This window comes from Lycorma delicatula, chromosome 12 (assembly GCF_047948215.1).
Source record: "Lycorma delicatula isolate Av1 chromosome 12, ASM4794821v1, whole genome shotgun sequence".
Lineage (NCBI taxonomy): Eukaryota > Metazoa > Arthropoda > Insecta > Hemiptera > Fulgoridae > Lycorma > Lycorma delicatula.
The window spans coordinates 27,170,432-27,747,147 of record NC_134466.1 but is presented as its reverse complement, the minus strand read 5'-3'; the positions used below and the strand labels follow the sequence as shown (position 1 = coordinate 27,747,147).

Here is a 576,716-nt window from a genome sequence, read left to right as displayed (position 1 = left end):
GAAACATGTATTCAACTTAATATACAGTTAGGTGATTGCAAAAGTTAGAGAAAATTGATCCCAAAGAAACTCTACCCCCTGAAGATATTGACCCAAATTTTTACCAATAAATTGATCCATAGACACAAACCACTGAGCCTAAATTCATCAAAATCGGTTTATAGAGAAAAAAATTATTAAACATAAAATATTCGAATATACTTAAAATGTACAAATGAACATTAATCCTTTTTCTTTTGGGTCCCTGTGTCATGAAACGTGGAATAATGGAACAAACCATACCCATCTTTTTTTACTATTTATTATACCTATCTTCTTGCAGCAGGCTTCTTGCAGGTATCTTCTTGCAGCATAGCTCCTTAACCTGTGATGCCAGGAAAAAAATTGCTATATATTTTAAAAGATGTGATTTATTTTTAAATGTATGTTATATTAAAAGAGACAATTGGATATTTAAAAAAATATATATTTAACATAATATTCTATTCTTAAATATTTTTGAACGATTATTGTTTTTTAATGCGTAATCTTTTTACTTTAAATACTTTATATTAATGTATGTGTCATAATAATAGAGCAAATAGCTCCAAAAAAAAGTACTTTTGGGGCAATATTATGGGTGACAGAGCAAGTTTATAAATATAAATATTTTAAACTTTTTTCGTGTGTAATTACTTAATCACTTCATAATAATATATATTCGATGTCAGGAAAGTACAACACTGAAGTCTACTTTTTTCACTGGTGAAATTGTTTATAAAAATATTTTTTTCAAATTAAAATTTTTCTTATGTTACGCATCTTATCAACAAAAATTATTGTTGTTGGATTCGTAGAAAAAATTTAGAATTTTTCTTCAAAATATCCGTAATTACTAGTCATGACTTTGATGATGACTTCCTTGTACGCCTTTTAAATTACATATACATATTTTTTTAAATGAAAAATACATAAAATTTTATTTCATTTTAATGCCTTCTGATAATTTTTCATACGAAAATTTTCATGAATTATTATTTATTACAAAACCTTTTTTACAATCAGAAGTTAATTATTATCAATAAATTAATATATTTAAATTTAAAAAAGTTTCAAAAAAGTAGGTGAAGTCGAATTTAAGCCGATATGCCTTCCTCATGTAAGATCCAAATATTTTATTAATTAAAATTTTATTATAACTCTGGAACCAATAAAAATAAGTAACACTTATGGATATATCGTTGAAAAGCACTTAATGAGAGCCTATTACTGCATTTAAGAAAAACTCTAAAATCCAAAATTTCAACATCCTACGGCAAATCGTTTTTAAGTTATGTGAGATACATACGTACGTACGTACAGATATCACGCCGAAACTAGTCAAAATGGATTCAGGGATGGTGAAATTGGATATTTCCTTTGAAATATGGAAACCGAAATTTTTCGCGATCACAATACTTCTACTTCGTACAACGAAGTAAAAAGTTATAATCAAAATTAAATCATTAAAAATGGCTACAATTTTTATGTTAGTTGATATACATATTTTTTTCAAAATTTTCAGTTAGTTTTACTTAGCAATAATTTCATTTAAATAATACAACATAAAATTAAAAATGATATATTTGCTTAACGATGTATATAAGTATTAAAAAAATGTCTTAATTAAAAAAATTATATATGATACGAGATCTTTAATATCTAGTCGGAAGGAAAGGAGAGGGTGATTTTTAAAATAAATGTTGTAAAACGCTAGGTTGTGTCGCGCTAACAAGGTGCCTTTATAGTATAATGTAGTGTTACTAGTATTATAAAAACATGCATTAGTTGCAACTGCTGGTTTTATGTGAGATGTTTGTTATTTTATGATTTACGCCCAATGTTTCTTTCTGTATAATGTTCTATGAAGATGTATCCACTTTTTAAACAATGTTGTGTATGTGTATGTGTGCGCGCGCGCGCGTGTGTAAAACTTTAAACAAACAGAAAAATTCCCTCAGGAATGAAACAGTACTTTCGCCAACTTTGTAGTTATAACTACTTATACCACCATATACGTATAAAATACCCTTTTATAGAAGATAAAAACTATGCACAAACTGGCTCTAGATAAAAGGTTTCAAACACAGCGTCAAATAAAAACAAAATAGATCTTTTTAAAAAAAAATATATTTTGGTATTCAACAATCACATTCTTTTGTTTTTGTTTTTTGATACCAGGTTGTCTTCTCAAAAATCAAATCAATCGGTCTTGAGATAATTTAGTGAATTTCAAAAATCATAGAAAAAACTACGATGAGAACTGGGTAAAAGATCGCTTTTAAAAGATTTTTAACGGTTAATTTTCGTATTTCGTACGTTAGGTTTTCGTTCTTTAAATTTAATTAATATTGAGCATTGGACAGGTTTTCCGGATTTGAATACTAGATCGTGGATACTTGTGTTCTTTGGTGGTTGGGATTCAATTAACGACACATATCAGGGAATGGTCGACCTAAGATTGTATAAGACTACACTACATTTACATATGAATGTAGGATGATATGTATGAACATATCATCCTCATTCATTCTCTGAAGTAATATCTTACGGTAGTTCCGGAGGCTAAACAGAAAAAAGATAATAAACCGGAAGTAAAAGATTACATATATATATATGTTGTTTATTATCTAATGTCGATATATTACAAAATACAATTATAAATGAGTGTTCCAGTTAAGAGTAATGAAAAATATTATCCCATTTGCTATTTAAAAATTAAAGAGATAAACATTTCATTTAATACAACGTAGTAATATTAAAAATAGCTATCTTATAAAAGCAAAATATATTTTTTTTAAAATACGAATAATACACGTATAATGACACGCTTATATTCAATTATAATATGAAGACCAATTTTAATTTAATATTATATTATAACGCAATAGGAATAGGACAGGGCAACTTACCCTTCAATATCAACGCATCGCTTTATATTTAAATGGCTTGAAAATAATCACGTGGTATTTAATAATTAAAGATCCAGTGATTACACTAATATACTCGTAATTCTTATCATTATCGGGCACAAAATTCCAACCAATCGTATTCTTTGTTATTAAACATTCATAAGGTGAGAGTAATTCTTATCGAATGGTATGATTGGTGATCATACAATTCCCGAACTGTATGGTTGGTGATCAAACATTTCCCAACGAAAACGCTGCAGGAGATTCTTTGTTACAAATGAAGTGTACGGCCGAGCATTGTCATGGAGAATGACAATGCTTGATGACAACATTCCTTTCCGCTTATTCTTATTCAACCACCACACAACCCGGACTTGGCTCCATCCGATTTTCACCTTTTTGCTCACATGAAGCGCTGGCTAGGAGGATAACATTTTGGCACAGACATCGAGCTGCAGACCAGAGTAGAAATATGGCTGAAACACAGGCGGCTCCGTTCTATGACGAGGGTATTGGAAAGTTGATACCACGCTTAGACATATGTCTAAATCCGAGTGGCGACTATATAGAGAAATAGCGTAACTACGTAAGTACTTGTTAAAAATAAAAAATTGTTTGTTTTCACTGTGGTTTTAATTTCGTGACCGATCGGACCTTGAATAAAAAATAACCCTCGTAAATGGGTCATAGTTTTAATAATTAAAAATAAATTATTGTTTTTATTTTTATGTAAAATATCTATTTTTCAAACTGAATGAATTATCCACCTTTAAGGGGTTGTAAATGGGTAAAACCTCCCAAATTACAAAATAGTTTATTTTTTATATTTTTGGGAAATCTAATGTTTTATGTAGATTTCCTAAGAAAGCTACTTATTATAATTGGTACCATGATTCGACTTCCGGAAAATTTCGACAATTTTTTCGATTCACAGTCCCAGACCCAAAAATCACGGTCAGCTCAAAAGTTTATATAAACATTTATATATATATATATTTCACTTTCTTGAGGACATGATTACTGCCATAATTTTGCGCCAATCACTTTCAAATTGTTCCTTAAAAATAACTCGTCTGAAAATCTCGGTCGGATATGTTAACGGTCAAAATCGGACCATGGGATAGAAATGGGGGGGCTTTTTCGAAAAAACAAAATATCACTACAACTATCTTATTAAGTAAAATATAGAATTTGTTTAAAGTTACTAGTATTCTTTGGATAAGGGCATAAAACGTATTTCGATAAAGTTTTTTATATCACCAACCATTGGCCCAGCGGGTGAAAAAATTGGGTTTTAAAGACAAAAAAATCATACCTACTTTAATAGGCACAATATCGAATCGGTTTAAAGTGGTCGTTATTCCTCTAAAAATTACCTAAAACCTTTTCTGAAACAATTTTTGATATGACCTTCCCTTACGGCAAGGAATAACCAAAAATTTTCTAGAGTTTTAAAAGGATGGGCTTGTCGTTTGCTATACATGTGAAACTTTCTTCACATGCAGCCGTTGTCATATTGTTTAAATTTGAAGTTTTTTTTTTATTTTAAGGTGGAAATATTATTTATCCCCTACTTAGCACCGATGAAATCTACCTCTGCCTTCCGGCGTACGGAAAGAATTTTTTTTATGTAAAATGATGTAAGGTAAAATTTTAAATTAATCGTCAAATTGAAATAAGCTACTGAAATCTACAGGTTTCTTTTAAGATCACATTTGATTATCGATCGTTTGTAATTCTCTTTGTCTGTGTTTTCAGATGTACTTATTCCTTCGTTTAGCAAGAATTTTGTTATTCAATGCTGTACTAGTTTCATAAAAATTTTTCAACCAGAATTTAATGGCTCGCTCCGATGGGATCGTATCATTCAGATGGAAACTGAAATGACGTCGAAATAATTGTTGAGCAGCCATAAAATTATGTCATTTTTGTACAACGCTTTAACTTCAAAAGAACACTGTTCATCTACCCAGCATTCAATCATAATTAAATTTAATAAAAGAAAGAAAGTTACGACTTTTGCGGGAAAACTAATTAATTTTTTCTATGATTTGATACAGATTCAAAAAATTGAAATTATGAAAAAATGAGTAGAAGTAACATTTCAATTTATGATATAGTTTTTTGAGCAGGATTTATTATTTTTTTTCTTCTATATTTTCGCAAACTTTCTGTGATGTTATTATTATTATTTCAAATAATGATATATTAACAGAAAACGTTTTTAAAAAAGAAACAGTTCCTAACCAATTAAAGAAGTTCCTTTCGGCACGCCGGGAGGCGGAGGTAGATTTCATCGACGCAGGATAAAAACGATTTTAATTTAAGTTAAGAAAAACTTCAAATTTACTCAATACGACAATGGCTGCATGTGACAAACGTCTCACACGTTTAGCAACAAGCGAAACACCATCTTCTTATAATTCCAGTTATATTTTGGTCATCCCTTGCCGTAAGGGTTAGTTATATCAAAAATATTTTAGGGCAAATGTTTTAGGTAATGTTTAGAGAACTTTAAATCGATTTGATACTGTGCCTATTAAAGGAGGTATGATTTTTTTTTGTCTTCAAAACCCAATTTTTTCCACTTTCTGGGCCAATGGTTGGTGACATCAAGATTTAAAGTGTTTAGTTTCTTATCTTAGTGTGTAATATTTATGAAAAAGGGGAATTTCCGTCAGACTTCAAAAAAAGTGTTATAGTAATGATACCAAAGAAAGCAGGGGCAGATAAATGTGAAGAATACAGAACAATTCGTTTAACTAGTCATGCATCAAAAATCATAACTAGAATTCTATACAGAAGAATTGAGAGAAGAGTGGAGGAAGTGTTAGGAGAAGACCAATTTGGTTTCAGGAAAAGTATAGGGACAAGGGAAGCAATTTTAGGCCTCAGATTAATAGTAGAAGGAAGATTAAAGAAAAACAAAGCAACATACTTGGCGTTTATAGACCTAGGAAAGGCATTCGATAACGTAGACTGGAATAAAATGTTCAGCATTTTAAAAAAAATTAGGGTTCAAATACAGAGATAGAAGAACAATTGCTAACATGTACAGGAACCAAACAGCAACAGTAACAATTGAAGAACATAAGAAAGAAGCCGTAATAAGAAAGGGAGTCCGACAAGGATGTTCCCTATCTCCGTTACTTTTTAATCTTTACATGGAACTAGCAGTTAATGATGTTAAAGAACAATTTAGATAGAGAGTAACAGTACAAGGTGAAAAGATAAAGATGCTACGATTTGCTGATGATATAGTAATTCTAGCCGAGAGTAAAAAGGATTTAGAAGAAACAATGAACGGCATAGATGAAGTCCTACGCAAGAACTATCGCATGAAAATAAAAAGAAGAAAACAAAAGTAATGAAATGTAGTAGAAATAACAAAGATGGTCCACTGAATGTGAAAATAGGAGGAGAAAAGATTATGGAGGTAGAAGAATTTTGTTATTTGGGAAGTAGAATTACTAAAGATGGACGAAGCAGGAGCGATATAAAATGCCGAATAGCACAAGCGAAACGAGCCTTCAGTAAGAAATATAATTTGTTTACATCAAAGATTAATTTAAAAAAGATTTTTGAAAGTATATGTTTGGAGCGTTGCTTTATATGGAAGTGAAACGTGGACGATCGGAGTATCTGAGAAGAAAAGATTAGAAGCTTTTGAAATGCGGTGCTACAGGAGAATGTTAAAAATCAGATAGGTGGATAAAGTGACAAATGAAGAGGTATTGCGGCAAATAGATGAAGAAAGAATCATTTGGAAAAATATAGTTAAAAGAAGAGAGAGACTTATAGGCCACATACTAAGGCATCCTGGAATAGTCGCTTTAATATTGGAAGGACAAGTAGAAGGGAAAAATTGTGTAGGCAGGCCACGTTTGGAATATGTAAAACAAATTTTTAGGGATGTAGGATGTAGAGGGTATACTGAAATGAAACGACTAGCACTAGATAGGGAATCTTGGAGAGCTGCATCAAACCAGTCAAATGACTGAAGACAAAAAAAAAAACAGATTATAAATATTTTGTCCAAAAAAAAGAAGAAATTTCTAATAGTTAGGGTGATATAAGGAGTTGCTTTAGAATACAGAAGTATTTTACCAACAGAGATTCCAATTGTTTCAGAGTGACTCAAAAATATATTTATAGTTAAAATATGTAACTGGAAAAATTCAGTACTGTAATTTTTTTTTTACTACCATTAGGCATTGCTTTAGAGGATGAGATGGACGATTTGTAGCGTGTGAAAAGGCCATGATCGGGATTCGAACCTGGGACCTCCGAATGAAATTCCCAGACGCTACCAATCGCGCCACGGAGACCGGAAATTTTATAATTTACAATGTTCTAGGTTTACATGAAAAATCTTATCTATTTTCAAATGGACAACTGAAATTCCAACCCGTTTTAACGTAAATTCTTTATTCTATTACGGTCCTCCTTAACTTCGTTTTTAATTAAAATGATAGAATTATTTACTTATCATAGAAAAATAGATGATTCATTGAAAAAAATAATAATCAGATCTTTCCTCAGACTCAAAAGAGCAAATTTTTAAAGAAAATCATATTTATTATTTTTTTTTTAATTACTCAAATCAAAGATAAAGTGATAAAAATATAACTTAGGTTAGCTCTTTTCCTGACGTGTATTTTTAGGTGATCTAACATTTTATTACAAGACATTACAGGTATTATGTAAATTTCATTTACAAATACCTAGAATTAAATTAAAAATATAAATTATATTCTTTAAATAAATTGACAAAAATGTGATATAATAAAATACCATAATTTTCTTTATTAATTTTTAATCGAAATTCAATTTAATCTATTCTTTATGGTTAAAAAATGAAGGATGAATTTATGAAAAACAAAAAGGAAGGGAATTTGTTGAAGAATGTTTAGTTGAAGGATGGAATTCTAGGTCATTAGCGTGGTGTGTCATTTGTAAAGCCTAGGAAAACAGAAGGCGATAGAGTACTAGCCTGTACTTTTATACGACTGAATATGTATGTGTATATGTCAGTGTATATTTAAAAAAAAGACAGAATAAAAAAGTGTAGAAAAGAAAAGATAGAGAGAGAAATAGTAGTGAATAAAGATAGAAGGAAGGGAAAACTTTTAGTTATATTATAAAGAGGGGGAGAGAGTTACCTGTAGTTTTATGCCTGTGTTACAGAGCACCTTAATTGGGGAGACTCGAGATAACAGAAATAGATAAGAAGACACATGTCCATAAACCGGGCCCCAGCTACTTGTAAACTAGATGCGTGTGTGTGTGTTTGTGTGTATATATACGAACACACCACCAGTTAGTTAAGACGCACATACACCCAAATATACACATCCATAACAAAGATAGATCCACATAGAAACTCGCTCACTCATCAAATGACCCCCACTCCTCACCAACCATTATAACATGTTAAAAACAAAACAGAAAGAAATTAAACGTCAACATTGTTATATTTCCCTCGCTAAAAATACACAATAACTTATTAATGTTTTTTTTTTTTTTTTGTAATCTATACTATAGTTTATTTTTTTATTTGATTGAAAAATTCATGGAATTTGAAAGAATTTCTAAAAATTTTATTTACATAAATTCGATTAAGCATTTTATATACATATATTTATATACTAGCAAACCCGGCAATGCTTTGCTATTGCTGGATTTGAGTATATATATATATATATATATATATATATATATATATAGATAGATATATATAGATTAAATAATGAACACAATTGAAAGTTTGACACAACTGATTACGGAACTTCACAAAATTTAACCTTTCCCTTTTACCCTTTCTACCCTCATCTTTTCTTTTCCTCTTTCCCTTTTTTCCCTTTTTCCCCATTTTACTTTTCCTATTTTCGTTTTCCCCGTTTTCATTTTTCCATATCACCTTTCCCTTTCTTTCCACAATTCCTCTTTTTATTATTTCCTTTTGTCTTCTTTCCCTTTTTCCCTTTTCCCCCTTTCTATTTTCTCCTTTCCCCTTTCCATTTCTTTTCCCGTTTTCCCTTTCTTTCTTTTTCAAATTTTTCCTTCTTCCCTTTTTACCTTCTTCCCCTTTACCTTTTTCGACTTTTCCCTTTTCCGATTTTTCCCTTTCTCCCTTTCTCCCGTTAATCGGTCCAGTAGTTTTTTTATTTTATAGTGGACACACATATCGGAAACACTTAAATGTAATCGTAAAATATTTACCATAGTGTGTGTGTTTTTACGTCCAACAGATAGCACTGTTTATAAAAAAAAAACATGTTTTTTACCTGTCACAGGTGTGACATATTAGGTATATAAAAACACGCGCGTATTTGAATGCAACGTTACGTCAAAATTTCAAAGCAATCGGTGAAGAACTTTTGGAGATTTAAGATTTTGAACAAACGAACATTTATATTTTTATTTATATAGATTTATATGTTTTTTTAAATACTTTTATTTATAATCGCATCAACAATTAAAGTCATTAGTGACTTATCTATGTAATGTAACTGTGCCGGAAAAATTTGCAGTCTTGAACATACTCAGGTGGAGAGTGTGGTTAATTGAAACCTAACCATCAAAGAACACCGGTATCCTCGATCTAGTATTCAAACCTAAATAAAAGTAAACTACTTTTATTAGGATTTGAATCTGAGAACTTCGACTTTGAACTCAGCTGATATACGACGACGAGTTTACTACTAGACCAACCCGATGGGTTAATTTATCTTTTATTGACACAGTTTATTTATTTATATTTATATCTCTAAGAAAAATAAAGGTTATTCGTGTTTCCAGTTACTTTCTGGGAAATTTTCATTTATTATTTTATATTTTCCTAAAAAATATAATAATATAAAATTGTTTTAAAGATAAAATCATAAAAAGAAAACAGAATTTCCTAACAGAATTAAGACAAAACAAGTATTTTGTATCTAATAAATAAAAATAGATAAAAAAATTATTTTTTTTTTAAGAACTGAAATTGAGATTTAATAATGATTCAGTGTTTGTTATATAACTTATATAATATGGTTTTTGGCACCGTAGGTTAATAATACATAAAAAATTTTATGTAATAAATCTGGAAATCTGTATTTTTTGGGAAGTAATCTGGAAACTGATTCTATAGCTTGAAATAGTTCATAAAAACATACGTCCTAATACGCTTTGTTATCGAGTTACGGTTCGCGAAAAATTTCGCGCGGATTTCAGCTCCCCCAGTGAAATTTCAGTATATTAGGGGTAAATGTGATAGTTTCTTATGTTTCTGGACCTGAAAAATCGATTAAAACAACTCTGAAAACTGTATTTTCCGTACTTTTTGTGATATCCAACGTAAAACAGAAACATTTGGTGATGAAAAACATTTTTTTAGGCTTGTAGTACAATAGCTTAAAATTTTATTCTGAGAAAAACCCCCAAAAAATCGACTTTTATTAATAACAAACTTACAAAAACAACTTATAAATTTCAATAATTAAAAACAGTAGTTTTTTGTGCAATAAATTTTAGTCCTTTGAAAAATTAAAATATTCGTAATTTACTTTTAAGTATACTCATTGTGGTTTATACTAAAATATTTTATTAAATGATTTCCCGAAAAAGAAGTGTAATGTATTTAGGGTGTATGTATGATTGTCTGTTCAATTGTAGTTGCTCAACGGCTGAACCGATTTATTTATATGACCCCGTTTTGGAATCCTTACGCATGTATTTAGTAAGGATCCTGTATTAAAGAGTAATATCAATGAGTTTTTTCAGTCGTGTTTTTTTAATATTTATCTCTTGTTTGATACCAAAACTTACTTTTTTCCACGTAATCATTATTTATAGCTACACAGTTCTCCCAACTGTAGACTAATTTTCTCATTCTGTCAATTAGTTCATCAACTGCGGTGAAAAAGCTATCCTTAATAACCCTCATTATTTACAGAAAGAAGTAATAATCTCAGGGCTCCTAATCTGGTGAGTATGAAAAGCATGGAAGAGATTTAAATATAAATTAAACAAAAGCCTCGCCGGTTGTTTGTCTGAGTGGGGCTGAGCTATCATGGATTATCGAAGACGACACACATTTCCTCTAAAGTGTTTAAAGCCTATATCTTTCGCACAGAATTTACAATCGAATAAATTTGAATATTATAATCCCAGCTTACGCCTTCGCTTTAGGCTTCTGTCGGAGATCTTCATTCTTCTTTTCCTACAACATCACCCTCTGAACTAGTTAACCGAGTCCGCGGAAGCGCGAACCCCGCGCCTAGTCCAATTTTAATAGAAACGCTTGTGACTGTAAATGCCTCAACCATCGACTAAGTAACGAGGCAATACAATGGTAAACTCATACCGTTCAAAATGTGCTATACATAACAACGAAATTCAGACCTACACCCCATCACCAATTATAAACATCATACCTGAAGACCGCCCTCGGCAAGACAGTGCCACACCTCACGGTTGCTTGGACTACTATGCCTTCGGTAGCGCAGTCACCCACTCGCCAACAGCGGCTCCGCCACTCGACTTCAACAATCAATGGATTTGAATTAACCAAGGCCCGTTGCCAAAACGCCTACCCTCGGGCAATCAAATGTCTCGGCTGAAACTCTAGCCACCCGGGATCTTACTTCGTTTAAACACTTCTACGTAATGCAAGGAACGGAGGAAACCATCCAAATTCGACCATTCCCCACGGACCTTCCAATTAATTCGGCGATCCAGAAAGTAGTTCACTCTTTCAAGTTCTCTAACTATCTCTTGTACGTTTAGCCTCGTACCGGGGACAGACATGGAGAACATGGTCCATCGTTTTATCAACCCCGCAATCTGGGCATAGACCTAAATTTACTAAACGTCAACGTACTTTCGATCAACAATTTCATACCATAAATGCTTTATAGATGACGATGAATATCATAAACATTCACTTTTTCCGCTGTTAAAATTCAGTCACTGCACGTTATTTTAGACGCTTTAATGTAACAGAGGCGTACTCGATTCCGTAACAGTACTGACTGATGGAAAATAATAAGGGTGGGTAATTTTGGAATTTTAATAGTAATGGAATTAAACTACAAGATGAGAGCACCTATTGCTTTGAGCAACATTTTGTTTTTTCATTACGTTCCAGTGTTGAATATATTTTTGTCATCCCCTCTTCAAGTATTTATATATATATATATATCTATATGCACATAATAGCCGACGCGTTTGTTATTCTCATGGTTGTGGAAATATTAAATATTTTACAAATATACATTAAAGAAAAATAATTAATAATTTTACATTATATATCTGTTGTCATGGTGATAGAAATATAATGAACTAAAAGGATTAATTTCTTTACTTTAATGAATATCTTTAATTCATAACTTCACTCTCAAGGGGGCTAGGGTTTTTCATCTATTGCTTAAGATTTTCTCTAGGATAACACAAATGTATCCTGAAAATTTTATTTTTCGATTGGTTTTCGCCTGGTGCTGTTTGCAAATAGTTAAGTTTTCGCACTTATATACATATATATATATATATATATTTATTTATATTAAAAAACCAACTTGAACAACCCAAGAACATAATTACAACGCATATGAAAAAAACACTTCATTCTTTTTTTTTGTTTAACCTCCGAGTCCACAGTTAAGCATTGCTTCAGAGGATGACACGAATGATTTGTAGCGTACATGAAAAATGTCACGCCTGACCGGGATTCGAACCCGGGACCTCCGAATGAAAGGCCGAAACGCTACCACTCGCGCTACGGTGGCCGGATAAATAAAAAGACACTTTTTTCTTTTCTTTATTTCAATAGCACTTTCCCGGTATCCTGCATCATCATCAGTTATCTATAAATTATATAAAATTACATATCAAAGCAACAAATCATTTTTTTTTTTTTTTTATAGAAAAAAATTAAAATTACTATCATATATAGAAAACATGAAATTAATTAAATGAAATAATTACATATATTTAAATACGACGTCAATTAAGAATTAAAAATTTAATGTAATTAATTTAAAAATTATATATATATATATATATATATATATATATATATATATATATATATATATATATATATATATATATATATATTTAAGGTGTGCCATATAAAACGCAACCCATCAATCACTCGTCCATGAAATTTCAAAAGTCAAGCTTACTCCCCTAGTCGTTGCTGAAATGGACTCGTCCAACATCTGAACATCGCGGTGACGCAGTAGAACACTACCGATAGTAACAATAATGCAATCATAACGTTCAGTGTATTGCTAGAGACAAGATGGTGTTTTCGCTAGATGAACGTGTTTTCATTATCGAGTCGTACTTCAGTACGAAATCAGCGGTTGCAGTGCAAGATTTGTTTCGCCATAAGTACCCAGATAAACCGGCTCCTAACAAAACATCAGTATTAAGGTTAGTAACAAAATTTAGAGAGACCAGTTCTGTTAATGAAATAATCATAGTGAAACATTCAGATACAATCACTGAAATCAAAGACCGATTACTCGCCTCGCCAAATAAATCGATCAGACGTTTATCTGTTGAAATTAATTTGTCTAAATCAACTGTTCATCGGGCGACCAAACAATTACAATTACGATCTTATCGCATTCAAACGATTCATCGACTTCTTGAGCCCGACAAAGAAAAACGGCTACAATATTGTCAACGGTTCCGTCGATTTCTGCGCGAGGGAATTAATGTTATGGATTCGTTATTTATCACAGATGAAGCACGGTTTCATTTGGATGGCTACATAAACAGCCAAAACAGTAGAATTTGGAGTGCTGAAAATCCCCACGTTTATCACGAAAAACAATTACACCCGCAGAAGTTGGGTGTGTGGTGCGCGATGTCGCGGAAGAAAATAATCAGTTCTATTTTATTTTAGTTCATTGTACTCTTGGAAGAGGAAGATAGATACTGCTGGCTACAACATGACGGTGCGACATCGCACTACGCAGGTTCAACTTCTGATTTCGTTGCGGAATTCTTTGGTAATCGTGTTATCGGTCGAGGCTTGTGGCAACCAAGATCTCCAGATTTGACTGCGGCGGATTTTTTTCTATGGGGTTACCTCAAAGAAAAAGCCTACAGCAACAAACCACGAACACGTGAACAATTTAAAGTCAATATTGAACAAGCTTTATTAAATATCCAGCCACAAACTTTGAAAAAAGTTGCAAGAAAAGATGTAAAAAGAATTGAAGCTTGTATTCAAGAAGATGGCGGCCACTTCCAACATTTACTCTAAATGTAAGGTAATGGATGGTAATAATAAAAATTACATTTACATTTACACATGCCTTTTTATTATTTCAATACCTACCAATATAAGGTTGGGTTGCGTTTTATATGGGACACCCTGTAGTTTCTCGGATAATTGAGTTTTATATAATTTTAATATTGCATAATGAAGCGAAAAAAAATGAACTGATCAAAGAATTTGGTTAACATTTTATTTAAATTATGTAATAGTAGTGGAAAGAATTAGCTTATTTTTTATATATTAATAAATTTTAAATAAAACTGTGTACATAAAACTATCTTAAAAGTATACTTTCATAAATCTAGATTTTTTTTAGTCGATGGGTAATTACAAACTTCTTATTAGGCACTGAATTCAATAAATCAAAACTTAAAAAAAATTAAGTAGTAAAATAACATTAATTTTACTTAAATGTTTAATGTAAAAGTTTAATTTTAATTTTTATATAGTGTAAATAAGAACAAAAAAATCCGTTCTTTAGAACAATAAATGGTAAAGGCTAGTAAAAGGAGAATTTTGGTAAAAACTAAAATTAATTTTTAATTTAAGTTTTGCATTTTATTTACTTGAGGTTTTACATGAAAATTTTCTGAAAATCACCTTGAAACCAGACTACATACCTATATTAATATACTAAGAAAAAAGCCGTCCTACAGCCCACTGCGAAAATGTAACATAATTTTTTTCATCACACATGATTTTGTTAAATATTTTTGCCAATTATAACTAAATAACGTTCATGAATTTAGCTTACAAACAACAACAAAGCTTCAACGAAAAGCTTCAAAAGATTGAGCATTTTTAGCTGTTTCTTGAATTGTGATTTTTTAACACTGCTCTAACCCCTAGTGTTTTCCTTTTTTATTCCAAAAACACAAATATAATTTTAGATAAATCGTTGGTATAAATTGTTCGAACGAATGAATCATTCGTGCGCTGGGCGCAGCCGCCCGGCGCATCACCATTAGTTCACACTGCACCAATAACAGCTAATATAAAAATGTGAGCACATACAAAAAACATACAAACCCACGCACCACCCTTTTTTTAGGAAAGAAAGATATATTTATAAAAACATATCCTGATTGAATGATAATCAACGCCCAACAAAAAAAAAAAAACTGAAAATAAATTGATGAAAATATATATACACGTTCTTATTATGGTGTAAGTGCACGCTAAAAAACTATTTTATGAAATTCCAAAGTTTTAAGGGTTAAAATTAAGTAACAATAAAATTTATTACTTTTAATTTCTCGATATCAAATAAAAATATAAACTTGATTGGTCTGTGTAATCTTCACATGAATATTTAAAAACAATTTTTTAGTTTTTTTTTTGAAATTCCATGTTGAAAGAAGGGAAAAAGGTAGAAGAATTTCGAACGATGATTCAAAATTTTCCCCATTTCCACTGTACTAAACTAGATATTCACTGGATTTGAACTTACAAATGATATTCAGATTTGTATCTAAAAACCATTTTGGGGTTTTCTAATTTTAATATTTTAAAAGTAAAAAATATGAATTGTTACATTTTTTTTTTACGTTTTATGCTACAGTAATTGAATCGATCTTTATGAGATTTTGTAACATTGTGCTGGTAATTCTGATTGTATTTCTCAAGGAAAATTTAAAAATTAATTAGTGGGTCCTGTACTGAACAAACTGTTGCTTTGAAGAAGTTAAAATGCACTAATAGTTTTTATAAAATGGACAGGCTTTAATTTTTATTGACCGGCTAAATATCCTATGATCGCGACGGGAAATACAAATAACCCGAACAAAGCCGCGACAAGATACAAGTTAGGTTATACAATTTACCTGACGATGACGATAAAAACAATCTGAAAATTGTCGAAATAAAGTATAATTTTATATAAATCTTCTGCTATGGTTATCCTGAAAAAATGTATACCAAAATCGCTCCAGGAACCACCTTCAAAAATTAAATCATAGAAATGATCTATTATTTCATAAGTAACACTAGAAAAACATAGAACTAAAAAAATAAATAAAAATAAAAACGTTTGAATGAAATTGAGAATCTACTTCATTATTTAAAGTTACTTGAAGACTCTCTGAGACAGAGTCTCATGACGGAACTGAGGAAGATTAATAAATTTACAATTACACGTTTCCTTTAAACGAACTTGATATGTTAGAAGGAAAATCTTAACATATATAACTTATATAAAAGGCTACCAAATTCGAATCCTCAAATCGAAAAGAATTATTTATTTATTATTTTTTTCTTTAATTTTTATTTACAGTCGGTTACATTTTTGTAGGAACCTTAAGTAAATTATATCAGATATATTCACATTAAAAAGGAATCCCCATTAAGATTCCTCAAAAATTAGATATTAGTGTTATATAGGAACTTCTGAATGTAGAACGTAAAACGTACACAAGGTAGTTATGAAGAACTACACTATAGAGATATAGTAGAAAACAATAACAAGAATCACAAAGATTGCAGATTGATGAAACACTTAAAAATTGAAAAATAAATCAAAAAAAGAAAAAAATAAAAAATCAAAGGGAAAAGAGAAAAGAGAAAAGAGAAATAGAGTGGAAAGGAATGAAGGATTGATTAATGCACAAAACTTAGCGGGTGTAATTACTCTATAGAGTTACTAAGGTCCAGAATGTGTAGCTTCTTAAGTCTTTTAACATCCAAAACGTTGTCCAGATGGTTTATGGCCAAATGGTTAACGTGGTCATCTACCCGTACTTCACATTTCAAAAAGAAACGTTGTATTTCTTCGTTGACGTACCGTAGAACCGAGTATTCGTAAACTTCACTGTTTTTAGCAAAGCACGGTGCCTCAGTTGTACACCTCGTTAGTTTTACTGAAACCGCTGTACGATTTCAACATTTGTCTTGCTTACCGTGCCCTTTAGTCGGACTCCATATGTCCGTATTGCTTTCAAAATTATTAAGTATAAAACTAACTTATTAGATAAAAATAACTCAGACCTCTTGCCCGGCAACCAGTACATTTCCATAAATTTCATGTTAAGTTGCTTGATTTCTCTTCTCCCTCACATGGACTTTCCACGTTAAACGACGAACCAGGTACCTTACACTTTCAAAATGTGGGATTAAAATGCCATCAAGGTGAATCCATGGGCAGTCTCCTCTTCTCATTTCAAACATTAAATGGCTCGAATTAGCTTGATTAACCCTTATCATCTATGTATCCAGCCACCTGCTAATTATATTTCGGATTGTAGATTAGTTGAGGCTACAGTTGGGTTTTCATCATTAGCCAGAATAGCCGTATCATTGGGAAAAAACGCGACAATTATTCCATTCTCAACCGGAAGGTCGTCGGTGAAGATATAGTATAAGATAAGTCCCAAAACTGAGCCTTGCGGAACCCCCGACTTAGTGTCAAAGAACGCAGATAATTCTTGATTATATTTTACCTTAGAAAATTGCCCATCCAGGTAAGTACGAAGCACAACGTAATAACTTTGAAGAAGTTACTTTTTTAACTTTTATAAAAGTCCATTTATTTTTTTAAGTAATAAAATTATTTCAAATGTCGGTATTACTTTCCCGGCTAATGTAGCTAGAATAAAATAAAGATTAATGGGGAAAGTATGGTGATCATTTTAAAATTGATTATGGGATTTGAAAAATTTACGTTTGAGGGTCCGATTAGTTCATCTAGATCAAAAAACCATATGTATGTATCTACGAACGTGTCTCGGACTGCTTTTGGCGTTATACTTCAGAATTGACCGACTCGATTTCCTTCAAATTTAACTCAAATATTTTTATATGTCGTGCATTAATAATATTAATTTTTTTTTACAAAATTCGTGTGGTCGAGAGTTATAGCGAAAAAACTAGCTTCTATTTTTTTCAAAGGCACCAAAAACACCACTGCCAAAAAAAAAACCTTGCTTTTTAATATATAACAATTATTAATATAGAAAAATTAAAGAGCGAGGTGATAATTTTTACATAAAATAATTTCTTTTTCTAATTTTTTTAAATTTATTTATATATATATATATTTATATATATATATATATAGCCTACGACACTCCCGGTAAAGTAAGGATTCCAACGCAGATCATATATCTAAATCGGTTCAGCCGTTGAGCTGCTACAGTGGAACAAATATACATACGGTCACCCTTAATACGTTACACTCCATTTCGGGGAACCTTGTAAAAACATTATAAAAGCAAATTTGTAATCTACAATGCAAAAAATTTGAAAAATCAACCTCCCAACCTCCTTTTAAAATTGAAATATTATCTTTTTTGTTCTTGGCTCTATCTCCCTTCGGTTCAAATATTTTTCAAAAATTATTTGAAAGTATATACTTTATGTATAATTTTTTTAAGAAATGTGAACCTTTTTTTTAAAATTATAGACATCTTAACTAAAATTCAAAATGGTTTTTAAAAATTTTCTTATTTTAGTCTTTAATGAAGGTGGTGTTAGATTTAGATAAAACTTTATTTCAGAAAATTTATTAAAATACATTTTTTGTATATTTTAGCTTTATTATCCTTTAGGGAGAATATAGGAAAAAATTATTTTAATAAATTTTCTGAAATAAAGCTCCTAAAATAAAATAAAAAAGATTATTCAGAATTTGGAATTTTGACGCTTAAATCTTATTTTGGAAATCATCATAATTAATAAATAAAAACCTTGATACTTAGGCTCGCGAATTTAAAAAAATTTGGAAAAATCTTCTTTAGTTTTTCGATTTCAACGTTTATAAAAATAATTTTGATGAATATTAGTGTTATTAAAGTAGTATTTTTAATATTGTAGAATTTATCAAGAACATATAACTCTTTAAGTCAATTTAATTTTACAATTTCGAAGAATTTTTTACGACTTTATTTTGTTACAATTTAATTTTTTTCTTGCTTCTGTTTTGATTTTCCCTCTTTCCCCTTCAGAATTCTTTCATTCTTTTTCTATGCTGTATTTTACGTTCTTCGGTCCAGCACACTTACTATCTTTTATTTTTTGCATTCCTAAGTACATCTATTCTGCAGATTTTTTCTCTCTTTACAATCTTTTATTTCTACATTTTATATATTTAGGTCTTCCTTTACTTTTTTATATATGCAGGCGGAATTATATATTTTCAAAATTTATGAAACAGTTTTTTGTTCTCTGTTCGGTCTATCTGAATCCATTTGAATCATATGTACCACAAAATTTAGACTACTTTTTCGAATTGTGGTTTCTAAATCTTCAAATTTTTTATTATTTTTTTTCTTTAATTTTGAAAATTTTTTTATTTGACCTCATTTTATATTAGTTTTTCTTTAGACATGGATTGGTCTTATTTTTTTTATTTTTTAAAAATGATTCTAGATTTCTTATATTGGAGGTTTCCGTCCCATAGAGGATTACTGGTTTCAATACATTATTATACTTCGTTTTACTTTTTTATGTTTTTACAAATTTATAAAAGAAAATTTGCCGATAGACCGGTGTAGCTGGAAAAGTCATGCAATACTTTGTCCAATTTTTTCAAGCCACAGATCAGATCTGTTTTTTTTTTGTCTTCAGTCATTTGACTGGTTTGATGCAGCTCTGTAAGATTACCTATCTAGTGCTAGTCGTTTCATTTCAGTATACCTTCTACATCCAACATCCCTAACAATTTGTTTTACATATTCCAAACGTGGCCTGCCTACACAATTTTTTCCTTCTACCTGTCTTTCCAATATTAAAGAGACTATTCCAGGATGCCTTAGTATGTGGCCTATAAGTCTGTCTCTTCTTTTAACTATATTTTTCCAAATGCTTCTTTCTTCATCTATTTGCCGCAATACCTCTTCGTTTGTCACTTTATCCACCCATCTGATTTTTAACATTCTCCTATAGCACCGCATTTTAAAAGCTTCTAATCTTTTCTTCTCAGATACTCCGATCGTCCAAGTTTCACTTCCATATAAAGCGACGTTCCAAACATATACTTTCAAAAATCTTTTTCTGACATTTTAATTAATCTTTGATGTAAACAAATTATATCTTACTGAAGGCTCGTTTCGCTTGTGTTATTCGGCATTTTATATCGCTCCTGCTTCGTCCATCTTTAGTAATTCTACTTCCCAAATAACAAAATTCTTCTACCTCCATAATCTTTTCTCCTCCTATTTTCACATTCAGCGGTCCATCTTTGTTATTTCTACTACATTTCATTACTTTTGTTTTGTTCTTGTTTATTTTCATGCGATAGTTCTTGCGTAGGACTTCATCTATACCGTTCATTGTTTCTTCTAAATCCTTTTTATTCTCGGCTAGAATTACTATATCATCAGCAAATCGTAACATCTTTATCTTTTCACCTTGTACTGTTACTCTCAATCTAAATTGTTCTTTAACATCATTAACTGCTAGTTCCATGTAAAGATTAAAAAGTAACGGAGATAGTGAACATCCTTGACGGACTACCTTTCTTATTACGGATTCTTTCTTATGTTCTTCAATTGTTACTGTTGCTGTCTGGTTCCTGTACATGTTAGCAATTGTTCTTCTATCTCTGTATTTGAACCCTAATTTTTTTTAAATGCTGAACATATTATTCCAGTCTACGTTATCGAAAGCCTTTTCTAGGTCTATAAACGCCAAGTATGTTGGTTTGTTTTTCTATAGTCTTCCTTCTACTATTAATCTGAGGCCTAAAATTGCTTCCCTTGTCCCTATACTTGTCCCTATACTGAAACTAAATTGGTCTTCTCCTAATACTTCTTCCACTCTCCTCTCAATTCTTCTGTATAGAATTCTAGTTAAGATTTTTGATGCATGACTAGTTAAACTAATTGTTCTGTATTCTTCACATTTATCTGCCCCTGCTTTCTTTGGTATCATGACTATAACCCTTTTTTTGAAGTCTGACGGAAATTCCCCTTTTTCATAAATATTACACACCAGTTTATATAATCTATCAATCGCTATTAGATCTGAACAACTATAAATAATTCCTGTCACAAAAGATTTTAATTAAAGAAACATAACATTATGATTTAACGTAAATATTACCATACGGGATAATGAAAACATTTTTTTTGAATTCGTTAAAAAAAATAATCTATAGAGGTATACGAGCCGCATCAAGTGAAAAATTTTAATAAATTTGAGTAATACTTTAATTGTATTTAAACAATGGATGATGATTTACCTTGAATATTTGCAAATAAACCAAAAAAAAATCTGGCACAACATCACACTAAATTATAATTAATAAACAATACATTACATTAAGCTTTATCAATATTAATAAAAAATAATAAATAAATGCGTATAGATATATACATTTATATTATTTATCAAAGTAGCCGCCGCATATGATGAAAAAGATACTATCGACAGGATGTATCCTGTACTAGATCCGGCTTTTGAAATCGAGATAACACGTAAAATAAAAATATGAGTTTTAGTGTTTGTGGGTATGTATAAATAAAACTAATATGTGTGTATATATATATATACATGCTCAAAACCCACTCCGGTATTCCAGATGTGTCACGAATATGGTTTTTGTCAAAATAAAAAAAATTATATATATTTGAAAATGGACGGAAATTGGAATTCGAAGTTTTATTAAATACATTGTAATTTACTCCACCGATTTCCGTGACTATAGTAACGTCTCTGTCTTTCATCTGAAGGTTTCACATTTGATTCAAAAATATCAGGACATTTTTTACATATTAAAGTTTCATTTCATCGTTACCTCTAACAGTTTCACCTTACTAAAAAATAATATTTTCCGCTAAATTCCTATAGTATATTTCCAGTAATATAAGAACAACGGGTGAAAAGAGATTTTAAAATTATATTTAATACTAAAAATTAATAAACAAACAATTAGTACCTTGCTGAAATTATGAGGGGTGTGATATCAGCCTTGATGCAGAGAAAAAAGTAAATAAATTAAAATTTTTGTGTGTTACCATAAGCAGAATGTTAAATAACAGAGCTGGAAGAGGACACAGTTGAACTTTTATAAGATTATGGCCACCCCCTTTCTACTTTGGAAGCGAGTTATGGGTTACGGCAAAAAGATAAGAAAGTAGGTAAGAAGTGGATAGTTCTAAGGAAGCCAAAGGGTTTGGATACGTTAGATGGAGTACGGAATGAAGAAATAACTACGAACCGAATTGGATATTTGTACTTGAATGAAAGATTGAGATATTACCGCAGTCGATGAAAGCAATACCTGAAGAGAATATCTGACAATAGGATTCTTGTAGAAATAAAAAAATTATCAGTTACTCAGAAGGGTTGGTCTAGTAGTGAACGCGTCATCGCAAATCAGCTGATTTGGATCAAATCAGCGTTTCAGCGTTTAAGTCCTAGTAGTAAAGGCAGTTATTTTTATACGGATTTGAATATTATATTGTGGATACCGGTGTTCTTTTGTAGTTGGATTTTAATTAACCATACATCTCAGAAATGATCGACCTCAGAATTTACAAGACTACACTTCATTTGCACTCATACATATCATCCTCATTCATCCTTTAACACCTGACGGTAATTCCCGGAGGCTAAAGAGGAAGTAGACACAAGCCTAAGAAGAGAGACAATTAATTACTATTGTTTCTTTTATTTAAATGAAACGCTGAAATTTAAAATTTAATTTTTTTTACGAAGACTATACTACATAAAGGCTATGGAAAAACTAAATAGCAAACTAATTTTCTTTTTTCGTAACAGATTATATTTAGTTTTTGCATTGTTCGAAAAGGTCTCAAAGTATGAGTTACGAAAGAAAAATAGTTTTTCTTTTTAGAGATCTACCTTACAAATATTAGATGAAAAAAATTAAGTTTTTTGAGAATGGTTTTCGGAAAACGTTTTTCAAAAGTATTTCATAAATCGAAGAGGCAATAATGAAGTATTGAAAACTAACTTTTTTTTAATCAACGAACGATACCTGACCTTTATATCTCCCTACATCCGCGGCAGATTTTAACAAAAGATTAATAGCGTCAGGGACATATACATAGAAAGAATTCTACTAAACTTGAAATGCCTATCTAAACGTAATTCTAATTATGAAATTAATTAATTTTGTTAAACTTCGTACACAAAAAAATCATCAAAATAAAATTTATGTATCCCTAATACGTACACTTCATGCATTATTAACTATTGAATCGCAATAGAATTAGAAAAAATAATTTTAAATTTAAAAGTAAATATTTTTAATTTTTGACGGGTGGATTTTGAAAACTTGTTTCTTAAAAAAAAGATTAATCAAGATAAGTCACATCTACACTTTTCTACATCCATTACACGGTTTTTTTTTAAATTTAAAATTTTTACGTTGACCCGTATCGAAACATTGAGCGACCACAAACATACATACGCATACTTTAAACGGTTTTTCCCGGCTGTAGACGTTACAGTTTTGTAATGATATTATTTTTATTATTGTAAAATTTACATCATAGTTTTAAATATATATATTTATATATATATATATATATATATATATATATATATATATATATTACCGAAAAAAAAAACCGATATCTGGCAAATGTCGATATTTTCCATTGAATGTCGGTACATACCAAATACGTCGGTGAAAGACCGAAATATTTGCTTATTCGAACCTTCGCCGGTATATGTCGACAGATACAATTAAACTCTGGTCGATCAAAATGATAACTAGAAATTCACAAGATAAAATCAAAGGTAAATAGATTACAAGAAACCCTTGGAAAAAAAGGAAATTTAAATTTAAGCCAAACATAACCTACGCTCACTAACTTCGTCTAATTAACGTTAAATATACAAATTTTCCAACATCCCTCAAGTCTGTAGTAAGTTTTATACTTCACCACTGTTGATAATACGAGGTGCGACAATAAAGTAATGAGACTGATGAGAAAAAAATGTTGCTTACCGTTTTAGTCATGTTTAGTGTTTTCTCCTTCAAAGTAGTTCCCCTATGATTGCACACACTTATTCCAGCGCTTCTGCCACTGATGGTAACATTTCTGGACTCATCTTCTGTAATATCCTCCAAGACCCTCGCACAGCTTTTTGGACATCTTGTGTTGTTTGAAAATGGTGTCCCTTGATCGCCATTTTGACTCTTGGAAATAGAAAAAAGTCGCACGGGGCGATATCTGGTGAATAAGGTGGCTGTGGTAGTACTGAAATTTGTTTTGAGGTTAAAAATTGCTGTACTGACAGAGCAGTATGGGATGGCGCATTATCGTGATGCAGAATCCAATTATCAGCAATGTTGGCACGGACACGAAGAACTCGTTTACGAAGTCTTTTTAAAATTTCTTTCGAGAGATATTGGTTAACTGTTTGTCCAGGAGGCACCCACTCTTTATGAACAATTCCCTTAAAATTGAAGAAGCACACAAGCATGCATTTCACCTTTGACTTTGACATGCTAGCTTTTTTTGGTCTGGGTGATCCCTTTGGACACTATTGCGAATTTTGGGTTTTGTCTCTGGATCGTATTGAAAAAACCAACCTTCATCACCAGTGATAACACGGCTCAACAAATCTGGATTGATTTCCTTTTGCTCTAACAGATCGTCTGCCACATTTTTCCGTATTTCTCGCTGTTGTGTGAGATTTTTGGGGACCATTTTTGGACAAATCTTTCTCATACCAAGATATTCAGTTAATATTAGACGAACCGTTTCTCGATCGATGTTGAGTTCTTCTGCAATCATTTTCACGGATAATCTTCGATCAGATCGTACGATTTCACGCACCCTGGTCAAGCTGACATCTGTCCGTGAGGTTGATGGTCGTCCACTGCGGTCTTCATATTCAACATTCGTTCTGCCTTCACTAAAAATTTTATGCCACCAAAAACTTGAGCTCTTGACATAACCTCCTCTCCAAAACCCTTCTGAAGCTTACCGTAAGTTGTCGTCGCGTTTTCACCCAATTTAACGCAAAAAGAAATGGCATACCGTTGAGCAATATTTTGCGGTTTTATTTCTGTGACGAGAGACACAAACACGTGTTCACTTATTACAGCACAATTCACGACTGAGCAGTTGCATCAATGTGCCGCTTGGATTAGAAGTAGCTTATAGACTAAGGACAAGATGATGTGCCTACGCAAGCTGCAGGGTTGCCACATCTTGCAAAGAAAAATCAGTCTCATTACTTTATTTTCGCACCTCGTATATTATAGAATATAGAATTCCGCAGATTGATTGTGTAATAAATTGATAGAATACTAAAGCTTATCATAAATCTGTTTTTAAGTCCTCTAAATATTACCTAAAACGCTTGTCTAAAACAATTTTGTATATGACCAGCCCTTACGGGAAGGGATGACCAAAATTTTGCTGGAATTGTAAGAAGAGGAGGCTGTCGTATGCTAAACATGTGAAACTTTTTTCACATGCAACAACCGTGTCGTGTGAGTAAATTTGAATTTTTTCTTACTTTTAAGATGGAAATCTTTTTTATTTTCCACTTAGCACCGGTGAAATCGACCTCCGTCTTCCGGGATCCCAAAAGGGATTTTTTATATTGTGATGATAACATATAAATAATAAAAAATTTGTTTGTTTATTGTTGAGCATCTTGGCTTCAAAAATTAAAATTAAAAGATCTAATCAAGCATAATTTGACCAACGTAGCTGGCATAAGAAAAAGACGATATAATTATCATTAATCAAGAGTTGCTTTATCTGAAAGTAATGATTTCCATCATAAAATCAATCCCTCTCGTGAGCAAAAAGTGTTACTCGGGGTTCAATATCATCTACATTTCAATATTCTTGGCATTCCATTATACGATAGTATATTCGTTTATTAAAGATACAAAGGGAAAACCATGATACTACTCCTCACTTTTACTGTTAAAATTCTTGGCATTGAATTTAATTTTAATCATATCTATCCCAATTTCGGGAGTAATTTTTTCTCTGAGAGTTTGCTTACAATTGTTTGATTATGAATCTAGTATACATATACGTGAGGCCTTTGTCAGATGGAAACAGTTTCCAAGCTTATCACAGATTAGAGAATAAAATTTGTAATTTGATTTTAAATAGCCTAAAATATTATATAAAAGTTGTTTTAAAACTATTTTCTAGTTCATAATTTTAATATACGAATGTATTTTAGAGAATATTTATAAATGTTTTGTTAATTTATCAAACTAGTTAAGAATGCTTTTAACAAGTTTCTATAAGTTATTAAATAAATAAAGTAGGAACGGTCATGTAATAAAAAAGTCTGATGTGGAAACCACATAACTTCCTTGTACGCTCATTAAATTACATATACACATTTTTAAAAGTACGGAGAATTTTATTTCATTAATAACTTCTGATATTTTTTCATAATTTTTTTTTATATTGTTATTATTGAATTATTATTTATCGTAATTTTTTTTTACAACAGAGGTTAATTATTATCAATAAATCAATCTATTTAAATTGAAAAAAAAGTTACAAAAAAAGGAGATGAGAACAGATTCGAACCGATGTGCCTTCCCATTGTAAGATCCATATATTTCATTAATTAAAATTTCATTTGGTTATAACCTCTGGAACCAATGAAAATAAGTACCACTTGTGATATATCGTTGAAAAGCTCTCAATGAGGGCTTAATACTGCAATTAAGAAAAAGTGCAAAATACAAATTTTTTTAGAACTTGGGCTTTTTTTAACCTTTTTGTTTCAGTCGATTGCAATCAAAAGAGGAGGTGCGCAACTAGATGATAAAAGAGTCCTAAATTCAAAATTTCAACATGCTACGACTAATCGTTTTTGAGTTACGCAAGATACGTACGTATGTATATACATCCCAACCCCGTAGGGGAAGATACTCGTCTAGTGACGTTGCGGTCGCCACCCCCCTCCTCTTAGTAGTCCTGTTGACGTACCTGCATACTTACGTCACGCCGAAAATAGTCAAAATGGATTCATGGATGGTCAAAATGGATATTTACATTGAAATCTGACAACCCGAAATTTTTCGCGATCTAAATACTTCCTTTACTTCGTACAAAAAAGTAGAAAGTAATTTTCAACAATACAACTTGAGAAAGGGTTGAATTTTAAGATATACAATTGCAAACGCCTCGAATTTTCATCCATGTTTCTAGGTTTTTTAAAAAATTTTTTACACATTTTTAATATGTTTAATTAAAAAGTTAAATTAAGATAAAACAATTTTTTAACAAAAATTATAAAATACTGCTATGTAATCATTTACTAAATCCAGGTAAGAAGCTTTTCATTTATAATTTTTTTACTCAAGTAAACTACAGAATGTAAATCATACTAAGGTATAGATGGGTAATTTGGTTTCAGTGTCTACAAGCTACTAAGTTACTTTTATTAATTTTTATTTATGTTTTTTTTTATGAAATCTCTTTTGTGACTTTAAATAGATATAGTTGTGACTTTTAAAATTCAATTTGTTTACTTCGTTAATCGTTAATTAAAAATCGTTATTTTTAAATTAATAATTATTAATTATTAATTATTCAATAATTGACCGAGATTTGAATCCAGGACCATTTTTAAAAAATATATTTAATATAAAGAAAAAATATGATAAACAGTTACTGAAATAAATTGGTATGAAAAAAGCTGACAACCCGTTGTAAGACTTTACTGCCACGCGACTTTTTTCTGATGCATGGGTTACACATACATCCACACACAATTTAAAATATTTATAATTTTAATTAAATATAATATTTTTCTTTTATTTAATTCAATGATTCTAACTAAAGCGCGCACTCATACCGGATTCAATGGTGCGTGTGAGGCGATACTAGCGGCCGCTTTAAATACTTTTTTACACTTTAAATATTATTTATTTATTTAATTCTAGCTGTACGTCAGTGCTATACTAGCGATTCTTGTGGTGAGAGAGTATACTATTGATACAGTATATCCACTTAGCCGCTAGTTTATTTAGAGAATTTTTTTGGGATGGGGGTGCGATTTTGCAAAAAATTTATTTTTTCAAATTTTTTAATTATCAAATGTGCCTAAGAAAAATAAAACCTTAATTAGGCGAAATCTTGAGATGATAACCTTGCTGTACAGCCTCACGCCCTTGACCTTTTAAGTTAAAAATTTAATGTCATCAATGATTACGTAGACGTAATCTGACCGTGTTGGTCAAAATCGGTCGAGTAGTTCTGGAGATATCAGGTGATTTAGGGAATGACACCGGACATACACACACGTACATACCAACATACGGATTTCCATATTTTTTTTGGAGTTTTTGGGTTCTTTAGGCGTCAAAACGTAAAGATCCGGTGAAAACCGCATATACCCAAATTGGATCGATTATAATGCTTTCCCTTCTAAATCTATTTCACTAGACGGGAAAGTAAAATTATACTCCAAAAAGCCGGTTATAAATAAAATTATTTAGATTTAAAACTAGATGACCATTTCGATTGTTAAATAATCATCATCAGCAGATACTGAGGATTCAATATATTAAAATATACTTAAAAAAAAAAAAAAATAAAGAAATGATGCTAATTAATTTACGAAAAACTGCTAAACGAAAATTTCTCACCGTTTAGAAAATTTTTTGAAATACAAAATTGTTAATATCTATTAATGATTATTGTTAAACAATCGATCTGACTATATAATTTTTAAATCTAAATAATTTTATTTGTAAATTGATTTTTAAACTTTTTTGTTGAAACACATCTTGACTGTTTATTAATTATATAAAACGACTGTTTATTACACACGATATTTCTTTAACTTTATCGAGGGATTACCTTATAAAAATTTAACAAATTATAATTTAGTAAATATCAAATGAATAACAGATCTTAATAAAGGCAGATAGGTAAAAGTAAACTATTAAAAATTTGATATTTATTAGACTAGGTAAGGTTGTTAAAAATAATACATCCTTATTTACGTAACTCAAATACTAACATTCAATATATAAAGTATTTATGTATCAATATTAACGTTGGATATTGAGTATAAATCTTAAAACTCTAAATGCCACAAGATTTGAATTACGACATCTGTTTGATCGTTAAATATGCTTCGCAGTTAGAATACGAGGTGAAAAGCTGTTATATTCAACCGCATTTTATACGCCATCTACCGTCTTCTACTAATACTACTATTATAACAATACAATCTAACCTATTGCACACAAAAACACATACATGAACACAAAGGAAACAATTCGTACTTATGAGGAGATATATCTGAACATATACATTATTTCATATACCTAGGCTAAATATTTAACAATTCGGCGGTTTCCTTCTCAATAAATAATTTTTATAAGATAGACAAAATAATATCTCATTATTATTTATAATAATTTTTATTATTATCAAAAAATATACATTCAGTTTTATGAAAATAAAATTACGATTCTATGAAATATTTTAAAAAGAGATTCAAAATCTGAAAAAAATAATCAAAATAACTTTTTAAATCATAATTTAGTTTTCCAAAATGTTCCACGAATGAATGATACATTTTTTTTTTTATAACATATCTAATCAATCATTATATCTGTCAGTAATACAACAAATAAAACTCGTATATCGTTTAAGGTAACAGTTATTTAACCATCTATCTTTTTTTTTTGTCTTCAGTCATTTGACTGGTTTGATGCAGCTCTCCAAGATTCCCTATCTAGTGCTAGTCGTTTCATTTCAGTATACCCTCTACATCCTACATCCCTAACAATTTGTTTTACATATTCCAAACGTTGTCTGCCTACACAATTTTTCCCTTCTACCTGTCCTTCCAATATTAAAGCGACTATTCCAGGATGCCTTAGTACGTGGCCTATAAGTCTGTCTCTTCTTTTAACTATATTTTTCCAAATGCTTCTTTCTTCATCTATTTGCTGCAATACCTCTTCATTTGTCACTTTATCCACCCATCTGATTTTTAACATTCTCCTATAGCACCACATTTGAAAAGCTTCTAATCTTTTCTTCCCAGATACTCCGATCGTCCAAGTTTCACTTCCATATAAAGCAACACTTTAACATACACTTTCAAAAATCTTTTCCTGACATTTAAATTAATTTTTGATGTAAACAAATTATATTTCTTACTGAAGGCTCGTTTAGCTTGTGCTATTCGGCATTTTATATCGCTCCTGCTTCGTCCATCTTTAGTAATTCTACTTCCCCAATAACAAAATTCTTCTACCTCCATAATCTTTTCTCTTCCTATTTTCACATTCAGTGGTCCATCTTTGTTATTTCTACTACATTTCATTACTTTTGTTTTGTTTTTGTTTATTTTCATGCGATAGTTCTTGCGCGGGACTTCATCTATGCCGTTCATTGTTTCTTCTACATCCTTTTTACTCTCGGCTAGAATTACTATATCATCAGCAAATCGTAGCATCTTTATCTTTTCACCTTGTACTGTTACTCCGAAATTAAATTGTTCTTTAACATCATTAACTGCTAGTTCCATGTAAAGATTAAAAAGTAACGGAGACAGGGAACATCCTTGTCGGATGTTCCCTTTGAAACTCCCTTTCTTATTACGCCTTCTTTCTTATGTTCTTCAATTGTTACTGTTGCTGTTTGGTTCCTGTACATGTTAGCAATTGTTAAAAATGATTGTTAGCAAATGATAAAATATATAAACAAAAAAAACCGATACGTATTTCAAATGTTAATTTCCCCTTCTGATACATTTTTATTAAAAGTCATCTACAGTGAATAAATTATAAAAATATTTCCCTTCAAAACGAGAAAAGAAAACCCCCACAAGTTCATTAAAAAAAAATCGTTGAAAATAACTTTAATTATAGTTCTTTTATTTTCATTCCTTGAAAGTTGATCCCTCTCAGTTAGAAAACCGTATTTAAAAAAAAAAATTAATTAATTGAGATAAATCTATTTTTCTAAGAAAAACTACAGGGTAAGGGTTACAAAAAATTAAAGTTTTTACATTTTAAATGTAATTGGTAACTTGGGAGATAGATTTAAATTAGAAATAAATATTTAAAGAAGTTTTTAAAAATTAAAACAGTATTTTTTGATACCAAGGATTATCGGAGTGGGACAGGCAAAAAAATTGTTACAGTGGATTGAAAGTCTATCATGTAGAAAATATAAAAACTTTCACTAACACCTTTACTGACGTAAGACATAGATAAATTTATATATTCATTTTATGGTGAGGCAGTGGATATTAAATAGAATTTTTTTAGTAATTTGTGATCCAATTCAAATTTAATTTCGGCCAAAACACCTCCACCCCTTTTTCTTATTTTGAAAAAATAATACATTCTTTCCCTCCAAAAGTAGTACCTGTCTACAAAGTTTAAAACAAAACGGTCCACGGGGTACAGGCAAAAACAGGCCAACATACATAAATAAATCTTCATACGTACAAATATCCGTCTGACAAAAATAGATTTTTGGACCTGGAAGCATTGGAGTAATTATTTTTTCCTAAAATTACTTAAAAGTTATTTAAATATATTCTCTTTTTATTAATTTTTTTTAAAAAATATTTCCTCATGCACAAAACCAAAAAAAAGACTAATATTTTAGATATTTGGACGATCTATACATCTTCTTGTTAAATCTATAGCAGTATACATCGGTATAGCCGGGAAAACAATAGAATATCAAAAAAAGAAGACAAAAAATTTTCAAATCAACATAGAGGTTATGTAAATTAAAAAAAAAACCTGGGGGAAACCAGTTAATGAAATAGACTGTCAGATAAAGTGAGAGAAAGAGCAGATGGACAAAAGGAAGCACTTCCGCCCAGCAAATGGGTATTAATTAATAAGTCGGTTGGATATACAGAGTACATATTCCATTCCAATGGCCGGTATAATTATTATGGTACAATCCAATCTGACTTGCAAATATCGACTTCACACTTCTGTTACTTCTAACTCGCTGTATATATACAGACTAAGTTTTTACATAAACATACACTATTCACTAGTACATATGTTCCCAGTACTGAATAATATATATGTAATAATAGTCTACTTGCTTAAAGCTAATAATAATAGTACGTATAATAACATTATAATTTAACCTGAAAAAAAGATGCATCCTGTCAAATCCCTGGTATAGTGTGTATATGTTAAAAATAGACATTAAATTAAGTATTAACTATTAGTTGATTCAATAGATAACTAGATGCTAGTTTGTTTTAATTATTATTTTTAATTAACAATTAATATTCCTATGCAAGTTTATTGCGTAATATATTTTAACGAAAATTAGAATAATTCTCGTTTAAATGATAGTTAAACATGTTTATTACTTACTTATTACATGAAATTACGATGATGAAGGCGACAAAAGTTCTGGAAAAAACAAAATAATTCAATAAATAAAGAAATAATTGAAACGCAGATTGTTAAACAAAGAAGAATAGAAAAACTCGCTAAAAAAACATAAAAGAACTCAGCGACTACTAACTTTTTAATAGTCAAGTAATTTGCCGCCAACTTTTGTTTTTTTCTTTTTTTGGTTTAGTTTTAGAAAAATTAAAAACTAAAATTCAGTGAATCATAAATAAAAATTTTAATATTGTAACAATACCAATAAAGCGGACTGAGTAATGGATTTTTAAAAATTAAGTAAGTAGTAGAAAATATAATAATAGGAGAAATCCAAAAAAAGGGAATAAAAGAGAACCCTTTTAGTAAAGATAACAGGTCCGTCTACTGATACATTAAACACATGCTGTTCCGTGAGAGAAGTTACAGGACCAAGATTTCGAATTTTATGAGAAAATAAGAGGGCAGTCGATCATTCTCATGCTTCGAGTTGTCTCCGTTCTAGCAGGTAAAGAAGGTCGGAGTATAAATACTCCAGGTAAGATCGGTTAAAAGTCAGTTCCGCGAGGAAAGTCTGCAGATGTGAGTCTGCGATGGGAATTCTGTGAATCAATCAGCGAGAGTATTCTGTGAGGAGATCAGTGAAGAAACATATCTCGAGTGCAGGTTCAATGCAACTAAGCCACTAGAAACTCCAGTACACGAAAACAAGAAATGAGTCGGTGAGTTCTTGTAAGATTAAAAGTGAAAGAGATAATGTGCTAAATTCCAGTCATAAACTATTAGGGTAGTATTATTTGCGAACAGCAAAGGTACAGAGTGATTCAAGGAAACGGGAAATTTTCAAAGTTGTGTTGGTAGCCGTGGGCGATTAGTACCACTTGATAAGTGGAGCCAGCCTCTCTAACCTAATCTGCCATTTAGTTGTCATGGATCCTTGGAGTGGTGCGCAACGTGCATTTGCTATCAAAGCGTTTCAATTAAAACATGGATATCTAATTTTGAGGAAACCGGTTCGGTAATGATAAAGAAACCTCCAGGCCGTGAGCGAACCGTCCGTACACCACAGAATGTTCAAGCTTTACAAGATGCTGTCATACGAAGTCCACATCGGTCAATCCATCATCTCTCAGCATCTTTACAATTGCATAGTTCAAGTGTTCGAAGAATGTTAGTGAAGGACTTGCAATTCCATCCATACAAGCTGCAGATCGTCCAGGAACTGAAACCGAACGATGCAGTTGTGCGAGCACAATTCTGTAATGTAACGCTTCAGAAGATAAATGATAACGAAGAGTTTGTTCACGAACTGTGGATGTCAGACGAAGCGCATTCCCACCTCAGTGGATTTGTTAACGAGCAAAATTTCAGATATTGGACACAAGAAAATCCTACGCAGTTACACCAGCATCCGTTGCACAGCCAGAAAGTGACCGTGTGGTGTGCTATGACATCTTACGGTGTTATAGGCCCTTATTTTTTTGAGGATGACAACGGTCTTGCGATTACAGTGACGTCGGCTCGTTACATAGCCGTGCTTGAAACCTTTGTTGTGGAACAACAAAACAGATTTCCATCGATTCTTAACACAGCCTGGTTTCAACAAGACGGAGCAACGTCACATACTGCACGAATATCGATGGCAGCTGTACGCCGATTGTTTGGACAACGTGTCATTTCACGAAACGGTGACATTAGATGGCCTCCCAGATCGCCTGATCTCTCAGTTTGCGATTACTTTTTGTGGGGTCACCTTAAAAGCAAAGTGTTCCACTGTAGACCTGCTTCAACGGAAGAACTGAAGGCGAAGAACTGAATCCGAGAAGCAATTGCGGAAATTCCAGTTCAGATGTTACGTCAAACCGTGAACAATTTAACGGACAAACAATTTATTCAGACTTCGTGAGTGTTTACGTAGAAGAGGTCACCTGCAAGATGTCATCTTTAAAAAATAAACTAAAATGTATGTATCCTTAAACGGCAACATTTGTACAATTACATGAAATAAAATTCATTTTCTAAAAAATTTTTCATTAACGTTATTTAATTTTTTTAATTTTCCGTTTCTTTGAATCACTCTGTATTTGTAGTAAAAGAACTTTATTATTAGAACGATCTTATCTCTTGTACTATTGTTATTAATACAAGACTAAAGGGTAAAAGTGTTAACTCAGCAGTCATGCTGTCTTTTGTCAATCGGACTGAATTCTGGTTTTCACTATTTATCTACCTGTGAATAAATCCTGACGATTACTATAAATTCTATTTTGTATGTAATCTCTGTTTATTGTTATTATTATTGATATTTATGATTATTTGTTTGTTATTGACATTTAATATTATTATTGTTTACTGTTGCCATTATTGTAGTTATTCTAATTATTACAGGGAGATATTTTTTTATTATTATTATTGTCATTATTGATTTGTCTTGATTTACTATAACTAATAAAGTGTACGCTAACATTTTCATTTGTTGATCTTTCAATATCCTGATCGTGCCGCGAACACGCGACAATATATTGTTAAAAATAAGAATGTAAAAACAGAGAAACCACTTCTTAAATTAATTAATTTCAACTATAAGCTAAAGTTTTCTTTACAGTACCAGAATGTGTTTTTCTTTTTTTTTCCTTTCGCGGGTTTAGCAACATATACTGCTATACGAACCACAGCTATAAGGGGAAAGTACACAGATCGGTAAAAACGTTGGTATTTTTTTAAGTTTTGTGCCTTAAGAATTAATTTAAAAAAAATAATTTTAATAAACTATTAATAATTAACGAAAAAAGTTTTATTCCATAGCTCCCAAATTCAAATATTTTGGTCTGACGGCCTGTATTTGGTCTTACAAATCTGGACGATTTTCTTCAAAATTGGTAGACACCTTCAGGAGAAAACAATTTCAATTTTATTTGTAAAAACTGGAAAAAGGAACGGGGTGTTTGCCCGAAATTAAAATTTTTCCTGGGGTACTTTAGAAAAAAATCTTTTCTTACAAAAGATGGATTTTTTATCGAGGTCAAAAATTACCAAAACGCTATTTAATATTCACCCCCTTTAAAGAAAAAACTTTATATACTTTTTTTTAGATAAATCTTGCTTTAGAAAAGAAGTTAATGGAAGTTTTTTTAATTTACTTTTTATATTTTTTTATTATCTATTCCTTTTAATAAAAATCCAATGGTTATAAACGATTTTTTTTATTTAAAAAAAAAAATTTAAGAATCTATTTTAAATTTAAACCCAAATCGCAGGTTAACTATTGCATTTAAAGTATTTTGAATTGTTTTACCATAAACATACAAAAATAGTTTAAAACTAGATGCAGGGCGTGCCAACGGCACGCCTCTGCAGCTTGGCCCTTCGGGCGGGCGACGTCTCTGAATGCTATTATTAGGTGTCCAAAATTGATTACCTGTTGTGTAAAAATGTTTTTTTTTTTTTTTTTTTTTTTTATATAATGATGATAATTGATCAAGGAAAAACGGAAAAAGGGTTCATCATCCTTCAGTTAAGCACCGTTACTCATTCGGAAACTAATCTTCCGACAAAATATCAATGGATTCTAAATGCATAATCGATAGTATTTTCAGTATAGATTTATTTTTATCGAATATAGTTATGTTTTCAGGTCTGATACGATATTGAATGAATGAGTTACGGTAGTAAATTTATTTTATAGTTATTATTACTGTTATTATTTATTGTTTATACACATTTAAAAAAAAATCTTATGATTTTTTGACGGGCAGTTTTTTCAATTGTTCTTTTTACTCTTATTTGTTGGTGTCGCTTCTTCTTACTTATTATTTATAAATATTTAAGAAACGCAACACGACAGTACTACCAAAAAAAAAAAAGAAAACTAACCTGCAGATAATAATTGACTTACCCTCGTAAATTTATTAAACATTTAAATATTTTTTGAAGGTGGTGAAAAATTAAAATATCGGGTGGGGTAGTGTTGGGGCCTTTGGTTTAACGCGAAACGTTACGGACCTTGGATGAAGTTTCTGTGAACGACAGACAAACCAAATTATCTGTAGAGTTATCTTTTTTGAACAAAACTGGAAGTCTACAATGGAAAACTTTAGTTTCTTCACTTGGCCAACTCTACAGATAAATTGGTCAATCAGTATGTCAGCGAGTCAGTTTTAGTCTATGGATTGAAATAAAAACGAGACATTGACTGCGTACTAAATTTTATTTTAACATAAAACAGACACTAAATGGTACATGTTATTTATTTTGACTAATATTCGACGACAGTTTTGTTCAAAATTTGTCTGTGTTATGAGAAGTAAGAGACATAAGGCATAATAAGCCACAGTAGGCACTGAGCGCGTCGTGCCGACTTTTGCGACGTTCCCGAAACAGTCCCGCTCGTTCGGCACCGGACATTGGGGTACCTATGCGTAGCCCATAACCTCCCATTTCCAACGATATGCCTAATTTAAATTTCCGGTTGGCTTTTACGCGGGCTGATGTAGACATATTGAATTTTTATACTTTTTTACTTTAATTTTTTACTCTGAAATATTGTCCAAAATACACTTATTATTACTTAAATCGATCTACCGCGAAAAACTCTGCACACGAATCACGTCTAAGTCGTGAGCTACACTAAATTGAAATTAGCCAGAGCGCCATTTTTGGGGCCGATCTGCACTGTGCTCCCTCACCGCCAACCCAGTCGCCAGTGACGCAAACTCAAAGTCGTATCGGCGAGCTGACCATGTAAGTTATAAAATGACCGTGCATGAGACAAATAGTTAGGGAGTTAGTAAGGTAGGACGATGTAGACCTTTTCGTTACACTACATATTTCTGTTCTGGTACCCGTATATTTGATTTTCACACCGTATGTGTGATTTTAAGACATTTCACGTCAAAAATAAACGTAACAAAAATAAGCAACTATTAATTTTAAAGTAAAATTTAGAGAAAAAAAAAAAAAAATGTTATTTACTTTTTATAACTTCAATTATTTTTCTCGACTTTTACGTGAAAATACTTTTAATAATCGATCATTTATTGATCATTATGATCAATAAAAGACATTACAAGAAACAACATTATAAGAAACCAACTATAACTAAATGAAAAGAAAATTAAAAACCAAAAAAAATATTTCTTACCCAAAAAGCTAGATACCGTTTAAACAATTTTACTATGATTATTTTCTCAGAAAAATGCCATTATTGTTATTCCACGTAAATATCCGATGATAACACATAATCCTACGATCATAAAAAAAAAAATTTATTTGTTAGTTTTTAATAACATCAACAATCAATATCCGTCGATCTGTTAAGCGGCTTAGCCGGTACACGGAAATGTAGACGTTTATGAGTTTGATGTTTGAATTAAAAAAAAAAAAAACTTTTTGTTCAAAGCCTATGAAACAAAAAAAAAGAAAAAATCCCTTATTATAAATACTTTATTTCGAAACAATATAATTTTTTTTTTTAGATGATTTTTTGTGATATAAAACCATATTAATTGTTTTTTTCTAATACAATACATTGATATAATACATCACCTTTGTATTTTTTTTTTAACAATTTAATTTATCTTTTAAGTGATAAATACAACATTAGGCTATTAACCAGTTTAGGACTTTTGTGTGTGTGTGTGTTTGTGTGTGTGTAACCATTAGTTGAAACCGTGTAACTGAAGAAACTATAGTGCATGGTCATAATAAAAACCTAATTGATGAAATATGTTTTCACACCTCTTTTATATTACTATTACTTAAGTGATAGTGTTGTAAACAACGGTCCATTTAACAATTTGATTTTGTTATTACCATAAACAACCATATCTTTTACTTATGTTCCATTCTCTTATAACACGTTTATATTTTTCATTTATTTTTTATTTTTTTTATCTCGTGTAATGGTTATTCATTTAAATTACTTTTATATATATGGTCAAATATACCTGCAGCTCTATTGTCTCTTACAAAAATCCTACTTTTACTTAACTCTACACACTTAATAATTACCATTTGGCTATTTAATAACATCAGTCGTGGAAGTGACAATCGATTTCTCCCTCCGGTAGCCTACTATTAATCGTGGTAATAATTAATTTTCCGCATAGTTGACAAGGAACAGATCTAAACATGAAAAAAGGTTACAATATGGCTACCACGCACTCATTCATATTTTTATCATAGCACAGGAGGAGGAAAAATAAGATGCAGATTTGCTGATAATACGGTAATACTAGTTATCTGCAAATATAAACTTCAAGAATTATTATCAGCCCGAGTAGAAGGAATGAAAGTGTATGGAAGGAAAATAAGGATAGGAGAAACAAATTGATGAAAGTAAACAATAAAGAGAATTTAGTAAAAAGAAGTAACAGGGTTGGTCTAGTGGTGAACGCGTCTTCGCAAATCAGTTGATTTCGAAGTCGAGAGTTCCAACGTTCAAATCCAAGTAAAGACAGTTACTTTTATACGGATTTGAATACTAGATCGTGGATACCGGTGTTGTTTGGTGGTTGGGTTTCAATTAATCATACATATCAGAAATTATCGACCTCAGACTGTACAAGACTATACTTCACTTATACATATCATCCTTTGAAGTATTACCTGGATGTGATTCCCGGACGATAAACAGGAAAAAATAAAAAGAAGTAAGGGAAACACAGATAGTGTAGGATATTATAGGTATTTGGGTACTACGTGGACAGAGAATTGTAAGAATGCAATGGAAATAAAAGGAAGGATAACAATGGTAAAGCAATCCTTTAATAAGAAGAAGGAATTCCTTCTTCTTTTTTAAAGAGGTTCTTTTTTAAATATCTTGAAGATATCAAATAGTCTGTTACCAAGTTTGAAATTTCTAGGGTTCCTAATTTTTCGGAACTGTTTTTCATGTTTTAGTTTCATGTTTTGTCATGGTTTTTAGTGTTTTTATTCTAAATTAAAATAAAATTAAAATATATCAAATAAAATAGTAATTAAGTGAGAAAAATAACAAAGTTAGAAAAAAAAATTGCACTTAATTTGCACCAAAAATAGTTTTTAATTTTTTTTTAAATTTGCAATTTTTTTATTGAACTCTAAGTCAGAGGTTGGTATATTGGTGCTGCTAGTTGGCTTTTAAATTTAAAAAAGGTAATTGAAAAATTATTAATTTTGGTTTTTATCGCAATTCTTTCTATTCATTTTTTGAAATTTTTTTTTTGATCGACACCATTCTGTGTAGAACGAAGATAATTAATGTCCGTAATTAGCATCACTTTTCTTTTGTTTCCAGTATTCTTTTAATTTTGCTTGAGCATTTTTCTTGTCTTTGTTGAGAAATTCTTTTCTCTGGAATCTTTATTTTTCTTCTGGAAAACCGTTTTTTTTTCATATGTTTTGTCTGATTTTGTCACTTATCATTTCATTTGTTTCTATGTTTGATTTTTTAGATTTTCTTTGACTTTTTGATTTTTTTTTACATTTTAAGCATGTAGTATACGCCCACTCGAATATATATTATATATAAAAGAACATGTCCTGGCTGACCGACTGACTAATCAACGTTCAGCAAAAACTACTTAATATAATCTAATGAAACTTTTTATACACGATTTTCTTACGGTGTAAATGCACACTAAGAAATATTTTTTTTTTTTTTTTTTAACCTCCGAGTCCACCGTTAGGCATGCTTCAGAGGATGACATGAATGATTTGTAGCGTGTGTGAAAATGCCATGACTGACCGGAATTCGAACCCGGGACCTCCGGATGAAAAGCAGAGACGCTACCACTCACGCCACGGAAACTGGTTTTTGAGTTTCGGCCGAAATTCCGAGTTTAAAGGGATAAAATTTACAATTTTTTTAATTTCTTCGTAACAAATTAAGATATCAACTCGATTATTTGTGTGTGTAATCTTCACATGAATATTTTTTAAAAAATTCTAGATTATTAAAAATTCCGACAAATTAGATTTTGAATTTTTTTTTTTTAAATCCGGCATTTTTTTTAACTTCTCGGTATCAAGTGAAGAGATCAGCTTGATTTGTGGTGTGGAATTTTCATGTAAATATTTAAAAACCAATTTTTTAGGTTTTTCAAATTCTGACCTTGAAAGGTGATAAAGAGGAGAAAAAACATATTTGAACAACATTTGCAAATTTTCCTCATTTCCGACTATACTAAACTAGATATTCACTCTATTTGGGCTTGCGAATACTTTTCATTTTATACAATCATGACGAACACTTATACAATCACCATTTTCGGGATTTTTTTAATTTCGATATTTATGAGGTGCAAGGCGCGACGACTCAACCGAACGCAGCCACTGTTACTGTATGTACTACGCGACTGATTGCATCTTCCTTCGGTTCCACGAATAGAAAACATAAAATTAAAATAATTTTTAAAATAATGAGAAACGAAGTACGGTCACCTCTTATTGATGTTTATCGGGTAACGTTAAGAACCAGGCAAAATACATTTTTATCCGTACTTCACACGGATAACCTGTTTGTTATAACTGATATTTTTAATATGGAGACCGGTAATTTTTATAAATTGAACAAACTTTAATTTTTTTTTATTTACCTCTATTATTCTCACAAGCATGAGTTTAATGAATACAGCGGGGTCCAAGGGGCGAGCCCTCTGGCTAGACGGGAAGGCCGAGTAAAGCGAAACCGTGACCGACTAAACATCCCCTGACGATGGAAAACCATGTAAGTAACCATATAACGCAGGTTAAGCGGCGACGGGGATGCTATATTTTTTGGAGCTTGTAAATACTCTTCAGATATATATTTAAAAAGCATTTTTTGAGGATTTTGTGCACTTAGATTTTTTAAGGGGTGCGACAGCTCAACCAACACAGCTACTGTTTGTGCAACGCGACTGGGTGCACCATTCTATAAAAAAAAAAAAAATGACCTCAATGGGAAACCCAAGTAGCCGTATAGCGTGGCCAATCTCGATGGGTATTAGTATTTGTAAAAATCAAAAAAAATAATTTTTGTAGGATTTTTTTTTTTACACGCACTACCAGAAATTTTGTAAATATTATTGTTAGACAAAAAATATGAACTGTATACAAAACTTTATTGGAGTTGTAATCTTCGGTAATAGTGTTACAAGCAAGATAACCATATAAGGTGGAATAATTTTAATCCTTATAGTGATAAGAATTAAAATTAATAATAATCGAAAAATTTGAAGGAAGTTTAAAAAAACTTTAATCAGATTTTGTTTTATTTTTAACTTATTCTGTAATTAAATATAATTGGTTTTTCTTTAGGAGAGGACCCCGCCCTTCTATAAATATTAAAAAGAAAAACTAACGAATTTATATACCTAAATTTTAAATTTAAATACTAAAATTCAATTTATTTTATAAATATAGAAAAAAAAAATTAATTAAATTTATGGAAGGCGAGAGAAATTAACGTAATATTTGAAATTCTATAGAATTAGCGGACGATATTATTCTATAATAAGGTAACAATATATACGTATGTAATAAGGTAATTCTTTTTTAAGCGCAAAAAGTTAAGTGTGTAATATCTACCAAAATTTTTTTATTTTGTAGCTAGTAACATTACATTATGTACGAAAAAGTATATCATTCACATGAACTCCACGGCTTTGCTTGACATAGCCAAGTCTATCAACAAAGTTTTAAGTGACTTTTACGCAAATCACCTTGAATTCTAATAACAACGTCGAATAAGTGCTTTCAAGTTGTCAATTGTTAGCTGTTTCTTGCTATAGACTTGTGTCTTAACATAACCCCAAAGATAAAATTCTAAGGGAATAAACTCTAATAGTATTGCTGGCCAATTGACATTACAATTTCGTGAAATTATCGAATAGCCAAATTTTTTATGTAATAACTGAATCTTTCAGTAGTGTATGGCATGTGGCTACACCATCCTGTTGAATCTCATTCAAATCAACATTTTCGAAATTAACAAACAAAGTTATCACGAATTACAACTAGATAGCGTTCACAATTTAATGCAACAGCATCTCCTTTATCATTTTTGAAAAAAGAATGGCTAATGATGCTACCTGCTTATAATCCACACCAAACAAAAGTTTGTTGAATCATTTGTGGAATTAACCCAAATACGGCAATCTTCCTTGTTTCTTAACAAAGCCGTCGAGCCAAAAGTGAGCCTTATCTGAAAAGATGATTTTTTTTTAATGAAAATTTGGATCCTGTTCGAGTTGCTCTAGGTTCCAATCAGCAAACCGCTACGCAAGTTCCATGGTTTTAATTATTATCTTAGTTGAATTTTATATGAATGTAGACAAAGATCTTGATGAAAAGTTCATAATGTTCTTGTTGAAAAAAAAGGATCGGTTTTTGTGAAAGATGTGAAACCGATTAATTTCGATTTTCACGACCACTTATAATTACGGCAGCAAAATTCTCTTGACTCCTTGAATTATTTTTTTGAATTTGTGTGTTAACATCAAGGAGAGAAAATAATCTTAGAAAATTTTTAACCAATCGACGAATTGTGATATTGTTTGGCCGATTATGTCCACCATAAATATCACGAAGTGCACGTTGTGTAGTTGTAACCGATCAGTGGCGGCTCGTAGCTAAAATTAGTGGAGGGGCTGCTCCACAAAATTTTTTTTGCCCCTTTTCAAGGCCATGGTTAAAGTTTTCTGTAAAATAAAAGAACCGTAAAAATCAATCAAATAAAATTACCGGTAGCAGGATAATAATCTAATTCTACACATTATCACATTCAAGAACATGGCACCCGTATTCGGTTTAACCAAACGAATTATAAAATGTCAATACAGATAATATTTTACACTAATTACCTTTTCTTTCGTCTTTCCACCGGGTTTTTGGACAAATTTTGTAATCAAAAAGCCGTTGCTTTCCGCGATCTGATCACTATTGAAAAAACAACTAAACCGCTTTCATATTTCTTCCACCGACTTAACTAGAGAAAAGAACGAACAAGGAACGTTCCATATACACGTGGACTAAAAACAAAACTACCTTCCACCAGCACACCAGGGTCGACACTGCGGGAGCAACAGTGTTCTTTCTCTCTTTCTCTTTCTCTCGCAGACTCACGTGCAGCTTCCTATGTGCGCATGGGCACAACAGCCAACGTCGTTGGAACTGTGAAGTGCACAGTTCCATATAAATATTTTTGAATCTTTTTTTTATAAACTGGGTGATGGCTATTGATATTAAGCTTAAGGATTATATATTGCAAAAGTATAAAGAAAGAATTAAAGACAAAAAGACTCATTTTATTAAATGTTATCGATAATATCAAGTGGAAATAGCGGTGCTGCAGTTCTACAACGCTTATACGCGAGCCGCTGGTGAAACCGATTCCATATTTCCACAATCAATTTTTATTATTTGTTAACGTTGTTGAGGCGTATAGTGTTCCATGATGGTTTGTCATAAACTACTGAAAAGAAATTATGCTTGAAAAATTTTAAAAACAAATCAACTCACAATCTGTCAATTTTTTTCTCTCAATCTGAAAGACTCGTGTTGAATTCTTATTTATGTTGTTTTTTTTTAATAGAATTTATATTTTGGTAACACTTTCTTTTGCTAAATAAAATGTAAAAATAATTTCTAGTTCACCATAAAGAATAATCGGTTAACAGGAGTGATCGAATTATAAACGAAATATAAACTTATATAATTCATTTAATATAAAAATATTGTTCTTACGATTTAATAATTCAGTAATAAATAATAGGTAATAAATCATGTCATACATATGGCATTGTACGAGTGCACAACAAAATAATTATTTATGTTAAAATATTACTGAGGACTTGTAATACTAAAAATACGTTTAGTATAGGTTATGTTATGATTCGAACGAAACATGTGTGTATCATTACCTCAGGAGATAAATATCCGAAACGCTATAGTAACCGGCCGGAGGCCCTATTACACTATAATTAATGGACCGCGATTCGAACCCGTTAATTAGTACAATGCTAGTGTAAGATCGCCTCAGGTCCGTAGACACTTTCCACTTATTTATGCTTACACTATGCAAATTTCATGGGAATAAGAAATGTACTTCAAAAAATTTATTGTACTTTTTGTTAATGAAATAATAGACCAGGATAGTTCAGTACGTGTTTATTTATACCTTCTTGAACGTTGTGACAAGAGAAGGGGGGAAATAAGAACGTAGTTTTTTTTAAAGTGTGTGTTAAAAACAGAGTTAAGGTTTTTTTTATTTTCATAACTTCATTTTATACATTAAAAAAGAAGCAGGCGTGTCTTTTATATTATTATTTTGTAATGTCACTTCAGGGAATTGAAATCGTTATTTTTTTCTTCTTTTTTTTACTAAACTAAATTCATCTGAAAAATTCCAATCAAATAATATACCTATCAATTTATTTTTTATTTTTTTTAAACTAATAATTAGTATAAGTCATTAAGATTTTATAAATATGTATTTATTTTTTTCAACTCGATTAGAAAAATAATTCTTGGCACGCGCTCAAAAAACTAAAATTACATTTATGTAAATAAGGATAAATTTATAAGAGTACATACTTAGTACAATTTTTCTAAAAGGGGGCTGGATGAGTAAAACCTTTAACTTAAGCTTATAGTTTAAAATAACTGAAAAGTAATTACGTTTCAATTGATATTTTTAATAGAATTTCAAACGATCTTATTTTATAGATTGAATTATATTCTCTCCATGAATTTTTAAATAATACTAATTAAAAAGATCGAAAAAAAAGGAATTTCCTAAATCCCGTTCGACTTTAACATAAATATATTCTCAAATAATTTTCATTAACGCCTTCTGAATTATTAATTTTTTCTTAGCAATTTTTATGTTTAATACATTTTCCTTAAAATTATATCATATGTTTATACATTAAATAATTAATGTAAACTTTAATAAAATTTATTCGTTTATTTTATAAAACGTTATTGGATATTCTGTTTATCCAAAGTTTATCCATAGTTTTCCTTGATTGATGGCAAATTTTGGGACAGTTCCTTTTTTCCATCGAGTTGCATATTTATCAATTCTTGAGATGATCCATATAATATATAATTAAACACCGATCAGAATAAAAGGATTTAACTCAAATTTTTTAATGAATAATATAATTAATTTCTGTTATCTATTATTTTATTATATTTTTATGTAATTATAAAAACAAATCTCCGTGGCGGAGCGGTAGCATCTCAGCCTTTCATCCGGAGTTCCTGGGTTCAAATCCCGGTCAGGTTTGGTATATTTCATATGCTACAAAGTTCATATAGGACCAAATGTCCCAAAGTAGTCTATGCACGTCATCTTCAGAAAGAATCTTTTTTTGGAACACTAAAATTTTGCACGCATTTTTACAACAGCTGAATTTCGAAGTCGAAGGTTCTAAACTTCAAATTATAGAAACATTTAGTTGCATTTATGCGGATTTGAATACTAGACAGTGGATACCGGAGTACTTTAGTGGTTAAGGTTCAATTAACCACACGTCTTGGGAGTGGTCCGTCTAAATCTGTACAAGACTATACCTCATTTGCACGTCATACATATCATCCTCATCTCATTGAGCCGACGCCACGAAGGGTACCTTATTGTTCAAATAAAAATATATAATCTTTATAATTAAATGAACTTTTTCATATAATTATTGAAATTGGAAAATTTATATTTTTTTCATTTAGAAGCAGATTGCACTACTAGCTGCCAATTTGAAGAAAAAGTAGTCAATTGATATAATATACGATATTTATTATTATAATTCCGTTATTGGAGGGCCGAACTAAAAGGTTTATAGTCCAGCTGAATACTTCTACATACCAAAAAACAAGTCCGGGAAAGGAGAGATTATTTATTTAAACCTGAAATTTGCATATCAAAGGAATTTAGGTCCTTCATCAGGCATATAGAAAATGCTCATCACTCAAAGGATGTCCCAGACCAAAAATCACTCAGACCCCCTCAGGTTTAGCGTTTGAAGGAGTCTGAGTCACCGGACATCTTCACTGTTGTCTAGGAGATTCAGCGCTGAGTAGTTCACACGATTACTTAGCCGTTGTCTGTAATGTGAACCGAATCGCTAGATTTCCTTGCGGACGTAAGACAATTCCAGTTAGTTAATAATTTCTTCGTTCCGTGCAAACCACGGCGATTCTGTAATGATTATCGCCTACTTGTTCTGGAAGCGTTGTACAACCTCAATGTTGTTCTTTCTCGTTGTACCCCATAGCTATATACCATATCCAAATGGGTTTCAGAATAACCTTGTATATTAAAATTAATTTCAATTTTCTTAACATCTGGCATCTTTGGTACTATAAAATTTATATAAAAATAAAGTATCCACTTAACAACAGTTGTGAATATTGACTATCCAAACGCTTTCGGATTATTCTTCAGCATCAGGGATTACTGATTAATTATGAATTTTATACGTGTGCATATAAATTTTTACAAATGAGAATTAAAATAAATAAAAAAATTAAATTATGTTCATAACAGTAGAATGTCAATAGGTAAAATAAGTCAAAGTTAAACGAAAAACATCTTGTCACTATAACCGTCTGTTATAACAGTTATAAATATCTTACTGACAAGACTTTTTTTTAACGTTAAAAAAAGAGATACCGCAATCGGTTAGAATACGGGATGTAAATGACGTCTAACTTGAAAATCACCCCTCCTTAATGCAAATCTGAAATGATTCGATTTATTGTGAATTAATTTTATTCATGTCTTTGCTAGCCATTGTTATATGTTTACTATTTTACTCTTTTGTGTTTCTTTTCTTCTGTCATTTAATATCATGTAATCTTAGTTTGGGTTTTACAAACATTTATATTTTTTATGAAGCGAATCGGTTCAAGTGCATTTATACTAATGAATTTTTGTTTAATGTATATTATTTAATGTATATTTATATACTAGCTTCAGAGTCGTTCCTTCCTCCGCAGCTAGGCCCTCCAAGCTGCCCTGGCGGGCGGCGTCTCGGAATGGGATTATTAGGTTTACAAAATTGATTACCTCTTCTGTAAAAATATTTTTTTTTTTGAATGATGAAAATCGATGTAACGAAAATTAAATTAGAAATTTAACTCTAGAAATTGATACTAACGAATCGGGATTTTCCGCTAGTGATCGGTACATTCCGGTGCCTATCTTTTGGTTATAGTTCATTATTTTATGAAGAAAAACAATCACATAAATAACGGAATTCGTTAGAACTTTGCCGGTAAGAGTTCGCATACGGCAAAGTCAACGAACTAAGTTTACAGTTCTAAATATGACCTAACCTAAAAGTGAAATGAAAATGGAATAATAAATTTAAAAACCAAGCATGAAAACATTATATTTTAGTTTAATTAGAATTGTAATAAAGAATACTTTCAAAAAATACCTCGAAGTTTATCAGACAAAATTTTTTTTCCCATATGATGAACCGTGGGACTCGAAGAAGTCTTTTTTTTTCTTTTTTTTTAAAGTGACTTTACGAATCGCACCACTAGATAGCAGTACTTGATAGTATTAGGTAGCGTACAAAAACTTGATAATGTACTTGAAATAACAAAATTTAAAAGAAAATATACTACAACTTGCAGCTCTTCAAGATTCCCTTTCTAGTGCCAGTCGTTTCATTTCGGTATACCCCCTACAGCCTACATCCCTAACAATTTGTTTTACATATTCCAAACGTTGCTTGTCTGCACAATTTTTCCCATCTACCCGTCCCACCAATACCAAAGAGACTATTCCTCGATGCTTTAATATGTGGCTTATAAGTTTGTCTCTTCTTTTAACTCCTACCTCGCTGCTGTGGGAAGCTACCCGAGATTTACGGCTGGTCATCAGCCAATTAAAGCTCCAAGCGCTTTAATATTGGTGGACTTGTACTTACTGGCATTCAGCGACCTACGCGTGGCAGCGAATTGCTCTCTTGACGAGATTAATTTAATTTATTGAATGTCATATATAATTTAGTAGTTGAGGAGGTGCGCCTGCCCATTTTAGAATGTATAACAAGCTGAGCGTTAGGATAGAAGCAAGTGGTGTGTGGCATCATGCTTAGTTCGCTCACGCAAATAGGTTAGCTTGAGGAGGTAGTTATAGGACGCTGGTCGCTAAACTGATTCGAAGCTCAGTAGCCGTTTGTGGCACAGACATTCGGTCTTACGCTTTAGGACGACCAAATGGGGCGGTAGTGAGAGAAATGCCATGCAAATCAATCAATCTTCTTTTAACTATATTTTTCCAAATGCTTCTTTCTTCATCAATTAGCTGCAATACCTCTTCATTTGTCACGATGTTTTTTTCACCTTTTTTTTAATAAATTTCAATATTACTATTTTTGTATTTAATAAACCTAATTCGTACCATTTTAATTATAATTAATTTTCTACAAGTTTCGTTTAAAACATTTACGTCTTTATTTTCCATTTAATAAAGCTTTTTTAAACCAAAGATAAAATAGTGTGTTTTTTGACACCATTCATAGTTCTGTTCCAATAAATTTTTTGAAAGTAATTATAAATACATTTATGGGACAATTTTTATTTTTTCAATTATTCAAGTCGAGGTATCATATAAAATCACTAAATTTACCACATAATTTGGATTTCAAAATTACAGTTTGGCTTAATTTTACCGACGACGCAGAAAACAGGGCGAAATCCAATCCAGTTTTTATGTGAAATTTCTTCTTTATTTTCACCAGCAGAAATTTGTTACATACTTAATGAATCAACATACATGCTATAGAATATCTAGCCCGAAGAATGATGTTGGCAATGTAATAACTTAATAGAAAAGTAATAAATCCGAACTGAAAATACAATTACGAAGGACATAAAAAAATCAAATACGATTAAAATCGAAAATTATTTTAAGAAGAACGAAATAGAAACGACATAAATGAAGAAATTTATTGGAAGATTATACAGAGTGTCCCATATAAAACGCAACCCAACCTTATACTGGTAGGTATTGAAATAATAAAAAGGCATGTGTAAATGTAAATGTAATTTTTATTATTACCATCTATTACCTTACATTTAGAGTAAATCTTGGAAGTGGCCGCCAATCTTCTTGAATACAAGCTTCAATTCTTTTTACAGCGTTTCTTGCAAATTTTGTCAAGTTTGTAGCTGGATATTTAATACAGCTTGTTCAATATTAACTTTCAATCGTTCAAGTGTTCGTGGTTTGTTGCTGTAGGCTTTTTCTTTGAGGTAACCCCGTAGAAAAAAATCCGCCGCAGTCAAATCTGGAGATCTTGGTGGCCACAAGCCTCGACCGATAACACGATTACCAAAGAATTCCTCGACAAATTCAGAAGTTGAACCTGCGTAGTGCGATGTTGCACCGTCATGTTGTACCCAGCAGTGTCTGTCTTCCCCTTCCAAGGGTGCGATGAACCGAAATAAAATATCCTGATATCGTTCTGCATTAATGGTGTACTCAAAAAAAAATAGGACCGATTATTTTCTTCCGCGATATCGCGCACCACACGTCCAACTTCTGCGGATGTAATTGTTTTTCGTGATAAACGTGGGGATTTTCAGCGCTCCAAATTCTACTGTTTTGGCTGTTTACGTAGCCATCCAAATGAAACCGTGCTTCATCTGTGAAATATAACGAATCTCCTCACGCAGAAATCGACGGAACCGTTGACAATATTGTAGCCGTTTTTCTTTGTCGGGCTTAAGAAGCTGATGAACCGTCTGAATGCGATAAGGTCGTAATTATAATTGTTTGGTTGCCCGATGAACAGTCGATGTAGACAAATTAATTTCAGCAGACAAACGTCTGATCGATTTATTTGGCGAGGCGAGTAATCGGTCTTTGATTTCAGTGACTGTATCTGTATTCGACACTGACGTAGATCATTTGTGTTCCTTGTTATTAACAGAACCGGTCTCTCTAAATTTTGCGACTAACCTTAATACTGATATTTTGTTAGGAGCTGGTTTATCTGGGTACTTATGGCGAAACAAATCTTGTACTGCAACCGCTGATTTCGTACTGAAGTACGATTCAACAATGAAAACACGTTCCTCTAACGAAAACACCATCTTGTCTCTAGCAATATGAACGTTATGATTGCATTGTTATTACTATCGGTAGTGTTCTACTGCGTCGCCGCGATGTTCAGATGTTGGACGAGTCCATTTCAGTAACGAGTAGGGGAGTAAGCTTGACTTTTGAAATTTCATGGATTAGTGATTGATGGGTTGCATTTTATATGGGACATCCTGTACTTAGGAATAAATTTATTTCATAAGATTTTCCGTTTACTGAAAAAGAATTAAGATCTCAAACGGTAATTGTAATTATTTTTTTTTTAATTTATGGGACACTCTGTAAGTGATCCTATAAAAATAAAACTAAAAACAAGAGATATGAATGAAAGTCAGAAATAAAAATTAATAAATAAATACTAATAAAAATGGTAAATAAATAATCAATATTCATTTAGTACTATAAAAAAATTGTACTTTTACCATTGTTTTTCAAATAAGTAAGAAATTTTTGTATCTTGTAAATAGAAAGACGAAAGATAAAAGAATCTGATGTGGACATTATATGACTTTCTTGAATATACCTGTTAAATTACATATACACATTTTTTAATATGAAAAATATGTAAATTTTTATTTCATTAATAACTTCTGATAATTTTTCATATATATGTTTTTTTTATTGTTATTATTGAATTATTATTTATTGTAAAAGTTTTCTTACAATCAGAGGTTAACAGTTATTAATCTATATATATAAAAATGAATGTTTGTCTGTCTGTATGTCTCTTATGCCTTCCTAAACCGTTTATCCGATAGCGACGAAACTTTGGAAAATGGTTGGACGCATGCCACAGAAGGTTTCTGAATTATTTTGGATCCGCTAGGTGGCGCTGGCGTCGAGATATTTCGAAAAATTGTATTTATGGTCCGATTTGCCTCATATTCAGAATACATGTTACTTACATGGAAAGAATTATCTCTGCAAAAAATAAATCCGCTAGATGGCGCTAGGTTAAGATATTTAGAATAATTATATTTATGGACCGATTTGGTTCATATTCAGAATATGAATATTAGTTACGTGAAAAGAAATATTTTTGCAAAAACTATTCCCGCTAGGTGAGGCCGGTGTCGAGATAGAGACAAACAAATATACAAACAGACTTTTTTATTATATATATATATATATATAAAAGGCATGTTCGTATGTGTCCGCTAAAGACCAAAAAACTAATGGATCGATTTACGCGCGGGCAAAAGGGGAAAATGGAAAACGGGGAAAAGATGGAAAAAGAAAAGGGGAAAACGGGAAAGGGGAAAAAGGAAACTGGGAGAGGGGAGAGGGTGAAGGGTGAAAGGGAGAAGTTGGAAAGGGAAAAGGGGAAGGAGAATAAGTGAAAGGTAAAATTTGTGAAGTACAGTTTTTTAATTTTTTTTATCAAATTTTAAATTGTGTTCATTTATACTCTCGCTCTCTCTCTCTCTCTCTCTTCCACTCTTGGGCAATAGCGAAGCATTGCCGGGTCTGCTAGTAAATTAATATATTTAAATTAAAGAAAAAAGTTTTAAAAAAAGGAGATGAAATCGAATTCGAACAAATGAACCTTTTGTAAAATCCAAATATTTCATTAATTAAAATTTTATTTGGCTATAACTCTGGAACCGATGAAAATAATTACCGCTTATGAGATATCGTTGAAAATCTCTCAATGAGGGCTTGTTACTACAGTTAAAAAAAAGTCCAAAATCCATTTTTTTTTTTTGGATTTTAGGCACTTTTGGACACTACTGGTCGAGTTGATCGCAATCAAAAGGGAAGGTACATAACTAAATTTTACAACAGTCCTAAAACCAAAATTTCAACATCCTACGGCTAATTCTTTTTGAGTTATGCGAGATATATACGTACGTATAGACGTCACGCCTAAACTAGCCAAAATGGATTCGGGGATGGTCAAAATGGATATCTCCGTTGAAATCTGAAAACCGGAATTTTTCATGATCACAATACTTTTTTACTTTGTACAAGGAAGTAACAATACCACCATAATAACTATAATAATATTAAAACATTAGAAAAATATACTGTCATATTGTCATGACATATTGATTCCTCTATCAAATAAAGATGATTTTACATCACCATTAATACAGTAATCTTTACAAAAGTCGTATTATTTTACCACTGATATTTTTTTAAAAATATTACTTGCGAAAAAAAAGTTTACAATTATTTCGCAAAAAAAAAAGAAAAAAAGTTGGATCACGACCAACTTTTCTGGTTTTGTAGGGTTTGTAATCTGTTTACATTTAACATTTAATTACGTGAAGAAATGAAAAGCAATTCTTATTAGAGGATTTCTGATTTTGCAGATAATTAGAACACGAAGATCAGCTTAGAATAGAAGGAAATGCATTTATTCAAACGACAGATGACAAAAATAAATAAGCCAAAATAATAATTACGGTGTAATAGAACAGCTTCTTTATTAAACGAGTATATCGTACTGTCGAATAGTTGTAAATTATTCGATTAATTAGTAACATATTCGTTATTAAGCAATTACAACACCCTTGTATATATATATATATATATATATATATATATATATATGTAAAACTATTTTATTATTTTTTTTACATAAGGTACATTGAGCGATTCACAGACCGATTCATAATCGATGTATGATGCAGAGGAGAAGACTAGGTCCCGCCCAATGACTAGACACTGACCTCAGGCGGAGTCGCACGACCCCCTGCGGGCCAGCTAACCTTTCTCTGTTAATCAAACTTCCAATTCGATTAGAGAATAAGGATGTAATATTTTGTTATACCTAAGTTATTTACAAAATTTTAAAGATAATGTAATATTTATTTATTAATCGGTTAATAATCATGTTGAACACATTTTTTATTAGTGAAAATGGTGTGATATATTAATTATTAAAATTAAAATTAATTAATCTGTTGAAAAAACTAATTAATCACTTTATTCAAAAAATTATTAACAAAAAAAAAAAAAATGAAAACATTTCTTGAAGAGTAAATGATGGAATGTCTATTCTTATATAAATGAAAAAGAAAATTAAAATTCTGATGACGTGTTTTTCAGGACGGAAAATCTACGGTTTATTATACAATGCAAATTTTTCGAATTTCCGTGAAATCGGAATATACCTATTATAACTTTTAGGTAATTTCATAACAAAGCTACCTATTTTAATGGATACCATGATTCGACTTCCTGAAAATTGCAACATATCTTTGCGTTGCATCACCTAGACACCTAAACCACCATCAGTACAATAGTTTATATATACATATATATGTTTCACTTTCTTGTGTACACGATAACTATCCCAATTTTGCGCCAATCAGTTTCAAATTTATACATAAAATATAACGACCCAAAATCTCGGATGTATTCTTTAACGGGAAAAATCGGACCATGGGGATGGAAATTGGGGGAGATTTTTCGAAAAAAAATATATCGCTATAACTTTCTTATTAAGTAAAATATCGAATTCGTTTAAAGTTCTTACTATTCTTTGGATAAGGTCCTAAAAATGTTATAAGTAAAGGTTTTTGGTGTCAGCTTCCATTGTCCCAGAGGGTGGAAAAAATTCGGTTTCGAAGACAAAAAAACATATCTCCCTTAATAGGCACAATATCGAATCGGTTTAAAGTGATCCTAAATCTGAAACAATTTTTGTTATGACCAACCCTTACCCAAGGGATGACCAAAATATATCTGGAATTGTAAGAAGATGAGGCTTGTCGTATGCTAAAAGTGGGAAATTTTTTCCCATGCAAACATTGTCGTGTTAGTAAATTTAAAGTTTTTCTTAATTTTAAGGTGGAAATGTTTTTTATCCCCTACTTAGAACCGGTGAAATCTACCTCCGCCTTCCGGCTTGCTGAAAGTGATTTTTTTAAATTACGTGTATTTTTTTTCCTTATTTGCCCCGCTCCCCAGAGCCGGACACATACTCAAACCGAAAGTCAACTATGACGGGTGCCATTGCCTCAAACCGTCTGGGCAATAACCCCTGGGCCCAGCTATGCCGTTCCACACCCAGGCAGCCGGGACCCGGTCTTTTCTTGCCACGCCTCAAATAAGGAGACCCTCGAAGTAGTACCCTCACCGGGACTCTGGTTTTTACGTTGCCTCACCTCAAATGGGGAACCCCTGAAGGGATCCTCCAACGGGGCTACGGTCTTAATTTTTCCCCCGGCGGCTCCGGAAGGAATCTCCGTCCGATCATCGAAAGTAAGACGTCGGAGCATCCCTCCCGGACGGGGCTGTCCCAGACCGGAACCGCATGGTATCCAGGTGCAGAAGCAGTCGATTCTCATGCCACATGAGTGTTCTTGCAACCCCGGCCTCCAGGAGCGTGTCCATATACATTACAGGAAGAAAACCTGGCCTCCTGGCGACAGTCCTTCCTGACGTGGCCTTCCCTCAATCTACGTATTTACGATGATAAGCAGGATTTTCATTTCTTTTACTATAATTACCGGATAGAAAGAATAAATTAAAAATGTGCAACAATCGGATAGTAGATAACAAAGATAAAAACCAAAATTATGAACAGTGATTTCAAAAAGATTATTAATGTCGACATGTCCTATCTTGGAAAAATAAAGGGAATTAATATAACGAGGTAAATACTATTAGAATTTTTGAAAGTGGTTGACCGCTTTACTGCCTTTTAAGGATACCTCAAAGTACCCTCTAAGTGTTGTTTTACCAATAATTGTTGAAGTTAATAATTAATTATTAATGATTTCGACGCTTGATTTATGGATGACTTTGGGACTACTGCTGTCACATCGAAAATCGTTTTTGTGCGTAACTACTGACATTTCACAAATTACTGAAAATTCCTTGTTTCAACTAGGAGGATTAACAATATACATAAAATGAATATCCCGAAGCAGTTATAGCCCGAATAATTTTAAAAACTATGACATTTTATGGCCTTAAAGATTCCCTGACATATAGGCGTGCAATTTTTTCTTATGGGGATCACCTTAAAAGTAAGGTGTGCTACATTGGCGCGCTCTGACGGATGAACTACGAGACAAAATTTGAGAGAATTGTCAATTTAATTAAACTTCCAACCAAACAAAATATCATTAAAGAGACTTCAGCGATCTCTGCTTAGAAATGTAAGATGACTTCTTTAAGAAATACATAAGCTGTTTATAAATAACACTTACGCCGACGTTACAAACAAACTGGTTTCTATAGACATTAGTAGACATTACCGGGCCACTGAATGAAAGGCCGATACGCTGTCACTCGTGCTACAGAGGGTGATATTAGCTAAGCTTAAACATATTTACACGTACGTTTAGTCACCGTTTTGTTTTGAACCACTGAAGTTGTAGGTGGTGAATTATAGAAGCAATTGTTTCGCCTCTTCCTACTTGGGAGATACGTAGCGTCATACGTTTTTTACAATCAGAAGGAACATTTGCAGCCGAGATCCATAGTCGGCTGTGTGTAGTTCACGGTGATAATGTAATGAGTGATGGTTTTGTAGAAAAATGGTTTAGAAAATTCAGAGAAGGACGAGCTAATGTGCACGACGTGGAAGTAAGTGGACGACATTTTATTATGAGTGATGAACTAGTTGGAAAAATTGAACATGAGGTTCCTGATAAATACCATTTAATAATTGCTGAACTTATGAAAATTTTTCTCAAATTTTAAGGTGCACTATTTAGGAAATTGTCATACAAACATCGGGTTTTCGTAAGAATTATCCACGATGGGAGCGATACTGACTTTTCCTCGGTAATACAAGAATAAAGGAAGTAAAATTCTTGATAGTATTATTATTAGGGACGAGATATGAATTCGATTGTCAATATTGTTCCTGGTAGCGTCTCGGTCTTTCATCCGGAGGTCCCGGGTTCGAATCCCGGTCAGGCATGGCATTTTCACACGCTACAAAAATTGTCATTCATCTCATCCTCTGAAGCAATACCTAACGGTAGTCGCGGAAGTTAAGAAAAAAAAAAAATTCCCAAAATTCAAACAAACCGAGTCAAAAAAAAAATGATGACCATCAATTATATTTTGGGACCAAGAACAAAATTTTTTGGCAAAGATTACCACGCCGGATACAACAATAACCTAGATTTATTTTTTTAAACGTCGAAGAAGCTTAGGAAAGCGATACAGAATATACAGCAAGTGAATTTACCTTTTGAGAAGGTTTTTTTATGAAGATGTACAACCTCACATTATGGCTAGCAATAAAAAATGAACTAAACAAGTCTGGGTGCCAAATTTTTTACCATTCCCTACAGCTGTGATTTGGCACCCCGTCTAATTTTTATCTGCTAATAGAAGAACTTTCTGGCTTCTCGATGACATTTTCAGTGAAATCATAGATGAAGCCAACGAATGAACGGGAACTTAAGTGGCGCTGTTGTTTGAAGAGGGATCAGAAAAATAGTGTCTCGATATGCAAATGTGTGAATTTGGACGTCGAAAAATAATATTAGAATATAATGTAAGCTTTGTATACAATAATTTTTTTTTCAATTTATTTTGTATTACTCGATCGGAGGTAACAAATAAATATCCTTATAAATTCGGAAAGGAATTTTTTTTATTTTCTTGTAAGAAGTAAAGGAAATACGCGAAAAATTTCGGTTGTCAGATTTTAACAGAAATATTCATTTTAACCACTCCTGAACCCATTTTGACTGGTTTCGGCGTGACGTCTGTACGTATATGTTTCTCGAATAACTCAAAATCGATTAGCCGTAGGATGTTGAAATTTTGGATTTAGGACTGTTGTAAAATCTAATTGTACACCTCCCCTTTTGATTGCATTCGACTTGATAAAAAATGTTCAAAAAAGACAAAAATCCAAAAAGAAATTGGATTTTGGACTTTTTCTTAACTGCAGTAGTAAGCCCTCATCGAGAGATTTTCAATGATATATCATAACTGGTACTTATTTTTATTGGTTCCAGAGTTATAACCAAATAACATTTTAATTAATGTAATATTTGTATCTTTCAAGGAGAAGGCACATCGGTTCGAATCAGACTTCATTTCCTTTTTTTTTTAATTTTTTTTTTTTTAATTTAAATAAATTGATTTATTATTATTTATTAACCGTTGATTGTAAAATAATAATTACAATAAAAACAATTTTAAAAAAAGTGAAATAATCCAAAGTTATTAGTGAAATAAAATTTTACGTACTTTTAAAAATGTTTAATGTAATTTAATAGGCGTACAAGGAAGTCATGTAGTGTTCACATCAGAATTTTTTTTGAGATGATTAATTTACCACATAAGCTTAAAGCTTGTGCGTGGGAATACGAAATGAAAATTTTGTAGCGTATGAAAAATGCCATGCATGACCGGGATTCGAACCCAGAACTACTGGATGAAAGGTACTACCACCCCGCCAGGAAGATCGACAAAGAACAGAGATTAATTTATATTATTAAATTTCAACAAGAAAATATTACCAAATATTTTCTTCAAAAAGTTTTTACATAAAATATATCTTCTTTCCTGAAAGAAGAATAGTCTTTATATTTAATTTGTTAATTGCGTGGAACTGACAATAATTAAAATCTAACAATCGAAAAGCAAATTAGTTCTAAAGTTTTACCTTTTTATAAAAGATTCTTGTCCGTTTTCTTTTATCTATTTTATTCTAATTTCCGTTGATCAGGCCAATTTTTACACTGGAATATTCAAAATTTAAATTTTTAATACAAATTGTCTTAAAAATAATCTTTCCATTAACAATAAATATAGAACGTCAACTTATTTAAATGTGAAATTATTTCAGTAATATGTATATATTATAATTTGAGATCATTTATTAAGTAGTAAACGATGAATCATTGTTATTTATGGTTCAGTTATAAAAAAAAAAAAAAAAAAAAAAAAAAAAATTAACCTTATTTTTGCTAATCATTCTTGTCAGATTGTTATAATAATTTCATTATTACTTTTTAATTTTTAAAACCACCCTTGTAAAAGTAATCTATATGTTATTTGTGATTAATGGACGAAGAATGACTTGTCTGGAATGATTCGTGAGCCCTATTATAATGGAATAAATCTTTTTTTTAATGGTTTGTTTACCTCAGACAAACCTAGATTGCTCTTTTTTATTTATTTTTCATCTACTTTATTATAAATCTGTTCTCTGTAACTTGTACGCTCAAAATATACAATATTAAAAAAATTAACAGCAATGCTCTTAATTCGAACTTTTACGAAAACAAATAATTATTAAAGAAATTTTGGTTAAGAATCTAATATGTACAGGTATTTTTTTTTTTAATTTTTAAATCGCTTATACCTTGTGCTCAATAGGCTATAAATTACGTAAAACAAATACTTACAACCTAAATAAAATTTGACTCCATAAGTGAAAAAAATAATGGATGTAAAAAAAAAGAATATTGGGATTTTAATTTGTCTTGTCTTTTAGATGAGGTGAACAGTGTTGATTGAAGCCTAGAATCAAAGAGCGTAAATTATAGTTTTTAAGTACGTGCAAGGCTGTAGATTGATTCCCATGTTTAAGATTGACAGTTCCACTAATACAGTGACTTTTAAACATAGAGACTACTACTGTATTTTACAGTTCGCTAAATGCGATTCTGTAGTTAAAAGTTCTCGATCGTTTTTTTTAATTAGAAAAGGTTTTTATGATATCATAGTAAGTTTCTTTTTTGAGTAAATTAAATTGAAAGTGATTTTTTAACAAAAAAAAAAAAAAAAATGGATTGTTTAAATTTATATCATTTTGATATATGTTATATATGTTATATAAGTATTTTCAATAAAATAAATTTAAGAAAATTAATTAGAAATTGAAGAAAAATATTAAATAGAAAACGCAATTACAGAAAATTTAAGCGGAAAATGCTCTTTAAATACTTTATCTGCATTCTGTCTCATATTTTTTTTCAAGACAAAGTTTTCACTTTTTTTTATTTCATGCTAGTGGCTAGCGATCTGTTGGTCTTTTAATAAACTTTTAACTGTTTTTTTAATAAAACTGACTAAAAACTGCAGTAAACTTAATTAAGAAATTTTCAATTATTTTATTGTTTTACTTTTAGAAAAAAACCAATTAGAAAAAGTGCCAATTAAAAAAAAATAAACTATCAGGAATTTAATTACTTCTTGATTTCGAGCCAATTTCGTGAAGGTTAAATATAAAAAAAAAAAAATTGAAAAAGTATATTAGTTTTTAAATTTTACTGTAGTTTTATTAATTATTTTAAAATTTGTTTTATTATAAATTCAAATTACTTATTAAATTATTTTTTTAAAAATCACGTTTATTAATATATAGGAGTTTTCCCTTTATATGGTAACGTTTTATAAAAATTAATTGAAAAGCGCTTGCACATGTATGTGTGTGATTTCAATGTGTATTGTACATATATATGCTAAGGTAAATTTGATTAATCCAGGTATTATGTGTAATTACTGGTGAATTTGATAAATTGTTTCCAATGTTGGAAAATACAAATAAAATTTGTATATTTACGTTAATTAGAGAAGCGAAGCAAGCGTAGTTATTAGGTACATTTTTTTCAAAACAAAGCTATCCATTATAATGGGTACCATGATTCGATTTCAAGAAAATTTCGACATATCTTCACGTTTCACATCCTTCAATCTCCAAAACCATCATCAGCTCAAAAGTTTATATATATATATATATATTTTTTTTTTTTAAACTTTTTTGTAGATCCGATAACTGCCGTAATTTTGCGCTAATAACTTTCAAATTGTTCCTTAAAAATAATTCACTGCAGTTAACAAAAAGTCCGAAATCCTAATTCTTTGGATTTTGTTTTTTTTTTGGACACTTTGGTTCAGCCGATTGCAATCAAAAAGGGAAGTGCACAACTAGATGTTACAGCAGTCCTAAATAGAAAATTCAACTTCCTATGGCTAATCGGTTTTGAGTTATGCGAAATACATATGTACGTACACACATCACCCCGAAACTATTCAAATTGAATTCAGGATTGGTTAAAATGAATATTTCCGTTGAAATATGAAAACCGAATTTTTTCGCGTTTTTCATTACAATACTTCCTTGTACGAAGGAAGTAAAAAACAATATCGGTAAATTGTTAAATAACTCAATTAAAATTTGAATAAATTCTGGATATTCTGCATGTCTTAACGTGTACATAATTATGTCGTTTTAATTTTCATTTATCACTTCTAAATTATAATCTATTTTATAGAATTATCTTAATATTTATAACATAATATGTTTGATACTGCTCTAATCGAGTATTTTACACGGTTTCTCTTATCCAACCTTAAAAATGCTGCAATTATTTTCATCCGTGAAGTAAGTATCCATTCCTAACACGATTTATATAATATACTCGTATTATTTTATATATATTTTTTATATATATCAATCAAGATAAATATTTATTTATTTAATCGTTTCAGTGTTAATGGAAAATAATAATAATAATATAGCTGCTACTTTGAAAAAATTTCTAATTTTTCACTATCCATCCGTTAAAATTAACGTAACTAAACATAAAATATGCCTCAGTGTGGAAGAAAGCCATGGCGGTAAGGCATAACAGAAGACTGCATGAGGAGGAGGCATAACAGAAGACTATAGTACCGTATGGCTCTTAAGGTGGCGTCGGCATACGCCTCGGTTTCGACTGAGGCGGTGTTGGTGGTGACTGGGATGCCGCCACTTCAACAGCTGGTAGCGGCTCGTGCGCAAGTTTATCAGGGTGTGTCTAAGGACAACGCCAACGCAACTGTCTACAGAGATTGGCAAGCCAAGTACGACGCGTCCACGAAAGGGAGGTGGACGCATCGTTTGATCACGCACACTAAGCCGTGGGCCAAGAGAAAGTTTGGCTAACTGGGATTCTGGTTGACACAATTCCTGACGTGCCATGTGGTTTTTCGTTCATACCTGTGTTAACGAAGAAGAACTGACGACCCCTTCTGCCCCTACTGTGGGGAGTTAGACACGCCGGAACAAGTGATATTCCAGTGGCCGCGGTGGGTCGAGGAACGCCGAAAGTGTGCTGCCGTAACTGGGTATCTCAAGGTGGGGACGATCGCTGGAATGATGTAACGCAGTTCGGTAGACTTCGACACTGTGACGGGTATTGTTTCGGGAATACTGCAGATTAAATATCGGTGAAGCGAGGGGGTGAGAAACAGCTCCGTACGGAGCTGCCGTTCGCCTGTGCTTGCACGGATGGGTGGTGGTGATGAAGTGCGGGGACTCTCGAGCCACTGAGCTAAAAAACTGAGTCCCGGCGGGGCCGTCCTTTGGGCATAGCCGGGCCTGGCGTTTCCCTCATCTAGCGGATAGAGGCAAAGGCACCTCCCGGAACCGTTTTCATGCTTAATTGTGGGTCTGGTTCCAGGAGGCTGGGTTTAAAAAAAAAACATAAAACATGGCCGGCCTCCGTGGCAAGAGTGGTAGCGTCTCGGACACCAATGGGTATTTGGTAATACTCATTTGGTGATCCTCCATTTTTTGGTGACCATCATGAGTTTGATTGATAAACTTTGCTGCTTCGTTGATGAAACATTTTTTAAAAACAATGAATCTGTTATCGCGACGCAAACAGCCTTCCGTATACGATTCGGTCTCCCGTCTTTCCGGATAGAAAAACGATTTTACGATGGATAGATGACCTTCGTACAACTGGATCGAAATTGAAACCCCCTGGTTGACCTTGAAGTGTTACAACATCGGAAAATTTACGAGCTGTATCCTTCGGGTGATCTCGAACTCGTTTCGCAAAATTCGAACTGCATTTGGGATTTCTGTTCTTAGTGCAAGAAAAATTTTCCATAGAGATCTTCAAATGTATCCCTAGAAAATGGCAAAAGAATTAAATGAGGGATCGGATCAATCTTAAAAATTTGTACAAAAATCTCCAGCAGATCCCTCGTGCAACTATTATCCTCTTTGGTAACGAATCACATTTTTAACTCTTTGGTAACATCAACAAACAAAATTTTAGTTATTAAGCCGAGAGTAATCCTCGTAAATTGCACCAACTCACAGCACAATCTTCTCGTTACTGTTTGGTATGCAGTAGTGCAGTAGATCAAACTGGTCCGTACATTTTTTTCCCCAGTTACTGTAAACTCAAACCGATATATAGAAATGCTTCAAAATTTTTGGACGGACTAGAAAATTCAGAAGCTATATGGTTTCAGTAGAATGGAGTTACAACTTACACCTCTCACCGTTCCCTCGGGATAATAAGACGAAGTGTTGTATTGCCGGATCATTTAATTACTTTACAAAGGAACATAGAGTGGCCCACTTGCTCACAAAATTTGATTTTATGTGATTTCTTTCTTTGGGAATACTTAAAAGAAAATGTTTTACATATCGTCCACCGTAGATGACTTAGAGAATGTCATAAGATAAGAAAGCAGTTGGATTCCTCTAGAGATGTATCGAAGAGTAGTTGATAATTTTTGACAGTGTATTGCCAATGACGGTCGACATTTAAGTAACATAATTTTTAAATCCTAATTTTAAAAGCTGAATCACATGTGCTTTTTAAAAAAAAAATATTTTTGGAGGCCTATTAATTTTTTTAATTTTTCATGACCAAAATATGGGAGATATTTTTTCTTCATTATTTATGATCTAGTTGAAATTGACTTCATGAAATTTTTTCGAAGTAGAAAAAATAGCCGCCTCTTTTGTGTAATCTTATAGTTGCGATTTTTTTGTTGTTGTGAAATCGTCAAAGAAAATGACATTTGTGGTTTTATATATAGAATTTTTTTTAAATCTAAATAATTTTTACAATCAAGATGTCAAATAAAAAATCAATTTTTTATTTTATTGGGAAAAAACAAATAATTCAGTAGTTAAACGCTGTCTTGAATGTATCACTTTGAATACTTCTTCTGATGTGTGTAAACATATGAAGAAAAAAGTTTTTTATTTAAATTTTTTTATGCGAACCTCTTATTGGTAATTAGAAAAAACTGATTTTATCTATATAAATAAAAAGTTAAATGTTCGTTTGTTCAAAACCTTAAATCTCCAAAAGTTCTTCCACGATTGTTTTGAAATTTTGACACGACATTGCATTCGAATACGCGCGTGGTTTTCTATACCTAAGATGTCACACCTTTGACCAGTAAAAACATGCTTTTTTTGAAAAACAGCGCTATCTATTGGACGTAAAAGCAACACTCGATATACTAAGTACTTTACGATTCCATTTCAATGTTTCATTTGTATGTTCACCATAGACTAAAAACTACTGGACCGATTTACGCGCGGGGAAAAAGGGAGAAAGGGAAAAATCGGAAAAGGTAAAAGGGAAGAAGGGGAAAATGGGAAAAAGATAAAAGTGGAAAACGGGGGAAAAGAAATATGAAGAAATGGGGAAGGAAAGGGAACTGGGAGAGGTGAAAATTGGTGAAATGAAAGGGGTGTGGGAAAGGGAAAGGAAGTGTGGTAAAATTGAGAATTGGAAAAGGAAAATGTAAAAAGAAAATAGGAAGAGGGAAAGGGACAAAGGAAAACGAGGAAAGGGAGAAAGGGTAATAGATTAAAAGGGAAAGATAAAATTTTGTGAAATTCCTTAATGTTCATTTTGTAAATGTTTTATCAAACTTTCAATCCTGTTCATTTAACATAGTAATAACGAAGCATTACCGGTTCTGCTAGTATATACAAAAATTCGAAAATAAATTAAGACTGTTATTTATTTTTAGAGCCATAAATTAACATGCACGAACACGGACACGGACATATAATATTCCCAATCCCAGAGTGACAATTTAGTTCACACATATATTGTAGTTTTTTTTTTTTTTTTTTTTTAATGAAATAAGATTATGCTTAATAGTCCTTTTTTTGTTGATGCTTCTTGTAATCGTGATGGAAAATTCATAACACGTATTGTTGTAATAGCAATTTATCTTCACCAAAATAAACAAATAATCGCAAATGATTAGCGTGAGAATATGATAATTATATTAATTTTAAAGAAGTCGAAGAGACATACATTTTATATGTATGAAGAAAGTACCAAACAAATGCCTTATTAAGTTGTCATTTTTTTTTTTTTTATAATACATACATCGACTGTCAATTGATCTGATATATTGGTCTGATACAATGAAAAACAAAAACAAACAATTTTAATTTTAATTGATAAACAAAAACGATAAAAAATAAATAATTTAAAAGGTACATGAGAATGACCCGTATACTATGTTCACAAGTAAATAATAAAAATTAGAAAGAGATTACTTAAAAAAAAGGTTGTATAATTGTTTTCCCAGGGCTAATTACAACGTATTTTTCGTTAAATTGCATTTTTTCCTGAGATGAGTTATCAAATGAAATACTATAACGAAATTCCGGTTTCAAATGTCCGTACCGGTTGTCTTTATGTACGTGCAAAGAATAAATAACTAAATCGCAATACGATAATTGGTAAAAACAAAGAAAAAAAAACAATATATTTGATCGCAAATGAAAGTTCATTGAGAAAAGAAAGTAAATTTATTCGTTTATATTCTAAGGGTGTCCAGCTTTTTTTTATACTTCAACAGAAATGACCGATATATTAACAATTTCATGACAATTTGTGTAATAAAAATCTAATAATCAGCCCATAGAGATAAACTTTTACCGTAAGATATCAATAAAAAAATTATTTATTTAATTTTCTCCATAAATCGACATGAACGTGTTATTTAAGAAAGTTAAAAAATTTAAATAAAATATTGAGGAATAGATTAATATTATCAACATATAATATAAAACTGTATCCGATTATGGCTAAAAAAATAATATACATTCGGAAGAAAGAAAGCAAAAGGAACTATCGGCAATTAAGAAAGGCTATAAACAGGAAGTGCAAACTAACGAAAGAAGAGTGGATTAAAGAAAAGTATTCAGAAGTGGAAAGAGAAATGAACATTGGTAAAATAGACGGAGCATACAGGAATGTTAAGGAAAATTTTGGGGTACATAAATTAAAATCTAATAATGTGTTAAACAAAGATGGTACACCTATATATAATACGAAAGGTAAAGTCGATAGATGGGTGGAATATATTGAAGAGTTATACGGAGGAAATGAATTAGAAAATGGTGTTATAGAGGAAGAAGAGGAAGTTGAGGAGGATGAAATGGGAGAAACAATACTGAGATCTGAATTTAAGAGAGCATTAAAAGATTTAAATGGCAGAAAGGCGCCTGGAACAGACGGAATACCTGTAGAATTACTGCGCAATGCAGGTGAGGAAGCGATTGATAGATTATACAAACTGGTGTGTAATATTTATGAAAAAGGGGAATTTCCGTCAGACTTCAAAAACAGTGTTATAGTCATGATACCAAAGAAAGCAGGGGCAGATAAATATGAAGAATACAGAACAATTAGTTTAACTAGTCATGCATAAAAAATCTTAACTAGAATTTTATACAGAAGAATTGAGAGGAGAGTGGAAGAAGTGTTAGGAGAAGACCAATTTGGTTTCAGGAAATGTATAGGGACAAGGGAAGCAATTTTAGGCCTCAGATTAATAGTAGAAGGAATATTAAAGAAAAACAAACTAACATACTTGGCGTTTATAAACCTAGAAAAGGCATTCGATAACGTAGACTGGAATAATATTTTCAGCATTTAAAAAAAATTAGGGTTCAAATACAGAGATAGAAGAACGATTGCTAACATGTACAGGAACCAAACAGCAACAGTAACAATTGAAGAACATAAGAAAGAAGCCGTAATAAGGAAGGGTGTCCGACAAGGATGTTCCCTATCTCCGTTACTTTTTCATCTTTACATGGAACTAGCAGTTAATGACGTTAAAGAACAATTTAGATTCGGAGTAACAGTACAAGGTGAAAATATAAAGATGCTACGATTTGCTGATGATATAGTAATTCTAGCCGAGAGTAAAAAGGATTTAGAAGAAACAATGAACGGTATAGATGAAGTCCTACGCTTCTGAGAAGAAAAGATTAGAAGCTTTTGAAATGTGGTGCTATAGGAGAATGTTAAAAATCAGATGGGTGGATAAAGTGACAAATGAAGAGGTATTGCGACAAATAGATGAAGAAAGAAGAATTTGGAAAAATATAGTTAAAAGAAGAGACAGACTTATAGGCCACATACTAAGGCATCCTGGAATAGTCGCTTTAATATTGGAAGGACAGGTAGAAGGAAAAAATTGTGTAGGCAGGCCACGTTTGGAATATGTATAACAAATTGTTAGGGATGTAGGATGTAGAGGGTATACTGAAATGAAACGACTAGCACTAGATAGGGAATCTTGGAGAGCTGCATCAAACCAGTCAAATGACTGAAGACAAAGAAAAAAAAAACATTCGGAAGGAGTTTTTATTTGCTTCTACGTTTGTAATTTTGAGTTTCATGGAAAAATATGATATGATTTCGGTCCGATTTTTTCCAATAACGAACTAGACCAAGATTTTTGGTTGTTATATTTTATGTAACAATTTGAAAGTGACTGGCGCAAAATTACGGCAGTTATCGTGTTCACAAGAAATTGAAATGTATATATATATATATATATATTAATTTATACATAAAAACTTTTTTTTTTCCGTTATGAAGTCAATGATATAAAATACTGAATATGGAGAATTAAAAAAAAAAAAACTAAATGGTTTAGTCATTTTTTTAAATTGATTGATAAAAAACTCATTACATTTGGTTATTGTAATGTAAAAAACTTGGAATAAAAGACCATGTTAATATATAAAAAATTTAAAAAAAACTCTTTTCGGAAAAAAATTAGAAAGAGGAAAATTATTGAAAGAATATGAAAACATATCAACTGTAAATCTTATGTTCTGCCGATTGCGTCAACCAACAGAAGCTTTCAATTCTTTGATGATGATTTTCGTCTGTTCTTGCTTATCACGGCACGTTTGTTTCCCTCTTTTTTAATAAACGATATAATTTCCGCACCATTACCTTGTTCATCAGACTTTTCTCATACATTTCAACTAGCTGACGATGAACTTCACCCGAGTAAATTTTATTTTTAAATATAAAAAAATCCATTTCGGCACGCCAGAAGGCGGAGGTAGATTTCACCGATGCTAAGTAGAGGGATAAAAAAGATTTCAACCATAAAGTAAAGAAAAATTTCAAATTTACTCGATACGACAATGGTTGCGTGTGAAAAAATATTTCACATATTCAGAGCATACGACAAGCCCCATCTTCTCACAACTCCAGCAAAATTTTTGTCATTCCTTGCCGTAAGGGTTGGTCATATAAAAAATTGTATCGGACAAAGGTTTTCGGTAGAGTTTAGACGACTAACAACCAGTTAAACCGATTCGATACTATGCCAATTAAGGGAGGTATGATGTTTTTTGTCTTCGAAACCCAATTTTTTCCACTCCCTGCGCCAATGATTGGTGATATCAAAAAACTTTACTTAGGTAAGTTTTGCTTATCCAAAAAACAGTAGGAACTTTAAACCAATTTGATATTTTACTTAATAAGACAGTTATAGCGATATTTTGTTTTTTTTTGTTTTTTTTTAAAAAGTCCCCCATTTCCACCACCATGGTACGATATTTCCCATTAACGAACTCGACCGACTTTTTTGGTCGTTACATTTTATGTACATATTTGAAAGTGATAGGCGAAATTACGGCAGTTATCGTATCCGCAAGAAAGTGAAATATATATATATATATATATATATATATATATATATATAAATGTATGCATATACTTTTGAAATGAAGATGGTTTTGGGGTCTGGTGGATGTTAAAAGCAAAGATATGTCAAAATTTCACGGAAATCATATCATGGTATTGATTACAATTGGTAGCTTTCTTATAAATTCTACCTAAAAGTATCTTATTGAATAATTATAATTAGCCAATGAAACAAGCGATTATAAACAGCATTTTCCAGGCAACAATAACAGGTTTTTTTTAGTAAATTGTGAGGTTTAAGTATAATGTAATGGTGGAAGGATGAAAAAGATACGTTTATTCGTTCATATTCTAAGGGTGTCCAGCCTTAAATTAAAGTATTCTACAAAAATAGTAAAAATTTTACCTTTTACAGATGCATACGCTGGATACAGACGAAGAAGAGGGTGGAACTAAGAGGACTCCCTCCAGAAAATAATATCAACTACATGCTGACGGGAAAACAGAAATGGGCTGTGGTCGAAAAACTTGCCGTCAACATCATACAGCAAAATGTGCTAAAGCTTCGAGGATGTGTTGTGGACTGATGAAAATGTACCAGCCAGGATGGAAGATCTACGTTTGAGCATAGATACCTGGAATAAGACCTCCAAGGCTGAGGTAAAGAAATCGACAGGAGGGCGAAGGAATGGAGGAGAGCTCCCTGCGAAGCCCTTGGTCCGCGTTAGCGTAGGTCGGCGACGTTGATATGTCACAGTGACTATGAATTCCCCGAGTCCGATGGCCCCCTTTCGGGTCTGAGTATGCATAATCGCGGGTCCAGCTCCGGGAGGGGAGGATCGATGAAATAGAAAGTTTAGTCGGTAGGGCGCAGACACACATACGCACTCGAATAACATCTTGCGGAACCTGTTAGCGAGCCCGAACTTCGCCCGTAAATGGGGTCCCCAACTCATTGAAAAAAAAGAAAGAAATACTACTCTTTATATACGCTGGAATGATGAGGTGATGTCTTCCCTCATTAAAATTTTACTTTGTCATAGAAAAACATAAAAAAAGTGTTTTTCGTACCGAACCGAAGATTCTATGAAAACTAGGGATATACAGTTGAGGAACCTGTTTTGATCGAAATCAAAATATCTGATATAGACACCACATAACTTCCTTGTACTCCAATTAAATTACATATACACATTTGTTTAAAATGAAAACTACATAAAATTTTATTTCATTAATAACTTCTGATATTTTTTCATATTTTTTATTTTTGTTGTTGTTATGGAATTATTATTTATTATAATTTATTTTTACAATCACAGGTTATATTGATTAATAAATCAATATATTTAAATTACAAAAATACGGTTAAAAAAAAATAGATGAGGTCTAATTCGAACCGATGTGCCTTCTCCTTGGAAGATCGAAATATTTCATTAATTAAAATTCTCTTTGGCTATAACTGTGGAACCATTAAAAATAAGTACCACTTGTGATATATCATTGAAAAGCTCTCGATGAGGGCTTACTACTGCAGTTAAGAAAAAGTCCAAAATCCAATTTTTTTTTGGATTTTTGTCTTTTTTGAACATTTTTTATCAAGTCGAATGCAATCAAAAGGGGAGGTGCACAATCAGATGCTACAAAAGTCCTAAATCCAAAATTTCAACATCCTGCGGCTAATCTCGTTTTGAGTTATGCGAAACACAAACATACGTATATACGTCACGCCAAAACCAGTCAAAATGGATATTTCCGTTGAAATCTGAAAACCGGAATTTTTCGTAGTCAAAATGCTTCCTTTACATCGTACAAGGAAGTAAAATAATTTAATTTTTATGTAATTTGAGGATCTGGCGTAATTTTGCAATTAGCATATAATTATCAAAATATCGATTCAATTAATTATTTATTTTTAATTAAAATGCATCTTTTGGTAATATGTTCCATTATTTAGTGATATATTAAAATAATTTTTAATTCAGCTATAAAAGGAATTTAGTTAACAAAATTAATTAAATGAGTGATCATCAAAAATCGGTTCTTTTTAAACTATAACAACTTTGGACAAATGAACAGGGAGCTCTTGCGATTTAAGTATTCAGCAAAAATGGTGATTAGATTTTAAAGCTGTATTACTATTATTATGCATTTAATTTCAGTTCAAAATCAGGTCAATAAAGTCACCGGAATTTTTAAGGAATTACTTCGCTATAGTATAAGATACCTCCTAGTAAACGAAAGAAAGTAAATAGTACACGTGAAAACATAAACCTTGTAAGAGCTGCAATTCTATGAAGAATCTTCAGTCTGCCTCTTATATTTAAAGTTCACCTGGTTTGTAGAACACCAGTTTTTGAAATTCTTCATGAGATTTACACAAGTATCCAAGTATAATGTAAGTATTGCTAGCCATAAATCACGCCGATTGAGTTAACACCATAGACTTATAAATATTACAAACGTTAATAAAGACGATATTTACAAAATACTAATAAGCATTTATTGCTCTCTCAGCATGGACGTGGCACGGTCCAATTTCACTCTGGTGGTCTCGTAGTATGATTCTTCCAAATAAGGCTATATAGTTACGTCCAAAATTTATACCCGTGTCTTATCCATTTTAGGTAGATTTCATAAGAAAGCTAGCTATTGTAAAAGGTACCATAATTCGACTTCCGAAAAATTATCTTTTCTTTCCTCTGGTTAGGGGAGTAATCCCATTTACGAACAAAATGTCAGGCTCACTAACAGGTTCCGCAGATTTTACGGCGTATGTAGCCTGCGCCCTACCGAGTAAACCTTCACCTCATCAGCCCCCCTCCCGAGGAAATCGAAAACCACATTTAACCAATAGTCAGCTTCAGGAGGTGCCGTCGAGCTCAGTCTGTTCAGAGTTCGCGTAGATCATCACTGACACCTATCTATTCACGCACGAACGAACGCCAGCTCTGCAGAGGGCTGTCTGTTCTCCCTTCGCTCACCAGTCCGGTATCCTACTCCTCACTTCTTGAGATTTTCGCTGGTCATCTGTATCCTGCTGGACGGTCCGCATGTTATTATCGGGGAGCCTCTCTTCCTCATTTGAGCTGAGTCAGCCATGGCAGCCTAGACGTGGTTGCATCCCGTTTCTTCTCACTATCTGTTCAGCTGTTCACCCTGCTCCTTCTCTCGCAGAATCTCTGCGACTAGTTACTGCAAGCTTACCTGACTTCAGTAAAATAACCATCACGATTATGGTCGCACAAGCGGGTACAATGGTTTTATTTAGTTCCCAGGATCTCATTCTGTGGCGCTGAAGTATGCTTCAATATTGAACACAATTGTATTTTACGATATAAGGATTCCCTATCCAGTGATATAGAGATCAGTGGATTATACATTCAGATGATTACTTGATTGAGACTTTAAACACCAAAAATTATCCTCATACCTATAAAACAAGTGTTGTTCGCAACACCCTAACCCCGTAGGGGAAGACACCGGCCTTGTGACTCTTCCGGTCGCCACACCCACCCCTCGTTCTTTGCTCTGATGTTTGCAACAACAAAAATTTTGTCCTACAATCCAATTTATTTAAAGTCCTCTTGATTTACTCAAAAATCAGGAAACAGATTGACAAATTTAATAAGCCTCTAATGCAAACTTACCCTATCTCTCTGCTCTGGTCCGCTTATAGGAGCGAGGTTAATGCCTACACCCTCCTATACTGCACCTTCATCACAGAGTTCTACACACATCCATTTAATCGTAATAACAAATATCTAACCCAACCGGAGCCGATGCCAAAAACCCTATCTTGGTGAAGTAAGCGCCCAGGTGGGCCTCTGGCCACCCGGTTGCTATTCTATCAATGCATATATAGCAGCATCAGACCCCTTCAGCAATCCGCAGCAGGACTAAGAATCTAAGGAAGCCATCAACTGTGTTCCATTCTCTTTCGGTTTTCCAGTTAACTTGCAGATCCAAACCACAATTGTTTTAAGATACGGTTAAATGCTTATTTATCAATTTGTAGACAAAGTTCTACTTTAAATATATAAATATAAAACATAAAATGTTAAAATTGCCAATTTTATTGACTTACCCTTTGTATGTAACAGATATAAAATTACAATTATTATAATCAGTTATTATTTAATAAAATTATTAGAAAGTTTTAGTGGATATAATATTAAAATTATTATTGTGTATCTAAGGTACCATGACGGTAATGATTAAAGAAGACAACCGAAAATGAGGTCAAGTCACTCCCGAAAACGACATAGCCATTTTCATAACGATAAGTATACCGCATCAGCATGTCGGGGAAAATTAGGGGGAATTGATTTTTCTCCTTAATTCATTATAAAAATAATATAAAATTTCATTTAAAAAAAAAACTGGACAACAAATAACACTGCAAAATAAAAAAAAATATTGAAATCGGCCTAACTAGTAAAGAATAAAACGTGCACACAATAACATGTAATGGTTGATTGGAGAACCTCCCATTTTAATCGAAGTAGATTAAAAAAAAAACTACTATAGGAATAATTTTAAAAACTGGTTAATTTTTTGCTACATTCTATTTGTTTCATTATCAAAAAAGCTAGTAAAAATGTGGCTGACCTTTATCAATCTATTCTACACGCAGCATAAAATTTAACCATTTCCTAGAGATGAAGTAGAGAATTATTATTACAAAAACATATGGCTTCTTATTTTATATTAAAAAAAAAAAATTAAATAATTCTAACATTCTTTCTAAACTAGAGAATATTTATAAAAATTATATTTAATACATTCAAGTACTTTTTACTTGCTTTTACGAAGTAAAGGAAGTATTGTGATCGCGAAAAATTTAGGTTTTCAGATTTCAAGGGAAATATTCATTTTGACCACCCCTGAATCCATTTTGACTAGTTTCGACGTAACGTCTGTACGTATGTATGTATCTCGCATAACTTAAAAACGATTAGCCGTAGGATGTTGAAACTTTGGATTTAGGAAACATATTGTGCACCTCCCATATTAATTGCAAACGACTGAACCAAAAAAGCCCAAAATCCCAATAAATTTTAATTTTGGAATTTTTCTTAACTGCAGTAATAAGCCCTCATTGAGAGCTTTTCAACGATATATCATAAATAGTACTTATTTTCACTTGTTCCACAGTTGTAACCAAATGAAATTTTAATTAATGAAATATTTGGATCTTACAAGGGGAAGGCATGTCGGTTCGAATCGGACTTCATATTTTTTTAGCTCTCTTTTTAATTTAAATATATCGATTTATTAAAAATTATTAACCTCTGGTTGTAAAAAAAATTTCTGATAAGTAAATAATTCGTAAAAAAAAAATATGAAAAAATCAGAAGTTATTAATGAAATAAATTTTTATGTATTTTTCATTTAAAAAAAATGTGTATATATAATTTAATAGGCGTACAAGGAAGTCACGTGGGGTCCATGTCAGATTTTTTTCAATGAGGTTTAGGAAGGAAATGTTACTAAACGTCAAAAGCACATGAAAATAACCCTATAAACAAATTGTTATAAAAAAAAATTAATGAAAAGTTATTTTTATGCAACGTTGTAGATTTAACTAAAAATACGTTATTTACCAATATTTAATTTTAGATTTGATTGATTTTGAAAATTTTTTTTGTGTTTGTGGAAAAACGTGTTTTTTTGAAAAAATATCTAGTTTTTCGTTAATACTTTATTTTGTTCTTAATCTTATGAAAAAATAAATACAACCACTAGAAAACTATGACAAATTTGTATAAAAACTCACCCAACACTTTTTATCTACGAGAAAAATGAATAAATTATTAATTTTTCCGTTTAGTCTTATTACTACTTTATTAGTTTATATTACCAGTTTCCAAGCTACTCTACCATAGCGCGATTTTGGTGCTTATAGTAAAATTCCCTAGCGCCCTTATTTTTGCTCGGAGAAAAAAGTACCCAAGCTGTTTTTTATACAAAATTTCGCTATTTATTGGTGCTTTTTATTTTTACATGCGATTAAATATAAAGCCGTTAGAGGCGAAAAATTAAAACTTTTTCCTGAATTTGTTAATAAACAAATTAAATAAGTATTCGCTCGTGTACGCAAGAGCACCTTTTATTTTGCGTACTTTTCCGAACCATTCCAATAATTTATTTGCTGTAGTGAATTTTTTTGAGATAATCTTTTTGAGTCTGTTGACTTAGTTAGAAACCACTAGAAGTTTATGCATTCAACCATGTTTAGAAAGAATTCACAGAAGAGGGAAAGACCTTACGAGTAGATGTATGAAATATAATAGCACTTTTGCAAAAAAAACAAGGAACAAAATTTAAAAGATGAGATGAAAATAAATAGAATATGACGTACTAAGTAAAAAAAAAAATTACATTTCATTGGATGTAATTCTTCGTGGATTCACCCATCACGGAGATCAATTGATCACCGTGGCGGAGTAGTAGTGTCTCGGCCTTTCATCTGCTGGTCCCGAGTTTGAATTCCGATCTGACATAGCAATTTCATTTATATTTCTCATATCCCACGGTTACGGTTCAAACGTATGTGGTGAAATCATTAAGTAAAAAAAAAAAATTTAATGAAATGAAATGAAGTAGTGAGGTAAAGGAGTCGGTATCAATTTGAACAAAGAAAAAAACTGTTAAAAGGTTCTTATTTACAAAGCATGCATTAATTAATTAGAGTAATAACAGGAATAAAATAGAAATCTAATAACTAACGTAAGACTGTAAAAAAATTTCTGTATATATAAATGTCTGTGTATATAATCTGTATATGTAAAAGTCCAATAAATAGTAAAATGTATTGTGGACAAAACGTTATGCAATATCGCTAAAGAAAATTCAGGTCGAAAGTGTACCCACCGGGTTGGTCTAGTGGTGAACGCGTCTTTCCAAATTAGCTGATTTGGAAGTCGAGAATTCCAGCGTTCAAGTCCTAGTAAAGGCAGTTATTTTTACACGGATTTGAATACTATATCGTGGATACCGGTGTTCTTTGGTGGTGGTTGGGTTTCAATTAACCACACATCTCAGGAATGGTCGAACTGAGAATGTACAAGACTACACATCATTTACACTCGTACATTTCATCCTCTGAAGAATTATCTAAACGGTAGTTACCGGAGGCTAAACAAGAAAGGAAAGGTCGAAAGTGTAAACGATTAAATAAAATTTTACTGAACCAGTTATACCACCAGTCACCTAGATCGGCCGAGTTCTTATATTATTTTTATTATTTCCTTACAATTAACATTTTAAAAATTTAATAAATTAAGACTGTACTCCTGAAACGTGTGGTTAATTGAAACGCAACCGCCAAAAGAACCATCGGTATCCACGATCTAGTATTCAAATCCGAATAAAAATTATTACCTTTTTTAGAATTTGAACCTAAGAACTTAGGATTTTGATATCAGCTGATTTATTACGACGAGTTTATCACTACACCAACAAGACGGATTTAATTTTATTATTATTTCTCTATAGAAAATAAGATTCATAATAAAATGAATTTGGAAATACTTAAAAATTTCGAATAAATGTTATATAAAATTATGAAGAGATATTGCGGCAAATAGATGAAGAAAGAAGCATTTGGAAAAATATAGTTAAAAGAAGAGACAGACTTATAGGCCACATACAAAGGCATCCTGAAATAGTCGCTTTAATATTGGAAGGACAAGCAGAAGGAAAAAAATTGTGTAGACAGGCCACGTTTGGAATATGTAAAACAAATTATTAGGGATGTAGGATGTAGAGGGTACACTGAAATGAAACGACTAGCACTAGATAGGGAATCTTGGAGAGCTGCATCAAACCAGTCAAATGACTGAATACACAAAAAAAAGTTCAAAAATTAAATAGCAATAAAAATTATAAGATCTTGTTTCATTGAGATTTTCGTAAAAAAACTTGGAAAATATTAAATTTTATGAAATTAAAATAAATGACTCCCAATTTGTGTGAATTAGGTTGCATTAAAGAGGAAAAAAACATTTATTTACTCATACGATTTCTTTCATTACAATAATTATTGCCTTAAAAGAGATTTTATTTTATTTTATTTTTTTTAATTTAAAGAAAAACAAATCCTTTTTAAGTTTAAATAAACTTAAGATATATTTTTCCATAGATTTTTATCTTAATTAAATATAAAATAGGAATATTATATTTAGTCAGTACACGTTATCACAGCAGAATATAGTATCTTAAAAAAAATCAGTTTCAAAGAAAATTACCATTGTACTCCAATTATTTTATAATTTTATACACGTAGAGATAAGAGATCATTGAAAAGATCAAAAGAAATGTTTCGTAATTAAATACTACGTATTAGGATAATTAAAACAAGAAACCTGTATTAAATGGAAAACAATAACAAAAGCCATTTTTATTGATCTACTTTTATCAGTAAAAAACATTCTTCCACATGTATTTATTTTAATAACAACTAGTGATGATTTATGTAATTGATTATTAAACATACTTAAAAGTATAATTATTTTTTAATATGATAAACCAGTTTATTTAATTACTTTAAAATAAAATGTAAAATTACATAAACTTTCACCGAGTTAATGAGGTGTTACAACGAATTTGTCAATTCCAGTTTCATTTTAATTTACAATTAACGCACTATTCAAAAAAAAAAAAAATGTTTTATAAAAACAATCATCAGATCTTGAAAACCAATGAATTAGCAGAAATAACAATAGATTAAAAGTCTTATCTCCTATTTTACTTACGGTTTAAAGGCCTAATGAAACTACGACCCTCACCACTATTTAAAAATTAAGGTTTTATATGACTACTAGATCCATAATGAAACGTTTTTTTTCCACTACTGCCCAAAAAGGAGTGTAATGTATTTAGGGTGTATGTATGTATGCTTCTTTTTTCCACCGTAGCAGTCTTCGGCTGTATTGATTTAGATGTATGACCCCGTGTTAGAATCCTTACACCGAGGGCGTAAGACCCATCGGGTTGGTCTAGTGGTGAACGCATCTTCCCAAATCAGCTGATTTGGAAGTCGAGAGTTCCAGCGTTCAAGTCCTAGTAAAGTCAGTTACTTTTATACGGATTTGAATATTAGATCGTGAATACCGGTGTTCTTTGTTAGTTGGGTTTGGGTTTCAATTAATCACACATCTCAGGAATGGTCGAACTGAGACTGTACAAGACTACACTTCATTTACACTCATACACATCATTGTCATTCATTCTGTGAAGTAATACCTAAACGGTAATTCCCGAAAGCTAAACAGGAAAAAGAAAGAATTGGCCCACCGTAGGCATTACTTCGACCTCCGAGCGGGTTGCCCTGGCGGGCGGCGTCTCGGAATGGGATTATTAGGTGTACAAAATTGATTACTTCTTGTGTAAAAATTTTTTTTTTTTTGAATGATGAAAATCTATTAACGAAAGTTAAATTAGAAATTTAATTCTAGAAATTGATACTAAGGAGTCGGGATTTTCCGCTAGTGATCCGGTACATTCCAGTGACTAATTTTTGGGTTTTTTTTTGTCTTCAGTCATTTGACTGGTTTGATGCAGCTCTCCAAGATTCCCTATCTAGTGCTAGTCGTTTCATTTCAGTATACCCTCTACATCCTATATCCCTAACAATTTGTTTTACATATTCCAAACGTGGCCTGCCTACAGAATTTTTTCCTTCTACCTGTCCTTCCAATATTAAAGCGACTATTCCAGGATGCCTTAGTATGTGGCCTATAAGTCTGTGAACTATAACTTTTTGGTTATAGTTCATTATTTTTTGAAGAAAAACAATCAATTAATAAATAAATAAAAAATTATTAACTAGCAGACCCGGCAATGGTTTGTTATTAATAAATTTGAGTATATATACATAGATTAAATTAACACAATTGTATGTTTGATAAAACATTAAGAAAAAGAACATTACGGAACTTCACAAAATTTAACCTTTCCCCCTTCCACTTATCTTTTGCCACTTTTAATTTTCACCTTTCCCTGTTTTCCTCTTCCCTTTATCGTTTTACCATATTCCCTTTTACCCGTTTCCCATTTTCAATTTCCGCTTTCCTTTTCCTCTTTTTCCCGTTTCTATTTTATTTTCCCCTTTCCACTTCCTTTTCCGGTTTACCCTTTCTTTTTTTACATTTTCCCCTTCTTCCCTTTTTACCTTTTTCCCTTTAAATTTTTCTATTTTCCCCTTGCTCCCTTTCTTCCTGCGCGTAATTCGGTCCAGTATTTTTTTAGTCTAGAGCGGACACACATATCGGAAACATTGAAATGGAATCGTAAAATATTTAGTATAGCGTGTGTTGCTTTTACGTCCAACATATAGCGCTGTTTTTCAAAAAAAGCATGTTTTTATCTGTCACAGGTGTGTCATCTTAGGGATATAAATACAAAAACACGATGTACGGTGTTTTTGTAGGTATACAAAAACACGCCCGTATTCGAATGTAACGTTGTATCAAACTTTCAAATCAATCGGTGAAGAACTTTCAAAAATTTAAGATTTTGAACAAACGAACATTTACAGTTTTATTTATATAGATAAATATTTTGCATATATATATATATATTGATATATGTGCGATATATCGATATGTAATAATATAGTAATGTGACCACCACGAGACACGTACTAACGAATCGGGATTTTCCGCTAGTGATCGGTATATTCCGGTGTTAAGCTAAGAGGGACACACACACACACACACATACAAATGCCTTTTAGTAGGGTAAGATATGTAGTAGTGGAGATTTGCCGGTTGAGCAAAAAATTTTAATGAACTGAGAACTGTGAGTCCTGTCACTCTGTGATCTGGGTTTGAACTGAATGATTCGAATCAATCAAATGAATAACATCACAAAAATAAGAAAAATGTTAATTTACATTAAATATAGTAATATTAAATAGATAAAAAAAAATTGTTTAATAATAATGGGCTTCCCGTGGTGACAGAGTGTGAGGCTAGAGTGGCGAGGAGATCCGAGCACCTCGTGCGAGGCTAGACAAATCATCACCATCAACCGATAACAAACGGTGCCCATTGGGCACTGTTTTAGGAGATGTAATGGGGTGTTCTTATAATATCTCTGCAAAGAATCGTCCGATTTTTAAGATTCAAACGGGGTATTTGTTAGAAGGTTGAAGGCTAATTTTTGCATGCATCAATTATACCTTCGAGCTAACAGATCGCGGTTATTCGGAAAGGTCTTTATATATTCGCCACCAATTTTCAGTTTTCGAAACTCAAACGGGGTATTGGTTAATTTAATTAAATGGAAATTTAATTTTAATTTATGTATTTAGGGTGAGTGTATGTATGTTTGTTCCATCGTACCAGACGGCTAAACCGATTTAGATGTGATTTCGCACTGGAAACCTCACGTTACCGGGAGTAACACAGTCTATATAATATATATGCTTAAAATATGCTTAAATACATTTAAAAAATTTGAAAAAATATTATACTATATACAAAATTGTCACTCTCAGGCTGTTTAATTATCTTATATTAAAGAGCAATATTTGTCAGCAATGATTTTTTTTCGCTGTCGTGTTTTTTGTTTTATTTTAAAGAAAAAGCTAAAAAAAATATGATTTTTTTAAAAAAAACTCTTGACAAATACGTAGGATTTTAGGTTGATCGTAAGCCAATGACTTAGGGACCACCGACATTTCGAATTTTTCAACAACTGATTTATTCTATTTATCAACTTATTTATAATTTTTTGTATTATTTATTTATTTATTCCACAAAGAGAGATTTTAAATAAACTCTAGAATTATAAAGATCAAGGTGGCTACGTTAAACAGATGGAAGAACATAAAAAGTTCAACATTACAGAAAATGACTATGTAGATAAAAAAGAATATAGAAAAAAAGATTTTAGAATTAAAGGTTCTTGTAGATGAAAAGAAAAATTCAGCAAAGGAGAATGGACTGAAAAAATAAGAGCTAAAAAAACGGTATTAATGAAGAACTTCTGAAGAAAAAGAAAGAAATTATATGAAATGATAAATATAATTTCTTCTTGTCCTTGAAACCCTATCCGGGGAGAAAAAAAAAAATTATCTATTATTTTCTCAACCGATTTTTTTTTTTCCACAACAGCATTTATTGTACACCATAATACAAGGAGCGGCTAAAACGTAAAACGTAATGAACAGTCGCTAATAACTCGTGGATGAAAAGAAATAGTAAAAATTAAAATAATTTTTACAATAAATAATAATGCAATAATAACAATATAAAAAAATGAAAAAAATCAGAAGTTAGTGAAATAAAATTTTACGTACTTTTGATTTGAAAAAAATGTGTATATGTAATTTAATAGACGTACAAGTTAGTCGTATGGTGTCCACATCAGATTTTTTTTAATATCTTCATTAAAAATGTTGTATTACTACCAATATATCTTTTCGGAGTCGACCGTACTACCTCGATCGGATTTAAATCGCGATGGTAAACTGGAATTCGCAGAACCTTATATCCTAACGTATTTTTTTTAATAGATCATTAAAATGATACTTTATCTTTGAATTTCTATGCGATTGAATTGTACAATTTTAGTTTTAACATTGTTTTATTAAACAGAATATTTTGCATTTCTAATCAATTAATCAAGCCACTTTTCCTACCGTTTGAATTCAGAGGCTTCTCTAGAAGTTAATTTTGGTATAGCGCATTATCGGTAAAAAACACTGACTGGGGTGGAAAACCAGGGATTAGTTTTTAGACGCCCACTTCATAAAATTGTTGCTGTTGACACTATCGTGATAGCCACCGCTTTTTGAACTCGTTTTCCAAGTTAACATCGCGTTCGGATTGAATCACATTTCTTCTCCGGCGTGGATTATGATTATTTCTATTACTGGATCACTGTCATCCGACCACGATTTTGTCATCGAACGGAGCACTAAAATATACGATTCGTCCAAATAAATAATCGCAGTATTTTCTCTTTTAAAATCGGTAATTTTTCTTAAATATTCTATCCTCTTCCACCGGACGACTTCTTTCTTAATCAAATGTTTTCTATTATTATCAGTATTACACCACTTAAACCCTAACTCTATCAGGGTAGCTGTTATTGTAGTTCTAGAACCTTTAAATTGATTACTCTTTTGAATTATTTCCCGTAATTTATTTAATTTAGGCAGTTCATTAAGTTTTACGTGAAACTCGTTAACTGTTCGTCTTACAACGATTTGATCAAAACTGCGTAATCCAGTAATTGGTTTTATCTTTGTTTATATATTTTCGGTGTGCTGAAAGAGCACGAATGCGCGGTTTAGATTAAAGAAGATCCTGCTTTTCTTTTCGAAGTTGTATTTTGAAATCCTCGACCTGCAGCTGCAGCGGTTTTTTCTTTACATTTTTGAATGCGTATTTAATGTTTGTCAATAACTAATTTTTCTAATTTTGTAGCTTCATTCTTCATAAAATCGTATACATTATTAGCTATTTCATGAGTTTTAACGACGAGGCTTATTATTCTCATTGTAAACAATGCGAAATATTATTTTAATTTTTGCGAAATAAATATTATTTTAATTTTTTTTTTACTCCGACCAAAATCCGCCCACTGACAACCCCACTAACAATGTGGATATAGGGTTTTTTTTTCTGGGTTTTTTTAGCTATAGCTTAGTCACAAAATGACTAAGCTATCAATAAATTATTATAATTTGTAGGGTACAAGCCTATTATTTAATGATAACGTTTATTATTCTATAAAATCATCAACAATACTAATACCCATTACAACAAGTGCATATAAATATAACTCAAATGAAATATTTTGATAAACTTTTTCCTACAAAGTGGTCATTCATTTTACGACTCGCTATATGTAGGGAAGGTGTTAATAATCTATTAATACAAGTATAAGTTATCGTTTTTGAACTGTATACAGTAAGAAATATTTATTAGCACGTTAAATATTTTAAAAAAATTGTCTGAAATTAAACAAAACAAAATAAAATAAAATAAATAAAATAAATAAAATAAATAAAATAAATAAAATAAATAAAATAAATAAAATAAATAAAATAAATAAAATAAATAAAATAAATAAAATAAATAAAATAAATAAAATAAATAAAATAAATAAAATAAATAAAATAAATAAAATAAATAAAATAAATAAAATAAAATAAAATAAAATAATAGATTTTAATTGTAAAAAGAATTTTTGGTGTTTATGAAAAACTGTTAAACACATTGGTGGACTACTTGGTTTCTGAATGGGCCTAACGTTAACGAAAAAACAGTAATGTAATGCCTAGCACAGCGACTGTCTGGCTTGTGCAAGCAATAAAGGTTATTTTTTATCGTATTTACTGTACTTCGATAATAATCTATGCAAATAAAAATGTAAATGTTCGTTTCTTCAAAATCTTAAATCTCCAAAAGTTCTTCGCCGATTGCTTTGAAATGTTGACAGAACGTTACATTCGAATACGCGCATGTTTTTATATACCTAAGATGTTACACCTCAAGCTGGTAAAAGCATGCTTTTTTTGAAAAACAGAGCCATGTGTTAGACGTAAAAGCAACATACGCTATACTAAATATTTTACGATTCCATTTTAGTGTTTCCGAAATGTGGGTCCGCTATAGACTAAAAAACTACTGGACCGATTTACGCGCGGGGGAAAAATCGTAAAAGGGAAAATCGACAAAGATAAAAGGGAAGAAGGAAAAAAGGGACAAAGGAAAAACGGGACAAAGAAAATGGAAAGGGAAAAGGGAAATAAAGGGAAAACAAATGAGGGAAGAAAAGAGAAAGAGGGAATAAATGGGAAAATGGAGGAAGGGGAAAGGGAAATTGAGGAAAAGGGTAGGAAATGAGGTAAACATGAAAATGAGAAAGGGGTACAGGTAAGGGGGAGGGGAAAAGGAAAAGAGGAAACGGGAAAAGGGAAAGGTTACATTTTGTAAAGTTCCTTAATGTTAATTTTGTTCTATCAACATGCAATTGTGTTCATTTAATCTCTCTCTCGCTTCAGAGAGATTAAATGAACACAATTTGAGTATTTATATATATATATATATCAAATCTAGCAATAGCGAAGCATTGCCGGGTGTGCTATTACATAATAATATGTTATAAGAAAGGAAACAGTTTGTTTAATTTTAATTGTGCGATACACGGTGAATCAAATAAAAATTTAATAGTATTTAGTTAAATTATCCCAAAGATTTGTCTCTGAAAAATATTTTATCCTTTAACATAGAATACCTAGTAAATGATAAAATATACATTACGTAAATGTTAATAGTTTTTTAATGATAATTAAAAATAAATTATTGAAATTTTATTATCTTTTTATAATAAAATATGTTATTAATAATAAAATAAACCAAAGTCTGGCGGAAGTAATAATATTTTTTTTTAATATTACGGAGGAGTTATTTTTATACGGATTTGAATTACTATATCGTGGATACCGGTGTTCTTTGGGAGTTGAGTTTCAATTAACTACATACCTCACGAATGGTTGAACTGAGACCGTACTAGAGTACCCTTCATTTACACTCACATATATCATTCTCATTCATCCTCTGAAGTAGTACCAAAACGGTAATTCCCGGAAGGTAAACAGGAAAAAAAATATGAATATTACGGGGAAAGAAACATTTTAATCTGTTTGCAATTATTTAAAAATTTCATGATATCGTTGTCGGATTATATTTATTAATATATTTTTTCTGCAAATTATTATTTATTTATTTTTTTTTTTTAGTATAGATTTATTACAGTTTTACACTAATTTAATAAAAACTTCCATAAAAATTTTATAAAAAAAAAAATAAAGGATTTATAGTTCTGAAACAATACTCCATATTAATATAAATATAGATCTATAAGAAAAGAAAAAGAATAACATCTGGTTGACAGGTGAAAATTAGTTTTTAGAGCAACTTATCATTGCCATTTATATTATTATTACTAACCGGTAAAAGGTAAATAAATAAAGAACGTTAAAAAGATATACAAAATCGGTGATCGGTGAATGTAACCGTTCATCCGAATATTTGATTAAACTAGGTCCTCGGATTACGGAAGGCCAAGACCAGGAATATAAAAAGAAAAGGATAAGAAAAAGAAAAATCGATGTGAAAGGAGAAACAGAATAGTGTACTAGAGTATAAGCAGAGAGAGAGAGAGAATGAAGGAGAGAGACAAGAAGGACGGTTGAGTTAAGCCGTTGGAAGATTGAAGTAAAAGTTATTTTCCGCTAGACCGAAGTCAAGATTGGATTTAGTACGGAGAGAAAGAGAGAGATCGAGTGAGAGGGATGAGTAAGAGGGTTGGATGGTGGTGTTACGTAGGTTACATGTATAGGACCAAGTACGTTCCGTCCACCCGCCTGTTAGTTGGCTGGACGGTCCGACCTATGTCCATGATAACACATACAACGAACACCTAAAGTAATCTCTTTTCTGTTCGTTATATAAAAGGGCAATAATGTCCGTACTAAGCCTGGATCAAATATATAACAATATGTATACGGCCAATCGAATTTGTCTGTCCCTGCCGGCAATCCCTTTTATTATTTCAAAAATAAAATGTTTCTCTTTGTTTATTCAATATGTAAATAAAATTTAAATAAATTTATATATATATATACAGAATGATCAAAGAAACGGGAAATTTAAAAAATTAAATAACGTTAATGAAAAATTTTTTTTAGAAAATGAATTTTATTTCGTGTAATTGTACAAATGTTGCCGTTTTAGGATGCATACATTTTAGTTTATATTTTAAAGATGACATCTTGCAGGTGACCTCCTCTTCTACGTAAACACTCACGAAGTCTCTTCGTTAAATTGTTCACGGTTTGACGTAACATCTCAAATGGAATTTCCGCAATTGCTTCTCGGATCTTTGACTTCAGTTCTTCCGTAGTAGCAGGTCTACTGTGGAACACTTTGCTTTTAAGGTGACCCCACAAAAAGTAATCGCAAGCCGAGAGATTAGGCCATCTGGGAGGCCATCTAATGTCACCATTTCGTGAAATGACACGTTGTCCAAACAATCGGCGTACAGCTGCCATCGATATTCGTGCAGTATGTGACGTTGCTCCGTCTTGTTGAAACCAGGCTGTGTTAAGAATCGGTGGATATCTCTTTTGTTGTTCCACAACAAAGGTTTCAAGCACGGCTACGTAACAAGCCGACGTCACTTTAATCGCAAGACCGTTGTCATCCTCAAAAAAATAAGGGCCTATAACACCGTAAGATGACATAGCACACCACACGGTCACTTTCTGGCTGTGCAACGGACGCTGGTGTAGCTGCGTAGGGTTTTCTTGTGCCCAGTATCAGAAATTTTGCTGGTTAACAAATCCACTGAGGTGGAAATGCGCTTCGTCTGACATCCACAGTTTGTGAACAAACTCTTCGTTATCATTTATTTTCTGAAGCATTACATTACAGAATTGTGCTCGCACAACCGCATCGTTCGGTTTCAGTTCCTGGACGATCTGCAACTTGTATGAATGGTATTGCAAGTCCTTCACTAACGTTCTTCGAACACTTGAACTATGCAATTGTAAAGATGCTGAGAGACGACGGATTGACCGATGTGGATTTCGTGTGACAGTATCTTGTAAAGCTTGAACATTCTGTGGTGTACGGACGGTTCGCTCACGGCCTGGAGGTTTCTTTTTCATTGCCGAACCGGTTTCCTCAAACTTAGATATCCATGTTTTAATTGCATGTGCTGATGGAACACGGTCGTGCCGTCCCAGATTAAAATGACGGCGAAATTCTATACGGGCTCCCGCCACACTGTCATTGTTTTTGTAAAACGCTTTGATAGGAAATGTACGTTGCACACCACTCCAAGGATCCATGACAACTAAATGGCAGGTTAGGTTAGAGAGGCTGGCTCCACTTATCAAGTGGTACCAATCAATCGCCCACGGCTACCAACACAACTTTCAGTATTTCCCGTTAATTTGAATCACTCTGTATATTAATGTATATATAGGTATAAAGGTATATAAATAGTGTCTCACGATGAAACAAGAAACTTTCACGATGCGTTTTACTGGTGAAAGTAATGAAAAGAGTTCATATAAAGATAGGTCTGAAAACGCTTTGTTTTCGAGTTGCTGCTAGCGAAAGTTTCGCCCGGATTTCATCTCTTTTAATAAAAAGAAATCCTATTGTAATTTTTGGAACCAAATTAAGTAGTAAATTTTGCGATTACTTATGTAATTTGAGTTGGGAAATAGGATAAATAGATTTCAAAACTGTAACTTCAATAGTTTTTATGATATCCGTCGTAAAACACAAAATTCGATTTCGAAATACAAGTTTCTTTTTAGGTTTATAGTACAATAACTTTGTTAAATGACGAATAAATGCGAAAGATTTAGTAATAAAACTTGTAGAGAATTTAATTCTGAGAAAATCAATGTAAATACAGCCAGTAAAAAGTAAATAGAAACTTTTAAAAATCGGTTTTTTATTGAATTGAAACGGATAAAAAAACAGAAAGAAAGAAGTGTTATTATTTTTCTTCCTAATAAACATTCATTTTAATATAAAAAAAAAAAACAAAAGTAAAATTCATGAAATGAACGAAAAAAATTCTGGGATCATATGTTTTTGATGAAACCTTACGGGAGATGCATACATTCATTTCTTGTCAAATAATTTGCTGGCTCTTTTAAAGGCTGTACCTTTACAAACTAGATTGCAAATGATTTTTCAACTCGATGGTGCAATGCCACATTTTTCTTTAATAGGTAGAAATCACTTGAATACTAATTTTTTAAACTGGAATTCTGACTCTCTATATGTATGTATGTATGCGTGCGCGTGCGTGTGTTACTTTTATTACGAATACAAGCTATTAATTGGGAAAAAATTTATGACTAAGTTTGTTTTATTTTAATAGAAGAATAAGGTAATATTATTTTTATCCATTTGGAGGTCTTCAAAGTCATTTCAAGGTACAGGTTTTTTTTTCCTTAAATGAACATTCATGAGGCTTCACATTGTATGAAAAGAAATTTAAATAGTTTTTATCTAATAATTTTTCATATTTTTTATTTAATTGTAGGTTACGTGTACCAGAGCCTATGGATATTATTACCTGTTCACTGATTGCACAAAAACCTGACAATTTAAAATATCTATCGGGTAAACAAAGCCAGTATAATTTTTCACACAAAAGTCCTCATAAAAAAATATTTTTAAAAATTAACATTTAAAAAAAACTTTTTAATATTAAATGTAACAGTTTGATCCGAAAAAAGTTATTGAAAAAACTATTTCATCCATTAATTTAACTTGAATTCTTACTTTCACAGCTACAGTTCTATTGCTGATATAGATAGCTACGAGGTATGTGAGAAAAGTAATGAGATTGGTAACACTGCGAGTGATCTGACAACGCTGTGTCTACCGGTCTGTGCTTGACCGGTTTGTTCATCCCTTCCACATGTTCAGTACGAGTTTCAACTCCGTTCAGCCAACACATTATTTTTCACAGCGCCATCAGTGAAGTTGTGTTTTTGTTGTGCGTTACGAAAATTGAGCATCGGAATTTAGAGCGACGTTGTGCGATCAAGTTTTGTGTTAAACTTGGGGAATCCGCGAGTGTGACCTTTGAAAAGTTAAAGCAAGCCAATAGGGAACAACATTGCTTATCAAGAGCGCAAGTTTTCCACCAGCACAAATCATTATTGGAAGGCCGAGAACACGTTGAAAATCAACCTCTCTCAGGGAGACCTTCGACTTCAAAATCTGACGAAAACGTTGAGCGTGTGAGGGCTCTTGTGAGATCACAACGTCGTTTAACAATAAGGATGATGAGTGAACGGTTAAATTTAAACGCTTTCACCGTACATCAGATTTTGACAGACGATTTATACATGCGAAAGGTTTGTGCCGAAAAACCTCACAACGGAACAGAAGGACAATCAAAGAAATGTGTGCGTTGATCTGAAAGGATTGACGACGACCAAGAATTTTTCAATCTATGATCACAGGTGATGAATCCTGGGTGTGGTTAATTGAAACCCAACCACCAAATAGTACCGGTATCCACGATCTAGTATTCAAATCCGTATAAAAGTAACTGCCTTTACTAGGATTTGAACGTTGGAACTCTCGACTTCTAAATCAGCTGATTTGCGAAGACGCGTTCACCACTAGACCAACCCCGTGGGTTTTAGTTCATTTCTCTAAATTCTCTTTATTATTTACTTTTATCAAATTAGTTTCTTCTATCCTTATTTTCCTTCCATACACTTTCATTCCTTCTACCCGGACCGATAATAATTCTTGAAGTTTATGTATGCAAATAACTAGTATTACCGTATTATCCGTAAAACTGCATCTTATTTTTCCTCCTCCTGTATTTATTGGTATTATAAAAATATGAATGAGTGCGTGGTAGCCATATTGTAACCTTTTTCATGTTTAGATCTGTTCCTTGTCAACTATGCGGAAAATTAATTATTACCAAGAATAATAATAGGCTACTGGAGGGAGAAATTGATTGTCACTTCCACGACTGATGTTATTTAATATTATTAACTATCTTTACTAGTATTTGAATGTTGGAACTGTCGACTTCGAAATCAGCTGTTTTGCGAAGACGCGTTCATCACTAGACCAACCCAGTGGGTTGAAAGTAATAGTAACTATGGTAAATAAAGTACACACACTTTTGATGACGAAAAATTCATAACTTATTTATGTTGCCATGGATACAGAAATTTTATTTCATTATTGTATTTTAAATGAAGTAAAAGGAATAATAATGAAAGAAAAGGATTAATCCTTTTTACTTCCTTATACGAAGTAAAGGAAGTATTATAGTGTAGAAAAATTTTGGTTTTCAGATTTCAACAGAAATATCCATTTTGACCATCCCTGAAACCATTTTGACTAGTTTCGGCGTGACGTCTGTACGTACGTAAATACGTATGTAACTCAAAAACGATTAGCTGTAGGATGATGAAATTTTCTATTTAGGACCGTTGTAACATCTAGTTGTGCACCTCTTCTTTTGATTGCAATCGACTGAATCAAAAGTGTCCAAAAAAGTCCAAAATCAAAAGAAATTTAGATTTTGGACTTTGGACTTTTTCTTAACTGCAGTAATAAGCCCTCATTGTGAGCTTTTCAATGATATACCATAAGTGGAAATTATTTTCAATGGTTCCAGAGTTGTAGCCAAATGAAGTTTTAATTAATAAAATGTTTGGATCTTATAAAGGTAAAGCACATCGGTTCCAATCAGATTTCATTTCCTTTTTTTAATTTAAATATATTGATTTAGTAATAATTAATTATTAACCTCTGTATGTTAGATATTTTTTTTTATTTGTAATGTCAGTAATTTTATTTAGTACAGAGTCGGGTAGCTTTCTTGCTGTGATAAAAATCAAGAATTAGGCATTTTTTATTTAAAAATCTGAAAATCCGATAGATAATAAATATCTTACGTCCTCCACAACTCAAAAAGCAATCGCTTTGTTTGTGACATCTACTCGTAGATCCTATGAAATGCGTAAATATTGACTTGTGGATTTGTTGAATGGAAAGAATATTATTGCTCGACAATAGGATTAAGGTTAACAATTGAACCATGTTTAAGCTTAGAGCCTACTATTATAAGGAAAGAAGATGCAGAGAGAAAGAGAGAGAGAATTGAAAGATTATAGGATCACCGTTATAGGGAGGGAGAAAAAGTGATAGTCGTAGGGCTAGCGAAAAGAGATTTTATTGTCGGAATAGATTTCAAAGACAAGATCAGAAAATACCAACCCCTCATATCTTGACCTTCTCTTAGTATTCATTCAATAAACAGATGTTTAGTAACGTATCTTAAATCTAACGTGGAAAAACAAACAAAAATATAAAATACATTAGAATCATCTGTATAAATATTCTATTCTGATTAATACATAATAATAAAATTATACAGATGACGTCAGAAACGAGCAAGTGTGCTATTCCATTGATTTTGAAAAAAACTACCATAGAATTTTCAGGAATGATATGTGGAAAACAATCATAAAAGCTTTCTCAGTTACGGCAGTCAAGTCATCATAATATCTTTTCCGCTACAAAGTTTTTCCATAAAATATAAAATTTTACAAATCTGTAAAAAAGTAATATTTTATAATTGGAAAATGTTGAAGATTAAAAAATGAAAATAAAATTCTAACGATTAAATCGTAAAAAAATTTACGAATTGTAAAATAAAATTGCCTTAAAAATCATATATTCTTCCCTAACTTTTCCTTATTAAAAAGTATCTTTTAATAACGCTAATAATAACCAAAATTCGTTTATAAAATTAAGATCAAAAAACTAAAAAATATTTTTCCCAATTTTTAGGTAGATTTCATAAGAAAACTACCTATTGTACGGGTAACATAATTTGAGTTCCGGAAAACTTCGACATATCTTCGCGTTTCACGTATATATATATATATATATATATATATATATATATATATATATATATATATATAAATATTATATGTAAATATATGAAATATATGTAAAATATATTTCACTTTCTTGTGGACACGATAACTGCTGTAATTTTGCGCCAATCACTTTCAAATTGATAGATAAAATATAACGAACCAGAATCTCGGTTGAGTTTTTACTGGGCAAAATTGGACCATGAGGGTGGAAATAAGCGGGCTTTTTTTAAAAAAAAAATAATAAAATATCAATAATTATTGCTATAACTTTCCTATTAAGTAAAAATCGAATTCGTTTAAAGTTCCTACTACTCTTGTAATAAGGACCTAAAACATATTTAAGTAAAATGTATTGATACCAAATATATTGATTGGCCCAGGGGATGGAAAAAAGGGGGTTTCGAAGACAAAAAATCATACTTCCCTTAATAGGCAAGTATCAAATCGGTTTAAAGTGGTTCTTAGTCCTCTAAACATTACCTAAAACTTTTGTCTGAAACAATTTTTGATATGAACACAAGGGATGAACAAAATGTTGCTGAAATTTTAAGAAGATGGGTCTTGCCGTATGCTAAATATATGAAACTTTTTTCCCATTCAGCCATTAAATTTGAAGTTTTTCTTAATTTTAAGGTAGAAATGTTTTTTATCTTCTACTTAGCACCGGTGAAATCTACTGCCGCCTTCCGGCTTGCCTAAACGGAATTGAAGCTTTTTCCTAGAAAAGAGTGTAATGTATTTAGGGTGTATATATATGTGTTTGTTCCATAGGAGCAGTTCAACGTCAGAACCGAATTAGATGTGATCTCGCGTTAGAATCCTTACGTTACCGGGAGTGTCGTGTGTGTATATATATATATATATATATGGTAGTGGAGATTAGCCGGTTGAAGCACAAACTTTAATGAAGTGAATTAATAAACTGTGATCATCACTGAATTAGTTGGGTTTTAACTGAATAATTCAAACCAATCGAATAAATAATATTACAAAAGTAATAGAATTAAATTTACCTTAAATAAAATAATATTAATTAAATTCAAAAAATCTCTGTTTAACAATAATGGGCTTCCCGAGGGAACTGCTTGTGAGGCTACAACAGCGAGGTGATGCGAGCACCTCGTGCAAGGTTAGTCCAATCATCACCTTCAACTGGTAACGAACGGAGTATCTCATGGGGCGCTGTTTTGGGAGGTGCAATGAGGTTCAAATTACAATATCTTTGAAAACAATCGTCCGATTTTCAAAATTCAAACGGGGTATTTGTTAGTAGGTTGAAGGCTAAGCTTTGAATCAGGTACACTCTCGATCTAACAGATCACGGTTATTCGGAAGTGCTGTTATACCTTCATAACCGATCTTCCGATTTTCAAAATTCAAGCATGGTATTTATTAACATAATACGAAATCACGATGGAACCAAAGCAGAACAAAGATTAACTGATATACTCGAAACAATCGAATGCTACGCCGAGACCAGCTTAAGTCCGGCTAGCCCACAAACGGTAGAGTTTGATGAAAGTACGATTTGAGGTAATGCTGTCGGCATCGGACTGAGGCTCGAGCTCACTATTTTCTGCATTAGTGGGGAAGGGAGAAGTGGAACGGCGTATGCCGATAAAATTGTGCTGGACTGTGACGGTGCATGAAGACGGTGAATGACGGTCAGCTACAAGGAACTATCCTAGATAGAGCTGTGGTAGATCTGAGCACTCGCATTTTTCCCAAGGGATTCGTGGACGTGCGAATTCCCGAGGGATTCACTGAATCGCGTGAGACAATCGGAGAGTTTATCCATTAGCTCTTTGGATTCCAGAAAATTGATCCGTACGATAAAAAGTCTCTTGAGGAGCTCAATCGCTTGAAAAATCTGTAAGTTTAGATTGTATACACCAATTAAATAATTATTTTGAAGTGTTTACAGTTTCCTCACTTGGCTCTTTCTGTTAAATAAATTATACGATATATAACTTTTTGAATCGTGAATTTTTCTCGATGATCACTAAAAAGTATTAAATAATAAAAATAGTTATAAAAATTAAATAACAGGACTGCCAAAAAATTTTTAAAATAAATAATTTGAACTAAAAACATCCGATATGGATAACACATGACTTCCTTGTACGTCTAGTAAGACACATATACACATTTTTAAAAGTGCATAAAATGTTATTTCACTACTAACTTCTGATTTTTTTTCATATTTGTTTTTTATTGTTATTATTAAATTATTATTTATCGTAACATTTTTTTTACAATAAGAGGTTAATAATTATTAATAAATTGATATATTTAAATTAAAAAAAAAAACATAAAAAAAAGGAAATGATATCGAATTCGAACCGATGTAAGATCCTTGTAATACCTTACAAGGCCTTCCCCTTGTAAGATTTTACATCAACTAAAATTCTATTTGGCTCTAACTCTGGAACCATTGAAAATAAGTACCACTTATGATATATCGTTGAAAAGTACTCAATGAGGGCTTATTACGACAGTTAAGAAAAATTCCAAAATCCAATTTGTTTTGGATTTTGGACATATTTGGTCAAGTCGATTTCAATGAAAAGAAGAGGTACACAAATAGATGTTACAACAGTTCTAAATCCAAAATTTTAACCGTAGAATAATTTCTTATTAATTTAAAAATTAATTATTCTTATTAATAAGAAAATTAATTTTAATAAAATTAATTTTATTTAATAAGAATATTATTTTATTTAATAAGAATAAGAATTAATAATTATTAATAAGAATAATTTTACCCGTAGAAACGGGTAATCGTTTTTGAGTTATGAGAGATACATAGATACGTACAGACGTGACGCCGAAACTAGTCAAAATTGATATTTCCGTTGAAATCTGAAAACCGAAATTTTTAGCGATCACAATACTTCGTTTTAATTCGTACAAGGAAGCAGAAACAGTCGTTACAACCACATTATTCTGCGAAAAATCAAGAAATCTCACTGTAAAATATCATAAAATTGAAAAAAAATCAGAAAATTTGACGTTTATCTCAAAGTATTTATTTTATATAATTTATTTCTCATGTAGAATAAGATAAAAAAAAAAAAAAAACAGAAAAGTAATCCCGATTTGTAAATTAAACAGTATTACTTTTTCCCCATAATTATGTGGTCACGTAACACAACAAACTACCCTAACCACTTAAACAAAAAAAAGGGTTAATGTAATCAGGAAGTGAGAAAATAGATTGGTTGAAGGATTCCTTTTTTTATACTAAAATATAATTTAAGTGTATACCCTAATAAAATCTTCCTTCTTCCTGAATATATATTTTTTACTACAATATTTCTTTTTTTATAAACATCAACAAGGAAGTTTCACGTAATATAAATTATATGTTACTTAACTAATAATTGTTATATATCGGTTCATAATATATATTATTATTTAAAACGTAATAATACGTTACTGTTTTTATTTTTAATTAAAAAAAAAAAAAAAATGATTTAAAAAATTATATACAAACTACCTTAAAAACGTAAGATTATGTTTTGTTATACAAAATAACATGTCGTGAGAAGTAATCATAATTAACGCCCGGCAAAAACTAGTAAAGATAAATTTATGAAAATTTGTACACTCGTTCTTCTTACGAAGTAAATATACCCTAAGAAATATTTTTTTTAAATTCCCGAGTTTAAAGCAGTAAAATGTAGTAACAACGAAATTTACTATTTTTACTTCCTTGTACGAAATGAAGGAAATATTGTGATCGCGAAAAATTTCGGTTTTCACATTTGAACGGAAATATCCATTATGACTATCCCTGAATCGATTTTGACTAGTTTCGGCGTGACGTATGTACTTACGCATGTATCTCGTATAACTAAAAAAACGATTAGCCGTAGAATGTTAAATTTTGGATTTAGGAACATCTATCTAGTTGTGGATCTCTCCTTTTGATTGCGACCGACTGAACCAAACGTGTCCAAAAAAGCTCAAAATCGAAACAATTTGGATTTTGGAATTTTCTTTAATTGAAGTAAGCCCTCATTGAGTTTTTCAACGATATAACCAAAATGGTACTTATTGGTTCTAGAGTTATAACCAAATGGAATTTTAATTAATGAAATATTTGGATTTTACAACGGGAAGGCGCATCGGTTCGAATCCAACTTTTTTTTTATTTTAAATATATTGTGCATGATGCATGATTGCATGATTTTGGATCCGATTCGTTCTCACATACACCACATAACAACGTCAGAGACGTGAAACCAAATTAATATATAAACTAATATAAAATGTTGACAAGGAGACCACAAAAAAAGTGTTGCAATGTGGTGTTCAGCAATATGCAGTTGTGTATCTATCTACTTTATTAAATTGGAGAATCGTATCTCACTTTCAAATGAAATAAGTTTAAATGAAGTGCAGCAAAAAATATGTATATATGTAATGTAACAGGCGTAACAAATGAAGATATCAACTTGATTTTTGTTGTGAGAGTACAATCTTCATATGAATATCAAAAAACTAATTTCTAAATTTTTCAGAATTCGACGTTGAAAGGGTGAAGAAAAGTATAAAATGTTGAACAATGACTGAAAATTTTCCCACTATAATAAATGAATAATAGTTTTGGCTTAAAAATGTACTCTTCAGGTAAATATCTAAAAAAAAATTTCGGGTTTTATTGAATTAAAATTTTTTACACAGCTGTTGATATGCGTGTAACGCGACTGGCTGCACCAACCTCCATTTACTTGATTAAAAAATAAAAAATAAAATGTAACTGACCGCGACGGAAAAAGCAAGAAAACCAAGTAGTGTAGTCAAAGCTGCATCGAGGATGTTAGTATATACGTATACAAGCAGAACAGTCGCGGCTATAGACTTGCGTTTCCCGTCGCGGTCAGGGATGTTTAGTCGGTCACGGTCTCCCTTTACTCGCCCTTCCCGTCTAGCCATAGGGTTCCCCCCTTGGACCCCGCTGTATTCATTAAACTAATGCTTGTGAGAATAATAGAGGTAAATAAAAATTAAAGCTTGTTCAATTTATAGAAATTACCGGTCACAACTTTAAAAATATTATATACTATAACTGACTACCTGTACGAAGTACAGGTAAAATGTACCTTTCCTAGTTTTTTGCGTTACTCGATAAATACCACTAGGAGGCGATCTTACGTCATTTTTTTTTTGTTTTAATTACTTATTTTACTTTTTTTATTACTCATGTAACCGAAGACAGATGCAGTACATACAGTAACAGTGGCTGCGTTAGTTGAACCTTGAACCCGTTAAATATCGAAATTATAAAAATCCCAAAAATGGTGATTGTATATTTAACTGAAGAGTATTCACATGCCCTGGAACTTAGAGGTCAGGGGGAAACTTGGCCGCTCACAAACGGCGAGTCAGTGTGGCGAGAGCCGCACTGTCGGACCGTGTGGGAGTTCCTCGATGAGGCTGCTATGTTCAACCGTCATAGTTAACTTTAAGGGTTTACATAATGTAATAATGACTCCTAAAGCTCTGCTGTAGGCATCCTTTCTTGAGACAAAGTCTGGCCACCAGCAAATAAAAGCTCCAAGCGCTTTAAATGGTGGACAGGCACTAGCTGGCTGATAGCGACCGAGGGTGGCGGCCTAAATTGCCGTCTTTTAATATATTTAACTACGATAGTTTTTATTTGTAACAAGGGGTGCGCCTCTCCGATCTAGTTTTAATGTTGACAAGTGAGCGGTTGGGACACTTAAGCGGGTGATGTACGGCACCCTGCTTAATCCGCTCACTTAGTTAGGTAGCTCATTAGAAGCATATAGGAACGAGGTCGCAATACCGTTTCAGAGGCACAGTAGCCGTTTCTTGGGGTGGTGGTGGGAGAGATGCCAGCTAACCAAACAATGCCCAAATAGAATGAATATCTCGTTTAGTATATTCGAAAATGAGGAAAATTTGCAATCGTTGTTAAAATATTTTTTACCTTTCTTTATCCCTTCCAAGGTCAAATTTTAAAAAATCTAAAAAATTGGTTTTTAAATATTTATATGAAAATTACATACCACAAATCAAGTTGATCTCTTCATTTGATACCGAGAAATTAAAAAAAAAAATTAATCTAATTTATTCTTTTAAATTCGGAATTTCTAAAAATCTAGAAATTTTTTTGTTAAATATTCATATGAACATTACAGATACCAAAAATCAAATTAACATCTTAATTTTTTACCAAGAAATTAAAAAAATTGTAAATTTTAGCCCTTTAAACTTGGAATTCCAAAAAAATTTTCCTAAGTGCGCACTTACACCGTAAGAAGATCGTGTATAGAAATTTTCATTAAATTATCTTAAGTAGTTTATGCTAAACGTTGATAAACCAGTCAGTCAGTCAGGACATGTTCTTTTGTATATATATATATATATATATATATATATATTTGAGCAGACGTATAATACATTATTGAATTCTTGAAATGTGAAATGGTTCAAAATGTCAAAAACGATCTAAAAAAAGCAAACAAAAAACAAATAAAATCATAGAAGGTGATACAAATTCAGACAACACATAAATAAAAAAAAAAATATTTTCCAGAAGAAAAATAAGAATTCCGGAGAAAAGAATTTCTCAGCAAAGACAAGAAGAATGCTTACGCAAAATTAAAAGAATACTGGGAACAAAAAAAATATATGCTAATTACGTACATTAATTATCTTCGTCCTACAGAGAACGGCGCAGATAAAAAAAATAATAAAATATAAATAAAAAGAATTTCGATCCACCCATCTGATTTTTAACATTCTCCTATAGCACCACATTTCAAAAGCTTCTAATCTTTTCTTCTCAGAAGCGTAGGACTTCATCTATACCGTTCATTGTTTCTTCTAAATCCTTTTTACTCTCGGCTAGAATTACTATATCATCAGCAAATCGTACCATCTTTATCTTTTCACCTTGTACTGTTACTCCGAATCTAAATTGTTCTTTAACATCATTAACTGATAGATCCATGTAAAGATTAAAAAGTAACGGATATAGGGAACATCCTTGTTGTCGGACTCCCTTTCTTATTACAGCTTCTTTCTTATGTTCTTCAATTATTACTGTTGCTGTTTGGTTCCTGTACATGTTAGCAATTGTTCTTCTATCTCTGTATTTGAACCCTAACTTTTGTAAAATGCTGCGTTTTAAAAACGCAGTTATCGACGCCTTTTCTAGGTCTATAAACGCCAAGTATGTCGGTTTGTTTTTCTTTAATCTGAGGCCTAAAATTGCTTCCCTTGTCCCTATACTTTTCCTGAAACCAAATTGGTCTTCTCCTAACACTTCTTCCACTCTCCTCTCAATTCTTCTGTATAGAATTCTAGTTAAGATTTTTGATGCATGACTAGTTAAACTAATTGTTCTGTATTCTTCACATTTATCTGCCCCTGCTTTCTTTGGTATCATGACTATATCACTTTTTTTGAAGTCTGACGGAAATTCCCCTTTTTCATAAATATTACACACCAGTTTGTATAATCTACCAATCGCTTCCTCACCTGCACTGCGCAGTAATTCTACAGGTATTCCGTCTATTCCAGGAGCCTTTCTGCCATTTAAATCTTTTAATGCTCTCTTAAATTCAGATCTCAGTATTATTTCTCTTATTTCATCCTCCTCAACTTCCTCTTCTTCCTCTATAACACCATTTTCTAATTCATTTCCTCCGTATAACTCTTCAATATATTCCACCCATCTATCGACTTTACCTTTCGTATTATATATTGGTGTACCATCTTTGTTTAACACATTATTAGATTTTAATTTATGTACCCCAAAATTTTCCTTAACTTTCCTATATGTTCCGTCTATTTTACCAATGTTAATTTCTCTTTCCACTTCTGAGCACTTTTCGAAAGAAGAGTGGATTAAACACTCTTCTTTCGCCAGTTTGCATTTCCTGTTTATAGCATTTCTTAATTGCCGATAGTTCCTTTTACTTTCTTCATCACTAGCATTCTTCTATTTTCTACGTTCATCCATCAGCTGCAATATATCGCCTGAAACCCAAGGTTTTCTACCAGTTCTCTTTATTCCGCCTAAGTTTGCTTCTGCTGATTTAAGAATTTCCTTTTTAACATTCTCCCATTCTTCTTCTACATTTTATACATTATCTTTTTATTTATTACCGAAGGTGCAGCTATTCTGCACCTTCGGTCCAGCTACTCTGTATCCCTGAGCACTCAAGCCCCCTCATCAACGGCAAGGTCTCATGATTCATAGAGGAGGAGAGATAAAAAGAAAAATTAACAGTTTTTCAATTACCTTTTTTCATTTAAAAACATCAATTTTCCACCTTCTAATTTAGTGCTCAATTAAAAAATTCTAAATTTCACAAATAATTAAAAATTTTTTGTTTAAAATTTAGTGCAATATTTTTTTTAAGTTTGTTTTTTTTCTTTCACATTAAACTTATTTTATTTTATATATTTTACTTTAATTTCAACTTAGAATATGTTATAAAGGTATTTAAAAAATAAATAAAAACGAAAGGAAAAAAAACACTAAGAACACAATGAAAAATAGTTCTGAAAGATTAGGTACCCTAGAAATTTCAAACTTGTTACGATACTATTTGATATCTTCAATATATCTGGAAAAAATTTCTGAAATCCTCGACTGGGCTATCCTGGAAAGGGATCAAAAAAAGCTTAGAAGCAAAAAAAAAAAACAGTTTTAATCTACAATATCCACTAATCAAATTTTTTGATTGTAATGAATAAAAAACTAAATGGAAAATTTGAGATGCTTTAACTTTTATCTACTTAAACCACACAATTTTTTCTCAAAAAACAATTGCGATTTGGTAGCAACCTGAAAAGTTTAGCTTATAAAAAAAAATTCTATTTCCCGTAAATCGCTTTTATTAAAGTTAATTCATTAATATATTTTTAAATGTCATTTACTACTCTGAATCAAGGTTTCCCACATACTATATGAAAAAAATCTTATCTGGATACCACATGACTTCCTTGTACCCGTATTAAATTAAATTAACTATACATTTTTTTTTTATATTAAAAGTCCATCAAATTTTATTTCATTAATGACTTCTGATATTTTTTTCATATTATTTTTTTAGTTTATGTAGTTTATAGTTAATAATTATTATTATTAAATTAATATATTTAAATTAAAAAAATGTTATAAAAAAATAAAATGAAGTCCGATTCGCACCGATGTGCTTTCCCCTTCTAACATCCAAATATTTCATTAATTAAAATTTAATTTGGCTATAACTCTGGTACCAATGAAAATAAGTACCCCTTATGATATTTTGTTGAAAAGCTCCTAATAAGGGCTTACTGCAGTTAACCAAAAGTACAAAATTCAATTTTTTTTGGAATTTGGGAATTTTTTTTTGGACACTTGGTTCGGTCGATTGCAATCAAAAGGGGAGGTGCACAATTAAATGTTACAACAGTTGTAAATCCAAAATTTCAACATCATACGGCTAATCGTTTTTGAGTTATGCGAGATATATACATACGTCAAGCCGAAATTTGTCAAAATGGATTCAGGGATAGTCGAAATGGATATTTCCGTTGGAATTTGAAAACCAAATTTTTCGCGATTACAATATTTCCTTTACTTCGTACAAGGAAGTAAAAAGTGAAATCGGTAAGTTACCCCATCTTAAACTTGCATAGTTACGGGGGATGGTTGAAACGTAATGCATACTCTAAGTAACGTAATGAGTGAACAAAAGTCGCGCAAAGCGAAATGTGAAGCCATCTTGTAGTTTCATTTCCTTACTACATACAATTCAAAACTTTTTGACACATGCCCTCTCATTTTTTATCAGTCGTCATTGTTATGGGGTCGAGTATGCCTGCTATATTAATGAATCTGAAAGAACATTACCATATAACGTTTTCAGTGATTGACTTTTAATAGCATAAAAACTGTACGTTCGTGACATTTATTGCTGTCTATGGTGATGAAACTGTTGATCGAAGTAATATGAATAGGTGAACAATAAAGTTTAGCGTATAAATGCCAGTATAAAGCGAATATTGAGGATGAACTTCTCAGTGTTTAGGAGAGTATCACTGGTCCATCGACCCCTTTGTAGGACAGATAATAGTACCAAAATGAGGTGAATGAATTAATTAAAAATAACCATAGCATTACACAACAACGTAACGCCTTCCAGATAAAGAATTAATAGGATATATTATTACACGACTTGGCTACCGCAATATCTTTTCGCGGTGGATTCAAACAAACATTAACGAAAGAAATGTTTGAAAACTATATCGTAGGGAGAAAGGTAAACTTCCTTTTCAATTTTGTAACGAGAGATGAAACTGTTGTGCATCATTACAACCAAATGAAAATCGGGTGGGGCTGTGTCGCGGTTCACGCCGTTGGTTTAACGTGAAACGTTACAGACCTTGAATGAAGTTCCTCCGAGCTACAGACCGACCAATGGGAGATCCACCGTCGTATTTTGTTTTAAAAAAACTGAAAGTCTCCGACGGAAAATTTTAGTTCCTTCATTAGGCCAACTCTAGAGATAAATTGGTCGATCTGAATGTCAGCGAGTCACTTTTCGTGTACTGGATTGAAATAAAAACGAGTCATTGATTGCATACTAAATTTAATTTTAACTTAAACAAACAGTAAATAGTACATGATATTTATTTCGACTAATATTCGTTGACAATTTTGTTCAACAATGGTTTATGATATGAGAAGTACAAGACATAAAGCATAATAATAAGCGGTATAGGTGCTTGCGCCGTCGGCGTCATTCACAGCGTGCCATGCCGGCTTTGTAACGCTCCCGAAACATTCTTGATCACTCGGCACCGGATATTAGGGTACCTGTGCGTGCCCCGTAACCTTCGCTTTTCAACTATATGCTAATTTATATTTCCGGCTGGCTTTTGCGCGGGGTGAGGCTGTCATATTGAATTTTTATAATTTTTTACATATTTACTTTAATTTTTTATACATAAATATTTTTCAAAATACATTTATTACTTAAATCGATCTATCTTGACAACTCTAAACACATACACAAGAATTACCGCGCTATCACGTCTAAGTCATAAGCTACCTCGAATGGAAATGAGCGAGAGCGCCAGTTTTGGCCGATTTGTGTTGTTCCGTCTCCTCGCCAGCGACGCAAACTCAAAGTCGCATCGGCTGACCGTGTAAGTTAAAATACGACATCGCATGAGACTAATAGTTAGGAAGCTATTTAGTCTTTAGTCTATTTAGTCTATAGTCCTGCTATTAAGTTAGGCAGGACGATACAGACCTTTTCGTTACGTTACAAATTTCTGTTCTGGTACTCGTATTTTTCGGTGTGATTTTAAAGCTGTTTCACGTCAAAAACGGTTGAACATGATTCAATATTTATGTCGGATAATTCATGATACTTAAGTGCTAGTAAATAAAAGGCATTACTCCTTTTCAATCATTTTCCTCCCGTAGATTACAAACTAGGATGAAAATCACCTTATGACTGCAAAAAAAAGAAAACTTCAAAAAGGTTCAAAAAGTAAAAAAGTAATTTTGCTGCCGACAGAACTTGAACACGCGAACTTTCACACACAGTGAAAAATGAGTGCTTGCAACTTTTGTAAAATCATGGCTGGAGTTTGGAAATCCGAAATTTCCTTTGGTATATTGAACGACATTACTGACTCGTTCATTGTATGAATGCATGAGAGATTTTAACACGTGAAACTACAGAAATCTAAGATTTGTGCTATTTGAAGTGTAAATGAGTAATATAAAGTAATATCTTAAGATATATGAACTTTTAAAGCTGCCTATACTCTTGTTTACGGTATTGAAAATTGGAGACATGAAAACTTCAAACGATCACTCAAAACCTGTGCGCTAGCGCAGATTTAAAGTATAAACTTATGAAAACTGAAAGTAGAAAATAAAAAATATGTAAAAAAATTTTTAAAACAGCACTCTTAAATTAAACGCAGTAAAAGGTAAAAAATAATTTTTGGACGGTATCTCAGAATGAATTTGACAAGCTTTGATAGCGATATGTAAAATTAAGTGAAAGTCATAGCTTCAAATTAAAAATTTGATGTTTTTGCCAATATACTAAAGAGTGGGGAGCTCATCTCTAAGTACAAATTTTTGCACCCCACTCTTTAAGCCAGTCATCACGCATATGAAAAATCTGGTAAAAACATCAAATTTTTAATTTGAAGTTATGACATTCACATAATCTTACATATTACCATCAACGCTTGTTATCAAATCCATTCTGAGATACCGAACTAAAACTATTTTTTACCTTTTATTGAGTTTAATTTAAGAATTGTGTTTTAAAAAAATTTTTTACATATTTTTTATTACTGTATCAGTTCAATGAAAAAACATTCTAAATATAAAAATGTAATATTTTTCCAATGATTTTTTTTTTTTTAAATTGCAATATCTGCATATAATTCCTCTATTTTAATGTAAAAAAGAAACAACCTTTTACTATAGACATATATTGTAATTTGTGTCATAAAACATGATTTTTCATACATCAGTTAAGATTAAAATAAATTTTGTTTCCTGTAAAATTTATTTTTGTTGTTGCAACGTTTATCAGTTGACCCGTTAAACGTTTGGAGTTTACAATAAGGCTTTGCCCCACACATCAGATGTAACTCTCGAGAGTCTCGTAAAACTGAGATTTAAAGTTTTTTTCCCCCTAAATCACGGAACCAGACCCTCAATTAAGCATGAACACGGTTCCAAGAGGTGTCTTTGCCTCTAGTCACCAGACGAGGGAAACGCCAGGCCCGATATCTTTCTCGGCCACCATCACCCAGCAACCGGGACTCGATCCTTTGTTTCGCCTCTAACGGGGACACCCCCGGAGGCACGGCTCCGCTGGGACCCAGACTTTTAGCTCAGGGGCTCGAGAGCTCCCGCACTTCATCTCCACCGTCCACCCGTGTAAGCACAGGCGAACGGCAGTTCCATACCTTCTCCACTCCTCCCCCCCGCTGAGGAGAAGGACATCCCTCTCTCCAGCGAGGGGTGTCCCTCACACCCTCGCTTCCCGATATTTCAGTTGCAGTATTCCTGACACAAAACCCGTCACAGTGTCGAAGTCCACCGAACTTCGTAACATCGTTCCAACGATGGTCCCCACCTCGAGATGCCCAGTTACGGAAGTACAATCGCGGCGTTCCTCGTCCCACCGCGGGCACTGGAATATCACGTGTTCCAGCGTGTCTAACTCTCGACAGTAGAGATCTTCAGCTCTTCTTCGTCCACACAGGAGATTTAAAGTTATTTCATACTTTCCACACATACACCAGATTTGGCGCTTTAAGATTTTCAATTATTTCTTTTAAATTAAAACGGGAGCATTCATTTCACCACGGATGATAAATTATGTAAATTATGAATGTTGTGAGGTCCTGGAGTAAGGAAAGACCGTAAACATTCGTCGATGATGGAATGAGAAAACTGGTTCACCGATAGAATAAATGCATAATTGCAAATGTGATTTTGTGGAAAGATAAATGTATAATTCAAAATGTATAATTTTCAAAAGTCAAGCTTACTCCCCTACTCGTTACTGAAATGGACTCGACTAACATCTTAACATCGCGGCGACGCAGTAGAACACTACCGATAGTAACAACAATGCAATCATAACGTTCAGTGTATTGCTAGACACAAGATGGTGTTTCCGCTAGATGAACGTGTTTGCATTGTTGAGTCGTACTTCAGTACGAAATCAGTAGTTGCAGTGCAAGATTTGTTTCGCCATAAGTACCCAGATAAACCAGCTCCTAACAAAACATCAGTATTAAGGTTAGCTGCAAAATTTGGAGAGACCGGTTCTGTTAATAACAAGGAACACAAAAGATCTGCGTCAGTGTTGAATACAGATACAGTTGCTGAAATCAAAGACCGATTACTCGCCTCGCCAAATAAATCGATCAGACGTTTGTCTGCTGAAATTAATTTGTCTAAATCAACTGTTGATCGGGCGACCAAAAATTACAATTACGACCTTATCGCATTCAAACGGTTCATCGGATTCTTCAGCCCGACAAAGAAAAACGGCTACAATATTGTCAACGGTTCCGTCGATTTCTGCGTGAGGGAATTAATGTTACGGATTCGTTGTTTTTCACAGATGAAGCACGGTTTCATTTGGATGGCTACGTAAAGAGCCAAAAGAGTAGAATTTGGAGCGCTGAAAATCCCCACGTTTGTCTAACGTTTATTTAAAAAGAATTACACCCGCAGAAGTTGGGAGTGTGGTGCGCGATATCGCGGAAGAAAATAATCGGTCCTATTTTTTTCGAGTACACCATTAATGCAGAACGATATCAGGATATTTTATTTAAGTTCATCGGACTCTTGGAAGGGGAAGACAGACACTGCTAGCTACAACATGTAGGTGCGACATCGCACTACGCAGGTTCAACTTCTGATTTCGTCGAGGAATTCTTTGGTAATCTTGTTATCGGTCGAGGCTTGTGGCCACCAAGATCTCCAGATTTGACTGCGGCGGATTTTTTTCTACGGGGTTACTTCAAAGGAAAAGCCTACAGCAACAAACCACGAACACTTGAACAATTGAAAGTCGATATTGAACAAGCTGTATTAAATATCCACCCAAAAACTATGAAAAAAAGTTGCAAGAAACGCTGTAAAAAGAATTGAAGCTTCTATTCATGAAGATGGCGGGCACTTCCAACATTTACTCTAAATGTAAGGTAATGGATGGTAATAATAAAAATTACATTTACACATGCCTTTTTATTATTTCAATACCTACCAATATAAGGTTAGGTTGCGTTTTATATGGGACACCCGGTAGTTATGAGTGACTGTGGATTACATTCAGCTACCCTTTCTATAAGATTTTTATGTACATTTTCATCCTACGACAGTCTAGTAATAAAGAAAAAAAACAAAGATTCAAATTTCATAATTATTATTTTTTATTTGAATTAAGTACACGACAATTGCATATTCATTCATTGATTTATTCTTTTTTATTTATACAAATACATTTCATTTTTCTCATTATTCTTCACTCATTCATTTACACGTTATTTATTTTAAATATTATACACAAAATAATAACACAATTCATACCTCAGCAGTAAATCCTTAATAAAGACTACTACGCGACCATTCTTTTATTCATAAATTAATAAATTCAATTATATTATTATTTATATTCTTAATTATTTTATTTATTTTTCTTAAATTAGTTTTTATTAAAGAAAACGATCATAATAACATATATAATTCATTATTTAAAAAAAAATAATAAATCGAATTTTTATAGACATCGTATCAAGAGAAGTACCCTTAAGTGTTGCCATGGTTACGCGTTACGCACATCAGCAATTTATCCATATAGGTTAATGGTATACGTTGCTATACAAATTGAGTAAAACATTAACCAATAAGGTTAGCTAACAGCGAGCGTTTCTACATCACCGACTAATTCATCCTGACATTATCCTCCTACCTAGGATACTTCTTACAATAAACTGACTATAATAATTTATAAAATGGTGTGGGACACAATTATACATAGGTGGGAGGGTTGGTCCATTTAAATACAATATTTAGATAAATATATATTTATAAATATAATACAGTATACAGTCTGTTATTACAATTATTATAATAACAAATTATTATATAAAAATTTATAATAATCTATTATAACATTTTTTTTTAATGAATAAAAACGAATTTACGACCTCAGATTTAAAAAAAAAAAAAATTATTTTTATAACATTATTTATAATAAATTTACGGCCGTACAGGTTTTTTTTTGTTTTTTGTTTTTTTTTTTTAAATATATTTCAAGCAAACAATAATGCAATCATACCATCATCATCATTCACACACAATTATTTATAATTATTAAAAATTTTTGTAGGTTTGTTTGTTTTTCTTTTTTCATATTTTTTATATTACATGAAACATATATTTATATATGATAATATATATTTATATAAAACTACAGAAATACAACAGTTTCATATTTTATACGTACAGCGTACAATTAAAATTAAAAAAAAAAATAATAAATAAATAAAATAATTGTTTTTTTTAAATTCACTCATGCATACATCCATAAATACAAACATTAAATAAATAAATAAACATATATATTATAAATTTTATAACAAAATATTTTTTTCTTATTTATCCTCTTCAATAAAAAAAAAAAAAGATGTATTTGATTCAAAAAATAGACCAAAAAAAAAAATAAATAGAAAAATGTAATGTAATTGGGTGCAAAAAAATTATCAGACTTAAGAAAACTATTATTAGACTTATCACAATTTAATAATGTAAAAGCAGTTTAATTAGATATATATATATAATAGAAAAGTATAAAATAATTATAAATTCAGATAATTACATAAAATCTGAATATACAATCATATCTTACGTTTTCCCAAATTACTCTAGTAGTATAGAATTTCATTATTTTTATACTTACTCAAGAAATGAGTTTTTGTTTATCTAGTAAAACATGTTGAATATGGGTGGGGATAAAATGTTTTCCTACTATTTGGATCTGATAATATTTTAGTAAAGATTTTAATTCCTTTATAGTAGAAACTTTTAAATGTTTTATGTATAACTTTCAATCCAAAATCTATTCGAATGAGCCTCGCTTGTATATTTTATTACTAAATATGATAATTTTATTATATTTTAAACATTTATATGTATTCGTTCTTTGAAAGATTTCAATGGAAATCCCTTTTTGTACGTAACTCTGTTTTTTAGTATTCTAATTCACTTACGGTCCCGGTAAATTGAAATCGACTGTAAATTAAACACTGTGGCGAAAAAAAAAACATTTTGAACATAATTTCATAGATATAAACAGTGTTACCAATACAATAAATTAAAAATTTTAATAATTTGATCGATTAAATCTATTAAAACAAATATATAAATTATAATAAAAATTTTTTTAAAAATTATGAAATAAATTTAAATTATTTTTTGCCATAATTGTCATGATGCCCATCTGAACCTAATAAATATATATTCTACAACTAGATATGTCATTTGTAAAACGGAAAATAGTGTTATGAACTGGGAGCATGTAATTAATTTACGTGATTACTTTAAAAATTGTAATAGAATGTCTGTTGGAAATGCATATTGGCGAGTACGGAAATTAATAACTTTTGTATCTAAATTAAAGAATTTTTAATACGTAAATATAGGTGGCTATGTTAAACAGATAAAAAAAGGCCTAAAAAGTTCAACGATACAGAAAATTACTGTCTACATCGAAAAGAAAACAGAAAGAAAATTTTAGATATAAAACTTCCTTTAGGTGAAAAGAAGAAACTCAACAGAGGAAAATGAACTGACGAAAGAAGAGCTAAATAGGCGAAAAGAAAGAAGAATTTTTGGAAGTAAAAAAAGAAACTACATGAAATGATATTTGCTTGATCCTTGAAAGCCTATCTGCGGTTAAAAAATACATCAGAAAATTTTTAACTACATAAATTCTAATTTGTAAAAAAAAAAAATAATTCATGAAATTTTAATTATACTTTTGTTAATTTCTGTATTAAAGTATTTTCTATGGTTGGTTGTTAAAGGTATTTTTTCTAACCGTTTTTTTTTTTTTTTTTTGGCTTGATATCGCCACATAATCTTGAACATTGTGCGTGGGGTATGGAAATGTAGCGTATGAAAAATGCCATGCCTGACCGGGATTTGAACCCGGGACCTCCGGATGAAAAACCGAGACGCTAACATTCCGCCAGTTGCTGTTTTTTATCTAATTTGAAAATTTAATAAAGAGTCAGAGATACTGAAATAGGTTCATTTTAATTTTTTAATACCGATAAACGTATTTTATGATAACAACATTCAGTTTAAATTTAAATTCATTTATATATATATTTGTGTATGTGTGTACGCGCGCGCATGTATGTAATTTTGTGATATAAAGTATTGAAAAGATAATAATAAAAAATATTTAAAATTAATATTAATTAATAATATGTAATATATTTTAAAAAAACATTAATAGAAAAGTAAGATTTATGAGAAAAATTTCAAAACATTTCGAAATTTAAACATAGATGAAATATCTACACTTCTTTTCGAAATAATTTTAGACAATATTATGAAAATTTGGCAATTAAGATTGGACTGGAGTAAAATAAATTTTCTAAATTGACGCCGGAAAAAATAAAACTTAAGATATTAATTATCGGTTCTTTGCGGATGATCTTCCAATATTTACAAAAAGCAAAAAAAAGAACGAAATTCGTATCAATATTTTAAAAGAGAATATAAAAACGATTACATAAATTATGTGAAAAAAAAGAGTTTTTATAAAATAAAGAAATTCACCGACGTTTTTAAACATAAAATATGAAACAATAAAAAATTAAAATTTCTGACAGAAAAAATTCAATCGAAAGGAAATGATAAAAAAAAAAATTTAATTTTTTATTCATTTTACTTGCAACAAAAAATCGTCGCTAATAGAAAATTAAGATATAACTAACTGATAAAACCGAAATATTTGAACACAAATGTTTAACTCTAATAAAGCCGTACTATTATAAAATAGTATTACAAAACTTTTTAAAGATTTTTAAAATTGCTTTATACTTTTTAATCAAATTATTATCCTACATTGCATGGCTTTAATTAGTAGGTTAATTTGGATTTAAAACACCCCGCATAGCCATTAATTTATCCCAGTACGGGTAGATGTTTGCAAAAGTAATAATTAAATATTGTACTGTCACTTGATTTTATTAACTGTACAAAATTTCATCAATCGACAATGTCAGGAAGTTAAATTAAGGATGCAAGATTTGAGGACAAACATGAAAAAAAAACATTGAGTTAAAGTAAAACAAGTAAAAAGAAAGAAAAACTTTAAGAAAAATCCTTGGCCCAAAAAATCAATTATAAGATTCGGCTACTAAAATCTAATGTTGAAATTTACAAAAAAAAAAAAAAAAAACACAAAAATATTTAAACAAGAAAGGATTAAAAAACAAAACTAATGTTTTTATTTTCCAAATGAATAACAATAGATTACACGTAATTAAAAACATTTTTGATTTTTAAAATAGCAAAAAAGATAAACAGAACTGGTTCTTTGAATAAAGAAAACCACCTGAAAAAAATTAAATATTTCCGTTGATGTTATTTTAGAAAAAGGGTAATAATTTTGAATCCCGGAAAATTAAAAAAAAAAGAAAAGAAACATTACAAAAGATTATCGTGAAATACTGAGAATTAGAATGTGAGAAATGCCGAGAAAACAATGGAATAAGGGACCTTAAATAGCGTACATAACTGACCATAAAAAATTAAATTTATTCAATAAAATTATTAATTTTATGTTAAATAAAAGGAAAGAGGATCGACAGAGACTTTCTTTTTTTTATTGGAAAAAGAAAACATCAATCAAAATGACATCTTTTATCGTTAAAATCAACTCTTGATATTTTGAAAAAATATATAATTTTCCCTAAATGTTTTTATTTTAGATATATTTTTTTTGTTTTAATAATTTCAAAACCGTATCGTTCTTAATGTTAAAGTATTAAATATTTTTATTTAATATCTAAATGTTTAGGCTAAATACTCCCTTTGCTTTGAACCCTCTAACAACATTAGACAATTGAAAAGAGTTCATGCTCTGGATCCTAGTGATGGTCATTGAAGATGTTTTTTTCATTACATTTTTACGTTATCCATTTTCCTGTTTCTCTTAGGATTTTTGTTTCCATTATTGCTACCTATTTACTGTTCTTTTAACGATATTACTTTTCTTTTCATTTATCTAATCATATGTGCATAAAAATCTTCTGTTTGATAACAAAACATCGCGAACGAACTGAATGTGTTGGACACATGCGGTCCATAGATTGGACAAGTTATATAACCCAGTGATTTTGAAATAATGAGTGTTTGCTGGATCTTAGTTGTTACTATAAGAATGGAGGTTTACTTTTTTTATAATCATTTATTTTTTGTTTTATTTGTGGGGGGAGTCATTATTGGATAGCCTTCTGTCGTGTGATATTTTAAAAAATCATTTATTTATGGTTTCGTCAGGAGAAACCGAATGGATATTTTTGCTGTACAGAAAAATATAATTATATAATGTTAGAACAAATTTTAACAAAAAAATTATTGTAGATTAGAATAGGAAAACAGATTACAATGAAAGTTTTTCGTGATTTTTGCTACTTTCTTCACTTGTTACTATAAATAAATATATTATTCTTATTCTTGCCAAATTACCAGACGACCTGTTTGGTCAGAATTATGACGTGAATTTTTTTTCTACTTTAATTTATTAATTATTTCCTGTTGTTCGATTGTATATTATTTTAAAATAAAAAATTATTTTAAGAATAATTATTATTCTTAACAGCGTACATTGAACGTTGAAAAATGATTAGTTTTAAAAGTGGATTTTTTTTTCACCTGATATACAAATCGTAGAGGTTTATGTAAAACAAAATAAAACTGATTTTAATAATTCATTAAAATGTATAATCTACAGTATACATTTCTACTTTCATTAAACAACGTAATTTAGTAAAAATATTTTAAACAGTTTAATTAATTATATATACCATTTTCTTGAAGAAAATATACGTACATAAATTTAGTTATAAAAAATAATAAAATAAAAATATTTTATCAGATCAAAAAAAAATAAAATAAATTGATATGTAGAATACATAAATTTAGTTATATGGAATTTTTATAATACATGATTTCTGTATAAACTTTAAAAAGAAAAAAAAATTAATCATTTCTTTTTAAAAAACAAGAATTTTAATGATTAACATAAAACAAAATAATAATAAAAATTCTTTCTTTTAATATGATGAATTTTTGATGAAGTCTGGAGTAAATAGTTAAAAATAATAAAATTAAAAAATTCAGAATATATTCCTTATATAAACATGAATTACATAAAAATACCAAATTTTAACATGAAAAAGTTTTAATAATTTTTTTTCAATTACGTAGGAATTATTTAAAAAAAAAAATTAATTTTTATTTTATATACTCCGGTAAATAAACTGTCCTAACTTAATGTGTACTTCTAACCGCTTAGTCTACGTAGATAAATTAAGAGAATATATTGTTTTTATAAAGTTGGCAGTCATTATGAAAAGATTTAAAAAGCTTTTTCTAGAAAGAGATGAGAAGTGAGGGAACATTTTTAATGAAAATTATATAACTCAAGGAATCAAACGTGTTAAAGAGTTATAAAATTGGTATTTAGAATCTTCTTTAAAAAGGTTTAACTAGTATTTCACAATTTAAAAAAAATTCAATTTGGAGAAGGAAATTTTTTCATGAAAATTCTTTAACTCAGGAACCGAAGATATATTACAGTCCTGAAAATTGGTACTTTGAAAATAAAATTATACGTAATTTACAATTTTTAAAAAAATTAATTGGTGGCGGCAAGGGGCAGACCAAAATTTTGTATAAAAATTCTACAAATCAATAATGTGTAATAAATAACATTAGATTCTACGAAGACGACTCTAGTCTTCAAGTGCTAACCTGATGTGGCTAACGGGAATTTATTTCGCGCAAATTTCGTGTACATCAGAACATCTTTTTGAGTTCAAAAGGCTTCAGTTTTCCTTAAAGCTGCGGTTCATCATTACTATCAACAGTACTCCAACTACGGAAATGTTGCTTCTTTCATTGGCAATTTTACTTGGTATATTTTAGAATTAGATAACCAGACAATCTAGCCATTCTCCTATCTGAAGAAAAATCGTTAAAGTAAATTATAAAAAAGTGCAAAAATAAATTTTTTATTCGCCTAAGATAACACATCGATCTCGAACGCTAATCATCGCCGGTTAATATAATCTGCACTGTACGAACATTCCTAGGATAAAGTCAACTACTAGAAATAATTTGATAAGATCAAAATCCTCGCCACAGTATACAGACCAATATATATATATATATCCGTTTAGTGTTTGTGTTTATGTTCAGTATAAATGGCTGAAATTGAGTGATAAACATAATAAGATATTTTCAAACATCAAACAAACTTAATTATACGTAAAAAGGCTATGCTTCCAAGCAAATCGATAATCTCTTTTTAAATTTCTAGGTTTATATTATTTTAGTTCCCTGAAATTTCGATTGTAGCGCTATAGAGCATTTTACTATTCATGTTGAAGCTTTTTTTGTGTTATGTATCTTTATCTTCACTTTAGAAGGGAATATTCAGCCGTTCGCTAGCGAAATCAAAATACATTATATCAGCTATCCTTACTGTATTATAATATGGTAAGAAAAATATTGAAAACACGAAAATTGTAATAACTCGAGACGTAATTGGTCTAATGGGACGAGCAACGGTTTAAAACACTCGGAAAATCAAGTCACACCTATTAATGAGGCCGCAAAGTGGTCAGGGGGCTCAGCCCCATAGAAAGAATAAAATAACACCGTTGTGTAAAGCATGAATACGACATGCTGTACTTATGTAAACAGCTACCTGAATTTGAATTAAAATTATTACGCGATTTCTTTTTCATAAATAAACGTTTTATAGACGTGCAAGTGATATCATAGTGTAGATAAAAAACTGCCCAAGCCGAATCTAAAAAAAAAATTATAAATTCAAACAATTAATACTTCTAAATATAAATAGGTAATATTTAGAAAGTAATAGGTAAATGAAAGAAGCACCGAATGAGAAATAGTTTAAGCTAAAAAAGTTAATATTTAACGGGCGTAGAAGTGAAGTGCGTACAGAGTTCGTATGAACATAGCAGTAAACAAACGCTCTGCAGAGTAGAATTCTTCTAAATCAAATTGCCATTTATAGGCGAGTTATTTTTGTATAAAATAAACCTAAAACACGTAAAAAATCTTCTAAATAACGTAATCTTACGTTAATGTTTCTGTTATACACATGTCACAATTCCATTAATATTTGAAACGAATATTATATCAATTTTTTTAAAGAGTTTTTTCTCTTTTTCTTTACTAATAAAATTTTTAATATATATTTTATTCATAATGCGTACGTCGAAATGTGTTTAACTAGTGAACCCCCCACATGGCCCAATGAGATGAGGATAATATATACGTATGACATGTAAATAAGGTGTAGTCTTATATAAACTCAGGCCGACCACTCCCGAGATGTGTGGTTAATTGAACCCCAACCATAAAAGTACACCGGTATCTACTGTCTAGTATTCAAATACGTATTAAAATAACTAACTTTTATTAGAATTTGAACCTCAGAATCGTCGAATTAGAAAATCAGTTGTTAAACAAATTACGAGTTAACCACTAAGTAGAGTAATTAATTTTTTTTAATGCGGTGTAATTTTATATTAATATTCCTCTAAGTAATAATTATGAAAAAATGAAATAATTTATTTTTTATCACAAAAAAATTGATTTTACCATATAAAACAATAAAAAATACAACATACAATTGTACACTCATATTGTAAATTACGAAAAAAACGTTTTTGATTTTATACCGTGAAAACAGTATTAATAAATAATTATCAACTATTAATAAATTAAATTAAATTTATTATAATTAAAAGTTTAACTAAATTACGATATAATTAAAGAAATCTTGAAAGAAGAATTTTGTGATATTTTGAGAAAGAAGGATGAGATAAGTAAAGAACTTGATATTAAAGGAGTAAAATTTAAACAAAGTAAAAGAATTTGCATTAATAAAATATAATGAAAAAGGCGATGTTCATAATTATATACGAAGAATAAAGCGACTAAAATAATAAATGATTATGTATTTCTTATTAACAAAAAAAGGAATTACAAATATTTAAACATACGAAGGAAATAAAGCCCCGATGATTTTCATTTGAGAAAATAAAATAACTTGAGAATAACACCTAAAAAAAAAAACATTAAAAATATTATTTTTATTATAGCCAATGTATTATCCCAAAGGCTACAAAACGTTGACTAACGAAGTGGAAAAAACAATTAAGGAAACAAAATCACAGGACAGGAAATTAAAGCGGTAAGAAAAACGGGATTTTTGGATATGACTTATCGATTAATTAAAATAGACAAGGCATAATACAGAACTAAAAGATAACGAAAAAAGAAAACGCGGTAGACCTGAGTAAAGGTAAAGAGATAATACTGGAAAAAATAACTGTTAATAACAAATAAAAAATAAAAAGTTTCTACCATAACAAAAAAATAGAAGGCTAGAAACCAAAAAAAAAATTAAAGAAAGCTGGTACTGAAAAGAATAATTCGGAAATTATTAAATACGGATCTTATTTTATAATCTAGCCGTTTTTCCAAAACTTTTAATTCTATATATATGTATTTTTTTTAAATTAATATTTATGATTTATCAACTGTGGTCGTAATTTAAATTAAAAATCAACTGCTACACAAAACTTAACGAACGTAAAGTTCAAGAAGTTTAAAAAATAGTAATATTAAAAACAGCAGTCTTAAAAAAAAATATTTCAAATACTATTATATAATCATCGATAAAATTACATATAATTTTTTGGATAAACAACAATCATATTAACCAACATTTCTATTCATTCATACATACATACATACGCACTAAAAACGCATACAAAAAAAAAGAAATATCGTAAATCTATATTCTCACAATAAAATTTAAAATTAAAATACCCTAAACAATTTCTTGTGCAAAGGGTTATTTTTTTAAATTAATTACTATAAATTTAATTAATTAATTCTAATTATATAATACAAATTTGTACAAAAATAAATTGAAAAAAAAAACAATCAAAAAATTAAAAAAAAAAAATTTTTTGATCATTTTTTTAATAGCATTATTATAAATTAATAAAAAAACTACACAAAAAATGTGTGTGACTTAAAAGTTAAGATTGCACTTTATAAAATGAAAATTAAAAAAAAACTATTATAGTTTTTTTTTTTTTTATTAAAAAAAAAATTGACCTATTTGTACCCCAATTAAAAAAGCAGAAAAAATGTAATTTTGAATTATTAAAAACTCATTAAATTTGTTTATACATTTTATACAAATTATTAGTATACAATTTTTTATTTAATATTCTTTAAACAATTTTAAAACGAATTTTTGAAAAAAATATTTTTTCTTTAAAAAAACGATTACATAGCCTATACATAAAACTACAAATATAATTAACTAATTATAAAGTCAAATAATTACGAAAAATGTGTCCTTAATAAAAGTAATTATTATTATTTTTTTTTTAAATTAAATCAATAAATAATTAAGGGAATTTTAAAAATGATTTCATACTGGTTTTTAAAAATTAAAAACTCTTTTAATTATAGCTACATATTAGTTTTGGTTGAAGACAACTAAAAATAATATTGAATAAAATAAAATTATATATATAATATAAATATATATATATATACTTTTTAATGAATTTTTCTTTTCTATAAATTCGAAAAAAAAATACGAAATGAAATTCGGCTATTAAAAAAAATAATAAATGAATAATTAAATTCGATAAAAAAAATAGATATGGATAATAAAGAAAAATTTATGAAATAAAAAACTCCATCAGTATATTCAAATACAACTAACCCAGTCAATTAGTCAACCAGGAAATAGAATTTCGAATAAAAATAACATCCGGTTGTTTATGATAATAACAATAATAAAAAATATAAATCCATTTACACAATAAGATTAAGTATTTTAAATATATATTTTTTTAATTTTACCAAATAAAGAAAACAAATGATAAATTAGAATAAATTTTATTTTGTTTTAATAAAATAAAAAAATAATTAGTTAAACATATCGTAATTTATTAAAACTTAAAATAATTCAATTAAAAAAATAAATAATAAAATAGTTTCAAAAATTAAAAATTAAAATGAGATCTGAAAGATCATTAAAAAAAAAAAATATTAAAAAAACACAATAATAATGATAAATACATTTTACACTTGAAATATTGATTCATTTTTACGTATTTTAAAAATAATTTTCAGTTAATAGATTTAACAAAAACGTTTCCGTTAATAACCTTATAAAAAGATTCAATAAAAACCGTAGTTGAGTTAACAAAATATTTTTGTTATTTTTTTCTAGTATTAAGAAAAAAATAAATAAATAAAAGGAAGAATAATTTTACGAATTTACATCTCGGTTATTTTATAATGAAATCACACGTTTTTATAAAAAGGCATTTAAAAAATAAATCGCTTATGAATATTTTTATAGGTAATAAAAAATAAATATTAATCTGAAAGGTAAAAAAAAAAAATTACTTTTAAATAAGCGAATGTTAAATAAAAATATTAATTATCATAAAACACAAAACCTAACACAATTTTAATGATAATCTGTAATAGTCTTTCCTTTTCCTTTTTCCTGTTTAGCCTCCGGTAACTACCGTTTAGATAATTCTTCAGAGGATGATATGTATGAGTGTAAATGAAGTGTAGTCTTGTACATTCTCAGTTCGACCGTTCCTGAGATGTGTGGTTAATTGAAACCCAACCACCAAAGAACACCGGTATCCACGATCTAGTATTCAAATCCGTGTAAAAATAATTGGCTTTACTAGGACTTGAACGTTGTAACTCTCGACTTCCAAATCAGTTGATTTGGGAAGACGCGTTAACCACTAGACCAACCCGGTGGGTTAATCTGTAATAGTCTGATGGAATTAAACTATACAGAATATGATCAATCGAGTTATCACGTGATTTATTTATAGAATTTTGAAACGGAAACAAATGGGATAAGATATTGCACAGATAGGAACTAGTTCGGAAGTTAAATTATTAACCGGTTATGATTTTAATGATAATTATAATGTTAATATATGGTGGTGTAGCAATATTTGACATTACTTTCTGCTTGCGTTTCGGTTGTTTTAAGTTAAGGTGGATGAACGTGAATTTGTTGAAAATATCCTTGAATTAATATAAAGGAAATTTTTTTTTCTTTCATATCATATTTACAATCGCTTTCAACCGTAAGTAAATTTCATCACAGTAGATAAGTGTAAAGAAGTGTTTCCTTGAAACACCTTAATTAAATACGTTCTAAAAATATCAATAGTAAATCAAAGATAGCATATACAATGATAAAGTCAACACAACTACGCACTAGAATCCATAAAATAGTCCAGTAATACGAATAAAACCATAAGCTAGAAGAAAAATAACATAACAACACACGACACAAGAAACATAAAAAATCGTAGAGACATTAATAAAAATATTTAAATAATACACAACTCGAGAATAGAAGCCTCTTACTGGATATCAGTATTAGGTTTTGCGTTTAACATTTTCACCGTCGTCCAAGAGGTTCACTAAGCTTTATTTTTAACTAATAGACAGTCGATTGACTTTTGTAACGAACCACGGCGCCTCCATTATGCATCTCGAAAACTTATTCTGTAACCGTTGAATAGTCTGAAATATTGCTGGTACTTGCCGTACCACAAAATTGGATTCCGTACGTCCAATTCGGTTTTATTTTGTAAAAAATTAGCTTTTTAGACGATTTCCTACATTATACAACTCCTTAATTTTAATATATACCTGCTTCCTTTTTCATTTAATATGAACCTCACGTTTTCATATAACAACGATCTAGGTAAATACCTAAATTTCGTATACTCTCAGCTCGCGGGATGTAACCCCTGTCGTATTCTTGAAAATGCGATACGATACGTTTCTTGAAAATCAACTTAAGAGCTCACTTAATGTGATAATTAAGCTAAAATCTTTCTTAAAAATATATAATATATAACAAAATAAATTTTTTTACCATCGAGTTGTAAGAAAAAAAAGTTTGTTCCATTATTAAAAATTGTTACCGCCATTCTCTAAAAATTTATTTTATAAAATTTTAAAAACAATTTAAAATTTTTAAAATCGGTTCAGTTGTTCTTTTATAATTTAAAAATCAATAAACCATATAAATAAGTTTCATTACAATATGTATGCCCTGTTTGCATGTATTTATATAATAAAATTATACTTCTGCATAAAAAAATGACTAAAAATAAAACAAAAAAACAATGAGAACACCTTTCATACTATAATTTAAAAAAGATAAATTGTAATAAAAAGAAAAATAATTAAAAAAAAAAAAAATAATAACAAGAACAACACGTTACAAGCAAAATTAATGTGCAATTTTTTTTATAATCAAGTAACCAAGCCCAGCTGTACCGTAAATATATATAAGAAATAACAAGGAATGTTTTTTTTTCTATAGTGAATAATATTAACGTACTACGACAGGAACATATCATTACGTATAACAGTATTAAAAAAAAAAAACTTTAATTATAATGCAGGTTCCCATAATTATATGAAATTAATTATAATATTAATTTATGCTTAAACCAATTAAAAATAATTTATTATTAGTTTTTTATGCAAAGAAAAATAAACATTATGACGAAATATATCTTAATATTATTTTCTATAACCTATGTAGGTAATGAGTTTTAAATGTAAATATATTAAGCGTGTGTACGCCTGGTCTTGGAATATTTTATATACTTTTAAAAATGTTTTTTTTTTGTTTTAATACAGCCAGTTGTACTTCATAAGTAAATTTAAAACGGATGTACCAATTTTACAATATAATACGTGTTCGAGAAAAATCGTTTCGCCCACAAATATCAATCAATGCGATATAAGAACAATTACAATAAAGAACAGAAATAAAATTAAATATCTCAATTTATTCCTTTTTATAAAACACAAAACAAAAAAGGGAATCGAGGTTTTACAATCGAAACCGATGGAGTTATACTAGTATTTTCCTATGCAACTAAAATTAACATTGGGGTGTTTGTTAAATAATACATATGTGCTGAAACAACATTATATTGGATTAATAATGGTACGCGTATCTAGAGGTAATATGATTCCCGGGTAAGAATTATATAAATCAGCTAATTGTTAATTATTCTGAAAAATAAATTTTGAATCCACAGCACAAATTAACATTAAAAAGATCGGCAATGCATTGTATAACTTTCCCGGGTATACCGGTCAACTTATCCTATCCATTTTTGAAAATATTTTTTTTTTGTTTTTTTAAGGAAAGTTATCGATTCAATCAATTTTAAGCTATTTGGAGGCTTATGTATCAGGGGTTTTTTTTTAGTGAATAAATTATTCATTAAAATTAATTTTAAATAATTAAAAAAAAAAAATTACTTCGATTCTTTTTTGATTTTGGAGAGCTCCTTTATTAAAAAAAAGTAAGCATTCGGGTAAAGTTAATTTTTAAGAAAATAATTCACGAGTGGTGATAATTTAAAAAAGAGAACATTTTAAGTCTTTAAAAAATACAAAGATACATGCGTAATTCTAAATAAAGTTGTAATTGTTTAGGAAATGGTGAAGAATATTTTTGTCTATTTTTTTTTTCAAAAAATACTAAAGAGTAAGGGCTATCAAAAAATTAATATTTTTAAATTTTAAATGTAACGGGTTATTTGTAAGATGGCTTTAAATTTAAAATAGACTTAATTTTTTTTTTTAATAAAAAAAATAATTTTTTTACCACTCCATTGGAGTGGGATGGACAAAAAATTATTATAGTAGTTTTGAAGGCATACCGATGTAGAAAATACAAATGCAAAAATCTTCCATTAACTTCTTTTTCTGAAGCACGATATAGCTTAAAAAGAAAAGTATACAAAGTCATTTTTTGGGGAGAGAAGTGAATATTAAATAAAATCTTTGGTAACTTGTGATCTTGATAAAAAAAACTTCAACTGTTGTAATCAATTTTTTTTTTTACTTCAGTTCCCCAGTAAGAATTTTAAATTTTATTTCGGCCAAAACACTGTCACCACTTTTTTAATTTTTGAAAAAATGTAATTTTTTCCCCCCACCCAAGGTAGCACTTGTCTACAAAGTTTGAAAAAAATCGGTTGACGGGGTCCAGAGTTATAATACCAAATACAGACCAACCAATATACATAAATACGCACAGTCCGTCTGACAAAAATACATTTTTTGGACTTCGGAGCATTAGATTAAAAAACTTTTTTCACAGATTATTTACAATTTTTTTAACATTAAAAAAAAAATTAAATCTCCTTAAGGCACAAAACTTCAAAAAGATTAATTAAAAAAAAAATTTGAACGATCTATATAACTTCCCTTATACTACTTGTAGCAGTATATATTGCTATAGTCGATAAATTAAAAATATATACAAAGCTTACGCCGAACGATAAAACCAAAAAAAAGTGAAACAGAAACAGAAGATCATGATTCATAATTGTTCGAGAGTATGAAAAGAAAAGATACAGAGAAAAAATAATCAACGAGACAATAAGATTTCGTCCTGCGTAACAGTAAATTGTTATTAATTGTTCTCTAGTTTATTTCTTTTTAAAAATATAATTTTGTATAAAAGGGAAAACCAATTTTTAAAATACATCTCGCAATGTATTTATATTATTATTACACAAAAATGATAAGCAGAAATAATATAGGTAAGTTGGATTTACATAAATGAAAAAATTGAAAAAAATGTTTAATCTCTATTCCTTCAGGATATAAAAAAAAATTATTTAGAAACAGAATTCTAAGATTCTACAGATGATTTAATTACCTAGCAGAAGATCTAGAATCAACACAAAAATAAATAGAAATATTAAATAAAATCTGTATCAGAACAAACTACAAATTTGCAGCGAAAAACAAAATCCTACCCTAATAAAGGGGATCTGTATGTGTGTCTGTGTGTGTGTGTGTGTATATATGTGTGTGAGTGTCCGTTTCCCTTAGATTAGCACCGGAATGTACCGATCACAAGCGGAAAATCCCGATTTGTTAATAACTGTCTAGTGGTGGTCAGGTTTTTACTTGTTATATATCGATGTATCGCATATATATCGATATATATTCGAAATATATATTAGTAATATATATATTTTTTTTATCTATGCGATTGTTTTAAACAATGAACTATAACCAAAAAGTAGGCACTGGAATGTACCGATCACTAGCGGAAAATCCCGATTTGTTATTATCAATTTCTAGATTTAAATTTCTAATTTAACTTTTATTTTTTTATTTATTTATGCGATTGTTTTTCTTCATAAAATAATGAACTATAACCAAAAGGTAGGCACTGGAATGTACCGATCACTAGCGGAAAATCCCGATTTGTTAGTAGCAATTTCTAATTTAACTTTCGTTACATCAATTTTCATCATTCAAAAAAAAAAAAAATTTTAACCAAGAGGTAATTAATTTTGGACATCTAATAATTCCATTCCGAGACGCCGCCCGCCAGAGCAACCCGCCCGGAGGGACTAGCTGGGTAGGCGCGCGTAGGCACGCCCTTCACAGCTAGTATATGAGTAACTATAAAATCGCACCAAAACTTTTAAAAAAAGAAATTGGAGAAGTAGAAAGTCAATCAATCGATTCGAATACTTTAGTGAAATAATTATACAAAATGGATTATACAAGAAAGTTCTAGAAAAAAGAATAAAAAACTAAATAAAATGTTTGCATTAACTAAAAACTTTTATAATAAAAATTCCTTAGCCAGAAATCCAAAATAAAACCACTATAATACCGTGTTAAAATTAAAAGGTCTAAATGCGTATCTCTCCATAATAAAGTTTTGAAAGAAAAAATCTTTAAAAAATACGTAAGAAAATCTTGACAAAAATTTTACAATCCACAAAATATTAAATAACACTGAAAAAATACAACCCGCTGAAATAATATAAGAACAAACTGAAAAATTATAACATAATTAAAATAAAAATCTCTAATTTTACAGCTGCTTTATAGAATGAATAATAATAGATTAACAAACAAAACATTTGACGGCTTCGCAAATAAAAAAGGGGAATAAAATCGTTACAGTACAAAAGAAAAACGAGGAAATTCTCAGAAAGCGATAATTTCAAATTTATAAAATATTATAATTAGAAAAAATAAGATAATGAAAAAAGAGACATTAAGAAAATAAATGTGTAGAAAAAAATAAGGAAGAATTTAACTAATTTTAATTATATAAAAACTAATGCAAACAAGAAATCAAAATAAGAACAAATTGGGACGCCTGGGAAATCATTTAACAGAAAAAAAAAACAGTTACAGTTGAAAACGCTTCTTACTAAGTGTTACCTTTATAATGTATTTGTAATAAAACATTTAAAATGCGGGCGTGGAGAAGATTGGACGAACTGAATGAATAAATAATTTGAAAAGTACTGAGCAGAATTAAGGAAAACAGAAAATAAATCTAAACCGTTTAAAGTAGGAAAGGTACTTTAAACGTCTGGGATACGTCATGGTCAGAGAAATAGTGTTTAAAAGTAATCCGTAGAAGACAAAAGAAAAGCAAAAAGAGATAAAAAAAATGAAGATGGACATGATGTAACGCACTTGTTTAAGAAGAGATAGATCACATTATCATGATTATTTATGTTGCATAAAATTCTATTTAAGTTTTATTGCTTAAAAACTTTAGACGTAATTTTTATCGTTACTTTAATCACGAAAAAAAAAAAACAATTTCTGACCTGCAAAATTTCAAACCAGGTATAACAATTTTTTTAAAAGAATTCGAAAGTGAATTTTCCGTAAATAATAGAATAACGGTATTTTGTTATCATAACGGTGTAAAGAAATAAATATCATATGAAAAATATCTTTCAAAACGATATTAATACAAACTATTTTTTTCTAAAAATTAATTTTATGAATAAAATATAGCATAATATAACAGGTAGAAACGAACAAAACAACTGTCACAACAGTTATTGATAGCTAGATTAAATAAAACATGATTAACATTGAAAAAATTAAAATAACTAACTCCTGTTAAATATAAATTATTAAAAATATTTAAATAGGAAAAAACATTTAATTAAGCGATAAATATAGAATATCTTTAAGTCAATCAAAATAATTTTATTAAAAAAATGTTAAATAAATTAATAGCAATACGAAAGAAAGAACAAAACGTAATTAATTTTAATAAAAACAAAAAAAACCTATAGACTAAATTATTTAATGTAAAAACAGATAGACATAACAGCAACAGACAGAATTTGTCTTTTTTTTTCTTTTATATATAAGAAGATACATTTTAAATCAACAGGTGAAGAGTAACCAACAAGACAAGGTTGTAAAGAAGGGGAATGCATAAGGACAGGCGACGTTGTGTCTGCATGAAACTGGCTGTCTGTACCCGTAACAACAGACCTGTCTAACGTCCACGTACGCCGTTATTAACGATGTTGATAAAGCTTTTAATAAATTCACTTGACGATCACAAATTTTTAACGATGTTGACTCGTTGTTTTAATTTATATATTTATTATTAATTATCGATTAAAAATATATAATATACATAAACGCTATAATATACATTGAAAAGAATTTATTACATCAAACACATTGCATAGTTAAAAGAAAAAAAACATATTCAGATAACTCACCGGGTTATGTATTCACGTGTGTATATCTGTTTACGGTTAAAAACGGATATTATATTAAAACAAGTTTTAAAATGATTATTTAATAAAAATATACGAACCAATATTATAATTAACACAACACGATAATAAATAAATCTAATTTTAACAGCAAAACAAAAAAATCACGCACACTATCATCAAGGTGATGTCTGGAACTAAATAATTACGATTTATGATAGCTTACAAATAGTACTAGTCAAAAACCAACAGATCGCGCTAGTTGTTATTAATCTATCATCAGTCTGCGTACAGATAGAGCAATTAACCATTGTTATGCAGTATTTTAATAAAGCAATATTGTTCAACAGTACATTTTTTTCTTTTGATTTATTTATTAAGGGATAATTATTGTTTAATTTATTTATAAATTGTTTGTTAAAAAAAATTAATAATTTTTTTTTTCTAAGTTTTCCACGATGTAATAAAATTATAACATATACTTTGAATAAGAATAATAAATATGATTTACAGTAAATAATCTCGGGCTTTTATAAAAAATGTATCTAATACATGTTTTTTTTTTTTTTTTTAATAATTTTTTCCAGGAAAAGTGATAATTTATTGATTTATTTCTTTTCCATTTTTTAGATAAAAAAAAAATTATTAATAAATTAAAATATATATATCATCCCAATATAACAGAAAAATAAACTTTAGTTAAAATATTTTTTATCCGTAAAAGTCTAACGAAAAAAAAATCCCTAAAATTTTCCAGAGGGGGCTTAAAAATAAAAAAAATTTCAAAAAAGAATTGTTCTTAAATTGTTTGTTTCACGCACTCCGATTTTTATAAATTGTAAATAATCATTTCGGAAAAAAATTCAGACATTACTACTATAAGAAAGGATCAAGATTTACATTTTTTTTTACGCCCGTATATATATATATATATATGTAGAACATTTTCGTAACCGGAAACCAATTCCGACACCAGTTTATTACCAGGAAACAACAATTCTTTTAAACAAAATAAATTAAGAATTGCCAATCATTTTTAATATTAATAGGCATTTAAATTCATGCCTATTATTACTCGGTAGGAATTAAACAAAGTTAATTCATATAAATAAAGAATTCGGTCGCTTAGTGACCAGGTTTTTTTTTTCATTTTTCTTGGAATTGTTTGTTTCCTTTTCTTGGATAAAATAATCTTTTTATTTTAATTATTGCGTCACCATTTATAAAAACTGCAACAGAAAATTTAAATATCACAAACATTTATTAGTTTGAATTTCTTGAATTTAATTTTGTTATAAAATTCGTATTTAATTAATTTACTCCAATTATCAACTGAATTTTAAACTTATTAAACGAATTGAAGTCGGTTTTATTTAACTAAAGGGAAATTTTTATCAAAATATTTTATTTAAATCATCCAAATTAAAATCAATTCTAATTGACGACACATCGCTTATTAAAAAAAACACACTCAAATCTAGCCTTACGTTTTTTTAACTCCGTTAGCAGTTAAATTGAATTTAGGAGGACTCAAAATCTTCATTTGCCGTACGTTTTTAACGATTTCAGGGAAAAATCTATATTTGTACGCTCGATAAAAAAATCGATATACGAAAGCAATTATACGATGATTTACATATAAGATTAACCTGAATTTACCCCAACAGAATATATTTACAAATTAAAGAATCATCTCAATTTACAAATTAATTATTTTTCCGATATTTTACCACGTAACAATTCTATGAGATAGTAAAATTAATGATAAATTAAAGGTTTTCAGAGATTAAAAATATTTTAAATTTAGAGAAATAAGTAATTATGTAAAATTAAAAATATATAAAACGAATTACTGGATAGTTTCTCTATACAACCTTTTACTAATTTATTTGAAAGAATAACTTGACAGAACATTGGTCATCTGACAATCAATTGTTTTTTTAAATTGCTAAGTTGGAAATCAATATTATTATTCATTATCCAATAAGTAAACTCCAAAATTATTTTAAAAAACTAACATAAAAACCCAATTTTTAAAAAATAATATTAATATAAATGTTTCTTTAATTTATTTCTCTTTATATACGCAAGTCGTAACTCAGTTTTTTTATCAGTAAATTATTTGTTTTAATTAATTTTTCGTAACTTATTTATTAATATAATTTTATAGGTAGTATTTTTTGTATAAATATTTAATTAATTTTTTTTCATATTTTCTTTTGTTTTTTCCGAATCGCTCAACATCTACTTCTTACGCGTTCTGCGCGAATCAATTACTTCTTACGCGAATCAATTACTTCTTACGCATTCTGTCAGTACTTACTTTTTAGTCAATAAGCTTTAATTTTTTTCAACATGGCTTTCGTTTGTTTTGTCCGCGTCTTTATTTCGATTTCTACTAGAATCTTTGGTTGTTTTTTTTATATATTCCTTAATTTGTTTCCGTTTTTAATTCCGTTTTTAATTCATTTTTAATTCTCTTTGTTCTTCTAAAATTTAGGGGAATTGTTTTTTTTTTTTATTTATCTTGGATAACTGATTGTAGAAGTTAATTCTTCGGTGTTTCTCTGTATCTGAAATTTTTTCTATTTTATTGTACAGCCCTTTATTGGGAAAATTTTTTTTGGAATTTCGTCCTAATATTTTAAAAAAATTATTTTTCTTTCCTTCACTACGTGCAAGGCTTTTAGTTTTAGTACTGTGGTGTACTGGTTAATTTTAGTATTCAAGAGAATGATTTTTTATTTTACGTGTCTTCAGGCGATCGAAATGCGTGTTACAATTTATGTCTTCTGAATTCGAGTTTTAACTCATACGTTCTTGTAAATATTATAAATTTTCTATTTTCCCATATATTTTGACCATTAATTTTAAGGTGTGTTCTTAATGATTTTCATGATTTTAGTTTATTTAAGTACAAGAAAATTTTAAATCTCACTTAAGCTGATTATTTGTGTAGTTCGTATAATTTCTTTATCGATAAAAATAATTATTTGTAATAAAATAAATTTTACTACAATTAAATCCGTACTTATTAGGTAATTGCTTTATTTGTTTTTTAATTCCTAAAATCTATCGTTTTGTATAGGTTAATAATTACATTTTTGGTAATAATTAAAAAAGAATTAATATATATATTTCAATTCAAAAAAATCTTATCAGTTTTTTAGAACATAAAAACATATTTTAAATTATGATAAACCTAAGGCAATATTCGTTATTTTTTTCTTACCGGAATTTTTCATAATTTAAAAATATCTTTATATATATATATATATATATATATTACTTCTGTCCGTGTGTATGTGACAGAACTCCTCCTAAACGGCTGGACTGATTTTGATGAAATTTTTGTGTGTGATTAAGTTGATTCGAGAACGGTTTAGATTCACAATTTGATCCGATAGAAAATGTTTTTTAATTTATTTATTTATATGTTGTTGTTGATCTTGGGATGGTTAAGGTTTACAATTGGATCCGGTAGGCAGCGCTGCGATCGCGTTTTTTAAATTTTTTGCATAGTCATACCCGGTAATTGGTGCTGCGATTGAATTCTTGGAAATTTGTTTATTTTTGTTGCTTTTTCGCGTATCAGTTACTTACGTCTTTAAAATAACGTTTTAAAGTGTAATTAAAAAATATACATGTGCAAATTTGTAAGGTGTAGTATTGAAGTGAGTATTTTACATGATTTTTCATGAATTTTAATGATGTATACACACATGCGTTCAATAACAATCAACTTAACCTACAAATTTAAATTGTCAGTTCCCATTTGATTCTATGCAACTTATGAAGTATTGAACGGCTGTTTGAAAATAAAAATGTAAGTTTGTAAAATAAATTGTAATATTTATAAAATTAAAATATAAGTTACATAATAATTATAGTTTAAAATATATTTTAAAAGTTGAAGTTATAATTTTTGTAGCCGATTAATTTTATAAAAAAATTCCTAAAATTATTTTTAATTTACAATTATCTAAAATTTGATAAAATAGACATTAAAATAAAGAATGAGAAAAATGATAAAAATTTCTACTAAAATTTTAACTACGTTGCTTTTTTTACAGTGCTTTAATTTTTTTATTAATTGATTAATTAAGCTATCACATGGTTATGAAACTTCAAGATTATTAAATTAAAAAAAAATTATAGGAGACGTTTTTTAGAATGATCTTAAGTGAAAATTAGCAATAATGTGGATGAAAATTTATTAATTAAACTAATTATTAATTTTACGACGTTTCGATTTTTAATTCAATTTTCATCAGATATCTCAATATTTATTAAAAATAAATATTAATTAATCAATAAACCCATTACAATAAAATACAACAATCACAAACTGATAATAGTCATATTAATGAAATTCCTGCTAATTTTAACTTAAATATAAGTTACTTATATTTATGTATTGTGTATTTATTACAGAACAATGCCACGTCAGGACAACGTCTGTCGGATCCATAGCATATATATATATATATATATATATATATATATATATATATATATATATAAATTCAAGTGTAAAATGTATTAAATAAATGTAAATAAACAAAATAAAATTAAAGTTTCCTTTTTAAAATGCATGATAGTATTAAAAGACTATAATTTTTAAACGGTAAATCAGTGCAAATATTTTTATAATTTATAATAAATTATAATGAAATTATATTCATATTATAATTATAAATTTATATATATTTTTAACTGTAGTAATAATAATTTATTCAGCAATTGTAATTAATTAATATAATAGTTACTATATACACTATATTTACATAAAACTTATTTTTATAAATTTATATTTTTTTATATTTTTACTTATAATACATTTAGATTAAGACGGTGCTATCTTTTTTTTTTTAATTAATTTATTAATTTTGCACATTTATAGATGCTTATAAAAGTAAAAAATTAAAAAAAAAAGAACAAAAAAGATACATTCAATAAAAATACCGTATTTTTTTTCATAATAATATTTAAAAAAATTCAAATTAACATATTTTTCAATAATTTAGTGTTTATGTACGTTTAAAATGTAATGTAATTAGTTTTCCTTTTTTTTTAAATAAAATTTTTATTAGTTTTTGAACAATAAACATCAAAATAATTGATTTTAATATTTCTGAAGAATAGAAAAAATGTATACAAGCTAATTTATTTATGTATATTAAAATTATAATATAACAAATCAATTGTCAATAGATTAATACCAAAGTAAATTCACAAAATCTTAAAATAATAATTTTATTAGCACATATCTTTTCCCGAATTTCTTAAAAATAATTTTAATAATATATAATTAAAGAGCAACACTGTTTTCTATACTTCTGTACACATAAAACCTTTTCAAGTCTTTTTTTCTTACTTTTATTTTTCAGGAAGTTTTAATTCATCCAAAATTTATTTTTTCCAATATTTCAAATAAACGGTTCTTTAAATTAATAACGATTAAAAATCATGAAAAAATCTAAATCTTTTCAGACCAACATTCTGCTCTAAAAAAATGGTTGAAGATAATAAATATAACTCATTTAAAAGGTAATGGTACCCAAGGTAATGATTTTAATTATGTGTCTTACATCGCATCGGACTTTCAGTGTAGATATTTTAATTGAGCATAATCCAATTTTATGCGAATATAATTTTTTTTAAATATTATTTTATTTTATTATTCCTCCGGTTAACTCTTTTTTTTTAGTAGTAGAAACCTTTTAATTAAAAATCAAAATTCTCTATCATCTTAAATATAACTTTATTTTTAACTATTTAAATAATTTAGTTTCAAAAATAATCAAATTTTTTTTGTAAAATTTGTTCAAAAACGAATTGATTTTTTAAATTTTGACGCCATTTTTTTCCCTCATAAAACCAATATAGAGATTTTTATAAGCTGTTTATCAGTAAATATTGAGATTAAATTAATTGGACAACAGGTATAAATTGCAAAGATCCACCTTAAAAATGTGTAAATATTTTATAAAAACTGTTTGCAAATGCCGTACGGTTTTTTATCATCATAACGCAACTTCTGGTAATACAGCGAATGGTAAATTTAATCAATAAATCTGAGTCAACTAGTTCAGTTCTAAACAAAAAAAAAAAAAAAAAAAACGGTAGCCATCCTTTTACAGCTCGATCGAATGAAATCATAGCCGGGGGATAATGAAAGTGATAAAGAAAATTCTTCTACATTAATCCGTTATCGTAGTCAACATTTAAGAATTTCCAGAAACACTCTTCAACGAATTTTTCAGTAAAATTTGCATTTGTTCGCTTATAATGTTCAGTTTACATAAACACTGAAATCAAAAGATCATCTAAGTCATCGGGCGTTAGCAAATTAGGTTTTGGAAAATTAACAAGTTTATAACGAGTTCAAAAAAAAAAAAACTTTAGTAACGAGGCACATTTTCTTCTTAACGGATTTCTCAATAAACAAAGTGGTCGAATTTGGAAATAAAAAAATAAAATAAAAAAATTTAAGAACTTCCTCGACGATCTTCGACGATTTACGGTTTGGTCTGGATTTTGGACTGGTGGATAGGTCGGAACTTCTTTGAAAATAAAAATGGAAATGCCGGTTACAATCAATAGAATTCGATATCATGAGATGATTTCAAACTTTTTATGGTCTATAATAATTAACGATATGGATGTGGAAGATATGTACCCACTGCCAAACCGTGCAGTTATTGCAAGAAAAGACCTAATGGTCGTTTTATCTCGCAGCTAACGTGATGTAAATTAGTTGTCAAGATCATGTGACTCTTGGCACGTTGGACTTTTTTCTTTGCAGGTTATTTTAAAGATAAGGTGTATGAATAAATCACAAACCATTGAGGAACTCAAAAGAAAAAAAATTCGACATAATACTACCGACATTTTCCAGAAATTATGTCAAAATGTTTTGAAAAATTTTGTCAAAAGTGCAGCCAAGGCCGGATTCGTCAAATGTTTTGCTCATATCATCAGTTTCTAGTAAAGTAAAAATATTACCAAATTATCAAATAATAAATGTATTTTATTAAAAAATTAAAATGTAAGCTCATTTTGGGACATTCTAGATATAACTGTTTTTAACTTCCTTAAATTCGAAAAACGATCGATTATTATAATTTCCAATGAGTTTATTATTGTTCTACGGTACTCTTAGCAATTTCGAGGTTATGAAATATTCTTTAAACAACCTTTTACATTTTCTTGGATGACTTTTTTATATTATAGAGAAAAACCAATCGTTAATATGTTAAACAACAGATCAGTAACGCTCCGGTTACGTCATGATAAAATATTTCAAATTGTTAATAAATTTGTGGAAGGTTCTTGAATGAATTCTTCAGTTATTTTTGAAGGGAGTGTTTTTTTTTCTTGCGTTGCAGTTCCGTCAGGATTAGTTAATAATTTTTTTTAAGATATATTCTTCTTTATTTTTCATATTTTTTCTCCGATTTTTGCTTTAGTGGAGGATTAAGTTGAATTATTCTAGGTCATGCTAAGAATATCATATAGTCACTCTTGTTGCGATCTGCTTACGGGAAGCTACTTGTAAAATTACAGATCTGTAGACTCTTTTTTGTGTTCGATGGTTATAAAATAAGATAATTCCTCCTAACCCAATAAATATATAAGAAACACAGTAACAATTTATTTTTTTTAGCAAACAAACAAATGTGTTCATATTTTTATTATGGAATATATTTATATATTATTTAATAAAAATAATTATATCAATCTTAAATATTATATATATATATATATATATATATATATATATATATATGAATGTGTTCGTTTGTCCATTATGCTTTTCTATACCATTCATCCGACTGCGATGAAATTTTGGTGAGTTGCGCGCGCACTCCCGCGAAAGTTTTTGAATTAGTTTGAACCCGCTAGGTGTCGTTAAGGTCGAGACATTCCGGAAAATGTTATTTATAATCCTAATTGGCTCATATTCAGAATATAAATTAATTAGGTGGAAATAAATATTTTTTTCAGAAAATGGACCCGCTAGCTGACGCTAGGGTCAAGATATTTCGAAATATTGTATTTATGACCTGATTTGGCTCGTATCCAGAATATATATTAGTTACGTGAAAAGAAATATTTTTTGCGAAAAAGGGAAGAAGGGGAAAAGGATAGAGGAGAAAAAGGGGAACAGGGAAAGGTTACATTTTGTGAAATTCCGTAATATTCAATTTTTTAAAGTTTTATCAAACTTACAATTTTGCTCATTTAATCTGTATATAAATACTCAAATCTAGCAATAGCGAAGCATTGCCGGGTGAGCTAGTATTATGTATTTTCAATCCACGTTCACTTTTTTTTTTTGCTTCCGTGGCTCGAATAGTAGCGTCTTGGCCTTTCATCCGGAGGTTCCGGGTTCGAATCCCGGTCAGGCATGGCATTTTCACACATGCTACAAATCATTCATCTCATCCTATGTAGCAATACTAACCATAGTCCTGGAGGTAAAAAAAAAGTTCAATTTTTACTTTTTATTGACCAACCGGACTTTTAATCGGTATTAAATTTTATTTCACTTTTTTTTATAAATCATCTTTTATGCTTACATTTTTTGTAGTATCATTTTAGTGAATTTAATAGTGTTATTTTTTTAATGAAGTCGATAGTTAATTATTATTAAAGGTTTGGGGTTCATATTTCTGTTATGTTTAATATATACTTACGCGCAAGATTCAAACTTACGAGATCATCTGGTGGTTGAGAAGTAAAAGATTTGAATTTAATTTAACAATATTTTAATACAAATATTCAATATTTTACAGATTTATTTAAATATTAGGACCCAATCAAGAAAAATGTTTTCTATGTAACATGTTAATATTAACACTATAGAGTATTACATAATTTAACGTTACCAATTTGTTAACGTCCGTTGCTTTAATTTTTTTTTTAAATTTAAAGTAAAATATTATTCTTTTATAGAAAGAAAGTACTATCCTGGTAGAATAATTTAAATCTGATTTGTTTTTTGATTATTTTTAAACTCATGAAGTTTAAAACTTTGTAAAAACTAAATTAATTTTGTTAAAACATAGGTAGTGAATTATAATAATCTAATCTACTAATTAAATAAGCAGATATATATTTTGTTTTTTTACATTAAATTACATTACATTTATTAACAATAAAAAAAAAATTCAAAAAGTATTTTTTCATAATACGGTATGTTTAAGTATCATAAAATTTGTATATATTTATTCATAAATCTTCAAATAAATATTTTAATTTTTTTTAACTTAACTTTAATTTTTTAATTTAACAAAAAAAAAATGCTGCTTCAAGTAAGCCCAATTTAAAATTTCATTCTATATATTACGTTTATAAAACATTTTTTTTCTTTTTTTATAAAAAAAAAAAATAATATAAAAAATTAAAACAAATAGCGAGCACTTAAATTAAGCAGGACATTTATTATCATAATTATAATACATAATAATTATATTATATTATAATTAATAATTGTAATTATTATTATATTTATTATATATTCAGTCCTAAGTTTGTTTATCACACAGTAGCTCCTGGATATCAGGTGTACTCAGTTCTCCAACTCGACTGCAACAAAAAAATAAATAAAATTATTAGTTGATTACGGATAAAATTTAACTTTTATTTTTTAATGAATTATCATCTTAAAAACAACAATTGTAATTGTTATTTTTTAATGGATGGTAAGTTTAAAAATTTTGGGGGCGTTAGAAATTCTTTGATTCTCAATGTGGGCGGTGGGCGAAAAAGTTTAAGAATCAATGTTCTAGTTATCCGTATATGTTTCAGCCGAGAAATAGAAGAAAATGTTTGAATAACTGATTGATAAGCGTACAAATAATTCTGCCGTGAATATTTATTGCCTTAAATCATTCCTTTAAATGATGTTGTTCATCTCGTTACAAACCTTTTTGAGAATAGATCGTCTTTTTTTCACCAGTCATCCATTTTATCCTTATCCTTGATTCCTTCTACCGGTAGAATATATATTTTTTCTTTCTTTAGACCTAGCAATAACTGTTAGTAATCTCTATTGATATTTGTATAAATGACAATTCTACGATTTTCTTTTCCTGTGATTATGCAGAAAACCCAACCCGAAGTTAAAGTACCCTGATCTTTCTATACATGAGGTCTGTTCAGTAAATAACCGAAGATTTTTAATTGTACGCCAACGGGGATATTTAGTGAAAGTACGATTGGCAGCATTGTGTTCCACATAATCTCCTCTGTAACCAAATGTTCTTGAATTGTTGGTAACTCGTTTAATTTTCGTGTTACTGTTATTTGAGTGCCATGTGTTTAATTTTTAAAAACTATTTTTTTTGATGTACGATTTTCAGGAGCAACGATACAACGTAAACCTTTGCGTGAAACTGGGAAAAGCTTTCACAGAAAATGTTTCAACTTTTTAAACAAGCTTACGGAAATGACGGAATCATCGTACGTAATTTTCCCGATTTAAGAGCGGTCGTCAGTCGATCGATGATGACCTTCAACCAGGAATGCTTTCAGCTTTAACTAATAACACTCGCATTCAGAAAATCAACGATCTGGTGCGTGCAAATAGCCGATTGAATTGTCAGAGAACTTTCAAAGGAGATTAGAATCTCGATTGGATCGTGTCATGACATTCTCACTGAAAAATTGAACGTGCATCGAGTTGCAGCAAAGTTTGTTCCTCGTTTGACGATCAAACGGCAGAAATAACATAGAGTGGATATTTATCGGCAACTTTTTGAACAAGTCGATGACGATGAAAGGTTCATGCAAAGGATAATAACGGGAGACGAAAGCCGGGTTTACGGCTACATATTGAAACAAATGATCAATCATCAAAAAATTGTACATTACAAAAATCGCTACAAACACTTAAAACGCGTGTCACTTAAATAAAAATAACACAAAACCTAAACGAGATATCAACAACCCAAGAAAATGAGGTTACAGAGGAATTTATACGGAACACAATGCTGCCAACCGTGCGTCGCTAAATATCTCTGTTAGCAGGTAATTAAAAATGTTCGGTTACTTTCTGAACAGAACTAGTGTGTGTTATATATATATATATATATATATATATATATATGACACACACAAAGATATGTTAAAGTAAATAATTATGTTGCTTTCTGCTTAGAAAACCCTTCATTACTCTGCTTGTTAAATTTAATTCGTAACTTTTGAAAATTCCAAAATTATAATGTATAATGTAGGCATGCAGTATATAAAAAAAAATTTACTTCAATCGATAATCTTATATATAAAAAATTGGGCCTAAAAATATATTTCCAGTCCGTCTGGGCATTCTGCTGGACTGATCGGGCTGATTTTTTTTCTATTCTGCTTGGAATGATCCACAGTTATACACCATCAAGCGTTATCGGATTCCAAACTTGAAACTTCTCTGAGAATTCTTTTAAAAAAATCCTCATTTACTACTTAACTGGTGAAATTTTCGAGTTTATTACTAACAGGAAAATCACTTTAAAGGTCTGTAGATGCTTGATGACACATCTGCGAACAATTCCGAGCAGAATAAAAAAAAAAAAATAAGACCGATACGAACAGAAGAACGCTGGACGGACTGGGAATAACTCTTTAGCACGCATTTACCTGTGGGAAAAAAAGAGAGAAAAACTAGGGTGTAAGGGGATGAGACGTGTTGTGAATGGAATACGACTTTAGCCGATTTTTAAAAAATGTATAATATTTGTAATAATAGCTGTTAACAGCGGTTTTTTTTATATATAACAATACTTTGTAACAATAACACTGCGGAGCAACAAGGGGCCACTAGTAAAATATAATTATTTAAAATGCACAATTATTTATTCGTAATATAATAATAAACATACCATGTTAGACGTTCCTGGAAGTGATAAAGGTGTCATATGATGATGGTGAGGTGGGCCAGGGGGTGGTACAAATGGTCCTTGAGGATGCATGTTCGAATGTTGATACATGTAATGAGGATGATAGCCCGTTTTACATGCTCCATCTAACGGTTTCATCATTTCTGATAAGCCTAATGATAAACAACTTCCGCTTCCTGTACCTTTTTTCTTTTTTGACTTAGATGATAATTTTCTGTTTCTTGTTTGTATACCTTCCTTCTTCATCGTCAACGGTCGATTTACCTAAACAAAATAAAATAAAACAAATTAATGTACAGTATAAACAAAAAACATATTTAAAAAAATTAATTAATTAATTTAAAAAAATTACATTAAGAGTTTATGTTACAGATTAATCATTAAAAAAAAAACTCTTGATTTTTTTTGTTTAAATAATAATATTTTCGCCGAGCTCCAAAATAATATTTTGGCTGAGTAGGTAGCATTTCGGCTTTAGTGCGGAAGTTCCGGGTTTGGATCTCGATCAGGCATAGCATCTTTTCATACGTTACCAATTTCCACCGGGTTAATAATCATAGATGCCCCCTCTTTCATATAAAAAAAAATAATATTCTTTAACATGCCACACCATTTTAACACAAAATTATCGATGTTACGAATACTATTTTTATCCTAATACATAAAAAAGAGGCTGTACAATTTAAAAAAACAAAAAACTACACATCATCGCTGAAAACAAAACCCTTAAACTTTTAAAGCAGTAGTTATTATACAGAATGATTCACATAGTCTTATTGAGCTCAATCTGCTAGTGAAAATAATGAAAATAATTTTACATAACCATGGATCCGGAAACGCTTCGTTAGCAAGTTATGGTTAAATATTTCGCCTTCCTGAAAAAAGAGTTAAATAAAACCATACTGAATTCTAAACTGTAGGAACCCTAATTAAGGGGTAAACGTAATGGTTTCTTCTGGTTTTTGATCTGACAAATTTAATAAATTATGTTCTACAAAACCATATTTTCAATATTTTTCGACGTCAAACAGAAAAATTTATTGTCTAAAAACGCGTTTTTTTTTACGTTGTAATACAAAACCTTTGTTAAAAAACTAATAAATGTGTAAAATTTATTATTAAATATGTAGAGAATTTAATTCTGAGAAAATTGATATAAAATTCCCCAATAAAAAACAAATATATGTTCAAAAAATCTTCCGTTAGTCGTAACTCGCTAACGAAGAGTTTCTGGACGCAAGTTTATATGAACTTTTTAATTTTTTTCTGTATGAAAAATTCCGTACATGCCCGAGATTCTAACCCAGAACTTTCCTGAAGAATAGTAGAAATAATTTCGTTAAGGAAGTTGATGTAATACTGTTTTATAAGTTGGAATAAATTAAACTGCGTATTTTCAAGTAAAATTTTAAGTATATTAATAAATTAGAATAATTATAGTAAAAATATAAAACAGATTAAACTAATTTAGTTCAAATTAGGTTATATTTTTCTAAATTCCTTTTCAGGACATAGAACTACCTTTTGATACTTTATTCTTATCAAAACATAGTTTCAAAATCAAGACAATCGTCAGAATATTGAAAAAATAAAACATTTTAAATATTTAGGAGAAGGTATCAATTCGAACACATTGGAAAAGTGGTCAATCGAATTCAGAATATTTTGAATGTACTCGCATTCTGAATGATTAAATAAACATATAATAAAATGCTAATATTTTCATACGAAAAAACCAAAATTATGGTGAGAGACCCACTATGCATAAGCAAAGTAAAAATAAACAATAATGACATAGAACTAGTAGAAAACTTTAAATATTTGGGGGAAAACATCACGCACAACCTCCAAGAAAATCCAAACTGGAATGAAAGAATAAATAAACTCATCAAAGCTACAATAAAAACACAAAACATCTATAACAAAAAATGCACGTCCATAAACACAAAAATAACACATTATAACTCAGTTATCCAACCAGAAATTCTTTACGGATGCGAAACCATACTTGGACTGTACCAGACAAGGTTTACCGACAAACTGGAAAAGATTGAAAGACAGACTCTACGACGATGCATCGGGAAAAACATTAAAAAAGACGGGATTTGGAGAATTATTCCAAACGAAGAGATTTACAAAACTATCATCCCGATAACTAATAAATTTAGAAAGAAGAGAATTTCCTTTCTAGGACATATTTTCAGAACGGAAGAGACCAGACTTATCAGATAGATAGTCGAACTTTTCTGGAACAAGAAAAGCAGACCGAACTGGTTATACGAAGTACAGAAAGACATGGAGGAATTAGACATAACCCGTGAAAACCTAAAAACGAAAACCGGAAACTATGAGAATTTAAAAAATAAAGAAACAAGATTCCTATCAAAACCCAAGAAAACAATAAGCCAGGTGTACTCTGAACAAGAAAGGGCAAGAAGATCTGAAACCCTTAGAAATTACTGGCAAAAAAGAAAAGCTGAAAAACAACAAATCAGCAAGAAAAGAAAGAACATGCCCAAAAAAAAAAATGAACTAAAGTGATCCATTATGGTCTTAAAAGTAATAATAAAAAAATATGTGCTAATATTAAACATTCTTGACTAAAACTAGAATCCTTGCACGCAGCGAAGGAAAGAAAAATCATTTGGAAAATATTCAGACCGAAATTCCAAAAAAATAAATTTAAACAAGTTCTAAATGAAAATTTATCCAATAAAAAAATTTACATACACAAAGAGAAAAAAAAATTATTCATGTTTACAATCATCTCTCCAGAATAAATAAAACAAATTTTTGAATTTCTCAATTATAGAAGAACAAAAAGAAAATTATTCAAAACGGTTAAAGAGAATTGATAAGTATAACAGAAGAAAGCATTCGAATAAATAAAGGAAAATATTAAAGAATGAAAACTGATGATTCCAGAAAAACCAGATGTTGTTTTCTGGACAAAACAGAAAAACAGAAGAAAGCCATTTCCCCAAAAATGAAAGCTTTTTAGAAAAAAAAGAAGAGTTACGTAAAAATTAATTGCTTTAACATATCCCTGAGATGGGTAATTCGGGGTATAAATGTCGTTAGACATTATTTTCCAAAGAAAAGTGTATTATAATTTTTGGTTTACACCTACACGAGGTTTTTTTTTTGAGGTAAAAGCACTTTTGAAGAATAAGAGATAATAAACCAATCCGAGTTGTTTTCCCTAAGAGTAATGATGCTAATTAAACAAATATTCTTTATAATGAACAGAATCAAGTCGCCACTCATACAATTGTATATCATTTACAATTTACTGGGTCTGGGACTCTCAGATGCCGGTATAATTGACTAAATAAAGAACGAGAGACTATTTTATCTGTTCCAAATAATCCTGGCATAACATGCTTGTTATCTTGTAGTTTTTTATAATTTTCGTAAATAATATGTTGTGTCTTTTGTAGTTACGGCACGAAGCATAATAGTATTAATAAAAACAGGTTTAAAAATTTCAGCTAAATTTATCTTTTAACAAGTTATACATGTATTTAATAAAAATGTTAAATAGGACTGTTGTAGATAAAGTTTTCAAATATTAAATATCTATTAGATCAGTTGTAAAATTAAATGTAATAAAAAAGGTTAATTTTTTAAATTTTAAATGTAAACTACTGGGAAAAACTAATAAATAAATTACCATTTCTAAGAAATAACAATATAACACAACAAGAAGTGGGTGGAGTTATTGATGTAGTCATGTACTATATATATATATATAGTACATATATAATGAAATGAAATAACAATGAAGCAGCAAAGACTTAAGAATATAAGATAAAAAAAAATAATAAAATAAAATAACTGAACACAAGTAGAAAAGGAGAGGTGTTAACGAGCAAATTGAATATTCCACAAGACAATGGGCAATCGACCGCGCCAAGGGGAGCCTGCCCCCAGGCGGTTGAAGACCTATTTTCTGTTTAATAGGGATCAAAGGGCATGTTTGAGTATAAACCTTACCTTTTGTTACGTAGTATTTTTTTAAACTAAATACATACAGCACACATAATACATCGCATATAATTATGTTTGTCAATTCATATACCATATAGTATAAGGTCTACGTATGTGGTTCAATTTATAAAAGAAAAGAAATCGGTGATTGACAAAAAGAACTTTTTTTTTTAATTTTAAATTATTACTATTATTAGGCACAAATATTATCTATAGGTAAAAAAATAGATTTCATAATCTTACGATCAAAAAAAACTATAATTTTTTTGTGAAAAAATAATCAATCAAAAAATAAAAACAAAACAGGCAAATTTCAGTGATTTTGTACCTCCCATTATTAACTCAACGAAGAATAGTACATGTGTGTACATAAATGCTTAACGCAAGATGTTTATAGATGTCACGCCGAAACTGATCAAAATGTATTTAGGGATGGTCAATAAGTTTATTTCCGTTGAAATTTTACAAACCGAAATTTGTTGCGATCACAATTCTTCCTTTACTTCGAACAAGGAGGTAAAAAAAATTGAAAATTTAAAGAAGTGAAAAAGTGTGATTGTTTTCATCTAATGCTTTTTAATCTTAGTTCAATAATTTTTATTTTATTTATCTAATATTTTCTTTGTTTATAGTCGCATCAACGATAAAATTTATTAGCGAGATAAATAAAATTAAGTATTAATAAATAATTAGACAATAACACCAAACATTGGTGAACAAATACCGAAACAGGAACGAGAAAACTAGACTATTTTCACTGCTCGTACAGTACTCAGCAAGAGATCTCACCTAAACAAAACCTCTAAATTAAATTCTTCATTCCACTGCCGTAGAGAAATCACAAAAGTCTTTTGATGTATTTCTTCCGATTGAATAAACACATCTGGACACAGGTTTAATTGTCGTCTAATAAACCCGAACATTATTAGCCCACCGGGCTGATCTAGTTGTTGGCTGATCTAGTTGGGCTGATCTAGTCGTCATCGCAAACCAGCTGATTTCGAATTCGAGAAAAATTCGGTTCAAATTCTAGTAAAGGCAGTGACTATTATGCAAATTTGAATACTAGATCGCAAATACCGGTGTTCTTTGGTGGTTGGGTTTCAATTTACCACATATCTCAGGAATGGTCGACCTGAGTCTGTACAAGACTGCACTTCATTCATACATATCATCCTCATTCATCCTCTGAAGTAATAACTTACGGTGGTTCCGGAGGCTAAAGAGAAAAATAAAGTAAGACCTGAACATTGTGGTTTACGGACCGACCATTTTACATTTCACCCCTCAATGTTCTGCTAAGGATGGAGAAATAGGTGGGCGAGGGTTAGCATTGTGTGCCAATTCTCAGCCGCGTTAGGATGACTTAGTCTCTTCTGTTTTTGGGATAAAAGATTTCTTGAATACGTTCTCCCGGATACCATGTAAGGCCGTGGAAGAGCTCAGCAACCAGAACGTTTTCCATTGTGTACGTAGTTTGACACTGCCTTCGTGAAGTCATCCTTACACGTTAATTCTAATCGAAGGGCGATTTATTTATTTTTTTTTAAAGAAGTGATGGGAATTAAGAAAATTGTTTCATCTTCAGTACTTTCATTTACATAACAGTATTTACTATTAAAACAAGCCGTAGTATATTTTCTTTTAAATTTTATTATTTCAAGTACATTATCAAGATTTTGTAAGTTACCTAGTATTATCACGTACTGCTATATAGCGGCGTGATTCGTAAAGGTACATTAAAAAAATGAATAAAATGACATATTCGAGTCCCACGGTTCATAAAATGGAAAAAAGTTGTCTAACAAAATTCGAGGTATTTTTTGCAAGTATTCTTTATTACTAATCAAATCAAATAGAAATATAATATTTTCACGCTTATTCTTTCCCCCATTTTCATTTCACTGTTAGGTTAGGTGATGTTTAGAACTGTGAACGTAGTTCGTTGACTTCGTCGCCTCTTATCGATGAAGTTCTAACGAAGTCCGCGATTTAAAAAATCACACATAATTATTTTAAAATGGAAAAACAAAAAAGCGATAAATTGTTCATAAAATTGTTTATTACTTATTCATTTTTGTTTTCTTCTTTTTTTAAAATAGTACGGTTTCAAAAAAAAATTAGCTTAAAATAGATATTTGGAAATATATTAAACTAATTTTCTTTAAGATTTTAAGCATTGTTTTATGCTAAATAACTTTTTTCACGAAATACTTTCCAGATTTACCACAAAGAAAGACATTACAATAGAACTATAAAAAACAACGTATGAGTATTTTTTTTTTATTATTAAGAATTAAAGGTTAATCCGGCAAAGTCTGTCTACACGTGTTTGCGATGAAGAGGAGTGATTTCCCGCTAGTTCAACTTAATGTCGTTTATATCCCGCATGCTAACAGCGTGCGATAACTATGACTGCATCCTATCAAGCAATTGCTGTACTAAACGGTCCTGAACCGAGTTAAACCTACTGAATCCAACTGAAGAGCACGATACGTGGGAGTAACATAGAAGTCTTTTAGCGATTTCAGAACAAACTGTTGAGAAATATAACAGAAGCGCCGTGGTTTTTGAAAAATACTGAAATATACGATTATTTGGGATTAAAAACCGGTCGTACGAGACGCAAAATGAGAACTGGCTCGCGGTTAACCTCCTGGATAATAGCGAGAACGTTAGGCGCCTAAACTGATTGCACATATTAGATCTGTAAGTTCTAGGACTGTGTCCTATGCCGCCCTGTGCGTGTTATCGGGTGCACCTCCTATTGACCTAATCGCAAAAAAGAGGGTGGAGAGGGCATAAGGCAAGCCAGAACAAGAAGTCAGGGATGCTGTTTATAATATCTGACAGGAAAGATGGTCGCAGAAAGGTGTGGGTCGATGGACGAGAACCCTCAATCCCAATATCAAACCATGGTTGTCGAGAAGATTTGGTGAGGTTGATCATCACCTATCGCAGTTTTTTACAGGACATGGTTCCTTCAATAACTACCTGCACAAAATAGGCAACAGAGAAGAGCCAATTTGCAACTATTGCAACGAGATAGATGATGCTGAGCACACCTTTTTTGAGTGCAATAGGTGGGACACACTTAGACATAGTAAGGCACTCACAGGTATAACTCCAGAGACAACAATTGAATTCATGCTAAGAAACGAGTTAAACTGGAATAATATTGCTAGTTTTGTTAGACAAGTTTTAATACAGAAATACTCCGATGAGAGAAGACAAGGTGTTGACTAGAATAGGACTGGCTGGACAGCCTTGCTGGTGAGGTCCAACATTCTACGGTGTGTTGGCACAGATAAGCCACCGCCAAGGACTCCATGGGTAACAGTCAGGTAACAGCACACTGAATACCGAAAAGACCCGGCACCACGTCACGACACACTAGGTATGGCGTGGTGTCCAAAAGGGCAATACTCTCAAAAAGAGCTAACCGGTAGGCCGACCTGCCATGCCGGTATATAGCCGGTAGGTGGGGAGGCCTATTTGAGTTTAAAGACACTCCCCTGGGTGACGTAATACCAAGTCGGTCCGGCCCAGGGGAGCTGAGAGAAAAAAAAAAAAAAAGATCTGTAAGTTCTCCAAGATTGAGGTATATCGGCTACTCTAGGATGTTGTGCATCGTCAAAATTTTTTATTTAGTTTCATCGCTTAATTTTGTTTATCTTTGATTTGTTTCACTGTTCCTTTGTTTGATTAATTATTCTTTGTGCGATTGATATGACTGTTTTACGGTATTTTCTTTGCTTTTTATGTTCTAAACTATATTAACGTTTCTTGGACTCATCTTTACATCAACTTATTTATATTTATATCTACTGTATAAGATAATGTATATATGTATTTAGTTCTTTGAGGAATTTAAATAGAAACCCCCTCTCTGCATTTAATTTTTTTTTTTATAGAAATTTACTTATGGTTGTGGTTAAATGGAACCAATTGTAAAGATTAAACACTGAGGCAAAAAAAAGATTAAAATTTTTAATCTTTTAATTTAAAGGTTAAATAAATGCGTTAAATCAAAATAATAAATTAATATTTTTCTTGGCTTATTTCTTAAAAAAAAAAAAACCTTTCTGATCAACAGAATAGTATGATATTCTACTTTTGACAGAGTTACAATCTGTTTTTCAAGACAGTAGACGAAAATTTGCAATTTAAAATCGCTTTAATACTATTATAAAATATAATCCACTCAAATAAAAACTAGACACTTTTAAGTTCCCATTACTTTTTTATCAACTTGTCTGAATTTTCCAAAAGGTGGTATTTTTATTTTCAAAAATTTGATAATACCATTAAATCAAATAAAATAATTATTTATATAAATAAAATATTCCTGAGAAAGGAATATTTTAAGCTTTTTTTTTTTCAATTTTGGTCACTTTAGAACCTTGTTCTTTTACTTCTTTCACCTCTACTGTTTTCTCTCTTCTAATGCATCTTCATTCTCTTTGAATGATCTTCTTTCCGTTTTTCCGACCATTTCATTTTCGAATTTTTTTTGTTTTGGTTATCATTTAACATCGAAATATTGGTTTTAAAGCTGTTTTAATATCTTTTACTGTTATATTTTTAAATTTTAAGTCTTTTTTAACTTCTTTAGTCCAGTTTTTCTTTGTTTCTGTGATATATAGTATTTATTGAAACAGTATTTCGCTTTTTCATTGATTTTTTTCTCTTTGATATATTTCATTGTTCCTTCGAACTTTAAATGTGTTTCTATACTTTATGAGACGTACTATTTTTCTAATTATTTTTCTTTCCTACATTTTCTATAGACAAATGAACATTGGTAAAATAGACGGAGCATACAGGAAAGTTAAGGAAAATTTTGGGGTACATAAATTAAAATCTAATAATGTGTTAAACAAAGATGGTACACCAATATATAATACGAAAGTTAAGTCGATAGATGGGTGGAATATATTGAAGAGTTATACGGAGGAAATGAATTAGAAAATGGTTTTATAGAGGAAGAAGAGGAAGTTCAGGAGGATGAAATGGGAGAAACAATACTGAGATCTGAATTTAAGAGAGCATTAAAAGATTTAAATGGCAGAAAGGCTCCTTGAATAGACGGAATACCTGTAGAATTACTGCGCAGTGCAGGTGAGGAAGCGATTGATAGATTATACAAACTGGTGTGTAATATTTATGAAAAAGGGGAATTTCCGTCAGACTTCAAAAAAAGTGTTATAGTTATGATACCAAAGAAAGCAGGGGCAGATAAATGTGAAGAATATAGAACAATTAGTTTAACTAGTCATGCATAAAAAATCTTAACTAGAATTTTAAACAGAAGAATTGAGAGGAGAGTGGAAGAAGTGTTAGGAGAAGACCAATTTGGTTTCAGGAAAAGTATAGGGACAAGGGAAGCAATTTTAGGCCTCAGATTAATAGTAGAAGGAAGATTAAAGAAAAACAAACCAACATACTTGGCGTTTATAGACCTAGAAAAGGCTTTCGATAACGTAGATTGGAATAAAATGTTCAGCATTTTAAAAAAAATAGGGTTCAAATACAGAGAAACAAGAACAATTGCTAACATGTACAGGAACCAAACAGCAACAGTAATAATTGAAGAACATAAGAAAGAAGCCGTAATAAGAAAGGGAGTCCGACAAGGATGTTCCCTATCTCCGTTACTTTTTAATCTTTACATGGAACTAGCAGTTAATGATGTTAAAGAACAATTTAGATTCGGAGTAACAGTACAAGGTGAAAAGATAAAGATGCTACGATTTGCTGATGATATAGTAATTCTAGCCGAGAGTAAAAAGGATTTAGAAGAAACAATGAACGGCATAGATGAAGGCCTACGCAAGAACTATCGCGTGAAAATAAACAAGAACAAAACAAAAGTAATGAAATGTAGTAGAAATAACAAAGATGGACCACTGAATGTGAAAATAGGAGGAGAAAAGATTATGGAGGTAGAAGAATTTTGTTATTTGGGAAGTAAAATTACTAAAGATGGACGAAGCAGGAGCGATATAAAATGCCGAATAGCACAAGCTAAACGAGCCTTCAAAAAGAAATATAATTTGTTTACATCAAAAATTAATTTAAATCTCAGGAAAAGATTTTTGAAAGTGTATGTTTGGAGTGTCGTTTTATATGGAAGTGAAACTTGGACAATCGGAGTATCTGAGAAGAAAAGATTAGAAGCTTTTGAAATGTGGTGCTATAGGAGAATGTTAAAAATCAGATGGGTGGATAAAGTGACAAACGAAGAGGTATTGCGGCAAATAGATGAAGAAAGAAGCATTTGGAAAAATATAGTTAAAAGAAGAGACAGACTTATAGGCCACATACTAAGGCATCCTGGAATAATCGCTTTAATATTGGAAGGACAGGTAGAAGGGAAAAATTGTGTAGGCAGGCCACGTTTGGAGTATGTAAAAAAAATTGTTGGGGATGTAGGATGTAGAGGGTATACTGAAATGAAACGACTAGCACTAGATAGGGAATCTTGGAGAGCTGCATCAAACCAGTCAAATGACTGAAGACAAAAAAAACAAAAATAAAAAACATTTTCTATATTATATTTTAAGCATTTACACACATAAAAATTGTCTATTTTATTACACTGTAATATGGTGTAATTTTCAGGACTTTTATAAGCATTTTTTTTATTCGTTCTATTTTATGTAATACCAGATAACAGAATAACACAGCACAGTGACATTATGTCAACAATGTAGAAATACCAATGCATATCTACAAAATCTGGCGTGTAAATGTGTACTCTTGAACCGACACCGGCCGATCATTCCTGTAACATGTGGTTGATTGAACTCCCCCCAACAAAGAACTTATAGTAGTATTCTATATCTACGAGTAATATCCAAATTAGTATAGAAGCAACTATCCTTTCGTAAGAGTCTTCTATTAAACTCTATCTTGTATTGCAGATTTTTCTGTATATGTTAACATAGTATCTAAATTTTTTTACTAAGTGTTTTCCCGTTCGTATATTTGTCAATATTTTAATCATCTTGACTGATAGCCTGTCTTACTAGTTATTGTATTTAAAATATTATTATCAAGTTTTACTTACTTATTTATACACGAATATTACTAATACAAACTAATGAACTTTTTTATTTATTATTGACTTTTCAAAGAAAAGTACGGTATTCCTTTCGGTTGCTAGGTTAGAATAGAGAGGAGGGTAAAAAATATTCTTCTTTACGTTTTAAGGTATAAGAATTACGAAAAAACAATTCACTTAAATTTGGATTCACATATAGGCTTATGTATAAAACTTTGCGGCTCCAAAATCTCAAACCCTCATCTCAAATAGTTATTTTTTATTTTTATTAATAAATTATTAAATCCATTTCATTGAAATTTAGATATGCTGTTTTAGTGTATCTGAAGTTGTGCTTGTGAAAATTAGATAAAAATTAGTTGAATCGTTCTTTAATTATGCTCAATTTAATATCGAAAAGATTTGAGCGAAAAAAATTCGAACGGTATTACTTTTTGTCGGATAGTTTTTAGGAAGAGGGGGGGGGTGAAAATTGATGTTTTTTAAGTTTTGAGGTATCACGAGTACGAAAATATCATTATTACATTTGGGGTTATAAAATGTTGTACTTGAAAAATCCCATACATAAAAATTTCTTTGAAATTTAGATATACTGTAGTAGGGCATGCAAAAATTTGGTGAAGAATGGTTGAGTCGTTCTTGAGTTACGCTCAATTTAAGATTGAAATAATTTGAGCGAGGCAAGTCAGAAGCGTGGTTCGTTGTAATGATATTAGTTTGAACGTTAACGTTTCTTTTAATAAATTTTTAAAGTATTTACCAAGAGATACTAGTACACAATTTTTAATTTACTAAAAAAAAAAAAGAAGAAAATACAATAATCTTTTTCCTTAATGTTTTTTTAATAATTGAAATCAACGATTACATTCATTAGTGACAGACTTACAGAAAATTGTTTAAAAATAACCAATTTTTAAAATTTTAAGTTAAACAAACTTTGAATATTAAATAATTATTTTTTAACTATTCCATTAGATTATATTTATAATAATTTAATTTTGTTATAAATATAAAATATATTTTAATACAAAAAAAATTATACCTTTTCTATTTTCTTGTGAAATTTTAGATTTGAATGACGATAAAATTCGTAAAAATGAAAATATAAAGAAAACATAATTTTATGAAAATTGTATAGATTAGGTTAATGGTTCCCAAACTTTTCTGAGTCGCGGCGTCCTTTACCAATTAAAAATTTTCCACGGCGCTTTACCCTAAGTAAAAGTATGACGTAAGTAATAGATAAAAATAAATAAAACTTGTGAATCTTCATTATTTTTTTTACTTTATTAATATTAAATTAATAATCATAAATGTCTTGGTTCAATTAGTTATAAAGCTTTTACAATATTCCGCGGCCCACAGTTTGGGATTCACTGAATTAGGTCATAATGTGCCCATTTATTTATTTTTTTCTGTTTAGCCTCCGGTAATTACCTTTCAGATAATACTTCAGAGGATGATATGTATGAGTGTAAATGAAGTGTAGTCTTGTACAGTCTCAGTTCGACCATTCCTGAGATGTGCGGTTAATTGAAACCCAACCACCAAAGAAGACCGGCATCCACGATCTAGTATTCAAATCCGCATAAAAACATAAAGTACCCATTATTTTAATGTAACCTATTTGAAAAAAAAATCACAAAATATATTTTTATGTAATATTTTAATTATAATTTTTAAAATCAGAATTCTGATCAGAATTGGATTTGAAGAAAGGCATGCTGAGATTGCAAAATGAGTAAGACAGTAATTTAGTGCGTCCCTGAATACTTATAAATTATATAGAGAAGAAGAAATAAAGGTATTTAGAGGAAAAATCTGTAGTAAAGTAGTAATCAAAGGAAAAATATGAATAATTTTTATAATCATGTTATTCGTTGATAACATCTTCGAGTAGATATCAATAACGAGTTAAAATTATATCAGTTTATAACTACGACAGAAATTTAGTTACTTAAAATAAATAAAAAGTGGCAAGGATAATTAAATGTGCCAAAAAAATGGATAAAGGGAAATTACGTGTTAAGATAATATTTCAGATGTTAAGGAATTTATTTCCCTTTAATAGAATCATACAAAATATAGTTAAACTTATACCTTAAATAAATTTTTAAAATAATTAAAAATAAAAAAAATTAAAGGAATTAAAATAAAGTAAAAACACCATTGTACCGAGCAACAGCAACCATTATACCAAAATACTATAACAAAATTAAATATTATTTTTTAAAAATCTAACAATTTCCTTTTGCTAAAACTTGACAAAGACAGTAGTGTTCATTCAATTTTAAGTAATTTGACGCCAATGTCTTTTTATTTTTTTGTTAAGTCCCTTTCACTATTAATAATAATAATAATAATATGTGTGTGTGTGTGTGTGTGTGTTCCAAGGTTCTGTCGTGTCGCACCCCTAACAAGTGAAGAAGGGTGTGCCTTGTCTCTCAGTCTTTCATTTATACACACCCATGTACATTTTACACACAAAAATATATAATGAACTTCACCCCGTTGTATTTTTAAAATGAATAGTGTCTCCAATCTTTAAAAACATCACTTATAATGTCTAGGTTCAATCTGAAATCGGATGATACTTTTTATTTAATCTATAAATTTTGTTAGTTTATTTTGTATTAATTTTTGAAACATTTAACGCGTATAAATTACATAGCGAAATAAAAATTCAGGTTTTTTTTTGTAATTATTTTCAATAAATCTATTTAAGGAGAATACTTTTGGTTATATTAATTGGAAAAAATCTGAAAAAAACGTTGAGATTAAAAAATAAAATTTCCATATTTTTCATTACCTGAAAAAGTCTATTATCAACTCTAAATAATTCAACATATTTTTATGTTCTATACGACCAAACAATTCATACATAAATACTATCTATTTAGGGATCCCATCAGAAAATATAAAAGTCTAGTAAGAAATAAAGAGGTACCGTTGACCAAGAGGTAAGAGATACAAAAAATAGTTTAATTTTAATAATTAAATTAAAAAAATAAAATGTTCAATCCTTTAAAGATAGGATGATATACGAGAAATGGGAAACAATATTATACATAGTATATCACGAAGTTCTCCCAGGACATTCATAACCTATTATACTCGTGAAAATAATAGAAAAAGTTAATTTAAACAATTGTAGAAAAATGCTTCGTTTGTGAGTTACGTCTAATGAAATATTCCGCTCGGATTTCAAGTATCAAGTGAAACGAGGTAGTACTAAAATTTTTAGGACGTTAATTAAGGGGCAGAATTAGTGATTTCTTATGGTTCTTGACCTGAAAAATCGAATAAAATAGCCTACCGAGCTAGTGGTTAACTCGTCGCATTTTATAACAGTTGCAAATTTTCCCCATTTCCGACTATACTAAACAAGATACCCATTATATTGGAGCTTGCAAACACTCTTCAGATTAATATGTAAAACCATCTTTTAGAATTTTGATTTTTTTAAGAGTGTGTGACGGTGTACAGAGCAGCGTCTGAACAAACACAGTTATTGTTACTGTATGTGCGTGCGATGCGACTGGATGCCTTTATCTCCGAATTAGTTACTTGACTAAAAAACATAAAAGTAATTAAAAAATTAAAAAAAAAAAAATTAAAAACGAAGTACTGTGATCTCATGGTGGTGTTTGTCAGGTAACGCTAAGATCCGGGGAAAAATACAATTTTACTTGTACGATTGACGGGTGACCAGATATAACTGATATTTTTAAGATGAAGCTGACTATTTTGAATCTTGCATTTTTCAGATCACTCAAAGTTTCGGGTCCTGTACTGACCAAACTGTTGCTCTGAAGAAATTACAGTACACTGAATTTTTTTAAAATTGAACAGGTTTAATTTTTATTTATCATTATTATTCTCACAAGGAAGAGTTTAGTGAACCCAGGAGGTCCGAGGGGCAGAACCGTCTGGCTATACGGAAAGGGCGAGGGGAGCGAGCCCAGGTAGTACTTATACATAAACATAAATTCGAAAATTTTGGTAAGAAAACATAATAAGAATTTATTACGCTGATTATTTAATTAGTTGTAACTTGCGACGCATAAATACGTCAATCAAAAAATAAAAACTTAAAATGTTCAATCGGTATTCTTTTACGTGCAATAATAAAATTTATTGTAAATACCCGTAGTAAATCATGTACATTTCTTAATAGTTTAACATATATCACAATATCAATTTAATCCGGCTGAAGAAATAACTTTTCTGATTTTATTATTTTTTATAATAAATAAGTTTGGTCCAGTTAAGCTTATATGTCTGGTATGACTTTCAATTATTTGTTGTGATCAACTCGTTAGATAATATCGCAACTGCAGTTATCGTCCGTAAAGTTTCCGCAAGTGTGCAATTTGATCGTAATTTTATTGGAATTTCTTGAATTCTTTAAAGGTAACGGTAAGAACTCTGCTTCCAAGATAATATTAAATGTTATAAAGATTTAATTTCAACATATTTGTTGCATTCTACTACATATTTAATTGTTTAGTTTCTTTATCTATTTAAACATTTGTTTTCTCTTATGTATTTTTACCTTCCTATACATTTTTTATAACTATATTAATTAACACTGGATTCTTAACACGTCATTGACTGATCTAGTTTATTTTCAAATAAAATTTGTTTTAAACTTTTTTTCCGACATTCTTGATTTTTTAATGTTTATTTTTTCGTTTCAAACTCTGTTATCAACATAATTTTCATTTTTTTTATATAAAAACATTACTTCTGTTCTTTACCTGCTTTCTGAAAATTTTTTCTATTTTTCCAGATTTCATAACTTGATCATACTAATTGTTAAATCAAATTTTATTATAATATATAAATAGTGAAAGTTCAGCTTACCAACATTTATAAAATGTTTAAATATATTCTACAGCTTTCGTATCCTTCAGCCATCCTCAGAAATATCCATATAATTAAGTACGAGGGCTACTCAGAAAGTAAGGAACGTTTGGATTGACGCCGCCAGGCGCACGCCAATCGCGTATCTATTGGTGTGCTCGTGCTCGGCACCTCAGTCAGCGTCCAGCCGTGACAACGGGAACATCTCCGCACTGCCCGTTTTTTTTATATACAAATTTGAAATGTGTGTCAATCGAAAATCCCGGCAGTTGTGAGGTGCGGTCTGTGATTCGTTTTTTGTTGGCAAAAAACTTAAAACCAATAGAAATTCATCGGAAACTGTGTGAAGTGTACGGGAACAACGTAATGAGTGAATTTTCTGTCAGGAAGTGGTGCATTCAGTTAAAAATGGCTGAACAAACGTTCACGATAAAGAGAAGAGTGGACGTCCGAGCATTGTGACTGACGATCTGGTCTCCAAAGTTGATGAAAAGATTCGTGAAAACCGCCGTTTCACAATAATTGAGCTTTCTCTATGTTTCCCACAAGTTTCACGGAATTTATTGTTTGAAATTGTTTCACAGAAGCTAGGATACCACAAATTTTGTGCAAGATGAGTGCGTCACTGAGTGGTTGAGATCGCAGGTGGCAGAATTCTATGACATAGGAATTTCAAAGCTTGTCCACCGCTATTATAAGTGCCTGAATTTGTATGGTGATTATGTTGAAAAGTTGTATTTTAGTCCCTCTTTCACATGTATATAATAAAATTTTTTTCTTGTACTTAGTTTTTTAAATTCCAAAACGTTCCTTACTTTCTGAATAGCGCTCGTATAATTTTTTTTAAATCTCAATTGTTATCTAGATAAAAATTGAGATTCCTTTACCGACAGGATCGGTTTCTATTTTAATGTATAACCAACTATACTTTTAATTCAACGACAATTTTTACGTATATGTAAAATTTTGATCAATTTTATTTTATTTTGTTTATTACTATTTTAAGTGAATAGTTGTAAAAAAAAAATTTTTTACTTAATTATATGGATATTCCTGAGGATGGATGAAGATACGAAAGCGCTGGAAAATATTTAAACATTATATAACTGTTGGTAAGCTGAACTTTCACTATTTATATATTATATATAAAATACCAGCGGTGCCATGTTACGAAAATGCAACCTAAATTTCATTATTATTTCTTTTTTCAATATATTCTAATCATTATTTTTCCTTAATGTTTTTATCCACTGTACCTAATACCTCACCTTTTTCAAATGTTGAATGAATTAATTAATTTATTGTTTATTTTCAATTTAACACAAATAAACATTATACAAAGACTTATATGAAATGTATTTCCTTCAAAGAAGTATTGTAATTACTGTACATTGAATTACATTTAAAATGGTAATATTGTAGGTAAATGTTAATTTAATTAAGGATTGTTGTATAACATTAAACAAATAATTTCAACGAATCTTCCTTCTGTGTAAATTACGTAAATAGTTTTAAAATTATATTCACCAGACTATAAGAAAAGTAATAAATAATTTTACAAACATTTATTTCCAATGTCGGTATTAGATGTAATCTATCTTTTCATATCTTTGATTAATTTTTTTTAGAATGATTATTATAGATAAAGCGTTATTGAAAGAAAATTTTCAACGATGACTACAAAAGTTGTCTTCTGCTGAAATTTAAATTTGTTTTGGATAATTCAGAATCACCATTTTATGGTCGTGAATTATTATTATTTTCCGGGGTTAAACAAAGTCTTCTTTTTATCAATATATAATAATAATTAATTTTAATGTAGACTTTTTTAATCGTTAAAACATTAAATTCCTTAAAAATATCCTCGATAAATTTCTGAATAGGTCTGATCAATTCTACTGCATTTATCAGACTTTTGAACTGTATCATTTTTTCAAATATGTATTTATGACATCTCCCCAGACACGAATCCCGTATTGAAGAAACATTTCTGATATTCGACTTCAATTCATATACTCAATCAATCAACCTAATTTTTATGATTCTCTCTATATTTATAAAACCTTTATTTTATATCGTTCCAGGTTTCCTAATAAAAGTAATATTATTTTAAAAGAAATTGGTATTTATGAATTAAAATTTAAAATTTTTATAAAATAGTTTTGAAGAATTTTATATATATATCCATTAAATTTATTGATTTTTACTTCCTTGTAAAAAATAAACAAAATATAGAGATTGCAAAAAATTTCAGTATTCAGATTTCAACGGAAATATATCCGTTTTGACCACCCCTGAATCCGTTTTTGACCAGTTTCTGCGTGATATCTGTATATACGTATGTATCTTGGATAACTCAAAAAAAATTAGCCGTAGGATGTTGAAATTTTGGATTTAGGACTGTTGTAAAATATAGTTGTGCACCTTCCGTTTTGACTACAATCAACTGGACCAAAAGTGTCCAGAAAAAGAACCTAAAATCCATAAAAAATCAGAATTTTCAACTTTTTCTTAATCGCAGTAATAAGCCCTCGTTGAGAGTATTCAACAATATATCATAAGTGGTACTTATCTTCATTGATTTCATTGTTATAAGCAAATTAAATTTAATTAATTAAATATTTGGATCTTACAAGGAGAAGGCACATCAGTTCGACTCACACTTAATCACATTTTTTTAAACTTTTTTTTATTTAACTTAAATATATTGATTTATTAATAATTATTAACATCTGATTATAAAAAAAAATACAATAAATAATAATTTCATAATAAATAAATAATTAAAAAAAAACAGAAGTTATTAATAAACTAAAATTTTATGTACTCTTCATTTAAAAAAAGTGTGTATATGTAATTTAATAGGCGGACAACGAAGTCATGTGGTATCCAAATCAGATTTTTTAATATTTATTCTTTCTTTATGAAAGAGCGAATATTATAATAGTTATGGTCACTAGTCCGATTGAAATTGGAGGCGTATGAAAAAATACCATGCGTGATCGGGATTCGAACCCGAGACCTTTGAACAAAATGCCCAGCGCTACCTAGTCGGCCACAAAGATAGGTTATTTTAACTTAATTAAAATATAAAAAATAATTCGAATGTTAATTTTTCTTCCTTTAAATCATATATGTATTATAAATTTAAATTATTCGAAAAATAAAAGTAAAACTAATAACCAAATACTCGTAGGGTTATCTTTTGACGACAAGATACAAGTTGACAAGATCCTTTAAGTCTAAAACGAAAAGACAGTTGTACTGTAGCATAAAAAGGTAGAGAATGGATTTAAAAAAGAGAGAATGAATAGGATAGAGAATATAATAAGGCAGGACAGCAGAAGAAAAGAAAGAAAAAGAGTGGCATTGAGTGATATTGGAGGTAATGTAATGCATTTTATTTGAAATAAAATGCAATTCTGTCCTACTGTAGTGAATATACACGTATACACAACTGTACTTAAAGTGCTACGATTCGATTGTTTGTGTTAAAAGAGAGAGTTTTGCTTAGTTTGTTACATACAAGTTTAGGAACGTTCTTGTTAGTGTAACGTAGTCTACCTGGTGAAAAGAGGGATGACGTTAATGGGGCAAGACTGGCGCCGGTAACACATGCGCCAGTGCACAAAAAGACAGCACATACGTACACACGAACACACACACACATAGATAAATATTCTTAGTAACAGTAAATATAAGAATAATGGCAATGACTTTGATGCATGCATAGATGCAAGGAAGCGTGGACAACCAGTATATTTCAAGGTTAAAATTTATGTATTTAGTACAAAAAAAGATTCTTAAAATATAATTTCATTTAAATATGTAAGGAGGAGTAAATGAAGGTTTTAAATATCACGGATATATCTGGCGGCAATGTTTTTATCCAATACATTAAAATTAAAAGAAATATCTTCTTTTAAGATGTCAATATACTCGTATTACACCTACGTATATATCTATACCGTTCATCGGCTCATAATTATATACAAAGTATCTATAAATAAACAATAATTATGTTTCATATATATATCTATACACCGCTAATGAGTAGATCAATGAAACAGATTAGAGTTGTTTTCTTTGTGAGTAATGATGATCATATTATAGCCGGTTCTTATGATTAAAAAAAAAACTGATGTAGACATCACACGAATTCCTTGTACGCCTATTAAATTACATATATATTTTTTTTTTCTGCGCTTCATTTAAACTTATTTCATTTGAAAGTGAGAAACGATCCAAATCCTTATTAAAGTGGACGGTTACAAAATTGCTTAAACTAGAGAACGTGTACACAAATTAAGTTCATAAGAATTTTATAAAATCAAAGAGCGATTAAATGATTGGCAAGAGAAAATAAATAAACGAAATGATGATCAACACCGACTTAGGGAGAATATTGTCCGACAATATCAGAAGAGTAATGAACTAAAAGAAAAGAAGTTTTTGCAGTTTATTAAAGATCGGGCATGCATGCCTCAGTGTATATGTTGTTCATGTAAGGATCTACTTTTCAATCACTCTTAGTTAACTTTAATGAAGATAAAATTAAATATAAATTCCAGAATAATTAAATAAAATTAAACTGAAATTAAAGTAGAAAATTTAAAAAAAATAGTACGATTTAAAATTATAATTTTCAATTAATTTAAAAAAAAACAGATGTTTCACCCAATCTATTAGATATACACACATTTAGTAATGCCTATTAATTTACATATACAATTTTTAAAAGTACATAAAATTTTATTTCACTAATAACTTGTTTTTCTCTTTTTTTATTATTATTGAATTATTATTTATTGTAAAAATAGTTCTACAATGACAATTTAATAACTATTAATAAATCAATATATTTAAATTAATAAACCGCTTTAAAAAAAGATGAAGTCTTATTCGAACTGTTGTGCCTTCATCTTGTAAGATCCAAACATTTCATAAATTAAAATTTATTTGGCTATAACTCTGGAGCCAATGAAAATAAGTACCACTTATGATGTATCGTTGAAACACTCTCAATGAGAGCTTATTACTGCAGTTAAGACAAAGTTCAAAATCATAATCTTTTTGGATTTTGGGCTTTTTTGAATATTTTTGTCCAGTCGATTGCAACCAAAAAAAGGAGGTGTACAATTAGATATTACAACAGTCCTAAATCCAAACTCTTAGCATCCTAATGTTAATCGTTAAATACGTAGGTACAGACGTCACGCCGAAATTAGTCAAAATGGATATTTCCTTTGAAATCTTAAAACCGAGATTTTTAACTTTCACAATACTTCCTTTACTTCGTTGCAACGAAGTAAAGGATCTTCCATTCGAGTTAATTTTCCACAGTTATTTAATCTCCTTCGCAACTAGACTTTTATTTGAATCTATTTTTTACATTCATTTATGAAAATAAAAATGTAAATGTTCGTTTGTTCAAAATCTTAAATATCTGAAAATTCTTCACCGATTGCTTTGAATTTTTGACACAACGTTGCATTCGAATACGCGCGTGTTATTATATACGTATTATTTATATACCTAAAATGTCACACCTGTAACAGGTAAAAATATTCTTTTTTTTTTAAAAACAGCGCTATCTGTTGGATGTAAAAGCAACACATGCTATACTAAATATTTTACGATTCCATTTCAGTGTTTCCGATATGTGTGTCCGCTATAGACTAAAAAACTACTACGATTTAAGCGCGGGGAAAAGGAAGAAGGTAAAAAGGGATGAAGGGGAAAATGGAAAAAAGAAAAAAGGGGAAAATGGAAAAAAGAAAAAAGGGGAAAATGAGAAAAGTAAAACCGGGAAAACAAATGGAAACGGAAAGGAGAAAAAAGAGAAGGTGAAGGAAAATAAAGCAAAAATCCCTTTCCTTCTTCCATTTCTCGGGGGAAGGAAAGGGAAAGGGGGAGATAAATGGAAAGGGTGAGGAAAAGGGATAGGGGAAGGAAAAGGGAAATGGGGATATGTAAAGGGGAAAATGTGGAAAGGGAAAGGGAATGTGGTAAAAATGAAAATGGGAATAGGGAAATTGGGAAAAGGGGAAAAAGAAAACGTGGAAATAAAAAGGGGAAAGGTAAACTGGAAAAGGGAGAAAGGGTAAAATGGAAAGGTTAAATTTTTTAAAGTTCCGTAATGTTCATTTTGTTAATGCTTTATCAAACTTCAATTGTGTTCATTTAATCTACAGTATATATACTCAAATCTAGCAATAGCGAAGTATTTCCGGGTCTGATTGTCTATACATAAATAAAATAAAGAAAATTTAACAGGGTTTATTTATTTCCTTATTTTGTGTAATTAAAAATATCTTTTCTTATTGTATTTTATTTTTATTTTTTATTTTACTACCTATTATCCTGATTATTTATATCTATGGTCTTTAAAAACTGATGTACTTAGTCTTTTTTAAAAATTAGTAACTTGTTAAAACAAAACTTGTTAAAACAATAATTAACGTAAAACGTAAAAACCCGTACATATTTCTATATTAAAACAAAAAAAAAAAAATTGTAAAAAAATTTCATTTTTGTAAACTCATCAGTCGTAGTAGCATTACATGCAGCAACCAGACGCGCTTGCGTATGTGTGTGTGTCAAGTGAGATAAATAGAGAGAGAAAAAGTTTGAGAGTGAGGGAGATAGTGTAATAGAGAGAGTTTAAATGAGGAGAAAAAGAATCAGATCCGTTAACATCACATATATGAACCGAGATTCGACGACGTCAAAAGTTCGAGTCAGTTCATGAAGATCACTATGGAAGGGCAGCAGTGAACAATGGATTATATTATTAGGAAATGGGTTAAAAATGATTTTTTTTTGTTTGAATAAGGCCCCCCATTGAGCAGCTGTTAATTGGTAATAGATGACTTGCACTAACACTAACAAACACTTTATATACAACCATACCCTCTTCAATCATATATTCATCAATTTTTTATTATGCATCCAGCCATATATCACATTCAATAACGTATCACAACGCAACACAACACTCTATGCGAAGCATCATACTTGTATTGTTAAAAAAACATTATATATATATATATATATATATATATATATATACATAAAACAAAGAATAAACGGGGTACTAAAATGTTCACTTACATACTTAAGGATTATAAAAAAAAAATGTTCGTTTCCAATCAGCACAAAACTGTAGGAAAACGTTTTTGTTTAATGAACTAAAAATTAGTCCCCTTTTTTGATTTTGATTTTCTAGATATATGCATTTTGGTTTTATAATTAAGGAAATGTTCAGCTTATATCATTAAATCTGATATGTTGCCTGTAATAAGCGGAAGGATTACGTTACATTAAAAATAAAGTAAAAAAACGGTCTGGTTCGCCCGACCATCTACCCAGAGGGCTCTCCCCCTTGGACCCCACTGCACTCATTAAACTCGTGCTTGTGAGAATAATAATGATAAATAAAAATTAAAACCCGTTCAATTTATAAAAAATATGAGTGCATTTAAATTTCTTCATAGCAACAGATCAGTACATATTTTTTTTTTTTGAAGGTGAAAAACGCTTTCCCGTTAACATCGCCCGGTTTTTTATAGAATTAAAATAAGGGTTAATATAATAAGAAGAAATAAATAAATAAAAATATATAAAATTCAACTAAAAATAAAGGTTTACAAACTTCGAGAGGGGTGTAACAGGTCAATATAGGACCCGAAAATTTGAGTGATCTAAGAATGTGGGTTTCAAAACAGTCGGCCTCCCATCTTAAAAATATTAGTTACAACTGGTTATGGTAACCGGTAAAAATGTATTTTGCCTGGTTCTTAGGGTAACCCGACAAACATCACAAGGATGTGACCGTACTTCGTTTCTCTCTTTTTTTTTTAATTTTTGCATTACTTTTATTTTATGTTTTTTAGTCAAGGAATCGAAGACAGGTGCAGCCATTCGGGTCGCGCATACAGTAACAGTGGCTGTGTTGGTTGAACCACCGTCGCACACCTTAAAAAAATAAAAATTCTCTAAAAAAACTCGCAACTGATTTTTAGATATTTATTTGTAGAGTATTTTCAAACCACTATCAAGTAAATATCTCCTTTATTATAGTCGGAAACTAGAAAAATTTGTAAATATTGTTCAAATCTTTTTTTACCTTTCTTCACAAAAAATAACCGAATTTAAAAAAAAAATCACTTTTAACCCCTTAAACTCGGAATGTCAAACAATCTAAAAATTTGTTTTTAGATATTCACATAAAGATTACACACAAACAAAATCAAGCTGATATATTAATTTGTTAAGAAATTAAAAAAAAATAGTAAATTTCATTATTACTCCATTTTAACACTTTAAAATCGGAATTTCAAAAAATCTTTTCCTAGTGTGCACTTTTACTGTAAGAAAAATTTTGTATACATATTTTCATCAATTTATTTTTATTAATTTTGTTAGGCGTTGAAGAATCAGTCAGGCAAGTTACTACATATATGTGATAAAGAGTGAAGATGAAATTATTAAATCAAAAGTTTTATAAAAACTAAACTTATAATTTGTTTTTTTTTTTTTTTTTTTTTTTTTGTCTTCAGTCATTTGACTGGTTTGATGCAGCTCTCCAAGATTCCCTATCTAGTGCTAGTCGTTTCATTTCAGTATACCCTCTACATCCTACATCCCCAACAATTTGTTTTACATACTCCAAACGTGGCCTGCCTACACAATTTTTCCCTTCTACCTGTCCTTCCAATATTAAAGCGACTATTCCAGGATGCCTTAGTATGTGGCCTATAAGTCTGTCTCTTCTTTTAACTATATTTTTCCAAATGCTTCTTTCTTCATCTATTTGCCGCAATACCTCTTCATTTGTCACTTTATCCACCCATCTGATTTTTAACATTCTCTTATAGCACCGCATTTCAAAAGCTTCTAATCTTTTCTTCTCAGATACTCCGATCGTCCAAGTTTCACTTCCATATAAAGCGACACTCCAAACATACACTTTCAAAAATCTTTTCCTGACATTTATATTAATTTTTGATGTAAACAAATTATATTTCTTACTGAAGGCTCGTTTAGCTTGTGCTATTCGGCATTTTATATCGCTCCTGCTTCGTCCATCTTTAGTAATTTTACTTCCCAAATAACAAAATTCTTCTACCTCCATAATCTCTTCTCCTCCTATCTTCACATTCAGCGGTCCATCTTTGTTATTTCTACTACATTTCATTACTTTTGTTTTGTTCTTGTTTATTTTCATGCGATAGTTATAATTTGTTATTTTTTATAAATAAACTGGCAAAAAGTTAGTGAAATTTTATAAAATGACTTAAAGTTTAAAATGTAATCCTTTCCAATAAATTCTTTATGGTTTCTTAGAAAATTGTAAAAGTTGAAAATCATTTTAACCCCCTTACACTCTTACTAATTTTTTTATTTAAAAAAAAAAAATTAAAAAAGTTCATTAATTCTTTTTACAAGTTAAATTTTATAGAACCGTATCAAAGATTTAATCTCGTAACGAATTATCATTAATTTATTATATCTTAACGTATAAAATTGTATTTTAAAATTTTTCAAGTACGAAATATTTTTTAATATAAAATTAACTCTTGTTAATAAAATTTAATTAGCAACTTAAATAAATATAATTTAATGGATAAGTTGCTAATGAATTTAATTGTTGATGCGACTATAAAAAATATATTAAAAAAAAATTACATGTAACCTTACTTAAAATTAATATACAATAAAAAGTAAAAAAATAATCCTTTTCTAAATTTTGTTAAAATTAAAAGTTTTTTGGTAAATCGACGAAAATGAAAAACAAACAATGTTACAATTACCTAACATTTTCGTCAGAACCGGGTCAAAAATTTTGAAATTATAACAAAAATAAAAAATTATCATTTTTTATGTTTTAGGTCTTTTTTTAAATTTGTTTTAATAATTTTAAAGCCGATTCTGTTTTTAACGACAGCTCAAAAAGAAATGCAATGTAATTAGGGTGTATGCATTTATATCTGTTCACTCTATCGAGCAGCTGAACCGATTTAGATGTATAAACCTGCTTTGGAATCTTTGTTACTGAGATTGTCATTGGCTATATAAATATATATGCAGCAGGTGATTCAGAAGGAAGGGGAAATAATCTCGAAACTGATTCTAGAGTTTGAAATAAGAAAAAACGTTTATACAGACATATGAGCGAAAACGCTTTGTTACTTATTTACGGCTAGTGAAAAATTTTGTGTGTTCCCCCAGCCACATTTATTTCAATTTACTCCGCATTTATTAAAAGTTATTGTACTACAAACCTAAAAACAACCTGTTTTCTGACACCGATTTGTTGTTTTACGTCGGATGTCTTAAAAATTACTGGAGTTACAGTTCTGTGAACTATTTTATCACATTTCCAGCTCAAATTACATAATTAATCCATTAATTAATTTGTTGTTTTTAAAACCAGTTAATTTGGGTCCCAAAAATTACAGTAGGCATATTAGAAGAGCTGAAATGAGTGAAATTTTTTGTTAGCCGTAACTCAAAAACAAAAAGAAAGCGTTTCAAGACCTATATTTATATGAACTTTTTTTTATTCTGTCCACCAATAGAAGAAGTCCTGAATGTTTTTCAGTTTCTTTGTGGGACACTCTGTATATATATATATATATATATATACACACGAGGTCTATAAATAAAGTAATGAGACTAGTTTTTTTTTTGGTGGGGAGCACCCAAAGTGGCAATACTGTAAATTTATTAGTAAATAAATGGTTATATGAACAACCGATTTATATTAGGTATTAATTTGTTTTTGTCTATTGTAGCCACGTGAGACGTAAAAAAACTTTTCGTGAAACGAGTTTTTGTTGTGCGTTACAAAAATGAGCGATACTAATTATGAGCAACGTTGTGCAATCAATTTTTGTGTTAAATTCGGTGAGAATGCTACCGAAACAATTTAAATATTGAAAAGGGCGTACGGAGATGAGGCTTTGTCACGAGCCCAAGTTTTTAGGTGGTTTAAAGCATTTTCAGATGACCGTGAATCAGTTGCGGACGATCCACGCTCTGTAAGACCGTTAATATGAAAAATGTGACGACAACGAATCAGAGACCAGATACGGTACGACCGACAATTAACTGTCAGAATTATGACAGTTAAATGTCATAAAATTTTAACATCAAATTTTGACAAACGAATTGGTTATGGATGTGAAAAAGTGGTCCCAAAAAACCTTACTGTTGAATAGAAAAACAACAGGGTGGAACTGTGGCGCGATCTTCTACGGCGAATTCAAACTGATGCTAATTTTCTAAAAAAATGTTATTACTGGTGATGAATCTAATTTAAGTACGACCCAGAAACAAAACGCCAGAGCAAGTAGTGGCACACTTCAGACTCATCAAATCCCAAAAAAGTAAAAATGAAAAAATCAAAAATCAAAACCGTGCTAATTTGTTCCTTTGATAGTAATGGCATTGCCCTTAAGGAGTTTTTACCTACAGAATAGACTGTAAACCAATATATTTACCGAGAAATTCTAGAAAGACTGCGGGAAAGAGTTGCCCGCGTGAGACCAGCCATCAAAGACAACTGGGCGGTGCATCATGACAATGCATCTTGTTACACTGCACTCTCAATTAACGATTTTTTGGCAAAGAAAAACATTCCTGTAGTTCCTCAAACAGTTTATTCACCTGACTTTAGTCCCTGCGACGTTTCCCTGTTTTCGACTTTAAAAAAAACACCTCAAAGGACACCATTTTGGAACAGTAGAAAATATTTTTATAAATTTAACCGACTATCTGTAGGATATTTCGGTTTCTGAGTTCCAACACTGCTATGAAGAGTGGTAAAACCGTTTATAAGCGTTGCGTAGCTTCCCAAGGGAACTATTTTGAAAGTGATAAGAGTCCATATATAATTGGATTGTAAATAAAGAATTTTTCTGAACTAGTTTCATTACTTTATTTACAGAGCTCATATATATATATTTCATTCTCGTAAATTTCCTTTAAATATTCTTAATATCAATCTTAGTAAAACTATGTAAAAAAAAACCTTTTACTCCTTAAAAATCCTTTAACCCTTTAAAAATGATTAATTCTATATTTTGCCTACTTGTACTTTTTAATCTAATTTATTTGATCACTTTCCATCGAGATGATAAACAAAATATGTGTTCAAAATACATATTGAATAAATTTAAAGAAAAGTTTACACTTTTTATCGAAAATTGGTAAAATAAGATGACCGCTTGGCGTTACAATCGTTTGAACATTGAATTATTATTAGGTTGCCCTCTTAAGGGAAACTTCATTCTAAAATATACAACTACATGTCAGTTGTTGTACCTTTTACCTAAGAATAAACTTATACATTTAAGATTTACATTTTTTTTTGTAAATATTTTAGTAGGTGAAAAATATATTTTGTATGCATAAGTGATATGAAGATTATGAAACTGTTTGAATATCAACTGTAAGTTATTTATCGATTTAGTTCTGATTTATTCATTTATTAAAACTGTCATAGTATTTATGTTAAAAAAATATCTGAATTTCAAATAAATCTCCTACAGATATAATATTTATTGCATCCTTATAATCTCCTTGACGTCCAATAACCCCATTGAGTCTTTAAGCACTCTAAAAACATTTTTTTTTTTATTCGATTTTTGTTAACAATTTGTTTAAAACACATTTTTTGAATAAATATTAATATCATATTAATTTCAGTGATGTTTTTACCGACTTTTCAAAGAAAATTACGGCATTTTTTTTTCGTTCGCATCTTAGGATTGTGAAATTGAATTCTCTTTACGTTTTGAAGTACGAGGAGTAAGAAAATACCATTTCCTTAAATTAGGGTTTTCTTATACATACATAGATCATAATTTTGTGGCTCAAAAATTTCCAAAACTACTAGATAAATGTCATTATGATTTAATTATGTTGTGGTAGTTCATGTGAAATAGTGCATGTGCACGACTCAAGATTCCTTGAGTCGTTCTTGAGTTACGATCAATTTAATGTAAAAAAATTAATTGAGATTATGTGGTGAATTTTTCAAACGCGCTTAGCAGTGAGTTGAAACCTTTTTTGATTGTAGGGCTTTTCTGACGTGTAATTATTTTTTATCGATGAACGTATTTTTTTTGTAAAATTCTAGATTAGAATCGGTCAATACTTCTTTAAAATGAAACAAAATAAAGGAACGGAAAGTCGATTTTCTTGCACAGAAGTGCGCAAAAATGAATAAAAACGTAAAAAACTCCTCAATTTTTACAAAAGAGAAAATTTCAATAAAGATTTTGAATTTGTCTTGATCTTTTATGCTAGAAATTTCTAAAATTTTCTACATAAAAAAATATTAAATTTAATTTTTTTTATAAAAAAATAAATAGGTCTTTAAACAATATTAGAAAAAAGTATTTTTTAATTTTTTTTACGTCATACCCTTTTTTCTTTACTTACACTTTTTTGTTACATCTATTTTTACCTTTTTTCGAATAGGTTTATTCTAATTAATTATAGTTGTGTTAAATGGTTCTACCATCCGGCAAACACTCAGGAAATAGTATGCGTACAAAAATGAATAAATAAATAAATAAAGAAAGAAAAAACAAAAACGGGTAATAATAATAATAATAATAAATATTAATTGATAAATAAACAATGCTTATAAAATAAATAACTGATTTTTTTACAGTAAGCCTAATTATTTTTAGAATAAAAAAAGACATATTATAAGAACAATTTAAGAATAAAAAACAATTAAAGTAAATTGTCAAACAGGTTTTGAGTGGCTTAAATACTATAAAAACATGTTAAATTACTTTCCCTGGCATTATAGCAAAACTATAGCTCTAAAAGGGAAATTATTGTAATAGGTCCAATTTGGGCATATGCGGTTTTCACCGGATTTTGACGTTTTGACATCTAAGGAACCCAAAAAACCGGATGGAAATTTTCCGGATGTTAATTTTCGTATGTGTTCGGTGTCGCCCTCTAAATCGTTTTATTTCTCCAGAACTACTGGACCGATTTTGATCAAACTTGGCCAGATTACTTCTAATTACTTCTATGGGGGCATTGATGCCATTAAATTTTCAACTAAAAAGGTAAAGGTGGATGAAGTTGTAGAGCAAGGTCACCTTAAGTATCTCAAGATTTCGCCTAATTAAGGTCATATTTTTCTCAAGGGCAAATGTTAACGATTAAAAAATAACAATATTTTCAAATAAAAATTTTTATAAAATCGCACTCCCACCCCAAAAAAATGATCTAAACTTTAAAGCTTTGTTGTGATCACTATGATTGTTTTTCATTGTGGTTTCTTCTGCTGTCGTCTAATTACGCATATAAATTATTAATTTTTTTTTAACCTCCGAGACCACCATTAGGTATTCCTTCAGAGGATAACATAGATGATTTGTAGCGTATGTAAAAATGCCGTGCCGGACCGGGATTCGAACCGGGGACCTCCGGATGAAAGGCCGAAACGCTACCACTCGCGCCACGGAGGCAATCTTTACTAAATTTGGAAGCCCGAAACTCCACCAAGCGGCCGGACCCGACCAAAAAGACACGCATTTTTAACATTTTTTCTCTTTCCTTTTTTATTGTAATCATGACCGCTTTAAAAAAAGATTTTTATAAAATTGAACTTTGACTCCCACTTTGGGGTTAACGCAAAAAATAACAAACATGGTCGTGTGAGGTATCAACTTATACATTTTCAAGAGCGCTGAAAACGATTTTAATATTAAACGTTTTTGAAATAGAAGCGTTTTTTAGAAATACCAGATTTGAAATTTACGTTTTTAACCTCAAGCCATCTTTTTCTTCCTTCTTTTTCCCGTTTAATCTCCGGGAATTATCGTTCAGGTATTTCTTCAGAGGATGATATGTATGAGTGTAAATGAAGGATGTAGTAGTCTTCCACAGTCTCAGTTCGATCATGAAATCAAACCACCAAAGAACACCAGTATCCACGATCTAGTATTCAAATCCGTATAAAATTAACTTTGCTTTTAGTAGGACTTGAACGCTGGAACTCTCGATTTCCAAATCAGCTGATTTGGGAAGACGCGTTCACCTTTAGACCAACCCGGTGAGTTAACCTCAAGCCCAATATCTTGTAATTATAACGTGGAGTTTTTTTGCAATATACCAGTAATATATTAATTATAATTTATTAATAAATTACTACGGGACGGGAAAGTTATCAACTTTAAAAAAAAAATTATTTTTTTCTCTAGTTTATAAGAAAAACTACTGTTTCCATACAAACGTAAGACCATACAACTTTATAAAACCATTTTGAAAATCTTTAATAGCACCTTATAAAACGCCTATAGAAATTTTTATTCAGAAATTAATTTCATACATTTTTTTTTTCTTCTTTTGTAATGAGAGTAATTTGATGAAAAACCCAAGGATTTTTTTTTTTATTAATAAATAATAAGATTGCTGTAATGTGAGTTACTTTAAAGATACCGGTATAGCTTAAAGATATGTCGGTGTTTTTTCATAAAATATAAATAAATTATTCTATTTAACGTTGAAAAAATGTACTTAAAGGCTTATAAGACCTACTTTCTTATTTATTTTAGATAAGTAGTAAGTAATTTACAATGCAATTATTTATTAGAACAGCATAATGTAATACAAATATAATTCGCGTGTATGCCAAAGAAAAAAAAAAATATGCATTTGTACGAGTAAAATATATTTATTAACTTTATATAAAATTGCAAATATAATTTAAATACAAAATACTGTATTGAATACAGAAATATTACTGTCAAAAATCATAAAATTCCAAAAAAAGAATTAATTATTGTTACAAAATTGAATAAAAGAGAAAAAATCAATTGTATTCGTTATTTTGTCAAAGAAATAAATATAACTAGATCTTAAGTGGGTGTAGATAGGGGTCCATAGTAAATAAATGTTTTTCACATAGAACTGTCCCTATCATCGATGTCCTGCTTTTGTATAGTCCGATTTAAGGATGCATACAAACGTTTGCTAGTCTACAATAACCATCAAATTACCCGCCTACTTTTATCCTCTTACCCGAAAAAGAGCCATTATCGATCTTTTCCATTTTATAATGCACGTGTACACAACAAAAAACACACACACAAACACTTAAATAGAGATTTTGATCGTATTCACTGCACATTTACACTACAACAAAATGTATAGATCTCTGAAAAAAATTTTTTTGCTATAAACTCTAAAAAATCAGATGAAATCCATCTATTAAAATAAATTAAAACATATAAATAATTGCATGGTTTAAATTACTTCATGAACATCTCAAAAGAGAAATAACGATTTCTTTTTAACGGTTACACCTATTAACATTAAGAAAATCAAATTTAAATGGTACGTGAAAATATCTTTTCCCAAAAATTTTCTTTTCTTTTTGATGTTACACTTCTTTTGGCGCGTTAGCAGAAACTGATCAGAGTATATTTTCAACAAGTTACGTAAGTTGCGCGCGCCGATGTAACACACCATAAGGATTTGCGTAGGCCTAAGTGGATCAGTTTGCACCCACACACGTGTAGTGTCTAATTCAGTCAGTCGTTCAATGCAATTAAGTGTTGTAAACATAACAGATATTGAGTCGTAATAAATATATATTTATATACATGGATTTCTGAAGACGGATATTTTAAACTGTGAATATTGTTATTCATATTCATATAACTTTATTTATATTGCAGCTATATTTTTTTTTCTTGAAAATTGTGTATCAACATTTGAGGTTATATTTATGTAACTATTATTTTTTATGAGTAAAATTATATTTTTTAATGACACAGAAAATAGTACACGTCGGATAAATTTTAGATTTTGCATAAATAATTTTCAATCTCCCAAAAACGAAATTTTTGATAAAATACACTATTATAAAATAAAATAACTGTCGTGCCTATTTAATCGTCATCCGAAGAATTAATGGAACTGAACTAATCGAAATATATTCGATGAACTTTGTTTTGTATGACAATGAATATTTTAATACTTTTTAAACTGTATAAAATAAATATTATTTAATTTAATTTAAGCGTTATTTATTCAAAATTTTTATTCATGTTATTCAATGTCGTCTATCGATTATCGTTTGACTCGGTTAAAATTTGTGTGAATGCGTAAAAAATTATTTTTTTATTTACGCCAAAAAAAATAACTTCTTAGGTGCGTGCATAAGTACACACGAGCTTTTTTTTTAATTAATCATTTTAAACGGTTTTAAGAATGTCGGGTTTATCCGGAGTCCTATTCTGTGCAGCAAATTCAATTAAGTAAGAACACGGCTCGATTCTTAAGATGAGTTCAATTGAAACGTAATCAAAAGGTGACTGGATTTTCTGGTAATACGGGTGGCTGCAAATCTTCATCGACGTGCAGATAATGTAAAAATATGTTGATTAATTCAGCTGATTAAGGTTTGAACTCGTAGATGTAAGGAGACCTTTACTGCTCAATTCTGGTGGATTGCTGAACATTCAAACCCGAGGTCCTCAGTTATATTTTATTGCATCATCGCGTATTATTACCTGATTGATGATCGTTGTATCTTTCTTCCGCTTTTAAAAGCCGCTGAGCTTTCACGTCATGAATATGAATGAATAATCTCAGATTTGTTCGCGTGGTTGTTGTCGAGCGCGCATCAAAGAAACGAGCGATTTTGTCTCGCCCGGGGAATCGATTGAAGCCGAGTAATGCTTTTAATTTACGGTGCGTCCCAGATCGGAATCGCTTCTGATAAGAATTAGTTTACGTTTCTCTCAGTTAAGAATGCTTAATTTCGATCCTAATGGGTGAACAGCATTATCGGCTCTATTTTCCCTACGTACCAAGGGACGTGACACATACAACAGATGAAGGGTGGTTTTGAAGAAGTTAGAAGCAAAATTACCTTATAAAGCAAAAAGTAGATCGGTTATTATTTCTTCGTTGCGATATTCTCTCGGAATTAAAAAACTGTACGACTAGTTTTTTTTTCAAAAAAAGATACAAAAACATGTGGACTTATAAAAGCGGACTACAAGTGGACTATATAAAAAGCCAAAAAAGTTTCTAGAACCATAATCAAAACGTTTTAGGATAAACCGTGTAATTTACCCGCATTTAAATTTTATATTTGATTTTAATACACGTAAATAGTTTTATAAAAACATTATATGAATGTAAACCTAAAAAAAAGTCAAGATTTAAGAAATTTAAGGAGGTAAAAAACATTTAACCTTAAACCTTAAATGAAATAACCATTCTTTTAAAAAATAGAATTTAACCATTAATTCAGAATTTGTATTAAAGAAAACGTAATTTCTTATTATTGGAGAACTAAAAATAAACATTTCATGGAAATTGTAGGAAAGGCATATTTTTGGAATCAACAAAAACTTTGACATACTTTTAAAAATTATTTAAAATGTTATAAACTCTGAATTTAATTTAGCAAAATTCAGTGGTTTACCGTTTGTTCATAACTGACCTAAAGAAAAAACAAAAACAAAAGATAAAATACAGTAAAATAGTTAACTTTCAAAAAATAAATAATTTCAGTTAATAAAACTGAATACTAGTGACAGTGATGTTATTATTAATAATAATATTATTAATAAGGGTAACGCCCAGGTGGTGGTAATTCATAAAAATGAAACTCATTTCTAAGAGAAGTAAAAAAAAATTAAAAAAAGAAAAAAGTATGTAGAAAAGGAATTGAAGAGATTGACAGAACAGATGTCAGTCTGGGTGGCGCTTTTAAGAGTATGAAAGAAGCTCCTTGTATATACGGACACCCCCCATTGACTTCTGAAAGGATGGTCGTCGCCACAAAACTATCATGGTAATTGACTGAACCCTTCCTACATATAATCGTACTGAAAACACACGCATGCATTCGTACGATCGCTGACACAAACACACGTAGAAAAAAAATATATACATATATATTTTCAAGAGAACTGTACATCAAATCAGAAATCAGACTACAGGACGAATATAGATCAATGTGAGTTTTGTCCTACAAATAAATATGTTTATTCTAATACTACTTAAGAAATTCCATGTCACGTAGAAAAAAAAACAAACATGCAGAACACATTATACAGATGTTAGATGTTAAATAACCGATAAGGAAAATTTATATCTTTAAATTCCAAGTAAATTTACCTAATTCCTAATAAATACAACGTTGGAAATAGGGATATACAAACTGAATACAGTCAGGGTCGAAGATCGGTAACCTCTTTTTTACGGTATTATGATGAAGTATGTATAATACGTATTAAAAATCAAAGGAAGGGCATTAAACGTTAAGTAAATGATAAAAATCAACTTAATATTTTTAAATTCAATTAATTTCGCTTATTTCATAATTTTCAAAAATCCATTTAAAATTATTAATTATGGTCCGGTGAGAAAACAGGATCATAATTTAGAGCCCGAGAATGGTTACACGTATCGACGCACTGCTACTAATATATGAGGGTAAGTCAATTATTATCCGCAATTTAGTTATATTTTTGTGTATGTTGGTAGTACTGTCGTGTTGCGTAGATGACGCATGCGCGGTTTAATTTTTGATATGTCTGTGCTGGTTTGATGCTGCTAGGTTAGTTCCATTAACGCTGTCCTGCCGTTAACCGTGTCTGCTCCGCTTTCAGTTCGCATCAAAGAAGATCGACGTACAGCGATCCATTTTTTGTGGTCAGAAGGTGTAACAGGGGCCGAAATTAATCAAAGACTTTTGGTACAGTATGGGAACAATGTGTTGCCGCAACGGAGTGTCTACGAACCGATTGAAAAATTCAAAAACGGTCGCACAAGTGTTACGCAAGACGGAGGAGCCGGACAACCGTTTACCGCCACAAATGACAAAAACATTGGGCGTGCACGAGACATAGTTTACTTAGACGGACGAGTAACTATCGATGAAGTGGCACATCGTCTGCAAATTATTCTGCCTACGAAATCATTCACAACACACTCGGGTTTCATAAAGTCTGTGCTAGATGGGTCCCAAAATAACTCGCACAGTCGCATAAACAAACGCGTTTGGACATCTGCCAAAAACATTTGGATCGCTACGGTAACGAACGGGATATCTTCTTAGACAGAATCATCACCTGTGACGAAACACGGATCCATCTTTACGAGCCGGAGAGTAAACGGCAGAGTATGGAATGGAAACATATAAATTCGCCCTGCAAAAAAAAGGTTCAAGACCCAACCGTCAGCAGAAAAACTGATGCTTACGGTTTTGTGGGATTCACAAGGCCCAGTATCGGATCATATAAACAGCACGACAATAAACAGTGCCCGTTACAGTGAGATGTTTACTACCAAGCTGAAGCCTGCAGTTCGAATCAAACGCCTAGGACTGCTGTCGAAAGGTGTTGTGTTGTTGCACGATAATGCCCATCCACATACTGCTGCCCGCACTGTTGAAACGTTCCAGAAACTCAACTTTGAAGTACCGGCTCATTCTCCGTGTAGTTCTGATCTTGCCCCTTCTGACTACCGATTGTTTGGTCCGCTCAAAGAGGCATTAGGGGGCCGTCGATTTACCTCGGATGAAACGGTGAAATAAGCGGTGCATTCCTGGCTCGCAGCTCGACCGAAAACCTTTTTTTATGAGCACATCAGGAAGCTTGTGCGACGATGGACCAACTGCGTTGAAATGCAAGGGTACTATGTTGAAAAATGATGTACATGTAAGTTTCCTATTTGTATTTCAATAAAATTTATAACCACATTGCAGAAACTAATTGACTTACCTTCGTGGATACACCATCTACATAAATAAAAGACAATCTTCGTTTTGTGTATGCCCTAATAACTCAAAAACTACTTAACCGATTACGCTGAAGATTTCAAAATTTATTATTATTTTTCCCGGAAGTGTTTACATGTTATTAGTTCCATAATATTTAATAATATAATAACCTAATTTTTTAACCTCCGAGACCACCGTTAGGTATTACTTCACAGAACGAGATGACAGTTTTTGTAACGTGTGAAAATGCCATTCCTTACCGAGTTTCGAATCCAGAACCTCTGGATAAAAGGCCGAGACGTTACCACACGCGCTAAAAAGACCGGCAATAACATAATATTTAATCACATAAGCCAAAAAAATTGCAATGAAATTGTAAACCGTACGGGTAGAGTCTCGCAGTATCATTTCTTCCGCTCAAAAAATAACAATTGTATCTTACAATATTTATTAAATCCTTTCATCCTCACTTACCTGTTTTATGTATTTCAATTTTTATTTATCTTACAACTTTCATCCTTTACGCTGTATTATATCTTTTAGAATATATTTTATTAATTTTAAATACAAAACTGCGTTTAAAATATATCTCGATACAGCTCTTCTTTCAATAAATTTTCTATTTAAGTCATTTAAAATCAATGTGGCAAATAAAAATATGTACTTCTTACTTTTTTGATATCGCTTCTTCTACGGTACTAAAACTATAAGAGGTAATCCTCTACCGAGCGTAGAAGGAGCACAAAAGGTCAATAAAGAACGATATAAGCTACTGCAGCTTAAAATTACTGCAATTTTAACAAATAAATAAAACTATACTATTTTTAAAAATGTAACCTTTTTTTCATAAATTGATTTTTTAAAAGTTAAGAATACTTAATATACTAAATTACGGGTATAGAAAAAAAATAGTAATGTATCAACCATAAAAATAAATAATATAATTGCAATTACAAAAACGTTTTCTTAAATTAAAAAAGAATTACATTTATGAATGTATTTATAATAATTAGAAATTTTATTGTAAAAGAGTGAAAATAAATAAATTATTGAAATATATGGTTTTGGTTCTATTTCACATATTTTATCAAGAAATTAATATAAGAATTTTTTTGTTTAAAAAAAAAAATTAAAAAAAGTTTAAAAAATATCTACGTCAAATATTTTTACAAAATTTAAATTTAACTTAAATAGCGCAATTTTTTTGGAATTTTCATCCACATGGACACAACAATTTCGATCTAATATTATAATGTTACAACCCCCTAAATTTAACAATAAATTTGAAAACAAAAAAGCATTCCAAACTTGCTTTAGATTGAGTTAAAAAAATTAAATGTTTAATTTTTATTCCATTATTATTTTTTAAGTGTAAAAACACTGATGTAAAACAAATTTCGTTTAGCAAAAATAAGTTTTAATTTGAGAGAAATTTATTATATTAATTATTATAATAAACGAAAACTATAAAAGATAAAAATCAATTTTCTTTCCTTTCAGAAAGGATTTATTTTTATTAATATGTTATAACTATGCATTAAGAGAGAAAGGCTTTATATTCCTTATAATATATACCGTTTTTGACAAGCTCCCTTATTAAAAGAAAAAAAATTAAAAAAGTTAAAAAAAGCGAAATCTTAAAAGCTGAGATTTTGTATAAATTATGCCAACAAATGTTGACAATTTTTTTTTCCAGGGGGCATTAAAAATTGGTGAAAAATTTCTCTCTAAAAATATTAGAAAATCTAGGAAATGCTTTTATGGTGCGAAATTAGGTAAAGGGAAAATCCTGATTTTTGTTTGGTCTAATGGTTAAACTCGTCATCCCAAGTCATTTCAAAGTCGAGAGTCCTAAAGTTCAAATCCTAGTAAAGGCAGTTAGTTTTTTTTTATAAGGATTTGAATAGTAGATCGTGGATACCGGTGTTCTTAAGTGGCTGGGTTTCAATTAACCACACATCACACGACTGGTCGACCTAAGACTGTAAAAGACTAAACTTTATTTACATTTATACATATCATCTTCATTCATCCTCTAAAGTACCTTTCGGTGGTTACGGAGGCTAAACAGAAAAAGAGAGGTATAAGACACTCTATTGCCCTGGAGGTGGGATACGTTTTCTGTTAAATGTTCCGGAATTAAAAGTTTCTGAATCGTAAAGCCAGGACAAGCTACAAAAGAAATTACAAGGAAAGAAGGAGAAGGCTCGATCAAGACAGAAAATTGATGGAGTCAGCGATGGTGTAAGGGACCTACCGCCAGGCAAAACACCAGACGATGATGTAAATGACGGTGTTGGGTGAAAAATTAATAAATGGAACAGTTTTTTTTTAAATTTATGTGTTTAATTGCTTCCTCAGTGCCTTCGTACACACACTCTATCTCATAATCATCATTGGCGCTTGTAGGCATGTAGACTTTAACAATCATTGTCGGCTTAGGTTTTGATTTTATCCTTATTAAAGTGATTCTATAGCTAAGCTTTTTGAAATACTCAAATCTCTTCCCTATCTTTTTGTTCATTACGAAACCTACTTCAGACTGTCCTTTATTTGACGTTAAATTAATTATTTTAAAATCACCTGACCAAAAGTAGTTTTCCTCTTCCTATCGAATCTCGGTAATTCCTACTGAATCTAGATTTAAACTATCAATTTCTCTCTTTCAATTTTCTAACCTACCAATCTTTCTTAGATTTGTAATATTCCACGCTCCGACTCGTAGAATGTTATTTTTAATTTTCTGGTGACCCCTTCCTTAGAAGTCTCCATCCGGAGATCCGAACGGGGGACTAGTTTACCTCCGGAATATTCTACCAAGGAAGGCGCCTCCATCTTTGTTACATGAAAAAGCAGAAAACAAGTGTAGTTTTCCATTGTTTTCAGCTAGAGAAAACACCTAGAAATTTCAAACGGGGCAAGAGAATTACTATCTTTATCATTAACTAAAATTGTATCTAAGTGATTATCAATTTATATCTTCCTGTAAAGCATAACTCAGTGAATTTATTCATAATTAAACTTAAATAAAAAATTATTTACTCATGATTTTTTTTGAAACAACCTTTTTATATTTATTTATATAGGACGGTTAAGTAATTTAAAAAAAAATGGCGTTTGTCATTTTGGTAAATTTCTGATACACCTTAAGAGTAATAAAAAAAAATCATAGTTAATTTTTGAAATCAAATGAACAATGTTTTTCTATATAACTACAAACTAAAATTCATTTTTAAAAAGTACATATTAATAATGGGGCTTAATGTGGTGACTAAAATGTAACCATATCTTTGTGGAAAGTATTATACGTATGTATATATATATAAAGGAGAAACAGATATAAGTAAATAAAACAAACAAAGCGGTTTAATATCACACAAAGCAGGAAATAGAGTAGAACTGGATAGCTAGTTGAAAAGGAAGGAGGTGGGTTTCATATATAAGTACTTCTACAGCAATACACCGAGTTAAACCCCTCGATCACAAAATCCCCCTTCTCGAGATCGCTCGAAGGAAGGACAATTCCAGAAGTTAAACTCAAACTGAAGTCATGGGGTGTTGGCTCCAGACAATACCCTTAGAAAAGCGCAAACTAATTGTCTCTCACTGTTTCCTCTCCCCGCCCGACGCGATCACTCACTCTCTTGCACTCTTATCTATTGTATACTAGAAACTATTCAATTCCTTACAGTATCCACTCCACTGGAATGATTACAACCTACTCGCTATTACTAAAGCAATAGTAGCTCGAGTCTACCCTATAAGCATTTATATCTATTTGTTTGTGTGGGATTGTCTTTTCAATTCTCTTTCTTGCTGATAAAACACTTTATTCAAACTGTTACTTGCTATTATTATTTTTTTTAATATACATACAAATCAAAATAACAAAAGTGGTTTTTTTAAATTTAATTTTTCAAAAAAAAAGTATCTTCCTTTTTCAAAAGAAAAAATTATAAAAATCCTTTTTAATATTTTACGGTAAACTTTTTAGTAAAATCGTCTACCAATTTTATTTAAAACAAATAAATTTTGAATATAGTTTAAAATTACATATATCTCGGAAGCCTGTAAGAAAAACATTACGATTTTAAAGCTGCCATTTATTATACAAAAAAACTACGTACGCATAACAAAAAATAAATAAATAAATAACATTTATCCCTGAAAATGATCAAAGTTTTTGATCAAAATATCGACGAATAATCCACCGGGTTGGTCTAAAGATAAACTTGTCATCGCAAATCAGCTGATTTCGAAGTCGAAGTTCTCAGATTAAAATCCCAATAAAGGTAGTCGCTATTATTCGGATTTGAATACTAGATCGTGGATAATGATATTCTTGAGTGGTTGGGTTTCGATTAACTATACATCTTAGGAATGGCAAGCGTGAGTTCAAGACAATACATTTACCGATACAGTTACGTTACGCTGATAGTCGCTAATGAATTTAATTGCTGATGCGACTATAAATAAAAGTATTAAATATATATATATATATACAGAGTGACTGTATGGCAATCTCTCGGGAGATAACTTTTATCTAGAAATAAGAAAAACGTTCATATAAACATAGATCAGAAAACGGATCGTTAGAAAGTTTTAGCTCGCGAAATATTTAGTCCTGCTTTCTAATCGTTCTGTGATATTAAACCTCCTAAAATTATTGGAATATAAACCGAGGGGTAAATTTAGTACTTTCTTATGATTTCTGATTTAAAAAATTGAATAAAACTGGGTCACTTCGAACTCAAATTCCTTACAAAGTTAATTAGAAAATTTTCTTTGTTTACTGGTAAATTAGTTATTTTATTCTAAACTTAAAAAAGAGAGTATTTTCCGACAAAACTATTTCGAATTTTACTCAGTTTTTCTTAAAATCTAAGTGAGATAGAGTTCTGGGACCACTTTTATTCAATTTTTTGATTGCCGTGCAGTTTCGAATCAACTGTATATATACAATATCAAGATATAATAATAAAAATGTATTTATTTTTTCAATATGTTTGTTATAACAAGTTTTGCTAATAGAAATGTAGTGTCTTACCTTTTTTGATATCAGTATCACTTTGTTAAAAACAGTTTTATTCATATTACAGAAATTTTGGTTTTCTGAGCGGAAGAAATTATATCTGCGAGAAACTTACAATACGGTTTACAATTTAATTGTATTTTTTTTTTTTACTACCACTGTGTTTTGTTAGATTATTCTTTCTTTTTTTTTCTACGAATTACTGATTGTTATCTTATAGATTTATTATTAAAATTTATTGTCTTTCTAGAGCAAACAAATACACATTTTTGAATTCCTCGGGCAATTTTTTTTTTTTTTTTTTTGTTCATATTCATACCAATCACTTCATACCATATTTTTACTTTTTTAATAAAACTAGTATAATGACCTTTACGAATCGATGATCCGTGATGTAATATTGCAGTTATTACTTTGTAAGTGTAACCCTCGATTTTTATCGTATTCGTGAACACACTTTTTATATTATTATTATTATTATTAAAAGAGCTTCTTTTTATTTCTCTATCAATTATTTCAAATAGTTTTAATTGTAGAATAATGATTTTACCAATCGAAATTATAACTCTTTTTGTGTAACAAATCTTTGTTGCCACATTTGCAACACTTTCATTCTGTTTATATTTTTTGTGTTTTATTAGCAGCTATAATCTCTTGTAAACTAATACTTTTATTTTTATTTTTTTTTTAAGAAGTGATGAGAATTAAAATAATTGTTTCATCTTCAGTACTTTCATTTACATAACAGCATTTACTATTAACACAAGCTGTAGTATATTTTCTTTTAAATTTTATTAGTTCAAGTACATTATCAAGTTTTTGTACGCTACCTAGTTCTATCAAGAACTGACACCTAACGGTGCGACTCGTAAACCCACATTTTTGAGCAAAAAGTGACAATTCGAGTCCCGCGGATTATCAAATGGTAGAAAAAAAACGTTGTCTAAAAAAATTCGAGGTATTTTTTGAAAGTATCCTTTATTGCAAATCTAATTGAACTAAAATATAATGTTTTCATGCTAATTTTTTTAAATTTTTTCCCTATTTTCATTTAACTTTTAGGTTAGGTCATGTTTAGAACTATATAAACATAGTTCGTTGACTTAGCTGTACCGTCCAGTTCTGCGGACTCTTACCGGCGAAGTTCTAACGAACTTCTTGAAAAAACCTTACGGACCTTGGTAAAATTATGTAATGACCAAATAAAATAAAATAAAAAATACATTATAAAAATATTTTAACTTATCTGTGTTTTTTTTTTTCATAAAATAAATTCAATACTTTTTTGAACCTACCTAGTAAACAATTATATGTGTACATACTAATAGAAATATCCACTGTTTGTCTGTCAGTTAAAACTAGTAAATTTCTGGATGATTCTATTCTACTCCATGATTTTTATCCATATAGCTGCGTTTTCGGGTTAATAGAAAAACTTAAACACAGAGCTTTTATCTTTAGCAGAGTAATTTTTCAAGTAGTAATATTTTGTTGATAGCTGACTAAATAGCGTTTCTCTCACTTAAAATTCAAAAAATAAAATCAATTTTATTTAAGTAAATAATTTATCAAAATTGAATAAATTGTTCTTTAAATATCAACGATTTAATATAAAAGTTCACATTGCAAAATCAGTAGGTAACGTAAAATCAGTAAAGTAACGTAATATTTCGTAGACAAGGTTTACATTTAAAGTATTTTCTATAAATTAAAAAAAAAATAATAATAAATTATTTGTAAGTTTGACAGGAAACTGAAACAAAAAAGTCTTAGCTAAATTTACTTTATTTATTTCAATTTGCGTCTATTATTTTGATTTTTGTCAGTTTTTCTATTTGTACAGTATTATGCTTGAACTATATAAACCTATTTTAAATAAACTTAGAGAATAACATTTTTTTTGACTAAGATACAATATTAGCAACATTTACGTTTTTTTCTAACTGAAACATTTATTAGTAAATTGCATCCCCTTAAGAACATATTTTTGACATCTACTCGTACAGGGCGCACAAAAATAATAATAAAATTATAATGGTCCAGATAATGATAATTGGTTTATTGTATTTTTTTTTTTAATGTTAAGTTAAAGATAAAGATCTGCAAAAAAAATTAAATGAACATAAAAGTAGCGAAAAGTTTCCTAGGAAATTTTCCTTTTTTATTTTAAATAAGGAAAACTTCGTAAATTTGTTTTTATTTATTTATTTATTATATATTTGTTTAAATTAACTAGCTGAGATTCATTTTAGTAAAATATTTCAAGCAATAAGAATTAAAATATATTTAATTTAAATAACTTTAGAAGAAACTTATAAGAAACATCAAACTAAGTATATTTCTCCAATTTTTTGTAATTTAAACCAATTTTGTTTGTCTTTTTTTTTGTATTTATAATCAAAGAAAATAAAATTTGAAACGGTTTTAAAAATGTACCTACTGAACACTTTTTTAAATTTTGATTTAGGGTTTCGTCCTGGTATGATAGTAATTAAAAAATTCCTTTCGGCACGACGGAAGGCGAAAATAGATTTCACCGGTGCTAAGTAGGGGATAAAAAAGATTCCCACCTGAAAGTTAAGAAAACTTCAGATTTGCTCAATACGACAATGGTTGCATGTGTAAAAGGTTCCATATTTTTAGCATACGATAAGCCCCATCTTCTTACCATTCCAGCAACATTTTGGTCATCCCTTGCCAACAAAAATTGTTACAGATAAAAGTTTTAGGTAATTTTTAGAGGATTAACGACCACTTTAAACCGATTCGATACTGTGACTATTAAGGGAGGTTTGATTTTTTTTGTCTTCGAAACCGCATTTTTTTTCACCCCCTGGGCCAATGGTTGGTGATATCAAAAAATTTTACTTAAATAGGTTTTAGGGCCTTATTCAAAGAATGGTAGGAACTTTAAACGAATTCGATATTTTACTTAATAAGAAAGTTATATCGATATTATTTTTTTTCGAAAAAAACCCTCATCGCAACCCCCATAGTCCGATTTTGGTCATTAACTAACTTGACCGAGATTTTGGGTTGTTATATTTCATGTATCAATTTTAAAGTGATTGGCGCAAAATTACGGCAGTTATCGTGTCCACAATAAAGTGAAATATATACGATTTTATAACTGTATATACAAAAATTTATGAACTAACGGTGGGTTTTGGGGTGTGGGGGATTGTGAAACGCGAAAATAAGTCGAAATTTTCCGGAATTCGAATTAAGTTCCGGAATTCTTAATAAAACTATTAAGTTGGGAGAAATACTGAATAATTTAGCTAGTGACAAAAGATCTTAAGCCTACAATTATAACACAACTTTTAAAAAGGAAAGCAAAAATTTACTCAATATTACCGGGGTTATTTTCAGTGTTTCATGTAATAATATTTAAAGTAATTGAATGAAGTTGTTTACGCTTTGTGATTTAATACATTTGCATATTTAATTACGTTTTGGTCTGTAATTTAGTAATAACTAATAATTATCTTTTAACCATAACTCCGAGTTTAAAAGAGGTAAAACATTTTTATCACCATAGCACTGGCAGTTAATGGAAAATAGATTACAGTGTTGAGGTTTTAAAAATAATTATTACGTTTAGTTAAAAATATTTTGTACCTTAACCTTTCTTTAAAATATTTTGTCATAAGGATGTTATTATTATATGAACTCTACTTTTTTAAATTTTTTAGCTGAATTATATAGTCTTTTGTTGTAGGATCTTAATTTGCCAAATAAATAAAAAGAATCAATCTCTCGTTCAGTTTTAAATCACAGCTATAAATAAATAATTTATTCAGATCGGTACACACACACGCACACAAACACACACACAAACACAAACACAAATGCTGATCGTAAAAAAACAAAAAACTGCCAAATAATTTTCCAGAAATTATTAAGTAAAACCACCGAAATTCTATACAAATAAAAATAATAAAGGAAAAATTTAAGAACGGTTTAAAAAAATATATAAAATTAAAAATAAAACTGCAAAATTTCGATTGGTAAACGATTAATATTAACAACTCATATAAAGAAATTTAAAAAAATAAACAGAATTCTAACTGGACTGACCCGTAAAATGAAGAATTGAAACGAAAACTATCGTATGCGAATTCATAAGATATCGTATAACTCATTCAAAAATGGTAAATAATTTTCAAAATTAACAAACATCCCATGTCACTTACCAGAAAAAACCAAGAGTTACCCGGGGTTTCCTTTTTTCACCGATCCGAATTTAATACTGCAAATCAGCAACCATCCAACGAAATTTAGGAACCTATTCAATCTTAAAAACGAGACAGATATTTCTGTAGTTTATTGCAGACAGTCACAGCATAGTGAGAATTATTACTATAAGAAAAAGCAATTTATTGTTGTTGGTGTGTTATAGCTTCCATGCCTCACACAAATCGTAAATAAGATCAGGATAAATTGTGTAAAACAACAAATCATAATACTTTTCTATGAAGAAATGATGCTTTAAATACATTGCTTCGACTTTAAGAAAGATTTAAAGAAGTATAGAGTATAAATTTGTAGTTAAGTAAACTTTTTCTCCTGCTTTACACTGCCCACATCTAAATTCTATTTTTTTTTTTTTTTGTAAATATTTTCCCGTTTTTACTTTTACGTGATTGAAAATTGTATTTTTATTTTTTGCTTTTATTTTTATAGCGATTGTTGATTTTCTTCAACAAATGAAAATCCGTAAATTTGTAGTTATAAATTTTTCAATTTTTTTAACTGCTTGTAGGCACTTCTCTTTGATATTTTTACATAAAAATATTAATCTCTCGAAATTAGGTAAGTAAAAAAAAAAAAAAAAGCTGACAACAAAAGGTTTTAATACTTTTCTGGCATCGGTTACGTATTCTTATATAGTAGAAAACAAATCATAATACTTTTCTATGAAGAAATGATGCTTTAAATACATTGTTTCGACTTTAAGAAAGATTTAAAGAAGTATAGAGTATAAATTTGTAGTTAAGTAAACTTTTTCTCCTGCTTTACACTGCCCACATCTAAATTCTATTTTTTTTTTTTTTTTTTGTAAATATTTTCCCATTTTTACTTTTACGTGATTGAAAATTGTATTTTTATTTTTTGCTTTTATTTTTATAGCGATTGTTGATTTTCTTCAACAAATGAAAATCCGTAAATTTGTAGTTATAAATTTTTCAATTTTTTTAACTGTTTGTAGGCACTTCTCTTTGATATTTTTACATAAAAATATTAATCTCTCGAAATTAGGTAAGTAAAAAAAAAAAAAAAGCTGACAACAAAAGGTTTTAATACTTTTCTGGCATCGGTTACGTATTCTTATATAGTAGAAAACAAATCATAATACTTTTCTATGAAGAAATGATGCTTTAAATACATTGTTTCGACTTTAAGAAAGATTTAAAGAAGTATAGAGTATAAATTTGTAGTTAAGTAAACTTTTTCTCCTGCTTTAGACTGCCCACATCTAAATTCTATTTTTTTTTTTTTTGTAAATATTTTCCCGTTTTTACTTTTACGTGATTGAAAATTGTATTTTAATTTTTTGCTTTTATTTTTATAGCGATTGTTGATTTACTTCAACAAATGAAAATCCGTAAATTTGTAGTTATAAATTTTTCAATTTTTTTAACTGCTTGTAGGCAATTTTCTTTGATATTTTTACATAAAAATATTAATCTCTCGAAATTAGGTAAGTAAAAAAAAAAAAAGCTGACAACAAAAGGTTTTAATACTTTTCTGGCATCGGTTACGTATTCTTATATAGTAGAAAAACAATTATGCATAAATAAAGTTATAATATAAAATTTTGTTTTTGGGGGAGGGGCTAATTTGTGATCAAGTTTTATTGAAAAATGATGATCATTATATGCTTAAATAATCTAAAAAAATTGACAAAAACTAAAAACAAATCGGTATTTTATATTATTTCTGCTCCCCGCCAAAATTAACACCTAATTTGTTTTTTCTACCTTTACTATGTTAAGTACTGTAGTATTAATTTTACTGTAGTAGTAATACTGAAACATTATTATTATTATTTAAACTTTTAATAAAATTAAAGTTTTAAATAAACCAAACATTTTTGAAAAATTTAAAAAATAGATTTATTTTTTAATTGTTTTTCTGCTCTTCATCTCCTACTTAGACACAAAATATTTTTTTTGATCACTTGCACTACTACTCAAAAAGATCTTTGACATCACAAATCAAAATTTTAAATTAAAATAAATAACCAAAAAAAAAAAAAAAAAAAAAGTCAAACATTATATAAAAAATAGGAAAACAATGGAGAAGAAGAATATAAAATTCACGAACACAACAAGAATTAATTAAAATTAAATCACCAGAATATAAACCATGCTGAGTTAAAGAAAAAATTATGACTCTATAACAAGCAGAATTTTGATGATTGGTAGATTATACAAACTGGTGTGTAATATTTATGAAAAAGGGGAATTTCCGTCAGACTTCAAAAAAAGTGTTATAGTTATGATACCAAAGAAAGCAGGGGCAGATAAATGTGAAGAATATAGAACAATTAGTTTAACTAGTCATGCATCAAAAATCTTAACTAGAATTTTATACAGAAGAATTGAGAGGAGAGTGGAAGAAGTGTTAGGAGAAGACCAATTTGGTTTCAGGAAAAGTATAGGGACAAGGGAAGCAATTTTAGGCCTCAGATTAATAGTAGAAGGAAGATTAAAGAAAAACAAACCAACATACTTGGCGTTAATAGACCTAGAAAAGGCTTTCGATAACGTAGATTGGAATAAAATGTTCAGCATTTTAAAAAAATTAGGGTTCAAATACAGAGATAGAAGAACAATTGCTAACATGTACAGGAACCAAACAGCAACAATAACAATTGAAGAACATAAGAAAGAAGCCCTAATAAGAAAGGGAGTCCGACAAGGATGTTCCCTATCTCCGTTACTTTTTAATCTTTACATGGAACTAGCAGTTAATGATGTTAAAGAACAATTTAGATTCGGAGTAACAGTACAAGGCGAAAAGATAAAGATGCTACGATTTGCTGATGATATAGTAATTCTAGCCGAGAGTAAAAAGGATTTAGAAGAAACAATGAACAACATAGATGAAGTCCTACGCAAGAACTATCGCATGAAAATAAACAAGAACAAAACAAAAGTAATGAAATGTAGTAGAAATAACAAAGATGGACCGCTGAATGTGAAAATAGGAGGAGAAAAGATTATGGAGGTAGAAGAATTTTGTTATTTGGGAAGTAAAATTACTAAAGATGGACGAAGCAGGAGCGATATAAAATGCCGAATAGCACAAGCTAAACGAGCCTTCAGTAAGAAATATAATTTGTTTACATCAAAAATTAATTTAAATCTCAGGAAAAGATTTTTGAAAGTGTATGTTTGGAGTGTCGCTTTATATGGAAGTGAAACTTGGACGATCGGAGTATCTGAGAAGAAAAGATTAGAAGCTTTTGAAATGCGGTGCTATAGGAGAATGTTAAAAATCAGATGGGTGGATAAAGTGACAAATGAAGAGGTATTGCGGCAAATAGATGAAGAAAGAAGCATTTGGAAAAATATAGTTAAAAGAAGAGACAGACTTGTAGGCCACATACTAAGGCATCCTGGAATAGTCGCTTTAATATTGGAAGGACAGGTAGAAGGGAAAAATTGTGTAGGCAGGCCACGTTTGGAGTATGTAAAACAAATTGTTGGGGATGTAGGATGTAGAGGGTATACTGAAATGAAACGACTAGCACTAGATAGGGAATCTTGGAGAGCTGCATCAAACCAGTCAAATGACTGAAGACAAAAAAAAACAAGCAGAAAAAATAAAATAAACATAAAAAAAATAACTGAAAAAAATCTTCATCTTAAAATAGAAATAATCAAACAAATCTCTACTACTACTACTACTACTACTACTACTATGCCTAGAAAGATATTAAAAGGAAACCTTTTTCAGTTTTTCGAAAATTTTTGTCAATTATCTTTTTCAATTGGTAAGATAAGCGTGTACGCATATACTATGCTTAACATAAATTGGAGTTAAATTTGCAAAATTTTGAAATATTTTCCCAAAAAAAATTACCCTAAAAACCTCCCCAACCTCTAAAGATACTGAACCCAAAGATTTACCAACAAATTGTCTCATATAAGACATACGTACGAACATTATCCCCTTATATTTTTATTTTTTTTATTTTGGAGTCCCTGGGTCATGAAATGTTGAGAAATGCAAAAAGTCCATATCCCATTTTTTGACCGATTATCATACTTCCCTTCTTGCAATATGTTTCTAAATCAATGAAATGATGTAGAGAGATGAACAGTTATTGTAGAGAAAAATTAAATTAGACTTCTAGAAAGGTCCCGTATAATGTTTTAGTTTGAATTTACTTTTTAATGGTAAGAAAAAGAGAAAAATTAACACCGGAACAATTAGAAATGAGATTTTAAAGAAAATTAAATTGAACACGAAAACTAAAAAAAAAAAGATGTAATGAGGAAATTAAACAAGAATAAAAATGAACTGGAATTATTAAAATTTAAAAATTTTAGCTATAAAATAGAGGAGAATGGAAATGAACATACTGCAAGAGACCTGCCTAAAAACAAATAACCACAAGTACGTAAAATAAGTACAAATATAATAATGATTTTGCACATATTAATAAAAAAAATCTGATTTGGGCACCATATAACTTTTTTATACGCCTATTAAAATATATATACAGATTTCTTTAAAATGAAAAGTACATAAAATTTTATTTCACTAATAACTTCTGATATTTTTTCTTATTATTTTTTATTGAATTATTATTTATTGTAAACAATTTTTTTTACAATCAGAGGTTAATAATTATAAATAAATCAATATAATTAAAATAAATAAAATTAAAAAAAAAAAGAAGGAGATGAAGTCTAATTCAAACTGATGTGCCTTCCCCTAAAAAGATCCAAATATTTCACTAATTAAAATTACATTGGCTATAACTCTGGTACCAATGAAAACAAGTACCACTTATGATATATCATTGAAAAGCTCTCAATGAGGGCTTATTACTTCAATTAAGAAAAAGTTCAAAATCCAAATTTTTTGGGTTTTTGGGCTTTTTTGGACACTTTTGCTTCAATCGATTGCAATAAAAAAAAAAAGGGAGGTGCATAACTAGATGTTACAACAGTACTAAATCCATAATTTTAACATCCTACGGCTAAACGTTTTTGAGTTACGAGAGATACGTACATACAGATGTCATGCCGAAACCAGTAAAAATGGATTCAGGCATGGTAAAAATGTTTATTCCGTTGAAACTGTTAACCGAAATTTTTCGCGATCACAATACATCCTTTACTTCGTACAAGGAAGCAAAAAAATTTATTTGAACACATATCAAGTGACAGATGATTTCATATTAAACACATTTATCGAAAGATCTTAAAAAATGTAGTAATGAAGGTTGCATTTAGTAAGTTTTAGTAGGACAAAGAAGGACTGTGTTATTTATTGAGCAATAAAGGTAAAATTTGATCATTTTTAATAAGTCAAGGAAGAGGATGTGTTTTTTTTTTTGAAAATTCTTAATTTTTTAATTAACGGTACTATAAATTTATTACATGACTATATCCAGAAAACATAATGAATCGTTTTTAAGGAGCTCAGAGATATAATAATGTATTTTACACGGGAGATAATAAAAATTTAATAACGACGTTAACTAGCGATTTAACAATCAAAGGTTGTGTAAATACGAATATGTACATGTAAAATTGTATATATATCAAATATATACAATACATAACAAATACATATTTATATGAGTTACTAGCAGACCCGGCAATGCTTCGCTACTGCTAGATTTCAGTATATATATATATATATATATATATATATATATATATAGATTTAGATTAAATGAACACAATTGAAAGTTTGATAAAACATTAACAAAATGAACATTACGGAACTTCACAAAATTTAACCAATCCCTTTTTCCGTTTTCCCTTTTCCCGCTTCCCTTTTCCCCATTTACTTTTCCCATTTTACCTTTTACCATATTCCCTTTTCCCTTTCCCTTTCCTTCCAATATTTCGGTTTCCCCCTTCCTGTTTCCCCGTTCCCATTTTCTTTTTTCTCCTTTCCCCTTTCCATTTCCTTTTTTGTTTTTCCTTTTCCTCTACATTTTTCTTTTCCATTTTCACCTTCTTTCCTTTTTCGACTTTCCCTTTCTCCCTTTTTCCCCGCGCGTAAATCGGTCCAGTAGTTTTTTGGTCTATAGCGGACACACATATCGGAAACACTGAAATGGAATCGTAAAATATTTAGTATAGCGTGTGTTGGTTTTACGTCCAACAGATAGCGCTGTTTTTTTAAAAAAAAGGATGTTTTTACCTGTCACTGGTTTGAAATTTTAGGTATATAAATAGCAGGTGTATGAAAACACGCGCGTATTGGAATGCAACGTTGTATCAAAATTTTTAAAACAATCGGTGAAGAACTTTCGAAGATTTAAGATTTTGAACAAAATAAATTTACATTTTTATTTATAGAGATGTATAACACACATATTTACTTTTATATATTACACGTAAAAAAGATTCTTCTATTTCGTTATTTCTATATTTGAAACAGGCTGTAACATATCAGTTCCAAGTCAGATTAAACAATAATAATAATAATAATAACAATAAAAAAGTAAAAAATTAAAAACGAAAAATACTTTTTATAGTCAAAACTAAAATAATAGTTCATTTATTCATAAAATAATAATAATAATAATAATTGTAACAAACTTACGTTGTGTAATTTGTAATATAACCCGCAGGCATTACAGACCGGCTCCCCATTCTGATTTCTTCTCCACAAAGTAGTCGTTGTTGTCTTACAGTTGGCACAACTGGTGCCCGCCCTCCTTGCTGCCGACTGAAGACTCTGTAAGTAGAAAAAAAAAGAAATAATAAAATATATATATGTATTAACATCTTAATTCATGTACGAGAATAAATTATTTATAAAAGAAAAAAAAAAGTTAGTAGGATATACCTAGTACTTCAGTAGTTCATAGAACAATAAAATTACCATTGTATAAATGTAGAGCATTTTTATACTAGTGAAACATTGAACAATAAGAAACAATATTAAGAATGGAAGCTTTTGAAATAGTATGTTACAATAGACTTTAAAAATTAAATGGCTTTTACGGGAAATTATAATATAAAGGAATCTATTACAGTCTTCTTTCTTAAAAAAAAATAGCTTAAATGACTCCACATATATATAGTAGATTAAAAAATTATAAGAAAACAGAGATAATTTCATAAAAACAGTAACTTTCAAAGTTTTTTCTAATTATTATTTATTTTGGAACTCAGTAGTTTATTCATTTGGTAAAGCTTACTTGCCAGCTATATGATTTCCAAACATTTCATTCATTCATTTATTATATTCTGCCAATAGAGCAGGTCTTACCGTGGCTACTCTCCACTTGTTCCTGTCCGGTGGAAGGGTTTTTGTTTCCGGATATTTTCCTCTTTCCACAACCCCATTAATCAACTGAAATGTCCTTCTTCCCCTTCCTCTCTTTTCATTTACCAATCCTTCAACTGCATCTATTAGTAACCACTTTCTTTTCATATAATCTCTCAGCCAGTTCCTTTCCCTGCCTAAAATTTTATTTAACATATTCCTCTCCTCTTCTATTCTTCTTAACACCTCCTCATTTGATATAATATCCTGCCGTTTACCATTTTACGCCACACCCACATCTTAAAACGCCTCAATTCATCGTTTATCTTCCTTTCTTAAAGTCCACGTTTCTGCACCGTAAAGCATAATACCCCAAATAAAACATCCTGGCAATCTCTTCCTCAAAACTAAATTCTATTTCCTACATAGCAAACTCCTTTTCCTACTAAATACCTCCTTACCTATTGCTATTTTTTTTTCGTTTCTATGGTACTGCTAAGATCTTCCGTTATGAGGCTACCCAAGTACCTCTTTTTCCTGTTTAGCCTCCGGTAACTACCGTTTAGATAATTCTTCAGAGGATGATATGTATGAGTGTAAATGAAGTGTAGTCTTGTACATTCTCAGTTCGACCATTCCTGAGATGTGTAGTTAATTGAAACCCAACCACCAAAGAACACCGGTATCCACGATCTAGTATTCAAATCCGTGTAAAAATAACTGGCTTTACTAGGACTTGAACGCTGTAACTTTCGACTTTCCAAATCAGCTGATTTGGGAAGACGCGTTAACCACTAGACCAACCCGGTGGGTAAATTCGTGAATACTAATTATTTTAATCTTAACCGCTATTATTATCACCAGTTTAAGCATAATTATTAAGTAAATTTTATAAGAAAGCTACCTATTGTAATGGGTACCATAATTCGACTTCTGAAAAATTTCGATATATCTTCGCTTTTCACATCCTTCCGAACCCAAAACCACCGTCAGTTCAAAAGTTTATATGTACATTTATATACATATTTCACTTTCTTGTGAACACGATAACTGCCGTAATTTTGTGCTAATAATCACTTTCAAATGAATGCATAGAATAAAACGATCCAAAATCTTGGTCGAGCTCGTTAACAAGAAAAATCGGACCATGGGGGTGGAAATGGGGGAATTTTTTTCGAAAAAACAAAATATCGATATAAGTTTTCTATTAAGTAAAATATCCAATTCGTTTAAAGTTGTTACTATTATTTGAATAAGGGTTTAAAACTTACCTTAGTAAAACTTTTTGATATCACCAACCATTGGCCCAGGGGTTAGAAAAAAATTGGATTTACAGACAAAAAATCATACCTTTCTTAATAAGCACAGTATCGAATCGATTTAAAGTGATCGTGAATCCTCTAAACATTATCTAAAACTTTTGTCTGAAATAGTTTTGATGTGACCAACTCTTACGGCAAGAGATGACCAAAATATTACTGGAATTGTAAAAAGATATCGCTTATCGTATGCTAAACATGTGAAACTTTTTTCAAATGCAGCCATTGTCGTATTGAGTAAATTTGAATTTTTTCTTAACTTTAAGGTGGAAATCTTTTTTATCATTATCTTAGCACCGATGAAATCTACCTCCGCCTTCCGGCGTGCCGAAAGGGATTATTTTTAAATTATTTAGTGTATTAATTTTTAATATATCAACAATTAATTGATATATTATAATCGTAATAGGATCATCGTTTATAAAACAATGCCATTAATTTATAAACTACGCATATTATTATTCAGATGCTGTAAAAATTATATGGTTTTTTAACAGTTCCAATTACGGATCTCAAAATTAAAGTAATTTTATTTAATCGATTTTAAAACCGTCGAATCATTGATAAATTAAGAATTATACATGGTACATAATACATTTTTTTTTAAATCCCATTTCTTTTTCTAGAAATTAAAATTTTTTTTAATCTTTCATTTTTAATATCTTTAAAGTAATTTTGGATTTTTTTTTGTCCTCAGTCATTTGACTGTGCAGCTCTCCAAGATTCCCTATCTAGTGCTAGTCGTTTCATTTCGGAATACCCCCTATATCCTACGTCCCTAACAATTTGTTTAACATATTCTAAACTTTGCCTTCCTGCACAACTTTTTCCTTCTACCTGTCCCTCTAATATTAAAGCAACTATTCCAGGATGCCTTAATATGTGGCCTATAAGTCTGTCTCTTCTTTTAACTATATTTTTCCAAATTATTCTTTCTTCATCGATTTGCCGTAACACCTTTTAATTTGACACTTTATCCATCTATCTGATTTTTAACATTCTCTTATAGCACCGCATTTCAAAAGCTTCTAATGTTTTCTTCTCGGGTACTCCTATCGTCCAAGTTTCACTTCCATATAAATCGAAGCTCCAAATCGCTCCATATAAAGCTACATTCCAAATATATACTTTCAAAAATGTTTTCCTGACATTTAAATTAATTTTTGATGAAAAAAAATTATATTAATGACTGCAAGCTCGTTTCGCCTGTGCTATTCGGCATTTTATATAGCTCCTAGTTCGTTCATCTTTAGTAATTCTACTTCCCAAATAACAAAATTCTTCTATCTCCGTAATCTTTTCTCTTCCTATTTCCACATTCAGTGTTCCATCTTCGTTATTTTACATCTCATTACTTTCGTTTTGTTCTTGCTTATTTTCATGCGGTAGTTCTTGCGTAGGACTTCATCCATGCCGTTCACTGTTCCTTCTAAATCCTTTTTACTCTCAGCTAGAATTACTATATTATGAGCAAATTATAACATCTTTATCTTTTCACACTGTACTGTTACTTCGAATCTAAATCGTTCATTAACATCATTAATTGCTAGTTCTATGTAAAGATTAAAAAGGTAACAGGGATAGGGAACATCCCTGTAGGACTCCTTTCTTATTACGGCTTCTTTTTTATGTTCTTCAATTATTACTGTTGCTGTTTGGTTCCTGTAAATGTTTGCAATCGTTCTTTTATCTCTGTATTTGAACCCAATTTTTTTAAAATGCTGAACATTTTATTCCAGTCTACATTATCGAATGCCTTTTTTATGTCTATAAATGCCAAGTATGACGGTTTGTTTTTCTTTAATCTTCCTTCTACTATTAATTTTGGATTGAAGAAGAGATTAATTGTTGAATAATGTTGTCGTGTATTTTAGTACCTTAATAAATAATAATTAAAAAAATAAACTAGGGTACAAAAAATTCAAAAACTATTCCTTTTTATATGAAAAAGTAATTAAGTAAAAACTTGTCAATTTTATCAAAAAGGTAAATATAGTTTATATTAATATATAAAAATAATAAAACTAATTATTAAAAAAAAATAATTGTAATGTTGAAATAATAATAGAACAACTTGAACATAATTATAAATAAAATCGGTACAAAATAGAATAACAATTTCGAAGTTGTTATTTAATTGATAAATATTTGAATATACATTTAAATAAATGAGTTCATGAAAAAAAAATCTAGTTTGTTTAATTTAGATTAAAAAAAAAAAAAAACACATCAGGAGACTAACACTGTTTCTTTAAAAGGAAATCTTTTAATTTAATTTTAAATAAATTGTTAGGAAATGTTTTGTCGTAAGAAAATTAATCGAACAAAAAAAATGCTAAAGTGTACCTTTCTCGTAAGCTGAAATAATAGTTAGTATAAGATGAAAACAATTGTTCTCCGGTTTGATACAATTGAATATAGAATAATAATTTTATACTAATTTTATTTTTTATTTTAAACAAACGTTTCATATTTATAAGTAGTATAAATGTACGGAGATTTAAGCATTTTAAAATTATTAAAAATCTATCTATGCGAAACAAATTTACTGGAAGCAAATAAAACTTTGATCGTCCATTTTTCTATTTTGAAAAACATTCTTTTTTTAAATGGATTCAAGTGAAATTTTTAAAGTCGAATATTTGCGTTTATCATAAATATTTGCCAAAGACTCCAAACGATTAAAATGTAATATTATTACATTAAATATTATAATAATATTATTATTATTTTTTTAAATTTATTTTATTAGCATTAATAGAAGTATTACCCGTACGATTAGCAACATTATATCCACCTACGAGGCAAATTGTAACATTTTAATCTATCTAGAAAGTTACATACCACCTACTGATATTTTTATTTAATGCAAAATATTTTTAATATTGTTAGGTATAACAAAATTATTGCAGTATAGGCACTATGGTATCATGTATAAAAGAGTATAACAATAAATGGTTTGGTATTTTGAGGAAGATAATTTATAAATATTAAAATGAACGAAACGCCCAGAATATAAATACATCCAATTTTTTTTTTTGGGGGGGGGGGATTGATTAATAATACCATCTATGGAATTTTATCAAAAATTTTTAAATTTCCTAAATTTTAGAAAGTTATGATAAAACATTAAAAGCTATATTAAATTAAATATATTTTAAACGTTGTTAAATAGAAAAATAATAATAACAATAATATATGACAGCGAAACAGAATGGGAGAATCGTGATCATCAGTAGGGTTAGACATGTTGATCTATCCTTAAGAATAAGGGGGCGTGTCCGGTAGAGGCAGCATATGCTTTAACTTTGATCTCGTGATGCGATTCAACCGAGGGCTATGATTAATATAGGCATACCGAGGTAACAACACAGTACAACACAGCAAACCGTTCAACAAGAGAGAGAAAGACGGAACGAGTTAAAACGAATAGGAACGACTGAGAACAAGAAGCGAAGGAAAATCTTGTCCTGGTTCGTTTGGTCTCAGCCGGTCACTTGTGGCTTGACTCTTACATCGCTTGTTGATGCTTAAAACAAGAATGATGCCTCTGGCAGTCGATCATCTTTTTACAGTCATCAAAATCATTGCCTTCATAATCATCATGATCAACAACATTGACCGTAATCAGATTAACTTCACATTTATAGTCATCGAACTTTATTGGATCAAAACAGAACAAAAAAGAAGGAAATCCTCGATTGGATAATTATGAGAAAATATTTGTATTATTTCTTTACGTAATCTCCAAAACTACTCAAACCAATTCAAAGAAAAATTAATAAAAAAAAAACACAAATGCCCATATTCTTTTCTTTTTTTTACCTGGGACCGCCGTTAGGTATTTGCTTTACAGGATAAGATAAATAACAATTTTTGTAGCGTTTGAAAATGCCATTATGCTCGACCGGGATTCGAACCCGGGTCCTCCGGATGAAAGACCGAGACGCTACCGTTCGCGCCATGGAGGTCGGCCAATATTCTCCTTAGATAACTGCTACGTAACGGTACATCAAATTCTTTTAGATTAATATCTACTAACTTACTACCAAAATTGAAAATAATATTCAGAATCGATTATTAGGCTGTAGTCAAATGATTTCAGGCGGTGCTAACGAACTTATGAAATATAATTTAAGCATAATATTTATTCCAGTTTCTTTTTATCATCTTTTATTTTCGGGTCTTCCCAGATGTTTTCTAGCCGATAAAAGCGATTTAAAAATCTAACCAAGTTATAATTTGAATTTTTTTTTCACGAATATATTTTACTTTGAAAAAAACAGATCTGACCACAATATTAATTTATATTTTCTTGAAGCCGGTTTCACACCTAACAAATTTTTATGACATGAGGGGGATATATGTTAATAAAACACAGTGTTTTAGATTAATTTTGATTTTACAGGACCTTAAAAAGGAAGAACAACTTAAAATTGTAAGAATTAATGGATCAGTATATAAATAAAAAACACGAAAGTTGTTTGGAACAACACAGCTGAATGTGATTACGACTTCTGAAATAAAACTATTTTAAAGAACTGTTAAGTATTGCATCTTAAAGTGTTTCTATTCATTCCTTTATGATGTCTTCTATATAAGAATGATAAAATTTAACAACAAAAATGAGTCGAAGTTGTTTACCGACCATCATTAAAAACGACCTTATTATTTTTACACGTACGAAAAAGTCTTCATTTTAATACACTTGATCATTATTAAATTTATACAAACAGAAAAACACATCATGATATATTAATGAATAGATAAATGAATTTATTTTTTAATCATATTGTAAATACATGTCGTTTTAACTAAATAAAAAAAAATTACCGGTAGTAATAAAGGTAATTGATGTCAGGGTAACTGGAGCAGTAACAAATACAGATTATTGTCGAAAAAGCGGTATGATTTGACTTATTAAAAAGTTATATTTAACAAATTTGGTATGGATTTTCAAAATATAATTGATTTTCTGTTAAATTTACACCTCCGATGATTAAAACAACAAAAAAAAACCAAGACGTAAAGAAACTAATCCTAAAACATCCCATTCAGTTAATTTAAAAAAAAAAAATATTTAAAAAATATAAACTAACCTTTTTAATCTGTGACAAGAAAATTTTAGAATATATCTAATGCATAGGTTAGAAAATAAAAGTGTTCAGAAGTGGAAAGAGAAATGAACATTGGTAAAATAGACGGAACATACAGGAAAGTTAAGGAAAATTTTGGGGTACATAAATTAAAATCTAATAATGTGTTAAACAAAGATGGTACACCAATATATAATACGAAAGGTAAAGTCGATAGATGGGTGGAATATATTGAAGAGTTATACGGAGGAAATGAATTACAAAATGGTGTTATAGAGGAAGAAGAGGAAGTTGAGGAGGATGAAATGGGAGAAACAATACTGAGATCTGAATTTAAGAGAGCATTAAAAGACTTAAATGGCAGAAAGGCTCCTGGAATAGACGGAATACCTGTAGAATTACTGCGCAGTGCAGGTGAGGAAGCGATTGATAGATTATACAAACTGGTGTGTAATATTTATGAAAATGGGGAATTTCCATCAGACTTCAAAAAAAGTGTTATAGTTATGATACCAAAGAAAGCAGGGGCAGATAAATGTGAAGAATACAGAACAATTAGTTTAACTAGTCATGCATCAAAAATCTTAACTAGAATTTTATACAGAAGAATTGAGAGGAGAGTGGAAGAAGTGTTAGGAGAAGACCAATTTGGTTTCAGGAAAAGTATAGGGACAAGGGAAGCAATTTTAGGCCTCAGATTAATAGTAGAAGGAAGATTAAAGAAAAACAAACCAACATACTTGGCGTTTATAGACCTAGAAAAGGCTTTCGATAACGTAGACTGGAATAAAATGTTCAGCATTTAAAAAAAATTAGGGTTCAAATACAGAGATAGAAGAACAATTGCTAACATGTACAGGAACCAAACAGCAACAATAACAATTGAAGAACATAAGAAAGAAGCTCTAATAAGAAAGGGAGTCCGACAAGGATGTTGCCTATCTCCGTTACTTTTTAATCTTTACATGGAACTAGCAGTTAATGATGTTAAAGAACAATTTAGATTCGGAGTAACAGTACAAGGTGAAAAGATAAAGATGCTACGATTTGCTGATGATATAGTAATTCTAGCCGAGAGTAAAAAGGATTTAGAAGAAACAATGAACGGCATAGATGAAGTCCTACGCAAGAACTATCGCATGAAAATAAACAAGAACAAAACAAAAGTAATGAAATGTAGTAGAAATAACAAAGATGGACCGCTGAATGTGAAAATAGGAGGAGAAAAGATTATGGAGGTAGAAGAATTTTGTTATTTGGGAAGTAAAATTACTAAAGATGGACGAAGCAGGAGCGATATAAAATGCCGAATAGCACAAGCTAAACGAGCCTTCAGTAAGAAATATAATTTGTTTACATCAAAAATGAATTTAAATGTCAGGAAAAGATTTTTGAAAGTGTATGTTTGGAGTGTCGCTTTATATGGAAGTGAAACTTGGACAATCGGAGTATCTGAGAAGAAAAGATTAGAAGCTTTTGAAATGCGGTGCTATAGGAGAATGTTAAAAATCAGATGGGTGGATAAAGTGACAAATGAAGAGGTATTGCGGCAAATAGATGAAGAAAGAAGCATTTGGAAAAATATAGTTAAAAGAAGAGACAGACTTATAGGCCACATACTAAGGCATCCTGGTATAGTCGCTTTAATATTGGAAGGACAGGTAGAAGGGAAAAATTGTGTAGGCAGGCCAAGTTTGGAGTATGTAAAACAAATTGTTGGGGATGTAGGATGTAGAGGGTATACTGAAATGAAACGACTAGCACTAGATAGGGAATCTTGGAGAGCTGCATCAAACCTGTCAAATGACTGAAGACAAAAAAAAAAAAAAAAAAAAAAAAAAGTTAGAAAAATAAGACTTTCATCGGAGCAACTCACCTGTTGGGAGGGAGGGGGTTTGTAACGGGTTTTTTTAAATTATTTTTGTAAATTTATTTTTCTAATTCACGAGTTATTGTTCCAATTTTAATTTTACGTTTACTTTTTAAATATAAATAAATGAAAAAAAAAAAACTGTTGCGTATTTCTTCTGGGTAAAAAGAACTACTTTTCGTTTCCGACCCCCTGAACTATCTCGCAGTCACTGATTTTCAGAGTACAACGTAATACATAATTTTGATTAACGAGTAGACCCTAGACACAAGCATCAAATTTAAACTCCCTGCATAATCGCGTATGAAAAATAATCCACTAAACAATCAACATTACCTCGAACTGAGGTTACGTTTTCTAGTGCCAATCTTACATTAGATATAACTGAAGAACAACTCAACCGATCTTCATCAAATCTTTACGTCCACAACTTCAGATAAAATACAACAGCGTATCTAAATTTCAGTGAAATTAATCATTAGTTTTGAAGATTTTCGAGTCATAAAATTTTACACATAGATCTAAATATTTATATACCAGCTATAAGGCGTGCCACGGCACGCCTTCGTAGCCTACGGGAGGATTGCGCTGGCGGGTGGCGTCTTGGAATGCTATTATTAGGTGTCCATAATTGATTACTTCTTGTGTAAAAATGTTTTTTTTTTTTTTTTAATGATGAAAATTGATCAAGGAAAATCGGGAATAAAGGCTAACCCTTTTTTTGAACGATGATTAATAATCATCGTTCAAAATATCAATGGATTCTAAATGGATAATAGATAGTATTTTCAGTATCGATTTATTTTTATCAAACATATTTGTGTTTTAAGATCTGTTACGGTATTGAATGAATGAATTACGGTAGTAAAAAATATTAATTTATTTTATAATTATTATTATTATCGTTGTTATTATTGTCTATAAACATTTAAGAAAAAATCATATGATTTTTTTGACGGGCGGAATGTTCGATCATGTAAGCATGTTCTTAGCTAAGTGGGACGCATACACGGACACAAATACAAATGCCCTTTAGTATGGAAGGATATGTATATATATATATATAAATTACTTCAGTGAATGAATGAGGATGCTATGTATGAGTGTAAGTCGACTATTTCTGAGATGTGGTTAATTGAAATCCAACCACCAAGGAACACCGATATTCACGATCTAGTATTCAAATTTAAAAAATTAATTGCTTTTACTAGGAATTAAACGTTGGAACTCTCAACTTCGAGATCAGCTGATTTGCGAAGACGCGTTCACCACTACATCAACCCGGTTGATTTCCCTCAACCGTCTTCTTTGGCCTGTTTAGCCTCCGTTAATCTCCTTTCAGATAATACTTCAGAGGATGAATGAGAATGATATGTAAACGAAGTGTAATCTTGTACAGTCTCAGTTTGACTATTCCTGAGATGTGTGGTCAATTGAAAGCCAACCACCAAAGAACACCGGTATCCACGATCTAGTATTCAAATCCGTGTAAAAATAACTGACTTTACTACGACTTGAACGCTGGAACTCTCGACTTCAAAATATCAGCTGATTTGGCAATACGCCTTCACCAACCACTTGATCAACCCGGTAGGTTTCGTCCAGTCGTCTAGCCAGGAGATTCTGCACCCTGGATCCCCGACGCATCCGTTATTTTCATGGTTGAGAAACTTTGACATTTATATTCTCGTTCAACCTGCAGGAGTTGATCTCTTTCCTCTATGGTTTCTTGTCCTCTAACAACCCGGTTATGTTTAGCGGTACATGATGATCATCCTAGATTTGATTTGTTCTTGAAGGGTATGATGAAAAAAATTGAAAAACTATATAGAAGAAGAAAAATGAATAATGAAAGTGGAAGTTATGTACAAAAAAAAAAAAGAAAAGAGGAAATGATGAAGAAGGAAGTATACTTACTGATTTTACAAATATTTAAAAAAAAAAAAGGTTAAATTACAAAAGACAAAACAGTAGTTACTTGTGAGTGCTAAATATTTTACAAATATTCATTAAAGAAAAATGCTTTACTTCATTCTATTTCTGTTAACATGGTGACAGAAATAATAGAATAAAAAGAGTCATTTTGGCTTTTTTAATGAATATCGTAATTCACAACTTCATACGGAAGGGGGCTTCGATCTACGGTTTAAAACCTTCCCTGAGATAACACGAATGTATTCTGAAAATACAAAAACAATCGATCGGTTGGTTCTCGTGTGATGCTGATAGAAACAAACATTCGCATTTATAATTATATAAGATATACTTCAAAATAATAATTTTTATATTCCTAAGATAAGTTTCTATTGTTTAATACACGTAAAAAAAAAATTAATAAATTAAATTTAAAGAAAAAATCAATAATAGTTATAAAAAAGAAGTACCAGCAATCTTAATAACGAAATCGATACGATTTCAATAAGATTAAATATAAATAAATCCAACAAATTTTTCTAAAACCAATTCTGTATTGTACAGAGGCAAAGAAATAATTTTGTTCAAATCAATACGAAAGAAAATAATGTTAGAACTAAAGCAATTTTACTGAAATGTATAGAGAAGATGATTATTCTATAGATGTGTTTAATGTATAAAATTAAAAGGGTATTGAAAAATGTAAAAAAACAAATTCTAAAAAGAAAACAAAAGGCGATAAAATTACGAACGTAAAAAAGGACTTCTGTATAAACATATCCTGTCAAAAATCTATTAACTTGACATCCAAATTAGCTTGTAGAAAGGTTTAAAATACCTTATTCAGATAGCACTCTTAATAGTAGGAATAGGTTCTTTATAACTCATTAAATCATATTATACATTATTAGTTATGTCTCCATTACCAATCCATCTGCTTTTATCGCTCTCTCCCTACTCACTTCTCTTCTTTACATACACAAAACACATACTTCTACATAATAGGTTTTTTCTTTTAATAATCCGTTACATTAACGTATAATCATCCATAATAAGAGACCAAAAAATAAAAAAAATAAATATATATATACTTTTTTCCTTTTAACTCATCCTGATTCTGCAAATCATTCTAATATTTTAGCATCAGCCTTTATTTTTTTGATCTAAATTTTTGACAACACTAATTTTCAAAAATTCCTTCCTTCATTATCTATTTATAAGATAATTCTTCAACAAATATAAAGATTAATCTATCTAAAAATCAGCAAATCCTATCGAAGAAAGAAAGGGTGTTCCGAGCACAAGAACCAGGAAAATCCTGTTCGAAATAGTTATTCCATTGGGTTCCGAGCTTTTATATTCTCCCATCGATAAAAATTCGTTTCTTAACAAATGTTTCAAATTTTTTCCCCTAAAATATTTTACTAAACTATAGAGGGATTCAAGAAGGACTTGACAAATTTAAAAAATATATAAAAATTAATTGAAGTTTCATTTCATAGAAAAATACATGAAGTTATTTACTCCACATATACTTTGGTTCGATATTCCTTCCATTTGTAATGCGACATACAAACCACTTGAAGTCGATTACATTCCAGACTGTAGTCAGCAAGTTACTTCTGCAGCTGCGGCGTTAATACGAAGCAAGATCAGCAGGCATAGGCCTGCAGGAATAGGCCTGAAGGCATAGGCATAAACTCAATCCTTAATAAAACCCCACGAGAAAAAATGAAGCGAGGATATATCTAGAAGCGAGGTGGCCAGGTCATGCAATTGAACCTTCACGAACGACCCACCGACCTAGGAATCAAGAAAATCTCGGGTTTCTAGGCGTTAGTGAGGTGGTGCCCCGTCTTGCTGATAGTAATGGTGTACATCATAGTCTAATTGACGAATTAAACAATTTTTAAGCACGTCCAGACAAACGATACCGTTTACGGTTGCTTCCTGGAAGAAGAACAACTTGTCTCAACGAACAGAGCAAAGAGTAAATTGTATGCCTACTAGGAGGCTTCCTACCGTACTCTACGAAAATTATGGTCGACTGCAGTAGCTGACTGCAAATCATGAAAGCAAAACACTCAGCGAGCACATTCCGTACCAGTAAATGTATCCATGTATTCATTTTAACAACATCGATGACAGCCCTGGTGGCAGAATTCGGTACTAATCAACTACGTAAGTCGCAAAACTTGATGTTTTTTGCTATGAAGTGAGACCTCAACCGAATCTGTAAGTTATCTCAACAGATTTTTATATGCTTTTAAATTTATGAAGTACTTTCTGAATCATTCGGTATATGAGATGTGTGTATATGAGATTGGTAACACTGCGAGCAATCTCGCAACGCTGTGATTTTCGGTCTGTGCTAGACCGGTTTATTCATCTCTTTCACATGCTTAGTACGAGTTTCAGCTCCTTTCAGCAAAGACATTATTTTTCACAGCGCCATCAGTGAAGTTGTGTTTTTGTTGTGCGTTACGAAAATTGAGCATCGGAATTTAGAGCGACGTTGTGAGATCAAGTTTTGTGTTAAACTCAGGGAATACGAGAGTGTGACCTTTGAAAAGTTGAATCAGGCCTATGGAGAACATTGCTTATCAAGAGCACAAGTTTTCCGCCCGCACAAATCATTATTGGAAGGCTGAGAACACGTTGAAGATAAACCTCGCTCAGGGAAACCTTCGACTTCAAAATCTGAAGAAAACGTTGAGCGTGTGAGAGTTCTTGTGAGATCAGACCGTCGTTAAACAATAAGGATGATGAGTGAACGGTTAAATTTAAACGCTTTCACCGTACATCAAATTTTGACAGACGATTTGGACATGCGAAAGGTTTGTGCGAAATTGGTGCCGAGAAACCTCACAACGGAACAGAAGGACGATCGAAGAAATGTGTGCGTTGATCTTCTTGAGAGGATTGACGATGACCAAGAATTCGTCAATCGTGTGATCACAGGTGATGAATCCTAGATATTTGAGTACGATCCTGAAACAAAGCGGCAAAGCGAAGAGTGGCACACTCCGTCATCTACTCGACCGAAAAAATGTCGAATGAGCAAATCAAAGATCAAAACCGTGCCGATTTGCTTTTTTGACGGTAGGGGTATCGTGCATAAAGAATTTGTTCCTCCAGGACAAACTCTTAACCAAGTGTTTTACAAAGGTGTCCTTGAAAGGCTCAGGAAAAGAGTGATTCGCGTGAGACCAGACATTGCAGACAAGTGGATGCTTCATCTTGACAATGCACCGTGTCACACGGCCATTTCCATCATGGAATTTTTTACCTCAAAACGCATTACTACAGTTCCTTAACCCCTCTATTCACCTGATTTGAGTCCTTGTGACTTTTTTCTTTTCCCAAAATTGAAACGTGTCTTAAAAGGACGTCATTTTGGAACTCTGGAAAATATTCAAAAAACTGTGACCGACCGGTTAAAAGCTCTACCAGTTGAAGCCTTCCAGCGCTGCTACCATAAGTGGGAACAACGACTCCGCCAGTGTATGGCTGCCCAAGGGAACTACTTTGAAGGTATAATATTGTTGTATGAAAAAAATAAAATCTTGTAAGTAAAACGTCAGTCTCATTATTTTTCTCACACACCTCGTATCATCAATAAATAAATCACAAAAATAAATGTATTTTTTTTAAGTAAGCAAGTATTGCTTACTTGAAAAAATACTTGCTTTACTTCATACAAGGAAGTAAAAAAAAAATTTTGGGAAGCTCAGAAATTTGTAGTAACGACAGTTGGAATTTTACATCAATTTTTTTTATTTTTTATTTTGTAAATGATATTAAACAGGATTTTTGAAAATAAAATAAAAATTGTGGTAATTATATTGTAATTTTCCCCATTTATAAGGTGAATACTCTTTTCCGTGTTTAGCCTCCGGGAATCACCGTCAGGTGTTACTTCAAAGGCTAAATGAGGATGATATGTATGAGTTAAATGTAGTATTGTAATCTCAGGTCTACCATTTTTGCGATATGTGGTTAATTGAAACCAAACCACCAAACGCCGGTATCCACGATCTAGTATTCAAATCCGTATAATTGCGTTTTACTAGGATTTGTACCTTAGAACTCTCGACTTCGAAATCAGCTAATTTGCGAATACGCGTTCACCACTAGACAAACCCGGTGGGCCAACACCTATACAAAATGAAATGTACATTTCTAATTGTGTTACATCACAAGTTAAAACATTTTTATTTTGGTATTAACTTTCTTTTTAATTTATAAGAATATTCTGATCGTTAACGATTAAATTTTTCAGAAAATAATATGATCAGCCAAAAATGATCGTGCCAAAAATTCTGATTCAGTAGTTTTTGACTAAAAACTACTGAATCAGAATTTTTGACACGAAATGAACCGAATTATAAAATTATACATTACGCTACATATTATAACAATAATCGGATTAAACCTGGGACTCGAACCCCATACTTTTGAATAACTGGTAACTATACCTCAAAAAATATGAAAAGAAAACAACGCATACAAAATATAAAGTGTGGATGAAGAAAGAAAAGGTAAAATAATTGATTAGGTTTCAAAATATAAAAATCGTGAGAAATTAAAGAAAGAGATAAATTATTTACAATATATCGTAATAGATTTTTAGACAGATGTTCACTACTGTATAATGGGTGCAGTACCGCCTTTTTATTTAAAGTAAACGTCAGGTTTGAAAACGAAAGAAAAAAGAACGGTCGGTTATATTTATATATGACTTACTATGATAAAAAAAAGCGCCTTGAAGCTAATACATTTCGAGTACCTACATGAATAAGAGGCCATCAGTCAAAGAAACGTTTTTGACTCCTGTATAAATACACCCTGTCAAAACTAAAAACTCTTTTCCACTTATAAACATCCCACTTGTGACAGGCAAATTAGCAACCCCGTCTTTTTAACAACTCATATAATCGGCTTGTTAACGACTCCATTATCCGGTCCTACCACACTTTATGTTCCATTATTCGTTATGCTATTACATTTTTTATTACTATATGACAAGATATAATAAATAATTTAAAAAAAAAATTAATTATATATAATTTTCGTAATAAAATTAAATAAATTATCGTGAAATTATTTATTAATATTTTATTATAATCGAATATAATTGATTATATTATAATTAAGAAGAAAATCTTAAAACATTCATTATATTTTCGTATTTTATTTAAATAAATTCACAACTTATATCAAAGTTTCATAGATAATTATCACTTTATTTTCTATATATAATATAAATAGAACAAGTTTCATTTTAAGATAAACCTCGATACAGTTTCCAGGTCACAGTTTCTTTCCGAGTTCGAGAACAAGAAAACCAATAAACTCCATCGGTCAAGGATGTAATAAATGTAATAAAACCTATATATTAATAATCAATAGATTCACATGTAAAAATCTTTTTCATAACCAGTCAAGAGACTACGGTGGATTAAAGGTAAATTTTTCCTTCATGTAGATTTGAATTCTGTAAAATTTAGACAATATTATTTAATTTTTGTTCAGTTCATTTTTGTATATATAAATTCAGAACAATGACGTTTAAGTAAATATATAAAATAAATATAATTTTTCACAATTCAATAAATCGATGAAAGAATAATAAATGTGTTATTGCCATTCATGAAGAATTTCATGAGAGATTTCCTAATTTTCCATATACGACGTAAAATATAAAAATACCGACATCATAAGGATGCTCTACAATCAGTTAAATCTAGAATCAGACGCACTTAAAAAAATCTAATGTGGACACCATATGACTTTCTTGTACGCCTATTAAATTACATACACACTTTTTTTTTAAATGCAAATTACATCAAATTTTATTTCAATAACTTTTGGTATTTTACCATATTTTTTTCTTTTTATTGTTATTATTGAATAATTATTTATTGTAATTTTTTTTTATACAATTAGAGGTTAATAATTATTAACAAATCAATGAATTTAAATTAAAAAAAAGTGTTAAAAAAAAGGAAATCAAGTCGGATTTGAACCGATATGCCTTCCTCTTGTATGATCCAAATATATCATTATCTTGTATGATCCAAATATATCATTAATTAGAATTTTATGCTATAACTCTGGAACCAATCAAAATAAGTACCACTTATGTTATATTGTTTAAAAGCTCTCAAAGAGTCAATGAGAGCTTATTACTGCAGTCAAGTAAAAGTCCAAATAGTGATGAACGCGTCTTCCCAAATCAGCTGATATGGAAGTCGAGATTTCCAGCGTTCAAGTCCTAGTAAAGTCAGTTATTTTTCACGGATTTGAATATTAGATCGTGGATACCGGTGTTCTTTGGTGGTTGGGTTTTTCAATTAAACACACATCTCGGCAATGGTCGAACTGAGACTGTACAAGAACACAATTCATTTACTCTCATACAATCATCCTCATTCATCCACTGAAATATTATCTGAACGGTAATTACTGGAGGCTAAACAGGAAAAAGAAAAGGATTAGTTGGATGATTCTCAGTAGTAAACCAGGAAGTCAGTTGTTCAATTGTTGAGTTCTGATTGAACGTGCTTCGTTTCATTTATCGAATTAATTGTTGCGAGAAACGTAACGGTTTTTTTCGGTAGATGAACGCATTTTTCTTGTTGGAACACGTCTTTCGTGAAGATATGAAGTATGCTTATTTAGTAAAGCGCAAGTTTTCTGAAAGTTTTCCAAATACTGATGTTCCTCACCGCAATTCGGTTTTATTCTTTATCCAAAGATTTCGGGCAACAGGTTCTGTTGAAGACGCTGATCGAAGTGGAAATCTACTTAAACTAAACGAACAAAAGCTGCTTGATATTTCGGATACTATTCCCGAAAGTTAATGCGTAAGTTAGCACAACATCAAGATAGCAAAAGCTGTAAGAAAAGAACTGAAATTCTTCCCCTACAAAGTAATGCGTGTATAAGAACTGAATCCTACAGATCACGCCAAAAGATTGTCAGTGGTTTAAACGTTTTATCGACCAAATTTTCTTAGGCATCATTGACATTACGTATTTTACTAATGAAGCGTTGTTTAATGCGGGAGGGTATATCAATTCAAAAAAATACACGAATTTAGTCGACAACTAATTCCCTAAAACTATATGAACAACCTTCACACGAAGTAAACATTTGAGTCTATTTAGGTTTGAATAAAACGCGCATTGTGAGACCAATCTTTTTTTGAAATAATAGAAATGAAAATCAATGACGGTTGGTTCCAACTAGATGGCTCCACAGCGCACACAGCTTACAAATCAATGACTTTACAAAATGTTTTTGGTAAACAAATCATTTGGGGGGTTTGTGGCTTGCATGATCTCCCGATCTGACCCCTCCCACATTTCTTTCTACGGGGGTAGTGAAACAAGAAGTGTATTGCAGCAGACCACGCACGATTTACGAACTGAAAACGTCGATAACGATATACGTACGAGACATTCCAGGATATCAGCTGGTTGAAGTGTTTGAAAGCAAATTGAAGCAAATACAATGTTGTATTGGTGTTTGAGGAGGTTATTTATTACAACTTTTATTAACTATTCCAGTCACTGTAATATCCATTTCTATAAATTAATGAAATAAAAATACAAAATAATAATTAAAGAAGGTTCCCCTTTACATTTCAATAATTCCGGTGCTCGGCAACTTTCCGAACGCACTGTAGAACGTAAATAGCCCTTCCGATCGTGTTAACTTGCAAATAAAAAGATTTTAAATATATATATAATTAATTTTGATATTTTACTCAGTTTAGATAGAATACATTTATCCCACCGGGCTGGTCTAGTGGTTAACTCGTCACCTCAAATCGGCTGATTTCAAAGTCGACAGTTCTAAGGATCAAATCCTGGAAAGGCAATTCCTTTTATACGGATTTGAATACTAGATCGTGGATACCGGTGTTCTTTGGTGGTTGGGTTTCAATTAACCATACTTCTCTTGAATGGTCGATTTGAGAGTGTACAAGACTACACTTCATTTACTTTCATACATATCATCCTCTGAAGTAATATCTTACGGTGGTTCGGGAGGCTAAACAGAAAAAGAAGAAGATAGAATACGTTTGGAATATTTATTTTATGAAGATATCTTCATATGCTTGTGATATATTGTTCCATGTGTAACCTTAAACAGCTCACAGTATCACATTGTAGGTAATAATTTTGCAAGAAAACAAAATTACATAGTCATTTTCAAAGCATAAATGATTTTTTGTAATTTGAGAATAGAAAATGAAAATAATGTTGTACATAAGGGGACCTAAAATTGATTCCTGGGGTATACCGATCTAAATAAACGCGGAAGAGAATTTCACTTAAATCTCGATTTACAGTATATTATTAAAAAAAAAAAAATTAGGATATTAACAAAAATATCCGTGAAGGCAAACAATTTTTTAAGCAAGCATGTTATATTATACTTTGTCCATTATTCCTTTCTGGGTCGGTAATATAGATTTCAATTAAAATGAATACACTTTTCTTTAGATGCAACAGCGTACGTCTCAAAAATAGTCACGATTAAACAAGATATTCCATGATGTTTACTCGAATTAAAAGAATTATTTTAAATTAATGAATCACCCTATCGTAATAGTGTGTTATTTTTTCTTTCCCGCTCTCTCTTATGATTGTAGTGGACGGTTAAATCGACGATGGAATACAAATCTATTAAGTAATGAAAACAATAATTCCAAACATTATATTAAAAGTGTATATGCCGGAGTCATGTCGCTGGATAATTGTATACGTACGTATCTTCTACAATGTTATCATTCGTTATAAATACCGGGTGGGCTAAAAGACAGTTTCTCCAATTACTAATAAGAAAGCAGTTAATAAAAAGTCCTTGCGTAGTTCTGCTCAAGAAAAACGACTTTTCGTTATTTTATTTTGTTTCCTTTTATCTCGCTCAAATACATACACAATCATCATAACCCTCAAACTAGGTAAGGCTACCTGAATACGCTGAACAATATTGCTAACAACAGCAGACAAAGAAACGTCAATGTTCCAACTTTTAGCATCATAACGAACCACGCTTCTATCTTTCCTTTCTCAAATTTTGTCGACATTAAATTGAGCGTAACTCAAGAAAGACTTAACCAATTTTCATCAAATTTTTACATACACAACTTCAGGTACACTTTTAATTATATTTCAATAAAATTAATCTAGTAATTTTTCAGCCACAAATTTTATATATTGGTCTATATATAAATATTTAGAAATTACATTTAAATGAATGTTTTTTTCATATTCCTCATACCTCAAAAATGTAAAGAAGATTTATTTTTATTTTCACCACCCCGTCAAACCCATCATGCTAGGTAATTCTGTACCTTTCTTCGAAAAATCGATAGAAAAAGTCTTATTATTATATATGTAATACACACCAGAGAAAATATTCAAGTATTTTCCTTTCAATACGAATTTCAGCAGTGATTAACACGTTAAATTACACATTTTTTCCTTTAAATATTTAAATAAATATTTATTTATAATTTAAAAAAAAAAGATTAATTGAATTTTAATATTGTCAGCCTAATGCGGTTCAGATTACTTATATTTAAAGAAGCTAATATATAAAGAATGCCGAATAGCACAAGCTAAACGAGTCTTCAGCAAGAAATATAATTTGTTTACATGAAAAATAAATTTAAATGTCAGGAAAACATTTTTGAAAGTATATGTTTGGAGTGTCGCTTTATATGGAAGTGAAACTTGGACGATCGGAGTATCTGGGAAGAAAAGATTAGAAGCTTTTCAAATGTGGTGCTATAGGAGAATGTTAAAAATCAGATGGGTGGATAAAGTGACAAATGAAGAGGTATTGCGACAAATAGATGAAGAAAGAAGCATTTGGAAAAATATAGTTAAAAGAAGAGACAGACTTATAGGCCACATACTAAGGCATCCTGGAATAGTCGCTTTAATATTGGAAGGACAGGTAGAAGGGAAAAATTGTGTAGGCAGGCCACGTTTGGAATATGTAAAACAAATTGTTGGGGATGTAGGATGTAGAGGGTATACTGAAATGAAACGACTAGCACTAGATAGGGAATCTTGGAGAGCTGCATCAAACCAGTCAAATGACTGAAGACAAAAAAAATATATATTTATAGGGCTAATTTTTAATAATAATTCACGAACATTTGAAGGGTCTTTAAAAAGTTTTCCTTTACACAAATACGAAAATTAACCCCAATTTAAATTAATCTTTAGATTTAACATAATTTAATAATCAATTAACTTATTGTAAATAATTAACACAAAAATCCGTTTCTAGATAAACTTTCCAGTACATCTATTTTATTACGACTTATTTCAATTTATGAAAGTGACGGAAGATATGTACACAATTAATATTTAAATTTAAAAAATTAATTTAAAAAAAATTGATTTAATCAAAATAAATCATGAAAAATCAAAAATTCAACTTTTTGTAACTAAATAACTAAATCAAAGTCAGGAAGTATATTAAATTATTACACCCGCATCCTTAATTTCCACCCTTAATTTACCCCCGTACGGGGGGATGTTTGCAAAAGTAATGGTGGAATATTTTATTGTCACCCGATATTAGTAACTGTGCGAAATTTCAGCAAACGGCAGTGTTAGGAAGTATGTTAAATTAAGGATGCAAGATTTGAGGACAAACATGAAAAAAAAATTTTAAATGAAAAAAAGGTTGTGAATTAAAAAAAAGCAAATAAAATAAGGAAGCATAATACATCTGACTGACAGAATGTTCTAAATAGAGTATGAATATACAACTAAAAATAATTGATATAGGGTAAACAAAAAATACAGGTAAGACTTATCTGTATTATGTTATAATTTTACGTATTATAATATAATACATACTACATATGTTTTATGTTATAATAGGTATGAAAAGTAGATTTAGAAATTATAAAGAAATTCTTTAAACTATTTTTACGCATTATAGAGCTTTTATAACAAAAGCTTTTAAATCTTTTGAAATATTTTGCGAACAAGAAGTTGTTGAGAATAAAGCGGGTTGATTCGAAACAAAAACGTCTTAAACGGATAGGAGATGAATAAAAGCTGAGAACACAGTTGTAGGACTTTCCCGTAACGCGGCTAAAGCCGCTTTCCGGGAAAGCCCTACAACTGTGCGCTGTTTCTGATGCACGGCTTACAGACAACTTAATTAAAAATATATATCATTTTATTCAAATATGATATTTTTTTATTTATTTAATTCAATGATGAACGCACCAGATACCGGGTCAACCGGGCGATTCGAGTTCAAGACCCATCCAGACCCAGTTACATTTTCACACTTTAAATATTATTCATTTATTAAATTCTAATGCTCACCTGTGATGTCACAACATAGCAACATTTTTTTAGGTGTGGGGTGCGATTTAGCAAAAGCTTTTTGTGCAAATATTGTAATTTTTTTAATTGTTCACAAACGCGCCTAAAAAAAAAAAAAAAGCTTAATTAGGCGAAATCTCGAGATACTGAGTATGACCTTGCTCCATAGCCTCTGACCTTTAAAGGAGAAATATAATAGTATCAGTGCCCCATATATAGACGTAATGTGACCAGTTTGGTCAAAATCGGTGGAGTAGTTCTGGAAATAAAAGGTGTTTTAGAGGGTGATACGGAACATACACGCGTACATACGAACATCCGGAAAATTTCCACTTGGTTTTATGATTTTATTGGGTACCTTAGCTGTCAAAACGTCAAGATTCGGTGAAAACCACACGGGTCCAAATTGGATCGATTTCAATACTTTCTCTTCTAGACTTATAGCCTTGCGTAGCGCTAGACGAGAAAATAGAAATTTGTTAACGAATTTTATAACGAGTCTAAATTGGTTAATGAACCCACCGGGTTGGTCTAGTGGTTAACGCGTCTTCCCAAATCAGCTGATTTGGAAATCGAGAGTTACAGCGTTCAAGTCCTAGTAAAGCCAGTTATTTTTACACGGATTTGAATACTAGATCGTGGATACCGGTGTTCTTTGGTGGTTGGGTTTCAATTAACCACACATCTCAGGAACGGTCGAACTGAGAATGTACAAGACTACACTTCATTTACACTCATACATATCATCCTCATTCATCCTCTGAAGAATTATTTAAACGGTAGTTACCGGAGGCTAAACAGGAAAAAGAAAGAAATTGGTTAATGGTTTTATTAAAAAATCTAGGTTTAGATTTAATGCTAAAACTGTAGACAAAAACAGAAATTAGAATATATATAAAACAAATAATCGTAGATCTAGTAAATACCTTGACGTTAAATAATTAAAACTTATAAGGAATTAGGAATGGAAATAGCATCAAACCAGTCAAATAATTGATGATTTAAAAAAACAAACTAATACACATACTAATGAAATAAATTTCTAATTTTCATAAAAGAATAATGAAAACATACTTTGATAATAAGGCATAACGACGGTGTTGGAAAGCTGATTGCACGATACAAGTACCTTAACATTGGTGGCAATTATGTAGAAAAGTAAATTAAAGTACAGGCTTTCACGTAAAAAGAAAATTGTTTAGAATAGTGTACTTGTTTTTTTTTTTTTTTTTTTTATTTCAAAACGGTACTTTAAAAACATGCCTCGTAGAAGGTAGATTAAAAATTAAAAAATGTAGAGAAAGACAAATGTTGGATTATTGAAAATATTAGGTATAATATTACGTGAAGTTAAAAAATTAGTACAGAACGGAAAATCAAACTAATCATCAAATGACAAACAAAAGTTGAAGTTAAAAATTCTCCCTCCCCAGAAAAAAACATAAAATTAAAAAAAATGTAAATAAAATATTTCGAATACAATTACATTTTTTTTTTTAATATTTATAAATTCTTTAAGTGATATATTGATATACACTTATAAATCTAAAATATTTTATTTTAAAAAAGAATTTCGAATAAGTTATAAGTAAAGGTGACAGTTTATTTATATTTTCTAAAACATATACATAAATAAATAAAAATAATAATAATAATAATACATACAGAATAAAAAAAGACCAGATTCGTATAATACGAGTGTTTGTTTTAACGTTATATATTTAAACGCGTGCGTAAATGTGTGTGTGAGTGTGTATGTGTATGCGATTTATGTGTTACCTCAGTTGACATATGCGGTATGCTCGGGCGAAGTGTCGACTACAGTTTCCCAGGTGTGTGGGACCTCCTTGATTCTTCTTTCGTGGTGGCTGGTAATGTTCTTGTGAAAAAAAGAAGTTAAAGTTGTGTTCGCTACATTGCTTTATAGTTGTGTTAGATATAAAAAAATAAACCAATATAATATAATATATATATATATATATATATATTCGTAGGTATAAAGGTTTTTCTCTCTTCTCAAAAAAACCCCCTTCCTCTTTTTTTTGTGTAATCTTTAAACCGCTCACATCTTACAGTAACTTCATACAGTTTAAAACCCTGAAGCTAGAGGAATCAACCTGCATTCCATAGAAGCGACAAATATATATTGTATATAAAAAAAAAATAAATTGTCAACCTCCAAGCCACTCACTCGTTAATATTGTGCATATAAAAACAAAAAAAAAACTTTGTAGTATTTTTTAGATGAAAAAAATTCTACCAACTGTCTAATATAAAAATATCGTATCTATTTAATAAATATATATATTTATAACATACTGTTTTATATATCTTCAAAGTTTTTTGTTTTTATATTACATAAAAAAGATGTATCTGGGAATTCAAATACATAATAGAAACATACAAACAAAATAATTTTGCAAAGAAATTACTTTAAAAATTTGCCATATAAATCAATACATTTTTAAAAGAATCGCATTCTATAATATTGGAATATATATTCGATTAAAAATATATTGCTATTAATAAAAGAGTATATTTAATAATTATTAAATCAAGTTTGTTTTTTTATCTAGCTATCCAAAATATTATAATTTGTGATATTTCAATTATATTTTACGGAAAATTATAAAAGGAAGTTTAAATTTCATACACATTATTAAAAAATTATTAATTAATTTTAACAAAATGAAACTAGTTTTATTTTTAACTAGCAGACACAGCAATTCTTCGCTATTGCTAGATTTGAGTATGTACTCAAATATATATATATATATATAGATTAAATGAACACACAAAAAGAACATTACGGAACTACATAAAATTTACCCTTTCTTTTTTCCCTTTTACCCTATCTCCCTTTTCCCTTTCCTCCGTTTCTTTTTCCCCTTTTCCCTTATCCAGTTTTATCAATTTTCCTTTTTCTCATTTTAACCTTATTCCCTTTCCTCCACTTTTTCCCTTTCCATTTCCCCAATTTTCCTTTATCCTATCCCTTTTCCGCTCTCGTTTCTCTTTCCCTTATTTTCCTTTCGTCTTTCCTCTTTTCTTTTATTCTCCTTTCCGCTTTCTATTTCCTTTTCCCAGTTTTCTCCTTATTTTTCTTTGTTGATTTTCCCCTTCTTCTCTTTTTACCTTTTTTCTTTTACCTTTTTCAATTTTTCCCTTTTCTGTTTTTTCCCTTTCTCCCTTTTTCCCCGCGCGTAAATCGGTTCAGTAGTTTTTTTTAGTTTATAGCGGACACATATATCGGTAGCACTGAAATGAAATCGTAAAATATTTACCATAGCGTGGGTTGTTTTTACCTCCAACAGATAACGGTGTTTTCCAAAAAAATCATTTTTTTACCTGTCGTAGGTGTGACATCTTACACACAGTAAGAGAGTAGTCTTACCTGTCACAGGTGTGGTAGGTATATAAATAGTAGGTATATAAAAACAAGCGCGTATTCGAATGTAACGTTGCGTCAAAATTTCAAAGTAATCGGTGAAGAACTTCCGTAAATTTAAGTTTTTGAACAAACAAATATTTACATTTTTATTTATATAGATGAATGATACGTTTTTATTAATTAAGATGAGATAGATTCATTATAGTTTTCATTGTATTTTCTAAATATTGGACGAGAATCAATCCCTGGAAATTTGGTGTAAAGGCAAACATTTTACTGGTCATTTTACTGCTAGCATTGTAAATAAAATAATGGAAAGTTAAATAAAGATTATAAATCTAAAAACAATGTTTAAATATTTTATTACTCGAGGAAACTTTTGAAAATTTCTGAAAAACTAGAATCGAAAATAGATTACGTGAAATTAATAATTAATATTTGTAATACTGTAGAAATGTTGACAAATTTAAAAATAAATAAATAAATACATCATCACTTTTAACCTTAAAAAAGAAAACAGACCTAAGCAAATGTAAAAAAAAAAAAAAAATCGTACTGATCCAATATTTTATGGGTCAAAAATATTCGTTAAGATTTCAAACAAATGAACTGAATGACGATTTACTATATGAAAAATAATTAGTTTAGAAATAATACGCATACATGGAAGGCTTTTTCATTTTAAAAGACAAATCTAAATTCTATGTGTAATTTCTGAAAATGACTCTAAATAGTGTAGAACTGGAAGAAAATGCTTTAACATTAAAACAGAATGAAAAGATATATATATAGATAAACAAGAGATATTTAAAGGATAATATAATACTTGTGGTAGTCAGATAAGAACGTCATTTATTCTACTACTTTTTAATTTACATACATGGACGTCAATAATCCAAAAGTCGATTTTTCCGATTTTCACCGAATGTATATGTACTTGTATATACATAAAATATTTTATTTTTAAATTGCAATACATTCTTGTAAGTCATCAGGTTAAGAAATTAGTATATCTTTATACAGGCAACGGTACACTAGGAGATAATGTGAAAAATTCTTGGAGCTATTCGAATGGATTGAAATTTTTTAAATATTCACACACACACACACACACACACATACACACACAGCAGAAAAATTGTGTGATTACAGGTTTAACTATTTATTACTTTTTTATCCAAGTATCATTCTCTAGAGACTCAATGTTGAATACAGAATTAGTTAAAAGTTAAATATAGTGGAACGGAAATTTTTCAGATATCTAATCATTCGAATTACTTATATCCGTTCCAGGCAACGGAAAAAAAAGTAAACATTATTTAAAAAATTCTAAAATACTAATCAAATGAACTAAAGCTTTGGTATACAGGAAATGTGTTTTTATCGATTTTTGTTTTTATTTGTTTTTTTAATCGACTCTTTTACAAATCGTATAGGACAATAAATGCTTAAATTCAAACCGGTGTTAAAGTAATTATAAAATTATTTTTTGAAAAGATTAATAGAAACACATTAATTTGTCAAGTATGACTACGATAAAATTAGCAGATCTGTCACACGAAAAAGCTCATGTATGCCTGCTCTATCCGTGCGTGGTGGTTGTAACGACAAAAAGAATTCGATTATATAGAAATTCTATTTTTGAAACGATTGTACGTAATTTTGTAGCTCAAAAACGAAAATCAACATTAAAGCAAGTACAGATTACAAATTTTTTTATAAAGAAATTATGTTTTTCATTGGTATATTATTGACTGTTCCTAACTTTTATCCTATTAAAAGTATTTTATTTTTTTCATTTTTTTTTTTTGTAATTCTTGAGAAATGCTATTTCCTTTTCTATTATACACAACTTAAACCGCCAGGTTAGTCTAGTGGTTAAACTCATCATAGTAAAATCAATTGATTTTCGAACTCCAAAGTTGTCTAAGATTTGATTCCTTGTAAAGACAGTTACTTTTAATATGGATTTGAATGCTAGACTGTGGATATCGATATTCTTTGGTGGTTGGGTTTCAATTAACCACACGTCCCAGTTTACCGGTTTAATTACACTTATATTGCATTACGTCTGCAGCTACGTCAGGCCTGGCAAGCCGTTAGCGGTAAATGCAATTGCCTAACACACACACACACACACACCCAAAACCGGCAGTAGCTGGAAAACTTGTAGGAGATTAATTAGTTTTATTAATTACATACTTTATAAATCCGGTAGGGAAGTAAATTTTAATTTCTTGCAGGAAATTTTCGTAAATTTTTCTTTATTAGTACATTTCTACTCGTTGGATTTTTTTGTAACGTATTAGTTTACTTGTTTTTTATTACATTTAACGTTAGATTTCATAAGAAAGCTACCTATTGTAATGCGTACCATGATTCGACTTCCGGAAAATTTCGACATATCTTTGTGTTTCACATTCCCCATATCCCAAAACCACCTTCAGTTCAAAAGTTATATATATATATATATAAACTTTCTTGTGGACACGATAACTGCCGTAATTTTACATCAATCACTTTCAAATTGATACATAAAATATAACGACCCAAAATCTCGGTCGATTTTCTTAATGGGAAAAATCGGATCATGGGGATGGAAATGGGGGAACTTTTTCGAAACAACGAAATATCACTACAACTTTCTTATTAAGTAAAATATCGAATTCGTTTAAAGTTCCTACAATTTTTTGAATAAGAGCATAAAATTATCTGGGTAAAGTTTTCTGATATCAACAACCATTGGCCCAGGAGATGGAAAAAATGAAGTTTCGAAGACAAAAAGAACATATCCCCCTTAATAGACACGGTATCGAATCGGTTTAAAGTGGTCGTTTGTCCTCTAAACTTTACCTAAAATTTTTGTCTAAAATAAATTTTGATATGACCAACCCTTACGGCAAGGGACGACCAAAACTTTGCTGGAATTGTAAGAAGATAGGGCTTGTATGCTAAACATGTTAAACCACACATGCAACCATTGTCGTATCGAGTAAATTTGAAGTTTTTCTTAACTTTAAGGTGGAAAACTTTTTTATCCCCTACTTAGCACCGGTGAAATCTACCTCCGCCTTCCGGCGTGCCGAAAGGGATTTTTTTTTTACTTTTAATGAAATGCATTTATTTTTTTTTATATTTTCGTATTTTATTAAAATGGTGGTACCTTATAAATGTTATAATGATGTGTCAAGTAGGTTTTTAATAATTTATCAATATCCTTTTCTAATTTATCAATTATCTGGATCTCTGATTATACCAGATTCGCCCTTCCACCGGTAAATCCCGATATTCGGAATTTTATTGTATATATTTATAAAACAAAAGCAATTTTGTTTTATAAATCCAAATAACAATCCAGCAAAAATGTTAAGAAGACAGAAAAATAAAAATACTTTAAATCGTAAACGATGGGAACGTTAAATACAACGGTATTATTTTATCGAATTTTAAATAAAAAGTAAAGACATTCTGTATATTAGAAAATCAAGTAAATTTATTAAATAGAAAATACAGTTATTAAAATAAATTGAAGAAAACAAATCTGAAAAAATCTTACAAGAGATGAAGTAAATCGGTAGTCATACAAGACATCCGGGTTTAGTTAAATCGGTAATAGAAGGGTCTGTAGAAAATAAAAACTGTAGATGAAAAAAAAGACTGAATGTATAAAATAAATATAAAATATCTCTGTGGTAGAGTGGCAGAGTCTCGGTCTTTTATCCGGAGATCCCGGGTTCGAATCCCGGTCAGGAATAGCATTTCCATACGCACAAGCTTAAATCTTATGTGATGATCATCAAGTTAGAAAAAAACTGTTTATTGAATGTATTAAAAAACTTCATCGTAAAAATAAAGAACCGCTTGTTGCTTAAAAATATATGAATTTAAAATCATTTAAAACAACTCCTCGTAATTTTATAAGCCTGATATACAAATACTTATTTAAAATTTTCTAAACAGAATTACGATAAAACAGTTAACGTATATGAAAATGCAACTTAAAGGTCCATACGCGGATTAGAGAGTACACAATTAGGCTTTGTATAAACTACTCTTTAAGTACATTGACTGACAATACAGAAGAATAATAAAAGACAGCCTGTCAGAGTCATTTGATGTTCCTGTAATGCCTACAGCGTTATTATACTGCACGTTATATTCTTAACGAGGTGACAAGACTATCCAATAACTGACTATCCGTCAGTACCCAGTACACCTACACAATAATATATATATATATATATATATATATATATATATATATATATATATGAAAAAGAGACATCGTGAGCTGTCTCAAAATTAAACCTTAGTCATTACAGAAAAATTTGTGACATACATATAATAGAGTTTTAAACATATATTTACTCAAAAGATAAATCTAAAAATTAGTAAATAGGTTATATATATAGTAAAACGTGGTTATAACGAGATTCATGGGGGCCGATCAAATATATTCGTTACAGATGAGTGCTCGGTGCATTCAAATTGTCACCTCGTAACCGTAAATTTTTACGCCGTCATTATCTATTAAATATAACTAAGAAGAAGCTGTTTTAAAATAAAATATCGATCTGTTTAGTTTTATAAACTAACAAATAAAATTTAGATGTAATACAATTTTTAAATGCTAATACGGTTTGCTTTTAACCAAAATTGTTAGCGTTCAATGAATTAGAAAAAAATATGGTAAAAAGTGTGCAATAATACTTACCAAAATCATTGAAATAAAGAACACCACAAAAAAATTTCTGTAACACGTTTTTACGTACACAAACTGTATTTATTAAATGTAAAAAATCATTCTAATTTATTTATTTTTCATTCTAACTGAATACGTCAAAACTTAATTGCGCAAACAAACTAATTATCCTTAAAATAATCGTTTAATTTTGTTTGTTTAATAATGTTATCTCTGGTTCAGTTGATTGCAATAAAAAGGAGAAGAGCAAAACTAGATGTTACAACAGTCCTAAATCCAAAATTTTAACATCTACGGATAATTTTTGAGTCGGCGTCACCGACGTCACGTCGAAACTAGTAAAATGTTGTTTTTTTTTTAATAATTATTAGTAAATCAATCAATATATTTAAATTTAAAAAAAAAATTTAAAAAATAGGAGGTGAAGTCTGATTCGAACCAATGTGCGTTCATTCCCCTTGAAAGATCCAAATATTTCATTAAATAAAACTTTATTTTGCTACAACTCTAAAACAAATGATAATAATTACCACTTATATCGATGCAAAGCTGTAAATGAGAGCTTATTACTGTAGTTAAGAAAACTTCCAAAATCCAGATTTTTTATATTTTGTGCTTTTTTTGGACACTTCTGGTTCAGTTGATTGCAATTAAAAGAGAAGGTGCACAACTAGATGTTACAACAGTCCTAAATCCAAAATTTCAACATCCTACGCATCATCGTTTTTGAGTTATACGAAATACATACGTACGTACAGACGTCACGCCGAAACTAGTCAAAATGGATTCAGGGATAGTCAAAATGGATATTTCTGTTGAAATCTGAAAACCGAAATTTTTTAATTTGTGTGTGTGTGTGTTAGGATTTAAAAGATACTGTTCACTATGAGCTGCTGCCACTTGGTCAAACTAATGATTCTAACTCTAATATGAACTGGAAATATTACGTACGCAAAGCGATCGACATACAGCAACCAGAATTAATTGACAGGAAGAGTATCGTCTTCTATTCTCTCAACGTCCGACCCCACACATCTTTGGTGACCCGTCGAAAACTGAGCGAACTTAGCCAGGGAGTTTTCATGAATCCAACGTATAATCTTGACCTTTTCACTGTCAGACTACCTTTTCTTTCTGTCTCTACAGATCATTCTTAACTTTGGTATAAAGTTGACATAATGACAATAAAAAAAAAGTTTGGTATGAAAAAATATCAAAAGTTATTAATGAAATAAATTTTATGTACTTTTCATTAAAAAAATGTGTATATGTAATTTAGTAGACGTACAAGGAAGTCATGTGGTGTACACATCAGATATTGTTTTACTAATTTTATTGAATTATTTATTGTAATTTTTTTTTACAATCAGAGATTAATAATTACTAATAAATCAATGTATTTAAATTAAAAAATATACATATCTGTATATGAAGTTGGATTCAAACCGATGTCCCTTCCCCTTGTAAGATCCAAATATTTAATTAATTAAAATTTTATTTGTCTATAACTCTAGAACCAATGAAAATAAGTACCACTTATGATGTATCGTTAAAAAGCTCTCGATGAGAGCTTATTACTTCAGTTAAGAAAAAGTAAAAAATCCATATTGTTTTGGATTTTGAGCTTTTTTGGACACTTTTGGTCCAGTCGATTGCAATCAAAAGGGGTGGTGCACTAGTAGATGTTACAACATTCCTAAATCCAAAATTTCAACATCCTACGGCTAATCTTGTTTCAGTTATGCGAGATATATACGTGCAGACGTCACGCCGAAACTAGTCAAAATGGATTCAGTGCCGGCAAAACGGATATTTCCGTTGAAATCTGAAAATTGTTGTTTTTCGCGATCACAGTACTTCTTTACTTCGTACAAGGTAGTAAAAAGTTCTACTTTTCTATCAAAACACAAACAAACCTTTTCCATAATTCTTTATTTCGTTTTGAAAAATAATATTGAGAAAGATTACTATTTTAGTTCACAAAATCCCCTCATATCACATTTTTTACATTTTTCATATTTTATCTCTTACTGAGTAATGAAAGATATATGTACATATATATATATATACAATTTTGCACAAATATATGAGGACATTCATTTACATTCTTATTCATGTGAAGAATCAGAGAAATAAATGGGAGTCACTTTTACTTTGTGCACGAGTAATTTTGTTCATTTTACAACAGCTCTTGTGGATAGGCTTATAATATTACTTATATTACTATAAAAGTATATACGATTTAATGAAGATGCTGACCGGGAAAATACTTCACTCCTCACTTTTCTTAGTAAGCTTAGCACATTATTTGTTTCACACACACACACACACACACACACACACACACACACACACACACACACACGCGCGCGCGCGCGCGCGCGCACACACACACACACACACACACACACACACACACACACACACACACACACACACACACACACACACACACACACACACACACACACACACACATATATATATATATATATATATATATATATATATATATATTATTATTTTTTTCGTTTGTTATATTTTTAGCACTGTTATAAGACTTATCGCAATATTAATCTTTATGGCATATAATACACATACGTTTAATTAAAACAGATCGCAAAAAATCCACATATATTTAATTTTTTTTGTAATAATTTTATTTATAGTAGCATTCACAATTAAAGTCATTAGCGACATATTAGTGTGATGAAACTGTACCGGTAAATTTTTTGAACAAACACAGATCGACCATTCCTGAAATGTGTAGTTAATTGAAACCCAACTACCAAAGAACACCAGTATCCACGAATATCCGAATAAAAGTAACTATCTTTAATAGGATTTGAACTGAGAACTTCGACTAAATTTTTATAAGCAAAATATTCAAGCTATTATTTTTTTAATGAATTATTTTATTTGACTTCTGTATTATTCAGCTAACTAATTAAAAATCATATTAAAAAAAACTATGAAAATTTAATTTTCAACAATAAAATTTTGTTAATAAAATAAAATATATTTAATTTTACGAACCTTAAAAACAAAATATCTTGAACGATGACAAATATATAATGTATAATATATGAAAGATAGAAGGTTGTAGTGTTATTTTTATTAGGAAGATTTAATGTGGGAAGAACATCGCTCTCTGACCCAACCTTCTGTCTTTCTCTTTCTTAGTGAGTTGGATCAAAAGAAAATATGTTGATACAAACTGCTAGGGACACTTTAAGTCAAGCAGAAAACGACAAAGATGGAAAAAATTCATGATCTCTACAATATATTCTTCGTCATCAAAAGCTATACTATTAAAAAAAGAAAAATTATTTAATATTTCAAAATAAACATTTCCGATTTGTAATTTTTTTCTCAATCACTTTTAGAAAATATACTTTAATTAATGAAAAAGGCTAAAACTAGAATAGATTTTTTCCTCGTTTCTTACTTGTATTTTATAAAATATATTCGTCGATTATGATTATTTCATTTATAAATTAATAATAATATTACTTAAATAACTTCGCGATCACACTTCTCGATTTATGTAAGTAGTATTTAATTTCACACTTAAAATAACACACAAAAAAGAATATATATATATATATATATATATATATATAAATGAATTTTTGTGTGTGTCCCGCATGCGTTCCTATACCATTCATTTGATGGCAATGAAACTTTGCTGAATTTTTGTGCGCACGCCCACGAAAGTTTCTGAATTAGTTTGGACCCGCTAGGTGGCGCTGGAGTCAAGATATTTTGAAAAGTTGTATTTATGGTTTGCTTTGGCTCATATTCAGAACGTATTACTTACATGGATATTTACATGCCTCTGCAAAAATGGATCCGCTACATGGGGTTGGGATTGAGATATTTGGAAAAATTGCATTTATGGGGTCCGATTTGGCTCATACTCAGAATACGTATTATTTATGTGAAATGGACCCACTAGCTGGCGCTGTGGTTGAAATATTTAGAAAAAATTAATCACATAACTTTATCAGGAAGTCGATATTGACATAGACAACGATCAACAAAGACAAATGACAATCTATATAGACGATATCTCTCGATATGTATAATTACATTAAATTTAGTAAAAGAAGTTTCAGGTTATTTATTATTAGACTAGTCGTTTCTCTAGTGCTAGTCGTTTCATTTCAGTATACCCTCTACATCCTACATCCCTAACAATTTGTTTTACATATTCCAAACGTGGCCTGCCTACACAATTTTTCCCTTCTACCTGTCCTTCCAAAATTAAAGCGACTATTCCAGGATGCCTTAGTATGTGGCCTATTAACTGTCTCTTCTGTATCTGTCTCTTTCTGTATCTGTATCTGTCTTCTTAGTATCTGTCTCTTCTTTTAACTATATTTTTCCAAATGCTTCTTTCTTCATCTATTTGCCGCAATACCTCCTCATTTGTCACTTTATCCACCCATCTGATTTTTAACATTCTCCTATAGCACCACATTTCGAAAGCTTCTAACCTTTTCTTCTCAGATACTCCAATTGTCCAAGTTTCACTTCCATACACTTTCAAAAATCTTTTCCTGACATTTAAATTAATTTTTGATGTAAACAACTTATATTTCTTACTGAAGGCTCGTTTAGCTTGTGCTATTCGGCATTTTACATCGCTCCTGCTTCGTCCATCTTTAGTAATTCTACTTCCCAAATAACAAAATTCTTCTACCTCCATAATCTTTTCACCTCCTATTTTCACATTCAGTGGTCCATCTTTGTTATTTCTACTACATTTCATTACTTTTGTTTTGTTCTTGTTTATTTTCATGGAGAGCTGCATCAAACCAGTCAAATGACTGAAGACAAAAAAAAAAAAAAAATTATTATGTTTTAAATTTTTTATGAGTTATAATTTTCTTTATGAGTTTAACAAATACAGAGGGGTTCAGGGTGCAGAGCCGCCTGATTAGACGGGAAGGGCAAGTGAAGGGAGCCTTGATTAGTTAAATATCCCTGATCGCGACGGGAAATGCAAGTAACCGTATAACGCGGGCGAAGCCGCAGCTGGTCTGCTAGTATAATATAAATTCTAATACTTTTATCATTTTTTTTTTCTTTAAAATATCTTCCAACTTAATGTTGAATTAATTCAATTCAGTATTAAATCAGGATTTAAATAGAAGCTTCGAAAAAAATCATTAAAATCGGTTAGTTTTAATCAAATTATAAAACAAGAAATAGCTCAAAAAACTTTCTAGATTTTAATACGATAGCCAGTTTGTTTGATAAATATTCATCATCAGTAGACATCAAGACACATATATAATTAATTTTAGTTATCGTTTTACCATACATTTGTCGTAGGAATTTCCTACGACCGCATCAATGTATCAGCATAATCAGGGAATGAATATATTCACAATTACGTTTTGTCAATATTACATAAAAAAAAAAAAAAACATCACACCACAATATTACACATTCAAGTATATATTTACAAGAAGCACGTAAGCAAATTGCCATATTATCGGGTCTATGTTTTGGCCTGAACAGTCTAAGACAGACGAAACGAATTTACCTTTTAATTCACATCTAAACCAATTTTTTTCAAAATCGTTCAAATTTTAATGGTACTGGCTGACGGCATAAATAATCGTTGCAGTGGATATTGAAATACCTAAAAAACAACCGTTTTTAGTTGTAAAATGATCAATATTATTCTATAATATTTAATCGCGAACGCACATTTTTCACGCTTCAAAATCTTCTTTATCGTAAAGAATTTTTTTTGGAAAGAGAAATCTATGTTATCTGAAAAATAAACTAATATTTATAGTTGCCTATATTCAAAGGCTCAAATAATCTTTCCAGTTAGAAAATTATTTACTTGTTTAGTCAGAATAATTAAAAAAACCAAGTTAAAATGTTAATAATTACCGATGATGAAATTTCTTTAAAATTACACTGATAATCGTACAATATAATTATAATATTTCAAGAAAGGTGTTATGTTAATTTGTTAATACAAACGAACAATATCAGACACCGTAGAACATCAATTACCGGTTACACCTGTTATGATATAACTTAAAAATTACATTACCACAGCAAGTTGAATTCTTTTTTCATGTTTTTCTTTATTTTAAATAATAACTTATTTTGTTGTATTTAAACATTTTACACTCATTTATACAACTTTCTTTTTCATTTGGAAATTTTTTTAGATAGTACTATTTAATATGAAATATAAGATTGAAGTTTAATATTTTTTTTTTTATTAAATACAAGTTTCTATTTTTTTTCTTTTAATAGTTGCAACAACAGTTAAAGATATTAGCGAATCATCAATAAAAATGTGAATATACCGGTAAACATCTAGTCTTGGATAGATTCAGGCCGACCATTCCTGAGAAGTATGGCTAATTGAAATCCACTACCAAAGAACACTTGTATCAAAGTTCGGTGGGTTCGTAATTTTTTTTTAATGATAAATATCATTAAAATATACGGTGTACCTAATCTTTCCCACGAGCTGGTATAATTGAAATCAATTTTTTCCCCACAAAAAACAATTATTTTATTTTCGCAAAATTTCAACTGCGATTTAAAATTTGATTTAAAGGAAAGGAAAATCTTAAAGCAACATAAAGGAAAAAGATTTATCTTTTATCCCTGTAAGTTAAGATGTAAAAGTTAAATTTCCTAACATTTTTAGATCATAATAAATACACTAACTTCTGGTTTTTGTTGGCGGGGGGAAACACAAAAAATATTTAACTCATAAAGTATAGAATGTATAAGGAAATTTTCCCAGGACTTTCATAACCTAGGCTATTCGTGAAAATAATGGAAAAAGGGTTCAAATACAGAGATAGAAGAACTATTGCAGAAACCAAACAGCAACAGTAACAATTGAAGAACATAAGAAAGAAGCCGTAATAAGAAAGGGAGTCCAACAAGGATTTTCCCTATCTCCGTTACTTTTTAATCGTTATATAGAATTGGCAGTTAATGATGTTAAAGAACAATTTAGATCCGGAGTAAGGGTACAAGTTGAAAAGATAAAGATTCTACGATTTGCTGATGATAAAGTAATTGTAGCTGAGAGTAAAAAAGATTTAGAAGAAACAATGAGCGGCATGTATGAAGTCCTACGCAGGAACTACCGCATGAAAATAAACAAGAACAAAACGAAAGTAATGAAATGTATTAGAAATAACAAAGATGGACCACTGAATGTGAAAAGATTATGGAGGTAGAAGAATTTTGTTATTTGGGAAGTAGAATTACTAAAGATGGACGAAACAGGAGCGATATAAAATGCCGAATAGAACAAGCTAAACGAGCCTTCAGTAAGAAATATAATTTGTTTACATCAAAAATTAATTTAAATGTCAGGAAAAGATTTTTGAAAGCGTATGTTTGGAGTGTCGCTTTATATGGACGTGAAACTTGGACGATCGGAGTATCTGAGAAGAAAAGATTAGAAGCTTTTGAAATGCGGTGCTATAGGGGAATTTTAAAAATCAGATGGGTGGATAAAGTGACAAATGAAGAGGTATTGCGGCAAATAGATGGAGGAAGAAGCATTTGGAAAAATATAGTTAAAAGAAGAGACAGACTTATAGGCCACATACTAAGGCATCCTTGAATAGTCGCTTTAATATTGGAAGGACAGGTAGAAGGGAAAAATTGTATAGGCAGGTCACGTTTGGAATATGTAAAACAAATTGTTAGGGATGTAGGATCTAGAGGGTATACTGAAATGTAACGACTAGCACTAGATAGGGAATCTTGGAGAGCTGCATCAAACCAGTCAAATGACTGAAGACACAAAAAAAAAATGGAAGAAGTTCATATGCTCTAAAATGCTGTGCAAGTTACGAGCAGTGAAAGATTTCCCTTGGATTTCAGCTACCCCGTTGAATTGAGGTCTTACTGAAATTTTTAGGACGTTAATTAAGATACAGATATAACAATTTCTTATGGTATTTGATATGAAAGATCGAAGAAATAAGTCACAGAACCGTTCCTGGAATAGTTTTTGAGGAATATGAAGTAAAAATCAATAAACCCTGTTTTTTACCTCAAATCCTTAATAACTAAAATGAGAAACAAAAGCAGTACAGAAATGTACCAAGAAATGTGTTCAAAATGGCGGACTCATTTATTAACACTTTTTAATACACTTAGGTATAGTGTAGTGTTTCTAAATAAAATTGTAATTTTTCTAACTTTTCTTTGTTTTATTCAAATTATCTTTTATTCATAATTAAATTTCCTACATGTTTTTTTTTTTTTTTTTTTTTTTAATTTTTATGTGTTTATTACTTATTTAATAAATTTATTGAACGTAAAACGTAAAAAACCTGTTTTTTACCCCAATTTATTGGTTTTCAATTAAAATACGTCAAATACACTATCTTCTACTTTGCTTGAACTTTAGAAGAATGTTCGAAGGATATTTATTGCCGATTTCGTGTCTTTTTTTGTAATTTCTTCTTGTTCCGTTTCTCTTCATCGGAATGCATACCGATGGTTACGCGATGATATTATCATCGGTTGAAGTAGCACGAACTGCAATATCATCAAAATGTGGGAACAAGTTAAATGAAATTTCGTTCATATTAATGTTAAAGTTTTTACAAATTACACTCCATCTACTTCAAAAATTGAGAAAGGGTCTAACAAATTCATTTTGATTTTATACACTATTTAACTGAATTTACTGCTACCTATTCTTCTTTTGAAATCGGATACAGTATTTAGATTCTTTATTGAAAACGTTTTCATCAAAGAAATAATTTTAATATCAAGTTTGAAAAATTTTTGAATAAAGAAGATTACAATATATATATATATATATATAAATTTAATAATAAAATATAACTTTTATACAAGTAAATGTTTATATTTCCGATGAATATATGTGTAAGAATCTATAACGATTTAATAATTATATTTTTTACGTTTATTTTTCAGTGATCAATTATTTTCTCTATGGTTAATGATAATCCAATTTAGAAATTGAACTTATCGCGGCCGGTCTACACCTTCTTTACATCCTACAAATGGATTAAACAAGCAGAAAATTCACAGTCGATAACTTATACATTTTACAAAGACGGTCAGTTACTTTTAATAGCGAATCTTACATATATATATATATATATATATATATATATATATATATATATAGTCTTTTTAACAGTATTAAGATAAAAAAAGAGAAAGAAGAGAAAGATTAAGTGGGATAGGAAAGGGTGAGAAGATATAAAAAATATTGTGTAGAAGCAAAGAACTGACGGTGGTGGGGTAGGGTAGCATGTTTGTATCGGAGGAAGAGTGATTCTAGCTGGCTGCACGAACCAGCAATAAATTATCAGAAAATTGAAGCGTCCTTAATATACATTTTGTAAAGAGGCGATCAAATAAAAAATAATAACAGCCCGCTAGTAAAGCGCGGCCCATACAAGCAGATATAACTTTACACCGATTGAGTGCTACGCTTATATATATATATATATATCTTCAATAAATCCGCTATGCAGTACTGTGTTATGTTATGCTACATTATTTTTCTTGTGGATGTTTTTCTTCTCTCTTATACTAAGATATCTTTTAAGACGTTATCAATATGATTTATTAAATATACCTTCAGGGTTATAAAAAGTTATAAGAACTAAATAATAGGCTTTGTATTTAAAAAAAAAAAAAAACGTATTATTAAAAGAACATTTATATTTTTGCAATTAATTATTCATATAAATTTTGAATTTGAATTTTTAAAGTTCCGCTTTCAACAATTTACTATTTCATAAAACTATTAGACCTATTTTGGGTTAACGATTAGCTTTGAGATAACAATGTACACGTGTGGTTATTGCATATAATATTATTAAAATTACAAAAAAAATAATAATAAAAATAGAAATGAACATAAAAAATATAAACTAAAAATTTATTATTTTTAAAAGGTTTGTTATGTTGTTTTGAAGTTGGTTTTTATTAGTCAAATATAATTTTCAGTATTTTTTTACTAACCCGGAAAATATACACATAACATGAATAGCTATATTAAATGGGAAAGTATGGTGATCAAGTCAAAAATGGGGTATTGGTTTTTGCAAATCTTTACATTTTACGGTCCAACTGCTTCATCTAGAAAAGGAAAACATATATATATATATATGCACGTACGAGTGTCGTATTGCATTTGACCATATATTAGGATTGACCGAACTGAATTTCTTCAAATTTGTCTCAAATATTTGTATATATTGAGCACTGATCACATTAATTTTTCCCCAAAATCTGTTACGCAAATGGGGAATATCACGAAAAAATAAATTTCCATTTTCATTTGAGGTTTTTTTAGAGAAAACTTTATTAAAGCTAATTGTTTACCTACAATGCATATATATATATTTGTATATAAAAAAAAAATTGCTAACAAGATGTATGACTTGACCAACGTAACCGGGGAAGTCATTTTTACTTCCTGTACAAAGTATTTTGATCGCGAAAAACTTCGGTTTTCATATTTCAACGGAAATATCCATTTTGACCATTCCTGAATTCATTTTGAATAGTTTTGCCGTGACGACTGTACGTATGTATCTTGCATAACTCAAAAACGATTAGCCGTAGGATGTAGAAATTTTAAATTTAGGACTGCTGTAACATCTATTTGTGCACCTCCCTTTTTGATTACAATCGACTGAACCAAAAGTGTCAAAAAAAGCCCAATATCCAATTGGAATTGCTCTTAACTGTAGTAATAAGCCCTTATTGAGAGCTTTTCAACGATATTTCATAAGTGGTATTTTCATCGGTTCCAGAGTTACAGCCAAATAAAATTTTAATTATTGAAATATTTGGATCTTACAAGGATAAGTTCAAATCAGACTTCATCTCCTTTTTTTAATTTTTTTTTTTATTTAAATATATTGATTTATTAATAATTACTAACCTCTGATTGTAATTTTTTTTACGATAAATAATAATATAACAATAAAAAAAAATAAAACAATATCAGAAGGTATTAATGAAATAAAATTTTATGTACTTTTCATTTTAAAGAAATATGTAATTTAATAGGCGTACAAGGAAGTCAAGTGGTGTTTACATCAGATTTTTTTTAATTATATTAATTTTGAAAGGAAATACGGTTCGTCCTCTGAGATTCCTGGTATTGTGAAAAGACTAGATATTTAAATAAAAAAAGAATATTTAAAAATAATTTAATATTATTTATATTTAATTGGTTTAGAAACTTTTCTAGCTTTTTGAATTATCTGACGATGGTAAAAAAATCGTATATTAATATTTTAACTTAATAAGAAATAAATTATAAGGAAATTATTTTTATGACTATTTTTTAATCTTTCTTAATTAATTAATTGTTGTTAAAAATTTATAATGTAAAGTATACTAAAAAAAATAAACACAAAATTAAAAAAAGTTAAATAAAAAGTACTTAGTAATCCTTAAATTTGTCATCGAATTCGACAAATCGAAGTTTCAAAAAATCATAAAAATACTTATTATTTTTTGAAAGTTTAATGCGGTTTTTTTTTCGTTATGAAAAAGCGTGCAATAACAGCTATAGTCATTAGCTCGGTGGAAATTGGAAGCGAATAAAAAGAAACCATGCGTGTCCGGGATTCTAATCCAGGACCTCCGCACGAATTGCCGAGACGCTACTTACGCAGCTACATAGGTCAGCCGTTTTATTTTTATTAATTTTAAATCGATTTATTTATTAAAAAATGAAAGTTTATTTAATTTTTTATTAAATAATAAAAATTAGTTTTATTTTTATTAAAAAAATAACTAAGACTCATAAAAAATAACCCGTATAAAAAAATACCCTTGTTCCTTTAAAAACAAAAAAGGATAAGATAAAAATTACAAAAAAATTCCAGAGAAATTAGGTAAACTGTCAACTACTAGTGTAACGAAGAATCTAAAGAGAATGCGGGTGTATTTATGCGTTTTACTTCAAGTTTATAAACTAATTTTATGGAATTTTTGGGTGAAATTATTAAAATAAATAACGTCTCTTTTATTCTAATAAATATATTTAAAAAATACTTATAAAGAATTTTGAAAAGAGAAAATGTTAAATTAAAATTTAAACAAAATTTAAATTAAAATTACAAAAATTAGATTAGTTTTGAAAGAAAGTGGATTTAATTCTGTGAGGTTCCTGGTATTGTGAGAAGACTAGATATTGAAAGAAAATAATTTTTTTTTTGTTTTAAGTCTTTTTTTTACAATCCGTTACATTTTTTGCAAAACCTTAAGTAAATTCTTTAACATATTCACATTAAAAACGAATCCCCATTGAAATTCCTAAAAAAAAATTACTTATTAATATTATAGATAATTTCGAAGGGTAGAACATAAAACGTACACGAGTTAGTTTTGAATAACTGTACTAACATAAGTACAGTATAAAAAAATAACAATACAAGAATCATAAAAACAGTAGATTGCTGAAACACTTGGAAAAAGAAAAATAAACCAAAAAATTAGAAATGAAAGTAAAAACAGAAAGAAGCGGGTGTAACCACAACACTAAGCGGATATAATTACGTTAGAGTAACTAAGGTCCAGAACCGCTTAAGTTTTCTGATATCCTCACCATTATTCAGAAGGTCTACGACCTAAAGGTTAACAAAGTCATTTAGCCGAAATTCATACTTCAAACTGAAACGTTGTATTTCTTCCTTGAAGAATCATAGACCGAAATATTCGTGAATTTCACTGTATTTAGCAAACCATGGCACCCCAGCTGCACATCTTGGTAGTTTGTTCTGAAACCGCTGTACGATTTCAAATCTGTCTTCCTTGTTGTAATCCCATAGTTTCACGCCATACCGGTCATATTGGTTTCAAAAATTTCCGAGTATAAAATTACCTTATTAGATAAAAAAACTCTGACCTCTTGCCCAGCAACTTATACATTTTCATGAACTTCATGTTAACTTAAAATATGTTTTTCAAAAATTAGGTATTACTTACTTAATTGGTTTAATAAAAAAGAAGAATAAAAAATTTTGCTACTTTACTATTCTATTTAAAAAAAAGAAACTATTTACTTTTAAAAAATATATCATTTGAAATATTTTTTTTATTTATCTGAAATAATAATCTTAAGTGCTTTAATGAATATAATGCAGGTAATTTATTTTGTACTCATCTCCAATCTTTTATAGAAAAAATAACACGAAAAAGCAATACTAATAACAATAATGAAAAAAATAAATTACATATCTTCTAAACATTTGTGAAGAAAAAGGAATTTTTATTTTCAAACTATCTCGTAAAGGAAGAAAAAATATAAAATTAATCAATTTGATTAAAAATAACTAAGGAAAATTTGGAAAGATCTTCCTTCTTTCTGAAATCGGGTCAAAGCTTTTTCTGTAATCAGATGAAATGTTTTTGAAAAACTGATTAAAATATGTTGAATTTATAATCAATTTACACATATAGATTTTGAATTGAACGGTATATTTTAACAATTTGAACTACCTTCAGATCCTAACTAGTTTTAGTAACAGTCACATGAAAAATCTAATTGTTCCAAATCGTCTCCTATATAAGTTTTCAGCAAATATTAGTTTAATGTTATTAATATTTTGTGTAATATTTATGAAAATGGGGAATTTCCATCAGACTTCAAAAAAAGTGTTATAGTTATGATACCAAAGAAAGCAGGGGCAGATAAATGTGAAGAATACAGAACAATTAGTTTAACTAGTGATGCATCAAAAATCTTAACTAGAATTTTATACAGAAGAATTGAGAGGAGAGTGGAAGAAGTGTTAGGAGAAGACCAATTTGGTTTCAGGAAAAGTATAGGGACAAGGGAAGCAATTTTAGGCCTCAGATTAATAGTAGAAGGAAGATTAAAGAAAAACAAACCAACATACTTGGCGTTTATAGACCTAGAAAAGGCTTTCGATAACGTAGACTGGAATAAAATGTTCAGCATTTTAAAAAAATTAGGGTTCAAATGCAGAGATAGAAGAACAATTGCTAACATGTACAGGAACCAAACAGCAACAATAACAATTGAAGAACATAAGAAAGAAGCCCTAATAAGAAAGGGAGTCCGACAAGGATGTTCCCTATCTCCGTTACTTTTTAATCTTTACATGGAACTAGCAGTTAAAGAACAATTTAGATTCGGAGTAACAGTACAAGGTGAAAAGATAAAGATGCTACGATTTGCTGATGATATAGTAATTCTAGCCGAGAGTAAAAAGGATTTAGAAGAAACAATGAACGGCATAGATGAAGTCCTACGCAAGAACTATCGCATGAAAATAAACAAGAACAAAACAAAAGTAATGAAATGTAGTAGAAATAACAAAGATGGACCGCTGAATGTGAAAATAAGAGGAGAAAAGATTATGGAGGTAGAAGAATTTTGTTATTTGGGAAGTAAAATTACTAAAGATGGACGAAGCAGGAGCGATATAAAATGCCGAATAGCACAAGCTAAACGAGCCTTCAGTAAGAAATATAATTTGTTTACATCAAAAATTAATTTAAATGTCAGGAAAAGATTTTTGAAAGTGTATGTTTGGAGTGTCGCTTTATATGGAAGTGAAACTTGGACGATCGGAGTATCTGAGAAGAAAAGATTAGAAGCTTTTGAAATGCGGTGCTATAGGGGAATGTTAAAAATCAGATGGGTGGATAAAGTGACAAATGAAGAGGTATTGCGGCAAATAGATGAAAAAAGAAACATTTGGAAAAATATAGTTAAAAGAAGAGACAGACTTATAGGCCACATACTAAGGCATCCTGGAATAGTCGCTTTAATATTGGAAGGACAGGTAGAAGGGAAAAATTGTGTAGGCAGGCCACGTTTGGAATATGTAAAACAAATTGTTGGGGATGTAGGATGTAGAGGGTATACTGAAATGAAACGACTAGCACTAGATAGGGAATCTTGGAGAGCTGCATCAAACCAGTCAAATGACTGAAGACAAAAAAAAAAAAATTAATATTTTAAAAAGTAATAGAATTGATTTTTATTTTCCTCGGATTTCGTGGCCTCCCAGTGGCACATAATTTTCCTTTTTCTATAACATTTCCATACAATAGGAAAAAGAAATCGTATAAAATAGGATATAAATTGCAGGTGTTAGTATGTTTTTCGGTTAATTAAATTTAACGATACGGTTTCTTATGTAAAACCGGTTACAGTTTACCAATTGCTACGAAATTCTTACAGGTTGGGCTTGCCTGGATGGGCGGTGATAATGAGACACGAGGACTCCTTCGCCCTCGAGCTGTTAAGACAGAGACCCGGTGTGCCCCCTTTGTGCGATACTCACATAAGGCATCACGACCTAGTCCCGTCCCCTAGGATGGGGTTCAGGAACAACATAGTCGAGCCTGGATACCTTGCCCTAGGCGTTAGAGGCAGGCACTGAAACGATCCGTTAAGAGTGGATAATCCCCTGGGCTGTATATGCTTCACGGTGAATCCACCCTGGGGAGGGAATGGAAAAAAGCAAAAAGAAAAAAAAGGTTGTTGCTATGGGATGGATTTTTATTTATGTTTGCTCAGATTCTTGGAAGATGAAATACGTAACTGTTCACTTTTAACAAATAAACTGCTTAAAATATATAGTTAGCTTTATCGACTAACAATTATTTACGGATAAAATGTTATCAGAATATAACTTTTTTATTAAAATTGGAAAACCTGCTGTACATAAAAAAATATAAAAGAAAATTAGCATAAGTGAAAAATATAAATTTTATTTAAATAAGCTATTTAATAATCATTAGTCGATTTTCTAAAAAAGAAAAATTAAAAGATTCTTTTTTTTGTTTTTCTAGTTTTATTTATGTTCCATAAATTTTGACAGTAGAAGACTGAACTTACCGAGTATTTATAATGCACTTTCGAAATGTCAACCAGCGTACTTTTTTTTAAATTTGATGGAACATCGTTCATACAACTGTTTTTAGCTTTTTATATTAATACATAATAAAAACTCAGATTTAAGTATTAAAATCCGATATTTAGTTCCTAATTATTACAAAATTATTAACTCCTTTAAAAGTTAACATAAAACAACGCTAAATATTTAAATTTCGAATGTGGCAAACGCGTGTACGTAGAAAAACATGCAAAATAAGATACCATAACGGAGTCTTAGTGTTGTACAAATCAACTGTTCATAAATTAAAAAAATTATTTTTTTGTCTTCAGTCATTTGACTGGTTTGATGCAGCTCTCCAAGATTCCCTATCTAGTAATAGTCGTTTCATTTCAGTATACCCTCTACATCCTACATCCCTAACAATTTGTTTTACATATTCCAAACGTGGCCTGTCTATAAAATTTTTTCCCTTCTACCTGTCCTTCCAATATTAAAGCGACTATTCCAGGATGCCTTAGTATGTGGCCTATAAGTCTGTCTCTTCTTTTAACTATATTTTTCCAAATGCTTCTTTCTTCATCTATTTGCCGCAATACCTCTTCATTTGTCACTTTATCCACCCATCTCATTTTTAACATTCTCCTATAGCACCGCATTTCAAAAGCTTCTAATCTTTTCTTCTCAGATACTCCGATCGTCCAAATTTCACTTCCATATAAAGCGACACTCTAAACATATACTTTCAAAAATCTTTTCCTGACATTTAAATTAATTTTTGATGTAAACAAATTATATTTCTTACTGAAGGCTCGTTTAGCTTGTGCTATTCGGCATTTTGTATCGCTCCTGCTTCGTCCATCTTTAGTAATTCTACTTCCCAAATAACAAAATTCTTCTACCTCCATAATCTTTTCTCCTCCTATTTTCCCATTCAGTGGTCCATCTTTGTTATTTCTACTACATTTCATTACTTTTGTTTTGTTCTTGTTTATTTTCACGCGATAGTTCTTGCGTAGGACCTCATCTATGCCGTTCATTGTTTCTTCTAAATCCTTTTTACTCTCTGCTAGAATTACTGTCATTAGCAAATCGTAGCATCTTTATCTTTTCACCTTGTACTGTTACTCCGAATCTAAATTGTTCTTTAACATCATTAACTGCTAGTTCCATGTAAAGATTAAAAAGTAACGGAGACAGGGAACATCCTTGTCGGACTCCCTTTCTTATTACGGCTTTTAATTTAAAAATGCGATGTCAAATCTAATTAAAAAGTTTTCAAGAAATCAGCGATGAATATTAAATTTTTAAATCTGCATGATCAAATATTGTTATGAAATAAATATGAAAAAAAAAAGTATAAACATCACTCTTAAATTAAACACTAAAAGGTAAAAAATAATTTTAGGATGGTATCTCAGAGTGTACTTAACAACAACCTTTGATGGTGATATATAAGATTATGTGAAAGTCATAGCTTCAAATTAAAAATAGCTTTAAATAACCTAAAGAGTGGGGGTGCAAACATGAGCACCCCACTCTTTAGGCCGGACATTCATCACGCATATAAAAAAATTGGCAAAAACATCAAATTTTCAATTCGAAGCTATAACTTTCACATAATCTTACATATCACCACATCATCAAAGCTGTTGTCAAATCCATTCTGAGATATCGTCCTAATATGATATTTTATCTTTTAGTGCGTTTAATTTAAAAGTGGTATTTTAAACATTTTTTAACATATGTTTTATTTTCTACTTTTTGATGCGTTTAATATAAGAGTGGCTTTTAAAAAACCTTTTTTCATATATATATTTTTTATTTTATACTTTTTACTCTTCATATTTTTAGATTTTATTTTATAACTGTTATTTATTGAAGACCAAAACCCAAAAAAATATTGAATTTCTGACTTTTTCTTAACTGCAATAATAAGTCCTCATTAAGAGCTTTTCAACGATGTATCATAAGTGGTGCTTATTTTTCATTGGTTCCAAAGTTATAGCCAAATGAAATTTCAATTAATGAAATATTTAGTTTTTATAATAGGAAGGCACACCGGTTCAAATCAAACTTCATCTCTTTTTTTTTAATTTTTTTTTTATTTAAAGATATTGATTTATTAATAATTATTAACCTGTGACTGTAAAAACAAAATTACGATGGATAATAATTCAATATTAACAAAAAAAAATATATGAGAAAATATCATTAGTTTTTAATGAAATAAAATTTTATGTACTTTTCATTTAAAAAAAAAATGAGTAAATATAATTTAATAGGGGTACAAGGAAGTCATGTGTTCACAAAATCTGATTTTTTACGTTACACTTTCGTTCTGTTATTCTTTAAATAATCTCCAGTGATTATTACATGGACGCTGAATTTATTTTTAATTTTGTTTGAATATACAGAGTGTCCCATATAAAACGCAACCCATCAATCACTCATCTATGAAATTTCAAAAGTAAAGCTTACTCCCCTACTCGTTACTGAAATGGACTCGTCCAACATCTGAACATCGCGGCGACGTAGTAGAACACTACCGATAGTAACAACAATGCAATCATAAAGTTCAGTGTATTACTAGAGACAAGATGGTGTTTTCGCTAGATGAACTTGTTTTCATTGTCGAGTCGTACTTCAGTACGAAATCAGAGGTTGCAGCGCAAGATTTGTTTCGCCATAAGTACCCAGATAAACCGGCTCCTAACAAAACATCAGTATTAAGGTTAGTCGCAAAATTTAGAGAGACCGGTTCTGTTAATAAGAAGGAACACAAAAGATCTGCGTCAGTGTTGAAGACAGATTTAGTCACTGAAATCAAACACCGATTACTCGCCTCGCCAAATAAATCGATCGGACCTTTGTCTGCTGAAATTAATTTTTCTCTAAATCGACTGTTCATCAGGCGACCAAACGATTACAATTACGACCTTATCGCATTCAAACGGTTCATCGACTTCTTGAGCCCGACAAAGAAAAACGGCTACAATATTGTCAACGGTTCCGTCGATTTCTGCGCGAGGGAATTATCGTTATGGATTCGTTATTTTTCACAGAAGCACGGTTTCATTTGGATGGCTACGTAAACAGCCAAAACAGTAGAATTTGGAGTGCTGAAAATCCCCAGGTTTATCCCGAATAACAATTACACCCGCAGAATTCGGGCGTGTGGTGCGCGATATCGCGAAAGAAAATAATCGGTCCTATTTTTTTCAAGTACACTATTAATGCAGAATTATATTAGGATATTTTATTTCAATTCATCGCACTGTTGGAAGAGGAAGACAGACACTGCTGGCTACAACATGACGGTGCGACATCGCACTACGGAGGTTCAACTTCTGATTTCGTCGAGGAATTCTTTGGTAATCGTGTTATCGGTCGAGGCTTGTGGTCACCAAGATCTCCAGATTTGACTGCGGCGGATTTTTTTCTATGGGGTTATCTCAAAAAGAAAAAGCCTACAGCAACAAACCACGAACACTTGAACAATTGAAAGTCGATATTGAACAAGCTGTATAAAATATCCAGCCACAAACTTTGAAAAAAGTTGCAAGAAATGCTGTAGAAAGAATTGAAGCTTGCATTCAAGAAGATGGCGGCCACTTCCAAAATTTACTCTAAATGTAAGGTAATGGATGGTAATAATAAGAATTACATTTACATTTACACATGCCTTTTTATAATTTCAATACCTATCAATATAATGTTGGGTTGCGTTTTATATAGGACATCCTGTATTTTATTGTATTTATTTTTTTTTTTCCCTTTTATATGTACATTACATTACATTAACATTATTATACATTGTATTATATGTATATTTTTTCATCATTCTAGGAGAAATCATTTTTTGTTATTAATTCGTTAGAAGATTATTTTAATAACATCTTTACTTTTTTTAAAATACTTTTTAAAATGGTTTTTCTTAAATTTATTTGAAATATTAAATAATTTCTTTTTTCTACGAAATATCTTCTTAATTTTGCCAATCGGTCATTCATAAAGTTTTAATATCTTTTAAACATTTAATAAAAAATTATTTTTTTATACTTTTTTGTTTTTAAAAATATTCCAGATGTATTTGAATACAATGTGGAATTATTACTGTGTTGCACATGAAAGTACATCGAGCTAAAATATTATAGTAAAAACAACTCAAGTCAATAAACTATTGATGTATTTTTAAAGTGTTGTTGACTATTTCCATAGCAACGTAACAACTTAAAAAAAAAAAGCAGTGAATACAAACATACGAGCATATACTGTAGACAGTAGGAAATTCAAAACAAACAAAAACCAAACAATTATACGTAATAATAAACAGAAAAAAAGTTATTAATAATATCGATTTTATGTAATATACATACCATTGCCTTTTTTTCTTATTTTTTTAAAGTAAAAATCCTTCCTAAATATTTTAGTTAAACTATAAGGTGAATGAGTGTTACAAAATTTTTTAATAATTAATTTTAAGTGCTGTTATAATTTTTTTTCTTAATATTCTTTTTTTCTGCCCTGTTATATTATAATAAAAATAAAATAATAATTTCTTTAACATATATATTTACCATTTAATTCTCTATAAATTGTTATTTGTTTATTAGAAATTTAACGAAATTAATTATAATTTAACCGTCCTCCATGGTAGAGTGATTAGCGTAATTTCACCTGTTGTCCTTAGTTCGAATTTCATTCAATCCTGAAAGTTTTGAATAGGCTAATAAAAAGTCATTTCTGTAATTTCTTGGTTAACTAATCACGAAAATTAGCAATAACCATCCAATTACAGCTCATATCTTTTACACTACGATCGGAAAATGTCTATAATTATTAAGAAATAATTGTTTATTAGCTAAAATGTTAAGCGTAAACAAAAAAAAAAATTGCATTTCATCAAATTGGAATTCAAACAGCTGATTTCAGTTGTAATTCTGTGTAAATTGCTTTAAAAAATATAAAAATAAATTTTCATCTATGTGGCGGAGTGGTATTGTTTCGGTCTTCCATCCGAAGTTCCTGGTTTCGAATCCTTGATAAACAAGGCGTTCTTCTTACGCTACAAATTTACAGTCTCACATTCCGATGTACAAGCTTCTTCGTAAGCTTTCAAGGCAAATAAATTCATGAGTAAAAAAATTACCAAAATTTTTTCTACATATTATTTGTAACAAACGATTCGATATTGTGCCTATTAAGGGAGGTACGCTTTTGTTGTCTTCAAAAACCAATTTTTTCCACCCCCCGAGCCAACGGTTGATGATATCAATAAATTTTACTTAGATAAGTTTTAGGTTCTTATCCGAAGAATAGTAGAAACTTTAAACGAATTCGATATTTTACTTAATAAGAAAGTTATAGCGATATCTTGTTTTTTTCGAAACAGCCCTCCCATTTCCACCCCCATGGTCTGATTTTGGCCGTTAACGAATTCTACCGAGATTAAAATTCTACTCGAGACGAGTTATTTTTAAGGAAAAAACTGAAAGTGATTGGCACAAAATTACGGCAGTTATCGTGTCAACAAAAAAGTAAAATATATATATAAATATATACTCGTATACATACATATATAAATGTGTATGTTAACTTTTGAACTGACGGTGGTTTTGGGGTCTGGGGGATCTAAAACGCAAAGATACGTCGAAATTTTCCGAAAGTTGAATCATGGTACCCGTTAAAATAGGTAGCTTTCTTATGAAATCTATAATTTTCGAAAATTTATTCGTCGATTTGTAAATTCAGAATTTTTTTAATATGATCAATCTTAAACACACGACAACTTTTTGAGCCGTGTTTAAATTTTGTTCATTTACCTTCTGTACAATACTTTTAGGAAGACACATGTTTTAACAAATAACATAATAATTTTAAACACGAAAAAAGTAATTAGTGCTGTTCATCAATTTACATATCGCATTAAAACGGGAGGAATTAAACGAGAAAATCTAACGCTACGGCTATCAACGTATACGTACTAATCAAATATACATATATATATATATATATATATATATTAATAATAACAATAATTATTAGCAAGAATGATGAAGAAAAAAGCTAGAAGATTAAACGGGTGTAGAATAGTGATTTGGGAGGGGATGGTCGGATGAGCTGGTTTATTGGGGAGGTAAGATTAGGCAGGAGAATGGTGTTGGGCGCTTTTAGTATTTCTTATACGACCAATTACATATAACATATGTTATACAGTAAGATTGTAATTAAGACAACTTGTTATGTACCTATTAATAACTTGCTAGCTAGCTAACTCGTACGCTAGTGAACTGAACTCAGTTTATATACTAACGTAGTAATATATATATATATATATATATATATATATATATATATATATATATATATATGTATGTATGTACATATATATATTTTGTGTGTGAGAATCAATGTAGTAGTGGTACACAAAAAGAATTAAAAATTAAGAAAGGGAAGATACAGGTATATCTACTAAGTTAGTCTATACAAGGTCTGCTATACTAATTTAATGAAAAACACGTAACAAGCTCTGCCATACCTATACATGTTAACCGATCAGGGTCTGTTCAATCTTTAAACTTTATATCACAGTTCTAATTACCGAAGGTGAAAATTGGATGCATCTTTAACGATAGCTTGATAAACTATATTAAAAATAAAACAAAATAAAAAAAAAGTTGGAATTATTTCGGTTAAAAAGTTGTTCGATTACTTTTAATAACATAAGTTTCAAACGTTCGATCGTATAAAGCTTATAGAAACGAGTGAGAACCTCTTTCGCTTGTTCGATAGTTCGTTCGCTTTATTTAAGTTATGGTAGAAAACCAATTAAAAATATATCTCTATCTCTTTTTAAAAATCATATCTTTTTTGTCTTCTATAGTTTCTTTCTTTCTTGTTTTCACATAGGGTCCTTTTTCATTTTATACGTTACGTTCTTCCCTACGTCCGTATGTAGCGTACTATATATATATATATATATATATATATATATATATATATATATATATATATATATATATATATATATATATAATCCATTAAAAAATAAAATGGATATATCGCGCGCCTCCCATTTGTATTTTCATTTGATGGTTAATAACGCTTCATCGCGGCTGTTTATAATGTTTTAGTTATCTAATTTTAAATAGTGGTAAATAATAGTTACAAATTTTTATTACACTTATTTATTTATTATTATTGTTAATATTTTTCTTTAATAAATATAATTTTAACGAGTGTCAGAATTAAAATTTCTGGAATTATTAAAGCGGTAAAAAAAATTAATTCAGCCATTGAGTTCGAGAAAGAATGAAATGAAAAATTAAAATGAAATGTTTGTTTTTTTTATAAAAGTTGCGGTTTTACTTCCTTGTAAGTAAATGAAGTATTGTGATCGCGAAATATTTTGGTTTTAAAATTTCAACGGAAATATTCATTTTGACTATCCCTGAATCCATTTTGACTAATTTCAGCGTGATGTAAATATGTTTCTCGCGTAACTCAAAAACGATTAGCCTTAGAATGTTGAAATTTTGGATTTAGAACTTTTGTAACATCTAGTTATGTGTCTCCCTTGCTGATTGCAATCGACTGAACCAAACATTTCCAAAAAACAGCCCAAATTCCTTTAAAAAAATGGTTTTTGGAGGCTTTCTTACCCGCAGTAATAAGTCTCCAATGAGGGCTTTTCAACGATATATCATAAGTGGTACTTATTTTCATTAGTTCCAGAGTTACAGCCCAATAAAATGTTAGTTAATGAAATACTTGTATCTTACAAGGGGAAGGCACATCGGTTGGAATAAGACTTCTTCATCTAGGTTTTTTTAATTTAAATATATTGAGTTATAATAATTAATTATTAAACCATGATTGTAAAATAAAATTACAATCAATAATTCAAAAACAACAATTAAAAAAAAGTTATTAGCGAAATAAAATTTTTTTTTTTTTTTTAAATGTTTATATATAATTTAAAAGGCATTAATACATATGTGTATATGTAATAGATTTGGTGAAACATCTGATTATTTAATATTAATTGAAAATTATAATTTAGAATCGTATTGAATTTTCTACTTTAATTTTGTGTATAATTTTATTTAATTATTCTGGAATTTCGGTTTAAATTTATCTATAGTTAAATTAACAGCTAACAACAGAGAAACTGAAAAATAGACCCTCACAAGAACAATATATTCACTGAGGCATACATGCCCGATCTTTAATAAATTGCAAAAGATTCTTATCTTTTAGTCCATTACTCCTCCAATATTGTCGGACAATGTTCTCCCTAAGTCGGAGTTGATTATCATTTCGTTTATTTGTTTTTTGTTGCCAGTCATTTAATCCTCTTTGGTTTGATATAATTCTTCTGATTTTAATTTGTGTTCACATTCTCTAGTTTTAACATTTTATCTCTCTTTATATTTATCATCTCTTAATCTTTTTATTCTTTCTTTGGTTTTAACATTTTCATCCTCTTTATATTTACCATCTTCTCTTATTTTTTTTATTCTTCTCTGTTCTTAACATTTTCTTTCTTTTCATATTCTTCTTCTTGTCTTTTTTTTGAGATATATTTCTTCATGTTATCTTTTTTTTCCTGTATGATTGTTTTTTATTCATTTTTGATTTTTTACCAAATAATCCGATAACAATAAGTGAATATTTTACACCGTAAGGTTGAAATTTGTAACCAGTATACAGGAGCTCACTAAGAGGAATAGTTTAATTATTATTATATGACACACCAGGAACCAGAAACTTTTATTAATCAGCAACTTATGAAGATACGAATAATATTTAGTGATTTAGTAACAATAGTAATAAAGAGACTTTTACACTAACCTAATATTTCAGGTTGGATTAATAATCATGTAAATATTTTACGTTAATAATAACTTATATTTCAGCAATTGTGTAACTGTCTACTTTATTAAAGAATTGGAGGATCGTATCTCACTTTCAAATGAAATAAGTTTAAATGAAGGACAGAAAAAAATGTGTATATGTAATTTAATAGGTTTTAAAGGTTGTTATATGATGTCTACATCAGATTTTTTTTTAATGAAATTAACAATATAATTTATCTTTTTTTGAAAAAAATTCATGATATTTAAAAAAAAAAATTAATTTTCAGGTTCGATAATTTCAAAAGAGACTAATCTGATCTGAATTTTTAAATTCATACAATTAATTTAACGAATTCATTTATAAAATTACTTGGAATTTACCGTTTAAAATATGAATAACGTTTCTACAAAGATTGGAAAATTATTAATTTTCTTAAAATCACATTTAATAATTTTTAAACAAAGGAAATCAATTAATTTATTTTTCAAATCTGTATTTACAATTGGTTACATTTTTGCAGGAACCTTAATTAAATTATATCACAAACATTCACATTAAGAAGGAATTTCCCCATTGAAATTTCTCAAAAATGATAAAAATGTAATACTGATGAAACACTAACATATGTGGTGAAATAACCATTAAAATAATTCGGTTTGTGATAAATATTTTTACTCGTAAATTAAATTAAATGTAATTTTGAAATAAAACAATATATTATTTATATACAATAAAACCCTAACTATTTTCTTGTACTGAAATCCAAATTAAATACATTTATTTTAAATATGTATATTTTTATGTATTCAAAACGAAGTTGAATTTTAATTAGGCCTCATTACGAAAACGGTTGAAATCAACTTGACATGACGTCAAAGTCTATCTAGAAAAGATTACTCTTAATATCAAATATTTCACGCCAGGTTTATTTTTGGGAATATTTTGAAGACAGTTTATCGTTGTTTCTTCTTTATTATTTTTCAAATCATTCCAAGCTCTACGTATAACAATTTTGTCGTGATTAATAAAAATAATAGATATTAGATGAATAAAATCACAATTACCTTACTAAGCAAGAAATAAATTGAATAAACAAAAAGAAAAACTAAACAGACATGACAGTAAAGACTTACGCGACTAAAAGGTATTTACACTAACATTTCAACTGAACTACCTTAAATTAAATAAATAAATAGGAAATATTTATCGATCGGTTTCATTTATAAAATAATAATTGTAGGAATTTTATAAAAATAAAGTATAAAAAAGAATAAATTCAACGATGTAAACAGATTTAATACGAAGATATAAGGTAATAAAGTAAGAACAGTGTATCGTAGATGTCTATTTTATTAAAGTAACGAGTGTACATATGTCAAGGTAAGCGCTCTGGACAGCTGACAAGAGAATGGAAAAGGTCTGTGATGGACTAGCTAGCCTGTCCGCATCGATACCATCCGCAATCGAATTGACAATTTCCAACCCTCGTTCGCGTCTAATTAAATGAGTGCAACAAGACAACTTATACCAGGCAATCTATATCTATAGTCAAGACGATCTAACGTATAGAATGAACCTCGGGCGATGTTAGCGACCGGGCGAGCGAAGCGTTCACTTCATTCTAGTCTATTCTTCTTCCCGATTCCCCCTCGTCCTGCTACCGATACCGAATCCGGACACATTGGCAGCTGAATTTAACTCCCTCTTCTAGTCAGCTCACAAGTCGTAATCACCGCAGCCACATATCACTTCTGTCACCATCAAAGATGCAATAACTTGTGTTCATATAAATTACCGTTTAACCGTCTTTTAATGTTATTTTTAAAGAATTATTATTTTTATTATATAACGAACGATAATTTTTTATTTGTTTTAAATGTATAATTAAAAATAATCACCATTAATTTAACATTTTTAAACAATTAAAACATATTAAATAAAACTTAGAATATCCACTACATCAGTGGTCCCAAAATTTTCCGAGTCGCGGCGTCCTTTTTCAATTAAAATTTTTCCATGGCACCCTACCCAAAGTAAAATTATGACTACTCGTAAGTAACAGATAAAAATAAATAAAACTCGTGTATATTCATTATTATTTGTTTTACTTTATTAACATTAAATTAATAATTATAAATGTCTTGATTCAATTAATTATGAAGCTTTTACAATATTTCGAGGCGCTTCTGTAAAGAGGCCGCGGTTCCCCTTGGCGCCGCGGCGCACAGTTGGGGAATCACTACACTTCACCGAAATCTCGTTTAACCGATTAAGAATAAATCAGAAAAAACTAGTGAAGATACATCGATGAAAATTTGTATACGTGTTTTCCTTACGGTGAAGTGCACACTAAGAAAGGTTTTTTGAAATTCCGAGTTTGAAGGGTTAAAATGCGGCAAAGAAAGATAGTAAAATTTTGAATAATAATTGTAAATTTTCCCAATTTTCAAAAATATTCACTAGAATTTGGTTTGCAATCTAGATATAATGTTTATCTGAAGAGTATTTCAGAGAAAATATCGAAAACATTTTAAGGGATGCGTCGGTGACAGCGCGGCGGGTCAGCAACACACCCGCTGATATTGTTACTGTATGGGTGACTCGATTGGCTGTATCACTCTCCGGTTGCTTGACTAAAAAATATAAAACATAAAAAATAAAATAACGACAAACGAAATACAGTCACCTCCTATTTGGTTGGGTGTTTGTCAGGTAAAACCGGGTATAATAAATTTTTACCCGTCCTTCGAACGGGTAACCAGCTATAACTACTATTTTTGAGATGTAAGCCGACTTTACAGGTTTTGGGTCCTATACTGACCAAACTGTTGCTCTGAAGAAATTAAAATACACTATTTTTTATACTGAGTTTTTCTAAAATGGTGGGCTGGCTACACTTTTTCGGATTCTATTTGTAAAACTAAACATAAAATATCCTTAGAAAAAATGGCAATTTCTGCTTCGTTCTATCCCTGTCCACCATTTTGCTATTTTTATATAAAAATTTACATCTCAAGTTCGAATAAAGGAATCACATTAATATTTGGTAAGAGTCTCGGTAATAAAGTTTTAAAATTAGGAAAAAATCAGGAATTGAATACCTTTGAAAATAACAAAATGGCAGCCATGTTTATTTTTCAAAACGTTATATATTAATAAATATTAGGTTCATCAAAATGTATGTTTTTCTTAAATATTAAGCCTTTTATTTTGAACAAAATGACATTTTATTTTTTTTAAATCGTTTAACAAATAGCCGAGTTATTGGAGAAAATTGATGTAATTACGTGTCTGTTTTCATGTCGACAACTTTACGTTTAGTTCGATGAAATATTAATTTTTTTTATTTATTGTTAATTCTAGTATTGTAAATTAGTATGAAATTAAGTAATAATTTTATCGTAATAATAGACTTAATAATTATGACATAAAATTACATCAATTTTTTAAAATTTTATAATTCCTGATTTTTTTTCTAATTTTAAATTTTTATTACCAAATATTAAGGCGATTCCTGTATCCGAACTTACATTTTTATATAAAAGTAACAAAGTGGCAGACAAAGGTTAAATTGCCATTTTTCCTAAGGATATTTTTTGTTTAGTTTTATAAGCAGAATCCGAAAAAATATAGCCAGCCCACCATTTTAGAAACATTCTGTAACGTTCTGAAACATTCTGAAACATTCTTCAGGCATTAATTTCATAATTATTCTCAAAAGCATGAATTTAATGAACACAGTAGGGTCCAAGGCATAAATAGCCAGTCTAATTTAAATAGCTGTCTGGACTTTTATTCATATACGGTATAAACGTCTCCTAACTGCGATGGGATATTCAATAACGTCGTCACGGGCGAAGCCGCGACAGGGCTACAAGTATATGTATATATATTTTTTTTTTGTGGGAGGGGGGGGGGGTGAGGGTTTTAATCATTATTCAAATATTCAAAAAGATCCATTATTAATTTTCCGAATTTCTATTATATAAAATTTTTGTATTAGAATACATCAAATACGTATTATAATTGCAAAGCTTTTTAGACATTTTCCGTTTTACTGCCTATCACAACAGAACAGTTTAGAATTTACTCACTTTTGTAATGGAATGTTGTTCCTTTCCTATAAACAATGTATAGTCTTTGACATACGAAAACTGGTCCTACTAATAATACTGTTTTTATTTTATAGCATAAACCAATGCTAAAAATATATTTATCTTTTTAATGATTCTAATTCATGTTTTACCTATGAAATCGATTTATTTTGGTTTATATTTAAAAAATTACTAAAAAAGTTGTTATCATTAGCTTTTTCCTTCCTTGAAAAACGTAAAGCAGCATTGTAATCGCGAAAAATTACGGTTTTTAGATTTTAACGGAAATATCCATTTTGACTAGTTTCGCCGTGACGTCTGTACGTACGTATGTATCTCGTATAACTCAAAAAAGACTAGCCGTAGAATGTTAAAATTCAGTATTTAGGACTGTTCTAACTAGTTGTGTACCTCCCCTTTTAGTTGTATCGACTGGGCCAAAAATGTGTACGCATTCAGACCTCAAAATAAAGCGGGGTTTCAATTTTGAAACATGTGGATTTTTTCTTAACTGCAATAATAAGTCCTCGTTAAGAGCTTTTCAACAATATATCATGTAGTTATTTTTATCGGTTCCAGAGTTATAGCCAAATAAAATTTTAATTAATGAAATATTTGGATCTTACAAGGGAAAGGTTACATCGGTTCGAATCAAAGTTCATCTCTTTTTTTTTTATTTAATTATATTGATTTATTAATAATTTATTAACCTCTGAAAAAAAAAAATAGCAATAAATAATAATTCAATAAAAGCAAAACGAAAAAAATATGAAAAAAATCAGAAATTATTAGTAAAATAAAATTTTATGTTCTTTTCATTTTAATTCAAAACGTTCTACAAACAGAGGCTAAAAAATATTAATAAATCAATATATTTAAATTAAAAAAAAGTAAAAGAAAATATATGTATATGAAGTCGGACTCGAATCGATGTGTGCATGTATTATGTACACATCCGATACGTTCTCACACCACATAACTACTTGAGCGATGTGAAACAAAATTAATAAATAAACTAAATATAAAATGCTTAGGAAATTTCAAGGCCATTTTCCTTAAGTATAATTGAGTATTGCGTGTTAGTATTCTGTGATGAAGACACGTAGACAGTGTTACAAACAATATGGTTCAAATCGGTGTCGAATTACAAGATAGATGTGATTCAGGGATACTGAATAAAAGTCATTCTTTTTTTACAAAAAATACTTTCAAAAATGACAATGATTCAGTGTCTTTAATGTCTATATCCATACCACAGACTGATGGTAGACCAAACCAAGCTCATTATTCTGCATTTTACCTAATAGTTTGAACGTCATTCTTTTGAAACCAAAGTACAGACGAGATGTGAGACCTATGTGATTAAAAAGATGGAAGACTTAGATTTACAATTGGATGGAGCCACGCAGAATTTGTGCGGACTATCCTAAACAACAGGTTCCTAAAAACTTAAACGGCAGAGAAGCTCCCATCGCTTGCCCGCCGCAAATTCACGGTTTGATCCCAATGGATTTTTTCGTTTGGGGCAGAGTAAAACACATCGTATATCATCCAGTCATTGAACCATCACAGAAACCGTAAAAGTGATTTTCTTGTAGACAAGCTCAGTAGTGTATGTAATGATGGTGAATTATCGGTTTAATAAAGTATCGTCAGTAGGGCTTTAAGCTTTAAACGGTACTCATATTGTGTTACATTAGGAAGTAAAAAAAAAAAAACTTAACAGTTAGAAGTTTAAACTTAACTAAAAACTTAAAAGTTTTGTACTTTCATGTAATAAAATACATATATTTGCAATTCTGAATGAAGTAGAGAAGATTTAAAACCGCAGTTTTTTTTGGACAACCGGTATTTGTTTACTTTACCATTATGATAGACTGGATACCTGCAGAATTACTGCGCAATGCAGGTGAGAAAGCGATAGACAGATTATACAAACTGGCGTATAATACTTACGAAAAAGGAAAGTTCCGTCAGACTTCAAAAAGAGTGTTATTTTTATGATACCAAAGAAAGCAGGAGTAGATAAATGTGAAGAATATAGAACAATTAGCTTAACTACTCACGCATAAATAATCGTAACTAGAATTCTGTGCAGAAGAATAGAAAGGAGAGAGGAAGATATGCTAGGAAAAGACCGGTTTACTTTTAGGAAAATTATAGGGGCAAGGGAAACAATTTTAGCGTTCAGATTAACAGTAGATGAAAGAATAAAGAAAAACAAACCGAAACACATGGCATTTATAGACTTAGAAAAGACGTTGATAAAGTAGACTGGAATAAAATGTTTGGTGTTTTAAAAAATTTAGGATTGAAGTATAGAGATAAAAGAACAATTGCAAACATTTACACGAACCAAACTGCAACAGTAATAATCGAAGAACATAAGAAGGAAGCTGTAATAAAAAAGGGAGTCTGACAAGGATTTTCCCTATCTCCGTTACTTTTTAATCGTTATATAGAACTGGCAGTTAATGATGTTAAAGAACAATTTAGATCCGGAGTAAGGGTACAAGTTGAAAAGATAAAGATTCTACGATTTGCTGATGATAAAGTAATTGTAGCTGAGAGTAAAAAAGATTTAGAAGAAACAATGAGCGGCATGTATGAAGTCCTACGCAGGAACTACCGCATGAAAATAAACAAGAACAAAACGAAAGTAATGAAATGTATTAGAAATAACAAAGATGGACCACTGAATGTGAAAATAGGAGGAGAAAAGATTATGGAGGTAGAAGAATTTTGTTATTTGGGAAGTAGAATTACTAAAGATGGACGAAGCAGGAGCGATATAAAATGCCGAATAGCACAAGCTAAACGAGCCTTCAATAGGAAATATAATTTGTTTACATCAAAAATTAATTTAAATGTCACGAAAAGATTTTTGAAAGTGTATGTTTGGAGTGTCGCTTTATATGGAAGTGAAACTTGGACGATCGGAGTATCTGAGAAGAAAAGATTAGAAGCTTTTGAAATGTGGTACTATAGGAGAATGTTAAAAATGGGTGGATAAAGATGAGTGGATAAAGTGACAAATGAAGAGGTATTGCGGCAAATAGATGAAGAAAGAAGCATTTCGAAAAATATAATTAAAAGAAGAACAAACTTATACGTCACATATTAAGGCAGCATGAAATAGTCGCTTTGATATTGGAGAAACAGATAGATGGGAAAAATTGTGTAGGCAGGCCACGTTTGGAATATGTAAAACAAAATGGTAGGGATGTAGGATGTAGAGGGTATACTGAAATGAAACGATTGGCACTAGATAGGAGATCTTGGAGAGCTGTATCAATCCAGTCAAATGATTGAATACAAATATATATATAATTATTAATACAGACTTTAACCTTTTCTATATTTTATTTTATAATTGCTTATTCTAAGATGCTATACCGATTAATATTCTATCATAATCTCCCTCGATCGGTCCAGGCAAATTCTAGGACAGTTACTTTTATTAAATCCACGGATCATTCTGTTCATGATGTGATACATATAATTTTATATATATAATACAATATCAAACACAGAAGAATACTCAAACTGCAAAAGGCGTACAGGCTTATATGGAATCATTATAACACAAGGGCAATGTCTCGAAATATGAAACTACGACATTACAACACAGTTGTCTTGCCGGAAGCGTTGTATGCAACAGAAACCACTCTAATCAGGGGCATGATTATTGGACAACTTAGAACGACTGAACATCTCAAAAGAAGAAATCACGGACAGAAGGAAGTTTAGGGATGAAATTAGAAATAAGAAAGTTGAACAAGAGAAAAGGATTGAAAGAAGATGGATTGGTGAAGAGGAAGAAGAAATACAGTGAACGGATGAAGAGGTTTTGAAAAGACAAAAAAGTAAAGCCATGATTGGCTAAATTTCACGCGCTCTCCTGAAGGGGAATAATCAGAAATAACAATAATTATAATAATATTTATAAATAATATATATTTATTTATTTATCAAATTGGGGACAACCCTTAAGATTAAAATCTGATCTAAAGGACATTACGGAAATAAGAAGATGAAAGGGCAACTTGCAACAGAGAAAAATATTTGGAATTTTATTTAAAAAGCATATCTACAATACATTGAATAGATCATGTTTTCTAAACTGTTAATATTTGTTACAAACGGTTTTTTTTTTGAACTATCAGAATAGTCAATTCTTTTTTTTAATCGTTTTTATAGTTTGAAATAACTAATATTTAAGGTAATAGGTTCCCACAGAAAACAATCTATATAACTGAGTATATTCTGGTTGCTACTAGGTAATTGGATATCTGACCGTCTACTTTATTCTTTAATCACAACTGGAATAGTTTTCGTAAAATCAAGGACAACCAGATAAAAACGTAATCGAATAATTATTATTGTTTACCATATTTACGAAAGAAACATATATATTTGCTTTGGTTTTTATTTATTTACAACCGTAATTAATTAAATAAAATTATTTTAATATTACAAATATAAAATAAAAATAATCCGTATTTTAGAAAAGAAATTAGAATTATTAAAACTGATACTTACGCGTTTTTACCTTCTTGTACGTAGAAAAGGTAGTAACGTGAAGGATAAAAATTCCGGTTTTTAGATTTCAATGGAAGTATCCTTCTTGACCATCCCTGAATCCGCTTTGACTAGTTTCGGCGTGACGTTTGTACGTACGTATATATATCGCTCAAAAATATTAACATAGGATGTTGAAATTTTTGTATTTAAGTCTGTTGTAGCACCTAGTTGTGCACCTTCCTGTTAATTGCAATCTACTGAACCAAAAGTTTCCAAAAAAGCCCAAAATCCATAAAAAATGGATTTTGGACTTTTGCTTAACTGCAGTAATAAGACCTCATTAAGAGCTTTTCAACAATTTATCATAATTGGTATTTATTTTCATTAGTTCCAGAGTTATAGCCAAATGAAATTTTAATTAATGAAATACTTGGATCTTACACGGGGAAGGCATATCGGCTCGAATCAGACTTTGTTTTAACTGTTTTTTTGTTTACTTTATTTTTTCTAATATTTTTTTTTAATTTAACTATATTGATAACTATTATTGAACTAATAATTAATTATTAACCCGCGATTGTAAAAAAAAAATTACAAAAAATAATTCAATAATAACAATAAAACAAATATATATAGTATAAAATCCGAAGTTATTAGTGAAATAAAATTTTGTGTATTTTTAAAAAATGTGTATTTACAATTTAATACGCATTATTACATACGTCTGTATGTAATAAATTTGGCGAAACATTTGATTATTTAATATTAATTGAAAATTATAATTTAGAATAGTATTATTTTTGGATTTTCTAGTTTTATTTATGTTTAATTGTTCTGGACTTTCTGTTTAATTTTATCTACATTACAGTTAACTACACAGTGACTGAAAACTAGATCCTCACAAGTACAATACATGCCCGATCTTTAATAAATTGCAAAAAGTTCTTATATTTTAGTTCATTTACTCGTCTGATATTGTCGGACAATATTCTCCCAAAGTCGGAGTTGATCATCATTTCGTTTGTTTTTTTTCGACAATCATTTAATTACTCTATGGTTTGTATAATTCTTCTATCTTAATTTTCGTAGACGTTCTCTAATTTCAGCAATTGTGTTACTGTTCACTTTATTAAAGAATTAGAGGATCGTATATCACTTTCAAATGAAATAATTTTAAATGAAGTGCAGCAAAAAATGTATATATGTAATTTAATAGGCGTACAAAGAAGTCATGTGGTGTCCACACAAGATTTTTTTAATCATAAGAAATGGCTATAATATGGACATCATTACTCACAAAGAAAACAATTCTGATTTGTTTTATTCTGGAATTTCTGTTTAATTCTATATACATTAAAGATAACTACATATCGAAAAATGCTGAAAAATAAGCCCTCACAAGAACATCATATACACTGAGGCATACATGCCCGATCTTTAATAAACTGAAAAAACTTCTTATGTTTTAGTTTATTACCCCTCTGTTATTGTCGAACAATAATCTCCCTAAGTCGGAGTTGATCATTATTTCGTTTATTTGTTATTTGTTGCCAGTCATTTAATGGCTGTTTGGTTTCATATAATTCTTCTGATCTTAATTTGTGTACACGTTCTCTAGCTTTCAAACTTTTTCTCTCTTTACATTTATCATCTTCTCTTAATCTTTTAATTCTTTTTTTTGTTTTAACATTTTCTTCCTCTTAATATTTATCATCTTCTCTTAATATTTTTATTCTTCCCTTGTTCTTAACACTTTCTTTCTCTTCATAATCATCTTTTTGTCGTTTTTTTTTTGAGATATACTTCATGTTATCTTTCTTTTTTACTGTGTGATTGTTTCTTTTTCATTTTTGATTATTTACCAAATAATCCAATAACAAAAACTGAATATTTTACACCGTAAGGTCGAAATTAACATTTGTAATCAGTATACAGCAGATCACTAACAGGAATAGTTTAGTTATTATACGACACACCAGAAATCTGAAACTTTTATTAATCAGTAACTCACGTAGATACGAATAATACTGATCTAGCAATACCATTAATAAAGGGACTTTTACTCTAACCTAATATTTCATGTAAGATTGTTGAATTAATAATTAAATAAATATTTGATGTTAATAAAAACTAATATTTCAACAATTGTGTAACTGTCTAGTTTATTAAAGCGTATCTCACTTTCAAATGAAATAAGTTTAAATGAAGTGCAGCATAAAAATGTCTATACGCAATTTAATCGGCGTACAAAGAATTCGTGAAGTGCCCACATCAGATTTTTTTATATTTCTTTTATTTGCTTGTAACAGAGATAATTGTTATCCATATACTTTATCAAAACTTATGTTAGTCACTAGTATAGTTATTCTGAAAAATTTTAATCTAATATTTTTCAAGCAAAACCATCTAACTAAGCTGCATCACAAATAAAATTAATTTTTCTACTGTTAGATTCAATAAAAAGTAAGTTACCGTTTTTTCGAAAAACCCGTAACAATAAAAGCTCCCACATCTTATGTTGTATAGGATGGAACAAATCGTTGGCGATACATTCAACAGTTTGACTAATTTTGTTAAATACAACAAAAGTAATCTCTTTTTTGCGAATTAATTTTAAATTCAAAAACGATAACTTATTGGAATTGATGTCTCATATACAGAAGTCACGTTACCGCTATTGAAGTTATTGTAACAAAAAACTCGTAGAAAAAAGGAATAACAAAAATTTGCCTAAATTTTTTGAAATATTAATTACAAGAGTTAGAGAAAACCAACTCTGATTTTAGTATTTGTATGACGGGTTATTGGTTTTTCGTTTTTTTTCCTAAATTAATTATTTATCTAAAAGAGGAAGGATAAATTCTGAGATATTAAGGGAATACAGATCATCACTGATATATAAGTGTATTCTGTAAACGTACAATTAATTCTGTTAGAAGATTTTTGACGGATCTTGACGGTTCATAGCCCCCTACATCATAATTTATATATATATATATATATATATATATATATATATATAGAGAGAGAGAGAGAGAGAGAGAGACAGAAAAAGAGAGAGTTTTCGAAGGGAATAATTTTTCTCTAATATATTTTATAATCATCGCAATAGTAAATAAGTGAAATATCAGATGTAGTGACATAAAAATATGAAGTGATTTTGAAGAAATTTCTAAAAAAAAGTTAAAAATGATTTTAAAAAATCTGATGTGAAGATCTGACTTCCTCGTACGCCCATTAAATTACATATACACTTTTTTTCTTTTTTTTTTAATGAAAACTACATAAAACTTTATTTCACTAATAACTTCTGATTTTTTTCATACTTTTTTTTATTGTTATCGAAAAATTATCTATCGTATTTTTTTTTTTTGCAATTATAAATAAATAAATCAAAATATTTAAATTAAAAAAAAAAGGAAATGAAGTCTGATTTGAACCGATGTGCTTTCCCCTTGTAAGATCCAAATATATCATGAATTAAAATTTTATTTGGCTATAATTCTGGAACCAATAAGTTAAAAAATAAGGTACACTGATTATATATCGTTGAAAAGCTTTTAATGAGGGTTTATTACTGCAATTAAGAAAAACTTCAAAATCCAATTTTTTTTAGATTTTGATCTTTTTTGGACACTTTCAGTTCAGTCGATTGCAATCAAAAGCGGAGATACACAACTAGATGTTACAAAAATTTTAAATCCAAGATTTCAGCATTCTACGGCTAATCGTTATTGTGTTATACCTGATACGAACTTGCGTATTTACGTACAGACGTCACGCCGAAACTAGTGAAAATGGATATTTTCGTTGAAATCTGAAAACCGAAATTTTTCGCGACTAAAATACTTCCTTTACTTCGTACAAGGAAGTAAAAATAAAATAAAAGTTGCCGGTAGAATATTTTTAAAAGAAGAACTAGGCCGATGGGACATATATTCAGGACATTTCACTGAAAGCGATAGAGAAATAATTATAGTTAAGTAGTCGCCAACTAATAAATTATTTATTTAACGTCCAGCTTACAGAATATTGTTTTCAAGTTAATTTCAATGTGTTTAAAACTTATTTATTTACTTAACTAATTATTAACAAGTAAAATTTTTTTGGTTAAATTATACTCAATCAAAATTTCGTAATTAAAAAAAAACTGGATTTTTTCGCAGAAATAATAATGAAGATAATAGTAAAATTAAACGTAAGACACAAAGTAACAACAATTTTCTTCTACAACTACAGTGTTATACCTCATTGATTCACATTAGAAATAAATAGATTAATTGTTTTTTTATATTCTATTTCTTATAGGTTTAACACAAGTAAACAGGTAAGTTTCAAAAAGCACCGATAACAATTGCTTTAACTAACAATAAAGATTCTCAAGATAGAATCATTTCTTGTGACAATTTAGAGAAAACGTTTTATTTGTGAAGCTAAATATTAAAAATAATTCTATGGACTCGAGATATGGAAAAATATATTCGGCTAGAATAAAAACAAATACCGTTTCAATTTTAATAACCTTCGTAAACCTGGTATCAAATACTTATTATAACTGAGAAAAATAATTGTGTTTTCAGGAGTAAATTAACGTTAAGTCACATTATACAACAATTTATGGTACATAAACTACGTATATATAACTCATCAAAATAATTAAGATTAATAATTCAATAATACTTAGAAATGTCTTTTTTTATTATTTGTTTGTTTGAATCGTAAATCTGAATTGATTTAAAGAAAACATAGTTAATAGAATAGGTAGTATAGAACATAAAAATTGTGGGGAAAAAACCAAAAATTATAATCTTATTCAAGCATTTTTTTTTTTAAATAACCGTTTTAAAAAATATCAGATCAACAGCTTATTGTAAGTTAAATCCTCGTTTTGAAAATGAAAATATGTTTTCAACAATATTTAAATGTAATCGACGTTCACATCAAAGCATTTTTGAGATTAGTTTGACAATTTTTTCATTAAAGAAACTCTACCGGCAGTTTCTTGAACAATTAGAAAAGGTTTGCCGGATGTCGTCATCAGTATGGATGCGTTTTCCTCTCAAAAAAGGTTTTGTCTCATGTTACTAGAATCGAATTGTTCAGGAGACAATTTGAAACCTACAGTCAAATTTTTTTAACCGCTCAAAATTTTTCAGTGAATGTCAGGCCCATGTAATCATGAAGCAGACCTTTTAAGTAATCAGGCCATACCAACGCTTTTGTGTAGCGGTAACTTTATTAAAGTTTCATAGTATCGTAAATAATAGAACTGAAAAATAATCATGGTTCTATTTGTTTTTGCAACGCCACTTATTTTCTTCTTTTTTTATGCAACTTCTTTGCTAAAAAAAAAAAAAAATCAACGTATTAAATGTATTTTTATTATGTATTAAAAAAATTATATATGTCTTTTAGCTAGCGAAGCGAGCGAAGGTTTGTATAGATTAAGTTGATTCCGTGTACTGATAAATCGTACGCATATCAACATAACTTTTTTTTTTAACCTCCGGGACCACCGTTAGGTATTTCTTCAGAGGATGAGATGAAATGGAATTTTTTTAAGCATGTGAAAACGTCATGCCTGACCGGGATTCGAACCCGGGACCTCCGGATGAAAGGCCGAGACGCTACCACTCGTGATACGGAGGCCGGCATGTCAACATAACTTTTTCTTTCTTTTTCCTGTTTAGCCGCCGGTAACTACCGTTTAGATAATTCTTCAGAGGATGAATGAGGATGATATGTATGAGTGTAAATGAAGTGTAGTCTTGTACATTCTCAGTTCGACCGTTCCTGAGATGTGTGGTTAATTGAAACCCAACCACCAAAGAACACCGGTATCCACGATCTAGTATTCAAATCCGTGTAAAGATATCTGGCTTTACTAGGACTTAAACGCTGTAACTCTCGACTTCCAAATCAACTGATTTGGGAAGACGCGTTAACCACCCGGTGGGTATGTCAATATAACCTAACCAAACGTAACCTACGCTCGCTAACCTCGTCTAATTAATAATAAATATGCATATTGTACGAGCGTAGGTTAATTTTAGTTAGGTTATGTTGATATAGACCCTCGGATTTTGAGGGGGGGGGGGTGGAGATGAAGTTTGATTTGAACCGATGTGCCTTCCCTTTGTAAGATCCAAATATTTCATTAATTAACATTTTATTTGCCTATAACTTTGGAACCGATGAAAATAAGTACCACTTATGATATATCGTTGAAAAGCTCTCAATGAGGGAATATTACTGCAATTAAGAAAAAGTAAAAAATCCAAATTCTTTTTGGATTTTGGGCTTTTTTGGGCACTTTTGGTTCAGTCGATTGTAATCAAATAGGGAGAGGTGCACAATTAGATGTTACAACAGTTCTAAATCAATAATTTCAACACCCTACGGCTAATAGGTTTTTAATTATGCGAGATACATACGTACGTACGTATGTACATACATACATGTACATAGAGACGACAAAATTCAAACATTTTGGGCTTTTTTGACAATTTTGGTCCAATCCATTACAATAAAAAGGGGAGGCGTACAACGAGATGTTGCAATAGTCGTAAATCCAGAATTTCAACATTCTACGGCTAATCTATTTAAGTTATGCGAGATACGTGTCAAAATTGATTCAGGGATGGTCAAAAAGGTTATTTCCGTTGATATCTGAAAACCTAAATTTTTCACGATTACAATATTATATTCTTCTTCCAAAAAGTAAAAATGAATCATTTATCGCATCTCACGATCCAGCAGGATTGACTCTACACCTTTTAATGAAATGTTACTAAAAAATAAAATATCATTAACTGCAGAACTAAAGGCTTACTGAACGCATTACATTTGTAATAAAGATGTAATGTAATTTCCAAGCCTGGTTGCATTCCAAAGCGTCAACTTGTTTTATTAATACATACGGAGAATTCTTGTTTCAAAAAGTAATTTTGGAATATAGATAACTTAAAATAAAGAATGGATATAGTAAATATGTTGACGTTCAGAGGATTCTGTAAAATTGGCAGGACTGACTAAGTGCAAAAATTGTGTACTAATTTTATTATATTCTCATCGTTGAATAACTCGCTTCTTAATAATGGTAAAAATCTAGTGCAGTATTATTATTTCATTTTTTAATGACTTTTCTGTTAATCTATGCGATTCAATTTCAAAACTAATATTAATGTTAAAAAATAAAAAAACCGTTTACATTATTTTTTAACTTAATTTGACTTTACATCCATGTGAAAAACGCAAAAAAAATTTAATTATACCTTAGGATGATAATTTCTCTTTGTCCTCACCCAATTTTCCAATTTTTTTTCTTTTTTTGAGTAAAGGTTAAAAAACTAGAATGCTCGTATTGAAAAACTATATAAAAACCCAATGATTATTGTAATTAAAAACGCGAGTAATATTTAAAAAAAATTGTTTTAATATATATATTTTATTTGAAATTATCTGTTGTGGAAAGAAAGCTTTACAGTGACCACATACATAGATGTTACATTATAGATTTCGCTCAGAAGATAACGTACAGACAAAAACTTTCTTTCAAAATTTACTACATGTACTGACTGAATATTTTATCACTCTTTATTAAAAATACTGCTGATAAATTCCATTAATGCTTAATTAAAATTATTAAAAATTACAAAATCCGACTAACAAATTACCATTGCTCTGTAATATAATTACTAACATGAATAGGATGATAAAGAGCGTGCGTTTGACAATTTTGTATAAAGGATAATTTTTATTTCAAATCTTTTAAATTTATTTAAACATATATATATATATATATAGCCAATGACAGTCCCAGTAACGTAAGGATTCCAACGCGAGGTCATACATCTAAATCGGTTCAGCCGTTGAGATGCTACGGTGGAACAAACCTTAAATACATTACACTCCTTTTTGGATAGTCGTGTAAAATTAGCCGCTAACAATTACTTTTTATTTTATTATTTCCCACACGTTTATTTGGTTAATTAAAAATAGAAAACAAAGGCGAATTTTATAAAAAAAAATAACCATTTCCGAGTGAAATAACTTTTACTACCCAACCTCTATGGCTAAGTAGATAACGTCTTCGAGCGGAGGTCTCAGGTTCGAATTCCAGTCAGGCATGGCATCTTTTTATACGCTACCAGTTTTCATCGGATTAATGTAACTTAATGTATGTATGTATGTAACTTAACCGTAACTTGATGCCTGCTCTTAAATAGCAAGAAAAAAATAAACTCTAACTTGAAATTTATCCAACGGCCGGAAAGCTGTTGACCCAAAAACAGCTGAAACTGTGTGACAATAAAGTTAAAATTGATTATTTATACGGTAAAAGAGTATATTTAAATGCACGTATTCCATATTTTAGACAGTTATAAAATATAATTTTTGTAATTATGTCTGAAAATTAAAATAAAATTTACTGAGAATAAAATCTTGTTCTTTTTTAAATTCATTGTGAAATAAATTATTAAAGTACAAAATTAATGAGCAAAAAATAAATAAATCTTTCGTAAAATTTAAACTACGACTAATTTAATTGTTTACTAACGTTTACATTTGAAAGCATAATTAGGAAAGAATTTTCACCTTATTTACTTCTGATAATCTAATTTTTATTTTAGGTCATTGTAATTTTACATAATAAGGAGTTACAGTCATTTTTTTATTCTTTTTAATAAAACAAAAAATTAAAATAGATAAAGGTAAGTAAAAGCGTAAGGAATGATTTTTTATATATATATATATATATAAATTCGTTTTGCAAATAGATTGGGGTGGGTTGTATAAAAGAAATTGCGGGTATGAGAGGTACAATGAGACTGAGGACGGCTGAAGTAAATACTACGATGTACAGTACACAACACTACTTCAACCCTCTTAAACCCCCTCGCATACAGTTGAATTCTCCCCTCCGTTTAAATCTCCCCTCTTTCTATTAATTCAAAAGCTTGCGCTCCGATAAGATTACATCTGCGCATGTATTCCGCGCATGCTTCCCTGAATATAATACCGACCAGCTACCGTTGTTATCTCGTGTATGGATTTTCCGTCACCAATTTTTGTATTTGACCCCTCCAAAAACCACCCCTCCAAACTTCTCCTCCTACTTTCAGCCATTTTTAAAAACTGGTCGTTCGATTTTTTTTTGTACACCGTATTTATTGTTATTTTTTTTCTTTTTTTATTGTATTAGTTATAATTGTTTACCAGTTAAATATAACGACGAATATAAAGTAACGTTTTCCTATAGTAAAATGTATTCTCTCTCATCCCTTTTTGACGTTACTTTAAAGATTTTTCGATCAGATAAATAGATAAGCTGTGCTTTGTGGTCACACGTTATTCTTATACTACTGTCAACATTCAACAACAACTGGGAACACATCATCCCGTACGGTTAACAGTTATAAAGGGATACGACACAGATCGCATTCAAACACACAGTCGCATATTTATCTCATTTATCAAATGAGAGAATTTCAAACGATGATTCAGACGTTATAATAGATAATATGGAAAATCTGTTCGTGACATCCCTTTTTAATGTATTTAATGTATAACATATTTATTTTCAAGTATTTCTTCCTCAATTATTTAACAATACATGACAAATGTTCTTTTATATATTTGTGTGTGCGCGCGCGCGCGCCGTATGTAATTATTACAACCTTTTAATAAATTAACCGTTGCAGGTTTATTAGTTTGACTTAATTAAAATATTAGTTCCTATTATTTCCATTCGTTTTACATCGAATTTGATGCAAATCTTAACGATTTTTGCTGCATTAATTCTTAAATAGTAATAATTCTAAAACTTAAAAGTAATACATACTGTAATGTACATTAAATAATATAACTGATTCGTTAATAATTCAAGTAAGCATAAATATATTAATACAGAATGTCCCATATAAAACGCAACCCATTAATCACTCATCCATGAAATTTCAAAAGTCAAGCTTACTCCCTTACTCGTTACTGAAATGGACTCGTCTAACATCTGAACATCGCAGCGACGCCGTAAAACACTACCGATAGTAACAATAATGCAATCATAACGTTCAGTGTATTGCTAGAGACAAGATGGTGTTTTCGCTAGATTAACGTGTTTTCATTGTTGAGTCGGCGTCAGTTATGAATACAGATACAGTCGCTGAAATCAAAGACCGATTACTCGCCTCGCCAAATAAATCGATCAGACGTTTGTCTGCTGAAATTAATTTGTCTAAATCAACTGTTCATCGGGTGACCAACGATTACAATTACGACCTTATCGCATTCAAACGGTTCATCGACTTCTTGAGCCCGACAAACAAAAACGGCTACAATATTGCCAACGGTTCCGTCGATTTCTGCGTGAGGGAATTAATGTTATTGATTCATTATTATTCACAGATGAAGCACGGTTTCATTTGGATAGCTACGTAAACAGCCAAAACAGTAGAATTTGGAGTGCTGAAAATCCCCACGTTTATCACGAAAAACAATTACACCCGCAGAAGTAGGGCGTGTGGTGCGTGTGGTTCCGCGATATCGCGGAAGAAAATAATAGGTCCTATTTTATTCGAGTACACCATTAATGTAGAACGATATCAGGATATTTTATTTCAGTTCATCGCACTCTTGGAAGAGGAAGACAGACACTGCCGGCTACAACATGACGGTGTGACATCGCACTACGCAGGTTCAACTTCTGATTTCGTCGAGGAATTCTTTGGTAATCGTGTTATCGGTCGAGGCTTGTGGTCACCAAGATCTCCAGATTTGACTGCGGCGGATTTTTTTCTATGGGGTTATCTCAAAAAGAAAAAGCCTACAGCAACAAACCACGAACACTTGAACAATTGAAAGTCGATATTGAACAAGCTGTATAAAATATCCAGCCACAAACTTTGAAAAAAGTTGCAAGAAACGCTGTAAAAAGAATTGAAGCTTGTATTCAAGAAGATGGTGGCCACTTCCAACATTTATTCTAAATGTAAGGTAATGGATGGTAATAATAAAAATTACATGTACATTTACACATGCCTTTTTATTATTACAATACCTACCAATATAAGGTTGGGTTGCGTTTTATATGGGACATCCTGTTGAAATGTATATATGTTTGTTTGTTCTACCGTAGAAACTCAACGACTGAACCGATTTAGATGTATATTCCCGCGTTTGAATCCTTACGTTACCGGGAGTGTCATAGGTTATATAAATATATATGTATGTATAAATTAATTTTCATTGCTCTTTAATTATCCTATATTAAAGAATTATGTTTGTCCATGGTTTTTTTTAACAGTCATGTTTTTAACTAATAATATTTATCTGTTGCGTACTATATAAATAACTAAAAAAGTCAATTAGAAAATCCAGATCGATAAAAATACATATTTTGTTGAACCAAATCTTTCTTTATTTTATTTTTTTTTTAAATAGTGCGTTAATTTCTTTTAAATTAACTAGTGCGGATATAACCAGCCCGAGTAAGACATCCTGAAAATCAGGGAATCATTGCATAGCTAAACATTTTTCTATACAGAAAATAAAATTACAAATAATATTACTGAAATAAATTAAAAAAGCAAATTGCCATAATTAAAGATATTTTCTTTCATAGATGAAATATTGATCTAAAAATTAGAAAAATTATGAATAGTAAGTTAGAATTATTTGTAGTAGAGAAATACACATATCACATAAAAAGAAGACCAGTTTTAAATTTTGTTGCTACAGAAAAACGTTAAAAATTCGGTGCGTTGATAAAACTCGAAACAAATATATCTTATAACAAATAGGAGAGTAGACAAATTTGCACTGATAACCTTGTAAAGAGACCAATAAGGTCGTTAAGCCAAGAATTAAGACATCCAAATTTCGTTAATTTGATGATAAGGAGATACGTAAAGGGTTAAAACTGTAGGGAACATGCAATATAAATAATTGAGGATATATATTCAGGTTTGAAAATTAGCACACCAGAGAAAGGAATGTAAAATTGCATCAAACCAGTCAAATGACTAATAACTTTTGAACGCACATACCCACACACAAAATCACATGTACAAGTTGACGTACAAACTAAAACGATAAGCCGGTATGCGATAATAATAATAATATGTATAATAGTAACAACTTTCTGAACGGCTATCAAAACAGCTCTGTTGAAGCAGTGTTATAAGAAAGACAGAGATAAAGTAAGAAAGAAAATCGCTGCATAAAAGAGAGAGAATGAGCGAGTAGGAGAGAGTGATACGGCAAAGCAGCCAATACATGATTTATTTATTAGCTGCTGCTAACTGGACTTAAAACCACTTTTCTGTTCAACGCCGTCATTTACAACGTTGTTCAGTCTGCAACCGACTCGATTGATAAAAACAATATATAAACTATATGAGAAATTAACAGTAGGTTATTTTAAATTGTTAATAAATTTGATAAATATTTATTGATTTTATATTTTTATAATTAAAAGCTAAATTATACCGTTACCTCTAATCATGGAAGGAATAATTAAAATAACAAAAACAGGTTTTTATAAGAAAATAGTTTAAAAATTTGTCTTATTTTTAAATTTTATTTCACGAAATTTTCTATTAAAATATATCCTCAGCAGATAAATTACAGTAAATATTTTCATATAAAATTAGGGAAGAATTTTTCATACAAAAGTTGAAAATCAATAAATAATATTAATATAATTTAAATTTATATCTGCTAATATCATATGTATAAAATGTTTAGTACAATATATGTTTATAAAAATAATAAAAAATTGTGAAAAAAGAGTGTATAATCATTCCCTATTGAAAATGAAAAATAAAATTGGAAGAAATTATTTAAAAAAATATTTTGCTTAAAATTTATCTTGACCGAATAAATAAAAGAAAAGTTAAAACAAAACGTTTAATTAAAAAAAAAAAACTCTTTCGGCCCGCCAGAAGACAGAGGTAGATTTCATCGGTTCTAAGTTGGGGATAAAAAAGATTTTTCACCTTAAAGTTAAAAAAAACTTCAAATTTACTCAATAGGACAACGGTTACATGTGAAAAATGTTTCACATATTTAGAATATGACAAGCCCCAATATTCTTACAATTCGAGCAATATTTTTTGTTTATCCCTTGCCTTAAGGGTTGATCATATCAAAAATTTTTTCAGACAAAAGTTTCAGGTTTAGAGGACTAACGACCACTTTAAACAGATTCTATGCTGTACCAATTAAAGGAGGTATGATTCTTTTTTATCTCCGAAACCCCATTTTTTCAACCCGCTGGACCAATGGTTGTTGATATCAAAAACCTTACTAAGCTAAATTTTAGGCCCTTATCCAAAAAAATAGTAAAAACTTTAAACTAATTCGATATTTTTCTTAATAAGAAAGTTATAGCGATATTTTTTTTGTGGAAAAATCCTTCCCATTTCCACCCCCATGGTCCGATTTTGCCTATTAACGAACGCGAATGAGATTTTAGGTTGTGTCCACAGGACAGTGAAATATATATATAAATGTACACATAAACTTTTTAACTGACGGTGGTTCTGGGGTCTGGGGATGTGAAACACGAAGATATATCGAAATTTTCCGCAAGTCGAATCATGGTACCCATTAAAATAGGTAGCTTTCTTATGAAATCTACCTAAAATTGTATAAAAGGAGTGTGTAATTTTCCTTTTTCCTTTTTTTGAAAATTAAAAATAAACTTGAAAAAATTATTTAAAAAACTGTTCTGAAGGTTTTTTCTTAAAATTTATTTTGACCGAGTAAATAAAAGAAAAATTAAGATTTTACTGGCAATCCGTATGACGATAATAACAGTAAATCAGTAAGACATACTAAAATGGTAAAAACAAGGTTTGTTTCTTGTCTTATTCCTTTTTAAATGTAGAAGAAGGAACAAAATCATTAAAAGTACATCTCATATTAAAGTCACATACATACAAGTGAGAAAAGCAGCAAAAAATAAAAATCCCTCTTTTTTTAATTAAAATAGGAATCGGTAATCATTGCCAGGGAAGAAATACAATACGAGATTAAAAAAAGCCGCCGGTTATATAACTTTCCAAGCTACGCAAGTTAAGCAATTCATTTTTGAAAAAACTTCCTGACGTAATCAGAAATTCAATGGTTTTAAATTCTATTTTTATCTTTATGATATAATAATTCCTTTTTATTATTGAAAAAAAATAACCAAAAATATAATTCTTTTTCTTCACATTTTTATATAAAAATATTTATATCTAATTTTATGATACATATTTAAATAAATAAATAAATAAATAAAAAGAAACAAATACACTTAAATAAGATAATAAAAAGAAAATAATACGCTTCTGAAGAACGTAATTAAAACTTAACGGTAAGGCTATTATTTTGTATTCTTTTTATTAAAAATGCATAAAGATATTTTTTAAAAACTTAAAAAGAAAGTAAAAAATGTATTTCTTCATTTTGGAAGCTTCCATCTCCAAGGGGAAGCAATCGAATAAAATTAATTATGAAAATAAATTTAAAAAAAAATTTTACATTGTTTAAAAAAATACAAGATATGATCAGAATTCTAAAAAAAAACATAATTTTGCAGAAATGGATTGAAAAGTTTTGGTTATTTTTTTTTTTTAAGAAATACTAAAAAGTAAGTGCTAATAGAAGATTACGATTTTTAAATTTTAAACGCAATGGTAACTTGAAAAATGTATTTAAATTTAAAATAATTTTTTTAAAAATAAAAAAATACGTTTTGTTGCGACAGTGGTATGCCTAAAACGATTTTATAGTGGGTTGAATGTTTGTTGATGTAGAAAATGTAAATGCAAAAACTTCCATTAACTAGTTTTCTGAAATGAGATCTAACTATATATATAGATCAAGTCATTTTTGGGGAGGGGAATAACTATTATTGGTAATTTGTAATCTTGATACAAGAAATAGATATTAAGAATTAAAAATCACTGCTGAAAAATATTGTTCTTTAAAATAGGATTATAAAAGAGCGTACGGATGACAATTTTGAACAATTTTGGTATAGTATTTGTATATAGTATATTTTTCCAATTTTTTAAATTTATATATATTTTTTTTTGTCTTCAGTCATTTGACTGGTTTGATGCAGCTCTCCAAGATTCCCAATCTAGTGCTAGTCGTTTCATTTCAGCATACCCTTTACATCCTACATCCCTAACAATTTGTTTTACATATTCCAAACGTGGCCTGCCTACACAATTTTTTTCCTTCTACCTGTCCTTCCAATATTAAAGCGACTATTCCAGGATGCCTTAATATGTGGCCTATAAATCTGTCTCTTCTTTTAACTATATTTTTCCAAATGCTTCTTTCTTCATCTATTTGCCGCAATACCTCTTCATTTGTCACTTTATCCACCCATCTGATTTTTAACATTCTCCTATAGCACCACATTTTAAAAGCTTTTAATCTTTTCTTCTCAGATACTCCAATTATCCAAGTTTCACTTCCGTATAAAGCGACACTCCAAACATACACTTTCAAAAATCTTATCCTGACATTTAAATTAATTTTTTATGTAAACAAATTATATTTCTTACTGAAGGCTCGTTTAGCTTGTGCGATTCGGCATTTTATATCGCTCCTGCTTCGTCCATCTTTAGTAATTCTACTTCCCAAATAACAAAATTCTTCTACCTCCATAATATTTTCTCCTCCTATTTTCACATTCAGTGGTCCATCTTTGTTATTTCTAATACATTTCATTACTTTCGTTTTGTTCTTGTTTATTTTCACGCGATAGTTCTTGCGTAGGACTTCATCTATGCCGTTCATTATTTCTTCTAAATCCTTTTTACTCTCGGCTAGAATTACTATATCATCAGCAAATCGTAGCATCTTTATCTTTTCACCTTGTACTGTTACTCCGAATCTAAATTCTTCTTTAACATCATTAACTGCTAGTTCCATGTAAAGATTAAATAGTAACGGAGATAGGGAACATCCTTGTCGGACTCCCTTTCTTATTACGGCTTCTTTCTTATGTTCTTCAATTGTTACTGTTGCTGTTTGGTTCCTGTACTATATGTGAAGTAAATATTTATAAAGTATAGTATCATTGTTCCTGAACATGATAATATATGATAGCGCTTGAACATAGTTTCTATTAATGAATTTCGGTAAGCGGAAAATATAATTATATAAATATTTATATATATAGCTTATGATTCTCCAGGTAACGTATGGATTCCAACCAGGGATCATACATCTAAACCGGTTCAGTCGTCGAGCTGCTACGGTGAAAAAACATACATACACCCTAAAATACATTATAGTCCTTTTAGGGCAGTCGTGTAAAAATAAACTTTTGTAACAAAGATTTTTTGTTAAAGTGCTCAAGAAAGTTTTGAAATTTTATTTAGGTTAAAACACCCTCACATCTTTTTCTAAAAATTTAATACGTTTTCATTCTTCCACCCGAATATAGTACCTGTCTACACAGTTAAAGAAATTTTGTTTACGAGTTTTAAAGCTATAAGACGTAATATAGGCCACATACGTACTTCTTTCTTTTTCCTGTTTAGCCTCCGTTAATTACCTTTCAGAGGATGAATCAGGATGATATGTATGAGTGTAAATTAATTGTACAAGAGTACAGTCTCAGTTCACTATTCCCGAGATGTGTGGTTAATTGAGATCCTACCACCAAAGAACACCGGTATCCACGATCTAGTATTCAAATCCGATTATATAACTTTGCCTTTACTAGGACTTGAACGCTGGAACTCTCAACTTCCAAATCAGCTGATTTGGGAAGACGCGTTCACTACTAAACCAACCCCGTGGGTTAACACATACATATTACGTATACACAAACGTCCGTCTGACAATGATTTTGGAGTTGAGACCATTGAATAAAAGTTTTCCATAGATTATTTACAATTTATTTAATTCTACTTTTTTTTTGTTAAATTTTTTTTTCCTTAAGGTACAAAACAGAAAAAAGATCAATTAAAAAACAAAAATTTTGATCGATCTATCTACTTTGCCTTATTACTTAGCAGAATATTCTGCTATAGCTGGGAAAAAAATGAGTAAAACACAATAATAAATCTGATGTGGATAACAAATGACTTCCTTGTACCCCTATATAATTACATTAACACATTTTTTTTTTTAAATGAAAAGTAAATAAAATTTTATTTCATTAAAAACTTATGATATTTTTTTACACACACATACATATATATATATATTTTGTTATTGGATTATTATTCATCGTAATTTTTTTTTTACAATGAGAGGTTAATAATAATTATTAATAAATCAATAAATTTAATTACAAAAAAAAAGTTAAAAAAAGGAATGAACGGATGTGCCTTCCCCTTATAAGATTAAAATATTTCATTAATTAAAAATTTATTTGGCTATAACCCTGGAACAAATAAAAATAAGAATCACTTATGTATATCGTTGAAAAGCACTCAATGAGGGCTTATTATTGCAGTTAAGGAAAAGCCCAGAAAATATTTTTGTGATTTTGAGCTTTTTTGGACACTTTTGGTTCAGTCGACTGCAATCAAAAGGTGCACAACTAAATGTAACAACAGTCCTAAATACAAAATTTTAATGTAACGATATTTGAGTTATGCGAGGTACATACGTACAGACGTCACGTCAAAACTATTCAAAATGGATTCAGGAATGGTCAAAATGTATGTTTCCGTTGAAATTTTTCGCGGTCACAATACTTCCTTTACTTCGTACAAGGAAGTAAAAAGGATATGATATGCACGTAAAATAAAAAAAGAAATTATATATATATTTTTTTTATTTAGGTAGAAAAATTATATAAAAAGATGGGACAGAAGTAAGGAAAATTGGTACTGGAAAAAATAATTTATATTAAGGAAAGAAAATATAGATATACGAATCCGAAAGAACTTTTATAAATATGTTATTTATACGGTAGCAGAACACAGATAGATTAACAAAAATTAAAAATCTTAACACAAAATAGTGGTAAAAATTATTAACAGGTTCATAGTGCAAAAAAATAAAAAACAAATTTTTAAACGAAACGGGAAAGAGAAAAATTTGTTGTAAATAACCAGGGACAATACATTTTGTATTACAACAAAGCGATTAAAAATAACTAGATAAAGAAAGATGAAAGAGATAATCAAGGATATAAGATGTTGTTAATGATATATTGAGGCTAGCAAATCAGAACGCGATAGAAAGTAATGTACATATCCATCAAACCAGTCAAACTACTTAAGATCAAAAAAATAAATAAACCATATTAATTAGATTATTAATTGTATAAAAGTCGATTTTGTAGATGAAATATTTCATTTTACAATTTGTCACACAGTAAAATTAGTTAAATTTTATGTTTGTTGGTAACAAAGATTGTTACCTAAGGTATATATATATACCAGTAACAAGTTTAGTATATCCTATACTGTAAAACTCATAAATTAAACGTTTGTGTCTGTGCGTGTTTATATATATATATATGTGAGTATATTATAGTTTATAACACAGCAGGAAGCATATTTGAATCAATTAGCTTTTTAACTCCCACACGCACAAGTTACGCGCGCCCAAGGGGTCTAAAAAAAAAAACCACTTCATTTCAATATATGAGGTTATGTTGGCACCTCATAACAGAAACCTTATTTTCCAGTAGCATTACCACCGGTAGATATGTATAATATATACCATTAATAAATAAATAATAAATTGTAAAATATGTTTTTCTTTTTTAGTTCTTTTTTTTTTAGATCTTGCCTTTTTTTTCTCTAATAACAAAACAAAACATATATCATAACTAGTTATCTAACAAAACTAGGTAATTTTTTTTTTTATTTTCTAACACTTTTTCATTAAATTTATTTTTAAAATATAATTATTTTAATTCGTTAAAAATATATATATAAAATTATTTTTTTTTTTATAAAAAAAGCTGGACCAACATATATTGTCATTATCCCGGTGGAAATTGATAGCGCGTGTGAAAAGATGGCATGCGTAACCCAGATTCGAACCCGGGACCTCAGCAAGAAATGTTGAGACGCAACCTAATTAGCTACGGAAGTCGAAATTTTTATTGTTATCAATCATACTAATTTTTGAAAATTTAAATAAAACTCACGCATTTATTTTATAATATGGTTTTTTTTTAAATTTTATACGTATTGATTAAATAAATATTATCATTACAAATTAGCTATTTAGTGAAATATAATACATTAACAGTAAAAGTAATAAAGTAATAATATTAAAGTAAGTAAAATAATAATATAAGTTTATAATAATATAAATTAAGTAAATAAAGTAATAATATTCGTTTAATTTTTATCTGGTTATAACATTTTTATAGTCTTTTCAAAGGAAACTGCAGTATTGCTTTTAGTCGCATGGTTGAAGTGGGAGCTGAAAATGAATTTTCTTTATTTCAGGTATGAGAGTACAAAATGTCATTAACTTATTTATATTTTCTTTATATATATATATATATATACTAGCAGACCCGGCAATGTTTCGCTATTGCTAGATTTGAGTATATATATATATATATATATTAAATTAACACAATTGAAAGTTTGATAAAACATTAAAAAACTGAACATTACCAAACTTCACAAAATTTCATCTTTCACATTTTCTCTACTTCCGTATTTTCGTTTCCCCATTTACCCGTTGCCTTCTTTCCACTTTGTCCTTTCCTCTTTCCCCTTGTCCACTTTTACCCTTTATAATTTTTACCTTTTTCCTTTTTTCCCTTTTTCCTAGCTCGTAAATCGGTCCAGCAGTTTTTTAATTTATAACGGGCACATATACGAACATTGCCGTTTCCATAATCGTTTGTTTGTTTCATAAATATCTTGACACCGGCGCCACTTAGCGGGTACAGTTTTTGCAAAGAATTTTCTTTTCACGCAACTAATATATATTCTGAATATGAGCCAAATCGGACCATAAATACAATTTTTTGATATACCTTGACCCCCAAAGCCATCTAGCGGGTCCAAACTAATTCAGAAACCTTCGCCGGCGTGCGCATAACTCACCAAAGTTTCATCGCAATCGGATGAATGGTACACGAACGCATACGGGACAAACAAACAAACATTCATTTATATATATATATATATATATATATAAGATTTTATTTATTAATTTATAGACCGTTGTATAAAATTTTGTGGATGAGTTTCTCCAAAACTACTAGATCAATTTCATTGAAATGTAAATATGCTGTAGTAATGTATTCAAAGTTGTGTATGTGAAAAATTGATGAAGATTGGTTGAGTCGTTCTTTACTTACGCTCAATTTAAATTTCAAAGGGGTAACTTAGAACGTTGTTCGTTACGATGCTACTAGTTGGAACGCAGACGTTTCTTTACCTGAGGAATGTATTGTTAGAAATATTGAAAAGTTATTAATTTAACATTATAATTCTAAGAAATTAAGAGAATTCTAAGGTTCGCAAGCGTTAGTAAAAACAGTTTTTTAAATGGATTTGAATAGTAGTCTATGGATATCGGTGTTCTTTGGTGGTCGGGTTTCAATCAACCACACGTCTCAAGAGCGATCGACCCGAGACTGTTCCAGAATCAAACCGGTGCATTTACATTTACATTGCACTACATCTGCAGCTACGTCATATCTGGCAAGCCGGTAGCAATTATTTCATTTTGTTTATACATACACACACACTCGGACACGACAGTAGCCGAAAAACTGGTTGGAGAAATTTATATAAAAGAATTTACCCGATTTTTTTTTTAATAAAGAGCATCCAAATAAAATTTAGTATTCGACTAAATTTTATTCGATGTTAAAATTTATCTATTTCTTACATATAGTGGTTTTTTCACAATTTAAAAACATTATTAAACGAAAAATTACGCTAGCATAATATAAAAGACATAGTAGTTTTCTTTCAAATAACAGGAGAAAAAATGAAGAGAAAATTGACTTTATTAAAAGATTCTATAAAAAAAAAAAAACAATACTTAAAATTCAATACTAAAGACCAACAGACACACACAAGCGCACACTGATATATATATATTCAATAATATATTCTAAAATATGAATGGCATATTACATATACTAAAGTAAAAAGTAGTAGTAGATATTTGAACTTCGGTTATACTAACTGGATAGTCTACTGATAATGACTGTTAAACATTGAAATCCGCATTCAATTATAGTTCTCCTAATCGTTTACTTTAATAACCGTTTAACACAGTTAGTTCGTTTTATCTAAATCATTAGTTACTTCTGAGGGAAAATATCCACGAGCATTAAATTCTTTTAATTTTTAACGAGTTGGGGGCAACGTTGCCAAAAGTTTCGATAAAATATTATGCATCCTTTAGGCTATGATTTTATTATTTTTTAACTCAATTATACTACACCTTTATACACATTTAAAATATTGTTGTAAATTGTAACGCGTTTTTAGTTTCTATAACCAATTAGAAAAAATTTGAAATGTTAAATCGCTTAAAAAAAAAAGTTTTTAAATTGGGAATTTTCAGATGAAGCAGAACATGCGCAATAAAAAAACTACTCGACAGCAAAAAGAGATGAAGTGAACAGAAGTACGAGAGGGAGAAAAGTTGTTAGAAATATTTCATCAATCCCAATTATCTCTCTAATATTGTATATTGCCGTAGGGTGCTAGAAAATATTACCAAATCGCTGCAGACCGCTTGTCTACATTTAACCTAATTGTAATGCTACCAACTTAACGTAATAAAAATTAATAAAATATCGTACGCAATAATTTTTGTATTTTTGTTTTTGTTTTTTTTTTTTTGATTTAATGGTTTAATAAACAGTTTTAGAAATGATGATCAAATAATAAATGGGAGGTCTTTTTTTTATTTTACCACATGTAAGATCTTCCCTCATTATTTTCCCATCATATTTATTTGTAACCTTCCCCCACATAATATTTTATGACTGTACTTACACATTCTGGAGAAGTATTAAATTTTATAAATTTTTAAAGTAAAAAATAGTAGAATTTTGAATTAAATAATAAACAATATAAAAAAAGGTCTTGTAATTCTTGTAGAAATACTGAAAATACTTCTACAAGTATTACAAGTATTTCTACAAGAATTACAAGACCTTTTTTTATATTGTTTAGTATTTAATTCAAAATTCTACTATTTTTTACTTTAAAAATTTATAAAATTTTTTCCAAAAATTTTTTTTAAAATTAAGAATACTTTTTCTATTCATAATCAGTACAAAAAATAGAATAACAAGAAACTAACAAATATATGTAAGACATAAATCAAGAAAAAACAAAATTGTGCGGTACCAAACAAGATACTATAATTTAAAGACCAATTAAAAACGATATTTGTGCTGAAACTAAAACGTAATTGACGTAAGATAAATTTTTTATACAAGATTTATTTAATAATGAAAGATTTTATAAATTACAAAAAACAACTTTAATTTTATTTATTTTAAACGAATTTCAAATGAATCTGGAAATCGCTCCTGACCCCGGTTTATTTACATCTGTACGTTTAAGATTTTATCGTCCGATCTATCGGACGTAAATCCTAATAAATTTTTACGAAACTTGTTGAGATGTAAACCTATTGGATATAGTGCGTTATTAATTTTCAGGCGAATCTGTTCGCAGGAACTGAACTTAAACCAAAAAAAAGGGTTTTTGGAGTATTTTTCTTTCTACTGGGACCAATAATAGTTTACCGATTTTAATTAAAGTTGATAGAATGATGTAAACCTAGTAGAAATAGAATCTTATTGATTTTCAAGGGAATCAATTTTAGAAGCAAAAAACTGAGTTTTTGAGTACGTTTTCAAGGTTAACTAAAAACGGAAATTAGCCTTTCTGATGATGCACTTAGTAAGATAGAGAGTTTAATTCGCAATAATAAGCTACTTCTATCATTTAAAATATATTTACTGTTATATCCAATTTTCATGAAAATTTAATTAAAAAAAAAGGAAAAAATAATAAAGATATTTTTATAACATCATTACATTTAATAAAAGATTGTATGTATTTTGGTACACTTCGGTTTTCCCTAAAACGACTGCTTAATTTATTAATGCTTAATAACAAATCAATATACATTTTTACTAAAAGTTAATCAGATATTTTTCCCTTTTTGAAATGAATAAAAAACAAAACTCCTTTCATAAATATTATGTTCATAAAAAGATTTTCTTACTTTCACAGCTAATTTACTTCCCACAATAATTTCTTTAATTTACATTACATCAGGAAGACATTTTTGAAAGTATATGTTTGGACCGTAGCTTTATATGGATGTAAAACTTGGACGATCGGAGTACTTGAAAAGAAAAGATTAGAAGCTTTTGAAATGCGGTGCTATAGGAGAATGTTAAAAATCATATAGGTGGATAAAGTGACAAATGAAGAGGTATTGCGACAAATAGATGAAGAAAGAAGCATTTGGAAAAATATAGCTAAAAGAAGAGACAGACTTATGGCCACATATTACGGCATCCTTGAATAGTCACTTTCATATTGGAGGAACAGGTAGAAGGGAAAAACTGTGCAGGCAGGCAACGTTTAGAATATCTAAATCAAATTTTTAGGGATGTAGGATGTAGGGTATATACTGAAATGAAATGACTAGCACTGGATAGGGAATTTTGGAGAGCTTCATAAAACCACTTAAATGACGGAAGACAAAAAAATTGTGTTAAACTATATAAATACGTATTTACTTATATATAAATATTAATGGGCGTCTACGTGCGTAAGTATTCGCTTGTGAACAAACTATGTAAATCAGAGTAGCATTACATCAAAGTAAATAGTGGGCCAGTCTTTGTGTATTTAATTGGCAATAAATTAAGTATCGTGTTTATTCTAACCTTGATAAATGAATATATAAACAGTAAAGACTGTAGGTCTAAAAAAAATGCATAATGATAATAATACAGAATAATAGCCTATATAATTATATTTTTCTGTTTAATAGGAAGAGAAAATAACTATAAATTATAAGATACAATAATAATAACTAACAACAATATTCAATTTAAATTTAAAAAGAATGTAATTATATAAATTTATACATTAAAGTTTACCCATTTTTCCTGGGATTTTTCCTCTTTGTGTGATATTTCTGCTATTTAATATTGTTAATCAGAACTACGTAATAAAAACTTTTGCGCAACTCTAAGCAAGAAAACTAACTTGTTATGGACGCTCGCACTATAACGCAGTGAGAAATACACTTATTTTCAGAGTACAACGTACTATATACCTTCGATTAATGAGTAGACCCTAAACACAAGCATCAAGTTTAAACTCCCTCACCACTGTGACCCACTGCATAAGTGCATATGAAAAATAAATCCACATAACTCAACTTTTGAGGTTATGTTGTTTGTTTTTTTTCTTTTTTCTTTTTTTTCTGTTTAACCTCCGGGGCCGCAGTTAAGCATTACTGTACAGAGGATGAGATGAACGATTTGTTGCGTGTGTGAAAAATTCCATGCCTGACCGGGATTCGAACCCGGGACCTCCGGGTGAAAGTATGTTGTTTGTTAACGACCTTAAATTGAACGTAAATGAAAAACGACTTTAGCTATCTCATCAAATTTTCCCATTCACAATTTTACATACATTACTACAGAATATATAAATTTAAATGAAATTAATCAAGTAGAACACAAAAGTTTATATATATATAATGTGTTAAATAAAGATAGTACACCGATTTATTATATGAAAGAAACGGTCGATAGGTGAATGGAATATATTGAAGAGTTGCACGGAGGAAATGAATTACAAACTACTATTATACAGGAAGAGGAGGAAATCGAAGAGGATGAAAAGGGAGATACAATACTGAATTTAAGAGAGCATTAAAAGATTTGAATGGCAGAAAGGCTTCTGGGATAGACGGGATACCTGCAGAATTACTGCGCAGTGCAGGTAAGGAAGCGATAGATAGGTTATACAAACTGGTGTGTAATACTTACGAAAAAAGGGAATTTCCGCCAGACTTCAAAAAGAGTATTATAGTCATGATACCAAAGAAAGTAGAAGCAGATAAATGTGAAGAATACAGAATAATTAGTTTAACTAGTAATGCATGAAAAATCTTAACTAGAATTCTGTACAGAAGAATTGAGAGGAGAGTGGAAGAAGTGCTAGGAGTAGACAAATTTGATTTCAGGAACAGGGGAAATAAGTTTAGCGCTCAGATTAATAATAGAAAGAATTTGAAAGAAAAAACCGATACAAATGGCATTTATAAACTTAGAAAAGGCATCTGATAACGTAAACTGGAATAAAATGTTCAGCATTTTAAAAAAACTTGGGTTCAAGTACAGAGACAGAAGAACAATTGCTAAAATTTACAGGAACTAAACTGACCAGCAACAAGCGAAGAACATAACCGTAATAAAAACGGGAGACTGACAAGGATGTTCCCTATCCCCGTTACTTTTTAAGTTTTACATAGAACTAGCAGTTAAAGAACAATTTAGATCCGGAGCAACAGTGCAAGGTCAAAAAATAAAAATAAATGATATAGTAATGCTAGCTGAAAGTAAAAAAGACTTAGAAGAAACAATAAACGGTATGGATGAATCCTACGCAAGAAGTACCGCATGAAAATAAACAAGAACAAAACGAAAGTAATGAAATGTAGTTTAAATAACGAAGATGGACCATTGAATGTAAAAATAGGAAGAGAAAAGATTACGGATGTAGAAGAATTTTATTATTTAGGAAGTAGAATTACTAAAGATCGACGAAGCAGGAGCGATGTAAAATGAATATATAGAATATATATATATTCTTTGATCGATTAATTTGCCATATAAGCTCGAAAGCTTATGCACGGGAATATGAAATAGTATTTTTTAGCGTATGTAAAAATGGTATTTCTGACCGGGATTCAAACCTGGTACCTCCGAATGAAAGGCCAACACGCTACCATTCAACTACGGAGATGTTAATTTATTTATTTACATTTTATATTCTCTATTAAATTTTAAAACTATAACTGTACAGAATACTTATAGCAAGTTAAACCAGAGTAGGGAAAAATGTTTATTATTATTTAAAACAATTTTTTCTTTTACTTAAAAGTTCGTTGACAGAATGTTTATACTAAAGAAAATTATTTACATCTATTTTAAATAAATTTATTTTAAGATTTTTGTTTTGAGTGGGAAATGTATTAAAAATAATAATAGAAGCATTTCTTGTAATCCCAAGCGTTGCGTTCAGTTATACACACACACAGTTACATCGTCAGAACCCACCGGGTTGGTCTAGTGGTGAACGCATCTTCGCAAATCAGTTAATTTGGAAGTCGAGAGTTCCAGCGTTCAAGTCCTAGTAAAGTCATTTGAATACTAGATCGTGGATACCGGTGTTCTTTGGCGGTTGAGTTTCAATTAACCACACATCTCAGGAACGGTCGAACTGAGACTGTACAAGACAATACTTCATTTACACTCACATATATCATCCTTTGAAGTATTATCTGAACGGTAATTACCGGAGGCTAAACAGGAAAAATAAATAAAAAAATTCGGTCGTCAGGTTTGGTAAATGTTGGATATTTTATTTTTTTAAGAATGATAGACTATTGTTTTTAGCAATGAGTGTACATTCATAAATATACACAAGGATTAGATAAAAATTTTTATTTTTTTTTTAATTTGGTCTACATGATATATATATAGATGGTAACCAAACATGATCTAAAAATCCAGTTTTTATCGTGGAACTTTTTGAAGGAGTTCCAAGAATGATATTTTTTTTGGATGAGAATTACAGATATAATAAATATTTAATAAAACGTCTTAAAGGAAACAATACGGTTTGATTTTGTTCAAATAATAATCTTTAATGATAGCAATAATAATAATAATAATAATAAAAAATTAAGTATAAACATACCATCCCGGGTGGAATGGTTTCCCGTTTGATTATACTGTTATCAATACAAGACTATCAAAATGTAGTTCATATTCGTCAGTTACAAATTCTTCAAGGCTAATTTTTACAATTTTATTGTGTATTAAATACTTTATCAAAGTATTTTACGACGTGTTATGTAATGTAATGTGGGTTACAATAATAAAAAAATTAGTGATCTGAAATTTGAAAATAAACTTAATAAATCATGAATAAAATTTAAAAAAAATTTTGATGAAATTAAAAAATTAATAATAATAACAATAAACAAAAACAAGTTAAAAAGAACACAAAATAAGATGTGAAAACAAATCCATCAATTCGTCATGTACTTTGTTTTAGTTTTTTATTGCGTATATATATATATATATATATATATATATATATATATATATGTTAAATTCATGTAACAGTTTGTAATTTTTTTTAAAAGATAAAAAACTTGTAAGACGCATAATATATACATATTTTATTTATTTATCATATTACATTTAAATGGAATAACTGCTTACAGGATGATTCTTAGAAATTATAATTTCAAAAGTGGTTTTTACGTAACAACTGGACTGAACGAAATATAATAATAAAATTTGGCCCGCTTATATGTTCGTGTGTGTGTGTGTGTGTGTGTGTGTGTGTGTGTGTGTGTGTGTGTGTGTGTGTGTGTGTGTGTGTGTGTGTGTGTGTGTGTGTGTGTGTGTGTGTGTGTGTGTGTGTGTGGGTGTGGGTGTGTGTGTGTGTGTGCGTGTGTGTGTGTATTATATATATATAAATAAGCAAAAATAAAGACAGAAGAAATGTACGACAAAAAAAAAACAAGAAGACAACAAAAACGACAAGATCATACATCAAGTTAAACTGAAGTAGATAGAAAAGGATACACAAAACGAAAGAAGGAAAACACACACAGACACACACACTTACATGTAGTATGGCTAAGAAAAAGAATGAAATAAAAGAAAGAAAAGGAAAATTAAATACTAAAACACAAAGGTGAATAACAAAAGAAACAACCAAAGTTTGACATACGTTAAACAAATGCAGAGTTGAAGAAAAGTATTATAAGAAAGGACCACAACTAGAGATACAAATGATAAAGTATGCTTTGGGAATTTAGTTTGGGTGATAAATGAAACAGTATTAGACTGATCAGTTTAAAACCAACTTAATATATATATATATATATATACAATCAAGATTATAACTGACCTCCTGTTTTTATTTATTTATTTTTTTAATTTATATTTTTTTTACAAATGAAATTAAAATAGACAAGATGTCAGTTTATATGTCTGTTAAAATAAATTGTTAACATTTCTTTTATTTGATATATATTAATTAATTATGTTTGTATTAAATAATTAATTCCAGTAGCTATCAAAATTATCTGATTTAAGATAGGTTCCATCTTCCCCCTCGCAATTCAATTCCTGTAACATTTATATATATATATAACATGAAATCTATTTATATTATAAAAATATTTTTATACATCAGGCGTTAATAACAATTAATTTATATTTTAAACGATATCTTTTTAAATATTTTTTGTTTTAAATATGTTATCAGCACGGACTGATTTATGGAATCATTAACTATTATTCAATTCGTAGATAAATTATACATACGTATAGGTCCAAAAATTATCGGGTAAATACAACTGTTTTCCTTCTGAACCATTAATAATTTATACAGCTGATAGAAGAAATAAAATAAAAATTATATTTCTTTTACCGTGTTTAAAAAATAAACTGTTCACAATTCGACCCGTATGCATATTTTATTTTCGTACCTCGTCTGCAGAAAATGTAAAAACATTAACATCATCAGTTTGTTTTGATTTTTGTCTAATAGAATTTTTGTCTAATATTTAAGGTAATTTTACACCAAAATTCAAGAGCATAATTCGATAAACACTAGATTAAAAAATAATAAGTAGCCTCGCATTCCAGAAATTCAAACATAACGATCGATTATTCATTTAAGGCCGCGTTCATCTGAATTCGTTTTTATTATTTTTACCATGATAAAAGTAACAAGGTGTCGCACACCCAGCGTTGCGCAGTGGCTCGTCCCAAAATCCTTTTCCCGCCATGATGTTTAAATTCGTTTATGCCGTTGACGCACAAACAGAAGCAAGACATCAATGCGATTAAAGGCAGAATTATCAAAAATAAACAAACTTTTGAAACATTAAAGAATAAAATTTATTGACATATATGAAAATTGGCGTCGAAATGTGGATTTTTACTCTAATATTTATAAATAGGAAGTGCCGTACTCACGTGTGCGTGTACACGCACTTCCAAATAAATGTGGAGTGTAGGTTTTTTGTTTATTTTATAAAAAATTTAATTGACTGTATGTGGAATCGAAAATTATGATCTGAATGATTAATTTCGTTTATTTCTTAACAATATAATAATTTCTAATAATTTTTCTTCATAAACAATTTACCTTGAATTAATTATTAATGTACTATTAGATACAAAGCGATTCAGAAAATAATTAACTTTAATTATTTTAATTCAAAATGTAAATATAATGGAAACATTTTATATGAAATAGAAAATAAAATAGTTTTCATTAACATAAAAACCAAAACCGACCCTTTTGCAATTGTTCTCTTTATTGCACGCGGTTTAAAATGGGTTACCTAGAAAATCCCTTGCATTTCATTTGACTCATTAGAAAAATATGTTTATCGAATATAAAATTATTTTTCACTAAACAACAACTTTTATTTTATTTTTATTTCAGTATTATAAAGTAATATTCATTTTGGTATCCATAAAAAAATAAGTAATATCTAATTTTCCCGTATAAATTAGATTATTAAAAGCAATTTCTTTCAAAAATTGTTTTGCGATAATATTTTTAATTAAACTAAAAAATCATCAATTCCGAAGATCGACCAAAATAAATAATATCAGATCTTTAGTTATAAAATTTTGAAATAAGTTATCTCCCATTTAGTTGATTTTCCATTTTAACAGCATTAAATAGTTTCGCATAATAAATGGAAAATAATATTAGTAAAAAAATTATTTTATGAGCATAAAAAAAAAAATTATCGATGATTCGATACCGAACCCCACGAATAGCAAAAGGAGTCGTTACCATAGAGCCAAACATGCTACACGAAGACTTTGTGTCAGTTGCACTTCATAAGATATGTCCCCTGTTTGTTTGTTTAGGTTTTCATTCATTATTTTGAATTTTAGCTTAATTAACAATCAATTTCAATACTCTGAAGAATCAATAAACTTGTATAAAATATTTATTTTTATTAAGGATTATTAAAAAAAATTTTTTTATTATTTTTAATAAATATTACAACTTTATCAGTACCAAATAATACTAATTCATATTGAAAGTGAATAATCATTCATAAATATTCGATTGTTAGCTCGTTTAATCAGTACCATGTATTTAAAATTTTGTAAAATTTTTATACAACTAAAAACTTTTGTCCCAAAATCCCTTACTTATATGTTCAAATAACCCGGTAGAATGAGATTTTGGGACGAGGGTATATGCATGCGCGCCGAATACTGTGCGCAATGCTACACCTTGTTACTTTCATCATGATTTTTACTATAACGCAGGTTTCTCGCTACTTCCCGCTTGAAAACTACTGTCTGAACATATTTTAAACAAAAATAAAAAAGATATATTTTATAAAATAAGAAATCTAAATCCAAAAATACGATAACAGATAATATTATCACTGAAATCTTCCTTATATCTAAAAAATATTTGGATTTGCTATCAAATTAAATTTACTGAGCTTTTCTTTGTTAATCTGATGAAGATTTTAAAATACAAAACTTAAAAAAAAAATAATTAAAAAGGTACTAATTTTAACGTGTTTTTCATTTTTATTTTAAATATTAATAAAATTATTTTTAACCCACCGAGTTGATCTAGTGGTATACTCTTCGTCGTAAATCAGCTGATTTCGAAGTCGAAGTTCTCAGATTCAAATCCTAAACTTTTATTCGGATTTGAAGACTAGGTCGTGGATACCGGTGTTTTTTTATGGTTAGGTTTTAATTAACCACACATCTCAGGAACAGTCGAATTGAGACTGTACAAAACTACACATTTACCGGTAGAGTTAAATTACACTTATGAGTTGCTAATGTCTTTAATTGTGATGCAACTATAAATAAAAGTATTAAAAAAAATATTTTTTATTAACTATCAGTTTATTTTTTAAAATATTCGTAAATTTATAAAAAAAAATCCATCAGCTGTATGAAAAAATCCGATAATAAGAGAAACAAATAAGAACTCCTTCAATTCAAAAAAAAAAAAATGGAGAAATGTAGTTAAATAACAACTATTGAGCAAAATTAAAAGCTATTCAGGAATATGGCTTTTTCTTAACTGCAGAAGTAAGCTCTCATTGAGAGATTTCCAACGATATATCATATGTTATACTTAATTTCATTGGTTCCAGAGTAATAGACAAACATATATTTTGATATATATAAATATGTTAATACATATTTTAATTTCCGTTTCCAGATTTCAATGGAAATATCCGTTTTTGCCAATCTGAATCCATTTCGGTGTGACGTCTGTTCGTACGTACGTATGTATCTCGCATAACTTAAAAATGATTAGTCGCAGGATGTTGAAATTTTAGAATTAGCACTGTTGTAAAATCTGGTTGTACATCTCCCCTTTTGATTGTAATCGACTGAACAAATTTTTTTTTGTATTTTGGACATTTTCTTAACTGGAATAATAATCCCTCATTGAGATCTTTTCAACGATATATCATAAGAGGTATTTATTTTCATCGGTTCCAGAGTTACAGCCAAATGAATTTTTAATTAATGAAATATTTGGATCTTAGGGAAGGCACATCGGTTCGAATCGGACATCATCTCCTTTTTTTTAACAGTTTTTTTTTAATTTAAATATATACCTCCTGGACCATCGTTATTGCTTCAGAGCAATAACGTTAGGTATTGCTTCAGAGAATGATATGAATGACAATAGCGTGTAAAACTGCCATGCGTGACCGGGATACGAACCCGTGACTTCCGGATGAAAGGCCGAGACGCTACCACTCGCGCCACACAGGCCGCCTTATTGATTTATAAATAATATTAACTCTCATTATAAAAATAAATTTACGATAAATATAGTTCAATAACAAAAAAAAATATGAAAAAAATATCAGAAGGTTTTAATGAAATAAAATTTTATGTACTTTTCATTTTAGAAAAATATGTGTATGTAATTTAATAGACTTACAAGGAAGTCATGTGTTGTCCACACCAGAATTTTTTTTTTATTTCAAATACATTTTTTCTGTCAATCTATTGGATTTTAAAAGGTGTACAATATCATATTAAATTGTACCTTACCTTTTTGTTAAATAATTTCAGGAAATTAAAACAAACAAAAGAACGAGCATGTTTCAACAAAATTATTGTGATATATATTGTTTTATTTTTACTTATTTATTTATTATTATTATTATTTTTTTTTTAAATAATAATTGCTGTTATGAAAGAGCGAGCATCAACAAATATCGTTATTAGCTCGATGGAAATTGGTAGAGTATGAAAAGATGCCTGACCGGGAATCGAACCCAGGACCTCCGCATGAAATTCCGAAACGCTATTTAAATTATTTTTTTTATTTAGAGAACCTTTTTTTTTATAATGAAACATAAAGAATGTCTTTAATCACACAAACATTTTCATTAGCTGACTTCATTAACTTTGTACGCTGTATATTAATTATACACAAAGAAAACGGAAAAATATAATTATGGTTTAAAAGATATGATGTAGCTACATTTCTTAAATATAAAAATCTACAAGCTATAATTAAAAATGTTCGAGAAAACTTCGGTTTGATTTTGATATAGTCTCTATAAGAGACGATTGCAATATTTTATCGTCTTGGAAAATATATACTATATTCATTTACGAAATTATTCCCTTTAAATCGTTCAAAAATAATTAGATATAACATTTTAATATCGAATAAACAGAAAAATATAACCGACATTAAAAGGCGACATTATGTCGAAAATATATAAATTCAACTTTAAAATAAGGAATCAAAATTACACTTTTATTTTTTAAAAAATATATATATTTATATTATTATAATATTAAAATTATTTCAATGAGTTTTGAATTTTTTCACAAAAGGTTTCATTTACTACAACCTGTTCTGGGGACAATTAAACCACTTTTTTTTCCTATATGTTTTATATTGACGTAACAAAAATATTTTTGTCCTTTTTTTCTTATGTTTTATTTACATTTACATTAAAAATCCTTTTATTATAAAACATATTTTATTACTAGAATATCGTTAATAAGTTTCAATTTTTTTTTTAACAATTAAAATGAAAAAAAAGAAAACAGCTCTCTTGAGAGCTATTATTGAGCAAAATGTAACTAAACCACTTTTTCCCTGGACCATTTACATGATATATTTTCAACTTGTTAATTTTATATTTACTCATTACAAAACCAAAAAAAAAAAAAAAAAAACAGCGAAAAACCGTTAGTCCAAATTTATATTTTAATAACTTTCAATTAGTAAAGCAATAAATTTAGATATAGAAAAGGGAAATTAAATACCAACGAAAGGGAAATTTTTATCATTAAAGTAAGATTATTATTATCGTATACAATGAGACAGACAGCCGATATGATTTATATACTGTATTTATATAACTAGGTCCAGTGTTGCCAAACTAATAAGTCTTATTGAGCGTTGAGTTTTATTCAATGTTATTTGAGATCATATAACTTACTATATACTGCGTGCTGTAGGTAGGTAGGTATATTTTATAAGTATTAGGTAGAAGTATACAAGAGTCCGTTCAACTTAATAGCCAATTATCAAGTTTTTTTTTTTTGTACGATCACCAGCGTGTGTAACAGCGCACAAATGCGAACGAGCACGCTTAACAATGTTTTATATAAATATAAATAACTGAACGTTCGGTCTTTTATATAAAATAATGATATATTTTCATTCTACAAATTGTCCATATGAAGAAAAAAAACGTATTTGTTTAACCTAGAGTGTATCGTCTTTTACAGAAATTTTTTATATAAAAATAATTTGTTGAATTGTCGAATAAAGTATTTTCCGTAATAGACGGCTAACTATTAAAACATTAAATGTTTCACTCTCGACTTGGACTGCCCAAAACATTATCTTTTAAAATTAAAGTATTTATTTATAAATCCAGGTAGAAATTGTTTCGTAAATATTATTATTGTTTTAATTTTTTTACTAGTAATATTTGTATTATATTAGTCCATTGTTTTAAGTATTGTTTTTGAATTCATATTTGTTTTTTTTTTTTTAATTTTTAGCCGTTCAGGATATTTTTTCTTAGTAATTCTAAGAATAATTAAATGAAATTTCTAATAATCAAAGCTATATTTACAAAAATGTTAAAAATAATATATATTTCAGATTAGTTATTTCCTTCAAATCTGTAGGTTAGTGAAACATTTATTCAAATATAATAACTTGAAAATGATGAAATTGGGAATAAATGGAGTACATAGGTTTAAAATTCTTCTACTATTCTTCTTTTGATAAATTTCAAATTATAATTTTTTTTTTTATATGAAACAATGAAATAATATAGTTACTTAGTTTAATATTAATTCTACTACAAAGGAGTGTACTGAGCTATGAAAAAGGTAAGGAATTTTCAGAAATGCATATATATATATATATATATATATATATATATAATTTCATTTAAAAAAAAATAAATTAATGTTAACGTCTCCAAATCTGTTATTTATTTTGAACTGTTGATTCAAATAAGATAAAATTAATTATCATCAAAACATATTAATCATAATCTTCAACAAGAAAATGAAAAATTCGAAACTTTACCTGGAGTTGAAGTGTGTAGTATTTGGATTAGTTTCCATATTTAACCGTTTTTTTTTTTTTTATGAAAAAAAGGAACTATAAATTAAATTTTTTAAATGTTTCTTAAAATTATAAAAATTACATCAAAAGCAAAAAAAATCTTACGAACTTCACAAGACCGATTTTTCTTTATTTGAAAATATGTAATATTATTTTTGTTCCCCTAATGTAATATAGTATAACAGTTCCCGTTGCAAACTGTTAATCTAATAAACAATAAGCAACCCACCCCCCTCCACTCAATGAAATGAAAATGATAACTGTCATGTAAATGAGTTGTAGATTTGTACAGACACAGGCCGACCGTTCCTGAGACGTGCGGTTAATTGAATCCCAACCACCAAAATTAAACCGGTATCCACTCTCTGGTATTGAAATTCGTATAAAAGTAACTAGCTTATACAAGGATTCGAACCACAAAACCTTAAAAAATTAGCTGTTAAGCCACTGATTTGCGACGATGAGTTAATCTCTAGACCAGCCAGGAGGGCTAATGTGTAAATACGTATCGAGTTACATATTTTCTCACTTGCCCCGCTCAAATTTTTTCGATATTAAATTGAACGTAACTGAAGAACGACTCAACCAATCTTCATCAAATTTTTTACATTCGCAACTTCAGGTACACTACTACAGGTATGAAAATGATCTAGTAGTTCGGAGATTTTCGAGCTACAAAATTTTAAACCTAGATCTATAAACATATAACGAAAAAATTTAACTCATCGTTATTTTTGTACTAATCATAACTACCACAGCACGGAAAAAAAAATTAGTTTCAACCCCAAGCCAGCCGTGAAACCGAAAGTAATGCCGTACTTTTATTCGAAAAATCGGTAAAACCAATACGATACATTGTCTCGTATCGTAACATAATTAACTTACTGGCCAGTTAGATTAACCTAAATCTAAAATTACTTTTCCTCCACATATATACTAGCTTATATGATATTTTAATGAACTGAATTTTTAATAAAAAAAATTACGAATTTCATTTTTACTTGTACGAAGTAAAGAAGTATTGTGATCACGAAAAATTTAGGTTTCCAGATTTGAATGGAAATATCCTTTTTGGCCATCCTGAATCCATTTCGGTGTGACATCTGTACGTATGTATCTCGCATAACTTAAAAATGATTAGTCGCAGGATGTTGAAATTTTAGAATTAGGACTGTTGTAACATCTGGTTGTACACCTCCCCTTTTGATTGTAATCGACTGAACAAATTTTTTTTGTATTTTGGACATTTTCTTAACTGCAGTAATAATCCTTCATTGAGATCTTTTCAACGATAAAGGGGTAGTTATTTTCATCGGTTCCAGAGTTATAGCCAAATGAATTTTTAATTAATGAAATATTTGGATCGTAAGGGGAAGGCACATCGGTTCGAATTCGACTTCATTTCCTTTTTTTTTTTAATTGAAATATATTGATTTATTAATAATTATAGACCTCTAATTATAAAAAAAAAAATTACGATAAATAATAATTCATTAACGAATAAATAAAAAAATATTAAAAATTATTAATGAAATAAAATTTTATGTAATTTTCATTTAAAAAAAAATTATATATGTAATTTAATAGGCGTACAAGGAAGTCATGTGGTGTCCACATCAGATATTTTTTCTGAACAATTTGTTTATTACATAACTCGTGTTAAAATATCTAAAATGGCAAATAAAATATTAATAATTTCAAATTATGTTTACAAATCAATTCTTTATTTATGTATTTTTTTTATTGTTAAATTCATAGCAACAATAATTGAAAGAAAGATCCCTAAAAGGAAATTATTTTTCCATATCGAGTAATAAGGTAAGAAGAATGTAATTCATATATTTTTTTTTTTTTTTTATTTTATGTAGATTGTTTAGTTGAATATTATTATTTGTACATAAATTATTAATAAAAGAAAAAAACTTGAAAGCGTTTATATAATAATAATAATAATAATAATAATAATAATAATAATAATAATAATAATAATAATAACACATAAACACATAAGATTATATAATTATAAAACGATGATAGCAGATAAAGTAATAATAATTATATGCATACAATATACATTTACGGAATCGTCATTTATCTTCAGCTGCCATGCAATTCTCGCCATCTTTATAATAACAGTTATAAAGAGAAGACAGAAAGAGTGAGAAATTATGACATGACACAGAGAGAAAAGAGATAGCTGTAGATAATAATAATAATAATAACAACAATATAATATTAACAGAGAAAGGGAATGGTTATAATAAGCGACCAATGAAGTAAGAGTATTTCTCACCCCCATTTTATAAACCCCCCTCCTATATTCATAGTAACAGCTGCGCTTTTAATGCATTTATTACTAACTACCACTAGCTACTCTTCGTTTTACAACAATTATTAAACACACTAACCCCCTCTTGAATATACCTACCTAATTTGACTACTCGTTACCACGCAACCGAATTTAACTATTTCATAAACTAAGTTGGATCTAAGTACATAGTATCCAGAAACAGAAAACTATTTTAATTTATAAGTTCCTAAATATTACTATTTCCCTAATAAATATAATAAACAATTAAATTTAGTTCTGCGAACAGTTGTTTCTTTTAATAATTTAAAGTAACTTAGATACACATATTTCCCCGTAATCAAACCAAAAAAATTACTTTTACCTTATATGAAAAAGTTTTTATGTTTTTTTTTTTTTTACTTCTTTGTACGAAGGAAATGAAGTGTTGTGATCGCGAAAAATTTCGGTTTTCAGATATCAACGTAAATATCCATTTTGACCAACCTAAATTCATCCATTTTGACTAGTTTCGGCGTGAAGTCTCTATGTATATGTATGTATGTACATACGTACGTACATATGTATCTCAAATAATTAAAAACCTATTAGCCGTAGGGTGTTGAAATTATTGATTTAGAACTGTTGTAACATCTAATTGTGCATTTCTCCCTATTTGATTACAATCGACTGAAACAAAAGTGTCCAAAAAAGCCCAAAATCCAAAAAGGATTTGGATTTTTTACTTTTTCTTAACTGCAGTAATAAGCTCTCATTGTGAGCTTTTCAACGATGTACCATAACTGGTTCTTATTTTCATTGGTTCCAGAGTTATAGCCGAATAAAAGTTTAAATAATGAAATAATTGGATCTTACAAGAGGAAGGCAATCTTCTTTTTCTTTTAACTTTTTTGTTTTAATTTAAATATATTGATTTATTAATAATTATTAACCTCTGATTGTAAAAAAAAATTGCAATAAATAATAACAATAAAAAAATATATCAGAGGTTATTAATGAAATATAATTTTATGTACTTTTAAAAATGTGTATATGTAATTTAATAGGCATTATTACGTATGTGTGTATGTAATAAATTTGGTGAAACATCCGATTATTTAATATTAACTGAAAATTATAATTTAGAATCGTTTTATTTTTGGATTTTCTAGTTTAATTTTATTTAATAATTCTGGAATTTCTATTTAATTTTACCTATAATAAAGTTAACTATAGAGTGAGTGAAAAATAGACCCTAAAGAGAACAACATATACACTGAGGAGACATACATGTCCGATCGTTAATAAATAGCAAAAGATTCTTATATTTTAGTTCATTACTCATCTGATGTTGTCGGACAATATTCTCCCTAAGTATGAGTTCATCATTTCATTTATTTGTTTTTCTTTGCCGATCATTTAATCGCTCTTTGGTTTGATATAATTCTTCTGATCTTAATTTGTGTACACGTTCTCTAGTTTCAGAAATTGTGTAACTGTTCCACTTTATTAATGAACTGGAGGATCGTATCGCACTTTCAAATGAAATAAATTTAAATGAAGTGAAGCAAAAAATGTGTAATGTAATTTAATAGGTGTACAAGGAAGTCATGTGGTGTTCAAACAATTTTTTATTTTTATTTAATTGAAATTTTAATAAAATAATTAAAATTCTATTACAGAAAGGTACGAAAATTATACAAACAGAAAACATAATTCATAAGAATAAATGAATGGGAGAGTAAAAAAAGTTTGCAACCATTGATACTAGTTCAATACATAAAAAAATAAATAAATAGAATACATAAAATACACAAATAAATAGAGTATTTTGGGAGAATGGAAATAGGGTACAGATGTTTAGGTAAGCAGATGACGTTTACTCCAATATGAAATAAAAGTTTTTCTTTTAAAAATCATTAAACAATTTAACGACATATTAAAAAATAATTTTAAAATTAATATAATAATAATAATATTATTATTAATTAAATAATAGACGTTGCCCTAAAGCAAGTAGCAAAATTTAAATATCCCGGAAGTATTTTCATAAAAAGGACTGTTCCCTTTTCCATAGAAAAGGATTAAAAAGCCTAAAGTCAAGTTTATTAATAAAAAGTAACTATTTTCACAAAAAAAAGAAGAATAGAATAGAAGAAGAAGAAGAATAGAAGAAGAAAAAAAAATAGAAAAAATAGAAAATAGAAAAAAAATAGAATAAAAGAAGAATAGAATCAAAAAAGAAATTTATAATAAGTAGAATTTATTCTTACGGTACAGAGTAGTGGATTTTCAAAATAATTGAGATGAAAATCTAAACGCTTTTGAAATAACTTCGCCGATCTCCGTCGCAAAGCGGTAGCTTCTCAGTCTTTCATTCGGAGGTTCCGAGATCGAATTCCGGTCAGGCATAGCATTCTGATTATGCTAAAAAATTTAATTTCCTTATGTTACACGCAAGATTCAAACTTATATGGCGATATTATCTTTTTTTTTTTTTTTTTTTTGTCTTCAGTCATTTGACTGGTTTGATGCAGCTCTCCAAGATTCCCTATCTAGTGCTAGTCGTTTCATTTCAGTATACCCTCTACATCCTACATCCCTAACAATTTGTTTTACGATATTATCAATGGAGAAGAATTTTGATTATTAAATAGACGTTGAAATTATTATATTTAAAACAATTGTTTCTTTGTAGGAAAATATCCGATTAGGATAAAAATTATCATAAATAACACTATATCGGAAAAACTATCAAATTTTAATAAACCTTGGATGTGACGTGTTTTTTTTTTCGAAAACGAAGATGTTTTAAACAATCAACAAGTTTACATCGATAAATGAAACTGTTTGCAAAATTTTAAAGAAAATAAGAATGGAAAAAGATGAAACTCTACAAAGAATTTATTATACTTGTGTTATCATACTTGTGAGACCTAGAACACATCGAAGAGAAAAATTTCTTTAATACATTCGACAGAAATGAGCTTCGTTAGAGGAATAAATTAGGAATATCTTCTTTGTTAAAGACTATTAAGCATTATAAATCAAAGTGGTGTGCCCATATTGATAGAATGTCAGAAGAATGCTTGCCAGATAAACTTCTGAAATAGAGCAGATGGATAAACAGATTAAGAAAGACCTCTGAAAAGACAGGTGCCAGTACGAGTACAGTCTACCCGAGAAGTAATGAAGTGATAAGATATTTTGACAGGTAAATGAGTGAAGATATCTTCAAAACGTTCAAGAAAAGATTATATAATTAAAAACAACTAGTTTCTCGTTAATTCAAGGTAGATAGAAAGAATAATATCTGAAAATAAATTACTACAAAGACTTCGACTATAATATTTAAAACAAGTCACTAAAAAAGCAGAAGCTGACAGTTTTTAATCAATGAAAAGTATAGCTTATAATATATTTAAATAAAAAAGCTGCCAAAAATCGGAAGACTGAAGAACATGAATTATAAAACGAACAAGCAGGAAGATTTTTCAAAATATCTGATGTGGACACTACATGACTTCCTTGTACATCTATTAAATTACATTACACATTTTTTGCTGCACTTCATTTAAATTTTTTTCATTTGAAAGTGATATACGATCCTCCAATTCTTTAATAAAGTGGACAGTTAACAATTGCTAAAATATTAGTTTTTATTAACATCATACAATTATTAATTCACCAGAAATTTTTACTAGAAATATAATGCGAGTAAAAGTCTCTTAATTACACTTTAAATAAACTTTTTACCCAATAATCCAATAATAAAAACTGATTATTCTACACCGTAAAGTCAAAATTAATATTTGTAACCGGTTTACAGGAGTTCAGTAAAAGGAATAGTTTAGTTATTATCAACTTTTATTTAAACGACATCAGAAATCTTGTGAATATTACGCACAAGTGAAAAATCACTTTAAATTGAATACATTTCAAAAATGTATTTTATTTTTCTGTCAAAATATTGAATAAAATGATATTTTTAAAAATAATACAATTATACAATTAAATATACAAATAAATTAATAAACAATTATTAATAAACAATTTATTAAATAAATTTAATAAATTAAATATACAATTATACAAATAAATTATACAATTTTTAAAAGAATTTGCATAGAAAATCAAAAAAATAATACGATTCTAAATTATAACTTTAAATTAATATGAAATAATCAGATGTTTCACCAAATTTATTCTGTATACACATATGTAATGCCTATTAAATTACATTTACACATTTTTAAAAGTAGATAAAATTTTATTTCACTAATAATTTATTTTCTTAATATCATTAAATTATTATTTGTAATAATTTTATTTTTTTTACAATCACGGGTTAATAAGTATTAAATCAATATATTTAAATTAAAAAAAAGAAAATTTCACAATGACGAAAAAAGATGGACGAAGCAGGAGCGATATAAAATGCCAAATAGGATAAGCTCGTTTCGCTTCCAGTCAGAAATATAATTTGCATACATAAAAAATTAATTTAAACATCAAGAAAACATTTTTGAAATATATATATTTGGAGCGTAGCTTTAAATGGAAGTGAAACATGACAAAAGGAGTACCTGAAGAAAAGATTAGAAGCTTTTGAAATGCGGTGCTATAGGAGACTGTTAAAAGTTAGATGGGTGGATAAGGTGACAAATGAAGAAATTTTACGGCAAACTGATGAAAAAAGAAGCGTTTGGAAAAATATAGTTAAAAGAAGAGAAAGAATTATAGGCCACATAATAAGACATCCTGGAAAATAGTCGCTTTGATATCGGAGGGACAGGTAAATGGAAAATATTGTGCAGGCAGACACAGGGATGTAGGATGTAGAGGGTATATCAAAATGAAACGACTGGCACTAGATAGGGAATCTTGAGAGCTGCATCAAACCAGTCAAATGACTGAAGACAAAAAAAAATTCTAAAAATCTTTTTTAAAAAAACGTATTGAAGAGAATTTTGAGTTAAGTTTGAATTTTATAAAAAATAACATTTCTTAAAAATTATAGAAATTCAAAAAAAATTGTTATAGTACTTTTAACAGGATAGAACTAATATTGACTGTGAATAATCAAAACATATCTTTAAAACACATTTTTTCTAAAAAAAGAAAAAAAATTCGTAATCAATACTTGCTTTAATTTTTATCTTTATTTATGAGCTGGATAATCGTCTAATTAAAAAAAAAAAAAACCTCAGTAGAATCGAATTCTTTTTATTGTGCCAGTCAGCCTATAGGAATAGATAAAAATTCATCAGCTTTTTCGGGTGACTGCCCTTTCTGCAAGTCATTACATTATTATAAAATAGTTCACGCTTGACCAATATGTATACATAAACCTTTACATAAGTTAATTTTATAATTAGTTCACAACAGCCTAAATTTACGTATGTTTTATGCTACACAAAAAAAAATTATTTAAAATGCCCAACAAAAACAAAAAATCGATAAAAAAAATTTTCTGCTGAAGCAAAGCTTTTTATTTTAACTTTTATGATTTTAGATTTTTTAGTGTATTTTTTTTTTTTTAAATTACTTAATGCGGATGTAAGTATTCCGGGTAATTGGATATCCAGAAAATCGGTGTTCGAATGTAATTAACTTATAAACTCATCCTGTATTCAGCATTGAGTTACTACAGGATGATATTCAAAGAAAAAAGTAATATAAGTTTGTTAATCATAAAATTTATCTACTGTGTAAGTGTGTGTGTGTGTTTTTAAAAATTATAATCCATGAATAACAACTACAAACATCAATCATTTTCCACATAATCCCCTAGCGTACCGTTGACTATATAATGATCTCTACCTGATATTCTATACCAGAACAAGAATTTATTTTAATTTAATGATTAAAATTATATATATATACATATGTATATACATACATACATACGCGCAAGCACGCGCGCGCACACATACACACACACTTAATTTTAGTATTTTCCATTAAATTGATTGTTGCTGAACCTTTTTGTTTTGTTTAAAAAAAATTAAGTACAGTTTTGTAATATCTTGTAGTTTTGATGTAAAAATAAGAAGGTTAGACTACACTAATACTACTGCTAACTACAGTCTATCATTTAATACATGATAAGATCTGTTTGAGACTACTGGGTTATTTTCAAAACCAGAACGGCATAGACCGAACCATCACGTTCATAACTGAATAATAACCCATTACTCTGCCTCGTCTACAGAGATATAGATCCATCCGATAAAATATTAGAAAGAGAGAGTACGATTACGTACGATAAAGACAGAGAGAATCGTCCATCCATTGTTTGTAAACGGATAAAAGAAGTTAACTTCTTCTAGCTGGTTGCTTGTCATGTCTTTACTCGTAGCTTCTGGCAATAAGCATATTGAACTAAACGAAAGAGATAGCAATTTTTTTTACATATATGCAATCTTTTTTATCGAACCTTTTTTTTGATAGATTTTATGATAATTCGAAATATTACAGTTTGTTTTTTTAATCTCTACCATTCTGATTCTATTATTATTATTATTATTATTATATTACCGGATTAGTAATCACGTTTAACATATTATTCAAAAATATTACAAATTGGTTTCCATATTATTTTATTTTTCTTCCACTATTTATAATATTATGATGATTTTTTTTTTTTTTTTAGATGTATATTAAATTATACACGAATACATACGTTTTGAATAAATCCTTTTTATTTGTTTGTTCTCAAAAGTTAAATCCATTCCTTAAATAAAATAAAAATAAAAAATAATTGGAAAGAAAGAAAAAAGAAAAAAATTATTCATATAATGTTTTTTATTCCAATATTTTCTCATGATTAAATTAATTATGTAATTTCGCCTTGTAAAATTTATTATAATAATAAAATATAAAAAATGGATGTTTTTTTTTTGTTTTATCCATATTCATACATAGTTTATTTTTTTCTATAATTTGTACCTACAACAACGTTTTTTTTTTTGCAGATACGTTTTTCTGGATCTGAGCTTTTGATATATTCCATGGTTTAATCTTAAAAGTTCTATAAAAAAAGGAATAAAATTTGATTTATCCCCTAAAAAAAGGTGAATAAAACGTAGTGGAATATTAAAAACAATTACTGTATTTCATCCAGAGGTACCGGGTTCGAATCCCGGTCAGACATGGCATTTTCACACACGCTAAATACAAATCATTCATCCCATCCTCCGAAGCAATACCTAACAGTGGACCCGAATATAAAAATAAAAAATAAAAAAAGTACTGTATAAGAAGAAATAATTTTTAATTTTATTTTGGATGAATCGAATTTTTAATCGTTCTTATTCCTGGTACAATCCTTATCTGTTTTAAGAAAATAAACTTCTGTGTAAATATAACAAAATATATACTCGTAAGAAAGTTGTTTAAAAGTTTATATTTGTTGTAATTTTTATCTCTGTAAAACTTTTTTAAAATACCTTCTTTCGCCCTCTCGCGAACCTGTTTCAACAAGATCGAGAAAGCAACCTCGGCCTTTCATCTGGAGGTCCAGGATTCGAATCCCATTCAGGCGTGGCATTTTTTATGCCGCGCTACATTTCCATATCCCATGCACAAGCTTCAAGCTTATGTGGCGATGTCATCAAACAGAAAAAAGAAATTGAAATTCTGAAAAGATTTTTATAAAATTATTTCAAATTTTATGTTATTTCCATAAAAAAAAATATATTTCCCTTGCCAAATGAAAATAACAAAACTCGTGTGCAGTTCTGTGCAAGAATACCGATTTTCCGTTTCTGATGCCCTCACTATTTCACTGATCTTCAGAACACAACGCAGCACATACTTTCGATTGACGAGTAGATCCTACATACAAACATTAAGTTTCGACTCACTCACCACTGTGACTCACTGCATAAAAAATCTTTATGAAAATACACCACAAATATATAAATATAACTTCAAACTGTGGTTATGTTGTCTGTTGTCGACCTTAAATTGATCGTAACTCAGGAACGACTCGACCATCTCAGAGATATTATTACGACGTAACTAAAATTGAATGAAATCGATTGAGTAATTTCGGAAATTTCCGAGCCACGAATTTATATATATATATATATATATATATATATATATATATATATATATATATATATATATATATATACACAGAGAGAGAGAGAGAGAGAGAGAGAGAGAGAGAGAGAGAGAGAGAGAGAGGAAAATACATTTTAAGTGAATGGTATTTTCGTATTCTTCATAACTTAAAACGTAATAAAAATTCAATTTCATCCCCCAATCTCTTCATGCGACCGAAAGTAATACCTCACTTTTCTTCGAAAATCGAATAAAAAAATTCTTCTCCCTAAACTTGTATCACACTTCATTTTTGTCGGAATTTTTATTTTTTGAATGCATATTAAGGGGAAAAAAGGTTTTCATAAAAAACGGAGCGAATTTAATTATTTGTCCTGTTACTTTTTTCGTTTGTTTTTCTAAAGTAAATTCTGGGAATTAACTTTCATCAAGATGAAAAAAATTTTTTAAATATCGAATACAGCTGAAATACATGCTATCGAATACAGCTATTCCAAATCATGGTAAGTTTCTACAGTTGATCGATAAAAGTTAATTTTGACATTTTTATTAGAACATGTAATGTCCGTTCATATGAAATCAAACAAATAAACGGATATGAAATGATATAATGCAATAATACGATAATAGACAGATACCACTAACTACAGAAATCTTCGTCGTTGACCAATATGAGAAAAATATGATACAGTAAAATTCATTTAAAAACATCAAATTTAGATTACAATAAAATTATACAGTATATCTAACATTTCAAGAGCAGACAGCATGGTTTTTATAAATGTAATCTAAAAGAGAATTTCATTTTTTTTTTTTAGCTTTTCTTTCTCGAATCATGCAGTGTAGATAACAAAACCTGACCAAATCGGTGACTCAAAGTCAGGACGTCGTATACTAAACAAAGAATGACGCAGTAAAGATAACAATAGTATGTTGTTCAAAAACCTACTGTAAAATAAGTCAAAATGTAAAAAACTAAAACCGTTTATACATAATTTTAAATTTGTTTAAAATTACGTCATCAGCACCCTATGACAATTGAGAATCAATAAAATTTTATATTAATTTCTCATTTCTTCGGAAAAGTTATCAAATTTTAATAAATAGAATCATGTTATTTATTTACAAATTTAATTTGCAGGACTCATATAGTAACATCATTTAAGCTGGTAGAAATATCATTCAAGTAGAATGGTAGCTTCTCATCATTTTGATCTGTAGGTCCAGGGTTCTAAATCACAAAAAAATTATGTAGACCGATACGTAACAGAAAATTAAAAAAAAAAGAACCGTAAGTTTATATTTATTAATGTTAATTTTTTTCTAAAAAGAATAATCATTTATTGTTAAAAAAAAATCTACCTACGTGACACCAGAAGGCGCACAAATACTTTTGAATAATTCAAAAAAATTCCTACGAAGTTTCATAATGTTTCGTTATAATTTTTAGTAAATTTCCGACCCATGTAAAAAATCTCTCCACCAATTTATTTAAAATAAAATTAGATTATTTTTTATAAAAATTATCTTCTTAATTTATTATTCTTTTCTACTTATTATTCTAAATTATTATTCTTCCATAAATTTTTAAATAATTTAAGGTAACTAAAAATGCCTAACTTTATCTGCATATTTTTTTAAGTGTACGTAAATACAAATTATGATTATTTTGTACGTATTTTTTTTTTCTTTTGTATTTTCACATTTTAATACGATTTCATGAATATATACTGGTGTCTTTTAAAGGTAAGGCCAAATTATAGGAAGTAATTCTATTTAACAAACTGAAGAAAAAATGACCAGTTAACATAGGTCCGAAAACGCATATTTTTCTGTCTGTCCACCAATTTAAATTTTTTAAGAACGGTTGGAGATAACAGAATAATTTTTTTAAATTTATTTTTTACTAACATTTTTTAATGGAGAAAAAAAAACGATACTCTTCGTCGATAAATTTTAAAATAGCGGTCGTTTCAATTTTTCAATTTTAAATATCTTAGAAATTATTAGATTTATCAAATTGTTGATTTTAAAATTAATTTAAATGTCAGGAAAGATTTTTGAAAGTGTATGTTTGGAGTGTCGCTTTATATGGAAGTGAAACTTGGACAATCGGAGTATCTGAGAAGAAAAGATTAGAAGCTTTTGAAATGCGGTGCTATAGGAGAATGTTAAAAATCAGATGGGTGGATAAAGTGACAAATGAAGAGGTATGGCGGCAAATAGATGAAGAAAGAAGCATTTGGAAAAATATAGCTAAAAGAAGAGACAGACTTATAGGCCACATACTAAGGCATCCTAGAATAGTCGCTTTAATATTGGAAGGACAGGTAGAAGGAAAAAATTGTGTAGGCAGGCCACGTTTGGAATATGTAAAACAAATTGTTAGGGATGTAGGATGTAGAGGGTATACTGAAATGAAACGACTGGCACTAGATAGGGAATCTAGGAGAGCTGCATCAAACCAGTCAAATGACTGAAGACAAAAAAAAAAAAATCGAATTGTGTTGTATTGTAAAAATTATAAAGCATTTTTTTCTAAACGACTTCTTAAACGTAAAAATCCGATGACAAACAACAGAGTTATTGCAAAAAAAAAAAACAATTTTCTAATTAAGAGATTTTAAAACAGTTTCCCTAAAGGAATTTCCTTTCTTTATCCATATTGTAGCACATCTATCCGTTCCTTCTTGGGTAATTACATCAAAATAAAATATTTATTTATTTTTTTAAATTTTTGTATTAAACAACTCAAATATTCTGTATTAAATCAAAATTTTGATTTAAGCTTTACAGCTCAAATAATTGAGTTATTTGAATAAATTTATTATTTTTTTTAAACCTTTGACTTAATTAAATAAACACAGTGGTAAATAAATTATTCAAAACAAAACGATCGCTTAATGAATTTTAAAGTGAACATAGATGCATTAATATAGTTTTAAACAAAAAAAAGTAAGTTCACGTGGCATAAATAACTAAACTAATTTTAACATTAATTATTTTCAAAACTTCTTCGATGTATAACAGGGAAAATTTTTATAGCACGTTTACCCCTCAAGATATCCTAGCAATATAATGATTTCCTATTCCATATACTATTAGAAGGACATATCCGCATGAATAATCACTAATAATAGTAATAATAATAAAAACATCAACAACAATAAAAGTTCAATTGACCGGTCGCTTTTATGTTTGTATTTGTTGCATTTAATATCGGTTACTATTATTATAAACTATTGTATTTTTTAAAAGGGGGCTGATACAAAAAAAATAAAAGTATATGGAAACTGTATTCTGTTTATTGTTATTATTATTATTATAAAGGGATGAAACGATGAAGGGTGTACTCTATGAGGACAGTAGTAGTTTTGGTATACCTTTTTAAAGTAACGGAAATCAGATACGATATTTTTATTTTGGAATATAAAGCGCCCTTAACATACACTCAGCAATAGGTGGGATACAAAGTATAGTTTGGTACATATAAGGGTAGAAAAAAGAAACAGAAAAAAAATAAATGTAAGGGATGTTTGAATTGGTAAGGATGTTGTTAATATATTGATTGCAATACTCTAGTGGTAGTAGTAATGGAAAGAGGGGGTAATTTCCTCCCTCTCACCACTAGAAGTTAGTGTAGACAGAGAGGTGGGGATCAAAAGTAAGAAGAGAGAATGCTGTAATAATCTATAGAAAAAAGTTTCCCCTCGCTATTCAGGTTAACAAAAGCTACTGTCACAAAATGTATATATATATATATATATATATTTATATATATATATATATATATATATATATATATATATATATATATATGCTTAAACTGTAAATTGTATATATTATTTCATAGTGACAAAAAAATCTGAAACTAAATTTTTATCCCCACTCTTCTCATTCCATTGCCAACTATATTATTTATCCATCCACAATCCTATGCCACAAAAACTACAACGATATCTAAGTGGCACAGGACAGGAGTATGTGTGTATATATATGTATATATATATATATATATATATATATATATTCGATACAGCAGGCAAAATATATCCGAACTATTCCTTTATAAAGGTTAAGTCTACAGCGTATAATATTATACTGACAGGGGTCTATTCAGTTGAATATGGGGCGTGTAAATCAGAAAAGAACACAATTATTACATTTCATAGTCATGGTGCTATATACGATACAATGAAGTTGATACGCGGTGTTCAAACTGCGTTAACGAATTGATTTTACAGTTCTCAGCGTGTGGTATCTTTATAAATTGATGGATTGAAAAGAAAAAGTAAAAAAAAAAAATATTTATCTAGGGAAATAATAATCGATATATAAAGAAAACAGTTAATACTCTAATCGTTAATAAAATTGTTTTATGACCATCTAAATTCTTGAAACACAAATTAAGTTTAAAATTAATAAATTAATGTTTAATCGATAGTATTTATAAATCATTTATAATTTACAGCACGTATATAAAATTGCAGGATCTTTGTTCGTATAAAGGTAAAATTTAGTTTTAAATGAAATTTAATTTCAATGGTATCGGTGTTATCTAGTCGTTAAGGTTAAATTTATGACACTGTTTTAAACATTACTACCTCAGATTTGATAAACATCAATTACTAAACAACCACTTTTAAAACAATGCTATCCCAATCATTGATTACTGTAACAATCGAACGATCGATTGTTTTAAATTAAAATTAAAAGTTCTTATTTATACAAAACCTAAGAAAAAAAATCGTATCATTTGAAATTTTTAAGTTTACAAATCATACTTTTTTTTTTAAAGAATCAGCTGAATTAAAAGCAATAAGATTAATATTTAATTTACCGAGTATTGAGAAGTCTAACTTTTATTTTGTTTGTTTGCGCATCTGGGATAATATGTATATATATATATATAAAGCACACTTCAAATACACCTAGGACTTTTCAAATTTTCATAAAATTATGTAATAACTCTCTTTGTTAGTAGGCGAAGCAACGGCCGTCTCTCTCGTTCCCTCTATGTCTATCTCTTTCTGTTTAGTTTCCAGAACCACCGAAACGTATTACTTAAGAGGATGAATGAAGACGATGTATATGAATATAAATAAAGTGCAGTCTTGTTCAATCGAGGTCGTCCGTTCCTGAGATGTGTAGTTAATTGAAACCCAACCACCAAAGAACAACCGGTGTTCTTTGGTGGTTGAATTTTAGATCGTGGATACCGATCCACGATCTAGTATTCAAATACGTATAAATCTTTCCTAGGTAATTAACCTTAGAACACTCGACTTCGATATCAGCAGCTGATTTGCGATGACGAGTTCACCGCTAGACCGATCCGGTGGTTGAAGCAACGACCCTAATAAATTGAAAGGTAACGATTTAATTAATTATCTACTTAAATATTGAAACCTATCTGCAGTGTACAGGATTAAAACTAAAAATTTTCCAAAAAAAAAAATATATAAGTGGTAATCTTACATTTTCTAACGATTGATTTTTTTGTTTTGTTTACGAAAAATGAGTTACCAGTGAATTTATCCTATTTTACTGGATGATTTAATTCTTAAAATCCAATAATAGATCAGTCGTTTGGCCAATTTCTTTTTTTTTGGATGGAGATTGGATAGGATTGTTGTACGGGAAGTTTCCGTCGCCGGGTCAATGTTGCTGACAACAGATCAAGTAGACTCCTCTCCAGAAGTGACAATGACTATTGCACCCCCCGCAACCGCTAAATAATATTGCTTTAGCTTCAAACCACGCGCTGTGCCGTACATAATATTAATATACTGCCAGTTCCAATCCTATCGTTTCTTTTTCTTTCGTTTCTTCTTTCTGCCTCACAACACTCCTATTCACAGTTTATTTATCTCGTTGTAGAGTTCAATTTATTAAATTAAATGCAAAATGAGCGAGTTTCTCTGTTCACAGAATTACTGATAATAATTTTCATTTCCTAATATTTTCCGGTTTGTTTAAAATATAAATTACTTAATTTACATTTAAAAAATACTTTCTGGAAGAACAACAAGAAATAAAATATATAATATCGACGCTTCATCACCGCAAAGCCAATGACCTTGCTAAAGACAAGCCGTAAGTAAAAAAAAATATTTACTTATGTTATCGCGATATAAGAAATTGTTTTAAAAGTATTAAGAAACTTATAGAAGTTTGATTATCAGTTCAAATAATGATTTATTAGATGGATGAATCGGTACATAAGGGTATTTAAATTTGTACATAAAACCGTTGTAATGTGATTAAATAAAACAGAATATTATTGTTTATAATAATTTTATCAAACATGGCCCGTTGGTATAATTATACGAAAAATAATTAAAATATAAACCCACTTACCAACAATCTTTTAATGCAGCCTAGCGCTTTCGGAAACGAATTCTATCTTCAGGAACTTAATTTTGTTTATTAATTAAAACTGCCGTCATGAGTAGAATTGTTATGTAAAGTGTGTAAAATATATAATATATTTTACACACTTTCCACAATAATTCTACTCATGACTACATAGTTTTAGTTAATAAAAAATATTTTAGTTCCTGAAGATGGAATTCGTTCCGAAAGCGGAAGGACACATTAAACGATTTTTGGTAGGTAGGTTTTATACTTTAACTATTTATTGTATTATTATTTCTATTCCACATAAGAGTATTTTTTTTTAGTCTTGTAAGATGATTTTGAGATTAACCTCGCTTTGAAGGGTCTTAATTAAACGCTAACCTTGGAATAATTAAACATTTATTATTCGCCCCTATTAACATATTAATTTATACTTTAGCTATCCAAGTAAAGAAAAAAATAAGTTTTCAACTTACATAAAAGGCTGTCATATTTTTGTCCCATACCGACAAATATGATTCACTTAGATCGATGTTTCGTAGATTAAATTTTTATATAGATCCCTATATTTATATCGGTCAAATGCGCGGTTAAGTCGTTAATGAAAACGATATTCATTAGTATAAATCCAGAAAACAAACTTTTATTCGCGTTACCAGAGAATCATCCTTCTTAAATAGATTACGCCTTGGTTTTTAGTTTTATTTATAAATTATTAAACGATATTTCGAATATTTTATTTCTAATAATTAAAATATTGTTTTTCTTCGGAAATAACTTTAATCATTCTATATAACTGTTACGTCTATTCTATTATGCTTTTAACGTATTTGTAAGAGCGTACTCTAATATATAGCAATTATATTCTAAAATAACTATTACTTTCCGTTGTTAATTTATTTTATTTTATATTCGGACCACTATTATTTCATAAAAATTACCATTTAATTTTTTTTACCGACTTCAAAGAAAAGTACGGTATTATTTTCGGTTTAACGGTAGGATTGCTGGGGGTGAAAAGGAAAATGAGAAGTACGAAAATACCATTCACTTAAAATCTAGTTTCCTTCAATATTTATTTATAACTCTGTGTGTAAATTTTGTGGCTCAAAAATCTCTAAAATTACTACATCAATTTCAATGAAATTAAGATATGATGTAGTAGTAAATCTGAAGTTGTGCATGTGAAAATTTTATGAAGAGTGTTTGAGTTATTTTTGAGTTACGCTCAATTTAAAACCAAAAAAAATTGAGCTCGGCTAGCAGAAGCGTGGTTCTTTAAGGAACCGCCACGCAAGTTGGTTTTAACTGCATTTTGGAACGTGGAAACGAAAAAATAATGAATAGTCTTACGCAGAACTTCGAAAGATTTGTTAATAATAATTACAACCACTTCTCAATGATTTCTCTAGTAATTCTTACTTTAATATAATTATAAACGTGTAAATACTTTCGTGAACAAGTTTTTAATCATGATTTTCGTTGATCCTTCCAGATGAAAGCTGGAGGAATATTTTTAATTTTTTTCTCTGATATATTAAACTACTACTCCTGATATGGTATTAATGAATTAACGTGCTATAATCCTAGAAGATCTTTATTTGTTTATTTATTACCGTCCTTATTCTCATTATTATTGTGAGTTGTTTATTATTGTTACTTATTATTATGACTATTGTCATTATTATTGATTTGTCTTGTTTTATTTATGTTCTTTAATTAATAAATTGTAATTATGTAAACATTTTCAATTGTCAATCTCTCAATATCCTGATCGAACCGCGAACACGCGACAATATCATCCTCATTCATCCTGTAAAGTAATACGTTACGGTAGTTCCGGAGGCTAAACATAAAAAAAGGAAAAAAGCTACTTACTCGTTGCTTTCCTTCCACTTCTGATATCGCTGATCATTATTTTCAGTCTTTTCTTTTAACTGCTACGCGTTAGAGTTTCACTCTATACCTTTTACTCCATCGTTAAATTTAGCGTTTATGTTTGAGACTGTTCTGTTATTATGTATGTGTCTTTCTCAAAAAATTTATACGATAATGAATTTACGTTAGTTTTCGATAAACTTATTTTTTATCATTTTTTTCTCTCGAATATTTTATTTAAAAAAATACATGGGTGTACAGTAAAATCCCCACCCCCACCCCGTTCAAAAATAATCAATCAACGATGACAATTGATCTTTGGAAATGGTGCGTACGATATTGCTATTCCAGTAAAATTATTTTTTAAACATGTAAACCTTCGATGATCAGTTAAATACGGCGATTTCGTTTTAATACTTTAATTTATCTTACACTTTATTATTAGTTTTCGCTTTATTAGTTCATCTTTGTTGTTAAGCTCAACTAGTTAAATTCAATTTTCTCGATCAATTTAGATCAGTATAAGCTAGGTATCTACTGTTTATATGAATTATAGTAAGTAAAAAATAAATAGTAATAAACGGGTTTGAATTTGTAAAAATTAAGATAAGAAATACTTTTTTAACGTTTATCATGAAAATTTAATTTTTTCAATTTAATCCAACAAAACGTATTTATAATAATACCATAAAATAAATAAAAATCTTGTTCTCGTAAAAAAAATTCCTTACGTATCATATATTTAAATATAGATTATCTATGTGCGGGTGTGTGTACATGCCTAAGGAGAAATAAAGAGAGAGAGAGAGCAGAATATATAAAACAAACCACTTTAGGCTTAAACGCAAAGTGCAAGCTTATAATTTCAACAATATAATAAGTTATACATCGAAACTAAAAATCGTAAACCGGTACGGAATAATGCAACTGACATTGGCAGTTTGCTGTGTTTATTACAGCGTAGTGTAAATAGTGCACGTACAACTTGGAAATAACACACACGCGCGCACACACACACACAATATTGAAATATATATACATAGTGAATACAGGATGTATATTATGTTATGTTACGGTTACTTATTTTATTTTCTAAAACTACATTAAAGTTGCAAGTTGTTTGTTTCACTAACTGATAATCACCTACTATACTCGGGTTGAAATATAACCTTAGGCAATAATTTCGTAACGTTCAGTAGAGTACCGTATTACAGATTTCAACCGATCTTGTATCCTTTCACTTTACCATATCAATAGTAATATATATATTATATATATATATATATATATATATATATATATATATATATTTTTACGAATAAAAAAAATCAATTATATTATGCAAATAAATTATATATGATTTATGTTTATTAATTTCATCAAATATATTAAATCTATACGGAGTCTATTCTTTAATGCATAAATAAAACTGTTTAAAACAAATAACATTAATTAAAACAAAAAAAGATAATAATATTATAGACGTTACCATCAAAAATGAAGCCTGGATTAAAACTAAAAAAAATTTAATGTAAAAAAATTCCTAGAAGTTTATATCATACATTATTCTTAAAAGATAATATGTTTATTTCACTGGTAAGTTGGTTTTTAGCACCATATTTTACATACAATTTTTGGTGAGAAGTTCTCGCGTACTTTATGTACCAAAATTGCAATGTTTTATATTTCTAGTGGCTTGGGTTAAAAAGTTCAAAAAACTTTTAAAAATTAATGTTTAGAAAAAAAAATACGCTTAAAAAATAATCATGTATCAACAATTTTTTATAAATTCGTACTATATATATATACTAGTATCCCCATTGCGCTTTCACCCGCTCTACGCTCTACATGGTTACTTGCTTTTCCTGTCGCGGTCAACTTTTAGATAGATTTCATAAGAAAGGTACCTATTGTAATGGACACCGTGATTTAACTACCGGAAAATTTCAATATATCTTTGCGTTTCACATCCCCCAGACCACAAAACCACCATCGGTTCAAAGCTTTATATATACATTTATATATATTTCATTTTATGTAGACACGATATCTGCCGTAATTTTGCGCCAATCACTTTCAAATCGATACATAAAATATAACGATCCAAAATTTCAATCGATTTCGTTAATGGGTAAAATCGGACCATGGGGGTGGAAATGCTTTTTCGAAAAAACAAAATATCACTGTAACTTTCTTAGTAAGTAAAATATCCAATTCGTTTTAAGTTTCTCCTTTTCTTTGGATAAGGCCTTAAAACCTATTTAAGTAAAGTTTTTTGATATCATAAATCATTGGCCCAGGGGTTGGAAAAAATGGAGTTTTGAAGACAAAAAATCATACCTCCCTTAATAGGCACAGTATCGAATCGGTTTTAAATGGTCGTTAGTCCTTTAAATATTACCTAAAACCTTTATTTGAAATAATTTTTGATATGACCAACCCTTACGGCGTGGGAAGACCAAAATGTTGCTGGAATTGTAAGAAAATGGAGCTTGTCATATGTTAAACATGTGAAAATGTTTTTCAAATTCAACCGCTGATGTATTGAGGAAATTTGAAGTTTTTCTTAACTTTTGGAAATCTTTTTTATCCCCTATTTAGCACCGGTGAAATCTACCTCCGCCTTCCGGCGTGCCGAAAGGGATTTTTTTATATATATGTATTTAGTTAATAAACTGAAAGCAAGTGCAGCCAGTCGCTTACTTAATTCGATTCTAATTTACAATACTAGAATTAACAATAAATAAAAATAATTAATATTTCATCTAACTAAACGTAAAGTGGACGACATGAAAACAGACACGTAATTATAACATCAATTTTCTGCCAAAAATCGGCTATTTGTTAACTGATTTTCAATAATAAAATGTCATTATGTCAAAATAAAAGGCTTAATTTTTTATTAAATAACATAAATTTTGATAAAATTAACATTTACAGAGATATAACGGATTGAAAAATAAACATGGTCGCCATTTTGTAATTTGCGAAGGTAATTAATTCCTGATTTTTTTGCCCATTTTAAAACTTTATAACCAAGACGTTTAGAAAATATTAATGTGATTCCTTTATCCGAACTTGAGATATAAATTTTTATATAAAAATAACAAAATGGCTGACTAGGGGAGAACGAAGGATAAATCACCATTTTTCCTAAAGATACTTTTTGATTAATTTTACAAACAGAATCCAAAAACGTATAGCCAGCCCACCATTTTTGAAACACTCTGTATATAAAAAATGTACTGTATACAGTACATATTACTTTACACCAAAAATCAGTAATTTATTGCTAATCGTTGTGACAAAAAAAAAAAATTAATTTATTTTTGAAATTCCGTGTTTAAAGGCGTAAAATAAAGTAACAATGATATTTACTATTTGTTTAATTTCTTGATTGATTAATTTCTGACTTGATTTTTTTATGCGAATAATCTTCATAAAGAATATCGATAATCTAGTTCATAGATTTTTAGAAATTCCGAATTATCGACTTATTAATTTAAAAATAATATATATATATATATTCTGTATATGTGAGTGTACATGTGTCATATGCCTTGCTTTTAAAAGCACTTAAAGAGGACAGAATAAATAAAGCATAAGTGTTTAGAGGTTAAAAGATATATGTGAGAGGCAATTCAAACTGTTTTCTGTTTTTCTGATTACGTAGTAGGCGTGTCACTCTTACACACTTCAGTCACACTTCAAGCATTAATCGATTGAATTGATTGCAACCCTGAATAAAACAACAGAATATACACGTGTCTACACTAAAACAATACTGTAAAAAATATATACCCTTAAATAAGTACTATAATCCAAAAGAGGGTGAAAATGGGATAAAAATAAATAAAACACTGTTAAACAAATAAAACAAAAGTATAAATAATTCCAAAAAAAATCGATTAAACATTACTTTCCTGTATTTTTTATTTTTTTTTTAGGTAGATGCGTCGTCGTCTAACGTGGACGCAGAACATTAGCAATCCCTTTCCATCTTTTCATTAATTTTAATATTACACGGAAGGTCATTTCCTTTCCAGTAACGGAATAGGTTCATTTTTTCTTTATTTCCATGTGTGAAGATAGGATGAATTATTTTTTTATTCTCCGCGAAGATTGTTATTTAAAAAAATGTTTTTTTTTCTTCATTTTTTATTACACTTGTTTTTAATTAATCAATTAGATAAACTAATCAGACAATAATGATTAAAAAATTGATGTTGATTCCACTGGTTGTTTAAAATATTATATTTTAATTTAATAACTTGTGTCAAACTGAGATAAAATTTTAGGATGCATGTACAAGAATTTTATGTAGTGGACGATACGTTAAATAATTTTTTTTCGATATTCATCAACTGAAACTTACTTTATTATTTAATTATATTTATTTTTTTAAAACAAAATAGAATTTCATTTCATTAAAAAAAAACAAATATATATATATATTCTAGAAAGAAGTCTTCTTTAACAATGTGAATTAAATTTAAAAAAAAATTATTTAGAATAATAGTAATTCAATCTGCATTACAACAGATGGTTATTTTAGTTCACCTTAATAATATGAAGTTGAGTTTAAGTAATCTATATAATTTAAAAGAATATTATAGTGTATACACAGGATGATTCAGAAGGAAAGGTAAATTATTCTAGAGCTTGTAATAAGAAAAAAATTTCAGACAAATATATATTCCAAAACGCTTTACCCAAAAAAAACAAATTTGACAAGATTTCAGTTCTATCCGGTGAAATAAGGTCATACTGAAACTTTTAAATCGTTATACAGAGTATTTCAAAAATGGTGGGCTGGCTATACGTTTTTGGATTCTGTTTGTAAAATTAATCAAAAAGTATCCTTAGGAAAAACGGTGATTTATCCTTCGTTCTCCCCTAGTCAGCCATTTTGTTATTTTTATATAAAAATTTATATCTCAGGTTCGGATAAAGGAATCACATTAATATTTTCTAAGCGTCTTGGTTATAAAGTTTTAAAATTAGCAAAAAATCAGGAATTAAATACCTTCGCAAATTACAAAATGGCGACCATGTTTATTTTTCAATCCGTTATATCCCCGTAAATATTAATTTTATCAAAATTTATCTTCTTCGCTTAAATATTAAGCCCTTCATTTTGAACATGAAATTTTATTTTATAAAATCGGTTAACAAATAGTCGAGTTATTGGAGAAAATTGATGTAATTTTGTGTCTGTTTTCATGTCCTCCACTTTACGTTCAATTCGATTAATTATTAATTATTATTATTTATTGTTAATTCTAGTATTGTAAATTAGTATAAAATTAAGTAATAATTTTCTCACAATAATAGAGCTAATAATTATGACAAAAAATTATAACAATTTTATTCCATAACTCGACTATTTGTTAACCGAATTAAAAAAATAAAATGTCATTTTTTTCCAAAATAAATTGATTAATATTTTAGCGAATAACATATTTTGATAAAACTAATATTTATGGAAATATAACGGTTGAAAAATAAATATGGCTGCCTTTTTGTAGTTTGTGAAGGTAATTAGCAAATGATTTTTTGCTAATTTTAAAACTCTATTACCAAGACGCTTATCAAATATTAATGTGATTCGTCTATTCGAACTTGATAAATAAATTATTGTATAAAAATAACAAAATGGTGAACAGGGGGAAAACGAAGGAGAAATTTCCATTTTTCCTAAGGATTGTTTAGTTTTAAAAGTAGAATCCGCCTTTGAGGATTGCACTTGTATAGCCAGACCACCATTTTAGAAACACACTGTATAAGTGGTAAACCTGATGGTTTCTTACGTTTTTTGAACTGAAATTTGAATAAAATTGGTTTCAGATCAGTATCTCCATAGCCTTCATGACTAATAGAATAATTCGGTACGAAAAACAGGTTTAGATTTGAAGTACATTACTTTGTTAAATTACTAATAATTTCTAAAGCTTATTATTAAACCTAGTAGAGAATTTTATGAAAAATTCATGCGATCAACATTTATTATAAGAACTAAAACTTCAACGAAAAATTTTATCAATAAAAAAATTAAAAAGTAATAAATTTTTACTTTCTTGTACGAAGTAAAAAACGTATTGTGATCGCGACAAATTTCGGTTTTCAGATTTCAATGGAAATATCCATTTTGACCATCCCTGAATCCATTTTCACTAGTTTCGGCGTGACGTCAGTACATACGTATACATCTCGCATAATTAAAAAAAAGATTGGCCGTAGAATGTTGAAATTTTATATTTAGGACTGCTGTAACATCTAGTTGTCCACATCTCCTTTTGATTGCCATCGACTGGGCCGAAAATGTGTATACAGTCAGACCTGTAAATAAAGCGGGGTTTTAATTTTGAAACATTTGGATTTTGGACTGTTTCTTTAACTGCAATAATAAGCCGTCGTTGAGAGCTCTTCAACGATATATAAGTGGTACTTATTTTCATTGGTTCCAGAGTTATAACCAAATAAAATTTTAATTAATGAAATATTTGGATCTTACAAGGGGAAGCCACATCGGTTCGAATCCAACTTCATATACATATTTTATTTTTATTTTTTTCTTCTTTTTTAATTACATATATTGATTTATTAATCATTTATTAACTTTCGATTGTAAAAAACATTTTAACGATAAATAATAATTCAATAATAGCAATACAAAAAAAAAAATGAAAATATATCAAAAGATATTAATGAAATAAAATTTTATGTACTTTTAATTTTAATTCAAAGAATTTTACAATCTTCGATTAATAATTATTAATAAATCAATACATTTAAATTAAAAAAAAAAAATGTATACGAAGTCAGATTCGAACCGTAGTATGCATAGTTACAGATCCGACACGTTATACCACTCACGCGAGGTGAAACAAAATTAATATATAAACTAATATAAAATGCTAAGGAAATTTTTAGCAGCATAAACTTTGTATATGTAATTTAATAGGCATGTGTATGTAATTTAATGTGTACACATCAGATTTTTCTGTTTTACGATATATATCAAAAATACTACGGGAGTTACATTCTTGGAACCTGTTTTATTCAATTTTTCAGGTTATAAAACATAAGTAACCATCAAGTTTACCCCTTTATATAACCTTACTTCACTGTGGGGGGGGGGGGGCTGAAATCCGAGCGAAATTTTTCGTTAGTCGTAATTCGATAACAAAACGTTCTCTACCAAATGTTTTTATTTCTCTTATTTCAGGTTCTGGAATCAGTTACCAAATTATTTACCTCACCACCCGAATCTTAATTTATTTAATTATGTCGTCTGTATTTATAAATTTTAAAATTGTGCTTATATAGATATACAATAATTCATAATAACGAATCAATGATAGTGTTTAAAAGTTACTAAAATGAGTTTCAATCCTAGTTTACTTTTTTTAATTTTAAGCTCAACGTTCACATATTTGGATTTAAGCTTCAGTACTAACCAAAATTAAAAATAGCTATAAAGTGATTAGCGACTAGATTTGAACAATATTATACTAGATTTTCCCTTTCTCAACGAAGTTAAAACTTAATCATTAATATCTTTATTATGGTTATAAATCAAGGAATCGCTGATTTTTTCCACACTTTATCACTGTTTTGTTAATTCGTGCGATTTTATTTTATTACATTTTTCATAAAACAAAATTTAATTTAAAAAAAGATAAAAAAATTAATGTATATTATTTTTCTTTTTTTATTAGTGACTCGACTTTATATTACGAAACACGCAGGGGTCATACTAAAAAAAAGTGATATTCATTAATCTTTTCTTACCGCTTTTTTCTCTTTTTAATCTTTTATGAACAATGGTGTCCTATTATGGGAACTTTCTTTTTAATTAATAAATATTTCAGCAAGGAATTGTTCCATTTAAAAATTAAAAACGCCTGTAGATATTTTCCATAATCTTTTACTATGCGTATTCGTCGATATTTTATCGATGAAATTGCTTTCAAAATTCAAATTATCAGTTATACACAGATTAATAAACAGACATTCTTAAATTAAGTTTTTGTTATTTTATTACACGATATCCTTAAACATTAATTCAAAATAAGTTACACTTACCAGTCTACGTTTGGGCTTGATTAACGGTCGATTTTGGCCATTCATTTTGTAATATAATCCGCACGCATTGCACAAATAATGGCCAGTACCATCTCTGCGCCATAATGGCGTCGATGTTGCACCACAGTTGACACATTCACGCCCTTCTGTAACATTAAATAAAATAAAAATTTTAAATCTTCCGTTATTTTTATATAATATTACGTCAAAAGTCTCATGATAATGTAAAAACAAAATATATACCAGTACTTAAATTATATGTTTTATGTTGTTATACAAATATAATGTAAATCAGATGTGATAAACAGAATAAATGCTAATAAAATTGAATTATGAAATTACTTCTTTTTAAAGTTAACATTATTGCTAAACAAAAACGGAAATAATTTAGGAAATAAAAAAAAATCATACATTTAGAAGTAAATTTTCAATAAAATTCTATAATTTTCTAAATAATAAAAATCTTCATGACACGAGTTAATTTTGTATAAAATCTTGTAAGTAAAATGTAAATATTACAAATTTTGTATAATATAATTTTGTAGGTAAAATTTAATTTAATTTTCAAATCGATTTAGCATTTTATAGAAAATTGAAGCAACAATTTTGCGTTTTGATCATTTATCATGAATAAATAACAATCTTTTTTTTTAATTTACGCATGAACGGGTGTTTTAACGTAAAAATGACTTAAATCTTGTAAATAAAAAGCATTTAAAAAATAAACTTCTGGATGTGAATAAAATCTTCGTACAGCATTTTTATTATATAAATTATTTATTTTTATGAATACGTTGGTTATTAAAACTTTTTTTAAAATAAAAAAAAAAAAAAACTTCAATAAATTTTTATTCATAGGTCGTCCAGAAAGTAAGAACCGTTTTGCATTGCATGCGCGCAACTTCACTCGCAACGACGAGTCAAACCCAGCAGGTCTCAGTCGTTCTGTTAAAGCGCTATAAGAAATTTCGTTGCTTTATTGTGACAGAGTGATTTTGCTTGTATTTATAATCAATAAAAAAAAAAACAAAAGTGAAAATGCTGCCCACTGTGAAGAACGATCGGTCATATTTTTTCTGAATGTGCAAGGTATTCGTCCTGTGGAAATTCATCGTCAAATTACAACCGTATGTGGTATCAGTGTACTGAATGAAGGAAAGGTAAGAAAATGATATAGTTTATTTACGGCACCGCTTGCTAAATGACAATGCACGTCCACATGCCGCAAAAAAAAACTTATGAATTTCGCAAAAGTTTCGGATCGGATGTTTTTGATCATTTTGTATACGTTCTAGATCTCGCTCCAAGCGATTTCTGCCCGTTTACAAAACTAAAGGTGTTTTTGTGAAAACGACTGCGACTTCAAGACAACTGTTCGTGAGCGACTTTATAGGATTGGCGGCTGACTTCTTTGATGACGACATACAAAAACTAGTACCACGATCAGCGGCGGCTCTCGTATGGGCACTGTGGAACTACAGCACCCTCTATTTGATATTATCGATAGCATTTAATATAATTTTTTTTTTCTTTAATGCTTTCTTTATACTTGTACGATATATAATCCTCAAGCTTAATGTCAAGTAGCCATCCCCCAGTTTATTAAAAAGGTACAAAAATCTTTGTATTGAACTGTGCGCTTCACAGTTCCAGCAGCGTGGTGTTTGTCTGTTGTGCGCATGTGAACATAGGAAGCTACACGCGAGGCTGCGAGGGAGAGAGCACTGTCGCTTCCGCAGTTCCGACCATGGAATGCTGGTGGAAGGTAGTTTTTTTTTTATTCCGCGTGTGTATCCAACGTTCCCTGTTCGTTTCCTTTTATAGTTCAGTCGGTGGAAGGAATATGGAAGTGGTTTAGTTGTTTTTTCGGTAGTGATCAGAACGTGGGGGAAAGCAAGTACTGTTTGATTGCCAAATCTGTCCAAAAATACGCTAGAAGGGCGAAACAGAAGGTAATTAGTAAAATCTAATTATGTATTTGGTTTTGTATATATCGAATATAAAATTAAACACCGTTGGACTATAATATTTTTAAGCGGACATTTTATTAAGTTATTAACTTTTATTACGTTACTGAGTTATTGAGTTCTAATAATACTAAAACATATTATTTGTATTGACATTTTATTTTTTATTGAGTGAAACCGTGTACCATATTCTTGAATGTGATAAAGTGTAGAATTAGATTATTATCCTGCTTCCAGCTATTCTATTTGATTAATTTTTTCCGGTTCTTTTATTTTACATAAAACTTTAACCATGACCTTGAAACGGCCCAGAAAATAATTTTCTGGAGCAGCACCCCGACTAATTTAGCAACGAGCCCCCCACTGGCCACGATTTAACAAACACTTGAAATGTTTTGGAGGTTATTATGTAACAAAAAGTAGCTTAAGTAAGTAAATAAGTAACAATGCTAAAATAAGTACAATAAATTTGTGATAAAATAAAAACGGTTTTACTTTCTGGATTCTCGTGCAATAATTTTTTTATAGAGATCATCCTGAACTATTTATTTTTCTTTTAGAGGAAAACTAAGTCTAATATAATAAGTTACATAATTATTTTATTATAAGCTATAATGCAAAATTAAATAGGAATAAATGAATTTCAATCAGTAAATTTAATTAAAAGTTTTTTAACTATTTTCTCGTATTCTAGATTTAAATTTAACAAAAATTAAAACAATAAGGCAATATGTTTTCTATTAACAGAAAACCATTTAACGTGTAATATTTCTATATCTTAATTATATAAATAAAATTATTTATTTAACTTATCAGAATTCACAATTTCTCTTTTATTTAAAAGACATTAATTCTTAACAGGGCTGAATGTGACAGATATTCAGACATCATAGAGACCGCAAGTAGAAAAATTTTATCAAATGTGGTAGAATTTTGAAAAAGACTAGACCAGTGGGCAAAACATATAATTACGCTCTAGGTTTAATAAATATGATTCCAGAAAAAATATAGGGAGTAAAAATAGTAAAAGAAGATAAAAATTAGAATATAAAAACAGATAATTGATAATACTATAAGTAGAAGTATAATAAGGAAAAGCGAACTTTTTTGAAAAAAAGAACAGTTAGTTAAAACCTTTTTCAATGTAATTATAATAATTAATTATAAGCTTATTTTAATTAAATTTAACATTTCCAAAATTGTTTCGCAATAGAAATTTAATAAAATACAAAGAAGACTATTATGAGTAAGTACAGGCTACAAAACGATGTTAGTTGTTCCTGTTGTTTAATTTTGATTTTTTTTTTTTTTTTTTTTTTTTTTATTAATGCATCAAGGCATCGTGTGAAAAGTGTCAAGGCTAAAAGAACCAAATTACTGGGAAAAAATATCCAGTCAGATTATTATTATAAACACAATGTTCTGCTATATATTATTATATACAGGTTATTTTATAGTTCTTAGTAGATAGGAAAAAAAAAAGTTCCTTTGTCTCACTTTTTATTTGAGATCTTTAAAATATTATAAGGTTTTTTAAATATATTATATAATACTTTTTTACTTAATTAAAGAAAAGTTTATCTAAACAACTTTTAATAAGCTATTATTAAAAAAGTTTATTATAATACTTATAATAAATATGTATGTATATATATATATATATATATATACACAAACAGACTGATTCCAAATTTCACGGCAATCTCTCGTTAGGTGATTGAATAGCTAATAAAATAAAAAAAGGTTCATACAAACAGATCATAAAACGGTTCGTGAGCGAGTTTCGACTCACGAAATATTTATCCCTGGTTTCTGCTCCCTCTGCAAAATTACCGTACCAAAAATCTTGGGAAAAAAATCGAGGGATAAATTTGATTCTTTCTTATGGTTTTTAATTTATTAAACTGAATAAAAATAGTCCCAGGCTTTTAACAAGCTTAGATTTTAAGAAAAATGGAGTAAAGCACGAAAAACATTTTGTCATTTTTTTAGGTCTGGGTTACTCTTTAACACAGTTCCTGGGGGGCTATGGAGGCTAGAGAGCTTACTTGTACTTAGAAAGCCCCCGATCGTGTGGGGGTCGTCTTCGGGCAATGAGGTCGCGGGCACCCCGCATACCACCATCTGATGGCTGTATTCTTCCCCTGTCAGAGGTAATGCTCCAAATGCGGTTCCAGAAAGGGAAGTAAAAAATGGTTTGGAATAAAATAAATTTGTTAATCTACCAATAAACAAATATAAATTTCCAGAACTTTGTAGTGAATTTAATTTTGAGAAAACTGATATTTGAGAAGTTCAACTTTAATTATAAACAAACTAATTATAATAGCGAATCAAAAATGACCTTTCTTTATCTGTTTAGCCTCCGGAACCATCGTAAGGTATTACTTCAGAGGATGATATATATGAATATAAATGAAGTATAGTCTTGTAAAGACTCAGCTCGATCGTTCTTGAGACGTGCGATTAATTGAACTTCAACCACCAAAGAACACGATCTAGTATTCAAATCCGTACCAAAAATGACCTGATGATACTAACAGGCACTTCGCACCAGACTTGATAGTTTTCTTTGGATCGCTTTAAAATTTTCAGATTACATTCACCTTGTTCCAGGATAGGTTTTAAGTCATAGATCGGGCCCCTAGTCCCCTTTGGAGGGGATGACAGGGGTATCAGAGCATCAAGTGAGAACCAACCGACCGTTTGTTTCATGTATTCAGGATACATTCTAGTTATCCCAGGGATGATTTTTAAACCGTATATCTAGGCCCTTGGGTGATATGAAAAGGGTTTCGGAACTTCTACGTTAAGAACGAGAAAAATGTTAGAGAAAAGAAAGCTTTTCAGTCTTTAATTATTATTTATCGGTATTATTTTCATGACCATGAGGATAAAGAACATACCGGGGAACTACACCAGCTAGCACAGTGTTATATGCCTCTAAATGTTTTCTCTAGATAATAAAGTTAGTAAAAAAAATATAAATGTACAAAAAAAGACTTACGGAAAATCTTCCAATTTACAGAAACCGAAGAAAATTGGAAAATACAAACCCGATCGAAAACTGTATGAACAAACTGAAAAATTTTCTAATACAATTAAAAGAAATAGATTTCATTATTGACTACCACCTTTATAGATTGAATGAATAATAATAATAGATTAAAAAGAAAAATATTCGATCACTTTTCAATAAAAAAGTGGAACTTTTAAAATCGTTTGCAGAAATTTCTTAATATTTAAAAGAAAAAAAATTCATAAAACATTTTTAAAATAGAAAAAAATTTAGGAAAATTATCAAAAATATGAAAGAATTCTGGAATTAATTCCGTTCTAAGATATAAAAGAAGAAGCAAAATGGACATAAGAACGAAGAGAAAATCACTCAGAAATAATGAAAAAATGTGAGAAAATATTAATAGTAAAAAAGGAAACTAAATGAGAATTAGTAAGCGGATTTTTATCTGGTCAAAATACAAAAAAAAAAGACCATGTTTGATTTATTATATGAGATGTGGGGTTATCTGTAAATTAAATTTTTTCAGAGCAAAAGAAAAAAAGTTAATTTAATCCGTGACATTTAAATTTCATAAATTTATTTTAATTTATAATTAAAAAATTATATTTAAAACAATTTTGATACAAATTGTGAGAGTATTTTAAATGCAAATATTTATCATGTAGCCGTCACGTTTTTTTTTTTTACTTCCTTGTACGAAGTAAAGGGAATATTGTGATCGCGAAAACTTTCGGTTTCAAGATTTCAACAGAAATATCCATTTTGATCATCCCTGAATCCATTTTTACTAGTTTCGGCGTGAAGTCTGTACGTATACTTCTCGCATAACTCAAAAACGAACGATTACTCGTAGAATGTTGAAATTTTGGATTTAGCACTATTGTAATATCTAGTTGTGTACCTTCACTTTTGACTGCAATCGACTGGACCAAAACTGTCCAAAAATACCCAAAATCCCCCAAAAAATTGGAATTGGGAGTTTTTCTTAATTGTCGTAATAAGCCCTCATTGAGAGCTTTTCAACGATATATCATAAGCGGTACTTATTTTCCTTGGTTCCAGAGTTATAGCGAAATAACATTTTAATTAATGAAATATTTGAATTCTTACAGGGGAAGGGACATCAGTTCAGATCTGATTTCATCTCCTTTTTTTAACTTTTTTTTTCTAAATTTAAATATATTGATTTATTAATAATTATTAACCTCTGATTGAAAAAAAAAATTGTAATAAATAATAATTCAATAATAACAATGAAAAAACAAAAATATATCAGAAGTTATTAATGAAATAAGATTTTATGTATTTTTCATTTAAAAAAAAAAAATGTGTATATGTAATTTAGTAGGCGTACAAGGAAGTCCAAATCAGATTTTTTTTATGTATCAGATGTTTACACTGAATTATGGTCTATTATTTTAAGATTATAATAACAAAATAAAATATAAAGAAATAAAAATTTATTAATTTTTTGTTCTATCGTTGTAGAAATATGGATTTAAATAAATTCCTTAAGGAGAAGGAATATGGATTAGTTTGTTGCATCCCATAACATAACAAGTAACGGCGTTCTGATACGTTATTTGAAATAAACGATTTAAATTTTACCCGTAAGTAGAAAAACCTTCATAAAAAATAACAAGCATCCAACGCTAAGATTAGTAAATAAAGTTAAAGAACAAACTTTTTTTTAATGGTCTAAATGAATCATCCAAATAAACAGCATAATATTCAACAGGAATTTAAATCTATAAATTAAATCTTTATTCTGTTTACCACAAAAACAACATATTTATCAGAAAAAATTATTTTTATAAATCTTATACCTGAAATGTATTACAGACGGTTTAAACATAAGAACAAGCAGGAATCATAAAGTACAAAACAAATTAACGTAACCCCTTACACTATGAAACAATAAATTATATATAATAGTCGTAAACATCTTACGGACATCTTCGGAGTAACGTCTTCGAAAGTACTCGGATATATACTTTTAAAATTGTTGGTAAGTGGAACTTTAAACAATATGTATATAATACCTCTCTAAGTATATGTTTTGTAGATACAGAAAAAAACATTCGACCGTTTCAAATGGGATAAACTAATGAAAATATTAAAGAATAAACCGGAAAGATAGAATATAATGTCAAAAAATCTACTTGAATTAAAAAATTGATATGATAATTCTTAAACTACACGGTTTGGATAATGATCAGGAGAGATAAGCAAAGATATCATCAACCTTGTTTAATATGTACAAAAAAATGTTCCAAATAAAAAATTAGTTTAGAAGGAAGGAGATTAAATTGTTTCCAGATGATTATGATTTTTTTTTTAATGGATAGGTATCGCAGGATATTGAACACATGATTTTAAAAATTAGAAGATACTATGAAAGAACAAACAATAAAAGAGAAGAAGCATTAAACAAAAATAAACAATTATTATTTACAAAGCTGGAGTTGATTGAAGAATTATCATGTGATTTATATTATCATAAATACGTAAAACGTTGACAATAAGAAAAGATAAAGGGAAAGCTGGAAGCATTTGAAAGGCGAAGATGGAGAAGATAAGAAAATATTAAACAGAAAGAAAAAGTGAAAAGTGAAAAAGCACTGAAGAAAATGAACGGGAATAGAAAGTTTGATTAAAACAGTATTAGAAAGGGAAAAAATTAAATATTATAAACATTCCAAAAGGAAATTTGAGTTATAAAAATCGTTAAAGTAAATCCAGGAATAAATAAAAATGAAATGAATCACATGATGCAACAAGTGACTTGCTTAAGAGCAGATAACCCATATCATGATAATAATGATACAACTTAAAAATATATATCACAGTACTTTGTCTTCATTTTTAGATGTTTTACTATATTCATCAATATGAATAGAAAAAGTAAAGCTCACATATATATATATATATATATATATATATATATATATATATATACACACACACACAGAGTGATTCAGGAGGATAGGGCAATACTTTGACAACACATTCTAGAGGCTAAAACTAAGAAAAAAGTTCATATAAACATAGGTCCGAAAACGCTACGTTAGTGAGTTATACGCGTAGAATTACTGCGCAGTGCAGGTGAGGAAGCGATTGATAGATTATACAAACTGGTGTGTAATATTTATTAAAAAGGGGAATTACCGTCAGTCTTCAAAAAAAGTGTTATAGTCATGATACCAAAGAAAGCAGGGGCAGATAAATGTGAAGAATACAGAACAATTAGTTTAACTAGTCATGCATCAAAAATCTTAACTAGAATTCTATACAGAAGAATTGAGAGTGGAGAGTGGAAGAACTGTTAGGAGAAGACCAATTTGGTTTCAGGAAAAGTATAGGGACAAGGGAAGCAATTTTAGGCCTCAGATTAATAGTAGAAGGAAGATTAAAGAAAAACAAACCAACATACTTGTCGTTTATAGACCTAGAATAGGCATTCGATAACGTAGACTGGAATAAAATGTTCAGCATTTTAAAAAAATTAGGGTTCAAATACAGAGATAGAAGAACAATTGCTAACATTTACAGGAACCAAACAGCAACAGTAATAATTGAAGAACATAAGAAAGAAGCCGTAATAAGAAAGGGAGTCCGACAAGGATGTTCCCTATCTCCGTTACTTTTTAATCTTTACATGGAACTAGCAGTTAATGATGTTAAAGAACAATTTAGATTCGGAGTAACAGTACAAGGTGAAAAGATAAAGATGCTACGATTTGCTGATGATATAGTAATTCTAGCCGAGAGTAAAAAGGATTTAGAAGAAACAATGAACGGCATAGATAAAGTCCTACGCAAGAACTATCGCGTGAAAATAAACAAGAACAAAACAAAAGTAATGAAATGTAGTAGAAATAACAAAGATGGACCACTGAATGTGAAAATAGGAGGAGAAAAGATTATGGAGGTAGAAGAATTTTGTTATTTGGGAAGTAGAATTACTAAAGAAGGACGAAGCAGGAGCGATATAAAATGCCGAATAGCACAAGCGAAACGAGCCTTCAGTAACAAATATAATTTGTTTACATCAAAAATTAATTTAAATGTCAGGAAAAGATTTTTGAAAATATATGTTTGGAATAATCGCTTTATATGGAAGTGAAACTTGGACGATCGGAGTATCTGAGAAGAAAAGATTAGAAGCTTTAGAAATGTGGTGCGATAGGAGAATGTTAAAAATCAGATGGGTGGATAAAGTGACAAATGAAAGGGTATTGCGGCAAATAGATGAAGAAAGAAGCATTTGGAAAAACATAGTTAAAAGAAGAGACAGATTTATAGGCCACGTACTAAGGCATCCTGGAATAGCCGCTTTAATATTGGAAGGACAGGTAGAAGGGAAAAATTGTGTAGGCAGGCAACGTTTGGAATATGTTATTTACATCAATTTTCTTATAATTAAATTCTCTACAATTTATATTTAAAAAATGTATGATTTATCGTCAATTTAACAACGTTATTGTACTTCAAACGTAAAAAAATGTGTTTTTTGACCCTATTTTTGGCGTTTTACATGAGATATCTTAGAAACTAAGAGAGATAGTTCTGGGACGTACTTTTTTCGATTTCCCAGCTCAAAACCCATAAGAAACAATTGAATTTGCTCCTTAATTGATCTTCCCAGAATTTCAGAAAGCCTTAATTTACCCGGAGGAACTGAAAATCGGGTGAAATCTTTCACTCTGTATAACTCGCTAACGAAGCGTTTTCGGACCTATGTTTATATGAACTTTTTTCTTTTTTTAGCCTCTAGAATGAGTTGTCAAAGTATTGCCTTATCCTCCTGAATCACTCTGTATATATATATATCTATAAGTACATATAAAAACGTCATTATCCTTCGATCAAATTGCTGTATTATTTTTCGTATTATAAAAAATTCTCGTACTTATCTATAATCTCTATAATTATAAATTATATGTATGTAACTTATAAAATTTATACAGAAAATACTGTATTTACTAATAAAATATGTAAATTATTTATTTATAATAAAATTATGCGATAGAAAACGAAAACACAATGACAATGATTAATTAAATTTTTAACATAATATATAAAATAATATAATATTATATACATATAGAAATAGTTAATACAAAACGATGACTTGCAACCGATTGTCGTAGCTTGATTTTCTTGTTAACATGCGACATTAAAATCAAAATTATAGTAATTGATTTACTTCTCACAAAGATGATAATAACAAAAATAACAGCCAAAGTACAATCAGTTCAAATAAAAAAAAGACTTATTAAAAAAAAAGTCCATATTTATATTTTATAAGTGATAAGAATGTACAATTTTCATTTTTAATGAAAAAAAAAAATTATACCCGATACGTAAAGCTTATAAATTAAGATTTATTGTATCTTATAAATTATAATACAAACACAAATTAGTTTAATATTGTAATAAAATATACCTTTTTATGAATTACTTAAATGAAAGATTACGAAAAATTTTACATTACCTCTTTTTTACCAATTTTTCAGGTAATGAAATTTCAGCTATCCGTAAAACCGCATTAAAAAATTACATAGTACTTAAGATCAACTATTTAAAATACAAAAAAAAAGTTTTCCAGTTATCACTATCGATATGGCAGTCATTTCCGATGTAAAGACAAATAGTAATTTTTTTAAAAATTATATGTTTGAACAATACTACAATAGTATTTGTACAATACTTGAATAAAACGGATTTCATTTCATTTCAGTTCACAAAGCAATTAAGAAAATATTTCGTTTAAAATTTCTATATACCTGAACTAGTTGTTATTTATAGATTTTGGAAAGTGTCGTACAGCAACTTGATACCAGACTTCTATGGTGCATCCACACCGCACTTTTCTGTGAAGGCATCCTGGCGCTGGGAATAATTGGCGCAAATACCTAAGTTGTCTGAAAATTTTTGAGCCTAACATAGAATGACGTATTTTTTCTATCATAGTTTTATTTGTCTCTGTTCAAGTCGATACATTTTTTCCAGCGATGCTCTATAAATTCTTTAACCCTTCCAAATAGTAACTGGCATCTTTATCCGCAAAATAGGCATTTACGTATGCGATAATCTTCTCGTCTAATAAAAATCTCTTTCTTCCGACCAAAACTTTAAGATTAGGAAACACGAAAAAGTCGTTTGGGGTCAGATCTGGTGAGTGGTTAACCGATTCAAACTACAATTCGTGAATGGTTTGTGAGCAGGCACATTATCCTGATGGAAAAGCACTTTCTTCTTCTTCAGATGCGTTCTATTTTTTCAATTTCTGCCTTCAGCTTGTCAAGTAATGATGCGTAATACTGTTCCGTTATTTTTTTACCTTTTTGAAGACAATCGATAAAAAAATTCCGTTACTAATCCGACAAACAGTTACCGTCACCTTCCCGACCGATAGAACCGTCTTTGCCTTTTTCGGAGCAGCTTTACCCTTTTCAGTCCACCGTTTTGACTGTTGTTTCGTCTCAAAAGTGTAGCGGTAGATCCACGTTTTATCTACAGTTATGAATCGACGCAAAAAATTCGACTCATTTTGCTTAAACTGCTCCAGCAGAGCCTTGGAAATGTTCATTCGAAAGTGTTTTTGGTCCAAAGTGAGCAAACGCGCTTGTAGTTTACCCATATCTAATTTTTCAGTTAATATACTGCAAACACGTTCTTTCGTTATGCCCATAGCCTCCACTTCTCCGCCCTTAATTTATCGGTCATCCAGTGGTAACTTAAAAGTTCATCAAGTGGTAACTTGATGAACTTTTTAGATGATATCGGTGGTGGTTGCAGTTTTTGACCGTCCCGAACACGCTCATCATCAACCAAGCTGGTACGACTATGTTTTAATTAAGCTTTTCATCTTTTCACGGTGGCAAACAATGGAACACAGTCCCCGTAAACAGCGTCCAAGTCGGTTTTAATTTGGGTAGGCGTATTGCCTTTCAAATGCAAGTATTTAATCACGGCACATTCGATTTTTTCCATTTTCACAAAAACACTCACAATGACTTACTCCAACGATTATCAAACAACTGAGCGTTGTAAATGGCTGAAACTTTGGTGAGTACCTTTCAACGCATGTGCGAAAGCTGCTATAAAAATTAAAGTATGGTATTTTGAAGTCATTTCATTCATATTATAATGCTGTTATCAATTTTATAATTTACATTTAACCGACTAAATGCAATTAATGTATTTTAATAAAAAATATTTGCGTTGTATGTTTGTTAGAAAATGGTGAAGTCGGTTTTCAATCTATCAGATTACAAAATTTTATTCCGTGTTGAAGTACTTATAATTTTTAAATTTTATGAAGCGTTTTCATATTAGTTTTTGGTCAAGAAGGAAAATTCTGCATGTTTTCACCTTAATCACAGATATAATAAAGATTAATAATAGAGGAAAAAAACAAATTATTCCCTTTTTTTGTTTATTTTTGTCAAAATACGCTATGAAAGAAAAAACTACGACAATTGATTTTTCTGAGAGGTCTCACGAGAAAAGAGAAAGTTTCAAGACAAATTATACTGGTGAAAATAATTTTTTTAAAAAATCATATTAAAATACGTCTGGAAACGCTTTGCTTTCAATTTACGGCTAGCGAAAGATTTCGGCCGGATTTCAGCTCTTCTAATAAAAAAAAAATTAATGGCATTGATGAAGTCCTACGCAACAACTACCTCATGAAAATAAACAAGAATAAAACTAAAGTAATGAAATGTAGTAAAAATAATGTAGATGGGCCACTGAATATAAAATTAGGAACAGAAAAGATTATGGAGGTAGAAGAATTTTGTTATTTGGGAAGTAGAATAACTAAATATGGACGAAGCAGGAGCAATATAAAATGCCGAATAGCATTGGCAAATGGTGAAATTAGGTTCCAATCAGAAATACAATTTTGTTACATCAAAAATTAATTTAAACGTCAGGAAAACATTTTTAAAAGTATATGTTTGGAGTGTAGGTAGCTTTATATGGAAATGAAACTTGGACGATCGGAGTACCCGAGAAGAAAAAATTAGAAACTTTTGAAATGCGGTGCTATAGGAGAATGTTAAAAATCAGATGGATGGATAAAGTGACAAATGAAGACGTGCAGCGGCAAATCGATGAAGAAAGAATCATTTTTGGAAAAACATAGTTAAATGAAGAAACAGACTTCTAGGCAGACCATATATTAATGAATCCTGGAATAGTCATTTTAATACTGGAGGTGCATGCATATGGGAAAAATTGTGCAGGCAGCCAACGTTTGGAATATGTAAAACAAATTTTTAGGAATATAGGATGTAGGGGTTATACCGAACCCACCGGGTTGTTTTAGTGGTTAACGCGTCTTCCCAAATCAGCTGATTTGGAAGTCGAGAGTTCCAGCGTTCAAGTCCTAGTAAAGCCAGTTATCTTTACACGGATTTGAATACTAGATCGTGGATACCGGTGTTCTTTGGTGGTTGGGTTTCAATTAACCACACATCTCAGGAATGGTCGAACTGAGAATGTACAAGACTACACTTCATTTACAATCATACATATATTCTCATTCATCCTCTGAAGAATTATCTAAACGGTAGTTACCGGAGGCTAAACAGGAAAAAGAAAGGAAAAGGGGGTATACCGAAAGAAACGAGTGGCACTTGAATCTTGAAGAGCTGCATCAAACCAGTCAAATGACTGAAGACAAAAAAAAATCGACCAACTTTAATTTTTCGGACCCAAATTAAGGAATAAAGTTAATGATTTCTTATGTAATTTGAGCTGGGAAATACGATAAAACAGGATTTAATTTCAGTAGTTTTTAAGATATCTGACGTAAAACGATAATTTATAGGAACAGATTCAAAAGAAGTACACAATTTTCGTTGTTGACCAGTTGTTAGTATTGCCAACCTACACAATAAGTTTTTTTTAAAAATATTTCTAAATTAAAATGCATTTCAATTTAGTTTTTTTACGTAGCTATTTTGTTTTACCTGTGTAAATTATTGAATATACACAGCTAAACAAATATTATTTTATAGAATTTTTATTTCTATTAAAATTATTTACAGTAATTAGCATTTTTGTTGTTAAATTAAATTCTTTACAAGTTTTATTAGTAACAAATCATTTAACAAAACTGTTGTACTGCAAACTAAAAAAAACCTGTTATTCGACTGCGAATTTTGTGATCTTAAAAACTACGAAAGTTACAGTTCTAGGACCAGTATTATCCTATTTTCCACCTTATATTACATAAGAAATCACAATTTACTCCTTAATTTGGTCCCAAAAATTACAGTAGGACTTCTTTTTATTAGAAGAGCAGAAACCCGGGCGAAAAATTTCGCTAACTTGAAAGCAAAGCGTTTCCAAACCTATGTTTTATATGAACTTTTTACATTATTTTCACCACCAGAATATGCCGTGAACGTTTCTCCGTTTTTTCGTAGGACACTTTGCATATTAAATAATTTATATGAATCATTACATATAAAACAAATTAAAACATAATTAATTGCATCAATTATTATTATCATTATTAATGAATTAATTAATAAATTATAACTGGGTTATAAAAACCATACTTAACACAATTAACTATAACATTAGATAACTCATAATAGTAACGCACTATAATTAAACAATTGAAAAAATAAAGTACATTTATAACACGTATAATAATAAAATTACTATTTCCTTAATGGTAAAAATAAGCACTGCAAGGGTTTGATGGTTAAATTGAACGGACCACCGTTCAATTATTTTCTTAACCCCTCTAGAACCTAATTTCGTATTGGAATAACTTCCCCTTTGCGTAATCCATTTATCGTCTGTCAATCGACTGTAGATTTGTGGGACATAAACCCAGTATATTTATTTACATCGACAGCCACATAACGTATGAAATTAGTTATTAAAAAAAAAAAAAAAAGCTAAATAGACTTGAACAAAAAAAAATGTATGCTGAAAATGAAATTGAGTATGGATAGGTTAAAAATATTCATTATTACAGCGAGGAAAAAAGTAATATTTCAACAAAAAAATTATTTTAAATTATTTACTGTGAAGAGAAAAGAAATGAAATAATCAAGTAAGTAATAACATAAATGAATCCTATTGTGAACTACTCCTAATGTAATAAGGTGTGAGTTAATTTCCTTGTAAAAGTTACTGTACATCGCCCAAATCAGCCCTGAAGTATTTTAATTACGTTTTATTTTCTTTAAAACTTCTTAATAAAACCCCTAATTTTAACATCATTAATAAAAAATTATTAAGCCTATGTCTACGGTATCATGCCATTTCTTAAAAACCTTCAAACTGAGTTTTCAAGATAATAAAAATGGTACGTAGCACCGTTGCCTGAATTCCATAAAAATCAATCATGTTAATCGATATTTAATAAAATAAATTGTTCTTGTAGCAATTTTTGTTAAAAAAAAAATAATAATAATAATTTATTATTAAAAACATTTGATCGACCTTTGTCAAACCAACAATAAAGCTGTTTTTACGAACAATAAAATACGAGTAATTAATTGGATTTAGGAAAAAATAAATAATTGATGCGATTTTTAATAAATTATAAAAAACCTTCTAACCAGTTTACATTGAAAAATATGTTAAAGATTTTATTTTTATACAAACAATCCGATCTTACTAAAGGCCATTTGTATGTGTGTGTGTGTCCATCCCCCCTTAGCTTAGCCCCGGAATATACCAATCACTAGCGGAAAATGTCGATTCGTTAGTACATGTCTCGTGGTGGTCAGGTGTATACTTATTATATATCGATATATCGGATATATATCGATGTATATGCGAAATATACATTAATAATATATATTTTTTTATTTATGTGACTGTTTTTCTTCAAAACAATAATGAACTATAACCAAAAAGTAGGTAACCGGAATGTACCGATCACTAGCGGAAAATCGCGATTCGTTAGTATCAATTTCTAGAGTTAAATCAATTTTAATTTAACTTACGTTATATCGATTTTCATCATACAAAAAAAAATTACACGAGGTAATCAATTTTGGACACCTAATAATCCCATTCCGAGATTATCCCTTTCTCACTTTTCTTGTTTAGAAAACAAGAATCACCGTCAGGTATTACTTCAGAAGATGATATATATGAGTCTAAGTGAAATGTAGTCTTGTACAGTCTCAGGTCGACCATTTCTGCGTGGAAAGATTATCTCTCCCACAGATCCCACAGATATATGGGGATTATCGAGATTATTCCCCTACATATAGGGTTGTAATCCTAATTATAGGATTATATAAATCCCTCTTCGGGTGGGGTTACCGCTCAGAAGGACGATCTGACCGGAGGGCGTGTCTAAGACACGCCTTCTGCAGCTAGTATTATTCTATCGATGAATTAGTAAATTATAGTAATTAAATATGTTTTATTAAATCTTTAATTTTCTGTATCTCCGTTCCAAGTGGACACCAAACTAAGAGATCGAGATAAAACAAACAGAATTGATTAGATCGGGGTGTCGTTTTCCATCATGACATACTGTACATCTTTGGTGACCGATTGAAAATAGAGAGACTTGAGCCGAGAAGTTTTCATGCATCTACCTTTAAGTCTTAACCTTGCACCGTCCTTATGCGGTCTCCACAGAATATCATATCAATAAAAATATAGCTTTAAATGAGGTCTGTGAAAATCTTTCATCTGGGAACAATCTTTCATCCCTAAAAAAAATTCTACAACGAATGGATTATGATTTTATCTAATAAACAAAACGGCAAAAGGCGGTCAATCAAAACGTCTCAGATTTAGTTTAATAAACTACATTTGAAATATTAAAAAAATCTTGTTTTACTTTTCCATTAAATTATTTAAAAAAAAACATTTTCACCAATCATAAAAGACTTTTTGAAGATTTTTAATTGGGAAGAAATAAAGAGAAAAATTAAAAAAAAACATTGTCCTGTACAGACACATACTCTCTCTCACAGACACACGTATATATATATATATATATATATATATATACAGTAACTCGACAACCGAGCTTTGCGCAGGGTACAGCAAGGAGGTTTCATTTAAATATTTTATTTCTTGTGTGTATTTAAGAGAGAAGCAGGGAGGGATAATAAATTGCAAACAGTTTTATTTATCTCAAAACTTTTACTGTAAACCTTGATAGTTCACTACGTTTTTCGTTTCTCGTTCGGAGCGCAAACAAATAAATTATTTGACGTGCCGACTCTTGAGCAAGTTAAATATACGAGGACAAGTCAATTATTATCCGCAATTTATTTATATTTTTGTTTATGTTGGTAGTACTGTCGTGTTGCGCAGATGACGCACGCGTGGTTTAATTGTTATGTCTGTGCAGGTTTGATGCTGCTAGGTTAGTTCCATTATCGCTGCCCTGCCGTTAACCATGACTGCTCCGCTTTCTGTTTGCACCAAAGAAGAGCAACGTTCAGCGATCCGTTTTTTGTGGTCGGAAGGTGTATCAGGGGCCGAAATTAATCAAAGACTTTTGGTACAGTACTGGAACAGCGTGTTGCCGCAACGGAGTGTCTATGAACGGATTAAAAAATTCAAAAACGGTCGCACAAGTGTTAAGCACGACGAAGGAGCCGGACGACCGTTTACCGCCACAAATGACGAAAACATGGAGCGTGCACGTGACACGGTTTTCTTAAACAGATGAGTAAGTATCGATGAAGTGGCTCATCGTCTGCAAATTACTCACGGTTCTGCCTACGAAACCCTCCACAACAGACTTGGGTTTCATAATGTCTGTGCAAGATGGGTCCCAAAACGACTAACACAGTAGCATAAACAAACGCGCTTGTACATCTGTCAAAAGCATTTAGATCGCTACGGTAACGAACGGGACATCTTCTTAGACAGAATCATCACCGGTGATGAAACACGGATCCGTCATTACGACCCGGAGAATAAACGGCAGAGTATGGAATGGAAACGTCCAAATTCACCCTGCAAAGAAAAGTTCAAGACCCAACCGATCACAGGAAAACTGACGCTTACGGTTTTTTGGGACTCACAAGACCCAGTTCTGGAACATTATGAGGAAAGGGGCACGACAATAAACAGTGCGAGTTACAGTAAGATGCTTACTGCCAACCTGAAGCCTGCAATTCGAAGCAAAAGCCGAGGACCGCTATCGAAAGGTGTTGTGTTGTTGCACGTCAATTCTCATCCACACTGTTGAAACGCTCCAGAAATTCAACTTTGAAGTACCGGCTCATCCTCCGTATAATCCAGCTCTTGCCCCTTCTGACTACCACTTTTTTGGTCCAGTCAAAGAGGCATTTAGAGGCCGCCGATTTACCTCGGACGAAAGTGAAAGAAGCGGTGCATTTCTGGCTCGCAGCTTGACCGGAAACCTTCTTTTATGAGGGCATCAGGAAGCTTGTGCAACGATGGACCAAGTACGTTGAAATGCAAGGGGACTATGTTGAAAAATTATGTATATTTAAGTTTCCTATTTGTATTGCAATAAAATTTATAACAACATTACGGATAATAATTGATTTACCCTCGTAATGGGGGTACAAAAAACATGAACTTTTTAAAATTTAATGCTTGCCAGATAAATTGACTGTTCCTGTGCCTTGTTGATACTCATACTCCTCTATAGTTTTATCGGATTACGATTACGATGATTATCGAGAAACATTAATTATTGTGTTTCGGGCTGGTAAGAGGAATAGTAACGTTGTGTATTATATAGTTGGGTGTGATAAGTAGATTTGTTAAGAGTTTGTTGAGATCCAAGGTCATGTTTTTGTTGAACTGCATTCACGGAAGGTTAGGGACTATTTACAGGTGAACCGTTGCTTCAAGTGCTAGGGCTTGCGGTCTAGAATTGTAAGGGAAAGGAGCTCTGTTCGTATTGTAGTACGGGCAGGACAGCACGCCAAGGACTGTTCAGTCAAGAAAGCGAGGAGTACTCCCTATTTGTGAATTGTTCCAGAGTAGGGAAGCCAGCCAGCCACGATTGTAGGTCATTGATATTGTATTCCTGCGTACAGGAATACCGATATCAATGTTTTATGGTTTTGTTAGGTTCTTGTTTCTGTTTCTAATTTTCAACGTTTTATGTATAAGATTTCTGTGTTTAGCGTTCTGTGTCGCGGGCTGAACTCAGTCATTCTACCATCGGTAGTGGTCACCTCGGTATGGTCTTGTTTAAGACTAAAAGTAATGTCTGTTGTCTCCATTAAGGTTTAGTACACCGATGGGAATATCACACGCGTCATTCGCATCAGTGCCATCTTGACTGAGGCAAGACTGCAAAATATCTTGAGGCTTGTTAAATACGACCTCCTGTAAATCCCATAAGGGGTTACGGAGGGGGTGGTATGGCGTCCGGAACCGTCACATAGCTGGTGTCTTCCTCTTCGTGGTCAACATGTAGCTGGAAATCTAACATATTACCAGCTTATAATTCATTCAGTTAATAAAATTTTATAACGGCAAAAATTAAAAACGATTGAAATAATCTTGATTCGTGATAATTTTCGAGGTGGCAGTTCAACGTTCTACCGCTAAATTTTTTTAACTTTTTATTCATTTATATGGAATTTAAGAAAAAACAACAAAAATATCAAATTATAGGTATGAATTGATTCAATAATTTTAGTAAAATTTTGTGTTCAACATGCTTTTTACTATACGTAGATAAGAAACCGTTGTCTCTTAATACTCTTTTCTTCGGTGGCATTTCGGTAGCTTTAAAGAGTTTTACAGAGTACAAGGGTTTTACAGAGTAAAAGTTCCTATGCAAAATTTGCAAAATTATTAATTTTCCAAGATAATTCTTTTCCCGTATTATTATTTTTCCACTTCTAATTGTCCTACAATTGAATATCATTTTCTCAATAATCATCAAATTTCATAGTAACGACTTTATTTCTCGCTACATTTCTGTAAACTAATTACAAAATTTGAAACACCGAGAGTGTAAAAACGGAGGGGGGTAATCTTTAAAAATGAAATCTAAATAACAATTTTCTTCCTCTTTGGAACTGTTAGTGTGCAAAATTTTATTACGATCGGAATAAAACTGAATATCTGTATAAAAGGCAAACGGACACACAAACATTTCTTTTTATATATATAGAAGATACGAGTATATTAAAATGGTTAGGTAGCATTGTCATTGTAAAATTACATATGATAATAATTATAGGTTAATTTAAAATATAATAACATATCCTATATACCAGTATTATTATTACAAAGATAATTAGAATAATAATGATAATGATAATATCACAACAATATTATAATAATCACGTGATCAGATACAATAAAAACTGATAGATTATAATATGGATAGCTACTGCCATGTTTACATTGAAATTAATGTTGTTGATGGGAGGGGAACTACTCACACACACACTATATATATATATATATATATATATATATACAAAATAACGTTGTAGATGTTAGATTCTGATTAGTAAATAAGATAAAAATGAAAAAAAAAACCATCAAATGACATGAGAGATCATATAGCATGCCATTGCATAGTCGTTTTTTTTTCATTTTTTTTTAACCTAAACTTAAACTAAGCGAAGAGTTTTGATGGTAGAAACCAACACAAATAATAATAATAATAATAAACGAATAATCTAACATAACAACACTAAACCAGCCAGGTTTGACTACAATTTCCGGTTATGTTTGAAACTGTACTGCAACAACCGCTTCTGTTGTTGAATATTGTGTTATTATTGGATGACGCCACAGGAACTTACTAATTACATCGAAATACATCCCACTTGTAATAGTAATAATAATAATAATAATAATATATGCTATTAAACAAATTTAGTAACATTATAATATTAAAATTTACATTCTATATTCCATAAAATTTACGAATTATTCACATTTAAATAAAATGTTAAGTATTACTAAAGTTATATGTTGAAAAATATTAAAAAAATTACATGTAATTAAACATAATTATAAAAAAATTACAAGTAATTATATAAAAATAGTTAAATAATTTTTTTTTTTGATAAAAAATTGTTCTTAATGAGACAATTGAACGTCTGGGAATTTATGTAGAATTATAAAATGTACAAGGCTGTAAGTTGAAATTATCTTTAACCAAAAAGAAAATCTATAAAAGTAATACAAATTTTTTTTATTTATTTTTTTATATATATATATATATATATATATATATATAGATTATATTTGTTAAATGAGAAATAAGTCGAATGTTAAAAATTTATAAAAAAAAAAAAAAAACACTAAATTATTTTTTGAAACATGTTTCAAAAAATTTATAAAATATATTTTTTATTACGATACAAAAGCTAATTTTATTTCTCAATTTTGTAAATTACTGTACGTCGTAAACAGCTTAAACATACATATTTGAAAACCTTCAACATAATTTTTTTCTAACTCAAACTATTTAATTTATAACATACGTTAAACTACTACTCCTTTATTGGTTTTTCTCAATACTTTAGATCAGTAGTTCCCAAACGTTTCTGAGTCCCGGCGCCCTTTTTCAATTAAAACTTTTCACCTCGCTATCCTAAGTAAAAGTATGACCACTCGTTAAGAGATGAAAATAAATAAAACTTCGTGCATCTTCGTAATTTTTTTTTTTTTTACTTTATTAACATTAAATTAATAATTATAAATGTCTTTGTTCAATTAATTATGAAGATTTTAGGGTTCGTTCACATGATAGTGTTTGCTAACGCGCGGTTGCAACCGCGCGTTATCATGTGGACGAGCCCTTACAATATTTCACGGCGCACCAGTGAAGAGGCCGCGGCTCCCCGGGGCGCCACGGCGCACAGTTTGGGAATCACTGCTTTAGATTATTTAAAAAACGTTTTCCATTTATGAAATTAAAATTTATTGTAAAATATTTTTTTTCTTTTTCCTGTTTAGCCTCCGGTAACTACCGTTTAGATAATTCTTCAGAGGATGATATATGTAAATGAGTGTAAATGAAGTGTAGTCATGTATATTCTCATTCGACCATTCCTGAGATGTGTGGTTAATTGAAACCCAACCACCAAAGAACACCACGATTACAGTTACACGGTATACACGATCTAGTATTCAAATCCGTGTAAAGACAACTGGCTTTACTAGGACTTGAACGCTGGAACTCTCGACTTCCAAATCAGCTGATTTGGGAAGACGCGTTCACCACTAGACCAACCTGGTGGGTTATTGTAAAATACTGCCTTACAAAATTATTATACATTATATATACTGAGTTATATATAATATTACTGAGTTATATACTATATTTGTTTAATTCTTTATTTATAATTTTTCACAAATAAAATTTTATAATGGAACTAATCTTATGATAGTTCTAGGTACCGGGTGATTCAAAAAGGACTTTTCAAATTTATTAGCGTAAAAAATTTATTGAGATAACTTACAGATTCGGTTAAATTCTCACTTCTTAGCAAAATACATCAAGTTTTGATACACGTAGCTCATTAGTACCGAATTCGGCCACCAGTGCTGTTAACAGTGTTGTAAAAATGGATAAATTTAAAAGGCTGAGTATTTTGGATTCCGGATTTACAATCGCCAACTGCAATTCAACGTCATTTTCGTAGAGAATACGACAGGAAGCCTTCTAGTACACATCTATTTACTCTTGGCACCAAACCATCATTAAAACAAGTTGTTTTATGAAACATACAAATTCACCAGGACGCCCACGCATCCCTGAAGCTGCTGTGAACAACTCAGAGAAATTTTGTGCTTAGTCCGAAGAAATCAACTCGACGTGCGTCACGTAATACTAGCATTCCACAAACGATTTTTTGGGGCGTATTTAATAAACGTTGTTCAACAACTTAGATGACGACAAAGTTGCTCGACTACAGTTTTGGGTGGAAATCACGGGTAGAATTCCAGACAACGAAACATTTTTAGACGATGTAATTTTTAGTGATGAGTCACAACATTTTACATAAGCGGTATGATGAACACGTATAACTGCCGAATATGAGATAGCAAAATTTCTCATGAATCTTTGCAGCATATTCGTGGTAGTCCTAAGGTTTTTGTGCCCTAAGCAAATAAACACTGTACGGCCCGTTCCAAGGAGGCAATCGTAAATGGTATCGTTTATCTTGACATGCTTCAAAATATTCTAATTCCTCACTTAAACGATGATGACCAAGATGAACATCTCACTACCGGTTAGAAGTACGAGATTTTCTTGATAATCCCAGGTCGGTGGATTGGTTGTGAAGGTCCAATCGCATGCCCAGATTTGACCCCGCTAGATTTTTTCTTGTGGGGTATCATTAAAGATCGGGCCTTTCCCTGCTGATCTTATTAAGCTAAGACTTCGAATTAATACCGCAACTCCAGAGGTAATGCCCGACTTACTGGCTACAGTCTGGAATGTAATCGACCTTAGATGGAATTTTATTCATTACAAATGGAAGTTATATCGAATAAAAGTTTGGTAACAAACTTGATGCATTTTTCTATGAAATGAGACCAAACCGAAGGTGTAAGTTATCTACATAGATTTTGAAATGCTATTAAAGATGAAAAGTCATTTTTGAATTACCGGATATTTATAGAAATAAATATAAAAAATCATGTAGCCTAAAAATCTTTGCGAAATATTTGTTTTTGAGTTAGACTAGGAAACAATTTCCCTCTCATCTCTTTTCCAACAATAAAATACAATTCTTAGAACACAAATTATGATAAAAATTAATTGTTTTAAACTATTTTTAACAGTCCCACAATTGCATCTTTAGTAGTTTACGAAATTTAAACCCCAAAATAATGGAACGTGATTTTTTAGATGTATTTAAAATTTACATTTTTAAATTGCTAAAAACACATAAAACCTTGTAACAAAATTGTAATGAATTTAGTTCTCAAAAAATTGATTTAAATAAAGTCAATTGTCCACAAATAAAAGTTTGCAATAAAAGCATAATACAGTTTTAATTTTAAACGAATTCAAAAATCTTTTTGAGATTAGAAAAAAATTGTATTAATAAAATTAAGTGCTCGAAATAAATTTTTTTAAATATTAAAAATTAAAATTAATAGAGAAATTCTTTTATTTTATAAGATTAAAATAACGAATGTTTTAAACCGGTTTTTTCTAATGAAAGAACAGCATCAACAGTTATGGTCATTATCTCGATGGAAATTGGTTGCGTATGAAAATAAGTCATACTTGATTAGATTCGAACCCGGGAACTCCAAGTTTTATTTATTTACATTCAGTAATTTTATTCATGATTATTTAACTAAACGTTTTTTCCATATTAAAAATAAGTTTAATTTAAAATTTTATGACTTTTTTTTATAGTTTTGTTTAAAAAGAAAAATCGAGTTTTTTAAACTTTCATTCAATTTTTCTTACGTAAAACATTTACAAAGATAAGTTTTCTACAATTTTCTTTTTTTTTGTATAGTTTTATTTACTTTTTGGGCAAATTAATAATAAAATAAACTATGATAAATCTAAAAAAATTGTTTTTTTCGACACCAATCTTTGTAAAGTTTACAAATATTATTTCATAAATTACTGGAAGTGTAGATTTGACACTCGTTTTTTTAATTTTATGATAAAAAATTTATTCTATTTCTTGCGATAAAAAACCATTTATAAAATCATCCCTAATTTGTGTTCTAAGAATTTTAGTATAATTTCGTCTTATTGCAGCAGTAGAAATTAGAGCGAAATGTTTCACTCCCCGCAACCCGAACAAAATTTACATAAATTATTCTTTATTTTAATTATTAGAAGACATCCTGAAATTATTTAATTTTTTTATGAAATACTCAACGCACGTGTATTGATTTAATCATAGTGTAACTCACAGAAGCATTTATAGAAATAACCACAGTATATTATGCGTAAATAATCGTCAATGTAAATTATAATTTTGACACTTTTATAGATTTTATATAATAATAATGGACAAAGGACATAACCCTGCGGAACACCGGCCTGGATGATATTGAATTACTGAATTATAAAATCACATGAAAAGTAAATATACATATATGAAATATATAATTAAAATTTATAGAAATATTAATTAAATACTTACCTTAAACGCAGGTATTATTTCATTAATTACCTAATATAATTATTTTTATATGAAATAATTATATGATCAAATATTTTGGTGTATATATATATATATATATAATACATCTCTATTATCCTAAAACATGTTACCTCAGTGCTTCCACTCCACGCAGTGCAGGTGTCAGTGCCATAAGGATTTAAGGAGGAAAAAATCAAAAATAAAAAAAAAATAAAAAAAATATAAAAGTATATATTTATATAAAAATAAAAATAAATTTTAATAATTTAATTTTTTTTATTATTATTAATATTAAATTCCATTAAAATTTAGTTTTTATATATAAGTTTATAGGAATAACGAATAAGTTTTCTTTCAGAACATTTTTCAACCCTTTACCTAGCTACGAATTTTTTTATGTACTCAAATCTAAAGTTTTGTAGTCATTTATCCAAAAGCGAATAATATTACTGAAGGTAAAAGAAAATAATAAAAGATTTATCGGCCTATCAGATATCAATATGTTATCTAATCGATGAAATTAATAAACCGACATATAAATAAATCCACTATAATTTTCTCTTTATAATTTTTTTTTCATTTAGTAAAACGTTTTGGAAACATTAGTATATAAATAAGTGTTGATACAATTTTTAATTTTTTCAAAGTTTTCCGAATATCGTTCGTCTAATAAAATATAAAATATATTTTATTTTTTACATTATTTTATTTATTTCAATTCAAATTTTTCAATAATTTTTTTAGTTTTTAGCTAAAAAAAATTGGCTAAGTATAAGAAATACATCAAAAATTTACAGCTCAAATGTAATGGAAATGTTGAAATATTTAAATGTTATTTAAAAAACAAATAAATCCTACCCTACTAAAGGGCATTTGTATGTGTGTGTGTGTCCGTCCCCCTCATCTTAGCACCGGAATGTACCGATCACTAGCGAAAACTCCCGATTCGTTAGTATCAATTTCTACAACTAAATTTCTAATTTAACTTTCGTTATATCAATTTTTTATAATTCAAAAAAAAATGTTATACAAATGGTAATCAATTTTGGACACCTAATAATTCATTTCCGAGAAGCTGCCCGCCAGGGCAACTCGCCCGGAGGGCCTAGCTGTGAACGGCGTGCCTATGGCACGCCACTGCAACAAGTGAATAAATAAATTGATTGATTCTATTTTTCTTTATAATACATCTTATCTTTTAAAAAATTTATTATACGTATCATATCAAATTAACTTTCTCGTAGAATATAGCAAGAATAAACTATATTAAAAGGGAAAGTGAGATGAAGATATTAAAAATTGGGTATCGGGTTTTTTTCAAATTTTTCGTTTTAGGGTACAATTAGTTCATCTAGACCTAGACAAAAAAAACATATACGTATGTTTGTCGTACTACTTTTGGCCTTATATCTCAGGATTGACCAAATCGTATTTATAAAAATTTGGCTCAAATATTTCTATATATGGGGGCATTAATCATATAATTATTTTTTTTTCAAATTTCGTTAACGGGGACGAGGATATTGTGAAAAACTAATTTCGATTTTCTTCAGAGGCATTTTAGAGAAAACATTATTAAAGCCAATTTTTTATCTATTAATGCCAACATAAATAATCCAAAAAAGACAGAGCTATCGTGAAACGTCAATAATTTTTTTTTTTTTAATTATTGACCCCGGAACTAAAATGCAAAAAAGGTTTATGTGAATAATTCTTTTTTCCGTATTTTAGCCTCTACTGATGCGGGTGTTAGACTTAAAGAAAATTTTACTTAAGTATATTTGTTAAGCTTAACCTATATATGAATATTTTTAGAAAGACTTTTCTTAAAATTTATTCCCCACTTTTAAAAAATATATATTCTGTTTCTTTATTCGGCACTAAATCTTTTAATTTTTATTACTAATTTTTATATTTTTCTTCATTACTTAAAGGGTACATATAATTAAAGTAGCTTTGGCACATATATTACATTCGGGACCGAAAATTAGAAGTAATTTTTTTCATTACTTTCAAAACAGTTATACTTAATTTTTGTATAATTCTGTTTTAAATTAATTTTATTTTTTCGTAGGGGTTACTTCTTTATAAGAAAACTTTTCCAAAATTTTTCTACGGAATAAGGAACCCCCTAAAATCAAAAAATTTCTATTCAAAATTTGGGAATTTTTATTATTAAATCTTATTTTATTAATAATCATAATCAATAAAAAAAAATGCTCATTCATACTTAGCCTCCCAAATGTAAATTAATTTGGAAAAATGGTTTTAGTTTTTTTCGATCTGAACGTTCATAAAATTAATTTTGATGAATATTAGCGTTATTAAAATAGTATTTTTAATACGCTAAAAATTGTACAAGAACGTATACTGATGACTTTTTATGTCTATTTTACTTTACAATTCAGTAAAATAAAATAAAAAAATTTTAACTTTGTTTTATTTTACTTGTTTTACAAAGATTTGTAATTATTAATTTTAGAATTTTTTACTATACTAGAACACTTTGATTGCAATACTTTGTTAGTTTTTTGTTAATAGTTTAATTATGTGACAATTTTAAAATTAAAATCTTATCTTTTACAAAAATACTGTGACAGAATAAATTTTTATTTAATTATTATTATTTTTTTTTAAATTCTCATAACTAAATACGAACATAAATTTTCTGTCTTAAGAATATTTAAATTTAAAAAAGGGCTTACTGATTTAAATAACTGTATGACGATAAATCTATACGTAATAAATTATAGTCCCATAAAACGTTAAAAAAATCGATTAAAATTAAATTTGTTATATAAGACACGAGAATCAAAATAACTATACAGGTGATTTAAAAGGACTTTCAATTTTAACCGCATGTAAGAATTTATTGAGATAACTTTGAGGTCTCATTTCATATCAAAACACATCAAGTTTTGACTAGCTTTAGTACCGAATTAGGCCATCAGTTGTGTTAAAAATGAATACATTTACTGTGCGCAACGTGCTCGCTGTGCGTTTTGGTTTTACGATTTCCAAACAAAAAATGCAATTCAACGTAATTTACGTAGAGAGTAGAGTAGGGAACGTCCTAGTAGGCATACAATTTACTCTTGACACCTTCGTTGAGACAGGCTGTTCTTCTTCCAGACAGAACGGTCCATCTTCTTCCAGAATTCAACCGTAAATTGTATCATACATCGGGATAATAAGGGGCACCACTACCGCTTAAAAATTCGAGATTTTCTTGATACTCGATTTCCAGATCGGTGGATCAATCGTGAAGGTCCAATCGCTTGGCGATCTCGCTCCCCAGATTTGACCCCGCTAGATTTTTTCTTGTGGGATTTCATTAAATGTACTACCTTATGTTTATGTACTACCTTTGCATTCCTTTTCCCTTTGTTGAGTTAAGACTTCGAATTAACGCCGCAGCTGCAGAAGAAATGCCCGACTTGCTGGCTACATCTGGAATGAAATCGACGTCAGATGGATGTTCGTCGCATTACAAACGGAAGTCATATCGAACCAAAGAGAATGATAAGTGACAAATTTTGTCTATGTTTTTCTACGAAATGAAACCCCATCCGAATTTCTAACTTATCTCAATAAATTTGTATACTCTTTTAAATTTTTGAAGTCTTTTTTTTAATCACCCGTTATATTTCCGAGCTATTTTTTAAGTTTTTAGTTACCTAATACAAGGAAGTAATAATTAATGTTTACGATTAAAATTACAATAGTAATATTGAAATATATAACATAGATAAACAAACGGTAGTTTAAAATAAAGGATATAAACAAATCAATTAAAATTTGACAGTTTGATTTGAATAAAAATACGATTTCAAATGATTTATTAAATTTTAAAATTACGAATTAAAAAAAAATTTCCAAAAACTGATGGAATAATTTTTTAACTTTATTACTTTAATTAAGCAATTAAAAAATTACAATAATAATAGTAGTAAATAAATAAATAAGAAGAAAATAAGGTATTATAAATATTAAAACATTTTTTATTACAAAGAGAATTCCAATAGGCCTATAATTTAAAAAGTTTATTATAGTTTTACGTTAATATATTAACACTTTATGACTCTATTCGGGAATTTTAAACACGTATTTTTGAATAAATTATTAAAATAACTCCTGTAATAAACTATCTTTATAAGTCAAACATACATCGTTTTGAATAAGTAGCGAGTTTAAAGGAAAACGATAAATTTGTAATTCGGTGAAATAAAAATATAAACGATACGAAAAAAATAATACCGCAGAGTAATAAAATATATATGAATCTTTAAGTGTAGGTGTAATTATTAATGGGTCTATCGACTTAAACAAGAATAATATAAGCCAGTTGCTAATTACAAACGGACAGTTGAATATATATCATCCTGAGCTTAAAACAGTAGCTAGTCGTTTGAAATTAGGGCCTGTCAAAATAAAATTAGGGCCTTCTATAAATTTATCATCTTCCTATATTACATCTATCTAATATTACACTAACGCAAAGTCTATTTTAATAATCAACTCTAAAAAAAAAAGAAATCGAGTTATGCCAAACTTTTATTTCACAATTATTATTTATGTATTCTTTACTTATTTTTAAATAATAACATTTACGATTAACGTTCAATTATATATATATATATATATATATATACACTAGGTCAGTCAAACATAAAACGGCGTTTAAATTTTAATATTTACAGTAGAGAATAACAATACAAGACGTATTTATTAATTTCTTTATAGTCTTCCTGAATTTCTACATATTTTTCCCACTATATGAAAAACATGCGGATTCCTTGACAAAATGTTAGAGGAAGTGTCACGACCCGATCGCGGACCAATTCCTTAACTTCGTTGACGCTCTGGAATTTATTTCCGCCAAACTTCCCCTTTAACGGTCAAAACAAAAAGAAATTACAAGGAACTAAATGTGTTCTGTATGCAGGGAGATTATTCTAAGCTTTCCCAATAAATTCATCCGGTTTATCGCATCTGCTAACATATGTTGAAGTCCTTACATTGTCATGAAGAAGAATCATATATCTGATGTGTTGATGTAATCTTTGTTTTAGTAGGCGGGTTTCACTTTTTACAAGAACTGGGCAGTATTACATAGCGTTCACAGTACTGTGTCGTACTGTAAAAGCTATGGTGAAAATCGATGGGTAATATATCTTTCAAGTTCCAAAAAGACAATTGCGAGGAATTTCACAGCTGATGAACGTATATTTTTTTTTTTTTACAAGGCAAGGTTTTCCACTCCTTTACTACTCTTTCATCTAAGGAATGCATTGATGGACCAACGGATCATTGTATGTGACCATTTGAAGCAAAAATTTATTTTTCTCTAGTCGAAATCGATTCAAGAGTTTTTGGAAAATTTCCAGTACATCCTGTTTCAAATTTTGGATCAAAATACGGGAACGTAACTCGAACAAAAGTTTTAGAACTCAAAATGCTTGGTGATAATGGAACGGGAATTTCCACGTCTATACCTATTTCCGAAAGGATTTCATGAACCATAAGGTTCTGAACATCTTCAATGTAACGGATCTGTCGCATATGTATTTGAAACCCTAATGCTGAATTTCATTTTTTTTGCAAATTCACACCTTCAAATTTGCTAATCCAGTCGTAGACTTGGTTATGTGACTTACATCCACTAACAGCGCAAGCAGATTGTTAAATATTCCAATTTATTCTTCATCTGTACTCATTCTTTAGAATTTATACAATAATACGCTGCACAACCTCTTGCTGTGATATGACGCTACTGATCAGAGAGACGCGAATGCGAGGCGGTTGGAGCATCCATCCTCTTCTTATATTTCCACTTACAACAACGCCCTTGCATTAGTTCACTTATGTTCGTATCCGAGCAGTGAAAAACATAGTCCGGTTTATGTTTGATTAACTTTCGTGTAATACATACATACATATATATATATATATATATACAGAGTGTTCTTAAAAGGTAAGACCAAACTCTAGCAAGTGATTCTACCTAATATACTGAAGAAAAAATGACCTGTAAACATAGATCCAAAAACTCATATTTTTCTGTCTGTCCGTCAGTTTGCGTTTTTTAAGAAAAAAATTATTTTTCAAGAACAGTTGAAGATAACGCAATAAAATTTTGTAGTTTATTTTAAAATAACATTTTTTAATAACAAAAAAAAGAGTAGCGACTCACTTGATAACTAAATCAAATTTTCTGATTAAAATTGTTGATTTTAGCAATTTTAATGAGAAACCACGATAATTAAAAAAAGCAAGATGGCCGCCATATCGGTTTAGGCCTACATTTTGCAATAACTATGTTGTTTGTCATCGGATTTTTACGAATAAGATGTCGTCTTGTTCACAAAAATATTCTACATAATTTTTATAATATAACAAAATTTAATAATTCGTAAGATATTTAAGATTGAAAAATTGAAACGGCCGCCATTTTGAACTTTGTCAACGAAGAGTATCGTTATTTTTTCTCCTATTAAAAAATGTTAGTTTAAAATAAAATACAAAATTTTGTTGAATTTTCTAGAACCGTTCTTGAAAAATTTTTTTTTCTTAAAAAAAACACAGAATGGCAGATACACAGAAAAATATGCGTTTTCGGACTTCTGTTCATCGGGCATTTTTCTTCAGATGTTAACCAGAATCATTTCCTAAAGTTTGGCTTCACCTTTTAAGGACACTTTGTATATATATACAAATACACTAAATAATGTAATAATTTATTTTTTTTTTAAATGGGCCATAAACATTAAATAAGAAATGATTAAAAGATTTTTCAAAAAGTGATTAGTTTTTAAAACAGGTCACTTAAATTTCGTTATTTACAATTAGCAAACAATAATTTTGAATAATTAATTAAATTAAAAAAATTATAGTGGTAATGCAGCTTATTACATTTATATTATTGTTAAATTTATTTATTTTGCTATGGAAAAGAGGGTATCAATAGCTATGATCATTAGGTTGGCAAAAATTGGTAGCGTATGATAAGAAGCCATGCCTAACGGGATTCGAACCCGGGATCTCCGCACGAAATACCGAAACGCTACCTTCTCAGCCACAGAGGTCGGCATTTATTTATTTATTTACAAAAAATGTACGAATAGGGATATAAGTAAATAATATAGTACTTTTATTTTTTAAACTTCATCTTAGGTTTTTAAGAATTGAATCGTAAAGCAACCCAAACAAATATGATTTTATAATTTAAAATCAGTTTAATTATTTAATTATATTTATTTTATTAGCAAATAAAAACGTAGTAAATAAATAAAAATAACATAAATTTCTTTATATATATATATATGTATAAAAAAAAACAAAACAAAATATAATAATAGTTAACAAAACCAAACATGCAATGTTATATATAGAATATATGTAAAAGCCGTTGCTTGTGAACGCTGACATTTAAAAACACTTAACAAACAAATTAGTTTCATGTAAACAAAACAAAAAATAAACAAAAATTATTAAAATAATAGTGTAAAATAAAATTTAAAAAATAATAAAAACAGAAAAGAGAGACGTATAGAATTTGAACAAATAATGATTTCAAATTTATTTTCTCAGAATACGTTATAAGTTTTGAGATTTAACGTAAAATTCATATTAATAAAAAGAGATTTAAAATGCAAATTATTTAAAATGCAAATAGAATTAGCTAGATATTGATTTTTCTATTTCAAGAAGAATGAATATTTTATTTATATTTTATGAACAACAACAATTAACTTGCCGATATTAGATTTATAAGTTTATATTATAAAAAAAAAATAATAATTACATTAATTTTTATTTATCTATGAAAACAAAAAATAAATAAATTTCACGAAGGAAGGAACCCAGAAAATTTAATGAAGATAAACGATCAAACTATAATGTAAGTTGAGAGATGTAAATTCGTCAAGAATAAATATAAAAATTAAATTTGGTACTTTTTCGTTTTACGCACATCAAAACATTGTTGCCCAAAAAATCACTCAAATTATTATGTTGAATAAAACAATTTCAAGGCAGGGAAAAATGTAAAAAAATTTTTTTTGACAAAAATGCAATAAGCATTTATTGCTTATAATTATAGATACAAATGAACAAAAGTTAACTTACGCTCGCTAACCTTGACTAATTAACAGTAATATTTTGATTATTTAAATAATAAATAATTGCAATAATTACTGAATTTATTATTTAAATACTCAAAATATTACTGTTTGAAAAAAAAATTTTTCAATTTTTTCTCGCCTAAAAATTGTTTTTTTTTTCAACATTATTTTTGAGTGATTTTGAGTTAATTTGGGCTAGAAATTCTGGGTGGCATAAACAAAAAAGTACCTAAAATTTTATTGAAACTGGTTTAATCTTATAGGAAAGAATCTAACCAAAAAAAATTCATAAATAAAAAAGCTTCATCATAAGAATTTAATTTATCATTGATTTTCTGCAACATACGTTTTAGTATGAAAAAGTCTATTACTAGTTTAGTCTATAAAACCTCACTTTTTTTTTGTATTTGGTAATGTAATATTCTATTCCGTACACATCATTCATTAATAATTCTGTTTCCTGTCATTTCAATTTATCATAGTCCTAAATGTTTCTTCTTTTTTTTAGCATTAACGCTATTATTTAGTTGAAAAAACAACTACGGACAAATAATTTGTCCGTAGTTGATTTTTTTTTTAATTTTACAGTCTATTCTTCCTTGCACGAAAAAATTAAACTGCGCAAAATATGGACAATCAAATTATTAGAAATACATTTATATGTATTGTTGTTAAATCTCTACCAAAATTAATTTTTACTCTATATGTCACTTTTTCAAAATTTTATTTGCTTTAATCCAAACCGTATTTCAAAAGCTATTTCTGAGAAAAAAATTTAACGTGTAAATTATTGTCGGTCTAAAATATTATTATTAAATAAAAGATCAGAAATCAATATTTGTTCATAATAGATAGATATATATAGAGAGAGAACTAAATAAAGAAGAAAGAGAGGGTTGGAGTGAGAGGAGGGTTCTCACCGGCACTGGTTCTCGACTTCGTCCTCGGAGCGTTGTGCTGAGAGTTCTTGGATGAGTTCAGTTGATTTCCGGACGAGATATGTAGCGAAGAATAACCTGAAGATGAGTATCCTGAATAAGGTCCGGAACCGGGAGGCGGTTTAGTCGACGGGGGATGATGCCCCGGATAACCAGGATACGGAGCGTAAGGGTAATTTGGTTCTTGGTAATAAGGACTCGGACTGGGAGATGAAGTACCTTCTCTCTGTTTGGTACCACCGGCGTTGTTGTTCAACATAGGTTTGATGTCGCACGCCGATCCTCCGTGTTCGGGATGTAGGAAGACGCCCATATGGGCGATGGCCGCTGACGAGTATTCGCTGGGCGCCGCCGCGCTCGGTGCACTCGTTGTCGGCGCCGAAACGGAGTCCGGTGTGGCGTCTTTCGGTGGCGTCGGTGGGAAGCTGAACATCGGATTCGATAAACCCGATTTTGCTGCCGCTTCGTCTACGGCGTAAGGTGGGCACCAATTCGATTGAGGTTGACCGGGAGCTTTATCGGGCGTTCCTGAATTCGCCAACCACGGATGAAGCGGTGAATGGTGTGGAAAATGGGGTCGACATACTTGTCTCGCCGCTGCGGCTGTAACAAAAAAAAAAAAAAAATACAAAATTTACAATTAAAACTACCAAATACTTTACTAATACTTATTTTTAAAGAAAATCCGCTTATCGGATCGATGTACCGATGAGGTGCTCTTTTCCTATTCATCCTCCGGAATCACAGTAAGGGATTACTTCAGAGGATGATATATATGAACGTAAATGAAGTGTAGTTTTGTACAGTCCCAGGTCGACCGTTCCTGATATGTTTGATTAATTGAAACCCGAACGCCAAAGAACACCGGTATCTACGATCTTGTAATCAAATCCGTATAAAAGTAACTAAATTTACTAGGATTTGAACCTTCGAAATCAGCTGATTTGCGATGACGAGTTTAATCGCTAGACCAACCCGGTGCGCATCGATGAGGTGCTGCAAAACAAAAGTTTAAATCCAAAAAAAATTACATTTACATTTAAATCTTTATGGATATACGTCCGAAAAACTAACAGCCTTTGTCTAAAAACTATCCTGAAAATGAAAACGGATAACGAAAAGCGATTATCTTTATGAGATTAAAAGAAATTACTGACTTAAAGTTATAATTTTTTACTTCTTACGCATATATAAAAATATTATTTCCAAACAATTTGATGCGATCTGACTAGATCAAATTTATCATACGTAAATTGCCAATTACTTGAAGTAGACTAAGTTACAGAAGAAGCTTTTAAAAAACTTAATTACGAATTCTATGGATAAATAAAATACTCAACGTCGTATTACTTTCTGATGCTTTAAATCACCAATAATAAAATTTTACAAATATCTTACAGCCGGCGAAAAATTTCGCCCTTCTACTTAAATAAATTATTGATCTACCTAAGAATACGTCAAAAACAAATTTGACGACGTGATTCTTGAATTTATTTAAAATTATAATACAATATTTTCTACGACGTTTCAGTTTTTTTTTTATTTTTAATAAAAGTACATTTCTTGAAAGTATTTTTCATTTCTTTTTTATTATTTTCTAGTTTAGTCTTCTTCGTGTTTAAATTCTCTAGAAATTTTGATGTAAAATTTTATTTTTTTTACTGACAATTTAACGAAATTATTGAACATTTAACCTAAAATATTGAGTTTTTCCACACATCGATATAGGTTTTTAAATAATTTTCTAAAATAGTATCGGAGATTGAATTCTGTTTTATTTACATTAAAAATCATATGAAACCATCTTCACCTTAAAATTTACCTGTTACTTTAAGTCTTAACAATTATTATACAATATTACAATTACAATTATGGCAATATGATATAATAGTACAATACGGCTTCATTTTACGTTTGGAGGAGAAATCAGGGTAAAATTTTTAGCAAGTTCTAACTCGAAAATAATGCTCATTCTGACCGACGTATATATAAACTTTTATTTTTATCTTCACTTTTAAATATGTCCTAACTGTTTTTTTATTTCTTCGTCATACTTTTTTTTATATAGATTCTATGTAAAATAGTTAACTTAAGAAAAGATATGTAGTTAAACTTTTTATAAAACAAATAATAAAACGAGATAAATAGGACATATAGAAATAAAATATTTCTAAAACAGGATGACCTTTCAAACAGATATACAGAGTGTTCCACAAGTTTCCATACATAGGAAAAATAAACTTCTTTTTTTTTTTTTATTTCATAGCACGGAAATGTTACGTGTTCTTCAACAGTGAACTAGATATCAAAATGGTTTTTTTTTTAACAATGGTATTTAATTACAGGATATTATATAAATAAGACAGGTTTTCATAAAACAATATTTAATTTTCCATGTATGGAAACTTATGAGACCCCTGTACATCTAACGTATAAAACAACTAATTAGTATCATAAAATTTACCCTCCAATAAATACGATGTGATTAAAAGTTTTATAATTCTACAGTTTATTAATAATTTGACTTCCTCAACTCACCATCCATTCTGGGTATAAACAAAGAACGATTGGATGTTTAGTATCAGGGAAAAAATATTTCTTAGAATTTATATTTGACCCAGGCAACGCAAAATCAGTAATATGCTATAATAATTTGATAAATTGCGAACAGGTTGGGTACCTTAGTGGACCTGAAGAACCCCTTTTGATTTTTCCTCACTTTTCACAGTCCTTCTACGGTCATATCGTTTCTAGTTATTCATCCTACAGGATGTCTGTTTCTAATCATGACTCAACAGAATTTTTCATCTAGAATCGGTTACAGCCAGATCTGTAAAATGATTTGTAATGGTATTTGTCCATTACTTCGTAAATTTTACCTAATGTATCAGTTGCAATCTGTTTAACTAATAAGAAATCTTCTCCCTATAAGCCCAATGGGATGTTGATATATATGACATGTAAATCAGATGCATTCTTGTACAGACTCAGGTCGACCATTCCTGAAACGTGTGGTTAATTGAACCCCAACCATCGGTATCCACTGTCTAGTATTGAAATTCGTATAAAAGCAACTAACTTTTACTAAGATTTGAACTTCAGAACTTTCGACTACAAAAATCAGCTGTTAAAAACTGATTTGCGACGACGAGTAAACCACTAAATCAGCCCGGTAGGCAGGTAAAACTTAAAAAAATAATAATAAAACTAAAGTTCTACGTAATACGATTTAGACAGAGATCAAATTATGATAAATGTTTTGATTACAATTGATATATGTATCCTTCCAAATCTAGAAAAATAACTGCCCTAAAAATTTATTTCTCGTAATAAAAGTAAATAAAAACAACAATATGTCACTGATGAAAGCAACAATTATTTAACTAATAATATTTTTTTCTTTTATAAAAATTTAACTTATACAAATAACGTGAAAAAAATTTACGTAAATCGTATTTTTCTGTATTACTTTTAATTCGATTACAAGATTTTTTTCATTACGCCGTAACAACATTTGCAATCTTTTTTATTAATCTAACATCATATATTTATAATAAAACTAATTAAAATATAATAATAATCACGACAAAGAAGTGTATAATAAACATCATTCTATAAAAAACAGGTTGACCAACTTTTTAAAAATTAATTACCCTAAACAAACTTTCCTGTACGCATTATTATATTACATGTAATAAAGGAAGCATATTGAAATACAAAACATAACCTATATATGTTATTATTATTTCCGTTATTTAAGAAATATATACAAAGAAATGACCTTTTCAATCATAAAGCATAAATTGATATAAACATGATTATTCTAAGTTCATGCATAATTATTTTTAAAAAAATAATTATAATGATTTTGATTCATTGTTGTTCATAAAATCAATAAATAAATTAATTAAAGTGAGAATTATTATGATGCACTATTCCTGCATTTTTTATTAATATGATTAATTTTTTTATTATTAATTACATATAGAACAGGTTTGATTTTTTGTACTAAACCGGTTTCGGACAAATGTCAAAGTCAGGTACATTATATTAATCCATAAATTCCACTTTTTTTCTCAAAATTCATATACAACGTTAAAATCGGACTAATCATATATAACTATAAAATATTTTTTAAATTATGAAATTATTTCAAGTCGTCACTAATTTTATTTATTTATTTTACGTGAAATATTCTTATTCTGTGAAAACTGTCATTTAATTGATTAATAAAAACAGTTCAATAAGTGATAAATAAGAAAAATAACATTTTCAAAAAACCTTTTTCCATTTTAGTTTCGGGTTCTCTCATTTTAAAAAATCTGATTTGGGCACCACATGACTTCCTTGTACGCCTATTAAATTACAAATAAAATTTCTATTAAAATGAAAAGAACAGAAAATTTTTATTTCATTAATAACTTCTGATATTTTTCCATATTTTTTTATTGTTATTATTGAATTATTAATTATCGTACATTTTTTTTTACAATCAGAGGTTAATAATTATTAATAAATCAATATATTTAAATTAAAAAAAAAAAAGTTTAAAAAAAGGAGATGAAGTCTGATTCAAACTGATGTGTCTTCTCCTTGTAAGAACTAAATATTTCATTAATTAAAATTTTATTTGGCCATAACTCTGAAACCAATGAAAATAAGTAACACTTATGATATATCGTTGAAAAGCTCTCAATGAGGGCTTATTACTACAGTTAAGAAAAAATCCAAAATCCAATTTTTTTTGGGGGGGTTGTGGGTTTTTTTGGACAATTTTGGTTCAGTCGATTGCAATCAAAATGGGAAGTACACAATTGAATGTTACAATAGTTCTAAATCCAAAATTTCACTATCGTACGGCTAATCGTTTTTGAGTTATGCGAGATACATACAGCCGTCATGCCGAAACTAGTCAAAATGGATTCAGGGATGGTCAAAATGGATATTTCCGTTGAAATATGATAACCGAAGTTTTTTCGCGATATACTTCGTTGAAAGAAGTAAAAATTGTAGTTATTTCTTGATAACACACCAGGATGGTGTAGTGGTGAATCGACATCGCGAATCAGCTGATTTCCAAGTCGAAAGTTCTAAGGTTGAAATCCTAGTAAAGACAATTACTTTTAAAAGGATTGAATACTAGATCGTGGATACCGGTTTTCTATGGTGATCTTTTTTTTTTTCTTTTTTTTTTCTCTCAGCTCCCTGGGCCGGACCGACTTGGTATTACGCCGCCCAGGGGAGTGCCTTTAAACTCAAATAGACCTCCCCACCTACCGGCTATATACCGGCAAGGCAGGTCGGCCTACCGGTTAGCTCTTTTTGAGAGTTCTTTATCAATATTGCCCCCTTGGGGACCCAAAAGGGCAATACTAATACACCACGCCAGACCCAATTCGCCGCGACGCGGTACCGGGTCCCTTGTATTCAGTGTGCTGTTGCCTGACTGTTACCCGTGGAGTCCTTGGTGGCTCATCAGTGCCAACACACCGCAGCATGCTGGACCTCACCAGCAAGGCTGTCCACCCAGTCCTATTCTAGCCAACACCTTGTCTTCTCTCATCGGAGTATTTCTGTAGAACAACTTGTCTAACGAAACTAGCAAAATTATTCCAGTTTGACTCGCTTCTTAGCATGTAGTCTATTGTTGTTTCTGGAGTTATACCTGTGAGTGCCTTACTATGTCTAAGCGTGTCCCACCTATTGCACTCAAAGAAGGTGTGCTCAGCATCATCTATCTCGTTGCAGTAGTTGCAAATTGGCTCTTCTCTCTTGCCTATTTTGTGCAGGTAGTTATTGAAGGAACCGTGTCCTGTAAAAAACTGCGATAGGTGATGATCAACCTCACCAAATCTTCTCGGCAACCATGGCTTGATGTTGGGTATGAGGGTCTCGTCAATCGACCCACAGTTCCTGCGACCATCTTTCCTGCCAGATATTATAAACGGCATCCCTGACCTCTTGTTCTGGCTTGCCTTGTGCCCTCTCCACCCTCTTTTTTGCGATTAGGTCAATAGGAGGTGTACCCGATAACACGCACAGGGCGTCATAGGACACTGTCCTGTATGCGGACACAACACCTAGGAGCACACACCTGTGCGTCCTCGCCAGTCTCTCTTTGTTGCGCCTGATGGCGATAGAGCGTCACCAGGCCGTTTCTATGGTGATCTGGTTTCCATTAACCACACATCTCACGAACGGTCGACTTGAGACTATACAAGACTATCCTTCATTTATATTCATACACATCTTCCTATAAAGTAATACCTTACGGTGGTTCCGGAGGCTAAACAGAAAAAAAGAAGAAATTTCTTCATATAATTAGATATAAACTTTAAAAAATGAGTAAAATATATTTAAAACAATAGGGGAAGAACAAAAAAGCATATATATTACAATTTTAACAGGTGGGGGTTGGATTATTCATAAATAGATTTTTGGTAACAAATTTGGTTTTATAAAACTTTCTCTAAAATACCTGTGAAGAAAAACAAAATCGTTTTTTTCGCGATAACAATTTACCGACCCACCCCCCTCCCGTTAACAAATTTTGAACAAATTAACATGATCAGTGTCCGATATATAAAAATATATAACAAAATCGGTTTAGTCAATTGTGAGAAATAAAGAGAAGAAGAATGCGACACACACATACGAACACATATGCTTTTTTTTTAAATGAACTAGTTTAGTTAGACCTTGAAACGTAGAGATCTTAAAAACCTCAATATCCTATTTTTCACCCAATCACCATATTTTCCCCTTTAATAAAATGCTATTTTAGTTGTATTCACCGTAAAAGCGAAAGTCCAAATAATACAAAATTAAATTTCGTACAATATTATTTATTTAAATTCAGCTGTAATACGTTAATGTAAAATTGATGAAAATGATTCAATTTCAGAATAATAATAAATATTAGTTACAATAAATCTATATTAAAACAATAAAATAAACCTTTTTTTTTATAATTTAAAAAAAAAGAAATAGTTACTTTATTAGTTGTATTAAATTAAATATAACTGACTTAATTACGTTTGTAATACTTGTTGTAATTCTGTGTATTACTTTAGAATAATATGTTAGAGTGTATTTTTGCATTTGTGTGTGGGTGTATATTATGTATATATGTTCAGCTGGGAAGGAACTTCGTTTAAACCACGCAATCTACTGTGGTAAAAACGTTGGTAGATTGTAACAATGTTACTTTTATGTTTTGTATATATATAATTGTGTGTGTGTGTATGTGTATATATATATATATATATATATATATATATATATATATATATATGTATGTAGCAAGCGAGTGCGAGTAAGTGTGCGTGCGCAAGTTTGTACTCAGTTAAGAGAGCGTATACAAGGCAGGTATAGACATTCTACCGAGTAAAGAAGTAGATATCTGTATGCAAATGAGGCTTGTTGAAGCAGAATACTCGTATAAGAAAGCCGAAGGTTTTCACAACCTTCATAGTAAACCTAACAACACCATTCTTATTTCCCATTTAGCTTCCTCAGACGAAGATTATTTCATTATTCAATTAAATTTATTTTCATTATCAATAATTATTACAAACATCAATTAATTATAAAAATATTATGAAAATAAAAAATATATTTTTATATTTATAAAATAAAAATAATAAACGATATTAAAAAAAAACACAAACAAAATTTCTAAAAAATAATTACCGTAAAATTTAATAAATCGGGGAGAAACAATACAGTTTAATGTTCTGAAAAGATCAAACTCAGAAATGAGAGCAAATAAAATGGTACCAGCGTTAACGAAAAAATAAATATATATAATAAATACAAAAATGAAGACAACTGCCAGTAAATATTCTAAATACACAGTAGAAAAAAAGTATGATAAAATTAAGATCATGAACCATTTTAAATATCTAGGAGAAATAATTAGTAGAAACGGAACAGATAAAATAGTGATTGAGGCAAAAAAATAGAAATTAAAACGATTAAACCATTATGAAACAAAACATATTTACAATATAAAGAACCTTTCTATAATTACGAAATTATAGCGCAGTTGTAAAACCGATCATTTTGTATGGTATGGAAACTAAAAATATAATCTGAATAGAACAAAACAAAAGTAATGAAATGTAGTAGAAATAACAAAGATGGACCACTGAATGTGAAAATAGGAGGAGAAAAGATTATGGAGGTAGAAGAATTTTGTTATTTGGGAAGTAGAATTACTAAAGATGGACGAAGCAGGAGCGATATAAAATGCCGAATAGCACAAGCGAAACGAGCCTTCAGTAAGAAATATAATTTGTTTACATCAAAAATTAATTTAAATGTCAGGAAAAGATTTTTGAAAGTATATGTTTGGAGTGTCGCTTTATATGGAAGTGAAACTTGGACGATCGGAGTATCTGAGAAGAAAAGATTAGAAGCTTTTGAAATGTGGATAAAGTGACAAATGAAGAGGTATTGCGGCAAATAGATGAAGAAAGAAGCAGTTTGAAAAATATAGTTAAAAGAAGAGACAGACTTATAGGCCACATACTAAGGTATCCTGGAATAGTCGCTTTAATATTAGAAGGACAGGTAGAAGGAAAAAATTGTGTAGGCGGGCCACGTTTGGAATATGTAAAACAAATTGTTAGGGATGTAGGATGTATAGCGTATACTGAAATGAAACGACTAGCACTAGATAGGGAATCTTGGAGAGCTGCATCAAACCAGTCAAATGACTGAAGACAAAAAAAAAATCGGAATAGAAAATCTACTCAAGATAGAAAAAAGAATTTTAAGAAGGATTTATGGTTCAAAAACACAAGAAAGCCATAGACTAAGATCAAATAAGGACATCAACGATAAAATTGAAGATCTAGAAGTATAAATAAGAGAATTAAAACTAAAATTCTGTGGACACATCAAATCCGAATGAACCCATCAAGGCTACATAAACAGATTTTTAATAAACTCTGGAATTATAAAGGTCAAAGTGGCTATATAAAACAGATAAAAAAACGAGCTCAAAAAGTTCAGCGTTATAGAAAATGACTGTCTAGAGGGAACAGAGAAAGACATTTTTGAATTAAAGCTTCGTGTAAGTGAAAAGAAAAAACTCAAAAGAGTAGAATGAACTGAAGAAAGAAGTACTTATGAATGAAAAAGAAGTAAAATGATATTTGCGTGGTCTTTGAAAGCCTTTCTGGGGAAAAAAGAATCCCTTTATTTTAATTCAAAATTTAGACTCTAAAACACAACCGGTAAACCAGAATGAAATGCTTATAAGCTGCAGAAACGTTGATGAAATAAAAAAAAAAAAAATAATTAAAAAATAAAGGAAGAACGTTTTAAGGCGATATGTAAGAATAATAAAAATATCTTAACATCAAATGAAGAATTTTACTTGAAATGTCAAAAAAATAACGGACTCTATAACAAAAAAAAGGCTCTAAACAACGCTTAAAAGATGATTTTCACAGAGATTGAAAAGCATGTAGAACAATAGACTAAAAAAAAATCTTTAATTATCTTTTTAAATTAAAGACTAAAAATAACTTGTTTCGAGAAAACGTAAAAGATTTAAATAAATTAAACATTAAAGAAGAAAGAATTTTGAATCGATAAACAGAATTTTTAAAAATAAAATAAAAAAACTTCAAGAGCTTCCACGAAAAACCAAGGGAAAAATAGGGAAGAGAATTTTCCCAAAAAGAAAAAAGCGAAGTTAGTCAAAGATAAAAGAGTACTGGCAAAGGAAGCAAAATATAAAATTAAGTTGTTTTTTAATTCAATCCATAGACTGTAACTAACAGAAAAACCCGTATTATATTACCTTTATTTATTTCGCTTACTTCTTTTCAAAAAAATATTAAAATACTAGCCGGCCTGTCTAGCCAAAACCTGGACCCTCAGGGTCCAAGACGGTCCAGGCGAACCCCCCGGGCCAACTCAGGGTTTCCTCGGGGCTGCAGAGCTCGCTTCACTCGCCATTCCCGTGTTGCAGGGGGACGACACCTTGGACACCTGCAGAGCTCATTTTCCCATTCCTGTCTACCAGAGGGCTCCCCCCCCCCCGGACCACCCGCACTGTTCGGTATCCTTATGATTTTGAGAATAATACTGATAATTAACAATTAAAATATTCAGGCTTTATAGAAACCTGAAAAAAAATTAAATTACAAAAGACAAAATATAATAAGTACACATATAAAACGCGTATAAAAGTACACACAACTTTGTCGAAGAAAAAGTTATGACTTATTTCTTTGCTACGGAAACAGAATAAACAATAATGAACTAAAAGAATTAATCTTTCTTTCCTTAATGATTATCTTTAATTTACAACTTCTCCCTCGTTGGGGGTGAAGAAAATGAAAGTTTATAATATTTTAACCTTCAAGCTAGGGCCTCGGCCTGCGGCTTAAAACCTTGCACGTTTTACTACGAATGTATTCTGAAAATCGATCGAATCGGTTCTTAAACATTTTTCTAGATGAAATATATCTAAAAATCTTCTCCAGTAGTTTTTTTTTGTTTATTTCGAACAAACAGAAACCCTCTTTGTCTTTAAATAATAGTATAGAAATATGAAGTAAAATAAACTAAATAAATAAATATATTTCAAATATAATTTTTAATAATTTTTTACAGGCCTATCGAAATTTTTGCGAGTTCCTAATTTATCCGAAAAAAGTAAAAAAAAAAAATTATAGCTAAGTTCACATAATTCCGGAGTTAAGAAAGGGTTTTCTTATAGAAAATCTGAAACTATTCTCGAGTGGTTCAATTAAAGCCATTTTTCTGAAGGTAAACCCATTTTTACAAAATATCAATTATAATAAGAATATTGATAAGGGAACTTATACGGCTTAAAAAATGGATAGATACCTAAACGTTTTGTAAAACTTAAGATAATGAAAAAGAAGACGTTTATACAATAAAAAATCCCTTTTGGCACGCCGGATAACGGAGGTAGATTTCACTGATGCTAAGTAGGGGATAAAAAAGATTTCCACCTTAAAGTTAAGAAAAATTTCAAATTTACTCAATACGACAATGGTTGCATATGAAAAAGTTCCACATGTTTAGCATACAAGATAGATCTTCTTATAATTCCAGTAACATTTTGATCAGCCCTTTCCGTAAGGGTTGGTCATATGAAAACTTATTTCAGACAAAGGTTTTAAGTAATGTTTACAGGACTAACCACCACTTTAAACCGATTCGATACTGTGCCTATTAAGGGAGGTATGATTTTTTTTTGTCTTCGAAACCCCATTTTTTCCATTTCCTGGACCAATGGTTGGTGATATTAAAATCTTTACTTAGGTAAGTTTTATTCCCTTATCCAAAAAATAGTAGAAACTTTAAACGAATTCAATATTTTACTTAAGAAAAATTATAGCGATATTTTTTTTTCGAAAAATCCCCTCCCATGGTCCGATTTTGCCCATTAACGAACTCGAGCGAGGTTTTGGATCGTTTATATATCAATTTGAAAGTGGTTGACGCAAAATTACGGCAGTTATCGTGCTCACAAGAAAGCGAAATATATATATATATATATATACATATACAATGTATAAATAAAGTTTTGAACTGACGGTGGTTTTGTGGTCTGGAAGATGTGAAATGCAAAGATATGTCGAAATTTTCTAGAAGTCGAATCATGGTACCCATTACAATATGAAAAAAATATGTAAAAAATACGAGTAGAGGGAGAAAGGTGGTCTAGTCTGTTGTTTTATGCTAACGGAGACGTGATTTGGACTGTTTAATTATGCTTCTGTATTCTTTTTATAATGTTTTACAAGTTCTGGTTATTTATTTATAATTAATTATTTCTCCTGTTACATTAAAGCAGTGTACATAACACATTATTTCACAACAGAAAGTATACATTAATTTCTTGCTTTACTCTATTTATCTCGTCCGTTTTTATGGGTATGAAGCATATAGTCAAAAGATGCATATAGTCTTCCCCTAAGGAAGGTCAAGGTCAATATTGTAAAAAGAAGGGCTGAGATGGAGCACGTATACGTATGTAATATGTTGTAGCCGTTAATAATTGTAGATGAAACGAGTAACCAATCACTTATAAAAAAAAAACATTGCTACCTTAAAGAATAACAAGCATTACATTCAATCCTTCACCAAATTTATGGTTTTCCATTTTGTTCTTTACTGAAATGACATATTTTAGCATATAAGAAACGGTGGTGATGTTCAGCCATACAACTAACACCTTCAATTTGTTAATTGGCGTATCTGGATTGTACCGAATATCATTACTCTTAGAGAAATCAAATAGAATTAGTACCTCTTGTACTCCAAGTTCATTAGACGGTAATACATACTATAAATTACCGTAACCTTTCTAATTACGTTATAAATTATTTCAAATCAGCAGAGAAATTATACATTTTTAGTTTGATTTTTATTTAAAATATGAACATACGCACAGAAAACATCCTTCTTATAAAAAAATTAGTTTTTAGGAAAGTAAAAAAAGGAAAAATATTAATACTAAGAAACAATGAAAAAATATTTTTCACGTGTGATGGAATGCTAAAATTTATATTTTTTTTAGTTAATAACCGTAAATCTTTGTAAATAAAAAAATATTTTTAGCATAATGGTAGCTATGCGCACCCTGTGTAATATCCGTTACTAATGAAAACGACAAAAAAATTAATGGGAAAAATTATATAAAGAGACTGTTACCGTGTACAGTCTTTCTAGAATGTAAGAATTTATCCTAGGTTTCCTATTTATTTTTTCACAGGAATCTTTGCGGGAAAATAAAGGAAATATAAAAATAACACAGTCTTATATTACATTATCCTAAAAGAAATGTTAACAAATAATTACAACAAAGAATAGTGAACTATATCAATATACGTATATAAACAATTTAATTAAAAAAACGTTCTACTAAAATAATCTAAAATAAAGTTACATGAAGATTACAAAAGGAATTTCTTTATAAAATAAAATAAAATCAACGAATTCGGTCCATTTGATAAAGCTTGAAAGCTTGAATGTATAAAAAAGCAACATAATGAAAATCTTCCACTTTTATTTAATCCGGTTAAAAAAAATAAAAATAAATACAAAATTCTTCTGTTTGCGTCAAAGCTATTTATTTTTTAATATTTAATTTCTTGATTCGTTTAAAAGTATTGTATTTATTTTGATCCCTATAAGTTGAGATAGGAAATGATGGCAATTAGATATATTACAAAATTAATTAATGTAAAAATGCAGAATACATGGAACATAAATGTAACATAACAACTTCAACGACATATATTTTACATTTAATTACATCTAAAAACAAAAAACTGTTTTTATTTTTTTTTTTAAGTTGTTTAATTTTGTTATTTAATGACCAGACGATTCGTTTTTAATATTATCCTTTAAAAAAATGTAAAACATACCTTTTTTCTTATATACCTACACAAAAAAGTTACATTTTTTTTAATAAAAAATATATGTAATTGGATAAAATTAGACAAATTTTACAAACTTGTCAACTTGTTTGGAATTCAGAATATTTTCTTTTATTGTGGTTGTTTTTTTTTTTTTGGCGTTTAGTTTATAAATAAATTTTTTAAAAATCATGTTAATAGGTTTCATCTTTATAACTTGAATTATATTTTAGAAGAGTACGAGAAGCTGTTTTTTAAAGACAAGGGTGCGATAAAGAGAGTATGTTTGTAACTACGAAGGAGAGAGTAAATGTGCGAGAGAGTAAGGGTGAGCCAGGTGGACTATTTCACTCGGACTCTCCTATAAGAGTGCAGGTGTTTTTGTTTTAAAAAACTACTTTTTAACAACAGGTGAAAACGCACCTGTATTAAAACTCTATGTGTGTGTGTGTGTGTGTGTGTGTGTTTGAGCGTCTGCCTCTTCTAAACTTCATAAAATTATGATATAGACACGTGCCTAAATTGGTGCATGCGTGTGTTCTGCAAGTGTGTGTTTGTGTATGTGTGTCTTCTCGTATCCTATTATTAAATATATATTACATCTTACATAAAATAAAAAATACCTTTTTTTTATTAAAAAAAAAATCTCTTAATAAAGATCTCTGAAAACATATATTATGTGCTATTTTTTTCAATCGTTAAAATAATTATAATTCAGAACAATTACAATTTTTGTTTAATGATTAACCGATTATTAATTTTTATTAACTCCATTTATAAAATATGTTAAACTATTAAAATTACTGGTTTAGAAGAAAGAATCAGGAGGTACAGATTAAATGAACCTAATACAAAGCGTTCGGAAATTTGCTGTGCGATGGGATTATGGAAATGTAATGACAAAACTTTCATAATTATTACTTTGTTATTTTTATTTCATTATTTTACAAAAAGTTTTGAAAATTACCTCCTCAAATACACGCGTTTCAATTTGTTTTAAAAACAATTTAACCAACAGATTTACCGGAATGTCTCTTACGTAGGTCGTTAATGCGGTTTTTAGTTCGTCAATCGTGCGTGGTCTGTTGCGATAAACTGCTTTTTTCGCTGCCACCCTCCCCCGTAGAAATTAATCTGAAAGAGTCAGATCGGGCGATAGTGTAGGCTACAAATCCCTAGAAATTATTCGTTCACAGATGATATTTCGTAAAAAAAAAATCACTGAACTGTTAGCTGTGACGCCATCTTGTTGGAACCAACAAGAATGATTGATTTCCACTTCTGTTAACTAAATAATGAAGTTAATACCACAATAACGATCGCTATTAACTGTATTTTCAAAAAATATTGGATCCAATGGGAGTTCTACTCATACCGACCCAGATTCCAATCTTCGCTTCGTGTAAAGAATGTTCGTGTAATTCATGGAGGTTAGCTGTTGACCATCTTATATTTTGTGTATAATATACCCTCCCAGATGAAACCAGGCTTCATCTGTAAAAAACGTAATGTCCAGGATAACTACAGAATTCTGGTCAATAAAATGTTTAAACCGTTGATAATAGTTTAGTCTTTTGGCATGATCTATAGATTTCAGTTGTTTAACACACATTACTTTGTTGGGGAAACGTTTCAGTTCTTTTCTTACAGCTTTATGTGCGGTAGCAAGTTGGATATCTAGATGCTGTACTAACTAACGCGTTGACTTTGATGGACTTTCAGCCATAGCATCCGAAATATCAAGCTTCTGTTCGTTTAATTTAGGTGGTCTTCCGCTTCGATCAACATCTTCAACAGAGCCTGTTGTTTGAAATTTATCGAAAAAGTTGAAATTGCGATACGGTGAGCAACAAGAATATTTGGAAACTTTTTAAAAAATTTGTGCTTCACTAAATTAGTATACTTGTCGCTTTAACAAAAACGTGTTAAACGATAAAAATCGTTCCTCTACTCGAAGAACCGTTACGTTTTTCGTAACTATCGATTACGATAAACGAAAAGAAGCACGTTCAATCAGAACTCAACTGACGTCTTGGTTTATTAAAAAAGTAACGCCCAATGTTATTCTACTGATATGGTGAAAACGGGTAAAACACTCGGAAAGAAACATTAATTCATCGCCATATGCTTTTCCTATCATTTAAAAAATTTTTTTAGCACCTTATTTCAATAAAAAATACGAACATTTTTTTGTACAAACATTGTTCCATTTTTAAAAACCCGACAATAAGGAAAAAGAAAAATACCTTCTAAGCTTTGACTATGTTATTTACAAGGATTTTCTTAATTTATAACTTAGCGCACTAGTACCGTTTTTATATCCATAGTTCTGGAACGCTTAATAATAGACTGTGTACGTAAGTAATTTCAAAGTCTTTCAAAATATACTTTAGTTTTCTAGAAATAAACTTAATCGTACTGTTAACACGACACACATTTGGATATTTAAATTTTTACGTCATTTTATTGGGTTTCTTTTCGTTTTCACCTCCTTGTACGAGTACAAGGAAATATTGTAATCGCTAAAAATTTCGGTTTTCAGATTTCAACGGTAATATCCATTTAGACCATCCCTGAATCCATTTTAACTAGTTTCGAGGTGACTTCTGTACGTACGTACATAATATATCTCGCATAAATCAAAAACGATTAGCCGTACGATGGTGAAATTTTGGATTTAAGACTATTGTAACATCTAGTTGTGCACTTCCCCTTTTTATTGAAGTCAACTATACCGAAGTGTCCACAAAAGCCAAAAATTCAAAAAAATTGAATTTTGGACTTTTTCTGCAGTAATAACACCTCATTGAGAGCTTTACAACGACGATATATCGTAAGTGGTTATTACCACTTCCTTTAATTGGTTCCAAAGTTATAACCAAATAAAATGTTAATTAATGAAATATTTTGATTTTACAAGGGAAAGGCACATCGGTTCGAATTCGACTTCATTTCCTTTTTTTTCTTTATTTAAATATATTGATTTATTAATAATTATTAACCTGTAATTGCAAAAAAAAAATTACAATAAGTAATAATTCAATAATAAAAAAAAAATAATGAAAAAATGTTATAAAAAATATAAGTATATAAAAAATAAATGTAATCAGATCTTTTACATCAGAGTTAGTTGACAAGAGCAGTTTATATTATTATTCATTTGAAGTTCTCCGAATCAAAAATTGTAACCATTCAGGTACATATAACTAGAACAAAATATTTTGAAAATTTTATTCAATTATATTGAAAAGTTCAAATAATTTAATCAAATAAAATACATTCAGGAATATCCTGTTATGATTTGTTGTTCGACATAACACTTTTAAACCGTGGATAATTTAAAACCAAATAATGTCATTTGCATAAGGAGTTTTTATTAGTTAAAAACTATGTAATTAATGTTTAATTGAATACGATCCAAACATAATACTTTACACGTCGCTTCCTCAAATCGAATCCCATTTTATTGCACAAAAATAATTATTTTTGTTTAAAAACTTTGTTAGCCGTTTCTTTTCATGTTTTTTTGTTTCAATTTTTGAAGTTCTACATTTAAATGGTATTTAATTATCCGTAATGTTTAACTTGCTCAGTCTTTCTTATTTTACCCACCGGGTTGGTCTAATGATGAACGCGTCTTCCGAAATCAGCTGATTTGGAAGTCGAGAGTTCCAGCGTTCAAGTCCTAGTAAAGGCAGTTATTTTTACACCGATTCGAATACTAGATCGTAGATACCGGTATTCTTTGGTAGTTGGGTTTCTTATTAACCACACATCTCAGGAATATTCGAACTGAGACTACAAGTCTACACTTCATTTACACTCATACATATCACCCTCTGAAGTAATACCTGAACGGTAATTCCCGGAGGCTAAACAGGAAAAAGAAGAATAAAAAAAAGTCTTTCTTGTTTTATGCAAACTTTGTTTTCCAAACAGTAATTTTCATTTCATATTTGGACGTTTTCTAATTTTGATTTGTTGAGAATCCTATCGTCATTAACTAATATCCTACCAGATGCTAACATATATATAGAAATGTACAAATTCGAAATTATTAATAAGTGTATGCAAATTTTAATGAAGGTTTAACAGATATTTAATTTGAAACATCTATAAAAAAATAATCACATTTGTTGTTCATAACCAAAAATCTTATAATTCAGTTTATTTATGTATTATTTACTTATTTTTTTTTCAACAGCTATATATTTATAATTAAAAAATAAATAAAATTATGTTCCGGTTTATACAAATTCCGGTTAATATGAGGCTTTTTTTTTTTGTCTTCAGTCATTTGACTGGTTTGATGCAGCTCTCCAAGATTCCCTATCTAGTGCTAGTCGTTTCATTTCAGTATACCCTCTACATCCTACATCCCCAACAATTTTTTTTACATATTCCAAACGTGGCCCGCCTATACAATTTTTTCCTTCTACCTGTCCTTCCAATATTAAAGCGACTATTCCAGGATGCCTTAGTATGTGGCCTATAAGTCTGTCTCTTCTTTTAACTATATTTTTCCAAATGCTTCTTTTTTCATCTATTTGCCGCAATACCTCTTCATTTGTCACTTTATCCACCCATCTGATTTTTAACATTCTCCTATAGCACCGCATTTCAAAAGCTTCTAATCTTTTCTTCTCGGATACTCCGATCATCCAAGTTTCACTTCCATATAAAGCGACACTCCAAACATACACTTTCAAAAATCTTTTCCTGACATTTAAATTAATTTTTGATGTAAACAAATTATATTTCTTACTGAAGGCTCGTTTAGCTTGTGCTATTCCGCATTTTATATCGCTCCTGCTTCGTCCATCTTTAGTAATTTTACTTCCCAAATAACAAAATTCTTCTACCTCCATAATCTTTTCTCCTCCTATTTTCTCCTCCTAATATGAGGCTGGATAATCAATACTGTATTATTGTTATTATGTTTAATAAACTTCCTTTATTCTTTTAAATTTAATAAGATTCATTTAAAAAGTAAAGAGTACTTCTAATTATTTTTAAGAGGGGACTGTAAAAAAAAAATGACAATTTTTTTTTACACAATATATATTATGTATATAAAAATTTTCCTATTATTTTCTTAAGTACATTCCATTCTTGTTACTTTAATGATGTTTACTTCCGCCCTATCTATTGAAGATTTATTACAAAAGAAAAATCATTAAAAAAAAATACAACAACAAAAAGAAGGGATTAAAAAGGATGTATGTAATTTGATACATGAGGGTAAAAATATTCGCACGCTCAAAGGGTGGTCAAAATTAAAGTTTACCATCGTTAATTAATTACGCTCATGTTATATTAAATTCTATTATTTTAATAAAATTATTAAATAACGTCCAAAGAGTCGAAATTATTTATAAAAAAAAAAAAAATTGCTAATTTTATTATATAAATTATTTTTACAGTTTTTAGAAAAAAATTATTAACATTTAGAAAAATAATATTTTTAGTTTATTTAACAAAAAAAAAATATTTAAAAAAAATTATAAATCCGTTTACTCGTAAAAAAATACTATTCTAAATTTTTATTTCGTTAAAGTAATAAATTCCATTTTCTGGACTAATAATTTATGAAAAAAAAAATTATTTTTTGTTCTCATACATTTTATCTTTTCCATATAAATTATCCGAGCACTAATCAGTGTTATTTCTGTAAGAGTAATGATGTCAATTAAACAACAGTCCCTATTACGGAAAACAGAAAAATGTCTCTTATAATACTGAATATTATTTGAAGAATTGCCGTGAACGTAAATTGGCCCTAAGAAAAAGGGAAACCGCATTTTTATTAATATACTTGGAAATGATTGTGTACCGTTTTCAGAAAGTAAACTATAGTAGTTTACGATATATATAATTTTTTTTCAGTTAAATTTTTCTTATTTTAATTTCTTTACGCAATTAAGTTAATTAATTCTGAGTTAATATAATATCAATCATGATAGTTCGTCTAGTATGAATTTACCATAGCCTTTCAAGAAATTTTAAATACTATAAAGCCATTTAATTTTTTCGTCATATTTCAAAAGTTTCTGTAATTTTATTTTTTTGACTGTATTGTTGTCTATTCGTTTTTAAATATCACTGATATTTCACAGAAAATTTTAATTATTTTTACGTTTCAATGTATTTGTTGGATTTTTTTTAGCCTTCGGGACCACCCTTAAGTATTGCTTAAGAGGATGAGATGAAATGGCAATTTTGTAGCGTATTACGTGTTATATATAGAAGTTTTTTACGCCTGACTGGGATTCATCAAATCCGGGACCTCCGAATAAAAGACCGAGAAGCTACCACTCGCGCCACGGAGAGGTGTGTGGTATTCAATTAACGTTAAGATATCTTATACTCCTGTAATGGAATTTACCTTCTATATTTCCTTCCTTTAGTGAATTAACTAAATGTGGTTATTTTAATGTACCATGAAACTATAGTTCTTCTAGTGGAGATTTAACATACCCTTATTAAAACGAAATGTGTTAAAAAAATTTTATATATAATTATTTTATCTCAAATAAATATTAAACCTATAAACACATCTTAGTTTAACCCTGATAATTTCTGATAAGAGTACTATTATGTTACCACTAAATACTAAGAAAATGATAAAACAGCTAGCCTTTATAAAATCAGTTTATTTTTGTCTTCAGTCATTTTACTAGTTTGATGCAGCTCTCCAAGATTCCCTATCTAGTGCTAGTCGTTTCATTTCAGTATACCCTCTACATTCTACATCCCTAACAATTTGTTTTACATATTCCAAACGTGGCCTGCCTACACAATTTTTTCCTTCTACCTGTCCTTCCAATATTAAAGCGACTATTCCAGGATACCTTAGTATGTGGCCTATAAGCCTGTCTCTTCTTTTAACTATATTTTTCCAAATGCTTCTTTCTTCATCTATTTGCCGCAATACCTCTTCATTTGTCACTTTATCCACCCATCTGATTTTTAACATTCTCCTATAGCACACATTTCTAAAGCTTCTAATCTTTTCTTCTCAGATACTCCGATTGTCCATATAAAGCGACACTCCAAAAATATACTTTCAAAAATCTTTTCCTGATATTTAAATTAATTTTTGATGTAAACAAATTATATTTCTTACTGAAGGCTCGTTTCGCTTGTGCTAGTCGGCATTTTATATCGCTCCTGCTTCGTCCATCTTTAGTAATTCTACTTCCGAAATAACAAAATTCTTCTACCTCCATAATCTTTTCTCCTCATATTTTCACATTCAGTGGTCCATCTTTGTTATTTCTACTACATTTCATTACTTTTGTTTTGTTCTTGTTTATAAAATCAATAAATAATATATACTGGCTGCTATATTATTGATTGTAAAAGGAAGGAATATTTCTATTGGAAATATTCCTTCCAGTAATATTTCCAGTATAGCAGCCAGTATATATTATTGATTGTAAAAGGAAGGAATATTTCTACTGGAAAATTTTGGAATGAAGGCGACGGCTTTAATTTGTTTGTTTTTTTAAGGGATTAATTACAGCATATTTTTGATAAAATAAAACTGTATAAAACAGTGGAAAAATATTAACGGAAAGGAGGTATTATTTGACAAAAGAAATCTGAATCTACCAAGATTTTAACGGTTTTTTTTTTTAATTTATAAAAAAATAAAAACAGAATTAAAAAACTAAAATATTTTTTTGTAAAACCTCTTCCCATTATTATATATATATATAAATATATATAGATTTATTTATTTATTTATATAATTTTTTTTAATTCAAAATTTGCATTTATTACTTCCTTGTACGAAGTAAAGGAAGTATTGTGATCGTGAAAAATTTCGGTTTTCAGATTTCAACCGAAATATCCATTTTGACCATCTCTGATCCATTTTGACTGGTTTCAGCGTGACATCGGTACGTACGCATGTATCTCGTATAACTCAAAAACGATTAGCCTTAAATTTTGGATTTAGGACTGTTGTAACATCTAGTTATGCACCTCCCCTTTTGATTCCAATCAACTCAGCCAAAACTGTCCAAAAATACCCAAAATACAAAAAATTTGGATTTTGGACTTTTTAACTGGACTAATAAGCCCTAACTGATAGCTTTTCAACGATATATCATAAGCCGTACTTATTTTCATTGGTTCCAGAGTTATAGCCAAATAAAATTTTAATTAATGAGATATTTGGATCTTACAGGGGCAGGGACATCGGTCCAAATCCGACTTCGTCTGCTTTTTTTAATTTAAATATATTTATTTATTAATAATTACTAACCACCGATGTAAAATAAAATCTACGAAAAATAATTATGAAATTATAACAATAAAAAATAAAAATGAAAAAATATAAGAAGTTACTAATAAAATAGAATTTTATGTACTTCCATTAAAAATATAATGTGTCTATGTAATTTAATAGGCATACAAGGAAATCATGTGGATCCACATCAGATTTTTAGGTTTGTTCATAAGAATCATTACGTATCGTCTTAGGGATGTAAAATCTGGTAAATTTTTTTATTAATTCATGTAAAATATTTAATTATCTCAAACTACTTAAATTTTTTGATGATGAAACGTGTAGATTGCAATAAATCAAAAACTAAAGTCACGTGATAAAATACGAATTTAAATTATTCATTACATTCCGACCCACAAATAAGAAAACGTTGTTTTTTTGTTTTTAAATTCTATCGTCTAAAATTTTAATAAGAACAGTTTTAAAACTTTGTTAACGGTTAAATGGATAAAATCCTTAAAAGTAACAAAAAAATATTAAATAAATATAGTACATTTTTACAGTAAAAAATTTTATTTATACATTTTTTTCTAAATTAGGAATTATTAATCTAAAACTGTTTTAATCGTTTATTATAAAAATTAGAAAGATATTTCAAACAAAGAAAACAAATGTAAAAAATTAACAGACTCCGTTAATCTCCATGGCGGAGTGTTAGTGTCTTGGCCTTTCATCACGACGTCCCGGTTTGAATCCTGGTTACGCGTAGCAATTTTCATACGAGAAAAATTACCACATTCATATTCCCACGCATAAACTTCTTTGTAAACGTCTTAGAAATCAGTCCAAAAAAAACGAAAATATATTAAGTCAAATTTCTCAAGCAATTATTATTTTTATAACTTCCATTTTTATTTTACCTTAATACAGAACAACGAAAACAGTACAGAATAATAATTATTATTATTTTTTTATTTCCTGACGTGTACGTTGTAATCTGTTCAACCAGTAATTAAAAAATAACCCCCTTCCACGGTCCATTGAGATGAAGATGATATGTTTGAGATACAAGGTCTGTAAATAAAGTAATGAGACTGGTTCAAAAAACTTTTTATTTACAATCCAATTATACATGAACTCTAACACCTTCAAAATAGTTCCCTTGAGAAGCCACTCAACGCTTCAAACGGTTTTCTACTCTTCATAGCAGTTTTGGAACTAAAAAACCGGAATATTCTTCAGATGGTCGGTTACATTTTTTAAAAATGTTTTCTACTGTTGTAAAATGGTGTCCTTTGAGGTATTTTTTTAAACTCGGGAACAGGAAAAAGTTGCAAGGACTGAGTCCAGTGAATAAGGCGGTTGAGAAACTACAGGAATGTTTTCTTTTCCAAATACTCATTAATTGGGAGTGCAGGTGCATTGACATGATGCAGCATCCAGTTGTCTTTTGATGGTTGGTCTCACGCAGGCAACTCTTTTCTGCAGTCTTTCAAGAATTTCTTGGTAAAAATATTGATTTACAGTCTGTCCTGTACGAAAAAACTCCTTATGTACAATACCATTACTATCAAAAGAAACAAATTAGCACGGTTCTGATTTGCTCATTTTTGACTTTTTGGGATTGGTGAGTTTGAAACGTGCCCTTGCTCTGGCGTTTTGTATCTGGGTCGTACTCAAATATCCAACATTCATCACCAGTAATAACATTTTTTTTGGAAAATCAGGATCAATTTCAATTCGTCCTAGAACGCGGCACACTTCCATCCTGTTGTTTTTTCGGTTCGACAGTGAGGTTTTTTGAGACCAATTTTGCACAAACATTTTTCATGTCCAATTCGTTTGTCAAAATTTTAATGGACTGTGGTACGGTTCAAATTCAATTGTTCTGCAATCATTCTTACAGTTAATCGCCGGTCGTACCGTATCAAGTCTCTGATTCGCTCAACACTGTCGTCACTTTTTGACGTTAACTGTCTTCCAGAGCGTGGATCGTCCGCATCCGATTCCCGGCCATCTGAAAATGCTTTAAACCAACTAAAAATTTGGGCTTGTGACAGAGCGTCATCTCTATACGCCCTTTTCAATTTTGAACAAGTTTCAGTAGCATTCTCACCGAGTTTAATATAAAACTTGATTGCTCATAATTAGTATAGCTCGTTTTTGTAACGCACAACTAAAACTCGTTTCATGAAAGGTTTGTTTACATCTCACGTGGCAACAGTAAACTAAAAATACTAATACCTAACATAAATCAGCTGTTCATATAACCATATATTTACTTGTAACAGTTTTTCCAATTTGGCTGCCAAAAAAAAAAATAGTCTCATTACTTTATTTATAGACCTCGTATAAATGAGGTGGTTTTGTACAGATTCAGGCCGACCGTTCCTGAGACGTATTGTTGTTGTTAATTGAACCCCAACCACCAAAGTACTCCGGTATCCACTGTCTAGTATTTAAATTTGTATAAAAGCAACTAACGTTTAGTAGGATTTGAATCTTATAACCTTCGACTTCCAGCCCGGTGGGCAAAATTAAATTTATATTAATTTTTATAAGTTTTTACCGGGTTAAATAATTTAAAAAAAATATTTTTTTATCATTTTCAATAAAAAAAATTTATATGAAAATAAAATAAAATGTCTTAAATAGATATAATAAATATAATTTTATTGCTGAAAAGAAGTATTAAATTTTAAGATCTATATAAATGTAGAGAAAAATCAGTAACATCGTTATCATCTATTTTAAACTGGATTCACGAATTCAAACTTAGCATCAAGAAAAATTAAAATAATAACAATTGATTGACTAACTAATAAGCAATCATTAAGTAAATTTTTAAAAAATTAACCAAGTATTTAATTTAAAAAAAAATTCAAAATATAATTTGTAGAAAACAGATTACCGTATTATAAAATTAAATACGAATATTCATTATTACAAGAAGAAGAACAAGAAGAAGAAGAAGAAGAAGTTAAAAGCTATTAAATGTGGTTCCACAAACAGCTGCCCTTAATTTTAGATGAGCAGCAAGTTTCCTTCGCAACACACTCGTATATCTATAACCGTTTACTTTTACATCTTCTTGTTGCAACTTGGTTCGTCGTAACTGTTATAACTTTATTTCTAACACGATTCTAATGATATAATTATTCATACTGCGTAGCTTAGATATTGAAAGTTTAAAACTTAAACTTAAGGACCTCGTTTAAGCCGACGCTAACTTGACTAAGTAATAAGAATTAACATCAAAAGTTATAATATAACAATATTGTCAAAAAGTTTTACCGTTAACTTTTAAAAGTTATTCAATTTCTGTTTTAGTTCTTTCATTCTCGGTTTTTATTTCATTTTTTTTTTTTTTACTATTCAATAAAAAGAAACTTAATAGATTAATAAAAAACTGAAAATTATCTTCAAAAAAAAAAAGATGATAAATATCCATGAGAAAGAAGAGGGTAAGATAGAAATTAAAGAAAGATAAGTGAAATAGAAAAACGAAAACTTAATTTCTACACCTTTAGATTGTAAACCACTACAGTAACTAAAAAGATGAAAGATATTTCAAATGAAGAAAGTAAATGTAAAAACTAACCACTCCATGGTAGAGTGGTAGAGTCTCGGCCTTTCATCAGAAAGTCACGGGATCGAATCCGGGTTGGCATAGCATTTTTTATACTCTACATTCTGTTCTTCGTAGGGGAAGACACCCTCTGCCATCCCCTCCGTTCCAAGCCCTTATGTGCTTTACCGGAGGTCATCTTCGAAACCTCGGTTTTTGACATATTCCAGACCGCCTCGACCAGAATGCCACGAGTGACATACCCATCGGTGTACTCCTATTTAATGAACTCAAAACAAAACACATCTCACCGAGTCTTAAGCGACATTGAAAGGACCTAACTAGACAAAGAAATTGCACTATTTATCCGTAGAAAATAAAAGTGAGTTCAACACACAACACGGAACATAAAAACGAAGATTTCCGTATTCATATTACCATATAAAAGCTTTTTTGTAAGCTTCTGTACTGAATCAAGCCATCAGGCTTACGCAATTTACTCCGTCTTCAGAGTTATCGAGATCCGTACTGAAGACAGCCTCCTGGCAATTACCGACTCTATGAGTTTACTTGAGAGCTTGAACTGCAGACGATCTGAATCCATCGTCCAAATAATTTATGATATCCTCTCAAGATAAGACTGTGGTATTGGTACGGGTCCCTGGACATTGCAGTATCCTTCGAAACGAACGGGCTGATGAGGCTGCCAAGAGAGCGGTAATAAATGGCCTCCGAGTAGAACTAACATGTCAGAGTCCGTATTAAACTACGTTTTCAGCGAGGTCTGGCTGCTGAGTTTTCCCACGGCCTTACATACATCCCGGAAAACGTGTTAAGAGAAATCTTTTATCCCAATCAACAGTCATACTAACTAGGTTGAGGACTGCAAAAAATCAAAAACTCTTATACTAGTATCGTAATTAGAATATTGAATGGTAAAGTTATGAGAACAACAAAAAGCGTTAAATAAAATAATTATTATAAAAAAAAAAACCCGACTGCTAATGTATTGCACACATTCACCTACAATAATTAATTAAAACGAAAAAAAAATTGTTAAAAAACTTTTCTTTCTTTTCTTATAGGCGTTTTTTTTTCAGGATATTTTAATTTAGTCAGCGGTGGGAAATTTAATATTACGTCAACATTTTATGTTGTAATAGGATGCCTGAATAAACTATATGAGATAGTCTTTAGTGGCCTTCACTTTGTTAAGACTAACAGGCAACCGACCACAACATAAAATGAAGATATAATATTAAATTTTACATCGCTGACTAGCTTACTATATCTTTAAAAAATATCTTTAAGAAAAGAAAGAAAAACTTGTTTAACTATTTTTTTTTGTTCGTTTTTCATAAGCATAAAACAGACGACCAGAAAATGAAAATTTGAAATTCACGTCAGTAAATTTCCGGCATTTTATAAATAAATATAAATTAAAAAGGAAATGTATTTGTAAAAGAAAAGCTTTTGTGAGGTTTTTTTTGCTTTTTCTGAAAAGCATATAAGACGTCTTTCTTCTTTGTTATTATAAAAACGAAACACAAGCACAAACGTGACTATAACGTAAAAGGTAACTATAACATCAACAACCTCAGGAGCCGTAGCTGCTGAGGTTTGTGCAAAAATACAGGAGATAAATTATATTTTTTAAAAAAACAAGTACATTTCACTACCATTCAACGTTCTCGTTTAATTACAGGATATTATATTTTTAGTCTATTTCTGGCTGGCTTATTGATATTTCACATATACTAATCGTTAGTACACCAATTACTATTCTTGCTGTAGGATATGTGACTCATTTTGTATTGTCGCCTTGATTAATCAACCTTTTACTGCAAATGTGAAAATCCAGACATTTTGCACAATAAATGTGTAAATACTACGATATCTTTATGTATTTATAAGTTCAATCTTGCACTGCAAGATTGAAGCATATTTATGGTTACAGTACAAAAAGTGATTTAAAAAGGACCTCATAACTTTAGAATTATATAAAAATTTATTGAGATAACTTACAAATTCCAGTGAGCACTCACTTCATAGAAAAATACATCAAATTTGTCACCCAACATTCACTTTAGTTCGATACGGCTACCATTTGTAATGCGACATACAACCCACCTGAAGTCGATTTCACTTTAGACTGAATCCAGCAAGTTAGGCGTTAGCTCCACAGATGCGGCGTTAATTCCAAGCATTAGCTCAAAAAGATCGGCAGGCAATGGTGTTCAAAAACAAGATCCTTAATGAAACCCCACTAAAAAAAAAATCTATAACATTTGGGGAGCGAGGTGGTTATACGATTGGACTTTCACGACCGATCCACAGATCGAGTATCAAGAAATTTCGGACTTATAGGAAGTAATAAGCGTTTTCAGATAAAGGATACCATTTACGGTTGCCTCCTGGAAAAAGAACGGACCGTCTGTCCGAATGAACAAACTTTCTCAACGAAGGTTTTGTACCAAGAGTAAACTGTATGCTTACTTCCTTTTTTCTGTTTAGCCTCCGGTAATTACCTTTCAGATAATACTTCACAGAATGATATGTATGGGTATAAATGAAGTGTAATCTTGTACAGTCTCAGTTCGACTATTCCTGAGATGTATGGTTAATTGAAACCCAACCCCCCCAAAGAACACCGGTATCCACGCTCTAGTATTCAAATCCGTGTAAAAATAACTGACTTTACTAGGACTTGAACGCTGGAACTCTCGACTACCAAATCAGCTGATTTGGAAGACGCGTTCACCGCTAGACCAACCCGGTGGGTTAAATTATATGATTACTAGGAAAATTTCGTTAAACTGCATTTACTAATTGCAAATCGTGAAATTTAGACAGCTAGCACGTTTCGCACCAGTAAATGTATCCATTTTTAACAACATTGATAACAGCGCTGCAGGTCGATTTAGGTACTAATTAATTACGCGATTCGAAACGTCATGTGTTTTGTTATGAAATGAGACCTAAACAGAATCTGTAAGTTATCTCAATAAACTTTTTTATGGTTTTAAATTTGTAAAGTTATTTTTGAATCAATCTATACATCCTAAAAGAAAAAACCTGAAATTTTATTTTATTGTCAACGGTAACTCGGAGCTCTAATATTAGCTGTAACATTATTTTTCCGTGGAGTACATAGAATAAATTCAAACAAGAAAAAGAATGTTTAATTTTGCCTTATTTTTTGTTAATAAGTAATTTCATATTTGCTACTTAATATGGAATTCGCAAAGAAAAAACTTCTTAATTAAATGTTAATATTTAATTGTAATTTGTATTTTTTTTCGTTTTCTGTTTATCATCTAGAATAGCCGTAACGTATTACTTCAGAGGATGAATGAGGAATGTATGAGTGTAAATGAAGTGTAGTCTTGTACAATCTCAGTTCGACAATTCTTGAGATGTGTGGTTAATTGAAATCCAATCACCAAAGAACATCGGTATCCACGATCTACTATTCAAATCCGTGTAAAACTGCCTTTACTAGGACTTGAACGCTGGAACTCTCGACTTCCAAATCAGCTGATTTGCGATGACGAGTTCACCACTAGACCAACCAGGTAGATTGTTTTGTATTAACTTTCACTGAGGCAGTTCGAAATTGAATAATGTTGAACGGTCTCGTGGGACAGAATACAACTGTGAAGAGTAAAATATGAAAATTGTCATCACTTAATCAAACTTACAATATTAGTGCTAAAAAATAAAAAATATTTGTGCGGCTATATACGCTGATGAAACTGACAATATTTATTTTTTAATAGCTCTGATAATAAAATCTAATAATTAATTAATATTTCGAGAACGCCTCCACTTTTATTATTTACGGTATAAAATTATAAATGGAACTTTAAGTTATAATTTTAGTTACCAATAAAAGTACTCTCTATATGTTTTACATCTTTTTTATATCATGCCTAACCAGTAGTATACAACCTACTTCAAATACATGACTAAACGGGGAAAAAACACTGAATACTTTTCATATTCTGTTTCTATAAAAGAAAAAAAAAAATTTTTTTTTTTAGTTCATATTTTATTTCTATCATTTATATTTTTAGAAATATGATAATTTTTAAATCTATTTTTTACTTAATGTTCATTCTTTATATTATTAAATAAAAGCGTATTTAAAAAAAAAAAACATTTGATTTATACCGTCTAAATAAATAAACAGATTTAATTTATTTATATTTAAATTATTACTTACAAATATATTATAATAAATAAAAAGAAGAAAAAATTATGCACATTTGAAACAATGAATCGCCTTCAGTAATCGTTTTATATCATGAATAAAGCAACACGAAATATAGAAAACATAAAAATTAACGTATTTTTTTTATTTTTTATTTAATTTAATGATTATTAAATAAATACATAAAATAAGCGATTGTTACATAATTTAATATCTGAATAATACCGGGTAATATTCCATTTGAATAATTTATCAACAAATAAATTTATTTGATAATTTCCGCGTTTTACTGTTTAACTTTTACACAAAATATTTTACTGTGTAAATTTTAATTTTAAATTAAAATCAAATGCAAAAAAAAAATATATATAATATAAATAAACGATTTCAAACTGGAATGAAAGAATAAATAAATTCATCAAAGCCACAATAAAAGCACAACATCTATAACAAAAAATGCATGTCCATAAACACAAAAATAAGACATCATAACTCAGTTATCCAACCAGAAATACTTTACGGATGCGAAACCATATTTGGACCGTACCAGACAAGGTTTACCGACAAACTGGAAAAGATTGAAAGACAGATTCTACGACGATGCATCGGGAAAAACATTAAAAAACACGGGATTTAGAGAATTATTCCAAACGAAGAGATTTACAAAACTATCATCCCGATAACTAATAAATTTAGAAAGAGTAGAATTTCCTTTCTATGACATATTTTCAGAACGGAAGAGACCATACTTATCCGACGGATAATCGAACTTTTCTGGAACAAGAAAAGCAGACCGAACTGGTTATACGAAGTAGAGAAAGACATGGAGGAATTAGACATAACCCGTGAAAACCTAAAAACGAAAACCGGAAACTATGAGAAATTAAAAAATAAAGAAACAAGATTCCTATCAAAACCCAAGAAAACAATAAGCCGGGTGTACTCTGAACAAGAAAGGGCAAGAAGATCTGAAACCCTTAGAAATTACTGGCAAAAAAGAAAAGCTGAAAAACAACAAATCAGCAAGAAAAGAAAGAACTTGCCAAAAAAAAAATGAACTAAAGTGATCCATTATGGTCTTAAGTAATAAAAAAAAAAAATAAATAAACGATTTATAAGATAATAAGTTAAACCGCTAAAAATTCAGATTTTCACATTAAAATACAATAATTCCAATTCTATGTGCAAAAATTTATTCTAATGTGATATCAAGTTTGATATATAACTATGTATTTTATCTTGATATCCCAGCAAAATTAGAAAAAAACAGCCCGTACGATAAATTTAAAAAATAATACTTTAAGATGGTAAAGAGTAAATTACTTTCTTTTTTTTAGTTTTACGAGCATCAATTGCTATAATTATTATGGAAATTTGTAGCGTATGAAAAATGTCTGACTGGGATTCGAACCCAAAAAAATTACTTGATACGTATCGATTGAAATCTTTAATCCTTATGAAATCTATCTCAAAAGGAAAAAAAATAATTTTTAAAACAGGATTTTCTTAAAAATGAAGAAACAAAAATAAAATCGTAATAAAAAGTAAAAAATAACTTTGTTAAAGACAAAATTAGTTAAAAAAAAATTTATTTCAATAAAATTTTCTATTTATGTATGGCAAAAGAAATCTTGGGGTGCAATCTCATGTAAAACGAGTTTATAATTATAGCGAGCCCAACGCTTTTCTTTTTAGTCATGCATAAACAAAAAGTTTTCTTGAAAGAAAATTTTTTTTAAAGTAATTTTCTTGAAAACCAAATTTTTTTTTTTAAATTTTAGTACAAATTTATGGTGTATTTTTTTTTAATAAAATACTTTTTTAAATAATTTTTTTCTACGCTAACTGCAAGGTATATTTATAAAACAGAACAAATTTTTATTACATACTTAAATACATTTTTATTTCAATTTTATTCTCTTTCATAAATTTATTATTTTAATTTTATTTTTCTTGACTGCCTGAAGCTTTTTAATTTTGTTAATTGAAATATGTAAAGAACTTTCCGAATTTTCTATATAGTAAATTCTTTTAAGTTATATAATCTCTTAGTAAAGTGTTAATTAATACAGTGTTAATAAAAGATCGAGTCCCGGCGGGGATGCCCCACTCGGGGTGTTCCGTTAGAGGCATTGGCATAAAGACCGAGCCCCGGCTTCCGAAGTGGGGACCCAGGGCCGACCCTGGTGGATCCTACTCTGGGGGTTTGAGGCGGGCGCAAAGCGAGATCTGACCGGCGGGCCGAGAACTGAAGGCCCGTTAGAGTAAAGGACACTCCCCTGGGCTGTGTAATACTTAACTGCAGGATCCGGCCCGGGGGAGAAGAATAAAAAAAAGTGTTAATTATAAAAATGTTAAATGTTAGTATATAAAGTAACAAGTAAGTTTATACTTTTGTTTCGGAGTTGAACAAAAAAATACTTAAATGCAATTTTATTCTATACTAGCAAACTCGGAAATGCTTCACTATTGCTAGATTTGAGTATATATATATATATATAGATTAAATAAACATAATTCAAAGTTTGATAAAACATTAACAAAATGAACATTACGGAACTTCACAAAATGTAGCCTTACCCGTTTCCCTTTCGCCTTTTCCCATTTTCCTTTTTCCATATTCCCTCTCCCTTTCCCCACTCCCTATTCATTCCCTTTCCCTTTCCTTGCACCATTTCTATTTCCTTTTTCCCTTTACTCGTTGCCCTTTTCCCTTTTCTTTTTCCTCCTTTACCCTTTCCATTTCCTTTTCCCAGTTTTCCCGTTTTTTTTCTTTTTTCCATTTCCCCTTTTTACCTTTTTCGATTTTTCCCTTTTTCGATTTTTCCCTTTCTCCTTTTTTCCCCGTGCGTAAATCGGTCCTGCAGTTTTTTAGCCTACAGCGGACACACATATCGGAAACATTGAAATGGAATCGTAACATATTTAGTGTAGCGTGTGTTGCTTTTACGTCCAACAGATAACGCTGTTTTTTTTCCAAAAAAAACAGGTTTTTACCTGTCACAAGGGTGATATCTTAGGTATATAAAAACACGCGCGTATTTTAATGCAACGTTGTGTGAAAATTTCAAATCAATCGGTGAAGAACATTCGGAGATTTAAGATTTTGAACAAACGAACATTTACATTTTTATTTATACAAATTATAACCTGTAGATTAGTTTTTATTATTAAACTATTTATATTAAAATCCGTTTCAACAACCACCTGATCTCAAATATTCTCTCTTTTTTTTTAGAAACCGGAACCACTGTAAGGAATTCAGAGGATGATATATAAGAATTTAAATGAAGTGTAGTCTTGTACAGTAGGTCGAACGTTCCTGAGATGTGCGTGCCACGCGATCAGCTCGTAGTTAATCGAGAGTGAAAATCAATCGGATCGATATGCTTGACTATCGATTCAGCCTCCCTTCCTCAAAATGTTCCCCTTCTAACAGCTTATATATAAATGATCTACATACACAATATAGAAATATATGAAATGAACAATTAAATATTGTACTGTCAACTGACTTACATCGCTGTGTAAAATTTCATCGTAGTATGAAATCAGGAAATGAGTTTAGTTAAGGTTGCAAGATTTGAGAATACGGTTGAAACAATCTAAGTTAAAGAAAAACATACAAAAAAGAAACGACTACTAACAATTTGTTAATCCTTAACTAAACGATTTCATAAGAAATTTAAAGAACAATTTTTAAAAACCCACATTAAAAAATTCATATTTCTAAATTAGGAATAATCCTATTTTTTTTTTTAAAAAGGATTAAAAAACTTAAAACCATATAATAATCTATATGAATAATTCTAATTTAATAATAATATATTAACACAGAATAGGAAGAAACAGGTTACTGCATTAAACCGGTCAAATAATTTATAAAAAAAAAAAGAAAAATAAGAAAACTAGTTAACGTACATAATCTTTTTAGTACTTACTTCGTTAAAAGAAAACAAAAAGCATAAGAAACATAAGAAGTAAAAGAAAATAAAGAAGATAGAAGTTTGTGAAAGTCCGCCATGGTACATGGATTTCAAGGTTCGACGAGCGTAAAAAAAAATAAAAATAATAATAAAAATAAAAAAAAAAATAGTAAAAAAAAAGAAGGAAGATTTCACTTCCTCCATTTTACTTGGTACTTATATTTTTTAACTTGCGCTGTATTGCGATGTTGCTTTACGTTGCCGAGTTGCATCATAGAGACAACTAACTACATACAACACTGTACGCGGTATTACTACAGAACGACTCCGTACGTACAACCGATGATGGCCTCATGCATATTTACGAACTTTTTAGACGCGCGTAATGCATGCACTTGTAGTAATGGTAGTAATAGTAGAGTAGATATAGTAACCGGAAGATGTATATCTATATATTCTAAGACACAGTTCGGTTAAAATAATACTAGAGACTTCTTTATCGGTTAGATTATAATAAATCATGTAGTATGTAATAAAATATAAAAGATATAAAGTAAACAACAATTTGTATACTATTATTAATAAACTTTTTTTAATTTTTTAAATTAATTATAAAAAATAAATCAGATAAAAAAAATAATTAAATAACTTAATTTTGCTGTAATATAATGAATATATTTATTATAAACTTATTTTTTTATTAATTCTACAACTTTTTCTTCCCGTATTAAAATTTAAAAGCTTTTATCAACTTAATAAACGCAGGATAAATACTTCAAATGACAAATATTAATTTAAATATATGAAACATGCGTCTATTATTATCGTTATCAACGACTGATAAAAACAAACTATCCTACAATTTAAAGTACTTCTAACGTACGTCTAATTTAAACAATTTTAAAACTGGAATAAAAAAGTATAAATATTAAATTTTATAACAAAATTCAAGATAAAAAGTTGTGTTTTCAATCACAAGAGAGAAATAAAGAAAAACATACCTATTATATGGGTGTATTATACACGTGAGAGGGAGAGGGAATGGGTATATCACGAATTTTTCCCAGGACTCATAACCAAAATAAAATTCCAATTTTTTTTTTCCTTTTCTTTGTTTAATTGAACATATCATTTTGTTCAAAATTAAATTCTCTGAATTTTTTTTTTTTTTAATTTATGTGTTTATTACTCATTTAACAAAGTGCATTTGGTTATAACTCTGGAACCAATGATAATATCACTTATGATCTATCATTGAAAAGCTCTCAATAAGGAGTTATTACTTCAATTAAGAAAATACCCAAAATCCGTTTTTTAGGATTTTGAGTTTTTTTGGATACTTTCGTTCCAGTAGATTGCAATAAAAAGGGGAGGTGTACAACTAGGTGTTAAAACAGTTCTAAATCTAAAATTTCAACATCCTATGGCTAATCGTTTTTGAGTTATACGAGATACATACGTACGTACAAACGTCAGACCGAAACTAGTCAAAATGGATTTGGGGATGGTCAAAATTGATATTTCCATTGAAATTTGAAAATCGAAATATTTCGTGATCACAATACCTCCTTTACTTCGTACAAGAAAGTAAAACCAGTGTTTTTTACCCCAATTTATTGGTTTTCTCTCCAAATTTCTCAAAAACTACTGCAGATACACGGTTCTGGGACCCATTTTATTAGAATTTTTGGATCAAAAACCATATTAAATCACTAATTCTGCCCTTAACGTCCTAAAAATTTCAGTACAACCTCATTTCACCGGTTTATCTATAATCCGAGAGAAATTTTTCATTAGCTGTAACCTCGCAAACTAGTTTTAGGAGGGCATATTATGAAGTTTTTCCATTAATTTCACGAGTAGAATATATCATGAAAGTCAAGGAGAATTTCGTGATACGTTATTTATACGCACACTAGTGTTACGAAAAAACGGTAATAATTTGTGGACGTAAATGAAAAAAAAATTATATAAATACCGGCCTGGAAACGCGCTTTGTTTTCGAGTTAAAGCTTGCAAAACATATTGCTTGTTTAAAGAATAAAATAAATGCCATTAGTTATACAATAATAGTGACATATTATTAAAAAATAACACAGTTTATTAACCCAGATAATAGATATATTTGTCGTACAATTACACACAATATTTCATCTTAGAAGAAAAGGACCCACAAGTTTATTCAAAATACAATTAAAATACTTTCTTTTAGAAAAAAAAGACTTATTCTGTTGATAAATATCTAAATAATACTAATTAAAAATAAAAAAAATTATCTCCACACTTTTCAATGTGTACATAAATATGTGTTGAAAATAAATTTCAATAACGGTTTCTGAATTGTGTATTATTTTTTATGTTTAATATACCTTAACATGGATTTTTATTTAAATAGCTGATATGAACTTTAAACACATATATTTTATATCTTCTAATTTATATTTTATCTTTATTGACGAGATCTATATAATGTTTTTTTATGTTGTAATCAAATGGCAGAAAGGCTCCTGGAATAGACGGAATACCTGTAGAATTACTGCGCAGTGCACGGCAGGAGGCGATTGATAGATTATACAAACTGGTGTGTAATATTTATGAAAAAGGGGAATTTCCGTCAGACTTCAAAAAAAGTGTTATAGTAATGATACCAAAGAAATCAGGTGCAGATAAATGTGAAGAATACAGAACAATTAGTTTAACTAGTCATGCATCAAAAATCTTAACTAGAATTCTATACAGAAGAATTGAGAGGAGAGTGGAGGAAGTGTTAGGAGAAGACCAATTTGGTTTCAGGAAAAGTATAGGGACAAGGGAAGCAATTTTAGGCCTCAGATTAATAGTAGAAGGAAGATTAAAGAAAAACAAACCGACATACTTGGCGTTTATAGACCTAGAAAAGGCATTCGATAACGTAGACTGGAATAAAATGTTCAGCATTTTAAAAAAATTAGGGTTCAAATACAGAGATAGAAGAACAATTGCTAACATGTACAGGAACCAAACAGCAACAGTAGCGATTGAAGAACATAAGAAAGAAGCCATAATAAGAAAGGGAGTCCGACAAGGATGTTCTCTATCTCCGTTACTTTTTAATCTTTACATGGAACTAGCAGTTAATGATGTTAAAGAACAATTTAGATTCGGAGTAACAGTACAAGGTGAAAAGATAAAGATGCTACGATTTGCTGATGATATAGTAATTCTAGCCGAGAATAAAAAGGATTTAGAAGAAACAATTAACGGCATAGATGAAGTCCTACGCAAGAACTATCGCATGAAAATAAACAAGAACAAAACAAAAGTAATGAAATGTAGTAGAAATAACAAAGATGGACCACTGAATGTGAAAATAGGAGGAGAAAAGATTATGGAGGTAGAAGAATTTTGTTATTTGGGAAGTAGAATTACTAAAGAAGGACGAAGCAGGAGCGATATAAAATGCCGAATAGCACAAGCTAAACGAGCCTTCAGTAAGAAATATAAGTTGTTTACATCAAAAATTAATTTAAATGTAAGGAAAAGATTTTTGAAAGTGTATGTTTGGAGTGTCGCTTTATATGGAAGTGAAACTTGGACAATCGGAGTATCTGAGAAGAAAAGGTTAGAAACTTTTGAAATGCGGTGCTATAGGAGAATGTTAAAAATCAGATGGGTGGATAAAGTGACAAATGAGGAGGTATTGCGGCAAATAGATGAAGAAAGAAGCATTTGGAAAAATATAGTTAAAAGAAGAGACAGACTTATAGGCCACATACTAAGGCATCCTGGAATAGTCGCTTTAATTTTGGAAGGACAGGTAGAAGGGAAAAATTGTGTAGGCAGGCCACGTTTGGAATATGTAAAAGAAATTGTTAGGGATGTAGGATGTAGAGGGTATACTGAAATGAAACGACTAGCACTAGATAGGGAATCTTGGAGAGCTGCATCAAACCAGTCAAATGACTGAAGACAAGACAAAAAAAAAAAAAAAATCAGAATAAATTAATTTATTTGTTACGAAATTTAACGGTTTCATATGTTTACTGATCTGAAAATTTGAATAAAATATGTCCCAGAACTATATTTACAATAAATTTTGAGAAAATATTTTGTAAAACACAAAAAATTCAAATCGCGAAATTTTTTTTTTTTTTCACATAAAATAACCTTATTAAATTGCCACTAAACGAATAAAACTTTGTACAACAAAGATTGTAAAGAATTTAATTATGAAAAATCTACCTAAACAATATCGGTTGAACATGAAGAAGTTAATGAAATTGTACTTTTATCAAAAACAACACAGACTGAAACTTGGTAGAAAAATTCTGTATTACAATTTTACACCGAAACCATTTTTACTTCCTTGTACAAAGAAAAGGAAGTATTGTTATCTCGAAAAATTTCAAAGGTTTTCAAATTTCAACTGAAATACCCATTCTGATCATCCCTGAATCCATTTTGACTAGTTTCGGCGTGACGTCTGTACGAATGTATTTATCTCGTATAACTCAAAAACAAAAACCGAAGATGTAGAAATTTTGTATTTAGTATTGTTGTAAGATCTAGTTGTGTACCTTTCCTTTTAATTACAATCGACTGAACCAAATGTACCCAAAAAAGCCCTAAATGCAAAAATTAGGATTTTGGACATTTTCTTAACTGCAATAATAAGCCCTCATTAAAAGCTTTTGAACGACATATAACAAGTGGTACTTATTTTCATCGGTTCCAGAGTTATAGGCGAATAATGTTTTAGTTAATGAAGTATTTGGATCTTATAAGGGAAAGGCACATCGGTTCGAATCCGACTTCATCTCCATTTTTTTTAATCTAAATATATTGATTTATTAATAATTATTAGACTCTAATTGTAAAAGTTTTTTTTTTTTTTACAATAAATAATAATTCAATAATAAGAATAAAAAAGGAAATATGGAAAAATATCAGACGTTATTAATAAAATAAAATTTTAAACTTTTTCATTTTTAAAAAATGTGTATATGTAATTTAATAGGCGTAAAAGGAAGTTATGTGGTATCCACATCAAATATTTTTTTCTGGACGGAAAACGCTTTCGCATTATCATCCCCCGGTACACCAAAACAAGAATAATTTTAATATTGAAATATATATATAAAATAAAATGACAAAGGAATTTTCTGGATGATACAGCTTCTTAAATATACTATATTATAAACAGGGATTATATTCAGCTGTAATAACTATTACATAATTTAACCCATCTTTTATTATCTACAAAAATTAAAAACAAATAGCAGAATCTATTTTAAAAAAAAAATACCAAATCTGTAATAGAAATTTTATAATCTATATCAATTCAATTCTATTACCCAATATTTATTGTTAAAAAATTTGAAAACTTAATTTAAAATCAAAAGAAAAAGTTAGTAAAAACATTTAAAATAATAAAAAGGATAATTTTATTAATACAATGAAAATATTATATAAATATAGAAAAGTTAATAAAAAGATTGTATGCAGTGCTTCAAGTATTTTATTTACACATGTTTGCATATTATTTGTAATGTATTACTTTTTTTCTTTTTTTTTGTCTTCAGTCATTTGATTGGTTTGATGCAGCTCTCCAAGATTCCCTATCTAGTGCTTGTCGTTTCATTTCGGTATACCCCATACATCCTATGTATTACTTAAACTGTATAAACGGTGAAAATTGAACGAATTAAAGAAAATTTCTAGTTATTTCTAAATTGCAAAATATGAAATATTCTTTTAAATTTGTATTATACATAACTATAAGTAAATTAAAAATTGATTTATGCATATAACATTCAGATTCAAGCATATTTTTTACAGCTTTCAAAGAAAGGTACAGTATTATTTTCGGTCGCATGGTGGGATTGGGGGGTGGAAACTGAAAATTGAATTTTAATTACGTTTTGAGGTGTAATAATAAGTGTTCTGCCCAAAGGCAGGTTTTCATATGACCGTCCTCCATTCTGCTCGATTCTGTGCTATCCGTTTCATTTTATAGTAACTTTTCCCCTTTTTATATTGTCTATCATTTTTATTCGTTTGCATGTAGGATCTAATCGTTAATCAAACGTATTTACAGTGCTTTGTGTTCTGAAAATTAGTGCGTTTCTGACTGCGAAGTAGTGAGAGTGTCAGAAAAAAAGTCGGTCTTATTGCGCAGAACTACGCAAGAGTTTTTTTGTTAATTAATAATGTTCACCTTAATTAGTCGTAACTATATGTATGCTTAATATATGAAATATTCAATAAATCCAACAATATCAAAGAAAATTTTCTACATCTTTTTCTGTTTAAAGTTTCAGAAATAATAATAAAATGCCTCCTAACATAATAAAAAATTGATAAATTTATTAAATAGAAAAAATAAAACACTCTTAGTTTTTAATTTAGTAATGGATTACCTAAACGCTACTGGAACTTTAAAACTTAAATGTACCGTATGATTAAAGACATGGTAATATTACGGGAAATCGGTGACGTATAAATTTCGGTTGAAAAATTTACTTAAAATGGAGCTACTAAATCTTTTTTCCAACTTTAAGAACATGGAGAAGTAAAAGAAAACGAAATTTAATTTGAAATTTTACGGATGAAAATTAAAAAAAATAAAAAGCATTATTAAAGGAATATTTAATCTTAATGAAAGTACGACAAGGAATGCAATGAAGACAAAAGGACCCATAAAAAATAGGAATGAATACGGAATGATGAAATTGTAACACCTAAGAAGTAATAATTAGATGAAGTATGTCGTTAGAAGTAAAGGACAGAAAATTGCGGGAAAACTTTGAAGATAAGAAACAAAGGTTTTTTTACAGTAGTATCATTCTTCAATAAGCTTTGATGACAACGATGATGATAATAATGATAAAAAGCTTTGATGATAATAATCAGATTTGTAAATCATCTTGTTAAGGGTTCCCGGAATGAATAAACACTACTTTTTTCATTACATTTCGTTTATACAATCACTCTTTTTTAAAATAGATATCTAAATATACGTTGGAAGTCGAAGCAACACAAAAAAGAAACCTTTAAATATCTGTAGTTTACAATACGTGATTAAAATGTTGTTTTTAAAAACATCCTTTCTGTAGTTCATAGAATAAAACACACCAGTTACATAGTAAGCAGTAAAAAGGGTACTTCCAATGATTAAAAAAACCTGTGAAAAACATTAAATTCAGGCGCCCTAATAGAACGCATGACACTTAGCCTGATTAAGCACAGATCACTTCATTTGACAACAAATTTACTCACTTATCGATCAAACCTTTTAAACAGTATTATTATAAAGGTTGTTAAAAAGAGTTTTTATTATATTAAAAAAAAAAAAAAATCAGATGAGTTACCCCACTTCTTTTTTTTTCTATAAGCTGTATATATTATGTACATCCATTAAACAGCCTTTACAACATAAAGGATGCTCGCTCTGAAGTGGTTTATTGTAGCTTTTTTTCCTATTAACCCTCACCAGAAACCATAAAAATACTTTGATGTAAGCGCTATAAAAGATTCCACACATACAAGTTTTCACGCATATACACACGCGCGCGTGCGCATACAAATACATACAATTCTTTTTACACATACCAAAGGTGAATGCGAATGTTTAAAAAAATTTTAACTCGCAGAATAGATGAAAAAAAATACAGATAAATCTCCAAGTTATTTTTTTTTTAATATCAATAAAAAAAAGAGTCGTTTCTTTATATCACAAACAAAAAAATTTGTCAAATAAATTACCAATAATAAATAAAATAGATGTACGAGTAATAATAAAGAAAAACTCACTAGATGGTAAAAAAAATTGGTATTTCCAGAATTGTTAATATAAATAAATAATAAAATAATTACTATTATACAGTGTCCCATATAAAACGCAACCCATCAATCACTCATTCCTGAAATTTCAAAAGTCCAGCTTACTTCCTTACTCGTTACTGAAATGGACTGGTCCAACATCTGAACATCACGGCGACGCAGTAGAACACTACCGATAGTAACAACAATGCAATCATAACGTTCAGTGTATTGCTAGAGACAAGATGGTGTTTTCGCTAGATGAACGTGTTTTCATTGTTGAGTCGTATTTCAGTACGAAATCAGCGGTTATTCTGTTAATAACATGGAACACAAAAAATCTGCCTCAGTGTTGAATACAGATACAGTAGCTGAAATCAAAGATCGATTACTCGCCTCGCCAAATAAATCGATCAGACGTTTGTCTGCTGAAATTAATTTGTCTAAATCGACTGTTCATCGGGTGACCAAACAATTACAATTACGACCTTATCGCATTCAAACGGTTCATCGACTTCTTGAGCCCGACAAAGAAAAACGGCTACAATATTTTCAACGGTTCCGTCGATTTCTGCGTGAGGGAATTAATTTTATGGATTCGTTATTTTTCACAGATGAAGCACGGTTTCATTTGGATGGCTACGTAAACAGCCAAAACAGTAGAATTTGGAGTGCTGAAAATCCCCACGTTTATCACGAAAAACAATTACACCCGCAGAAGTTCGGGGTGTGGTACGCGAAAATAATCGGTCCTATTTTTTTCGAGTACACCATTAATGCAGAACGATATCAGGATATTTTATTTCAGTTCATCGCACTCTTGGAAGAGGAAGACAGACACTGCTGGCTACAACATTACGGTGCGACATCGCACTACGCAGGTTCAACTTCTGATTTCGTCGAGGAATTCTTTGGTAATCGTATTATCGGTCGAGGCTTGTGGCCACCAAGATCTCCAGATTTGACTGCGGCGGATTTTTTTTACGGGGTTACCTCAAAGGAAAAAAAGTCAATATTGAACAAGCTGTATTAAATATCCAGCCACAAACTTTGAAAAAAGTTGCAAGAAACGCTGTAAAAAGAATTGAAGCTTGTATTCAAGAAGATGGCGGCCACTTCCAACAGTTACTCTAAATGTAAGGTAATGGATGGTAATAATAAAAATTACATTTTCATTTACACATGCCTTTTTATTATTTCAATACCTACCAATATAAGGTTGGGTTGCGTTTTATATGGGACACTCTGTATTTTCTGCCAAGATCGTTATAGTTTCTACGTTGAGTAATGTTTATCTTTTTTGGATTCATTTTTTTATCAGTTGTTGATGCGTTTCGGAACTGCTCCATTATCAAAACTTATTGTAATAAAATTTTCTGTTTTCTTTACGTAATATTCTTTTTTAATGACAAATGCTACATTTCCTTTATCTGATTTTGTAATTACTGTAGTTTCTTTAATTTTCTGTTTTATATATATTTTTTTTTCTGTACGTTTGTCTTTTTTTACATATATTTAATTTTTGTTAATTGATTTTTAATTAATTATGCTGCTTTTAATTAAATGCCTTGCATGCGTCTGTTCTTCTACCGATATAATTTCTATTGCGTTCTTTATATTTATAATGTTTTATTACTTCTGTTCAAGTTCAAAATTTTTTTATATTAAAAAATGTTAGTCCTATATTTAGCATATTTATTTCCATTAAAATTTACGTTATCTATGTTAAAGATTCTTTGGCGGAATTTAATTTTTATATTTATTCCGGTTTAATTTTTTTTTTTTTTTTTGTTACAGTTGGTTAGAAATACAATAAGTTTTGGCAATAGAAATGGTTCTGAAACACGGATTTTGTATCATGTGATTATTAACTGTATTATTGTGAGAAAATTATTACTTAATTTGATAGTAATTTACAATACTAAAATTAACTATAAATAAAAGCAATTAATATCTGAATGTAAAGTGGAGGACATGAAAACAGACACAAAATTATAAAATCAATTTTCTCCATAACTCGGCTATTTGTGAACCGATTTAAAAAAATAAAATGTCTATTTGATCAAAATAAAAGACTTAATGTTTTATAAAATAACATAAATTTTGATAAAACTAATATTTATGGAGATATAACGGATTGAAAAATATACTTAGCCGCAATTTTGTAATTTGCAAAGGTATTTGAGTCCTGATTTTTTTCTAATTTTAAAACTCTATTACCAAGACGCTAATCATATATTAATGTGATTCATCGATCCAAACTTGAGATATAAATTTTTATATAAAAATAACAAAATAGGGGAAGAACGGAAGAGAAATTGCCATTTTTCCTAAGGATATTTTTTGTTTTATTTTACAATTAGAATCCGGCAACCAACCCAACATTTTAGAAACATTCTGTGTTGATAAAGTAATCAGTATTGTTTAATAGTAAAAAAAATCATAAATAAAATATACAAAAATAAAAAAAAACTTTTTAAAAGCATTAATTTGGAAATATATTTAGAAAAAAATAAACATGAAAGTAGAAGATGATTAAAATTTATTTTATTACTGAAAAACTTATCAACGAAGTAACATTTTATTTTTATTTTGTATTTATTAACGGAAACATAATTTAATTTGAAATAAATTGATTTGAATAGACGTTTAATAATTTATTAAAAATATAATCCGAATCAAAAAAAAATCCTGTTTAACGTAGGAAATTCGAAAATATAATAAACTCATAAAATTTCAAAATTTATAATATTTATTAAAACTCAACCTATAAAAGCGGTATTTATGATCACCACACAAAACATTTGAAAAGTTTATTTTTATGTCTTGAAAACTCTTTCTGAGTTTTCAAAAAGCTTTAATATTATAGTAAAATAAACTCATATAGACCGTAGTACACGTAGGCATAATAAAAATGGGTACTTACATATTAACGCCACCGCAGCTACAGCTTTATTTAAAAACAAAGTAGTCAATCGGATTTCGGTGGAAAATGGGCCGATATAGAGTTTAACATAGATTCAGAACAGTCTATTAATTTTAATAAATGGTTATTATTTATATTTATTTATTTTATTAACCAAACTTAACCTACACTCGCTTCGCTCCCTAACCTTGACTAATTAACAGGAGTGTTTTGATTATTTAAATAATAAATAATTGCAGTAATTACTGAATTTATTAAATAAATACTCAAAAACTTACGGTGTTAATTAGTCAAGATTAGCGAGCGAAGCGTAGGTTAAGTTTGGTTAAATTATATTTATAAAATAAATATATATAAATAACCATTTATTAAAATTAATAAAGAGATTTTCCACCGAAATCCGATTGACTACTTTGTTTTTAAATAAAGCTGTAGCAGCGGTGGCGTTAATAAGTAAGTACCTAAAAATGTTTTAAAAAAACAATGTTTTAAAGCAAAGCAATATGAATTGATCATTTCATATGAATTCAATTCATAATTGATTCAATTAATTGAATTGTTGCAAAAAAAATTCAATTTATTTATTCCATGTGAATAAATGTACTCTAATTATATTTCATAATCCTATAAATTAATAAAACACGCAAAACGTTTACAATTCAGGCAAAAAAAACGTTTTATTATTATTATTTTTGTAATTATTGTTATTATTATTATTACAGTAATTAAAAATTACTTTTTAAATATAACTAATGTAAAAGGCGTTTAAGAAATGGAACGCATTTTGGAAACCTGAGATTTAGAATTGCAAATTTAAAAATTTATTTCGTTTCAGATTCAAAGAAACCACTCAAATGTAATACAAACGCAAACGAATTTGCAAACAGATACAAAAATGGAAAGAATATGTGCAAATTAACTATTCAGTCAAGTATGGTGAACGTATCCAAAACTAATCTACATATATATATATATATATATATATATATATATATACACTTAACTAGTAGCAACAGAATACATTAAAAATAAACAGATAGGGTATATACTTGGCATGTAGAGTAGAATTGTTACATGGAAAGAATGTGTGTCCTGAGAAATATTAACACAATCTCATCTCAGGTAAGCCACCCACGAGTATATTTATTTTTATATATACATATGAAGTCTGCCAGTATAACATCGCACCAACACTTATAAGCATAATAAATACACGCGTTCACACATACACACACAATTGATTCCTTTCCTACAAAATTCTTATACCAAAAACATCTAAGAACCTTTACTTGCGCATTGAATAATTAATTACGTTTACCTACATTAATATACATATTCCATTACAATATCCTTCAACAAATAAAAATAAATAAAAAGTTATAAGAAGAAAAAAACTATTATTATTGTATTTATAAATAAACATATACTGTATAATGGTTTTATAAATAAATAAACTCAAGAATAATGAAAACATTACGCAACTCCTGTTTAATATTAAACCTCTTTCGCGCAGAGATGTAAAACTTTCAGGATATTTTACCGGCCAATTATTCAAACATTAGTTAATGTAGTTCAAACAGCCGAGTTAATGTAGTAGTTAAACTTTCATCGCAAAATGAGTTGATCTTCGAATTCGAGGGTTCTAAGGTTCGAGTCCATGTACAGAAAGTTAGTTTCTTTTATATTGATTTGAATGCTAGACTGTGAATACCGATATTCTTTAGTGGTCACCTTTCAATTAACCATACGACTTTAAAGTGATCGACCTGAGTCTGTTCAAGACTACATATTTACAGGTACATTAACACTTGCATTGCACTACATCTGCAGCTCGCAAGCCTGGTAGCAGTAACGAACTTAACTATACACACGCACGCCTCGCTATTATATCGGTGCGCGCGAAGTCACGCACACACACAAACAAACAAAGTCAAAACTAGCAATAAACAGAAACGTTGAAATGTAACGTTTATAAAACATCATTGAAAATTGAATTAATAATAAAATTACAAAATAAAATTTTTCTTCCCCGTCTAGCGTTATAATAGATCTATAGCTGTAGAAGGGAAAGTATTAAAACCGGTCCAATTTCAGCATATGCGGTTTTCAACGGTTCTTGACGTTTTCAAATCTAAGAAATCTAAAAAAACCCATACAGCCGGATAGAAATTTTCAAGATGTTCGTATGTACGTGTTTGTGTTCAGTGCATCACAGCTTATATCTCTAGAACTGTTACTTGACCAAACTTTGTAACATTACTTCTGTATATGAGGCGAATTGATGCCATTAAATTTTCAACTTTAAAGGTCAAGGGTATGAAACTGAAAAACAAGGTAATCCTCAGTATCTCAAAATTTCGCCTAATTAAGGTCTTATTTTATAAAATCACACTTCCCACCCTAAAAAAAATAGTGGCTAAGTGGGTATACTGCGTTAATAGTCACCCCAAGGAGAACTAGTGCAGCACTGACGTACAGCTATTGTAGAAACATATTGTATTTAAATAAAATGATAAATATTTTTAATTAAGTTGTGTATGTAAATCGTGCATCAGAAAAAAGCCGCGTGACGGGAAAGTCCTACAACTGTACTGTCACATTTTTTTACTGTTAGCTATAAAGAAAATACAGCGTTATGATCATTGTAAATACAAAACAAATAGTATAAAACAAATAACTGAACTTTTAAAATGCAACATTGTTTTTGTTGGTTTTTACTTCCTTGTAAGAAATAAAGTTCCTTTATTTCTTACAAGGAAGTAAAATTTTTCACAATTGTAATCGTGAAAATTTCGGTTATCAGATTTCAACAGAAACATCCATTTTCACCATCCGTGAATCCATTTTGACTAGTTTGGAGTGACGTCTGTACGTATTTTAATTTTTAATTTTCACAATAAATAATAATTCAATAATAAAAATAAAAATAAAAAAATAAAAAATACCAAAGTTAATAATGATATAAAATTTTACGTACTTTTCATTTAAAAAAAAATGTGCTTATGTAATTTAATAGGCGTTCAAGGAAGTCATGTGGTGTCTACATCAGACTTTTTTTTAAATAGAAAGAATTAATAAAATGTGTCAGTAAATTTTTAGAATATTTTTTAAATACTCTATGTCATTAGTAATTACATATAATTAATTGATCGTTTAAATTTTATTTTATTTTTAGTTTAATTATTATTAGACGATTTTTTTTTTTAAATCTTAGAAAAAATAATTAAAACTATTTCTCAAAAGTATATTTTTTCACGGTAGTGAATCATAAACAATAGAAAAAGGAAAAATAGAGGACTTTGATTATGTAAGTACGTTGAAAATTAGGTGGGGGCGATAAATTTAAAATTAAGAGTTTTTAAGGTGAGTAGAAGAGGAGAGAAATTTGGGGAAGATCTTGAAGAGATGAACGACAAGATGGGTGGGCCGTTATACTGACGACCAAGTTTAGTTATTTATTAATGAAGAGCCGTGATAAAGGAAAAACCAGAAAGAAATAATTGGAACATATAAAACACATCACTGGAGAAATAGAATGTAGTAAATTGTTGAAAATTAAATATTAGGATAGAACTGAACGGAACGGATGACAACATACAGTTTGATTTATCAAACAACATTGGTATTACACATGCAGTTAAATCAGAGAATGTATTAAATATTGTTTAAGAAAACTTAAGTTCTAATGGACTTTAATATTTTAAGTTTTTTTAAGATTTTTAATTTCTTAAGGTGTGTATTTTTTTCATCGTTGAAGTTCTAAGATCGTAATTTTTTTATGCGATATAAAACAGGAAATTGGTGAAAATTTTTAAATGTTTCAACTCTAAACGGTGGCATTTCAAGGTTACATGAGACGACCTTTCCTATATTTTGTATTTCGTAACTCCAGACACCTTTAATACAAATATGTGTGTGTGCGCGCGCGCATTTTTTAAAGAATTCTTTTTAAAAAAGAGCAACGATTTATTACCAATCAAATAATTTTTTCTATATGAGGATACATTCAGATACATGTTCCAGTATTTCACTGTTCTAACTAGAGAATGTTTTTCTATTTCATAATAAATAAATTTTTTAAAGTTTAACATGTCTCCCTTTTTAAGGTAAAAATTACATTCAAATGTCTATATTAATTTAAAATTTTTGCCTTTATGCTTCAATATTATTAAGGTGAATTTGCAACTTTAGAAAGGCTGCGATCGTAATACTAGTAGAATATAGTAAATATTCCAATATCACCCACGAAGTCGTAATAAATCAATTTCTGGGTGGTCAATGGTTCAGAGTGTATACGTAAATGTAATAATCACAATGCAATATTGTATATTAAAAAACAAAACACTACTTAAAAAAAAAAATAAATGTCATGTACATTATATAAATAATGGAAAAGTAATCAGAAACGTTTATAATAATTTATGGATAGTTCTAATCTGATGTAATCCAGAACTACTGTTTATGAGTTGCATGATGCGTAAAGGTTTAATCTTAACTGATTCTGTTGACATTATTAAAGTTATGTAATATCGCTGTATGAATATTAAAAAGAAAACATCTGATGTGGACACTGCAAGACTTCCTTGTACGCCTATTAAATTACATATACACATTGTTTTAAAATGAAAACTACATAACATTTTTTTTTCACTAATAACTTCCGATATTTTTTCATATCTTTTTTTGTTATTGAATTATTATTTATCGTAATTTTTCTTTTACAATCACAGGTTAATAATTATTAATAAATGTTTAAAAAAAAAGTTAAAAAAAAAGAGAACTCTGATTCGAACCGATATGTCTTCGCCTTGTAAGATGCAAATATTTCATTAATTAAAATTTTGTTTGGCTATAACTCTGGAACCCATTAGAATAAATACCACTTATGATACATCGTTAAAAAGCTCTCAATGAGAGCTTATTACTGCAGTTAAGTCCAAAATCCAAATTGTTTTACATTTCGGGCTTTTTTGGATACTTTTAATTCAGTCGATTGCAATCAAAGGAGGAGGCACAGAACTAGATGTTACAACAATTCTAAATCCAAATGTCAACATCCTACGGCAAATAGTGTTTGAGTTATGCGAGGTACATACGTAAGTACGTACAGACGACACGCCGAAACTAGTCAAAATGAATATTTCCGGTGAAATCTGAAAACCGAAAATTTTCGCGATCCCAATACTTCTTTTACTTTGTACACGGAAGTGAAAAGGTCAATTACAGTTGCCCGCATTGCCGTCGATTGTTTTTTTTTCTTTCCGCTTGATAGCGCTACTAGCAAATATGGCAACTCTTAAACAGAAAGCCATCTGTGTTTTATAGTATTCTGAATGTAAATCTGTAGTTACCGTTCAACACGCGTTCTGTAAAATATATAATTGTGATCCTTACAGTAAAAAATAATATTGTCGATGACATAATCGGTTTGAAAAGACCGACGATGTGTAAAGAAAATGTTAAAAGTGTCAAGAAGGTTTTTCTGCGTGGTTCTAAAAGTTCTGTCGGGAAGGTAGCCTGAAAACTACCGGACATACGCGTTCGTACCCTTTAACAGCTGTTACAGAGTTTGAAACCTATCGACTACGTTGTACGGGCCGACTTCGTTATCGAAATGTTTCAGAACTTTGTTGTTCGTATTGTGCTTAATGATTAATTAACATTTCATCAGTGAAAAAATTAATACATATAATATCCGTATGTGGGGTCAGAAAATCCATGAACTATTACAATGCGAAAGGACTCCCCAAATTAAATGTTTTCTGTGGAATATCACGGCGGCAAGTTTACGGATAGACCTTTTTCGTTAATGCAAGGTTAACAGAAAATGTACATTTAAGTATGTTGTGTGTGTGGGGCTCTTTCCTTAACAATGCAAGGTGAATCTTGAAATTTTTTTTGTGTACAAAGTGGTTCACCTTCTCATCTTCATAACTCTGCACGGGATCGGTCAGCATGGATCCGACGACAAATTTTATTTGAGGTGGCCCCCAAAGTCACCCGATCTGAATCGATGATTTTTCCTTTCGGAGTTTTTATAAAGAATCTTGTGTATGGCTTCGTTATTTACTGATCTATCCGATTTAAGGCACAGGATTGATTTCTCGTTTCCATTACTAGACATGCCGGTTAAAATACGGATCAATTCTTTTATCCGTTGGATTGTCCCACGTGACGAAACGTCCTCGTATGGAACCTTTGCAGGGAAACACTGTACGAATTATTCTTTCATTTTATTTGTGATTTATTCTTTTAAGTCAAAGTTAAGAGGTATTAAACGGCTTTATATCCCCGTCATTCTCTTTTGAACACCCTGTTTTAGACATATAGATTATATGATTACGCGTTAAATAAGTCTATCGATCACCATGATTTTTTTGTCTTATATTTTATATCTAAAATTATACTTACACTATAACTATCAAATAGGATATTAAGATACGAGTGATAAACACAGTTTTTTTTATTAAAAAAGGGTAGAATCCAGAGGTTGTGTTTCTTTAAAGACATAGCATTTTGACATAAAAATTAATAATAATAAACGGACAATTTTACTTTAATTAATGAAATAATATTTTAATTCAGATATAATTAAGATAGATGACAATGTTAATAATTGAAGGAATGGATTAAAAATTGACTGAACTCTATTTCAATTACGTCGTAATATCCTAATTAGAAACTAATTTGTACAGACATGACTTAGTATAACACTGGGTGACGTGCAAGATAACTGATCAGATAAAATTCTGTAATATAATTTTTTTATAAAACGTTACTTCATTATGAGCTGAATATTAACATAATTAAAAAATGAGCATTAATTAATATATTTTTTTAAATTTTTGGATCTTTTAAACCCGCATCAAGTGGTGGGATTGTAATGCGTTTTATAATGCTGTTTCATGTCTAGTGTTTTTCTACGAATTGGATATTTTGATTTACCAGAGCGTATGCTGTATAACATTATGGGCCGAGTTTTTAATTCAACCCTTTTTTAAGAACAAAAAAAAAGTTAAATTATATGAATGTAACAGCTTTGCGTTACACTAAAAAGCTAGATAAATATAATATTTAAGAAAAATTGAATGGAGCAAAACCAGAAAAGATATTTTAATTATTACGATACGCATATCCCGAAATATGCGTGACACAATTTCATTAAAATCTTAAATTTTATTAAGAAAAGAATTAGGAAGACCTACAAAGAGATCGTTCGAATCTTAAAGACATTACAATCGTAAAATAAAATAAAAAATAGAATTAGATGACGAGAAGTAAAGAAAAAAAATAAATTGCTATTAAAATTCAATAAACGAAATAAACATAAATTTGAAATGAAAAAGAAATCGAATACGTGTATATTTCAGTAATTAACCAATAAAAACAATAAATAATGAATCATAAACACGGTAATAAAATATTTTTAAAATAATACAAAGAATAAAGGTAATAAATAATAATAACAATAATAATAATAAATAAGAGAAAAATCACACACTTAAAATGCTGAAAGACCTCACACCAGCATGTGAAAGACTGATCAGTAAGAAGTGTTGACGACAGTTTGGGCAATGACATAATTTGGATGATTGTTATTCAGTTAACGTACTAAAACATCCATTATAAACCCATAGCGTTTGTCTCACGCGACTCAATATCCCGGTCATGCCTCTTAACTTCCCAGAACTACCTCCCATCACACATACACAAAAGCACACATACACCCATCACATCCACATCCCGATCGTCATTCACGAAGAAGAAGAAAAAGGAAAGAAACAGCAGTAGGATTATCGTCGTTCTGAAATCAATAAAAAAGAAATTTCATCGCGGGGGGTAGGTTACATCTTCCTGTCGAGAAAGAATGTGGCGTTTCGTTACGACAAATAATGAAAGTTTTATCATAATAGACACTTTTAAAGATGTTTTCAATAAAAAGATTTTTTTTTAAGATTCTCAAAGATACAGTGTTATTTTCTGTTATCCTTTTATGAGTTAATTGCTTAAATTTTCCCTTAATAAAGCAGGAAAATGTTTATTGACTTATTATCTTACATTATTTATTCAAATAATTTTCATCATTGCATTAAATGTAATGCGAATAACACAAAAAGTGTGTTAAAATATAGCATGTCAATATTATAAAACTGATTTTTTTGAGTAGAATATTTAAGTTCAAGGATTATATTTCAATTTTATTGTTGCAAGTATTAATCGGAAAACACTTTTATGAATCTTACCGGACCGTTTTTGTTCTTTCTGATCTACGGCAATTCAAAATAATGTTTTTAGAGATTAAGTGACTTTATATAGAAATTTGTTTCCGAATTTATTTTAAAAATTTGTGATAATTTTTTTTACAAAAAAAATTATCATTTAACATTTAGAAGCAAGTATGTTTTTATCTAAATGGAACTATAAATAATTCCATATTCAACAGAAATCAAATTATATTCTGTCAAGCTTAAACTTTAATTCTCCTCATTTTCCTACTATATGAAGTTTCTCTTGTATTTATGAGACATTTTTTCTACATACAACTCTATGGTTTTTTCTTTTTTTCTCTCTTTTTCTCCAGGACCACCGTTAGGTACCGCTTCAGAATATGACATGAATTATTTGTAGCGTTTATAAAAATCGCCATGCCTGACCGGGATTCGAACCCGGGACCTCCGGATCGCTACCACTCGCGCCACGGAGACCGGTACAATTCTACGCCTAAACATATTTATGTTGAGCTAATGATTTTTTCAAACCATTTATATACTAAAAAAAAAATGCGATGAACCCAAATATATCACAACTTATTTTTAAACAGTATTCTTAACAGTATTTGGTATCTTACTGAATTCATCTTGTATAATCCGATGGTAATAATATTAAAAAATCAATATATTTAAATTAAAAAAAAAAAAAAAAGTTAAAAAATGTAGATAAAGTCGGATTTGAACTGATGTACCTTTCCCTTGTAAGATCCAAATATTTCATTTTTTAAAATTTGCCTATAACTCCAGAACCAATTAAAATAAGTACCGCTTATCGTTGAAAAACTCTTAATGAAGGCTTATTACTGCAGTTAAGAAAAAGTCCACAATCCAGATTTTTTTTGGATTTTGGGCTTTTTGGACATTTATGGTCCAATCGATTGCAATCAAACGGGGAGGTGCACAACTGGATTAGGTGTTACAACAAAATCCTAAATCCAAAATCAATCTACGGCTAATCGTTTTTTTAGTTATACGAGATACATAAGTACGTACGTACAGTCGTAACGCCGAAACTAATCAAAATGGATTCAGGGATGGTCAAAATGGATATTTCCGTTGAAATCTGAAAACCAAAATTTTTTCCCGATCACAATACTTCCTTTATTTCGTACAAGGAAGTAAAAACAAGAATTTTAATTGAAAAACTGTTTTGCGCATAAGAATACATTATTATTCAGGGTTCTTAAACGCAATTCATATATCCAATAATCATTCTTATTGATTTAATAAAATGAATTTGAAGATACAGAATGTGTCAAAAACTCTATTTTAAAGATTATAGAAGTAGCTTCTCTGTCAAGTTGTTATATTTGTCACAGGGGGCGCTAGCGACGTTCCTCGGTAGGAGGGAAATGTTTATTTCCAGGAATAATTACGTCTTCCAATGTAATCAGTCGGTTAAATACGATGTAGAATTGGAATAGGGTTGCATGGCAAAGCGTCGCTGTCTTCCGAACTCACAAAAAGTGTACGTGATGAACAGAGATGTTAGAAAAAACATTGAGTATCGCATTCATTTCTGCGAGTTCCTTTTGACTGACAAACGGTATGTTCGGCTCAGTGAGGGAAGCGACGACAAACTAACTACTCATCGTTTTTTCTAGCAAGCGTTGTACGAAATATGTACACGTGTTATTCACATAGCTACCCGCTTTAGGTATTGACTTGCGTTTATTCAGATCACTTATCAACATATGATTAATCGTAAGAATTAATCATATGTTTCTATTAATGTTTACATGTACCCTGAATATTTTTTACATTTACTTGTTTGAGCGATTAATTCAGTTCATGTTATTTTCCATTCCTTTTTCTGTTGTGATAATCTAGTTATAACAAAATAGGAGCATTTATCTATATATATAAAAATGAATGTTTGTTTGTTTGTTCCGTATGTGTTGGTATACTATTCATACGAGTGCGATGAAATTTTGGTGAGTTGTTTTGCGCACGCCCGGAAAGATTTCCGAATTAGTTTGGACCCGCTAGGTGGCGCTCGGGTCGAGATATTTCGAAAAATGGTATTTATGGTCCGATTTGGCTCATATTTAGAATATATATTACTAACGTGAAAAGAAAAACTTTGCTAAAACTATAACCGCTAGGTGGCACCAGTGTCTAGATATTTACAACACAAACAAACAAATATACAGACTCTTCTTCTGTATATATAAAAGGCAATGTTCGTATGTGTGTCCACTATAGACTAAATTAGTATTGGACCGATTTACGTGCGGATTTTTTTCAAAATGGTCCATATTGTACGGAAAAGGATTAAAGCTATTGAAATCCTCGATCTGATAAGTAGAAAGAAGGTTAGGGGTATTTTGAAAAGACTACTTTGTTTAGAGAGTAGTTTGAATTAAATCCGGTAGGTAGTGCTGTTTATTTTGCCAATTAGATTTATTTACATTCTGATTTTATAAAGTAAAAGGGTAATTTTGTGAAGTTCCGTAATGTTCAGTTTTTTAAAGTATTATTAAACATTCAATTGTGTTCATTTAATCTATATATATATATATATGTATATATATATATAACAATAGCAATATCTAAAAATAGCGAAATAGCGAGCATTGCCGGAAATGCTAGTTACATAAAAAATTGTAATTACAGGTCCAATAGTCTAAATATAGTCTAAATAGTCCATTAATCAGTGAAACAGATACTAAGATAGCTTGCAAATTAGCTAGTCTTGGCTTCGATACCAAGCAAGTTTTTTTTATAATGAATAATTTCATTCAACGTATTAAAATAAAAACTATTTTTGTTTTTCCTGTAAGTTTTTATTACTTAGAAAGGATCTGCTACGAAATTAACTAAACACTTATGTCTTTATATATAATGCACCAACCTAGTAGAACAATATAGCTAGATATAACTAGATGCTTCGTCTTAAAGCCCTTTTAATTTCGTTCTCTTGTCAAAACACCTAATTTTCAACGTTTTTATACAATATTCCAAAACCATATAATTTTCTTTTTCAATTACCGGAGTTAGTTCTCTATTAATTAGTTAACCGTAAAAGTGTTTTTTACATATTGAACATTTTTAGATTTAGCTATTTTGATGCCAGTATTTTTGTTTTCGTAAAAGTATCTTAACTTACGTTATCGTTCAGTTTCCTGGCATGATAGCTCTAGAACTATACCACAAGAAGGAAAGTATAGTAATCGGGAAAAAAGATAGGGTATGGTTTTTTTTTTTTTACATTACTCGACGTTTTATGACCCAGGGACCCAAAGAAACAAAAAAAGATTTGGGGAAAATTTCGTATACGTACGTACATAAATACTGTGTGGCGTATTTGAAACTTAATAACTTTTGACTGGATAAATTGATTTTGATGAATTTGGCACACATCTCGTGTGTATGGGGAATTTTGTTCGTAAACGTTTCGGGTCAATACCTTCAAGGGGCGAGGTAGATAGTTTCTTTGGGATAAATTTTCTCAAAATTTTGTAAACATAACCCCATTTTATATTAACCTCACAACATTCACACATTTTCTATCTTACCATCTTAAAAAAAAAATTTGTCCCCAAATTCTTCCCCTTCTCTCAAAACCGAAAAAAATATCGTTTTTATCTACTGCATATTTTTTAACTGAATTTTTTTTTATGTCTTCCCACAAGTGGCCAAAAAATAAAAATAATACTCCGGGGAAATATTTGGGCTAGGGGAGCCGATAAAAGTTTTAAAAAATGTTTTTAACTTTTTTTTTAACTGTGTAGTTTATTTAAATTTTTACTAATCTAATATTACGATAAAATTTCATCATGATTCATCCCCCCACGATAAAAAAAAATCATACGTATTTCTTTAATGATTGTACATTTTTCAGTGGAATTTCTATCAGTTTCTTCCACTTAACATGTTAATTATAGATAAATCAAAAACTTCTGTCAGTGTCAGGAGGTGATTTTTAGAGATGACGGAGAAGAAAAAATAAAAATTACAGTTTTTATTTCGTTTATTTTCATATTAATTTTACCCTGTTTAAAACAATAAATAATTAATTTTTAGTTATTCAAATTGTATTTCAAATAATAGTATTATAATGAAATAATAAAAATTACATTTTTTTTCGAAGGATTGTTAATAAAGCAAAAATGTTTTTCTTCCTTACTTTTATCAATAAATTATAATTCAATCTATAATCCTAATAAATCAGGACTAATATATCATTAAATTAATTGTCTAAAACTTGTTTTGCTTCTGTTTCTACTTTTTTTTCAATCGCGTACATTTTTTTTGTAAATAAAATAATTATGATATGACTGGAAAATAGTGGGATTACATTGCATAAATAAATATTTAAATTTCATGTTTCTCAAATGTAAATAAAATTATATGAATAAAAGTAATACAAATGGTCACCACATCATAAAAAAAAAGAAAAGAAACAGGAAAAACGTTTTTGTAAAATAAAGAAGGTTCAATTGTAAAAGGTATCAAAACACAGAAAAAGATAGATAAGAAAAATGTTATTATAAAGGTAATAAAGAAGAAAGATCTTGAGGTTTTGAGAGGGTAGGTGGATAAAAGTTAGACTATGAAAAGGGAGGGGGGGTTTAAAAATATAATGTTGAATATCTCAAATTTCCACCGACAAGAGTATCACTGTTTACCTGGCCAGCGCGTGCTACTTTCCCGTTGAATTCCTCTCTGTTATTTTTGTGTATGCTTTTTTTATCGTACAAGCTAGAACATCATTTTTGTTTTATACAAACTCAATTGCGTAACCGGTTTATATATATATATATATATAAAAGTAAACCTTCTAAATTATTTTTTTTTAAATATTATGAAATTTAACCGCGTGGTATACAGTATAAGTTTAAAAGAATTCTGGATTTTATTATTAACATTTTTTAAATTTTTTCTATAAATTATTTAAAATTATTAAATATATCTGTAATTTTTTATTATTTGACAGGTTTAATACGACATTCAATTCCATTATTTTATATTCTGTTGTAATATTTTATTTAACATTTAAATATTTATATATCCTTTTTTTAAAGTTAAAGTAAATTTTCCGTCCTTACAAAACAGTTTTTTTTTCGACCATCAACAGCTACGGTTATAAGCCCGATGAAAATTTGTAGCGTATGAAAAGATGGCCGGCCGGGATTTTTGATCTATTTACTAAAAAAAGGGTTTTTTTACGTTAAAAATTTTAATTTGTTGGAAATAAATCAATAACCAGAGTAATTGAATTTTTCCCAAAAAAATTTACTATTTAAAAAAAAACTTTTTGACAACCTCTGTGTCTGAGTAGGTAGCGTCTCGGCATTTAGTGCTGAAGTACCGGGTTCTAGTCCTGGTCAGGCATGGCATCCTTTCATATCCTAACACCAATTTCTACCGGGCTAATGACAAAAAAAAATCATTGACTACTTGTTTGTTAGGAGAATTTATTTGTATTCTTTTTTTTTTCAAACGAACGGATGATAAATCACACAATAAAAATAGTAAAAACTATCTTAAAAATTTTGTCATCGACGTAATCAGTTAAACCGATTTCTTATTCAGGAAATATTTAAAAGAGGTAATCAGCAACATATGAGAATATAAATAATTTTCGCTGTATAACACCATTTTTATTACAGAATGAAACGTCTTAAAAAGACGTGTTGAGAATCTCAGTGTTGAGATTCATGTGGCAGTGAACCGTAAAGAAATTTATTCCACGGCAGTAAACATGAAGAAAGAAAAGGAAAAAGTACCTAAATATCCTTTGCTAAAAAAAAAAAAGATAAATTAAACTATTATCTGTAACAAAAAGTAATCTAATAGAGAATTTAACCATCAGATATAAGTGGAAGAAAAATAAAGGTGAAATTTTCTTCAGTAAAAAAATTATATTGAATTTAAATGTGGATAATAATAACATATGTAAGTTTTGGGAAAATGCATGCTTTTGTGATCTTAAGCAAACATTTGCTGATACTTCTAACATTGTTTTTATCAAACGTCTCCTCTCATGACATCTTTTAATCGTTTAGATTTCGTGTTCTAATTTTTCAAATTAAATTTCTACTTTAAGTCACTCTTCTCAATACTTTATTATTTTTCACTTTGTCTTGTACATTAAATCTTCGTCAATCTCATCCATATTTCAACTGATTTCAGCCTTTCTTGGTGTACCTATATATAAATTGACGTTTCTTCAAGTTTAACTTCAGTTTACTAAACAAGATTTAAAATTATTCGAAAGGCATTGATCTCGTAATTCATTTTTTATTTAGTTTTCACTTTTAAAATCTTCTATAGTGCGTACGAAAAGTCGCTTTGAAGTATGATTTAGAATTACATTGTGTATTCTGTTCTTTCGGCGGTAGCTTGGTTGCACTGAGGTCTCGTACAAGATATCGGACTTGCTACCGTACATAAAGTTGTAAAAAAAGAACTGAAAATTTTCTCCTACGAAGTAATCTGCGTTCAAGAACCTACAGATCGTGCCAAAAAGCTAGATTATTCTTAGGGTTTAAACGTTTTACTGACCAAAATTCCACAGGTATCCTCGACATTACATTTTTACACAAGAAGCGTGGTTTCATATGAGTGAGAGGATATATTAATTCATAAAACGCACGAATGTGGTCGGCAACTAACCACCATGAATTACACGAACAATCGTTACACGAAACGAAAATTGAAGTCTGGGTCAGTGTAAGTAGAATGCGCATTGTGGGTCCAATATTTTTTGAATGTATACTTAATAGTGATCATTATTGTGCTATTAACTTCATTATTCGGTTAACAGAAATGAAAATCAAAGTGGAAACAAGATGGCACCACAGCGCACATAGTAAACAGGTGAATGACTTTTTTACGAAATGTCTTTGGAGAACGAATCATTTCGAAGGGTTTTTGGCCTGCACGATCGCTCGATCTGATTCCCACAGATTACTTTCAATGGGGGGGGGGGGCAGCGAAACAAGCAGTGTATTAAAACGACCAAGCACGATTGTCGAACTAAAAACCGCGAAAATGGCATACGTACGAGAAAATCCAGTACGTAAGTCGGTTTAAGTGTTTGAATTTTTATAAACTACTACAATTCTTATAATATCTGTTTTTATAAAATAATGAAATAAAAATACAGAGTAATAGTTAAAAAAGTTTCATCTTTACAGTTCCATAACTCCGGTGCACAGCAACTCTCTGAACACACTGTTTTTAAAATCTTCAATTATTGTGGTATCAAAGTATCCGTAGTATTTTACTTGTTAAATTTTCCCTTCTGTTTTAGTAACCATTCTTACGCTTCATATTATAGACTGGAGTTCTGCCTGGCGAAGGGTCCCTTACTCCGCCCTGTACCAAGCTTTTCTATCGTTCTCTTAAAGATTCCAATCTTCACCTCATATTTCAGCTTCTAGAAACCCTTTCGATGCAGTAACCAAGATTCCCCACGTACCCAAACCGGTTTCTTTTTCTTCTGTGTACTTCCCACATTAGTGCTTTTTTCTACTCATTCCTTCTTCATTCCTCACGGTATCCCTCCATCTTACTTTCTCTGTACTTTACTACACCCACATCTCAAAAGACTGAACCGGTTTCCTTCACTCTGTCGCATACATAACACTTTGCAAACAAGTCTCAAAAACTCAAAATCCAGAATTTACTACGTAGTGATTTCGTTCTCTAACTGAAGGCTTCCTTTGGTATCGATATCATTCCTTTTATTTCCATTGCGCTCTCCCAGTCTTCTGACATCGTAGTCCCTAAATATTTGTAATTTTATTTGCTTATTGTATTATTCTATTCTTTATAGATTTCTATTTCATTCATATTTTATCTCTCTAAAAATTATCTCTCTTTTTCATCTCTTAAAAAACTCCATATCATCTGCGAATCACTAAAAAAAGTTTATTTTCCTTTCTTTTACTTTGATCATTTCATAATATTTTTTTTTTATACAAAAATGAACATTTATAGTAATACCGGGTATTGTTTTTTATCAGAATTTATTTTTATTCGTTTAAATCTATGTCTTCTTAATTATTTAATAAGAACCATTTTTAACGTTTTCTTTTCTTTTGTTTTCAGTCATTTGACTGGTTTGATGCAGCTCTCCAAGATTCCCTATCTAGTGCTAGTCGTTTCATTTCAGTATACCCTCTACATCCTACATCCCTAACAATTTGTTTTACATATTCCAAACGTGGCCTGCCTACACAATTTTTCCCTTCTACCTGTCCTTCCAATATTAAAGCGACTATTCCTTAGTATGTGGCCTATAAGTCTGTCTCTTCTTTTAACTATATTTTTCCAAATGGTTCTTTCTTCATCTATTTGACCCAATACCTTTTCATTTGTCATTTTATCCACCCATCTGATTTTGAAATTTCACTTATAGCACCACATTTCAAAAGCTTCTAATCTTTTCTTCTCAGATACTCCGATTGTCCAAGTTTCACTTCCATATAAAGCGACACTCCAAACATACACTTTCAAAAATCTTTTTCTGACATTTTAATTAATCTTTGATGTAAACAAATTATATTTCTTACTGAAGGCTCGTTTCGCTTGTGCTATTCGGCATTTTATATCGCTCCTGCTTCGTCCATCTTTAGTAATTCTACTTCCCAAATAACAAAATTCTTCTTCCTCCATAATCTTTTCTCCTCCTATTTTCACATTCAGCGGTCCATCTTTGTTATTTCTACTACATTTCATTACTTTTGTTTTGTTCTTGTTTATTTTCACGCGATAGTTCTTGCGTAGGACTTCATCTATGCCGTTCATTGTTTCTTCTAAATCCTTTTTACTCTCGGCTAGAATTACTATATCATCAGCAAATCGTAGCATCTTTATCTTTTCACCTTGTACTGTTACTCCGAATCTAAATTGTTCTTTAACATCATTAACTGCTAGTTCCATGTAAAGATTAAAAAGTAACTGAGATAGGGAACATCCTTGCCGGACTCCCTTTCTTATTACGGCTTCTTTCTTATGTTCTTCAATTGTTACTGTTGCTGTTTGGTTCCTGTACATGTTAGCAATTGTTCTTCTATCTCTGTATTTGAATCCTAATTTTTTTTAAATGCTGAACATTTTATTCCAGTCTACGTTATCGAATGCCTTTTCTAGGTCTATAAACGCCAAGTATGTCGGTTTATTTTTCTTTAATCTTCCTTCTACTATTAATCTGAAGCCTAAAATTGCTTCCCTTGTCCCTATACTTTTCCTGAAACCAAATTGGTCTTCTCCTAACACTTCCTCCACTCTTCTCTCAATTCTTCTGTATAGAATTCTAGTCAAGATTTTTGATGCATGACTAATTAAACTAATTGTTCTGTATTCTTCACATTTATCTGCCCCTGCTTTCTTTGGTATCATAACTATAACACTTTTTTTGAAGTCTGACGGAAATTCACCTTTTTCATAAATATTACACACCAGTTTGTATAATCTATCAATCGCTTTCTCACCTGCATTGCGCAGTAATTCTACAGGTATTCCGTCTATTCCAGGAGCCTTTCTGCCATTTAAATCTTTTAATACTCTCTGAAATTCAGATGTCAGTATTGTTTCTCCTATTTCATTCTCCTCAACTTCCTCTTCTTCCTCTATAACACCATTTTCTAATTCATTTCCTCCGTATAACTCTTCAATATATTCCACCAATCTATCGACTATCTTATTTTTAAAAGTTTTTTTAAGAAATCCAGTCGGGACTATATCTTAATTTTTTTTATTCTGAATTCATGTAAAGTAAATCAGTTTGACGTAAAAATTAATAATGGCCTTTTTTTCTTTTTTTTATATAATTTTAAAATAATAGTTAAATGTTTTTAGCATTATTAAAAAGAATTTTTTTTAATTTAAAATTATCATATTTTTCTCCCATATTTAAGTATTTTTTTTAATTTTCAATCAAATTTCCAAAACTTCTATTTGTTTTCTATTTTTTTATTATTTATATCATTTTTCTTAAAATTAAATTATAAATTTTATTACAGATTTAAATATACTTATCGGCAATTTTAATAAAAATAATCAACAACAAATTTTTAAAAAAATTATTATTTCGACCCCAGTTTCTTTAGATCTTGAAAAAAGTATTATCTCGTAAATTACAATAGATAAAATTATGGAACCTGTTTTATTAAATTTTTAGATCGAAGAAGTATAAAAGTATAAACAAATTTAATCCTTAATTTTGATTCGAAAAGTTTTAGTACGATTTCGTTTTACAATCGAAGTTGAAAATAGGGATAAAATATTTCGTTATCCGTATAAAAATACTCCAAATCACCTCCAGAAGTATTGTCACGCAATTTTGAATCACCCTATACATACCCGAACGTAACTGGCTACATTAAAGAAAGGATACATTAAGATGAAGTGATGTACTCCAAAACCATGTGTCAGATCACGAAGAAGAAGAAGTGATAAAGATGGATAGGTACATTAAATTAAGTGAACTGTGTTATAACAAAATACAATGAACACCTGCTGAGTAACATAACAACCAAGTAAAACGCTCTTTGTTCGTCGATTGTCTTACTTGTTTTATTTTCATTTGTATTATATATATATATATATATATATATATATATGTTACATTGTTATACGTTGGTATAATATTAATGAACAATTTTACACCGGGTGTGCCATACCTGATCCGTCATGTTGTATGTACCATATAATGAAATTTATTCAGAGATTATCATAAACGTTGATTAATTCTACATTTAAATTAATAATAAGGTCATTAAATTAAATTAAATAATTTAAAATCAATAAAAATTTAAAGCGCTTTATCTAATCACACAATAGATATGATAAATTGAGGAACCCTAATTGGAACATAATTTTGGTCGTTACATTTTACTTCTTTAAAGAAATCAAACATTTAAATTCATTAAAAACTCTACATTAAAAAAGATAAGTAACAATTTACGAATTAGCTATAATAATTCCATATTAAACGTTTTGTTTTTTCAAAAATCTCGATGATAATATTTTAAGATTTGTAAATAAATTTTTTACATTTTACGATTTTGTTTTTCCCCCTCATTTTTAATATTTGTAAAGAGTAAATTCTCCGGTTAGAATTGTCCAATTGTAACAAAATAAAGACAAGAATAATATTTGAATTTAAATCCAAATTTTATCTACGTTAAGTAGATAAAAATAACGGAACGATTTAATTAAATGAAAATATTTAATCTCTAGAAAAGCCGACTGATGTTTAATTTAAAAAAAAAATCCAATGTAAATAAAAATGCAATTAAATTACAACTTGACTGATCTTGACCGGAAGAAATATAGTACAAAACAAAACAAGAATTTTTTAATTCAATAATAATATATAAATTTGTACTGTATATAATCTATAAGGAAATCATAAATTATATACAGGACAAATTTAGTTCTAAATCCAACACTACTAACACGCATTTGTATGTCTTTTTTTTAAACTTATTGCTTCATAGATGATTTTTTTTTACCGTGTGAAAATACGATACTTGACCGGGATTCGAACCCGGGACCTCCGGATGAAAGAACGAGACGCTACCACTCGCGCCACGGAGGCCGGCAATTTGTATGCGGTTCTGTGTACGTATATGTGTGTTCGTCCCCCTTAGCTTAGCACCGAAATGTACCGATCACTAACGGAAAATTCCGATTCGTTAGTACATATCTCGTGGTGATGAGATGTATACTTGTTATATTATTATATATCGATATATAGCTTATATATCGATATATAAGCGAAATATATATTAATAATTTAGTTTTTTATTTATACGATTGTTTTTCTTCATAAAATAATGAACTATAACCAAAAGGTTGGCCATCGGAATGTACCGATCAATAGTGAGAAATCCCGAATCGTTAGTATCAATTTCGAGAGTTAAATTTCTAATTTTAGTTCGTTATATTAATTATCATCATTCAAAAAAAAAATATTTTTACACAAGAGGTTTCAATTTTGGACACCTAATAATCCCATTCCGAGACGCCGCCCGCTAGGGCAACTCGACCGCAGGGCGTGCCTACGGCACGCCTCGTATGAATTTAAAATGAACGCATCCAATCTTTAACGACTGCTGATGTGACAACTCATTTATTTCCGTGTGCACTTGGTTGATCTCGACTTCACCGTATATTTTAGTTAACTAGAGACGTTTAACAGCCGTTTTTCGTCACTATAATTTCCAATTAGTAAAGACGATGCGTAAATCGATATGATAATTACGCTACATATTGACAAGCCAGATATTAAACATATTTTTTATTTATTTATTTTTTCATTTTCCTAGTATGTATAAAGAAATCTGTTTTATTTGGTAAACAATAAAAAATCTTCACGGTTTAATGAGATGAGAATTATTTGTATCCATCTACTGTACATCTATACGGGAAGTAGACTTGTACGTACTCAGGTCGACCATTCCTGAGAAATTTTATTAATTGAACCCCGATTATCAAAGTATATTTGTGTCTACTTTTATTACGATTTCTCCTTTAGGACTTTCGGATTCGAAAATCAGCTGATTTGCGACGACGATGTGTTAACCGTCAGCCCGGAATTTTATTAAGAATATATAAGCTATTTTAGAGATCGCAATCCTATTATTATTAGTAATACAAACAAAAATTTGTTGAATGTAAATGAGATAAAAGAAAGAAGATAAATAAAGAATAAATAAAACAAAACAAAAAATGAGTATATTTTTTATTTTCTTCAATGATATAAATTATGTGGAATAAAATTTCAGGTAGAGAGATTTCAATTATAAATTTAATTTTTATTTCAGATTACATTCTGACGTCTCCTTAGTAAAGATGTTTCGTAACATAAATGCTTATTAAACATTTTAGAAGAAAGGAAAATAATTTGCGAACTAATTCTAGAGCTTGCAGAAAATGTAAGGTAACTAGCTGAAAAGTGCATCGATGTTAACAATAAAATTTTTGAGCATTTATAATAATACAGTCAGTATTAACAACAGTAAGTATTGTTCTTTAAATTAAATAAACCTGTTTTCTAAATTTATTGTACTAAAAATCAGTTGTTATTAAATTTTTCCAAATTCATAAAATTTTTCTGTTCGGTTTAGTTCTGTTTCGTTATTAATAATAAAAGTTGATTATATTATTTTGTTTTTCATAAAATTAATTATATGAATTTTCTCAAAATTAAACTCTCTATAACCCAGCAATTGCGACTCCTCCGGAAAAGGGGACGCATTGCTCCCTTCTTATAGCTAGTGCCCCGTTGTGGCGTATTCCTGCTAGCCTATTAAAGAGTTAGCATCGAAAGGACTTCAGTGGACGGTCTGAAGGGGAATTACGTCGGGAGGACAGGCTTTATAAGCCTAGCCTTCCGCGGTCGGCCCATGAAATGGGTTCGATAACGCTGGTTTAACAACGGATTGGAATGCAATTAAATCCGTCTTAAATTCACTAAAATAATAATAGACAAAACTTGAAAAATTAGATCCGAGATTAAAAATAACCTTTTAAAAAACAAGCCCGATTAGAAAGATCCAGCAGCAAGGGACTCTGTCCAGGTTCTGCGATAAAGTAGGGAGTAATAGACTCCTGCCAACTTTGCATTCCATTCCATTCCAAACTCTCTATAAGTTTTGATAATAAAATTTACTCATTTATTAATAATTTAACAAAATTATTGTACTTTAAAACTAAAAAAAGTGTTTTCATCACTAAATTTTTCTGTTTTACATGCTGAATATTATGAAACTACAGAAAATACAGTTCTGAGACCTATTTTATTAGATTTTTCAGGTCAAAAAACATAAGAAACTATCAAGTCTACGCCTTAAAAATCTCTATATGACTCATTTCACCGAGTAACCGAAATCAAGAAGATATTTTTCGTTAGCCTTAATAACGAAGCATTTACGAATGTACGTTTGTATTGAACATTTTTCAGCTCTGAAACCAATTCCGAAATTATTTTCCTTTCCTTCTGAATCATCATTTTCTATGTATTAAATAAAATAAATTTTTGTTTTCATTTTATATTCGCAAAAAAAAAACTAATTTTGAAATTTTTATCGGAAGGGAAATGGAAATGATATATATTTTCATAGGATATAATAATAAGGTAATTAAATTATATCGGTTTTTCTATTGATACTAAAATAATGAATAACATCAATAAAAACGAAATAAAAAATAATTCATCAACCAAGAATCGAACTAATTCCTTGTTGAAGATTTATAAATCTATTTTTATATCAATGAACAACAAAACATATCTTGTTAAAAAAATATATATATTTTTTTTTTACAAGAAATCGTTAAACTAGTTTTATTACGATAAGTACAGTCTGATATAAGGCTTGACTGGTTTAGTTGCTGGTTAATATCACATTACCTTCTGGCCATTATTTATAAAATATTTAAAAATTAAATCGTCTGATTATATATTATTATAATCATATAATTAATTATATATTCGCTAATCAATATAATTATACTTTAAAGTAGTAGATTTTATAATATTATGCTACATAAAAAAATAAAATAAAATTAAACACAATTTTTTTTTCAAACATTTTATAAATTGTTATAAAATTAACAAATAATGGTGACGGATTCTTAATATTGTTGATCATTTAATTTTTATTACTGGTTTTATTACCTCATTAAACAAGTACATAATTTTAATAATTAGGTGATTTCAATTTCGTATTATAATTTTTAGTTTTTAAACAACAAACTTATAATTTTTTTTTAATATTAATTTCTAAATATAATATTAAACGTAAAATACTTTTAATCGTGTAAACTTTCTTAAGGAAAAATACATAATTATAAATTTATCATGATAAATCTTATTTATTCTTATTAGTATTTTTTTTTCCGCTGATAGGCCTTCAAAGACCACGCAGATATAATTTTTTGTTCTTTCTTTTTCTTTCGGAAGTTCTTTATTGTTTCGGACTGTTTAACTCTTCTTTCTTCGTCCATTCTAATCTGTTAAGTTTTTCTTTTCATCTATAGGAACCTTTAATTCAAAAATTTTCTTTCTGTATTCTTTTCTATAAATACAGTTATTTTCAGTAACGTTGAACATTGTGAGCTCTTTCATTTGTTAACATAGCCACTTTGACACTATAGCCACTTAACCATTGTTAATATAGCCACTTTGACTCTGTTTTATAGCCACTTTATAATTTCAGAGTTCTGAAATACACTAACAGAGATCTGTTAGTTTATTCTTGATTGGTTCATTCGGATTTGATGTTATTGTTACTCTTAGGTCTTCAATTTTATCGAACATCTCATTATACGTTCTTGTTGAACCGTAAAATTTTCTTAAAATACTTCCTTCTATCTTGAGTAGAATTTCTATTCCGGTTACGTTTGTAGTTTAAACTCTGTACACGATTACTGGTCTTACAACGGTGCTTTTATGCGTTAATTTTTCATTTACAGAAAGGTTCTTTTTACTGTAAATATTCTTTTGGAATAGTTGAATTGTTATAATTTATGTTTTTTGTCTCAATCGCTAATTTATCTGTCCCATATCTACTAATTATTATCTCTCCAAGATATTTATAACGGTCTGTGATCTTAAGTTTGCCGTATTTTGTTTCTACTATCTTTTTGAGGTTTTTAACTGGTACTTGTCATCATTTCTAACTTTTAAAAGGAGATCTGCAAGTCTGTTTTTTCCGGTCACTTATTCCAATCGATTAACTTAGTTAATCGCTTCTTGTTATGATTCCATAAAGAGTCGTCGGTAAAAGCTAAACAATTAATCTTGACGTTCTGGTGTTTTGTACCTACTTTTAAACTCGAGTCATTATTTTTCCAGAAAGTTCATGACTTTATCTAAAACCAAGTAGAAAAACATTGGTGAAAGACCATCTCCTTGTCCTACTCCTGTTTTTATTTTGGGGAGGTTCGCGACTTAACCTAGAAATTTAACTTCAGATACAATGTTTTTTAAACTGAGTTTAATTAAATTTTAATGTTTTTTTTTTTGGTCAATTTTGTATTCTTTTAATATGTTAAATGCGGTTTCTACGTCTACATAAGTATGTATAATAAAAAATTAAAAACTATAAATAGAGAATTGAGTTGCGAAAATTATTTTTCATTTTGATATTAAAAACTAAGAAATATTCGCCTGCCTGCATGCAGTTGTCACAATAGTAAAAATTCAACTACTAATCCTTTTGAATAAATCATGTATAGTAATAGAAAACCAACAAATATTCAGATTTTTATACTAATAATTCACTAAAGAATACGGGCAGTCAGTATTTTCGGCCTACTCACTTAACAAGAGTGTTAAATTATACTTCGTAATGGTAATAGCCATATCGATATCTTTTATATCGATCGATATAATAAAATTACAAAATCTACGAAGAATGAAATTTATAACTCGAAAAAATGGTTTGAAGCTATTAAAAATAATAAAATAAATCGGAAATATAATAATACCCTTTCTTTTTTTGGTACTTTATGTAATTATTATTATATTTTTTTTAAAACAGGAAATTTTATTTGAGAACGGATAGAAATGTAAAGGTATACCAATAATCTCTAAAACGTAAATAAATTTCGACATTTATATTTTTAAAATTTCATAAGTGACGATTTAAAGGTAAGAAAGATATCGATATGCCGATTTATTTTATATAAATTATGAATAATTTTAATTATATTTTATTCGTGTAACAAATAACAAAATAAATCTTATAGAAATTACACTCTGGATATCCTGGGTTCGAATGCCGGTCAGGTATGGCACAGTTTTCATAGGTTACAAATCTCCATTCTCATAGAGCAAAGTAACCAAAGCAATCGATGCTCGTAATCACAAAAAAAATAATTAATTTTCACCTCCAAAAAAAAAACCTTAAATGAAATACATAATTTATTAAAATTAACGTAATACTAAATGACAACATAGTCATTAAGAAAAAAAAATTAAAAGATTTGACTTTCAATAAGCCTATTTAAAAAAAAAACTAAACCAAAACTCAGTTATAAATTATGTAAAGTTTAATTTAATGTCTTTTAAAAGGATTAAAACACTTTTTACCTGTTATAGTTTCTAAAAAAAAAAAAAAAAAAAAAAAAAAAAAAAACATTAAACATTTCCCAAAAATAATATAAATTCTATATATATATATATATATAAAACATCCCCGTCGTGGCTTCGCGTGAGCCGTATAGTTACTTGCGTTTCCCGCCGCGGTCAATTTTTTTTATTTTATGTTTTCTAGTCAAGTAACCGGAGGCAGGTGCAGCTAGTCGCGTCACACAATCAGTAACAGTGGCTGTGTTGGTTGAGTCGCCGCGCCATACACCATCACAACCCTTAAAAAATCGAAATTAAAAAATTAAAATGATTTTTAAATATTTATGTGAAGACTAGTTGCAAGCCCAAATCTATTGAATATCTCTTTTAGTATAATCGGAAACGGTAAAAAATTTACAATCATTTTTCAAAATTTTACCTTTCTTCATCCCTTTCAAGGTCGAATTTCGAAAAATGTAGAAATCAGTTTTTATATATTCTCATATAGATTGATTACACATACCAAAAATGAAGTTGATATCTTAATTTATTTTTGAGAAATTAAAAAAAGTAGCCGGGTTTCAAAAAGAATTCAAAAATCCCTTTTCACCCTTTAAACTCGGAATTTAAAAAAAAAATATAAATTTATATATAAATGATATATTTACATGAAGATTTCCGTAAAAAAAAATCAAGATGATATTTTTATTTGTTACCGAGAAATTAAAGAAACGGTAAATTTTATTGTTACTCCATTTTAACCCTATAAACTCAGAATTTCAAAACTGGTTTTTCTTAATGTGCACTTACATCTTTACAAATTTTGCTCATCAATTTATTTTCAGTAGTTTTTGCTCGGCGTAGATGAATTTATCAGTCGGTCAGGACAACTTGCTTTATAGTTACAGATTTATGAAAATATAAAAATTATACTTAACATTAACGTTACTAGAAGTACAATTTAAGTTATTAACAATAGTAAATCTCATAGAGGACCGCAATGGAATGATTTTATCTACAGGGTGTCCCATATAAAACGCAACCCATCAATCACTCATCCATGAAATTTCAAAAGTCAAGCTTACTCCCCTACTCGTTACTGAAACGGACTCATCCAACATCTGAACATCGCGGCGACGCAGTAGAACACTACCGATAGTAACAACAATGCAATCATAACGTTCAGTGTACAGCTAGAGACAAGATGGTGTTTTCGCTAGAGGAACGTTTTTTCATTGTTGAACCGTACTTCAGTACGAAATCACCGGTTACAGTGCAAGATTTGTTTCGCCATAAGTACCCGGATAAACCAGCTCCTAACAAAACATCAGTATTAAGGTAATTGCAAAATTTAGACAGACTGGTTCTGTTAATAACAACGAACACAAAAGATCTGCGTCAGTGTTGAATACAGATACAGTCACTGAAATCAAAGACCGATTTCTCTCCTCACCAAATAAATCGATCAGACGTTTGTCTGTTGAAATTAATTTGTCTAAATCAACGGTTCATCGGGCGACCAAGCAATTACAATTACGACCTTATCGCATTCAAACGGTTCATCGACTTCCTGAGCCCGACAAAGAAAAACGACTACAATATTGTCAACGGTTCCGTTGATTTCTGCTTGTTATTATTTCAGTACCTACCAATATAAGGTTGGGTTGCGTTTTATATGGGACAGTCTGTATATATAATATTAAATGCTTGAGGATATATTAACATACTGATAATATTTGTAAAAAAAGAATATAAATGAACGATATGAAATTTTCAAGAAGGTTTAAATAAATAAGAATAACAAAGGACCTTGAAGTACACCTTGTAGTACTCTTTGTTTTAATACTTGTAGAAGAAATTAAATTTTCTACTGTTATTCTTGTCAAAAAATATAATAAGATACAAGCATCGGTTAAATCAATACGGCACGAAGAAACTGAATATATTAGATTTACTAAGATCGAGAAAAGAATAAACATTTAATTAAATTTAAATAATTTTTCATGAAAAATTATAATATTGTTTTCTGAAAAAAAACCTTTTCCTAACAATATGAGGAGAATTTAACGTAATATAATATTAATTAACGAGAGTAGAATCATCGATCCAATAGAATCATCTAACTGGAAGGGATAGATTACGTTAAATTTAAAAAAAATTGCAAATTTTAATTTATTATAACAGTTCATATTATTAAGTGTGACACTACCAATTAAATGAACTAAGCGTACTTTATTTAAACGGTAATCTCGTCATTATTAAATATTTATTACGCCTACATACGAGTATTTACCCCTACGCCTAGATACGAGTATATACCAGTATAAAGTAGAAAAGCGTAATGTTATCTCTTAGGGCTGCTTGAATGAGTTTTTAAGACATAAAGATGGGCTGTCAGGCAATTCTTTATCCGCAATTAAAAAATCATATAGCCTGATACTTAAAATATTAAAAATAATAACTTACCTTACGGTTTATTTTTGATGATTGTATAATCTTTGCTAAAAAGAACAGTCAATCGTAAAAAATAATATGTGTTTTTATCGAATCAAATGATATAAGTGTTTTCATTTAATTAAACGTCATATTTCGGCTTAAGCAAAAGAGGCTTAAATTACCGAAATATTTACAAATAAATCCAATCAGTTTACTTAAAATAAAATAAAAGATTTTTTAAAGAAACCAAATTTATTTAGCGATGAATCTTTAAAAAATTCTAATTAAACATTTTTGTTTAAACCCTTAATTTTCAGTTTCTATTTTAAATGTTTACTTTTAAATTGTTCTACATCGTAAAGTATTTTATAGTTATTTTCTATACTTAATACCTTTAACTATTTACCTTCGCATTATTTGATATGTATATATTTTTAATTTGGTCTTTTGTAGGCCATATTAAAAGCCGTCTCGGCCTTTCATCCGGAGGTCCCGGGTTCAAATCCCGGTCAGACATGACGTTTTTCATACACTAAAAAAAAAAACTCTCATTTCTACGGACAAGCCTCAGGCTTATATGCGGAATAAATTCAACAAGGAAAAAATTATAATCAATTTTGTATTATACGATGCTGCTTTGATCGACAATTTTACCGCGGTTTCCATGGTAAATCCTTAATCAAATCGATTGTTATATTTGGTATAATTGAATTTTTTTATTCATGTAGCAATAAACCTACTATACAATCCTGATTTGATCTATTATTTAATATGTTGTACTAAACAACGATCAAAACAAAAATTTATTATTACGGCTCAGAGCTCATAGGCTAGAATAAAGGCATTACAAAGTACTTTCCTTCCATTTCGAGTAAAAAAAGAAAAAAAAACATAAATACTTCTATATTTTGAATAATAACTTTACTTAAAATTTTCTTAAACTGAATAAAATATTTATCAATATGAGAAAATCTAAAACTGTTCGGAGAACAGAAAAGCTATTTCATTTAGAACTTTGAACCTTCTCCTTGAAAGAACAACATCTAATTAGGTTTTATGAATAACAATTATTTTTCTCAATAATAAATATTTGTTTATTAGCATAATTTAATGAGTTGTATTCAAAAGTACCTAGTAATTAATCAATTAATTAATATAATGAACTAGTAGTATCTTTACTCAATTTTTCATTAAGCTTTTGTTTTAAACTAATTTTTTACAATAATTGGCACAGATATTTTTTTGGCTTAAAAAGATGACTTTTGTTTTTAGTTTTAACTTTCTTTAAAATTTTATAACAGCAACCTATTTGTTATTGTGATTGATCATTTGATCTTTTATATTCGTTACATTTTCATATTCAAAATAATTCGTTTTAACTTCGTTTAAAAAAAAAACCTCTTAATTGAAAAAGAGAAAAACAAATTAATTAATTTTTGATTTATACCGTTGTATAATATCAGGGAATTAACAAATAAAATGATCAGAATTTATTATTTAGTTTATTATTAATAAAAAAATACAATATTGTTTTATATTAATCATTTTAGATTAATATCGTAACTTTAAATTCGATGATCGTTTGAAACTCAAGAACTATTGTATTTATTTTATGATTTTTTACAAAAGAGGTATTTGTAAACTTTGAAAAAATTTTTTTGAATAAAATTTATCTAAATAAATAACTAAATATATCGGGGAATTAATAACTCCAAATTCTCTCCGAACGCAGAAAATGGCATTAGCGTTCAAGTTAACACGAAATTTATGCTGAACTCCGACATTACAAAACCTTTTTAAAATAGGAAAAAAGAATTTTAAGAAACTTACATAGATAGATTACCTATGATAGATAACTATGTGACATCTTAGCTATATAAATGGTACATATATAAAAAAACGCGCGTATTCAAATGCAACATTGTGTCAAAATTTCAAAGCAATCGGTGATGAACTTTTGGAGATTTAAGATTTTGAACAAACGAACATTTACATTTTTATTTATATAGATTGTTTAAACCAACAAAGAAAGAGGAATTTCACCCTCTATTTAACACAACTGTTTTTTTCTTTTGTTATTAATTAGATGAAGGTGTACTTCAGTAACAAACTCAAAACAATAAAAAAATTCCTTTCGTCTCACCGGAAGGCGGAGGTAGATTTCACCGGTGCTAAGTATGTGATAAAAAACATTTCCGTCACAAAGTTAAGAAAAACTTCAAATTTTCTCAATACGACAATGGTTGCATGTGAAAAAAAGTTTCACATGTTTAGCATACGTCAAGCCCATCGAACAATTCCAGCAAAATTTTGGGCATCCCTTGCCGTAAGGGTTGGTCATATCAAAAATTGTTACGTAAAGTTTAGTGGACTAACGATCACTTTAAAGCGATTCAATACAGTGCCTATTAAGGAAAATGATTTTTTGTTTTCGAAACCCCATTTTTTCCACCCCCTGGGCCAATGGTTGGTGATATCGAAAACTTTACTTACATAAGTTTTAAGCGGTTATCGAAAAGATAGTAACAACTTTAAACAAATTTGATATGTTACTTAATAAGAACGTTATAGCGATATTTTGTTTTTCGAAAAAGCCCCTCCACCATTTCTATTCCCATGGTCCGATTTTGGCCGTTAACGAAATCGGCCGAGATTTTGGGACCAGTTATTTTTAAGGAATAATTTGAAAGTGATTGGCGGAAAATTAGGGCAATTGTCGTGTTCACAAAAAAAGTGAAAAAAAAAAAAAAAATATATATATATATATAAATTTTTGAATTGACGGTAGTTTTGGGTCTCGGGATTGTGAAACGCGAAGTATGTTGAAATTTTCCAGATGTCGAATCATGGCACTCATTACAAAAGATAGCTTTCTTATGAAATCTACCTAAAACATTAGATTGTCCAAAAATATACTGAAATAAACTATTTTGTAATTTGGGGTTTTACTCATTTACAACACCTTAAAATTGGATAATTCATTCGGTTTGAAAAATAGATATTTTACGTAAAAATAAAAAAAAAAGTAATTTATTTTTAATTATTAATTTCTTGAATAAAGATTTGAATAAAAGTCGATTTAAAATCATAATTTCGTTTATATTAGAGTAAACATCGGACATTTAATTTTTAAATACCACGTCATATAAGACAAGCATTTTTAATACTACAACTTCTATTAAATTAAATAAAATGTTTTACCTCTAATTTTGAAAGAGATAATTTTATTTTTAAATAAAATTATCTCTTGAAAAATTAAAGAGATGATTTTATTTATAAATAGCAAATTAATAATATTTTTTGTCTCTTTAGTTCGGAACACTTGTTTATCATTCTATTTTTTAATATGTCGACATTACAATATAAAGAACAAATACATCTCTTTTTTTTATATATATATATTTTTTTTATATATATACATATATATCTTTTTTTATTTATACACACACACCCACACACACACACACACACACATATATATATATATATATATATGTTATTATCTTTTTTTCTGTTTAGCCTTCGAAACTACCGTAAGGTATTATTTCAAAGGATTAATGAGTATGATATGTATGAATGCAAATGACGTATAGTCTTGTACTGTCTCAGGTCAACCATTCCTGATACGTGTGGTTAATTGAATCCCAACCAACAAAGAACACCGGTGTTCACTATCTAGTATTCAAATACGTAAAAACGTTATTCTTGCCTTTGCTAGGATTTGAACCTTAGAACTCTCGACTTCGAAATCAGCTGATTTGCGATTACGAGTTAAACACTAGACCAACTCGGTGGGTTTAACAATTAAGCCTGCTACTCTTCAAGATCTGCGAAATCCAATTGTTACAGCAGTGAATTCAATAACCAGGTACCAGTTATCAATAAAAATATATTTGGGACTAATTAAAATAATTAACTGTTATTTATAAAGCTCGATTTTTACTTCCTTGTAAGAAGTGAAGGAAATATTGTAATCGCTAAAAATTTCGGTTTTCAGATTTCAACGGAAATATCCATTTTGATCATCTTTGAATCCTTTTGACTGGTTTCGGCGTGACATTTGTATGTATCTCGCATAAAAACGATTAGCCGTAGGATGTTGAAATTTATGATTTCGTTATAACATCTAGTTGTACACCTCCCTTTTTGATTGCAATCGACTGAACCAAAAGTGTTCGAAAAAATCTAAAATGCAAAACAATTCGGATTTTGACCTTTTTCTTAATTGCAGTAAGTAAGCGGTACATATTTTCATCGGTTCCAGAGTTATAACCAAATAAAATTTTAATTAATGAAATATTTGGTTCTTACAAGGAGAAGGTACATGGATTCAAATTAGACTTCATCTCCTTTTTTTTATTTTTTTTTTTTAATATATTGATTTTGTTAATAATATTAACCTCTGATTGTAAAATAAAATTTACATTAGATGTTTGATTAATGAAATTTAATTTTATATACTTATTCATTTTAAAATATGTGTATATGTAATTTAATAGGCGTACAAGGAAGTCATGTGGTGTCCAGTTCAGATTTTTTTATTTTATTTAAGGAATATTGCTGATATAAGATAGAGAATATTAAATTAGATGAACATCTGGTAATTTTGTTTGTTATATATACTAATCCAAATTAATCTTAATTTCCATAGTTCGTAATTAGTTTTTAAAACCGCAGACCAAATCCCATTAGAAACCGCAAGTGGGCGTCAGTAAGGTCATGCTTGAAACTTAATTGTAATATTAAAATGAATTATTCAAAATGATAATACAAAAAGTGAAAATAGCAGACAACAAAAAACCGTCTGAGAAAACTAATACTTAAATTTTACATAAGCCGGGGTCCAATTATTTAACAATATACAAACGACCTAATAAGGTTAACTTAAAAAAAAAAAAGAAAAAAGAACTTTATTGTTTTGTTGTATTGTATTTCTAAGTTAAGTACAGAAAAGTGTGAGAAAGACAGACGGAATAATATAGAATGAAAAAGAGAATAGTGTTCTATGTAACCGCCCCCGCCTCTTTTAAAGAAGAAGGCTCCGCCCCTTTGCTCTTGTAATTACCAGTCTCTGTCTATAACTGTGTCTTCGTTGTCTAGCACTGCAAATCCACTTTTAAACTTACGTACCAACTGTATGTACGTAGTAGCAATAGCCTTAAACGCTCTTCAGCTAAGCGATGTCCCCTCATCGGAAACCGCGCATGTCCTTCCTTCGTTATTATTTCTTTTTTATTTTAATATTCCCCTGTCCTCCAACCATTAAATCTTACTTAACCCTCCTTTTTATCATATTCTTTTATTTATATATATATAAATAAAAGTATATGTTACTACTTCTTACTTTATTTGTCATTAAATAAAGATGTAAAATAACGGTCAAGAGAACATCGTGTAGGGAAAATTTTAATTAATAAATTATAAATATTCCTATCTACTATACATAAAGATTTTATTTAAAGATTTAATTTAAAGATTTTTTATTTCGCTACGGCAGAGTGAAGATAAATTCCTTTACATGGAGTAATAGTTATTATTTTCGAAATAGGACATCTTTTATAAAACTTCTACTCTACGTCTTTCTCAATTTCTTACAAATCCCGTTTTGCCATCATAAAACGGAATATTTCTGATAAATAATTTTTTTTTAATTCTTTTTTATCTAATTTTAATATTAATCTTTTTTTTTTTTACGTAACTCCCCAGAAAGAAGTGTAATGTATTTACGGTGTACGTATGTATATTCCACCTTAACAACTCAACGGCTGAACCGATTTAGACGTATGACCCCGCGTTGGAATCCTTGCGTTACCGGATGTGTCATAGGCTATATACGAAAGGTTATCTCTAAATTAAAGACCGTTTATTGTTAAAATCTATTCTGAAAACTTTATATTTTTTATTTCTCTTCAACTACATACCTTACGCTACTTTTCTATATAATCGCCGCATGAATTGACATTCATCGTAAAGATACACCAGCTTCAATATACCCTCGTCTTATTAGTCCGTATTAGATCCGTTTAGCCACTGATTAACATGTTCTTAAGTTTATCGTCCGCGAATCGCTTACCGTTCAAAAATTCTTTTAATTTCTCAAGCAAATGTTAATCAGAAGGAGCTAAGTCCGGACTATATGGTTGGATCGTAAATTTCACATCCAAATGTTCTCAGTAAATTACGTTTTGGACGCGCAACATGTGGACGTGCATTATCGTGCAGAAGGACGGCGCCGTCGGTCAGCCGCCCACGTCGCCGATTTTGAATGGCACGTTATAAATCACGTAGAGTTATGCAATAGGCTTCTATATATATATAGTCGTTCCACGTAGCATGAAATCAATCAGCAGTATGCCATACCGATCCCAAAAGACTGTGGCCATCAGTTTGCGTCCAAACGGCTGTGGCTTAACCTTTGTCAGTTTGGTTGGTGATTGAGGAAGCCATTCACTTGACTGCCGTTTTCTCTCCGGCGTGTAATACGAAATCCATATTCCATCGCCGGTAACAATTGAATTAAAGACAAAAAAAAAAAAAAATTAAGAGTAAAAAATAAAAACTACTAAATATAAAATTATACTCCTCAAGTCGAGTGGGCAGGCAACAAAAAATTATTTTAAAGATTAAAATTGCAATTTAGGATACGTAGAACTAAAACACTAAAAAAATGAACATTTGGCTTATAAATACAAAAGAATAGAAATTTATTTTCACTAACGATACAGAAACTTAATTGTTGAACAAGGACCTTGACGGAAAATGTTGAAAAAATCGTTTGGTCATCATTTATAATAATCGACCACACAAGCAACAAACACAGCCTGATCGATGATAAAAATGTTGCATTTAAATGCTGAAAAAATTAAACTAAGGTAACAAATTAAGAAATCAAACCGATAGATTTATATTTAAAACACCAATAATTTGGTGTTAAGAAAACAGATGTAATTTTTTTAAGAAAATCATCTTTAGCGGTGACGTAAACTTTCAATCGAACAGAACTTTAAAAAAATAAAATTATCAGATTTGAAACAGAGAAAACCCTCGAATAATTTATAACAAAAGTATTTTCATCCGACCATAACAGTTCACTGTTTCGTCTAGATCGGATTATCTCTTTAATGAGCCGGATATAGGTAACCTAACGGAATGTGAAGAACTGACTAACGTTACTGCGAAAAGATAACGCCGTCTCGTTGATACGGTTTCAGAAGTCAAGTAATTTCAATAACACTGATTTCTCGCCTAGAAAATTTTCTAGACGTCTTATTTTATACAACGATGACTAGAACCGTCAACCAGATATAGTGATTTGAGACAATTTTATTTCTTCTATCGTGGAATTTGTAAAATCTAGTTTTTATGTTGATAAATCACAAACAATTCCTTTTATTAAAATTAAAAATTCGATGTGGACACCACAAGACTTCCTTGTACTCCTATTAAATTACATATAAACATTATTTGCTGCGCTTAATTTAAACTTATATTATTTGAAAGTGAGATACGATCCTCTAATTAATTAATAAAGTGGACAGTTACACAATTGAATTGTGGTGGACATCACATTGCATTAGATTTTTTTTGTGGCGTTGGTATCGGAATTTTATAACAGGTTATACATTAATTTTGTTTCACGTCGCTCAAGTAGTTATGTGGTGTAAGTGTCAACGTGTCGGTTCGTAACCATGCACAAATCGGTTCAAATGAGACTTCATAAATATATATATATTTTTTTAACTTTTTCTTTTAATTTAAATATGTTAATTTATTAATAATTATTACCTGTATAAAATTTTTTTAATTAAAATAAAAAGTACATAAAATTGTTTATTTTACTAATAACTTCTGATCTTTTTCCATATTTTTTTTTGTTATTGTTGAATTATTATTTATTTTTTTTTTTACAATTAAAGGTTAATAATAATTAATAAATCAAAATATTTAAATTAAAAAAAAAATAAAATAAAATCGGATCGAACCGATGTGCCTTCCCCTTGTAAGATCCAAATATTTCATTAATTAAAATTTTATTTAACTGTAACTCTGGAACCGATGAAAATAAGTACCACTTACGATATATAGTCGAAAAGCTCTCAATGAGAGCTTATTATTACAGTTAAAAAAATTCGAAAATTCAAATTTCTTTGATTTTGGGCTTTTTTGGACAATTTTGATCCAGTCGATTGGAAGGGGGAGTTGCACAACTAGATGTTACAACAGTCCTAAATCCAAAATTTCAACATTCCATGGCTAATCGTTTTTGAGTTATGCGACATACATACGTACAACGTACAGATGTGACACCGAAACTAGTTAAAATGGATATTTCCGTTGAAATCTGAAAAAAAACCGTCATTTTTCGCGATCTCAATACTTCCTTTATTTCGTACAACGAAGTAAAAATTTGTAATTTTTTAATAAATAATGATTTTTATTAAATATACATTTCGGATTCTTTACCACAAACATAAAATCATAATTTCTTGATTTTTAAAAATTACAATTTAATTAGAACAAATTAATTATAACTTATATTAATAATTATAATATAATTAAATACAAAAAAAAGTACATAACTTTTCTATGAATAGATATTACCCTAATTAATTAAATAGCATTATATTATTGTAAGATACAAACAATAATATATATATATAACCTTATTAAATACACACGCATATGCAGTCTTATTATGCATATAGTTAATTATAAAGATATTTATTTATATATTATAAATATTAAATTATAAATCAAATAAAAAGGTTGTTTTTTTTTTTATAATGTTTCTGTATACTTTAAACTCAGTTAACCAGAACAATAAATAAACAACAAAAAAAAAAAAAAAAAAACAACAAGAGTATATTGTAAGCAGATGTTTTATAGCGATAATGAATTCATTTTACATATATAAATGTACATGTATATGTGTATATTACAGTCTACTTCTTGTATGTTATAATTCTTCTTTTTTTTTTAAGTAGTCTGAATATTCATCAGTAATTAGGATAATTAATTTAACCGTTTCAAACTGTTTCTTTTCTTACTTACCCTCTCTTACTAGTTTTCACGCATAAACATAACATACATTGTCTTTCTACGTAGCTTCCACACGCATAACATATACGTGTATTTTATTCTCTCGCTCTTTAATAATTATTTTATTCTCTTTCTATCAGCTGTTCGTTCGTATAGCTTTAAAATATTAGTTGAAAGAATTAAAAAACAAAAAAAAAATTAATAAAAAAAAATACGGTATATAGTTATAGCAAAAACACCTGCATCCGTCTTCAAAATATGGTAATGTACTTTTTAACTGCATATTTTATTAAATTTATCACGAAACACTTTTATTGGTAACCTACTATCTTATAAATAACAAAAAATTAAAAAAAAGAAACATCAATTACTCTTTTATTAAACAATAAATAAATATTTATTTAAAAAAAACGAATTCAGGTTGTCTTTTGTATATACTGCATCTCTTTAAAAAATTTATTTTTCTACAATCAAACTTAAATAAAATATCTGATATGGACACCATATGACTTCCTTGTACGCGTGTTAAATTACATATACACATTTTTTTAAATGAAAAGTAGATAATTTATTTTATTAATAACTTCTGATATTTTTTCAGATTTTTTTTTCATTGTTATTATTGAATTATAATTTATTGTAAACACTTTTGCAATCACAGATTAATAAATCAATATATTTCAATTAAAAAAAAAAGTTAAAAAAATGTATTTGAAGTCGGATTTGAACCTTTAGCCTTGTTCTTGTAAGAACCAAATATTTCATTAATTAAAATTTTATTGTGCTACACCTCTGGAACAAATTTAAATAAGTAACGCTTATGATATATCTTTGAAAAGCTCTCAATGAGGGTTTACTGCAAATCCAAATATTTTTGATTTTGGGGTTTTTGGGGCACTTTTGGTTCAGTCGATTGCAATCAAAAGGGAAGGTTCACAGCTAGATGTTAGAACAGTCATAAATCCAAAATTTCAACATCCTACGGCTAATAGGTTTTGCGTTATGCGAGATACATACTCACTTACGTAGGTACAGACGTCATATCGAAACTAACCAAAATGGATTCAGGAATGGTCAAAATGAATATTTCTGTTAAAATCTGAAAACCGATTTTTTTCGCAGTTACAATTCTACCTTTACTTCGCACAAGGAAGTAAACAAAAATTTTACATAAAAATATTTCTACAAGTAAATTATTTTAAATTCATATACCGTACTACATAATTTCTTTTTCCATGATTTGTTTATAGTCGCATAAACGATAACTGTCATTATCGACTTCTCTCCTATTCTATTTAGAGCCTCCGAAACTACCGTAAGGTATTTCTTCGGGGGATGATATGTACGAATGAAGTGTAATCTTGTACAGACTCAGGTCGACCATTCCTGAGATGTGTGGTTAATTGAAACCCAACCACCAAAGAACAGCAGTATCCACGATCTAGAATTCAAATCCGTATAGAAGTAACTGCCTTTACTGCGATTTGAACCTTAGAACTCTCGATTTCGAAATCAACTGATTTGCGATGACGAGTTTCATCGCTAGACCAACCTAACCTGGTAGTTTGCCATTATCGACTTAAAAACTAAGTGTTCATAAGTAATTAGGCAAAAACATTGGATAACAAATATCTAAAGAGGAAGACGACCGCTAGACCAATTTCACTGCGCATACATTATTCCGTTAGGAATCTCGCGTTAAGCTAATTCGCTAAGTTAAGTTTTCACCTCGTTATCATAGAGAAGCCAACAGTCTACTGATATATTTCTTCCCGTTGATTAAACCCTTCGTCTCTGAACCCAGGTTTAATTGTCGACGAACAGATCCGAAAATAGGGAAATATAGGAATAAATGATTTACGGACCATTTTACATTTTACGCCTCACAGTCCTGCTGAGGAAACCCAAATAGATAGGCGCAGGTTAAATTTGTGTTGCCGTTTCTCAGCTGTGTTAGGATGACACGGCTCTTATATTATTTGGGATTAAAGGTTTCTCGAATAAGTTTTCCAGGATGCCGTGTAAGACCGTGGATGGACTCACCATTAAGAACTTATTCCATTGAGAACGTAATTTGACACTGACTGTCTTCGTGAAGTCGGTCTCAAATGTAAATTCCTTTCACATGTTTATTCTAGAATTATATTTTTTTAGATGAATTATTTATTTATTTAGTAATATATGATACTAACATCTAAAAAAATAAAATTATGTAAAACGGATTTCAAAAATTATCAATAAAACTATAAAAAGTGTTTAATTTTTAAATCAATCCTACTAACGCCAAACTTTAATCCTAACTAACTTTAAAAACGTGTATACCATTGATTATTTATTTAAAATGATCGCATTTAAATTTTATTCATTTTTTTTTTCTCTCACGTAAATAGAACCCCTCCACCTGAATAAGAAAATAAAATAATTTATAAGAAATTTAAAAAGTCGAGAAAATTACGTTAAATAAAAATAATACCGAGCCTGAGATAAAACCGTTTTTTCGCTAACTTATCCTATTTGGAAAAACCCTTAATAATCATTGTCACATATCAAAAGAATTTGATGAAAAACGGTTCGGTCAATCGTGAGTGTAAGGCTAAAAGTAGTGCGACACACATATATATATATACATCCTTTTTTTTTACTTCCTTTACTAAGTAAAGGAAGTTTGGCCATGGCGAAAAATTTCGGTTTTCAGATTTCAACGGAAATATCCATTTTGATTAGTTTCGGTGTGACGTATGTACATATCTCGCGTAACTCAAAAACTATTAGCCCGTAGGATGTTGAAATTTTGAATCTAGGACTGTTGTAACAACTTGTACATCTCCCCTTTTGATTGCAAACGACTGAACCAAAAAGCCCAAAATCAAAAAAATTTGGATTTACTAATTTTTCTTAACCGTAGTAATAATCACTCAATAGAGCTTCTCAACGATGTTTCATAAATGGTACTTATTTTCATCGGTTTCAGAGTTATAGCCAAATAAAATTTTAATTAAAGATATATTTGGTCTTACAAGGGGAATCAGACTTAAACTATTTTTTTTTTTTTTTAATTGAAATATATTGAGTTATTTTTTTTTATATATTTTTTTTTTTTTTTAACTGAATTTTTACGGGCATCGACTGCTAAGGTCATTAGCCCTCGTCACATTCTTTAAAAGAAATTATTATCTCCATCAGGATCGTCATATGTAAGGGTGTAAAGGGCCCTTACATTTTATTTAAAAACACAAACTTCACAATAAACATTAAAACATGAAAGACAAGGATAATCACAAACACTTACGGGGTGTAAAGGGCCCAATATTAAAATTTGAGATAGGTTCTCAAAAGACCATGAAATTAAAATTAAAATTAAACTTATCAATACCATATCTTTCTTTCTTTCTTCTACGAAGTCTCATTTATAGTTTGTTTAAGCACCCTCGGGGCGACCAGAATCGCCGTTGAGCAGTATATCAGTCGTGCCAGGGTGCCGTGGCAGTTGAATCCTTCTTATATCAGGCCATAGGCATGCACGGCGTACACCCATAGCCTCGCGCCCTCAATCCACCCTTGAGGGTCCCCCATGCCATCATCGGACACACCCCGACTCACTGCACTTGAATGCAGGTGAGCCAAAATGGCCTAGGCATGAGGGCTACCTCCCGTCACTATACGTGCCACGCTTCGAGACTCCCTTATATGTATATATAAAACTACCGCTTAGAGTATCTTTTACCACAGCTTTAAACTTCCATTTTATAGACTTTTAAGAAGTCCACTGGCGTGTAAAAATGCAACAATATTTTCTTCATTTCCATTATCCAGATCAGCACTAATATTATTTGTAAGACGGAACCTCTTTCTGAGGTCCTCATATATGGTACACTCTTCTATTAGATGCTTGATTGTCGTGTTTTATTACAAACACCGCACATTGGTCTCACTTCGCCGGTTAACATATATAAATTTGTTAATCGCGTGTGACCGATTCTAAGTCTGGTCACCGCTACTTGTTCTCGGCGAGTCAACTTAAAGTACAAAAACAATTTACAATTAATAATGTATTAATTCAATAATAACAATAAAAAAATAAAAAATAAAAAACATATTAGACGTTATTAATGAAATAAAATTATATGTACTTTTCATTTAAAAAAAATGTGTATATGTAATTTATTACGCGTACAATTAATCATACGGTATCCACATCAGATATTTTGTTTACATGAACCAAGTTGGACCCTAAGACGTACAGATTAACAAAAAAATCGATATTTATTTGTTTAGCGTATGGCACCAAAACACAACACCAATTACAATCAAAAATTACAAACATTTAACAAATTAATATAAGCCACTGATTCTGGAGTCGCCATCAGGAAATCTTCAGGAGTCCCTTCATAAGCTGTCCTAGGGAAAACTTCTGTGATGCGTTTAACAGTTTGATTTTCACCAAACTCGCAAAGGGGGTCGGTGTTTTACCCCATTTATACAGGAAATAGATGCACCTACTGTGCTGAGTTCGTATTCGTTTTAGCCATGTCTTACGTGGCAAGTCAAAACCCGGCGGCTTTTGAGTAATACATGGGATTCGGTTATTCTGCTTTGCGGTACATTCTTGACGCCAGGCGTCAGTCAGGTTATATCCTTCTCGTATGGCAACAATTTTTTATATATATATATATATATATATATATATATATATATATATATATGGAAAACCGAAAAAAAAAAGAATATATATATATATATGTTCAGAAAATTTTTCTAAAAATATTCATTTATAGATTAAGCTTAACAAATTTTTTTTCAGTTAAGTTTTCTTTCTCTAAATCTAACACCTCATTAAATAAAGAAGATAATTTTCAAAACAACTTTTCTTCATTTTAGATCCAGAGTCTAAAATTTAAAAATATTGTAAACATTTCCATCTATACATATGAAGTATAAAATTTCAAATTTTTAAAAAATTATTTTAACCGAAGGGAGATAGAGCAAAAAATATAAAGTATGTATTTCAAATCTAAGATGTGGGGGTTGTTTTTTTAAACATTTTTTTTTGGATTATTTATATATGCTTTGTAGGTAAAATATTTGCTTTAATAAAGGGTTCTCCAAAATGCCTCTTCAAAAAATCAAAATTTTTTTCACAAACTTAACGAATTTCGAAAAAAATTAATATTATCAATGCACCATATATAGATACCAGTATGCATATATATAGATATGAATATTTGACCCAGATGTGAAGAAAATCGATTTGGTCGACTATCAGATATAACGATTAAAGCAGTGCGACACTGATGCGTACGTATATTTTTTTTTTTGTCTAGATGAACTAGTTGCATTATAAAACGTAAAGATTTGCTAAAAAAACCGGATACCCCATTTTTGATATGATCACCACACTGTCCTATTTAATATAATTAATCTAGGTAGACTGTAGGTAGAAAAGTATTTTTCGAGTAAATTCAGTGAAATGGCTGGCACATGGTTTTGTTTTGGTTAAGTTTTTAGTTTACTTTAAAAGTTTTAATTATTAATCTTTATTTATTTAATTATTACATTTTAATTTTAACTTAATCGATTCATCTTTATAATTTTAAACAATTCTTTTATATTTTATGTTTTTTTGTCTCTTGTTTTGATTATAATTAAAAAAAGAAGTTAATTTAAATAAAAGTTTAAAAAAATTGTTGTATAAGATTTTAAAGTACGATTAATTTAAAGTTAAATTTAATTTCACGGTTTTTAATAAAATTTAATCGGTTAAAAAAAAATGTTAACATAAAACTGTAAGTGAATAAATTATTTATTATCAGCGATTACAAGTTTGTGATGTTTATTGCGATATATATATGAATGTATACAGCTGATGATGCGATCAAGTTCACGAAAGCGCTTCTGTTTGTGTAATGAAATAAGGTAAGTCATACTATTTCAATTATTCTGTATTTAAAATTGATCTATTAATTTGTATTCGTACAGAGGAGTATGGTTATTGAAAGAAATGGTTTTAAGATATATATATATATATATATATATATATATATATATGTGTACATATTTATATAAACCTGTGACACTCCCGGTAACGTAAAAACTCAACACGGGATTATTTTTTCGTTTATTTCATGTAGACGCTGACCTCTCGCTTTTGTAATTTTTTGCTAACGATTTTTTTTCATACGGTCCAACAGTTTTCTTTTATTATCAATGCCACATTTTAAAAAAATCAAAAAACAAAAGTTAGCAGAATTAAAGTAAAAAAGAGGGAATAAAATGTTATAGAAAAGAGAACAACGAGCAAATAATTAATAAAAAAAGGGGGATTAAAAACATCAGAATTGGGAGTAGTATTTTTGTTATTTATTTAACAAAATTACAAAGTCTTGAAGAAATAATAAAGAGATTAAATGAAAATTTAGGAAGAAGCAACCAGAGGTTATTGTAGAAAAGGAATTTGCGATATACAGAAACTTATGACTCGTACATATATCAAAGAATTAGAAAGAAAATTTTCAAATGTTTATAAGGAAGATAAAGCTTATAATAAATAAATAAAATCGATCATTTCATAAAAACCTCCAGTATTTATGTATAAAATCAGATAATATAAATTCTTTTTAGGTACAATTTTAATCAGAAAAATGTACTTGTAATTAGCAATCCATTTTACGGAAGTTTTCCTTCTTTTAATAACGAAAAAGTTTTACGTAAAATAATAGTTACGTGAAATTTTATAAATCTAAAGGTGTATAAATAAAATTATATTGTCACGTTTAACGTGTAAAATTTACCTAGCCTTCCTAATTACAATAATTTAAAAGAATATAAAACATAAAATATTAAAATAAAAAGATACAAATAGTAATAATAATAAAAATTATATACGAAATTTTTTTTCAGTTGCAACAAACAGTGTTCAAGCAGCAACAGTATCATCTCGAACAATAGATGCTGTGAATAACTGATCGCAATAAAAAAAAGTACAGGTTAGAATGAATTGTGGTGGAAGCAATAAAGGTAGGGGAATCTTGCCTTAAGGTTAAATGTATGGTTTTGTCCACCGGAGTGTACTATTACTGACGACTATAATATAGTTCATCGGGCCATTTATTAATTCTAAATAATACATTACCAGATAGTAACAAATTACAGGCTCACTAACTTTAAGTTTAACGCTCCGTATCTCGTACCCGCAATTTAATTTTAAACCGTTTACCGGTCTGTTTCAGTGATGTTACACCGGGTTTAAAATACATTATTTGATACGGTTAAATCTTTATATATAATACACAAAAACACACTCTTTACATATAACAATTTTATAATGAAGAGGGTGGAAAGGGGAATTGTAGCGACGAAAAAACACACAATAAAAACTACATAAATTATTTTGTCTAAATATGACTGGTTTGATGCAGTTCCTATGTACCTTCCTACTCGATTTTATTTTTTTTTTAAACGTGATAACGTACCGTATATATTTTCCGGTTAAGTTGAGGGATTTTCCTCCATAAACTAAAAAAAATATTTTTAAATCAAAAATTTACAAATAGAAGATACGTTTTTAAATTCCAAGCTTTTTAACGATGTTCAGATATATGTGCGATAACAAATTCCACTTCTTTTAAAATACCGGATGAACAACATACAACCGAACTGAGCTGGCTCGACGGTAACGCCGTTATTACCACTACTAATATTACTAGCGCCACTATTCGGTCATGTAAGTTACAACTAATCTACTGTTTTCAGTAATAGTACATTATTCACGCATCGATGCAGTATAGTATTCTTTTCGGTTGTGTTTTTCTAAACTTTCTTATTCGATTTAGAAAAGGTGTTGTTGTAATGGAAGCGGATCCTTTCACGATATCCTTTCACGAATTAACCACACATCTCAGGAATGGTCGAACTGAGAATGTACAAGACTACAACTTCATTTACACTCAAACATATTGTCCTTATTCATCCTCTGAAGAATTATCTAAACGGTAGTTACCGGAGGCTAAACAGGAAAAAGAAAAAAGGATCCTTTCACGAAACAAGTCAAATGTTCGCGGAAAATTTCCCAAATTCCAGTTTTCCAGCAAAGAGTAGGAAAAATATTTGGGTTAAAAATCGGGTAGGGCTGTAACGGAGCGCGCGACCAATGGCTTAACGTAAAGCGTTACAGACCTTGGATGAAGTTCCTCCGAGCTACAGACCGACTAATGGGAGAGCCACCATCGTATTTTCTTTTAACAAAACAGAAAGTCTCCGATGGAAAATTTTAATACCTTCATTTGGCCAACTCTACAGATAAATTGGTCGTTCTCTATGTCAGAGAGTCGCTTTTAGTGTATTGCATTGAAATAAATACGAGACATCGACTGCGTACTAAATTTAATTTTAACATAAAACAGGCCCTAAGTAATACATGATACTTATTTCGACTAATATTTGACGAGTTTTGTTCAACGTTGGTCTGCGATATGAGAGATAAGGGATATAAGTAATAATAAGCAGCGGTAGAGGTGCTCGCGACGTCGGCGTCGTTCAATGACCGCCGTGGCAGCTATGCGACGCTCCTGAAACAGACATTGGAGTACCTGTGCGTGGTCCGTAACTTCCCCTTTCCAACGATATGCGTAATTTATATTTCCGGCTGATTTTACGCGAGCTGAGGCTGACATATTGAATTTTAATACTTCTTTGCGTGTTTACTTTAGTTTTTAATACATAAATATTGTTCAAAATACACTAATTATTAATTAAATCGATTTATATGGATAAAATCTAAACACAAACACACGAATCACCACGCTGTCACGTCCAAGTCGTGAGTTACACTGAATGGAAATGTGCGAGAGCACTATTTTTTGCCGATCTGCGCTGTTCCCCTCCCCACCAACCCGATCGCCAATGACGCAAAGTCAAAGTCGTATCGGCGAGATGACCAAGTAAGATATAAAATGACACCGCATTTACGTCTCTGAGACTAATAATTAGGGAGTTATTAAGGTAGGACGATATAGACCTTTTCGTTACGCTACAATTTCTGTTCTGATACCCTATATTTCGGTGTAATTTTAATGACGTTTCACGTGAAAAATGGCGTACAACGGAGTTAGATTTCAAATGTAAAATCAAATAGGTGACTTCCATTAGGACTCTAGAGGGTCACAGCCGATATTCAAGAAAGATTTCTGCCGGCCCGAAAAAATCGATAGGAAAGTTGTAATCAAAACAAAGCAGTTTAAAATTCATATCGTATCATAAGATACAAGATTTAAATTTGAAATCGTATCAACAGACGATCTGAAACGTCAGACTAGCTTCACAAAAACATTATCGATACACAGATAGTCCAAAAACTAGATGTTTTATTTCATGTCAAACGAGGCACGATTCTATTTATCTGGGCATATTAATTAGCCCAACGCTAGGTATCGTATCACTTAATATCCGCACTGGATGTTTGATCGTTCACTTCACGAAGAGAGAATCGGTATATGGTGTGTGATATTTCTTATAATCGTATAGCAGGACCGCTAATTTTTGATCGGACAGTCAGTAAAAAAATGTACCGTACAATTTTCAATGAATTCTATACTAGGTTAAAAGATAATGAAATAAAGTACGGTTTCGTATAGCAAGACGAAGTAACTTATCATATTTCAAACGATTCGGTAGGACGCGTTCATAATCCTTTAACATGTACAAATTGTCAACGGATTGCGGTATCCTCCTCGTTTCCTAGACTTATCGATATCAGCAATTAAGTCCTTGGGTCTATATTTCAAGGACAGAGTTTATGAATCGAATCCCTACACTATCGATTCAACAACGATATTGAATTGGTATTCAACGATGATATTGATAATATTTGTGCCGGTAACTCAATATTTGAGCACAAAAGTGCATCGCTAAGCAGGACGCACTTCGAAAACTGTAAAAATACGGTAAATATGTAAACTTTTGCCAATGTAAATACTCAATGCTAGTTGCTCCCTTGTACGAAGTAAAGGAAGTATTATGATCGTAAAAAATTTAGGTTTTCTGGTTTCAACGGAAATATCCATTTTGACTACCCTGAATCCATTTTGACCATTTCGGCTTGACGTATGTACGTACGTATGTATCTCGCATAACTCAAAAACGATTAGCCGTAGGATGTTGAAATTTTAGATTTAGGACTATTGTAACACCTATCTGAACACCACCCCGTTTGATTGCAATCGACTAGACCGAAAGTGTCCAAAAAAGCCCAAAATCCAATTTTTGTTGGATTTTGGACTTTTTCTGCTGTAATAAGCCCTCATCGAGAGCTTTTCAACGGTATATCGTAAGTGGTACTTATTTCCATTGATTCCAGAGTTAGCGCCAAATAAAATTTTAATTAAAGAAATATTTGGATCTTTTAAGGGGAAGGCAATCTTCTTTTTCTTTTAACTTTTTTGTTTTAATTTAAATATATTGATTTATTAATAATTATTAACCTCTGATTGTAAAAAAAGTTTTACAATAAACAGTAATTCAATAATAAAAATAAAAAAAAAATGAAATTAATGAAATAAAATTTTACGTACTTTTAATAAATGTGTGCGTGTAATTTAATAGACTGAAAAGGAAGACATGTGGTGTCAAAATCCAATTTTTTAATTTACATTTTAATTTTTCATTTCATTCATAAAATGTAACATGTCACAACTGTGTTTAGTTTGTAGGGGTTTGGTTTTAAGTTGCTCACCCGATACTACATTACAGTAGAATTAATGAAAAATAATCCTGACTGAAATTCATATATTTGGTAGATTTGTGAGGAGAAATATTTCTCTCAGAAAATTTTAGTTAAGTTATTGTTCATAGGCTATCAAAGAATCAATAAATAAATAAGAAACATTTTGCCCCTCTCACTTTAAATCACCTATTTTTTTTTATCAAATCCTTTTTCTTTAAAAAAAGAAATCATTTATTTTTTCAATTCCTATGTCGGTTTCATACTTAAAAAAAATTATTATTTATGGTTTGGTGGTTGAGGATATATTTAAGAAAAAAATTAAGTAATAAAATTAAAGCGAACAGAACTTCTAAATCATCTTTACAAATAATTTTTGAATTTCCAATGAACGTTCTTCCTAAAACTTAACTTTTTTTACGATTTACTACTTTGGAATGTATCTAAATAAAAACTTTCAGACGTAAAAGGATTAAAAATAAACAACTTTTGGAATTTTGATTGAGATTTACCTATAAGATATTGTACTTTTCTAATGCAGAAAAAAAATTCTTAATATCGCAAGTTGTTGGGATATGAACGGAAGAAATTCACTACCCTGAAATTATCTCATGATTGTAGTCCCGTGCCATAGTTCAAACGTGATAAATCGTTTTTAGATATTCCGTCCATCTTTTGGTATCGGAATGGTAAACGTTTCCAAGCCGATTCGTACCATTTTAGCGGGTTTCGAAAAATATTCTGTGGCTATTTTCTAATTAATTATATATATCCTAGACCGATGACAATCAAAGACAAACAAATTATACTGAACATACCTATAACAAGTTATAGGTCGTACGATAAGCATACACCTAAGTTAAAATCGGGTAAAGTCGGAATGAGAAATATTATGAACACAGTTAAACAGTCAAAGGACGGACCGGACTAAAACTTTCTTTTCAATAGGATACTTTAAAACGAGCAATACAATTCAAAGGACGAGTAAAGAGTGTTCCTTTAAAAACCTTTAAAAGCGAAAAAGCAATCTTTCAACAAGTATTTTTTAGTATATTAGTTCGTTAAAAAACCTCAATGTTTATGGATAAGAATAAGGTTCAGTAGAAATCTTGAAAGATATAAAAAAATCCAAACCAGTATAAAAATACAAACATAACAAGAGATTTGAACTAGAACCTCACAGCTGAGGCTGTAATTCAATCACAGAAATCAACAACTGAATTAAACTGTTTAAGACGAGTAAAATCTACCAGTAATAACTCTAATTACGGGAAGAAAATCGATTTCCCAAGGGATACTGGGTGGAATAAGCGTCTATTATTATCAAAAGCGAAGGTTGAGCTATATCCTCTGGCTCGACTTTTTTCTCTTGAGACCGTAATTGTTACGCGAGTAAAATCCTCGTTTCATATCGCCTACCCCTTTTGATCTCTACTTCCCTATTCTAAATCTCTGATGGTGTAGGTCAAATGCCGTCTGTAAAATCATCATCATTTAAGCGTTAAAAATGATAAAGATAAAAATAAAGAAAACTATTTAAAATGATAAATCTAGTCGACAAATAATAATTTATTATACTATAATTAATTGATTATAATTAATTGTATTTAAAAAAAGATATCAAGTTAAAATTAAACGAATTAACTGAAAACCTATTTTGCAATTCAAATTGTGTGAGAACTGCTCTTTTGGTACGTATAATATGTGATGTAGTGTGTAATTTTACTACCTTTTCAAGCGAATAGTATGCAGTGTGTGTGTGTGCGCGCGCGCGCGCTTTTGTGTGTGTATATATATATATACAAAGAATATGGTGGACTTCCGTTAAATATTTTCTATGTGTGTGTGTGTGTGTGCACAGACACACACTTATACATATATATACATATTATACATATATATATATATATATATATATATATATATACACTTTTTATTAGTGTTATTGTATGGAATGCACCAGAGCAGTTTATATGGGAGCGAACATCATCGCCGTGCGGTCTACGTTAAGATTTACATAGGAAGCTATAATTTAAAGTACATTTCATAAGAGTGTAAGCTACGGTGAAGGATTTTTAAGAGGTCGGGGGGAGGGAGAAGAAGTTTCTTCTAGCCACTATAATCATAGCTCACTCGCATATAGAATTATCTTTTATCTGATTTTTCCATCAAAATCAAATCAAATCAAGAACTAAAATGGGGTTGAACTACCTTATTTTTTTATTTATTTATTATTATTTTTTTCCTTTTTGTTTTAGCTTACTGTACCATATCGTGCTTTCAATAAAATCTATTTTATAAACAAGTAAGTGGTTTTACCATTAACAGAATATATATATGTTACCATATAATAACAAAAAATTAGCAAGGAACGAAACTTTCAATACGCAAAAAAAAAATATTTAAAATATGGATATAATTTATCCATGTTGCTTTTCGAATTATATTTTTAAAAAATTAAGCCCTAATACATAAAAATACCTTAAGATCAAATAAAGAAATTTACTAGACATTTGATAGAATAATGGACACTATAAGAAAAAAGAAGACTTTTACGGACACTTACATAGAATGGAGTACAAAAGATTAACAAAAATAATCTTTAATTTAAAAATTCTAAAATAAAGATCTTAAATTACTAATTTAAAAAATTGAATAACAACTAAAGTAATTATATATTAAAGGAAAAAATATTTTGCACCGAAATACTTTCGGAAATAAATGAAAAATTACAAGTTTTCAAAAAAAAGACAAGTGGAAAAATGGAAAGAAGATTTTTCTTAAAAATAGACACGAAATTAATTAAAAAATGAAAGAATCCTGGTAGATAAGGAAACATAATGCACGCCCAAACTTCTGAAACTGGATAAATAAATTAACATTCGTTTCTACCGGTATTCTTGAACGACTGTTAGTACGGTTTTTTGTAAGTGACATCAGTCGGAGATATTTTTTTAATTAAATAGATAAATGTTAAGAATATGGTAAAAAAGTGCATTTTACATTCAACGTTTACAATTACATTCATTTACAAGTAGATTTATTTAAAATTAAAATTCGATATTTTGTAATTTTTCTTTATTTTATTCGACTAATTTTGTTTAGAATTAGTCTCTAAAATTTTTGTTTAAAGGCTTTACCCATTTAACAAAGTTATTGTACGTCAATCATAAAAATAGGGGTTTTTACCCCAATTTAAGGTTTTTCACCCAAAATTACTGGAGATGAAGTTCTAGGATCTATTTTATTCGATCTTTCAGATGAAAAATCATAAGAAATGATTAATTCTACTCTTTAATTATCGTCCTAAATATTTTCAGTAAGACCTCATTCCACCGGGGCAGTTGTATTCCGAGCGATATCTTCCACTAGCCGCAACTCGCAAACGAAGCATTTTAGGACATGTTTATACAAATTATTTCCATTATTTTCACGAGTGGAATATGTTGTATAAGTCCAAGGAGAATGTCGTGGTACATTCTGTGTATTATATAAATATGTTTTTTCGTGATATACGAGGGCTATTCAGAAAGGAAGGAACGTTTTCCACCTGACGCCGCCAGGCGCACGCCAATCGCGTATATATTGATGTGCTATTGTTACCCGAGATACCCGTTGTCACATCCCGTGACAACGGGAACATCTCCGCACTGTCCGTTTTTTTTTATATACAAATTTGAAATGTGTGCTGCAATCGAAAATCCCGCCAGTTGTGAGATGCGGTCTGTGATTTGTTTTTTGTTACCAAAAAACTTCAAATAGAAATTCATCGGGAACTGTGTGAAGTGTACGGGAATAACGTAATGAGTGAAATTTCTGTCAGGAAGTGGTGCATTCAGTTTAAAAATGGCCGAACAAACGTTTACGATAAAGAGAAGAGTGGACGTCCGAGCATTGTGATTGACGATCTGGTCTCCAAAGTTGACGAAAAGATTTGTGAAAACCGCCGTTTCACAATAACTGAGCTTTCTCTATGTTTCCCACAAGTTTCACGGACTTTATTGTTTGAAATTGTTTCACAGGCTACCACAAATTTTGTGCAAGATGGGTGCGTCACTGAGTGGTTGAGATCACAGGCGGCAGAATTCTATGACACAGGAATTTCAAAGCTTGTCCACCTCTATGATAAGTGCTTATCATATATAAGCGCTTATGTTGAAAAGTAGTATTTTAGTCCCTTTTTCACATGTATATAATAAAAAGATTTTCTTGTGAAAATTCCAAAACGTTTCTTACTTTCTGAATAGCCCTCGTATATATAGCAAACGGTGACGGATTTATGAGGTGGTTAGGAAATATTGGCTCTATGTTACTATGAAGGATTTTTAAATGTTCCTTGCATCTTTTGTCCGTTTGTCCGATGTAAAACACTGTACAATCGGAACAGATTTAGTTCCGATTTCTCACAGCTACAATTTATCCAATTTTTTTTTTATTTAACTATTTTCTTTGATTCTTGTTTATACGTGTTATTAGGATATATATTTTGTTTTCTTTAATTATCTTTGTATTTTTATTTATTTTATATATAAGTGTCAACGTGATGTGATTGTGCAGAGTTGTTTTGTGACTAAATAGTTAAACGGTTATCTCTCTTCCAATATTAATCTTTAAATATTTTTAAGGGAAAAGGAAATATTTTTTTTGCTTTTTAAATATTCATAAATTACGTATTTTTTCTTAAGGTCAATTATTATTTAATTTGACGCCATATAAAGAACATGTGTTAAACCACGATAAAACATTTGAATCGAATGTTTGGTGAGTTAGATTAGTTTTAATGATTTACGTTTTCCAAGATAATTTCCTTGATATTTCCACCCAGATTCTGGAATTTGTTATCTATGTAACAGAGTATTTACCGTTCCAATCGTTTAAAATTTTGAATATTTATTCGGATCTGAATAATGTATTATTTATTTTATTTCGAAATTATTTTTAATTAAAATTTTCTTTTCTTAAATATATTTGAGGAACCCGCTTCTGATACACTGGACAAACATTTTACTTATAAGCTGCTGTTATAATGTAGATTGCATGTTAAATTTACATATATTATTAAAATTACAGTACCCTATAAATCTATTTTATTTTATACATATATTTTGATAAAATAATACGTAAAACATTTACAAGTATTTTATAATATATAAAAATTATTTTTATTAAAAGGAAAATGGATTTTATGTGACCATATAAATTAAATGTTTATAACGACAAAAAGTAATAATAATAACAGATTTAAATAATTCAAATTTCTTCAACACGCTATGTATACAACATTTCCCCCCACCACACGTCTAACAAGAAGTAAGTTATAATTTAATATAGATTCCTTATATCATAACAAATACTTGTTGCTCTAGAATTTGATTTATTATTTTAACATAGCTATAAAAATATCCAAACTATTAGAATAAATGCACGATTAACTCGTATTATTTAAAAAAAAAAAAATTTACATATAACCTATATATCTATACTGCGCAAAATGTATGTTCATGCGTGCGCGTATATGCGCGGAATCTTGCGCAACGGGTGAAGAATGTTATTTTCTTTTTCTTTTTAACTATTAAAAAGTAACATTATTATTTATATAACGGATATATGGTCGACAATGTCAGTTTTAAATCATGAAAGTGGTTAACGATATTGCGCCTTATAATCTGATAAGATATTTCCATATCAGCTGAAAGGAAAAGGTAGGTATATACGTAGGAAGGTAGGCAGGTAGGTAGGTAGAACAAGGCGGGGCGGATTCGAAGGGTTTTATAAAATAAGGACGGTGACTCGCGGGGAGGGGTTATCTCTAACTGCGACTAGTCATGCACAACAAAACATGAACCCTTTCCCACCCCTTTTCTTTTGTTACATTTACCCCTGAATCCCCTTAATTCAACCCCCCTTAATCTAAAACAACCACGACAATTTTTCTTTTCTTTAGCGGGGTCAAATATCGAACGGTTTACAATTTTCCTTAGATATTAAAGAAATATTTACCTCCTTATATTTTTACAACGAAAAATAAATATATTTTACATTAAAACATAAATATTATTATTTTACTTATAATTTCGAAATAATCTTTTAAATTATATACTCAAAATTAATGATAAAAATATAAGGGTTAAATTATTTGATAATTCTCATAAATAATTATTTAAATAGGCTTCTTTTATATCCAAATAACATGTCAGAAATTCTACCCTTTTTTGATAATAAATAAACTCATATATCTCTAATACACTGTATTGAATTACATTAAAATTTTAAGGTTTATTCAAGGTACGATATTCTAGGTTTAGCAATATTCTAGATACTTCAACTGGTAAGTTGATTATATAACTACAAAAGAGGTCTACAGGAAGCTTCAATTCTCTTCATATCATAAAAAGGAAGCTCTAGATTTACTATCAGTTTCATTATCGTAATCAAAGCGGAGTCTGAGCAAAATCCACAGTAATCAACTAAATTAAAGAAAGAGTAATAAAAGGTAATCGTTTGACTATCCGGCTTAAAAACAGAAATATTTTATCTAAACTCCACACTGCAAAGAATTTTAAAATTTATTTCTTATCGGCCGAGATATATTAGAAAATTATTGTTTTACCATTAATAATAATGATTGTTTTTCTTAACGTGGAAAATGTCGCTTAAGTTTTAAATATATATACTTTCGTGAAATTTTTTGTGTAGAAAAGTAAAACGAGGATTTTATCAAAGTTATGAAATTTTATATAACAATTATATTTTAACGAATTCTTAATTGCAGACGAAACAATTATTTCGAGATATATTACATAATATTAGGTGTTCTGGATAAATCAAATACAACATTTTGCATATATCTTTCATAAAAATAGTGGATGTTTTAAATAAAAATTGACTGCTGCAGTTTCCTGGAAAATCGCTTTGAAAATGGTCTTCTAAGAGAGAATTAAAGACACTACATTTAAGTGTTTTCAGCGATGACTAAAAAAAAATCACTGATTTCTACAACTAAGAAAACTAAATAAATTTTAAATAATGTTTTAATTATTTATTAAAAAAAATTCTTCCTTTCGGCACGCCGGAAGGCAGAGATAGATTTCACCAGTCCTAAGTAGGAGATAAAAAGATTTCCATCTTAAAGTTAAAAAAAAATTCAAATTTACTCAACACGACGATGGTTGTATATGAAAAATGTTTCATGTATTTAGCACACGACAAGCCTCATCGTCTTATAATTCCAGTCATATTTTGGTTATCTCTTGCCGTAAGGGTTGGTTATATCAAAAAATGTTTCAAAGGTTCTAGGTAATGTTTAGAGAACTAACGACCACTTTTAACCGATTCAATAATGTGCCTGATAGGGGAGGTATGAATTTTTTTGTCATCGAAACCCCATTTTTCCACCTTTTGGGCCGATGGTTGGTGATATCAAAAAACTTTACTTAGATAAGTTTTAGAGCCTTACCCAAAGAATAGTAGGAACTTTAAACGAATTCTATATTTTATTTAATAAGAAAGTTATAACGATACATTGATTTTTCCGAAAATGACACTCCATTTCTATCCCATGGTCCGATTTTGCCCATTAACAAACTCCAGCGAGATTTTGGGTCGTTATATTTTACGTATCAATTTTAAAGTTATTGAAGCAAAATTATGGCAGTTACCGTGTCCAAAAGAAGCTGAAATACACATAAAATCTTTGAACTGACTGTGGTTTTGGGGTCTCAAGGATGTGAAACGTCCTTGTGGATGTCGAATCATGGTACCAATTGCAATAGGTAGCTTTCTTATGAAATCTACCTGATACGCATACGGTACTTGATAAATTTTCGAACATCATATGTTCGTTCGACTGGATCTCCCCGGAGACGCACAGCTCTTCAGCTGTCAGCCGGAACAGAAACATATCGGTTGAAGTTCGCGTGGTTAGAGAGCACCTGGGTACCCGCTGCCCTTAAAAACGAAGGAGAGGCATACCATTCCCCCCAAGTGATGTATAAATCTACACAAGGACCTTCCCTTAGTTATGGTGTGCTATTCTTGCTGCCAAGCATCCATCGCGACACTGTAAAGCCTCGTCCACAGGCGGGAGATGGGCAACTGAACGAAATTTAGAACCGGTGCATTGTGATTACCGTTCAGCTCCGGTACAGGCCCGGCTCGAAACCGCATCCCAAATACCTCGGCTTCCACATGGCGGCCCGAACTTTCACCACTGAATCGATTGGGAGACCTTTTCCCAATACAGTGTTAGCCTCGTAAGAGGTTATTTTAAAAACACCAGTGCGCACTAATTAAGGTTCTGCGCTGAGCACTCTATAAAGTCTGAATAAGTGCTATATTTCTGTCCAACCTATGCGCCCAAACGGACGCAGCATAAGAGTTCATACTTTCGAAGACACTTCGGTATACCGTGTATAAATGATAGCCCGAAATCCTTCCAAGCAATCCTCCTAAGCTTGTGCATCACTGAGACGGCGTCCGCCACTACTTGCCTAATGTGGTTGCTAAACAGAACTTCTCATCAAACAAAACACCTAGGTACTTATGAACTTTACCTCGGCTGATCACACAGCCTTTATAATTAATGTGAGGGTTACGACTGTACGATAATTTGTCTGCATCCTTGAGAAGCAGAAACGTCGTCTTGTAAACAGAAATCTTTAAATTTTGCATAAACCAGTTAGGTCTATGTTGAAGATTAGGTGATTTTCCTTTGTCAATGATATGCGTGTCGTTAATATGATTTAAAAGGAGGTTTGCTGAGACGCGGGCAAAAACACATGTTAAACTTTTCTATTATCTGTTTGTCCCACAATAGACGCTCTCTTTATCATTAAAATCGGGCTGTCTAATTCCCCCAGGTTTATATTTTATGAACAATCATTTTTCTGTTATTACAATCTTTAAAAGGGACGCCTAATAAAAGTCTCTTCAATTCATTTTAAATTTAAATTCTACATTTTCTTTAATTCTTTTTTAATATAAAAATATTTATATGATACCTGCACTGTATAAGATAACAACTTAAAAAATCTACGGCAAACAAATGATTTTGTTCCCGAAATTAAAATTAATAACAATTTTTTTTTTCTAAATTAAAACATTACATTAGTCAAAAATTAACTTATATAAATATATATATTTATAAAAAAAATATTTGACTGACCATGTGATGCCACACTGTACGTATGCTGATGATGATAATATCTAGCAGTAACAGCCGCTCTGTGGTGTGCATTTGAATCTAATGAGGCGGCATGGTGGTGAACGAACAAGGAACTGAGTTGACTCTCAGTGTCATCTCCGTACCAGGAGCTGCGATGTTGATCCACCGACATATCCATCCTGAATTAATAAAAGAAACAAAAAAATAAATAAATTATTTACATATGTACACGCATACGTGCACATATTACAATAATATTACCTGAAAGTCCTTCACGTAAAAAAAATCTTAAGCTCTAATATAATATCTTTATACATATATATATATATATATATATAGATATAATTTCTTAGATATGATCAGAAATTATTGGAGTCTATTCCTCATATTAAGATAAGAAAGACATTCCTATAAGCATTACGTCCACAAACGCTTAGTTTTCCTTCAAAAGGCAATTTTGTAATTGCGGATTGAAGTAATATTATTTATTTTAAATCACATTCTTAATAAAAGAATGAATATGAAAATTTTTCGCTTATAAATTTAAAAATTGTGCTCATTTTTAAGTATATATTAAGTCTACACAATATACGCAAACACACACACAGATCTTTATTATTTTTTTTTTTTTAGTAGAAAGAACTTGAGTATTTTAATGTAACCAAAACACTTCATTAATTGTATAAATAAAAGACAATCTTCGTTTTGGGCGTGTCTTAATATTTCAAAAACCACTAAACCGATTTCGCTGAAAATTTCAAAATTTATTATTTTTCCTCGGAGTTAGTTTACTAGGAAGGATTTTTAGGAAATTTTGAGTTAAAAGGGTTAAAATGGAGTAACAATTAAATTTATTTTCATTAATTTCGCAGTAACAAATGAAGGTATCAACTTGAATTGTGGTGTGTGTAACATTCATGTGAATATCTAAAAACCCATTTCTAGTTTTTTGAAATTCCGAGTTTAAAGGATTGAAATGAAATTTTGAATATTTTCGATAACTCTTATATTTTTTAAATCTCTAGGTAACAAATGAATATATCAATTTGGTTTTTAGTGTGTGTAATTTTAATGTGAATATTTAAAAAACAATTCCTAGCTTTTTAAGTTCGACCTTGAAAGGTTGAATGAAGATAAAAAAATGTTGAACAATGAATGAAAATTTTCCCTATTTCCAAACTATAACGAACGAAATATTCAATCGATTTGGACTTGCAAATACTTTTTAGATATTTTTTTCTTTTCTTTTTTTCCTGTTTAGCCTCCGGGAATCACCATCAGGAATTACTTCAGAGGATGATATGTATGAGTGTAAATGAAGTGTAGTCTTGTACAGTTTAGGGTCGATCATTTCTGAGATGTGTGGTTAATTGAAACCCAACCGCCAAATAACACCGGTAACCACGATCAGATAAATATCTAAAAACCATTTTCGGGTTTATTTGAATTTCGATTTTTTAGGGTGTACGGCGGGGCGGCTTAACCGACACAGCTACTGTCACCATTAATGCAAGTGCGTTGCGACTGGCTGTATCTGGCTCCGGTTACTTGATTAAAAAAACATAAAATTGACAGTGACGGTAAATGCAAATAACTATACTGCGAAGACAAAGCCACTTATTCAACCAATGTAGCGAACGGATGAATATAATTTGTATTTTGTTGTTGGCTTTGGCGTGTTGAAAACGCAATCGTATATGTTTTAACGATTGAAAAAAGCAACGGGAAACCACTTCCCTCATAACTTTCCACAGTAAGCACAGCGCAAAATGATATTTATTACTTTCGTTAACATCCAGATATTTTTGAGATCGGGAGACGAGCTTAATGATTCCCTCGTTTAAATATCTTTTTGTCTTCAACCGGTTTCGTCGACCTAATTATCGATCTGAAAGTCACTTTAATTTCAGAAAAATGTGATATCCAGTGGCCGCACTGCGCTGTAATTAACATAATTATATAAATACAAACCTTTATTATACTATTTTATATTACACATATCTTCTTGAATATTTATATGTAAATAGTATTATAATACAAAGAAAAAATTAAATTGTGTACAAGACTTTTGTATAAAATATTATTTTCAGTTCCATCTGATGTATTGCTAATGCAGCATCTTTTAATTCCTTGTCTAATGCTATCTTGTATTATCGAATTCTTGATTTAATAATCCACTCGCGTAATAAATTCACGGAAAGTTCTTTTTTCTTCCAATAGGAGTCAACTGGTGACTGTTGCTTTGATCTAACAATTATTATTTTTTTAAAGATTATCTTTAAAAGCCATGTTCACAACTCCATCCAAAACCTTTAACTGTGATATCATACCACGAGATATTATACCCCTTTAAGTGTTTTACTTCCAATTTTTCATTTTTGATCAAATGACCCCTACCTCAATAGATCTAATACTAACATAGATCGCTATTTTCTAAGACCGAATTTTTTGAATCAAAAAACTCGGTCTTTTTTGACCAAAAACTCATCCATTCAAACTTTTTTTTAGTTACGTATTTTTATTAATAATAATAACTTATGGTATTTATTAATACAAATATAATTTTAATAAGTCCCTATCACGAATTTGGAAACGAAAATAAAGTATAAAACAACTTAAAAACCCGTTCGAATCCAAATTTAAGTCACCCCGCATATAGGTCGACCCCTCATTTTATAAAAGAAAAGCAGGAATTAAACCTTAACCTATATTCAGGAAATTACGATATTTTATGACCGTAATCAATCTGTCAAAAAAAAATTCAGCACTGTTATCACCAAGAACGATATGCAATTCATATCAAGCATAATAGAGAAAATAAGGAGCGAAATGGTTTACTGCATGTAAGAATGTAAAATCCCCAGAATTCAACTGATATTTAGCTGTATCAGGCAATCATTTTTACTTCCTTGTACGAAGTAATGTAAGTATTGTGATCGCGAAAAATTTCGGTTTTCATATTTCAACGGAAATATCTATTTTGACCAACCTGTATCCATTTTGACTAGTTTCGGCGTGACGTCTGTACGTACGTACATACAAGGTGTGATCAAAAAATACGGTGAATAATTTTTTATTAAAAAAAGTAATAAGGTTACATAGAATTCGATTTAATCTCCTTCAAAGTACTGTCCTTGGCTAGCAATGCACTTATCCCAACGTTGACTCCATGACTGAAGGCATTTCTGGAAGGCGTCTTTCGGAAGGGCTTTCAGCTGCTCGGTCGTGGCCCTCTCAATGTCAGCAATAGTATAAAAACGTTTCCCTTTAAGCACAGTTTTAATTTTTGGAAAGAGCCAAAAGTCGCACGGTGCTAAATCCGGTGAGTATGGCGGATGTGGACACACAGGAACACTTTTTTCGGCCAAAAACTCGCCAATGAGAAGCGAGGTGTGACACGGCGCGTTGTCGTGGTGAAGAAGTAAGTTATCGGTCCATTTTTCTGGTCGCTTTCTTCGTACGTCGTTTCGCAAACGTTGCAGTACACCCTTATAAAATTCAGAGTTTACAGTTGTTCCCCTTGGAACGAACTCTGATCGCACTATGCCCTCACTATCGAAAAAAACAACGAGCATGACCTTGATAATGGATTTTGACTGACGTGCCTTTTTAGGGCGTGGAGATGAACTGGTTTTCCATTGGGAACTCTGCATTTTGGTCTCAGGATCATAACCCTAGACCCAACTTTTTTCTCCAGTTACAATTTTGGCCATGAACTCCGGATCTGCATGAAGAAGGCTGTTGTAACATCTAGTTGTGCACATCCCCTTTTTATTGCAGTCGACTATACCAAAAGTGTCCAAAAAAGCCAAAAATTCAAAAAAAGGAATTTTGGTCTTGTTGTTAACTGCAAAAATAAGGCCTCATTGAGAGCTTTTCAATGATATATCGTAAGTGAAACTTATTTTCATTAGTTACAAAGTTATAACTAAATAAAATTTTAATTAATGAAATATTTTGAATTTACAAGGGGGAAGACACATCGGTTCGAATCAGACTTCATTCAGACTTTTTTTTTTTTAATTTAAATAATATTGATTTATTAATTATTATTAACCTCTGATTGTAAAAACGTTTTTGCAATAAATAATAATTCAATAATAGCAATGAAAAAAAATCAGAAGTTATTAGTGAAATAAAAATTTTATGTACTTTTAAAAATGTGTACATGTAATTTAATAGGCGTACAAGAAAATTATGTGGTTTCCACTTCAAATTTTTTTCATTACAGGAAGACTGATTACGTCATCATTCACCTGGAACGATTCTTTTTTAACTGAAAACTTACAGGGAATTTCCATACACCTTTTTAAATCCAAAATTATAATATTACATAAAAAATGATTATTTTTTTAACAAATTTATAATTTTCAAAAAGCATTTAAGTTTTAACAATATAATAAATAAAAATTAAAATCACGTATTATAATTACGTCCTTATAATCATATAATATTTTATCCGTGAGACTATTTATGAATAATACAACCATATAAGTACGAAAAGAAAGGCATGTGTGATAGGTTTAAGTCAATATCTGTGTGTGTGTTGTGTGAATGTGAGATGGATTTTAAATTGGCGTGTATAAGTTGAGTACAATCGACCGTAACGTTGTCGTATTAGTGTACGACGCACATAACACAAACAGTATAAAAGAGGACGTGAAGTTTAACTTTAGGTAGTGGGGGGGATTAGCAACGATGATGATCATGAGGAGGGTGGGTTGAGAAAGAATACCTACGAGACAGTACGTAAGAGAAAGATAAAATAATTGGTAAGATTAAATGTTAAAGCGAGATAGAATTAGGGAGTGCGAGGACGAAGTATGCCTGCTTGGATTAGAATACAACCGTAAATAACCGGTTTTCCGTTGTCGATGAGACAAAAACAGCTTTAAGCACGTATTACACTAGTTAACCCTCTTCACCTTAATATACTTTCATTATCATGCACTATCTTTTTACTAGACCTTTTTATTCCATTTTATTGTTTTATCTATTCATCTTTATCACTCACTTCCTATTTACCATTCGATTATAAATACAAACGCGGCTTGTTTTTTTTTTTTTTTTTTTAATTAATTAATCTTTTTTTTTCATACAACATAAATCGCCTAAGTATTTGTAAACAAAATTAAGTTATAAGTGACTTAAGCGAATTAAATAATCTCCTACTATCTTTTCCCCTGACTTCATAATACAACCCACAAATAGGATTAGATGAAGTCGTCTGTTGGGTTATTGCTACGGACAGTTTAAATGCTGTTTATTGTGTGTAGGCGAAATTATTCTATCGTACTTATCTTATTGAGATTTATTTAAAACACACAACACAAACTTAACATAAAAAAATAGGCTATAATAAAAAAATTTACTGATAAATATAAAAAAAAAAAAAAAAATGAATTATTACCGGATGTTTTTCTTTTACAGGTCGTTTAATATACATAGAAGCTTGACCTTGATAGTTAAATCATTTTAAACATTACTTCTTTACTTAATATATTGTTACCGGTAAAAGACCGATATCTGGCAAATGATGATATTCTCCGACGAATGTCGATACCTAACAAATACTTCGATGAAAGACCGAAAACTTTGATTATATAAAACGAACTTTCCCCGGTATTTATCAAATAAACACAGATAACCTCTGGTGGGGGTCGGAATGATAAAAAAAAAATTACCACATACCAATCTCTAAGGTAAATAGATTACGAGAAATGCTCGTAAAAAACGAAGTTTAAAATTTAAGACAAACATAACTTATGCTCGTTAAACTCGTATAATTAACGTTAAAAGGAATTCTCCAAAATTGGAGGCAATTAATCAATAAAAATATGATGAATAAAAATATTTTATTATAAAACAATTAAACAAAGGGCTAACCATCTAACCACTTATTTGTATTGTTAGCGTTCATTCATTCAGTTATTCTGTCTATCCTGACTGGCCCTTTCAATTTATAAAACCGAAAATTTGGTTAAATTTTTTATAAATTCGGTGAATTTGATTAATCGCTTCCAGCGTTTGAGAATAAAATTTATTATTTGTATATTTAACTTTAATTAAACGAAGCGAGCGTAGGTTATGTTGGACTTAAATTTAAACATAATTTTTACTTCCTTGTACGAAGTTAATTATTGTGAACGCGAAAAATTTCGGTTTTCAGATTTCAACGGAAATATCCATTTTGACAATACCTCAATCCATTTTGACTAGTTCCGACGTGACGTCTGTATATACGTGCGTATGTATCTCCCACAACTCAAAAACGATTACACTAGGATGTTGAAATTTTCAATTTAGCACTGTTGTAACATCTAGTTAGTTGTTCACTACCCTTTTGGATTGCAATCGAAATTAAAATTTTAATAAATGAAATATTTTGATCTTAAACGGAAGGTACATCGGTTCAAATCAGACTTCATCTCCTTTTTTTTTTTTATTTATTTTTTTTTTAAATATATTGATATACTAATTGTTAACCCGCAATTGTAAAAAAAATGTTTTACAGTAAATAATAATTCAATGATTAAAAAACAATGAAAAAATTTATTACTGAAATAAAATTTCATGTACTTTTAAAAATGTGTATATATAATTTAAAAGGCATTTTACATATATGTACTGGGTGTCCCATGTAAAACGCAACCCTTCTTTACATAATCTTCCAATATAAATCGCTCATCCATGAAATTTCAAAAGTCAAGCTTACTCCCCTACTCGTTACTGAAATGGACTCGTCCAACATCTGAACATCGCGGCGACGCAGTAGAACACTACCGATAGTAATAACAATGCAATCATAACGTTCAGTACATTGCTAAAGACAAGATGGTGTTTTCGCTAGATGAACGTGTTTTCATTGTTGAGTCGTACTTCAGTACGAAATCAGTGGTTGCAGTGCAAGATTTGTTTCGCCATAAGTACCCGGATAAACCAGCTCCTAATAAAACATCAGTATTAAGGTTAGTCGCAAAATTTAGAGAGACCGGTTCTGCTAATAACAAGGAACACAAAAGATCTGCGTCAGTGTTGAATACACAGATACAGTTGCTGAAATCAAAGACCTCGCTCGCCTCGCCAAATAAATCGATCAGACGTTTGTCTGCTGAAATTAATTTGTCTAAATCAGCTGTTCATCGGGCGACCAAACAATTACAATTACGACCTTATCGCATTCAAACGGTTCATCGACTTCTTGGGCCCGACAAAGAAAAACAGCTACAATATTGTGAACGGTGCATTCGATTTCTGCGTGAGGGAATTAATGTTATGAATTCGTTATTTTTCACAGATGAAGCACGGTTTCATTCGGATGGCTACGTAAACAGCCAAAACAGTAGAATTTGGAATGCTGAAAATCCCCACGTTTATCACGAAAAACAATTACACCCGCAGAAGTTGGGCGTGTGGTGCGCGATATCGCGAAGAAAATAATCGGTCCTATTTTTTTCGAGTACACCATTAATGCAGAACAGGCTATTTTATTTCGGTTCATTGCACTTTTGGAAGAGGAAGACAGACAATGCTGGCTACAACATTATGGTGCGACATCACACTACGCAGGTTCAACTTCTGATTTCGTCGAGGAATTCTTTGGTAATCGTGTTATCGGTCGAGGCTTGTGGTCACCAAGATCTCCAGATTTGACTGCGGCGGATTTTTTTCTACGGGGTTACCTCAAAGAAAAAGCCTACAGCAACAAACCGCGAGCACTTGAACAATTGAAAGTCAATATTGAACAAGCTGTATTAAATATCCAGCCACAAACTTTGAAAAAAGTTGCAAGAAACGCTGCAAAAAGAATTGAAGCTTGTATTCAAGAAGATGGCGGCCACTTCCAACATTTACTCTAAATGTAAGGTAATGGATGGTAATAATAAAAATTACTTTTACATATGCCTTTTTATTATTTCAATACCTACCAATATAAGGTTGGGTTGCGTTTTATATAGGACACTCTGTATATGTAATAGATTTGGCGAAAAATCTGATTATTTAATATTAATTGGAAATTATAATTTATATACGTATTATTTTTTTAATTTTCTAGTTTAATATCTGTTTAATTTTATCGTTTTATCTACGTTAAAGTTAACTACAGAGTGACTGAAAAATAGACCTTCACAAGAACAACATATACATTGAGGCATTTACATGCCCGATCTTTAATAAATAGCAAAAATCTTATCTTTATTGTCGAACAATTCTCCCTAAGTCGCAGTTGAACATTATTTCGTTTATTTGTTTTTTCTTGCCGATCATTTAATCGCTCTTTGGTTTGATATAAATCTTCTGATCTTAATTTGTGTACACGTATTCATTGTTTTCAAATTTTCTTCCTCTTTATATTTATCATCTTCTTTTAATCTTTTTATTCATTTTGGTTTTAACATTTTCTTCCCCTTCATGTTCATCTTCTTGTCGTTTTGTTTTTAGATATATTTCTTTATTTTTCCTGTACGATTGTTTATTTTTAAATTTTGATTATTCACCAAATAATCTAATAATAAAAACCGAATATTTTACACCATTAGGTCGAAATTAACAATTGTAACCTGTGTGCAGGAGTTCATCTAAACGGAATAGTTTAATTATTACTAAGTTTTATTCAAACGACACACCAAAAATCTGACACTTCTGTTAATCTTTAACTCACGAAGATATGAATAATACTAATTTAATAATAATACGAGTAATAAATGAACTTTTACTCCATCCTAATATTTCACATAAGATTGTTGAATTAATAATTGTATAGATATTTTATATTAATAAAAACAAATATTTCAACAACTGTGTAACTGTACACTTTATACAAGAATCGGAGGATCGTATCTCATTTTCAAATAAAATAAGTTTAAATGAAGTGCAGTAAAAAATGTGCATATGTACAAGGAAGTCATGTGGTATCCAAATCAATTTATTTTAAGAGAGTTTCTCGTAATCTATTTAACTTAAAAATTGGTATCGGATGATTTTTTTTTATTTCTATTTATCGTTGCCGTCATATACCGGAGAAGGTACGAATAAGCAAATATTTCGGTCTTTCACCGACGTATTTGGTACGTGTCGACATTCACCGTGGGATATCGACATTTTCCAAGTATTGGTCTTTTACGGTAACATATGTATTATGTAAAGAAATAATGTAATAAACTAATAAAAATACCTCAACCCGAACAAATATCACTATAATAACAAAAAAAAAAAAGAAAACAACAAAACATTTGATTCAAATGATTGTTTGTTTAACTTATGCGAATGAAATTAAAAAAAAATGAACGATTACTAAAATGAAATAAATAAATTAACGATTACTATAATCTACCTTACCAGCAAGTCGATACGTTCACTAGAGTTTTCGGCTTACTTGGAAGCCATCCATCCATCAGGAGTTAAAATTAATACGTTAAAGTTAATGCTTAAAAATCATAGTTAAAATTTAAAAACAGTCATGACTGTCCCTGAGTATACTCTGATCGGGTAGTATTTGAGTATACCGATGGGACCGGGACATCTCGACTCCCCCCCCCCCCCCCCGAGTGGCGAAGATCACGCCTCGTGGCGTGTCTGATCGCTACACCACCCCCTCCGTTCCTTGCCAGTTGTGGCTTTAATGGAGGGCTAGGACCGAAACAGTTAAGACTTTTAAATTTTAACTATGATTTTTAAACTTTAACGTATTAATTTTAACTCCTGATGATGGCTTCCAAGTAAGCCGAAAGATCTAGAGAATGTATCGACGTGTTGGTAAGGTGGATTACATTAATTGTTAATTTATTTATTTAAGATATCAACAGTACCACGTTTGAAAAATTAAATTGAAATAGCAACGAAAATTTTTAAGAACTGGCTATATGTAAATAGATTAAAAACTTACCACTCGAAAACAACCGTTTCGATTGTTAAACGATCATTAGTTATTATAAACGAATCGATAAAAGTATATATAAATTTAAAATAAACGAATAAAATGGTTTATGTATATATTAACAGAATAAAATCGTACAACTTCTTTATATTTAATTTTAATTGAAATAAATAGAGCTTCTTAAAATGCATCCTGCAGGCAGTCAAAATGGAATTTTGAAAGTTAACAGTTGCTAAGCAATGCCTAACCGGGATTCGAACTCGGGACCTCCGGATTAAAGACCGAGACGCTACCACTCGCGCCACGGAGGCCACCTGTTATTAGAACTTTTTTTTAAACCTCCCGGATCACAGTTAGATATTGCTTCAGATGGATGAGATGAATGATTTGTAGCATGTGAAAATGCCATGCCTATCCGGGATTCGAACTTGAGACCTCCGGATGAAAGGCCGAGACGTTACCACTCGCGCCACCTGTTATTAGAACTTTTTTCTATTTAACCTCCCAAACCACCGTTAGGTATTGCTTCAAAGGATGAGATGAACGATTTTGGAGCGTGTGTAAAAATACCGTGCCTGACTGGGATTCGAACCCGTGACCTGTTATTAGAACTTGTCTGTTGATAACTTCAATAATACGAAGAAAATGTCTATAATGAAACAAAATTAAAGGCTATAAAAACCACGCGTAGATTTACTTTTGAGTATACTTTTTGCGGTTTTTCCTAAAGATTGTAAAAATTTTAAAAAATTAAAAATTAATAAGATTTTATAATTAAAAATAAAATAGATCCGACTACAAAATAAATCCCACGTTATAGTGATTTTTAATAAATTATATCAATACGATTATAGAATGAGTAAATAACTTTTTTCCAAAAAATTAAAGAAAAACCATATAATTACTAATCGTTCGATTCTCCATCTAAGTAATGCTGTAAATACTTTAAAAGATACTTAATTTCTTCGCATTTATTTAGTTACTTCTAAACTGTCATCTTTTATTCAATGGTCATAATCGAAGAATTTGATTAATTTATAAAAATTAAAAATGTTTTAAAAACATATTTTTAAAGATTACGATGTAATTTCTCCGATTTTTTTTTTTTGTAAAACGGTTCCAATTAATTAATTTACTTATCTCTACAAATATGTATAATAACGCATTGTTCCTTCAGGCAGGTACTGTTTTTATTTACGCCTGGAAATGAACCCTGCACCAAAATTCATTTAAAAAAAATTTTGTACCAAATCATTTTTCAAATTTTATCTTATTTGATACGTGTTCTTTTTAAATAATTTATGAAGGGAAACGTATCAGTGAAGTAATCACAAGAGAAAAGTGTCCGTTCAAAAAAAAGATGTTAAAAATTTTCTTTGGTTTAATTTTAATATCTTAAATCTCTTCATAACAATGTCATCTCAATTAAAATTACACAAAAATAGTTTACTAAAAAAAGAACGCTCGATCTGCTGTTCAAATTAAAAAATGAAATATGAACAACATATGATTTCCTTGTACCCCTATTAAATTACATATACACATTTTTTTTATTATCTTTTTTAATGAAAAGTACACGGCATTTTATGTCATTAATAACTTTTGATATTATTCATTTTTTGTTTTTGTTATTGAATTATTATTTACCGTAAAAACCTTTGTACAATCCGAGGTTAATAATTAATATATTTAAATTAAAAAAAAAGGAAATTAAATCAGATTCGAACCGATATGACCTTGTAAATTGCAAATATTACATTAACTAAAATTTTATTTGGCTGTAACTCTGGAACCAATTAAAAAAGGTACCACTTATATCGGTAAAAAGCTTTCAAAGAGGGCTTATTACTGCAGTTAAGAAATATTCCAAAATCCAGATTTTTGGATTTTGAGTGTTTTTGGACATTTTTGGTCAAGTCAATTGCAATCAAAAGGTGAGGTGCACAACTACATGTTACAATAGTCCTAAATACAAAATTTCAACATTCTACGGCTAATCGTTTTTGAGTTATTCGAGATACGTACGTAAAGATGTGACGCCGAAACTAGTCAAAATGGATTCAGGGATGGTCAAAATGGATATTTCCGTTGAAATATGATAACCGAAGTTTTCGCGATTACAATACTTCTTTTATTTCGTTCAAGGAGTAAAAAATCCCTTTGCTCATTAATTTTCTGTTACAATGGCAAAAGAAAAAGATGTCTGAATTCTGATTTATATACTAATCATCAGACCTAATCGATATTTAATATTTTATTAGTTTTTTATTATTATTGCTGTTGTTGTAAGAAGCTTAAATTAGCATATTTACCGAAATTTTATGGTTATTTTAGCTGTCGTTATTGAATTGTTAAAAGTAAAAAATATATGCCTTTTCAAGAGAAGTAACCTTTCTTATTCTAAGTTTGTTAAAGTAATGAGATTATCTCGGTGTCTGAAACAACTGAAATACGTGATTCTCGGTTAGCTGCTGGCTGAGCGCGCTAGAATTGCTCCAAGACTCGAGGTGCAATAAATTTGCAACGCGAGTTGCAGTTAAATTCCTCACGAATCATACTGATGTCGTTGTACAGGTGCTATGATCATATAAGGATTGAAGTGGCTTTAGCTATAACGTATAGATTAAGTACATCGACCATGGATACATTGGCGCCATGTCAGAAGTGTGGTTCGGAAATGGAAAGTATAATTAAAAGGCCCCCATCCCCTTTTTACTCTCTTAACGTACCTTTTAATCAATCTCAAATTATGCGACAAAAATATTGGAAAAAAATAAAGTTGTTACAATGGAAAGCTATGATTACTGAAAAAAATTATTTTAGTATAAGACAACTGGAAGCGGGAAAGTAATAATGTTAGACAACGGCCGATGGCAAATGAATAATTTAAGAAATTTTCCATTGAAACTTTTGACCCCCCTTCAATTTTATCAAAATTATACCGAAGAAAGTAATTTTATTTCGGCACGCCGGAAGGCGGAGATAGACATCACCGGTGCTAATTAAGAGATAAAACAATTTCCACCTTAAAATTAAGAAAAACTTCAAATTTATACGACAGTGGTTGCGTATCCTCGTATTTTTTATATGTGTATATAAAATCATGAATGAATATTTCTGGATGTTTATTATATTAAAAACATTAACTGAAAGTAATCATATCGCAAATAAATAGATGAAATACTTAGATCACAAACGTACCCATCGGATTGGTCCAATGCCGAACTCGTCACCGGAAATCAGCCGGTTTGGAAGTCCAGAGTTCTAAATTTTAAATCTAAGTAAAGGGAGTTATTTTTACACGGATTTGAATACCAGATCGTGGATACCGGTGTTCTTTGGTGGTTGGGTTTCAATTAACCACGCTTCTCCGGAACGGTAGACTTTTTTTTTTTCTTCCCCTACTCACCCCGACCGGATATCCATTTAAGTATACTCAGTCGGGGAGAGTGTCCTTTTACTCTAAAGGAGTGTCCCCCGCCCACCGGTTGTACACCCGGCACAGCAGGTTAGCTCCCCCGGTCTCGGATCTTTAATTTTATTTTATTCGCCTGCCTCTTATCCCCCGCCTCGGAGACGGGGTATGGCTACGCCACACCCCGCCTCGGAGACGGGGTATGGCTACGCCACCTCCCATCCCCTCAGCAGGGAACCGGGTCTCGGTCATTATGCCTTTGCCTCTAATCAGCGGTACCGCCCCCACTAAGCGCCAAGGCACCCGCAGGAGCGGCACCGCCAACCGGGACTCGGTCTTTTATTTGTCCCACACTCCCCAGGAGTTCCCCCCGTTCTCAGGAACCCGCACACCACGGCGTACGGGCCCTCCACAGAGGGACTGTCCTCCCTACCCTAATTTCATAAACCCCTTCTTCTGTCCTCTTCTTCCTTGGTGCGTAAGATTTCCCCGGCAAACCTACGGAACCAATCCCAGTTATCGTCACTATAGACCATCCAATTTAAGAGGTTTTCAGGTGTAAGTCCGTTGTCCGAAATTTCTCTTCTATTTGGAGCCCATCTTGGGCATACAAACACAGTGTGTTCCGCATCATCAGTCTCTGGGCAGTACACACATTGTGGGGTACGTCTTTTTCCAATTCTAAACAGATAATGGCCGAACGAGCCATGCCCCGTCAACAGTTGTGTCGTATAAAAATCTACATTACCTATTCTATTACTAGTCCACGTATTTATGTTGGGGATTAGTCGCCTGGTCCAATCCCCAACTCTAGAGTGTGTCCATGTATCCTGCCACTCTTGATCAATTAGCCGTTCAATCTCATCTTTGGACATACCCCTATATCTAAATGTTCTTCGTTTAATTTGTAAATCAATGGGTAGAACCTTCGTTAGTATACACAACGCGTCGTATGACACTGTTCTGTATCCCGCGGCTACACGCAGTAAAGCAAGCCTGTGTACTCTTTTTAATTTTGTTTTGTTTCTCTGAATATTCATTGTATCTCCCCATATCGGGGCCGCATATAAAATTGCTGACGTGGTAGCCGCAGTTATCAGTCTCCTTATTACCATTTTCGGTGTACCATGGTTCTGGAAAAGAGTCCTCAATGCCTTAATCAAAGGGGTGACCTTGTTACAAATCATCTCTACGTGTTTGCTAAATCTTAGGCTTTTATCCAAAAGAACCCCTAAATACTTTGCTTCTTTGACCTCCTTAATTCTCTCTCCTCTAATGTTTATATTGAGGTTTCTAATAGGTCTTCTACCTGAAAACACCAAACAACAGGATTTGTTAGGGGATATCTGTAGCATGCTTCCTACCAGCCATTCATCAATTATTCGTAACGCCTGATTTGCTTTATCCTCTAGGTTATTAACTTCTCTGTCTTCTACTAGGATAGCAATGTCATCAGCATATCCAACAACAAAAACCCCCTCAGGATAATCTAATCTAAAAATTTTGTCACAAAAAATATTCCACAGTATAGGCCCAAGGACTGATCCTTGTGGAACTCCTCCAAAAGGAACGGTAGACCTGAGACTATACAACACAACATTTCACTTGCACTCATACATATCATCCTTTGAAGTAGGTGGTTTCGGAGGTTAAACAGAAAAAGAAAAGATCATAAACATTCTATTTTTATAAATCTTCAGGTATACCTAAAAATTACCCCAATGTAATGATTAGTTTACCTGAAGATTTATGAAAATAGAATGTGTATTTGTAATTATTTTTACTGATTTATTAGCGATCTGATTATTTTTTGTTTCCTGTTTATACAACCAAATATCAGTTTAAATTTTACCAGTACTTTTGTTACGAAGCATTCCACTAGGGACCACGTCATAATCCATTTTCCTTCAATGTCTCATTGAACCCGTTTGCTTCTTCTATCCATTATCGTTTAGTGCTTTTATCTATAATAAACTTCTACATTATTATTTCTTTAAATTTCATTCTACCACAAAATTCCTTAGATTTTGAAGCTGCTCTTTCATCTGCTTTTTTTATCCTGTTTCGTTTTTTAATTTCCATTTTTTTTTTCGAAATATGGAATTTTTTTTTGATTCATTCGGATCACATATTCCAGGAATTTTGATTTCCAAATCTTCCTTGGTTTTATAGATTTCTTTATTTGATTTTAATGAAATTAATTCTTTCTTTAATTATTTTTTTTCATTTTGATGAAATTTTCGAGGTCGGTTAGATTTGCAATTTTGGATTCCAAATAAGATTACTTGTCTGACCACAGTATTGGTATTCCTCGATTTTGCTTTTATAGAAAGATTTTTTCGTTATAAATATCTTTAGTTTATAAATTTAATTTTTATAATATGCATTTTCTGATTTAAAAAGCTGTTTTTTCTGTTCCGTTTTTGTTGATTATTTCTCCTTAATACTTAAATTGTGTTATTACATTTATCTTTCCAAATTTAGTTTCCACTGGTCTACTGGAATAAACTTTGACGTTTGTAATGATTTCGTACATTTTTTTAAAAATAAAATAATAAATACAGTACATTCATACATTTTTATTACTAATAAATTATTTATCTACGGTTTTACACAAAACTAAAAAGTTTTAACTGTAGACTGTTTGATTTCATTACCGAAAAAAGGCCGGTTGACATTGTAAGTTATGTTTTTTTGTTTTTTTTGGTTTGATTTTTTATGGTATGGTTGTTAAGAAAAGTTGTTCAAGAATAAAGAGTAATAGAAGGGAGTGACCGTCAACGGGGCGGCGGGGAGAAGAAGTTATTAAGGGGTATACTGCTTGTAAAGAGCGGCAAGGGTGGGGAGTTTGCAACAAGATGGGATTGATATTCTGTCAGATCACGTGCATAAACTGTTCTACTGATGCGAGTGGGCCGCTCTTGAATTTTATTTAAATTTTGGGCACGTATTATATACGAAGACACTGTTACAAATTGGCCCAGGTTTACTTAGAATCAAAAGTAGACACACCGGTAAAAAAATATATATATTTGTGTGTGTGTGTGCACGCGCGCGCGTGTGTAAATTTTGTTTTGAAAAAGAATGTAACGTCACACTTCATGTTTTAAAAAAAGTGTAATAAACTGACTGATTAATTCAATTTATTATCATTTTTTTATATATGTATTTTTTTTCCCCTAAAAAAAATCATATTAAACTACATCCGAGTTTTAAATTGTTTTCAAAGAAAAAAATCACGTTTGGTATTTTTGTTTATTTATTAAATTTTTTTTCTGTTTTTTTTTGCATCACAGGTAAAAAAAAAACTTTATTAAACAGCCAATTTACGTTGATAAACATAGAATTTTTATTTTATTTATTTTTTTAAATTAAACAGCGGCCTAAAACAAGTTGCAAGCCAATTAAATTTTTTCAACGATTTTTTTCCATCTAAGGATCAATATTTCAAAGACGATGCCATTAATCTACTCTTTACCACCAAAGAACAATTACTTTCTTTAATGTTGATTCTTATTTGATATTTTTAAAGCGGGCGCTAAAAATTAAACAATAGAGCGATAACAAATTTATGAGTTATATATCACACAGATGCCGATCGGATTTTAATTATGATTTATTATATCTAATACAAAATGAGCGACTTAAAACCGGTTATCCTCAGTTCTGCTTCAAGAATGACACTACAGGAAGTTCCGGCGATTTGCGATTGTAGCGTTTGAATTTTAGATCGAATTGTACGAATTTGAAAGAGTATATCGTATAAAATCTGTACAAGAATTGAAGTTGTAGTGAACACAGAGACAAAATTAAATTAATATCACCGATTCGTGTCGGTAGACATCAATCATCGGCCGCATAAATAGAAAAAGCTCGTGTGTACGCCCGTAAGAAGTACTTCTTTGTCGAGGATAACAAAAGAATTTTTTTACGCATTCAAACAAATCGAGTCAAACGATCGATAGACATTAAATAACACGAATAAAAGTTTGAGTAAATAACGCATAAATTAAATAATATTTATTTTATACAGTTAAAAAGAATTGAAATATTCGTTGTCACATAAAACAAATTTCATCGAATATACTTCGATTAGTATAGTTCAACTAATTCTTCGGATCACGACTGAATAGGCACGATGGTTATGATATGAAAAATATGATTCGATATAAATTGAATCAGTTAGCCAACCTAATAATTAATAATTATTGTATAATTTGCTTGAATAAAATATCATTATCAAATCTGTTTTTTTTTTTTTCATTTATTATATAAATTAAATTTCTCTAATATACTAGTTTTATGAATGTTATTAATGGTATTATTTCAAAAGATTCTTTGGATTATAATTATGATTACAATAATAATAATTATAAACTTATAAATATAAGTTTTTTTTCTTTATAACTTATTTAAAAACTTATAAATAAACAAAAATTTATATTGCCTAACGGTTATAAACATGTTATTGACAAAACGTTTTCCTTTTAACGTTGACTTATTTTAACTATTCACAACCAACTGTTATGAAAATAATAATTTTAAATTTTATTTTCATTTTAATTCCCATTTATAAAAATTTATATGTACAACTATAAAATTCATAATTAATCAGTAATCCCTGATGATGGAGGAATAATCTGAAAGCGCTTGGATAGTCAATACACGCAACTGTTGGTAAGTGAATACTCTATTTTTATATAAATTGTATATTTTTTGGTAATACAACTGGGAGACCTATTTTACAACACGAATATTAATGGAAAAGTGTATGACAGGATTTTTTAAGAATTCTACACCGAATTTATTGATAGTCAACGCAAGAAATTCTTTTATCAATTACATGAAACATAACAGATACGTCTTTCGATTATCAAATCGCGTTCATAATTGGATTTTATGTAAAAACAATGATGTTAAAGTTACGTACTTTAATTTAAAAAATATATATATATATATATATATATTTGTACAGAATACAAAGAAAAAAAAAACATTTTTCTGAATAAAATAAAATAAAAAAATTCTAAACTAAGCACAACTACGAAAAAATCGTAGAAAATAAATCAAACAAAATCATAATAAATCTTATTTTTATTTCTTCGGCATTATTAGTTATTTTTAAGTAGATTTCATAAGAAAGCTTATGAATTGTAATGGGTACCATGATTCGACTTCCGGAAAATACCGACATATGTTCGCGTTTCACATCCCCTTCCAGACCACAAAACCACCGTCAGCTTAAAAGTTTATATTTCACTTTCTTGTGGACACGATAACTGCCGTAATTTTTCGCCAATCACTTTGAAATTGTTCCTTAAAAATAACTCGTCCCAAAATCTCGGTTGAGTTTGTTAATGGGGGAAAATCGGACCATGGGGTAGAAATGGGGAGGGCTTTTTCGAAAAAAACAAAATATTGCTATAATTTTTTTATTAACTAAGATATCGAATTTTTTTAAAGATACTGCTATTCTTTGGATAAGGGCCTAAAATTATATAAATAAATTTTTTGATATCACCACCATTGGCCCAGGGGGTGGAAAAAATGGGGTTTTGAAGATAAAAAAATCATATTTCCCTTAACAGGCACAGTATTTAATCGCTTTAAAATGGTGGTTAGTCCACTAAACATTACCTAAAACTTTTGTCTGAAACAATTTTTGATATGACCAACCCTTACGGCAAGGTATGACCAAAATTTTGATGAAATTCTAAAAAGATGGGGCTAAACATGTGAAATTTTTTTTCACATGCAACCATTAACGTATCGAGTAAATTTAAAGTTTTTCTTAACTTTAAAGTGGAAATATTTTTATCCGGTACTTAGCACCGGTGGAATGTACCTCCGCCTTCTGGTGTGCCAAACAGGCTGCATAACACTCGAAGTTTTATCTGTATATGATTTGTATTTGTGAATTTTTTAAGAAAAAAATTCAATGCGAATAAATGTACTCGTATTTTGGTCGAATTAAACATTTGAGCGCTTTAATATGTAACGACTTAATTACACCAGTACATAAACGCATATCTTTGCAGACAATTTCAATTCTAAGAAAAAAAAAATTAAACTTTATAAATTTCATTAATAGATTCGAATCGTATTTCGGATATCACAAGATATCTTTTACACCTTTATAATTACAAGTCATGCGGGTTTTAAAATTTATTAAAAATCTGTATGATTTAGAACTACTTAAAAAAAATAATTTAAAAACGTTTATTTTAAAATTGTGTTTCGTTTCAAAATTGGACTGTTTTATTATAAGGTTTTGTTTAAAAATATGAAACAAAAATCTTTTATTTCCGTTATAAAATTTTAAAACTATAATTTAAAATAAAATATTTAATAAATTTTTTTTTTTAGGATGATTAAATTTTACTTAAGAAAATCATTTTAAGGGCTTTTTATTCATGATGATCAACGGTTAAAAATACAAAAAAGAATAAAATAAACAATACAAGGTGCATAACATACTTGTTTTATCTAACTAAATCAGCTATTTTCAATAGGCAATATTCCTAAGCGGCAAAAATTCTAAAGTGTGACAAAAAAATTTAAATCGTTCTCTTAGTAACACATGAATATAGGATATAAAAGTTTCAAATTGGTATCTTTTAAATGTTTCGTTTTTTAATTCTCTTTTAGCATAACGCTAACGCGATATCTACTTCATTACTGTTTCAATCGGTTCGTTATTAATTTTCGATTATAAATCGATTGCATTCCTTTCGATTACATATTGTGTTGATAAACTAATTCAATTATGGGCTTTTATGAAAACCTAAGAGAATATATACGCGTATATATGTATATGCTTTACCAACAAAACAACGAAACCTATAGACATAATTGAACTATATATATATATATATATATATATATATATATATATATATATATATATATATATATATATATATATATATATATACTGCCTGTTTTAATAGGCTCTACAAGTCTTTAGTTTAATAATGGGAAGGAAATTGTTCAATTTATAGAATGATTATCTGTAACATGTTTTGTGTAACCCTATATAATACAGATTTAATATAGATTTAACGTTGGAAACACATCATAAAACAAGCTATTAGGAAATTATCATACAAAATAATACTTTTACATCTTTACACGTATAAATAACAAATATTTGAAATATTTATCTATATTTGTAAAAATTACTAACATTTATTTTAAATTAAAATGTATAACGAACAATATTTTAAAGAAAATTAAGTTATATTTATTCTCAGAAAAATACTTAAAAAAATATTTCTTACTGTAATCAATGTATAAAGCTGTTGATGATTTTACATTTTACATACATTTATTTTAATCGTTAATACCTGAGGAAGACATTGTACCGAAACAACCCACCAGGTGGGTTAGTCTAACCCACCACGTTGGTTTAGGGGTGAACGCGTCTTCCCAAATCAGCTGATTTCGAAGTCGAGAGTTCCAGCGTTCATGTCCTAGTAAAGTCTATTATTTCTTACACGGATTTGAATACTAGATCGTGGATACCGGTGTTGTTTGGTGGTTTGGTTTCAATTAACCACACATTTCAAGAATGGCAGACCTGAGACTGTACAAGACTATACTTCATTTACACACATACATACATATCATCCTCTGAAGTAAAAACTTACGTTCCAGAGCCTACGCAGAAAAAAAGAATCAAAACAGCTGTTATGATTTTTACTTCCTTGTACGAAGTAAAGTAAGTATATTGTGATCGCAAAAATGTCGGTTGTCAGATTTCAACGGAAATATTCATTTTGACCATCCCTGAATCCAGTTTGATTAGTTTCGGCGTGACGTCTGCACGTACGTACGTATATATCTCGTACAACACAAAAACGATTAGCCGTAGGGTGTTGAAATTTTGGATTTACAACTGTTTTAACATCTAGTTATGCACCTTCCCTTTTGATTGCAATCGACTGGAATGAAAAAAGTGACCAAAAATGTCTAAAATCCAAAAAAATTGAATTTTCCACTTTTTCTTAATTGCAGTAGTATGCCCTCATTTAGACTTTTGAGCGAAATATCATAAGTGGTACTTATTTTCATCGGTTCGAGAGTTATAGCTAAATGAAATTTTAGTTATTGAAATACGACTTCATATACATATATTAAAAAAAAAACTGTTTTTTTAATTTAAATATATTTATTTATTAATAATTATTAACTTCTGATTTTAAATAAAAGATTTATAATCACATTCGTACATAGGTACGTACAGACGTCATGCCGAAACTCGTCAAAATGGATATTTCCGTTGAAATCTGGAAACCGAAATTTTTCGCGATCACAATACTTCTTTTACTTCGTTCAAGGAAGTAAAAAACCCTTGTAGATCAATACAATAAAAAAGTATTTTCTCTATTAACTTTAATAAAATTATGAAAAGGACTTACGAGATATTCGATATTTTAAATCTAACAGTTTATAAAATATAAATAATTTTTATTTTGAGATGACAGGCATCGATTACTTTGGTCATTTTACCCTATGAGAATGGAATTTTGTAGCGTATGAAAAATTGAAAAATGACCGGTATTCGAACTCGGAACGACTAGATAAAAATTTAAGACTATCATTTGTAACTGTAAAATCAATTCTTAATTAAATTAAGCTATATATATATATGTGTGTGTGTGAAATTTAAGCAAATTTGATTTACTTTACATATTGTAGCAATAAAAAAAATGTATATTTATAATGATAAATAAATAAATGTTTACAAATAGGCCAAGCATGTGGTTAAACCTAAAATTTCGTTGGGATTTCCAATTTTGAATAATCATTACTATAAATAAGTTTACGTATTATTATTAATAAATTTATATATTGGTCAGTCATGTTACATATGCTTAAGTGGAGTATATTGTTACAATTTTTTTTTTTTTTTTTTATAAAATTTATCAACCTGATAAATTCGGGGTCTGTTAAAAATAAACTGGTAATACTTTCCTGGCATCAGTGTTATTTATTCTTATATAATGAAAACATAATTAAACATGAAATAATATTACAAAATTTTTTCAACATTTTTAAAATCTTGCTTTATACTTTTTATTCATACTTTAATGAAATTATTATCATACATTGCACGAGTTTAATTTGGATTTCAAAAGAAAACATCATATATTGAAATTGATAAAATATCAAACATTTACTATACAAAGTAAAGAAATAGTGACGTTTTTGATTATTGAAATATAATTGTAAATTAATAAAACTTTTTTTTGTAGCTTATATACAATATACAAATTTACCCCCGTACGGAGGAATGTTAGCAAAAGTAATGGTGCAATATTGTATTGTCACCCACCCGACCTTAGTAACTGTGCAAAATTTCATCAGTAGGCAATGTCAGAAAGTATGTTAAATTAAGGATGCAAGTTTTAGGGACAAACATGAAAAAAAACATTATGAGTTAAAGAAAAGCAAGTATAAAGTTAATACAACTAAAGAAATTATATATTTTTACTTTTTTCTGCTCCCCCCTTCCAAAAATCGCCGTCTAAGGAATTTTTTTGTTTTTTTCTACTTTACTATATTAAATCAAACAAACTAAAAAAAATTGTAAAATTTACAACCAATAAAATGTTACTTTTATTTTTGTTTTTCGGGTGGAGGTGAATTATGATGAAATTTTATTGTAATATTATTATTATTAAATGAATCACAAAAGAAACTTTAAAAAAATTCTAAAATTCAATACTTTTAAATTTTGATCGGCTTCCCTGCCCCAATGTTGCTCCTAAAGTTTTTTTTGGCCGTTTTCACCACTACTACTACAGAAGATATAAAAAATTTGTTAAAATTATGCAATATATAAAAAGATAGATTTTTTGGTTTTTGGGGAAAGTTTGGAGGGAATTTTTTTTTTTAATGGTCTGTAAGGTAAGCACGCATGTACAGCTTAATATAAAGTTGGGTTTTGTTTCGTAAAATTTTGAAAAAAATGGCCCGTAAAGAAACTGTCTCGCAATTTGGAAATATTAAATCGCAAACTTTTACAAAAAAATTTCCTCATATGCACGACTCTCTATACCAAATCTCATCAACACATATATTTGTAAAATTATTATCCCCACTTTTTTTTTTGTTTTTTGGAGCCCCTGCGTCATGAAACGTCGAGAAATGAAAAAAAAACCAAACCCCATTTTTTGACTGATTACTTTCCTTCTAGCTACATACCTCTAGAGCTATGATTCCAGGAAAATAAAAATTATATTTTTTAAGAAAAAACCTTTTTACTAAAAATTTTTGAAAAATATTTTTTCAGCAAATCTATGATTCAAACCTTTGCAATTTTAGGAAAAGATCACCAAGAAAATTTAACGTCTTAGTTTAAGAAATGTTTATATATTTTCAAAAATTACAACGGTTAATTATTTCAGTTAAATATGATATTGTAACAAGACCGGTATAACGGACCCGAGTAACGGATTCCTGCCGATTAAGAAGAAAATAGTAGAAAATATAATAACGGGAGGAATCCAGAAAGGGGCTAAAATAAACCCTTTAGTAAAAGTAACAGGTCCGTTTAACAATCGTCTTTTGTAATACTGCCCGCTGACACACAATAAACACATGTTTTTTCCGTAAGAAGAGTTACCGGACCAAGGTTAGGAATGCATGAGAATGAAAGAGCTTCGTCGATCTTTCTCACACTTCGTGTTTGGTGCGGTCAGGCAAGTAAAGAAAATAGGAGTATAAATACTCCGGGAAAGACCAGTTGAAAATCAGTTCCACGAGGAGAGTCTGCGATGTCAGTCTGCGTGATTTGTATTCTGCGTGTAGGTTAGTGAAAATGTAAATTTCGAGTGCAGGTTCGATGCAACTAAGGTGATGCCACGAGTAACTCCAGTTCACGAAACCAAGTAATGGTTCGGTAAGTTACTGTGAGACTATAAGTGAACGACATAATGTACTAAATTTCATTTGTAATCTGTTAGGATAATTTTATTTGTGAATAGAAAAGGTATTTGCAGTAAAAGAACTTTAGACTTGTCTTATCTATTGTATTATTTTTGCTAATAAAAGGCTGGTGGTTAAAAATGTTAAGACTAGCGGTCATGCTAATGTCTTTAGTCAATGGGACTGAATTCCTTTTTTCATTATTTATCTATCTGTGAATAAATCCTGACAATTACTTTTAATTTTCTTTTATATAATCTCTGTTTATTATTACTATTATTATTATTATTGACATTTAATATTATTATTGTTTATTGTTGCCATTATTATAATTATTTAATTATTGCGGTTTTGATTACCATACTATTTTTATTATTTGTTTTATTATTGGTTTGTCTTTTTTATTTATGTTTTAAAGTAATAAATATTAATTTTATAAATATTTTCAACTGTCAAGCTCTCAATATCCTGATGGAGCCGCGAACACCCAATAATATTTTTAAATCATTTCGTATATAGTATGATGCAGTAAATTGAACCGATCGGATAATACTGCTCGCTACATTGATTACAGAAAATATTAAAAATAATTAAACAAAATTAAATTTGTCAATATATGAGGTAATATAGAAGTTTTACTATCCGCTGAAATATTTGTTTTGTTTTAATTATGTATGATATCCAATTTAATCTTCGGTCAAGTGTAACGCCTGAGTATTTTTTATTTAGTCTGACTATGGGATTGGGTTTTTATTTTAAAAAACAGGGGACATATTTATGGTGGTTAAAAGGAGAAAATTGATATGTACAGGTTTTATCGGATTGACTTTAATCGTCTACTCAGAATCTGCCATATATATATATATATATATATATATATAAATGTTCCATGAATATTTATAATTAAGTTGAAATACAAACCTAATGAAAAAATTCGTAAACATTTTCGTCAATTACTGTCAAATCAGTAATACTTACATGAGATCATTTCTATGCTCAAATCAAACCAACATTTTAATTTAATAGGAACAAACGTACACTTGCATAAAAACATTTTCGAAATAAAAACAGGAAGCTTTATATGCGATTTGCATTTTTAACCAATTTAAAAGAAATATATGGGTGAATTTTAATTTCATCTCGGAGTGTTCTTTTTGTTTATTTATTCTTCTTTAAATAATCAATCATTACTATTTAGCAAATTCATTTATTTTCATTATTATTTTTAATTTTGCAGAAAATATTCCTCTGTTAGTTCCATAATAAGTTTTTCCTGAAAATTAAAATGGAAATGCAACTTTTCAAAAGAAATATTACAAATTTATTTTTTTATTATTTATTTCTTATCATACGTATAAACCAATATTATGTACTGTATAATAATGAACATTATACATTAGCAAACATTAATGTACAATAATAAACGTATTGTTCACTAATTTAAATATTGATCGCTAATGAAAATATTAAATATATAAAAATTACCAGAAAATAGATCATAATTCAAAAGGCAAATTTATTTATATATTTATATCGTGTGAAAAATACCATGCTTCACCGGGATTCAAACCCGGGAAATTCAGAAGACAGGCTACCTACCATTTCGTCACGGAGATTATATTATTACAATTAAAAGGGGCAAACTATTTGAGGACCTATTTATTATAAGTTGAATTTTTTATCATTTCAAAATTCATCTACAAAATAATATAGTTTCTGTAAAAAAAACATCCTTTAATTGTATTTTAAATATATTGGCGGAAAAATGGTTTATTTTTTTGGTATTTTCTTAAAAATAGCTAAGACCCTTTAATCCTTAAGTTGATGTGTTAAATTACACGAAAACAATTCTGTTATCTGATTTGATAGAGATAGATATGGTTATTTTCTTATAGAATAAATTATTAATTATTTACGGAATCATATAAACACAAGGTTAAGTTAAAAAATACAATTTATTAAATCCAATTAAGTAAATAAACTTACTTAAGGATTATAACCTCCTCTATGAATCATGAGACCTTGCCGTTGGTGAGGGGGCTTGAGTGCTCAGGGATACAGAGTAGCTGGACCGAAGGTGCAACCATATCGGAGAGGTATCTGTTGAGAGCCAGACTAAGGAATGATTCCTGAAAGAGGGCAGCAGCTCTTTCAGTAGTTGTTAGGGGCGTGAGTCACAATGACTTAAACGGCCGTATCAACATCACTCAGTCCTCTGAGTACTGCGCAGCTGAAAGCAATGGAAAACTACAGCTGCTTTTTTTCCAAGAAAATGTGGCTCTCTGCATTTTCACATAGCAACAATGGAGGCGCCTTCCTTGGTAAAATATTCCGGAGGTAAAATAGTCCCCCGTTCGGATCTCCGGGTGGGGACTACTAAGGAAGGGGTCACCAGAAAATTAAAAAATAACATTCTACGAGTCGGAGCGTGGAATGTTAGAAGCTTAAAAAAGGTTGGTAGGCTAGAAAATTTAAAAAGGGAAATGGATAGGGTGAATGTGGATATAGTAGGAATTAGTGAGGTTCGGTGGGAAGAGGAAGGCGACTTTTGGTCAGGTGATTTTAGAGTAATTAACTCAGCGTCAAATAATGGGCAGGCAGGAGTAGGTTTCGTGATGAACAAGAAGATAGGGAGGAGAGTGGAGTATTTCAAAACGCATAGCGATAGAATCATTGTAATAAGGATAAAATCAAAACCTAAACCGACAACGATTGTTAACGTTTATATGCCTACAAGCGCCCATGATGATGATGAGGTAGAGTGTGTATACGAAGAGATTGATGAAGCAATTAAACACGTAAAGGGAGATGAAAATTTAATAATAGTTGGAGATTGGAATGCAAGCATTGGAAAAGGCAAGGAAGGAAATATAGTGGGTGAATATGGGCTGGGCAAAAGGAATGAAAGAGGGGACCTACTTATAGAATTTTGCACGAAGTATAATTTAGTAATTGCCAACACCCAATTTAAAAATCATAATAGAAGAATATACACTTGGAAAAAGCCAGGCGATACTGGAAGGTATCAGATAGATTATATCATGGTTAAGCAAAGATTTAGAAATCAACTCGTTGACTGCAAAACTTACCCTGGAGCAGACATTGATAGCGACCATAATTTGGTGATAATGAAATGTAGATTGGGGTTTAAAAACCTGAAGAAAAGTTGTCAGATGAATCGGTGGAATTTAGAGAAGCTTGAGGAAGAGGAGGTAAAGAAGATTTTTGAGGAGGACATCGCAAGAGGTCTGAGTAAAAAAGATATGGTAGAAAATGTAGAAGAAGAATGGGAGAATGTTAAAAAGGAAATTCTTAAATCAGCTGAAGCAAACTTAGGCGGAATAAAGAGAACTGGTAGAAAACCTTGGGTTTCAGACGATATATTGCAGCTGATGGATGAACGTAGAAAATATAAGAATGCTAATGATGAAGAAAGTAAAAGGAACTATCGGCAATTAAGAAATGCTATAAATAGGAAATGCAAACTGGCGAAAGAAGAGTGGATTAAAGAAAAGTGTTCAGAAGTGGAAAGAGAAATGAACATTGGTAAAATTGACGGAGCATACAGGAAAGTTGAGGAAAATTTTGGGGTACATAAATTAAAATCTAATAATGTGTTAAACAAAGATGGTACACCAATATATAATACGAAAGGTAAAGTCGATAGATGGGTGGAATATATTGAAGAGTTATACGGAGGAAATGAATTAGAAAATGGTGTTATAGAGGAAGAAGAGGAAGTTGAGGAGGATGAAATGGGAGAAACAATACTGAGATCTGAATTTAAGAGAGCATTAAAAGATTTAAATGGCAGAAAGGCTCCTGGAATAGACGGAATACCTGTAGAATTACTGCGCAGTGCAGGTGAGGAAGCGATTGATAGATTATACAAACTGGTGTGTAATATTTATGAAAAAGGGGAATTTCCGTCAGACTTCAAAAAAAGTGTTATAGTTATGATACCAAAGAAAGCAGGGGCAGATAAATGTGAAGAATACAGAACAATTAGTTTAACTAGTCATGCATCAAAAATCTTAACTAGAATTTTATACAGAAGAATTGAGAGGAGAGTGGAAGAAGTGTTAGGAGAAGACCAATTTGGTTTCAGGAAAAGTATAGGGACAAGGGAAGCAATTTTAGGCCTCAGATTAATAGTAGAAGGAAGATTAAAGAAAAACAAACCAACATACTTGGCGTTTATAGACCTAGAAAAGGCTTTCGATAACGTAGATTGGAATAAAATGTTCAGCATTTTAAAAAAATTAGGGTTCAAATACAGAGATAGAAGAACAATTGCTAACATGTACAGGAACCAAACAGCAACAGTAGCAATTGAAGAACATAAGAAAGAAGCCCTAATAAGAAAGGGAGTCCGACAAGGATGTTCCCTATCTCCGTTACTTTTTAATCTTTACATGGAACTAGCAGTTAATGATATTAAAGAACAATTTAGATTCGGAGTAACAGTACAAGGTGAAAAGATAAAGATGCTACGATTTGCTGATGATATAGTAATTCTAGCCGAGAGTAAAAAGGATTTAGAAGAAACAATGAATGGCATAGATGAAGTCCTACGCAAGAACTATCGCATGAAAATAAACAAGAACAAAACAAAAGTAATGAAATGTAGTAGAAATAACAAAGATGGACCCCTGAATGTGAAAATAGGAGGAGAAAAGATTATGGAGGTAGAAGAATTTTGTTATTTGGGAAGTAAAATTACTAAAGATGGACGAAGCAGGAGCGATATAAAATGCCGAATAGCACAAGCTAAACGAGCCTTCAGTAAGAAATATAATTTGTTTACATCAAAAATGAATTTAAATGTCAGGAAAAGATTTTTGAAAGTGTATGTTTGGAGTGTCGCTTTATATGGAAGTGAAACTTGGACAATCGGAGTATCTGAGAAGAAAAGATTAGAAGCTTTTGAAATGTGGTGCTATAGGAGAATGTTAAAAATCAGATGGGTGGATAAAGTGACAAATGAAGAGGTATTGCGGCAAATAGATGAAGAAAGAAGCATTTGGAAGAATATAGTTAAAAGAAGAGACAGACTTATAGGCCACATACTAAGGCATCCTGGAATAGTCGCTTTAATATTGGAAGGACAGGTAGAAGGGAAAAATTGTGTAGGCAGGCCACGTTTGGAGTATGTAAAACAAATTGTTGGGGATGTAGGATGTAGAGGGTATACTGAAATGAAACGACTAGCACTAGATAGGGAATCTTGGAGAGCTGCATCAAACCAGTCAAATGACTGAAGACAAAAAAAAAAAAAGGATTATAGTTATCAGTCATACTACTCCTTTGTCAGTTTATTTTTATATTCTCAGGCACTTAAGTTTCAATTCAGCGATCTATCGATGCGAACGTTTTCAACAAAATCACGTGAGACTAGTATATTAAAATGAGGTGAATTCAACTTCGATCGACGGTCACTTACTGTAGACGATCGGGTATCAAACTGATTTATGTTTTATTTTTTTCCATCACTTCTTTCTCTAACTGATCATTTTATTTTTGTTTTTCTGTTTAACCTACGAAACCACCGTCAGGATTAGTTCAGAGGATGATGTATGGATGTAAATGAAGTGTAGTCTTGTACAGTCTCAGGATCATTTCTGAGTTGTGTGGTTAACTGAAACCCAACCACCAAAGGTCACCGGTATCCACGATCTAGTATTCAAATTCGTATAAAAGTAATTTCCTTTACTACGATTTGAATCTCTAACTAACCTGTAATTAGTATGTCTTCCCATTCGTGAAAGCCTTAGCACAAAATCGTAGTAATCTATTTAGCAAACTTCTTTTCCGAGCATAAATTTATTAATTGCTATTTTCTAGTTATTTCGTTTTTCAAACTTTTTTTCATAAGGAAAGAATACAAATTTAAAAATCAAAATGATAGTTAAAAATGTTGAAACTATATTTTTTTTTAGATTTCAATATTTAAAAAAATAATAATAATAATTTTAATTTTTTGAATCGGCGTCAATTTAAAAATAAATAAAAAATGCCGATGCTAATTTAAAATACACAAAATTCAAAGAATTTAAATAGTTATTTTATATGGCACATTTTAATTTCCCGTCTAGATAGCACTACAGCTTTAGAAGAGAAAGTATTGCAATCGATCCAATTTGGGCATAAGCGGTTTTCACCGGATATTGGCGTTTTGACACCTAAGAAACCCAAAAAGACCAAAAAACCAGATGGAAATTTTCCGGATGTTCGTTCGTATGTACGTGTGTATATGTTCCGTGTCACCTTCTAAATTACCTTTTATCTCCAGAACTACTCGACCGATTTTAACCAAACTTATTCACTTCTACATATGGAGCAATGATGACATTAAATTTTCAACTTAAAAAGATCTACTGGGCACTCAGTATCTCGAGATTTTGCCTAATTAAGATCATATTTTGTTTGGTACATCTGTTAACAATTAACAGATAAAATATTTGCAAAATCGCACCCCCGCCCCAAAAAAAATGCTGTTGCACTCGTCTGCTATATTGTGACATCTCAGGTGAACGGTAGAATTAATTTAATTAATAATATTTAAAGTGTAAAAAAATAACTCGGTCTTGACAAGTCTCGAACTCGGTCGCCCGGTGGACTAAGTACCTGGTACGTTAAGCCTCACGACTACACCAGTCTGCCGACCGTACAAGCGAAATTTGTTCTATGTAAGTTGTGAAATTACATTAGTTTAGTTACAGTCGCCGATAGTATCACCACAACCGCGCGAATTAAATACGGTACGCGCTTTAGTCTGAATCATTGAATTAAATATAGGAAAAACTATTAAATTTAAATAAAATGATAAATATTTTAAATTAAGTTGGATGTATGTATGTCTAAGCCGTGCAGAAACAACCTACAGTTGCAGGACTTTCCCGGAAAGCGGCTATAGTCGCGTGGCGGGAAAGTCATACAGCTGTATTGTCATCATTTTTTTAATGAGTGATTGTTAAGTGTACATTACAAATTTTTTAATACATCCTTAATTTTAACTGGTGGGAGGGAGGTATTTTGTTAAGTATATATAAATAAATAAATAACCTTTAATTTTTGGAATTTTAATTAATTTATGACATAATCATGTTAAAGTTAAAAGTTTTATAAAAAAAAATATTACAATATATATCTAAACAATTACTATTATTATCCTAAATCAATTAATATAGTAAAAACATATTTTTTTACTGCTAAACATACTTAAACAAGAGTGTTTTGTTTTATTTTCAATAGAAGAATAGCATATATATATATATTGTTTTCCATATTATGGTCTTATATTCAAATCAAGTCCTGTTTATATATAGATTGCATTGAATTTACATAAAGTTAAAGAATGACATGAGAAGAAAAGATTTTTGTACTATAATTGACAATATAACACAAATAACAAAAGGCTGTTTAATAGCGAGTAAAGCAATGTGTATATTCCATTTACTGGCACACTTTACATTGTTATAAAAAACAAACCAAGTTGCCCCTTAAACATAAACACTTACATAATGTCAAGTGCGCAGTAAATCAAATGACGTTTATTTTTTTTTTTTTTTTAGGAAAAGAAAATAAATGTGATAAAAACAAAATGTAAATACATTATAAAGGACAACAGACAGCACGTGTATGGACTTGTCTTTATACATACATATACGTGTACGTAAACACATATTTTTGGGAACTAATTAAAACAGTTTTTTTTTTATAGTTTTTAATCAGCATTTGACTGGTTTGGTATTATTATACTGTTTTCGATTATATACTACTTTTTATCCTGTAAAAATGCTCCTCTTAAACCAAATTAAGGAAATTTGAAACTATTATTATACTCGGACAACATAATCGGTAACTTCTACTTCATCTGAACTAATCAGTGACTTAACTGGAAATATAATATTAAAATGGAATAATTTAGCTTAAGTTCAAGCATAAAACAGCTTTTCCGGCTTAAATACATATTTAGCCTTTCATTTAAGACATGCCAAATAAATATGTTTTTTTCTTTTTAAATTAATTTGGGAACTCATCCAAACCTTCCAGTCAAAATATTTTCGTATAATTACCAATTCTAAATATTATATATCCTTTTATTTATTACTTTCTGATTTAAAAATTCTTTAAAGATTTTATTCCATATTATTGATAAGAAAATAACGATTAAATTTCAAGAAAATCTAATAATTTACAACAAAATATTATATTCTCAATTAATTATAATAATTATTCATTTTTAATCGACTTATATAAATTTTTTAATAAAATATTACTTTTGTTTTATTGTTTGTTCGAAATATTATCGTAAAACAATATTAGTGCTGTTGTTTCATATCTGCATTTAATATATTTTATAGTATCACTTTGCTACTTTGATAGAATGGGAAAAAAAATTGTTAATTTTATTTTGATTTTTGAAATCTATTTTATTTTATTTTAATTTATATAATTACTTCTTTTTTTTAATATAAACTGTGGTTAAATCTACAAATAATGGTCTTTGAATAAATACATGGATTGATCAACAAAAAAAGTCTCTTATATAGAAAAGATCGTTGAAAAAAAAAAAAGAAACTACGACATTTTGATAGAAACTAAAAAAGGATGTAAAAAAAAGAATATATTTAAAAGGGACTACTAAAGCACTTGAATTAAGACTCTTTGATATGCTAGAATATTTAAAATATAAGTTTGAAAACGATGAATCTCCTTAATATGGAAAATATTCTTATTAACTATTCGTTAACTGGCTCTAACCGAAGGCATTTTATCAATTAAGTAACATAAATGTTTTTGTCCCTAATAAATGAGTTAACTAATAGTTTATTACTAATTTATTACTAAAAAATAAATTAATACTAATAAACTATTTAACTAATTAACCGTAATAAATCAATTAACAATGTTATTTATTTTATATAAAACAAATTTAAAAAAAAAAAAACTTAAATCTTCTACGTGTTCCAAATTGTATACCGATTCAAAAATTTCATTTTCCTTATAGTTATGTGAAAAAGAAAATTACGGGTCAGCAGAGTGTTTCAACAAACAAAATAATTTTCGAAATCGGTGCATTAGAAAAAATATATTTAAACCAATCCTTATAGTTTGTTAAAAATACCTTCCCGTTTTTACTTCCTTGTACGAAGTAAAGTAAATATTGTGATCGCGAAAAATTTCGGTTTTCATATTTTAACGGAATATCCATTTCCCAACGGAAAAATACCTTCCCTATTATTTTTTTATTTATTAGCGTGCGCGCGCAAAATAAATATTTTTAAAATGAATAATATTAATTTTAAAAATATTATTCATTTAAAGTGAATTATTTTCACGTCAGATATCTAATTTTCTGCAAATCGCAGAAAAAAAAATAAATCGAAAAAAAACAAATTCAAGAATAGTAAACAGCCAATTCCAGGTTTTTCTATTTGTTTGTTTCTTCTTCGCTGAGCTTAATACGCTGTACATTGGTATTCACAAATCGTATTCAAGTCGCTTAGTGATAACATCTCATTATATTTACCGTTTGAACTATTTGTTTATTGAATATTATTCTTAAAGAAAATATCTGATGTGGACACCACATGACTTCTTTTTACGCCTATTAAATTACATATACACATTTTTTTACAATCAAAAATTAATAAGAATTAATAAATCAATATTGTTATTTAAAAAAAAAAAAATGAAATGTCGGATTCGAACCGATATGCCCTTTACGATGAAAATATTCCGTTAATTAAAATTTTATTTGCTATAACTCAGGAACCAATAAAAATAAGTACCACTTCTGATATATCGTTGAAAAGCTCTCGACAAGGGCTAATTACTGCAGATAAGAAAAAGTCCAAAATTCAAATTATTTTGGATTTTGGGCCTTTTTTGGAAATGTTTGGTCTAGTCAATTGCAATCAAAAGGGAAGGTGCATAACTAGATGTTAAAAATCCAAAATCCAAAATTTCAACATTCTACGGCTAATGGTCTATTATGCGAGATATAAGTACGTACAGACGTCAACCCAAAATTAGTCAAAATGGATTCAACGATGGATAAAATGGATATTTCCATTGAAATCTGAAAACCGAAATTTTTCGCAATCACAATACGTACTTTACTTCGTACAAAAAAGTAAAAAAAAAAAAAACAACACTAAATTTAATCTCCATTAGTATACTGTATTATACGATCTGGACAGGTAGTGTAAAATGACAAAACTATTGAAAATTCAGTTATTACGTCCACTATATCTTATTTAAATTTATACTAAAAATATAATTATGTCGTAATTAATTAAAACGGGATGAATTATTTTAAAACAAATGGATGATATTAGAAATTTAAAACGTATGATGTACTTCAAAAATAATAAGCTAAGATCTTTTTTTCGTTAAAAATATAATACGGTGTTGAACATCGCAGCTGCACTAGAAATAAAATTGACCGATACCAAAGCGTTGTACACGTACGTGGTTTAAGATATCGGATGAGCAACTTAAAATCCTTAAAACCAAACCTTTACAGACTAAATAAAGTCGCGACATTTTATGAATGAAGTAAAACGTAAATTAAATTCTGTATTTAATTTACAAAAGGTTACATATTTATCATATTTTTTATAAAAGTTGTTAAAATTGAACGCAACACTTCAGCAATACAATTTTGTGTTCGAGTGATCATCGTATTTACAGTCGCCTAAAGCAAAATATTATTATCAATGCAGTAGATTTCTTATTGAATGTTCGCTTTCAATTCGATTCATAAAATGTATCCTTCAAATAGTCCCCGAAAAAAAATCGCACGTAGATAAATCTGGGAAACACGGTGGCCTTTAACATCTGCTTACAGTTCGGTGTTCAGCAAAAAATAAACGAACGCGTGCTAGTGAATCATTTGTTCTGCGATAAGATGCTCCGTGAAGAAACCGTATTTTTTCACGATTTGTTCACCGAGCGTAAAATCCTTAAAAAATTATACAATATACTTCTGTACTGATATTCCGGTCAAAAACTAACGGCCCTGCTATACTATTATCTCGAAACGACACACCAAATACCGCCGATTTTCTCATCGTGAAGTACATGCTCAAATATTCGATGAGGATTTTCAGTAATCCAGTACTTGCTACTACGCGAATTAAAATGCTCAAATGAATGAAAACCTTGGCTGATACGGGATCTATCTGTCCACAGGAATGTTTTTTTGCGAAACTAGTCTGAATATAACATTATTATTATACAAATTCATTGAATATAACAGTAACCTGTTGTTATATGAGAAATTTAAATCGTAAAGAATCTTACAGCAGCATGTGGATATTTTACGCCACTTCGTTATGATAACTTACAATATATTTTTTTGCACCTTCAGGAATTCTTCTTTGAATATCGAATGTGGCTTCTACTTTTTCGGGTATGCTACCAACATTTGTTTCATTACTATGAGGATAGTATTTTTGGTATTTAAGAATTCAATAAAGTAACCGTCTGAATACGTAGTCTAATTGAAGTAAGATATTTTTGAGTGAAACCTTCGGCATTAGAGGGAGGCCCGAGGATTGCGCTTCCGCAAATGTGTTAAATTGTTACTACAATGTTGAAAGTTATAGTAGACGGTCGTGGTTGGAAGAGACCATGAACTCGATATTAAATTGCGTAATACACTGACAGAAATTTCTGTCGAGGCATTTGCATCTGTTCTATCCTAACAGCTGTGATGTGTGATCAAGTTTACAAAGACGACCTTCGGTAAAGCTCAAAACGCGAGTGTCTTCCCCAACAGGGATCAGGATGAACGCTACACTTTTCTGGGATATTAGCATTTTTAGAATTTTTCTCCGATTATTTCATGCGTTTCCTGAAAGGATCTATAAAGCTCATGAACATTCGCTATAGCGACCTTATACCTTGATCGAATAAGGTAGTTTAGAAAAATACAACTGTAGAAAACGAAACTATACTACACTGAAGCGTGAACAATTTACAACTAACAACAATAGACGAGAGTAGTAACATACACAACCGGATAGTGGCGTTGGTAGCAGCAACGTCAAAGATGAGCTCAAATAACTGCAGTTCGAGCCGGCTCGGTTCCGCTATGCAGTTGCTCACCCGGTGTATATAATTTTAAAATTACCTAATATTTTCGTTCATTCCCCTCCTTTTATCATAAAAATGACGTATAAATACCGTGATAGATTTTTATAAAACCCGATTAAAATATTAAGAACAGCATTAAAATAAAACAATGGAAAATCTTTTTACTTTTCTTTCTTTCTGTTTCCTATTTAGCCTCCGGGAATTACCGTTCAGGTATTACTTCAAAGGATGATATGTATGAGTGTAAATGAAGGTGTAGTCTTGTACAGTCTCAGTTCGATCATGAAATCCAACCACCAAAGAATACCAGTATCCACGACCTAGTATTCAAATCCGCATAAAAGTAACTGCCTTTACTAGGATTTGAACGCTGGAACTCTCGACTTCCAAATCAGCTGATTTGTGAAGAAGAGTTCACCACTAGACCAACCCGGTTGTAAATCTTTTTACTTGCTTTTCTTTAACTCTCAATGTTTTTTTTTTTTTTTATATATTTGTTCTCAAATCTTGAATCCTTAATTTAACATACTTCCTGAAATTGCCGATTAATGAAATTTTGCGCAGTATTGAGGTCGGGTGACAATAAAATATTCCACCACTATTTTTGCAAACATCTCCCAGTAAATTTGTAAAATGTTTATAAGCGACATAAAAAGTTTTGTTAATTTATAATTGTACTTCAGTAATCAGAAACTTCACTAGTTCGTTAACTTTTTATAGTAAATGTTTGATTGAAAATTTATTTGATATTTTATAAATAGAGATTTCAATATTTGATGTTAGCTTATGAAATCCAAATTAACCTACTAATTTGGCTCATGCAGTGTAAGATAATAATTTTACTAAAGTATAACTAAAAAGTAATAAGCAAGTTTTTAAGCATTTTTGAAATAATATTTATTTTAAGTGTGTAATCTTTCATTAAATTATTACGAAATAAATTTGTTCTAAAATGTAATACTTTTTTCTAATTTAGAAAAAACCATTAATTATTTATATTTATTAAAATATATATATATATATATATATATATATATATATATATGCAAAAAGTAAAGAAAACTGAGTTGAAAGAAAAAAAATCAAAAATTATGAAGACCTTTTATGGATGAAGAGTTTTAATATATAAAAATAAACACACACTTGCCCATTATAAAACACATGAGAAGATTTCGTGGGAGTAATCCTTGTGTTTTTGAATATAAAATAAGCAAACGCGTCCGTCCGTTTATATTACCTCTGTATACGATTTAACTGACAGGTTTACCAACATATAAACATAAATTCAACCCACTGTAAAATTATAAAGTTATTACTTTTACTATTAATATTTATTATTATAACTTAATATAACATTCATTAGTAGAAAATTATTATAAATGTTCTACTGTAACATACAAATATAAAGAAGTAAATAAAAAATAATTAATTTTAATTATTTTATATAATATAAATTTATATATATATATATTAAGAAAAAACCACAATTTAATATTAATAAATTTAAAAAAAAATAGAAGAAACTTAACAAAATGTGTAAAAATAAATCAAACAATGAGAAAAAAAATTCAAATTTTATGATCGCTTATATAGAATTGATGCAATTAGATTATAAAAAAAATATATATATTTAACTTTATCAAAATAAGGGAAACCGAAAAAAACAGTTTCGAAGAAAATTATAAAATATTTTTTAAAAAATAATAATTTTCGACATACAAAATAGTGGATGAATATAAATTTCTAGGGAAACAAAAAAGGAAAAAATACGGTGGATGAACCGAAGAAAGGAGAAAAAATTACAAGAAAAGCTAAAGAAAAGAAATAACTCGAGGATATGCATGCGAGATCCTTAGGAGATCTAATAGCAAAAAAGTCACCGAAATAGTAATTATAAGCAGTTGAAAACTAAAAATAAAAATGTTTTAATTTGTGTCAGGAACAACTGAGTATAACATCGAAATCGTACAGCGATTCCAGAACGAACTATTGTGATTTGCTAAAAACATTGAGGTACATGATTATCTGGAATTGTCAACCGTTCGAGAGGAGATACGGCGCGGTGATTCGGTATAAAATTCAAAATAAGACTGAAGAAACATTTAAATTGGCTCGCGGTTAATCTCCTGAATAACAGCGAGGACATTAGGCGCCTTAAGGGATTGAAAATATTAGATCCGTAAATTCTCCGACCTTTGAGGTGAATCAACTACCCTAGGGTGTTGTGCATCGTCAAATTTCTTCGTTTGGTTTCGCCACTTGCTTTTGTTAATTAGCTATCAGGGGCAACAGAGCTTCTGCGTCAAGAATGAGGGGAACGCTGAAGAGGTTTTCAAACTTTAATTGTTATTTTTCAGTATAATTCTCATAACCATGATGGTAACGAACATAGTCGGGGTCCAGGGAGCGCGAAGCCCCCTGGCTGACCTGCTAGTGTTAATTAATTTTAAACATTACCGTGTAAATAAAATTTTAACCCGTTAAAATTCCTGTCTGTATCTTAGTTGCTAGGAATATAAAAATTAACTGCCATTTGGCTTATCAATTAATAGATGATAACAATAAAATATTTATTACATATATATATAAGTTTAAAAAATAGTTACTACATCAAATAAAAATTTAACGTACATAAATAATTGAATAAGAGATTTTACGTTTAAATAATAAATAATTAACTTAAATAATTAAAACATAATCGCGTATTATTTGAAATCATAAAATAAAATTGAAAATAGATACTTGAAGATTTTACGTTTATTTTTATGTCTAAATTGACAAATTATGTAAAACTTTAATTTATCTAAATTGAAATATACATCTTATTATTTATAATTTTAAATAATCAGAAGTCGCTAAACAATTTTAACGTAAAAATGTACCCACAGACCAGTAAGTAAAAACAGCTATTAATAAGTGATTTTGATATACAGCTAAATATTCTCGTAATAAATAACGATGGGTGTGGATAACGTATAAAATTAAAACTATTAACGAAATTGTATACTTTTTAATGATATTTGCATTAAAAAATAAGCACGTAATTTTACTTTACATAATGATACATTTATTTGCTACATTATATTAGCTGTCATTACCTTTTCAAAAGGTATACAAAGAAATTAAAAAAATATATAAATAAGATTAGCCTTGTTTTACATAAATAATTTAATTTTTTAATGTGAAGGTACATCATGTAGGATTACCTTTTTTTTTTTAAATATAAATCTTAAAATATATTACGTTTTGGTTCCGGTTGTTGCGTAAACTTTTAGATAAGATAATTTATTGTACACCTATAATAATTATAATTTGTTGAAATGTTTATTTTTTCTTTTCCTGTAATTTTTATCGTACAATAAACATTATTTTGGCCTCTCCAATCTAGCCTGTTTACTTACGAATTTCATTTTATATTTTTATAATCTCTACGTAAGTTGTGGCTTATAGAAACTTTAAAAATACTGAATAAAGCTTCTAAATTTTTTTTTAATAGTATTTTCCCGGCTATATCCGTAATATGCTAACGGAAAGGCATATAAATCACAAAAAATTGGTACTTTTTAATTTTATGCCTTAGCGAGACAATTTCTTAAATTTTAATAAAAAATTATGTTTAAATAAATTATAAATAATCTACGAAAAGTAATTTTTATATCAATTCTCCCAAGTCAAATAATTTGTTTTTCTCAGGACATATGTATATACGTATATTGTTGGCCTGTAATTGGTCATAACTCTGAACCACATCGACCGATTTTCTTCAAACTATTGAGACAGGTGCTACCTTCCGCAGAAATGAATGAATGAAATTTTTACAAAAAATGAAAAAAGGGATTAGGGGTGTTTTGGATAAAATAAAATTTAAAGTTTTTACTTAATGATAACATTTAGAAAAACTTTAAACGCTAAAAAAGCAAATATAAAATGTATAGAGAAACATTTTTCTTACGTAATCTTTTATCGATATTATACAATTTACCAAAAATTTTAATTTAATATTAATTCCACTCCCTAAAAAAACGGCTATAAATTTTTGTAATCAATATTTTAATTCAGAAAAAGATTTAATGGAAGTTCTTTCCATTACCACTTGCTTATCGATAGGCCTACAAATTACTATAATAATTTTTTGTTCGTCCCAGTCCAATGGAGTGGTAACAAAATATTATTTTCATTTTTAAAAAATATCTTAAATTTAAATCCGTCTCACAAGTTAACCATTACATTTGGATTTATAATGTAAAAATCTTAATATTTATATAGGCCTTACTCTTTAGTATTTCTTGAAAAAAATTAGCCAAAAAATGTTTGGCAATTTTTGCATTTTTTAAACAATTTTAATAAAAGTTATTTTTTTTTTAAATTAATTTATTATCACCATTTAGGGAGTAATTTGTTAAAGATTATTTTCGCTCGAATGCTTCCACTTGAGTAAGAGAGCCCCAAATATGAAAAGAAATTATTTTATCATAGATATAAATACAAAATTTAAATTGATTGAACTGAAAATTCAAGTTGTTTTCAAAATTAATTGCCTGTCCATTGCCTGTTTTTTTTTCTTTTGAAAATCTTTCATGAAAATACCTTTTTTTAAATTTTATGAAATTATTCTAATTAAAAATTAAGGTCTGAATTTTTAAAGACTTATAAAACTAGAAGCTCTATCAATCGTTGTGAATACGCAAGCCATATTTTTCCTAAAAAATAAATCGATTGTGTTTTTTTTGTTTTATGATTCTGTTGTAAATTTTTCAGGTAATAATTTAATTAGAAATTATTTTAGATAAAGTTTAGAGCTAGTGGTAACGTCTCGGCCTTTCACCCGGAGGTCCTGGGTTCTAATCCCGGTCAGGCATGGCATTTTCACACGCTAGAAATTATTCATCTCATCCACTGAATCGATACCTAACAGTTGTCCCGGTGGATAAAAAAAAGTTATATATTTTTATAATTATTACTTAATATTAAATTATTGACAATTCTGACACCATATTGATGTTAAAAGAAATCTCATACGAAAAATCAGGAAATTTATTGGGAAACTTCCGTAAAATATTATCGATATTTCAAAATTTCATAACGATTTATAACATGTTTAGTAGTCTACATAATTTTTCAAAATTTCTTTTCTTATTTTTTACAAAACATAAATCTTCGCCTTTTCATTTCTTAGAATTGCTTTTAGTAAGTCAAGTTAGTAAGTCAAATAAATTTAAAATTAAAAAAAATAAACTGAAATATTGCATTTTTTTGCCACAGTGTTTTATTTACAATAGGTTCCAATTTACCGGAAACACAAGTAAATTTGAATACAAAAAACAGACAGAGGTTTCCATTGAAATCCATAAAAAAAAAAGATATATATATACATATATACATAAATATTCATCACTGAAAGAAATAGTTACACTGATAAAGCAATTAAAGAACAACAAAGCACCAGGAGAAAATGGAATAATGTCCGAAATAATAAAGCACGGAGGACAGATTATGGCTGAGAAAATTCAAAAAAAGATTGAAGAAATCTGGATAACAGAAACACTACCAGATGAATGGAAGACGGTGCTGATACACCCACTACACTAGAAAGGTGATAGATCCAACACAAACAACCACAGAGGAATTCCCCTGCTTCCTGTAGCTTATAAAATATTTTCGAAGGCATTACTTTCTCGACTCGAAGAACAAGTCGACAATAAAATAGGAGAATATCAAAGAGGGTTCAGAAGAGGAAGATCGTGCGTGGAACAAATCTTCAATTTAAAAAATATATTAAGACTAAGAGCATTGAGAGGTAGTAAAATTTGTAGATTTCAAGAAGGCATACGATTCAATAGACAGACAGTCAATGATGGAAACGCTCAAGGAATTGGGAGTAGACAGGAAGACGCAAACGTTAATAGGACAAACGTTGACAAATACGCAGTCCAAAATAAAATTTATGGGAGAAATATCAGAGCCCTTTGAAGTTAAAACGGGATTGAGGCAGGGAGATGGGCTGTCGCCAATATTTTTTAATCTAATCCTCGAGAAAATAATAAGGGAATGGTGGAAGAAGAAAGAGGAAAACGGATTAAAAGAAATACGACTAGGAGCTGGTAAAAACCAAATAAAAATGGATGGTTTGGAATATGGAAATGATATAGCAATAATTACAAAAATTGTTGAAGAGGCTAGAGAATCGATAGAGTTACTAGAGGAAATAGCCATAAGGACAGGACTACAGATATCTTACGAGAAGACGGAATACATGGAATACCGACATCACAAGGAGAAAGAAATAAAAAAAGGAGGGAATATCAGGAGAGTCGATCGTTTCAAATATCTTGGAGAAATTATTCAAGCTTATGGACTCGATGAGGCAGCTAATACGGAAAGGACAAGGAAATTAGAAAGAGCATACGGGATAACAAAGAATATCTACAACAAAAAAAGTATATCATACGGATCAAAAATAAGACGCTACACTACCGTGCTCAAACCAGAGGCACTGTACGCATCAGAATGTTTGATACTCAGGAAAAAGAATGAACTGAAGGAAATGGAAATACGTGAAAGAAGAATCTTGAGGAAAATATTGGGACCAAGAAAACTAGAAGACGCATCTTACAAACTAAGAAGTAACGAAGAACTTTATAAAGGGAACAACGAACCGCTGACATCGACGATGAGAAAACGAAGAGTCAAGTTCTACGGTCATATACTCAGGATGACGGATGATAGGTTAACGAAGAGCGTCTTTAGTTTTTTAACAAATATGATAGCGACTACGGATTGGGTAGTCGAAGTTAAGAAGGACCTCAGCGAACTACAACTGATGAGTGTAACAGAACTGAGTTTAGAGATAAAATTAATAAACACATTTTCCGGAAACTTACAGATAAGACTAGAACTGGGAGGCAGTGGACTGATATATTCTTTTTTATATAATTATTATTACTTTTTTATTATTAAACAATATGTTTTTTATTTATACAAGTAATAAATGAAAAATACATCTTTTTAAATACTTAATATTTTTTTAAGGAACCTTAATGTTTTTTTTATAATTTTCTTTCAAGAAATTTTATTCTATAATTCACTAATTAACTTTATTTTTTAATTCCAAAAATAAATTATAAAAAGCTTTTGATTTGATTTATCTTTCTTTACCAGATCATTAAATACTCGCTACTATTTAAGTAACTGGAACAAATCGTTTAAATATTTTCAAAGGAAAGAAAACGTAGAATCTTTTTTACTAAAATCGATATTTTTCATCAAAATGGAAAGATTCGATTTTTATTGCAACTTGTACAAAAAAAAAACAAAAAACAACCAAATAGGTACAAACAGGAAGAGATTAATTACTTTATAGATTGTATGAAATGTAAAATATCAAAACAAAAAAGTTATTCTAAAATAATTAATATATAATTGTAATTTTTTTAAAACGAGTTTGTATAAATCATTAAACATATTAATTAGCATAATTTTTTAAATCTTCCAGAAGAAATATATCATCCTGTATAATCTAAATTAGCAGATCTAAATACTATTAAACGAAACGTAACAATAAAATTTTAAATAGTTATTAAATTTCTGTATTAATTAATAAAAAATTAAACCAACATTATAATAATAGACCTCTTATAAAACTATTAATAAATCAGATGATAAGTACGATATTATAGCAAATTAACATAATTACGGAAGCAGCAGGCTTAAATGTTGTTATTTAACGGTGTTGTGTAATGTAACTTATCATTAGGTTGATTTTAATGTCAATCATGAAGTCAATAACATTTTACGCGGAGTTATATAATAATCTTATTCTATCAGGTTAAATGGATTTTATAATACTATTTATAAAGAATTTGATTAAATAATGATATGTTTATGTAAATTTGTTTAAATTGTACTTATGTCTTTATTTTAACAATTTTTTTATTTATATTTAAACTGAAAAAGATTTTAATTTCTTTATCTTAAAAACTCATTATTGTAAATTTCCGTTTATGTAAAAAAAACAAAAAAAAAATTTTAATCGAAATTCGCATCTAATTTAACATTATTATTTACCATACATTTTTGTGAACTTTTATTAGTTCTTTTTTTCTTTTTCCACCAATTCTTATGTATTTTATGGATAACTTAAGTCCGTTCTTGAAAATAAAGAATAATAAAAATAAATAAAAATTTAAAAAAATATACATTGAACGATGTCAATTTAAGAAAAAAGTAAAGTTATAGCCCCATTTTTTTTTTTTTTTTTTACTTTTCCGGCGAATATAGCTAGAGCTAGCTATATTAAAAGGAAAAATATGGTGATCATGTATTAAATGAGGTAATAAGTTTTTCAAATTTCCATATTTTAGGATCCAACTAGTTCATCTACACTATTGAAAATCAAACATTTTCTTGCACCCACAACATTTTTAAACTTACCATCTGTTAAAAGTAATAATCACAATTGCTGTTTTTAAGATGCACTATTAAAAACAGCAATTTTATTTATTGTTTTTAAACGTGGAATATCCTATTTCTGAGTTGAAACTTACATTTTAAATAAGAGCAATACAACTTATATTTAATCATATTTGGAAGTGTTTTTATTAAAATTGCTTTAAAAAAATTACAATTCTATATAGTTATAATTATCTATATATAGCATTTATATAGTTATATAACAACAATAGCGATAGTATATTCAATATAACAATACAATAATCAAAACAAAGCTTTCAGTTGAAAAATTACTCTTATATTATTAATACGAATGTGCTTTGTTTGTTAATATTTATGAGGCTCGAATTTACTTAAAAACAGCCGTAAATCGCCGCGTTCGGTAACAATAAAGCCGATTTCTCTTTTTGGTTAGCAACGTTGCTACTGAACTAAATTCACGTTCAGATAAATACGACGAAAAGAAATCGTTGAACAGTCGACCATAATCCAGGGTGCAATGGAACTGGCTTTTGGAGTCAAAATTCTTGGAAGCTATTCTTGAATTTTATTTAAGCTGTTCTTCTAACTGGGATGATCCTGCTGTAGTGACATTTGAAAAATGATCCATTACCCGTTTTTATATATCCATATTTAAAATATACTGTAATCGTTCTTTGAAATCACCGTGGAGGTTTTCCAAGCATTGGCAGTAAACAAGCAAATCATCGTTGTATTTATTTGTATAAATACGTTGCTCAGATTAAAGACAAAAATAATCTTTTCTCTTTAAAGTGGAATATTTCGGTTCAGAAAAATCGTAGAGAGACAAAAAAGAAATTAAAGCAAAACTCTTAAATTTTTAAGAAATTTTAATGTAGTGTACTGAAAAACATTTCGTTTCCCCCATGCGCTCATCAAACATGAAGAAAAACTTTCAAATTTTTAAAACTTTTTTTCTCACTGATTTTTTTTTTAATTTGTAGATTTTTTTTTTAAATTTGAAGTATACAGTCAAAAAGTAGACTATTCAAGCTTTAATTACTTTTTAATTCGTTTCTCTAAGCCTCTTGGTTGCAAAGTTAAGTAGTTGGAATACAATCATTTTTAATCAACCCACCGGGTTGATCTAGTGGTGAACGCGTCTTCCCAAATCAGCTGATTTGGAAGCAGAGAGTTCCAGGGTTCAAGTCCTAGTAAAGCCAGTTATTTATACACGGATTTGAATACTAGATCGTGGATACCGGTGTTCTTTGGCGGTTGGGTTTCAATTAACCACACATCTCAGGAATGGTCGAACTGCGAATGTAAAAGACTACACTTCATTTAGACTCATTCATATCATCCTCATTCATCCTCTGACGTATTACCTAAACGGCGGTAGTTACCGGAGGCTAAATAGGAAAAAGTTTGAAATATCAGGAAAACATAATTTTTGCCTGGTTTTTTATATCACTCATCGCCTTCCTAGACCACCTGAACGCCCCTAATTTTCTGTGGGCGTTCTATCGTCCCTCTGAAGACTTCCAGCGCCCACAAGGGGACGTTATCGCCCACTTTGAGAACGAATGATGTAGACAAAACAAAATGTATGTATGTAGCATTACTTTTGCTCTTACATCTTACGATTGACCAACCCAATTTTCTTAAAATTTGGTTAAAATATTTATATAGATGGGGCATTAATTATATTTTTTTTCTTTTCAAAATTGGTAAAAGGATGATATCGCGAAAACTTCGATTTTCATCAGAAACATTTTAGAAAAAAACTTTATTAAAAAGAATTTTTAACTATAATATTAAACCAGACATTTTTTGTTAAAAAAAATTTCCAGCTTTAAAAATTGTAATATATGTTTGCTTTTTTTGTCCTTTTGCTCTACATCCTTTCGATTTAAACATTTTTCAAAAGTTTTTTTAATGTTTCCACTACATATATAAAGATATTAAAAAAGTTTACAATTTTTTTTAAATTATATACATCGGACCTAAAAAATAGAAAAACATTTTTTTAAATTTCCTTTTTTCTTATTTTAGTCAAGTTTTTAAGGTAAAGACAAAACTTTATTTAAACAAATTCATTAAGCTTAATTGACGAATTATGGACGATTATATTTGCCTCGGCAAGCCCATCTAGACAAAAAACATAATTAAAGAAAACTGAGCGTTGATTTATTTTTCTCTTTGCAAAAGCAAAAATTAAAAAAAATAAAAATATTCTTAGAAAAAAATCAATTTGAACGCTTCGAATTCAATTATTGGTTAGCGGTTTTTTTTCGTATATTTACTTTAATTATATACTTATACCAATGGGCGATGATTAAAAAAAATTATTAATAATCAAATACGTTTAAAATTGTAATTAATTTACTCGCCCTTTCGTATGTAAAATTCATTTATTAAAGAATATTTTATAAAATAAAAAATTCGATTAAATATTTTCGTTAATCAAAACCCCGGTATTAAAGTCTTTAATAATAATTAGTAACTTTAACGGTGTATTAAAAGTAGAAAATCAATAAAGGAAAAATAATTGAAACGAGATTGCATTTATTCTCAAAATAGAGCGTATTAAAAAAAATAAAATAAAATAAGAACACAAATGAAAAACAAACAAAACTTTGTTTATAAAAAAAATAAATTTCTTCAATTTATTTAAACTTTTTTATTTTATTTTACGTTGTTATATATATATATATATATTATACTTACATAATTAAACACAAAATAAATAAAACTAAAGATAAATGTTTCATTTTAGATTTTGCAGAACTCTAATTTTCGAAAACTCTGATACATTATATAATAAAATAATTAAAATTAAATTTTTGTTGTTTTTTTAACCTCCGATCCTACCGTTAAGTATTGCTTTAAAGGATGAGATGAATGATTTGTAACGTGTATGAAAATTCCATGCCTGACCGGGATTCGAACCCGGGACCTTTAAATGTAAGGCCGAGACGCTACCACTAGCACCATGGAGGTCGACCTATTAAAATTAATTAAAAGTAATTAATAAGTGATATATACACCTTTTCTTTTCTATCTTTTCTTTTTCCTGTTTAGCCTCCGGTAACTACCGTTTAGATAATACTTCAGAGGATGATATGTATGAGTGTAAATGAAGTGTAGTCTTGTACATTCGCAGTTCGACCGTTCCTGAGATGTGTGGTTAATTGAAACCCAACCGCCAAAGAACACCGGTATTCACGATCTAGTATTCAAATCCGTGTAAAAATAACTGGCTTTACTATGACTTGAACGCTGTAACTCTCGACTTCCAAATCAGCTGATTTGGGAAGACGCGTTAACCAATAGACCAACCCGGTGGGTTGATATATGGACCTTACCGGCAAATAAGTGTTAAGTCCTCGAGATCTTTCGGTTTTTTCAAACCATCATCAGGAGTTAAATTTACCGACGAAACCACGTTTAATAATACATTACATAACTTATACGTTAACAAGCATATACGCGTTAACGTTTTATTCTAAAATAAAACATATTTATTAAAAATACATTAATAAAAATAAAATAAAATAAAACCGTATCCAATATAAAGTAATTTTGATTTACAGAAATCTGGTATCTATAAATTCCTTTTTAAATATCCAAGCAATAAATTTAATACATTTGAACGGAAACCCAAACGTGTTTTTATAACGTTGCAACAAAAAAACAGCCGTATAGATTTTCATGAAATTTAAATTAAAATTTTTATCTCGCTAACTCTGCTTCGATAAAAAGATGAACAATTTAAAAAGAATACATTAAAAAAAAAAATAATAAATCTATTATAATAGTTTATTATATTATATTATTCGAAAGTAATATAATTCTGCATTACCAGTTTATAAAAACTATGCTCGATGGACGAACGGTAACCATCCTTTACGTAACTTTAAATATCGATAAATTGCTTATTGTGTTTTGCAGGTAGGTGAAGATGGAATTCCTTTAATTAGAAATACTATTTTAACAGCTTATAGCGATAGAATTATAAGTGTTATAATTAATTATGGATTCTTACGCGACAATTAAACCGGTTTCACTAGCGGCAAAACCATATCGAACTGTTTTTTCTTTGAAGCGAACTTAACACTATGATTGTCATCTTAATTAAATATTTATGATGTCTATATACGTATTCCCGCCTAATATATAATGCCATCTCATGACATTGCTCCTTCAAAACATTAAATTCAAAGAATGTCAGTACATTTTTGTCACCGATCATGATACTCAGAAAATTAAAAATTTTAATTTATACATGTTTTATATTTTTGAATGTGCCATTAATAAAGAAAAGTTACTTATTAAAGAAAAAAAATAATAATATAGATTTCTATAAAATTAAGCAACAAAACTGTGAACAGTACGTCGGGTAATAATAATATGCGTTTATTAAGCTTTCGTTATCATTTTTAACCAGTTGTTGAGTAGATTAAAATTACATTTCAATACTTAAAATAAGATAAAAAAGTTTTCTTTTTAATTAAAAACTTTTAAATAAAAGTAATTAAAAAAAAAAATTACTTCAAGAAGTGTTTTATACGAGTAATTTAATACTCTTATATTCTGGAAGCTCCTGTAATCAAGGTTTTCTTTGATCCATCCGGAAAAATTGTATATCAGTGTGTTTATGGACGAAAAATCTTTTTTTCATAAATCGTAGTAGCGCAGACTATTCATGACGCGATCTATTTCTCGTTTTACACCGATAGTTAGAAAATATTTATTATACGTAATTTTATAAAAATTACGGTTTATAAAAATTTCATTTCACTTTCCAAGCGCTTTCGGTTATTCCGCCATAAATACAAATGAAATCTTTATTATATTTTTTAACAATATAAATATTTGTTTTGTATATACCGTAACTCAAAAACTACGTAACCGATTTCGCTGAAAATTATTTGTCCCGAGAATGTTTACATGTTATTAGTATAATATTTAATAATTTGAAACATTTATCGCATAATAACTTCCTAACCCTTTCGCCCACCGTCCCACATTGAATATGAAAAAGTTTCTAGCGCCCACAAAATTTTTAAACTTACTATCAGTTAAAAATAATAATTGCAATTTCTGTTTTTAAGATGCACTATTAAAAACAGCGATTACAATTATTGTTTTTAAACGTGGCATATCCTATTTCTGAGTTGAAATTTACATTCTAAATGAGAGCAATTACAACGTATATTTAATCATATTTATAAGTATTTTTATTAAAATTGCTTCCAAAAAAAAAACAAATGTATCTATATAGTTATATAACAACAATAACGATAGCATATTCAATATAGCAATACAATAATCAAAACAAAGATTTCAGTTGAAAAATTACACTTATATTATTAATACGAATTTGCTTTGTTTGTTAATATCTATGAGGCTCAAATTTACTTAAAAACAGCCGAAAATTGCCGCGTTCGGAAATAATAAAGCCTATTTCTCTTTTTGGTTAGCAATGTTGCTACAGCACTAAATCCATGCTGGAAATACGACGATGGAAATGCTATCAGAAATCGTTGAACAATCGACCATAATCCAGGGTACATTTGTGGGACTGGCTTTTGCAGCCAAAATTTTTGGAAGGCATTCTTGAATTTTATCTAAACTGTTCTTCTAACTGGGATGATCCTGCTGTGTTGACATTTGAAAAATAATCCAACACAATCTGGTATGTACGTATTTAAAATGTTCTGGAATCGTTCTTTGAAATCACCGTGGAAATTCTCCAAGTATTGGCAGTAAACAAGCAAATCATGGTTGTATTTATTTGTATAAATACGTATACGTGTTTCGACAGCAATTCATCGTTGTTAAAGGATAATAATTGATATTTATTTGTATCAATGCGTTGCTTAGATCGGGAGATATGCAGCATTAAAGACAAAACTGACCTTTTCTTGTTAAACTGGAATATTTCGGTTCAGAAAAATCGTAGATATACAAAAATAGAAATTAAAGCTAATCTTTTAAGTTTTTAAACGATTTTAATGTGGTGTACTGAAAAAAATTTGTTTCCCTCATGCGCTCGATCAAACACGAAGAAAGACTTTCAAATTTTTAAAATTTTTCTTCTCACTGATTTTTTTTTAATTTCATGATTTTTAAATCGAAAGTATCCTGTCAAAAGGTAGAGAATTCACGCTTTAACTATTTTTTTATTTATCTCCTTAAGCCTCTTGGTTGCAAAGTTTGAGTACTCTAACTTTGGTTTGAAGTTAGAGTATTTTTTATTATAAAATATTGATATCCCTTTAATTTTTTGTTCTCGTGTAGTAAAAATATAATTTTCATTTGAATTATCAGGAAAACATAATTTTTACCTGTATTTTTTAATCTTCATCGTCTTCGTAGACCGCCTGAACGCCCTCAATTTTCTGTGAGATTTCTACCGCCCCCCTGAAGGCCTCCAGCTTCCACAACGGGGCATTATCGTCCACTTTGATAACGAATGATATAGGAAATGACAATATATCGAGACATATCTCTCGATATAGACTACATTATAAATTATATATATAGACTATATATTATAATTAATAATTATAATATATATCATACTAGACTGTAGAATATTTTTAAATATATCGCCTGTAGACGATAACTCTCGATGTACGTGACATTAAATTAACTAAAAAACGCTTTAGTTATATATTTATACTTTTTTTGTGATTTACATAGTACTAAGTGTGATTGGTGAGGTTTAAACTGTGGTAAACATTCCGCGGGGGTCGTAATAAAAAAGAAAGAAAAGTACTATTGAATTAATATAGTACAAGTTATTTTTTCGTAATATTGTCCGTTTAATTGTTTTTAAGTTACAAATATGTAAAACAAACGTAAATAATAACATTTATGTAGAAGATAAAACTTCTAAAATTTAAAAATAACAATGCGTTCAAAATGAGGGGAAAAAAGAATGAAATAGTACAACGTGTAAGAAAACCTACAAGTTAATATATTTATGCGTCAAATGGAATCACTAAAAACATCGTATATCCCAGAGCATTGCTATGATTTTGATTTATTTAAACTGTAATACAATTAAAATCGAACCCATAATGTAATGTATATTTTATTATTTTCATAATATAATTTGTCAAATATAGTACAAAATTCATATACTCAAATTTAGACATAGCGAAGCATTCTCAGATCCGCTAATAACAAATAAAATATAAATTCCAAACAAATCCTTTAAAAAACAAATTAGTATTTTAACTGTGGGGAAAAGAAAAATGGAAACAAAGATCATATATATTTTAAAATAACAAAATTAACGTGGTTTTATTATGTAAAAATAGTTAAAACCCAAATGAAACGATTTCTTTTTTTATAACAAGTTGCACAGCTTTAAATTAAAAGAAAGGAACAATCGACGAGATAAAAAGTTAGAATTTATCAAATATATTGAGCATAATCAAAGTGGATGTTTTTTAAAAAAAAATTCACCTTTTTTTCAATAAGATTTTAGCGTAATTCTAAACAGTTTTAATATTACTCCAGCTTATTTAGTGTTTCAGAAGAATTTTATTATTAAAACTGAAAAATTACATTAATCTTTTCTCCCTCAGAAGTCAAATAAGGAGATTGTGGTCGATAAAAAAAAAATATATATATTAAATATGAATTATAAAAAAATACAATTGAAAAATGTTAAACTTTATGTGATTTTTTTTAATTTAACTGATATTTTTTTGTTTTATTTATTATTGAATTATTATTTATTGTAATTTTTTTGTACAATCAGAGGTTAATAATTATTAACAATTAAATATATTTAAATTAAAAAAAAAAGGAAATGAAGTCTGATTTGAACAGATATGCCTTTCCTTTCTAAGATCCAAATAAATCATTAATTAGAATTTTATTTAGCTATAACTGTGGAACCGATGAATAAGTACGAAAAAGTACCGGTTACGATACGTAGTTGAACATTTCTCCATGAGAACTTATTACTGCAGTTACGAAAAAGTCGACATTCAAAATTTTTGTATTTTGGGCTTTTTTTAGACATTTTTGGTCCAGTCGATTGTAATCAGAAGGGAAGTTGCACAACTAGATGTTACAACAGTGCTAAATCCAAAATTTCAACATTCTTCGGCTAATCGTTTTTGAGTTATGCGAGATATATACGTACGATTTCAATACTTCCTTTACTTCGTAGACGGAACTAAAAATTTTTGTATGTTTAATGACATATAAAAATCCTTATTAGGATTATGTGGAAAAATAAACTGTTTAATAGATTTCCATTAAAAACAATAATTTTTAATTTTAAAAATTTTTATCAGTTTTTGAGAAAAAAATAGGAGTTCTTAGTGAAATAAAATTTTATGTACTTTTAAAAATGTGTATATGTAATTTAATAGGCGTACAAGGAAGTCATATGGTGTCCACATCAGTTTTTTATTACGGCCAGTTATATTTAAGATTCTTTATGTCAACATTTTCTCCGAATTTTTTACATTCTCAGACCTCCACAATTTTCTTGTGTGGTGTTTGGTTTTTTTTATAAATTATAAACTTTTTTTGCCGCTTTAAAATATGAAAAACCGTTTATTAATTAATTTATTATTATTATTCATTCGGTTAATGTGCTTGTAAAAAATTAATCTTCGCTTTTTAATAATTCGTAAAAATTTTCATTTTCTCTGGAAATTTTATTATTTAATTTTATTAATCGAATCTTATCTTTGATATTCAGGCCACGGATTTTTATTAGAATTATTCTTTAATTTTTCATAATATTTTCTAAATGTTCGACTTAAAATAGAGTTTGCAAGACTTGAATGCAAGAATATCCAGAAAAATGAAAAAAGAATATGATTTCTGAGATAATGAATATGATTATTCCTATTTTATTAGTGATTTTTCAAACAATCACATGCATACAAATTTTCCTGTTTTATCGTTGGGTTACAACGCGTTAATTTAATAGTAATTGATAAAGAATTTCGTAGTAAATAATTTATTTTTACTCGTATGTATTTTCCATTTTATTCACCCGAATTTCATTAACATTTTAATTTTTACAGTTCGATTGAATTAATTCTCCCAGGTGTTTAAAATAGTTTAATTTTTTCGTATTTTGTTTTAAAAGCTTCGAGGAATCTTTTTTGTTAAAGGAAAATTCATTTTTTTAAATAAAATTTGTAATCTTGTTTGATCTGCATTTTAACTTTTTTAAATTTCGATTTGAATTTCGGACTTTTTTCGTTGTTTGCTAAAATTGCAAGATCATCTACAAAGGTCAAATAATTAATATCAATTTTATTTTTTCCAGTTGAAATTTTAAAACTTATTTTACTTTCATTCAATCTTGTTTGCCTAATTTTCATAATTTATCTACAATTACATTAAAGAGAACTGATTAATTTAATTGTTATATTTATTTTAATTTTTAAAAACGTTTTTATGATTTATATAAATAAAACCAAAAACATTTCTTATAAATTATAAAAAATAAATAATATTAAATAACGAGTTTAGTTTTTAAAAAAAAATCAGAAATTTGTTTCTTTTGAATGCACTTTAATTCTAACGAATAAAATTTCAGACTAAAAAGCTATTTTCAGCTACTATTGCTTAAATAAATAATAAACTACCTCCCTATTGTTGGTTACATGATGCCCTAATAAAAAAACAAAAATATTCTGATTACGAAAACCGATTACAAAAACGAAATTGAAAACACATTTAGTTACATCATAAAATTTTATTATATAAGTCGATTTGCAATAGGAGTTACGCGTAAACAATTCATAAAATTTATTTTACGTAGACAACTGTTTTATTAGGTATGAATTTATTTAATTTTTAGCTAGCATCAAAATAAAAATAGCATTAATATTATTCGACCCAAATTGCGTTTATATAACTAGTTATATAGAAACACATACGGTAAATAAATTGTATGAAAATTTAAACTAAATTTATTTAAACGATTAGAAAATAGTTGTTAATTCGTACCTAACAAACGCAAAGATTTAGAAAACAAATTTTTATAACTTTTGTTTGTAATAACCAAATAATTCAACATATTATTTTTTTAGGTGGAAGTGAGAGTAATTATTAAATAATTTTATTTAAAAAATAAAAGACACTTATGTAAGCCTTGTATGATTATGAATTAAAATAGCAAATAGTCTACAAAACTACGTAAGTTTGTATTTATCTAGTCCAAGGGTAAACCAATAAAATTTGAAAAAAAAAAATTGTGAAACAAAGTACGATTTAAAAATCTTATTAAATGTGACAATTTTTCTTTCTTTTTATTTATATGTGCCGAAAAGAAATTTCTATAGCTAAACTGATTGTTGTTAAAAAAAATTCCCTAATCACTTATAAGTAGTTTTTTTTTTTGTACTTCGGCTTATAATTTAATATTTAAATAAATAATGAGATAAATTAGAGAAATTATCAATTAATGAATTTATAATATATATAAATTAATTAGTTAAAAATATTTTCGTTAACTAACATTTTCGTAATTTTATAACAATAATTTCGTTAAAAAAAATATTTCACTTAAATGAAAAAAGAAATCGACAAAAGAATTTTCTTTACGAAACAAGAATAAATATATATCTAAATCATCTTACGATCAATTTTTTCGAATTAAAATTGAATACTGAATTTGATCAAATTACCGTTCTTAACCTAATCGGTATGTAATTTTTTCATGTAAGTTCAAGTTTTATCCAAAAAAAAATTATGAATTGTAAGGTGATGTCATGAATTTTATTATCCTTGTTTTATAAAGAAACTTTTATTGGTAATTTCGTTGCAACTTTTATTATAGCGAAACATTTTTTTAAACGAAAAATTTAATTTTCTAAATGGAAAATTTTAAACATTTTTGTTTGCGGTCAACATTGCTGGTCGTTAAAAAAATGTTATATATATATATATATATATATATAAATAAATATTTCTGCATTCAAAAAAGCATATCAGTTGCAAAATTTTAATATAGTTTCTTTGCATTGCGCTTTTCTTTCTTAAGATTGAGAATTCTCGCTTTTACATTTCTTTACGGCTAAATTTATGTAAGTTTATCGATATTTTAAACAAAAATAAAATTGATTGAAATTTAAAACAAACCTTTTCAAGCCAGCGAAAAATTACGTTCTTAAGTAATTGAAATCTGTTTTTATAATTCTTCCTACACTAGTATATTACTTTTGTTAAAATCGGATTTTTCCCTATAAATTATTTTACTCTTAGGTACACATAACGAAACAAAATCAGGAATTTTATAAACTGGGTATCACGAATTCCTTATACGTATCTATTTATATTTCTAATTTACGATTAAAACTAAATAGTACAGAGTAAAATACAATTATTAAAATAATTTTTGAATTTCTGAAAGCCAGATCTATTATAAAAATATAAATTATATTAACATTCCATTTTGACAAGAACAGTGCTTACAGGAAAAATTGAAACTTTGAAAATACATTTTAATTTTAGTTACTTATATGTAAAACAGGAACGCAAAATATCCAGACCCAAACAAGTCGCTACGCAAATAACAGAAGTAAATATAAATACTCGTATTTATATTTATGACGCGTATTTATAATACAAATATTTTATTTGCTTATTATATTTATTTCGATTATGTGCATAGTGATTTTATTAGATCTGAATATTTTGTGTTCCTGTTATTTTAACATCCATACGAGAAGATATCGTTTATTGTTATGTTTATATATACACACTAGCACCCCCGTCGCAGCTTCGCTCGCAATAATACATTTACTTACGTTTGCCGTACGGTCAATTTTTATTTTATTTTATGGTTTTAATCAAGAACCGGCGGCAGGGTACAACCAATCGCATCGCATACACAGTAACAGTGACAATAGCTGTGTTGGTCGAGGCGCCGCGCCGTACACCGTCGCACCCCTTAAAAAGTCGAAATTCAAAAAACCCGAAAATGTTTTTTTTTTTTATTTATCTGAAGAGTATTTACAAGCTCAAATCTAGTAAATATCTCGTTTAATATAATCGGAATGGGAGAAAATTTGCAATCATTTTCAAAATATTTTTTATTTTTTTCACCCTTCCAAGGTGGAATTTTTAAAAACCTAGACTATTTTTTTTAGATATTTACATGAAAATTACACTCCACAATTATGAATTTCATATCCTTATATGTTATCGAGAAATTTAAAAAAAAAGTAAGATTTAAAAAAAAAAATCGCAATCCATTTACTCCTTTAAATTCGAAATTTCCAAAAAACTATAGAATAGATTTTAGATATTCAACTGATAATCATGTTAACGTCTTCATTTGTTACCGATAGATTAAAAAAATAGTAAATTTCATTGTTACTTCATTTTAACACTAGCTAACAGTTTCAATGAAATAACATTTGATTCTAAATATACATTATTATTGTATCATCATAAACAGCTAAATAAGGGAACTAATTTGAGACGGAAAATTAGTTTTATTTTATGAAATAATTTTGCCGTTTGCTGATTTTAAAAAATAATTAATTATCTCTAGGATAAGTTACAGAAAAGCGTCTACTTTATTTTAACACGACTTCCCAAAAAGGAATGTAATGTATTTAGAGCGTATGTATCTTTTTTCCACCCTATCAGCTCAATGGCTAAACCGATTTAGATGTATGACCCCGCGTTGGAATCCTTACTTTACCGGGAGTGTCGTTAGGCTGGCTATACATATATTATATGTTTAAATAATTAAAAAAAATTATATTACATAATAATACTACGTACAAAACTGTCACCCACACGGTCATTAATTATCCTATATTAAAGAGCATTCTATTCTTCGACAGTCGTGTTTTTTAATATTTATCTCTTGTTATTTATTATTAATCATTAGTCAATAATTCGTGTAGATTAACTGTTTGGATCTTAAAATAAAGCTGAAATATATCAATAATAAAATAATTATATAAAAAAAAAATTTAATTATCGATTCCATTGTTTAATTACGTATATATTTTTCACTAAAATTATGGATTGTGTAACAATAAAACCAAAGTACTTCTTATTAGCCGATTATCCTTCTGATTTCATTTATCTTACAATTTAGAGACGATATTACAAGCAACGATAATAAAATCTAATCTTGTTTGCCATATTTCTGATTTGTTTTGCTTCGGTATTTTATTACGGCGTATTATATTTATAACAGCACCATATTTAAAATAAAATTGTTTAATTTTATTCTAAGTTTCGTACTTATTTTTACGTACTAATAATGTAATATCATTTACTTTTTTTAAATAATTTATTTTCATATAAAAAATTCAAAACTTATATATATAAAACTATTCAAGGAATATTTTTTTGTAACAGAAGAACTCGGAGTTTTATTTTTTTTAAATATTCTATTCAAAAATGAATATGAATTTCGACGAAATCGATCGTATTAAATTTCAAATTATTGAGATAAAGTTCTAAATTTAAATAAATAAACCTACGGTTTTTAACTGTGTCGATTTTAATAAAATGTAGTCGAAATATATATCCCTTTTAAATACTTAAACTTATATATATAAATTCAAAATTTTGTCTGTTTGTTCGTTAGCAAATAAAGCGAGAACCAACTGATCAATTATTTTCAAATTTTAAGGATACAATTGTGTTACTACAAGTAAGGTTTTAAGTCATAAATCGACCTGCTCTGAGGATGAAGTTTTGAATTAAAGATATCCATTAAAAAAACAAAAATTAATTCATTCCTTCATTACATTTCTGTTACCACGGCGACAGAAATGTAATCAAAATGAAGAAGTTTTCTTTCCTTTAATGAACGAATAAGGAATTTAATATTCTTACAACCATGAGGATAACGTACGCGTTTATTCAGTAACTTGACCAAATAAAAAACAAGAGAAAATCATATCCGAAAGAACGAAACATACCGGCAAAAAAATAAAAAATAAAATAATAATCCTGTACGTATTTTATGTGAATTGTTTCAACGTACATTTAAGGAGATTAGTATAAAACTAATTATATACTTAATTAATTATTTCTCGATCTCCGAGGTAGTAACATGGTGTTTCATCTGATGGTCCTGAATTCGAATTCCGGCCTTTGATTAAGCTATAAAATTCCATTTTCCACGTTCATGCTTCTATGTAAGCTTCTACGATAAAGAGATTCGACAAAAAATTAAAAAAGTAACGCGATATATGTTTATAATAAAAAAATTTGTTAATATTGTTTTAATAAGCTTTAAACGGTATTACAATTTCATTGATTATACAATATGCAAATAATTATAAAACTAAAATCCTAAAATGTAGTAGAGGTTTTAAATTTCAATCTGTGAAACAAAATTAGAAATTATTACGTACGTATGATAAAAATTTAATGTAAGATGAGATTAAAAATTATATATTGAAAAATAATACTAATTATTTTGTAAATTATTTTAATTTAATTTTTTTTGGGTAGGCGGTTATTACAGAAAAATTGTACGGGAAAATTCTCCTGAATTTTGATTAAATACGGCATTTTCAAATTGATTTAATCGTATTATTATTACAGATTGTAGAATATAAGCGTAAAATTTATTTTACATAATTTTTAAATTATTAAAAATTAGAAATAAACGTTAATAGAATCCAATAAAAAAAATAATAAAAACAAAATTGAAAAATCATTGTCTCTTCTTCGTTCTATTATATAATATGTTATAATATTTTATTACGAATAATTATGCAACCCGAAAAAGCTTAAAAAATTAAAGTTTCTATTGAAAAATTCAGAGCAATAATTTTAGAAAAATGTGCATTTAATATTAGAGAGTTAATAAGTTTTATTTATTATATTTATAGAGAAAATTATTTCTATTAATATCTATTACTTATATCATTTTATTAAATTAAATAAATTATTTTTTTAATTTTATAAATATAAAAAAAAATTAAGAATAACGTAAAATCTTTAATTAAAAAAAAAATATATATTTATATATTCTTAATTGATCTATTTTTCTGTAATCTTCGATGAAACAAAATTAATCGGATGTAACTGAAGAAAAAACTTTTGTTTATTACATAACTGTTGCGTTTAACTTTAGCCAGCAAGAAATCACAAAAATTTGACTTTTATACAGAAACAAACATTTACATTTATTTATTAATAATAATAATTTATTTAACAAATTATTGATAATTATTATTATTTATTAATAATAATAATAATAATAAAATTTAGTACAATTTTTTTTTTTTAATTTTTATAAGTTAAAGAGGACGATTTAAAAAAAGAGAAAAATATATTAAATTAAAAAATACTTTATTAATAAAATTATAAGTACTATCGAAAATTATTGGGATAGTATAATTACGTAAAAAAAACCTACGGTTATTTAATCCATCAGTTTTAATAAAATTTAGTAGAAAGATAATAAATTATATGTATCTGTAAATATATATTTTTTAAATAACTAATCTTATATATATATATTATTTTTTATCTGTTAGCATTTAAAATCGGTACCTAATAGGGAACCATAAGTAAATTTCATTCATGATAGTCATATGAAGATAGATCCCCGACGAAAACCCCTTATTAAAGCGTACAAAGGTTCAACACCTCATATAGCTCTTTTATAATGTTCGAAATAAATTTCAATACTTAAAACATAGCACAATAAAGAAACGAGTTCGCTTGGCGACCTTTTTATATGTTTTAATTCTTTACATTTTATTATTTTTACGAGTATTTTAATTCCGTCCCAGTAGATTAATTACGTCTCGAGTTATTTTAATTTTTGTGTTTTCAACATTTTTCTTACTGTTTCATATACAGGAAAAACCAATGTTCGCTCATATCTCGACTCAGAGTTGAGAAAATATTTTGGGCAAGATCTCATTAGATGTAACTTGATTTTTCGAGTATTTCTGGCCATTTCCAGTACTAGTAAATCAATTAGGTCTCGAGTCAATGCAGTTTTCAGCATTTTTCTTACGATTTTATAGTATAGGAAGGACAAAAAATAATTTTTACTTATTCTCTTTTCTTTTTTTACATTCTAGTTGAATACTTTTACAGAGATATCTCGCTTTTTCACTATGAAATTAAACTTTTATTTAAAAAATTTTAGTTCAACGGCTAATAGATTAGGCATTTTATCTCTACATTTTTATTGTGGTATTATAGAAGAGCATAAAAATAATATTTTATTAAAAAAAAAAGTTAAATACAGATATGACGTAAGCACGTAAATAATATACAGATTTTTATAAGAATTTTTGAAAAAACCAGAGGGAAAACATTGAAAAATAATTACAAACGAAAAAATTAATTAAATTCTTAATACAGAATATATTTATATAATATATACATTCTTTTCAAATCGATCAAACCTCTGACCGATTGAAACTTGTAGATCGGCGATTAATCTATCTGTATACCAAATTTATGGAATAAAATTTTGCGTACGTATCTTTTCTTACGAAAGGTTTAAATGTGAATTTAATGTTTGATTACAGATATAATACAGGAAATATACGTATAGAGAAATTTTACATTACAGATTACAGACTTTTTAAACTATATATTGTTTTAATCAAAATTTGAGTTCCATCCATCCAAAATGGGTTTATGAGCTTTCTTAATAATTTTAGATATTTATTTAATTTATAGTAAAAAAAAAAAATCCGTTCTTTTAAGATGAATTACCCACAGTAAACAAAAAAATGGAGCGAGTGAAAAAAATTATTTATTAAGATGGATTTGAAAATTAATGAGATCGAATAAAAATACACGAACGATTTTCCTAACATTACAAAACGAAAAAAACAAGAATTAAACAGATTCATCGTAATTTTATTAATAAATAATTTATAAGTTACAATGTTCTATAACAGAACACGATAAATATATTATACTTTATAAAACACGTAATATGTTTTATCGGTAAATTAAAATATTTTTTTTTAAACGTAACTTTTCGTTTAAAATATTAAAAATAATTAACAAAATTTTAAAAGAATATTCGTTAAATACGCTTTAATAAATATAATATCAATATAATAAAAGCAGAATATTAAAATAGATAATATAATTTACTTATTTATCATTATAAACTTTAAAACGTTTTTCTTATTTAAACCAAAAGTAATGTTAAAAAATCGTAATAAACTTATATAATACAAAAAAAAAACTACTAAAATTTCTTTTGGTATACTAATTGTACTTAATAAAAGATTTTGTAATATTTAAAGATAATTAATTTATCGAGCAATTTTGCTAACGTCTTCTTCGTTCCTTTCGATAATTAAAAACTAAATAATATTTCCTGTAATACCAAATTTAAAAAAGTTACATATCAAGATATAATTAAAAAATAAATAAAAATGAAAACTTTAAAATATTTTTAAGTTTTAGTCGACAAATTTGTTTTATTGTACCATTATTAAGCTCCCTAAAGAATCCTCTATCGAATATTATAAGTAAATAGATTATTTATCTTTATATTAAAAAGAAAATTTTCAATCTTAAAAGATATTTCATTAAATAAATTATTGCTACGCGTGAAAGCCCCAGCAAATGTTAAACAGAAATTAATAAAATTCATCTTTAAATATACGACCAACATGTTAATAAATTAATTAAAAGTTTTTATTTAGGCCCAAGTTAAACATTTTATAATTAAAAAGACAAACTAATAAACAAAATGAGCTAAAATTTCGTGAAAATAAAGGAATGAATCCGTGTTCATTTTTTTAACAAAAATTACAGAGCTCGAGAATTATTAATACAAACTAAAATAGTATTTTCCCGCGTTTTTCTTGAAATGTAAATGATCTTGTTTAAATTACTTCTTAATAAAATAATAGATTAGAAAACTAGGAAACCTTATATATGTCATAGTAACAATATATATATATATATATATATATATATATATATATAAATTGCAATGAATTTCATTTCCAATGATCACAGATAAAAAAATGGTAAAAAAATATTATATCTGCAAAAATAAAATTTTTTCTATACGAAATTATAAATATATTAAAACTAATTTATTTGAATAAATATAAATAATGTAATTTTTAAATATAGGCCTAATAGTTATTTTTATTTTATTGTTACAACCGTTTTTAAACAGAATAAATTTTCTTTTTCGTTTTTGTTTATTAATAAATTAAAAAGCATATTAACTTTAGATATTTATATCTATCGTAATTCTAGTTGAATTAAAAAAACAAAAATGTTTAATTTTGCTACGGTATACTAAAATCCGTAATTTTCAAAGATTAAATTTCATAATTTTACTTCGGTAAATCAAAATTAAAAGCCGGTTTTCAAAGTAATATATTTTTGTATACTAGAAATAATCTTTTGTTAAATTTTTATCTTAAGGAAAATTAAAATTACAAATAAATGTATCCATATAACATTTACAATTATTATTTTGTACCAGTCAAAGGTACTTAACAGGTTAAATAATACAATTTTCCAACAATATTTATTATTACACATTAACGATTTAAAAAATAATAATAAAACTATAAAAAATTATTTATTTTTATACAATTAATGAACTTTATTTAAAAATTTCGTTTACCTATAAAAGTCAATTCGATTACAATTAAATGTATTTCTATCGATTAAAACAAAATTAACGTAAATATTTTTAAAAGAATTCGATAAAAATAAGCGAAAAAATAAATATATGTACTTCATACGTAAACATAAATAAAAGTAATCCATATATAAATATATCATTAATCACTCGGTTCGTAATCAATATTAATATCTACAAATAAACAAATTAATAATTAATCAAAAAGAAAGATTACTGGAATCGATCCAATGTTTAATTTATATTTATATGAAATAAATTAAGTAGACATTTACTAATTTATTTTTAAATAGATTAATTATGTGGAATCGAAAAACATAATTAACGATGAATGAATGGCATTTTAATTCAATCTATCAAACTATTTTAATTTTTTTATATAAAAGAATTTACATTAAAGTTACATGAAAAAAAATTACGCATAAGTTCAATTTTTCCTTATCTTAATTGCATACAACTAAACAATTTAACGAATTTATTATTTATTTAACATAATTAAATACGGTTTTATTATTTATTAAAAAAAAACAGGAAAAATGTTATTCTATATACTTAATAGCTTCTTTATAATTTGAAATAAAAATCAATTTTTACAGAAAAAAAAATGGAAACAAAAAGAAACGTGATACTTTTGGCCGGATTGAAAAAAAAACAATTATTGTAAGCTAATCTGACCATTATTGCTGTTTCATTTGTTTTAAAATTAAATAAGATATCTTTCTAATATTATTATAATAACTTTTACGAGAATTCATTTATAAATAAAGATTCATAATAATTGAAAAAATTTAACGCGGGAAGTTTAACAAATTAACGTACATTTTGTTTTTAAATGTGTAAAATATACATTTATAAAAAATGTTATTCTCCGTAAACAAAAACAATTTTAGTAATAATTAATTGAAACAATTTCAATAAATTCCAAATTAATATAATTAAATTATAGGCTAATAATAAACAGCTTAGTATCTTTATTAACGATGGAGATGAGGTAAAAAAAAAACGCGTATTAGCAGTAATCGTAAATTTAAAAAACAACATTGTTTAACATTATTACGCCTATCTATAGATACATTTTTTTAAATTTAATACGCTGCATCTTCCGGTTACTTAGATTATTATTAAAAAAAAAAACAAGAATAATCCTAATTCTGATGATGCATGAAATCAACATAAAACGGTCATATGTATTTTAAGGTTAAAATGGTAATTAATCTTGCTTGAGGCAAATAAATACTTTTAGCGACAATTTAAACCTATTCAAAAACTAATAAAGCGTTTCTGACTTCAATATATTCATAGCCTATTGCGGCCTATCGATTTATTTTTTATAAAAATATTACGCAAAACCTATTTTTGTTTGTATAAAACAAAAATCAGACATAAAACTTGTTTTTTTAACCGTATTAAATAAGCCTAAGTAAAAGGTTATACGCTCGTAAATATATTACTAGGAAAACTTAACGTTATAGTCTTTATAACATGTAATAGACGATAATATGATGACCTAAAACTTAACTAATTATAGGATATAAACTGAATACAGGCTAATTAATTATAATTAAGTATTTTATATTACATACCTAATAATCAAATCTCCTTATCTCGTTATCCGTTAGCAAAACTTTTTATTTATCATTTTTAATTTTATTTAACAAAAAGAAAAAGAACAATTTACAACCAGGTTTATTAAAAATAATAATTATAATTTACGTCCACTTTTTTAATATCAAGACTATACCTTTTATATATTCGCACACCACTTTTCTATTTGTATCTGTTTAACTTTGTATATATAACAGTAACGATAATAATAATAAACAAAACAACGGTCGCATCGTTATAATATTATTATAATTGTACCGTATCTTTATTATTATAATTTCAAAAAAAATAAATAAATTATATATTTTCCTGTATCTAAATAAATAAATAAAAAATAAAACTTTTCAATCACTTATTTCACGTATAAATATAATCGTAAATACAATTATATATAATATAATAATTATAACGATAATAATATAATAATATTGTATCCATTTCACTCCGTAATAATCAGTTTATTCGATCGTAAAACTTCGTTTCCATTATCTCCGTCCACATCTCTCGATATCGGCAACCGAACTAACTCAGATATGTTGTGAATCCGTCTGGGACACGATCGTTCGTTTCCGTATACGGTCGTTCACGTTCGGGTTGCTATGAGACGCCCACTGGTTACAATATAATACGACACGCCCATTCCACAGCAGGAATTAGAATCGACTAAAGCATTGTTTTCCTTTTATTTCATTTTATTATATATATATATAATCGTAGTATCCTACAACGAACAAATGTACTTCTTCGTCTTGCTAAGCAAAAATTCTTTTATTGTATTTTTATTTGCGTTCTTTTTTGTTTAAACTTAAGTAAACTAAAAGGAAAATAACATGTATTAAAAGAGTGTTGTTCTCGTCTTTTATTTTAACTTCTAGTATTGTTTGTGTGTGTTTTTCTTTTTTAACCGTATGTAATTCTACTTCTTTCATCACCATCTTCGTCTCTTTTACTTATATCTTCTTTCTTCATTTTCTTTTTCTCCTTATTCCACCGTTTTATTTTGTATATCATTTTATCTTATTCCTTTCACCTCCATAAATATTTATTTAAAACGTTTTAAAAGCTTCTGTTTTATTACACGTATTGTGTTCTTTTGCTTTTCTTGTAATACCTAGTTTTATCTGTTTAGATTAATATTGTTCACAAATCGATAGGTTTATTTCATTCAAATTTCAACCGTTTTCAAAGTACACGGTTTCATTTTTTTCTTTTTTATTCTTTCATTTATTATCGGTTTGTTGTTTAACATGATTTCTAGAAATAATTATTTAAAATTTCCACTTTTTTTTTATGCGATCTAGGAAATAAATTTGAATAAAGCTTTTCTATGAAAATTAATCTGCCCCGTATATATTTGAAATAAAAACGATAAAGAAAAAAATACTTATATGAAACCTTACAATTCGCGTTTTAAGGTATTTTATATAACGTAATATTCTTCAAACAACGAATTATAATTTCTGTTTTTAGAAGTTAACTTATTATAATAAAATTAATTCGCGTCTTATTACAATTAAGATGTTCTGCAATAAGCAAATGTTTAAAATTACCAGTAGTCTACCAGGTTAGGTAATTTAGCGATGAAGGTATAATGTTTTTGGTAACACCGAAAACTGGAAAGAACGAAACATATAGTCGAGGATAAATGATGAAATAAATAAATCGAGGTAAAATAATCAGCTGATAATAAAAAGAAATGTAGAACAATAACATCAAACTTCCAAAAATATGTTGTTTTTTTTTTTGGTATAACATACCTAGGAAACATTACCAGTCAGAATTACTTGATCCAGTCAGCCCCAAAATAATATAATTTATATTTATGAATACACGCATAATCGAGATTCCTTTATATCCGTCAAGAACATCTATTGAAGAGCGATCTTTTTAATAACATAACAAATCGACACCGTTCTCTTAAAATTTGTCCAGATCACTTTCGTGATATCCTTTAATTATGAGATACGAAATAACTCAATAGATTACCACACGCTTAGAACATAAACAACGGATATCCGGCAAAAGCTCACACAATAATATACGGATGAAGCGATATAAAAACAAGAAACAAGCTCATGGATGGTGAAAAACGATGATATAGAGTACTTGAAATGAAACAAATCAACGTTATTTAAAAAAATTTTTTAAATATTTATTCGTTTGTAGCTTTTTATTCAGTCCAGATTATGTCGAAAATTTGGGATGTATCCCTTATATTTCCAGATATGACAAGCGATAATATGCTGATCATATCAGCGGGATAAAATCAGAAAAAAAACTTCTTTACTTTAGATACTAAAAAAACAAAAAACTGAAATTTAAGGCGTAGATTCTCTAAGGAAAATCACAGCGATATCTAGAAATATTTGCCATGTGTAATGCATAACGATCAGTAGTAAAACAACGCAGGCTAATTTAAAATCTGCATAATTTTACGTATGAATTGAGATCTAATAATATACGGATGATAAACGATAAGGTTTAAAATCTAATTTAACGAGTATTATTTTAGATAAATTTGTCTATAAAAAAGCTAACAACAAAGTTGTAATACTTTCCTGGCATTGGCTATTTATTCATAGTAGAAAAATAATTATACGTGAAAAAAATTACCGAAGTTCTCTTTTCTGCGGCGAGGGGTAATTTTAGTCTTGTTGTAAAGTTATCAATATATGTTTAAATAAATTAAAAATCTCTAAAAATTGAAAAAATTAAATTTTTTCTGCCGCTCCAACTTCAAAATGACCTTCCAAGAAAAATTTTTGATTTTTACTTTCTTTTCTTTAACTCACAATATTTTTTTTTTCATGTTTGTCCTGAAATCTTGCATCCTTAATTTAACATACTTCCTGACATCGTAGATTGGTGAAATTTTGAATAGGTACTAAGGTCGGGTGACAATACAATATTCCACCATTATTACTTTTGCAAATCCCCCCCGTACGGGGGTAAAGGTTGAAATTTAAGATTAAAATTAAAAATTTCATTATAAAAAACTTCACTATTTCGTTACTTCGTATAGTAAATGTTTGATATTTTATAAATTTCAATATATGACGTTATCTTTTGAAATTTAAATTAACCTAAAAATTAAACTGATGCAGCGTGTGATAATAATTTGATCCGAACGACTAAAAAGTCTAAAGCAGGTTTTTAAACATTTTTGTAATATTATACGTTTACTACGGGAAATAGGAAAAACCGATGAAAATTTACTAATATTTCTTTTTTCATGTTATTTTATCGTAATATTATTACTAAAAGTTTAAATAAACTAAAAACAGTTTTAGAAAGTTAAAAATTCGATATTTTTGAACTTTCATCGGCTCCTTCACTCGCAATATTGTCTCTAATGTATTTCGTTAGATCCTTTCACTACTCTTATGCTTAGGAAGATAAAAAAAACTGTTAAATAATATGCAATAAATAAGAAGATACGTTTTTGTCGAAGGGAAAATTTTGAGGCAAAAATTATTTTTTTTAATGATAAGATAAGCACGCACACTTGTACTAAGTTTATTATAAAGTAAGGAAATGTTTGCAAAATTTTTTGAGATAATTATTTCCTAAAAATTATCTACATCTCTTTACTTATTGACCCAAACCGTTTTACCGACAGACAGTCCAACAATTCTTAGTACAAAATTTCATCAAAATTGGTTTATACAATCAAAATTTATTAAGTTTCAAACAAGCCGACACACATACATATTTTCGAACGTACGTATATTACCTACTATTTTGTTTTTTTTGGGGGGGGGGTTTCTAAGTCATGAAATGTCGAAAAGTGCAAATAACCCATATCTCATTTTTTTGTTTGATTAGTATATTTTCCTTCTTGCAGCATAACTTTAAAGGTATTATATCAGGAAAATGAAAATAGCTGTCATCTCGCGTTAACGCGTGTAAAAAAAGTATTTTTTTTACGTTAACAATTTTCTTTTTTAAATAATATTTCTATTTGATCATAATTTTTAAGAAATGAAAATCGATTACTTATTTTAATATTTCATTTATAGACATTAAAAAAAATTTGGAAACGGAATAAATTAAATAACGGGTAAGTTATTTAAACGATTATTTATAAACCTCGTATTTTTACCCCGGTAATATTCCGAAACAATAAATACTTCTAATTATAGCATTTATTTACGAATAAATAAATCTACAAAAATTACATTTTTAGAGCTAAAAACAATTATTTTGTTGCCACTTCGTCAATTGAAATATATAGCGCCGACGGTCGTTCTCTTAAAGCCTTGGTACAGAATAATGAAGAAAGTATTACAAGAGAAGAATCCTGATAAAAAAAAAAAGAATGTACGTATACAAAATGGGATAACAACGAATGCTTAATCACAGACGACTTAACAATTAAGAAACCCAAAAATGGCTGCATGTCATGCTTCAATTTTACTTGGTTTGTCGTGTTTTCATAAAGATTTAGATATGAGTTTACAAAAAAAAGCATTTACCCACGCAGATCGAGTATTATAATATAGCATCTTACCGCTGATTTAAACTGTTCAACGATAACGAAGATGTGATAATATGAGATTAACTGTTGAATCAGAACTATTCCTTCTAAATAATCGGTGCATATTTCTTTGAAAACGGTAATAGAAATGCAGTTGTCATTCAATCACAGCTTTATGTAAAAAAAATTAAGAATTTTTGTATTCTTAAGTAGCCGTAGAAACCCGAGATCAATCCGAATTCTTGATTTTAAAAATATCTAGCGATAGGTCGCACGGCCAGACAATCAAAGAATGCAGTTAAATCACTTTATACCTATGTCACGTACAGACATAGATACTGTACAGACTCGGAAATATTCCTTCGTCCACAACATCACCGAATATCACACCGTGCGATATTTTATTGTAGGGTTGTGCAAAGAGTAATATATTGAAAAATTTACGCACGCTGAACTTTGAAAAATCAAAGTAATTCGTCTAGATATTAACCGCAATTTGTGACATTGATAACATAAAAACTCGATTTGATGAAGACCGGGCAGATTGAAATCACGTCACTAAGTAATACGCAGTACTTAAAAAATTTGGGACTAGTCGGCTACCTGGACGTAATCTATTTTCCATTTTTTTTTTTCAAAAATTGTCATTACAAACCACATACAAAGTTTCCCATGAGAATTGGAGAAACTTTAAGGATATGTTCTACTGGTGAAAATAATGAAAAATCCCATAAATGTACATCAGGAAACGGTTTGTTTTCGAGTAAATAATGTTTCAAGCAGGAGCATAATATGTGAAGAATACAGAACAATTAGCTTAACTAGCCATGCATCAAAAACCTTAACTAGAATTGCGTACAAAAGAATTGAGAGCAGATTGGAAGAAGTGTTACGAGAAGATTAATTGGTTTCAGAAAAGGTATAGGAACAAGGGAAGCAATTTTAGGCTTCAGATTAACAGTAGAAGACAGATTAAAGAAAAATAAACCGACATGTTGGCATTTATAGACCTAGAAAAGGCATTCCATAACGTAGACTAGAATAAAATGTTCAACATTTAAAAAAAAAATTAGGGTTCAAGTACAGAGATAAGAACGATTGCTTACATTTAAAGGAACAAAACATCAACAGTAATAATAATTGAAGAACATAAGAAAGAAGCCGTAATAAGAAAGGGAGTCTGACAAGGATGTTCCCTATCCCGGTTACTTTTTAATCTTTACATAGAACTAGCAGTTTATGATGTTAAAGAACAATTTAAATTCGGAGGAACAACGCAAGGTGAAAAGATAAATATGCTACGATTTGCTAATGATATAGTAATTCTAGCAAATAGTAAAAAGGATTTATGAACGGCATGAATGAAGTCCTACGCAAGAAAATAAACAAGAAGAAAATGAAAGTAATGAAATGTAGTACAAATAACGAATATGGACCACTGAATGTGAAAACATGAAGAGAAAAGATTATGGAGGAAGAAAAATTTTGTTATTTGGGAAGTAGAATTACTAAAGATGGACAAAGCAGGAGCGATATAAAATGCCGAATAGCACAGACGAAACGAGCCTTCAATCAAAAATATAATTTGCTTACATCAAAAATTAATTTAAACGTCAGGAAAAGATTTTTGAAAGTATATGTTTGGAGCGCTTTATATGGAGGTGAAACTTGGACGATTGGAGTACCTGACAATAAAAGATTAGAAGCTTTTCAAATGCGGTGTTGTAAGAGAATGTTAAAAATCAGATGGGTGGATAAAGTGACAAATGAAGAGGTGTTGCGGCAAACTGTTACGGATGTAGGATGTAGGGGGTATACCGAAATGAAACGACAAGCGCTAGATAGGGAATCTTGGAGAACTGCATCAAACCAGTCAAATAACTGAAGAAAAAAGTTTCAAAATTACTTTATTAAGTACAGAAAGAATAATACAATTTTCTATTTATTTTTCGTCTGTTTTGTTTCAATAAAAACCCGTTTTTTTAAAGTTTTCATTTACTCTTTATGAGCTGTATTTACATTTATTTTCTAAGAATTAAATTTTATACAAGTTATTTTTTACTAAATTTTTCACATTTATCGGTCATTTAAGAAAGCTATTGTACTACAAATCGAAAACAAACTTGTTTTTCGATTGCAAACTACTGAAGTAACAGTTATAGAACTTGTTTTATTTTACATCTCAGTGATGGCCCGTCGTATACCTATGTTTTTTATTTCGGCACTTCACCGATCCTCACAAAATTTCAAGACCGTAATAACACCGAAAGCAAGAAAATACAAGTTTTCAGATAATAATTCAAAATTAAGTTTTCATATTGCGAAAATGTAAAATACAATTGAAAACGTTTACTTCTAATGAAATAATACAGGATGTCCCATATAAAACGCAACCCAACCTTATATTGGTAGGTATTGAAATAATAAAAAGGCATGCTTAAATGTAAATGTAATTTTTATTATTACCATCCATTACCTTACATTTAGAGTAAATGTTGGAAGTGGCCGCCATCTTCTTAAATACAAGCTTCAATTTTTTTTACAGCGTTACTTGCAACTTTTTTCAAAGTTTGTGGCTGGATATTTAATACAACTTGTTCAATATTGACTTTCAATTGTTCAAGTGTTCGTGGTTTGTTGCTGTAGACTTTTTCTTTGACGTAACCCCCATAGAAAAAAATCCGCGGCAGTCAAATCTGGAGATCTTGGTGGCCACAAGCCTCGACCGATAACACGATTACCAAAGAATTCCTCGTCAAAATCAGAAGTTGAACCTGCGTAGTGCGATGTCGCACCGTCATGTTGTAGCCAGCAGTGTCTGTCTTCCTCTTCCAAGAGTGCGATGAACTGGTATAAATTATCTTGATATCGTTCTGCATTAATGGTGTACTCGAAAAAAATAGGACCTATTATTTTCTTCCGCGATATCGCGCACCACACGCCCGAATTCTGCGGATGTAATTGTTTTTCGTGATAAACGTGGGAATTTTAAGCGCTCCAAATTCTACTGTTTTGGCTGTTTACGTAGCCATCCAAATGAAACCGTGCTTTATCTGTGAAAAATAACGAATCCATAACATTAATTCCCTCACGCAGAAATCGACGGAACCGTTTACAATATCGTAGACGTTTTTCTTTGTCGGGCTCAAGAAGTCGATGAACCGTTTGAATGCGGTAAGGTCGTAATTGTAATTGTTTGGTCGCCCGATGAACAGTTGATTTAGACAAATTAATTTCAGCAGACAAACGTCTGATCGATTTATTTGGTGAGGCGAGTTATCGGTCTTTGATTTCAGCGACTGTATCTGTATTCAACACTGACGCAGATCTTTTGTGTTCCTTGTTATTAACAGAACCGGTCTCTCAAAATTTTGCGACTAATCTTAATACTAATGTTTTCTTAGGGGCTTGTTTATCTGGGTACTTATGGCGTAACAAATCTACCACTGCGACCGCTGATTTCGTACTGAAGTACGACTCAACAATGAAAACACGTTCATCTACCGAAAACACCATCTTGTCTCTAGCAATACACTGAACGTTATGATTGCATTGTTGTTACTATCGGTAGTGTTCTACTGCGTCGCCGCGATGTTCAGATGTTGGACGAGTCCATTTCAGTAACGACTAGGGAAGTGAGCTTGACTTTTGAAATTTCATGGATGAGTGATTGATGGGTTGCGTTTTACATGTGACACCCTGTTGTAATTTTCTAAAATAATATTACAATAAAAATAAATAATAACGCAGCTAAAAATACAAGATAAAGATAAACAGCGTGGTGTGATAATCGATTATCACAATATTATCAAACGATTATCAAAATATTTCAAGATATATTTAAATGCTACTAATAAACAAACAGTCAGTTTATAGTAAAAAATATTTTTAAACGTATGAATAAATATAAAAATCAGAAATTTTAACATTTTTCTGTTTATTGGTTCACCTGTTAAAAAATCATTATTAGTTGTTACTAAGATGATATGCCGGGTAGAACAAAAAACAGCATTCTATTAGAACCTGTTGGTTTACAACAACAGAAATTTTTTGGAGATAACACAAGTAACTACAGCCAAAAAGTTTTAAAAACTATTTTCTGTAGAACACCAATGTTATTGTTTTAAGTATTCGCATGAAAATGATTAAAAATACGTTTTGAAAAATGCCTTAAATTTAAGGATACCGTTAAACAAAGGTACGGGATAAAATTAAAGAAAAAATAGAATATTGGATAACTGTAACTTAAATAAAAGAAACAGGTGAGCAGAAACTGGTAATTATAGTTGCAGAGTTATATCACGGGCACATTCGTAACATCGTCAGATGAATTGGATATTTAATAAAAAAAGGAATTGAAATTTAATAAAGAAACAGTTTTTTTCAAACGACGGTTTTATATTTTAACTTTTGTTCCGTTATATAAAATTCATCTGATAAAATAACGATTGCTACAAAAATCTTCATGAATAAATCATACGTAGGGATTAAAAAGCAGTATACGTAATGGCCCTCCCGTGTTAAAAAAGATTTTAACAAAATTAAATGTACAATTATTTACATAACAAAAATCAGAATGTTTACATTGTATTTAATCAACAGGTTTCATTTAATTTCACCGCCTTAAGAAGCATTTCTTATATATCTTTAACGCTCTTGTCGTCGGCCGATCTGATAATAATCTATATTACCTGCTAAATAATCCAGATATGAAACACCTGTAGTTTGTAGTTAACGTGAATTAAGAGAACCGTTTTTCTTCGACAGGCGTGTTAGCAATTAGGTTTATTACATAGTCACAGGAGAGGAAAGAGATTATCAGATTGATGTAACGCAGCTACTCTCCCCATCGAAATACACCAAAAATACTCTGATCTACTGGCATTTTCATGACAGATCTAACAGATTATTATCTACCCCAAAAAAAATCAAATATCGAGAAAGAAAGGATTAAAAGGATTAAATAATAAAAGGACGACGTGCTAAAAGATTATGAAATAAAAAACTAAATTAGCTAAATTTAATATCGAAACCGACTCCTGCAATGGTCATAATTTTATTGAGATTATAGTAAAATGTAAATGATCAAAAATTTTACTTCTAGCAGGCAAAAAAAATTATTTTCATCCAAAAATTATGATAAAATGCTAGCTAAATAGACACAGTCTTCTCTAAGGATGAACCTCCTACATTTGTGGAATATGTTTAACATAATTTTTTTTTTAATTTTCAGTTCTTAAAAAATTCCCGTTTATATTTTACAAATAGGTTTTTATAATCTAAATTTCAACAATTTTTGTAAATACAGATAAATAAATTTGGGAAACGGGTTTAAAATAAATCTAAAAAATAAGATAGTTCAAGACCATTTATTTACAAAAATTATTACTTAACATTTATAACTCGCCTGACCATTTCGCTGGTACATCCCAACCCCGTAGAGAAAGACAACCGCCTAGTGACGTTCCGGTCACCACCCCCCTGTCCCTTGCCCTGTTGGGCTTTAACGGGAGATTTCGATGGTACAGTCCAAAATTTTTAGTCATCAGTAGCAATTATAAATATATATTCGAGGTCTGTAAATAAAATAATCAGACTAGTTTTGTTTGTTAGCCAAAGTGGCAATACTATAGTAACCTACCAGTAAACATATGATTGTTTGAACAGCTAATTTATAATAGGTACTTATACTTTTAATCTATTGTTGCCAAGTGAGACGTATACAAACTTTTCGTGAAACGAGTTTTTGTTGTGCGTTAAAAAAACAAGTTACACTAATTATGAGTAATCAAGTTTTGTGTTAAACTCGGTGAAAATGCTACTGAAACTTTTTCAAAACTGAAAAGGACGTATGGAAATGACGCTCTGTCAGGAGCCCAAGTTTTTACGTGTTTTAAAGCATTTTCAGATGGCCCGGAATCAGTTGCAGACTATCAACGCTCTGAAAGACCGTTAACGTCAAAAAGTGAGAAAAATATTGAGCGAATCAGAGACTTTATACGGTACGATCGGCTATTAACTGTCAGAATGGTTGCAAAACAATGAATTTGAACAGTACCACAGTCCATCAAATTTAGACAAACGAATTGGACGTGAAAAAATTTGTTCAAAATTGGTCCCATAAAACCTCGCTGTTGAACAGAAAAACAGCAGGGTAGAACTGTGCTCGCGATCTTCTAGGGCGAATTGAAACTGATCGTAATTTTCTAAAAAAATTTTATTACTGCTGATAAATCTTGGACATTTAAGTACGATCCAGAAACAAAACACCAGAGCAAGGAGCGGCACACTGCGAACTCACCACGTTCCAAAAAAACAAATCAAAACCATGCTAATTTGTTTCTTTGATAGTAATGGAATTGATCATAAGGAGTTTTTTCCTTAAGGAAATACTTTTTTTTTTTTTTTTCTCTCAGCTCCCCTGGGCCGGACCGACTTGTTGGTATTACGCCGCCCAGGGGAGTGTCTTTAAACTCAAATAGGCCTCCCCACCTACCGGCTATATACCGGCAAGGCAGGTCGGCCTACCGGTTAGCTCTTTTTGAGAGTTCTTTATCAATATTGGCCCCTTGGGGACCCAAAAGGGCAATACCAATACACCACGCCAGACCCGGTTCGCCGCGACGAGGTACCGGGTCCCTTCAGTATTCAGTGTGCTCTTGCCTGACTGTTACCCGTGGAGTCCTTGGTGGCTCATCAGTGCCAACACACCGCAGCATGCTGGACCTCACCAGCAAGGCTGTCCACCCAGTCCTATTCTAGCCAACACCTTGTCTTCTCTCATCGGAGTATTTCTGTAGAACAACTTGTCTAACAAAACTAGCAAAATTATTCCAGTTTGACTCGCTTCTTAGCATGTAGTCTATTGTTGTCTCTGGAGTTATACCTGTGAGTGCCTTACTATGTCTAAGTGTGTCCCACCTATTGCACTCAAAAAAGGTGTGCTCAGCATCATCTATCTCGTTGCAGTAGTTGCAAATTGGCTCTTCTCTCTCGCCTATTTTGTGCAGGTAGTTATTGAAGGAACCGTGTCCTGTAAAAAACTGCGATAGGTGATGATCAACCTCACTAAATCTTCTCGACAACCATGGCTTGATGTTGGGGATGAGGGTTCTCGTCCATCGACCCACAGCTTCCTGCGACCATCTTTCCTGCCAGATATAATAAACGGCATCCCTGACCTCTTGTTCTGGCTTGCCTTGTGCCCTCTCCACCCTCTTTTTTGCGATTAGGACAATAGGAGGTGTACCCGATAACACGCACAGGGCGGCATAGGACACTGTCCTGTATGCGGACACAACACCTAGGAGCACACACCTGTGCGTCCTCGCCAGTCTCTCTTTGTTGCGCCTGATGGCGATAGAGCGCCACCAGGCCGGAACGGCATACATAAGCGAAGACACGACGGTGGTCGCCAGTAAACGGCGCTTTGAGGCCCGAGGGGCATTCTGCGATGACATAATGATGTTTAGACTTTTTATCATCCTTTCTGCCTTGTCACATTGACACATTGACTATGTGCTCGGTGTATCTACCGTTTTTCTGGAGGATAACTCCTAAGTACTTGATGTTATTCGCTTCTTCTATAGCATGACCGTTGATGGAAATATTGAACGGTTCTAGCACTCTTCTACCCGTAAAGGCAATACACCGGCATTTTTCCGTAGACAGTTGCAGACCCCTGGACCTCAACCACTCCTGTATAGTGTCGATGGCCGCATACACCCTCTCCCGCACCTCCAAGACCGTCCTTCCCTCTACGAGGACTGCAAGGTCATCTGCATAAGCCAGCACCTGAACGCCGACAGGAAACTCCTTCTGAAGGAGTTCATCTATAATCACCAGCCACAACAACGGCCCCAGAACAGAGCCCTGCGGAACTCCACCGTGCATTTGAAAATGTACTGTTTCTTCCTGTGCTTCCACCAGACATCCTCTGTTGGACAAGTAACATTCAATTTGTCTACGCAGGTACGGGCTGAGGCCCCTAGCCGCAATTGCGTCATTAATATGACCCCAACCAATAGCCCCGAACGCGTTTTTTATGTCTAGTCAAGGAAATACTGTAAATCAATATGTTTACCAAGAAATTCTTGAAAGACTGCAGAAAAGAGTTGCTTGCGTTGGACCAGCCATAAAAAACAATTGGATGCTGCATCATGACAATGCACCTTGTCACACTGCACTCTCAATTAATGATTTTTTGGCAAAGAAAAACATTCCTGTAATTCCTCAACCACCTTATTCACCTGACTTGAGTTCCCGCGACTTTTTCCTGTTCCCGAATTTAAAAAAACATCTCAAAGGATACCGTTTTGGAACAGTAGAAAAAAAAACTTAACCGACCATCTTCCGGTTTCTAAGTTCCAGCACTGCTATGAAGAGTGGGAAAACGTTTGAACCGTTGCGTGGCTTCCCAAGGGAACTATTTCGAAGGTGATAATACTATTTCATACTAAGGAAGATAATACTATCTTCCAAGGGAACTATTTCTAAGTCCATGAACAATTGAATTGTAAATAAAAAGTTTTTCTGAACCAGTCTCATTACATTATTTACAGACCTCTTTATATATATATATATATCAGGTAAAATAGAATTAAACATCTTATATCTAAACTAAAAATAATAAGCCGGCTTTGTAATTATGGTCAGTTAACCTTCAGGGTTAGCAGGCATAAAATATAACTGAAATTCGGCACCACATTGCAAAATATAATAGCCAGTATTACATAATACGAGTTACGTAAACGATTTATATCATTTTTTGATGAATCTAAGAAATAAATACTTAAAAACTAATAGCTTATTTAAATTTAAACAGAATTTAATAATCGTAACAAAATGTCATAGAAACCCTAATAAACGTGTTAGAAAAATTTTGAATAACCTCAAAACTTTCAAAAGGAACAAACGCAATTTCAAAAGTTTCATTTATGACTGTAATAACGGAAGTTTTCGAAATCAAAACCGGGTTCAGACAAGGGGATGGCCTATCGACAAAATGTTCTTAACTGTTTTTGAAAAAATAATTTCTCTAAAGAAGAACATAAAACTAGAAAATCAGGACATCTTTAGAAGGAAAAACGGAATTAAAAAGTCATTTAGCATTTACAGACGACTTTGCAATCCTCTCAAAACATTTGGAATCGGCAAAAACACAAATCAACATTTTAAATACAGATTGAGCAACATAAAACCTAACCCGTAATGAAACCGCTATCCAACACTATTTTTGAAAGACTCTTACACAACTAGCGCGACTAGTGGATGTATAAGTTACTACTGATTGTTGCTACCGTTTATCGGGTGGTTACGTGCCAATATAGTATACGTTTTGCTGCAGTGCAGTGTTGTGTGTACAGTTGTGTAAAAAGCGTATTCAATCCAGGAAAAGATAGCTATACTTTAGGCCTATATTCGTTCTGGATCGTTTGAGGAATCGCGTCAACTATTCGTAGAAAAATATCCGATTGCTTGTATCTCATACATGATTTAGTTCGAAACGAAATAAGCAATTTTCCGTTAGAACTCCACAAACCATTGCCGTTATTGAAAGAATTACTGCCGGTCCAGAAAAATCACTACGCTAGTTGGTTGTTAAATACACCATCTTGCCGTAGAATTCTTCACGAATTAAAATTGAAACCGTACCGCACTACAACTGAAGGAGACAAACAAATCGAAACGACTTGATTATTGCAACTGGCTTCTCGAAAATATTGTTGGTGGACAGATAGACTTATCTTCTTACGATTGTTTCCTTTGGGGCTACTTAAAGGAAAGAGTTTACGCATCTATCCCCGCAATATTGATAAACTGAAGGTGAACATTCAACGAGAAATTAACGCGATTGACAACAACGTTTTGCAAATATTAAAAAGATTTTTTTTTGTCTTCAGTCATTTGACTGGTTTGATGCAGCTCTCCAAGATTCCCTATCTAGTGGTAGTCGTTTCATTTCAGTATACCCTCTACATCCTACATCCCTAACAATTTGTTTTACATATTCCAAACGTGGCCTGCCTACATAATTTTTTCCTTCTACCTGTCCTTCCAATATTAAAGCGACTATTCCAGGATGCCTTAGTATGTGGCCTATAAGTCTGTCTCATCTTTTAACTATATTTTTCCAGATGCTTCTTTCTTCATCTATTTGCCGCAATACCTCTTCATTTGTCACTTTATCCACCCGTCTGATTTTCTTCTTTTCTTCTCAGATACTCCGTTCGTCCAAGTTTCACTTCCATATAAAGCGACACTCCAAACATACACTTTCAAAAATCTTTTCCTGACTTTTAAATTAATTTCTGATGTAAACAAATTATATTTCTTACTGAAGGCTCGTTTAGCTTGTACTATTCGGCATTTTATATCGCTCCTGCTTCGTCCATCTTTAGTAATTCTACTTCCCAAATAACAAAATTCTTCTTCCTCCATAATCTTTTCTCCTCCTATTTTCACATTCAGTGGTCTATCTTTGTTATTTCTACTACATTTCATTACTTTTGTTTTGTTCTTGTTTATTTTCATGAGATAGTTCTTGCGTAGGATTTCATCTCTGCCGTTCATTGTTTGTTCTAAATCCTTTTTACTCTCGGCTAGAATTACTATATCATCAGCAAATCGTAGCATCTTTATCTTTTCACCTTGTACTGTTACTCCGAACCTAAATTGTCCTTTAACATCATTAACTGCTAGTTCCATGTAAAGATTAAAAAGTAACGGAAATAGGGAACATCCTTGTCGGACTCCCTTTCTCATTACGGCTTCTTTCTTATGTTCTTCAATTGTTACTGTTGCTGTTTGGTTCTTGTACATGTTAGATTAAAAAGATATAAAAATAGAAGTAATAAAAATAGAAATAGTCAGGGAATTTCAATATTTACGTTAATTTAAATAGAAAAATCAGTAATATATAGGATAGAGTTACAAAAAAATAAAAAGCGTACGGAATAATAAAAAATACATACAGTAAAATGTTCGTATAAATGAAGCTGAGAATCATTATAACATTATAATAGAGTAATTAAACAGAAATTTAATTAATAATCGCGAGAGTTAAACCCTTTCCAGCCCAATGATTCCAATTGGAATCACTGATTTCTGTTGAAGGTATTATTCCGTGTACTAATAATATTATCGCGTGTTTGTGGATCTATCAGGATATTGACAGAAGTAAAACAAGACAAATCATTAATAATAATAATAATAATAATAAACGACAATAATAAAGAAAAGGTATTGTAATCACAACCACAATAATAATCAAAATAACAGTAATAATAATAATAATAGACCACAAAGAAACATCTCACAATATCTATTAGAATAATGATAATAATCGCAACAGTAAACAATAATAATATTAAATGTCAATAACAAACAATCATAAATGTCAATAACAATAATAATAAACAGAGATTACATACAAAGCAAAATTTAAAGTAATCGTCAGGATTTATTCCCTGATAGATAATAATGAAAACCAGAATTCAGTCCCGTTGATGAAAAACATTAGCATGATGTCTTGTATTAACAATATATAAGACAAGTATAAAGTTCTTTTACTGCAAATACCTTTGCTGTTCACGAATAAAACTACCCTAACAGTTTACGAATGAAATTTTGTACATTATCTCTTTCACTTGTAGTCTTACAATAATTCACTGAACCGTTTCTTGTTTCGTGTACTGGAATTTACTCGTGGTGTTACCTTAGTTGAATCGTCCTGCACTCAAAATTCGCTCCTTCACTTACCTCCTCGTAGAATACTCTCGCTGACTTGCGGACTCACACCTCGTAGACTGACATCGTAACGTCTCGCCTAGATTGATTTCGCAGAACTCACATCGCAGAGTACATCTCCCGGAACTGATTTTTAACTGATATTCCCCGGAGTATTTATACTCCTAGCCTCTTTACTTGCAGGATCGGACCTAAATCGAAGTGTAAAAAAGATCGATCGAGCCCTTTCGTTCCCGTAATCTTGATCAGGTAAATCTTCTCACGGAACGAACATCTGTTTGTTGTGTCAGCGGGCAATATTACAAAAGACGATTGTTAAACGAACCTGTTACCTTCACTAAAAACTTTTCTTTTAGCCCCTTTCTGGATTCCTCCCGTTATTATATTTTCTACTACTTTCTTCTTAATTGGTAGGAATCTGTTACCCAGGTCCGCCATATCGGTCTTGTTACACTATATAGATTTTTAAGCTTTTCCTGTACAGGGAAATAATTTTTATTATGTTGTCCACACTGCTGTTCTTTCCCTTCCCGCCAGAAAAATTAAAAAGGTTATATTTGTTGCTGTAAATATATGTTACATAAGATGAGAGAACAAGGTCAACTTTGTACAATTTTACAGGTAAATATGATGTTTAAATTAAATTTTAAACGTTTATTACATTATAGTATTTTTTTTATTAGTCGTACATTCTATTTTTTTAGTATTTAGAAAAATGTTTCCTGAGTTGTATCTCAAAAACGCAAATGATTCAAACTGTAATCGTTGACCAAAAATAATGTATTACGGTATATTTTACATGCAATGTTTTTTTGTAGTTAAGCATTTTGGTTTGAGAAACCTCAGGATAAGTAAGCTATTTTTAAGTTTTATAAAATAAAAAACGTTTTTTTTTCAAAACTTTGTCAAATATGTTTTTTTTTAAATCTAAAATTTGTTTTACTCTTCCTAAGAATTACAAACCTAATTTCTGTGTTAATTTTTGTCATTATTATACATTATTTTCATAAAATATTAACTTTTTCCATGAATTTAAAAAAATTCAATGTTTATTTTCTTTTCTGTAAAACTACCCGTACAAAATTTAAGCTTATATGGGAATAATATTTTTTTTGAATATTTCATTTTCAGAATGGACTCTAAACAGCTTTCGGATTTAGAGCCGCAGTTGATTCTTAGGTATGGGAATGTATATGATGTGGAAATAACAGATATTGAAGGTACTGATTATGAAGATGATGATTTATTACAGAAACCTGATGATGAAATCGCAGAAGAAAAATTAGAAAAAGCTGTACGGCACGTCGAGTCTTGGGCACAGATCATATCTGATTTAAATTTAGAAGATATATCGTTTAATTTTAGCGATACTAGTGATATTTAAAGGGCTGATTAAGTAAATAATTTAAACGATCAACCAGATACTTCCGCTATTGCAACGAAAGATTTTTGTTCTAAACCTCCAAAATCAACTAAACTTTCAATTAATTTTGATTCAGACCGATGAAATACTGACCGGTGTAATATTTGAAGTTGTTTGTTGATTGATGACAATAGTCTATATCATTTTGTATGCACTGTCTGCGGTATAAGATCGATGCATTTACTACACGAGCGTCAAAGAGATTAAAAATATTACTTGTAAAAAGAATCGACGCATACGGATATCAACGGGATACAAATTTATATACGTTCGATGCAGGTCGAGTATTTTAGATAATACAGCTGAAGACTAACAGGGTGGAAACGGAAAATATCTTGGGATTCATTTTAAGTGGTGTCGTCAAAACGTCTTCACATAGAAGTATGTACTGGAGTGAAAAATGTCGGTCGCTTTCATAAAGTTGTTGGGGTGACGGCACGAAATAGTTTTGATAAATTGAGAAATTATACTCATATAGTACAGGATTTTCATAAAAGAATGGTGCGGTTTTGAACATAGTTTAAATTAAAACAGAATTACTTACAGTTTATGTTTTTTATTTTTCAAATTTGTCGTCTCAAACATTTTTTTACATAATTAATAGATTTCAATATGTGCCCCGTTAATAGCTCGACAAATGTCCAAACGATACTCAACTTCTCTCCAAAGATTGGTTAACATTTCTTCGTTAATGGTTGTCATTGCTTCATTAATCCTGTTTTTTAAGCGGTTTAGGTCACGAATGTTTTGTGCATAAACAACGCTTTTGATGTACCCCTACAAGAAAAAGTTGCAAGGTGTCAGGTCTGGACTCCTTGGAGGCGAAAGTATGGATCCTTGCCGGCCTATCCATCTATCTCCAAATTTTTCGTTCAAAGCGTCCGTGACCGATGCATTGAAGTGCGGGGGAGCACCATCTTGTTGGAAATGAAGTCGATGAATGTTTTCGAGTTCATCCGGCTGAGGAAAGCAATAATCGGTTAACATGTCAAGATACACAACTCCATTGTTGGAAATGAAGTCGATGAATGTTTTCGAGTTCATCCGGCTGAGGAAAGCAATAATCGGTTAACATGTCAAGATACACAACTCCATTAATTGTTTTTTCAGCAAAGAAGAAAGGCCCTATTACACGGTTTTTCATCACACCACACCAAATATTAACTTTAGGCGAATCGCGTTGTTTCTCGATAATTGAGTGTGGGTTTTCAGAGCCCCATATTCGTGAATTGTGTCTGTTAACACATCCATTCACATGGAATGAAGCTTCGTCTGTAAAAATTATATCGTCTAAAAACGATTCGTTTTCACTTATTCTGTCCGACATTTCAACAGCGAAATTGTAACGTTTTACACCATCATCGGGTTTCAATTCCTGCAGTATCTGGATTTTATAAGCGTGTAATTTTGTTTTTTTTTATGTAAAACTTTGTGAACTGTTGATTTTGGAATACCTAATTCGACGCTTCGGCGGGAGATGGACTTCCCAGGACTTCTAATTGCCGATCGTCTAATTAGTTTAATCGTTTCATCTGGTATATTTGGTCTGCCGATTGATTTCTGTTTCTTAACCGATCCAGTTTCTTCGAATCGTTTGAACCAACGTGTAATGTCTTTTTTGTGTGGTGGATCTCTTCCGAATTCACATCGAAACGCACGTTGAACTTAAATTACGGATTTTAATTCAGGTATCAATAAAACGCTCTTTGCTTTGTCTTTATCCGAGAACATAGTAACTCACTAAACTCACCACAACAACAATACAAGAACTGACGTTGTGGTTACAATTGCTGATAAACAAACTTTTGGGTTGGAGGCTTTCAGGGATACCAATAAAACACCTAGAAATTTCCTTACAATCTTCCTATGAATTAATGAAACCGCAGCATTCTTTTATGATAACTCTGTAGATAAATAATTCTAGCTTGCCTAGAAATAATCCCAAATATATTAAATTGTTTAAAATACGCCTTTTGTTAGATGCATTGAAGAGTAATTTAAAAAATAAATATCGTTTTGAGAAACATTTAACAATCGATAAACTTATTATAACTTCTAAGGCAAATCTTTTCTAAAGCATTATAATAAAAACAAACCCCACAAATGTGAGAAAAAAGTTTTTAAGCAAGCACGATCTACTGAAATACTGCACCATTTCGAGATTCATATAGGAAAAGGTAAAATATCTGATACTAACTTGGGCATTAGTGGTGATATACGAGTAATTATTAAATTAGCTGAGAATATTCCAAAACATAAAAATGATAACTGGTTTGTTCCCACTCACTGCAAAATAAATTGAAAGAGATAGGTACTTTCTTTCAGCTGTACAGTGCAACCAATAGATTGCCTAATTGCAATTTTATATCAAAGAAATGAAAAAATATGATATGGACACCACATGACTTCCTTGTACTCCTTTAAAATCACATATATACATTTAAAAAATTTTACTTTATTAATAACTTCTGATATTTTTTCATTTTTTTTATTGAATTATTATTTATCGTAAAACTTTTTTTTACAATCAGAGGTAAGTATTAATAAATCAATATATTTAACTAAAAAAAAAATAAAAAAATTAAAAAAAGGAGGTGAAGTCGGATTCGTACCGATGTGCCTTCCGCTTGTAAGATCCAAATATTTCATTAATTAAAATTTCATTTGCCTATAACTCTGGAACCGATGAAAATAAGTACCACTTATGATATATCGTTGAAAATTTCTCAATCAGGGCTTATTACTGCAGTTAAGAAAAACTCCAAAATCCAAATTTGTTTGATATTCGGGCATTTTTGGACACTTTTGGTTCAGTCGATTGCAATCGAAGCTTACACATACACACACAACTTAGTTTAAAATATTTATCATTCTATTTAAATATAATATTTTTTCGTTTATCTAATTCAATGATTCTAAGTAAAGCGCGCGCGCGCGCATACCGTATTTAATTCTCGGGTGTGGCGGTACTAGCGGCTATGGACAGAACTAACTAAACTAATGCAATTTCACAACTTAAATACAACAAATTTCGCTTGTACAATCGGCAACTGATGTAGCTACCAGTCTTAACGCACCAGGTACCGAGTCGACCGGACGATTGAGTGCGAGACCCGGCCAGACCGAGTTATTTTTTTTACAGTTTAAATAATATTCATTTATTTAATTCTACCGCTCAACTGCGAAGTCACAACATAGCAGTAAGTTTAGAGAAATTTTAAGGATGAAGGTGCTACTTTGTAAAAGTATTGTTTTTGCAAATATTGTTTTTTTTAATCGTTAAGAAATGTACCTAGAAAAAAAAATGCGACTTTAATTAGGCGTAATATCGAGATACTGAGGATAACTTTGCTCTACACCCGCAGTCCTTTGACCTTTTAAATTGAAACTTTAATGTCTCATATATAGAAGTAATCTGACGAATCTTTTTTTCAAAATCGGTCCAGTAGTTATGGAGATATAAGGTGATTTAGAGGTCAACACCGAACAAATGTTACATGCGAACATCCGGAAAATTTCCATCCGGTTTTTTTGGGTTCCTTAGGTGTCAAAATTACAAGATCGGTGAAGACCGCATATGCCCGAATCAGATCGATTACAATACTTTCTCTTCTAGAGTTTTTGCTATAATGCTATTTAGACGAGAAAGTAAAATTATAGAAATACTTCCCCGTCTCTTTTTTAAAACCTCCATTTTTGAAAACTTTTAAATATTTTCTTTATTGTCATAATCTACGATGAGAACGGAAATGTTTTATTTAATTTAGAAAAATCAATAATATTTATAATAACTAGTAAGTAACGTCTAATTATACAAAAAAAAAAAAAACAACTTTAAAACAAAGAATTTAAAAATACTTCGGCTGAATTCTAAGCGTAATAAAAATAATAATACTAATATACTAAAGTAATGTTAATATTATTAGAACTTATAAGGCGACTAAAAACAGAAAACAACTTCCGTTATCTGACTAAATAAAAAAAGACAGATGTTTTGTTTCAAACTGCATCTATAATAAATACATGTTCTAAAATGTTAACCATAATAAAAAAAGTAAAAAAAAAAAAATTAAAAAAAACACCTGTACTTTCATTAATAATTATGCTTTGAAACCGGTTCTACATTATTGTTATTATTTTATTATTATTTTTTAACTAATAGTTTAACGGCGTCGAACTTGTGGCCCTGTACCTCACATCCAGTAAAAATAATATTATTTAGTTTTTACTCCAGTATAATCTTCATGTGTTATTAATTAAATTATTATAAATTACAACAGACTTTGAATAAAAACATAACATATTAATCTATTAAATAATTTTTGAAAATATTTAAATTATTATTTAATGTGTGTTATTTACTAATAACTGACCGTTATATACTTTTTTTATCTTTTAAAAGAAATTATATATCGTAATCTTGTATAATAATCTCTTGAATTAATTTTTTCTTTTTAAAAATTCTACGAGTCGCACAGTTTTCTCGGCGTAAAGAAATCTTCCCGTTCGAATCCCGGTCAGGCGTGGCATATTTTAACACGCTAAAAAATTTGTCATTCATGTCGTTCTGTGAAGCAATACCTAACGGTAGTCCCGGAGGTTAAAAAAAAAACGGACATGAATAATAACTGAAGTGCTTTAACATTTCCGTATCATTTGAAATTAATTAAATTAATTAAATTTGAAATTTGAAATTAATTATTTTATCACCTTACATCATTATTTTATACCGATAATTAAACTATTAGAATATCACAGTGAAAACCAGTTCTGACTGAAAATTATATATTTTATTTGCATAAGTTTTCAGTGGTTTTCTAAAAACGTTTTTCCGAAAACGTTACTCATATTGAAGAGAAAATAAATACTTGAAAGAAAAATTTCCTTTTTTGAAATTATTATCGAGATACGATACTGCAGCACTTTTTTCAATTTTTTTTATAAAAATAACTTAGACACTACATGACCTCCTTGTACGACTATTAAATTACATATACACATTTTTTGCTGCAATTCATTTGAAAGTGAGATTCGATTCTCCAATTCATTAATAAAGTGGACAGTTACACAATAGTGGTGGATACCACATTGCATCACATTTTTTTCTGGTGTCCGTATCAGCATTTTATATCAGTTCGTATATCGATTTTGTTTTAAGTTGCTGAAGTAGATATGTGGTGTAACTGAGAATGTGTCGGATCCATAACCATCCACACATCTATTCGAATCGGACTTCATATACATGTGTTTTTTTAACTTTTTTTAAATCTAAATATATTGATTTATTAATAATCAATCATTAACCTCTGTAAATTTTTTAAAATTAAAATGAAAAGTACATAAAATTTTATTTCACTAATAACTTCTGATTTTTTCATATTTTTTTTTTTTTTTTGTTATAAAAATATTATTTATTGTACAACTTTTTTTTATGATCAGAGGTTAATAAATATTAACTACCACTTATGATATTTCGTTGAAAAGCTCTCAATGAGGGTTTTTGTTACTGCAGTTAAGAAAAAGTCCAAAATTCAAATCTTTTGGATTTTGGACTTTTTGGACGCTTTTGATCCAGTCGATTGCAATTAAAAAGGGATGCGCACAATTAGATGTTCCAACAGTCCTAAATCCAAAATTTCAACATCATACAACTAATCGTTTTTGAGTTATGCGAGATACAAACGTCACGCTGAAACTTGTCAAAATGGATTCAGGGATGGTCAAAACGGATATTTCCGTTTAAATGTGAAAACCGTAATTTTTCGCGAGCGTAATATTTCCTTTAATTCGTACAAGGAAGTAAAAAAATAATATCATCAAAGTCCCATATAACTAATGAAACTACCGAACCAAAAAATTTCCATTAATATACGAAAACTGATTTTTAACAATTTAAATTCGAACGCCACATCGATTATTCAACCCGTACTTAATTGCCGATAAGATCCCGATTGTTGTTTCAAGTAATATTAAATCAAGCGATGAAATCTCCTTTGAAATCTCACGTACATTAATTTGTAGGTAAAGTAGTCTCCATAATATGGCATCTTATGCCAGCAGTCCTGAGGACTGCTGTCGAAAGTTGTTGGATTGTTGCACGACAATGTCCGTCCACATACTGCTGTCCACACTGCTGAAACCTTCCAACTTTGAAGTACCGGCTCATCCTCCGTATAGTCCGGATCTTGCTCCTTCTGACTACCGCTTGTTTGGTCTACTCAAAGAGGCATTAAGGGGCCGTGATTTACCTCGAACGAAACGGCGACGGAAGCGGTGCATACCTGGCTCGCAGCTCGACCGAAAACCTTCTTTTATGAGGGCATCAGGAAGCTTGTGCAACGATGGACCAAGTGCGTTGAAATGCAAGGGGACTATGTTGAAAAACTCAGTTCTTTTTAGTTATTAATTCTATTAATTTTTTTTTTTAAATCCGTAGACATGATGAAATAAGATAGAGGGGGAGTTATATTTCGATAACATGAAATGTAGGGTTTTCTTGTCTTTTGTTGCTAATCATTTTTTAATAACTTTTTCAATAAACTTAAATGTACGAATTTTAATAATTCTACTGTGATTTTCTAGTTAATTATCTGAATAAGAAATGTTTAAAATACGATTAAATTAAATTTTTTAAAAAGGAGTGGATAAGTAAACGAGTTGCCTTTTTCATTTCTCAGAATAAAAGTACGGGACGTCGATGTGGTTTACTTTTTCAAAAGATGCGTTAAGGGGATGGGAAAATAAAAAAGGGTTAGGAAATCGTAACTCATTAAATGAAGATGGTAAAAGGAACTGTCGACAATTAAGAAATACTATAACAGGAAGTCCACTTTTTTTTTCTTTTCCTGTTTAGCCTCCGGGAATTACCGTTAATATATTACTTCAAAGAATGAATGAGGATGATGTGTATAAATGTAAATGAAGTGTAGTCTTGTACAGTCTCAGGTCGACCATTCTTGAGTTGTGTGGTTAATTGAAAAACCCGACCGCCAAAGAACACCGGTATCCACAATATAGTATTCAAATCCGTATAAAACTGCGTTTATTAGGACGAACGCTAGAACTCTCCACTTCCACATCAGCTGATTTTGGAAGACGCATTCACCAGTAGGTGGGTTAGAAAGTGCAAATTAGGAAAGAAAAGTGGATTGAAGAAAAAGTGTTCAGAACTGGAAAGAGAAATGATCATTGGTAAAATGGAAGTAGCATACAGGACAATTAAGGAGGATTTTATGGTATATAAGTTAAAATCTAATAATTTGTTAAATAAAAATGTAAAACCGATTTATAATAGGAAAGAAAAGGTTGATAAGTGAGAGGAATATATTGAAGAGTTATACGAAGGAAATGAATTAGAAACTGGTGTTATAGAGAAATAAGAGGAGGTCGAAAGGATGAAATGGGAGATACAATACTGAGATCGGAATCTAATAGAGCATTAAAGGATTTGATTGGCAGAAATGCTAGGATGGACAGGGTACCTGCAGAATTACTGATAAGTGAAGGCGAGAAAACGATAGATTATACAAACTAGTTTGTAATATTTACGAAAAAGGGAAGTTCCGTCAGACTTCAAAAAGAGTGTTATTTTTATGATACAAGAAAGCAGGAGCAGAAAACTATGAAGAACAGAGAAGAATTAGCTTAACTACCGTGCACCAAAAATCTTCCTAGAATTTTGCACAAAAGTAAGAGGGAAGTGGAAGAACTGTTAGGAGACCAATTTGGTTTCCTAACAGAACTAAAGAATAGGGACAAGGGAAGCAATTTTAGCGCACAGGTTAATAGTAGAAGGAACATTAAGGAAAAAAACCGACATAAACGGCATTTATAGACTTAGAAAAGACATTTGATGACGTAGACTGGAATAAAATGTTCAGTATTTTTAAAAAATTAGGGTTCAAGTATAAAAATAGAAGAACAACTGCTAACATTTACGGGAACCAAACTGCAAAAATAATAGTTGAAGAGCATAAGAAAGAAACAGTAATAAAATAAGGGAGTCCGACAAGGATGTTCCCTAACTCCGTTACCTTTTAAGCTACATACAGAACTAGCAGTTAATGATGTTAAAGAACAATTTAGATCCAGAGTAACAGTAGAAGGTGAAAAGATAAAAATGCTACGATTTGCTGACGATATAGTAATTCTAGCCGAGAGTAAAAAAGATTTAAAGAAACAATGAACGGCATCGATGAAGTTCTACGCAAAAACTACCGCGTAAAGGAAAAAAAAGAAAACGAAAGTAATGAAATGTAGATGGACCAGTGAATAGAAAAGATTATGAAGGCAGAAAAATTTTGTTATTTTGGAAGTAAATTTAGTAAAGATGGACGAAGTAGAAGCGATATAAAATGCCGAATAGATCAGGCGAAACGAGCTTTAAGTCAGAAATATAATTTTCTTACATCAAAAATTAATTTAAACATTAGGAAAGCATTTTTAAAAATATATATTTGGAGCTTAGCTTTATATGGAAGTGAATCTTGGACGATTTGAGCACCTGAGAAGAAAAGATTAAAATGTTTTGAAATGTAATGTTATAGGAAAATGTTAAAAACCAGGTGGGTGGATTAACTGACAAATGAATTGTTGCGGCAAATTGATGAAGAAAGAAGAATTTGGAAAAATACAGTTAAAAGAAGAAACAGACTTATAGGCCACATATTAAGGCATCCTGGAACAGTCACTTTAATATTGGAGGGACAGGTAGAAGGAAAAAATTGTGAAGGCTGGCAAAGTTTGGAATATGTAAAACAAAGCAAATTGTTAGTGATGTAGGATGTAGGGTGTATACCGAAATGAAACGACAGGCACTAGATAATCTTGAAGAGCTGCATCAAACCAGTCAAATAACTGAAGATAAAAATAAAACTCATTAAACTTAACAGAAGAACGAACCTTATTATAAGTAATAGTATCAAAAAAAGTTATCAAAATATAAAAATATTCTTAAAAAATTCTAAAAATCTGGATATGAATCAAAGATCTTTTTCCACCGATTTTACTACAATTTTATTGTTTAATTATCGATTTGAAATATGTTTTATGAGTTCAAAAATGTTAATTTTTTTTTAATATTTTAAAATAAGGGGAAACGGTAACGAGTTTCAGTTATCATATTTCCGAACTTCATTTATCAAAAACTTTAAATTTGTAAAATGACTTCTGTATACGGGATATTTACGCCATTAAATTTTTAAGTTAAAAATAACTTTGTTGATGGTGAAATTCCGACGCAAAAACGGTAAAGTTATGCAATTTGTTGCTACTTTTTTTTTTGCCTTAATTAAGATAATTAATGAGGGTTACAGTAGAATATTTAACTTTATCGAAGACAGATAAGAGATGAAATTTTAATCTTCTATTTATACTTGAATTAATTAATAAAATTTTTATCAGATTCTTTTTTACGTAAATAACGAAAAATATTTTATACAATCTAATACTGGTATAAAGGGTTTTTATTCTGTTTTTTCTATTATTAATCTAAATAATGCTTATAAAAAAATGTTAAATATTAAAAAAAACGTTCAATCATTAAACAGTAATATTGTAAATTAGCTAATTTGTTTTGCGGGTAAATAATATAAAATACAAATAATAAATTGTTTTAAGAAAAAACAAAATGAAATTCAAATTAATCTAAAAATCAGAATATAGCTTATTAAAAACCGAAAACAGCATATAAGAAAATAAAAAAATAATAAATTGGATAATAACGCAACGTATAGAAATTCTTTTTAAACATTTCTAACGAAATAGTTATAAATTCATTTTTCTTCCTTGTACGAAGTAAAAAAAGTATTGTGATCACGAAAATTTCGGTTTCTAGATTTCAACGGAAATATTCATTTTTACTAGTTTCGGCGTGACGTTTGTACGTACGTACGTATGTATTTCGCATAATTCAAAAACGATTAGCCGTAGATGTTAAAATTTTGGTTTTACGACTGTTGTAACATCTAGTTGTGCACTTCCCCTTTTGATTGCAATCGAGTGGACCAAAAGTGTTGAAAAAAGCCCAAAATTAAAAAAAATCTGAATTTTTTACTTTTCCTTAACTGCAGTAATAAGTCCTCATTGAGTGCTTTTCAACGAAATATCATAACTGATATTTATTTTCATCGGTTTCAGAGTTATAACTAATGAAATTTTAATAAATTAAATAATTGGATCTTACAAGGGGAAGGCACAGCGGTTCGAATTTTTAACTTGCTTTTTTTTAATTATAATATATTGAATTATTAATAATTATTTATTCTGATTGTAAAAAAATGTTTACAGTAAATAATTCAATAACATTAAAAAAAATAGAAAAATTATTAGAAGTTATTAATGAAATAAAATTTTATCTACTTCTAATTAAAAAAAAAAAAAAAAATGTGTATATATAATTTAAATAGGTGTACAAGGAAGTGATGTGGTGTTCACATGAGATTTTTTAAATTCTTTTATAATAATCTCTATTTTTAATGGTTAGAATATTTACCAAAACTAAATGTAATTAAATTAAAAATCAAATATAAAAAATTTTCTTTTTTTTTTTTTTTTTTTTAATTTTGATGGTGTTTCATCATTAATTTATTTTAGTGACGATATCGTTTAACAAAATACGTTTTGAGTATTAAAAATTTTAAATTGAAAAAAATAAATATTTTGGAGCTCCCATACTCAAGGGCAAGCAATCTGGAAAAAATAATTTTGAAGAAAATAGTACCTAAATCTAGGTAATTGGTTTAAAAAAGAACATTTTGAAATTGTTTAAAAAATACAGATACAACCATAATTTTAAATAAACAAAGTTGTAATTTTGTAAAAAGGGGATGAAAATTTTTGCCAAATTTTTTTTTTCAAGAAATACTAAAGAGTAAGGGCTAAGAAAAAATTAGAATTTTTAAATTTAAAACGCGAGGTGGATTAAAATGTTAAATAAATTTATTAAAAATTTTAAAAATACTTTTTATTACCACGGACCACTGGAGAAATGGGATGGACCAAATATTTTTATAGTTTTTTGAAGGCCTATCGATGTAGAAAATATAGATACGAAAAACTTCCATTAACAACTTTTCCCAAGCAAGATATAAAAAGAAGAAATTTATATATATTATATATATATATATATATATATATATATATATATATACACGAGGTGCGACAATAAAGTAATGAGACTGATTTTTCTTTGCAAGATGTGGCAACCCTGCAGCTTGCGTAGGCACACCATCTTTGGCCTTGGTCTATAAGCTACTTCTAGTCCAAGCGGCACGTTGATGCAACTGCTAACTCGTGAGTTGTGCTGTAATAAGTGAACACTTATTATTATTATTAATAAGGTGAAACAACAAGGTCAAAGGTGGTGTGCCTACACAAGCTGCAGGGTTGCCACATCTTGCAAAGAAAAATCAGTCTCATTACTTTATTGTCGCACCTCGTATATATATATATATATATATATATATATATATATATATATATATATATATATATACAGAGTGTATCACGTATTTCTGCCGGGATTTAATAATCTACTCGTGAAAACAATGAAAACAATTCATATAAAGATAAGGCCTAAAATTCTTCGTTTGCGAATTATGACTAATAAGAGATTTTGCTCGGATTTAAGCTACCCTCGTAAAATGAGGTCATACTGAAATTTTTAAGACGTTAATTAAGAACCAAAATTAGTAATAACTTAAGGATTTTGATCTGAAAAATCGAATAAAACAGATCACAAAACCGTGTGTGTAATAATTTTTGAGAAATCTGGTGTGAAAATCAATAGATTTGGGTAAAAAAACCTTTTTTTTTTACGTTTGACGTACAATAACTTTGTTAAATGGGTAATGAATACATAAAACCTGTAGAGAATTTAATTTTGAATAAAATGGTATAAGATAAGTTGAAGAAAACAAATAAAAGTTAGAAAAATTGGAATTTTATAAGGACAATTTTAAAATTGGACATACGATGTCCAGTTGTGTTTGTCGTACGTTTATATGAACTTTTTCGATTATTTGCATGGTTAGGATAGGTTACGAAAGTCCTGGTAGAAATTCTTGATATACTCTGTATATCACGAATATATATATATATATATATATATATATATATATATATATTTTTTGTCTTCAGTCATTCACTGATTTGATGCAGCTCTCCAAGATTCCCTATCTAGTGCTAGTCGTTTCATTTCGGTATACCCCCTACATCCTATATCCCTAACAATTTGTTTTACATATATCAAACGTGACCTGCGGACCGTCTTCCACTCATTCCTGACCACCTCTTCTGCTTCAATTTTATTATGACCAGCCGCCCTTAGCCTCCTGCCTTTGACTTGTAGGTCAATTGGCGGAACTGATGCCAAAATGCATAAAGCGTTGTACGATATACGGTAACCTGCCACTATACCTAATAGCACCGCCCGATGCATACTTGTCAGTTTTTATCTGTTTCTTTGTATATTTACGGCATCAGCACATATTGGTGCCGCGTATAGTACAGACGACACCATCGCAGACGTGATGAGCCTTCTTCTTGACGTTCTAGGTACTGTGTGTCCAGCAAACCGCCCCCTGATCGCTTTTACTGTCGACGAAGCCCTCTTGCATACCATTTCTATATGCCTGCCAAACTTTAGATTCTTATCTAAATTCACGGATCGCAATATTCACACCGCGAATATTCACACGTTTAACTGTTAGTAGCGATTTTTGTAACGTACTATTTTTTGATGATTGAAATTTTTTCTAAATGTCGTAACCATAAACCCAGCTTTCGTCTCACGTTATAATCCTTTGCATTAATATTTCATCGTCATCGGCTTGTTCAAGAAGTTGCCGGCAATTTTCCGTTCGATGTTCTTTCTGCTGTTCATCAAACGAGGAACAAACTTTGCTGCGACTCGATGGATGTCCAATTTTTCAGTCAAAATGTCAAGGCACGATCCAATTGAGATGTTAAGTTCTTCTGCAAATTCTCTTACAAATCAATCAAAGATTTGCACTCAGCAGATCATTGATTTTCTGAACGCGGGTGTCATCAGTTGAAGTCGAATATCTTCCTGGTCGAGGGTCATTTTCGATAGACTCACGACCGCTTTTAAATTGCGAAAACCATTCGTAACATTGCGTACGACCCAGAGCATCATCTCCGTAAGCTCTTTTTGAAAACATGAAACGTTTCTAATTAAAACTTCCCGGGTTTAACGTAAAATTTTACTTTGTATCCCGAAAATTCCACATTACAAAACTTCCTAATAACACTTGAACATGTTGCACTCAAATAAAAATGACACAAAAAATAAACGGGATATCAGCAATCCAAGAAGATGCGGTTACAGCGGAGGTTATGTGGAATACAATGCTACCAACCGCACGTCGCTAAATATCTCCGTTGGCGCGCGATTAAAAATGTTCGGGTATTTTTTGAACAGACCTAACATTACTTCTTTTATCGGCTAAATATTCCAGAATAATTTTCAATGGACAATTCCGTTTTGTACTTTATTTAAACTGTACATTTCAATAATTGAGATATTAGCTACCGCATAAAAAAATGAATGCGAAGTGAAAATGAAATAAAAAAACCCGTAATGGCTAAAGAAAAATTACAAGAAAGAAACAACAATTGAGAATTAGAATGATGTAGTTAAACTAGAAGAAGCTTCTGGGTAAGTGTTTCATTGATTGTACTTTTGCGTGGATAGAAAACGTGTACAATTTATAGAACAAATCTTTGATTATAGCACTTGCCACTTTCAGTTTAGGTGTAACCTTATTTACTAAAAGGGAAAGGACTTATTTAAGATGGAAAGTTCTGACAGAGATGTGGCCCAAGTGTGACCAAATGAATAATATATTTATGAAGTATAATCCTTTTAATGGTCAATCTGCGTAGTTTCAGATACTTACAGTTAATTACTTATTTTTATGGGGAACTAGTAAATCAAATACGTTTTCCCCTTCATTTTTGAGGTAAAAAGTAGGCTTTTGAACATAATTCTGGTCTACATCCATTCAAAATGATCTTCTATGACCGACGAAATCGTCAAAAAAATTAAAAATGCTGTATTAAATGATCACTAACTGAAAATGATACGCAAGTTTACAGACATGCCAAATATCACATTACACAGTTTCCAATACATTTTATATGATTTTTTTTTGGGAGGATACGACAAAGGTTTTCACTTGACGGGCCCCGCGTTTGTTAACATTCAACCGAAAACGCATTTGCTTTATTAGTTAATTCAACGTGATTCTGTTGTGTTTTTTCAACATTTTATGACAGCAGATGAAACATAGATTCACTATTACATGCTAGAGACCAAACGGTAGGTGGGAACGATTCCATCTACAGGAAAAGAATTTTAGAATTTTTCGAAGAATTTTAGTACGGTTTCACAGAGGAAGCAGAAAGCAGGCTAAATGTTTCGCGAACCGTAACTAGCTGACTAATCGTTTTTTGAACTATGTTTATATGAACCTTTTTTCTTATTTTTTGCTATACAATCAACTTCCGAAAGATTGCCGTGAAATTTCGAATCACTCTGTATTATAAATAAAATATTTCGATTTAAAGAATTGATAAAATTAAAATGTAAGTAATAACAAGATAAAAATCGTCAGAGTAAAAACACAAAAAATCAAGCCGTAATTTGATGATGGTGGGAGGAAAAATAATTTATTTTTTAACGGCTGACTTTCTATTCTCTGAACAAAATACTATAATCAGAGGGTTAAAACGCATATGAAATTCTTTGAAATATATAATTACGTCTATTATGTACAGGAAACGTAGAATTCGACCACCGAAAATTAAAATAATATAAATTTAATTGAAATAAAAAAATATATTTTCTACCGTTTTGCCAATCGAATAATTTGTATAAAAAAAATGTTAAATCTAAAACAAATATTAATGTAGTTTATAAATCAATTTATGTTTCCTCCAAATTTAGGATGGTTTCACAATTGCACGTAAACTGATATAATTTTAAGCAAAAGTGAATAGCAATTAAATTCGTATTTATACTGAAACTTCCATTTATATGAGGAAAAAGATTAATATATAAAAGCGATGGCCACTATAACTGGAGAATGAAAGAATCGATTTTAATCGTTAAGATATTAAATGATTCATCTTAAATACTAAATGATAATTAATATATAGAAAAATGAAAAGAAGGAAACAAGGAAACAAGAAGGAAACAAGGTTATATTTTCTTCCAAAAAAAAAAAAAAATATTTAAAATTCGTCATATTAGGTAAAAATAACCGTGGAACAGCTGAGATCATTAACCTTGTGCAAATTGGTAGCGTATGAGAAGAAGAAGCCATTTCTGACCGGGATTCAAACCCAGGACACTTTCGCATGAAATGTCAAGACACACAAATATTATTTATTACAAACGATAACAAAAAAATCCATTTTAAACAATTTAAAATTTATTAAAAGAAATATAAAAAAAAAAAATACTTCAAAATTAGGTTCTACCAAATAAAATCAACAGAAAAAGATGTCATCATTTTTAAATTACGTAATAAATAGGGTTTCAAATTACTAAAATGTTTAAAAAAATGCATTGATTCGCCAATTTTTATATTACGAATGAAAATTAATACACTGAAATATTTTTTATTCTACAACAGATAGATAATAAGAATTAAAAAACACTAATAAAAAAAAAAACACACTTCTCCTTAAAATAGGATAATTAAAGAACGTGCAGGTGTAAATTTTTTATATAGTGTAATTTTTTTTCTAACCTTTAAAGTTATTTATGTATATGTAACCTATGACACTCTCGGTAACGTAAGAATTCCAACGCGGGGTCATACATTTGACCTTAGCAGCCGTTGAGCCGCTATGCTGGTATATACATACCAGTGGCGGCTCACGTATAAGCACTGTTGAACTGCAGCACCCCCTATTTTCTCTTGATATTATCGATAAAATTTAATGTAATCAGTCCTTTTTTCTTTAATTCTTTCTTTATACTTATACAATATATAATTTTTAAGCATCCCCAGTTTATGAAAAAGATACAAAAATATTTATACGGAACTGTGCACTTCACAGTTCCAGCGGCGTGGTGTTTGGCTGTTGTGCGCATGCGCACATAGGAAGCTGCTGCGAGGGGATATAGCACTGTCGCTCCCGCAGTGCCGACCCTGACACGTACTGATGAAAGTAGTTTTTTTTTTACTCCGCGTGTGTATGGAAAGTTCTTTAAGGGTTCGTTCCCTTTTACAGTTCAGTCGGGATGAAAGTGGTTCGCTTGTTTTTTCAGTAGTGATCAGAAGAAAGTAAGGGTTCTTTGATTGCCAAATCTGTTTAAAAATACGCTGCAAAGGTGAAACAGACAGCAATTATTAAAAAGTAATTATATATTTGTTTCATAGTACATAGAAATTTAAATTAAGCACCGTTGGACTACAGTGTTTTTAAGCAGATATTTTATTAAGTTATTATCTAATAATACTAAAAAATATCATATGTATTCACATTTTTTTATTTATTCGGTTAAACCGATGCGCTTAAAACCCATATTCTTGAATGAGAAAAAGTGTAGAATTATATTACTATCCTGCTTCCAGCTATTTGATTTGATCATTTTTTTTCAGTTCTTTTATTTTACAAAAACCTTTAACCATGGCCTTAAAAGGCCCAGAAAAAAAATTTCTGGAGCAGTACCCCCACTTATTTTATCTATGAGACACCACTGATACGTACATACATCCTATGCTTCTTTTTTGGGCAGTCGTTAAAAATGTAATTCTGTGTAACCACATGATATAACTGTATGATTAAAAAAATACATAAACAACTTGATTTAAGTTAAATGAGAAAACATTTTTTCAATAATTAATGTTGAAAACACCATTTAGTTGATAAAATTAAACGGTTTTTTTAAGAAAAAAAATCTAGTGATTATTTTTTTTTTTGCATCAAAATTCAATTATTTACAAGAAGAAACTTAGATTTTAAAAGAAACCATAGGTAAATAGAATTACAGTAAGCATTTGATGAGAGGTTTCCAATGAAACACACATTAGTAAAATTCATTTGCGTAAATGTATTTTCACAAATTCAATTCAGAAAAAGTACAATAGTCCGTAAAACTTAAAAAAAAAACAAAAAAAATCAAATACTATTACAAGACAAATTTTGTCTATCTCCATGATGGCCTATCATCTGGAGGTCCCGGATTCTAATTCCGATGGGACATGGCATTTATCATACGCTAAAAAATTCCATTTTTATATTCCACGCACAAACTTCGAGCTTATGTGCCGATATCATCAAAAATTTAAAAAAATAATAATTATCTTATGAAACAAATTTCACCTCTTCATCAAGACACGGCATAGAGAAGACGTTCTCTTAAGGGAAGTCGTCCCAGCTCCGAGCGTCACTTACATACACATTCAGGTGATTTCAAATCCTAGTAAAGGCAGTTACTTTTATAAGAATTTGAATACTGGATCGTGGATACCAGTGTTCTTTGGTGGTTGAATTTCAATTAACTACACACGTCAGGAACGGTCGACCTGAGATTGTACAAGACTACACTTCACTTGTACTCATACATATCATCCTCTGAAGTAATAACTTACGGTGGTTCCGGAGGGTAAACAGAAAAAAGTCCTCCACGTGAAGGCGTTTCAGTTGAGTTGGTAAATAATATGTTATTAATTACTTTAAGAAATATTTGTTCCAATACCTTTTCACTCTTAGTGGAAAAATACCGGAGAAACTATATTACCTGGGAAGTGTATGTAATGTATTTATTTTTGTTTAATTTACAATAAAAGTTTTCATAAAAATGTACAATTATTTTTGTTATATATGTTATTTTAAATTCATAATGAATTTAAAAATGATGATTTTTTTTAAATTTCGTCAATTTATACATCTAATCGGGTTTCAGGAAATTTTCATTAATTAATAACTGTTTTGTATAGCAATAAATATGATCATCGACCTGAAAGAATAAATACTTATTTTTTTCTCCAGCGCAGTATTTTTAATTATACGTACACTACAATCGATTGTAATGACAAAATATTTCCGATTGTCGAATCGTAATATTAATTAAGTAAGCAGGAGAGATGAATTTCCACGAGGATTAGAAAAATTCATATATACAGATATTTTTCGGGTTTAATTTAATCTTCCAGTATTTTTAATCGTTTTGAAATTGGTGCTGTAGTATGCCGTAGAATCTTACTCGTAAATATCTTTGCGATAATGAAATACAGTCGTTATCATCGCCGTACGACCTGTCAATGAATGTTGCATTTCTATCATGTAACTTCTCTAAACGTTGAATAAAAGAGACCATAGTACTATGTAGAATACCGGGTTTAACCAAGGAATAGAATTTTCATTACATAAATAATATCTGGAAGAGAAAAAATGCTCAGGAATGATGAAAATAGATTAAAAATAAATTTGAAACCACACGAAAAATAGTTTCCAAAATAATTTATTATAAAGTTAAAACTTAAACTAGAATAAAATTTACAGCATTTCACAAAAATTTAGGGTTCTAGTAAAGAGATACAAGAACAATTGTTACCATTTTCAGGAACCAAACTGCAATAGTAATAATCTAAGAACATAAGAAAGAAGCGGTAATGAAAAAGGGGCTCCGACAAGGATGTTCCCTTTCCCCGTTACCTTTTAATCTTTATACAGAACTAGCAGTTAACGATGTTAAAGAACAATTTAGATCCGGAGTAATAGTACAAGGTGAAAAGATAAAGATGCTATCGTTTGCTGACGATATAGTAATTCTAGCCGAGAGTAAAAAGGATTTAGAAGAAACAATGAAGGGCATGGATGAAGTCCTAAGCAAGAAATACCGCTTGAAAATAAACAAGAACAAAACAAAAGCAATGAAATGTAGTAGAAAAAACGTAGATGGACCACTAAATGTAAAAATAGGAAGAGAAAAGATTACGGAGGTAGAAGAATTTTGTTATTTGGGAAGTAGTATTACTAAAGATGGACGAAGCAGGAGGGATATAAAATGCCGAATATCACAGGCGAAACGAGCCTTCAATCAGAAATATAATTTGTTTACATCAAAAATTAATTTAAACGTGAGGAAAACATTTTTGAAAGTATTTGTTTTGAGCGTCGCTTTATGTGGAAGTGAAACTTGGACGATCGGAGTACCCGAGAAGAAAATATTACAGGCTTTTGAAATGTAGTGTTATAGGAGAATGTTAAAAATCAGATGGGTGGATAAAGTGACAAATATAGAGGCGTTGCGGCAAATAGATGAAGAAAGAAGCATTTGGAAAAATATAATTAAAAGAAGAAACAGATTATAGGCCACATATTAACGCATCCTGGAATAATCGCTTTGATATTAGAGGGACAGGTACATGGGAAAAATTGCGCAAGCACGCAACGTTTGCAATATGTAAAATAAATTGTTAGGGATGTAGAATATAGTGAGTATAACGAAATGAAACGACTGGTACTAAATAGGGAATCTTGGAGAGCTGAATCAAACTAGTCAAATGACTGAAAAAATAATCTAAAAAAAATATTTATTAATATTTATATTGAAATATTATTAAAGTTTTTTATAGAGTAAACTTTTATAAGGAATCAAATCGGTTTTTATTTTTACTGATCATTTATATTTAGATGTGTTGACATTATTTAGAAATAAAATTCGTTTATAACAAATTTTATTACATAAAAAAATCGATTAAACCAATCGATTACCAGTAAAAATTGATACTAAAAACTTTACTACAAGAGTATTTTAGCTAAACACATTTCATTCTGGTTTTTACTTGTTACTTAAAGGAAGACTTAATACTTAAATGAAATACTTAAATACTTTAATACTTAAATACTTAAAGGAAGAGTAACAGTTTTTACTTAGAATAAGTTTAAAAAAAAAAAAATGTACTTTAATTTAATTTTTACGGTTAACGATTTTATAATAATGTCATAATTAAAAAAAAATAATAATATTTAAATTTTTCTATTAATTATAATAAGCAGGGCAAATAAAATTTAATCAATTCGTATTTTTATAGAAATTAAATATATTATTTTACAGTTTGACTAGGATTTTTATTAACAGTTCCGACGAAAGATTACGGTAAGGAAAAATAAATTTTCCTTCATTAATTTGCTGATTAATGCAGAAAACGAAGTTCAATTTTTAAGAAAACCGGGAATTTAAAAAAATAAAAACAAAAAAATCGCCGAATTTATTTTACAGAATCCTATTTATTGTAACATATAAGTAAAGTCGTAAAAACTAAATCTATCAAAGAAAATCGATGAAAAAAAAAACATTGAGCATTTCGATTCTTAACAATAGCCACCAGTAGGTGCAGTGGAATTCTCAAAAATGTATATAATTAAAAAATATATATAAAAGAAACTAAGTATAAAAGCAGTGTTTAAATAAAATGAAAAGATTATTTTCCTAACTATCTTTAAAGTGTTTTCATTTATTTATAATTACATATTTTACCTAATCCTAACAAACATATATACATATATATATATATATATATTTTAAATATGTAAGCCTATTAGTTGGATTAATATTAATTAATTTTTTGTTAATATTGAACCTATTTTTTTTTTTTTATTTAATTTTACTTTTACTAATTTTCATATGTATCTCGATAAAATTGTTTAATAATCAAAATATAATTTGTGGTACAAAATATATAGGCCTAAATCATTAAAAGACCGAACTAAACCATGTATTAATATATATATATATATACGCGCACGCGTATGTGTGCGTATTTTAGCGCCAAATTCATGCAAGCCTTTATCTATTAGGCTAACTTTAAAAATATTTCTATATTATTTAAAAATTGTTAATATTCGAATTACAAAATATATAACGAATACGAGAAACTTAAATTACTGTAAAATACTAATAAATTTAATTATTGATAAAGTAAAGCTGAAAAAAAGATTTATTTTTAAATATATAAGTTTTACTTTTGTTGTATGTATATATAAAAAAACAATTCTTTTCTACGTAAATAAGTAAAAAAATTTTTTTTACGATTATGGAATTTTTTCTAAACATAATCTGATTTTATTAAACTAATTTAAAAAAATATATATATTTAAATTCAGGATAATCTTTTTCCCTAATTTTGTTCCTAAATAAATAAAGGCGTAAAATATTTTGTTTAAAATAAAAAACAAAATAAATAAATAAACAACCTAACAAAAAAATAATAATAATAAAGTTAAATAAAATAAAAAAATAACAAGCATGCATGCTAACAGTCTGGTGTACAAAGTAACACTGATGTAAAAACCGACAAGTACGCTGTTGGAAGCGAGAACAATTCCACGTAGTGTAGAAGATAGAATTGAATCCAAAACCTGCTGTGGGAAACAAGTCGACCAATAGTATTGCGCCGACGTCATCTAACAGCCAATCGTATAACAGAACTCACAGCATGGCGTCCAATATGCCTTATATTGATTGCCCATATGTCCCTTTTAAACCGTTGGATTCAACTTTACCTCTCTTACATCGTCCAAAACCCGATTATTTCTGTCCCTTACCGAGCGATTCCGTTTCGCTCTTTTTTTTTTTTTTTACTCTTACCGTACATACGTATAGAGAACAACCCACACGCACACAGATATACATATAAACAAAGGAAAGGTACATACTGTTTTTACTAAGTCACTTGTGCGTGTTCCTACACATGTTTATTTGATCATTTAATTCTATACAAAATTATCGGTTTGAAATCTTTACGGATGGCTACAAAATATGCGCGAATCAAATCAATCTTCTATAACTTATTACTTTATTATATAATAATAGGATTAAAAAGTATTCTTCACGCCCGTTTATAATTATAAATAATAATAATAATACTAAACCTATTAATTAAATTGTCCGTAATCATACGTCAATTAATTTATAATTAACTAAAATTTGTATGTCTATTATATTAATTATGGTAATTTATTTTTTAAATTGATAAAGCAATTAAATTAATTGTTTCTAATCAGTAAAGTAATCGGTTAAAAACTCTATTATCCAGTTATAGTATCGATTATTCGGTTTTTAAATTCATATTATTATTATTATTATACATTGTTTACCGCGTATTATAATTTACGTACTTTATCATCTGTTTTTAGTACTACCTATATCTCTTCTTTTAATATTTTATTTAGATTCATCTGATCTACTCTTATATTAAATGTTAAAACACTGACCAAAAATGAATTAAAATATTCAAAAAAAAATTAACAAACCATCTAACTGATTACGAAATAAACATTTGACGTCATACCGAACCTGGAGTGATAAAATTTCTTTTTTGATTTAACCGAGTAAAAGGAAAATTAAACTGAAAAGGAAAAGCTCACCGGGTTGGTCTAGTGGTTAACTCGTTGAGATGTTTTTTTAACAGCTGATTATCGAAGTCGAAGGTTCTGAGATTCAAATCCTAGTAAATGTTAGTTGCTTTTATACCGATTTGAATATTAAATGGTGGATATCGTTGCATTTTGGTGGTTAAGGCTCAATTAACCACAGGTCTCAGGAATGGTCGCCCTCTAGTCTATACCAGACAAATTTACATGTCATTCATATTATTCACATCGTGTTTTGACGCGGGGGGATAATATTGTTCACTATTTGATTTGATCGCAACGTACATATTACGAAAATAAATAACTGTCTCGCTTTGCCCTCAAAAGAATCCTTCAAAATTATTGGTTGAAAACAAATTTTAAATGAATTACGTGTACACTATATATGGATTACAAAATTACGAGTGCGCAAGAGATGCGGATTTCAAAAACTTAGTTTCAAAAGTTTTATCGAGATCGTAATGAAGATATTATATTTTCCTTTTCAGTGCAATTTTTTAAAAATATTTTTCTTTGGAGTTTGTCCAATTAAAAAAAAAAAGTATTTTTAATTTTGTAACTGTCGAAGCTCAAATATGGCAGATCTACGAAACAGATTTCTCGTAAGAGAAAAAACGTATTCTTGAAAGAAATCACTTATCCATTACTTTTTCCATTCGTCTAATAAAATCAGCAACGGAATGAGACTGCCGCTAGAAACTCTCATCTATCGCTTAACAAAAGAATTCTCAAAATCCTAGCTTCTAATAAAAAATTATACTCGGAGAGATATTTTATATATATATATATATATATATATATATATATATATATATAATATATCACCTAACTCTTTTGTTCTCAACAAAACTGCTCTACCTACAGAATGTTGGGTACATAAATTGAGCTCAACACGCAAGTTTATTGAACTAAACGAAAACAAAACAAAACATAAAACAACAACATTAATAAATCAGAAAAACATAAACAAAACAACAAAAATTTAGATTCTAAAACAAATATAAACCACCGTAAATCGAGGAGGAACCCTAGACCTCTTCCGCAATCCTTTCCCTTTCCAAGCAGACAATAAAGTTTTCCACAATTGCCCATTCGGCCTGTTCCTCAAATTCGCACGGATATCCAACGTCGACTTGAGAATATCGAGCCGATAAATAGTCTCCGTACGTATTAACTGGTACATTTTACAACCGTATTTCAAATGGAAAGCGTCAATCAATTGTACACATACCAGAATCAACGAGACCGAATCTCTTTAATCAGCCCCTGAAGGCGCCATTCTCAGAAAGGAATTGCGTCACACATACCTGTTCGAAATCACCCAAGAGTGGCCCCACAAACTGACAATATCTGGAAAGAGATACTGCGTATAACGTCTAGCCTCTATCTCATCCCGTCCGGCCTGCCATAAAACAGTGCCACGTCCCTCTGTTTCCGAACTTTCACTGAAGTCAGCAGTAATATGGCAGTAAAGTATTTTTTAACCTTTGGTTTTTTTCAATTGGCCTAAAAACATTCTAGAACGAGACATTTGGGAGCCATTCCCTACCATTAAAAATATGTTTAGTCAATTTGACGTTTTCAGTATAAAGATATGTAAAAAAAACATATACGATTCGAATCGATAACCGTTTGAGAACTCGATTAAAAACGAAAACGTATATATATCGGGTGATTCAAAAAGGATTTTACAACTTTAAAAGCGTATAAAAGTTTATTAAAATAACTAAACGATTCGGTTAAGGTTTCAATTCAAAGAAAAACACATCAAGTTTGTCACCCGACATTCACTCTGGTTCGATATGGTTTCCGATATGAGAAATTAAACCAAATCCTGGTATAATTAAAATGTTTACTTCGGGATATCCAAAGAATCAAAATAAATGTCGATATAAAATTGGATCTCCGTATTGCAACATAAAACCCACCTAAATTCAATTACATTCCAGACTGTAGCCAGCAAGTCGGGCGTTACCTCTGCAGCTACGACGTTAACTCAAAGTCTTAACTCAACAAGATCAGCAGGGTAAGGCGGTGCATAAACTCGATGAAACCACATAACCGCATAAGAAAAGATCTAGCGGAATCAAATCCGGGGACCAAAGAGGCCATGCAGTTGGATCTACACAACCGATCAACAATCGAGTGTCTAGAAAATCTCAGATGTCTAGGCGGTAGTGAGGTGGTGCCTCGTCTTGCTGATACCGTCATCGTCTAACTGAGGCGTTAGAAAACTTTGAAGCACGACCAGATAAACGATACCGCTTACGGGATTGCCTTCAAGCAGAACAACGGGTCGTGCAGTCTTTGTTAGCTTAGGATACAAAAAAACATTGACATTAAGGCTATCACGAATGCGCTGCAAGGTTTTATGAGGGTTATCAATATCCCATATTCAAGGTTCACCTTGCCGCTGATATGAAACGTTGACTCATTCCTTAAAATTACGTTGCCAAAAAATATATCGTCGTCCAGAATTCTATTCATCATTTCCACACAAAACTGCAGCCGAGCAACTTTGTTGTCATCTGTAACGCGTTGAACTACGGTTAGTTTGTACGTAACGCAATCGTTTAATTAATACGCGCCAAACAGCCGTTTCTGGAATGCCAGTTTCACGTGACGCACGTCCAGTCGATTTCTTCGGTCTATGTGCAAAGCTTTCTCTGAATTTTTTTAACAGCCAACTTCAGAGACGCGTCGACGTCTTGGTGATTTTGTATGTTTAACAGAACAACTTCTCTCAACGAAGTTTTGGTGCGAACGAGTAAACTGTATTCCTACGAGGAGGTTCCCTACCGTATTCTCTACGAAAATAACCTTTAACACCAGTTGCTGAATGAAAATCGTGAAGCCAAAACACCCAGGAAGCACGTTCTGCACGTAAATTTATCTATTTTTAACAACATTGGTGACAGTACTGGTGGCGAAATTTGGTACTAAGGAACTACGCGAGTCAAAATTTGATGTGTTTTGTTATGAAATGTGACCTCAAATCTGTAAGCTATCTAAATAAATTTTTATATTTTATTAAAGGTGTGAAATCCTTTTTCACACCCGGTATAAATATAAACGAATATATATATATATATCGTGTTCAAAATAATTCCATATTTTATTACCTTTATAAGGTACTAAGCTTTATATTTATACTTTGTTCTGTTGATCCTTTAACCACAAGATCGGGTGGGGCTGTGTCGAGGCGCACGGTCGTTGGTTTAAGTAAAACGTTGCAGATCTTGGGTGTAGTTCCTCCGAGCTACAGACCGACCAATGGGAGAGCCACCGTCGTATTTCTTTTGAACAAAACTGGAAGTCTCTGTAGCAAAATTTTAGTTCCTTCATTTCGCCAATTCTACACATACATTGGTCTGTATATCAGGTTCACTTTTACGTATTAGATTAAAATAAAAACGAGACATTGTGTACTAAATTTTATTTTAACATAAAACAGACACTAAACGGTACACGATATTTATTTCGACTAATATTCGACAACAATTTTGTTCAAAATTGGTCTGTGATATGAGGAGTAAGAGACATAAAGAAAAATAAGCAGCGGCTGAGGTGCTCGCGCCGTCGGCGACGTTCACTGAGTGGGCCGTGCCAGGTTTGCGACTCTCCCGAAACAGTCTAGCTTGCTGGGCACCAGACTTCAGGTACCTGTACGTTGCTCACAACCTCTCGTTTCCAACGTTGTGCGTAATTTATATTTCCGGCTGGGTTTTGCGCGGGCTGAATGACATATTGAATCTTTATACGTTTTTACACGTTTACTTTAATTTTTTACACGTAATATCGTCCAAAATACACTTTTTATTACTTAAATCGATCTATCTCGACAAACTATAAATACAAACACACGAATCACCACGCATTCACGTCTAAGTCGTGAGGTACACTGAATGGAAATGAGCGAGAGCGCCAGTTTTGGCCGATCTGCGCCGTGCCCCGTCCTCGCCAACCCACTCCCCAATGACGCAAACTCAAAGTCTTATCGACGAGCTGATCATGTAAGTTATAAAATGACACCGTATTTACGTCTCTGAGACTAATAGTTAAGGAGTTATTAAGGCACAACGATATAGATCTTCTCGTTACGCTACAAATTTCTGTTCTGGTACTCGTATGTTTCAGTGGATTTTAAAGACATTTCACGTAAAAAATCATACAACATTCCTTACATCGCATTAGACAAAATGAAGAAAAACAATCTACCTCGTATAACTTTATATGATCAAAAAGTGGATTGAAAATTTTAAACGGTGTAAAAAAGTGTCACCGATTTTCATGGTAGTGAAAGACCAGTGATAGTTTTACAAAATTTCTTTAATGAATTTATTCTCAAGGGTACATACATAATAATTTAGTATATTGCTGTAATTTGTAGTGCAAGTATCAGCGCATTTAAATCCGTTATCCGTGATAAGTTCAATTACCGGAAAACGTGTTCAAGTTGGGTTCTTAACAGATGATTTAAATTCACAGACACCGAATTCACATTATCGGCTCTTTCTGAGCTTCAATAGTAAAAATATTGAAAAAAAAACATGTAAAAATGAGTCCCAAAATCCTCCGTTACGGCTAACGAAACATTTCGGCCAGATTCCTGGGAAAAGAAACAAAACATGGAAGAAAATGTTATGATTCTAGATCAAGTAACCCCAAACATCAACGTTACTAATTTTCAACAAATAAGAACTTAATTGTTTTATTCTACAGGTAGTGTTCAAATGAAGCTCGGTGTTCAAAAAGTGACGCAATCTTATGGAATAATGTTTCATTTTTCTGTGGGATCGTTGTCCGATAGAGTGTTGGGTTGAGTCTGTTCATCCCTGAATTACTTGTGAGTATATGCTTAGTAGAAGGAGACAGTGGGAGTCACTCGTGAATTTAGCAACACGCATCCATAAAACTAAAGATCGGGATGCTAGGGAGTGGAACGGCGTATGATAGTTAGGGACTTTGAGGGCGCCTTGCTCAGGAGAAGGCTGCTCGCTGAGGTGCATCGCCTTTGATGAGTGATCGAGGACCCCGCTTGTTCTGGGGAAATAAAAGACCGTATTTCCGGCTGGAGCCCTTTCTCACCAGAGAGCACCGGTTAGTGGCAAGATAATGTAAAGACCGGAGCCCTCCCTCAAGGGAGGGGGCACCGGTTAGAAGCATGGCGATTTAAAGGACCGAATCCCGGCCAACGGGATCTCACGGGGTCACCCTGGGGAGAGAGGCCGTGGCATTCTTTTACGGCACAGTGAACAGTGAGCACTACATACAGATGGGACAACAAAACTATTGGTAAGATTTGTTTAATAATTCTGTATATTTAAAAATATCTATTTGTAGTTCAAAAAACGTATAAAAAAATTCCTTTCGCCATACCGGAAGGCGGAGGTAGATTAGAACGGTGGAAAATAGGGGTAGACGAACTAGGATTGTACGAGCTCATGTCAAACATTACTTTGCTTGTTTTACGTTTTTTCATTAGACTACAAGCTATTACTAAATTTATCAAGACTTCCTAATGATTTTTTCTGAACTGCTTGACAACACACCTATTTCAGGAATAGTAGGAGAAAGAAGTCGCTTCTGTTGGGATGACTTTTCACGCTCATGTTGAATAGTGCGCTTTGCCCGTGTCCTAAGGTATTTCTGCTGGTTTTCCTAGACCTGGTGAAGACGAACTTCCATGTGACGACTGGAGCCGGAATTGTTTTTATCTACGTCCTCACGTTTACTCGCAAAATATTGACTCACCTGTTTGGAGTATTTTCGCTGTTGGTAACTTTTCTTCTTAAGTCTAGGCATATTTGTAGTTTCATATTAAACAAGGATAACACATAGAAAAATTACACTTTTTGGCAATGAAATATTGTCTTGCAAAAATTAAAATATACACAGTACAAGAAACGGCGGATTAAATGAGTCACTTCAAATTCACTCAATACGACAATAATTTCACATGTTTAGCATATGGGAAAGCTCGTTTTACAATTCTAACAATATTTAGGTCATCCCTTGCTGTAAAGGTTGGTCATATCAAAAATTGTTTCAGATAAAGGTTTTAGGTAATATTTACAGGACTAAGGACCACTTTAAATCGATTTGATTTGTGTCTATTAATGGACGTATGATTTTTTGTTTTCGAAATCCCATTTTTTTTCACCTTCTGAAGCAATGGTTGATGATATCAAAAAGCTTTACGTAGATAAGTTTTAGGTTCTTATCCAAAGAAAAATAGGAACTTTAAACGAATTCGACTTTTTTTTTTATTTCAGTCATTTGACTGGTTTGATGCAGCTCTCCAAGATTCCCTATCTAGTGCTAGTCGTTTCATTTCGGTATACCCCCTACATCCTACATCCCTAACAATTTGTTTTACATATTGCAAACGTTGCCTGCCTGCACAATTTTTTCCTTTTACCTGACCGTCTAATATTAAAGCGGCTATTCCAGGATGTCTTAATACAGGATGTCTTATACCTATAATTCTGTCTTTTCTTTTAACTATTTCCAAATGCTTCTTTCTTCTTCAATTTGCCGCAACATCTCTTCGTTTGTTACTTAATCCACCCATCTGATTTGATTCTCCTATAGCATCGCATTTCAAAAGTTTCTAATCATTTCTTATCAGATACTCCGATCGTCCAAGCTTCACTTCCGTATAAAGCGACACTCCAAACATATACTTTAAAAATTTTTTCCGGACGTTTAAATTCATTTTTGATTCCCTATCTAGTGCTAGTCGTATCATTTCAGTATACCCTCTACATCTTACATCCCTAACAATTTGTTTTACATATTCCAAACGTGGCCTGCCTACACAATTTTTCCCTTCTATCTGTCCTTCCAATATTAAAGCTACTATTCCATGATGCCTCAGTATGTGGCCTATAAGTCTGTCTCTTCTTTAACTATATTTTTCCAAATGCTTCTTTCTTCATCTATTTGCCGCAAGCCTCTTCATTTGTCACATTATCCACCCATCTGATTTTTAACATTCTCCTATAGCACCACATTTCAAAAGCTTCTAATCTTTTCATTTCAAGTACTCCGATCATCCAAGTTTCACTTCCATATAAAGCGACACTCCAAACATATACTTTCAAAAATCTTTTCCTCATTTAATTTAATTTTTGATATAAACAAATTATATTTCTGACTGAAGGCTCGTTTCGCTTGTGCTATTCGGCATTTTATATCGCTCCTGCTTCGTCCATCTTTAGTAATTCTACTTCCCAAATAACAAAATTCTTCTACCTCCATAATCTTTTCTCCTCCTATTTTCACATTCAGCGGTCCATCTTTGTTATTTCTACTACATTTCATTACTTTTGTTTTGTTCTTGTTTATTTTCATGCGATAATTCGTGCGTAGGACTTCATCTATGCCGTTCATTGTTTCTTCTAAATCCTTTTTACTCTCGGCTAGCATTACTATATCATCAGCAAATCGTAGCATCTTTATCTTTTCACCTTGTACTGTTACTCCGAATCTAAATTGTTCTTTAACATCATTAACTGCTAGTTCCATGTAAAGATTAAAAAGTAACGGAGATAGGGAACATCCTTGTTGGACTCCCTTTCTTATTACGGCTTCTTTTTTATGTTCTTCAATTATTACTGTTGCTTTTTGGTTCCTGTAAATGTTACCAATTGTTCTTCTATCTCTGTATTTGAACCCTAATGTTTTTAAGATGCTGAACATTTTATTTCAGCCTACGTTATAGAATGCCTCTTCTAGGTCTATAAATGTTGGTTTGTTTTAACTTCGAATTCGATATTTTACTTAATAAGAATGTTATTGGGATATTTTGTTTTTTCGAACAAGCCCCCCACATTTCCACTCCCATGGTCCGATTTTGTCCATTATCAAACTTGACTGAGATTTTGGGTCTTTATATTTTATGTATCAATTTGAAAGTGATTGGCGAAAAATTACGGCAGTTATCGTGTCCACAAGAAAGTGAAATATATATATATATATGTGGAAAAACCACTGACGGTGGTTTTGGAATCTGGGGGATACGGAACGCGAAGATATGTCGAAATTTTCCGGAAGTCGAATCATTGTACTCATTACAATAGGTATATTTGTTATGAAATCTACGTAAATATTAAAATCGTCTGTAAACCGTTACTGAGAAAATCATTTTTAAATTTTCTAATCGTTGTCATTTCTATTGCACGAAACAATTACGTTTTTATTAGGCAGATTTAATTGGTTATCTTACTGAAATCAATATAATGATTATAAAATAACCGTAGACATATATATACTCGTGCACACATGTCAGGTGCAAAACGGAAAATGGTTGCAGGTAAGCTGACATGAGTCGTAAATTTCCGGCTCAGAGAAGGCATACAGCGTTGCAAATCAGAATGGTAAGCCCTTCGTAATTCAGCCTAACAATTCACACTTTCTCTCTGTTCATTACAGGAACTGGATTATGGTAAATATCATCATTATTCTAAGAGAAAACAACTCTGATTAGTACCTCTTAAAACTATAAATAACCATTATGATAATGACTGAGGAATAAAAGAATATAACAATTTTAAGAACACCCTTCTGTGGGAAACAATGTCTTATCTCCATTAATTTATTTAGTACTTCTCAACTCATTAGGGGAGAGAAGTACAAAAATATGGGGGCGAATTATTAAAACTTTTAACTATGTTTAAAAAAGAAGCAAAATATTATTACGAATTACAATACAAATTATTAAATAGTTTTTTCACTTACCAGAATATCTAAAATTTCTTTCATTGTGTATAAGCTAATCCTCATATTTTTTAGTTGAAGCTTGGATTTTCTATGAAAAACAAACAAACAAAAATGATTAATAGTCAAATCTAATTATAAATCTTAATTAGAAACAATTTTAAAAGTAAAAAGTTTGTCGCAGAAAATCACCCCTAGTTAGGATCAATAACAAGTACTTGATTTTTATATTTAAAAGTTCATAGTATTTTATGATTATTGTGTTGCATAGATTTAATAACTTAAGAACCGCTGAACCGATTGAAATTTTTCTTTTATACAATGTATTTATTGGAGTTTTAGAAAATTTTAGAGGTCATCTGTATCTTCAAAAACCATATTATAAGATAAATACTTTACTACTCAAATTGTAGCAGTAAGGCTTAAACAGAAAACGTATATTATATAACAGCATTTTTCTGGTTATTAATTAAATCATACTGTGCAAGAGAAAGGTGACAATGACTTGCATAACTTCCCTCTCCCTATAACAGTAAATCTTTTCACCCCATCAAAAGACTATCTTTAAATTAAAAATCTGATGTGGATACCGCATGACTTCCTTGTACGTCTATTACTATTAAATTACATATACACTTTTTTTTTTTTTTTAATGAAAAGTACATAAAATTTTATTTCATTAATAACTTTTGATATTTTTTCATTTTATTTGTTATTGAATTATTTATCGTAAAAATTTGTTTACGATTAGAGGTTAATAACTGCTAATAAATCAATCTATTTAAATTTAAAAAAAAAAGGAGAAGAAGTCTGATTCGAAACCGATGTGCCTTTCCCTTGTAAGATCAAAATTATGCATTAATTAAAATGTTATTTGGCTATAAAACTCTGGAACCAATAAAAATACGTACCACTTATGATATATCGTTGAAAAACACTCAAAGAAGATTTATTACTGCTGTTACCAAAATCCAGATTTTATTTTGATTTTGGGCTTTTTTGAACACTTTTGGTTCAGTCGATTGCAATCAAAAGGGGAAGTGCACAACTAGATGTTACAACAGTCCTAAATCTAAAATTTCATCATCTACGGATAGTAGTTTTTTGTTTTACGCGAAATAATACGCAAATACGAACGTACAGACGTCACACCGGATGAATTCAGGGATGGTCAAAATGTGTATTTTCGTTGAAATCTGAAAACCGAAATTTTTCGCGATCACAATACTTCCTTTACTTCGTACAAGGACATAAACGTGTATTGGCAATTATTTCTCATATACAGTTGACTCCAGATAATCGGGACTGTGACCGTATGGCCTTATTAAACGGTGCTCCTGTTAAGCGATATTAATTAAAAATGAGGAAATTTATACAAAATACAGTCCGTACATATACTAATTATTAGACACGATTAGCTTTTTACTATTCGAAATTTTATTTCTAATTCAGTATTAAAGTTAGTAAACAATATAACTAAATTGTTTTTGTAGCCTTACATCATTAATAAAAAACAAAGCTTGATTAACAAATTAAAGGTACAACTCAAAGTAACAACTGCCTTATACGGTAAATAAAACAGAATATCACAAAAATTTCTCAAAATTTACTTTATATTTTTAAAGGATTTTGGTATCTCATAAGAAAACTATAAAATCTGGTATGGTGTGCTTTAATATGAGATTTTAAACAGAAAAGGGAACATCAATTGCAACTTTTTTTTTAATTAATTTTTTCTTAAACATATTCTACAAAATAAAATTTAATAAAATATAATATGCTCAGGGTTTACGAACTTGCAAACAAAGAAATATAAACCGCAATGAAATATAAAAAAAATCTTTTAAAATAAATAAAAAAAAGTTATAAAAGAAATGGAAAACTAAAACCTTTAAAAAAGATTGACTACGAAATGATGTGTTTACGGGTTTTTATTATTATTTTTAGCGATTAAAAGACAAAAAAAAAACCCCGAGAAGAAACGATTGAAAGAAACCCTGATTTAATTTTCTGTTCAACCCTCTTTCTAACTTAGGGGTTGTCTTTTTTTTACTTTGTGCAGCTGAAAAAAAGTTATTCATATTCTTTTATATCTATTACAAAAAGAGTAATTGTTTTTTATCGTTTTTAGGAAAAATAATAGCTTGATAATGAGAACAGGATAATAATAAAATGATACTCCTGATTATGTATTACGGTTACTCATCATTAAGGCTTTGTCTGGATGTATTTTTTCCCTTTATTCGTCAATTATAATTTATTAAATGCCATTCACCGTAAGCTGATTAGCTATATTAAAGGTAAAAGTATGACGATCATGTCAAAAATGTGGTATCGAGTTTTTTACAAATCTTTAGATTTTAGGTCCAACTAATTCATCTAGATTCTTTCTTTCTTTTCCTGTTTAGCCTCCGGTAACTACCGTTTAGATAATACTTCAGAGGATGAATGAGGATGATATGTATGAGTGTAAATGAAGTGTAGTCTTGTACATTCTCAGTTCGACCAATCCTGAGATGTGTGGTTAATTGAAACCCAACCATGAAAGAACACCGGTATCCACGATCTAGCATTCAAATTCATGTAAAAATTCATCTAGACAGGGGTCGGCAACCTGCGGCTCGCGAGCCACATGCGGCTTTTTGGATGTGAAGCTAAGGCTCTTTAGTTCCATACGCAAATATTATTTATTTTATGAAAAAAAAAAAAACATTTAAAAATCGTTCTGAATCGATTAACGAGGATTAGGCACCGATTCTATCGCTTTGCCATTTGCACTCGCTTTTCACCGCACCACTCCCCTGTGACACACATCATCACTGTCGTCAGTCCGTCAGAAGCTCTCGAATGACGCCGTCGTCGGATGTAGGTTTTAATTCGCTTTCGACGCAAGACAATTTGGCGTCTTCACTAGTGCTTTGGTTGTGACGTATAGTTTGTTGTTTCAAGTAAACGAGTTAGAAGCGAATTATCTTCTTAAAGTTATGTATGTATATATATATATATATATATATATATATATATAATAATAGAAAAACCGAAGTAAATATAGGTAACATAATAAGTATTATATTTTTAAAATACATATTATACATATTTTTTTCCAAATAAGATACCTAACTACTTTTTTGAAGTCGATAAGAATAGTCAAAAAAGAAACAAAGTACTACTGTTGGATATTTCCGCGAAAGTGTTTTTATTAAAATATATATTTAATAAATTACCTATTTTATTATTTATCTATTTTATAGCTTTTATTATTTAAAAATTAGAGTTAAAATAATAATTATAAATGTAACTAATAATTATAAGTGTAAAATAGGTTTATTAAATAAATTGTTATTTAATAAACCTGTTTTCGAAAAATTTTGTAGCTCTTTAAAAACTTTGAAATTTTGTAAATTGTAATTTTTGACTCTTCGGACTCAAAAGGTTGCCGACCCCTGATCTAGACCATTCGTTCTCAAAGTGGGCGATAATGCCCCCTTATGGTCGCTGAAAGCCTTTAGGGGAGGGGCGGTAGAAAGCCCACAGAAAATTGGGGGCGTTCAGGCTCCCAATTTTCTAATTCTATTAGCCATCGCCTTCCTAGAAGGCCTTCCTACGTCTAGGAAGGCGTTGACTGATTAAAAAAAAAAGGCAAAAATTATGTTTTCCTGATATTTCAAAATGAAATACCTATTACATTAGTACAAACGGCGACCGAATGGGCGCATAGGTTAGATATGAATAGAGCACTTCTTCAAAATTTAAGGAGTGCCCAGCGCTGACCCTTAATTGCATGCACTGGGTTTTTAAAACAACCTCCTACTAGGCTACCACCGTATTAGGAAAAGCTCTCCCAATCGATTTATTGATGAAAGTTCGGACAGCCATGTGGAAATTGCGAAGAGGTCAGGAGGCCAAGGTACTTGGGATGCGGTTTCGAGCCGGACCACCAGTACCGAAGCGGAGCTTCGTACTGCCATTCTAGCTGCCATGGCAACTAGAATGGCACACCACGACTAAGGCCTAACGACTAAGGGGAAGTCCAGTCAAATGAACACCTGATGTTTGACTACCCCGTTCCAAGGGGAGACCAGAGACCGGGCCACCCTGGAACTTAGAGGTCAAGGGGAAAATTGGCCTTTCACAAGCGGCGATCCAATGTGGCGAGAGCCGCATTGTCGGATCATGTGGGAGTTCCTTGATGCGGTTGCTTTGTTTAACCGATATCAGTAGTTTACCTAAAGGGAAAAGAATCCTACCGCACTGCTGTGTGAAGCTAACCTAGATATATGGCTGACCACCAACCAATTAAGGCTCCAAGCGCTTTAATATGGTGGAAAGGTACTTGCTGATATTCAGCGACCTAGGCGCGGCAGCAAATTGCTGTCCAGACGAAACGAATTTTAATTTATGGATGTTATATACATTTTTAGTAGTTGTCGGAGGTGCGCTTACCCATTTTAGCAAATATACAAGTGAGCAGTTGGGACACGTAAGCTGGTGGTATGGCACCGCGCTTAGTCCGCTCACACTGTTAGGTAAGCCCTACGAGCTATTTGGGATATTGGTCGGTCCAGGAAAAATGCTTTCCTGATGTTTAAATTAATTTTGATGTAAGCAAATTATATTTCTGACTGAAAGCTCGTTTCGCCTGTGCTATTCGGCATTTTATATCGCCCCTGCTTCGTCGAACTTTAGTAATTCTACTTCCCAAATAACAAAATTCTTATACCTCCGTAATATTTTCTCTTTTTATTTTTACATTCAGTGGTCCATTTATATTATTTCTATTACAGTTCATTACTTTCGATCTATTCTTGTTTATTTTCATGCGGTAGTGCCTGCGGAGGACTTAATATTAGCGTTTCATTGTTTCTTCTAAATCTTTTTTACTCTCAGCTACAATTACTATATCATCAGCAAATCGTAGGATCTCTATCTTTTTACCTTGTAATGTTACTCCGGATCTAAATTGCTCTTTAACATCATTAACTGCTAGTTCTGTATAAAGATTAAAAGGTAACGGTGATAGGGAACATCCTTGTCGGAGCCCCTTTTTTATTACCGCTTCTTTCTTATGTTCTTAGATTATTACTGTTGCTATTTGGTTCCTGTAAATATTGGGAATCGTTCTTCTATCTCTGTATTTGAACCCGAATTTTTTTTTTAAAGGCTGAACATTTTATTCCAGTCTACGTCATCGAATGCCTTTTCTAGTTCTATAAATGCCAATTATGTCGGTTTGTTTATCTTTAATCTTCCTTCTACTATTAATACGAGGGCTAAAATTGCATCCCTCGTCACTATACGTTTCCTGAAACCAAATTGGTCTTCTCCTAACACTTCTTACATTCTCCTCTCAATTCTTCTGTACAGAATTCTAGTTAAGATTTTGTATTCATGAGTAGTTAAGCTTTAGTAATAAATAAAAGCTTAAGTAATTAGTATATGAACTACTTAAAAGATATTAAATTACTGAAATATTTCTGAGATAAGGAACCCATGAAGTTCGTATTTTCCTTCCCTAATCACCAATTATAACCAAATTTACTAAGCAGCAGTATCTCTAATACAGAAATAATCGTGCCAAATTTCATCCAATATAAAAGGCATCAGTTAATAAACTGAATAACATTTATCCTTTCGGAATTTTTCAGTGGTAAAATTGTCTTTTAAAATAGTAATAGTTCTAATTAAAATAGTTTTTAATTAGAAGATCAGGGATGAATTACGATGAAATTTTATTGTAATATTATTATTAAAAGTATAAATAAACCAAAAAATAAATTGAATTCCAGAAAAACGATATTTCAAAATTTCGATCGGCTTTCCCACCACCCAATATTACCCCAAAGTATTTTTATTTTTTTTTTTTTTGGTCGAACGTTAAGGGAGCAAATTGGTTTTAAAAATATGTCTACATCGTTTGATGTTTTGGCAGAATACTTATGAAATACAAGAACTTTATAGGGACCCTAAAAATGTATGTTTGCTTATGGAAGACTTTATTAAAAAATATATAAAAAGATCGCTTTTTTATTTTTAAGGTAGAGGAAGACTTTTGAGATAAGATTTAAAAAAATAATAATATATGCATATACGCGAGCTTAATGTAATAAAGTGAAATCATGGTGGAAAATTTTGAGAAAATTGATTCTAAAAACTATTTACCCCCTCCTTGGGGGTAATTAATCCAACCAACCATTTTATTAACAGCTACCAATATAACGAGGTCTCGCTACAAAATTTATTTAAAATCTGTTTATTAAATCAAAAGATAATAAGTTTAAAAAATCTGATGCGGATAACATATGACTTCCTTGTATGCCTATTAAATTACATTTACACATATTTTTTTAAATGAAAAGTACAAAATAATTTTATTTCATTAATAACTACTGATATTTTTTCATTTTTTTTTTGGTTATTAAATTATTTATCGTAAAAAATTGTTTAAAATCAGAGGTTAATTACCAATAAATCAATGTATTTACATTAAAAAAGAAGTTAATTAAAAAGGAGATGATGTCTGATTCGAACCGATGTTCCATCCCCTTGTAATATCCAAATATTTAATTAATTAAAATTTTATTTTGCTATAACTCTGGAACCGATGACAATAAGTAACACTTATGATATATCGTTAAAAAGCTCTCGATGAGGGCTTATTACTGCAGTTAATTTGCTGCAGTTATTACTGCAGCAAAAGTCAAAAATGCAATTTTTTTATTTTATTTTAGGCTTTTTGAACACTTTTGGTTCGCTCGATTACAATCAAATGTAAGGTGCACAACTAGATATTAAAACAGTCCTAAAGCCAAAATTTCAACAACCTACGGCTAATCGTTTTTTAGATATACGAGATGAATATGTACACACATACATACGTACAGACGTCACGCCGAAGCTAGTCAAAATAGATTCAGGGATGGTTAAAATGGATATTTCCGTTGAAACCGAAATTTTTCGCGATCACAATACTTTCTTTAATTCGTAAAAGGAAGTAAAAACAACAACATACCTACATACGCAAATACGTACGAATATTACCCTCACTTTTTTCTTTTTTTTGGATCTATGGGTCATGAAATGTCGAGAAATGCAGAAAAACCCATACCCCATTTTTAACTGATTACTATACTTTTCTCCTTGCAGCATAGCGCTCTGGAGCAGCGATCTCCAAACCTTTTTATTCGTGTACCTCGAAGACGAAAAAAATTATAAGTTGTACCTCATATAATATAATATATATAAATAAATAAATATATATATATATATGTGTGTGTGTGTGTGTGTTTGCATGTGTAGTAAAAAATCAAATTATTTATACCACTTCTTTGGCGTACCCCAGTTTGGATACCACTGCTCTATAGCTACGTTGCTACGAAAGTAAAAATTAAAAACTTACCTCATTTTTACTTCTTTATTTGGAAGCATAAGTGAGTGGGGAACTAAAAAAAAAGTGATTTTAAGTTGAAAAAAGATATTCCTAAAACTTGAACTCATTACAAAGCTATTCCTTTATTACAGTACAAGCGGCTATCCGGGTCTTCGCACTCGTATTTGAGCCCTTCGACGCTTGATCTTCAGTTTCGAAAATTCTAGGTTACAGGTTTTTTTTTAACCTAACTGTTTTCGTTTATAAAAAAAAATAAAATTTTAAAAGACTATATCCAAATCATTCAGTAGCACTCGCTGAATAAAGAAATTTAAACGTTTCACAAGGAGACAATTTTTTTTTAAATTGTATAATTTTTCATTTTTTGAAAAATAATAAATTATTTTGTTTCGATAAATAATAAATTTATCGAAATCAGTGCAGTAGGTTTTTTGCGAAATCGAGTTACAAATAAACAAGCAAATTATTTTACAAATTTATATATCAGTATATATAAATTCATTATTACAACTATTAAAATAATGATAATTAATTTCATTACGAGAATGGGATAGAATTGGACAACTATATACAATTTTTGGATCTCAACAACTTCGTAATAAAATTATAATCTTACAAAATAAATGAGATAAATTACAGTATTATTAATTACAGCATTAAATTCAAATAGCAAATAAACCGAAACCAGAATATTATCAAAATACATAGGTTATACATCTCGTAAATGTTTTATGATGATATGAAAATTAACATAAATTTATAACAATTATAGATAATAACATTACAGTAATAATAATAATAAGTATAATACGATGTGTGTTACTAAATTATTCACGTTTCGTGACATATCTTGTTAACTATAACTAATTATAAAAGCCTACCTTATTGCTACATATGTGTATGTGTGTGTGTGTGTGTATGTGTGTGTCTTCGTTACTAGGTTATAAATTAATTAGTGTTGTGTGTGTGTGTATTATATATATATATATATATATATATATATACATAATATTCTCCATTAGATTGCTTGACTAATTAATTATCCTTGACTACATTGATACAACTGTACGGTAATGAAGCTATAAACATATTTATTCCTAATGATTACAATAAAGCCGATATTACATTACCGATAACAAATATATATATATATATATATATATACACAGATATAAACATAATACGTTGTTATTAATACAGGAGGTAATGTCATATAGTCAAATTTGCTGACTGATTGTTCGTCTATTTATTACCGTTATACGCTAATGCATACTCGCATGCGTGTATAATTACATTATATATATTAATTTACATAATACATTAATATATTATTATGTATTAAATCGAATTAGAATCTTCTGATACATACAGTCAACGTTAATACGGATATGAAAAAAAAAACTGGAAATCATAATCAGACAATAATGTAAAATAAATGAAAACATCTGTACATTTTGTTATTCCCTGGGGTTTAAAACTAACCCCGATAATCTTATTAATCTACTACAAAAAAGAAATAAACTTAACAAAAGATTTACTTTTTAAAATTAAAACTTAAGTCTTTCTTTTTTTTAAATCGTAATTTATTGAAGGATGGATTTAAATATTAAATTGATTCATAAAAAATAAAATTTTACTATAAAAGTTACGAAGCGTGGATGAAATGTAATACACAGTCACTAATAATAACTGGTAACTGAGAAAGGCAAATTTATATCGGCTATAAAAACTTATATTTATTTGTTTATTTTTATTTTTTTTGTAATCACCAAGTTAGGTATAGATTTCTCCCGATGGTAATTCAACTTTTCCATTTCATCGGTGAACATTGCTGACTATCTTTCCTCGATCCAAAATCTCATTACGACCAACAGTTCGTCATCCGCGTTGAAACGAATAAAATTAATATACCTCTTCAATTTTTGAAAGAAGTGAAAATCGCAGGACCGTTCAAGAGCCTCAGAAGAGCCTCTCAGTTGCACTCGATATGTTCGTCCGAATACTATAGCATTGCAGAATTATCGATTCCGTGGACTATCAAACACGACACATATATCGGTTAAGTGTTTTAACTTTTCTATATGTAGAACAGAATTTACCCGGCTTCCAGGAATTCAGTCGCGTATTCGGGTTTCGAATCTCAAACTCTGTCGGGTGAATTTTTTTGCAAAGTGTTGGGTTTGAATTTTTTTTTATTATAAAGAACCGTAGTGCCGGAATTCCATGCTCTACCGTTTATCTTCTGGGTCGAAATGATGCGCCCGAGTTGTCTACGGTCAGAATATTGAAAAGGATGTCATTTCCCTCGACACAAAAATGTTTCAGAAGCCGTTTACGACATTCGTTTCGTTTTTTTTTTGTTTCCTGCGCGTTTACGTGGAACGCATCTCGAACAAACTTTACCGTAGACCAGTCGTACAATAATGTTTCCTACTCGAGACAAAAGATTTATTGCGAGATTTATCTTTAATATTCTCTTTGACAATTTCTGATAACACGAAATTTTTTTGCTTATTTCTTCACAGTAGTTCGATGAACGGGTCCTCCATAAACGGCTTTTACAAGACGATAAATATCCCTGGCGTTCATTTTTTTTTCACTTTAAAAAAATAATATTACTATTCATTGTTTTAAAGGCGTTGATACGGCAGACGTATTCAACTCCATAACAGTGAGGACCGACAGAAATGAGAGGGGGAAATGCATCAACGAGTCAATAGACATTTTACCTAATTTTGGAATAGTACCACAATTAAAACTTTTATTATTTTAATTTTTCAATGTAAAATTCATTATTAATTAAATGACAAAAATTAACCCATAGTAAACAATCATTTAATTTTCTATTACTTTTATTTATTTTTATTTTTTTAATTTATATAATTACTGGCAGATAAATGTTAAGAATACAGAACAATTAGTTTAACTAGTCATGCATCAAAAATCGTAACTAGAATTCTGAACAGAATTAAGAAGATTAAAGAAAATCAAACCGACGTGGCATTTATATACCTAGAAAAAGCATTCGATAACGTAGACTGGAATAAATGTTTAGCATTTTAAAAAAAATACGGTTCACGTACAGATATAGAAGAACAATTGCTAACATTTACAGGAGCCAAAGAGCAACACTATAATAATCGAAGAACATAAGAAAGAAGCCGTAATAAGAAAGGGAGTCCGACAGGGATGTTTCCTATCCCGGTTACTTTTTAATCTTTACATGGATCTAGCAGTTAATGATGTTAAAGAACAATTTAGATCCGGAGTAAGAGTACAAGGTGAAAAGATAAAGATGCTACGATTTGCTGATGATATAGTAATTCTAGCCGAGAGTAAAAAGGATTTAGAAGAAACAATGAATGGCATGGATGAAGTCCGAAGCAAGAACTACCGCATGAAAATAAACAAGAATAAAATGAAAGTAATGCACTGTAGTAGAAATAATGAAGATGGACCACTGAAAGTGAAAATAGGAAGAGAAAAGATTATGGAGGTAGAAGAATTTTGTTAATTGGGAAGTAGAATTACTAAAGATGGACGAAGCGGGAGGGATATAAAATGCCGAATACCACAGGCGAAACGAGCCTTCAGTCAGAAATATAATTTGTTTCCGTCAAAAATTAATTTAAACGTCCGGAAAACATTTTTGACCGTATATTTTTGGAGCGTCGCTTTATATGGAAGTGAAACTTGTACGATCGGAGGAACCGAGAAGAAAATATTACATGCTTTTGAAATGTAGTGTTATAGTAGAATGTTAAAAATCAGATGGGTGGATAAAGTGACAAATGAAGAGGTATTGCGGCAAATAGATGAAGAAAGAAGCATTTGGAAAAATATAGTTAAAAGAAGAAACAGACTTATAGGCCACACATTAACGCATCCTGGGATAATCGCTTTGATATTGGAGGGACAGGTAGAAGGGATAAATTGTGCAGGCAGGGAACGTTTGGAATATGTAAAACAGATTGTTAGGGATGTAGGATGTAGAGGGTATACCGAAGTGAAACTACTGACACTAGATACTGAATCTTGGAGAGATGCATCAAACCAGTCAAATGACTGAAGATAAAAAAAAAATTTAATTATTAAAATTTAATTTTGATGCCTTTAAACCGAACGTAACGTTAAAATTTTATCATTTTTTTAAATACAAATTTTCTCAAGATTAAAGAATTTAAACTTTTTCTTAAAAAGTTGATGTGGACAATATGACTTCCTTGTACATCTATTAAATTGCATACACACATTTTTAAAAGTACATGAAATTTTATTTCATTAATAACTTCTGATATATTTTTTTTATTGTTATTATTAAATTATTATTTTTGCAATTTTTTTTTTACAATGATTGGTTAATAATTATTATTAAATTAATATATTTTTATTAAAAAAAGTGAAAACAAAGGAAATGAAGTCGGATTTGAATCGATATACCTTCTCTTTGTAAGATCCAAATATTTCATTAATTAAAATTATATTTCGCTAAAACTGGAACCAATGAAAACAAGTACCACTTATGGTAGATTATATAGTTGAAAAGCTCTCAACGAGGTCTTATTACTGCAGTTATGAAAAAGTCCAAAATTCAAATGTTTTGGACTTTGGACTTTTTTTCGATACTTTTGGTCTAATCGATTGCAACCAAACGAGAAGGAGCACAAATAGATGTTAGAACAGTCCTAAATCCAAAATTTCAACATCCTACGGATAATCGTTTATGAATTACGCGATATATGTACGTACAGACATCACGCCGAAACTAGTCAAAATGAAATTCAGGAATAATCAAAATGGATATTTCCGTTGAAATCTGAAAACCGAATTTTCGCGATCATAATACTTCATTTACTTCGTACAAAAAAAAAGTTTATGTTACTTGTATATCGAAACTTATTTGTAGTTTCATAATCGGCCAAAACTAAATTCTAAGTAACAGTTTCATACCAAAAAATTCAACGTTTTAGGAAAATTTGCTAAATGGTATTTATTTATTTTTAAACTAAATTATTAAATAAACTGTTGTGAAGTTTATATATATATTTATATACAGAGTAGAATCATTTTAGATTAAGATGTAGCCGGCCTCCGTGGCGCGAGTGGTAGCGTCTCGGCCTTTCATCCGGGGGTCCCGGGTTCGAATTCCGGTCAAGCATGACATTTTCACACGCAACAAACATTGTCATTCATCTCATCCTCTGAAGCAATACCTAGCAGTCGTCCGAGAGGTAAAAAAAAAGTCTGCCATTTAAGTTAGACTTGTCGAGGAACAAAGTCTTTAAATTATAACTTTTATTTTCTAAACCTCGTTAAAATAATCGGTTTCAATCCTACCTCTTAAATTAAAAATTTTTTGAGCTATTTCCTCCCCGCATGAAGGCTTGTGGATGTTGTGGTATTCCACCGAAATATAGATCGGTTTGAAATATGAGAAAATGCAAAATTCCATTTTTCCACGTTTAACTAACTATTCAAATGTTATTTAAGAATTTTCAAGCTTAATTAACAATCTGTATACTGAAATTACGAAAATAGCATCTGATTACTTCATTTTATATCAGTGTTAGATATGATAAACATAAGTTTAATACTTTAAAATATTTTTTTTAAATTTAACTTTATAAAAAAAAATCTGTGCTAGTTTGTGAAAATAATAAACGTGGAAGAAATAAAGCAATAAATTAAAAAAATATATCTATTAAATTGTGCTATTAAAATAGAGTTTTCGAAACTATTTTTAAAAATTTCTTTACTATTATCAAGAAGTTCGTTAGAACTTCACCGGTAAAAGTCCGCAGACGGCGAAGTCAACGAATATGTTTACAGTTCTAAACACGATCAAACCTAAAAGTAAATTGAAAATGGGGGAAAAAAATAGATAAGCATAAAAACATTATTATATTTCAGTTCAATTAAATTTGTAATTAAGAATACTTTCATAAATTACCTCCAATTTTGTTAGACAACGATTTTTTCTTCCATTTGATGAACCGCAGGACTCGAATATATCGCTTTTTTCTCAACAAGGTGGGTTTACGAATCACGCCGATAGGTAGCAGTTCTTGATAGTAGTAGGTGGCGTACAAAAACTTGATAATTTAGTTGAAATAATAAAATTTAAAAGAAAATATACTAGAGATTTTTTTTTAATAGTAAATGCTGTTATGAAAATGAAAGTACTGAAAATGAAACAATTTTTTTTAATTCTCATCACTTCTTTAAAAATTAAAAATAAAAGTATTAGTTTACAAGAGATTATAGCTGCTAATAAAACACAAAAAACACGAACAGCGGGAAAGAGTTGCAAATGTGGTAACAAAGATTTGTTACATAAAACAGGAATAAATTCGACCTGTCAAATTTTTATTCTACATTAGAACTATTTGAACTAATTAATGGAGAAATAAAAATAAGTTCTATAATAATAATATAAAAAGTGTGTCCACGGATATTATAAAAATCAAAAGTTACACTAACAAAGTAATAAGTGCAATATTACATCACGCATCTTTGATTCGTGAAGTTCATTATACTAGTTTTATTAAAAAAGGAAAAAATATAGTACACCCGAGAAATTAAAAAAAAAATGTATATCTGTTTGTTCTAGAAAGACGATAAATTTTAATAATAAATCCATGAGAAAACAATCAGCAATTTGTAAAAATAATAAAAGAATAATCTAAAAAAACGCAGTGATTTCCAAAAAAAATTACAATGAAATTGTAAACCGTACG

At 29.8% G+C, this 576,716-nt stretch overlaps 1 protein-coding gene across 1 annotated transcript; it reads right to left on the bottom strand.

Annotated features, from left to right (window-relative positions):
- Positions 1-133,641: 133,641 nt before the first annotated feature.
- Positions 133,642-514,307, bottom strand: LOC142332992 (GATA-binding factor C-like). Its single transcript, XM_075379756.1, has 7 exons — positions 513,786-514,307; positions 448,831-449,009; positions 348,075-348,695; positions 313,944-314,089; positions 188,657-188,791; positions 136,100-136,381; positions 133,642-133,808 (listed from the first exon to the last, which is right to left on the bottom strand). Exons 2-7 carry the CDS (start codon positions 449,006-449,008, stop codon positions 133,782-133,784), a joined length of 1,389 nt encoding a protein of 462 aa, XP_075235871.1. The 5' UTR covers position 449,009; positions 513,786-514,307; the 3' UTR covers positions 133,642-133,781.
- Between the last annotated feature and the right edge of the window lie 62,409 nt (positions 514,308-576,716).

Bases quoted from the DNA above. Each gene is read 5' to 3' on its own strand.
- LOC142332992 (XM_075379756.1), bottom strand. From the start codon at position 449,008: ATGGATATGTCGGTGGATCAACATCGCAGCTCCTGGTACGGAGATGAC. The intron at 188,792-313,943 runs GTAAGTGTAACT...TTCTACTTACAG, and splicing joins TCAAGCCCAAACGTAGACTG to AGTCTTCAGTCGGCAGCAAG. The intron at 133,809-136,099 runs GTATGTTTATTA...TTTTTGTTGCAG, and splicing joins TTCCAGGAACGTCTAACATG to TCGAGTTGGAGAACTGAGTA.